The 485,871-nt window shown below is 41.8% G+C and overlaps 10 protein-coding genes, 1 long non-coding RNA gene and 7 pseudogenes across 18 annotated transcripts; 13 read left to right on the top strand and 5 right to left on the bottom strand.

Annotated features, from left to right (window-relative positions):
* Positions 1 to 41,686: 41,686 nt before the first annotated feature.
* On the top strand, positions 41,687 to 43,402 carry LOC101433798 (uncharacterized). Its single transcript, XM_058283725.2, has 2 exons — positions 41,687 to 42,858; positions 42,940 to 43,402. Exon 1 carries the CDS (start codon positions 41,914 to 41,916, stop codon positions 42,277 to 42,279), a length of 366 nt encoding a protein of 121 aa, XP_058139708.1. The 5' UTR covers positions 41,687 to 41,913; the 3' UTR covers positions 42,280 to 42,858; positions 42,940 to 43,402.
* Positions 43,403 to 51,353: 7,951 nt separating this feature from the next.
* Positions 51,354 to 54,016, bottom strand: MIS12 (MIS12 kinetochore complex component). 3 transcript variants are annotated; one of them, XM_012521611.4, is made up of 3 exons: positions 53,889 to 54,016; positions 53,536 to 53,635; positions 51,354 to 52,134 (listed from the first exon to the last, which is right to left on the bottom strand). In XM_012521611.4, the coding sequence occupies exon 3, from the start codon at positions 52,099 to 52,101 to the stop codon at positions 51,481 to 51,483; it is 621 nt and encodes a 206-aa protein (XP_012377065.1). In that variant the 5' UTR covers positions 52,102 to 52,134; positions 53,536 to 53,635; positions 53,889 to 54,016; the 3' UTR covers positions 51,354 to 51,480. The 3 variants fall into 3 exon arrangements, with proteins under 3 accessions (XP_012377065.1, XP_071066481.1, XP_004483569.1); XM_071210380.1 differs by having other exon boundaries at positions 53,562 to 53,635; XM_004483512.5 differs by lacking the exon at positions 53,889 to 54,016 and having other exon boundaries at positions 53,562 to 53,672.
* Positions 54,017 to 54,336: 320 nt separating this feature from the next.
* DERL2 (derlin 2) lies at positions 54,337 to 69,854 on the top strand. 2 transcript variants are annotated; one of them, XM_004483509.4, is made up of 7 exons: positions 54,337 to 54,502; positions 55,342 to 55,407; positions 57,277 to 57,350; positions 58,526 to 58,619; positions 59,219 to 59,414; positions 59,694 to 59,784; positions 66,530 to 69,854. In XM_004483509.4, the coding sequence occupies exons 1-7, from the start codon at positions 54,410 to 54,412 to the stop codon at positions 66,633 to 66,635; spliced, it is 720 nt and encodes a 239-aa protein (XP_004483566.1). In that variant the 5' UTR covers positions 54,337 to 54,409; the 3' UTR covers positions 66,636 to 69,854. The 2 variants fall into 2 exon arrangements, with proteins under 2 accessions (XP_004483566.1, XP_012377062.1); XM_012521608.4 differs by having other exon boundaries at positions 54,356 to 54,502; positions 55,345 to 55,407.
* Positions 69,855 to 71,972: 2,118 nt separating this feature from the next.
* DHX33 (DEAH-box helicase 33) lies at positions 71,973 to 98,551 on the top strand. Its single transcript, XM_004483514.4, has 12 exons — positions 71,973 to 72,448; positions 77,946 to 78,106; positions 78,799 to 79,026; positions 79,230 to 79,400; positions 83,354 to 83,539; positions 84,262 to 84,373; positions 85,827 to 85,986; positions 86,163 to 86,251; positions 86,670 to 86,797; positions 87,194 to 87,397; positions 91,330 to 91,416; positions 95,193 to 98,551. The coding sequence occupies exons 1-12, from the start codon at positions 72,169 to 72,171 to the stop codon at positions 95,499 to 95,501; spliced, it is 2,115 nt and encodes a 704-aa protein (XP_004483571.1). The 5' UTR covers positions 71,973 to 72,168; the 3' UTR covers positions 95,502 to 98,551.
* Positions 98,552 to 100,271: 1,720 nt separating this feature from the next.
* Positions 100,272 to 119,454, top strand: C1QBP (complement C1q binding protein). Its single transcript, XM_058283722.2, has 6 exons — positions 100,272 to 100,578; positions 101,157 to 101,297; positions 117,344 to 117,437; positions 118,600 to 118,695; positions 118,912 to 119,034; positions 119,173 to 119,454. Exons 1-6 carry the CDS (start codon positions 100,343 to 100,345, stop codon positions 119,320 to 119,322), a joined length of 840 nt encoding a protein of 279 aa, XP_058139705.1. The 5' UTR covers positions 100,272 to 100,342; the 3' UTR covers positions 119,323 to 119,454.
* Positions 119,455 to 119,624: 170 nt separating this feature from the next.
* RPAIN (RPA interacting protein) lies at positions 119,625 to 132,873 on the bottom strand. Its single transcript, XM_004483519.4, is given in 8 exon segments — positions 119,625 to 119,774; positions 124,170 to 124,310; positions 125,862 to 125,925; positions 126,085 to 126,170; positions 126,172 to 126,197; positions 128,431 to 128,491; positions 131,143 to 131,313; positions 132,734 to 132,873. Coding segments are annotated over 8 exon segments (660 nt in total). The 5' UTR covers positions 132,815 to 132,873; the 3' UTR covers positions 119,625 to 119,744.
* Positions 132,874 to 132,887: 14 nt separating this feature from the next.
* Positions 132,888 to 195,361, top strand: NUP88 (nucleoporin 88). 3 transcript variants are annotated; one of them, XM_004483516.5, is made up of 18 exons: positions 132,888 to 132,962; positions 133,263 to 133,673; positions 135,740 to 135,909; positions 136,641 to 136,766; positions 163,107 to 163,193; positions 166,493 to 166,669; positions 169,481 to 169,667; positions 170,370 to 170,517; positions 173,955 to 174,053; positions 178,922 to 179,012; positions 191,028 to 191,129; positions 192,839 to 192,997; positions 193,568 to 193,693; positions 193,786 to 193,851; positions 193,986 to 194,066; positions 194,344 to 194,470; positions 194,626 to 194,744; positions 195,188 to 195,361. In XM_004483516.5, exons 2-18 carry the CDS (start codon positions 133,383 to 133,385, stop codon positions 195,249 to 195,251), a joined length of 2,220 nt encoding a protein of 739 aa, XP_004483573.1. In that variant the 5' UTR covers positions 132,888 to 132,962; positions 133,263 to 133,382; the 3' UTR covers positions 195,252 to 195,361. The 3 variants fall into 3 exon arrangements, with proteins under 3 accessions (XP_004483573.1, XP_071066478.1, XP_004483574.1); XM_071210377.1 differs by having other exon boundaries at positions 132,888 to 133,673; XM_004483517.4 differs by lacking the exon at positions 166,493 to 166,669 and having other exon boundaries at positions 132,896 to 132,962.
* A 335-nt stretch (positions 195,362 to 195,696) lies between these two features.
* On the bottom strand, positions 195,697 to 330,682 carry RABEP1 (rabaptin, RAB GTPase binding effector protein 1). The gene is made up of 18 exons (XM_058283718.2): positions 330,421 to 330,682; positions 297,063 to 297,191; positions 266,371 to 266,574; positions 263,998 to 264,158; positions 252,128 to 252,247; positions 238,441 to 238,576; positions 234,843 to 235,021; positions 232,560 to 232,691; positions 227,181 to 227,648; positions 225,694 to 225,798; positions 219,961 to 220,077; positions 207,032 to 207,130; positions 205,285 to 205,425; positions 203,442 to 203,631; positions 202,852 to 202,907; positions 200,260 to 200,358; positions 199,207 to 199,323; positions 195,697 to 198,425 (listed from the first exon to the last, which is right to left on the bottom strand). Exons 1-18 carry the CDS (start codon positions 330,452 to 330,454, stop codon positions 198,324 to 198,326), a joined length of 2,589 nt encoding a protein of 862 aa, XP_058139701.1. The 5' UTR covers positions 330,455 to 330,682; the 3' UTR covers positions 195,697 to 198,323.
* LOC139437200 (large ribosomal subunit protein eL14-like) lies at positions 288,419 to 290,971 on the top strand (annotated as a pseudogene).
* LOC111761939 (U6 spliceosomal RNA) lies at positions 298,656 to 298,749 on the top strand (annotated as a pseudogene).
* A 2,936-nt stretch (positions 330,683 to 333,618) lies between the features above and the next one.
* LOC111761938 (uncharacterized) lies at positions 333,619 to 352,247 on the top strand. Its single transcript, XR_009182357.2, has 3 exons — positions 333,619 to 333,723; positions 347,791 to 347,881; positions 352,129 to 352,247. It is a non-coding gene; the product is annotated as an uncharacterized lncRNA (long non-coding RNA).
* A 38,576-nt stretch (positions 352,248 to 390,823) lies between these two features.
* On the top strand, positions 390,824 to 414,827 carry SCIMP (SLP adaptor and CSK interacting membrane protein). The gene is made up of 5 exons (XM_004483522.5): positions 390,824 to 390,927; positions 406,640 to 406,763; positions 408,231 to 408,294; positions 411,066 to 411,139; positions 413,039 to 414,827. Exons 2-5 carry the CDS (start codon positions 406,652 to 406,654, stop codon positions 413,245 to 413,247), a joined length of 459 nt encoding a protein of 152 aa, XP_004483579.2. The 5' UTR covers positions 390,824 to 390,927; positions 406,640 to 406,651; the 3' UTR covers positions 413,248 to 414,827.
* On the bottom strand, positions 394,916 to 395,013 carry LOC111761940 (U6 spliceosomal RNA; annotated as a pseudogene).
* On the top strand, positions 400,645 to 401,555 carry LOC139437257 (small ribosomal subunit protein eS8 pseudogene; annotated as a pseudogene).
* Positions 414,828 to 442,344: 27,517 nt separating the features above from the next.
* LOC101435939 (lysosomal dipeptide transporter MFSD1-like) lies at positions 442,345 to 444,029 on the bottom strand (annotated as a pseudogene).
* Positions 444,030 to 460,655: 16,626 nt separating this feature from the next.
* LOC101431744 (zinc finger protein 232) lies at positions 460,656 to 479,870 on the top strand. 3 transcript variants are annotated; one of them, XM_004483524.4, is made up of 4 exons: positions 460,656 to 460,967; positions 462,671 to 463,139; positions 463,413 to 463,566; positions 477,921 to 479,870. In XM_004483524.4, the coding sequence occupies exons 1-4, from the start codon at positions 460,948 to 460,950 to the stop codon at positions 478,919 to 478,921; spliced, it is 1,644 nt and encodes a 547-aa protein (XP_004483581.2). In that variant the 5' UTR covers positions 460,656 to 460,947; the 3' UTR covers positions 478,922 to 479,870. The 3 variants fall into 3 exon arrangements, with proteins under 3 accessions (XP_004483581.2, XP_071066476.1, XP_071066475.1); XM_071210375.1 differs by lacking the exon at positions 460,656 to 460,967 and adding an exon at positions 461,109 to 461,323; XM_071210374.1 differs by lacking the exon at positions 460,656 to 460,967 and adding an exon at positions 461,109 to 461,404.
* Positions 464,807 to 465,841, top strand: LOC139437199 (activity-dependent neuroprotector homeobox protein 2 pseudogene; annotated as a pseudogene).
* On the top strand, positions 465,749 to 467,786 carry LOC131274999 (activity-dependent neuroprotector homeobox protein 2-like; annotated as a pseudogene).
* Positions 479,871 to 485,871: the final 6,001 nt, after the last annotated feature.

Here is a 485,871-nt window from a genome sequence, read left to right as displayed (position 1 = left end):
CCCACAATTCTTCATTAACTTGGAAGGAGGCCAGCCTTCCCTAAGGCGGCAAGCGCCTCTCTCCCTTGGGCACTCCAGCGCCCCTGTCTCAGGTGTGTACTTTCTCTTGCTTTCACTTTACAATAAACTCTTTCCTTGCTTGCTTAAAATAAGGCACATCCTGAAATTCCTTTCTGCTCCATGGCCAAGAACCTGGAAACCCCATACCGGCAACTCCATTGACCACTATTACCTGGGTACAAGTGCCCGTCACAGCTTGACCCCGTCCAACCCTATTATTGGGGACAGTGGGCATTTGTATATCATGAAACTGCAGTCCTCAGATTGGGGGAGCACAGGGCAGAATGCTAGGGGCATGGGGACCTAAGACTGAGGAACGTGGGAGATATAGCACAGAAAAAAGCTCAACTGTTTGAAACTCACCACTTGGTACTCAACGCATTTAGATGTGAAAATTTTGTCCCAGTACTCGTCATTTGTTTAGAACTTGTCAGTGTCGGTTGCCTCAAGACTCACTACCCTTTCCAGCCAAAACAAAGAGCCACGCATTAGTCACATGGTAGCTCTTGCCCTATGCACATCCCATTGCGGTCTTACCTTAACTTCCATGGTCATTTTGTGCATTTTTGCATTTTTTTCCTCATCACAGGTCTTATGAAAATGAGCAGTGATAATGCTGAGCAGAAAAGAAAATTACTTCACACCACAACTGGGCAAAAAAAGAAATAATAGATAATAATGTGAGCGGTACTCACATTACCTATCTCACTAGGGAATATGGTATGCCTAGAACAACAGTCTCCACCAATCATTGAGGAAAAAGAAGTGATAAAAAAGACTGATGTTGCAACAGGACTTAAAGCAGTAACAAAGCAGCATTCCCAAACACTCAAGAAAGTTGAAAAGCTGTTATTAATTTGGGTAAACAAGAAGGGGATTTGAATCTCTGGACTGATAATATGACACCCAGGCCCAGAGCCTCAACAGACTTCAGCTCCTACACTTTGATTTATTGGACTTACCCCACTCAGCTAACATCGAGTTGAAGAAGGTCAACCACCACACCATGGAGCCTAGAGTGTCTACAACTGAAAGCAGGAGGATTGCATCCAGTATCCATGTGGAATCTAAGCCCCCACTTGACATAGATGTGCAATGGACACAACCTATCCAATGTCCACAGAGAAAATGTGGAATGGATGTGGGAAGGGTAGCCATGGTGGCTGCTGGGTTTGGGGAATGGGAGGAAGAGATGAGATGTGGAGGCGTTTTCGGGACGAGGAGATGTCCTGGGTGGCGCTTCATGGACAATTACGGGACATTGTAGATCTCCCCAGGGCCCACTGGATGGAACGTGGGAGAGTGTGGGCTATGATGTGGACCATTGACTAGGGGTGCAGTGATACTCAGAGATGTACTTACCAGGTGCAATGGATGTGTCACGATGATGGGAGAGAGTGTTGCTGTGGGGGGAGTGGGGGGTGGGGGCGGTGGGGTTGAATGGGACTTCATATTTTTTTAATGTAATTTTTAAAAATAAATAAATAATTAAAAAAAAAAAAAAAGAAGCAGTCAGTGGGCAACAGTGTATCAGAAGCCAGGATATGCGAAAAAGTGAAAGGGTTGCATTCCGATCTTTTGAAAAACAAACCAGAACCCAGTAATGAGAGTGCTGAGGTTTTTAAGGCCAGCCACGGCTGGTTTGATCATTTTAAAAAGAGAGCGGGCATCCCTAGTGTCCTGAGGCAGGGCCAGGCTGTGCGTGCTAATAGAAAGACTGCTGATGCATTCATCAGTGAATTTCAAGACTACACAGATAATGCAACATTTTGTGTGATCTATGTATCCTAAAAAAATAAATAAATATTAAAATACAAAGACTGCATAGAGGCTGAGGGTTTTATTCCACACCAAGTTTTTAATTGTAATGAGACCAGAGATTTTTGGGGGGAGAAATGCTGAGTAGAACCTTGTAGCAGTTTGATATGGTTATGAATTCCAAAAATAGATATTGGATTATGTTTGTAATCTGGTCTGTACCTGGAAATGATTAAGTTATGATTAGGGCTTTGATTGGGCCACGTCATTAGGGTGTCGAGTCCCCACCCCTTGGTGAGTAGGGACTCACAGATAAAAGGCATGGCAAAGGACAGAGTTGGGTTTTTGATATGGAGTTTGATGCTGAAACCTTAAGCTGGAGCCCTGGGAAGTAAGCTCACAGAGGAAAGAGAAGCAAGCCCCAGGAAGAGAGGAATGCAAGAAGCCTGAACCCTTGCAGACGTTGGCAGCCATCTTGCTCCAACACATGAAAATAGACTTTGGTGAGGGAAGTAACTTATGCTTTATGACCTGGTATCTGTAAACTCCTACCCCAGATAAATACCCTTTACGAAAACCAACCAACTTCTGGTATTTTGCATCAGCACCCCTTTGGCTGACTAATACAAACCTATATCACAAAAGAGGAGAAAGCCTTACCAGGCCAGAATTCCTGGCCAGGAACTGTGTCTTAGAGTGACTTAGAAGGGTTTGAGGCTGACCCCAAGCCTGCAGGCACAGAGGGTACAGTTGTGCAGGATATTTTATCTTTAGGCCAATCCATGGGTCTAGAGGTCAGTGCTGCCGATGTTGAGTTAGTGGAGGAACATCATGAAGAGCTCAGCACTGAGGAGCTGCAGGAACTACAGAAGAAGCAACAAGAGGTGGCTGAAGAGATTTCTTCAGGTGAGGAAGAGATAAGGGAGGATGTCCCCATCCCTTGATAAAAGAAATGTGTGCCAAATGGGCAGAAGTTCAAAACTTTGTGGAGAAGTGAAGCAGGCTAGTAAGATAGGGAATTAATAGATGGATCTGGAACCTGGTAGAGAGTCCACATGGACCTCAATAACCCCAAGATGGCTGCTGGAAGACCCTCCCCCAAGAGTCTGCCACTCAGAAGAAGACTTCCTCTAGAAGCCAGGAGAAGCCCGGATATTCCCTAAGAACTTTATCATTGGGCCCTCCTGGGAGATTGATGGGGGAAATAAGCAATCAAATGGTAAACAGCTGGAACTCCTCCCTGCTATTAGCAAAGGGGTGGGATAAACAACAGTTCAAAAATGCAGGCACAAGGCCTAAGCTCTCTCTGTCGTGTACTCTTTCGCCTGTAGACCCATGTTCCTGCCCTCTGCATACAACTCTTGCCATTTTTCCTCTGCCATGTGTCCACGCAAGTAAACCTGGAGATTTGTAATCTATAATGGGAAACTGTACTCTGTAAATCAGCCCACTTGACCACTTTTCAACCCCTTCCTTTCTACCTGGGCCCCCTGAACTGTTACATTCTCTCACCAGACGTGCCTAACTCACCAGACGTGCTCTTGAAATTCATTTCTGCAGCATAGTCAAGAACCTAGACAAAATCTAGTAACAGAAGTATCAACTGGACAAAGCTCTGACAAGTAGAAATGGAAATTTATTGAATGACCAAACAATTTCACTTCCAAGGAATTCTGAAAAGAAGACAGACGCAGTCCTCATTGCATTAGTTTTTAGTAAAGGTTGCAGTGTGTCAGAGCCTGTGGGGCAAGTGGAAAAAAGGCAGAAAAGAGAACACCTGAAGTGCAAGTACCCAATGTTCTACTGGAGGGGGACTCTCCTTCCATGCAACACTCCATGTCACCTCTCCTCCTCACCACTCTCCTCTCCACCATCCCTTTAGAACATGGACTCTTCTCAGTACAGGTCAAGTGAAGTTTTTATTTTATTTAATCTAAGTGTTTATTAATTTTTAGGTTTATTTCCCAGGTAAGTAACTCTTTTTACATACTGCCTTAAAAATGTGCTTTGTCTTTGGTCTGGGAACACATTAGATTTATTTACATTATTCCTTATGGGAAACCTGTCTGGGACTCGTCGTTTTTGGTACTCGTCACATCTCCCAGGTACCACTTATATATTGAATTGTGGGACATCAAATACCCAGGTACCACTTATATATTGAATTGTGGGACAGTACGAAGGGGACAGCACTGAGAACCTCTGAGTTCTACTGGGAAGACAAGGACAGACTATTGGGAAGGCAAGAAGAGAAAGTCTGCTGTTAGGAGAAAGCAGGGGAAGGGGGGACCAGGAACTGACACATCAACAAAAGGCACAGAAGGGCCAGTGGAAGGCTCTCCAGTCCAGCAGGGCCAGCACCTGCTAAGGACAGCCTGAATGTGAATGCCATCTCCTTGCACCTCTAGAACTCCCCCATGGCCTTTGCTTCCAGGGACACTCTGCCCCCTTCAGAACCAGCCAGCCCAGGCCCTCAGAAGGCAAAGCCCCAACCAGGGGCTCAAGGCTAAGGTCCTCAGTCCTCCCTAGCTGGGCAGCTTTAGCTCTTAGGACGGCAAAAAAGAGCTCAGGGCTGTAACCGAGGGTCAAGAATTAACAAAAAACTACGATTACTGAATCATTATAGAGATTCCTTTATATTATGAAATAGTGAACGGTTAATACCTGAAATTACTGAAGCTGCACCCCTGTTTATGGTTACTCTAGATTTACCCTCAACCTTCTGTAAACTCACCTTTGTGATGGTAATTCTAAATTGACCTTACCCTCTTTGTGGATTAGTCTCACCCATGTGTATGCTTGCTATTGGGATGGTAACCACTCCACCCTCCTCTAATATCCATATGGAAAACCTTGTGACTGGCCTCAGCTATCTACTCTGATCCCAGAACCTTGATCTCTGATAATGACTGTAACTTTGTGACTCCCCGTGGTTTGGGGTCCACCTTCATCTTCAGCCCCTTCATGACTATTGATGAAGGCTTCTTTTGCCAACTCCACCCCAATTATCCGTTAACACCCCGATATTAAAAAATATTAGAATTTCTGTAAATCAGGGAAGCGGTTTTTTGGCCACCTAAGGTGACTTACCTCCTTTGCTTTCACAACCAAATAAACTTTCTCTCTAAAACCCTGGAGTCTCAGAAATGGTGTGGGAGAAAATAACCCACTTTTGCTAGGTATGGGTCAAGGTGCAGAAAACAAAGCTTTATTGCTCTGCCCCACATAAGAAAATTTCCACACCATACAATCCCATTTGGATACCAACCCAAGCAACACCCACAGTCTCTAGCTTCAAACAAACAGCAACACACTAATGATTCCCCTAGCATGATCGGTTAATAAAATAACCAGCTAGTAATATCCCCACCCACCTGCCACAGGCAAAACCAATGGCAGCTTTCCCAAGACTTCCAATAGCAGACACCCCTGCACACATGAACTCTAGCACGCTCCGGGGCTACCGCGGCTCAGGCGCTGTAGTGGGGGGGCTCTCCAGTCCAGCAGGGCCGGCGCCTACTAAGCAGTGGGTGGATTCTCAAGTGAAGGTACTCTTTAAAAAGTTGCTTAAGTCTCTCCCAACCTCAATATTGCCACCCCATCCTGTTTTGACCTGTTGATGCAAGGTTGATTCCTTCTTTATTCCTCCTCCCTCCCCCCCCCAACAGAATTACCCCCCTTCCTCTGAACTGTTTTAACACTTCAAATCTCTTCCTCCTCCCTTCCTTAACACAGGATCTCTGGAGCGGTTGCTTTTTTGCCTTCCTGTTGGTTCATACCATGGACCACTCAGGTCACACCTGTCAGCTTTCAGGGACCGATGGGGAGGCCTTTCTGTTGGAAATTATCCAGGGCTTTTTTGAGCCTGGGAGTTTCAAGTGGGACCTTGTGACCAGGTTCTTGGCTGGCGCTCCAGCTGTAACAGGGCTTTGTTCACCGACAGGCTGCCTTCCCTCAGGGGATTCCAGGGGGCCCTGGTGGCCAAGTCTTGGCAGGGTCTCAGCTGTGATGGTTACAGCTTTGTTCTGACAGCGTTTCCCCACCTCAACAGGGGGGCAGCAGTCTGCTCCACCAAATGCCACTCAACGAGTCGCCCTCTCGCTGCGCCACTTGGGTCTACCTGCTCCAACGCTCTGGGTTGTGCCAGCGCCAGCTGCAGGGCAGAGCCCACTGTTACTAGATTTTGACTAGGTTCTTAATTATGCTGCAGAAATGAATTTCAAGAGCATGTCAGGTGAGTTAGGCCAGTAGTTTATTAAGATATGGAGGGATGAGAAATGGGAGAAAATAACAGACCATGGGTCCCAGGTAGAAAGGAAGGGGCTGGGATGTGATAAAGCAGACTGATTTACAGACTACAATTCCCCATTATAGATGATAAATTCCCAGGTCTTACTTGTGTGGCCACATGGCAGAGGAAAAATAGTGAAAACAGGGCATAGAGGGCAGGAACAGGCACACAGACTGCACTGGGACTGGCACCAGGACATGGAGAAGGCAAGAGCAGGGTCCAAAGGCGTGAGAGTGAGTTTAGGCCTAGCACCTGCTTTTTGAGCTATTAATTATTCCACCCCTTTGCTAATGGCAGGGGAGGAGTTCCAGCTGTTTGCTGTGGGTTTTTTGTTTTGTTTTGTTTTTTAAAGACTTATTTTCTATTTATTTCTCTCCCCGCCCCCCCATTGTCTGCTCTCTGTGTCCATTCACTGTGTGTTCTGTGTCCACTTGTATTCTTGTCAGTGGCACCGGGAATCTGTGTTTCTTTTTGTTGAGTCGTCTTGTTGTGTCAGCTCTCCGTGCGTGCGGCACCATTCCTGGGCAGGCTGGACTTTTTTCGCCCTGGGCAGCTCTCCTTACGGGGCATACTCCTTGTGCGTAGGGCTCCCCTACGCAGGGATACCCTGCGTGGCATGACACTCCTTGCACGCATCAGCACTGTGCATGGGCCAGCTCATCACATGGGTCAGGAGGCCCTGGGTTTGAACCTTGGACACCCCCTGTGGTAGGTGGGCGCCCTATCCACTGGGACAAATCCGTTTCCCTGTTTGCTGTTTTGATTGATTATACCACCCATCAATTCACCATGAGGGCCCCATGATACAGTCTTTGGGGAATATCCAGAGCTTCTCCTGCATCCAGAGAAAATCTTGTTCTGGATGGCAGAATCTTGGGGGGGGGGCATTTTCCAGCAGCCATCTTGGGGGTTATTAATGTCCACATGGACTCTCTGCCAGGTTTGAGATTCGTCTATTGATTCCCCATCTCACTAGCTGGCTTCATTTCCCCCCACCCTCCAGAAAGTTTACATCTTTATTCTTAAAGGGGTGCTGAAGGATGATAATCATTCTTCTGTAGCTAATTCCTGCTGGATAGCGGCAGTAGGCCCTACCCGACAAAGTATAAAACCTTCCTGCTATTCTATCTCAGTTGGAGAATAGAACTGGCATCCTGGGTAAAGCTGGATGAAGTCCCATATGGCTCACAAAATGGTGATTCTGGAAGAAATATACTTGATTAGAATTTTGGGAATATATGATCCCACTAAGAGGATACTGGACCACAGAAGTAGAAAATGCCAGGTGCCCACAAAGCCTGCATTTTCCCAAAGTTGATGGGAAGCAAAATTCTTCTTTGAGTTGAATGGGAAGAGGCATTGCCCTTTTTAGTTAAATTAAAGGAGATGAAAACAGACAAGGTTTCTTAAAGGGATGTCCAGTTTGCCCTCCCCCTAGCAATAGGCATTTGGGCTAGAGTTAGAAGGAACAGCTGACTTTGACATTACTTAGCTTTTTCTGTTGAAGAGGTAATTCAGGCAGTCCAATGACTGGCATTCGTACATCCCATCAGGTGCTACTGGTAAGCTGGCACTTTGTTGGGCAGCTGGAAATTCCTTTAACTTTAATAGCTGTGGGAGTGATTAAAACCACAGGTTAAGTTCCCTTCCTTTTCGGCTCTAATTGAGAGTGAGGCCTGTTTTCTTGCCAGGTTTTGATCAGAATCTTGTTTCCAGGTCCTGGATGAGGAAATGTTGCCCGTGGACCATCTCAAAGGGCCTAAGCTGAAATGGGTCTTTCCCTTCTGGTGTGAAAATGGTAGGATGGTATGTGGGTTTGCCAGTCCTCTCCAGGGTATGAGTGGGACAAGTTCTAGAGCAAGGGCTAGGAGGGAGACCTGGGCTAAGCATGTTCATTAACTACTTAGAAAATGAAGTTTACCAGGACTTTTAATATATTCAATATTTCTCTAGAAATATGGTCTAGAATAGAAAAAAATATCACCCATAATCATCAGGCATATATCTACACTATCTAGAATAGAATATACATAACAGTACTTAATACCACTTACTGTACTACCCAATGCATAAGTTTCTCTTTGAGCTGCAATTAATAGATTTAAACTCCAGGTTTGCAATACCTTACATGTTATCTCTCCGTGGGAGCAGGCCATAATGCCATTGTGTTTAAGTTCTACTCACAGTACTCTGGTCATCATTGCTCCACTTGGTATGTCCTTCACAAAGCCAGCAAGCTGCAGCATCACTGATCCTAGAGAGAAGCTAGGAAGGTAGTTTCTAGTATTCCTCCAGCCTGGTGCATAGCACCCTTTGGCACTATGAAACAGTGCCAGTCTAGAGGTGTAGTCCATTGTACATTTGACTATATCAAGCCACGCTGGCTGCTGCAGGAGTTTGAAATTGCAACATAGTCTCCATCGACTTCAGGAGCACAAACAGATGTAGTAGATACGCTTTATTGTTATAGGGGTCAGTGACCAACCTAGCCAATAACTCATATGGAGAGGCAACCTGCAGTGTTGTGAAGGCCCGATTTGAATGCACAAGAGAGTTTCACAATGCTGAAGTCTATCTCTTGATTTTTATACACTTTTTAAACACTTCCAATGAAACGTGTAACATATCAAATGAACTTTTTAGTACTTTGCTTCTTACTTTTATACTTTTACCATGAAGACATTAATTAGCAGGTATTTTACTTTAACAGTAGAGGAAAAACTACTTCTTCCATTTTTTAAAATGAAAACTGAAGATTCCCAATGGAATTAAGGTATCCTTCTGTGATGGTTAGGCTATTGTGTCAACTTGGCCAGGTAATTGTGCCCAGTTGTTTGGTCAAGCAAGCATTGGGCTAACTGTAATAAAGGGCACTTATGGACTTTAGTCACTATTGACTTTACTGCAGTGGTAAATCATAGATAGCTGGTTATAATTACATCAATCAGGGAGATTGCCATCAGCAATGAGTGATGCTTAACCCAATCAGTGGAATCCCTTAAAAGGGAAAGTAGTTCCAGTATTGAGAGATAATCTCCCAGCTTGTCTTTGGACAGCCAGCATCTCCCAGAACTTGTCAAGAATCTTTACTGGATTTTCATCGGAGCTCCTAGTTGCAACCTGCCTGCAGAACCTGGACTTGTGCATCCCCATGGCTGCATGAGAGACTCTGATAAATCTCTCACTATTGACAGATATTCTTGGTTGATTCTGTTTCCCTAGAGAACCCTGATTAATACGCTTCTCATTACCACCACTTGAATATGCAGATTGAGGTGGTTTGTAACAGGTTTCTTTGTTATGAAGTTACTTTTTGCCACTAATATCAATTTAGGTTACGGGTTAATAATGCCTTCTTAGAAGTATCCATTTTAATGCTTCAGTTTAGAAGATGCTTTTACAAACTCTTTATAATTGACCACAACCACATAGACTGGTTAATTTACTTTAGATTACAATTAGCAACCAATGGAATTTACTTTATGCATTTAAAAGAGGGCAGATCTACATTTCTTTAACTTGATTTCATTAGATATGAACTTAGAATTTTCATTTGTTAATTTTATATCATCCTGATGTATGAAGTTATATACTGAGCAAATAGGCAGATGCAAATAGAGTTTGACACAGAAACACGGGACTCACTGTTATAATTTTCATTCTCTTACAAAATAAGTTTAACTGTAAGACAACATTTAAAATATTCCTTGGAAGGCTCATTTTAATTAATCTAATTTGCACTGTGACCTTCCAGTTTTGTACAATAATTTCATTCCTTAATTATTGGCTTATAACCAAAATGTCCCCAATGCTTTAATACAATTATCCTTTGCTTCAGGACTTTCTCATTTTGACTTTAGCAGACCTTGGATGAGCAAGACTAATTCTATGTATATTCACTGAGTCTATCGAAGCCTCAGGGAAACTGGTTTTTCTCATGAATTGCCACTTCTAGGAACCCCAACAATCAAGGCAGGAGGCCCCCTTCACTTCCCAGTCCTTGGACAGGAATCTGGGGGCCACTGGACTGGAAGAGTGGACGTTCAACTCCAAGGGTCAGAAATTCTAGGCAGCAATTTAGTCTACTCTTGGAGCCAAGAGAGAAAGCAGGGTCATTAATACCAGGACAGGAGACAGGGGTGTCTCAAGTTTGCTTTCTCCTGAGCCATAGGGGCAGAAGCTGTTATGAAATAACCATAAGCAAAGGCAAGGGGTGCAACTAGGCTTGAAGTGACCATAAATTAAGGGTAAGGTCAGTTTTGAGGTTTATACCTACAACAGTAAGTTTAGGCTAAATCTACCCAATCACAATTCTAATTATTATCCTTCTGCCATTTTATAATATAAAGGCATCTATAAATGATCTTAACTCTTAGTTACAGTTTCTAGTAAGTTTTCACTTTAAGGTGAATTATGTACCTTTATTAACTAAGCTACAAGAATTTTATTAGTAACAATTTTGCAAAGTTTCTCTGTTTTCTAGCAATTGAATCAATTCCATTTGTGATTTATGCATTAAATCTACTCTTAAGGCAGTATTGACATTTAAAGACCTATTTTTAGGTTACCTTTCACCGTTACCCAATTTGTAACAGGTGAACCCCAAATCTGATTTCCTAGGCACAAGCAAACTGACAAAGTTAAACACAGATTACAAAATTAAGCACAGATTAAAACAGAAGAGAGAATTTTATACCTTTAGCATTTCTAGGAACTTTTTAATTTTAATTGGCAGCACATGAGATTTCTTATTTTCTAGGAGAGGTTTAGTAACCGGTCTGGACCTTGATTTCTGGTCACACCTTTTATAGGCACAAAGAGTTTAAACTGAGAAGGCTGTCTCTAAAAGGGAGTTACTCAAAGTTTGAGGTTTATTTCCTCATTTCTTTAAGGAGACATGACATGAGGTTTCTGGACCTCAGATCTACCTGTCCTCTTTTCTTACACTGGTTTAAGTGGAATTCAAGATTTCATGCAGAGGCTGCTTATGGCTGCACTGTGGCCATGTAGACCAGCAGTAGGCAGAGTTTCCTGATTCTTGCAAAGACACTCCTATGGGGAGTTTACTGGTGGGCTAGAGGCTGCACCCGTTATTCTACGAAGAATGGAGAAGCACTCTTAAGTCGACTGATCTGGTGACCCAGAGTCCTACTCTGACTAAAACATTCACCACTCTGCCACCACTCTCCGTCTCCGCCCTCTCTTCTAGGGGTGCATGGCAGTGGCAGAAAGCCCTGGGGGCTTACCCCTCCCGCGGGGTCCATGCCTTTGCAAGCAGCTTTCCTAACCACACCCAGCTATTTGGGTAGGAAGATGGCGGGCAGAGCCAAGATGGGTGCCGTGGGAGTTCCCTTCCCCAGGGGTGTCACAGGCCAGGACACCCTTGCATAGTTAGCCTTTACCCATGTTTTACCTTCCCTACTTTTTGCTACTGAATTTCTCTTTACATGTTTGTGTTAGGATGCTTTGGTCTGTTTTAAAAACTGTGAAATTGTAAAGTGCCTCTGCCTAGCAAGGAAGCTATTGCCTCAGGACCCCAAAGCCTATTAGCTAGAGCAATTGATCATGAATCATGTAATGGCCTTTTGATGGCTTATTTAACTGGGAAACTATCAGACAGTAAAGTCATAGAACTAAGACTGCATCTAAGACTTCTGAAAGGATAGGAGGAAGAAGCACTATTTGGCTTGGCACCTTCAGGTTGAAATCTATTCAGCCTGTCTCCCAAGTCCAGGTGGCCCTGGGAAAGCCCCAGCAGTAGGGGCTCTATCATTCCCTGGGGTGGCAGGACTCAGAGAGCAGCCCAACGTTTCCTGAGAGTTAACTCAGGAACTTCTGTTTGGGTCAGTCGGTCTCAGACGCTGGAATGTAGGGGTGCCAAGAACCAGAGCAAGAAACTGAATGGCCCCCATTCCTTGAGCCATCCATTCAGAGAGCAGCCAAATATCCCCTGGGACAGATGTCCCACGTGCTCTGATTTGGGACCACTGCTCAGGCTTCCCACCTATTTGGTTTGGGCCCATTTATCTAATATCCGGAATCAGATACCCCCAAGACCTACCCACAAGGATGCTTGTGGGCCAGAAAAGCTCTGAAAATTGAAATTCTCAGGGCATTGAGACAGGGTTTCAGCTCCAAATTATGGGGAGCAGTGAATGGTTTTAGTCTGACTAGGACTCTGGAATACCAGAACAGTCAACTAAAAGGTACTTCTTCATTCTTCCTAGAATAATGGGTGCATTCTCTAGGATATCAGCAACCTCCCCATTGGAGTCTCTTAGAAATCAGAAAATTCTGCCTACTGCTGGTCTACATGGCCACAGTATAGTTTAGAGCAGCCTCTGTATAGGATCCTGAATTCCAGTCAAACAAGTCTAAGGAAAGGGAATAGATAAATATGAGACCCAGAAACCTCATGTCGTGTCTCCTTAAAGAAATGAGGAAATAAACCTCAAACTTCTCAATTTAAACTCAGTAATGCCTATAAAAAGTGTGAATAGAGATCAAAATCCAGACCAGCTACTAAACCTCTCCCGAAAAATAAGAAACCTCGTGTGCCCTCAATAAAGATGAAAGAGTTCCTATAAATGTCATAGGTATAAAATTCTCTCTTCTATTTTACTCTGTGCTTAATTTTGTGTTCAACCTTGAAATCTATTCAACTTTGTCAGTTTGTTTGTGCCTAGGAAATCAGATTTTGGGTCCACTTGTTACAAATTGGATAAGAGTGAAAGGTAACCTAAACGTGAGTCTTTAAAGGTCAATACTGTCTTGCTAGTGGATTTAATGTATAAATCACAAGCGGAATTTATTTAATTGCTGGAAAAGCAGAGAAACTTTGCAAAGTTATTACTGATAAAATTCTTGTGTCTTAGTTAATAAAGGTACCCAATTCACCTTAAGGTAGAAACTTACTGGAAACTGTAACTCAGAGTTAAGATTATTTATAAATGCCTTTATATAATAAAACATCAGAAGGATAATAACTGAAATTATATTTGAGTAGATTTAGCCTAAACCTACCATTGTAAGCATAAATTCTAAACTAACCTTATCTTCATTTATGGCCACTTCAAACCTAACCTCACCCCTTGCCTTTGTTTATGGTTATTTCATAACAGCTTCTGCCCTTCTGGCTCAGGGGAAAGCAAACTTGAGACATCCCTATCTCCTGTCCTGGTATTAGTAGCCCTGCTTTCTCTCATTGTTCCAAGTCTGGACTAAATTGCTGCCTGGTGGAATTCTTGACCCTCAGGGTTGAATGTCCACTCTTCCAGTCCAGCAGCTGCTGGAGTCCTGTTATCTCTGAGGACTGGGAAGTGAAGGGGGCCTCCTGCCTTGACTGTCAGGGTCCCTAAAAGTGACAATTCTTGAGAGAGTCTTCAATAGCCTCAGTTAATATACATAGAATTAGTCTTGCTCATCCAAAGTCTGCTAAAGTCAAAATAAAATATGAAGTAGTAAAACAAAGGAAAAGAGTATTAAACCATTGGGGACATTTTGGTTTTAAGCCATTAATTAAGAAACAAAATTCTTGTGTAAAACTGCATGGTCTTGGTGCAAATTAGAGAAAAAAATCTTCAAGGAGATCTTGCAAATGTTGTTTTACAGTTAAACTTGTTTTGTAAAAAGAATGAAAGTTTTAAGTAATAAGTTGTGTTTCTGTGTCAAACTATTCATGCCTGCCTATTTGCTCAGTGTATATCTTCATACTTTGGGATGATATCATATTAACAAAGAATTCTTTTAAAAGCTCTATTCAAATTGTTAGAAATTAAATATGCAGTTATATATGTGATGAATATTCCTAGAGCCCAAATTAGGCTGAAACAGAAAAGTCATATGGAAATCTAAATACAGTAACTATTGAAAAGGGAAAAATATTTTCCTGAGCTCTTTAACCTACCCAGTGTCTTCACTTTGCAAGAGTTCTGAGGGAGGTGCTAGGTGTAACAGATTAAAACTCTTCTAAGCAGGAGGAATTAAGAATCAGTTGGTACTAAAAAGGGGTTAGCCCCCTGTAAAGAAATGAAAAAAACATTCTATAGCAGTTTCAATTTATTTAGCTTGGGTGTTATCTCTTTGGTTTATAAATTACCAAGTTAATAAAATAACATTGTATGTATTAAATCTTCAAAATGATGAAAATTCTAAATTCATATCTAATGAAATTAAGTTAAAGAAATGTAGATCTGCCCTCTCTTAAATGCATAAAGTAAATTCCATTGGTTGCTAATTGTATCTAAAGTAAATTAACCAATTTATGTGGTTGTGGTCAATTATAAAGAGTTTGTAAAAGCAACTTCTAACCTGAAGCATTTAAATGGCTAGTTCTAAGAAGTCATTATTAACTAATAACCTAAATTGATGTTAATGGAAAAAAGTAATTTCACAGCAATTAAACCTGTTGGGAAGTCACCTCAATGTGCATATTCAACTGGTGGTAATGAAAAGTTACACTTGATTGCATTGGGAATCTTCAGTTTTCATTTTAAAAATGGAAAAAGTATATTTTCCTCTACTGCTAAAGTAAAATACCTGCTAATTAATGTCTTCATGTTAAAAGTGTAAAAGTAAGAAGCAAAATACTAAAAAGTTAAGTTCATATTAAACCAACCTCTAAAACAATAAAGGGTATCTACTACATCTCTGGTTGTGCTCCTGAAGTTGATGGAAATTATGTTGCAGTTTCAAACTCCTGCAGCAGCCAATAATGGCTCAATATAGCCAAATGTACAATGGATATCGCCTCCAGACTGGCACTGTTTCATAGTGCCAAATAGAGCTATGCACCAGGCTTGTGGAATACCGGAAACTACTTTCCTAGCCTCTCTCTAGGGTCAACGATACTGTGGCTTACTCACTGTGTAAAGGACATACTAAGTGGAGCAATGATCACCAGAGTACTGCGAGAAGAACTTAAACACAATTGTCATTATGGCCTGCTCCCATGAAGAGATAACATGTAAGGTATTGCAAACCTGAAACTTAAATCTATTAATTACAGCTCAAAGAGAAACTTATGCATTGAGTAGTACATTAATTAGTATTAAGTACTGTACCTATATCCTATTCTAGATTTATGTCTGATGATTTATGGTGATATTTCTATTCAATCATTCTGCAAAAGGACATTGAACATGTTAAAAGTCCTGGTAAACTTCATTTTCTGAGTAGTTCATGAGCATGTCTATAAGATAAAGGAATGGCCACCTTGCCCGAGAGCAGTGGGGCCAACAGCCCTTTCAATTGAGAAAGCCACCAAACTAACTTGGGAGTATCCTCTCACAGTCTTCATCCCACACCAGGTGCAGGAAGTGCTTGAGGCCAGGGGCCACCAGCGGCTTACAGGGAGCCAGTTAATTAAATACCAGGCTCAATTCCCAGAAACCCCTGAAGTACAGAAAAGGGTGTGTCAGACTCTAAACCCTGCCACCCTACTACCGGTAGAGGGCCCAGAGTCAGATCCTGAGGGGCCCCTTCTCCACTCCTGCCTTGAGACTCTTAACCAAAACTACTCAAGCAGGCCAGATTTAAAGGGTGAGCCTCTTGTGAAGCCAACATTGAACAGTCCACAGGTAAAAGCAGTTTTATTAAGGAAGGAATTAAAAGGGCAGGCTATACAGTGGTTTCTCAATTTAAAACCATAGAGGCCAATGCTCTTCCCCCTAAACTTCAGTCCAGTAGGCAGAGCTGATTGCCCTTACCCAAAGTTTAAAGCTAGCAGCCAGGAAACGGGCTAACATTTACACAGACTCTAAGTATGCCTTCCTTGTCCTTCATGCTCACTCTGCTGTATAACAAAGAAACCTTGCTTACTAACAGTAGGTCATCTAGTAAGCACAGGCAAAAAATCCTAGACTTACTATAAGCCATACTATTACCTCAGGAAATAGCAGTTATGCATTGTCCAGGGCATCAGAAAACAAACACTGCTATAGCAAAGAAAAATGTTCAAGCTAACACAGCTTCTAAAGTGGCAGCACAAACCCAGGTTTCCTTCCTACGGCTTATTCCAGCACCTATACCAGTACTGGAAGTTCCACAGTATACAAAGGATAAACAAACCAAGGCAGCTCCCCTGGGTTCACCCTGGAGGCTGATGGGTGGCTTGTTAAGGATACTCAGATCTACCTGCCAGGAGTAGCGCAGTGGAAAGTCCTTCATAGACTTCACCAAGCCACTCTTCTGGGGAGGGATGCCCTAACCAGCTTAGCCAAATGGGTTTTTGAAAAACAAAGCCTGGTGAAGATAGTCAAAGAAATTACCAGGAGTTGCTCAATTAGAGCCAAAATGTGAGGAACTTCACTCTGTAGTTCTGATCACTCCCACAGCCATTAAAGTTAAAGGAATTTCCAACTTGGTGCACTAATCCTGAGTGAAGCCAACTGCCCAAGAAAGTGCCAGATCGCCAGGAGCACCTAATGGGATATATGAATGCTAGTCATTGGACGGCCTGAAATACCTCTTCAAGAGACAAAGCTAAGTAGTGTCTATGTCAAAATCAGTTATTCCCTCTAACTCTAGCCCAAACCCTATTGCTAGGGGGAGAGCAAACCAAACACTCCTTTAAGAAACCTTGTCTGTTTTCATCTCCTTTAGCTTAACTGAAAAGGAAAATGCTGCTTCTCATTCCTTTCCTCTACCATAGAAACTAGGATTAACAATTTATACCTAACCCCATTATCTATAGCAATTTCTCTCTAGAGTTAACCAACAGCATAAAGTAACTCAAGGAAAAATACTGTTTCTCACCAATTTGGGAAAATGCAGCCCTTGCAAGCACCTGGCCTTTTCTACTTCTGTGGTCCTGTGTCCTTTTAGTCAAACCATATATTCTCAGAATTATAATTAAATTTATTTCTTCCAGAATCAACATCTTGTTAACCATATGGGAACTTCAACCACCCTCGCCCACGATGCCAGATCCATCTTCCTCTGAGATAGATTAGCAAGAGTGTTTTGTACCTTGTTGGGTAGGGCCCACTGCACCTAACCAACAGGAAGTAGCTACAGAAGAATGACCATCTCCCTTCAGTACCCCTTTAAAATTAAAGGTGTAAACTCTCTGAGAAGGGGGAATGAAGCAAGCTAATAAGATAGGGAATCAATAGATGGATCTGGAACCTGGCAGAGAGTCCATGCGGACATCAGTAACCCCCAAGATGGCTGCTGGAAGACCCGCCCCAAGAGTCTGCCACTCAGAAGAAGACTTCCTCCAGAAGCCAGGAGAAGCCCGGATATTCCCTAAGAACTTTATCATTGGGCTTTCCTAGGAGACTGATGGGGGAAATAAGCAATCAAAGCGGTAAACAGCTGGAGCTCCTCCCCTGCCATTAGCAAGGAGGTGGAATAATTAGCAGTTTAAAAAGCAGTGCCACAAGCAATGAAAGATCTCAGAACATTTATCACCGACAAATTTGATGAAGTAATGAAAGAGGTTAACAGCGTGAAGACAACACTTGGAGGGGAAATTGCAGACATGCGCAAAAAAATAACAGATATGATGGAAATGAACACCACAATTCAAGAAATCAAAAATACACTTGCAGCAAATATCAGCAGACTAGAAGAGGCAGAGCAGAGAATTAGTGATGTGGAAGACAGTGCATTGGAAATCAAACAGATAGTAGAAGTGGTCAATAAAAAGGTAGAAAAAATCCAGATAGGACTTAGGGACCTGAATGATAACGCAAAATGCTCAAACATACGTATTATAGGCATTCCAGAAGGAGAAGAGAAGGGAAAGGGGTCAGAAGGAGTGTTGCAGGAAATAATGAATGAAAACTTCCCAAATCTACTGAAAGAGACAGATGTACATATCCAAGAAGCACAGCGCACTCCACTGGTCATAAACCCCAATAGGCCCACCCCAAGACATATACTTGTCAAATTATCCAATGCTCAAGACAAAGAAAAAATTCTAAAAGCAGCAAGAGAAAAGAAAACCATCACATACAAGGGAAACTCCATAAGATTAAGTGCTGATTTCTCATCTGAAACGATGGAGGCAAGAAGGCAGTGGTATGATATAGTCAAAGTACTAAAGGAAAAAAATCTCCAACCAAGAATACTCTATCCAGCTAAACTAGCATTCAAAAATGATGGAGAGTTCAAAATATTCACAGATAAACAGAAACTGAAAGAGTATATCAACAAGAAACCTCCCCTTCAAGAAATTCTTAAGGGAATTCTGCAGGAAGAAAGGAAAAAACAGGACAGTCAGAGATGGAGGAGAGTGTAAAAGCAACAAGAAAGACAAAAATAGAAGGGGAAAATAAAATAATACAAACAAAATATAACAAACACAAATCCAACCAAAATATGGCTACCATAAATAACTCTCTAAACGTAATAACACTGAATGTCAACGGATTAAACTCACCTATCAAAAGATTCAGACTGGGACACTGGATAAGGAAATACGACCCATCTATATGCTGCCTACAAGAGACACATCTTAGACCCAGAGACTCATGGAGGTTGAAAGTGAATGGCTGGAAAACAATCATACAAGCAAACAACAACCAAAAAAAGGCAGGAGTAGCTATATTAATATCAGACAAAATAGACTTTAAATGCGAAACAATTATGAGAGACAAAGAAGGATACTATATTTTAGTGAAAGGGACAATTTGTCAAGAAGATTGAACAATCATAAATATTTATGCTCCTAACAAGGGCGCCTCTAAATATGTGAGGCAAACGCTGGAAAAACTAAGTGAAAGAATAGATGCATCTACAATTATAGTGGGGGATTTTAATACACCACTATCAACTCTGGACAGAACATCTCAAAAGAGAATCACTAAAGAAACAAAACATTTGAACAGTATATTAGAAGAGCTGGATCTAATAGACATTTATAGATCATTACACCCAAACACAGCAGGATATACATTTTTCTCAAGCGCACATGGAACATTCTCCAAGATTGACCATACGCTAGGCCACAAAGAAAGGCTTAATGAATTCAGAAAAATCGAAATCATACAAAACAATATCTCTGACCACAGTGGAGTCAAGCTGGAAATTTGCAAGGGACAGAGACCCAGACTTCACATGACAATTTGGAAATTAAACAGCACACTCTTAGAAAAACAGTGGGTCAAAGAGGAAATCTCAAAAGAAATCAATGACTACCTTGAAACAAATGATAACGATAACACAACATACCAAAATTTATGGGATGCAGCAAAAGCGGTACTGAGAGGGAAATTTATAGCCATTAATTCATATATCAAAAAAGAAGAAAGAGCAGAAATTGAAGAATTAACTGCACATTTGAAGGAATTAGAAAAACAACAACAAAGTAACCCAACAGGAAGAAGAAGGAAGGAAATAACAAAGATAAGAGCAGAACTAAATGAAATAGAAAATAAGAAAGCACTTGAAAAAATAAACAAGACCAAGAGCTGGTTTTTTGAGAAGATCAACAAAATTGACAAACCTTTAGTGAGACTAACAAAGAAAAAAAGAGAAAAGATGCAAATACACAAAATAAGAAATGAGAAAGGTGATATCACCACTGACCCCACAGAAATAAAGACTATCATAAGAGGATACTTTGAAAAACTATATTCCAACAAAAATGACAATTTAGAGGAAATGGACAAATTCCTAGAAATACATAAGCAGCCCATACTGACGAAAGAAGAAATTGATGATCTTAACGAACCAATCACAAGCAAAGAGATAGAATCAGTCATTAAAAATCTCCCAACTAAGAAGAGCCCAGGGCCAGACGGCTTCACAGGTGAATTCTACAAAACATTCCGGAAAGAACTAACACCAGTCCTGTTGAAACTATTCCAAAAAATCGAAACAGAAGGAACACTGCCTAATTCCTTCTATGATGCCAACATTACCCTAGTACCAAAGCCAAACAAAGACACCACAAGAAAGGAAAATTACAGACCAATTTCTCTAATGAACCTAGACGCAAAAATACTTAACAAAATACTTGCTAATCGTATTCAACAACACATTAAACGAATTATACACCATGACCAAGTGGGATTTATCCCAGGTATGCAAGGATGGTTCAACATAAGAAAATCAATCAATGTAATACACCATATAAACAGATTGAGAGAAAAAAACCACATGATTATATCTATAGATGCAGAAAAGGCATTTGACAAAATACAGCACCCCTTCCTGATAAAAACACTCCAAAAGATCGGAATACAAGGAAACTTTTTGAACATGATAAAGAGTATATATGAAAAACCTAAAGCCAACATTGTTTACAATGGCGAAGTCCTGAAATCCTTCCCTCTAAAATCAGGAACAAGACAAGGATGCCCATTGTCTCCGCTCCTATTTAACATTGTCTTGGAAGTACTGGCTCGAGCACTGAGACAAGAACCAGATATAAAAGGCATTCAAATTGGAAGGGAAGAAGTCAAAATTTCATTATTTGCAGATGACATGATCCTATATATAGAAAACCCTGAGAGATCTTCAACAAAGCTCCTAGAACTCATAAATGAGTTTAGCAAAGTCGCAGGTTATAAGATCAATGCGCAAAAATCAGTAGCATTTCTGTACACCAATAATGAGCAAGATCAGGAGGAAATCAAGAAACAAATACCATTCACAATAGTAAATTAAAAAATCAAATACTTAGGAATAAATTTAACTAAAGAGGTAAAAAACTTATACATCGAGAACTATACAAGATTGTTCAAGGAAATCAAAGAAGACCTAAATAAATGGAAGAATATTCCCTGTTCATGGATAGGAAGACTGAATATTATTAAGATGTCTATCCTACCAAAACTGATCTACACATTCAATGCAATCCCAATAAAAATCAACACAGCCTTCTTTAAGGAACTAGAAAAACTAACTATGAAATTTATTTGGAATAAAAAGAGGCCCCGAATAGCCAAAGACATATTGAAAAAGAAAAACGAAATAGGAGGAATCACACTTCCTGACTTCAAAACATACTACAAAGCTACAGTAGTGAAAACAGCATGGTACTGGCATAAGGAGAGACACACAGACCAATGGAATCGAATTGAAAGTTCAGATATAGAACCTCATGTATATAGCCATATAATATTCGATAAAGCCACCAAACCCTCTCAACTGGGAGAGAATGGCCTATTCAACAAATGGTGCCTGGAGAACTGGATAGCCATATGTAGAAGAATGAAAGAGGATTACCATCTCACACCTTATACAAAGATCAACTCTAGATGGATCAAAGACCTAAATATAAGAGCCAAGACCATAAAGACCTTAGAAAGCAGTTTAGGGAAACATCTACAGGACCTTGTAATAGGAAATGGCTTCATGAATATCACACCAAAAGCACGAGCAGCAAAAGAACAAATAGATAAATGGGACTACCTCAAAATTAAAGCCTTCTGCACCTCAAAGGAGTTTGTCAAGAAAGTAAAAAGGGAACCCACACAATGGGAGAAAATATTTGGCAACCATATATCTGATAAGAGACTTATAACTTGCATATATAAAGAACTCATATATCTTGAAAACAAAAAGATAAACAACCCATTTAAAAAATGGGAAAAAGATTTAAACAGACACTTCTCCAAAGAAGAAATACAAATGGCTAAAAAGCACATGAAAAAATGCTCCAAATCCCTAGCTATCAGGGAAATGCAAATCAAAACTACAATGAGATACCATCTTACTCCCATAAGATTGGCAGCCATGAAAAAAACAGTAGAATACAAATGCTGGAGAGGATGTGAAGAAAGGGGAACACTCATCCATTGCTGGTGGGAATGCAGAAGGATCCAACCATTCTGGAGGACAGTTTGGCAGTTTCTCAAAAAATTATCCATAGATTTGCCATATGACCCAGCAATACCACTGCTGGGTATATACCCATCAGATCTGAAAACAAGGACACAAACCGATATATGTACACCAATGTTCATAGCAGCATTGTTCACCATCGCCAAAAGTTGGAATCAATCCAAAAGTCCATCAACAGATGAGTGGATCAATAAAATGTGGTATATACACACAATGGAATACTACTCAGCTGTAAGAACCAATACACTACAATCACACGTGATAACATGGATGAACCTTGAGAATCTTATGTTAAGTGAAGCAACCCAGGCATTGAAGGACAAATACTATATGACCTCAATGATATGAAATAAGTTAACTGCCTCAGAGAGCTAGAGTCTGGAAAAGTGGCTTACTGGAAATCAGGGGGTGGAGGAAGGATGTGAGTTAATGTCTGTAGGGGTGGAATCTGTGATGAGCTGGGGGTAAGTAGGAGCACAAAGAAGGGACAAAATGGGGGCAAGGGGTTACCTTCGGGTGGGGTTTTCTGGGTTTGAGGGGGGCTGGGGATGGGAAGAGGGGTAATATGGTCCAAGAAATAGGTGGGAGGGAGGGGCAACATACAAACATGGGAGAGTGCCAGAAGTTCGTTGAGAACTAAATGTTGAGTAAAACGTATCAAAGTATAAATAGGAGGGTCACCTGGTTAGGACGCTCAGGGGGTATGGTCTGATGCGGGACGGACTCCGGAGGGAATAGCTGAAGGCTCATTTTGCCAAGGTGGGTTCTACCATTGGGTGGGGTGGAGCCATATCCTGGGGAAGACTAATGCCGTCGAATAGAGAGAACTGTATCTCTCGTGAGAAAGGACGGCTCCCAGGGCATTAGATTGGCAGGCGTTGTGGGCCCTAAGGGGAGGGGAAAATGGATGTGGAGTGGATGGAACAAAGGTAAATAAGGGGGCAAGAGAGGAGTTATGTGAGAGTACACGAGGATGAATATAAAACAGTTAATATTACACCAAAAACATATAGGGGATGACAGACTAATAATGAAAACCATAAGACAAAACATAGGATAACTAAAAAATTTAGAAAACTGTACAACCTAAAGTATGGACCACATAGTAAGCACAGATGTCACCTTGTTTGAAAACTACAGTTTCGGAATCTGTACATCAGTTTCAGGAAATATGATATGAATAAGTTAAAAGATTATTGCTGTGGAAGGGAAAAGGTTTTATGGTGGATCTGGGGAAATACTGTATATTGTATATATGAATTTTGGTGATCTAAGACTCTTCTGAAGCTGACATTATGTTGGGATTCACTTTACGGGAAGTTTTGGATCACAGAGTGGTTCAACAATGGCAGCGGAGGAATACTGATATGGGATGTTATTGACAGGATATATATGGTTGACAGGGAGTTATACAGGGCATATGCCCAGGGTATATGGTAATGTCTATATATACTCATAGTGGAAACAATTAAAAACAACAGCTGGGGGGGTACTGGGCTCCTGGCCGGGGGGTCACTGCTGTGGGCCCTGGGAGAGCAGCGGCAATCCTCCAGGTGCAACGGCAAGAACCAGGAAGGAAGGAGGGCCCAACAGTGGGCTCTTGATACTAATGGCTACACTTTTGAGCCTATGCACCTGCAATAAGAACAAGGCCTAGAGTAGCATTGTGCCTGGGGGTTTCCTCCTGACAGCCTTCATGTTACTCAAATGTGGCCACTCTCACAGCCAAACTCAGCGTGTAGATGTGATGCATTCCCCCCAGCGTGGGACACGACACCCGGGGATGAGCCTCCCTGGCACCGAGGGATCACTACCACATACCAGCTGAAGAAGCAACTAGAAAATGACCTTGAATTAAAGATTCAATGCGGAACAGCAGAATATACCTGTCTACATATAATAACATGACTTCGGGAAGTGGTTTGACCTAATGTAAGGGGGAAATGGAAAGGAGAAATGAGATTATAAGGCTGTGAGTCTCTAAAAAAGAGTCTGGAGGTTGTCAGAAGGAATACCCCTATGTACAACTGAACAGAGTCTAAGAGACAGATAAGGTAGATACAACCCCAGGTATTGGTTCTTTTGAGGAATAAAGAGACCCACGGGTTCTATGGTCATGGCAGAAGGGGTTCACTGCCATGACAGATGGCCCTTCTTTGGAGCTGGTGTTTCTACGTGATGGAAATGGACTCAGAGGGGATCTCTTTTCACAAGACTTGCATGCTACTTTATTGGAATTGTAGTTGGTGCTGAGTTTAAGATATATGTAGGGGATTTGAATCTCTGGACTGATAATATGACACCCAGGCCCAGAGCCTCAACAGACTTCAGCTCCTACACTTTGACTTATTGGACTTACTCCACTCAGCTAACATGGAGTTGAAGAAGGTCAACCACCACAACATGGAGCCTAGAGTGTCTACAACTAGAAGCGGGAAGAGTGCATCCAGTACCCATGTGGAATCTAAGCCCTCACTTGACATAGGTGTGCAATGGACACAACCAATCCAATGTCCACAGAGGAAATGTGAAATGGGTGTGGGAACGGTAGCCATGGGGGCTGCTGCGTGTGGGGAACGGAAGGAAGAGATGAGATGTGGAGGCATTTTCGGGACGTGGAGTTGTCCTGGATAGTGCTTCACGGACAATTACGGGACACTGTAGATCCCCCCAGGGCCCACTGGATGGAACGTGAGAGAGTCTGGGCTATGATGTGGACCATTGACTATGGGGTGCAGTGATGCTCAGAGATGAACTTACCAGGTGCAATGGATGTATCACGATGATGGGAGAGAGTGTTGCTGTGGGGGGAGTGGGGGGCGGGGGCGGTGGGGTTGAATGGGACCTCATATATTTTTTTTTAATGTAATTAAAAAATAATAATAATAAATAAATATTTTTTTAAAAAAAAGCAGTGCCAGGCCTGAGTTTGCTCTCTCGTGCTCTCTTGCCTCTGGACCCAGGCTCCAGCTGCCTCTCCCCTGTTTGGGTCACCACGCAAGTAGAACCTGGGCATTTATAACCTATGATGGGGAATTGTAGCCTGTAGATCAGCCCTCTTTATCACTTCTCAGCCCCTTCCTCTCTACCGGGGACCCCTGCTCCGTTACTTTCTCTCATTCCTCTTCCCTCCTTACCTAAATAAATTACTATTTCTCCAGCATAGTCAAAAACCTAAATGAAATCCAGTGACAAAAGGAAGGCATTAAATAGGCTGTAGGCCATTGTTTAACTCACCACTAAGCTTCTGGCTGTGGCTCACCAAATATGTTACCAGATTTTGTCTAGGTTCTTGACTATGCTGCAGAAATGAATTTCAAGAGCACGTTGGGTGAGTTAGGCCAGTAGTTTATTAAGGTATGGAGGGACAAGAATGGGAGGAAAAAAACAGATCATCGGTCCCAGGTAGAGAGGAAGGGCTGAAAAGTGATAAAACGGGCTGATTTGCAGACTACAATGCCCCATTATAGATTATAAATGACCAGGTTTTACTTGCATGGCCACATGGCAGAGGAAAAACAGCAAGAACAGGGCACAGAGGGCAGGAGGGTTCAGGAGGGTTATTGATGCCCACATGGACTCTCTGCCAGGTTCCAGACCCATCTCCTGATTCCCTATCTTAGTAGCCGGCTCCACCACTTCCCCCAAGGGGGACGCACTATCACAGGATCCCCACTCAGCCAGCCCCGGCACCGACCCTCCCCACAGAGCTCTCTCCAGAAGACGCAGGCCTGGATCTGGTTCACCAAGGGGGACACCCTGAGCCCACCCATCCAACTCGCATATAGCACAAGAATGGAGAGGGGCACAGAAATTCCCACCACCAGTGGGGAGGGGCCAAGAAGGGGTCTTTGTCGCCCCCAGCCCATTACTCTACACCTACTCATCAGAGAGGCTATGGAGGATAAGTTTACCCCCAGGGTTGCCCCACCCTCAAACATACTATTCCACACAGACTAGCAAACAAACTAGATGATTCAGGGATGTCTCCCAAATCACAAAACATTTTGTGGGATAATAGTACTGCAGAACTGGTACAGTTATTCATCCACTGAGTACCCATCAAATAGTCAACAAATCCCTTCATTGTGCCTGAAACTGTCCTAGGTGCTAATACTAGTGATACAGAAGTGACACCATGTCCACCCTCAAGCAATTTATATTCTGGTGGCAAGGAGATTTGAAATATGTAAACAAAATATATAGGCGAGACCCTTTCAGGTACTGTTAAATGTGTTAGTACATCCCTCTTACAAGGTTTGCAATGATTAAGAGGTCATAAGACTGTGACTCCATTCCAATCAATTGAGCAAAGCTGCCTACATGCCAAGGATAAGCCATATCACAGTAGGAATGGAGCAGATAAGGACCCTCATCCCTTCCAGACCCCCGCATTCCAAAAATACCCTACCTCCTAGCCCAGTAACCCCAAGCCATGCACGAGAAGAATTCGCTTGTACAGCCCCTTATTAACCAGAGGCTATACCCAGAGTCCAACCCCCTCCCTTCAAACTAAAGCTTTCCCACCTATTGATGTACTGTATAAATTCACATCAACACCTTCCATGAGCCAGCTGAAGTCTAATCTTCAGACCCCCCTCCATTGGGAGAGCTTCCCAATAAACTGCCTGCCTGCAGTTCTCAGTCTCTGTGTCCCAGTGTGCATTGCTTTTTCTCTAACAAAGTACTTTAAAGAAAATAAAATTGTGGTATGTGATAGTTGATCCAAAGCACAACGTTGGTTAGGACACTGGGAAGAGCTTCTGGAGGTGACCTTTGAACCAGACATTTGCCCACAGACACCCTTGCATCTGTAGCACTGCTACAGGCCTGTGTCCTACAAACACTGAGACTCTGATACCAGCCTTGAAGTGACTCCCTCCAGACCTGCGTGCCTTCTCCTATAATCATGCCCAGGTACACACACACACTCACACAGGGTTTCTGACCTATGAAAATGGGATCAGTTAGATAAGATCTGCCCCTCCAGCCCCACCCTCCTCTCACGGCTCCTACAACTGGATGGCCTCCTTTTCAGATATACTTCCACCTTGGGTTTTTCTACTATTTTCTTTTCCTCCATATCCACATGGCTAACTCTCCCACTTCCTTCAAGACTTGACACAAATCAGGCCTAGTCTGACCACCCTATTTCATGTTGTAATACATCCCCATTCCCCGGTCCCAATCTCCTCCACTCTGCCATAATTTAAAACTTTTTTCTCTTTTTTTATGCATAAATCGCTAGTGCACCCCAAGTGCCTAGAAGAATACACATGGTAGGACTCAATAAATGGTTGAATGGATTAAGGTATATACATGATTCACACCACGGAACTCAGCAGCGACTTTCAATTTCAATCTAGAACTGAAATCCCTCTAAAACAACAGTCAAGGACTAGAAAAGTTACAGTCCCAGAGGACAACAAGAATCGGAAAAAATACAATAACAAATGAGAGATGTCAGCAAAAATTTGGAAGATGGAAAGCAGATGAATAAAGATCTGCTTTAGCACAGCAGGGGAAGAAACCCAAGCCTGCAGAGCTTCAGAAGAAGCCTGCCTGCCCTGGAGAACCCAGGTAGGGGCAGAGAAGGGAGGTGCTGAGTCTGTCTGAATTGGCCGTGGGAAGGCTGAAAGCGGCAGGACTTGTTGAAAGTCTCTGACAGGAGCAGTTAGACGCCTGGACACCTAGATCCCCACCCCCGCCAGCCCACAGAGCCTGGTCACTGCCACTCCCTCATCGCAGCAAAAGGCTGAATACTTAAGTTTCTGCAGAGGCTGGACCCAACAGATTACAGGTTCCAGACCATCAGCCACAACTGGGAGGCAGAGGGAGGTATTGTGTTGCAAAAGGTGAGGGGGCAAGCAGTCGAAGGGCCACATCCTTACCAGTGAGCCCCACACCTGGGACCCTTCCCCATCGGTCCCAGAGCCAGGATTATGCCACCAGCTATTCTCCTCCTAGCTGCTTACTCAAGAGGAATGGGAGCGCCTGTCCATGTGAAGCCTTGTACACACACGTTCATAGGAGCTTTACAAGCTTTTTTTCATAGAAGCTTTACAAGAAGGTTTCTTCATAGAAGCTTTACAAGAAGCTCACAACTGGGAACAACCCAAATGTCTATCAAAGGTAAACACAATGAACAGACACGGAGAGCAGACAGCGAGAGCAAACAACGAGGGGTGTGGGTGGGAGGAGAAATAAATAAAATAAATCTTAAAAAAAAAAGGGAAATAGATAAATTGTGGTATATCCACACATTGGAATATTAAGAATATTGTATAGCAATAAAAAGGAAGAAGTTACGAATACACACAACAATACAGATGAAACTCAAAATAATTATACTGAGAGAAACTAGGTCCAGAAAAGTACCCTCTGTATGCTTCCAGTTACATAAAATTCTAGGAAATGAAAACTAATCTATGTCATAGCAGATTAGTTGTTACCTGGGAATGGGGCAACGGAAGGGGGAACAGGGAGGGACAGCATAGAGGACCTACAAAGGGGCATGAAAAAATTTGGAAGGAGAAGCGGATTTGGCCCAATGGATAGAGATTCCGCCTACCACATGGGAGGTCCACGGTTCAAATCCCGGGCCTCCTGACCCGTGTGGAGCTGGCCCAAGTGCAGTGCTGATGCGCGCAAGGAGTGCCCTGCCATGCAGGGGTGTCCCCCACGTAGAGGAGCCCCAAGCACAAGGAGTGCGCCCCGTAAGGAGAGCCGCCCAGCGCAAAAGAAAGTGCAGCCTGCCCAAGAATGGCGCCACACACACGGAGAACTGACGCAGCAAGATGATGCACCAAAAGGAAACACAGATTCCTGGTGCCACTGATAAAAATAGAAGTGGTCACAGAAGAACACACAGCAAATGGGCACAGAGAGCAGACAACTGGGAGCGGGGGGAAGGGGAGAGAAATTAATTAATTAAAAAATAATAAAGAACACTGAAAAAAATAAAAATAAAATATCATCCCCAGTTTAAAAAAAAAAATTTGGAGGGATGATGGATGTGTTCATTACCTGATTGTGGCTTAAAACAATGACAACACTTATTTTGCTCAAGACACTGCTAATTGGGAGAGGCTTGTATTTGCTCCACTCAGCAGCATTTGGAGTGGCTCCAAAACTGGAGACTGGAATCATCTAAAGGCTTGCTTGCTCACATGTCTGCTGGTTGATGCTGGCTGTTGGCTGAGACCTTAGATGGAGCTGCTGGCTGAAGCACCTGCATGGGTTCCTCATATCATGGTGGCTGGGTCCCTAGGGTTAGTGTCCCAAGAGAGCAAGGGAATCCTGGAGAAGCTGGATCCTTTCATGACCTAGCCATGGAAGTCACATAGCATCACTTCCACTATACTTTATTGGTCACACCAATCACAAACTCTCACCCAGATTCAAGGGAAGAACTAGACCTCATCTCTCAGTAGTTGGCACGTCAGTCACATTGTAAGAAGAGCACATGGGATGGGAGATGATAGATAGATAGATAGATAGATAGATAGATAGATAGATAGATAGATAGACAGACAGATAGATGGATGAATCCATCTTTGAAAAATGCAATGTGCCTCATCCATCAAACATCCCACCCTTGCACATTAAATGCCCTTTACCTAGGAGTTCTTAGACTGACAATCAGGTTTACCATCCTCCCTCTGAGAAGACAGGGTTGCCCTTACCTAGTTCTTTCCCCTACTTCTTTGACTCTCAGGACTCTCAGAAGATGTGTATGATCCTTCAGAATCCCAGAACAAGGACATTATTGGAAACTTCTCTGATTCTTTTTGTTTATGGGTAGATCAGCAAAAGGTAATCTAGGCACCAGTGATGGAGCCAGAACCCATCCCAGGAAGACCTCTGTGGGCCAGGAGACCAACTCATGGCTGAGCAAGGACCCACTTACAGGCTCATCCTTATTCCCAGTTGAGAACCTATCTGGGGAGCTCTCTGGCTATGTTTCATGTTTGCCCTCAGCCCATCCTGGCTTGGCTTTTCTGCCCCTTAGCATCACCTTCTGAAGGGAGCAGTCACTGGGGATCATACAGTGAAATACCAGATAGAGGCAGAAGATGACTTTCTCAGGATGGAGGTGATGGTAGAGCAACATGGTGGAGGTGATTGGAATGAAGGACAGGGAAGTGTGGAGCACTCCCACTCCCATGGCAGAGAAGCTGGGGCTTTCCAGGATCATCATGTTCTGATGGATCCAACCTAGTTAGATTTTCCTTTCTCTTTAAAGTGGGCCACTTAGAATACGGAGATGTCCACATGAGGCCCTGTCAAAGAATGGATTCAAGGGTCATGAGTTTCATGTTTCCACTGTCGGGCAAACTCCTGTGGTGGTGGAAGGTCTAGATTGAAACCTGTGTTTTAAGAATCACTCCCTAGGGAGCAGGGTTTTCCAGGACCTATGGTCCTATAGAAGCTGCAAGCAATTTTTGTCTCAAGGGTGGGAGCACTAGAGACTTAAGCCTTAAGTCACCCACATGCTGTGATCCAGTCCCTAACCCTGGAGCAGGGGAAGGAACTGGGTCTTAGGAAGCCTGGTGGAGAGCAGAAGAGGAGAGGAAAGACTAGATGGGAGAAAGATGCTTGAGGGGAAGAGACTGGCATTAGCATGAATGCTGGGCTTTTAGAGTCCTGGCTCTGTCCTTGGTTCCCTAGCAACTGCTGTTGAGCAGGTGGTTGCTAGGCAATGTGGGGCCATCCAGGTAGCTGAGTAAAGTCCTCAGTCTGTGTGGGTGCTGATCAGGACATCAGAGGGTATTGTTAATCCTGAAAGTGGCCACAGGGCCCATTACTTCAATTTTTCATTTATGAATGGCTTTTATTGCACCAAAAAATAACCTAACAATGGTACATGAAGTCTGGAAAAATGAGAAAGAAATCAGCCCACGATTTCATCATCCAAACAGCACAAGAATTACCATCTTCCCCTTCCCTGTTCCAGTCTTTCTCTGTAACAACACATGCCCATCTTGTCGTCATTCTAGCTCAAGTCGTTCTAAATCTTGCTTTTTTTTTTTTTTTTAAAGATTTATTTATTTATTTAATTTCCCCCCCTCCCCTGGTTGTCTGTTCTTGGTGTCTATTTGTTGCGTCTTGTTTCTTTGTCTGCTTTTGTTTCTTTGTCCGCTTCTGTTGTCGTCAGCGGCACAGGAAGTGTGGGCGGCGCCATTCCTGGGCAGGCTGCTCTTTCTTTTCACGCTGGGCGGCTTTCCTCACGGGCACACTCCTTGCACGTGGGGGCTCCCCCACGCGGGGGACACCCTTGCATGGCACGGCACTCCTTGCGTGCATCAGCACTGCGCCTGGCCAGCTCCACACGGGTCGAGGAGGCCCGGGGTTTGAACCGCGGACCTCCCATATGGTAGACGGACGCCCTAACCACTGGGCCAAAGTCCGTTTCCCCTAAAACTTGCTTTTTCAACTTTGATGTGAATCGTCACAAGCATCTCTCAAGCTACTTAAGAGTCTTCAGAATAACTCTGTCTGATGACTGCATATGATTCCATGCAGGGCGTGCACCATAATCTAATTAACCATTCTCTTCTTATTCCGACATTCTGTTTGCTTCCAATTTTTTTGTCATGACAAACAGTACTGCAACACACCTCTTTCTGCAGAGTGCTTTCCTTTATCCTTTAGGTCATTGTCTTGAAATAAATACTAAGGAGTGGGATGATTGTATCAAAGGATGCGAATAGGGAAGTGGACTTGGCCCAGTGGTTAGGGCATCCGTCTACCACATGGGAGGTCCGCGGTTCAAACCCCAGGCCTCCTTGACCTGTGTGGAGCTGGCCCATGAGCAGTGCTGATGTGCGCAAGGAGTGCCGTGCCACGCAGGGGTGTCCCCATGTGGGGGAGCCCCACGTGCAAGGAGTGTGCCCCATAAGGAGAGCTGCCCAGCACGAAAGAAAGTGCAGCCTGCCCAGGAATGGTGCCGCCTACACGGAGAGCTGACACAACAAGATGACGCAACAAAAAAGAAATACAAATTCCCGTGCCGCTGACAACAACAGAAGAAGACAAAGAAAAACACGCAGCAAATAGACACAGAGAACAGACAACTGGGGAGGGGGAGGGGAGGGAAATAAATAAATAAATAAATCTTTTTTAAAAAGGATGCAAATGTCCTCTGACTTTCTATGGCTCCATAATCGCTTCTCAGCAATGTTGAATGTAGTCCTGGCATCTCACCTGCTGTAGTACTGTAATTCCTTCACTTGTCCAATGGGGAACTGAGACCCTAAAAAGAGAAAGGAGTAGCCCAAGGTCACACAACCAGAAACAGCCCTAGTTCTAGGTCCCTGACCTGACCCCAGACACTGAGTTTAACTGAATTCAGGAAGGTTCTGTGTATCTCCTATTCACCTACTAGCTCCTGTTGGCCAATCCATAGTCTATAGCATGATTCTTTTCTCTACTGAACATTTTTGAGAGTGTGTTTGTTTTGACAACCTACTATAGATTGGAAAGAATGAAAGGGACTTGGAAAGTGCTGGCCTGAAACAGAGGATCCTTGGGACCAGCTGCACAAATCATCATTGGCACAAAGCCCAGGCCCTTCCACTGGAACCTGCCTTTGGCTGGTCTCAGAAATAGTCAAAATAGCTCAGCGTACAGTGGAAGTGTTTCTGCAGCAGAGTTTGGGGCTGGGGCTCTATATTTCCTCATTAACTAAAGTTTATAAGGTGCTGTGATGAGGCCCTGTGGATGTAGGTGTGATCAAGGACAGCATGGTCCCTGGGGCCATGGAGCTCGTGGTCTAAGGGGAAAGATAAGCAATCAATGGAGCCGTGACACAGAGAAGACCAGGTCTCTGGCCGGGGACCCTATTGGCTCCATCCTCTCTTCCCAGGCCATGCTCCATGTTTTCCTCAGGTCACTCCTGCTGCCACTGCCCCAAAACCTGGGGGCACTCTTTTTCTTTCAGACCTCACCTCTCTGCCAGCTGGGTCATCTGCACATTACAGGCTCTGGTGAGCTGTGGAGAGAACAAGAAGAGGTACCAGCATGCACATGTTAACAAGAGTCTTTAAGGGCACACAACTGGATAGAGATACGAGACCCACTGAGGTTCAGCACGGGAGCAGAGCTTCTCCAGGCAGAGGCCCCTCTCCCATCTCTGAAAGGAGCATGTGTTCTGGGCAGATCCCAGAAGCAGGAGCTAAAGGCAGCCTTTGTCCATTCAGCGCCTTTAAGGTGGATTCTGGCTACAGGCCCTGGACTTATGAGGTTTTTCCTGGAATACTCTGGTACCAAGCAGGGAGTGAAATTGCAGCTATGGTACTGGAGGTCCTAGGACCCTCAGGTATCTGTCTTTTCAGGGCCAATGGGATTCCAAGGCCCCTGGCCTGGGGTAGATGGAGTTCTGTCATTTTGGGGCACAAGGAGTGCTTCTGCCAAGGGGAGCCTGCTGATACTGCCAAGCTCCCCAGTTCTTGACAGATAGACAGAATTCCTAACAGAGAAAGCCTCCAGCGACCCCCTGGTCCAGAGCCAAAGTTACTTTGCACTATATTCATTTCTGTCCAGATGGACCAGACGGAAAAGAATAAGGTGTCCTAGGGACACTGGGTCTTTGGTGTCTGAGCTTCGACTTCAACCTCACACCTTCTTAATATGCAGCAGAGGGACTCTGCAGTGGCTGAAACACATCTAAACCTACACCCCTCTCTCTCCCAACCCAACCCTTCCCAGTAAACTCTGCACGGCCCTGCTGGAAAGGCCGGGTACCCGGACTCCTCCCCACTCCCCAAGCCTGGGCAGGTGGGTGTGGCTTTCTCGATGCCCAGCCTCACACCCAGCTCTTCCATGTCACTCTACACATCCATGTTCTCATGTGCCTCTTCTGGACTGCAAAAATTCCTTAACCCTTGGTCTTAAGCCTGGGTAGAAAATCGGAGGCTCCTGATACTGACTGTTCTCTGACTCAGAAGTATTTTTCTGAAGAGCAAGGTCATGCCTAAATACAAAGAGACATAAATGTCCATCAATAGTAGAATAGATAAATTATGATATAGCAATGAGAATGAATATTTTGCAGCTACATGCAACTCGGGGGATAAAACTCATAGAAATAATGTTGAATTAAAGAATCCAGAAGCTAAAAATGTACTTATAATGCAATTCCACTTATACTATGTTCAAAAACAGGCAAAACTGGGAGGGAGATGTAGCATGCAGTTGAGATCCTGCTTCCTGTAGATGAGGTCCCAGGTTCCACCCCCAGTACCTCCTAAAAATAAACAACAAAACAAACGAAAAAAAAAACCAACTTGGGGGAGCTGATGTAGTTCAGTGTTTGAGTAGTGGTTTCCCACATTTGAGGTCCCAGGTTCAAGTCCCATCCCAGGTACCTGAAAAAAAAAAAAATCCATGGTTTTAGAAGTCAAGAAAGTGGTTCTCCTTTGTGGGGCTGCAGTGATTGAAAGGGGCATGAGGAGCCTCTTGGGGTGTTGATAATATAGTTTCTTTATCTAGGTGCAACGTTCTCAAACTGCACACTTATGTTTTATTTTGTTTTGTTTTTGCACTTTTCTGTTTATATGTAACATTTCCATAAAGAATTTTAAAAGTACAAAATGACAAAATGCCTCTTCTCTGGCCTTTTGGCCAAGGTTATTCAACAAATCATCAAGGGAAAGGTCCTAAAAGAATAGATGCTGATGGGGGAGAAAGACCTAGAAAATCAGAGCTGGAAGGAAGCAGTCCTGTGGTTCTAATCGCAGCCACCTGGTGGGCTAGAGCAAACTGTAGATTCCTCTGCTCACTCCTGCATAGTTTAATCAGTAGGCCTTTGGTGAGGCCCAGAAGTATATACTTCCAACAAGTTCCCTGGATGATTTTGATGTCAGGCAGGTTTGGGAACCACTGCTCTAATCTACTCCACAGACACAGTCCCACAGAACGTCAAGGTCATTGGCCCAAGGTCACAGCTAATTTGGTGATACCCTCAATACCCTCAATTCCTCTTAAGGACTGGATTTCCTCAAGCCCAAAGCAGGGGGTCACCCCCAAATCTCAATCCCCAGGCTCACCCCCATTTACAGATAGCTAAGGGACTTGCCAAGGTGGGGTCTGGGCCTTGGCACTTACCCTCTCTTCTGCCTGGAATTCTTCGCCCAAGCACCTGTGAGCACAACTCTCCTTCAGGTCTTGACTCAAATGTCACTTTCTCAGGGGGCCTTCCTTAGCTGCTCTCTCAAAAACTGCAACCCCATTACTATTCCAACTCCCTCCCCTCCCCTTCCCTGCCTTATTTCTAAGATAATATGCATTTTAATTCCTTTTCTTAATTTTCATTTGTCTTCCACACTAAAATGTAAGCTCCCTGAGAGCAAGAGTTTTTTTGTTTGTTTGTTTGTTTTTTGTCTGTTGCATTTCCTACTCTCTCTCTAGTGGTTAGAACAGCATCTGGCACTTAATAGATACAATAAATCTTTATTAATGAATATTAACTAACACTGATACCCTTCACCGCCTGCCAGACATATTTCTAAGTGCTTTACATTTATTAACTCACTTAATCCTCCCAGGGCTCTAGGAGGTGGATAATATTATGTTCCCCATTTCACAGACAGGGAAACTGAGTCAAGAAGGGCTGTTACTTTACCTGCCTACAATCATGCAGTTTGTACATGATAAAGGTGAATTTGTACCCAGTCCATTTGGCCACAGAGTCAATGCTTTCTACCACTTGGCCAAACTGCTTCTGCCACCAAGAACCTTGTGCTAACAGTTCCACGTTTCAATCCATTAGTTACCTGAGGACTCCAGACTCCGCTTGGGGGTGGGGGATATTTACAAATGATCTTTGCATAAGAAGCAGGTATGACTCTCAATCCACAAACTCAGAGGAGCAAGAATACAAGATTTTACATTGATTCTTCAACGAAATGTTAGTCAAGGCTCCATCCCTGTGTCATTGGTGGGAAACTTTTTTATCTGAGGTACAGTGACGGGGATTGAACCCGGGACCTCATATGTGGAAACCAGCACTCAAACGCTGAGCCACATCGGCTCCCTGGAAACTCTTAACTTTGGTGGTGGTGATTCTTTTAAATCGCCTCCCCTCTTCCACTGTTTTGGGCATCAGGAAACTGGTAAAGCATGTGGGAGAGGAGCCCTCGATCTTGGAGGCCACCGCGGCCAGCGAAGTTACCCTTCGGCCCTCGGCTTCCTGCCCCGTTGAGTGCTGAGGGGCTCGGTGGGGTCCCATCTGCTCAGACACCCCTTGCTGTCCTCTCCGGGGTCTTGCTGCCTCCCAGGTGGCCTGGCTGGGAAGCCCTCGCAGTAACTTCTCTCCATCTCTTCACTTCCCCATCCTAGAAAAATCTCTTTCATGCCCAGGGGAGGAAATCCTGGCTTTTGTACCTCCTTTTGGTGGAGGTAATTGTGTCCACGCGCCTCCCGAGGGCTTAGTCTTTGGAGCACACAGCCAGCTGGGTGCCCGGGCTGTGGCCCTTCCCCTCCTAGACTGTGACCACAGAACCACAGCCTGTCAGGGTGGGTGGCAGAGAGGCAGAAATAGGACCATCTCAGAAATACTACCCGGATACACCTTTCGTTTTTGTTTTTCAAGCTGCACCTTCTCCTACGGTTGTTTATCTACCTTCATCTTACTCTCCCTTCCCTCTCTCTCCCCTTGCTTCCTGTTGCCTCTCATTTCCAAGGAAAAGGACTCCTCCACGTCCGCAGCCTTCTCAGTTTAACCATTCAAATCAAAGCTCTAAAAACAAATTTGCAGTCGTTTTTGGGGGGAGCCCTAATACACGGGGGTAGCTTTAGAATTTCTAACAGCAGAGGGGCTTCAAAGTAGGAAAGCTGTTTGTAAGCAGGTAGGGGGACTTGAAACTGTGTTTGCAGTACATAACGCTCTGAATAAAACTGAGAAAGCATCCATTGTCCATGCCAAAGAATGGGGGAACTGGTGAAGATCATGGGGAAGTTAAACTCCCCCCTCCATTTCCCTTTGTACTGTTTGCAGGAACCAGAGAACATTTTTTAGTAATAATAGCTCATGTTTGTGAAAACTGTACAGTTTAGGAGCATTTTTACTCACATTGTCTCAGTGTTTCCTAAATTTCAGGTATTTCTAATCGGACTTGATAATTTTTTTTTGCATATGGGTGAGCCCATCTGAATAGTTAAATACTTAATTGTTTTTCTTTTTTTTTTTTTTAAAGATTTATTTATTTATTTAATTCCCCCCCTCCCCTGGTTGTCTGTTCTTGGTGTCTATTTGCTGCGACTTGTTTCTTTGTCCGCTTTTGTTGTCATCAGCGGCACGGGAAGTGTGGGCGGTGCCATTCCTGGGCAGGCTGCTTTTTCTTTTCACGCTGGGCGGCTTTCCTCACGGGCGCACTCCTTGCGCGTGGGGCTCCCCCACGCGGGGGACACCCCTGCGTGGCACGGCACTCCTTGCGCGCATCAGCACTGCGCATGGCCAGCTCCACACGGGTCAAGGAGGCCCGGGGTTTGAACCGCAGACCTCCCATATGGTAGACGGACACCGTAACCACTGGGCCAAAGTCCGTTTCCCTTAATTGTTTTTCTTTAAGTTAACTTTAAATCCCTTAAAACTTTTTAGACTTGCCCTAAATCATACTATCTGTGAAATCTTGAATTGGTGTGCTGGTTATATTTTTTTCTAAAACACAACAAAATCAATACAGAGCTCTTTTTTTTTTATGTTGCCACCTAAAATCATCTCATATACCCCTCAGGATAGGCAATAGCATTCGTTGGAACAAATACTGAATTATTTAATTTGATTGTTATTACGATCTAGTTAGCTGTAGATTCTTTTTTTTTATTTCTCTCCCCTTCCCTGTCCCCCTCCCTCGCCCCCAGTTGTCTGCTCTCTGTGTCCATTCACTGTATGTTCTTCTCTGTCCTCTTGCATTCTTGTCAGCAGCACCCGGAATCTGTGTTTCTTTTTGTTGCGCCACCTTGCTACGTTAGCTCTCCATGTGTGCAGCGCCATTCCTGGGCAGGGTGCACTTTTTTCACACGGGGCAGCTCTGCTTATGGGGCACACTCCCTGCGCATGGGGCCCCCTATGCAGGGGATACCCCTGCATGGCAGGGCACACCTTGCGCGTGGTAGCACTGCTCGTGGGCCAGCTCATCACATGGGTCAGGAGGCCCCAGGTTTGAATCTTGGACCTCCCATGTGGTAGGCAGATGCCCTATTCATTGGGCCAAATTCGCTTCCCTGGCTGTATATTCTTAAACCCATTTTATGGAGGAGAATACTAAAACCTATGAAGGTTGAATGATTTTCCAAATATCTTATGGATAGAAAGTATCAGAGCTAGGACTGGAGAGTATACTTTGTTTCCAGGTCCGCAACACATTCTTATTTCCTGAAAAAATATTCTATTTCATCACCTCCCACTCACATCTCAGCCTTCCAGGAACATCTCCCACCTCCACCACCACTCAAACTGCAAGGTCTAGCAAAGATCACTGACAGCCTGATTGCTAAACTAAAGATCTTAACTTTTCTGCTGAATTTGACCCTTCCCTGGAATTCTCTATCCCAAGGCTGAACTCTTCAATCTTCTCACCTGCCTCATTCTTTCTGCCCATCCCATAAAGACTGGTGACATTCAGGGTATTGTGCAAAGCCCTGGTCTCTTCCTACCCTCCTGGGCACTCTCACCTACCTGTGGCTGCAACCACACCCTCCATGCCAATAATTCCCAAATCTAGACTGCTACAGCTCCGACCTTGCACCTGAGGATACTGATGGCAAAGGTACATTTATCCCATATCGCAAAAGGATCTTGAAGGTCACAGGCCACAAAAGAACTAATCATCTTCCCCCCAAGCCTGCAGGGAAATCTTCAGTTACCCCCACTTTTTCCTTCTTCTTAATCCCACTCATCAGTGTTCAGCAGTCTTATCTGTTCATCTCCAAAATGTTCTTCGAGTCTGTGCTCTCCTCCTCATCCTCCTGCCCCTTCAATGCCTTTTCATTTCTAACTTATTCTAGGACAACGACATCCCAACTAGTCACTCTGTCACCAATCTCTCCCCTGCATTCTAGAGCCAGAGTGAACTTTCTAAAATGCCAGTTTACTTAAATTCCAATCTATCTCTAGTGCCTTTAGAAGGAAGTCTAATTTCCTTTCTGCCTGCCTATCCAACCCTTCTCCATCCTGCACACTACATTCGAACACCATTCAGTATATGGCATAGTTGTTAAAAGTGGGAGTGCCAGAATCCTGTGTGCCTTACTAGCCATAAAATGGTAGTGGGGTCGCTTAATCTTTTTCTCAACGGTAGATTGAGAGAAAAAAAAAAGGCCACTAATTCTTCCCATTACTTTGCAATGTGACTGCAGCAACTCCCACCCTTTGAATCTGGCTTGGCCATGTGGTTCACTGTAGCCAATGGAATGGTAGCCAATATTAATGCACTCAGAGATTTGAATAGTGCTTGTGCTTTGGGGCTTACTCTCTAGATGAGTTTGGAATCCTGAGACCTCTGTGTGAATAAGCCAGAGATAGCTTGGATGAGGGGAAGGGAGGTCATGTGGAGGAGAACACAGCACCGGGCCCGTGGCCTGCGCACCTCCAGCCATGTCAGTGAGGTCATCCTAGATCGTCCAGCCCACCTGCCAGACAAATGAGCGAGCCCAGGAGAGATTGGCCAATCCTGTTCAAACCAGGAGAACCTCCCAGGCAACCTCCAGAACTGTAGATAAAATCAAGTCATTTTTTGGTTTGCTTTGTTTTATTTTGCCTATCTGACACCTGAGAAATGACTCAGTGTAGTTTTTTTAAAATTGAAGTATATTTTATACACCATAAAATGCACCCATTTTAAGTATACAAGTCAGTGGATTTTAGAAAATTTACAGAGTTCTGCAACCATCACCACAATCCACTCTAAAAACTTCCCTTGAGCCTGTTTACAGTTAATCGCCTCTCCAAGGCCAGTCCCAGACAACCACCAATCTGCTTTCTGTCCTATAAATTTGTCTTTCCCAAACGTCTAATATAAACAGAATCACACAATTTGTGGTCTTTTGCATTCGACTTTTTTTTCTTAGCATAATTTTTTTTTGTACCCCCCACCCCTCGCGGCTTTTTGCTTGCTGTCTGCTTTCTGCGTCCATTCACCGCATGCTCTTCTGTGTTTTTGCTTTGTCTCCTTTTTGTTGTTGTTGTTGTTGTTGGGTCACCTTGCTAAGTCGGCTCTCCGTGGCGCTGGCGGGCGAGCCTGCCTTCACAAGGAGTCCCGGAACGCAAACCCAGGGCCTCCCACATGGTAGACAGGAGCCCAACTGATTGAGCCACAGCCGCTTCCCTGTTAGTATAATGCTTTGTTTATGAAGTTCATCCACTTTGTAGCATATATCAGTAGTTGACTACTTTTTATGGTTGAATAGTATTCCATTGTATGGATAAACCATATTTCATTCACCTACCAGTTGATGGGCATTCAGATTGTGTCCAATTTTGGGTATTACAAGTAACGCTCCTAGGAACTTTCATGTACTAGTCTCAATGTGGACATGTTTTCATTTCTGTTGAGTAGAAATCTAGGAGTGGAATTGCTGAGTTGTACGGTTAGTGTATGTTTAATGTTTTATGAAACTCATCAAAGTGTTTTCCAAAGCAGTTTTTACATTCTCAACAGCAACGTATGAGGGTTCCGTATTCTTAGCATCCTTGCTAAATATAGAAGCTTTCTTAGGTGGAGCTGCTAAGCTGTGAGAACAGGAGGCTGCTGATACCAGCACCCATTCATTTGCTGAATCATTCATTCAACAAATATTACCTGAGCACCTGTCCCTCCCTGGCAGGCGCCAGCCACTGTAAGATGGAGAAGAGCCCTGGAAACGTTGTTTCTGCGCCCTGGTCCTGGTTAACCCTGGGTTTTCATCGCAGGCGGCAGTGGACTCTCTGACGGCAGTTTGAACTGAGTCAGCTCCCACTGGCAGGGCCCACTGTGACCCTCTTTCCCACTGAGCCCCAAAGAAGTCCAGATGGCTCTTCTTCCCCCAGTTCAGGAGGGAACACCAACCAGCCTTGGAACCCCTGGTGCAAGAGAAGTGCCAGAAGACGGTGGTGCCCGTCTGACCTGGTACTAGTGGAAGCCAGAGAAGGGCCTGGCGGATGTGAAGAGGGGCCTGAGGAGACAGAAGGGAAGAAATGGGCTCAGGCCGGAAGGGTCTTTGACAGGACTTTTCCTACTCCTCTGTGAGATGCCCAAAAGACTGGGGTCCGGTGTCTGTGAGTGAGGGGCAAGAAGGGAAAGCCCAGGATGGAGATGGAGAGAGAGGAAGCGGAAGGGGGGAGAGAGGGATAAATGCACAAACATTAACCACGCAATCTCTAGGCTTTGCTGTGATGGGAGCCTTTGTTAGTATTTTTGCTTGTGCTCGTTTCTCATTTTAAATTTTGTACAAAGATCATGCACTAAATACTTTTCAATGCATTGAAATTTAAATTTAAAAAATTTAAAAGCAATACAATTTTCTTTTAAAGGGAGAAGGAAAGCCCTGGGCTTGCTCCGCGCTTGGCGGGAATCCTGGCCCGGGGCATTCCAGCTTCTGGCGGCTCCGCCTCCTGGCTCTCCGCGTCTGGCGCGCCGAGGCCCCTTTCCTGGCCCCTGCATTCCAGCCACCGCCTCGCGCCCCTCCCCTGCGCGCCCCCTGTCCGGCTGCCATGGAAACAGTCCTGGCTACGCAGGCACTTCCGAGCCCCGCGCTCCGGGGCTGGCACCCGGCGAGCCAACCCCTGCAACAGGCTGGGGCCGGGAGGAGGAGGCGGCGGGAGGAGGAGGCGGCGGCGGGGGGAAGCGGCGCCTGGGCGGAGAGGCCCCGCGGACCCTGCAGAGGCCCCCGGCCCCGCTGGCTCCGCCCCCCCCGTCGCCCACTCCGGGGCGGTAGAAATACAGCTGCAGCGGCAGCCGCCGCCCACTGCGCTTCCGACGCGACCACCGCCCAGACCCAGCAGGCCGGCCTTCCCGCGTGGCTCGCCAATGGCTGACAGACCCTTCCAGCGCAAGCCCTGGGGCCCCGAGCGGATTCGCCCGGACCCCGACTCTGACTCCGAAGGCCTGTTCGACAAGCCTCCCCCGCAAGAGCCCCCAGCAGCCCGCGGGCCCAGGTCCGCGGCGGCCGCGGGCAGGAGGGCGGGTCGGCGCCCCGGCTGGAAGGCGCAGGGGGCGCGCGCCGGGCAGGCCTTCAGGGCTGCCGCCCGCCCCCCGCCCAGGGAGCGGGCCCCTCCGCAGGACGAGGGCTGCTACCTCGACCACTTCCCGCACCTCTCCATCTTCATCTACGCGGCCATCGCCTTCTCCATCACCTCCTGCATCTTCACCTACATCCATTTACAGCTCGCCTGAGGGGCCCGGGCGGGACGGGGTGGGCGCGGGGCCGAGGGGGAGGGGGCGGAAAGGGCTCGGCGTTTTGCGTTTTGGGGACGCGCTGCACCCCTTCATCTAGCTTTCGATGCTTGTCTCTTTTCTTCTCTGTCGCGCTCTTTGTCTCATTGTCCATCAGTAGGAAGGCCCAAAGCAGCCATCGGCAATGGAATTTGCACCAGGAGATTTGGGGGGAGGGGCGCAGTCAGCCCCCAACGTTTAGAATTCCGGGGTGCAGTTGAACCCGTTTGTGATTAAGATAACGTCCCTGGACCCTATCTCTTTGTGAGGTAGGGACACGCGCAGGGAGCCCATCATTTTGTGTTTGGGGTGCGCCCAGCGAACCCAAACCCGTTCTTGAAGGGATGAGCCAGACCCGGGCCTGCGGCCTTCCGGAGAGGGCCCCGCGGGGAGGGTCGGCGCCCTGGCCCGGGCTGGGCCGGAGCCCTGCGATGCTGCAACGCCCTCGGGCGGAGCCGGCTCTGCCCTGGAGCTGGCGCGGGCGGAACTCGGGGAGCGGGAAGCCGGTGGAGCGAGCGCGCCGCGGGAGCGCTGGCCCCGGTGAGTGGCGTTCTCCTCCTCGTCCGCGCGCCGCGCCCCCGGGCTCCGGCTAACCGGGACTCTGCGTTGTTCATGCTTTAGGCTTTGCTGCCGCTGCCGAGTCGGACCAAGACCCGCAGCTGTGAGAACTGTCTGGCGAGGAGGCCGCGCTCCGGATGCGTCCTGGACTTGGAGGGACCCGCAGCTGCAGACCGCGCGGGACGCAGGCCCGGGAATGTGCGCTATGCGTGGAATGAGACTCTGGGGCCCTGGCTGGGGTTCTCGCGAGGACTGTCCCTTGGAATGCGGCGGTGGCTTCATGCTGACCCAGAGCCCCACCAAGACGAGGGGGGTGGGATTTGACATTGGAAAAGAGTTCATTCGTCCTGATACCCCATCCCGAGGAGGGGTTTGTGTCTCAGACCCAGAAGGCCCAATACCAGACCCCATCTTGGCAGGTTATTAAATGTCAAAACGCAGCCCTTAAATACTGCCTATATTTTACTTGGAAATGTCTGTAATTGTGGTACCTCTGATGGAATAAAATCTCTTCTTTTTCAGTTTCCTCTGTATTCAGCTTCCCATTAATTTCCATCCATGCATTGGGCCCTGCTAGACTTCCTAGGCTGCTCCAAGATTCAGCCCATTATCTTCATTACATTCCTACTCACCCTCCAAAGCAGACTTCACCCCGTTATCCAGCTTTCCAAGGAACATCACCTCTTGCCACTGAATAGCAATTCAGGGCACTCTGGCATCTTTCGCCCTATTGGGTCCCCTCAAGGTGCCAGTATCCAGCCCTACCATCCCCTAATATCAGGTCTGCCACTATCCCATCGGAGCATTACCCATCACACATCAGTATGTAGCCCCCCACTTGCCTCTATTATTAGGACTCTTCTGCCCCAGTACGGTCTCTCCACCAAGCTTTAGAATTCCCTCTCCCCCATTTACCCAGCGTGTGTCTTTAGATAAGAATCACTACTGTGCCTTCATCTCTTGCCCCTGAACACTTCATTTCAGTGCCTCCAGTTTGAAATCTGCTATTCCCCATGGTCAGCCCATGCTTTAAAGCCATATTTTAACCACAGTCATCCCCTCAATAATCAATGACACTTCCCCAAAATTAAGCCTCCAAAGTACAATAGGTATCCCTCACTGTTTTTCCAGGTTTCAATCATAAATACTGGATCTTCAGTATTCAATGAATAATATCATCCCTTAATATTGACAACCCACTGAGTCCCATTATGTGGTCTGGGCTCTCAAATATTGGTGCCAATGTTTTCAGTGCACACATCCCAAATCGACCCTTATTATACAGACCATCAGTGACTGCTTAGGATATGGTCCCCCAATATCCTTCCCTCAGCTAATCCCCTGATAGTAGACTCTGCCTCCTGTTCTCCAAAATAAACTTCCCTGTTCCTCAATATTTGATAGATATTTCCACAATATCATGACCCATTCTGTACCAAGAAATCTGGGCCTCCATTTACACCCCATATTCCAATATCTGGTTCCCGTGATTAATATTATTAGATCCCATTTCTACAATCCTAACATTGGCTCATTCCCCTAAATATCCATCCCTATTTAATTTCCTTATCTCAGGATTCATTACTTTGTTCCCCAATATTTGAATTCTTACTGGTTCCCCAATATTATGTTCCAGTCTTTCCTAACGTTCACACCATCACTGCCACCCTCAGTATTAGGCTTAATCCACACTCAAACTCCAGCCATTTACTTCCCATACTCCCATATTCTACTCTATCAGCCCATTCCTTTTCCCCACATTTGCCACCCACTTTCCTTGAAATTCCTGGTTTCATTGAGCATCAATATTTGGTTCCTATTTATCTAACCAAGATCAAATTTCCACTGCTTCAACATCATCCAAAGCTTTAGCATCCTCATGTGTCTGATCTGGCCAAGTTTCCTTTTATATAGCTTAAGCATTCCAGGATATTTGGACACCTTGCCCCCCACTGTCCACCTAATGTCAGGGTTACTGCTTCCTTGTACTGAACTCTAAATGTTCTCTAATTTCTGGGCTGCCAGTAAGAAGTCCCCTTGCCCTAAATATCAAGCCTTCCCTGTCCACTCAGTCCTAAGTACCCTTTTCAGGGTTTTACCATAAAAACAAAAGGGTCCTCACTTTTTGGTCCTTGTGCCATGTTGCTCAAAAATCACATTCTAGAGAGTCTTATAGGCCTGACTGGTAACCAGAAGGCAGAAGAGATACCTTAATAGGCAGTCTCATGAAAACATCATGGCATAGGAAGGAGTGTCCCAGAGGAACACTGAAGTGCTGTTATCCAGAGCATGGATGCCGGGCAGGCAAAAACAACGGACATTCACTAACCCGATGTTCAGCGGATCACAAATGATGTGGGGATAGCCAATTGTTTTGGGCAATTATCCTGTTATGTATTGGGTGTTGGGTAAATATATGAAGTCTGTGAGGTAGATAGTGATTTCTGAATAAATTAAGACAGCAGGAAGTTTAAGTTGGAGATGATGGTTGGAATTTAGCTATCTGGGGCAGCAGAACTTGAAATTGGGGGAATAATGGATAAAAAAACCCCACTTAATTCCTATTAGGTACAAAACACTGTGAATAGTGTTTAACAAAACAGGTAAGATCCTTGCCTTCCTGGAGCTCACTTTGTTGATAGAACTTACCATGTGGCAGGCTTAGTGGGTTTTTGTTTTTGTTTTTTTATAAATTTATTTATTTATTTATTTCTCTCCCCTTCCTCCCCCACCCTGGTTGTCTGTTCCCTGTGTCTATTTGCTGCATCTTCTTTATCTGCTTCTGTTGTTGTCAGCGGCATGGGAATCTGTGTTTCTTTTTGTTGCGTCATCTTGTTGTGCCAGTTCTCCGTGTGGAAGGCACCATTCCTGGGCAGGCTGCACTTTCTTTCGTGCTCCCCTTATGGGGCGCACTCCTTGTGCGTGGGGCTCCCCTATGCGGGAGACACCCCTGTGTGGCACGGCACTCCTTGCGCGCATCAGCACTGCGCATGGGCCAGCTCCACACGGGTCAAGAAGACCCGGGGTTTGAACCGCGGACCTCCCATGTGGTAGACAGATGCCCTAACCACTGGGCCAAGTCCGCCACTGGCTTAGGGTTTACATAGCATGAATTCATGAAATTCTCACAACCCTATGTGTTAGTTACTATTATTCTCCCAATTTTGAAGATGAGGAAATAGGCATAGGTAAAGTGATTTACCCAAAATCACAGCACTAGTGATGGAGCTAGATTTTGAACTCAGGCACTGTTTCTGAAGTGTGTATTCTTACCATTTCTTTTTTTTTTTTTTTAAGATTTTTAAAAAAGATTTCCCCCTCCTCCCACCCTGCTGTTTTTGCTGTCTGTGTTGTCTTCTCTTTTCATTTTCTCTCCTCTAGGATTCACCAGGATTTGATCCTGGAGACCTCTAATGTGGAGAGAGGTTCCCTGTCAATTGTGCCACCTCAGTTCCTGTTGTGCTTCACCTTGACTCTCTCCTTGTTTCTCTTTTGATACGTCATCATCTTGCTGTGTGACTCACTTGTGCAGGCACTGACTCACCACACGGGCACTTGGGCGGACACTGGCTCACTGCATGGGCATGCTTTCTCTTTTTCTTTTTCACCAGGAGTCCCCAGGAATTGAACCTGGGGATGGAACCCACATGGTAGGCGGAAGTTCTATTACTTGAGCCACATCCACTTCCCTATTCATACTATTTTAAGAACACCTTTATTGAGATAAAATTCACATACTATATAACTCACTCATTTAAAGTGTGTGATTCAGTGGCCTTTAGTATATTCACAGAGTTGTGAAATCATCACCACAAATAAATTTTAGAACATTTTCATTACCTGAAAGAGACCCTGCACCCCTTAGCTGTCACCCTCCAATCCACCCATCTCCCCCAACACTAGGCAACCACTAATCTACTTTCTGTCTCTATAGATTTGCCTATTGTGGGCATTTCATATAAATGAAACTATACACCCTTGTGACTGGCTTCTTTCACTTAGCATAATGTTTTCCAAGATGCATCCTTGCTGCATGTGTCAGTATTTCGTTCCTTTTTATGGCCAAATAATATTCCATTGTATGGATATACCATGGTTTGGGAGGCTAGAAGTCCAATATCAAGGCATGGACAAGGCCGTGGTTTGTCCTTGAAGTCTGTAGCATTTGGTGCTGGCTTGCTGCAATCCTAGGGGTTACTTGGCTTGCATCTCTGCCCCCTGCCACATGGTGATGTCCTTGGTCTCCTCCTTTGTCTTTCTCTGATTTCTGGTTTCTATGCCTTTTGGTTTCTCTCACTGTGTCAGAATTTCCTTTTTATAATGCCTCTGGTAATATTGATTTAGGCCCACCATGATTTAGTTTGGTCATACCTTAACTAATAATAACATCTTCAAAAGGTCCTATTTACAAACGGGTTCACACCCACAGGAACGTAGATTAAAATTAAGAATATGTTTTTTGTGTGGTACATGAGTCAATCCTCAACAGCTACTATGGATAATGCTGCTGTGAATATTTGTGTACAGGTTTTTGTGTGGACATGATTTCATGTCTCTTGGGTACATACTTAGAAGTGGAATTGCGAGGTCATAATGGTAACTCAATGTTTAACCATTTGAGAAACAGCCATGCTGTTTTGCAAAGCAAATGCTCACCAGCAGTGCATGAGAATTCCAGTTCCTTCACTTTCTTGCCATCTATATTTATATTATGTTATATTATAATCTATGTTTTTTATTATAGCTATCCTGGTGGTTGTTAAGTGGCATCTCATTGTGGGTTTGATTGATATTTCCCTGATGGCTAATGAGGTACCTATTGGCTACTTACGTATCTTCTTTGAAGAAACGTCTATTCAGACCTTTTGCCTGTTTTTAATTGGGATGTCTTTTTGAGTTGTAAGAGTTCTTTGTCTATTCTAGATACAAGTCTTTTGCCAAAGATAAGATTTGCAAAACTTTTCTCCTATTCTTTATCTTTTCACTTTCGCGATGGTGTCCTTTGAAGTACAAAAGTTTTTAATTTTGATTTCTATTTTTTTCTTTTGTTGCTTGTTCTTTTGGTCATATCTAAGAAACTATTACTTGATCCAAGGGCACAAAGCATTTTGTCAAATGATTTTCTTGCATCTATAGTTATATTGATGTGCCTTTCCCCCCTTTATTCTATTGATATAGTTTATTGCATTCATCGATTTTTAGATGTTAAACCAATCTTGCATTTCTAGTCATGCTATATAATCCTTTTCATGTATTGCTGGATGATTTGCTAGTATTTTGTTGAAGATTTTTTGCATCTAGATATATTGGTCTATAGTTTTCTTATGATGTCTTTGATTTTGGCAATAGGGCAATACTGGCTTCACCAAATGAGTTGGGAAGTGTTACCTCCTCTTTCATTTTTTGGAAGAGTTGTAAAGCATTGGTACTATTCTCTAAATGCTAGTTAAAATTCAACAGTGAAGCCACCAGGACCTGTGCTTTTCTCTGTGGGATTTTTTTCATTACTAATTCAATCTCTATACTTGATGTAGGTTATTGAGATTTTCTATTTTTTAGTTTGTTTCAGTAATTTGTATCTTTCTAGGAATTTGTCCATTTGACCTGTTATCTAATTTGTGGACATACAGTAATTCATGGTATCCCCTTATAATTTTCTACTTCTGGAAGGTCATTAGTAATGTTCTCTTTATTAATACCATGTCTATCCAGCTGCAGCAGTGACAGCCAGCCAGTTAGGGAGACAGTCTATTTTGGAGATATAGGCTATTAGGAAGAATATGGGGACATGAGCTAAAGGAGAGTAAATAGATACTGGGGCAGGTTTGGGATAGATCTCTAGGGACACTGAAGATTTGATATTTCAAAACAATAGGATTTAATGAAGAAAGGTAGTTAGGCATAAGAAATTGGGTGAGATTGTTACTGGATGGGAGAAAGGGCAATGAAGCAAAGAGAGTGGATAACCAGGTGTTTATGACCCTAATTTATTCTTGAATTTTTGAGGTGGGAATTTAATTATTAGAGGGCAAGGGAGTTAAGTAGATGAATTTGTTGCTGCAGAGACACCACCATGAAAGATTGTAACAATATTGTCCAACAGTTATTGAGCCCTTACTCAACATAGAAAGAACCCAAATTCTTTATTTTTTATTTTTTTAAGATTTATTTTATTCTCCACCTCCTCCCCTCCCCTACACAGGAGACACCCCGGCGTGGCACGGCACTCCTTGTGCACATCAGCACTGTGTGTGGGCCAGCTCACCACATGGGCCAGGAGGCCTGGGTTTGAACCTTGGACCTCTCATATGGTAGGCAGACACTCTATCAGTTGAACTACGTCTGCTTCCCAAGAGCCCAAATTCTAAACATTGTGGATGTCACCCTTTTATCCAGGGCATGTCCGTATTTTAAGTGTATTCTACAAATGGAATTACTTTTAAGTAATTCCTTCAAGCCTCAGTTCACTTCCTTAATCCTTATGAATTTTCTCATTTCAATAAGTGTATTAGTTTCCTGTGGCTGCCACAACAAATTACCTCAAACTTGGTGGCTTAAAACAACAGAAATGTATTCTTTCACAGTTCTGGAGGCCAGAACCCTGAAATCAAGGGGTCAGCAAGGCTGTCCGCCCCCTGGAGGCTCTAGGAGAACCCATTCTTAGCATATTCCAGCTTCTTATGGCTGCCGGCATCCCTTGGAGTGATGTGGCTCCATCACTCCATCTCTGCCTCTGTTCCCCCCTCCTGTGTCTCAAATCTCCCTCTTGTTCTTATTGAGACAATTGCTTTTGGGTTTAGGGCCCACCCAGATTATTCAGGATAATCTCCTTTTAACTTAATTACATCTACAAAGACACTTTTCGTAAATCAGGTAACATTTACAGGTTCCAGGAATTAGGATGGGGACATATCTTTGGGGGTGGGGGGTGGGGAAGGGGGCATCACCAATCAACTAACTACTGTGAGATTTTGAATAAGCTATGAATGTTTATATATATACATATTTTTTAAAGATTTATTCCCCCCCCCATTGTCTGTTCTCTGTGTCTATTTGCTGCATCTTCTTTGTCCGCTTCTGTTGCTGTCAGCAGCACAGGAATCTTTTTTTGTTGCATCATCTTGTTGTGTCAGTTCTCTGTGTGTGCAGCACCATTCCTGGGCAGGCTACATTTTCTTTGGCGCTGGGTTGCTCTCTTTACGGGGTGTACTCCTTGTGCGTGGGGCTCCCCTATGCGGGTGGACACCCCTGCGTGGCAGGGCACTCCTTGCGCGCATCAGCACTGTGCATGGGCCAGCTCCACACAGGTCAAGGAGGCCTGGGGTTTGAACGGCGAACCTCCCATGTGGTAAACGGACACCCTAACCACTGGGCCAAGTCTGCTGCCCAAGCTATGAATGTTAATACAAAATTTCCACTTGGGTAAAAAGCCATACTGAGGAAAGAAACATACCATGACATTATAGATAGAAAAAAAGGCAAAAATCAAAGCTTTTAAAGCATATATATTTAATGTACGGGATTTAGAAAAGGACTATTTGATAATACACATATTCCAGATAAAGACAGGCTTTCTAATCCTATGAGTATTTAATTGCAAATACCAACATCTTAAGTTAGCCCTTCTCTACGTGAAGGAGAAACTCCAAATTCTGTTCTTTAGGAAGACATGAGGGCAAGCAATACCTTAAGGACAAATATTTCTATTGTTCCCCATTCCCTGGGTGCTCTAACACTTTACATGGACTAATTACAAAAAGAAATATTAGGTTCCACTGAATTTAAGCATGAGACGCAGGTAAAATTTCCCACTGAGGGTACTAAATATTTGATGCTTAGTGTGTAAATAAATAAGTTAATTAAATATTAGCTACAGAGATTTCAAAACTAACTGAAGAATGAAAAATAAATTTGGGTTAGGACAACAGTCAGTTCATGTAAAATTTGCTATTGGGTATATTCCAAGCTTCTTATTTTCTATTTCAGTGGGATCTGCATCTTTATGATCCAATGTGTTTCTATTCCAGGGGTCCAAGACAGTAAATTTCTTAACATCACCAAAGGTCTTGGTCATGGAAATGATTTGTTTTGAAATTAAAAACTTTTCTTTTTTAAAATAAAAGATCAAGGTTTTCTTTTCTGCCATTTGCTTCTTTCAACCAGGAAACAACTTCCTTATGTAAGAAGAGTTACTGGGCAAGAACATGCATTCTATGTTGGCTGCCCCAGCGTAATGGCTAGCTAATAAAGGAGCCACCCATTTGACCTTTTACTTGTTGGGTCTCATCCAAAAAATAAGTAAAAGGACTCATAACCAAGGTATAACTTCACAAATATCTTTGGCCAGGAAATAACTTTTACTTCTTCAATCATGTCCCCAAATAAGCCATTATTGCATCAAGATCCTTCTCTACTAGTTAGAGGCCTCTAAGGAACAGATGCTTTAACTACATAAATCCTTTAGGATAGTAGACCAAAAAAGGGAGATGTGGAATATAAGAAAGAATGAACATAGAAAATACAATAAAATGTATGGTTCACAGAGTATTAACAAACACTGGCTTACTTCCCTTACCATTCTACTTTCTTTGTACTATTTAGAAATTACAATATTTTCAGTTTTTTGCCTTCCTTTTCTACATTGTCTCGAATGTTTTGTAGTTTCCTAGAGTTCTGGACCAGAGACACCAAACTCTCTCTAAAATCAGCAGTCCCATGATCTCTGCCAACATTTTCAAGCTCATCAAGCAAAGTCAATGTCTGTTTCAGTTTGTCCTCAACAATTTTTTGCTCTTCTAATTCTGCAAGAAGGGCCTGAGTAGTACACAATTCAATCTTATATTTTTCTTGTAATTGTTCAATTTCCTTTTGGAGACGCAGGAATTCTTCCTCACTACAAGGATGCATCTCCTGGGATTTATCTTCAGGAAGCAAGATATTTGGGGGAATACGCAAAATCAACTGCAAAAACAGCTGCTCCATTTTGCCAAAAAGGCTATCAAAACGTCCTTTCATGAAGCACAGAAACTTCTCAGTGCATTTACGAATCTGGACTGGGCTAACTTCACAGTCTGGGATGCCATCCAGTTTCTTCAAAATAACCTGTTCAACAGCCTGCATCACTTCAAATAGGTAGTCTTGAAATGCAATGTAGATTCTAAGCATGCAGGTCTGGGGTGTGAAGCCAAAGAACTGGGCCTCATAAGTCATTGGATCAACAGACATCTTGGCTTATTTCACTAAGAGATTGTGAGAAATCTACAAATGTGAAAAGAAGAAAAGTCATTTGGATAAAAAAACATCTGAGCAAGCTACATTACAGAAAGACAGAGAGAGAGAGAGAAATACACACACAACAAGCAAGCAAATAAACAAAAAATAGTTTGTGTTTCTTAACATGTGATACCACTTCCAGCCTTGTTGTTGCCTCACTGACACTTTCCAGCTGCCTACACCACCCATTTCCCACTCCTCATTGTTCATTTCCCTAACCTCTCATTTACTGAGGACTTTGGCACAAGGCTCAGTCTGAATTTGTTATCATCTCAGACAACTTTAGGTTATTAAAGCCTACACAGATAACCTCGCCAATGTCCCTAGCCATTCTCAGTTTGACTTTCAATGACCTACACCTCCAATCTTTTAACCACCTGGTTCTTGATATTTGTAATTTCTCTCCTCGACTGCTCCTACTTTTGACCACAATCTCCTATGCTATTCTTTCAGCTCTAATTCACATACTTACATTATACCTTTATCTTCAGGACATCTAGCCTCTGACCCTCTGCTTCCTTCTGTCTCTCCCACTTCACTTCCTTACCTATCGATTTTAGGTCCCAGAATATATCACTTCAACCACTCCTTGAACAGTGAATAGTCTTGAAATACCAGAGCAAACTCCAAAGATCTAATATAAATTGTCAAGAAATGTTTCTACAGTCAGAAACTTCCAGAGGAAAGGGTAATTCTAAGGCAAAATACTCAAAAGGCTAGTCTCAACAAACAGCCCTACAAGTAAAGAACAAGGTTTGTAATAATTATGAGTCTAACTGATGAATACAAGGACATTCATTTTCATGTTGGGACCCCCAATATACATGCTTCCCTATACAACCCACCTACACCCTCAAAAATAAGTACTCATAATGGTAAGGCACTTAACATTTTAAACTGTTTTAACACATTCTACTATTACACGTCATCTTAATAATCCTGTGTGATAAGCAGATCTTGTCTTTCTTCCCTTCCAGACACTGCCAGAACTGTGGAGGCAGTACTTTCCCTTATCATGGTAAGCAATAAACTCAGTTTTCCAACAGGTTATGAAGGTGACATTTGGGGGCCAAAGGCATTTCTCTGATTACCAGTAAAACTGAGCAATACTTAATACAAATTAGCTCTTCAGGTTTCTCCTTCTGGGAATTACCTATTCAGTTCTTTGGTAAATCATTCTCTCCAGCCTTTTACTTGGTTCCTTCCTTATATACTACCAGTCTGACGGTTATTCCCCTGTTCAAAAAACCCTTATTTAAAGCTTCCTAATAATCCACAATAATAATAATAATCCTAATAATACAACACCCTTAACTTCACCTTCCAACCAAGCAGCTATTTTTTTTTCCGGTGATGTCTTTCCCCACAAGGGCCAGTTACGCTTACCAGCAGGACCTCTTATGGACACTAACCGATCAACTTCTACTGTAGAATAATATTTTTCGCGGGCTTCTCTTATCTATGATCCCCGCTACGGTTGGAGTTCCTGAGGGCAGGAAGAATACAGTTTAATCAATATTTGCATCTCCGGTGGGCAGGCTCCAGAAACCATGGAGCAGGAACTGCTTCCGGCCTGCTGACAGGCTCCCGTCAAGCATTGCGACTCCTCTGCTTGCCGGGACCTCCAGGTCAAAGGCCCTGGACCAGACTAGCCAGGTTATTCCGCCCCGCGATAACGCAATCCAGTTCCACTCCTTCACCGCTCCTCCTCAGAGAAAATGCAGTCCCACGGCACTTACGAAGCCACCATGAGGATGATGAATTTGTCCACACATCGGCTTCCCGCCACCTTCTTTAAACCACCATCTGCTGCCTGAGGTAAGGGATGCCGCTGTCCCAAGAAAATTTCCACTGCTCCTTGTCTCAGCAAACGAAAGCAAAGGCGGGATGTTCTCGCGCTCCTGATTGGCTGGCTCTCCGGAAGAGGGCGGGGATAGACCGGTGACGAGACGGGGGCCGGGCGGGAAAGCCTGCTGTGGCCGGCGGGGATTGGCGGAAGGAACCAGTACTACTCTGTGCCCCAGAACATTGGTGGGTGGAGAGGCAAGGCGAAGGGGGGGGGCCCCCGCGGGGACGCAACTCATGATTGGTGGATGTGCTTTCCTCAGGTGTCTAGTGATTGGTGGTTGACTGATATCGCGGCGCCGATTGGGTAATATCGGATAGGCTAAACGAGGGAGACCTCCCCCCGCTTTGGTTCCGCCCCGCCGCTGGGCCGACTGGCGGAAGGGGAAGAGGGGGGCAGGTGGCGGTGGGGAAGATGGCGTACCAGAGCCTTAGGCTGGAGTACCTGCAGATCCCACCGGTCAGCCGCGCCTACACCACCGCCTGCGTCCTCACCACCGCCGCTGTGGTGAGCTCCTACAGCGCCAGCTTCCATTAGTCCGGGCTGGATGGGAAACTGGGGTTTGGGCCTCCGGGAGACTCAAGAGGGGCTGGTCCCAGCCTTGGGTGGAGGCATACAGGGTGGGGTTTGGGGTGTCCCTGAGAATGCTGATCCAGTGACTCGCAAGGGGAGGGCTACATGTCAGTTTCTGGGAGATAGATGAAGGCCGGATATTTAGCAGATAAGAGCTGCGGATGCCACTCGCCCAGGAAATGTGTTCGAGAGCTCTGGTGATGGCCAACCAGGTGTACCGTGTGTATGGTTTCCACTAGGATAAAGAAGGTCGGCTTGTGAAGAAACTTTAAAGTTTGAGGGTAGAAAGTTGGAAACTGTCGAGAGGAAAAGGTTTTCAAATAAAGAGAGTGCGGAAATAGGGGTTGACTGGAGGCACCGAGCTCTCACTGTAGCAAGGTCTTGAGTCGCAGTTCTTTAGTCATGTAAGAGTGAGTTATATTGTTTCACACAGTTGTATCAGGTGGGTCCATGTGATGTGCACTTTGGTGGCAGCTGCTCTTACTTGCCCTGTATCTAAACTATCACCACCTGCCTGCCACACCTTCATGTCAGCGGCAAGTATTGCACTGTAAAACAAACTTTTATTTTGTATTAAGTATTGGGGATGTGAAGAATTGTGCCAATTCTAGAGAATTCTTTACTAACGTCTTCCTCTAGCCCGAGAAGAAAGCCCTAAAGGAATAATTCAGTCGGAGTGACTGAGAGTTGGAAGTTGCTAGCCCTACTAATCCTTTCCTGTAACGATTTAATTTTATTTCTATTTGGTTTAAGAAACTCTTCTTCTATTTCAGCAGTTGGAATTGATCACACCTTTTCAGTTGTACTTCAATCCTGAATTAATCTTTAAACACTTTCAAGTAAGTGGTCTATCACAATCATGATTAATGTTTCAGCTTAACTTGTTTTTCTTACTTTTAATAGCAAATCCTGTCATATACATCTCACAAAAAATCCAGTGGGAGTCTTTGATGATAAGTTTTATTGTGGAAATGTAAGGCATTGGCTCTGCAGCCTGGTTGGGCTTCAGAATTACCTACGGAGCTTTTAAAGGATTTCCAAGCCCCTTATCATGTACCAAATCAGAGTCACCGAGGGTGGGCATTAAGAATCTGTATTTTATTTTTAAAGTACCCTGTATGGTTTTGATTGTCCAGTTCCTGTATTTGGAATTTACTGATTGGAGTTGTAATATGAGAGGAGACTTAACAGCTAGCCGCCCAGGAAAGGTCTCACAAGATAGCCTTGTTTTTCCTACCCACTACCTAGGCAACACTGTGGTCCAGTTCAGAAACTCAGGTCTTACCAGTACTTTTGAACTGATCTGCCTTCCAGGGATCTTATACTAACTCGAAATACTGACATCTGAAACAACATGCTAGTTTATTAGATTACAGTGGGAGATAGTCTTTCCCAGTGAATGTTCAAAGAAAGGTGTATTTTCCTGTTCCAGGATGATCATACAGGCTATAGTTGGGGGTGGGGAGAGACCCCCAAACCAGTAATTTGGTCTGTACCCATACATACTATACCATCTGTTAAAAATGTATTTCATTCATTTTATACCCATTAAACTCCAACTTGACATTCAAGACTCAACTTTTGTGTACTCTTCTCTGATTCATTCTCCTTTGTGTCTCTGAGGTATCTGAAAATAATCATTTAGAGCAGCTCTTGCTCTGTAGTTGAACTTACATGTCTCCTTACAAGGATGAGGACTCTAAAGTCCTGGATATAGGTAGTATGTACAACTGAATTATTTCAATTTTAATAGTTACCAATTTTCAAGAATTTCTTGATATCTAAAGCAGTCCTGTGGTCCCTTGTCACTGTCTTCTTTCCATATTCATGTGGCTTTTGCTGTGAGCTGGAGCTTTATCCAATCATTGCTTCCTGCTGGCTTGAGTCGGTTTGGGGTTAAACTCTTGACACCTTGAATCTGCATTTGGAATTAGGGGTTCTAGATTTGATTTCAGAGTCTGCCATCCACAAGCTTTGTGTTCCTGGACAAGCCATTTTGAGTCTTTTAGTTTCCAGTCACTTTAAAGTTTAAGTGCTCTACCATTGTGAGTAGTTACTGCTCAGGTGTGATGGGTTGCATAGGTAAATGTGTTCCAGAGGGTTCCAATGTAAAAGTGTCTTTCTGTCGGTTGGACTTTAATGATTAGTGTTAGTTCTTTACTTGTAGGGCAATTTGTTGACTAGCCCTTGAGTATTTTGCCTTTACCCTTTCCTGTGGAAATTTCTGACTAATATAAAAACATTTCTTGACAATTTATGTTAGATCTCTGGAGTTTGCTCTAGTATGTCAAGACTATTCACTAGATTTTGATACTACATATATATACATATATTCTATATATGTATATATATGAAAGCACTGTTTTCTATTCTGGAAATTAACCTGGTCGTTCCAGCCAAGTTTTACCAAAAGTTGGCTGACCGTATAGTATGGACTTTTTTTTTTTAAAGGCAGTCACAATTTCAAATTTTCTTTCCCATTATCTTTATAAATTTCAGCATCAGCTAAATCCTGTGCACAAAACCGTGCCACACAAAAATCCTGTGTCAGATTGTATGTCCAAGTTTATTCTGAACCTAGTATTACCATGTGTGTAGTCTTTCAACAATTGTCATAGTTAGTCTTTTCTGTCTTCTGTCTTAATATCAAAATGTTTCCTGGTGATATATTTTAAATAATAACATCTTTCGATTTTTTTTTAAAACAGATATGGAGGTTAATCACCAATTTCTTATTTTTTGGGCCAGTTGGATTCAATTTTTTATTTAATATGATTTTTCTGTATCCTTTATTAAGTGGGGTCAGTATCAGAACTTTAGGTTTACTTAGGAAATACAGTATTAAGTTGAAGCTCTTATTCCTGTTATTTATTTTTATTACCATCTTAGCTATAACTTCTGGGTAATGGCTCAGTAATACACAGAGGAGTTGGTCAGACAGTAGTAAGGTTTTCAGGGCATTTGTAGGCCATTGTTTGTTAAAAAAAATGGTAGGTCTTTAACCAAGAAAAAGATAACATTTCTGCCCGTAAATAGCTTACAAGTATGGTCAAGAGGTGGGGGGAAGTGATTTATTTGAAGTATACTTATAAAATAACATCAGCAGGTCCAGAGTGATAAAATACCACCTGAATACAGTGATAATTCAGCTACTAGAGTCCTGGCATGTGGTTGGGTGAGGGTTCCTGAGGGATGGGAACTTGGTATCTCCTTGAACCTCTGTTGCTGTTTGCTTATTTTTTGGCTGAAAAGACAGTGCCATAGTGTTTTTGGGGTTTGCTGTGTTCAGGTTTGTGAAACAGGGAGAGCTATGCTCTGGTCAAATGGTACTTAGGACCATTTAGGGCACTCCTCTTCCTCTACCACTCTCCATATTAAGAAGGCTGGGGAGTTAACAGCTCAGCTCGTCTGTGTGGGCAGAGCGCCTTGTAGGGGTGAAGGTATTCCTGCTCCGGGATAGATTCCCATGTCTCCTATATGGTATAGCATTCTGGTAAGTTCCTATTAATTAAGTTTTTATTATAATACATCTTTATTGACTGAGGTATAAAAATGCTTAACTTACCTGGCCTGGAAAAGTGCTTTATCATAGAAGGCTTCTTGATGGGGAGTTCTTCTAAGATAGTTTGTAAAAAAAACAAGGATAGTGAAGATTAGGGTGTGGCTGAGCATGGGAAAGACAATACACATTTGAAAAGTTTAAAGGTGACTGGAAGCATGTTTATATAGCCTTTGGATTAGTTCTCAACCAGGGACGGTTTTTGTAAAATAAGGTGTTGGTCTTGACCTTGCCTAAAATGGTACAAGAGAAAAGTGATCACAGTGCCATTTAAACATTCTTATAGAAATGAAGGCTTGACTTCTTCATGTTGAGTCCAAGTGTACTTAAGTTATACATTTAAATTTTTACTTTTCTCATATTTGTGCATGTAACATTTTCTTAACTTGGAACTCAAGATATCGTTACTGTCGAATGCTAGAAGAAGGCTCTTTCCGAGGCCGGACAGCAGACTTTGTATTTATGTTCCTTTTTGGTGGATTCTTAATGACCGTATCCTTCAACAAATAGAACAAAAACTGGAAAATGTTAAAAGAACACCTTCTCCTGTCTTCCCCCATTCACTAGGTATTGTTATTACACAGATAAAGGTAGACTTCCAAATTTTAGCTTCAGGGTACTGCCGTTTACTTTACAGCACACTTTATGTGACAACTTTTCAAGCCTAGAGGTGGGAAAGGATGCTTTTCTACTGTGAACAAGTCAAAGAAACCTTTAATCCAGGTGGGTTACTATTAAGCATTTTTGTTTTGTCATAGTTGGTAAAACTATTTAGTTTCATATTTAAGTAGGTAAGACATTTATTAGGTCACCATCAAAACTGATAGATCATTAAAGATTTTTGATCTGTATAACCAACTTAGATGTAGTCCCATCTCACAAGATGGTTTTGTTCCAACTGGCTTTATTTGCCGTGATTCGGCTGATTATGCTGGGAAATTATTTCAGGCTTTTATTCCTTTAATTCTAAAGATGTAGCTATTGTTCAACTTTTCCAATTTAAACTTTCCTGAGAATAAAATCCCTAGTGCTCTTGCCCAGTCTTGTACTAAACTTTTGATATTGATGTTTTCCTTAATGCCATCTGCTAGCTTTTTGGTTTGTTTGTGAGCTTAGTTTTCTTGGGTCAGGCCTTTACCATAATGCTTGTATATGTGTGGAGCCGAAGGAACCCATACGTCCGCATGAACTTCTTCGGCCTTCTCAACTTCCAGGCCCCCTTTCTGCCCTGGGTCCTCATGGGCTTTTCCTTGTTATTGGGGAACTCAATCATTGTGGACCTCTTGGGTAAGAATCTCATCACTACTTTTTCTGTTGTATTACTTTTATGTTTATTTTGTAACTATTTTTCATAATCTGTCTGACTTTCATGTATAGCTATTGTAGGATTTTTTTTTTATTGTAGAATTATTTGACAGTTATGTGCTGAAAGACTACAATATTACTTCTTTGATTTTTAAAATAATTATAGTGATATTCATCCAAAATATAACCAACTTAGATTGGTAGGCCCATCTGTAATCCAAATATTAATCTCCTTTGTCCTTCATTTCTGGTTGACTCTAGGCATTGCAGTTGGGCACATATATTTTTTCTTGGAAGATGTATTTCCCAATCAGCCTGGTGGAATAAGAATTCTGAAAACACCGTCTATTTTGTGAGTATTTAATACTGGGTTACATGTCCCTTGCAGATGTATTGGAACAGGATTCATGATGTGTGTTTTCTTGGGGCTACTGTAGCTCTTGGCATGTATAGTTTAGTTCAGTAAATATTTGCTGGTTGTGCAGACTGCCTGCAGTTGCGCACTTGGACCAGGCAGAAGCACACAGTGCTAAGGTTGTACCCAGAGTGAGGTTAACAGGCTCAGGTGTCAGGCGTGAGTTAGTAATTGTACCCTGATGACTACTAGACCCTTCTGTCCCAGGGAGGAGCCTGCTGTTTTCATGAAAGATGCTGTCCAAGTTTAGAGAGATGAGGTAGCAAAAATGGGCAAAATTGTGACCAGAGCAAAGTTTCTAAAAGTGGAATTTTTGACCTTCGAATCAGATAATAGAGAAAAGCAATGAAACAGAGTGGAAATAGCTTTGAACTGGAAACCAAGTATAGCTCTCCAGGGACCAGCCATATGATCTTAAGCAAGTCCCTTCTCCTTTTTACATGTTAGTTTCCTGAGGTAGGGTTTTGATTTATAACACCCCTTTCTACTCCAGAATGTTGTGTCCTTTGGGAAGAATACATTGAAAAGGGCTCACTTGAGGAATTAAAAAGTGAGTTTTTATTATAAAATGTTTGTGGTAGAATAGTTAAGCTAAAATAAGGAAGCAAATCACCTATACCTGCCCTTGCTTAATTACCATTAGTTCAGAAGTTACCATTGTTCTTTTTATTTTTTTAAAGATTTATTTATTTATCCCCCCCACCCCCACCCCAGTTGTCTGTTCTCTGTGTCTATTCGCTGCATCTTCTTTGTCCACTTCTGTTGTTGTCAGTGGCACAGGAATCTGTGTTTCTTTTTGTTGCGTCATCTTGTGTCAGCTCTCTCGGGCACCATTCCTGGGCAGGCTGCGCTTTCTTTCGTGCTGGGCGGCTCTCCTTACGGGGCGCGCTCCTTGCGCATGGGGCTCCCCTATGCGGGTACACCCTTGTGTGGCAGGGCACTCCTTGCGTGCATCAGTATTGTGTATGGGCCAGCTGCACACGGGTCAAGGAGGCCCAGGGTTTGAACCGTGGACCTCCCATGTGGTACTTGGACACCCTAACCACTGGGCCAAGTCCGCTGCCCTGTTAACTTCTTGATATGTATTCTTCAGTTTTATTCTTTTGATATGTATTCTTCAGTTTTATTCTTTGTGTGCTTTTCTTAAAATTTTGATACTTGGGTTGGGGATTGAACCCCGGGCCTTGTATGTGGGAATCTGGCACTCAACCACTGAGTCATATCAGCTCCTCTAAGTTAGTTTTTTTGTTTGTTTGCTTGTTTGTTTTTTTGTTTCTAGGAGGCACTGGGTGCTGAACCCAGGACCTCGCATATGGGAAGCAGGTGCTCAACAGCTTGAGCCACATCCCCTCCCTGTGTGCTTTCTTAAAATACCATTTCATAACCTTTTTTTTTTTTTTTGGCATTTTATTGTTTTTTATTTAAATTGTTTAAATTAGATAAAATTCACAAAACATAAAAGTTACCATTTTAACCATTTTAAAGTGTACAATTCAGTGGTTTCTAGTATATTCATGATGCTAAGCAACCATCTCCAAAACCAATATCTAATTCCAGAACATTTCCATCTTCCCCAAAAGAAACTCTCTCAATTTACCCCTTACCCCAGGTCCTGGCAACAATTGATCTTTTTCCTGTCTCTATGGATTTACCTACTTTTTTTTTTTTAGTGTTACATTAAAAAAATATGAGGTCCCCATATAGCCCCCCACCCCCCTCACCCCACTCCTCCCACATCAACAGCCTCTTTCATCATCATGGGACATTCATTGCATTTGGTGAATACATTTTGGAGCACTGCTGCACCACATGGATAGTGGTTTACATTGTAGTTTACACTCTCCCCCAGTCCACCCAGTGGGCCATGGTAGGACCTACAATGTCCAGCAACTGTTCCTGCAGTACCACCCAGGACAACTCCAAGTCCTAAAAATGCCCTTTCCCTACCCTCAGCAGCTACCATGACTACTTTCTCCACATTAATGCTACATTTCATAACCTTTTTGACTTTATATGTCATTTTTCCATCATGACAGTCCTGCAAAATTGTAGTGACTACATTACATTCCATGGTATGGAGACAGCATAATTTTACTAATACCTTATTGGTAGGTACTGACATTTGTTCTTGCTTTTCCCTCATATTGCTGGAATGGTGAACATTGTTGTAGCTAAATCTCTGCAAACATCTTTGATTATATTCAAAGGGTAAATTCCTAGAAGTGGAATTGCTATTTTGTTTATTACCAAATTGCCTTCCAGAATGGAAGTTTACATTTCTTCCAGGAGTGTATAAGTATCCATTACCACAGGTCCTCACCAAAGTTGGGGAGATATTTTATTTGACTTTTGCTAGTTTGATAGCTGTAGATGGTATCTCATTGTTTTTTATGTATTTTTTCTATTTTGAAACAATTTCAGATTTACAGAATATTGCAAATACAGTACAAAGAGCTTTTTTTACTGGTCTGTTTGAAAGTACATTGTCAATTTGTACCCAGTTGCCCCCTTTAATATGTATTTTTTATGAACAAGGATGATCTTCTACATGATCATAATCAAAATTAGGAAACAGTAATATTCAGACTCAATTCCAGTTGTGGTAGTTGGCCTAATAATCTTTATAACAAAAGAATCCAGTTCAGATTCAGGCAGTACATTAGCTGTAATGTCTCTTAGTCTCCTTCAGGTTGAGACATTACTTTAACTTTCATGACATTGATATTTTTGAAGATTATAGGTCCATTTTGTTGAATGTTCCTCGATGTAGGTTTGTCTTATATTTCCTCACAATTTGATTCAGGTTTTACACCTTTGGCAGGAATATCACAGAAGTGATAACTGTGTTCTTCTAATTGCAGCCTATTAGCACAAGATTTTGATTGGCTTGTCAAAGTGACTTGGTAATTACTTTGCTCACTTAATTAAGGTGTCTGTTGGGCTTCTCTACTGTAAAATTACTCTTTTTCTTTTTGTAATTAAGTCTTTTGTGGGAAGGTACTTTGAGACTATGTAAATATCCCTATTCTCATTGAATTTCAGTCAATTGGTTTTATCTGTATGGGTCCATGGTTTCATATTTTATTCATGGATTATTTTCCCTTGTTCTCAGTATTTTGATTCTCATTGTGCCAAATGTGGCCAATGGGATTCCCTTCAGAGTGTCTTCTGCATCTTTTGCATCATGTCTTCATCATTTTTTGAGCATTTCCTTACATTCTGGCACAAAAAGATGATCCAGCTTATCGTGTGCTTTCCTCAACCCAATCCTATAATGTCAGCCATTTCTCTAAGGATCCCTGGTTCCCTTTTAGTGGAACATGGTATTTAGAAGCAGGATCTGGGAGCTAGATGGGCTTATTGCTTTTGGAGTGTCACTGATCCCAGGTCCTTTCCAGGAACACAGCAAGAGAAGTATGTATGTATATGCACACATATACATCTCCATTTTTAGATTTATGTATTTTAAAAACATGTATACTGATAATCTACGATTTATTATAGTTTAACCCTACATGACTTGTTATAGTTTTTTTTCCTTTCTATATTTTTCCTCCAATATTTTCTAATAGGGGAGTGGATGTAGCTCAGTGCCTGCTTTGCTATATGAAGTCCCGGGTTCAATTGTTAGTACCTCCTGTAAAAAAAAAAAAAAAATTCTCCTGTGATCCCCATTATTTTCTTATGAAAAATGTCATACTTAGAGAAAAGTAGAAAAAATTGTATCATAAGCATCCTTTATCAACCATATAGGTTCTACAATTAATATTTTTTTATTCTTCCTTTTTTGCCATCTATCCATCTTCCACTTGAGGACACTTAAATACTTCAATATGTATATTATTAAAGTTCAATATTATGTACAACAAAATAAATCTTTAGTGTGCCATTTAACAAGTTTTCATAATTACATCTATATTAGCCCAAATTTATCAAGAGAAAGAAAATTACCGTGACTCCAGAAAGTTCCCTCATGTCCCTTCCCTATTAGTCCTTGCCCCACGCCTCCAAGATGCTATCACTATTCTGATTTTGTATAAGGCTTCTTTCACTCACCATGTTTTCAAAAGTCATTTACATTGTTGTATGTGTATCAGTAATTTGTTCCCTTTTATTACTGAGTAGTATTCCATTGTATGAATATACCATCCCTTTTTAAAAAAATTTTTTTTAAGAAGCTTTAGATTATATAAATGTTAAATAAAAAATATAGGGAATTCCCAGATGCCTCACCCCTTCCCCCTCCCACACTTTCCCACATTAATAACATCTTTCAGTAGTAGGTACATTTGTTAGAATTGATGAACACATTGAAGCATTGCTATTAACCATGGACTTTAGTTTACATTATAAGTTATACACTCTGCCCTGCACAATTTTATATGTTATGACAAAATGTATAATGGCCTGTATCTGTCAATGCAATGTCATGCAGGACAATTCCAGTGTCCCAAAAATGACCCCATGTTAGACCTATTCTTCCCTTTCCCTCCCCTCATAACTTGTGGTGGCCACTGCCTTTATATCGATGATAAAAGTTCTTCCATTGCTAGAATAGTAAGAAGTCTATAATAGAATAATAATAAGTCATCTACTTTAGTCCACTGTTCATTCCACAATCTTGAGAATTTTGTGATGGTGATGCCCACTCTATTTCTAATTGAGAGGGGGCTTAGATTCCATGGGGCACATGGATGGAACTATCTTGCTTACAGTTGCACTCACACTTTTCCTTGGGATAGGCATTGTCCATCATCATCTCCTTGTTAGTTATCCTGGGTGAGTCCAGTGAACTGGAGAGTATGTGTTTCAACTCTGAGATTCAGGGCTCAACCAGCACATGAAAGGACCAAAGATTTAAGTCTCTGGGACATATATTTAACAAGTATAATGCTAATCATAGGTTCAAATAAAAGGGGCAGAAGAGCCATGTGTAGGGAAACTATAAATGAGTCTAACTCTGTTACACTGGGGAGCATAAATTCCAAAGTAAGGCCCATTGACAGGGTGCCAAATTCTTGCTGCCCTGGAATTGTCTGCCCTGTTTATAGTAAGTGGATGTCTCTAGAGCCCTCAGGACATCCAGGTACGATTAATATATTTACTTATTTAATATCACTTACCCCCATATGTAACCAGTCTCCCATCATGCCACCCTATGTCCCATGTGAATGTCTTTCTGGGCCAGGCCACCTCCACCTGCAGATGCAGCAGTTGGGCTTTTATTCCCTATGTCAACCAGCTCTCCCCACCCGGTCCAGCATAGGCTCTGGCCTCCTGCTCTGGGCCATGATGGTGTCCCTCCCTTGAACAGATACCTGCCTTTTTCTGCCCCACTTTCCAACTTTAGGACTGAATTGTTTGGGAAGGGGATAGGATCTCTGTTTTTAATGTGCTTTCCTCTGATTATTGTGAGAGCAAAACTTTTCATGTTTATTGACCATTTCCCCATTATTCCATGGGTGTGTGTGTCTTTCATTGTTAATTTATAAGAATTAAAAGAACTCTCTTTGAAACAGAAACATTGTTTTCTTACTCTAATATGAAATAGAAGATTTCAGATACATTTTGAAATTTGTCAATTACGGGCAAGTACAGTTAGCAACATGAGTGCAAATAGAGGATGTTGCTATAATCGCTAATTCTTTAGTGAGGTTTTTAATTACTACTAAAATTACTATACCTTTCTATACTCTGTAATTTTTGTTGGGTTACCTTGTTAATTTTTTAAATTAAAAAAATTAAGGATAGGGGGTGGGGGTATACGGAAACCTTATTTTTTAATGTAACATTTTTTATGTGATGTATATATCTTTTAAAAAATACAATTTACAAAAATGAAAAAAAAAAAGTTAAGGAAGTGGATGTGGCTCAAGTGATAGAGCTTCTGCCTCCCATATGGGAGGACCCGGGTTCAATCCCTGGGGCCTCCTGGTGAAAAACAAGAGAAAGTGTGCTCACGCAGCAAGCTAGTGCCCACGCAAATGCCCACATGGTGAGCCCGTGCTCACACGAGTGCCCATGTGGTGAGCCAGTGCCCTATGCACACAGAGTCACGCAGCAAGATGATGACGCATCAAAAGAGAAACAAGGGGAGAGTCGAGGTGAAGCACAGCAGAGACCAGGAACTGAGGTCTCGCAGTTGACAGGGAACCTCTCCCCATCAGAGGTCTCCAGGATCAAATCCCAGTGAATCCTAGAGGAGAGAAAATGAGAAGCCAACACAGACAGTGAAAAAAACAAAAACAAAAAACAACAGCATGGCCGGAGGAGGGGAAGGGGGGAATATAAATCAATAAATGTTTTTTTTAAAGTTAATGACTATGAGAAGACAGTCATGATACGTTAAGTGAAAATCAGGTTACAAAACAGGAGTACATTAAGTTCTAGAAGAATAATGAAAACAACAGTTATCTCTAGGTATTTAAAATGTTTTGCTTATTCTGTATTTCCTATCTTCTCTACCAATAATGTATTGCTTTGGTAGTAAAAATGAGTAAAGGAGGTAAAAATTGATGGAAATGTTAAATCGTTATGGATCTTTCAAAATATGCTGTTTAACTGGCAAGCAGATGTAATGCTTCTCCATCAGTGGAAACCCTGTGGGATCTGAACTGACCTTGCAGTATTTAGGACCTCACTTGACTCTGGGACTAAATTCTATGTGTTGCCTGTCTTTTAGGAAGACTATTTTTGATACACCAGATGAGGATCCAAATTACAATCCACTACCTGAAGACCGACCAGGAGGCTTTGCCTGGGGTGAGGGCCAGCGCCTTGGAGGTTAAAGCAGCAGTGCCAATAATGAGACTGCGAAGGCTCAAGCAAAATACCCATTGGGATTCTTTTATCCTTTGTGTTGCAAAAGTGTGGATGCTTTTGACAGCTTTACAGATTTTAATTCCGGAAGCACTTTATGAAATGGTACACTGATTAATCCAGAAGACATTTCCACCAGTTTGCCAGTGGTTCCTCATTACACTGGTACTGAAAGTGTAATCCTTTGGAGCCAAAAAAAGTGGAGAAACAAATATCCTGCCATTTCTAACTTACAAGTACATGGATACTTGAGTTCCATGGTATAAGGCGGGGCTTTTTCTTCCTCCTCTTTGATAGGCAAGGCCACGGTGTAAATGGAAGTTTCAGAGAGGACAAAATAAAACTGAATTCCGTCTCTCTCTCACTATATTAAAGCTTTTGTGTGTGATCTTTTAAATTAAGATAATATATTCTAGCCTGCATCAGTCTGAGCTCAGAGCTGTTTACATGCCCACTCTTCCTGTGTCTTCAGTTTTCAACTGGATTTCATTTCAAGATTGGAAAATATGTGGCTTACTGCCTGTTCACAAATCAGGAATGTTATGCTATGGTTTGATACACATCTTACTAACTTAGAATGCTAGTCCCAGGAGAAAGATTATTTCTTTTGTCTAGATAGTTCTCAGTCTAGATTTTGCAAATCTTCAAGTTGTCAGACAATATGGGAAAAGGAGGGAAGGTGGTTTATGTAGCAACAGGAATTCAGCTGTAGGAACGTCGGCTAAAAGGGAACAGCTAATGTAGAGTGTTATTTATTCTACTTGGATTTCTCCATTAGGAAATATCTTGGGAGAAGGGGCTGTAAAGAAATACATAGGGATAAACTGATCATGGCTACAGTTTTTGGAAAATTACACAGAGATCTTCAGACCTGGAAAACAAGTTAGAATGTTGGCTTTGGCACCAGATGAATAGGAACCAGTTGGGCAGGGACTAGGTTCCCCTGGGTCGTTGGCTCGTTAACATTTGTCATTTGCTTCATTTTAGGCCAAGAAGCTTTTCAGAGCCAAGCACTTAATTTATTTTTTTAATCAGGTAGAAATTAGACAGGGTCCACAGAAGTAGGCAGTTAATGAGGTAGTTTGATAAATGCTTGTCTAAAATCCCTGAGTCTCTTCAGGATTATAGTCATACTCCTTAAGTAATTCAAAGAACCCAAAAGAATATAATTAACATTGCAGAAAAGAATTTCAAAATAGTTTTCATAACCATCCTTTAGGTACAGGATCATTTCCCAAAATTTGATTGTCAGAAGTATTTCCAGCTTGATTAAGTGGTAGCTTTCCATAGTGTGAGATTTTTCTCAGAAAGGTAGACATAAGGTTTAGATTAAATAAACACCCTCAATGGGAATTTTTAGGTTGTTTTTGAAGTGAAAAGTAATGTCTTTAAATAGAATATGCGTAAGTAATAGAATTTAAATATTTTAAATGTCACTAGGAAATAACTTTGAATATGATTGCAGTTTTGTGGAATTTGGGTGAATGGGACTGGTTTTTTTTCCTAAGTGGTTTAAAAAATCTTTTTAACAGTTTAAATGACAGTCTTAGAATGTATAATCCGTATGGGATTTTTTGGTCATATATTGTCTTTGAGAAAGCTTTAACAGTGACTTTCATTTGAGATTTTTTTTAAAAAGACGTTTGTTTTAGAGCTACAAATAGGTATCCTTAGTTTTATTTCCTTATTCCTCGTTCCCCCTGAGTTTTCGAGTTAGCCAATTTGTGAAATTTTTGTAGTAAAATTTTAACACTAAGTTCTATTCACAACTATTAAGAAAGGGACATTTATGTACATTAGTGACTGGATAAAGCAGGAAACAAATTCTGCATTTACAGCTGAAAGGCATTGAGATGTGGGATCTTGATTTTAATGGGATGAAAATTCCAAGTCGCAGGATGCTGTACTGTGCCACTACACTGTGTCCTGGGTAATGGTCATTTCAATCACTGACCTCTTACCCGCTTGGCCAGTCCCACTACCACCATCCCTAGCCCTCTGTTGCTTATAGGATACCTGTGTTTACCTGGACATAAGGAAAAGTCCTCACTTCTTCCCCAACTTACCTCTCAATCTTTATCCTTCCAGAATATACTTCCTTTTTGTAATGCAGGTAACCTGAAAAATGATGTTTGGTATATGGAATTTTATTTCATTACCAATTTATATGGCATACATACAATTTGAGAGATACTTGGATCTGCCAGTAATACTGAAAAGCACACCTGTCTAGGACATAGTTTCTTACTACAGAAAAACTGTATACGTTCATTAATGAAAAAAATGGACGTGCAAATTGCATCTCCCTAGGAGGTACATTTTATATACATTTGGTGTGTATTTACATGGAAGTTCTATTTGATTCTCTACTTGTTCTTTTTCTTGTCACTGTTGTGTATTCTAATATCTTTCATACCTCTTGTATAACCTCTCTAAGCAGAGAGCACCCAATTCCTGCATTTTGTTAATGAAACCCTCACTCTCTGTTTCTGGGCCCTCTGAAAGTTAGGAGATACTGGAGCTATTGCCATGTTGGGTAAAAAGCTTCCTAGAATTGTCATCTATCCTGCTAGCATTTTTTAATTTTTTATTTTTTTTCCTGCCAGGATTTTATGTTGTGATTGTTTTCCTTTGACAGGTGAGTGTCATCTCTGTTGTTAGTAATAATGCTGCCATTATTTTCAGTGCTTGGCAGGAGGTCCCCTACTCTCCTTCATATTTTATGAGTGCATTAAAGCTGTTGAACCTTGTCTGATCAAGCCATGACTGCTCAAAAATCCACAGTGACTTCTTAGTAAGCTCCATATAGTATGCATATATATATTTTTTATTTTCTGAACTTTACTCCCATTTTTACATAACTGAGGTCCCAATTTAAATTTCGTCAGTGCTTAAGGTCTGACCCAGTTTCTGCTCTTCAAAAAATATTGACTGAGGCCCATTTCATTGTCTCTCTCCTTTGAATCCCTTTAAAGCTTCAAGTCTGTATAACATCCTCTTACACCAAATTATATATTGTATTGTACTGTTCCTAGCTGGTACCTGTATATTAGTCTTGTCTCCCTCAAAAGATTGTAAGCTCCTTAAGGGCAGGGACCATGTCTTAAAATGTTTGTATCCACCACAGTGCCTAGCACAGTGCTTGGCACATGGGTGCTGAATAAATACTTTGTTTATTGATCAGTAAACTATTACTGGTATCTGGTATTTTTAATTATAGAGAGATTGCTTATGTGTGCAAACTTTTGCCTAGTTGCTGAGCCTTACGATTGTCTCTCTGGAAGCAAGGTGGAGCAAAACAACCTATTCAAGGGCAGTGTTTTGATGGTCAGATAAGCCAACAACAGTGGCCATCAGCTGGAATAGTTATGGTGAAACCAGATAGCTAAATGCACAGGCCATCTCAGAGAAGTTAAGAGTGAAATGTTTCTGACAATTTGACAATTCACCTTTTTGAGGAAAAGCTTGGATGTCTTTGAATAGCCTTTGATATCCATATTCTTTGAATAATCTTGCCAGTATTTGCATGATGCCACTTTCAAATCTGCATATGAAAGTCATTTTTTTTTTTGGAGGGACAACAGATTTCAGATGACATATGGGGGAAATGTGGGCAATGTTTCTTGATGCCTATATAACATTTTATTTTTCCACTCTGGCCACTTAGCTTTGAAGCTGCAGAATAGCTGGGTCATTAGGCTACAGATTACTGATGAGTAGCCTACAGATGTGCTTTATTTTGCCTTTTTACTCAAATTTTTGAGCCAACATTTAAGAATGGACAACTTACACATAAAAATCATGTTTGTCTTGAAAAAGTTTGAAGATCTGGCAATACCAGGACTGCAACCATGCATGGCAAACTACTGCCTATAGGTAATTAGTGGCTGCTTTTAGAGACAGGGCATAAGCTCTCAAGGGATGACCTCACCCATTTATATGACCTATGGCCTCTTGTAATCATTTGGAGTATTTGAATCCTGTATTATGCCACTCTGTAAAGCACACTGGGAAAAAGGACTGGGCTCTGTCAATGTTTTACTTAAGGTCTATAATTTGAGAGTTAATATTTATTTTCCCTTTTAGTTTTGGGTTGCGTTAGTAAATATTTAGGGATAGGGAATGAAATGTTAATTCTTTTTTTTTTTAACCAAACAAATAATGACTGTAGTACACCAAAAACGTAATACACAAAATTGAAAGAAAAATGGTAAATGAGGAAAACTTTACAACACAGGACAAGCAAAAGATCATTACCTTTAAAAATAAATGTATTACAAGTCTATAAGAAAATGATAGATACAATACTTCAAAAAGCACTGCAAATGACCAATATCAATTTATTCTTAAATGCCTGTCTGCTGTTAGTTCAACATGCACATTTTCAGTAACCCCATGGTCATGACGCTGCCAGCAAGATGAAAGTTATCTCTGACTTGGAGAAAAGGGGAAGAGGATTTTTAGCAGGTTCAAGTATGGGGCAAGTGCCATGGCAATGAGCTTCAGAAGAGGCCCAAAGCCCTTCAGTTGGTTGAAATTTATGGTGACTTCTCTGGAAATCATATTTTCTGTATACAGGGGGAAACTGCTTACCAGTCCTGTGGTAAATTAGCAAAGCACCTAGGAGTTCTGACTCTCAGATAGTTTGGAGGAGCTAGTTACATCCTATTCTTCCTGCTGGGGTCCTGAATCTTTTCTTTGATGGGTGTGTAAATGCTGGGCCTGAGGAGCCATGTTAAGAACGTGAGAGTTTGGAGGAAGTGGCTGAGGAAAAGGAAATGTAAAAGATAATTTAGTTCCATTCAACTCCTCTCCCCCCTTGGATTACCAGAGCAGACCACGTCCATTCATCTGAGGAGCATACATGATTGTCGTATAGTCACAGAATCCACTTTCCTCTTCTGTAACAAGATGATCACCAGTATCCTTTTCAACTTTACGATTTCGTGACATATAACTTAAGTTATCTCAGAAGCCTCAGTACTATTATCTCCAATTTCTTCATCTGTAAATTGGAGATAATAGTACCTACTTATAATTTATAAGTTGCTTAGAGAATTAAATGATACAATGTATGCCTCATTGAGTTTTAAAAAGTACTTTCCTTGATGTAGAGCAGAAAATGTCTACAGATAATGTCTGTATGATTGTAGACAGAAAAGGGAAAATGTGTTTACTGGAAAGAAAGCGTGAGAGCGCTATCCAAGAAGAAAAGTCCACAGAACCGTAGATCCTGTCCTTCCCTGTTGTCTCCCCGGGCCCTTTGTTCATTACACTGAAAAGCGCTCTCCCCGCCCACCGGAAATGAAAGCCTTCCTAAGTCCCCAATGCACGCTGGAAGTTGTAGTGCCCTTCCTAAAGGCTCCCGGCGGCCGCGAGGTCATAGGTCGTCGCCCGGATCAGCCGCACGTGGCGGGGACTGGGCGGCGCCCTCCAGAAATCAGCTGCGCGAGCGGCTGGAGCTGCGGCTTCTTGCGCCTCCCGCCGCGGCGTCCTCCCGACATGCCCGAGGAGGCGGGCTTCCCGCCGGCCAAGAGATTCCGGCCGGACTGTGGGCCTCGGAGTCGCGCGGGGTCCTGCCCTCCCGGGAGACGAGTGGTGATGCTGCTGACTGCGGGCGGCGGCGGCGGAGGAGGCCGGAGGCAGCAGCCGCCCCTGGCCCAGCCCTCGGTTAGTCCTTACCCCGAGGCCGTGGAGCTGCAGCGGCGGAGTCTGCCCATCTTCCAGGCGCGGGGGCAGCTGTTGGCCCAGCTCCGAAACCTGGACAGCGCCGTCCTCATCGGTGAGTGGCCGGGCGAGCCCTTTCTTGCTCCGCTCTCCTGGCTCAGCGAGGACAGTTTTACTTAGGTGTTTCTCGTCTTCTTTTACCCATTCGTTCCTACAACAAACTGAACGCCTTAACTGTGCCAGGACCCAGGAGGGGCCTCGGAGAAGAGTCGTACAGCCGCGTTCTCGAGGTATTCCCAGCCCAGTGGGAGTTACCGACGTGGGAGAGAGGGGGCGTACCGGGAGGTGGGGGGTTTAGCAGAGTGGATATGACCCAGTCTGCGAGGCGGCAGTGGGGGAGAGGGGACCCCGAGCTGGGTCTTACCCGGAAACAATGAATGAGCTAGGTGACAGGGAGAGCATTCCACCCAGAGGGGAGAGCCAGCGTGAGAGACGAGCTGGAGGGGAGTAACAGTTCGATTTAGCGGGGAATAGTAGTTTCTGGTGCGTGAATTAAAAGACGAAATTGTAGGGCCAGGTGTGATTGCAGGGAACCTTGATCACCACCGTTTAAGGATGGATAAAATAAGAGACCTGAAAGACGGAGAGGATGAGCCGCAGGCTGGGGAAGGAGACCGAGGAAAGCTGGTAGTCAAAGGAATCGAGTAAAAAGGAAGGAGAGAGCAGATGCAGCAGTGAGGATCCGTGAGATATGAACTAAAAAATGCCCACTGGATTTGGATGGGAGTTATCAATTGTGGACCCGCAGAGCTATTTCAGCAGAGCTGTGAGGGCACGAGCTGATTTGTCATTGGGCTGAGGAGGAGGTGAGGGAATGAAGGCAATGAGAGCTGGTTTCTGTTTTACTAAAAAAGGAGGGGGGCTGAGAGGAAATTGCAAGTAATCATAGCCTGAGAGGAAGAACTCAGTAGACAGAGAGGCTAAAGATGGAAAGAGTGCACTAATTGAGCAGAGATCCAGAAGGCATGGGGAGAGAGAGACTTGGTGACAAGGGCTAAATGCAGAGCTGGCCCGAAATAGGAGAAAAGATGTCTAAGAGGCAGTGTGACTGGAAAATAATTAATGTGACTCTAGAAAAGCTTGTTAATGGAAGTTGAGGGAGACACATTTGAAGACTTCAGTTTACCTTTGAAAGAGGCTTCAGGAGCTCTCCTGTAATTGGGGGACGCAGGCCCTTGGGGAGCAAAACAGAAAGAATTTGGTAGTGCTGCTCAGGAGCATTTTTTTTTTTTTTTTAAGATTTATTTATTTAAATTCCCCCCCTCCCCTGGTTGTCGGGCAGCACGGGAAGTGTGGGCGGCACCATTCCTGGGCAGGCTGCACTTTCTTTTAACGCTGGGCGGCTCTCCTTATGGGCGCACTCTTTGCGCGAGGGGCTCCCCTACGCGGGGGACACCCCTGCGTGGCACGGCACTCCTTGCACACATCAGCACTGCGCATGGGCCAGCTCCACACGGGTCTAGGAGGCCGGGGGTTTGAACCGGGACCTCCCATGTGGTAGACGGACGCCCTATCCACTGGGCCAAATCTGTTTCCCCCAGGAGCATTTTGACCTCACAACAAAATCAGGTCTAAGTCTGTACATGTGATTATTTTACTTAAGCAATGCTCAATTGCCCTGCTACAGGAGCAGAGAAGAGGAACAGAGAGACATTGATATAAGCTTGGGGTTTTGCCTGTTGGATTCATCAGGAGTGCAGAATAATCACATTCTTAGTCCATGATTCTTGGCTAGGTCAGGAAGAATGAGCAGTCAAAGGGGGCAGATGGGCTATGAGAAAATGCAAGGATAATGAGAGAGGTATAGTAGTAGCAAAGGAGGGGACTAACACTGGTTTGCTGCATTCTGTGTTTCTAATTAGGTACTTTTAAGGGACCCACAGAGGGTAGGAAGTAACATTTATTGGCTACTTAATGTTTGCAAGATGTCCAAAGTAGGGAAGCACATTTGGCTCAACTGATGGAGCGTCCGCCTATCATATGGGAGGTCCAGGGTTCAAATCCAGGCCCTCCTGACCGGTGTGGTGAGCTGGCCCATGTGCAGTGCTGATGTGCACAAGGAGTGCCGTGCCAGGCAGGGGTATCCCTCGTGTAGGAGTGCCCCACGCGCAAGGAGTACACCCTGTAAGGAGAGCCTCCCTGCTCAGAAAAATTGCAACCTGCCCAGGAGTGGCACCGCACACATGGAGAGCTGACACAGCAAGATGATGCAACAAAAAAGAGACACAGATTCCCAGTGCTGCTGACAGGAATGCAAGAGGACAAAGAAGAACACACAGCAAATGGACACAGAGAGCAGACAAGGAGGAGGCGGGGAGCGGAGAAAGTGGAAGTAAAGAGAAATAAAATAATTCTTTAAAAAAAAAAAAAAAAGATGTCCAAAGTACATGGAAGAGACAGATAGATCACCTCTGATCTCCAGGAGCTTCTGGTGTTGGAGGAGGAGAGAAGCATTTAAATACTTCAGGACAATGTAGGATGGTTAGTGCTAGAAGAGAGATGAATAAGGCACCTACGAGCACAGAGGAGGTGCATCAGGGCAACCACAGGGGAGAGAAGTTGAGGCTTAGCTCATTCTAGGGTTAGCCAGGCAGTCAAGGGTGAGGGCAGGCATTCTCTCAATTTCTCCATCTTTAAAATGGAAATGATAAGGGAAGCAGATGTGGCTCAACCGATAGAGCATCCGTCTACCATATGGTGGGTCCAGGGTTCGATCCCCAGGGCCTCCTGACCCGTGCTGGTAAGCTGGCCCATGCACAGTGCTGCCGTGTGCAAGGAGTGCCATGCCACTCAGGGGTGCCCTGTGTAGGGGCGCCCCATGCGCAATGTGTGTGCCCTGCAAGGAGACTGCCCCGTGTGTAAAATGGAAATGATAATAGATCCTATTAAATGAGGTAATCCATGTAGAATGCTTAGTTATGACAGTGCCTGGATAGTGTCAGCTCTCATTCCTTAAACATTCTTTAGAGGTTCCTCCTGCTACCCCTAGCCTTAAATGTTCCTTATTTAACTCTGCTACCCACTAAAGCCCACCTCTGTGCTTTGCATCAGTGGTATGAGTGATTGGCCCCCTTCCTCATATCTCCCACTTGGAGGCTGCAACTGTTTTCTTCTTGAGCCAAGCAGGACTTTGTCCTCTCTCTCTCTCTCTCTCAGCATTTTGTGACTTATTAATTAATAATCTCAAATGTGATTACTCATTTAACTCTACTCACTAATCTCGAATGTGACTAATTATTTAATTCACTCCTGTCACCTCAAGTACACATTCAACAGATGCCCAAAAGAATAAACCCTTTGGAATAGCGAAAGTATTTTTCTTTAATTCTTTTTGTTGTTTTCCATATTTATTTATTCAAGCCAAAGTATTTTAAAAGTGAGAAGTACTTCTCAGAGAAGTACCGGAAGCAGTTATTGCTATTTCAGACAATCAAAATACTTAGAGTAGTGATTTCATTAGAAAATAGAATCTATCCTTACTCCAAGTATTTTTGTAGGATAGACAATTTATAAGTGAAGCTCCTGTGTGGAAGGTAAGTGCATTTAAAATTTTCCTATGTGCGGCCACATAGCCCTTCAAAATAATTGCATAGTACCTGGAATGATGGAGAGGCTTCAAAAAATACTTGTGGAAAAGTTGCATGAAATAATTTTAATTAAAAAAATAACTTAATGAGGTAGTAGAGATGAGTAAAATGAAAATTAAAAATATACCATTGTCTGAGAATAAGTACCATTAATACCTTGTTGTGTATTTTCTTTTTAGACTATTTCTAAAATATATAAATTAAAGACAACATGGTTCATTGATTTGAGTCTGCTTTTTTTCATAAAACATACTGTGAACAGTATTACTGAATCACTAAATATTCATCTATACTACCTTTAAAAATACTATAAGAATAATACATGATTATGGTAATTTTTTTTTAAGGAGGTACCCAGAATTGAACCTGGGACCTCATACATGGGAAGCAGGCACTCAACCACTGAGCTATACCCGCTCACCTATTATGGTAAATTTTAATAGTATAGAAAAGTGGTAATAGTAGAAGAGAAATCATCCAACCTATTCCCACTCCTCTAGAGCTTCCTCTGCTAAGTCTCTCATATGTCTTTCTGGAAAAATACAAGCATGTTCTAGCTTACATGTGGGTATTTATTATGAATGAAAAAAGTAAGTTCCAGAACCATATATATTTTGTTTTTTTGTTTTTTTTTTTTTTAAAGATTTATTTATTTATTTAATTTCCCCCCCACCCCTGGTTGTCTCTTCTTGGTGTCTATTTGCTGCGTCTTGTTTCTTTGTCCGCTTCCGTTGTTGTCAGCGGCATGGGAAGTGTGGGCGGCGCCATTCCTGGGCAGGCTGCTCTTTCTTTTCACGCTGGGCGGCTTTCCTCACGGGCGCACTCCTTGCGCGTGGGGCTCCCCCACGCGGGGGACACCCTTGCATGGCACGGCACTCCTTGCGCACATCAGCACTGCGCATGGCCAGCTCCACACGGGTCAAGGAGGCCCGGGGTTTGAACCGCGGACCTCCCATATGGTAGACGGACGCCCTAACCACTGGGCCAAAGTCCGTTTCCCCCTAGAACCATATATATTTTGTATGTTTGTTTTGTTTATGTGTGCATGTGGGTTTCTTTCCACTTAAAAAGTGTCTTGGGCATCTCTTCACATCAGTACATATAAATCTTCCTTATTCTTTTGAAAAGTACTGCATCATTTTTATGGAACAGTTGTATTTCATTTTATGTTTTTACTATGCCAGTTATCTGTTTTTGAACATTTATTATTATTTCTAATTTTTTGCTATCATGGGCAAGGTTGAAAAAAACATTTTGAAGCTATATATATATATATTTTTTTTTAAATATTTATTATTCTATTTATTTCTCTCCTCACTCCCCCCCTACCCTGTTCCCCCATTGTCTGCTCTCTGTGCCCACTCGCTGTGTGTTTTTCTGTGTCTGCTTGTATTCTCATCAGGCGGTTCCGGGAACCGATCCTGGGATCTTCCAGAGTAGGAGAGATGCAATTACTCTATTGCACCACCTCAACTCCCTCCCTGTTCTGCTACGTCTTCTTATTTTCTCTCTTCTGTGTCTCTTGTTGTGTCATCTTGCTGCGCCAGCTTTCCGCTTCAACTAACACTTCTATGCAGGGCAGCCTTCCTGCATGGGGCAGCACTCTGTGTGGGCTGGCACTCCGTGTGGGCATTGAACCCTGGACCTCCTATATGGTAGACAGGAGCCCAGTTGGTTGAGCCACATCTGTTTCCCGAAGTCATATCTTTGTGTACATCTTTAAATTTTTCCTTAGAACAGATTCCTTCAAGTGGAATTGTGGATCAAAGAGTATAGACATTTTTAAGGTTTTTTATATAGTTTGGCTTCCCAGGAAACTGTATTAATAGTCTCTATATGTGTGCCCATTTTCCTGAGTTTTTACCAATTCAAGAGGTTTTATTTTTGCTTTTTCTTCTGGCTTTGATCCATTTGGTGAAATTTCTTTCACTCTGGCACTTAAAGTAGACTTTTTTCCTTTTCCAGGGGAAACTGGCTCAGGGAAGACGACGCAGCTCCCTCAGTACCTCTATGAAGGGGGGATTAGCCGCCAGGGCATCATTGCTGTCACCCAGCCTCGCCGAGTGGCTGCCATCTCTCTCGCCACTAGAGTCTCCGATGAGAAGAGCACCGAACTCGGGAAGCTGGTACTTAATTTCCTTCTTTACTGTCAGGAACAGACAGTTCTTCCTTTCCTTATCCCCCTTCACTGTTATTTTTCTGAACAAGACTTCTCTCTGTACATAGAAAACATTTTTCTCGCCACGTTTGTTTAGGCCTATCTCAGAATGTTTTACCAGTTCCGAAGAGGTCAGAGGGTCTGACAGGCTATTAGTCCTGCTTGCTGTGCTTTCAAAATTCCTTGGCCTGTTGGATAAATTAGTGTTTTTTTCCATAAGCATTTTTAGGGCTTCAGTAATGTTTGTTAGAAATCAGAAATCTCTTTCTAGAGAAATTGCAAGTATATTCTAATTATATCTGTAGGTATTGACAATGAAGGAAAAAAGCAAGTCCCGGAACTATAAGACAGATTTATTTGTATTTGTGTGTTTGTGCGGGGAGGGGTGGATGAGGTCACTTAAAACCCTCTTGGTCATCCCTTCATGTCTGTACATAGCTTCACATGAAGCTATTAGGCAGCTTGGGGTGTGTAGGTAAGTTGCATTTTAGTGTATAATCCACTGTCTTCTCCACCAGATCGCCTGTTCCCTGATGGAACAGGACAGGTCACGGTTGATTTTGTTCACTGTGGTAGTACTAGTGCTCACAGCACAATGCTAGATACACAGTAGCTGCTTAACAAATGTTTGGTGAATGAATGAATAATTTCTCCACGCAGGTTGGCTATACCGTGCGCTTTGATGACGTCACCTCAGAAAACACCAGAATCAAGTTCCTGACAGATGGCATGCTTCTTCGTGAAGCCATTTCAGACGCCCTGCTTCGGAAGTACAGCTGCATCATTTTGGATGAAGCACACGAACGGACTATCCACACAGATGTGCTCTTTGGGGTGGTGAAAGCTGCTCAGCGGCGGCGAAAGGAACTGGGGAAATTACCTCTCAAAGTATGTATAGTGCATTTAAGGAAATAGTCCTTTATTTTTTCCTCTGTGTGTTTTCCTTCACTGATCTGTTTCAGAGCCATGGAAGAAGTTCACCATGAGAGGTGTGGCACAGGCCTCCATCCTCTGCTTTTAGGGCTCAGGAGGGGCACAGAAAGGCTGTCCCAATCTTTGTTTGCCACCCTCCTCCTCATTCTTGCATGTAGGTGATTGTGATGTCAGCTACGATGGATGTGGACCTCTTCTCACAGTATTTCAACGGGGCCCCCGTCCTCTACCTGGAAGGTCGGCAGCATCCAATCCAGATTTTTTACACCAAACAGCCTCAGAGTGATTACCTGCACGCGGCACTGGTCTCAGTCTTCCAGATCCACCAGGTATAGAATGGGGCTCAAATTTCTGAAAACGTCAGTTTTACCTTGTAGTCAATAGTGAGAACATGCAGTCTTGGGGGAAAAAGCTACTGTCACTAAGATAAATAAGGAATTCATCCACCATTTCAGATTTTATCCTTTTTTAATGGTATCTCTTTTTTTCTCCAAAAAAGAAAAATAACTGAACTCTGTGTACAGAAACTGACCAGCATATTTCCTCAGCCAAACCAGAAAACTTTCATCTGTTAGAGCAGTGGCTTGCAAACTGTTTTTGATCATAACTGTATCACGTAAAAAAAGAAAAGGTTGCTATTGACCCCGTAATGGATCACAACTTAGTTTTTAAAAACTGAATATTAGAGAAACTTTTAAAAAATGTCTCTCATTTTATTAAACATTTACTTTAAAATTTGATTTAGAGCACCTCACTTTTGTTTCATTTGTATGTAATTGACCATGTTTACTTTCCTGTTAACATTCTGAGAAAATCTAGAGGCAAACATTTTAAAATTAATTTTTCTTTTAATGTAAATGATTTGCATGTGTAGTTTAAAGTTTGAAAAGTCTAGTGGTGGGGAGTGAATGTGGCTTAAGTGGTCAAGTGCCTGCCTCCCACATGGAAGGTCCCAGGTTCAGTTCCTGGTATCTCCTAAAAAAAACCCAAAAAAACAGAAAACAAGTAAACAAAAAAACCAACTCAGGGGAGCTGATATGGCTCAGTGGTTGAGCACCAGGGTCCCACACAGAAGGTTCTGGTATCTCAAACAAAAAAAAAAGGTCAAGCGGTTAATTCTAAAAGGCTCATAATAAAAAAGCAGTAGTCCCTGCTTTTGCTTCTCCCTCACAGATTCCTAGTTTTTACAGACAACCACTTCCAGCTCCTGATACGACCTGCTTATACTGTTCTTTCTTGATGTAACAATGTTAGCCTTTATATATTAATATACAATGGTAGATGAGGATTTAACAATACCTCTCTCCCACCCCCTGCCTCTCTCCTCCATCCTCTCAACACAGTTAATCATGCTTATTTGAAATCAATTATCAGCATTTACAAACCATGACCATACACTGCCAACAGTGCACCCTCCCCTTGCCTCCTTGTACAACACAGCTATACAGCTTTTCTATGAATCTGAGTAAATTTTGTTACATGTCCCAACATCTATCATATGCATATTATTATTAATGTTTTTATGTGTTCAAACACAGTCGTTTCTTCCTCGAGTCTTTTTGTGCTGTGGTTCTACTCAGAGCAGGTTGCTCCCGGGCTTCTGTCCTCCCTTCCCTCTGTGTCTGGTTGTTGCCCTGACTTCCCCTCATTCGTTCCTGTGTTGAATCCCCTTATCTGGTTGCCTTGTCTTCCCAGCCTCCTGGCTGCATGGGGTCAGGGAGGGAACCTGAGGGTTTAACCACCCTGTATACAGGTTTTGAGTCGGTTGCTGGGTTTTCCCACAATTCACTTCTGCCTTGCTCACCCAAGCCTCGAGTCTTTCTGGCTTCTCCAGGGAAATTCGCTCATCTCTCATTATTATTCCCTTATTCCTTAACTGGCACCAGCTTGTAGCTTCCTCTGCTCAGCCAAGTGAATCACCCACCCCCACCTTTCAAAACTGGATTGACACCCATTGTTTTTTCTTCTCCCGTTTTCTCTCTCTTCCTGGGAATATACCATTGCTGCCATTTTGCTAGAATTTAGGGAAGAAGAAAAGTCAAGCTGCTTTGTTGAATTGCTAAGAGCAAACTTTGACATGAGTTTTTCATGAATACTGGCTGCTGTGCGTTCAGGACACCTGGTGGCCCTGATGAATTTTCCCACTGTTAAAGTTTTGTCTGTTACAGATTTGGCCCTGTCCGTGTAGAACTCTGAACATTTGCTCTGTTACTATTGGGCTTACAATAGATATATGTATAATACATATTCATATATATATTATAAATATGGGTGTGTAATTATTACTATTAAGTGTATTTTCAATTATTTTGCCATCAAGTACTTTACAAATTAATTTATCTGTACAGACATTGATGCAAGATCAGGTAAATAGGTATGTCATTGACAATTAATGCTTCGATGGTTTCCCTTTGCAAGGTGAAGAACCTGGTTAGCCTCAGGAACTCAACCAGTTGTCTTCGTATTATAGGATATCTTTTGGGTGTATGAAAGTACCTCTTTTGGTGGTATCCTTTAATGCAGCAGTTTGCCAGGGCTGCTGTAACAAATAACACAGACTGGTTGGCTTACACAGTAGGAATTTATTTTCTCAGTTTTGGAGCTTAGAAGTCCAAAATTAAGATGTGTGTGCTCTCTAAAGTCCGTAGAGTTCTGGGGGTGGCTTGCTGGATGTCCGTAATGCAGATCTCTGCTGTCACATGGCAATTTCTTTCCTTTTGTCTGCTCTGTCCAGTTTTTCTCTTCTTCTAAGGACCCCAGTCACATTGGCTTAAGGCCCACCCTGATTAAAGTAATACCATCTTCAAAGGTCCAAATTGCAAACGAGTTCACATCCTCAGGCCAGGGGGTAGGACTTAAACATGTCTTTTGTGGGGGGGCATGATTCCACCCTGTGAGGTCTCCTTTTCTAGCCTGATTGTTTTCACTCATTTCCATAGATCAGGATTTCCCCATTTGTGTTCTGTTTTGTCAGCTTCATTTTCCAGTGATTCTGAAAGGAAGGAAGCTTTTATGAAAAATGTATTAACTTGTTTGTGCTTTACATGGTATTGTTCTTGTTGCAAAAACAATCTGGTAATTTTCCTTCAAAATTTCCTTAATTTTCTTTTTTTTTTTTTTAAGGATTTATTTTATTTATTTCTCTTCCCCTTCTCGCTGTTGTCTGCTCTTGTGTCCCTTCACTGTGTGTTCTGTGTCTGTTTGCATTCTCGGCAGCACCAGGAATCTGTGTTTCTTTTTTATTGCATCATCTTGCTGCCTCAGCTCTCCATGTGTGTGGCACCACTCCTAGGTGGGCTGTGCATTTCATGCCAGGCGGCTCTCCTTGTGGGGTGCACTCCTTGCACATGGGGCACCTCTACACAGGGGACATCTCTGCGTGGCATGGCACTCCTTGCACACGGCAGCACTGCATGTGGACCAGCTCACTACAGAGGCCAGGAGAACCTGAGATTGAACCCTGGACCTCCTATATGGTATGCTCTGTCAGTTGAGCCACGTCCGCTTCCCTTAATTCTTTAAAATACACTTTATATTTTGAGTGGTTTTTTTTTTTTTTTAAGATTTATTTATTTTATTTAATTTCCCCCCGCTCCCCCGGTTGTCTGTTCTCTGTGTCTGTTTCCTGCGTCTTGTTTCTTTGTCCGCTTCTGTTGTTGTCAGCGGCACGGGAAGTGTGGGTGGCGCCATTCCTGGGCAGGCTGCACTTCCTTTCGCGCTGGGCTACTCTCCTTACGGGGTGCACTCCTTGCGCGTGGGGCTCCCCTACTCGGGGGACACCCCTGCGTGGCAGGGCACTCCTTGCGCGCATCAGCACTGCGCATGGGCCAGCTCCACATGGGTCAAGGAGGCCCGGGGTTTGAACCGCGGACCTCCCATGTGGTAGACGGACACCCTAACCACTGGACCAAGTCCGTTTCCCCTAGAGTGGTTTTATGTTTATAAGAAAATACAGTTAATTCCCATATCACCCCCACCCCTCCTCCATTGCTCCTATTTCTAGCATCTCACATTACTGTGGTATATTTGTTACAATTGCTGAACCGCCTGAATTGGTGTTTAAATGTAGCTTTTGGCTAACTGGCCTATGTTACTGCACTATTGTGTTTTCTGCACTATGGGTAAAGATTTCCTTCCAGAGGAGACACCAACATTAAGGCTCATCTACGTCTCCACTAGTAAAAATAACTCTGGGAAACATCAATGACTGGTGTTTATTGCTGTGAGAGCTGAGCTGTCATCAGCTCTTAAGTAGTCTCACTCTTCCCCTTTTTTTTTCTAGGAAGCCCCTTCTTCTCAGGATATCCTGGTATTTCTCACTGGTCAGGAGGAGATAGAAGCAATGAGCAAGACCTGCCGAGACATTGCCAAGCACCTCCCAGACGGCTGTCCCGCAATGCTAGTCCTTCCTCTCTACGCCTCCCTGCCCTACGCACAGCAGCTCCGCGTCTTCCAGAGGGCCCCAAAGGTGAGGGCACCCCCTCCTGTCCAAACCCATCCCTGGGCGCCCAGATGGGTTCACTGGGCTCCACTAGGGTATATGAGCTGGGATGTCCCAGTACCAGATAAACTAGTTGAAAAGCCACCAGGAATATCATGCCTAGCTCCAGATACAGCCCCCCCGACGTAAGAACAGGGAGGCATTTGTCAGGGGGTAAGGGTCCTAGGCAGGCAAAAGCTGCAAGGAAATGGGTGGCTCTTCTCAGTCCAGTAGGAAACAGCTGTGTTTGTTCTCACCCCCTTTTATGGAGTGCCTGTGATGTGCCAAGCACTGTGCCAGCATTTCACATGCACTGTCTCATTCTCCCTAGAACCTATGAGGCAGGTTACCATTCTGTTTTGTTAATACTGAGGCTTGGGGATACCGAGGCCCCAAGAGGCAAAGTAACCATAGTTCAGGGGGGCACAGTAAGGGACTGGCAGGACCACGATTCCAGTCTACATCACCCGCTTCTGAATCTTGTGCTCCTTCCAGTGCATCTCATTGCCTCAAGATAAGCTTTTAGGGCTGACATCTCCCGACCCCTGCCCAGTTTAATGACCAGTCACTATAGCCTCTGCCATTAATAACAAAGTCATATTTTCTTGATCGTGAGTGGACTGTTGTGGAAATTAATGGTGAGGAATAGGTTTTAAAACCTCTGGCTCATACGTGTGTCATATGGCTTTTTGGTTTTCTTCCTCCTTTAGGGCTATCGCAAAGTGATCATTTCAACCAACATCGCTGAAACCTCCATAACCATTACAGGAATAAAATATGTAGTTGACACGGGCATGGTTAAAGCAAAGAAGTATAACCCTGGTGAGGATTTGTAGCTCGTGAATGTCTCTTCTGTGCACAGTGAGCAAACAAGTTTGCTGTAGGCCCACAGTTGCCTCCAAATAAGCATTTCCTGCTGGCGACCTGACTCAGCTTTGGGTGGCAGGCACCACATGCGAGACAATCCCGAAGTCGTGGCCAGGAAGGAGGCCTGAGGCAGGCATGCAAGACCGAGAGGCAAGGCGGGCAAGAAGAGCCTAGACTTAGCAAGCGAGGGAATGGGAACCTGGGCAGAGGGCTGGAGCCCAGGCAGAGGCCCTCTCCAGAACAATTTTGAGTGTGGTTCGTTTGAGCTCTCAGGTTTCTTGGGAAAGAAACATCCCTTAGGCTGGTGTGAGGGTTTGGGGGTGAGACACTAGCTGTCGCCTGAGAATGTGCAGTGGGAAGCTTGCTTGAAGTCATTTTTATTCGCATCTGTTTTGGACCTTGTCTTACGCTACTTAGGATTTGAGACAGCTGAAATTATTGTTCCCAAATATTTAATTGAAGGCCACAACCGAGCATTCAAAGATGCACACTTGTGTGTGTGTGTTTAGAGAGAATGTATGTGAAAGGGCTTGGTTCTTTGTGCCTGGCACAAAATACACCCTTATCAAGAAAATGTGCATCATTCACTCATAAAAAGCAAACAGCATGTTACCTCTGTTTTGTAGTAGACCTGGGCACACAAAGGACTTGAGACACTTAGTTTCTGAGTCCTGTCTGACTGATGGGGTACCAACTGCCTCACTTTGGTGAGAGCTGAAAGTCCTGTGTCCCAGGCAGCTGGGGTTAGTCGATCCCCTGGAATCTAACCTAAGCTCTCTGAAACCTACTCTTCTGTCCTTGCTGTGAGTGCTTTTTCTCAATTTTCAGTAAGAGATCTCATAGAGTGCCATCGCAAAGCCCCATTTTACTGTGGGGTCAAACTACTGCAAAGCAGCCTGGGTGCATGTTTTCCAATCTAGGCTTGAATTTTTCTGGATTCTGTTTACTGCAGAAAAGATAACTGGTGTTCTGAAGAATGCTTTTTTTTTTTTTGATGAGAGCTGTAGAAACAGCTCAGTGGTTAGGGCATCCATCTACCACATGGGAGGTCCGTGGTTCAAACCCCAGGCCTCCTTGACCCGTGTGGAGCTGGCCCATGCGCAGTGCCGATGCGTGCAAGGAGTGCCCTGTCACGCAGGGGTGTCCCCCGCATAGGGGAACCCCACGCGCAAGGAGTGCACCCCGTAAGGAGAGCTGCCCAGCGCGAAAGAAAATGCAGCCTGCCCGGGAATGGTGCCGCCCACACTTCCCGTGCCACTGACGACAACAGAAGCGGACAAAGAAACAAGAAGCAGCAAATAGACAACCGGGGGAGGGAGGGAGTTAAATAATTAAATCTTAAAAAAGCTGTAGAAACAGGTAGTTTAGGTGATGAGTGATACACCAGTGTGACCTGCTCTCCTTTCAGACAGTGGTCTTGAGGTGCTGGCTGTGCAGAGGGTGTCAAAGACCCAGGCCTGGCAGCGCACAGGAAGGGCTGGAAGAGAGGACAGTGGTGTCTGCTACCGGCTCTACACAGAGGAGGAGTTTGAGAAGTTTGATAAGATGACCGTGCCAGAGATCCAAAGGTAAGCTTGAGTTGCTCCCACACCCCTGCCATTTGTCCTCGCCCCTCTCTTTCCCGTTTTCAGCACGCTTTCACGACGCTGCACAGTTTTCACTAACACTCCTCAGTGAACAAGTCTGACTTGCTGACTGGAGTATCAGAGACATAGTAATGACTTGGGTCTCTCCCTTTTTGTAGGTGTAACCTTGCGAGCGTGATGCTACAGCTCCTGGCAATGAAAGTCCCGAATGTGCTCAATTTTGACTTCATGTCCAAGCCATCTCCAGGTAAGTGGAGCCCTCAGTGTTATGGAAGGGGTATGAGTAGATAAAGACAATGGACTTGGTTTAATTTGGTGAATAACAACAATAACTATCAGAAAATCATCTCAAAATCCTAATGTGAAAGATTCTGTGCCTTCATCGTCTGGGGGCTCACATCAGGTTCCTTGGCTACAGCAAACAAGGAAGATGGTTGGGGGAGGTCTGTGGGATATTGCAGAAACCTAATGGAAATTGTATATTTATCAAAAAAAAAAACACAGAAAAGATCAAGTTTCTTTGCTTTGGACTGGGATTTGATAATTTCCTGCTCTTTATGCATTGTGATCTTGGCTGTTATCAGAAGCTCCCCGAAGTGCTGAACTGGCTGCACCTTCTTCCATTTTTGACTTTGGGCTCCTTTTTTATATCTCTGTTTCTTTAGATCACATTCAGGCAGCCATTGCCCAGCTGGACCTGTTAGGTGCTCTTGAACACAAGGATGACCAGCTGACCCTGACTCCAATTGGAAGAAAGATGGCCGCATTTCCTTTAGAACCCAGATTTGCCAAAGTAAATGATATGCTCTCTGCCATCCCCTTTCTGTGCATTGCAGGTTAGCCATCCCAGAGGAGATTCCTGACCCCAGTGCGTCTAGATTAATCTTCACTTTTTCTCTTGAATAATTGTCAACTCCGACTCTGTGTATAGTACTGATTTACGTTCTGTGTGGGATTCAAAGCTATTAAGTCATGAGCCCTGCCCACAAGGAATTTGTAATCCTTCATGGAGGGCAGTTATCTGTTTCACAAAAGAGGAAAACAGCATTAACCTGTATATAGTCATGGTTTTAGAAAAACCTGCCCTTGAACTCCTTAGAAGGGAAGATGCAAAAGCAATATACGGAAATACTGTGCTCAGAAGCAAGGGGAAAACTGGATTTAAACAGTTGTTAATTTTGATTTGCAGACCATCCTCCTGTCCCCCAAATTCCACTGTACAGAGGAGGTCCTGACTATTGTTTCCCTGCTGTCTGTGGACAGTGTTCTGCACACGCCTCCTTCCCAGCGGGACGAAGTGCAGGGGGTCCGGAAGAAGTTCCTGTCCAGCGAGGGCGATCACATTACCCTGCTCAACATCTACCGAGCCTTCAAAAACATAGGCGGAAATAAGGTACACCTAGTCTTACTCCTTTTCTCCTACGGGAGTTCCTGTATTCAGGCACTTGTCTTAAGTACTTTTTGGCTAGTCATCTAAAGAGCCACAAAAAGAATACTTGACATGACTTCGGAAATGTCTCTGTAAGAGGGTGATTATGAGGGAAGAGATAGGATTCTGGCCTTTTCTCTGCTGGGATTTCACTTGGGCAAGGTAAGTTGTTTGTTGACTCAGTTTCTTAACTGAAACAACTTTTTCCAACTACTCCTAACTTTCTTTGCAGTATTTTTTTTTTTTAAGTTTTAAAAATTATTTCTCCACCCCTCCCCCCTCATTGTTTTGCACTTGCTGTCTGCTTTCTGTGACCATTTGCTGTGTCTTCTGTGTCTGCTTATCTTCTCTTTAGGCAGCACCAGGAACCAATCCTGGGACCTTCTGGAGTGGGAGAGAGGCACTCAGTCTCTTGCGCCACCTCAGCTCCCTGGTCTGCTGCATCTCTTAATGTCTCCCTTCTCTGTCTCTTTTTTGTTGAGTCATTTTGCTGCTTCAGCTATCCGCGCAGGTCAGCACTCCACATAGGCCAGCTATCGACTCAGGCCAGCTTCCACGTGAGTCAGTGCTCTTCGCGGGCCAGCTTGGCTTCACCAGGAGGCCCTGGGAATCAAACCCTGGATCTCCCATATGGTAGATGGGAGCCCGATCACTTGAGCCACATCTGCTTCCCTCTTCACAGTAGTTTTTGCCTGTAGAATATTTTTTTTTTTTTAAGATTTATTTATTTATTTATTTAATTCCTCCCCCCCCCCTCCCCCCCAACCGGTTGTCTGTTCTTGGTGTCTGTTTGCTGCGTCTTGTTTCTTTGTCCGCTTCTGTTGTCGTCAGCGGCACGGGAAGTGTGGGCAGTGTGGGCGGCGCCATTCCTGGGCAGGCTGCTCTTTCTTTTCACGCTGGGCGGCTTTCCTCACGGGCGCACTCCTTGCGCGTGGGGCTCCCCCACGCGGGGGACACCCTTGCGTGGCACGGCACTCCTTGCGCGCATCAGCGCTGCGCATGGCCAGCTCCACACGGGTCAGGGAGGCCCAGGGTTTGAACCGCGGACCTCCCATATGGTAGACGGACGCCCTAACCACTGGGCCAAAGTCCGTTTCCCTGCCTGTAGAATATTTTAGTTCCTTAAAACCAAGGTTGGAAAAATGACAGTATAGTCTTCGGCTTGTTAAGAAAATCACTATGGTACAGGCTTTTACTTTGCCTGCGTTTTAAAGCATCTAGTTCTTGGGGAAAAAACAACAAACAAAAAACCAGTGTTAGCAGTTGTCAACTTTCTGCTGTATTTGCCTCAGTTTATTTTTTAAGGAAACAATTTGAAATAAAGGCTATAGCTACAGTGAAAGCCCTGATCTCTTTCCTATTCCTTCCTTCTCCATGTAACTGCATTCCTGAAGTAGGTTTGTGTGCCCTGTGGGTGATAATATATTTCTACTTCATAACCATGAACAGTATATACTTTAAATATTTTCTTACAGCCCCTCCTTTCACAGCTTGTCTGCACTCGGGCTACTGCAGTGAACATCTTGTACTTGTCTCCTAGTGAACATGTGGGAGAATTTCTCCGAGGTCAGTACCTGGGAGTGGAACAGCTGGGTCTTGGGATAGCTGTATTTGAGCCATGTGGCTTGCCAGAATCGCTAACCCTTTTTTTACTTCCTATAGAAATGTGTCACAGTTTCTGTTTCCACCATCCTGTGATTCTTTGTTGAAAAGACTTTAATTTTTGTCAATTTGATGGATGTGAAATAGCATCTCAGTTATTTTAAAACTACCTTGCCATACCAGCATGAGACACAAATGCACATCTAGTAAGATGGCTACTATTTAAAAACTGGAAAAAAAAAAAGGATAGGTGAGGATGTAGAGAAATAGAAATGCTCATACATTGCTGGTGGGAGTATAAAATGGTACAGCCCCTGTGGAAAACAGTTTGGCGGCTCCTCAGAAAGTTAAATGTAGAATTACCATATGACCCAGCAATTCCACTCCTAGGTATGTACCCCAGAGAATTAAAAACGAACTCAAACAGATTATTTGTATGCCAATGTTTGTAGTGGCAATATTCACAATAGCCAAAAGATGGAAGCAACCCAGGTGTCCGTCAACAGGTGAATGGATGAACAAAATGTGGTATATCCATACAATGAAATATTCACCCATAAAAAGGAAAGAATTTCTGATGCCTGTGACAACATGGCTGACTTGAAGACAACGTGTTGAGTGAAATAAGCCAGGAAAAAAAGGACAAGTATTATATAAACTCACTTTCTGAAATACCTAGAATATTTTAAAAAGAAAGAAAAGCATTGTTACTGTAATTAATACCATCAAATTATACATACAATAGGGCTTAAAATGAGAAATTTTCTCTTGTAATATGTTACCACAAAAAAATTTAAAAACGAACAAAAAATGACATTGCTGTGATTCTTTAAGAGAGTGCAAATCCTTACCTTTTTTTTTTTTTGGCTATTTGTATTTCCTCTTCTATGAGTTTCCTGTTCATATCCTTTGTCCATTTTCCTTTTGGATTGTTGGTCCTTTTCATATTGATTTATAGGAGATTAAAAAATCTGCTTTGCTGGTACTAATCCTTTAATGACTGGTGCTGCAAATATTTTCTCAGTAAAAAAAAAAGTGTAGCTTTTTTCATGGTGACTTGACATACAGAAGTTTTTAGTTTTACTTTATTTTTATTAAAAAAATTTTTTTTTTCTTTTAAATTTAATTCTCCCCCCTCCCCCGGTTGTCTGTTCTCTGTGTCTATTTGCTGCGTCTTGTTTCTTTTGTCCGCTTCTGTTGTCGTCAGCGGTACGGGAAGTGTGGGCGGCGCCATTCCTGGGCAGGCTGCACTTTCTTTCGCGCTGGGCTGCTCTCCTTACGGGGTGCACTCCTTGAGCGTGGGGCTCCCCTACGCGGGGGACACCCCTGCGTGGCAGGGCACTCCTTGCGTGCATCAGCACTGCGCATGGGCCAGCTGCACATGGGTCAAGGAGGACCGGGGTTTGAACCGCGGACCTCCCATGTGGTAGACGGACGCCCTAACCACTGGGCCAAGTCCGTTTCCCATATTTTTTAAAATTTATTTCTCTCCCCTTCCCCCCTCCCTGTCCCAGATTCTGTTCTCTGTGTTCTTTTGCTGTGTATTCTTCTGTGTCCGCTTCTATTCTTGTCAGTGGCACAGGAAATCTGTGTCTCTTTTTGTTGTGTCATCTTGCTGTGTCAGCTCTCTGTGTGTGCAGTGCCACTCCTGGGCAGGCTGAACTTTCTTTCACACTGGGCGGCTCTCCTTATGGGGCGCACTCCTTATGCGTGGGGCTCCCCTACGTGAGGGACACCCCTGCGTGGCAGGGTACTCCTTGTGTGCATCAGCACTGTACATGGGCCAGCTCCACACGGGTCAAGGAGGCCCTGGGTTTGAACCGTGGACCTCCCATGTGGTAAGTGGATGCTCTATCTGTTGAGCCAATAAATAACAGGGAAGCTTCCTAATTTTACTTTATTTTATTTATTTATTTATTTAATTTATTTATTTATTTATTATTTATTTATTTCCCCTACCCTCCCTGCCCCCGTTGTCTGTTCTCTTTGTCTATTTACTGCATGTTCTTCTTTGTCATCTACTGTTGTTGTCAGTGGCATAGGAATCTGTTTCTTTTTGTTGAGTCATCTTGTTGTGTCAACTCTCCGTGTGCCTAGTTTTACTTTAGTTTAAGTTGCTGGTATTTTCCCATATTGTCCATGCTTTTTGATATAAAGATACCTTCCTATATTTATTTCTGATATCTGAAGTTTTCCCTGTCTACCATCTGAATTCAACTGGGTTCTAAAAATTTTCTTGTAATTTTTCTCTCTAGAAACGGGAGGATTGTAATATCTCTTTTTGTCCTATTCAGGATTGGTGCAAAGAGAATTTTGTCAACAGCAAGAATATGATACTAGTAGCTGAAGTCAGAGCACAGCTGAGGGATATCTGCTTAAAGGTACTATTTCTTCCTGGTGTTCCTTGGGGGCTAACCTCTCACTTTTTTCTGGGTAGGTTTTTTTTTCTAATTATGTCTTTTTAATGTTTATTAAAGTAATTCTCATTGTTAGAAAAAAGTTGAAAATAAGAATGAAAATTAAGATTCTCCATAATTCCATCTCTACCTAATGTGTTCTGTTTCCTGATAGCCCTGTGTTTGGTTTTTAACACATTTCTTAACATTGTTAGCCACATGGTATGTATAATTTATATCCTGCTGTTATAAACTTATATACGCATTTCCCAATGTTATAAAATGCTTCCTAAGAATTTTTTTTTTAATTGAGACTCTGTTTTTTCAGATTACAAAAGCAATGCATATTGTTAAATATTGGAACAATGCCAGAACATAATGATTGTATTAGTTCCTTAGCTAGTAAAACAAATGCCATACAATGGGTTGTTTCTAACAACAGGAATTTTTTGTTCACAGTCAGAAGCCGGGAGGCTTGCCTCCTTTCAGGGTTGGTATCTTCCGGCTGAGTGGCAATCTCGCCAGTTCCTTGGCTCTTTCATCACATGGCAGTGCATATGGCAATGTCTTCTTTCTTTTCCAGGTTCCTTTGACTTCCAGCTTCTGGCTGCCCTCGTGGCTTCTCATTGTCCAATTTCCTTTGCTCGTAAGGACTTCAGCCATGTTGCATTTTTTCTCACTTGAAATACTTCTTGAATATTTCAACGTCTGTATATGTCTACCTAATTTTTTAAAAAATTTATTATTTTTTTTAAAGATTTTTATTTATCCCCCTCCCCCCCGCCCCATTGTCTGCTCTCTCGTGTTCATTCACTGTGTGTTCTTCTGTGTGCACTTGCATTCTCAGTGCCACCGGGAATCTGTCTCTTTTTGTTGTGTCATCTTGCTGCATCAGCTCTCTGTGTGTGCAGCGCCACTCCTGGGCAGGCTGTGCTTTTTTTACACGGGGCAGCTCTGTGGGGCGCATTGCTTGCGTGTGGGGTTCCCCTACATGGAGGACACCCCTGTGTGGCATGGCACTCCTTGCGTGTGGTAGCGCTGCACATAGGCCAGCTTACCACAAGGGTCAGGAGGCCCTGGGTTCAAACCCTGGACCTCCCATATGGCAGGCAGATGCTCTATCAGTTGAGCCACATCTGCTTCCCTGTTTATTTATTTATCCCCCTCCCCTCGCCCAGTTGTTTTTGTGTTTGCTGTCTGCTCTCTGTGTCTATTTGCTGTGTGTTCTGTGTCTACTTGTCTTCTCTTTAGGCAGCACTGGAAACTGGTCCTCAGACCTTCCAGAGTAGGAGAGAGGTGCCCAATCTCTTGCGCCACCTCACTCCCTGGTCTGCTCTGTCTCTTATTGTCTCCTTTGTGTCTCTTTTTATTGTGTTACCTTGTTGTGCCGGCATTCTCTGCAGGCCAGCATGCCTGCGTGGGCCAACTCGCTGCACAGGCCAGCACTCCATGTAGGCCAGCTCTCTGCTTAGGCCAGCTTGCCTTCACCAGGAGGTCCCAGGAACTGAACCCTGGACCTCCCATGTGATAGATGGGAGCCCAATCGCTTAAGCTACACCCGCTTCCCTACCTTATTCTTTTTAGAGTTTTCATAGCGTTTCATTGTAATCAACATAATTCATTTAACCAAGCTCCTCAGGATGGTCATTTAAGTTATGTTACAGTGACCTGCTTCTTCCATCAATCTTTGTGCTCTGGTGCACATAGAGTGGTGGTGGGATTTAAATTTTGCTAGATATTGCCAAACTGAATACCACAAAGTTTCATATTAACTTCTGTTCCCTCCTAGAGTTGGTGATGTTTTAAAGTCTTGCCCATCAGGGTGGAGGGTTTATCTGTGTAAGTGTCCTTCTGTCACTGAGCACTTAGGTAGTGGCTGTCTTTTTGCTGTGTCGGCAACTCCATGGTGCTGCCTTGGCTCCGGGCCTCTCTGAGCTGGCATCCACTTGGACGGCACTCTCAGCGTACAGTCTGCGTGTTCCAAGGAGACAGTGTCAGCCTTTACCCAGGCCTGCGTCAGATGCCAGCGGCCTGTTGTCAGCACTAAAGCTTCTTCCTTCATAGTAGCTTGTTTATTTCACACGCTTTTGCCCCAGCTTGTCCCTGAACAGTTCTCCTGCCAGACCAGCCCTTGAATTTGAGTTTTCTCAGTTTATTATTGATGATAGGAAATGATGCTTCTCTAGTCTGAAATTATAAGCTTCAAAAGCAGAGGGAACCTCCTTTTGTATGTCACTGTTCAAGTCCTGGGGTTTTACCAACAAGCCAAAGACTCAGCATCTTGAGGAGTAATCTAAAGGGGAGGTTTGGCATGTACACACAGAGCTCATGCAAGGAGGCAGTAATAGTTATACTAATCAGTTGTTTACGAAGCCCTTACTAAGGCACTGTTCTAAATATTTTTCATGTCATTGCCTTGTTTAAAATCCTCATTTTATCTCTATAGTGATGATTCTTTTATTTGTCTAAGTTTACAAATGATGAATGTAGGACCATGGAGTAATTTGCCCCAAATCCCACAGCCAGTGAGGAGGGAGCTGATAGCCTGGAAGGGGAGACCGGGTGGCTTTAGGAATCTGGGCTTTGTGGAGGTGGTGACAACTGAGCTACATGTTAACAGATGGGGAGTCTGTTACAGTGTCTTCAGGCAAAGATGTGTTATTTGCAAAAATCGAAATCCCAAAAAATAAAATAAAAATCCTTTGAGGCATTTTCAAGGAAAAAAGGGAATTATGCAAAGGATTAAGAGGTATCTCTTGGCACCTATGGACAGGAAATAGAGTTGAGTCCACAAGGGGACTGTAGTAAGGAACTAGAGAAAGGCATCGGAACCAAGGCAGTGACTCTCTGCACCTGCTTGTCCACTTACTTTGGCCGCTCTCCGAGCACTTCCTTTACTCTTCTCCTACCCCACAGGGTATCATGTCAGCCCTAGTGCTGCGAGGCCTCTCCACGAGAGCGATTAGCTTCCTGTGATCAGACCTGAATTCCAGGGAAAGAAGCTGGTTGGCCCAGCTTGGGTCAAGCAGTGTCCACCACCAGTCTCTTTAGCTGTGGTCAGGGATGTGAGGGCAGTAGAGTCAGGAAATGGGCATTGCCCCCACAAAGCGGAGGGGCAGTGCTTCAACTTAGAATAACATCTGCAGAGGCAGAGAGATAGGAAATCGTGACGTTGGTCTAGGGCAGAGGAAGTAGTCCACGTCGATGGGCCCTGAGATGTCTGAAGAAGATATGCGAGGGAAAAGACTGGCAGGGTGGGCTCTTGGCGGCTCAGCCAGACTCAGCGTAGGAAGTTAGTTTGTGGTGTTTTGCTGTTGGCAGCAGAGAGCCACTGAAGGTTTTTGAGTGGATGAAGAATGATTTGAGTTGTGCTTTAGGGAGATTAATTTGGCAGCAGGGTGGGAGCTGAAGTGAGGAGATGACGACAGCATCAGAGTGAGAAGGAAAAACCTTTCCTTCTTGGGAAGTCCAGGTGGATATTTAGGTGAGGGGTGGGATGCCTGGTGATCCAATTGCCTGTGGTTTGGTAGCTTATACGAATATATCCTCCCAGTCCCTATTCTCCCAGGCTGTGGTTTCAGTCCTTCCCCTGTGCCCTCTTCCCACACCTGAGCTGATCCCCGAGGCACTGGACTCAAGAGCCATGTTGCTAGGCTTGCAGAATGGGCTGCATTTCAGTTGCAGTTGCTCTAGCACGTTATGTGGTTGTGAGCAGTATTTACATTGAGGTCTTTTCCATTTCTCGCTTTCTCCGCAAACAGATGTCCATGCCCATCGTGTCATCCCGAGGGGACATGGAGAACATCCGCCGCTGCCTGGCGCACAGCCTTTTCATGAACACTGCTGAGCTTCAGCCAGATGGGACCTATGCCACCACGGACACGCACCAGCCTGTGGCCATCCACCCCTCGTCTGTCCTCTTCCACTGCAAGCCAGCCTGTGTCGTCTACACTGAGCTGCTCTACACCAACAAGTGCTACATGCGAGACCTCTGTGTTGTGGACGCCGAGTGGCTGTATGAGGCCGCCCCCGCGTACTTCAGGAGGAAGCTGAGAACTGCCAGAAACTGAGCTGCCTGGATGCTGCCAGGCCTGCTGCTTACCTGGGAGCTTGCAACTCAGCCATCCTCAAAGAGACACCCAGGGGGCTCCTAGATGAGTGTTGAGTTTTAATCCAACTGGCTGTGCCCACTTCCCAGGAGGTTGGCAGCATCTTTCAAAGACAAAAACGTGTTAAAAGTGTACATGCAGCCGTGCCATGGAAACTTCACCAGTATGCTTCTGGTTCTTGTTGGGTAACTTTGGATGACTTAGTTAACTTCTGAGTCTCAGTTTCCTCATCTGTTGAATGAGGATAATAATAATTAATAATTAATCCTCATAGGGTTATAGGAGTTGTGAAGTTTAGAGAAAAAGAATGGAAAGTGCTCAGAACTGTGCCTGGAGCATGATAGACATACAGTACCTTTGAGCCATTGTGATCAATGTTAAGGCTTTTAACATGACGTCAATGGAGTGCAACAAAATCTCATGAGTTTTTGTGACTATGAGGTTGTTGTTTTTTTTTCTTGAAATAGGCCATAGGAGGCCACAGAGATTGGATCATGTCCTTGGATCTAGTTTAACTTCTGTCCATTTGAAGTTTTAAAATAGGAACATCAGAAATCAACTTTTGTAGACATTTTCAGAGGGAGGAATTCTTTTACCTCATGGGCCGGCTCCCCCCATCGAAGCCACCTTCTGTGGGCTGTGGGCCTCTCTGTTACTGTCTCCAGGCAGAGAACAATAAGGGAGAGCTCTGGGGGTCACTGGGCCGTACCTGCCCCCAGGAGTCTCTGCAGCCTGGGTGCCTCTGGTGCACACCCCCATCAGTACTTTCAGGAGACAGGTAGTGTCCTGGGCTAAGGTTGATTTGTATCTTCTACATTTTGTCCAGTGCAGGCATTGGAAACAGATCTCCTACCTTGATGGCCTCCAGCACACCTCATTGTCACTCTTCTCTCTAACTGGACAATTATACCCATGTGAGCATAATGAATGACTTCCTTGCTCCTTCCAGCCATTTTTCTTCTGGCATGGCCCTTGGTCAGAGCTGTGGGGGATGAGGAGACATGGTCAGTGAGAATCCAGAGAGAGAGACCCTGACTCATCTCATACCACATCTGATCTTTATATTCTTGTATCTCGTTTATTTTCTGTGATCTTTTTCCTGCTGCTTAGGGATTAGAGGATAACTTGCTTTGCTACTTTCCAGCTGTGGGTCAGTCACTCCTCTCCAGCCTCAGTTTCCACATCTTCAGTGGGAATTAAAGGATCTCCAGTCTCTTCCTATTTTCCTGTTTTGAGAAGGGAAGAGACATCAATCAGAGGTTGTTCTTAGCTGCTTAATTACCAAAAGCAAATGATTTTCCCCCAGAGGATGTGTTGCTCTGGGAGAAGCCAAGATTTAGCCGCCTCATTTTGTGTGCGTTTAATTGGGCTAAACACATCTGTGCAGTGTTTCTGATCATCGCTTACGAGTACCGGAAAGTGGCCATGCAGTTTGTAAGCATGAGGCCAACCTGGGCCTAGGATGCTCTTCAAAGAAGTGGACAGTCTCTCTTGCAAGACCACAGCCTTATGGAGCGCTTGGTGTCATAGGCCAACCTGTCCATAGTTGTGCTTGCCAAGTCTGGCTCAGTTTTTACAACACTAGCTTTGATCTTGCTTTTAGCCAATGTTCTGGGTATCTGGGAACTTGTGGTTTATTTCTGTTACAAATAGTTACATTTAGGCCGAATAGGATTTGACAGATCATGCATACCCCATGTTACTGAATTCTTAAATTCTTAGCTGACTTTTCCTCAGATCTACTTGCTCTTACTGTTGAATTTCTGAAAAGTTTTTTCTTTTTTTTTTTTTAAGTATATTTTTCTCATTTATTTGATACAGGGCTAGATTATTTAGCCTGACTGGTAAAAGAAAATATATTTTTCATAAAACCATTTTGGTAAGAAATTGGGATGGGCAATTATATTGCTCAGCAAATTATCTCTATCTAGAGGCATTCTGTGACTCAAGTCAAACTTAACTTGGAGTAGTATATGTACAGCTTAAGTACCTAAACGATTTCCAGAAATGTGTATTCTATTTTGAGTAGGAGTACGGGATAAAGGATGTATACAGCTTCTACATAGGTTTAATGTTTCTGCACAGAAATGTTTATAACATTCTGTTGGCGTTTTAATGCAGTATTTAGTTTTTTATTGGGCTTTTTAAAAAGTTAACTTTTAACATAGCTGCTCAGGATTAAATCAGATTGGAAAATCCATTCTGACTCTTCATATTACTACCAAAAAAATAAATAGTTATTTATATTGAGCTGCAGGGAATATAGTACACTTTGTTTAAGCTTTCTTGAAGCAAGTTGTAACACAGTGATGTTACAATGTAATCTTGAGCTACTCTTTTTCAATTGGTTAAGATCTCAGATGTTGTGACACCTCTTTTCCAACCTGTGAAATCCTTATCTAGTCATTTCTAGCAACTAATCAGTTGCTTGCTGGCTCCCATGAGCAGCTTCATGTAAATAGATGTACTCTAAGCAGATCGCATGCCTCACATGTTTTTCTTCTACTACCAAATCATTGTGACCTGTGAAACAGCCACAGTAACACAGATTTCATCATACACGGGGAAGGTCTACAAATACTGGGTCCTTGGTAAAAACAAAACAGAACCTTAATGTTGCATCTCTGCTAGTTTTCAAGAGGTACCAGAACAGAGACAGGCTTTTGCTCTGTGGGGTAAACCTGATTATGTACCATGATCCATATATCTGCTTAATCCAACTGCCAGGAGCTGCTTGGAAGTGTGGCCAGGCAGCCAAGATACCATTTCTTGAGCATATGAAGAAGGCTGCACCTGTGGGGAAACAAGAATTTCATTGTTTTTCTTTGATCACAATACCATAGCTTGCAAGAAAACTAGAGTGAGAAAAATAATCAAATTCGTTCAGGTTATTTTGTATTTTGAGAGTTTGGTCTTATTCAGACAGATACAGCTCTATAGAAACATTACCTCTTATATATAATGCTCATATTTGCACATGACTATCAAATCCATTAAAAATGACTCTTGTACATGATGTGTGTGGCTTCTTTCTTGGGTCTGCTTTCCCTTATTTTACAGAAAGCTATTTATATATTATTAGTTTTATCTTTACTACTAATTTAGGAAGACATTTTTTTAGTACTCTATATATTTGGTACATCTGGAAAGTCAGGAATGTAAGTTTTTTTTTTTTTTTAAATTTATTCCCCACCCCCACCCCCGGTTGTCTGCTCTCTCTGTCCATTTGCTGTGTGTTCTGTGTCCACCTGCATTCTTGTCAGTGGCACCAGGAATCTGTCTTTTTGTTGTTGTGTCATCTTGTGCATCAGCTCTCTCTAAGTGCGGTTGCCACTCCTGGGCAGGCTGCGCTTTTTTTTGTGTGGGGCAGCTTTCTTGCAGGGCACACTCCTTGCACGTGGGGCTCCCCTACGTGGGAGACACCCCTGCATGGCACAGCACTCCTTGCGCACCTCAGCACTGCTCATGGGCCAACTCACCACACGGGTCAGGAGGCCCTGGGTTCGAACGCTCGACCTCCCATATGGTAGGCAGGCGCTCTATCCATTGAGCCAAATCAGCTTCCCAACATTAGTTTTTAACTGCATCTGATGTTTGCTATGGTTCCTTTTCCCCAGAAAAATGAGAGCGTACTACAACTTGGTTTATTAGGCGGCCAAAGGGGTGCTCATGCAAAATACCAGAAATCTGTTGGCTTGTATAAAGGATGTTTATTTGGGTGTAGAAGCTTACGGTTACCAGGCCATAAAAGCATAAGTTATTTTTCTCACCAATGTCTACTGCTTTGGGTTGGAGCAAGATAGCTGCTGACATCTGCCAAGAGTTCAGGTTTCTTGGGTTCCTCTCTTCCTGGGACTCGTTTCTCTACCGGCTCAGCTGCTGTGCTCTCTCCACATGGCCAGCTGTAAACTGTCAGGGAAACACCACTGTCTCTCTCCTTGGGGCTTCTCTATTCCTTTGTGTTCTACTGTGTGTACACTTCGTGGGCTCTAGCTCAAAACTCCCACTAACTCCTCTGCTCCCTGCTCTGCAGTGTAGTTTTCTCTGTGGAGTCAACATCCTACTGATGTTGCCCAATCAAAGCCTTAAAAGTAAAAGCAAAACCTCTGAGTTCAATATAATCTAATATGGCCAAAGGGACAGACTAGTTCACAAACATAATCCAATATCTATTTTTGGAATTCATAAATAATATCAAACTGCTACACTTGGGTTCGAGACAGGAGAATGTGGGGGAAGGTGGTCACAGGAATTAATCAATCATGAATCTTGCCCTTCGGTAACTCATAGCTGAGGAAGGGGTGGTGGGGTGAGGAGAGGCTGCCAGTAAACCAGCAATGCCAGGAGGTTTCTGGTGAAAGAATAAAATAGGGGTTGTGGGCTGGTGACAGGAGGACATTCCACAAAGACCTCTTCAGGGAGGTGACCTTGAGTCAAATATTTGAGGGAGCTGTGAGAGTTGGTGGGTGGTTGTAACGGCGAGAGTGCACAGAAGTCAGAAAGCCTGGCGTGCTTTGAGAACAGTAAGTAGCCACGGGAGAGAAGTGATGCTGGCGAATAAACAGATAACCTCTGGCGCCAGGCTCAGGCTGTCAACCGCACAGGAGAGTTTAGGAGCCCAAGAAGCGGCAATGATTGGAGTTCACCACAAGATGGCGCGATTTTTCGCCGATGAGATTTTCCATTTTTTTAAAGCTGCTGCTCCGGAAGCACTTCTCCTGCGTAAACAGGACTTCCGGCAGGGGCCTTGGCCCCGGTTGTTCTTTCTCGTCGCACGTGTCGGACTCCGCTTCAGTCCCAAGATGCTACCTCTGCTGCGCAGCGTGCCCCGTGCCCTGAGCTCCGCCGTCGCCGGCCTCCGCGCCACCGCGCCCTTGCCGCCGCTCCGGCAGCTGCTGCAGCCGGTGCCCCGGTCGTGCACCCGGCCCTTCGGGCTGCTCAGCGTCCGTGCCGGATCCGTTCGGCGGCCCGGCCTCCTGCGGTCTCGCGAGCCCTGCTCTTGTGGTTGTGGCGCGCTGCACACCGAAGGTGAGTTTAGGGGCCTGGGGGCAGGATTTTAGGTTGGGTGGAGGGCCCGGGAGGGAGAGGAAAAGTTTAGGCCGGGAGTCGACTTACCAGAACCGCTCCCTACCCCGCGCTCCTACCCCGACACATTTTTAATGATTTGCGATCAGCGGGTTAAGCCTACTGGTGATTACTGGTGATTACGTTCGCCTTCCACCCCATCCACAAGTAGTTATCGGAAGAGGTAAAATCAAACCCTGGGGGTCGACTTTATATTTAGTCTCTAGAAAGCAGAGCATTAAGAAGGCCCAAGGTTGTGGTTGAAGCATGGCTACGTCTGTTAGCAGGTTGAAGAGGAGCATTCTTTTATTTTGCAGTGAAATGAAACAGTGGGTTCATTGTTGGAAATCACTGTTCCAGAATTGAGCTCAGCTTCCCACTGATCATATGCTATTTTTACAAATGAGGAAACTGAGCCCTAATGAAGTAAATTCGACCAAGTTCCCAGAGCAATCTTTAGTAGCAGAGATTAGAAACAGATCTCTGGCTGTGATAATCTGAGTTTTGTTTTATGTTTTAGACGGATTGCCTTTTCTTCTGTCATCTGGATTTTTTTGCGGAATTCCTGAATGATGAGATTAAGGAGGAGAAGAAGATCCAGAAGCATAAATCCCTCCCCAAGATGTCTGGAGGTTGGGAACTGGAAGTGAATGGGACTGAAGCTAAATTAGTACGGAAAGTTGGAGGGGAAAAGTAAGTACTGGGCTGGGGGCCTGGGGACTCCAGGGAACCAAGTCCATCACCCCGAAGGACTTGCCTTGTGTCATCCCTAGAACAACCTTGAGTTAAGTTGGGTACTTTGACACATGGATTTAAAGAAGGGATTCATATGGACAACATCATGAACTGTAGTTAGCTCATTCATTGAATACAAATTTGCCCTGGGTTGGTTATTATGGAGACAGTAAGGAAGTATCACAAAAGTATGTAGCTAGAAGTCCATTGGGCAGGTAGAGACAAGTATTCAGTAAACTTTTACTGCTGAAGACGCATGCCCTGCCTACATTTTCACATTAAAATTCAGAAATTCTGTTTGCCCTAATGGGACAAATAATCTGTTTACTGTCTGTATTACAGTACTGACTGATATGCTCCCAGGATTCCCTGGAAACAAGTAAAACAAGGCCCCTGCTCTAAATCTTTACAGGGGGTGAAAAAGCGAGATTTGTAGCTCAAATATAATAGCACTGGATTATAGCAAAATTGCTATCAGAGACGCAGGGATCTTTTGACCCAGTACAGCCCCTAACCTTCTCATTGTTAAACTCTTATTTTTATCTGCATTATACTCATCCATAATCCCATTTCACAGATAAGCATTTAGTATCTTTGAATTTTTTTTTGAGTGTGCATGCTTTTATAGTTGACATCATACTGTATATATAATTCTGTATTCGCTTTTTAAAAAAACTAATTTATTGAAGCGTATCACTCATACATAAACAATAAGTGTATAGTAATAGTTGTGAAGTTACAGAACAAACATATATAACATCATACAGGACTTTCATAACTCACCCTGCCACCAATACCTTGCATTTGTTATTAAACCTTTTTAACTAATGATTAGAGAGCATTGTCAAACTATTACTACTATCCAAAGTATTTTCCCCCTAACCGATCCTATTATTATTTTCTTTATATCATTTTTATGTGACCATACATAAGCAATTAAGTGTATAGTAAAAGTTGTGAACTTACAAAGCAAATATGGATAACATCATATAGGGGTCTCATACATCTACCCTCTACCAACACCTTGCATTGTAGTGAGATGTTTGTTGAAAATTATGAAAGAATATTGTCAAAATCTTAACACTAATTATAGTCCTTATCTTACATTTGGTGTGTTTTTCCCCCAACCCACCCTATTATTATTTTTTTAAATGTATTTTTAAGACAGAAGTTTAAACTTATAAAACAATCATGTACCTGTGCAGAACTCCCAAACAACACCCCTCCATCAACACACCACACTGTGATGGAACGTTTGTTACAGATAAGATAATATCATCTGATTGTTACCACGTCCATAGTGTACATTTGGCTCATATATTCCATATTGCCTCATTATCAACACAGTACATTTTTGGCATAGATGCAAGAATATTATATTATTACTGCTAACCACAGTCCATAGGTCACTCCAGTTATATTTTTCCCATGCTTCTCCATATTCCCAACTCTCTACAGTAGTGATATGTGTTTGCTCTAGCTCACAAAAGACAATCTTGAATCTGTACCATCAGCATTTCTCATCTACCTCTAGGTTTACTGTGATATTCAGTTCCTAGATTCTCTAGCATTCTGTCAGTTGGCATTTACATACCTAGACTACATTTTTGGTCACATCCCCATTTATAAACTAGCTGTTACTATTTGTTACCATCCACTCTATACATTTCCACACTTTTACAGTAAAACTTCGACATACATTAAACATCAGTAGTCCATTTCAGTCTTCCTCTTATCTCCTTTAAGAATCCAACACCTACCACCAGGTCTTGAAAGTATTTTCCTACAATTTCTTCTGGAAGTTTTATGGTTCTTTTATTTTTAGGTTTTGTTCCATTTTGAGTTAATTTTTGGATAAGGTGTGAGGTAGGTGTCCTCTTTCCTTCTTTCGGCTATGGATATCCAGTTTTTTCAGTACCATTTGTTGAATGGACTGTTCTGCCCTACTTGTATGGGTTTGACAGGTTAGTCAGAAATTACTTGACCATACATGTGAGGGTCTGTTTCTGAACCAAAAATTTGGATCTATTTGTCTTTGTGTCTGTCTTTATGCCAGTACCATGCTGTTTTTACCACTATAGCTAGGTAATATGATTTAAAGTCTGGAGATGAGGGTTTGCTTTTCCTTTTTATGATGTTTCTGGCTATTCAGGACCCCTTTCCCTTCCGAATAAATTTGATAATTGTGTTTTCAAATTTTTTTGTTGTTGTTGTTGCATCATCTTGCTGCGTCAGCTCTCCATGTGTGCGGCACCACTTCTAGGTGCGCTTGTTTTGCGCTGGGCAGCTCTCCTTGTGGGTGCACTTCTTGCGCAAGGGGCTCCCCATGCGGGGTCACCCCTGTGTGGCACAGCACTCCTTACGCACAGCAGCACTGCGCATCTGCCAGCTCACCATGTGGGCCCGGAAGCCCTGGGTATTGAACCCTGGACCTCCCATATGATAGGTGGACTCTCTTATCAGTTGAGCCACATCCACTTCCCCAATTTTTTTATTTTTATGCTGGTAGAATTTTTATCAGGATTGCATTGAATCTGTATATCAATTTGAATAGAATTGACGTCTTAATGATATTTAGTTTTCCCAATTCATGAGCATGGAACATTCCAGTTATTTAGGCCTTTTTTGCTGTCATTAACATTGAGTTGCAATTTTCAGAATACAAGTGCTTTACATTGTTGGTTAAGTTTATTCCTCACTGTTTGAGTTTTATCTGTCATATTTTATTTTTATCACTCTGTTGACACTTTGCTACTTTTATTGATATACTCATTTCTAGACTCTCTTCCAGGCCTCCCTCTCCTGTCGTTTCTTTCAGGTTTTAGCACAACCTTTAGTATTTCCTGAAAATCTGGTCTCTTGCTTAGAAATTCTCTCAATTTCTGTTTATCTGTGAATATTCTAATCTCGTCTTCATTTTTGAAAGAGTCTTGCTGGATATAAGATTCTCGGCTAGAAGTTTTTCTCTTGTAGTATCTTAAATATGTCAGACCACTGTCTTCCTGCCTCCATGGTTTCTGATGAGAAATCAGCATTTAATCTTATTGGGTTTCCTTTATATGTTATGCATTGCTTTTCTCTTGCTGTTCTCAGAATTCCCTCTTTGTGTTTGGCATTTGACGTTCTGATTAAAATGTGTTTCAGAGTTGGTCTGTTCACATTTTTTCAGATGGGAGTACATTGTGCTTCTTGGACGTGGTTATCTATGTCCTTCAATAGGGTTGGGAAATTTTTCTACCATTATTTCTTCAGATAGTCCTTCTGCCCCTTTCTACTTCTCTTCTCCTTCTGGAACACCCATGATACATGTTGCATGCCTTTTGCTGTCATTTAATTCCCTGAGACTTTGTCCAATTTTTTTTGTTCTTCATCTGTTCTTTCATATGTTCATTTTTAGAGGCCATTTCTTCAAGCTCACCAATCCTTTCTTCTCCCTCATCAAATCTGCTATTACATGATTCCAGTGTTTTTTAAATTTCATTTATTGCACTTTTCATTCCCATAAGATCTGCTATTTTTTTAAGTATGCTTTCAAATTCTTCTTTGTGCTCCCTCAGCGTCTTCTTAATATCCTTAATCTCTTTAGCCATCTCATTGAATTTATTAAGGATATTTGTTTGAAAATCTACGATTAGTTGTCTCAACTCCTTTATGTCATCTGGAGGCTTATCTTGTTCCTTTAACTGGGCCATATCTTCCTGTTTCTTGGTGTGGATTGTAATTTTTGGTTGGTGTCTTGACATCTCGCTTACTAGAGTATTTATTCTGGGTGCAGTTTTTCGCTTTAGTTTAGGGCTTTCTACCCTTTCTCCCTTGCTGGTTGTGCAGTAGGAGCCAAGGATGTAATTGACGCTTTAAGCTGTGGAGGCTTAAGCTGCCCTCAGTGTCCCAGGGACCGATGAAGCTTCTCCCAACTTTCTACTTTGCCAGGGGTAGTGACAGAGTCACAGCTGTGTGAATAATCCAAGTAATGCAGGCCTAGACTGTAGTTGCCCAGAGAGACTGATGAAGCTCACATCCTTTTTTCCCCTGCCTGGGGCAGGGATGGAGCTGCAGGTATGGGCAGCAATCTATGCTGTGCAGATCCAAGATGACTGCAGTTACCCCTGTAGACCTCCACTTGTTCAGTCTGTGCCAGCCAAAGTTATTTGCAGTTACCTGGATAGGCTGGTGCATAGCCTGCCAGCCTCCTCCCTGCCAGGGGTGGGGCTGAAGCCTAGGCTAGGGCTGCAGGCCGATCTGGGTGAAAGAAACTGGTTCCTACAGTCACTGTGATTTTCGGTCCTGGCTTCCCTTCAGGCTGGGTGCGCCTCTTTCCAACTTCGACAGATTCACACCCCAGCTATTTGTAGGGTTATACCTTAGCCAGCCAAGTCTACTAATCAGTAGCCAAAATCGTCAGCCAACTGTCTCCTCTTCCCCTGTTTTTGGGAAATGGAGCTTCCAACTCCAGCCACAGAACAGCTCCTGGGATGGCTTGCGCCGCCAGGGTAGGGTAATCACTGTCCTCCATGGCTTGGCTGGTAATTTCCTAGAGAGGCTGGCACAGGTCCCTTCAGCTTCCTCCCTGCTGGAGGTAGCACTGCGGCCTAGGCTAGAACTGCATTCTGACCTGAATGGAAAGAAGCCAGTTCCCACCAGCACTGAGATTTTCAGTCCGCCCCGCTTCCCCTCTTGGCCGGGTTGCGGAGTTAAGATGGTGGCTCCCAGCCTCTTTCTGGTTTGGATAGGCTCAAACTTTAGCTGTTCTCAGGATTATACTATAGCCCGCTGAATTTACTCATCAGTAGCTGAAGTTGGTGCCCAACCGTCTCTTCCTCTTCCGGTTTTGGAAAGTGGAGCTTCCAATTCCAGCTGCGGAACAGCTCCCAGGACAGCTTGTGCCTCCAGTGGAGGATGGGCACCGGCCTCCCTGACGTGGAGCGCTCTATTTACTAGTCTTCTCTGCAGATGGGCTGTCTCCTCCTTTTATTCCTTCAAGTATGTTGCAGGATGTTCTTCTGGCCTCCTGAAGCCCCCAAACAGGTGCTTCAGCTAGCTCCAGAGAGCTCTGGGTGTTTACTAACTGCCACGTAGCAGGAGCTGACTCAAGGAGCTCCTTACTCCACTGCCATCTTGCTGGTTCTGTATTCTGCTTTTTAAATAATATTGTTGAGATTTAATATATATATACCAAAAAATTAATTCTTCAAATTGTACAGTTGAGTGGTTTTTAGTATTCACAAAGATGTACTTCAATCACCACTAATTCCAGAATATTTTCATCACCCCCAAAAGAAACCCCTGTACCTATGATAGCCTACATTCCCTATTCCTCACCCACCTAGCCCCTGGCAACCACTTACCTCCTTTCTGTATCTATGGATTTGCCTGTTATCTATTTTTCTTTCATCACAAATGCTTTTTTTAAAAAGCAGATTTGAGATATATTCCCATACCATGCAATCCATCCAAAGTATAGAATCAATGGTTTTTAGTATATTCACAGTGTTGTGCATTCATTACCACAAAAAATTAGCAGCAATTTCATTACACCAAAAAGAAAAACTCCACACCCCTTAGCAGTCACCTCTCAATCCATCTGTCCTTCCCCAGCCCTTTATAACCACTAATATAATTTTTATAAATTGATATATATTTACATTTATATAAATGAAATTATACAATATGTAGTCTTTGTGTCTGGTTTCTTTCATTTAGCCTGATATTGACATACATTTGTTAAGTTTCAAAGAAAAACAGTCTTACATATGCAACATTACCCATATTCATATTTCACAAGGTTTCACTATGCTATACACACCCATGTTAAATTTTTTAGCTTTCCTTCAAGTAATATACACGACCTTAGACTTTCCTGTTCAACCATTGTCATACCCATGTAACAGCAGTGACAAACATTATGTTGTGCTTTCACCTTTTCAATTCATTTCCCAAGATTAACAACCTTTTTACCAACTCTGCGCACGCTAACCCCCAGCTTTCCATTCTCTCTCTTATTTTCTGGTGACCTATACTTAGTTCATAATAGCACGATCATGCAGTATTTGTCCTTTTGGATCTGACTTGCGTCAATTTCTTTTTGTAGTAGCATAATCATTCCATTGTGTGTATATACCACAGTTTCTTTTTCCATTTCTTGGTTGATAGATAAAGAACCATCAAAGATGGGTTGCTTCCATCTTTGGCTATCTGAATAATGCTGTTATGAACATCAGTGATATTATGAACATCTGCTAGTGATGTTGAAAATTTTTTCATGTTTTTTTTTTTTTGCCATTTGTATTTCTTCTTTGGACAAATGTCTATTCAAGACTTTTTGTGTTTTTGTTGAGTTGTAGCATCTCTTTATATATCATGAATATTAAATCCTTATTGGATATATGATTTCCAAAAATTTTCTCCCATTGAATTGGCTGCCTTTTCCCCCTTTTGACAGAGTATTTAATTGTGAGGAGGTCCCATTTACCTATTAATGTTTTTCTTTTTGTTGTGCATGCTTGGTGTAAGATCCAAGAAACCACCACCTACCACAAGGTCTTTGATGCATTTCCCTATATTTATTTGTACTAGTTTTAAGGTTCTGGTGTTTATTTTTAAGTCTTTGATCCATTTTGAGTTGATTCTTGTGTAGGAGATAAGGTCAGGCAGTGAAAATCCTCTCACATCACTCTTTTTTAGGATGCTTTGGGCTATTTGGGTGCACTTTCCCTTCCAAATAAATTTGGCAGTTGCCTTTTCTATTTCTGTAAAGTTGGCTGTAGGAATTTTGAATGGTATTGCATTGAATATATAAATCAGTTTGGGTAGGATTGACATTGTCATTATATTTAGTTTTTCAGTCCATGAACACAAAATGTCTTTCCATTTGTTTAGGTCTTTGCTTTCTTTTAGCATTGTTTTGTAATTTTCTGACTATAGGTCTTGTATTTCTTTGGTTAAATTGATTCCTAGGTATTCAAGTCTTTTTTTTTAATGTATTTATTTTTTTTTAAAAGATTTATTTATTTATTTAATCCCCCCCCCCCCCCCCCGAGTTGTCTGTTCTCTGTGTCTGTTTGCTGCATCTTGTTTCTTTGTCCGCTTCTGTTGTAGTCAGCGGCATGGGAAGTGTGGGCGGCGCCATTCCTGGGCAGGCTGCACTTTCTTTCGCGCTGGGCGGCTCTCCTTACGGGGCGCACTCCTTGCTCGTGGGGCTCCCCTAGGCGGGGGACACCCCTGCGTGGGGCCGCACTCCTTGTGCACATCAGCACTGCGCGTGGGCCAGCTCCACACAGGTCAAGGAGGCCCGAGGTTTGAACTGCGGACCTCCCATGTGGTAGATGGACGCCCTAACCACTGGGCCAAGTCCGTTTCCCTTAATGTATTTTTTATTGAAGTATAGCATTCATGTGTGAACATACATAAACAATAATAGTGAAAGTTGTGAACTTACAGAATAAATATCTATAATATCATACAGGGGTCCCTTATATCACCCCTCCACCAATACCTTGCATATTGTGATACATTTGCTACAAACTATGCAAGAGCATCATCAAAATGCTACTAAAATAATAAAATTTTAGAAAACAAAATATTACTACTAACTATAGTCCATATCTTATATTTGGTGTATTTTTCCCCCAACCCACTGTATTTTTTTTTAAACAAATCAATTTTATTGATTCATATTAAAGCATACAGTTTATCCAAAGTGTATAATCAGTGGTATTTGGAATAATCATAAGTTGTGTGTTCATCACTTCAATCATCATTAAAGCATTTTCATTACTTCAATAAAAAGAATAAAAACCAGACAAGGAAATTCCTCCTCTCTCAGTCTCTGTTTTCCCTGCTGTACATAGCTACTATTTCTGGTTATTCTTGCACATTTATTTGTTTATTAAGCAGTTATATCGAGATATAGTCAACACACCATATGGTCTATCCAAAGTGATAATCAATGGTGGACTTTTTGTTTTTTGTTTTAGCCCTTTTTTTTAAATGTTCTTTTTTCTTTTCTTTTTTAAAGATTTATTTATTTATTTCTGTCCCTTCCCCCTCACCCACCATGGTTGTCTGTTCTCTATGTCTATTTGCTGTGTCGTCTTTGTCCGCTTCTGTTGTTGTCAGCAGCACGGGAATCTGTGTTTCTTTTTGTTGCATCATCTTGCTGTGTCAGCTCTCCGTGTAGGTGGCGCCATTCTTAGGCAGGCTGCACTTTCTTTCGCGCTGGGCAGCTGTCCTTACGGGGCGCACTCCTTACGCGTGGGGCTCCCCTACGCGGGGGACACCCCTGCGTGGCAGGGCACTCCTTGCGCGCATCAGCACTGCGCATGGGCCAGCTGCACATGGGTCAAGGAGGCCTGGGGTTTGAACCGCAGACCTCCCATGTGGTAGACGGATGCCCTAACCACTGGGCCAAGTCCACTTCCCTGTTTTAGCTTTTAAAAAGACGTTTGTTTTAAAATAAAATAGAAAAATAGATTGAAGGAAGTTACAAATTTTAGAAGACAGTGTAAGGCCAGGTTAAATTTAATATAGTCAGTTATAAGACATAGATAATATACAACAAACATTTACAAACTAAATAATTCTAATATAATAGAATTATATATAACATAACTATAACATTCTAATTTTTATATTACAGTTCTAACTATTGGACATAATCTTTAAGAATAAAATAAATTATTGGTTTAGCTGTTTAATTTCCATTTAGGCCATAATTCTTTCTGGATAATCAAATTCCTATTTGGGAATTCTTCACAGCTTATTAGATTGAATTACAGCAGATAACAATATGCCAACTCATAATTTTTTGAGACAGAAAAACTCAAAATCTTTCTCAGTAGTAGTCATGCTAAATAATTACTGATCCAGATGGATTATTTTAATTAATGAGTATGTATAAGAAAGGGTTAAAAAAAAAAGAGGTATTCAAAAATAATCTCGTCTCCAATCCTTCTCAATTAAAAGCAAGTATTTATTTTGTATGAAGAAACTACAGAATACTGATCACAGGAACAATTTGCACTGAGTAATTATTGTTCGTATACTATAATATTGTTATTTTACATTTGCCTGATCTATTTCAGTTCTTTTCTGGTTACTATTTGCATGGAATACCATTTTCCAGTCTTTCACTTTTAAACTGGTTGTGTCCTTATGTCTGAGGTGGGTCTCTCGTAGACAGCATACAGACAGCTCATACTTTTTTATCCATTCTAACAGTCGTCTGTGTCCTTTATCATTGGAGAGTTCAGTCCATTAACATTTAGTGTTAGTATACTGTAAAGGCATTACTTACTTCATCCATTTTGTCCTTTGGCTCTCTGGTGTCATAACGTTCTGTTGTCTATCTTATCTTTTAGTTTACCCTTCCTAATAAGCTTCATTTCTAAACTCTCCTCCAAATTTCTCACCCTTGTTTTTTTCCTTTCAGGCTGCAGCACCCGCTTTAGTATCTTTGAAATCTGGCCTTTTAGTAACATATTCTGTCAGTTTTTGTTTGTCTATGAAGCCTTAGAACATACCCTCATTTTTGAAGGACAGCTTTGCCTGATACAGAATTCTGTTTTTTTGTTTTTTTTTTTTAATTTTTTTCCCTTTCTTATTCTCTCCCACCCTCTGTCTGCTCTCTGTGTCCATTTGCTGTGTGTTCTTCTGTGTCATTAGGCAGCTCCAGGAACCTATCCTGGGACCTTCTGGAGTGGAAGAGAGGCGACCATTCTTTTGATCCACCTCAGCTCCCTAGTACGCTGCATCTCATATTGTCTTTTCTCTCTGTCTCTCTTTCATCGCATCATCTTGCTATGTCAGCACTCCTGGGCAGTCTGCCCTCCTGCACAGGGCTGTACTTCTTGGACAGGGGTCATTCCTTTCATGGGGGGCACCCCTGTGTGGGGCGACACTCCTTGCATGCAGCAGCGCTCCACATGGGCCAGCTCACCACATAGGCCAGGAGGTCCTGGATATCAAATCCTGGATCTCCTATATGATAGGAGCCATATCCACTTCCATGATATAGAATTCTTTAATTCTTGTTATTTGTCATTCTGAATAGTGGTGTCTTGGGGTAGGTCTGTTAGGATTTATTCTGTTTGGGGGTGCATTGTTCTTCTTGAATATTGATATTTATGTCCTTCGTACATGTTGGGAAGTTTTAAATCATTATTTCCTCAAATATTCTTTGCCCTTTTTCCTTTCCTTCTCCTTCTGGGACACCAGTAATGTGAATGTTTGTGCATTTCATGTTTCATTCAATTCCTCAAGACTGTTCCATTTTTTCCATTCTCTTTCTGCTCTCCTGTCTTTCCCAGTTTAGATGTTCTGCCTTTGATGTCACTAATTCTATCTTCAAGCAATTCAAATCTGCTCCTATGTGCCTCAAATGTTTTTTTTTTAAAAGATTTATTATTTATTTATTTGTGTGTCATCCACCCCCCTGCCCCCCGTGGCTTGTTTGCTGTCTGCTCTTTGTGTCCATTTGCTGCGCGTTCTTCTGTGTCTGCTTGTCTCCCTTTGTTGTGTCATCTTGCTACATCAGCTCTGTGGGCACAGGCCATCAGCTCTCCGCGGGTGCAGGCCAGCTTGCCTTCACAAGGAGGCCCTGGGGTGTGAAGCCAATTGATTGAGCCACAGCCACTAACATGTTTTTAAATTATATATATTTTAAAGATAAATGTAGGGGATTCCCATATGCCTTGCTCCCTACATCTCCCTCATTTTCCCACATTAACAAAATCCTTCATTAGTGGGGTATGTTTGTTGTAATTGATGAAAACATTTAGAAGCATTGCCACTAAGCATGGATTATAGTTTACATTGTAGTTTACACTCTCTCCCGCACAATTTTGTAGGTTATGGCAAGATATGTAATGTCCTGTATCTGTAATTGTAATGTCATTCAGGACAATTCCCAAGTCCCTAAAATGCCCCCATGTTATACCTCTTTTCCCTCTCCCTGACCTCAGAATCTCCAGTGGCCACTTCCTCCACATTAATGATAGAATTTCTTCCATTGCTAGAATCACAATAAATCTATGTTAGAATACCAGTAAGTCTACTTTAGTCCATAGTTCATTCCCCAATCCTGAGGATTTTGGAATGATGATGTCCATTCCACCTCTAATTGAATGGGGTAGTCTAATGTATTTTTAATCTTGTCCATTATGTCTTTCATTTCCGTAAAGTCTTTTTTTTTTTCTTTGTAGGCTTTCAGATTGTTCTTTATGCTCTCCCAGTGTCTTCTTAATATCCTTTATTTCTTTAGTCATATTTTCTATAAATTCTTTGAAATGATTTGGAAGAGTTGTATGATTATTATATCCTGTATCTCTTCAGGATATTTGGTTTGTTCTTTTGGTTGAGCCATTGCTTTCTGTTTCCAGTATAGCTTGTAATTTTTTGCTGGTGTCTAGGCATCTGAATATGTTGGTGATTTTATTCTTAGTGGCCAATTTCTCTCTCTTGCCTACTTTTTTTTTTCACAGTTTTTCTTTGATATTTTTTCAGCTTACTCTCAGTCTTTAAAATTGCCCAGCTTAAATTTTCAAAATCGGGCCAGGTACTCACTAGTGGTGTGCAGATTTTCTCCCAGGGTTTGGATGCAGTGTGTGAACAGCCTTTGTCCTTGCAATTTCCAGAATGACCAGCAGATGGCGCTAGTTAGCACTGGGTGCAGAGAGTGTGAACAGCCTTTGTCCTTGCAATTTCCAGAATGACCAGCAGACGGCGCTAGTTAGCACATTGTTCCACTGCAGTGTTTGAGTCTCGGCTTTCCTGTGTTCCTGTGTTTAATCTCCAAAGCTGAGATTCAAAGCAGGCTCTGTTGGCCAAATTTACTGAAGAAAAGCACCCTGACCTCCTCTCCCTTTTCCCTTGAAACACTTGGGGGTGGGAGGAGGGAACCCTTCCCAGGTGCCTTGGGGGCTTGGTAACTCATGTTTTTTGTTTCAGCTTCTTCGTCTCTCTGTCCTTCACCTCCCTGAGAGTTATATAGCACTGTCCTGGTCTGCTGACCCCAGAGCAGGTCCCTCAGACAGCTTTTGGTTCTTTCTCCATTGTTTTTGTAAAAGCATTCACTTCTGCCTGTTAGTCTGTCACCATCTTCCCGCAATCCTTTGAGTCTTTGTTGCTATTGTAAATGGAATTTTCCCTGATTTCCTCCTCATGTTGTTCAATATTAGTATACAAAAACATTACTGATTTTTGCTTGTTGGTCTTATATCCTGCCACTTTGCTGAACTCATTTATTAGCTCATGTAGCTTTGTGGTAGATATTTCAGAATTTTCTAATTATAGGATCATGTCATCTATGAATAGTGAATGTTTTACTTCCCCCTTTCCTATTTGGATGCCTTTTATTTATTTTTTCTTGTCTAATTCCTTTAGTTAGAACTTGTAGCACAATGTTGATAACAGTGGTGACAGTGGGCATCCTTATCTTTTTCCTGGTCTTAGAGGGAAAGCTTTCAACCTTTCCCCATTGAGTATGATGTTGGCTGTGGGTTTTTCCTGTAAGACTTTATCATAGTGAGAAATTTTCTTTCCATTCCTATCTTAAGAAGTGTTTTTTACCAAGAAAGAGTGCCGAATTTTGTCCAATGCCTTTTCTGCCTTAATTGAGATGATCATGTGGAAGGAAATAATAAAGATTAGAGCAAACTAGACAACCTAGATGAAATGGACAAATTCCTAGAAATGCACAAACATCCTACATCTTCTGATGCTAAAAGAAATACAAGAACTTAACAAACTAATTACTTTTATAGAGACTCAATCAGTCATCAAAGGTCTCATCTAGGTTGCCCAGTTTATTGGCATGCAGTTTCTCACGATATCCTCTGATCCTTTTTATTTCCATGGGGTCACTTGTAACTTTCCCACTTTCATTTCTGATTGTAATTATTTGCATATTCTCTCCTTTTCATTGTTAGTCTAGCTAGGGTTTTGTCAATTTTATTGATCTTCTCAAAGAACCAGTTTTTGGTTTTGTTGGTTTTCTCTAAGGTGTTTTTTGTTCTCAATTTCATTTATTTCTGCTCTAATCTTTATTTTTTTCCCTCTGCTTGCTTGAAATAATTGGTTTGCTGTTCTCTTTCTAGTTTCTTCAGTTGTCCAGTTAGATATTTAATTTTAGCTTTTTTTTAAATATAGGTTTTAGGGTTATCAGTTTTCCCTCTCAAGCTGCCATTCACTGACGCCATAAGTTTTGATAAGTTTGTGTTCTCATTTTCATTCATCTCAATATATTTAACAATTTCACTTAACAGTTTTTTCTTTGATCCACTGATGTTTAGGAGTGTGTTGTTCAGTCTACATACATTTGCAAATTTTTCTCTTTCCTATTATTATTATTATTATTATTTTAAAGGTTTATTTCTCCCTCCACCCCCCTTGTTGTCTGCTCTCTGTCCATTCTCTGTGTGTTCTGTGTCTGCTTGTCTTCTCTTTAGGTGGCACCAGTAACTGATCCTGGGACCTTCTGGAGTGGAGAGAGGTGCTCAGTCTCTTGCACCACCTCATCTTCCTGAGAAACATCTGTTGCGTCTTATTGTCTCTCCTCTGTGTCTGTTTTTGTTCATCATATTACTGTGCCATCTTTCTGCTTGGCCCAGCTTGCCATGGATGCCAGCACTCCTGCGTGGGTTAGCAGTCCGCTTGAACCAGCTTGCCGTGTGGGCACTCCCACACAGTCCAGCTTGCCTTCACCAGGAGGCCCTGGGAATCAAACCCTGGACCTCTCATATGTTAGACAGAAGCCCAATCACTTGAGCCACATCCACTTCCCTATTATTTATTTATTTATTTATTTTTATTTCTTTCCCCCTTACTGCCGTTGTCTGCTCTCTTTGTGCATTTGCTGTGTATTCTTCTGCATCCACTTGCATTGTCAGGTGGCACTGGGAAACCGTCTCTTTATTGTTGCGTCATCTTGCTGCATTAGCGCTCTGTGTGTGTGACTACACTCCTGGGCGGGCTGCACTTTTTTCACGCAGGGCAGCTAAACTTGTGGGGTACACTCCTTGTGCATGGGGTTGCCCTATGCAGGGGCACCCCTGTGTGGCACAGCGCTCCTTGCGTGCGGCAGCACTGCACATGGGCCAGCCTACCACGTGGGTTAGGAGGCCCTGGGTATTGAACCTTGGACCCTCCATATGGTAGGCAGACGCTCTATCAGTTGAGCTGCATCCACTTCCTATTTATTTATTTACTTACTTACTTGTTTTCTTTTTAGGTACTGGGGTCAGGGATCGAACCCAGGACCTTGTAAATGGGAGCTGGCACTCAACCACTGAGCCACATTGGCTCCCCTGAGTTGGCTTTTTTGTTTGCTTGTTTTTAGGAGGCACTGTGAACCCAACCTGGTACTGTAGAGATGTCTCTTTCTCCCTTCAGTTTTGCCAGTTTGCTTCATGTATTTTGCCGCATCCTGGTTAGGTGCACAGATATTTATGAAGTCTGTTTTGTTTGATATTGGGATAGCTACCTTTGTTCTTTTTTGTTACTGTTTGAATGGAGTATCCTTTTGCAGCCTTTTACTTTCAGTCAGTCCGTATCCCTGGATCTAAGGTGGGTCTCTTGTAGGCAGCATATGGATGACTTGTGTTTTTTTATCCATTTTGTCAGCATCTGTCTTTTGATTGGGGAGTTTAATCCAATCACATTCAATGATATTACTGTAAATGCCTTATTTCCACCATTTTATTCTTTGGCTTACTTTCATATGTCATATGTTATTTTCGTCTGTCTTTTTACTCTTTTGGTTAACCTTCTAGTCTTGCCTTCTACACTCCCTCTCTTATCTTTTCTTTTGGGCTCTGAAGTTCCCATTAATTCTTCCTGCAAAGGCAGGTTATTTTTTACAAACTTTCTTAGTTTCTGTTTGTGAATATTTTAAACTCACCTTCATATTTGAAGGACAGTTTTGCCAGATAAAGTTCTCAGTTGGCAATTTTTCTCTTTCATTATCCTAATTATATCATAGCACTGTCTTCTTGCTGCCATGGTTTCTGGTGAGAAATCTGCACTAAGTCTTACTGGACATCCCTTGTATGTGATAGTTTGCTTCACCCTGCTGCTCTCAGAATTTTCTCTTTATCTTTGACTTTTGACATTCTGAGTAATATGTGATTTGGAGTAGGTGTATTCAGATTTATTCTGATTTGGGGTACACTGTTTCTTGGACATGTAAATTCACTTCTTTCATGAGGGTTGGAAAGTATCATTTCTAGTCTCTGTTGTATGCCTCTACTATGTTTATGTCACCTATTATGTCTTTCATTCCCGTAATTTCTTTTATTTTTCTATTCAGGTTTTGGAGATGTGCATGAATCTTGATAAGTTGTCTCAAAACCTGTGCCTCGTGTCGGGCCTTGATGTATTCCTTTGGGCCATTTCTTCCATTTTCTTTGTATGGCTTATAATTTTTGGCTAATGTGTAGGCATCTGATTATGATGGGGAGTTTACTCTGATACTCAATTTCTTTCTCTTTCGAAGGGATTTATTGGAGGATTGCTGTTTGTTACTGCCATTCTTTGATTCTTGATTCGACCTGTTCTAGCTCTTTGGGATTATCTGTTTCGTTGCACAAATCCAGGCTATGGACCCAGTAATGATTATAGACCTCCTTCCAAGGGCCTTGGGGAGGCTGTAAAGGCCATAAAAAGCCTTCATTTCCTCACATACGTTCCAAGGTACACCAGAAGACCATGAGATAAGTGGTGGACAAATGGGGGCAGTGCTCTGGGATGCTGACCTGTTGTAAGTAGCCCATCCTGACCTAGGGCCTATTAGTCTCAGTTCCAGCAGTTGACAGATAGTAGGCACTCTTCATACCTACTGCATCTCAGGTTGGATGTGGGCACCCCTTTCTACAGACAATTCAGATGAACAGCCAGCTAGGACAGAGACATTGTTTCAAGCTTTTCTGACTGTTGCAGGCCTCGGTACTTTTCTGTTAAACTATTCAGTTAAGATTACACTATGTCTATTTTGTTTTCTTTTGCCCTTCCAGGGTCACTGTCACTTTCAACATTAATAATAGCATCCCACCACCATTCGATGGTGAGGAGGAGCCCTCACAAGGGCAGAAGGCTGAAGAGCAGGAGGTAAGCTTGTACCACTCTAATCAGACTTTCCTCAGAGTTCGGGCAGTCCAGAGGAGGGACTTTATAGGATGAGCATTTCCTTTTTATTATTCCTTTAAAGCTATAGGAGAAAAGAAAGCAGAGGAAAACCATCCTTGGAACTGATAGAGTAGCATCAGCAGTTTCTGGTCAGCCTTAGCACTGGGGCTGTGTGGCACCTTTTCCTTCCCAGGGACTGAATCAGTTACCATCTACAGGCCTGGGCTTTTATAGTTTGGCCTGCGTTTATTCTCTTAGTAGAAAACAATTGAAATTGTCTAACCCTTCCCATCATAGGGAGACATTTAACATGGGGGACTATAGATTGGAGTGTTTCCAGGTGAGGTATTGTCAACAGGTGACAGGCTAGTAATAAATGCCCCGCCACTTCAGCCAAGGTAACAAAGCCAGATGCATCAGAGATGATAACACCTGGTGTTCCTCTTGGTTGGACCTGGGTGGTGTGCCCCGTCGTTTCATACATTTTAGGAGCAGTTTGTCATGGCCTTCATTTTGGCTTGTTTCTGGGCTAAAGTTCCCCAGGCTCTCCAACTAAGCAGACATCAGTACTGCCTTATGACCTAGTGTGCTTTTGTCCCAGCCACCCTGACGGGCATCTGACAATGCACTCCTCCCAGGGCTCAGCATCAGGGGCCAGTTAGCCAGATGTACCAGCCTGTGATCTTAGGCCCTAATAAAGGAAGTCTTCTCAGTCAAGGCCAACTTTAGAATGTACAGATGGAAAAAAGAACCAGGGAAATTAAGGATTTATCTAGATACCAGTTGATGCATAGCTGGAGCTGGGATCCAGATTTCTTAATTCTAAACCTAGTTCTTTAAACAAGTAGGGTGCAAACAGAAATTTAAAACAATGTACTAAATATTTTATATTCTGCCCTCCAAAAGGTAGTCTAGAGCTCTAGAAAGGATCATCTGGAAGAGCTGATATGTGTGAGCTGATTATTAGTACTCCGTTAAAGATTTTAGGGTCCTTATTTGGGGACACTGTTGCATAAGGCTATAAATATGGTTAAAGAATATTCTGAATGTTGTTGGCTTTCAAACTCTTTCAACTATCATTTTGTTCAGGCAACCAGCCCCTGCAAATAATGGTATGTGCTGACTGCTTGTTCTTGTTTCCCAGCCTGAATTGATGTCGACTCCTAATTTTGTGGTTGAAGTTATAAAGAATGATGGCAAGAAAGCCCTTGTGCTGGACTGTCACTACCCAGAGGATGAGGTAATGTAGGATATTGGAGTGCCAGTCTCTGGGGGCTCTTGGGGACAAGGAGTGCCCTGGCACCTTCCTGGTCCTTCTTTCTAGCTTAGAACAGCAAAGTAGGGGAAGAGAGAGAGAGGGGAAGCATGGTGAGTTTCAAACAGTAGATAGTCCCTTTTCCTTGCATGAGTTTGGCTTGCCCTAGAGAGCTTTTTGCCCAATACTGTTTCTTCTCAGGTTGGAAAAGAAGATGAGGATGAGAGTGACATTTTCTCCATCAGGGAAGTGAGCTTTCAGTCCACTGGCGAGCCTGACTGGAAAGACACTAACTATACACTCAACACAGATTCTCTGGACTGGGTGAGTGCTTGATGGGATGGGGGGAGGTGACAGGGTGTGCTCTTGGGCCTTACAGGGGAGGGTCCTAGGATGAGGGAAAGAGAGCATTTACAGGTGGTGTTTTGTTTGTTTAAATGGTATTGCTGTTCCTCCTTGTAGGCCTTGTATGACCACCTAATGGATTTCTTAGCAGACCGAGGGGTGGACAACACTTTCGCAGATGAGCTGGTGGAGCTCAGCACAGCCCTGGAGCACCAGGAATACATTACCTTTCTAGAAGACCTCAAAAGTTTTGTTAAGAGCCAGTAGAGTAAAGGTGTAGGAAACTTTATTTTAGGGCAGGCTTTGGCCAGTGGAAGAAACCTATTCTGAAGGCCAGACATTATATGTGCTTTGAAATGGTTATCATCCTAATATCATGGAAAAACTTTCTAATTTAAATTAGTTTTATTGCACTTTTGTTTACTATTCATTTGCTCCTTCTATAAAACTTATTTCTGGGTTTTTGTATAACATAATGATGGAAAATAAAATTGGTTTCTCTCCTCCAAGGTAGTTTCTTTTTTCTATTTCTATTCCTTCCCCTTCAACCTGCATGAAAAACACTCAGAGACATTTGAAAAGTTTTAATACACAATAAGTTATAAATAAAAGGTTTTTATATACAAGGCTCCTTTCTAAGATGGAATTAGTTGTTTCCAACCCAGGAACGGTGAGAGTTAAGGCTGGCTTTACAGGATGATAGCCCAAGTATCACAAGCCTGAGTTTAAATAGAAAAAAAAAAGTTAGTTTAAATTGTATTTCAGTCATGAAAGCCATCTCACTCAATATATGGTAAAAAATTACACTCAATCATGATATTATGCTACAATTAGAATTCTAACATGAGATGATACAGAGTTCAGTTATGATTATGAAATGAGTTCAGTGGTGTAGTTTGTCAGAGACCACTGATGTGCCCCACCCTTGGTCTCTGCTGGACCTCTGTCCTGCAGCCTTATCACAACTGGCTTTAAAACCATCAGCAGCCATGTAGTCCTCAAGTGCAGATCAAATCCTGGAGATTGAACTGATAAATATTCTTATCCTCAGGAAATCAGTGGTCAGAAAAATTAATCAAACTTGACAGCTTGGAGTCTTTATAATTCAACATGAAATGAGATTCTTTCAACTTAACCAAGATTGAAACAGGTATGTATCATACTGAGGTACAAACCACACAAGCTCCCAACAGGCAGAAAGAGAACTCAGGCCCATTAACGTCTTCTCTTGATCTAAAACTGGCTCTGATTTCTTCAGTGGCTCAGCTTCACCACTATGCTAAGGAATCCTGTCCTTTTAACTTTGACCATGGACGTCTGCTTCCATAGTTAATATATTTGGCTTTCTCTGGAAGAAATTACCTTCCAATCCTGGCTAACAGGTGGTCCATCCCCTTGACCAACCTCTGACCACTGGTCCCTCTCATGTTTCAAATATTCCATGTTCTTATACATACACCATCTTCTGTAGCTGCCAAACCCCTCTTCCTCTACCTTATCTTTGGAAGCTATGCTGACTCACCCCTATAGCCTGATTTCTTTGGATCTTGAATCAATGTTCTTCATTCCACCTTGATTTCCTTTATCTAACAATCACTGAATCCTCAGTTAACATTTTTCTTAACTATTGCCCAACTTCTTGGAAAAACTATTCTACAGTTACTGTTTCTACTTTCTGGCTCCCTACTCACTTTTTTCTGCAGGTTACCCCTTTGGCATTGTCAGTGCATTCATTACCCTTTGTGATTATATGGAAGTAGCTATCCCTCATTCTCTGCTCCATCCCAACAATGCTCACTGCCACCAAAACCTGGATGTTCCACAGAAATCTAACATGTCCACAGTTCCCAAATTTTCCATACAAACCCTGTCTTCTACGCATGGCCCCACCATTGGCCAGTTATGCAGCCTTGAAACCTGGCATGTTCTTTGACTCTTCACCCTGATAACAGTTGGAGAATTTCAGTTCACTTTCAAAGTCTCTCATATCCATGCCATTCCCTCCATCCCCACTGTTAGACTGCCAGAGGTTACCCCTCCTCATCTCTCCCACAGAGGGATAGCCTTTAAATGCTGTTTGTGGCTCAAGAACATCTTAAACTGGCAGCTGTCATACCAACTTCCATATTGGATCACAGCTTTCTTGTGCTGTGAACCTCATGCTCCAGCTAAGCAGAATGACTTGAAGTTCTTACACTGCTCTACTTGTTCTGTCAAAAGGTCTTCCACTTAAGCTCTACCACAATAATTCACCTTAACTATATGCTGATCCTATTGCATATACTTCAAGCCAAGGTTAAGTTTTTGTTGTTGTTTTTATTTTTTTATTCAAGTGATATACATACAACCTAATATTTCCCCTTTTAACCACATTCACATATCTTAATTCAGTGCTGTTAATTTTTTTTTTTTTCATGTGTCTTTTGTGCTGGGCGGCTCTCCTTACAGGCGCACTCCTCACGCGCGGGACACCCGTGTGGCAGGGCACTCCTTGTGCACATCAGCACTGTGCATGGGCCAGCTGCACACGGGTCAAGGAGGCCCGGGGTTTGAACCGCGGACCTCCCATGTAGACGGATGCCCTAACCACTGGGACAAGTCCGCTGCCAAGCCAAGGTTAAGTTTAAGCCTCCTCTAGGAAGCCTTTATCCATAAATGAGACTGGTCTCTCTGAACTCTCCCATAAGCCCCCCCTCAATAGCTCTCCAGGGGGTACTTACTCCACTTATTTGGGTTTTTTTAAGATTTACTTTTTAAAATTTCTCTCCACTTCCCCCTCACTGTCTGCTGTGTCCATTTACCGTGTGTTTTTTTTTGTCCACTTGCATTCTTGCCAGCAGCACCAGGAATCTGTGTCTCTTTGTTGCATCATCTTGCTGCATCAGCTGTCCGTGTGTGCAGCACCATTCTTGGGCAGACTGCACTTTTTATTTTTTATTTTTTGCACACAGGGCGGCTCTCCTTACAGGGTGCACTCCTTGCACATGGGGCTCCCCTATGTGGGGGACACCCCTGCGTGGCACGGCACTCCTTGTGCGCATCAGCACTGCGTGTGGGCCAGCTCACACAGGTCAGGAGGCCCTGGGTTTGAACCCTGGACCTCCCATGTGGTAGGTGGACACTATCAGTTGAGCCTAATCTGCTTTCCCACCTATTTTTTTGTACGTTCTCTTTACATCTCTCTTAGACTTGAGCTCTAGGAGAGAGAAGTATTTTTAAATTTAAAGGAGTCCTTAGTACATTTTTCTGAATGAGTAAATAGAAATGAATACTTTATTGAAGAAACTTGATAAAGGTGAAATGATAGCTGTGTTATCAGGCAATGCCATTTATAATACGAACAATCTCTGACAGGTAGACTGCACCTGGAATGGGAAGGCCCTGAGTGAACTATAAATACCCAGGAGAAAGCCCTATCTTTGGGCTTCCAAAGGGCAGGATGCTCATAACCCCAAAGTTCCCTTGTTTAGGACCTAGAAACTATGTCCCAAAATTATTTTAAGAGATACTCGTTCTAAAGCAAGCTTAAGGTTTTTAAGCCAGGGTGGCTTTCATACCCACCCTCACATTTGAGCTGTCACCTAGGAGGCTAGTGACTGGCCCCTGGACTGCTGTGAGAACTCCTGCTGCAGAAGCAAGCCTGATGCTGCTGCCCTGCTGTGCTTATTATCCTGTATCCTGCAAACTGGTGCCAGGAGGGCCTATTTGGGTCTTAAGAATATGAAACATCAGCTGAATCCTAAACCACTCCTGCCAATCAGATGGTTAGAAACCACATATTCAATAAAGGTTTATTATCTAGAAGATGTAAAGCAATACTACAACTTAAAAAAAGAAAATGGGCAAAGGACTTAATAGACATCTCTCCAAAGAAGATACACAAATGGCTAGAAAGCACATGAAAAGATGCTCAACATCATTAGCCATCATGGAAATGCAAACCAAAACCACAATGAAATACCATTTTATTCCATCAGAATGGTTACTGTTAAAAAATGGAAAATAAGTATTGAAGTGGATGCAGAGAAATAGGAACACTCCTTTATTGCTAGGCACAATGTAAGATGGTGCAGCTGCTGTGGAAGACGGGCAGTTCCTCAGAAAGCTAAGTACAGAAGTACAGTATGACCTGGCAATCCCACTATTAGGTATATACCCAAAAGATCTGAAAGCAGGGACTTGAACAGATATTTACACACTGAGGTTCATAAGCAGCATTATTCCCAATTGCCAAAAGATGGAAGCAACCCAAGTGTCCCTCAACCAATAAATGGATAAATAAAATGTGGAATAATATACAGCCATAAAAAGGAATGAAGTCCTGATACTTCAACAACATGGTTGAACCTTGAATACATGTTGTGTGAAATAAGCCAGATACAAAAGGACAAATATGGTATGATCTCATTGATTTGAAGTCATTAGAATAAGCAAACTCATAGAGTCAGAATCTAGAATATAGGATACCAGGGGATGAGGCAGGGATAGGGAATGGGAAGTTAAGGCTTAAAATGTATAGGATCCTATTTGGAATGGTGGAAATGTTTTGTGATGGTGGTGATGGAAACACAATGTGAACACAATAACACTGAAATATACATCTGAATGATTTAAAGGGAAATGTTAGATTGTATATATGGTAACAAAAATTAAAAATCCATGGAACTACAAGACATCATGAAGCCTAAGTTAAACCATGGACTACAGTTTATAGTATGATTATAAAAATGTGCTATCATTAATTGTGACAAGTGTTCCCCACCAAGGTATTAATAATAGGTGGCATAAGGGAATCCAGTATTTTAAGCACAATTATTCTGTAAACATACAACTTCTCTAATAAAGAAGAAAAAATAGAGTAGGTGGTGCAGCTAAGCTTCCTAATTCCTGGCCCAAAGTTCCTTCCACTATTCTATGCTGCCTCTGTCACTTCCTCTTTCAGGGAATGGTTGGCCTTCTAGTTGAAGTCACTTGCTACTTCCACTTTTCTATCCGTATAAATTCATCGGAGAGTAAACTATTTTAAAACACTTCCCTGTTTCTAAGCTATAGTTTCTACCAAGGTGGGAATAAAATCAACTACTGACTTGCTCTCTTACCACTAGAAGGCTTACCAGACAGCTCATGAGAAGATTGTTCTTTTCTTCTGCACCTTCAGTGACTGAAAACTCAGGTGTATGGGAACAGTGTGTGCTGTGCTCATTTATACTATCTTCTAAAAAGGCACGGAACTTCTGCTCTGTCAACTCTGGAGACTAAAAATTTAAAAGTTCAAAAAAAGTTAAATTACAATTCTAAAGTAATCTTAGTCACTTTATAGTCAACAGGTTGAAAATCTTGATTCCTCATACTACCCAATATAATTCTGGCTCTTTTTTTTTTTTTAAAGATTTTATTTCTCTCCCCTTCTCCCTACCCCCCCCCCCCCCCCCCCCCCCCCCGCTGTCTGCTCTCTGTGTCCACTTGCATTCTTTTCAGGTGGTACCAGGAATCTGTGTCTCTTTGTTGCATCATCTTGCTGCACCAGCTCTCCGTGTGTGTGGTGCCACTCCTGGGCGGGCTGCGCTTTTTTTGCACAGGATGACTCTCCTTGTGGGGCGCAGCCCTTGCGCATGGGGCATCCTTACGTGGGGGTAACCCCTGCATGGCATGGCATTCCTTGCGCGCGGCAGCACTGCACGTGGGCCAGCTTACCACATGGGTCAGGAGGCCTTAGGTTTGAACCCTGGACCTCCCATATGGTAGGCAGATGCTCTATCAGTTGAGCCACAACCACTTCCCAATTCTGGCCCATTTTAATGGCTTGATACCTTAGGCCTTTTAAAAAATGTTCTTCAGGGTCATGACTGTGCTAAGAAGCTCTCTTAATTGATTTCCATTGAACTGCCTTTCCAGATTAACCCATATTCTCTATTCCTGCTAGAAAACATACTGATTACCACTCATAACATGAGGAATCAGAGGTTGTAAGCTGCTTTCTAGTCTCCCTCACACTTCTACCAGCTGAGTGGAAGGTTACCAAAGCCAGCTATGTTTAGTCCCAGATCTGTCTGTGCTAATTGTACTTGCTCCTGTTATTAAATAATTTAACTACAAATTATGCAAACCAATGAAATATGAGACTGAAAAGAAAGTTTTTGTTTTAATGATAAAGTGAAATGTTCAGGAAACACTTTAAAAGATGAGCTGCTTAAAAAAAGTTGTTGAATTAGATAAATAATGGGGAGGAAAAGTCCTAAAGCCATGTACTTAAGCTTCTTGATTCACTTTATAGAAAGAAAATTGGAAATTCTAGACTACGTAATACAGGAGTATTTTAATGTAAGAGAAGACAAGTCAGATCTCTAGTCACTAAAGCTTCACTCAAAGACTGGCAAGTAAATTCAGAAATTTTAAACTTACTATAAAATTCTTCATTTTTATAATTAGCTACTTTAACTGGCAAACTTTCAGTCCCTAACATGTCAGATGAGAGATTCCAACTGTAATATAAGATCATTGAAGCTTAAATGGTGCACTAATCTGTGTTAAACAAAGAGCTATGGAGAGGAGGGGCACAGATTTGTAGTGTTTGCCAATTTTCATGCTGTAAATATTCTTACCATGGCTGATTTCGAGGTGTTAATGTGATGTCACTGAACAGAATTGGGAAGAGATGTGCACAATCAGCTCTAGCACACTACTGAGAGTTCTTTAAGAAAGTGGGTATATACTACTGCAATAATTAAATATCATACTTCAGCATTTTTTAAGAAGTAGGTATATGTGGGAAGACATGGCACAAAATTCATGTGTGAAATACTTACAGGAGATGGGATGTTCAGGCCACACTGACATACAACCACACAGCTTGTTATTCTGAGGTTATACCTAGACAGGGAAATGGGATCCCAGAGAATCAAGGTCTGCATGGGTACCAGACCTGAATTCCCAAACCTTTCCAGGCAAGAAACTTGGGGGTAAATCCCACTCACCATGGGGGCAAGGATGGAGAAACAATAATGCTGAAAAGGTTTTGGAAACTCTTACTTTGTACACACAGGACAGATGAGGGAGTTTGCTTCCCACTCAGCCAGCATGATGCTGAGACACTTTTCATCAAACTGCAAGCTCTTTCTCATACTCACTGATGATGGACTGTTCTGCAAGGTAAAGGCAGTTATAGTGCTTCACCCAGGTTTCCATCTTGCACACTAAGCTTCACCTTCAAGGCTCCCTCCACACAAGGGAAAGATTCATGCTATCAATCACTAGATATTTACTGCTCACTGAGGCTAGCATCACCTTGTTGGATCCCTCCCCCTCCTGTGTGTCCCCTCCTTGCAGCACAAGGGGTGAAGATGAGACCAAGTGTCAAGGAGATGACTTTCATGCACATCTCTGGAGGTCACAGGAGCAGAGATGTGAAATGTCAAGATCCCAGGGTCAGCTAGATAAAGCTAATATGACAGGGCATTGTATTGTTCTCTGTGAGGTATGTTTTCATTCCCTTCAGCAAAACATGCAACAATAGCTTCATGTGTACCCCTGGGGTATAACAATGAAGACTGGTCCTGCTTTGAGGAGTTTACAATCTAGACTTTAGAGGAGTCAGCAAACTAAACTACAGCCCACAGGCCAAATTCAGTCCACTGCTTGTTTTTGTAAATGCAGTTGTATTGGAACACAGGCACACTCATTTGTTTATGTACTGTCTATAAGAACTTTTGTACTACAACAGCAGAGGTGAGTAGTTGCAACAGAGATCAGGTGGCCTGCAAAACCTAAAATATTTACTATCTGGCCCTTCACAGAAAAAGTTTGCCGACCTCTGCTCTGAGTGTTCCTTATGACTGAGTACAGCAGAGCATAGTAAATCCTTATCATTGTTAAATATACTCTAAAGGAAACATTTAGTGAGTCCTATATTTCATCACATAGATTTAGTAGTTGGGGGAAAACGTTGAATCAATAACAAAAGGTGACCAAAAAAACTCAAGGACAGGAAGCGGATTTGGCCTGATGGATTAGGGCGTTTGCCTACCAATGGAGGTCCGCGGTTCAAAACCCCGGGCCTCCTTGACCCATGTGGAGCTGGCCATGCGCAGTGCTGATGCGCACAAGGAGTGCCCCTGCCAAGCAGGGGTGTTCCCCCATGTAGGGGGAGCCCCCACGCGCAAGGAGTACGCCCCATAAGGAGAGCCACCCAGCTCAAAAGAAAGTTCAGCCTGCCCAGGAATGGCACCACACACACACAGAGCTAACACAAAAAGATGACGCAACAAAAAGAAACACAGATTCTCAGTGCCACTGATAAGGACACAAGAAAGGAAGGTCACAGAAGGAACACACAGCGAATGGACACAGAGAGCAGACAACTGGGTGGGGGGGGGAGGCAGGGGAGAGATAATAAAAAAATAAATCTTTAATTATGAAAGTAAGTAATACTTACATAGCACTTAATATGTGTCAAATACTTTTTTTTAATGCTCTTTTAATCCCTTTCTCTTTGTTAACTTCTTTTGTTGTTGATAACTTCTTTTTTATTGTCCTTATTTTAAAGATGAAGAAACCAGGGCATAGGGAGATTAAGTTTAGTCTTGCCCAGTGTCATACAAGTTAAAATGGTAAGCTGTGGAGTGAATCTTAGCAGTTAGGCTGAAGACTCAATAGTCTTGCATCCCCACAATAATAATTATCACTTACTGAAAGCTTTCTCTATATCAGGCACTGATCTAAGTCTACTCCACACATTTTATTTGACTGTTGCAATTAACTTATAGGGTGGGTCTATTATCTCTGTTTTACAGATGAGAAAAGCTAAGGCTAGTCGAGATAAAGTTATATGACTTAATATAAGGTGCTAAACTATTCACTCCATACAATTCTATGGACAAACCCAAAAGTGGACACGCACAAGACCCTGGGGAGTCAGTAAAGATGGATGGAAGAGACAGCATGTAAATTGAGGACAGCAAATATACCATACACTGTATCCTGTAAAGTGACAGGATTAAAACTAACCTATTAATAGAGAGGTACTATAGAATAGCAAAATAAACGTGGGTACCAGAGTCACACAAGTGCTTTTGCTTCCCAATTCCATCTCTTACTGTGATCTGTGTAAGACTCTACTTGCTCTTCTAACACTGTCTTGAAGGGTAGCCATAAAGAGAAAACAATATCATGGAATGGGAAGTTTTTAGCATGAGGCCAATATACTAGAGATCCTTATAACTGGGAAGACAGACAACTGAAACTTCAAAGTAAAAATCTTCTGGAAACATGACTGAAGACAGAGATAGAGGAAGGGGAATTAAGAACTAATCCTATAAGAGGGAAGATCAGCATTAAGGTAGCCAAATATATGTAGGAAGGACTACTTCCAGGGATCACCTTGGTCAATCAGCTCCTGTTGGATTTCCTCTAGTGCAGCCAGGTCCATCAGTTCTTCCACCTGCACGAGAAAGCAGAGTTCACCAGAGGTCTGAAGTTTTAACCAATTACCAAGTCATACAGTGATTCTCATACTTGGAACCTGGTTTGAAGAACCCAGTATCCATCAGGAAATCAGTCCTGTACAATACGCTGACAATGACAAAATGTGGGCATGCTAAGAAATCATTAACCAATGATCAAACTACACTGTAACAGAATAACAGCATGAAATTTTGGGAAGATGGTGTATAGCAGTAGTTAACATGGTTCAGCCAAGGTTCTCTGATCACAGGGAAGTTCCTAACTTCTGTGAACCTCAGTTTTAGGCTTGGTAAAGTGGGAATAAAACCTACATGAGGGGGAAACGGACTTGGGCCCAGGGGTTAGGGCGTCCGTCTACCACATGGGAGGTCCAGGGTTCAAGCCCCGGGCCTCCTTGACCCTTGTGGAGCTGGCCCGTGCGCAGTGCTGATGCGCGCAAGGAATGCCGTGCTACACAGGGGTGTCCCCCGCGTAGGGGGGCCCCACGTGCAAGGAGTGCACCCATAGGGAGAGCCGCCCAGCGCGAAGGAGGGAGCAGCCTGCCGAGGAATGGCGCCGCCCACACTTCCCGTGCCGCTGACGACAACAGAAGCGGACAAAGAAACAAGACGCAGCAAAAAGACACAGAAAACAGACAACTGGGGGAGGGGAGGGGAATTAAATAAATAAAAATAAATCTTAAAAAAAAAAAAAAAAACCTACATGAGGGAAGCAGATGTGGTTCAACTGATAGAGCATCCGCCTACCATATGGGAGGGTCCAGGGTTCAATACCCAGGGCCTCCTGACCTGTGTGGTGAGCTGGCCCACGCACAGAGCTGCCGCGCATTCAAGGAGTACTGTGCAATGCAGGGGCGCCCTCATGTGGGAGTGCCCCATGCACAAGGAGTGTGCCCCATGCACAAGGAGTGGGCCCTGCAAGGAGAGCCACCCCACATGAAAAAAGTGCAGCCCACCCAGATGTGGTGCCACACACACGGAGAGCTGATGCAGCAAGATGATGCAACAAAAGAGATGCAGTTTCCCAGTGCCACAGAGGGTGCAAGCAGACATAGAACACACAGTGAATGGACACAGAGAGGAGACCACGGGGGTGGGGGAGGGAATAAACAAAATAAATCTTTAAAAAAAACACAAAAACCTACGTGAGGGTTATTGTGAGCACTAACTGTGATACTGTAAGGCAAACATTTAGCATCTGTAGGACACATAAAAGGCACCCAATAATGCATCATTAATACATAGTGACTTGATGTTTGTAAAGCAGTTTTTTTTTTTTTTTTAGATTTATTTTATTTATTTCTCTCCCCTTCCCTCCACCCTTGTCTGCTCTCATGTCCATCACTGTGTGTTCTTCTGTGTCTGCTTGCATTCTCGGCGGCACCAGGAATCTGTGTCTCTTTTTGTGTCAGCTCTCCGTGTGCGCAGCACCACTCCATTTCGGGCTGTGCTTTTTTCACGCAGGGTGGCTCTCCTTGCAGGGCGCACTCCTTTCATGTGGGGCTCCCCTACGACGTACGGAGCACCCCTGCGTGGCATAGCACTCCTTGCACACGGCAACACTGTGGTGGGCCAGCCTACACACAGGCCAGAAGGCCCTGTATTTGAACCCTGGACCTCCTATACGGAAGGCAGATGCTCTATCAGATGAGCCACATCCGCTTCCCTGTAAAGCAGTTTCTGACATGTTATCTCATAGAATCTGTCTCATATAGACAACACAGACAGTATCGTCTTCATTTTATAATTGTGAAAACTAAAACTCAAAGAGGCAGAGTCAAGTGAGCAGTCAATTAATAGCAAAACCAGGATTACATTTCCAGAACTTCTGACTTCCAATCAAGTGCTCTTCCTGATTACACTGTAAATGGTTTCCTATCCACACCCAACTCCCAAACCTGGCTGAGATTAGAATTAGAAAACTCCTGGAGACCGTCTTAAAAAGAAAGATTCTTTGCCCACGCCTACTGAATAAAAATTTCCAGGGTTGGAGCCATGTAATGAATACATTTATGAATATATAGTTTTTATGTTTCATAAGTGATTATGATGCAATGATGCAGCAAATCTATAGTCTGGTAGGGAAACGGACTTTGGCCCAGTGGTTAGGGCGTCCGTCTACCACATGGGAGGTCCGTGGTTCAAGCCCCGGGCCTCCTTGACCCGTGTGGAGCTGGCCCATGCGCAGTCCTGATGCGCGCAAGGAGTGCCGTGCTACACAGGGCTGTCCCCCGCGTAGGGGAGCCCCACGCGCAAGGAGTGCACCCATAAGGAGAGCCGCCCAGCGCGAAGGAGGGAGCAGCCTGCCGAGGAATGGCGCCGCCCACACTTCCCGTGCCGCTGACGACAACAGAAGCGGACAAAGAAACAAGACGCAGCAAAAAGACACAGAAAACAGACAACCGGGGGAGGGGAGGGGAATTAAAAAAAAAAAAAATCTATAGTCTGGTATTTGGAAGCATTGGTTGTCTAACATTAAAGGTAGAAGATTTTGGGTTAATAGCAGTTAAAATCCTGATTGGGGGCTAAAGGTGGGTGGGAATAGAGGACTTGGGAAATAGGAACAGAAAGGACACTGAGGTCTTGGTGCAGTAGTCCCCTCCCTGCATTATACACATCCCAACCTGACCTGAGCCAAGGCCTCTGGACATCCATCCACTGACTGCAAAGCATTCCATTCCTCTTCCATCACCTCTTGCACTAGAAGGGTACTCTGTGCTCCCCCTGGCATATTGCCTCCAGCCTGGCGGTACTTGTTCAGGAGTCTGTCCCGGCTGTTTCTCATTCTTTGTAGGCATCCCTTGGAAGCAGCAGCAAGATGGGGACAAAAAAAAAAAAAAAAAGAATTCCATTAAAAACGTCAGCAACAAAAACATGTTAGTTGTTAAAACATTAAGGGAAATTTATAGAATACATAAAATTTCAACTATAATCCTAACTTTTTAATTCTGCACATTGCCCTCCAGTCCTTGTCTACCTTTAGATAGGTAAAATTTCAAGGCTTTGTTCATTTATTACCAGACCTCCATATGTTACATTCTATTTTTAGTGCATAATTAATGGTTGGATGCATAATATTTCAGTATCTCCTGTCATATTACAAGATATTTAGGTTGCTAACAAATTCTTGCTACTCTTGATATGGCTGTGGTGACTGCTTTCCTATACAACAGTATTTCCCAACTTGGGAAGAATACTGTTCCCCAGTGAACAAGTAGCAATGTCTAGAGACATTTTTGGTTGTCAAAACTAGAAAGCTACTGGACATCTACTGGGTAGAGGATAGGGATGCTGCTAAACAATTCTACCATACATAGAACAGCTGGATTTATTCCCCTCAAGACGTCAACTGTGCCGAGGTTCAGAAACACTGCTCTACAGTCACTTACAAGTGTCAGATTACTTTCCTGGTATAAATCCACTATTTCAGGTTTTCCTGGAGAGACAGTAAATATTACTTACAGGAAACCACGCTGAGTTCAGAATAAGTGAAAACTGGAGTGGGATACAACTCTGCTACTTAGTAAATGAAGCTTTTCTGAGCCTCAATTTATGCTCTAGAACAGAAACACGAAGTACATATATAAAATGCCCGCGCACAGCAGCACAGCATGTGTTCAGATATGTTTTTGTTATTGTTGTTGTTGTTGTTTTTATTCCCCCTGCCCTTGTGGCTTTTTGCCTGCTGTCCGGTCTGTGTCCATTCGCTGTGGTTCTTCTGTGTCTGTATTTATTTTTATTTATGCCCCCCCCCCCCCCCCCCCCCCGCCCCTGGCGGCTTGCTTGCTGTCTGCTCTCTATGTCCATTTGCTGTGTGCTCTTTTGTGTTTTTTGCTTGTTTCCCTTTTTGTTGCCTCACCTTGCTGGGTCGGGTCTCCGAGGTGCTAGCGGGCAGGCGGCACTTAAATATGCTTTTATTACTAACAAGAGTGCAGGGAGTGCGGCCATGACCACACGTCAAATTTAAAACAAACCCAAATCCAAATCTTGAGGGTGGGGGTCTCGGGCCAATCCCACACCCACGGAGGCAGAAACTCCGGGCAGGCAGCTGGGCAGTGACCAAGGAGGGCCTTGGTTCGAGATCCACCTCTACCGGCCAAGCGTTCCGGGCACCAGCCTCGCAGAGGAGAGATGAGGCTAAGGCATGGAGGAGAGCGGACCCGGGACGGATCAGAGGTATGACTCCTGCTCAGCCAGGGTTTCCCAAACCCCACACTCACCTGCCTGAATGCCTCCTTCCAAGGCGGCGAGCCCATCAGTTTATACAGCGAGCGGCGCCGAGACGCAGGCGGCTCAGCCATCTCTTTTTCCCGGGAGTCGCGGCCGAAAGGCCCCGCCCCGCGATGGAGCGCAGGACGCTGGGAGTTGTAGTCTGTGGAGCAGGGGATTCTGGGAAGCTTAAGTCTTGCCGACGGACGCCACACGGCGATAGACTTGGGCAACCCAAAGGTGGGTGATCGTTTAGGAACATTTGTGAGATAAACCCAACCTTAGATTCAGCGGCAGGGAGGTAAGTCTTGTGGGAAGGATTTTGGAGGTCTGGATTTACGCTAGCGGAGGTGTCCAAGAGTTCATTAGATACACAGGTCTCGGGCTTTTTCCCGGCTAGAAGACCTGAAGCGGAAACAACGCTTTCTCTTAAGCCGGCTCCGGCCTGTCGGCCTCCTCGTCCCACCCCCTCTCGTGATTGGTCTTCCTCTGGCAATGCCCCTTCCTGATGGGTTGGCCTGGCCTTTGTTCCGCCCCCAGCTTCAGCCTCGAGCTTCCGGGCCATCCGCCCGAGGGTTTGTCGGAGCCGTGCGCGGCCGGCCGCGGATTGGCTGCGCTCGGCGGCGGGCTGAGCGACCGCGGTGAGGAGACTGGGCGAAGATGGCGGCTGCCGAGGAGCCCGTGGGCGACAGTGAGCTGTGGCAGACCTGGCTTCCGAATCACGTCGTGTTTCTGCGGCTCCGGGAAGGACTGAAAAACGAGAACTCAACCGAAGCTGAGAAGCCGGCTTCTTTATCTTTGTCTTCGCCGCCGCCGTTGTTAACGAGAAACCTACTCTTCGGCCTCGGCGGAGAGCTCTTCCTGTGGCACCGGGAAGGCAGCTCCTTCTTAGTCATTCGCCTTCGGGGCCTCAGTGGCGGCAGTGAGGAACCCTCACTCTCCCAGTATCAGGTGAGGCTGACTGAGACTGGGAATGATCCTTAGCCGCGGTCTAGACTTGTTTTTTGTTGGTGGTGGTGTTCCCATCTGATTAGCTTTGGTCTTCTGGTGGTGTGCCTGGTTCTAGTGTAAGCAGGTGCCTTTTCGGGGACCTCCCACTTCGAGTGGGACGGTCCCTAGAGACCCCCTTATTATTTCCATTCCAGCAGGCCACATAACCGTCTGAAGATTGTTTCCTTATTTTATTTTTTCCGCAAAGGTTTGACCCTGACACTGTGAAAGACACTATTATAGAAACGAAACAGAAAGCAAGTTCAAGTTCTTGCTTTCATTGTACTTAAGTTCTGTGAGTCTGGAAGGAAGGGAAAGACCGTGGAATAATTAACAATATATCAGAGATGGTCAGATGCTCTGAAGAAAAACAAAGCAGGGTAAAGGGATAAAGAGTGTGCTATTTTTCGGTAGGTTAGTCAAAAGAAACCTATTTCATGAGGTGACATTCATACAGTAGGGATAATCAAAGCTTTCGCTTGGGGTTGTTGTGAGCATCGAATTAAGTAATGAATTTGAAAGCACCACTCTTCATGCCTTACATAGAGGAGAAATCCTCTGATTATTCTTTCTGTCCGCATTTAGAAAATAGGCTATCCTCAAAGTTCCACTTTGCCATATCATTCTTTCTCCTCTACCCATCCATCATCTAAATATTTGAACATAGGTTGTATACATCATGTTCCTTGAACACTTAGTACTTCATGTGCATTTCTGAAGAACAAGGCTATTCCACTTATATAACCACTAAAACATAAGAAAAAATAGCTCCTGAGTTTTCTTAGAACCAGCATAAAAGTTAAATTCCCTAAACTAGCTTAGAATTAGTTCAGCCTCTTCTGAAAGTCCCTACTACGACATTTTACCTTAAAAAGCCAGTTAAGCCCCTACTTAAGCACACTCAGCCCAATTAAAAGTAGAACTGTGCTTACACTTAACCAACACTTATAAGACTAACTGGGCCCGGCTCCAGTCATCAAAACCTAGCCAACTAACTTCTTTCTGTTTAGAAAACTGCCCACAAATTCTCCAGCCTTGTAGCTGCTTTCACTTTGCAGGCAAAAGGTTTCTTTGCTGCTGGAGCAGTCTTGGTGTCCTAAATAAATTGCTGTAAGCTGCAACTCAACTCTGATTTGTCTTTTGACATCCCCTTAAGCACGGGGATCAAGTTCATGAAATTTAACATTAATATAAAGCCCATGGTTTAAATTCTAATTTTTCCATATGTCCCAATAATTGTCCTTTTGGGCATTTTCTCCGTTTATTAGATTCTTTCCAGGATTGTCATTTAATTGTCGTTGTCTGTCTTTATCTTTAACCCCTCCCCTTGTTGTTTGCGCTTGCTGTCTGCTCTCTGTGTCATTTGCTGTGTTTTCTTCCGTGTCGGCTTGTCTTTTCTTCTCATCTTTCTTTTTAGAAGGCACCGGAAACCAATCCTGGAACCTCAGGTGTGGAAGAGAGGCACTCAGTTGCTTGAGCCATCTCATCTCCCTGGTCTCTGCTGTGTTTCTCGCTGTCTCTCCTCTACAACTCACTGCATTGTGTCATCTTGTTTGACAGCTCTCCATAGCATGGGCCAGCTTGTCTTCATCGGGAGGCCCTGGGGATTGAACCTAGGGCCTCCCATATGGTAGACAGGAGCCCAGTTGCTTGAGCCACATCCACTTCCTTCATTGTCTTATAAAATTGTGGAAATACACACAACATAAACTTTCTATCTTCAACCACTCCCAAGAACACAGTTATGGGATTACTTATATTCAGAAATGTACTACCCTGATTCTAAAGAGGAAAGTTATATCTAGTATTCTCTTTATCAAGATAGTGAAATCTAATGTACTTTATGTAACATTCCAATCTAAATACTTAGTACTATTTCGTCAGTTAGTGGGCCAAGTGTTAGTACTTATCGATAATACTTCATTATTCTCCAGTTATAGTAAATTAAAGCATTAATATGCTTTTAAGTAACCACCACATATTTACATTAAAACTATCTGTTTTGACCAGTTTGCTTTGATTTTCAGAGACTGCTTTGCATAAATCCACCCCTGTTTGAAATCTATCAAGTCTTGTTAAGTCCAACACAACATCATGTAGCACTTATAGGAATAAAAGGACTTATGGTATTAGAATTACCTAAAAGATGGGGGAAGAATTCTGAATTTGAAGGAGGAAAATCAACAGTGAATTGTAGGTAAGTTATATTTCCATTGAGTGTTTATCTGTGTAACTTATAACACATGCAGAAAATTGCTCTTAAGGTATATTTAGTATGCTGTTATTAAAACATTACATTAGAATATTCTGATTGTCTGCAGACTGGCTTCTTGTGATATTAATGTTTACAATATGTGTGATTATACTTTTATTTTGCATGAATTAGCACACTGATGTCTCATTGGAAATCAAGCCATTATTTTAATTAGGTAGAAATAAGAATTTTTAAAAAGCAATTAATACTTTGTTTGCCAAAGAGTTTGCTCATAAGTGTTTCTAGCTTTTATTTTTATATTATTGTTTCAACAAACCCAGAAAGGTGAAAGCCTGAAAGCTCTACTGAGAGGAATATAAGTTAGAAAACCAACTTGGAGTTTAGCTCCATATCTTAGGGTTGGTGCCCCTTAAACTGTTTCTTTTCTAAATCTCAGTTTCCTCTTGTCCAAAATAGGAATGATAAATATTTGTCCCCATACTTTCCACACAGGGTTATTGAAAGGATCAAATAAGATACTGTGTCTATATTATACAATTTAGAAAACATTGTAAATTTGGTTCTGTGATAATTAACATGTGCTTTAAGTGCTATCTCAGTCAGAGTTAAGAGAAATTAAAGGAAAGACGAGCAAAGTATTAAACTAGATTTTTCCTTAGATAGTTTTTCATCTAAGTTCTACAAAATGTTTTGGAAAATTGTCTTTATTTTAGTACCACTCCAGTTGCTGAGAGATTTTTTACCAGTTCTACCTCTCTGACTCTAAAGCATGCTGCCTGGTATCCAAGTGAAATGCTGGATCCCCACATAGTGCTGTTAACGTCAGACAATATAATAAGGTAAAGTTTATTTTTATTTCTCTTCCAACTTTGTGAGCAGGAGGGCTTTATTCCTGATTGCCAGTTAACACCTTAAGATGGCTGTTATAGCTCATTCTCATCATATGAGAATTTCCTAACTACTCTAATTTACATGCCTTATTTATTGCTAGTCTTCCTGAACGTATACTCTACCTGCCTTCTGTCTCTCCTTTCCTAGGCAGACCTGTGGTTAATCATTTTAGCCATTTTCAATTTGAGATGATAAATTCATTCACAGTGTTGTGCAACTATCACCACCATTCATTACCAAAACTTTTTTATCTTCCCACATAGAAACTTTGTACCAGTTGAACATTAACTCCCCCTTCGCCATTCCCATTCCTGCCCCTGGTAACCAGTATTCTCATTTCTGACTCTGAATTTGCATATACTGATTCTTTCATATATGTGAGATCATACAATATTTGTCCTTTTTGTCTTATTTCACTCATCATAATGTCTGCAGGTATCATCTATGTTGTAGCATGCACCAGTAACTCATTCCTTTTTACAGCTAAGTAATATTCCATTGCAGGTACATGCCACATTTTGTTTATCCATTCATCTGTTGAAGGACATTTGTGTGACTGCCACCTTTTGGAACTTGTGAATAATTCCACTTATGAACATCAGTGTGCAAATATCTGATCAAGTCACTGTTTTCAATTCTTGTGGGTTATACCTAGAAGTGGGATCACCAGGTCAGATGATCATTCCATACTTAACTTTTTAAGGAATCGCCAAACTGTTTTCCACACTGGCTGTACCATATGCATTCCCACCAACAATAACAGTGTATAAGGGTTATAAGGGTTCATATTTCTCACTTATAAATATGTTTTTTTTAATAGTAGCCATTTTGGTGGGTTTGAGATTGTATCTCATTTCTCTGATGACTAATGATGTTGAGCATCTTTTCATATGCCTTTTTTTTTTTCCAAAGATTTCTTATTTATTTCTCTCCCCTGTCCCCCCGCCCATTGTCTGCTCTTTGTGTCCATTCACTGTGTGTTCTTCTCTGTCTGCTTACATTCGTTGTCAGTGGCACCTGGAATCTGTGTCTCTTTTTGTTGCATCATCTTGCTGTGTCAGCTCTCTGTATGTGCAGTGCCACTCCTGGGCAGGCTGCGCTTTTTTCACATGGGGTAGCCCTCTTTGCGGGGCATACTCCTTGCGCGTGGGGCTCCCCTGTGTGGGGGACACCCTTGGCATGGCACGGCACTCCTTGCTCGCATAAGCACTGAGCGTGGGCCAGTTCACCACACAGGTCAGGATGCCCTAGGTTTGAACCCTGGACCTCCCATATGGTAGGCAGACACTGTTAGTTGAGCCAAATCTGCTTCCCTCTTATGTTTATCGATCATTTGTATATCTTCTTTGGAGAAATGTCTATTCAAGTCCAAGGGCCATATTTTAATTGGGTTTTTGTTCCTTTGTGGCTGAGTTGTACCAGTTTTCATGTATTTTGGATATTTAACCCTAATCAGATAGATAGTTTTCAAATATTTACTCCCATTTTGATAATGTCCTTTGATGCATAAAAGTTTTAAATTTTCATGAAGTGCCATTCATCTGGTTTTTTTTTTTTTGTTTCTTTTGCTTTTGGTGTAAAGTCTAAGAAACCATTGCTAAACACAAGGTCCTAAAGATGTTTCCCTATGTTTTCTTCCAGGGGTTGTATAGTTTTAGTTCCTATATTAAGTCTTTGATCCATTTTGTGGTCATTTTTTTATATAGTATTAAGAGAGAGGTCTACTTTCATTCTTTTGCATGTGGACATCCAATTTTCCAGCACCATTTGTTGAAGAGACTATTTTTTCCCATTGAATGGACTTGGCACTCTTTTAAAAAATCAGTTAACCATAGGTGTAAGATTTTCTTTCTGAACTCTCAAGACTATTCCATTAGTCTATATGTCTGTCCTTAATGCCAGTAACACACTGAAGCTTTGTAGTAAGTTTTAAAATTGGGAAGTTTGAGTCCTCCACTTTATTTTTCTTTTCAAAATGATTTTGACTAGTTAGGGCCCCTTACTTTTCCATATGAATTTGATGGTTGGTTTTTCCATTTCTACAAAGAAGGCTGTTGGAATTTTGATTGTGATTGCATTATGACTTGAAATCCCTTTTGGTAGAATTGAAATATTAACAATATTTAGTCTTCCAATCTGTGAACATGGAATGCCCTTCCATTTATTTAGGTCTTCTTTAATGTCTTTCAGCAGTGTTTTGTAGTTTTCTGTGTACAAGTCCTTTACGTCTCTCTTTAAATTTATTCCTAGATACTTGATTCTTTTATTTTGCTATTGTAATATTTTTCTTCATTTCCTCTTCATAGTGTTTATAACTACTGTATAAAAACACTACTCATTTTTCCATGTTGATCCTGTACCCCTCTACTTCACTGAATTTATTAGCTCTAGTGGCTTTCTTGAGGCTTTTTTAGGATTTTCTATATGTAGGATCATGTATCTGCAAATTGGAAGTTTTACTTCTTCCTTCACAATTTGGAAGCCTTTTATTTCTTTCCTTGCCTAATTGCTCTGACTAGAATTTGCAAAACAGTATTGAACAGCAGTGGTGACAGTGGGCATCCTTGTCTTGTTCCTGATCTTAGGGTGAAAGCCTTAAGTCTTTCACCATTGAATATGATGTTAGCTGTGGGTTTTTCATGTATGCCTTTTATCACATTGAGGAAATTTCCATCTATTCCTAGTTTTCTGAGTGTTTTTATCAAGAAGGGGTACTGAATTTTGTTCAGTGCATTTTCTGCCTCAATTAAAATGACCATGTGAGTCTTTCCTCTTCATTTTGTTGATACTCTAATCAATTTGCATTCCTTGGATAAATCCCACTTGATCATGGTGTACAAATCTTTTAATATGTTTTTGTAATTGGTTAGCTAATGTTTTGTTGAGTATTTTTGCATCGATATTCATGAGGGATATTGGTCTATAATTTTCTTGTTATATCTTTATGGGGATTTGGTATTAGGGTGAGGCTGGCCTCATAGAATAAGTTAGGAAGTATTCCCTCTTCAGATTTTTGGAAGACTTTGAGCAGGATTGGTGTTAGTTCTTCTTGGGATGTTTTATAAAATTCACCAAGTGATGCCATCTTGTCCTGGCCTTTTCTTTGTTCAATCGGGTTTTTCATTACTGATTCAGTCTCTTTCCTTGTTATTGGTCTGTTGAGATCTTCTTTTTCTTTTTTAATTTTGTATGGGTTTGTTTTTTTTTTTTTAGAGCTTCCCTCTTCCCGCTCAATGGCTTCCTCATCTATCCACTTGTGCCCAGTCATTGTGTCTGTTCATTTTCTTTAGAAGGCACCAAGAGCTGAACCCAAGACCTCCCATGTGGGAGGCAGGTGCCTAGCTGCTTGATCCACATTCTCTCCCTACTTGTTGCGTCAACCTTTTGTGCCTGCTTGTTTTCTTGAGGAGGCACTGGGAGCTGAATCCGGGACCTCTGATATGGGAGGGAGGTGCCTAACCACTTGAGCCACCTCTGCTTCCTGCTTTGTTGTGTCTCTTATTATGTTTTTTCTTCTTATGTCGCTTGTTGTGTCAACTTGCCATGCCTGCCCATCACACCAACTCACTGTTGTCTTTAGGAGGCCCCAGAATCCAAACCAGCAACCTCCCATGTGGTATGCAGGAGCCCAGTCACCTGAGCCACATCCACTACCCCATAATATGTTTGTTTTTTTTTTGTTTTTGTTTTTTAAATAAATCTGTTCATTTCCCTTTCCATTTACTTCTTTTTATTTTATTTATTTTTTAACATTTTTTTCTTCCCCTCCCCCTCCCCCACCCTGTTGTTTTTACTGTCTCTGCCCATTCACTGGTGTCATCTTCTGTATCTATGTCTCTTTTTGTCTTCTCTTCTCATCTTTCTCCTCTAGGATTCACCAGGATTTGATCTTGGGGACCTCTGATGTGGTTCCCTGTCAATTGTGCCACCTCAGTTCCTGATCTCTGCTGCCCTTCACTTTGACTTTCCCCTTCGTCTCTCTTGTTGCGTCATCATCTTGCTGCAGTGACTAACTTATGTGGGCACTCAGCTTGCCATGCAGGCACACTTTTCTTCTTTTTCACCAGGAGGCCCGAGGGATCAAACCTGGGTTCTCCCATATGGTAGGTGGAGGCCTTATCACTTGAGCCACATCTGCTTCCCCATACATCTTCTTATGATCCTTTTTATTTTTGTGAGGTTGTTAGTAAGCGCCACCTTTTCATTTCTGAATTTTTTTTTGAATTGTATGTTTACTGTTGATTTTTTAAAATTTCATTGAAGTGTATCATAAAAGGAACATACGTAAAGAATAATGTATGCTAAAAGTTGTGAACATACAAAACAAATATGCATATATCATCATAGATAGCTCCCATACATCACCCTACCACCAACACCTTGCATTGTTGTGAAATATTTGTTACAGATCATGAAAGATCACCATTAAAGTGTTAACTACTAACTATAGCCAATATCTAACATTTGGTGTATTTTAGCCCCAACCCACCTAATTATTAACATCTTGTATTAATATTATGTATTTGTTATAGTTTATGAGAGAATGTTCACATATTTGTTCTGTTAACCACAGTTCATCTGCCACCACAGGATTCACGGTTATATAGACCCATGTTTTATACAATCCATTTAAGCATACTCAGTGACTCTCATTTTTATCACAGTTGCACTGTCACCACCTCAGTCAATTTTAGAAAGTTTTTATTACTCCAAAAGGAAAGATCCCATATTCTCTTATAACCACTGTTATAGTTTCGTAGAATTAATAAACTATCTTCTATACCATTGCTGTAAAAATATTCAGTTAACTGTTGTCCATAAGTTACATTAGTTGTCATTTTCCTGTGTATCACCATATTCTTAACACTTTGTAAAAGAACATTCTTGTATTTATCCTATTAACCACAATCTTCATCTACCACCCAAATCACTATTATACAGTCCCTAGATTATTCTGTAGCTTCCTTTGAGTTGACATTTACGTCCTCAGACTGCTCCTTTTAGCCACAATCAAGTGTGATTTAAAATTCAGCAGTGTTCAAACACCGCTGAATTTTAAATCACACTTTTCAGGGAGGGGGAAGCAAATAATTTTTAATGCTTTTTTACACAAGTATACTGGAGAATCATGCAGTGCTACTAGTATTGGATGCAATCCTGGGCCACAAGTCTGTACTCTCCTTTGCAATTGGTCCTGTGATAGCTGAACCTTTCATCTCTTTTATTGTTTATTGTGACCCCTACATTATCTTCAAAATAAAGGAATACACCATCTTTTCTGTGGTATGAATTTAGTTGTCAAAGGACCACTGCTGTTTTCCTGAGTTCTGGTTTGCCTTTCTTGGCTGTGGCTATCACCACGACACCCACACCAACAGCAGGAAGTCTATTTAGCTGTCCCTTGATCCCCTTGCCAGATATACAGATTTTTGGTGCCTGTGCTGACCACAATTCCTACTGGAAAACCCAGGGAAATCCAGAATTTTGCACTGGAGGACCTGGCATGTTGTTGCTTTGACATTTTTCTGCCTTGAGGGGGCTTCCTCATCTGTTAGCTCATTGTGTGTGCTTGTTGCTTGCTCATTGTTTTTTGCTCGTTGTCTACTTTTTTTTTCCTTTAGGAGGCACTGGGAACAAAACCTGGGACCTCCCATGTGGGAGGTGGGCACTCAACTGCTTGAACTACATCCATACCCCCACTTCAACAACTTTTTTTTTTTTTTAAGATTTATTTTCATTTATTTCTCTCCCCTTCCCCCCCCCCCCACCCCGAGTTGTCTGTTTTCTTTGTCCATTTGCTGCGTGTTCTTGTTGTCTGCTTCTGTTGTTGTCAGCGGCACGGGAATCTGTGTCTCTTTTTGTTACGTCATCTTGCGTCGTCACACTGGGCAACTCTCCTTACAGGGCATGCTCCTTGTGCGTGGGGCTCCCCTACATGGGGAACACCCCTGCGTGGCAGGGCACTCCTTGCGCACATCAGCACTGCGCATGGGCCAGCTCCACACGGGTCAAGGAGGCCCAGGGTTTGAACCGCGGACCTCCCATGTGGTAGACGGATGCCCTAACCACTGGGCCAAGTCAGTTTCCCCATATTTTCTTTCAACTCCTTGAATTAATTTAGGAGATTTGTGTGATTATCACTGATTAGTTGTCTTAAATCCTGTGTCCTGTCAAAATTTTTCATTTGTTCCTTTGGCTGAGCCATCTCTTCCAGTTCTTTAGTATGGCTTGTAATTTTTTTGCTAGTGTTAAGGCCTTTGAATATGTTGGTGAATTTGTCTCTCTTGCCTAGTGGTTTTGTTTCATGACTCTTCTTTGATTTTGGGTTCAACTTATTCTAAATATTTAAGATTGCCCAGCTCAAGTTATCAAAATAGGGCCAGGAATCCACTAATGGTGTGCCTACGAGATCAAGGGGGCCTGTGATGCGGGAGACTCCAAAAAATGTTTGTACTTCTTGCAGTTTCCCGGCCTGCCAGCAAATGGCACTATTTGGCAAACCTTTCCATGGAGGTGTCTCTTTCAACATCCACTTTCCCGTGATTCTGCTCTGCCCAGAACCAAGATTCAAAGAGGACTCCACTGACCAAATTCACTGAAGAAAAAACCACTCTCTGCCCTCCTTCCCAGGGAGCAAAACATCTGATCCCCTCTCAGTCACCTGCAGTGAGCCACGGGTTTTACAGGCTGTTTTCCTTGAGTGTTGGGAGTGGTGCCCTTCCTGACCACAGGGGCTAGGAATCCCAGTATTCGTTTTGGGTTTTTCTTCTTTCTGTCCCTGGTCCTGGAGGATGCCCAGCCCCCTCCTAGTCAGAAGATCCCCAAAACAGCTCCCTCGGACTGCCTTTTGCCATTCCTCAGTTGTTGTGAAAGTTGAGTCTTGCCTACTTACTTCAGTGCCATCTTCCCTGAAATCTCTCTTCATTTCTGTTTTTATTTATTTGCATCCTCTCTTTTCTTTTTCTTTTTTTGTCAGTCTAGCTAAAAGGTTTGTCAATTTCATTGCTCTTTTCAAAGGAAACAACTTTTGCTTTCTTTGATCCTCTCTATTGGATTTTTATTTTGTGTTTTATTTCTTTTTTCTCTAATCTTTGTTATTTCCTTCCTTCTGCTTGCTTAGCGTTTAGTTTGCTCTTTTTTTAATAGATCCTCAGGTGTGAGGTTAGGCCTCTGATATGAGAGCTTTCCTTTTTTTGTGTGTGAGGTTCAGGGGCTGGTGATTTATACTGGGACCTGGTATGTGGGAAGCAGGAGCTCAACCACTTTTCACATCTGCTCTTCTTTTTAATTTTAATTTTTAAAATATTTGTTTCATTTATTTCTCCCTGCTTCCCTTTGTTTGCACTGACTGTCTGTTCTCTGTGTCTCTTCTTTGTGTGCTCTCTGTGACTGCTTGCCTTCTTTTTTAGGAAGCACCAAGAACTGAACCTGGGACTTTCCATGTGGGAGGGAGGTGCCCAAATGCTTGACCCACCTCCACTCCCTGCTTGTTGTGTCTCTCATTGTATTTCCTTGTTGTGTCTCCTCGTTGCATCATCTTGTTTTGTTAGCTTGCCATGCCAGCCCATCATGTCAGCTCGATGTCTTGCTCATCTTCCTTAGGAGGCACTGGAAACCAAACCCGGAACCTCCCATCTGATAGGCGGGTGCCCAGCTACTTGAGTCACATCCATGTCCCCTCCTCTTTTTCACTATAAGTGTTTACAGCTATAAATTTCACACTAATCACTACCTTTGCTGCATCCCGTATGTGTTTTAAAATTTTTTTTTTTTTTTAAGGTACTGGGAATTGAACCAGGACCTCGTACATGCTAAGCAGGTGCTCAACCTCTGAGCTACACCTGCTTCCCCATGGTTTTTTTTTGTTGAGGAGGTACTGGGGATTGAACCCATACCTTGTGCATGGGAAACAGGCAGTCAACCACTGAGCTACATCCACTCTCCATTGAGAGTTGGGCTTTTCATTTTTTTGTTTTTGTTTTTAGGATTGAACCTGGAACCTTCTACATGGGAAGCAGGCACTCAACCACTTGAGTTCCCCCCATATGTATATTTTTTAATAAATTTTTTATTGAAGTATATCATTCATACATGAACATGATAAACAATAGGTGTATAGTAAAGATTATGAATTTACAAAATAAACATGCATAACATCATATAGGGGTTTCATACATCATCCCTCCACCAACATTTTGCGTTGTTGTGAAACATTTGTTACAACTATGCAAGAGTATCATCAAAATACTATTACTAACTATTGTCCCTATCTTATATTTGGTGTATTTTTCCCCCAAACCACACTGTTTTTTTTTAAATGTATTTTTATTACAGAGGTTGTGAACTTACAAAACAATCCTGCACATGTATGGAATTCCCATAGAATACCCCTTCACCAGCACACCACACCATAGTGGAACATTTGTTATAGATAATGAGGTAATATCATCAGACAGTTACTACCAACCATGGTCCATAGTGTACATTTGGCCGCTTTTTCCATACACCTCCATTATCAACACAGTATATCTTTGGTATTGATGCAAGGATATTATAGTATGGCTTTTATTTATTTATTTTTTATTTATTTATCTCCCCTCCCCCCACCCCCAGTTTTCTGCTTTCTGTGTCCATTCATTGTGTGTTCTTCTGTGACCGCTTCTATCCTTATCAGTGGCACCAGGAATCTGTGTTTCTTTTTGTTGCGTCATCTTGTTGTGTCAGCTCTGTGTGTGTGGCGCCATTCCTGGGCAGACTGCACTTTCTCACTGGGGCGGCTCTTCTTACAGGGCACACTCCTTGTGCGTGGGGCTTCCTTACGCAGGGGACACCTCTGCATGGCAGGGTGCTCTTTGCGCGCATCAGCACTGCGCCTGGGCCAGCTCCACATGGGTCAAGGAGGCCCGGGGTTTAAACCACGGACCTCCCATGTGGTAGGCGGACGCCCTATCCATTGGGCCAAGTCAGCTTCCCTAGTATTGCTTTTAACCATAGTCTATAGGTCACATTAATTGTAGTTTTCCCATGCTTCTCCACATTCCCATCACCCTGCAATAGTGATGTACATCACCTCTAGCTCACATAAGGACACTCTTCGATTTGTACCCTCAACCAAAATTCTCATCCACCTCTGGGTCCACTGTGTTATTCAGTCCCTAGATGATTTTTTTTTTTTTTAATTTGGTTGCATCATTGTCTTTTTTGGTGGGTTGCTTCACCATGTGAGAACCTGCACCTCTCCTCACCACACAGGCCTGGGACACCTTTTTCCCTTTGTAACCAGGGGGTCCTGGAGATTGAACCCGGGTCCTCCATATGGTAAATAGGAGCTCAGTTGCTTGAGCCACAGCTGCTTTCCCCTAGATTATTCTTTTTTTTTTTTTTAAGATTTCTTTATTTATTTCTCTCCCCCACCCCCTGGTTGTCTGCTCTCTGTGTCTGTTTGCTGCGTCGTCTTTGTCCGCTTCTGTTGTCAGTTACATGGGAAGCTGTGTTTCTTTTTGTTGCATCATCTTGCTGTGTCAGCTCTCCATGTGTGTGGCACCATTCCTGGGCAGGCTGCACTTTCTTTCACGCTGGGCGGCTTTCCTTACGGGGCGCACTCCTTGCGCGTGGGGCTCCCCTATGCAGGGGACACCCCGGCGTGGCAGGGCACTCCTTGCGTGCATCAGCACTGCACATGGGCCAGCTCCACACGGGTCAAGGAGGCCCAGAGTTTGAACCACAGGTAGACGTGTGGTTCATGTGGTAGATGGACACCCTAACCACTGGGCCAAGTCCGCCGCCTAGATTATTCTTTTTTTTTTTTTAAAGATTTATTTATTTATTTAATTCCCCCCTTCCCCCGGTTGTCTGTTCTCTGTGTCTATTTGCTGCGTCTTGTTTCTTTGTCCGCTTCTGTTGTCGTCAGCGGCACGGGAAGTGTGGGCGGCACCATTACTGGGCAGGCTGCACTTTCTTTCGCGCTGGGCGGCTCTCCTTACGGGTCGCACTCCTTGCGCGTGGGGCTCCTCTACTCGGGGGACCCCCCTGCGTGGCACGGCATTCCTTGCGCGCATCAGCACTGCGCATGGGCCAGCTCCACACTGGTCAGGGAGGCCCGGGGTTTGAACCGCGGACCTCCCAAGTGGTAGACGGATGCCCTAATCACTGGGCCAAGTCCGTTTCCCTAGATTATTCTTTAGCTTTCTTTCAGTTGACATTTACTTTCCCAGATTACCCTTTTCAGCCACAATCCCATTTATAAACCAGCTGCTACTCACTGTAATATGTTACCATCAACTCTATCCATTTCTACATTTTTACAGTCAAGTTAATTAAAACTTCTACATACATTAAGCATCAGTAGTTCTTCTCAACCCTCCTTTTACCTCCTGATAGCTATACTCTAGGTTTTAACTCTGTGTGTTTATTCTTCGTATTTAGTTCATAGTAATGAGACCATGCAGTATTTGTCCTTTCATGTCTGGCTTACTTCACTTAGTATAATGTGTTCAAGATTCATCCATGTTATCATGTGTCCCAATTTCATTTCTTCTTATTGCAGCCTAGTATTCCATCATATATATATACCATATTCCATTTATCCATTCATTGGTTTATGGACGTTTGGGTTGTTTCCATACTTTGGCAATTGTGAATAATGCTGTTATGAACATGAATGGTTTATGGACGTTTGGGTTGTTTCCATATTTTGGCAATTGTGAATAATGCTGTTATGAACATCAGTGTGTAGATGTCTGTTCATGTCATAATTTTTAGTTCTTCTGGATATATTCCTGGTAGAGGAATTGCTGGATCATAAGGCAGTTCTATATTTAGCTTCCTGAGGAACCGCCTTTCACAGAGGCTGCATCATTCTATAATCCCACCAACAATGAAGGAGTATTCCTATTTCTCTACCTCCTCTCCAGCACTTATTATTGTCTGGTTTTAAAATAATGGCCAATCTTTGTGGTGTTAGATGATCTCTCGTTTTTTTGATTTGCATTTCCCTAACAGCTGGTGATACGGAACATTTTTTCATGTGCTTTTTGACCATTTCTATTTCTTCTTTGGAGAAATGTCTATTTAAATCTTTTGCTTATTTTTTTAATTGGATTGCTTACTCTTTTATTTTTGAGTTGTATAAACTCTTTATATAGAATAGAAATCAAAGCCTTATCAGATATGTGGTTTCCAAATATTTACTCCTATTGAGTGGGCTACCTTTTCACCTTCTTGATGAAGTCCTTTGAATCACGGAAGTGTTTAAGTTTGAGGAAGTCCCATTTGTCCATTTTTCTTTCGTTGCTCATGCTTTTGGTGTAGGATTTAAGAATCTGCCACCTACCACCAATTCTTAAAGATGTTTCTCTACATTTTCTTCTAGGAGCTTTATGGTACTTGCTTTTATATTTAGGTCTTTGACCCATTTTCGGTTAATTTTTGTATAAGGTGTGAGAGAGGAGTCTTCTTTCTTTCTTTTGGCTGTGGATATCCAGTTCTCCCACCACCAGTTGTTGAATAGACTGTTCTGTCCCAGCTGGATGGGTTTGACAGGGTTGTCAAAAAATCACTTGGCCATCGATGTGAGGGTCTGTTTCCGAACCATCAGTTCAGTTCCATTGGTCTATGTGTCTGTCTTTATGCCAATACCATGCTGTTATTACCACTGTACATAGGTAATAGGATTTCAAGTCTGAAAGTGAGAGACCTCCAACTTTACATTTCCTTTTCAAGATGTTTCTGGCTATATGGGACCTTTTACCCTTCCAGATAAATATGATAATTGTGTTTCCATTTGTTTACAAAATGCTGGTGGAATTTTTTTATTGGGGTTGCCTTGCCTCTCTGTATCCCTTTGGGTAGAATTGACATCTTAATGATATTTAGTCTTCCAATCCATGAGCATGTAATGTTCTTCCGATTATTTAGGTCTTTCAGTTATTTAGGTCTTTTTTCATTTCTTTTAGTCTTGCATTTTAGTCTTCTGAATATAAATGCTTTACATCCTTGGTTAAGTTTATATTTGATTCTTTTAGCTGCTGTTGTAAATGGAATTTTTTCCTGACTCAGATTGCTCGTTACAATTGTATAGAAACACCACTGAATTTTGTGTATTGATCTTGTATCCTGACATTCTACTGAACTAGGTTATTATCTCTAGCAGCTTTTTTGTAGATTTTTTGGGACTTTCTAGATGTACAATCATATCATCTGTGAGTAGTGAAAGTTATACTTCTTCCTTTCTGATTTGGATGCCTTTTATTTCTTTTTCTTGCCTGGTTGAACCTCTAGCACTATATTGAACAGCAGTGGTGACAGTGGGCATCCTTGCCTTGTCCCTGATCTCAACAGGAAAGCTTTTCAGACTTTTACTTTTAAGAACAAGGTAGCTGTGGGTTTTTCATATATGGCCTTTATCATGTTGAGAAAGTTTCCTTCAATTTGTATCTTTTGTAGTATTTTTATCAAGAAAGGATGCTGTGTCAATTGATAAGATCATGTAATTTTTCTTCTTTGGTTTTTTAATGTGTGAAATATTATTCTGTTTGATTTTCTTAGGTTGAACCAGGCTTGCATGCCTGGTATAAAACCCATTTGATCATGGATAATAATTCTTTTAATATGTTGTTGGATTTGATTAGCAAGTCTTTTATTGAGGGTTTTTGCATCTGTATTCATTAGAGAAATGGGTCTGTAATTTTCCTTTTTTTTTTTTTTTAAAGATTTATTTATTTTGTTTAATTCCCCCCCTCCCCCAGTTGTCTGTTCTCTGTGTCTATTTGCTGCGTCTTGTTTCTTTGTCCGCTTCTGTTGTTGTCAGCGGCACGGGAAGTGTGGGCGGCGCCATTCCTGGGCAGGCTGCACTTTCTTTCATGCTGGGCAGCTCTCCTTACGGGCGCACTCCTTGCGCGTGGGGCTCCCCTACGCAGGGGACACCCGTATGGCACAGCACTCCTTGCGCTCATCAGCACTGCACATGGGCCAGCTCCACATGGTTCACGGAGGCCCGGGGTTTGGACCGCAGACCTCCCATGTGGTAGACGGACGCCCTAACCACTGGGCCAAGTCCGTTTCCCTGTAATTTTCCTTTTTTGTAATATCTTTATCTGGCTTTGCTATTAGGGTGATATTGGCTTCATAGAATGAGTTTGGTAGTGTTCCTTCTTGTTCAGTTTTTTGGAAGAGCTTGAGTAAGATTGGTATTAAATCTTTTTTGACTCCTTGGTAGAACTCACTGTGAAATCATCTGGTACTGGGATTTTCATTTTGGGGAGCTGTTTGGTAACTGTTTTAATCTCTTTACTTGTAATTGGTTTGTTGAGGTGTTCTATTTCTTCTCAGGTCAGTGTAGGTTATTTGTACATTTTTGGGAATTTTTCCTTTTTGTCTACGTTGTCTAGTTTTTTGGCATAAAATTGTTCATAGTTTCCTTTTATGATCTTTCATTTCTGTGGGTTCAGTAGTAATGTTCCTAATTACATTTCTTTTTTTTTTTTAAGATATATTTATTTCTCTCCCCTTCCCCCCCACCCCGGTTGTCTGTTCTCTTGTGTCTATTTGCTGCGTTGTCTTTGTCCGCGTCTGTTATTGTCAGCAGCACGGGAATCTGTGTTTTCTTTTTGCTGCGCCATCTTGTTATGTCATTTCTCCGTGTGTGCGGTGCCGTTCTTAGGCAGGCTGCACTTTCTTTCGCGCTGGGTGGCTCTCCTTACGGGGTGCTCTCCTTGCGCGTGGGGCTCCCCTACGCGGGGACACCCCTGTGTGGCATGGCACTCCTTGCGTGCGTCAGCACTGTGCATTGGCCAGCTCCACACACGGGTCAAGGAGGCCCGGGGTTTGAACTGTGGACCTCCCATGTGGTAGACTGACTCCCTAACCACTGGGCCAAGTCCGCCGCCCCCAATTTCATTTTTATTTCATTTATTTGCATCTTCTCTCTCATTTTCTTAGTCAGTCTAGCTAAGGGTTTGTCGATTTTGTTAATCTTCTCAAAGAACCACCTTTTGATTTTGTTAATTCTCTCTCTTGTTTTTTCTTCTCAATTTCATTTATTTTTGCTCAGATCTTTGTTATTTCATTCCTTCTACTTGTTATGGGATTAGTTTGCTGTTCTTTTTCTAGTTCCTCCAGCTGTGTAGCTAAGTCATTGATTTTAGCTTGCTCTTCTTTTTTATTTTTCTATTTTTTAAAGATATATATTTTTAAATTTATTTCTCTCCCCTTCCCCTGACCCCAGTTGTCTGCGCTCTGTGTGCATTCACTGTGTCTGTGTGTTCTTCTGTGACCGCTTCCATCCTTATCAGCGGCACCAGGAATCTATGTTTCTTTTTGTTGCATCATCTTGTTGTGTCAGCTCTCCGTGTGTGCGGCGCCATTCTTGGGCAGGCTGCACTTTTCTTTTGTGCTGGGCAACTCTCCTTACAGGGGGCACTCCTTGTGCATGGGACTCTCCTACGCGGGGGATACCCCTGCGTGGCAGGGCACTCCTTGTGCTCACCAGCAGTGCTCATTGGCCAGCTCCACACGGGTCAAGGAGGCCTGGGTTTGAACCGAGGACCTCCCATGTGGTAGGTGGACACCCTATCCATTGGGCCAAGTCTGCTTCCCTCTTTTTTAATGTAACAATTGAGGGCTATACATTTTCCTCTCAACACTGCTTTTGCTGCATCCCATAGGTTCTGATATGTTGTATTCTCATTGTCATTGTCTCAAGATATTTATGGATTTCTCTTGAAATTTCTTTGACCCACTGATTATTTAAGAATGTATTGCTTAATCTCCATGTATATGTGAATTTTCCCTTTTTCTGCTGCTTGTTGATTTCCACCTTGATTCCTTTATGATCAGAGAAAGTGCTTCATATAATCTCAGTTTTGTTGAATTTATTGAGATCTGCTTTGTGACCCAACATATGGTCTATAGTGAAGAAAGATGAGCACTTCAAAACAATGTATACCCCACTGTTTTGGGATACAATGTTCTGTATATGTCTTATTAAGTTTAGTCCATTTATCATATTATTCAAGCTCTCTGTTTCCTTATTGATCCTCTGCCCAGATGTTCTATCCAGTGCTGAGAGTGGTGTATTGAAGTCTCCAACTATTAATTTAGAGATATCTATTTCTCCCTTCAGTTTTGCCAGTGTTTGCTTCATATAACTTGGGGCATCCTGGTTAGGTGCATTTACATTTGTGATTGTTATTTCTTTCTGATGAATTATCCCTTTTACTAATATGTAATGTCCTTCCTTGTCTATAATAACATTTTGCTTTTAATGTCTTTATCATCTAAGTGTAGCTACTTCAGCTTTTTTTGGTTACTGCATGCGTGGAATATCTTTTTCCAACCTTTCACTTTAAATCTATTGGTCTCCTTCGTCTAAGGTTAGTCTCTTGCAGATAGCATATAGACAGCTCATATTTTCTTATCCATTCTGCCAGGTTGTATCTTTTGATTGAGGAGTTTAATCCATTAACATTCAATGAAATGTTATTATTGTAAAGGCACTTCTTATTTCATCCATTTTGATCTTTGGGTTTTATCTGTCAATTGATTTTCTCCACTCTTTTTACATTTTTCGTTACTGTTTCTGATCATTTCTAGACTCTCTTCCAAGCCTCTCTCTCCTGTCTTTCCTTTTCAGGCTTTAACCCTCCCTGTAGTCATTTCTGAAAAGCTGGTCTTTTTGTTATAAACTCTTTAAGTTTATGCTTAACTGTGAATATTCTAATCTTGCCCTCATTTTTGAAACAGTCTTGCCAGATATAAAATTCTTGACTGGCAGTTTTTCTCTTGCTGTGTCTTAGATATATCATACCACTGCCTTCTTGCCTCCATGGTTTCTGATGAGAAATCAGCACTTAATCTTACTGGGTATCCCTTATATGTTATGCATTGCTTTTCTCTTGCTGTTCTCAGAATTCTCTCTTTGTCTTTGGCATTTGGCATTTTGATTAGTATGTGTCTCAGAGTTGGTCTATTTGGATTTATTCAGATGGGAGTACATTGTGCTTTTTGGATGTGGATATCTAAGTCCTTCAGTAGGGTTGGGAAGTTTTATACTATTATTTTTTCAAATATTCCTTCTGCCCCCCTTCCCTTCTCTTCTCCTTCTGGAATACCCATGACATGTATGTTTGAGTGTCTCTTGCTGTCATTTAGTTCCCAAAGAGCCTGTTCAATTTTTTCCATTTTTTTCTTCATCCGTTCTTTTGTATGTTCACTTTTGGAAGCCATGTCTTCAAGCTCACCAATCCTTTCTTCTTCCTCAAATCTTCTGTTATATGCCTCCAGTGTATTTTGTGTATTTCATTTTTGTTTTTCTCCATTGTATTCTTAATTTCATTTATTGCATCTTTCATTCCTATAAGGTCTGCTATTTTTCTAGGTATGTTTTCAAATTTTTCTTTGTGCTCCCCCAGTGTCTTCTTAATATCCTTATTCTCTTTAACTAGCTCATTGAATTTAGTAAGGAGATTTGTTTGAGCATCTATGATTAGTTGTCTTAACTCCTTTATGTGATTTGCAGTCTTATCTTTTTCCTTTAACTGGGCCATATATTCCTCTTTCTTTGTATGGATTTTAGTTTTTTGTTTGTGTTGTCACATCTGGTTTGCTAGATGTATTTATTCTGGGTGCACTTTTTCGCTTTAGGGCTTTCTTGCGTTAGGAAAAAACCTTTCTCGTTGTATAGTAGGAATCAAGGATGTTGGTGTTGTAAGCAATGGAGGCTGAAACTGCCCCCGTTGCCCCAGGAATTGATGAAGTTTTTCCCATCTTTCTCCTCTGTAAGGAGGACAGAACTGGAGCTATATATAGTAGTTCAAGTTGGACAGGACAAGACTGTCTTATTTTCCCAGAGAGACTGAGGAGGCTTCACATTGCTACCGTGGGTGGGGATGGAGCTTTAGTTGTGGGTAGTAATCTATGCCATGTGGGTCCAAAATGACCACAGTTGCCTAGGTAAACTGACATAACACCAGACCCCCTCCCTACCAGGGGTGGGAATGAACCCTCTTGAGTGCCCAACAATCTAATCCGTGTGGGCCGAACACGCCTACAGTTGCCCTGAGAGGCTGAGGGAGTACTGTCCCTTCTGCCCTTTAGGAGATTGGAAAGGAACCACCAATGCCCAACAGTCCCAGTAGGCCAAATGTACCTGCCGTTGCCTGGAGAGGCTGAGGAAACACTGGCCCCCTCCTATCCTATTGGGGGTGGAGGTGGTTCTGTGGGCACACAACAGTTCTGTCCCTTTAGGCCAGGAATACCTACCATTGCCCAGAGAGGCTGAGGAGACACCAGACCCCACCTGTCCTACTGGGGATGGGGGTGGATCCATAGGTATCCAGCAGTCCAGACCATGCAGGCCAAAAGTGTCTGCCATTGCCTGGAAAGGCAATGGAAATACCAGCCCCCTCCTTTCCTACTGGGGGGTGAAAGTGGTTCCACACATAATCACCAGTCCAGGCTGTGTGGGCCAAAAGCACCTGCAGTTACCCAGAGAAGCTGGGCAAGCACAGTCCATCTCTTGTCCTGTTGGGAATGGGGGTGGAGCCACAGGTGCCCAAAGGTTGGGTTTGTGCAGGCCAAAGTGCTTGCAGTTGCCCTGAGAGGCTGAGGGAACACCAGCCCCCTCCTATCCTATGGGGGGCCATAGGCGGAAATGGATTCAAAGGCACTCAGGAAACCACTTTGTTTGGCCTGAAAATGCCTGCCATTGCGCAGAGAGGCTGAGGATACCTAGCTCCTCTTCTATCCTATTGGGGTGTGAGGATGCAGCCCTAGGTGTCTGACTATTCAGTCTGTACCAGCGTAGAGCACCTGCAGTTGCTCCAGACCCTCTCCCTTCCAGCTGCCGGTCCTGCTAACTTCAGTTCAATTTTTATTTTTTTTTTTTTTCAGATTTATTTTAATTTATTTCTCCCCCCACCACCCCGTTGTCTGCTCTCTGTGTCCATTCGCTGTGTGTTCTTCTATGTCTGCTTATATTCTCATCAGGTAGCATTGGGGATCTATGTCTTTTTGTTGTATCATCTTGCTGCGTCGGCCCTCCGCGTGTGTGGTACCACTCCTGGGTGGGCTGTGGTTTCGCAAGGGTGGCTCTCCTTGCGCAGAGGCCTTTCCTTGTGCAGGGGGCACTCTCATGCAAGGGTATCCCTGTGTAGGCCAGCACTCCTTGCATGCCGCAGCACTGCACATGGGCCAGCTCACCACACGAGCCAGGAGACCCTGGGTATCGAACCCTTGGGCCTACTATATGGTAGGTGGGCACTCTATCTGTTGAGCCATATCTGCTTCCCTGCAGTTTGATCTTGGTGGAAAGAAGCCAGTCCCTAACTTCACTGGATTTTCGGTCAGCCAGGCTTCCCCTCATGCTGGGGCTGGAATCCGAATGGTGGCTACCGGCCTCCTCCTAACTTGTATCCCATAAGTTTTGACAAGTTGTATTCTCCTTTTCATATGTCTCATTATATATTTACTGATTTTACTTGCAATTTCTTCTTTGACCCACTAATTATTTAGGGGTGTGTTGGTCAGCCTTGCCACATGCGAATTTAGCCTTTCTTGTCTATTATTGGTTTCCAGTTTAATTCCATTATGATCTCATAAGGTGCTTTCTATAATTTCAGTCTTTTTATATCTATTGATAGTCTAACATGTGGTCTATCCTGGAGAAGGATCCACGGGCACTTGAGAAGAATGTATAACCCACTGAGTTTAGGTGCAGTATTCTGTATATGTCTCTTAGATCTAACTCCTGTATCACATTGTTTGAATTCTGTTTTCTTGTTGATCTTCTGTCTATTTGTTCTATCTAACTATGTGAGTATTGTGTTGAAGTCTCCAGTGACTATTGTAGAGACGTCTGTTTCTCTTCCTTTTTGCCAGATTTTGCCTCACATATTTTGGTGCATCCTAATTAGGTGTATAGATATTTATGACTGTTATATCTTCCCTGGTGGATTGTCTCTTTTTTTTAATATATAATGGCCTTCTGTATTTCTTATAACTTTTTAAAAGTCTATTTTGTCTGACACCAGTATAGCTGCCCCTGCTCTTTTTGGTTGCTATTTGCGTGGAGTATCTTTTTCCAGCCTTTTGCTTTCAGCTGGTTTGTATCCCTGGGTCTAAGATAAATCTCTTTTAAGCAGCATAATGTAGTGCTCTTTTTTTTTTTTTTTAATCCATTCTGTCAACCTGAATCTTTTGATTGGGGAGTTTAATCCATTCACATTCAATGATATGACTAAATCAGAGGTTCTTAACCTTTTTTGTTTCACAGACCTCTTTGCCAGTCAGGTGAAAACCATGGACCCCTTCTCAGAATGTAGCGACAGATAGTTTTATAACACTCAACTTACGTCGGGTCTAACAACTACTGTAATTTTGAAGTATGGATGAGTGTAAGAGATTTTTAAAGATATACAACTGTATTGTGATAAATTAATCCTATTGTAATTTATTGCATAGATTGATAAGTGAAGGAAATGCTAGATTTCAGTTTGAGGTCAGAGAAAATAAAGATAATTTGATTTTTTTCAATTCAAGCTCACAGACCCCTTGGGGTTGTGTGGACCTTTAGTTAAGAACCCCTGCTGTAAATGCATTATTTAACTCCACCATTTTATTCTTTGGTTTTCATGTCATATCTTATTTTTGTGTTTTTACTTTCTGTTTGCTTATACTTTTGGCTAAACTTTGTTATTCTTTCTTCTATACTCTCCTCCAAGCAAGGCTTCCTTTAAAATTTCTTGTAAATGTGGATTCTTTTTTATGAAGTCTCGTAGTTTCTGTTTGTTTGTGAATATTTTATACTCACCTTCATATTTGAAGGACAGTTTGTTGGATACAGAATTCTCGGCTGGCAGTTTTTCTCTTTCAGTATCCTAATTGTATCATACCACTGTCTTCTCACCTCCATGGTTTCTGCTGAGAAATCCGTGCTAAGTCTTACTGGGTGTAGCATTTTTATATGGTTATGAATTCCAAAAATAGATATTGGATTATGTTTATAATCTGATCTGTACCTGGGCATGATTAAGTTATGATTAGGGCTTTGACTGGGCCACGTCATTAGGGCATTGAGTCCCCACCCCTTGGTGGGTGAGAACTCACAGATAAAAGGCATGGCAAAGGACAGAGTTGAGGGCTTTTAATGTTAGAGTTTTGATATTGGCGTTTGATGCTGAAGTCTTAAGCTGGAGCCCCAGGAAGAGAGACAGAGCTATTCACCTGATAGTCTACATCTGGCCTTGTGGAGCAAGGCAAAGCCTAGAGAGCCTCAGTCTATAGCTGACCTTGTGGAGAAAAAAGAGGAGCTGAGCCCAGAGGAACCCAGGAAGCCTAGACTCTCCCAGATGTCAGCAGCCATCTTGCTCCAACACGTGAAAATCGACTTTGGTGAGGGAAGTAACTTATGCTTTATAGCCTGGTATCTGTGAGCTCCTATCCCAAATAAATACCCTTTATGAAAACCAACCAATTTCTGGTATTTTGCATCAGCACCCCCTTTGACTAATACACTGGGCATCCCTTGTATGTGATGATTTGCTTATCCCTTGCTGCTCTCAGAATTTTATCTTTATGTTTGGCTTTCTGAGTAGTATGTGTCTTGGAATAGATCTATTTGGGTTTATTCTGATTGGGGTACACTTTGCTTCTTGGACATGTAAGTTCATTTCTTTTGTGAGAGTTGGGAAATATTCAGTCCTTATTTCCTCACATATTCTTTCTGCCCCTTTTCCCTTCTCTTCTTCTGGAACTCCCATGACACATAAGTTGTTGTGTTTTGTGTTGTCATTCAGCTCTCTGATCCTCTGCTTAACTTTTTCAATTGTTTTCTCTCTTCAGTTTCAGCTGCTCTGTCTTTTTTTTTTTTTTTTTTTTTAAAGATTTATTTATTTATTTAATCCGGCCCCCCCCCCCCCCCCCCCCCCCGGTTGTCTGTTCTCTGTGTCTGTTTGCTGTGTCTTGTTTCTTTGTCCACTTCTCTTGTCGTCAGCGGCCCGGGAAGTGTGGGCAGCACCATTCCTGGGCAGGCTGCACCCTCCCCCGTGCTGGGCGGCCCTCCCTACGGGTACACTCCTTGCGCGTGGGGCTCCCCCATGCGGGGGACACCCCTGCGTGGGGCGGCACTCCCTGCGCGCATCAGCACTGCGCATGGGCCAGCTCCACACGGGTCAAGGAGGCCCGGGGCTTGAACCGTGGACCTCCCATGTGGTAGACGGACACCCTAACCACTGAGCCAAGTCCGTTTCCCCAGCTGTTCTGTCTTTGGTATCATTTATTCTTTTGTCATTTCGAGTCTGCTTTGTATGCCTCTAATGTGTTTTATTTTGTTTTTTAAATACTTTTTAAAAATTTTTATTCCCCACCCCCCAAGGTGGTTCCCTCATCTCTTTGTATGTTTTTGCTCGTGTTTTTTTTTTTTAAGGAGGTGCTGGGAGCTGAACCCTTGACCTCCCATGTGGGAGGCAGGTGCTCAACTACTTGTCACATCCTCTCCCTCTAATTTTTTTTTTTTAAGAATCTAAGGAGTATGGGTTTTTTGGGGGTTTTTTAAAAGATTTATTTTATTTCTCTCCCCCACCCCACCCCCGCCGCCCCAGTTGTCTGTTCTCTGTGTCCATTTGCTGCATGTTCTTTTTGTCCGCTTCTGTTGTTGTCAGTGGCATGGGACTCTGTGTTTCTTTTTCTTTTTTTTTTTTTTTTTTAAAGATTTATTTATTTATTTATTTAATTCCCCTCCCCTCCCCCGGTTGTCTGTCTTCTGTGTCTTTTTGCTGTGTCTTGTTTCTTTGTCCGCTTCTGTTGTCGTCAGCGGCACGGGATGTGTGGGCGCCACCATTCCTCAGCAGGCTGCTCCCTCCTTCACGCTGGGCGGCTCTCCTTATGGGTGCACTCCTTGCGCGTGGGGCTCCCCTACGCGGGGGACACCCCTGTGTAGCACGGCACTCCTTGCGCGCATCAGCACTGCGCATGGGCCAGCTCCACACGGGTCAAGGAGGCCCGGGGCTTGAACCGCAGACCTCCCATGTGGTAGACGGACGCCCTAACCACTGGGCCAAAGTCCGTTTCCCTGTGTTTCTTTTTCTTGTGTCATCTTGCTCTGTCAGGTCTTTGTGTGTGCGGTGCCATTCCTGGGCAGGCAGCACTTTCGCGCTGGGCAGCTCTCCTTACGGGGCGCACTCCTTGCACATGGGGCTTCTCTATGAGGGGGGCACCCCTGCGTGGCACGGCACTCCTTGCGTGCATCAGCACTGTGTGTGGGCCAGCTCCACATGGGTCAAGGAGGCCCAGGGTTTGAACCGCAGACCTCCCATGCGGTAGACAGATGCCCTATCCACTGGGCCAAGTTCACTTCTCCTAATGTGTTTTTTATCTCACCTGTCATTTCTTTCATTTCCATGAGCTCTGTTACTTTTCTATTCAGGTTTTCAAATTCTTCTCTGTGCTCGTTCAAAGTCTTCTTGATGTTGTTTACCTTTTTAGACATATTGTCTTTAATCTTGTTAATTTGATATTGGAAATTTGTGTGCATTTTGTTGCTTAGTTGTCTCAAATCCTGTGTCTCTTCTGGGGCTTTAATATATTCCTTTACTTGGGTCATGGCTTCCATTTTCTTAGTACAGCCCTTAATTTTTTGCTCCTGTCTACGCATCTGATTAGAGTGGTGACTTTACTCAGATGTTCACTTTCTCTTTTATAGGGATTTAGTGGTGGGAGGCTGTGTGTTACTGCTGTTCTTTGATTCTTGTTTCATCCTGGGTCTTGAGGATTGTTCTTGTTAGTTGCTCAAAACTGGGCTCTGGATCCAGCAATGGGTTGCAGACTCCCTTCCTAGGGCCTTGGGGAGGGAGCCTCTAAAGGCCAGAAAAAGCCTCTCTTATTTACATTTAATTTCCTCACATGTACTTCCTTTGTCTGCTAGCAAATGGCATGCTTTGGCAGCCCTCTCAGTTCAATGCCTGGTCAGAATGTGTTTGCTGTAACAGGGACTGGAATCAGTGTGATAGAGGTTCCTGCCTAGAGGCTAAGACTCTGGTAATTCAAACATTTTCAGGACAGTTCTCCAACCTTCACTGGTAGCTGTCCTCGTTTTTCTTGATTGGAAGTAATTCCACTCCCCTCTGTGTCGTTAACCATCCTGGTTAGTAGAGAGGGAGATTAAGAGGGCTGGCTCTCTTTAGTCCCTTGCCAGCTCCCAAGGCAAACAATGGTATGCCCATACCCAACCTGGAAGGGCTTGTGGAACACAGCAGACCAAATTTGTGGGTCGAATACTGAGTCAGCCTTAGGCTGTGTCCCTCTCTCTTCCCTTTCTGGGGAGGTGGATCCTTTGTCTGTAGCCACCTGCACAGAAGACTGAGTGAGTATTCAGAAATGTCTTTAGTGTGGGGGAGCATGTCGGCATTAGCAGCCATGGCTTTTAACTCAAAGTTTTGCCATCGCAATTCTTTTCATCTCTCTCTCTTCTGGGTGGTGTCCAGCCTTCCTGTGATATCCCAGAAGATTTTTTCCAGGTTGTTTCTGCCTGTCCTCTAGCATTTTTCCTGGGAGAGAAGAGAGTCCCATGTCTTTCTAGTCTGCCATCTTCCCAGAAGCCCTCTCATTGTGGTTTCAATTTCCTGTTGACTAAAGACATTGAGTATTTTTTTTGTGTTTATTGCTTTTCCTGCATGTTTTTTTCCCTGCCATTTTTAAGTTCTGTTTTCTCATTCAGTCATTCTCCCAGTTTTACAGTCTTCTGTTTTCTGAAACTCTGAAGAATGTGGCTCTGGCAGTTTTTGCTAGTTGTTCCAAGATTCTGTAGGGGAATGGAACCCTGGAGTGTCTCGTTGCACCATCGTGGTTGACCAGAAATGCCTATCTCGAGCCCTTTTTCAGAAGACCCTCAGTTTCCCATCTGCAAAATAAGTAGTATTAATGCAATATTTCTAAAACCCCTTCTAGACTTAGCACTATGTGATTAAATGCCTTATTATACAGGGATTTCTGTTATTTTATCAGCTCATTTTTTGCATCTGCTTTCTGTAAAAAGCTTATTGGCAGACTCAACTCAATGGAGGTACAAATATTTCCAGTTGTATTTTTCCTAATCATTGCTCTACCAATATTCCTTCTCTGCTGAATGGTTGATACCTTAACAATTATTTTTAACATATCAATTTTATTATCATACTAATAAAGCATACAATTCATCCGAAGTGTACAGTCAGTGGTATTTGGTATAATCACATAGTTGTGAAGTCATCACTTCAGTCATTATTAGAACTTTTTCATTATTTCAATAATAATAAATAAGGAAACAAGAAAATTCTTCACCTCTCTTTCCTATGTTAACAGCATCTTGAACACACCCCAAAGCTTTCTATTTACTTTTAGTTGTTAAAAGTTCATCTGGTCCAGTTTAAAACTCTGATATGAAACCTACTTCAAAACTATATCGTGGCCCATCACAGGTCAGAACTCTACTCTGTCTTGAATGAGCTGACATGAGTGGAAAGGGTATGGTCTGCTCTTTTACTACTTCTGTCCCAGCACCTTGAATTGCGGAGGGGTCTGTTTCCTCCTTTTGCTGGGTCTAACTTCTTCAGTGTGGGAGTGGAGAGGGTAGGATAGGTAAGTCAGAGAAATTACCTAGCTGGTTGTCAGTGATGCAGAGGTATCCCTGATTTTGGTTTAATCTAGGTCCATGTGTTGTGCTTAATTTCTGTTGATATGGGCATCTCTTCATAAAATGGTGTATGTATTTTGGGGAGGTAGTGTTTAATCTTCAGATCCCTCCATCACTGAGAATCCATGTCTCCCATTGTCTCCTGTTGGCAATCTGTGCCCTGAGCCCTAAGGTGGAGTATCCCATAACTTGATAGCTCCTTCTTTCTCATCTGTCCTTTGTGGTCTTTCATATGAACAATGTAGCTGCCGAGGTCCTCTTCTGTGCCTCTTTTGGGGCCCTTGAAGGGCCACAAAGAACTGGGCATACTATACAGTAGTCCTTTCTTGTGCTGCTTCAGCAAGCCTGCCTACTTCAGAAGTAGATACCATGTAGTATTTATATACCTCCGAACCTAGAATGTGACATGGTATGCTTACCCACTGTATTAGGCAAAGGGGTGCTGATGTAAAGAACCAGAAATATGTTGGCTTTTATAAAGGGTATTTATTTGCAGTAGAAGCTTACAGTTACAAGGTCCTAAAGAGTCCAGCTCAAAGAACCATGAGAGACACTCTCATCAAATATGGTTGCTGATATTTGTGACGATTCAGCCTTCCTTCTTCCTCTTAAGGCTCCATGGTCCCAGCTTCTTCCTATTTCAGCTGTAGGCTGACATAGGGCTCATTCCTTTTTGGGCGGAGCTGCTCAGTTCTCTCCACAAGATCAGCTGTAAACTATCACACGAATGGCTCATCTCTCTCTGGGGCTTCAGAATCAAAACTGGCAAAGTTCTCTCTCAGGTACCTGTGGAGCTCTTGTGTCTTCTCCTGTGTATCTTCTGTGTCTTCATGAGTGAGGCCCATTAATATCAGCCCAAGGGGGCGGGGACTCAACCCTGAACCATGCCCTACTAACTTGGCCGAATCAAAGGCCCTAAATTGATTTAATTAAGGAAACTTAAATCCTTTGAATTTAATACCATCAAAGGGTTTCACACCCAGAGGAATAGATCAGTTTACAAACGTAATATCTTTTTTTGGAATTCATAAGTAATATCAAGCCGCTATACCCAAGAATTCATACTGGGAAGCAGGAACTCAACCACTTGAGCTATATCCACTCCTTTGGCAATTTGTTATTATTATATAATAAAAATATATATGGACTACAGGCTACATGTCACACTGCCAACCAGTTGGTGGATACTTCTCTGATGGGATTTGGTTACTTCTCTGATAGGATTTGGTGTCTTGTAGGCAGAGACAGATAGGTATTATATAATTGAAGGGAGGCTGGACAGCTTAGGGGTACTAGTAAGATGACTAGATAAGATGAATTTGGCCTTGAATATGCTAAGAGTTAGAATGGGAGAGGTGGAATGCGATGATATGGATCAGACTGATAATGGATTTTGGTAATGATGGAGAATATTTCTTCAGGTTCCAAGAAAGCCTTCCTTTTATGTTGTTAAAGAACAAATGAAATAGTGCCTTTTGTCAGTGACAGTAAGATCTTTGACAATGAAACAATTGTGATAATTGATAGGAAATGTCTCCAGTAGGAACTGACTAGATAGAGAAAAGGGGATTTGGGGGAAATAAAAGAGAATTTAATGCTGGTTTTCTTCTCTCTTGATTGCTAGAATTTACTCTCTTCGTGAGCCTCAGACTCCCACTAAGGTGATTGTACTTTCAGAAACAGAAGAGGAAAGCATAATACTCAATAAAGGGTAAGTTTTTTAAAAAACTAATGTATTGGGATTATAAATGCTATTTTATCAGAGATTGCAAGGTTTTCCAGAGATGACTTTTGCATGCTTTTGATAATGTGAGAAGTAAACCAAAATATGCAATGTAACAAGAGTAACAAGAAGTTAAACATCTGAATGTCACTATAACTACTAGCTTGATCTCTTTTCAAGAAAGTTCTAAAATATGAGTAGCTGAACCTGATTCTCTGTTGTGATTTGGATAAGAGAATAAATTATAAAATAGCAAATTTCCAAAAAAAGTAAAAAGGTGAGAGTATTAGCCTGGAGTCTGCCAGCTACTCACTCAGTGTGGCTAAGGAATTCCTGAACTCCCAGACCAGTATCTAGTATCCCCAAACCTGGAGTGGAATATAGCCCTTCTGATCCTTCTGTGACCTTGGCTTCTTTTATATTCTCTTACCCACTACAGAGACAAGTTCCTGGCTGCTTTGACTACTAACAGAACCACCCTTTGAACTTACAAACCTCATTCCTCTGGCCTCCTGATCAGTCTTTCTGGTGATTACCTCACATGATCACCCTCAGTGTATGCATGTAGATTGAAGATTTTAGTGGCAGTATTTCTACAAGTTCCATTTAGTTCTTTTCATGTCTTCATGGTGGTCATATCTAAGAGTCTTGTTTATTTTTGTTATTCTAACCTTTAGTCTTTTGAATATTTGGTATGTAACTAGTCTGTATTTGACTGTTTCAATGTATGAAGTCCTTGGTGGCATCTAAATCTGTATTTGTTATTTGTCTTGACTCTGAATCATGGTGGCTTGCTTCCTCCTGTGATTGACGATCTCTAATTGTGAACCTAAATTTATTTAATCTTAGTGTTTGGGTATATTGAGAGCCTGCCGAGAGGATTTGTATTTGCTTCTGCTGGGAGTCAGGGGTCGCTATTGACATGGGATCACTTGAATTCTCTTTGACAGTCTCAGAACTGAAAGTTCCAGTCAAATGATTTGAATATCTTAGAGCATCAGCCTCTTAAATGCTAATGTATCCCTCACCACAGTGGAGAAATAGCTCCCTCTGGGAGTTGCCAAGTCCTGTTCTTGAGTCCCGACTTTTTCTTCCCTGCAGAGTGTTTCCATAGCAGACCAACCTCCTTTTTTTTTTTTTTAAAGATTTATTTTATTTTTTTATTTATCCCCCCCCCCCCCACTGTCTGCTCTTTGTGTCCATTCTCTGTATGTTCTTCTGCGTCCACTTGCATTATCTGGTGGCACTGGGAATCTGTCTCTTTTTTTGTTGCATCATCTTGCTGCGTCAGCTCTCTGTGTGCGGTGCCACCCCTGTGTGGGTTGCACTTTTCACGAGGGGGGCTCTCCTTGTGGGGTGTTCCTTGCACATGGGGCACCCCTATGCAATGGCACCCCTACACAGGGGCACCCCTGTGTGGCATAGCACTCCTTGCACACGGCAGCACTGCACGTGGGCCAGCTTACCATAGGGGTCAGGAGGCCCTGCGGATCGAACCTTGGACCCTCCATATGGTAGGCGGACGCTCTATCAGTTGAGCCATGTCCGCTTTCCCCCAAACTCCTTTTGACAGGCATTGTCTGGATGAGAGACAGGAGAACAAATGCAGTTATAAAAGCTTTGGCTCGGGGACACTCAGTGGTTGAGTGTCTGCTTCCCATGTACAAGGTGTTGGGTTTCATTCCCCAGTACCTACAAAAAAAACTTAAAAAAGCTTCAGCTCTGGTGTCAGCACACTTACTACCTGGAAAGTTATTCAATTGCACTAAGCTTCATTTCCATGACTATAAAATGGGGGTAGTAATAGTGCTTATTTCTTAGGATTATTTTGCAGAATAAATTAGGTAATGAATATAAAGGGTTTATCATAGGGCTTGGAACAAAACAAGTAATTGTTATTTACTATCTAGTACCAGTTTTAGGTACTTTACTGTATTTATTAAGTTCCAATAAGGTTTTGATGGCTTGGGAGCCATTTAATTCTCTTTAAATTAGCTTTGATGTCTTTTTGTTTACATTCATTGTCTTGATTTTTAGTTTATCTAAGGCTGTTCTTTTATCCTTGTAATTGGTAGTCCTCATTTATTGCCAATATACCTTTCGATGTGATAAACTAAGGTAATATATTACCTATGATACCTTAGAATGATCTTGACTCTTGTCGCTACATGAAATTAAGGTAATGGTTTAGAAACTTTTTACCTTAGTCATACTCATTAACCTTGTATTGAACTGGAATCTTTTTGGATAACAAATTTACTAAATTTTAAAATAAAAAACAGCATGAAAAAAGAAAAGAAAAAAACAGTATGGTTTGCCTTTCCTGATTATAAAGGTAATATATATTTATTGTAGAAAATTGAGACAAATATAGAAAACTATTAAGCAAATGAACATCTTTTAAAATATCCTGCAGTGTATCCTCACTACAGTAGCCAGAATGATTGAAAAAAAAAAGTTAAAAATATTTTTAAAAAGTAGAAATCAGACCATTCCACTTTTCTGCTCTCTTCACCCCATTAATTTTCCAGGGTTTTTACTGTGGCCTGCAAGGGCCTAAAGATCTGGCACTTCCAACTTCATTCCTCCCCATTCCCTGGCTCTCTGAGTTTCAGCCACAATAGCCTCCTCTATTCCTCAGATACATGAAGCACCTTCCCACCTTAGAGCCTTTGCATTTGTTCCTCCCTCTGCTTCAACTGCTCCTTCTTGAGATAAACCACAAGACTTACTCCTTTATTTCCTTCTGATCTCTATACCAGTAATACATAATCAGAATCAGTCCTTGACTACCCAGTCTAAATTAGCAGTCTAATTAGCCTACCTTATTTTTCTTTGTAACACCATTTTCCGGCATTATATTATGTATTTATTTCTTTTTTGTTTATCATCCCTCTCACTAGAGGGCAGGGCCTTTGTTTAATTCATTGATGTATTCCCAGCACCTAGAATAATGTCTGGCACAGAGAAGGTGATTAGTAAATATTTATGGAATGAATGCATCCCACTGCTGCTCAGAAATATTGATGTGTTTTTGTCCAGTTTATTTTTTGTGTTTGTGCATATGAATATCAGTATGTATTTGCTATTCGTGTATCTGTATCTTTAAATTATTAAAAATCGAAGTAGCACTGTATAATTTTATCGCCTTTTTCCACAAAATTAACATTCTTCATAATCATAATTTTTTTATCCTTTCACTCCATTGAATACAAATTTCATACCCACTGTTTGTTATTGGACATTTCTTTTTTTTCCAACAAGTTGGTTTTTAATTCTCTTTCCAGAAGGGCATATACCGCATCTCTAGGAGAGACAGCAGTTGCATTTGACTTTGGGCCATTGGCAGCAGTTCCGAAGAATATATTTGGACAAAAAGGCAAAGATGAAGTGGTGGCATACCCACTGTACATCTTATATGAGAATGGGGAGACTTTCCTTACTTATGTTAGTCTATTACACAGGTAAGAGGAGGTGGTAAGCCACCTGAAATGAAAACCCAGCTAGTGTTCCAGTATATGTTATCATGGTTTCACTTGGGATCCATATTTTTGCATTTGTGGAGGTGTTAACAGCCTTTTGATGCTTGGTTTGCTTATTTTGGAAACAGTACAGCTCATTTGACCTTTCATTTATCTTGGGGTAAATTCTGTAGAATTCTTGGATAATCACTTAAGTTAGAACTGGATTTGTGTCCAAAAAGTGAATTCAACCAAAAAAGTATATAGTGCGTATCTTCTATGTAAAAGGCACCATGGGGATGATTGAACATGGTAATCTGTATCTTATGTCCCAGTTGTAGGGAAAAGACGTACATGTATATGAAAAGATAATTAACCATACCTGTTAGTGGTACAGAGACAGAACTCAGAGGAAAAAATAATTTTTAATGAAGAAGTTAAGGAAATCTGCCTTTCACACATCATCTCTTTCTCGAGGCTTTTGTGGTAATATTATACCCTTCATGACCCTTTCTGCCCCTGTCATCTGGCATTCACTTGTCCACAGCATAATCTAGCCCAAAACATCAAAAGTCACTACTGGTTATCTCTCCTTTGTTCTCTCACATCCAGTCAGTTTTAAATTTCTGTTAATTTTACATCAAAATTTATTGAAGGTATATATCTATTTGCCCATTCCCTTGTCCCTACTTCAGACCCTCATCATGATCTGCTTAGATCATTCTTAAAATCTTTTAGTTTCCCTGAATCCACTTTGTTCCTCTCCATGTCATCTTTGCTACTGCAGATTGAGCTATCACTCCTGATTTGAAACCTGTAGAGGGAAGTGGTGTTAGCTCAACTGATGGAGCATCTGCCTACCCTATGGGAGGTCCACAGTTCAAACCCAAGGCCTCCTGACCCCTGTGGTGAGCTGGCCCATGCTTAGTGCTGATGTGCACAAGGAGTACCATACCACGCAGGGCTACCCCCTGTGTAGGGGAACCCCACACACAACGAGTGTGCCCTGCAAGGAGAGCCGCCCTGCATGAGAAAAGCGCAGCCTATCCAGGAGTGGCACTGCACACATGGAGAGCTGACACAGCAAGATAACGCAACAAAAAGAGACACAGAAGAATACACAGGGAAGCGGATATAGCCCAGTGGTTAGGGCGTCTGTCTACCACATGGGAGGTCCGCGGTTCAAACCCCAGACCCCCTTGACTCGTGTGGAGCTGGCCCATGCACAGTGCTGATGTGTGCAAGGAGTGCCGTGCCACGCCACACAGGAGTGTCCCCTGTGTAGGGGAGCCCCACGCACAAGGAGTGCACCCCGTAAGGAGAGCTGCCCAGCGCAAAAGAAAGTGCAGCCTGCCTAAGAATGGCGTCACCCACACAGAGAGTTCACCCAACAAGATGATGCAACGAAAAGAAATGCAGATTCCCATGCCGCTGACAATAGAAGCAGACAAAGAAGAAGATGCAGCAAATAGACACAGAACAGACAACCCGGGTGGCGGGGGCAGGGGGGGAGAGAAATAAGTAAATCTTTAAAAAAAAAACAGCGAATGACAGAGCAGATAATGGGGGAGGGGAGAAATAAAAATAAATCTTTAACCAAAAAAGTAAATAAACCTCTAGAGATTCACAGTCACTCTACAGATAGAGGTTCAACATCTTGGCATACAAGACTATCTGCTTCATATGCTAGTCCTTGTGTACCTGTCTAGCTACTTTTCTGTTGCCTTACACCTTGTACTTAGCTTCCATCATACTAAACAAAGTTTCCTTCTTACTAGTTTCTTGTCTTTCATGCCCCTAGGACTTTGCATATGCTGATTTTCAGCATGGAATGTTCACCACCCTTTCCTAGAATTCATTGTTTTCCCATTTAACTTATTTATTTTTGAATCTTTTCCTACCCAGTTCACCTTCTTTTCCATGTTCCTTTGTACTCCGTAAATACTTCTATTACACTTACCACATAGTGTAGTAATTCTGGTTAAACTGTCAATTCCTTAAGAGTGTCATCTAGAACTCAATTAATGTATGTTTAATCAAATCAAATATGCAGGTCTGAAGCCCTAGAGAGAAGCTACAATTCTGAAGAAAAGATTTGGATAATTAGAATATAGGTGGTGATTAAAAGGAGGCGTGATTTAATATGCTTTCATATAATTTTGTATACTGAATAGAGAAGAAGGCTTATAACAGAACCCTGGAGAACACCAGTATTTCAGGGACAGAAATTAGAAATGTGTGTTCGGAGAGGAAGGAAGGAAGAACTAGGAGAATTGTTACAGGTGTTAAGGGCATCAAGATGCAATAATTAACCAGTGACACATGCAGCCAAAGGTCATGTGGCCTTTTGTATTTAGCAACTAGAATTTCATTGGTGACCTTTGCCAGGGTAGCTTGAGTAGAGTGGTGGAGGCATAAACCATAGTAAGTTCTAGGCAGGTTTTCTTAGTCTGAGCGGTGTTGATATTGTGGGCTGAATAATTTTTTGTTGCGGGAGCTGTCCTGTGAGGGGATGTTTAGCAGCATCCCTGCCTTCTGCCTCCCATATGCCGGTCAGTGACCTCGCCCCCCTTCAGTTGTGGTAGCCAAAATTGTATTCAGTCATTGCCATTTGTCCCTTGGGGAGCAAAATCATCCTGACAGAAAACCACTGGAATATAATTAGGAAAATGAAAAAGAGGAGATAGGATATATTACATTTTTAACAAGGGGATGATAACTGGAAAAAAGACAAAGTCAAAGAATGTTTTTTAAGTGATATGCATGGTTGTGATCTGTCAATATTTCCCAAATATGTTTTCACTTTTTCTTTAGCCCTGGAAATATTGGAAGGCTGTTAGGTCCATTACCCATGCATCCTGCAGCTGAGGATAACTATGGTTATGATGCTTGTAATATACTCTGCTTACCATGTATCCCCAACATCTTAGTGATTGCTACTGAATCAGGAATGCTGTATCACTGTGTTGTGCTAGAAGGGGAAGAAGAAGATGACCAAACAGTAAGTTCAGGCTAGCATGGGTATATTTCATTTCTTTTAACAGCTGGTATATTAATAGTTTCTGGGCCAGTATGGATGCTTAATACATAAGGAATTCTGCTTGTATCTGGCATGTTAGATATTTTGGAAATTAAACATAATTGAATTAAAAATAATTGAAGGGGAGTGGATATAGATAGTGCAAGTGGTTGAGTGCCTGCTTCCCTTCTATGAGGTTCCAAGTTCAATCCCCAGTACCTCCTACAAACAAACAAAAAAACCAACTCTCATTGGGGAGTGGATGTAGCTCAGTGGTTGAACTCCTGCTTCCCATATATGAGGTTCTGGGTTCAACCCCAATACCTCCTAAAAAAAAAAAATTTGAAGCCCCCATAAAAATCCAAATGGAAAGAAGCTAGAAGGTTTCCCAGCTTCTTGGTCTAGGAGCCTACTTCTTTCTGAACTCTGTACTATATACAGTCTTTGGTGACAGATACAAAGAACCTTTCAATCATTGAATTGATTTTTCTCTAAACTTGTTTGTTTGGAAGTTCTAAAAGAAGAGAGAACTTTTCCTTTTAAAAGCAACAAAGCACTGATAAAATAGGGGGTGGAATTAAGAAGAATTTGAAAACATTATTTGACCCATCTTTTTGCTTTAGTTTTTAATTGTGTACATTTTCAAATGAACCTGAATGACCAAGAGTCAATGTGTTTTTTTAGTCAGAAAAGTCCTGGGATTCCAGGACTGACCTCATTCCTTCTCTGTATGTGTTTGAATGCGTTGAGTTGGAGCTTGCTCTGAAACTGGCATCTGGAGAGGATGATCCCTTTGGTTCTGACTTTTCTTGTCCAATCAAACTCCACAGAGGTAAGATATTCAGTAAATTAAGTTCTTTTATCCCGTTATATATATGCTAAGACAAGCACAAGACTGTTCACATATATTTTAATTTGTTTTGTGGTTCCAACCTTGAAAAAGTTGTTTGGGTTCTTTTGCCCTCTTAGTTGCTACATTACTCTTTAGGTCCAAGACAGTATGAGCAAATTTCCTGAGTTGTGTCCTTCAGCCTGAATACACTCAGATTTATAATAGTGGATTTTTCTTGATTCTATCAAAAGTAGACTTCATGATTCAAATATCTACTTAAATATATGCAAGTTTTAAATAAATTTTTAAAATAAAATTGCAACATACTGATCTTAAGATACCTTTTTTCTCCTAAGTCACTCCTTCCTTCCCTTCCTTCCCTTCCTTTTCTCTCCCTCCCTCCCTCTTCCTCCTCTTTTTCTTTCTTTTAGGTTTACAGGAAAAGCCCACAGAAAATACAGAGTTCCCATATATCCCTACATACCTACACAGTTTCCCCTTTTAGTAACACTTTGTTTTAGTGTGATGCCTTGTTACAGTTGATGAAACAATATTATAATTATACTATAATTGTAGTCCCTGATTTATATTAGAGTTCACTGTGTTATATAGTTCTAAAAACTTTTAGTAACATAAATGCAATGTAAAATTTCCCTTTTAACCACATTCAAATATATAATTCATTGGTGTTAATTAACTTCATGTTGTTCTGCTACCATCAGCCCCTTCCATTATTACCAAAACTTTTCCAATACTCAGAACAGAAACTTTGTACCAATTAAGCATTAACTCCTCATTTCTTATACCCTCCTTGGTAACATGTATTCTAGTTTCTGACTCTAAATTTGCTTTATTATCTGTAAGATTATGCAATATTTGTCCTTTTGCCTTTGCCTCATTTCATTCAACATGATGTTTTCAAGGTTCATCTATGTTATCACATGTACCAGAACCTCATTCTTTTATGGCTGAATAATATTCCATTGTATAGACCATTTTTTATATCCACTCATCTATTGATGGACACTTGGGTGTCTTCCATCTTTGGCTATTGTGAATAATGCTGCTTATTAACATCAGTGTGAAAACATCTGTTTGAGGCCCTGCTTTTAATTCTTTGGGGTATATACCTAGGAGTGGAATTGCTAGGCCATATGGTAGTTCTGTACTTAACTTTCTGAGGAACTACCAAACTGTTTCCTGCAGTGGCTACACCATTTTACATTTCCACCAACAATTATTGAGTGTTCCTATTTCTCCACACCTTCTCTAAATGTTGTTTTCTGTTTTTTTTAAGTAGCAGCCATTCCAATGTGTGTGAAATGGTATCTCATTATGGGTTTTTTTTTGTTTTTGTTTTTTTTATTTAATTTCTCATTGTTTTATTTAGATGTCTGACACGAACTACTAAAGTTTACGAATTTCTTATTTCAGTTTTCAATTAGCAATATCATTTTAAGTACTTACTTTGAAGTAAAAGTTTGCATGTTTATGACATTTATAAATAAACGTATTTGGCTGGCTGTTTTTTATTTTATTGTATTGTATTCTAGTAACACATATGCAACGTGAAATTTCCCCAGTTAGCCACATTGAAATATACAGCAGTGCAATTAATTACATTCCCAATGTTGTGCTACCATCACCACCATCCATTACCAAAATTTTTCCATTACCCCAAATAAAAACTTTGTGCAATTTAAGTATTAACTTCCCCCTTCTTAACCCCTATCCTAGCCCCTGTCAATCTGTATTCTAGTTTCTGCCTCTGAGTATTTAATTATTGCTTTTTCTAATATCAAAGGATATTGGTCCTTTTGTGCCTTTTGTGCCTGGCTGATTTCACTTAACATGATATCTTTCAGGTTTTACCCATATTACTGCATGTATCAAAACTTCATTTCTTTTTACAGCTGAATAATAGTTTATCAGTTGATGATTGACATTTGGGTTGCTTCCATCTTTTGGCAACTGTAAATAATGGTGCTATGAATGTAGGTATGCAAATATCTCTTCGAGTCCCTGCTTTCAGTTATTTTGGGTATATACCTTGTAGTGGGATTGTAACATCATATGATAATTCTATACGCAACTTTCTTGAAGAACTGCCAAATTGTCTTCCACAACAGCTTCACAATTTTATGTTGCCTCCAGCAGTGAATGAATGTTCCTACTTCTCTTCATCTTCTCCACCATTTGTACTTTTCCATTTTTTTTAATAGCATACATTCTAATATGTGTGAAATGATATCTCATTGTAGTTTTGATTTGCATTTCCCTGGTGGCTAATGAGTTTGAGTTTTCTGGCCATTTGTATATTTTCTTTGGAGAGATGTATATTCAAGGGTTTTGCCAATTTTTAAAATTGGATTGTCTTTTTTGTTAAGTTGAAGGATTTCTTTATATATTCTGGCTATTAAACCTTTATCAGATATGTGGTTTCTAAAAATTTTCTCCTGTTGTTTTACTTTCACAATGAAGTCCTTTGAGACACAAAATTTTTTTAGTTTTGATGAGGTCCCACTTATCTGTTTTTCTTTTATTGCTTGTGCTTTGGGTGATGCTTCACTGTTTTCTTCTAGAAGTTTGATAGTTCTAGCTCTTACACTTAGGTCTTTGATCCATTTGAACTGATTTTTATAAAAGGGATCCTTTTTTTTTACAAATGGAGATCAGTTTTCCCTGCATGATTTGTTGAAGAGACTGTTCTTTCCCAATTGAGTGGTCTTTGTCACTGTCAAAAATCTCTTGGCCGTAAATGTGAGGGTTGATTTCTGAGCTCTCAATTCAATAACATTGGTCTATGATTTATTTAGTTGGCTTAAACAATGGGAATTTATTCATTTACAATTTGAGGCTGAGGAAATGTCCAAATCAAATATTACCAAGGCAATGCGCTCTTCCCAAAGACTGGCTGCTAGTGGTCCTTGTTTCTCTGTAACATGTCAGGGCACATGGCAGCATCTGAAGAACTTGTTTTCCTGGGATATATTACAGCTTCAAACAAGCACAAATTACCTGAGCAATTGAGTTGAAGTCTTGCCTGGCTTTTAATTAGTACCAATGGTATAGGTATGCATTTGTAATAATTTCATGTATTTAGATGTGTGCAAGCATAGGTTTGCTACAGGGCTACAACCTTTCTTGGTCAGTATTTTGTTTTTAAGAACTTAAATAAATGGGCAGAGATGTATAGAAAGGCAGCAGGTATTTATGTTTTATGAACTCCATTGTGTTAATATTTAGAAAGTAACATATTTGGATTGAGTTTATTATAGTTTTTCAAATATTTAAAATATATTCAAAATTGAATTCAAGTTCAAAAATTTCAGATCCCCTGAAGCAGTGCCCCATAGTGTGAAGTATTCAATTTATTAGTGTTTTTTTTTTTCATTTTTCTAATGGCTACATTTATATAATTTATGATTTTATTTTAGATCCCAAGTGTCCCTCAAGATATCACTGTACTCATGAAGCTGGTGTACATAGTGTTGGATTAACTTGGATTCATAAACTCCACAAATTTCTTGGGTCAGGTGAGTTTACTGATATTCTGTATTTTTCATTGGGTTTCATAGGTTCTTTCAAAAAGTAGTTTAGGAAAGAAAAGTAATAGAGAAATCAATGAAACAAGAAGTTGGTTCTTTGAAAAAGTAAACAAAATTGACAAACCTTTAACTAGAATGGCCACCAAAAAAGAGGAAAGCCTCAAAACTACTGCAATCAGTAATGAAAGAAGGGTTTAACTATCAACCTTATAAAAATTTTTTAGAAGATTGACTTAGTAATTAAAAATACATGAAAAGAAAAGCCAAAGACCATATGGCTTAGTAATTCTTCAAAACCTATTCTAAAAAACAGAAGAGGCAGGAACACTTCTCAACTCAATTTTATGAGGTTAGTATTATCCTGATAGCAAAAGCAGATAAAGACATCTAGAAACAGAAAACTAAAGATGAATATAGATGTAAATATTCTCAACAAAATACTAGTAAACCAAATCCAGCAATATAAACAAAGGATTGTACACAGTGATCAAATGGGATTTATTCTAAGAATAGAAGATTGGTCTAACATCCAAAAAGCCATTAATGTATTTATCATATGATAAACCATATACATATACACGCATATACATATATGCATATGTACATAAACATCGTATGTTATGTCATAGGATTACATTGTATTACACCATAGAATGAAGGGTAAAAGCCACATGTTTATCTCAGTAGACACAGAAAAAGCATTTGACAAAATCTAGCAGCCTTTCATGTTAAAAACACTTAATAAGCTAGAAATAGAACCTTCCCACCAGATAAAGGGCATCTATCCAAAACCCACAACTAACATCATATTTAATGGTAGAAGTCTGAAAGCATTTGTATTAGTTTTCTATTTCTGCTGTAATAAATGACCACAAATGTGGCTTAAAAGAACACAAATTCATTATCTTACGGTTCTGTACGTTGGAAGTCCTACATGTCTCACTGAGCTAAAATAAACTTTCTGGAGCTCCTGTGGCCTCCTCTCTCTCTCTTCAAAGTCAGCAACAGCAGAACAAGTCACCTCCTCATCTTGTATTGTTCTGATCATCTCTTCTGCTTCCCTCTTTCATTTTTAAGCAACCTTGTGATTATACTGCACCCACCTCGATATTCCAAGATATTCTCCTTATCTGGAGGTCCCTTGATTAGCAACGTTAATTCCTTTTGCAACCTTAATTCCCCTTTGCCGTGTCACCCAGCATATTTGTAGATTTCAATGATTAGGATAAAGATATTGTGGTTTGGTGCTTTACGTACCCCAGAACAACATGTTCTTAATTTTAATATATTCTTGTGGGTTTGAACCCATTGTAAGTAGGACCTTTTGATGAAGTTACTTTTGTTAAGGTGTGCCCCAACCCAGACAGGATGGGTCTTAATCCTATTATGGAGTCCTTTGTAAGTGGAATGAAATTCAGACAGAGGGAAAAAAAGCCACTGAAAGCAAGAAGCTGGAATTCAGGGGAACCTGCAAGAGAACCAAGAGTCCAGGAGAGGCTGCCATGTGCATTGCCATGTGACAGAAGCCAGGGAACGAGGATTGCTGGCAGCCAGTCAGGAAGAAAGCTTTGCCTTGATGATGTCTTGATTTGTTGATTTGGATTTTCTCTTTAAGTCCTATTGTTTAAGCTGACCCATTGCATGGTATTTGCTTGAGCAGCCAAGGAAAATAATCTTGATCTTTCTGAGGAGCTCCCTCAGGCTTTTCTCTAGAACATGCTTTTCTGGCAATGAGTCTCTCAGTTTTAGCATCTTTTGCCATTTGATAGAGATTTTCCCAAATCATGAAGTCTTTATTCCATTTTATTTAATAGTTCTTCCCCCAGTTTATCTCTCTCTACTCTCATTTTACGAAAACAACAAGAAGAATCCAGACCACATCTTCAGTATTTTGCTTGAAAATCTCCTCAGCTAAATGTCCAATTTTATCTTTTACAAGTTCTGCTTTCCAAACTTTGCACCTAACATCAGGGACAAGGATGTCTGCTCTTGCATCTTCTATTCAACATTGTCCTGGAGGTTCTAGCCAGGAGAACTGATATAAAAGGCACCTAGGAAAACTATTTCTTTTTGCAGATGACATGATCTTGTATATAGAAAACCCTAAGGAATCCACTAAAATACTATGTGAACTAATAAGTTCAACAAGGTTGCAGAATACAAGATCAGTATATAAAAATCATTTGTATCTTTATGTGCTCAGAATGAACAATACAAAGAGGAAGAAAAAATTACATTTACCATAGCATCAAAAAGAATAAAATACTTAGGAATAAATTTAATAAAAGAAGTACAAAACATTGTTGAAATAAATAAAGAAGACTTAAATAAAAAACATCCCATGTTCATCGATTGAAAAACTATTAAGACGGTAGTGCTCCTCAAATTGATCTACAGATTCAATGCAATTCCTGTCAAAATCTCAGCTGGCGTTTTTGCGAAAATTGACAAGCTGATTCTAAAATTCATATGAAAAGTCCAAGAGACAGAATAGCCAAAACAATCTTGGCAAAGAAGAAAAAAGTCAGAGGACTCACACTTGCCAGTTTCAAAATGTACTGCAAAGCTACAGTATTAAGACAGTGTGGTACTAGCATAAGAATAGACATATATATCAGTGGAATAGAATTGAATATCCAGAAATCGTTAAATTTATAGTCAGTTGATTTTGACAAGGGTGTCAAGACAATTCTTTGGGGAGAAAGAACTGTCTTTCTAACAAATGTTGATGGAACAACTGGATATCCACATGAAAAAGAATGAAATTGGGAAGTGGACTTGGCCCAGCAGTTAGGGCGTCTATCTACCACATGGGAGGTCCACGGTTCAAACCCCGGGCCTCCTTGGCCCATGTGGAGCTGGCCCATGTGCAGTGCTGATGCGTGCAAGGAGTGCCCTGCCATGCAGGGGTGTCCCCTGCATAGGGGAGCCCCACGCGCAAGGAGTGCACCATGTAAGGAGAGCTGCCCAGCGCGAAAGAAAGTACAGCCTGCCCAAGAATGGCACCACACACACGGAGAGCTGACACAACAAGATAATGCAACAAAAAGAAACACAGATTCCTGTGCCGCTGACAACAACAGAAGTGGACAAAGAAGAAGACACAGCAAATAAACACAGAGAACAGACAACCGGGGCAGGGGGGTGGGGGGGGAAGGGGAGGGAAATAAATAAATCTTTTTTTTTTAAATTAAAAAAGAATGAAATTGGACACCTACCTTATGGCATATACAAAAATTAATTCAAAATGGACCAAAGAGCTAAATGTAAGAACTGAAACTATAAAATTTTTAGAAGAAAACATAGGTATAAGTCTTCAGAAATTTGAATTAGGCAATGGTGTCTTAGCATAAGCAACCAAAGAAAAATGAGATAAATTGGACTTCATCAAAATTGCTTTTCAGAGGACACCATTAATAAAATGAAAAGATTACCATAGAATGGGAGAAAAATTTTCAAATCATGTATATGATAAAGCCTTGTATCTTGAATGTTTAAAGGAATCGTAGAACTCAGTAATTAAAAGGTAAATAGCCCAGTTAAAAATGGGCAAAGTATTTGAGTAGAGATTTCTCTAAAAATTCACAAATGGCCAATAAGTACATGAAAACATGTTCAGCATCATTGGTGATCAGGTAAATAAATGCACATCAGTACCACAATGAGATAAAACTTCACACCCACTGTGCTGTCAAATACCCCCTAGAATGACTATTTTTTTCTAAAAAAATCAAGTGTTGGCAAGGATGCTAAGAAATAGGAGCTCTCGTACATTGTTGTTGGTGGGAATGTAAAATGGTGTATCCACTGTGGAAAACAGTTTGGCATTTCCTTGGGAAATTAAACATAGAGTTACCATTTGACCCAGCAGTTTTACTCCAGTTATATACTGAAGAGAAGTGAAAATGTGTGTTCTCACACAGTTATATCTCGCTGTTCATAGTAGCATTACTCGTAATAGCCAGATAGGCAAATGTCCATCACCTGATGAATGGATAAAATGTGGTATATTCATACAATAGAATATTATTTAACAATAAAAAGAACATACTGATACATACTATGACATAGATGAACCTTGAAGACAATACACTAAGTGAAAGAAGTCAGACACAAAAGCCCATATACTGTATGATTCCATTTATATGAAATGTCTAGAACAGATAAATTCACAGGGAAAGAAAGGATTAGTGGTTGCCTGGTGTGGGGAGGTTGACAGGAACTGGGGGAGTGACTACTAAAGTGTTTCATTTTGGGTAAGTGAAAGTATTATAAACTGCGATGTGGATTGTACAATTGTTTTAATATACTAAAAACCATTGATTTTGTATGCCTTAAGTGGGTGACTTGTATGGTATGTGAATTATATCTCAATAAAGCTGTTATATAAAATAAAATTAGGGGGAGCAGATATAGCTCAGATAGTTGAGTGCCCACCTCCCACATGGGAGGTCCTGGGTGTGGTTACCCATGCCTCCTAAAGAAAAAAACAGACAACGAGGGCAGACAACAAGCAGAGATGATGAGGGTACCATCTGGGGGTGGGGATAAAATAAAATATAAAATAAAATTAGGGTGGGGAGGAAGAGCCCATGAAGGGATTGATATCTGAAATTGAACTCCTCAGTGAGCCATTTATATGGTTAGAAACCTGAGCAAGGAAAATTCACTTTCTTGGGGTAGAAGTAGGAGGTTTGGCCTCTGGGGAAGAGGTTTCTGTAGCAGAAAAACATAGTCTTTGAGAAGCAAAATGGTCTGAGATTTTTAAAAAATTTAATTTCAGTAACTAATATTGTCAGCTTGTTAAGTTGGAGACTTCATCTTAGCATCAAATTATAGAATGTGTTCCTTTGTAGATGAAGAAGATAAGGACAGTTTACAGGAACTTGCTACAGAACAGAAATGCTTTGTAGAACATATCCTTTGTACAAAGCCATTGCCATGCAGGTAAGGACCTTTTCTTCTTTGTATACCCAGATAACCGTTCTTTCCTGAAATTCAGATACGTGTATACAACATTATACTCACAATCTACTTATATTGCCGAATTATTCAAAAGTAAGTTGCAGACATGATACTTCACCCCTAAGAGTTCATCAAAAGTTCTCTCTTCAGAGCCATTCTACATGTTTCCTCTATGTGGAAGGTATTCCCCCTTCACTTGGCGAACTTGTATTATTCTTTCAGATCTGAATGTAATGTCACTTCTTCAGAGAGGCTCCCTTGACCCCCAGTCTAATCTAAGTTTCTCCTATTTGCTTTTTCTTTGCAGCATATATTGCAGTTTATGTTTTTATTTGTTTATCAGTGTCTGTCACTGCTATTAGATTGTATGTTTCATGAAGGTGACCATTGCTTCATACTTTTTACTGTTTGCCTCATGTTTGTATGCTCAGGGTGCTACAGGGTACCTAGTAGTCTATAAATATTTGATGAATAGAATACAAGGCAGTGTCTAGAAGGACTCCCTGGTTTCAACCTGAGATAACTGAGTTGATATGGTACCCTTCAAAGAAATGGGGGCATGAGGATAGGAGTGGAGTTAGGAGGAAATTGTGGGCACCTGGAGTTTTATGTTCCTATAAGCCATTCAAGTGGAGGATCCCAGTAGGCTGGTAGTTATTTAAGTCTGGAACTTCGAGTGGTCTGGGTTAGGACTTATATGGAATTGTCAGCTTTGGAGCCATGATTCTTTTGAAAGAATCGTGGAAAGGGCCTAGAATCAGTACAGGAGACCTAAGAGGTTTCAAGAGTAACACTTACCTATAAGCAATGGGGGGAGGATGAAGAGCTGAAGGAAACTTAAGAAAGGGCTACCAGAGGGACTGGAGGAGAACCCAGAGGGAATTGTGTCAAGCATGCCAAGGAAGAGAGTGTTTCAAAGAGGAGGCAGTGGGCAGCAGCATCAGGTAAGCACAAAAATTCAGTGAAGAGCAGTAAACAGTCTAGACTTGGCAGTACAGAGAGTTCATAGGGAAAACATTTTGGGAGCAGAGTTGAATAACAGATTGTAACAGGTTGAAAAGTAGGGTGAAATATGTAATAAATCCCATTTATATAAATTTCAAAAACAGGTAAAATTAAATGTTGCTTAGGATTGAATACATTGGGAAACTACAAAGCAAGGAAATGAATATCATGAAGTCAGAATAGTGATTACTTCTGTGGTCATTTGAGAGGTTGTGATCAGGGTGGGTCCCTTGGGAGGTCTTTGCTGCTTCAGTGTAGTAATTACTGATATGGACAGTAATCACATAGTGTGCTTATACGCTCTTCTAGATATAGATGGCACACTAAAAAGAAATGAAAAATTTTAAATTTCCCAGACTCCTTCCCAACCCTGCCCCCACCAATGTGAATGGAAGATAAGGAAGGAGAAATAGTATTATAGACTAATTTTTAAAGACTGTTCTAAAGGAAAGTAGTGAAAGGAGAATAGATTAAGGGGAGCTTAAAATTCTAATAGAGAATATTTCAAATGGAAGCATCTTGAACTTGGCTTATAAGCTGAGGGAAACTAGACAACTGGCAGATTTTGAAGCTACGGAGTTGATAGAGCAATCCTCAGAAAGGTGAAAGGAAATGACATCTAAAGTCCAGGGGTAGAAGTGAGCATGATGGTGATGAGGTGAGCATGGTTGCAAGTAGAGAATAGCCTTTTCACAGGGAAGAGAGTTCCCATCTGAGATCCTCAGCTTTCAGTTTCTTCAGTAAAATAGGAAGAAAAATTGAGAGGGAGATGTGTGCTTTGTACACCAAAAGTTCTGTGACATAGATATTGATCTTCAATTAATTTTTTAAAAGAAATTTTTATTAGAGAAGTTGTGAGTTTTACGGAACAATAATGCATAAACGATAGGATTCCCATACAGCAACCTACCAACAACATCTTGCATTGGTGTGGAACATTTGTTAAAATTTATGGTAGCACTTTTTTATAATTGTACTTTTTTTTTAATAACAGTACTTACCTATGTTACAATTGATGAAGGATTATTAAAAAGTACTATTAGCTATTGTTATCGTTTGCATTAGGTGTATATTTTTCCCAAAAACCACATTATTATCATTATTATTATTATTATTATTTTTAGGAGGTACCAGAAATTGAACCCAGGACCTCATGTGCAAAGCAGGCTCTCAGCCACTGAGCTACACCCACTCTACATACCACCCTATTAACACCTTGCATTAATGTGGTACTTTGTTAAAATTCATGAAAGAACATTCTTATACTTGTACTATGAACTATAGTCCATCGGTCAAAATAGGGTTCACCTGTGTTATATATAGTCCTGTGTTTTACCTTTTAATTTTTATTCTATTAACATGGTATAAAGTTTCCCCCTTCATTCACTTTAACCTATATAATTCAGTGCTGTTATTTATACTCACAGTAGTGTACTACCATTACCACCACCCATTTACAAATCTTCATAATCAAATTCAATAGAAGTTCTGTATAAATTAATCTGTCAGCTCCCCATTCTCTAACCCTATTCTGTATCCTCTGGTAACCTATATTCTAGATTCTAACCCTATGAGTTTTCTTGTTATAATTAGTTCATATGGTAAGACCATATGATATTTGTCCTTTTGTATCTGACTTATTTCAATTGGCATAATGCCCTCAAAGTTCATCCATGTTGCATGCATCAGAATTTCATTCCCTTTTTACAGCTAAATATTATATTATTGTATGTATATACCACATTTTGTTTATCCCTTCATCAGTTGGTAGACACTTAGTTTGCTTCCACCTTTTGGCAACTGTAAATAATGCTACAGTGAACACTGGTGTGAAAATATCTGTTTGAGGGAAACGGACTTGGCCCATTGGTTAGGGCATCCGTCTACCACATGGGAGGTCCGCGGTTCAAACCCCGGGCCTCCTTGACCCGTGTGGAGCTGGCCCATGCGCAGTGCTGATGCACGCAAGGAGTGCCCTGCCACGCAGGGGTGTCCCCCGCGTAGGGGAGCCCCATGCGCAAGGAGTGCGCCCCGTAAGGAGAGCCGCCCAGGGCGAAAGAAAGTGCAGCCTGCACAGGAATGGCGCCGCCCACACTTTCCGTGCCGCTGACGACAACAGAAGCGGACAAAGAAACAAGACGCAGCAAACAGACACAGAGAACAGACAACCGGGGGAGGGGGAGGAATTAAATAAAAATAAATAAATCTTTAAATAAATAAATAAATAAATATCTGTTTGAGTCCCTGCTTTCAGTTCTTCTGAGTATACATGTTGTAGCAGGATTGCCAGGTCATATAGTTATTCTGTACTTAGCTTCCTGAGGAACTGCCAAACTGTCTTCCATAGCAGCTTACAATACATGTAGCTTTCTGGGTTTTTTTTTAATAGTAACCATTTTAGTGGGTGTGAAATGATATCTCATTGTGGTTTTGATTAGCATTTCCATAATAGCTAGTGATGTTGAGCATCTTTTCATGTACTTTTTAGCTGTTCATTTACCTTCTTTGGAGAAAGGCCTATTCAAGTCTTTTGCCCATTTTTAAATTGGGTTGTTTATCTTTTTGTTGCTGAGTTGTAGGTTTTATTTATTTTGGATATTAAAACCCTTATCAGGGAAACGGACTTTGGCCCAGTGGTTAGGGCGTCCGTCTACCATATGGGAGGTCCGCGGTTCAAGCCCCGGGCCTCCTTGACCCGTGTGGAGCTGGCCCAAGCGCAGTGCTGATGCGCGCAAGGAGTGCTGTGCTACACAGGGGTGTCCCCCGCGTAGGGGAGCCCCACGTTCAAGGAGTGCACCCATAAGGAGAGCCGCCCAGCGGGAAGGAGGGAGCAGCCTGCCGAGGAATGGCGCCACTCACACTTCCCGTGCCGCTGACGACAACAGAAGGGGACAAAGAAACAAGACGCCGCAAAAAGACACAGAGAACAGACAACCGGGGGAGGGGAGGGGAATTAAATAAATAAAAAATAAATTTAAAAAAAAACAAAATACAAAAAAACCCTTATCAGATATGTGCTTTCACATATTTTCTCCCATTGAATATTTTGTCTTTTCACTTTCATGACAAAGTTCGTTGATGTACACAGTTTTTCCTTTTGAGGAGATACCATTTGTCTAGTTTTTACTTCATTGCTTGTTCTTTGGGTGTAAAGTCTAAGAAACCATTGCCTAAGATTTTGAATATGCTTCCCCACATTTTCTTTTAGGAGTTTTATAGTCCTACTTCTTATATTTAGGTCTGTGATCCATTTTGAGTTAATTTTTGTATATGGTTTGAGATTGGGGTCCTTTTTCATTCTTTTGCATGTGGATATCCAGCTTTCCCTGCACCATTTGTTGAAGAGTCTATTCTTTCCAATTGAGTGGACTTAGCAACTTGGTAAAAAATCAGTTGGCCATAGGGGAACAGATATGGCTCGAGTGGCTGAGCACCTGCCTCCCACACGGGAGGTCCCAGGTTTGGTTTTGGTGCCTCCTGAAAAAAAAAACCCAACAAGCAAAACAAATTAATAAAACCAACTGAGGGAAGCCTATGTGACTCAGTGGTTGAGTGCCAGCTTCCACATATGAAGTCCTGGGTTCAATCCCTGGCCCAGTAATTTAAAAAAAAATCAATTGGCCATAGATGTGAGGGTCTATTTCTCAACTCTCGATTTGATTCCATTGGTCAGTGTACCTATCCTTGTGTCAGTACCATGCTGATTTGACAGCTGTAGCTTTGTAATGTACTTTAAAGTTAGGAAGTGTGAGTCCTCCAACTTTATTCTTTTTCAAGATGTTTTTTGGGGGAAACGGACTTGGACCAGTGGTTAGGGCGTCCGTCTACCACATGGGAGGTCCGCGGTTCAAACCCCGGGCCTCCTTGACTGGTGTGGAGCTGGCTCACGCGCAGTCCTGATGCGTGCAAGGTGTGCCCTGCCACGCAGGGGTGTCCCCGCGTAGGGGAGCCCCACGTGCAAGGAGTGCGCCCCGTAAGGAGAGCCACCCAGTGCTAGAGAAAGTGCAGCCTGCCCAGGAATGGTGCCGCACACCCTTCCCACGCTGCTGATGACAACAGAAGCGGACAAAGAAACGGACAAAGAAACAAGACGCAGCAAATAGGCACAGAGAACAGACAACCGGGGAAGGGGGGGAAATTATATATATAAATAAATCTTTAAAAAAAAAAAAAAAAAGATGTTTTTTGGCTATTTGGAACTCCTTAGTCTTTCAAATAAATTCAATAATTGACTTTTCCATATCTGCAAGGGGGTAGGATACGGGATTTTAATTTGGATTGTTTTGAGTCTGACATCTTAATGCTATTTAATCTTCCAATCCATGAATACAAAATGTCCTTCCATTTATTGAGATCTTTGATTTCTTTTAGCAGTGTTTTGTAGTTTTCTATATACAAGTATTTATATCTTGGTTAACATTATTCCTAGATCTTTGATTCTTTTAATTACTATTGTAAATAGAGTTTTTTTTTCTTGATTTCTTCCTCAGTTAGCTCATTACTAGTCTGTAGAAACACTACTGATTTTGGGGTGTTGATCTTGTACCCTACTACTTTACTGAATTCATTTATTAGCTCTGTTAGCTTTGTTGTAGATTTTTCGGGATTTTCTATGTATAGGATCATGCCATCTGCAAATAGGGAAAGTTTTACTTCTTCCTTTCCAATTGGATGCCTTTTATTTATTTTTATTGCCTAGCTGCTCTGACTAGAATTTCCAGTTACACTGTTGAATAACAGTGGTGGCAGTGGGCATCCTTGTCTTGTTCCAGATCTTAGAGGAAAAACATACAGTCTTTCACCAACTATGATATTAGCTGTGGGTTTTTCATATATGCCTTTTACATGTTTTGGTTTTTTTTTTTGTATTTATTTTTTTTATTTTTATTTTTTTTAAATTTTTTTTTATTGACTTTGTAATAATATTACATTAAAAATATATATATATGAGGTCCCATTCAACCCCACCACCTCTCCCCCCCCCCCCCCCCCCCCCCAGCAACACTCCTTCCCATCATCATGGCACATCCATTGCATTTGGCAAGTACATCTTTGGGCACCTCTGCACCTCATGGTCAATGGTCCACATCATGGCCCATACTCTCCCCCATTCCATCCAGTGGGCCCGGTGAGGATTTACAATGTCCGGTGATTGCCCCTGAAGCACCATCCAGGGCAGCTCCATGTCCCAAAGACGCCTCCACCTCTCATCTCTTCCTGCCTTTCCCCATACCCGTCAGCCATCATGTCCACTTTACTCAATCCAGTGCCACCTTTTCTATGTGGACATTGGATTGGTTGTGTCCATTGCACCTCTATGTCAAGAGGAGGCTCAGATTCCACATGGATGCTGGATGCAATCCTCCCACTTTCAGTTGTAGTCACTCTAGGCTCCATGGTGTCGTGGTTGTCCTTCTTCAACTCCATGTTAGCTGAGTGTGGTGAGCCCAGTAAGTCAGATTGTAGGTGCTGGAGTCTGTTGAGGCTCAGGACCTGGCTATCACATTGTCAGTCCAGAGATTCAAATCCCCTAAATATATCTTAAACCCCGACACTAACTGCACCTCCAGCACATTAGCATGAAAGTCTTATGTAGAGAGATCCCATCTGAGTCCAGATTCATCACACATAAACACCAGTTCCAAAGAGGGGCTATCTGACCTGGTAGTTAACCCCATCGGCCATCACCATAACTCCCATGGGTCTCTTTAGCCCTCGAAGGAACCGATATCTGGGGGTTGTATCTGCTTTATCTGTCAGACTCTGCTCAGTTGTGCGTAAGGGCAATCCTTCTGACAGCCTCCCGACTCTTTTTTAGAGACTTGTAGCCATATAAACTCATTTCTCCTTTCCATTTCCCCCTTACATTAGGTCAAACAGCATTTTAAAGTCATGTTATGTTATGTAGACAGGGATATTCCGCTAATCCGCATTGAACTTTCCATATAAGGTCATTTTCCAGTTGCATCATCAGTTGGTAGTTGATAGTGGTCCCTCGGTGCCAGGGAGGCTCATCCCCGGGTGTCATGTCCCACGCTGGGGGGAAGGCATTGCATTTACATGCTGAGTTTGGCTTCGAGACTGGCCACATTTGAGTAACATGAAGGCTGACAGGAGGAAATTCCCAGGCACAGTGCTGCTCTAGGCCTTGTTCTTATTTTAGGCTTATCAGCTCACAAGCATAGTCATTAGCGTCAGGGGCTCACTGTTGAACCCTCACTCCCTCCCGGTCCCCGCCGCTGCACCTGGGAGACTGTCGCTGCTCCCCTAGGGACCACGACAGAGCACCACTGGCCAGGAACCCAGTACCTCCCCTGCTGTGGTTTTTTTTTTTTTTTTTTTAAAGATTTATTTATTTATTTAATTCCCCCCCCCTCCCCTGGTTGTCTGTTCTTGGTGTCTATTTGCTGCGTCTTGTTTCTTTGTCCGCTTCTGTTGTCGTCAGCGGCTCGGGAAGTGTGGGCGGCGCCATTCCTGGGCAGGCTGCTCTTTCTTTTCACGCTGGGCGGCTTTCCTCCTCACGGGCGCACTCCTTGCGCGTGGGGCTCCCCCACGCGGGGGACACCCTTGCGTGGCACGGCACTCCTTGCGCGCATCAGCACTGCACGTGGGCCAGCTCCACACGGGTCAAGGAGGCCCGGGGTTTGAACCGCGGACCTCCCATATGGTAGACGGACGCCCTAACCACTGGGCCAAAGTCCGTTTCCCCCTGCTGTGGTTTTTAATTGTTGCCACTATGAGTATATCCAAACATTGCCATGCACCCTGGACATATGTTCTGTACAGCTCCCTGTCAGCCATATATCCCCTGTCAATGGTATCCCATACCAGTATTCCTCCATTGCCTTTGTTGAACCACTCTGTGATCCAGAACTCCCTTTCCACCCAATCGATGTCCAGGCACTTCTGCCCTGCAAAAATCCCGAAAAAGCCCGGCCTTGGAGAGCCTGTAGCCGCGCCCAACCGTCTCTTCCCGGGACCGACCGCAAAGGCAAGTTCACTCAGCGACCATCTTGCCTTCTCCCCCCGCCTTTTACATGTTGAGGAAGTTTTCTTCTCTTCCTTTTCTAAGTGTTTTTATCAAGAAAGGATGCTGGATTTTTGTCACATGCCTTTTCTGCATCAGTTGAGATAATCATGTGCTTTTTCCCTTTGCTTTGTTAATGTGGTTTATTCTTTTAATTGATTTTCTTAATGCTGAACCACCCCTTCATACCTGGGATAAACCCCACTTGATCATAGCATATACTTTTTTTTTTTTAAACCCATTTTATTAGTAGTAAAGCATACAATTCATCCGAAGTATACAATCAGTGGTATTTGGCATAGTCACATAATTGTATATTCATCACCTCAATCATTATTAGAGCATTTTCATTATTTTAATAATAATAAAAAACAGGCAAGCCAAAAATTCATCATCCTTCAGTCTCTCTATGCTTTCCCTGATGTACATAGCTGCTATTTCTGGATATTCTTTCATATTTATGTATTTATTTATAATTCTTTCAATATGCTGTTGGATTTGATTTGTAAGTAGTTTGCTAAGCATATTTGCATCTATATTTGTAAGAGAAATTGGTCTGATTTTCTTTTCTTGTAATATCTTATCTGGCTTTGATGTTAGGATAGCGATGGTCTCATAGAATGAGTTAGGGAGTGTTCCCTCCTCTTCAAGTTTTTGGAAGAGTTTAAGCAGGATTGGTATTAATTCTTCTCAGAATGATTGGTAAGGTCTTAGAAGAACAAAGTTGGGAACTCTCACTTCCTGACTTTAAAGCATATTACTTAGCTGCAGTGGTCAAAACAGCATGGTATTGGCATAAAGATAGACATTTTGACCAATGAAGACAAATGAGGAATTGAAAAATAGACTCTCACATACACAGTCAAGTGATTTAAACCCACCCAGCTGGGTCAGAATAGTTTATTTAACAAATGGTGCTGGGAAAACTGGATAGCCATAGCCAAAAGAAAGAGGATCCCTATCTCATACCTTATACAAAAATTAACTCAAATGGATCAAAGACTTAAATGTAAATATAAAAGCTAGAGCCATAAAACTCCTTGAAGAAAATGTAGGGAATATCTTGAGATCTAGTGATAGGTGGTGGTTTCTTAAATCTCACACCCAAAGCACAAGCAACAAAAGAAAAGAACAGATAAATGAATCTCCTCTAAATTGAACACTTTTGTGCTTCAAGTGACTGTCAAGAAGGTGAAAAGGCAGCCTACTCAATGGTAGAAAATATTTGGAAACCATATACATATCCAATACAGGTTTTGTTATATATAAAGAGATCATACAACTCTAGTGTATTTTTTTTTTTAAGATTTATTATTATTTTTTATTTATTTCTCTCCCCTTCTGTGCCCTACCTGCCTGCCCCAGTTGTCTGTTCTCTGTGTCCACCCCCATTCCCGTCAGTGGCACCCGGAATCCGCGTCTCTCCTTGTTGCATCATCTTGCTGCATCAGCTCTCCGTGTGCACAGCGCCACTCCTGGGCAGGCTGAACCTTCTTTTGCGCTGGGCAGCTCTCCCCACAGGGCACACCCCCCTCACATGGGGCTCCCCTATGCGGGGGATACCCCTGCGTGTCACGGCAGTCCCCACGCATATCAGCACTGTGTGTGGGCCAGCTCCGCATGGGTCAAGGAGATCCTGGGCCTGAACCGTGGACCTCCCATGTGGTAGGCAGATGCCCTAACCGTTGAGCCAAGTCCACTTCCCTCTAGTGTATTTTTAATCTCTACTATTTTACCTTTCATCCCCATAATTTCTTTTTATACTTTCAAAATCTTTTTCTTTTTTTTAAGATTTTTTATTTCTCTTCTCTTCCCTCCCCCCCGCCCCCATCTGCTCTCTGTGTCCATTCGCTGTGTGTTCTTCTGTGTCCGCTCGCATTCTTGTCAGTGGCATCGGGAATCTGTGTCTCTTTTTGTTGTGTCATCTTGCTGCGTCAGCTCTCTGTATGCAGCACCACTCCTGGACAGGCTGTGCTTTTTTCACGTGGGGTGGCTCTCCTTGAGGGGCGCACTTCTTGCACGTGGGGCTCCCCTACGCGGGGGGACACTCCTGCATAGCATGGCACTCCTTGCATGCATCAGCACTGCATGTTGGCCAGTTCACCACACACAGGTCAGGAGGCCCTGGGTTTGAACCCTGGACCTCCCATATGTTAGGCAGATGCTCTGTCAGTTGTGCCAAATCCCCTTCCCTCAAATTCTTCTTTATGTTCACACATATTGTCTTAATCTCCTTTATCTCATTATCCATATTTTCTTTCATCTCCTTGAATATATATATAGGAGATTGTTTGAACCTCTTTGATTAGTTCTAAATTCTGTGGCTCCTCTGAAGTTTTAATTTGTTCCCTTGACTGAGCTATATCTTCCTGTTTCTTATTATGGTTTGTAATGTTTGCCGATGTCTGGGCATATAATTTCTTGATGAGTTATCTCTGAAGATCTGTTTCTCCCTTTTATCCTAAGTTTTATTGTTTATTGGCTTTGTATTAAGGTTTTTCTTTGACACTTGGTTTAATTTGTCCTAGATCTTAAGAATAGCTGTATTTGAATGTAGAATGGTACACATCTGGTGTGGAAGACTGGCAGTTCCTAAGAAGTTAAATATAGATTACCATTGTGATAATGATCTGGCAGTCCCACTACTAGGTATACACCCAGAAGAACCAAGAGCAGGGACATGAACAGATATTTGCACAGTGATGTTCATAGACACATTATTCACATTTGCCAAAAGAGGGAAATAACCCCGCTGTGCATCAAACAATGAATGGATTTTAAAAGTATGGTAAAGATATGCAATGGAATATTATTCATCTGTAAGAAGAAATGAAGTCATGAGGCATATGACAACTTGGGTGAACCTTGAGGACACTATGTTGAATGAAGCAAGCCAGATACAAAAGGATAAATACTGCATAATTTCACTAATATGAACTAAATATAATGAGCAGACACATGGAGTTACTAACTAGAATATACGTCACCAGAATGTAGAATGAGGATGGAGAATGGAAAACTGAGGTCTAACTTGTGCAGAATTGGTATAAAAATTATAAATGCTTTGAAAAGTAATGAAATGAAGAAAGCACATTCTAGTGTTTGTAATTAGCAACATTAATATTTGGGTATGAAATGTTTGAAAGAGAAAGTTTATGGTCATGTATATCACTGGAAGGCAAGTTTAAAAATGAAAAATGGAACTTTATAGCATAGCAAACTTTTTTGGACAATGAGGTTAATAGTGTATAAGAATGTTTTTCTTTGAAACAACAAATGTACATTATGTTCTAAGATGTTGGGGCAAAAGTATAACCAAAGCCAACTCTGGACTGTTGGAAATAGTAGTAAGTTAATCATCTTTTTTTTTTTTTAAAAGGGAAGTATTCTAACTGAAAGAAACCAGGCACAAATGCTACTGTATTAATTGCATATATACAAAATGTAAATACAAATAAATTTATATAGATGGAAAGAGTTTGGCAGTTTTGTATGGCTGAGGAAAGATAGAGGGATTGAGAGGTGACTACTAGGGTTTTTTCTATTTTAGAGTAATGAAAATGCTCTAATAATGTAGTGATGGGTGCACAACTTTGTGATTATACCAACAGTCATTGATTGTACACTGTAGATGGGTTGTATGGTTTATGATTACTCTTCAATAAAATTTATTTTTTAAAAAGAATAGCTTATGTGTTTAACTGGTCAGATTTTCTCAGCCCTTCCTTCTTCATCTTAGATGAGTGACTTAGAAGTCTAGACTCTAGACTGTGAAGTGACAACTTGGTTCCAGCTGATCAGAGCTGTTAGGTATTCCAGGCTTCCACGTTATCACCCTTGAGGTTACTGCACAAACAGGCAAATGTTAGCCCAGTTCCAAGGCCACAAGCATCAGCCATATCTTTGCTCTTGGCTCCATCACATTTGCTGCTTTGTAATAGAACTGGGACTTTGTGTTTTTGCAGGCAGCCAGCTCCCATTCAAGGATTCTGGATCGTCCCTGACATTCTGGGCCCCACGATGATCTGCATCACCAGTACCTATGAATGCCTCATAAGGCCCTTATTGTACGTACCATTTTGTCTTCCCCACATAGCTCTTATTAATTCTGCAAAACATAAGCTGGGAAAACGCCCTTAGTTATTGGCTTAAAGCTTTATATGTGTTTTATGCTTTGTCTTCTGACTTGAGGTTTGGAAGGGTGGATATTTCTGTTGTTCCTGCCACATCTGGAAGGTTTTATTTTAGGCATGATTTTTGGCATCTCCTTCAGCTAGCTGAGAGTTCAGAGTTTTTATTTAAAGTGTGGAAAGGAATACTAAAAAGAAATAAATAATTCCACTATTAATATGAATTAGATTTAATGAGCAGGCTCCTACTATCTGCCAGGCTCAGAACAAAGCCACTTATTTCTACTGCCTCCTGTAATCATCAGAGTAACCCTTATGTAAGGAAGATATTGTTAAAATTCCGTTTATAGAATTGGAAATGGGCTTAAAGAGGTTTAGTAAATGCCCAAAGTCACAGGTAACAAATAATGGAGCTAGGACTCAAGTTCAAGTCTTTCTGACTCCAGAGCCCATACCTGTACTCTTAATTTCTCCAATCCTTATCAGCCTCAGAGGGACATCATATAGTATGTAAACCTTTTGGAAGAAAGGTGGTTTATATCAACTCTGAACTCACATTCCTTGTTTCCCTTAAGGAACTCAAATATTAAGCAACAATACCCATTTTTGTTTTCCAACAGCTCTGGAAGGTTATTCTAAGTTTTATAAATACAGGCGTACCAAAAACAAGACACTAGAGTGCTGAACACTCGACACCTTCCTCCCCATCCCTGCAGTGTTGGTGTCAGTTCAAAGCACTGCTTCTAAACACTGACAGAAGTTTAAAATAATTGTCCTCACTTAACTGTCCATAGAGGTCTTCCATGTTCTTTAACAAGTTAAACTGTTTATACTAAAAGAGACTTAATTCTAGCAAGACTAAACGAAAGTAATAAATCCCTGAAAACCTTTTTGCCTGTTGCTTCAGCATATTTTAAAATCAATACTGCCTTTAGGAAAATAAGACCTAGTCATACTGGGTGACTTCAGAATAATCCCTATTCTGAATTCCTAAGGGGAAAAAACATTGTAACTATCTAGATACTTTCAAATCATGTTTCTCCTAATTCCGTGAAATACAAATTTTCTATAAAATAATGTTAATAATGTTCTTTAACAAATGCTTCCAAGCCTGAAATTTTGCCTTTAAATTAAGTCACTGACTATGCTGTAAATTTGAAATAGTTTTCATATACTTTCTGAAATTGCCTTGTGATTTTATTAGATACACTTGAATACAAATATGTAGAACCAAATATGGTCTGTATAGTGGTTATCTGCCTGAATATTGGTTTTCATCAAATCCAAACTATACCTAAGAATTGAGTGATTTTATTTGTTATTTGTGGCTCTGGCTTATAACTGTTTCTCTTCTCAAGTTCTTTGCACAAGCAGTCCATGATGAGTTTATATTTTTGTGCTCCCTTGATCTTTTCAAAAAGTTTCGAGTGACAGTATTGCTTCTGGCAAAAGGCAGCATTGGTATTATAAGGGTATGTTTCTGAAAGTTACCACTTCAAGGTAGATAACCTTTTTCCTTTGTTCTTTTACCTTATTGTTTCCTATGTTGTGAGAATTCTAGATTAATTGGCATGGTTTATTATGCCTTCTTCTATTATATTTTAAATAACCCCATGGTAGACTTTATTCTTCTATTTATTTTCCAGAAGCACAGTTCATCCAGCATCTCCTCCTCTACTTTGTACCCGAGAAGATGTTGAATTGGCAGAGTCTCCACTCCGTATTCTGGCTGAAACCCCAGATTCATTTGAAAAGCATATTAGAAGCATTTTGCAACGTAGTGTTGCCAATCCAGCATTTTTAAAGTATGGGTTCTTAGGCATCTTAAGTTTTAAGGACTGATTCTCTGTGTTTTCATAATTACTATTCATCCTCTCTGGCCTTAAGCTGTTTGATTTCATGTACTTGTTATTGTGTTGGGGGAAACATAGGAAATAATAAAGGGGCTAATGAAAAGTGTCACCTGAGAATGATGAACAGGAAGTGTTAAAAAGAAGACCGACCTGTCCTGTGTCCCTTTCCATCTGAAGGAACCATTCCTTCTTACAATCTGGTGTCAGTTGTAAATCATTGCTGCTGTCAACATAACACCATACTTAGCTTCCTGAGGTTACATTACATCACACTGTCTCCACAGTGTTGGCAGCCTGTGCTATTTTACAGTCCCACCGGTAGAAATCTGAGTGCTTCCATGTCTATCACCAGATCCTCTCCGAAATTTGATTTTCTCTTAATTAAAAAATTGGGGGCTGTTATTGACAAGGTACATTTAAAAAATATACACAGATAAGAAAAAAGGGCAGCCATGACTTGAATCTATTTGCAGTTGCTTTATTGGGCTAAGGAAAGTCATACTAAAAACTTTCTTTTAAAAGATCTTCTGAAAAGGATACAGCCCCTCCTCCCGAAGAATGTCTTCAGCTCATCAGCAGAGCCACACAGGTCTTCAGAGAACAGTACATTCTTAAACAGGACCTGGCAAAGGAGGAGATTCAACGAAGGTATAATGTCCTTGAGAAAGGATTGGCCTTTTTTCCACATATATTAGTCCCTGGCTTTTGATTAAACTTTTTTGTTGTTGTTGTTCTTCAAGGGTCAAATTATTGTGTGACCAAAAAAAGAAGCAACTAGAAGATCTCAATTACTGTCGGGAGGAAAGGTGAGTGTTAAAATGAGGAAGAAAATAATAGTTAAGTAAAACTGTAACTCTCTCTCAATCTAAGATGCTGAGCCAAATTGGTTGGTTTCAGTATCAAGGTGGACCCCAAGAGTCTCCTTTTCTTATGTCATTAGGAAGAGTCTTCGGGAAATGGCTGAGCGCTTAGCTGACAAATACGAGGAAGCCAAGGAGAAGCAAGAAGATATCATGAACAGGTCAGTGGAATGTAGAACATCTGGTTCCATACTCAGGTTAAGGTCTCAGGTACTGTTATTAAGGAAAGCAGGCCTATGGCAGGTGCCTACAGAACGAAACTGATTCCTCTACCACTCCTCAGAGGTGTATGTTTGGGAAGACAGCTTCCCTGCAACCCATCCTGCTGGGCCTCTTTCACAGACATTAGATCCATGAAGTATAGGAGCTTTAGTTGTGATTGTTTCTCCTCTTTGGCAGAGATCTTATGCTGAGATGTTTGCTTACCTTTTTCTAAAGGATGAAAAAAGTACTTCACAGTTTTCACTCTCAGCTCCCAGTTCTTTCTGATAGTGAGAGAGACATGAAGAAAGAATTGCAGCTAATACCTGATCAACTTCGACATTTGGGCAATGCCATCAAACAGGTAGGAATGGGTGGTAGGTGGCTAAAGTGAGTGCTTTCTTAAAAAGAGCTCATTCTACAGAAAGGACATTTTTTAAGTTAAAAAAAAGAAGAAGAAGACATGAACATTTGGGGCAAAGCATAGCCAAGATGTCTGTGTTCTGTTTGATACTTAAGGTTACTATGAAAAAAGACTACCAACAGCAGAAGATGAATAAAGTACTAAGTCCTCAAAAACCCACCATTACTCTCAGTGCCTACCAGCGAAAGTGCATTCAGTCCATCCTGAAGGAGGAGTAAGTAAATACTTCCCAACAGCTAGAATCATGAGATAGCTTTTCTTTTGCTCTGTAACCAAAATCACTCCGCCCAGATAGGTATTTGCATGCCAAGTAGTTGCTGGAATGGGCGCCACATGACAGATTTAAAAATGAGTATGGAGGAAGGATTCAAAATGATGACTTAACTAAGAAGATTTTGGTGTGTGGTCTAAACATGTCCCCCAGTGATTTATGTTCAAAACTATTTCCAGCAGTTGTACCACTTTTGCACCACTAGTCTTTATTTAGCCTGTGTCAATAGTGAACAACCATCACTATCCATCTGAAAACATAGCTGTTAATTTTAACAAAGCACATCTAAGATATTTCAAATTACTACTTTAAATTCTTAAGAATCCTTACCAATGACTTACTCATTTGTTGTAGTCCCCAAAGTAAATGCCATTATGATTTTACAGGGGCGAACACATAAGAGAAATGGTGAAGCAAATCAATGATATCCGAAATCATGTAAACTTCTAAAACCACCAGAAACAGATTCCCAACTGGAATTAATAAAACCGAAGGCTTCAAACCATGTTGTAAGACAAACAGGTAGCATTATCTAATTTATAAAGAGCATTTTGAATGAATTTGGTGTGGTTAGTCATTTTTTTATACTTTGTTTTAGAAACAATTACTGATAAATGCTTTTATGTAAAAACTGGAATGTATGTTATAGCTCAAAACTGGAATGTATTTTATAGCTCAAGTTTATGATTATAATTGGCAAAAGTCTTGGATTATTTTTAAAAAGAAAGGAAAAGCCTTAGGCATGGCGTTTCAGCTGCACCTGCCGAATCTCCATGAACCCTACTGACTTTTCTTCAGATTTAAGCAAGAACCAAGTGGTAGGTAAGAACTATATTTTAGAGTAGCAGCACCAGAAATAAAACCCTGTTTTCAAAGGAAAAGGCCACACAGTATGTACTAGGCAGCAGCTTTTTTAATTTGAACACAATTCTTCTTAAGGACATACCTTCAGTACATTTAAGAGATGGTGACACCTGAAATCTGCACAGAGCAGAGCACAAGATCCACTGTTGTAAGGTCACTGCTGGCCCACTTCGTCAGCAGGCAGTATCACCTTTCTGAGCTGAACGTGGCTGTGATCTGTATCCCAGTACTTGTTACTGAGTGGGTACGAGGTACACGGTTAGGACCTCCTCAAAGGGAGAAAGAAATATAAACAGCTCGGTATGCAGAATGTGGTTTTGTCCTCCACTAGCTTTTAGGTAATCCTATTAATCCAGCCAATATGAGTTCTGAAAGGTAATACCATATCTGCCTAGAAATGGCTGAGTGACTGCCAATTAAAAGCCACATGGTAAGGTAGGTTACAGGTTAAGAGGTAAATTGGGTTAGGCATGCGTGAGAACGTGTGTACAGACTGGATACTACACAGGAACACTCATGAAACCCAACGGATCTTTTCCTTTGTCTAGCAGAACCAAATCCTACCTTCTAAACCAGATTCCTACTTATACAGAAAGCCCAGATTAAAGAATTGTTTCCTACCAGGATAGAGTCATAATAGTTTGTTTCATGCCAGAAATAGATGTTAAACCTAGAGTCTCAGTTTAGGTTTTTCTTAAATTTAAAAAAAAAAAAAAAAAAAAAAAAAAGGTTCTAATAGTTTGCATGCACCCCAGTGGAAACCACTGAAATCATCACAATCATGGTGGTTTTATTGCTTTGCCCCCAGTACCATCTTCTGGAGAAAAACACCTACAAGGTGCCTGTTCTCGGCAGATTAGTTCACTGGGAATATGTAGATCAGTTGGTTCAGAATGATTATGAATTACCCATTCTGACTTACGGTGCTAATTTTAATCATCTGAAATAAACTAGCTTGGGGTCTATCAAAAGGACTAGTTTAAACTTATATATTAATAATTTAAATGGATTACAGTTTGGGATTAATAAAATTCCCTGGAACTCAATGAGGATAAATGTTCCTATACCTAAAACCAAGTCACACTTTATACACAGGGACTTTAAACCAATTGAAATAATGTTCCATCCCTAGCAAGTATTTATAGTCACGACTACAGGACTGCAAACAGTAACCCAGTGGATGAGGTATGTAGTCTTCTTTATCACTTGTCCTATGGAAGACAGAAGTAAAGATCTTTAGGGCAAGTCCTTAATGACTTCATTTGTAATAAAGACAACAATTTAGTTTAAGCTTTGATGATGGCTTTAAGTAAACCAATCTACTTAGTCCACTGAATGCCCATAAGGTTCTTTTGAACCTTAAGTACCCTGCTGTTATGTAACACCACTCATTAAGAAAATCTTTGAAAACAACCATTTTACTTTGGACCATCTCTATGATGAGTTATATGCCCTGCCAGTGGCTCTTCCTGGGGACGATACTGCGGCACACAAATAGTAAACATGAATCCATTCTTTACACTTCCTGCAACCCCTCCTGAAGCTATGGCAAAGAACCTGATTTATTGGGGCTTTCTTCATAAGGAAAGGAATCTGACCTCTTGTAGAAATGACAAAACAACATAGTAACCTGGATTTTTCCAACCTCACCAAAAGCATTAGCATTTGTACTCCAAGTTATAAAAGAAAAATACAAATATCCGTCAAATCTAGTTATCACCATTTTTGATTTGACAATTTTGAAACAAAATGTACTCAAGCTCACTAATCCAAGTTGAAAATAAGCAGATTTATAAATTTTTATACTAGATGTCAGGCATAGCTTGTTTTATTATTTTTTCCACTGATCCAGTAACTAAACTAAAACAGCTTTCAAACAGAGTAGAAGGTGCCAGTTCAGCTTTACCCTGGTACCTGAGGGCCCACAAAGATCATCCAGAAATGCAGAAAAAGTGCTTCTAAACAGTTTCTTGTGCTTTTCTTTTAACCTCAACTTCCAATACATATAGCAAGGGCCAAGTTTTCAAATTCTCATAATTCAGTTCTTGGTTTTGTTTGCCACAGTCTTACGGTTCTCAGGTAAGCTTCAGTAGCATTTAAAGTCCTCCAATGTAAGAGAAAATTGTTTTTAAAAATGCACTGAGCTAGGAGATAGTCACTAGCCAATGGCCTGTTCTCAAACTTCACATTTTAATATAAAATATTCATATAGATACTACACCTCTGTCTGCTAGCTGAATATTGTTACTGATGAGCTCTAGACAATAAATTCTCTCTTCCAATATCTATGAACAGAAAATGTAATTCCAAACACTATTGGCATGTTATTTTAGGGCTGGGAAATGTATTCCAATAATCTATGTTGGATAGAGCAGGCAAGGAAACAGCACTTTTTCCATCACCAAATTGGATCCCACACCTGCTGGAGTCCAGTCTGGAATCTCCTTAGTGTTCCCTTTTGAAAGGTCTTTTCACCACACATCTCCCTGGCTCTTTGCTGTTCTGTGCTGCACAGTCTTCTCCCGCTAGAAATAAGCACATCTCGACTTCCTTTTGTTGTGACTTCTGCTTCTTCAGTTAAGAGTTAAATAATAATTAATGTTGCTCTAAAGATGAGTTAAAAACCCAGAGTGCAGGCTAGAGTCCTGCTATCAGGTGTCATGTCTCAGGGAGCTGGTTAATGTCTGTCAGTTTGGTGTCATTCAGAATTGCCCGGATTCTCTCCAAGGAGTCTGCTTGCCGGATCCGTTCTAACTGCACCTGTAGAAACAGAAATAGAGTGAGGTAAGTAGAGATGGCTCCTGCCTAGAGTTTTTGAACATAACTTTGTTCAAAGAAGGGAAGGCAGCAAGAACAATTCATACAGCAATTCCTGAGCAATGCTGTGTAATAGACCCAATATAAGATGCAGGGATTGTGGCGATAAATGAGATTGGATACCTGACCTCTGAGTACCCACAGTTCAGCTGAGAAAAACAGGCTTATACTTTTGACACATATGCTAAATATCACTATAGGCATTCACAGTGCCAAGGGAGCATGGCACGGGAAGGAAGGGCACTTTAGCCCAGTTTGGGGACTTAGAGAGGGTTCCATGCAGAGGATAAACCTATGCTGAGCCTTAGAAGAAAGCAATAAGGAGGTGAAGAGACAGAGATGCTTACCAGAGGCAGTATCAAGTAGTGAGAAAACAGTATAACAAAATATAAGGCAGAAAGACAAAAAATGTAAGGCTAATAAGGCTAGCTGGGAAAGGTCTTATATGCCATGCTAAAGAGTTTGTACCTTACCCTTCAGGAGGCAATACTGGCAAAGAACAGAGTAAAAGGAAAAAGGGGATGAGTCTGAAGTACAAACCAGGTTTCTGGCTTGAATGATAGGCAAATATTTGGAGTGGGGGTAGGGGCAGCCACAGTCCAAATCTCTAGTCACAATCTCTCTACTGACAGTGGTGGAGTCACTGATTGGCAAGCTTCCACTGGGTACTAAGGTCCCCCAAAGGACTTCAGTGTTGTGGGTAGTGGTTTCCCAGATGGCTCACCTGAAGGGTCTGAGAAAGTTTTACAAAATCTCTCTGGACTTGCTCACTGACATCTAATTCTGTCTGCAATCTCTGAGCTTTGTTCTTCTCCTCAAACATCAGTTGTTCAACGGTAATCTAAAAGATAAAAGTTTTGAATGAAGATTAATAAATAAAGCCAAAGAAATAAATCAGAATTAACGTACTACTACAGAGGAAGGAGGTGAGTATCCATCATATGCCTGTTTTAATTAGTCTCCGTTTATCTCTGTGGTAAGGATGCAGGTTGGCTCAGTTCTTGCTCTAGGACCTAAAATGAGTTGATGTGAAAGCCAGAGTAAGAAATTGAATTAAAGTGCTGCATCCACCCCCTGGGCCCCCGAGGCCTGGTGACATGATTAATCATCAAAAAGCAGCTACCAAAATCAGTGGCTGCCACAGCAGCAAGGATAAAATTCAGGAATTTCCTCTGATGATCACAATAGTTAAATATCTGCCACAAAAATTCCCAATATGTACCAGGCAGCCCCAACTATCTCTGACCTTCCTTAAAGAGCAACACCTCAGCAAGACTGCTCAGGAGCCTTTCTAAAGCCAACCAGTTGCTCAACAACGCCAGCACAGTTTTGCTGCACTTAACGGTCTGACACCACACAACTTACTAAGGCTGTTTCTAGGAAGCATCCCCCACAACTAGCTACCTGCACTTTTATTCTATCTGGACTAATCAAAACTTAGGCAGCAAATTTGGTTCAATACAATCTAGCTTATGCTTTGATAAATCAGTTAAATTGAGTGGCATTTTCAAAGCAGTGCTTCTAGCTATGGGCTAGAAGTGCTCAAGATGAGTTCAGTGGCCTTTTAAGCCCATCACTTACGGTCATAAGGCCTTGACACACTCCTCCAGAGATGGCAGGGTATAGATCTGACCCAACTCCAACAACATAAATTCATTTAGTATTCTTTCTGCGACTTTCAAAAAGTAGTAGTACTATTCAAATAAGCAGCAAAGTTGGGTTTTTTGTTTTAATAGGCAATATGTGGTCAATATTAAATGATCAACAAAATTATCACCTTAGCAGCAGTCTCTTTCTTTAACTGTTCTTCTAAAGTGATTTTCATTTCCTGAAGACTCTCAAGCTGTTGAGACTTCTCTCTTAAGGCAGATTCCAACTGTTAAATTAAGAAGGAAAAAGCTGAAAACTCAAACTCCCTATGGGCCACAACATGCTGCCTAGAAAAGCCTGGACAAGCACACTTAAACTCATGAGGTCATCCTGGGCTTTGGTCCTTTATGATGCTTGAAATTCTCTCTTTACCCTTGATCTCTGTGGATCCCCTATGCATGCTTCAAGACCTATCCTTTCATAAAACATTAAGAACCTACTATGTTTCAAAGCCTGGGAATGGAAAAATCAGAGAAGGACAAGGCATTATGAAAATGGAAGAAACAGCATTTAATTCTGCCTGAAAAGTTAGGAAAGTCTTCCTGGAAATATGTTAATTTTCATCTTTTAAAAGTTTTACAGGGAAAGAAAAAGGGGGAGAAGTTGGGGAGAGACTCCAAAAAGAGGCAAAGGATGACATACAATAAAAAGGCATTCAGAACAGTAGAGAGTTCTGCTTCTCTGTAATGCGCTGTGGGGATTATGGGGACTGAAACCGGAGAGAAAGGTGAGGCAGGAGAAGTGCAAATATGGACATTTTCCTGTTTATCTACAGGAACCACTGAAGGTTTCCAGACTGCGACACAGTCAAGTTTGTTATTTTTAAAGATTTCCTAGGTTTCAGTGGAAACCAATTGAGAGGTGAATTTTTTGTCGGGTTTTTGTTTATTATTATTATGGAAATAATGAAAATGCTGTAATAATGACTGGAATGATGAATGCACAACTATGTGATTATACCAAATACCACTGATTGTATAATTTGGATGAACTGTATGCTTATTAATATGTACCAATAAAATTGGTTAAAAAACAAAACAAAACCGCAAGGCAATAAATAAGCCAGGTAAGAGTTGAAATCTGAACCCAAACGGGCAGTGCGAGCAGAAAGGAGGAGACATGTTCAGACCACTACCTTCCACCAATGCAAACTCGGCAGTATACAGCAGAGGCAGAAGCCAGACTGCAGGGGGTTGAGGAGTGACTCAAGAACCTTGGCATCACTTGCAGGGGTGTCTCCTGCATAGGGGAGGCCCACGTGCAAGGAGTGCACCCTGCAAGGACAGCTGCCCCACGTGAAAAAAGCACAGCCCACCCAGGAGTGGCACCACACACACACACACAGATGATGCAACAAAAAAGAGAGATTCCTGGTGCTGCTGAGAATGCAAGCAGACACAGAAGAACACAGTGAATGGACACAAGAGAGCAGACAATGGAGGGGGGATGGAGGGGAAGGGGAGAGAAATAAACCTTTTTTTTTTTTTTAAAAAAAAGGACCCTAGCTTCATATAAAGGGAAAAAGAAAGCTGAGTAGCTTGAGAGAAAAGTGCAATCCAAATAAAAATCTTTTTTCCTCTTAATGAGAGACACCTGAGCATGTTTATGCTTAATAATTAAAGACCAATGCTCAAGGTCCAGAGCTGAAAGGGAGGGGATGACTGAGAGGATGCTGGGAAGGATGGGAAGAGCTTCAGTCAAAGTACAAGAGCTGTGTTATCCTTTGGTCAGAAGCAACTCGTTTTCTCTGAAAAAACGAGAGAAGGCTGAGAAGTAGGTGAACCTGTAAATCTCAAGCCAGGAAGCTATAGATGGTCCTGTCTGATGGCTTCTATGTTCTCTTTGAGGAAGTCATCTGCTGGAGGGGCAGGGAGGGGTGTTGAGGTGAGTATGACTGTCTGAAATAGCCACTGTGTGAAATGAAGAGAGCCGACCCAGGACAGATGAAAAGCTGCCAGAGTAGCACTTGAGGTCCAACTGACAGCATGCGCTTGCAGTGTTACCAATTCCAGTGGCAACAGCAGCTTGGGGCCGGGAGAGAGAAGGTAGACACCAGGACTGATAAGAGGGTTGGTCAAGTAAGGGCAGCAGCAGGACAATGAGTGAGGGGACTTGAGATCGTTGGTGGGAGACTAGCTAAAGGGGCAAGCCACATAAGATGCAGATTGGAAGGAAAGCAGGCAAAGCCAAGACGAAGCTGCTGACACCAAATGCCAGGTCAGGGCAATGTATGGCCAAGAGTGTGGGAAGGGCAGAGTGGAGGTGAGGGTCACTGTCAAGGAATAGTGAGCCAAGCAGTTGAATGAGGTCGTCCACCAAAGGTGGTGATGTTGTCAAAGAGAAGAGGTTTCTAAGCCAGCTGGAAAACAATATCTGTAAAGACTATCTGTAAATATTTCTACTATAGCTTTAAGCAGATCGTGTTGTGATCATGCCTTGCCTGTCTTCCCACTACACTGTAAATGCACAGCTGCAGCCACATCTTACTTTTCCTGTACCTCCTCCAGATAACGCACAGCCTGATACAGAGCAGACTCTCAATAAATAATCTCTATCATCATGTATTCACTCCACCATATTTTACTGTGCACTTTATAAACTACCAGACAGGAGTTCCCTAAAGGTAGGGACCATGTCTAAACTGTCTTGTACACCTTGGATCTAGTGTTGCATGATTCATTAACAACTGGTTGCAGATAGAATTAATTTTGAAACTCACCTGTCCTTTTTCTACTTTCATTCTTTCTAATTCAGCTTTTAGGCTTGAAATAGAAGCTAGAAGAGGAGAAGAGGGGGAAGTATTAGTATTCATTTATTATTTGGGATTAAAATTTTTTTCTTAACACATGCCTTTCTCAAAATAGTCCCAACCAATCAACATCACCATCAAGCTCAGGTAAAGGCAGAGTTCACACAAAAACTATGTCATAAACTATCTATAGGTCAAGTATCTACCTCCTGACTCTGTCATGGTGGAAAGATATTCCCAGCAGGAGTCTGTTGACACATCAAAGTTCTGCAAGGAAATGATACCATCTAATCATGTTCCTTAATGGTCTGAGTTCAAGTACTGAGTTCCCATTTTAGTAATTGCCAAAGAGAGGCTGTCAGAGCTTCTAAAAACAGTGAATGTTTTTTTTTTTTTTTACTCCCAATTACTGGATATATCAGAGTATCTGGAAAAATAAACCAAGTCCTTAATTCTTTTGTATACTTTTCTGTTTTCTACCTTCTGTGATCAGTATTACTTTTTATAATCAGAAAAACATTAGTGCCTCCTGTTCTAAACTATATCACTTTTATCTTCACCTATTTCTTCTTTGCAGTTTTCTATTTCTAGCTGCAGAGTTTCTTCAAGGTTTTCTTTTAAACACTGCTCTGCTTGAATCTGCTCTTTTAGGAAAAGTATTTCAGCCTTTAGCTTTTCTTCCACGTGGTCTGCTGCTGTCCGCACATTAATGATGTTCTCACGGTATTTTAATACCAATTCCCGGAGTTCCTAGATTCAAGAAACAGAAGCTTATTTGGTTTGTAAGCATGAAAGGAAATTTTAAAAAGCTAAAGATTTTCTGCAACCAGAATTTCAGATATTGTTTCAAATGGTTTGAAAATTAAAACTTTGAACTCTAACCCACCTAGTGCTTCAAGTGATAATCAGTATCTTAAGTGTATTGTGAATTACCTATTCCCCCCCCCCCAAAAAAAACTGTCTCATAAGCAGAGGTGACTTAAAATGTGGGGTTCACTATGATTGGCTTAGGAGCATGTACTACGAGCCACCTAAATTTAGGGGTAGTTAGGTAATGAAAACCAGAAAGACTAATTCAGAAGCAAGAGGATAAAATTTATTTAGTTATTCATCTAGTGATTCATTCAAACAGTTATTGAACATTTACAACAAGCAAAGTACTATGTTAGGCCAGATATAACTAATGGCAAAGGATGGCTTTATAAGGTGATGACTGAGCTGTTTTTTCCATAATACATTTAGTTTAAATCTTACTCTATTTTTCCCTAAATTTTAGTTCTATCTTCTTTTTAAAATTCTTCCAAATGAATCTTAAAGCAACTTAAAGGGGGGGGGGGACTTTTAAAGAACTACTAAAAATATATATGTAAGTTAAAGAAAAGCAGAAAAAAGTAAAGATAATGTAAGAGAAATTTCATATGATTTGTTACTGAAGCAGGTCTAAGAAGCAAGATTTACAGGCTAGACTTGTTACATCCTTGAAGGATTCTTAGAATTTTTTGAAATCTAGGAATAAAATGTTTTCTAGAGAACATGGAAGGAATCTTTCCTGTCAAAAATAGGTGGAGGGTGGAAGTACAGTGAATTTAAGCTGACAGTAAAAGTAGGTGGATCCCCAATAACCTTCTGTTTGATGAGCTCAACCAACAGTTCAGAAAGGGGAAAGAGTTCTCCCACTGGAGTACCAGTTACCTGGACTGAGACCGCAAGTTGGGGGAGGGTGGAAGAAAGAGCAAAGAGCTAATGGTGCGTTAGGCAACCAAGCCTTTGCAAATGCATAAAAATTAAAAGTAACATTAATATCTTTATATATAGAAAAAGTAAAAAAAGAAAGGTTCAAATTGTAGAGGTTGAATCTGCAGGATAGGATTAAGGGAAACTTTACTTACAAACTTAAAATTTCTGTAATGTTTAATCTTTATCGTTTTTAACAATTACAATTTCTATTAAAGAAACAAAAGGAACTTAATCCTTTATATATTTTTTTCATTGCTCTAAGAAATCTGATCTTTGCCTTTATTGTTTACAATAAAGCCTAAGAAATTTTTTAATAAGAAAGGGTTTAGAAATAGATGAGTATATAAGGTATATAAAGGTTGTATAAACTTTAGTTATGAATGTCTCAAGGAAACTTGGTTTTGCAGCCCAGATTCACCCAATCACAGAAGAACGGAAATGACCAAAAGTATCATCAAAGTTATTATAGGAGAGAAGAGGGTAGGTATGGTATAGCCTTTAAAGTATTAGAGACCAAAAACAAACTTCACAAGCAACCAGGTTAGCGATCCTTTCAAACATTACATTTAATTTCTGGTGCATTCTCAGTTGGGACCCACAAGAATAACTTAGTCATTTCAGAAAACGTACTTGCTTACATTTTTTATCACACAGAAGGTAAGTTACCTCTATAGTATCTGGGAGGATGAAGTCTTCTGCTTGCTGTAAAGACACATGCAAACTATGCTTTCCCTGGAGACTGTCATTATCTTTCTGTAACCTTGTCAGCTCTTCTGAAACCTGTTCCCGTGACTGCATCAGCACTGCCTAAAATAGAAACAGATACTAATCACAGCTGGTAAGGTAAATCATGTCTACTGATAGCTGCCCCAGAGAAAAAGTTAATGTCATAAAAGCCCCTTCCCATCCCACCCCCCAAAGAAAAACCCACCAAAAAAAAAAAAAAACAGGAACTTCTGGTTAAATTTTAAGGATGTAATAAATTATATTAATGGTTATGTAGAAGAACATCTTTGTTTTTTGGAGTAGAAATGTTCAGGAATGTCATGTCTACAACTTAATTTCATATGGTTCAGGAAACAAAACAAATACATATAAAAGAGACAGAGAGCAAGTACAAACATGCACAAATGTGGCAAGATAATAACTTCTGAGTCCTGAAAATTTTATGGGTGTTCATTTCATTAGATTTTAAACCTCTCTGTAAGTTTGAAATTTTGCAAAATAAAGTTAGGGGGGATATTAAGATTCCAACCACTACCATAACCACTCTTTATAACTTCATGAGAAACTGAGTCATTACCAGCTTAAGAATCCTCAGTGTACGTTGGAGAAAACGGTAAAGCACTAGAGTTCACAGGATCTAAATTTTAATTTCAGGAATTTGTCACTGTCACCTGCAGCGCATTCATTTTAAGCAGAATCAACTTTAAAAATGTTTGAAAAGACAATTAAGTTTTGAAAGATAAGGGAAAAGGTGAGTGTAAGGAAGCTAAACACTATTCAACTTTGTCAGCATTTAACAGTGATTTTTAGACCAATGATGATTATTAAGCATGTCTCTTGTATTTTCTAATTAGAGAAAGTTTATGAAACGTTGGTCAATGATTAGGACGAGAAGCTTTCCAACAGACCAGCGCTAGTATTTAGGGATCAACTCAGACCCCACTTAGAATCTCACCTAATGCAATCAAAAAGAAACACTACCATACTACCAGGTTGTTTTACTGTTATCCCTAAAAGAGCTGGACAAGAGGCAGCTCTGTAGGCTCACTCCAGTAGGACCAACTCTGCTATAACTTACACTGGGACATCAGATGCAGGATGCTTTCAACTTTGAGAGAAAGAAAGAGCAAGACAGATGGACCCACACTGGTGAGAAGAAAGGCCCCAATCTGGGGAGATATTTTGGAGATTCCAACCAGCCCTTCCTTATGAAGCTCTCTGCCTCCAAACTCTCAAAATTGATGGCCTTCTGGAAGTTCTGCAGCACCACAGCAGTTACGGTACATAGGTTTTCATAAACTCTGTGAAATTAATGAGGTTATCCTAAGGAAATGAGCTGCCCAGGAAAGGCATATTGACTACTCAAAAGCTGTACCAGCCAGAGCTTTCAGATTTCCATTTTTAGCTTTTATTAGGAACTGGAAATGAAATGCTGGTTTATAGTTTATTCTGTTTAAGTTTCCCAGATTAAAAAAAAAATAACTAAATTTGAGACTATTATTATTATTTTGGCAGGAGGTAGGTTTAAGAAAACATAATATCTTTGTAAATATTTTGCCCATTGCCATAAATACTGGTGAGCATAACATTAACAACATTTTCCAGGAAGAAAAAGTCATATCAAAGATAATTTTGAGATAGAACAAAAGGAACATATGTTATACATTTATTCAAAATTTTAACTTACCATCTGTTCCTGAACATCCCTCTTTGCCTGGGAAAATGCCTGTTGTAATTCTTCAAGTAAGATCTCAGATGCTTGGGATCTTAGAACAAGTGCAGAGATCTTCAAAAAAAAAAAGTGTATATATAATATAATATATAAGGTTTGGAAACTGGTTATACTAAAACTAACCCTTCTATCTCATGCATATTTAGTGCCCAGACTTGATAATATTTTATTAATTTATCCTTTACCCATTTCATCACTCGTGCAACAGATATGTGCACATCTACAGCATACAAGGCCTCCATCAGATAAGTCCCCTGAGTCGCATGCCACCATTTTACATGAACAAATGGCATAGCTATTAATCTACATAACCTAGTTATAAATAATATTTCGAAAGGCTAAAAAAAAATTATTTGAAATCCTGTTCTCACACACACACACAAGAGCATACAATTTAAAGAATTAACTTCATTAAAGGATAGGTTTTTTATGAACTAGCCACAATCTTCTACGATGGATTACTTAAGGGCAACAAACACATAAATAACCTCATTAACTAAGTTCCCTTGAATTAATTTTAATATTCCTGAGGGGGGAGGTACTTGAAAGTTAATGACTCATACACAAGAATTACAAGATAACTTGAAGTAATTTAGTTTAGACATTTTAAAAATATACTATTCTCAGAATTCTGCTTCTAATAGTGATGGACTAGGTAATGTTAACTAACCTTCCCATTCGACAGAAAAGCTAGATAAAATATAAAATATATCTACATGAAGGTATCAGAGAGCTAACAAAGCAAAAAAAGAATCACAGATCTAAGGACCAGGATGAGCAATTGGCAAGGTGAGTGCAGCATCTAGGACAGCTTTTCTCTAGGAGTACGTGCCAGTTCCAGAGATCCAGGTGTGACATTGAGAGGTTGTGCAGAACATTTGAGAGCCTCAGGAAAGGAGAACAATGAAGAGAGTCCAGGAGCCAACAAGCAAAGGGACCCCTGCTAAATAAACACCCTGTACTTTGGGTTAAGTCCCCAAAGGGATGTACCCTACACTGAAGGGAGAATTTAAAGCAATACGCAGAACTTAGGGGATGATGGCATTGGAAGAGGATAGCAGGGCTCAACTCTCTCACAAAAACAGTGAAGGGCAAAAATCTGTCTAAGGGAGCTACTGTGGAGGCCTGCAGGCCAGAAGAGAGCTGCGCACAGTCCAGGAGAGGACAAAAACCAAGAGGCCTAAGTAAAAACCATGAGTTACTAGCCCCCATGGTCAGGAGGGGCACCCATCACCATCCTCAGGGCCAACAGCCTGGGTAAAACCCATGGCTCACTGCGGCCAACTGACAGGGAAACCATCGTCTTCCTCTCTGGGAGGAGGAAAGGTGTGGTGGAGGGGGAGCATGGTTTCTCTTTGCTGAGTTTGTCCAGCAGAGCCCATTTTGAATCTCAGCTCTAGCCAGAATCACCAGTGAGTGAAGGTTGAAAGAGACACCTCTACTTGGCCCAGTGGTTAGGGCGTCCGTCTACCACATGGGAGGTCCACGGTTCAAACCCCGGGCCTCCTTGACCCGTGTGGAGCTGGCCCATGCGCAGTGCTGATGCGCGCAAGGAGTGCCCTGCCACACAGGGGTGTCCTCCGTGTAGGGGAGCCCCACGCGCAAGGAGTGCGCCCCCTAAGGAGAGCCGCCCAGCGCGAAAGAAAGAGCAGTCTGCCCAGGAATGGTGCCGCCCACACTTCCCATGCCGCTGACGACAACAGAAGTGGACAAAGAAACAAGATGCAGCAAATAGACACAGAGAACAGACAAGGGGGGGGGGAATTAAATAAATAAATAAATCTTTTAAAAAAAGAAAGAGAAACCTCTGTGGAAAGGTTCACCAAACAGTGCCATTTGCTGGCAGGCCAGCAAACTGCAACCAGTAAGAACACTTTGGAGTCTCCCATGTCCCAAGCCCCCTTGATCTCGTAGGCACACCATTAGTGGATCCCTGGCCCTGTTCTGATAACTTGAGCTGGGCAATCTTGAATATTTAGAATAAGTTGAGCCAAAAATCAAAGAAGAGCTGTGAAATAAAACCACTATGCAAGACAGAAAAATTCACCAACATATTCAGATGCCTAAACAAAGCAAAAAATTACAAGCCATACTAAGAAACTGGAAGGGACGGCCTAGGCAAAGGAACAAACCAAAAATCCTGACAGACAGCATTTAAGACAACTAATCAATGATAATCACACAAATCTCCTAAATTAATTCAAGGAGTTGAAGGAAAATATGACAAGAAATGAAGAATATTAAGATTTTACTGGGTGAGCATAAAGAACAATTTTTTGAAAGACTGCAAAGAAAAGTAACAGAGCTTATGGGAATGAAAGTCAATGAATGAGATTAAAAATACATTAGAGGCACATAACAGCAAATTTGAACTGACGGATGATAGAATTAGTGACTTGGAGGACCAAGCATCTGAACTTGAAAAGATAGGAAATAACAGGAGAAAAGAGTGGAAAAACTGGAACAGGGTCTCAGGGAATTGAATGAAAATGTGAGATGCATAAACATACACATTATTGCTGTTAGAAGAAGAGGAGAACAGGAAACCATCAGAAAGAATATTTGATGAATAATAACCAAAAACTTCCCCACCCTTATGAAATACATAAATACCTATATTCACAAATATAGGGAGATTAAAAAACACTCAAATAATCAGTGGGTCAAAGAAGAAACTGCTAGATAAATCAGTAAATATCTCAAGATGAATGAAAAAGAGGAACACAACATATCAAAACATATGGGAGGGAGACGCAGAGGTGGCTCAAGCAACTGAGCTCCTGCCTACCACATGGGAGATCCCAGGTTCAGTTCCCAGTGCCTCCTGAAGAAGACAAGCAAGAGAGCAAGCAGGCGAGACAGCCTGGTACAGCAAGATGACACAACAAAGATGATTCAAAGAGGAAAGACAAAGAGAGACACAAAAAAGCAGGGAGCTGAGGTGGCTCAAGCAACTAAGCACCTGTCCTCCACAAGGGAGGTCCCAGGTTCGGTTCACGGTACCTCCTAAAGAGAAGACAAGCAGAGCCAGAGAGCACACAGAGAATGGACACAGCAGACAGTGAGCCCAGAACAATGAGGGTGTGTGTGAATGAATAAATCTTTAAAAAAAGGGGGGGGGAGGGAGCGGATGAGGCTCAAGCAATTGAGTGTCTGCTTCCCACATGGGAGGTCCTGGGTTCGGTTTGTGGTGCCTCCTTTAAAAAAATAAAAACATAAAAAAAACAACCTATGGGGGGAGTGGATCTACAGCCACTCAGTGATTGGGCTCTTGTTTCCCATGTGTGAGGTTCTAGGTTCAGTCGCCAGTACCTCCTAGAAACAAACAGACAAAAAATAAAACCTATGGGATACAGTGAACACAGTGCTGAGATGGAAACTTATAGCCCTCAATGCGCATGTTAAAAAAGAACAAAGAGCTAAAGCTGACCTAAACCGCACACCTGGAGGAACTAGAAAAAGGACAGCATACTAATTCCAAACCAAGGTAAGAAATAATAAAGACTAGAACAGAAATAAATGAAATTGAGAAAAAGAGAATCCACAAAATCAAATGTTGATTCTTCTAGATCAACAAAACTGACAAACCCTTAGCTGACAAAGAAAAAGAGAAAGATGATGAAAATAAATAAAATCAGAAATAAGAGGGGGGACATTACCATTGAACCCACAGAAAAAAGAGAGATAAGAGGATACAATGAACAACTGCACACCAACAAACTACATAACATAGACAATGTGGACAAATTCCTGGAAATACACGAATAACTAAGAAAGAGAAGGGCTCAACAAACCAATCATGAGTGAAGAGATTGAAACAGTCATTAAAAACCTCCCAGAAATGAAAAGCCCAGGAGCATGACTTCACAGGTGGATTCTACCCATCGTTCAAAGATGATTAATACCAATCTTGCTCAAGTTCGTCCAAAAAAACGGAATAGGAAGGAACACTATCAAACCCATTCTATGAAGCCTATATCACCCTAATACCAAAGCCAAAGATACATAAAAAAAGAACTAATGACTATAGATGCAAACATTCTCAGCAAAATACTTGCTAACCAAGTCCAAAAGCACACTAAAAGAACTATATGGGAAGCGGATTTGGTTCAACTGATAGAACTTCTGCCTACCATATGGGAGGACCTGGGTTCGATCCCTGGGACCTCCTGGAGAAAAAGAAGAGAAGGCCTGCCCGCATGGCAAGCCAGTGCTCATGTGAATGCCTGCGTGGTAAGCCAGTGCCTGCATGAGTGTCCACATGAATCCCACATGGTAAGCCAGTGCCACGTGCAAGTGAGTCATGCAGCAAGATGATGACACGTCAAAAGAGAGACAAAGGGAAAGCCAGGGTGAAGCACCACAGAAACCAGGAACTGAGGTGACACAATTGACAGGGAACCTCTCTCCCAATCAGAGGTCTCCAGGATCGAATCCCAGTGAATCCTAGAGGAGAGAAAATGAGAAGAGAAGACAACACAGACAGCAAAAACAGCAGGATGGGAGGAGGGGAAGGGGGAAAATAAATAAATCTTTAAAAAAAAGACTATACACCACCATCAAGTGGGTTCTATCCAGGTATACAAGGGTGGTCCAACACAAAGAGAATCAATTCGTGTAATAAACCATACTGATAAACTGAAGAAGAAAAATCATATGATCCTCCTGATTGATGCAAAAAAGGCATTTGACAAAATTCAGCACCCTTTCTTGATAAAAACTCCAAAAGATAAGAAGGAAGTTTTCCTAACAGAGTAAAGTGCATATATGAAAAAACCACAGCTAACATTGTGCTCAATGGTGAAAGACTGAAAGCTGTCCCGCTGATATCCGGAACAAGACAAGGATACCCACTGTCATCACTATTATTCAATATTTGGTGCTAGAAGTTCTAGCTAGACCAATGAAGCAGGAAACAGAAATAAAAGGCACCCACACAGGAAAGGAAGAAGTAAAATTTTCTCTCTTTGCTGATGATACAATCCTATATATAGAAATTCCTGAAAAACCCACCAGCAATCTACCAGGATAGATGAGTTCAGCAAAGTGGCAGGTACAAGATTAACACAAAAATTAGTAGCATTTCTCTACATTACTGATAAGCAATGAGGAAGTCAGAAAAAAATTCTACTTATAATAGTGACTAAAAGAATTAAATATTTAGGAATAAACTTAACCAAGGCCATAAAGGTTCTGTATTCAGAAAACTACAAACCATTGCTAAAAGAAATGAAAAAAGGCCTAAATAAATGGAAGGACATTCGTGTTCATGGATTGGAAGAGGAAATATTAAAATATTAATTCTACCCAATAGCCCCAAATAGGAAAAATGTCTTTACAAAGAAGAAAGAAGCTGGAGGACTTTCACCTCCTGACTGTAAAGCATATTATTTAGCTACAGTGACAAAAACAGCATGGGACTGGCATAAAGATAGACATACTGACTAATGGAACTGAATCGAGAACTCAGAAACAGACCCACACATCTACTTCAGGTGATTTTTGACACGGCTATCAAACCCAACCAGCTAGGTCAGAACATTATATTCAATAAATTTGTTGGGAGAACTGGATATCCACATCTAAAAGAAACAAAGAAGACCTCTATCACACACCTCATACAAAAAGTAACTCAAAATGGATCAAAGACCTAAATATGAGCTAGAACCACAAAATTTCTAGAAGAAAATGTAAGGAAACATCTTAAGATCTTATGGTAGGTGGAGGTTTCTTAAACCTTACTCCCAAAGCACAAGCAATAAAGAAAAAATAGATAAATGGGACCTGCTCAAAATTAAAACACTTTTGTGTTTCAAATGACTTTGTCAAGAAGGTGAAAAGACAGCCTACTCATTAGGAGAAAATTTTTGGAAACCACATATCCACTAAGGGTCTGATCTCCATATTATATAAAGAAGTCATGTAACAAAGATGAAAAGACAATCCAATTTTAAAAATGGGCAAAAAGGGAAGCGGACTTGGCCGAGTGGTTAGGGCGTCCGTCTACTGCATGGGAGGTCCACGGTTCAAACCCTGGGCCTCCTTGACCCGTGTGGAGCTGGCCCATGCGCAGTGCTGATGCGCGCAAGGAGTGCCCTGCCACGCAGGGGTGTCCCCACATAGGGGAGCCAGCCCCATGCACAAGGGGTGTGCCCCGTAAGGAGAGCCGCCCAGTGCAAAACAAAGTGCAGTCTACGCAGGAATGGCGCTGCACACACGCAGAGCTGACACAACAAGATGACGCAACAAAAGGAAACACAGATTCCCGTGCCGCTGACAACAACAAAAATGGGCAAAAACTTGAAATTTTTCCAAAGAAGAAATACAAATGGCCCAAAAGCACTTGAAAAAGTGTTCAACATCACTAGCTATTAAAGGCAGATCAAAACAGAAATCATTTCATGCCTTACAGAATGTACATTATTTTTAAAAAAACAAAAAAAAAAAAAGACAAGTATTGGAGAAGATGCAGGGAAACAGGAACACTCCTTTACTGTTGGTGAAATGTAAAATGGTACAGTCTCTCTGGAAACTGTTTGGTGGTTCTTCAGGAAGCTAAATATAGAACTACCAGATGATCTGGCAATCCCACTACTAGGAATATATTCAGAAGAACTGAAAGCAAGGATAGAAACAGACATTTGCACAACGATGTTCATAGCAGCATTATGTACAATTTGCTAAAAGATGGAAACAACCCAAGGGTCCATCAGCCCACTGAATGGATAAAACAAATGTGGTATATTCATACAATGATAAACTATTCAGCTGTAGGAAGAAATGAACTTGGGATGCACATGACAACATGGCCGAACCTTGAGGACATTAGGTTGACTGAAATAAACCAGACACAAAAGGCTAATTATTATATTGTCTCACTAACATGAACTAAATACAATGAAAGATAGTGTATAGGTTACTAGGAGATAGAATGTAGGTTGAGAAGGGGGTGCTGATGCTTAACATATGTAGAATGCTTAGTAAGGGGGATTGTGAATGTGGGGAAATGGTAACACATTATAATGAGTATAATCAACACTGCTGATTATAAATGTAATTGTGCCTAAAAGGGGTAGTATGGGGAGGTTAATGTCAATTGAAAGAAAGCTAGAGGATAATCTAGAACTGTGTAACAGTGATTTCAGTGGTAGATGATTTCTGTTTAACAATACAAATAAAAGAATATTTCTCTATTACAAGGTGTTAAGAATATGGAGTTACATGGGAAAAATACAACTAATGTTACATATAGACTATAGCTAAGAGTAATAGTGTGGGAGGAGATGTAGCTCAGGTGATTGAGCATCTGCTTCCCTTATACCAGGTCCCAGAACCTCCTTTAAAAAAAAAAAAAAAAAGACTAATATTGTAATATTTTTACAGCAGTTGCAAAGAATGTTCTGTATCAATGCTAAGGGTCAATAACGGGGGTGTATAAGGGGGTATGGAATCTTTCCTTCTGGAAACGTTCTGAAATGGACAGAGCTGATGACAGCACATCTCTGCCATGACACTTAGAGACACTGAGTGTATATTTTGGGTGGACTGAACTAGGCAGGGGACCATATAATACAGTGAACCCTGAGGTGAATGATGGACAGTGGTTAACAATACAAATATGAGAAAGTTCTTTCATGAACTATAACAAATATACAATACTATATAAGAGGATGGTTTGTGGGAAGCGGACTTGGCCCGGTGGTTAGCACATCCGCCTAACACATGGGAGGTCCGCGGTTCAAACCCCGGGCCTCCTTGACCCGTGTGGAGCTGGCCCATGCGCAGTGCTGATGCGCGCAAGGAGTGTCGTGCCACGCAGGGGTGTCCCCCGGGTAGGGGGGCCTGACGCGCAAGGAGTGCGCCCCATAAGGAGAGCCGCCCAGTGCGAAAGAAAGCGCAGCCTGCCCAGGAATGGCGCCGCCCACACGGAGAGCTAACGCAACAAGATGATGCAACAAAAAGAAATACAGATTCCTGTGCCGCTGACAACAAAAAAGTGGACAAAGAACATGCAGTAAAATAGACACAGAGAACAGACAACTGGGGTGGGGGGGAAAGGGAGAGAAATAAATAAATATAATAAATAAATCTTATAAAAAAAGAAAAGAGGATGGTTTGTGGGGAAAACACACCAAATATAAACTATATGCTATAGACAGCAGCAATATTATGACAATGTTCTTTCAACATTTGTAACAAATGTGTCGCAACAAAGTAAGGTAGTGGTGGTGGTAGGGTGATGTATAGCAATTATGTATGGTATGTATGACTCATTAACTTACAACTCTTCAAAAAATTAAAACGAAACAAAACAATAACAACAAAAAAATCTGACCCCTAAAACTTCATACAATCTGAAATCCTGAAACTACATTAAGGTCATCCTAAATTGTTGGTACCTCTAGTTGCCTACCTCTCATAAGGAAGATAGCATCATCCTATACTTAATATTATTTCAAAAAATATCACATACAATGTCCAGTACACAATTAAAAATATACAAGGAATAATGAAAGAAAGCAGCCAAGAGAAACAGATTCAGAAGGAATTCAGATAAGGGAGTTATCAGAAACATACTTTTTATTTTGGTCAAAGGTATGAAAGACAAAATTTAAAATTGGCAGAGAGAACTGGAAACCTTGAAGAATAGCCAAATGGATATGATAAACTAAAAAAATCAATTATCTATTTTAAAAATTCAATGGATGGGGGAAGTGGCTGTGGCTCAATCGATTGGGCTCCCATCTATCATATGGCAGGCCCTGGGTTCACGTCCCAGGGCCTCCTTGTGAAGGCAAGCTGGCCTGAGCCTGCAGAGAGCTGACTGCCCGGCCCCTGGAGAGCTGGCGCAGCAAGATGACACAACAAAGGGAGACAAGCAGACACAGAACAACGCACAGTGAATGGACACAGAGCAAGCAGCAAGCAAGCTGCAAGTGGGGGCAGTAAATAAATAAAAAATACATCTTAAAAAAAAAATTCAATGAATGGGTTGAACAAATATACCCATTTGATGGGAAAATGAACAGAGACAAAAAGATGAAAAACACAGAAGTTAGGCGCATGAGATCTAATGTGCATAAATATTTGAAGAAATAATAGCTGATGGAAATATCTCACAGCGCTAAAAACAGGCCAATGCAAATGCCCCCATAATTTCACTCCTAGGAATAGACTTAGAAATGAGTACAGATGTTCACCAAAAGACATGTACAAAAATGTTCACAGAAGCCTTATTCACAATAGCCAAAACCTGGAAAAAACTTAAATGTCCTTCAGCTGTTGAAATGGACAAATTATGGAATATCCACGTAAGAGAATATTCACAGCATTAGGGAGCAGACATGGCTCAAGCAGCTGAGTGCCTGCTTCCCACATGGGAGGTCCTAGGTTTGGTTCCTGGTGCCTCCTAAAAAAAACAAAAATAAACAACAAGCAAACAAATGAAAAAAGCAACTCAGGGGAGCCAGTGTGGCTCAGTGGTTGAGCACTGGCCTCCCACACACAAGATCCCAGGTTCAATCCCTGGCCCGTAGTACCTCAAAACAACAACAACAAACACAATTGTAACAGAAAACAATCCTGATGAATCTCAGAGACATGAGGATGATAGAGCCAGACATAAAAGGATAGAAACGTATACCACATTAGTCTATTTACAATGAAGCTCAAGATCTGGCAACAACGAAAACATGTTGTTAAAAGTCACAATAGTGGCTACTTCTGTGTATAAGCAGGTAAGGTATTTACTGACCTGGAAAAAGCATGAGTATGTTAGAAATGTAACTTTACCTGGGGCTAGTGATGACCCTGGTAAAATTTTTCAAGTTAATATTCATCAAATTGTACACCTAAGATTTGTGCACTTTATGTATAGCTCAATAAAAACAAGTTGTTTTTTTTTAAACAGAGATAGTGGCTATAAATTTTTCAGGTAAGATGAAAGACATCAATTCTGCAATCCAAGAAATCCTGTGAGCCCCAAACAGGATAAATATGAAGAAAAATGCACCTAGGCATAACAGAGTAAAACCGCTAAGGGCAAAAGACAAAAGGAACATCTTTAAAACAGCCAAGGTAAAAAGAACATTTTACCTTTAAAGAAGCAACAATAAGACTGATAGGTGACTTCTCATCAGAAACATGGAAACCAGAAGCAATGGAATAAGACCTTCAAAGTGCTGAAAGAAAATAACATGAGTGCTGAGAATTCTATACCTGGCTTTGCTTTTCTTGAATGAAGGTGGCAAGAAAAAGACATTCTGACAAACAACAATATGAGAGAACTGCAACTTCTGGTGCTGTCAAAGATAACTAAGCCCACTATAGCTTCTCTCCTCCACTGATCATGACTAAAAACTCTTTGACAAAATACAAAAAGCAAGTACCTGAAGACTGAAAAGTAAGCAAAAGCAGGAAGATTGGGGAGGGAAATCAAACCCCAGAAAATGTAACTCATATAGGAATTTCCTATTTGTTTTATTTTCTTTCCTGGCACTAACCTGAGGGCAGTCCTAGTTTAAGCTGCAGTAGCACAAAAGGTAAAACTGTCTTTCTGACTAAAGAACCAGAAGCAGGGGCATCTGACAGAAGAGATCTAGAAAAAGGGTCCCCTAATTCTCTGTGTGCACCAGCCCAAATCTCATGCTCACACCTGAGTGCACAAGCACAGACGACTCAAAGGAACACGGCAAAGGCTACTGGACCTGAACTGATATTACAAGCACCACCCACAGAAGACAACACAAAACTTGTGAACTGAACCCAATCAAGCTGATTGCCTGCTAAAATAAATTAACATTCTCCAGAGGATTTTAACAGAACCCAAAGTCTCACAATAAAATATTCAAAATTTCCAGGATGCAACCTAAAAGTACTTGTCATAGGAAGAACCATGAAAATGTGACCAATTCTCAAGAAAAAGAATATTAAGAGATGCCAACCCCATGATCAAGTCTTTAAAAATTCCTGAATCTTGGAATTATCAGACTTGAAAGTAGAAATTATAATTATGCTCCATGAGTAAACACTTTTGAAATGAATGAAAAGATTGTTCTCAGTGAAGAAATAAAAACTAGAATAGAGTCCAGTGAAAATGGTCTTATAAATTACAGTGTGGAACTGGTGCAAAGATAAACAAACAGAACAGGTTCTTGAAACTGACCTACACATAAATACTCACTCGAGAGAGAACAGAGGTGAACTTGCAGAGCAGTGGGAAAAAGATGATCTTTTCATTAAATAGTATAGGAAAAATTAGGGCTCCATATAGGAAGGGAGGGAATGGGGAGGACTTTACCATATCTTACACCCTATATATAAAAATAAAATCAGTTCTAAATGGATTTTGGATCTAAATGTGAAAGATAATAAAGAATGAAGCTTCCTAAGCAAGAATCTCATATAAACACAAAAAGAGATAGACCAAGGAGGAGTATTTATCTGTAAAATAAAATGAAATTTTTAAACAAAGAGCAATATCTCAATGGCCAATAAACAGAAAATGCTAATTAACATCAACAGTAATCAGAGAAATGCAAACTACATCACAATGAAATACCACTACAAACCCACTAAAATGGATATAATTAAAATAACTGACAAAGCAAAGTCTGGCAAGATGGTTGGACCCACAGAAATTTTTCTCATACATTGCTGGTGAGAATGTAAGTTGGTACAACCACTTTGGAAAGCTGTTTGGCATTATCATCTACTAAAGTTGAACAGACACATTCCCTTTTGAGACTCGGGCATTTGACTCTTACGTATATACCCAGCAGAAACATGTGCACCAAGTCCTTTACAGAAATGTTCAAAGCAGCATAATTCATAATAGTCCAGAACTAGAAACAACCCAAATGTCAATCAACATTAAGATGGATAAATTGTGGTATATCCATATAATGGTACAATTATACAGCAATGAAAATAAACTGCTACAAGCATCATGAATAAATCTCACAGTTTGAAGGAAGACAGATATAAGAATACATATGACTATATTTACTAAAATTTAAAAACATACAAGGTGAATATAATGGTGTTAGAAGTTAGGACAGATATTATCTCTGGGGAGAAGATAATATTTGGAAGATGCATGTGAGGGCTTCTGGAATACTGGCTAATGTTTTATTACTTGATGACAATGGTGGTGGCACAGGTGTTAGTGCATGTTTGAGTGAGTTTTTTCTATGTATACTATACCTTTAAAAAAAAGTAAAAAAAAAATAGTATCTTTACTGTCAAAAAACATAATTAATAAAAATAAAAGGAAGAGGAGAATCATAGCCTCTTGACATTCACCAACCAGCCATTTCAAAAGCAAAATCTGTAAAACAGGCATCAGAGAAAAAGCAGTAGGAGATCTATTTATCTCAGGTAAAATAGAACTGTCAAGGGATGCAGATGTGGCCCAGCCATTCGGCACCCGCCTAACACATAGGAGGTCCCAGGTTCAGGTCCTAGTGCCTCCTAAGAAGACAAGTAGATGCCTGCACCCACCACAACAAGAGCTAGATGCTGCACCCAGCTGCAGTGAGAGCTAGGTGCCCGCACCTAGCAGCAACAAGCAGATCCTTAAACCAGCAGGTGTCACAAGCCAGTAGACACTGCCGCGCACCGGGAGTGGATGTGGCTCAGGCCACTGGGCACTCCCCTATGTGGGAGGTCCCAGGTTTGGTTCCTGGTGCCTCCTGAAGAAGACAAGCAAACAATGAGCAGACAGACAAGAGAACCATCTGGGAAGGGATAAATGAGAAATAAATAAATAATGTAAAAAGAATTGTCAAATCTTCAGGGCAATAGAGAAAATCACTATGTTTTCGGAATTCCTTTAAACAACCCAGTCACTCTCCACGGTTCACATTCTAAAAGTTATCATTTACCTGATGACTTGAATCTTCAGAGCTCTGCTTTATGAACTCTTCAAGCTCCTGTTTATCTTTCATTGTCTTCTCTAACTGGTCATTAGCTTGTCTTAGCATCACCTGCAGTTTTTTCACCTACATAATTTTAAGAGGTAATTATGGGGAAAAAAAGAGGCAATTAGAAGGAAGAATCAGAATTCTTTTAAAACCGTAAATCTATAACTCCAGAATTTTTTTTACCTTATCTTTTTTTTCTCTGAAAAATGTCACAGATTTGATAATTCAGGAAGAAAAGAAGATGAATGACCTCAAGTAACAATTATACTGTGGTTTACAGTTAACAAATCATTTTCACATATATTATCTCATTTTAAAATACCTACTTCCCTTCCTGGGTTCTCTGGGCTAGGGCACTGGCCTCTGTGACTCTGGTCTATCCGTTGCTTTTAATCTACAATCCACACTAACTCTATTTTTCCTAACACAAATAATTCCTTTACCTAAAATCTCTAAATGCCTCTCAAGTTTCCAGGGTAAAATTTAAACCTCTTTGATCTTCACTCCTCCCTCAATGATCTCACCATGCCCTTCCTTTGTAGCTTCCTCTCCCATTATGTGATCTTTCTCTCATATACACGCACAACAACATACAGCCACGTGAACTATCACAGTTCCCAAAACACATCATTTTCTTTCATAACTCTGTTCTTTTGTACATTATTCCTCTTCCATGAACACCCTTTCTCCACATCTTTTCCTAATTACTTCTTAACCCAGTTTTGAATTAATTTGTTTCAGATCCTAGTTTCAGGGAAGTGTCATCATCTGTGACGACACAGTTGACTGCTCCTCTCAGTGTTCCTCTAGTTCTATGTGCACATCTATAGTAACAAACTGTATTGAACTGATGGCTTAGTTGTCAACACTGAAAGCTCCTTATGGACAGTAAATGTCTTACCTCCATCTGAACCTGACAAATAGCCAAGCACAGATGAAGCATCTGTAAATGTCTACAGAATTGGCTCTGGAATCCAAGATATCCTATCACCACAACACCCTATCAGAGGCCAAAGATATTACTTTTGCAGATACACTTTTAAACCACCATGAAAGAAGCATATGTGAAGGAAATCACTGCCTCTGCCACTCAAAAATACTAAACCATTGGGCAACGGACTTGGCCCAGTGGTTAGGAAGTCCGTCTAGCACATGGGAGGTCCTTGGTTCAAACCTCGGGCCTCCTTAACCCGTGTGGAACTGGCCCATGCGCAGTGCTGATGTGCGCAAGGAGTGCCCTGCCATGCAAGGGTGTCCCCTGCATAGGGGAGCCCCATGAGCAAGGAGTGCGCCTCATAAGGAGAGCCACCCAGTGTGAAAGAAAGTGCAGCCTGCCTAAGAATGGCGCCGCCCACACGGAGAGCTGACACATGATGATGCAACTAAGAGAAACACAGATTCCCGTGCCACTGACAACAAGCCGCTGACAACAACAGAAGCTGACAAAGAAGATGCAGCAAATTGACACAGAGAACAGACAACTGGGGTGGGGGGAGAAGGGAGAGAAATAAATCTTTTTTTAAAAATTAAAAAAAAATATATTAAACCATCATTCTAATCTGCTGTAAATTCTTTTGAAGATTAAGTGAACAATTATTATCAAACAAATAACAATTTGGAAAAATAAGAAAAAAATTATTTTCCTCATATATACTTTCACAAGCCTATTTTCATGAAATTCCACATTATTTTCTAAATGTTACCAAGGAATTCATTATTACACACTGATTTGGGAAAGATACTTAAGACTTGTAATCTCAACATATCAAAATCTTCCAAAGCTTTATTTCTTTTTTTTTCTTTAAGATTTTTTGTTTATTTCTCTCCCCTTCCCACTCCCCGCCCCAGTTGTCTGCTCTCTGTGTCCATTCACTGTGTATTCTTCTGTGACCACTTCTATCCTTATCAGTGGCACCGGGGATCTGTGTTTCTTTTGTTGCATCATCTTGTGTCATCTCTCCGTGTGTGGCGCCATTCTTGGGCAGGCTGCACTTTCTTTCACTCTGGCCAGCTCTCCTTGTGGGGTGCACTCCTTGCACGTGGGGCTCCCCTACACGGGGGACACCCCTGTGTGGCAGGGCATTCCTTGAACACATCAGCACTGCACATGGGCCGGTTCCACACGAGTCATAGAGGCCCAGGGTTTGAACCGGGAACCTCCCACGTGGTAGGCGGACGACCTATCCATTGGGCCAAGTCCGCTTCCCAAAGCTTAATTTCTAAAACCTATAAATTTTTTAAAAGATTTTATTTTTATTTCTCTCCCCTTTCCTCCCACCCCACCATTGTTTGCTCTGTTGTATCCATTCGCTGTTGTGTTCTTTTGTGTCCGCTTGCATTCTCAGTGGCACCAGGAACCTGTGTCTCTCTTTTGGTTGCATCATCTTGCTCCATCAGCTCTCCATATGTGTGGTGCCACTCCTGGGCAGGCTGCACTTTTTTTATGCGAGGTGCACTCCTTGCACATGGGATACCCCTACGTGGGGGGCACTGCTGTGTGGCATGGCACCCCTTGCACGTGACAGCACTGCGCATGGGCCAGCTCACCACATGCGCCAGGAGGCCCTTGGTTTGAACCCTGGACCTCCTATATGGTAAGTGGACGCTCTATCAGTTCAGCCACATCTGCTTCCTAATTAATCTTAATTCAATAAATTTATTACAAGTAGGCAATTAAAAAGCACATGTAAAAATGTTCAACATCACTAGTTATTAGGGGAATGAAGCTCAAAACTACAATGGGGTAGCAATTCACACCTTATAGAATGGTCATTATTTAAAAAACAGAAAACTACTGGAGAGGATGTGGAGAAATGTGGAGGATGTCCTTCACTGCTGGTGGGAATGTAGAATGGTGTAGCCTCTGTGGAAGACAGTTTTGCAGTACCTCAAGAAACAATATACAACTGACATATGACCCAGTAATCCCGTTATTAGGAATATATTCAGAAGAAAGGAAATCAAGGATGTGAACAGACATTTATACTCTAAAGTTCAGAGCAGCATTATTCACAATTGCTAAAATATCAAACCCGCCCAAGTGTCCATCAACTGCAGAGTAGATAAACAAAATATGCTATATATACAAAGGAATACTATTCAGCTGTAAGAAGAAAGGAACCTGGGATGCATATGACAGCGTGGATGAACCCTGAGGACATTCTGTTGAGTGAAATAAGTCAGATACAAAAGGACAAATATTGTATGGTCTTAACTAATATGAACTAAATAGGAGGAGTAAACTCAGAGGTAAACTTCAGAGTATAGGTTACTAGGAGATAAAATGTGGGTTAAGAATGGGAGCTTGGGAAACGGACTTTGGCCTAGTGGTTAGGGCGTCCGTCTACCATATGGGAGGTCCGCAGTTCAAACCCCGGGCCTCCTTGACCCGTGTGGAGCTGGCCATGCACAGTGCTGATGCGCGCAAGGAGTGCCGTGCCATGCAAGGGTGTCCCCCGCGTGGGGGAGCCCCACGCGCAAGAAGTGCGCCTGTGAGGAAAGCCGCCCAGCATGAAAAGAAAGTGCAGCCTGCCCAGGAATGGCGCCGCCCACACTTCCCGTGCCGCTGACGACAACAGAAGCGGACAAAGAAACAAGACGCAGCAAATAGACACCAAGAACAGACAACCAGGGGAGGGGGGGAATTAAATAAATAAATAAATCTTTAAAAAAAAAAAAAAAAAAAGAATGGGAGCTTATGCTTAATGTATATAGAATTTTTAATAACATTACTGTAAAAGTGTGGACATGAATAGAGCTGATGATAACACATAATAGTATAACTATCATTAGTGACTTAAAAATGTGATTGTGACTGAAAGGGGTTGCCTGTGTACATAAATGTCAGTTGAAGGTAGAGAATAATCTAGGGACTGTATAACAGTGATTTTACTGGTGGATGAAGTGGTTAATAGTATAAATATAAGTATGTTCTTCTTTTACAAAGTGTTAAGAATATAGTGATACATGGGAAAATTACATCTACTCTAACTTATGGACGATAGTTTAACAGTACTATTGTAATAATTCTGCAGCATTGGCAAAGAAGATGTATCAATTCTAAGGATCAATAATGGGGGAGTATAAAACAGTATGGGACTTTTCCTTTTGGAGTAATGAAAACTTTCTAAAATTGTCTGAGGTGATGACAGCACAACTCTGATGAAAATGAGAGCCACTGAGTTTACGCGTTCAATAGACTGTACAAAGCATGGGACTGTATAACACAGAGAATCCAATGGTGTAAGAACGACCGTCGTTGGGAAGCAGATTTGGCTCAACAGATAGAGCATCCGCTTACCACATGGGAGGTCCAGGGTTCAAACCCAGGGCCTCCTGACCTGTGTGATTAGCTGGTCCATGCATAGCGCTGATGCACACAAGGAGTGCCGTGCCATGCAGGGGTGTCCCCCGCGTAGGGGAGCCCCACGCACAACAAGCGCAGAAGGAGAGCCACCCAGCGTGAAAAAAGTGCAGCCTGCCTAGGAGTGGCACAGCATACACAGAGAGCTGATGCAGCAAGATGATGCAACAAAAAGAGACACAGATTCCTGGTGCCACTGACAAGAATGCAAGCAGACACAGAAGAACACACAGTGAATGGACACAGAGAGCAGACAACTGGTGGGGGGCAGTGTGGGCAGGGAAGGGGAGAGAAATAAAAAATAAATCTTTAAAAAGAAAAAAAACGACTGTGGTTAACAGAATAGGAGAATATTGTCATGAACTATAACAAATATATAGTACTAATATAGGTGTTAATAATCTAGTGGTTTGGGGAAAAATACACCAAATGTAAGATATGGGCTATAGTTAGTAATATTTCGATGATGATCTATCATAGTTGGTAACCAATGTTCCACAATAATGCAAGGTGTTGGGAAACGGACTTTGGCCCAGTGGTTAGGGCGTCCGTCTACCATATGGGAGGTCCGCGGTTCAAACCCCGGGCCTCCTTGACCCGTGTGGAGCTGGCCATGAGCAGTGCTGATGCGCGCAAGGAGTGCCGTGCCACGCAAGGGTGTCCCCCGCGTGGGGGAGGCCCACGCGCAAGGAGTGCGCCCGTGAGGAAAGCCGCCCAGCGTGAAAAGAAAGTGCAGCCTGCCCAGGAATGGCGCCGCCCACACTTCCTGTGCCGCTGACGACAACAGAAGCGGACAAAGAAACAGGATGCAGCAAATAGACACCAAGAACAGACAACCAGGGGAGGTGGGGGAAATTAAATAAATAAATAAATCTTTAAAAAAAAAAAAAAAAAAAGCAAGGTGTTGGTGGCAGGGCGAGGTATAAGAGCACTGTATGATGATATTCATGTGTTTTGTAAGCTCACACCTTTTTCTATACACTTATTGTTTATGTACATTCATGTATGAATGTATACTTTAATAAAAAAGTTTTAACAACAAAAAAGTAGGCAATTAAGCAATGAAGATTTCAAATACTGATTTCACTGACAGTGCTTTTGTAAAAATTGAACTGACCTGTGATGTTGTTGGGCAAACTAATGAGGAAGAGATACACAAAAGCAGTGGTTCTAGTGAGCTCCCACTGGAAATATAACTGACACTGGATGTACCAGATTATTTTATAACAGGACGGGTATGTTTCATAAAGCAAGTGCCCAAAAAAAAAATGTACATCTCCAATGAAAACCACAACAGCTCACCAATTTGTCATATCCAAAAGAAAACTCACCTGGTCTCTTGTTTCAGCCTCCTGAATCTGAATTCCTTGTAACTGTTTCTCATAATTGGAACACATATCACAACGTCTACCAAGTTTGTTTCCTGCGTTATGTACCTGAAGGGCATCAAAATTACCTCTTATCAGGCAAAGCAATGTAATTCCACATCACATACTTGAGAAGTACATGCATAGTCTTAACTAAGCTACGCAAACTAGTACGCTAGTAAATTTCTTCAGGGACTTTTACAATAAGTTACAAAATAGGACCAGATCCTAAGAAGTCATAATGTTCAGTATGACTATGATAGGAAAACAAAGATATTAGAGGCTAAGGCTACTAAACATATTACATTTGAGAAAAACAAAAAGCAAGCAAAAGATATTACACCATGGTACTCACAATTTAAATCAGTAACACCCACCAAGAAGAAGAAAAAAGTGCCATTTCATCATTTCACCAGCTCCAGTTACAAAATATGTAAGAAACTATTAAGTAGCACCTTCTCACATGTTTTGCATGAGACCAAGGAAAAGAGATTCTTTCATGCTTAATAAGCCGTCCCAACTATTGATCAACAGCTTCTTTAAAGAAAAGTAGTAGCTCAGTAAAGGAAAGGACTGGAAGTCAGAAAACCTGTATTTTAACCTAAGTTAAGGGGAAACTTGAGTGACTCACTTGACCTTTCTGAGCCCATTTCCTCTCTTGTAAAGTAGGGACAACCATGCCCTGATTACCTCATTGTTATCAGGAACCTTGAGATGAGGTATGTGAAAGGGTTTTGTAATCTGTGAAGCACTATGCAAATATATACTTAAATTTTTAAGAAAATAAAAATAAACAATTTATATTTTCTAATCTTACTCCTGAGTTTATGAATACTATTAGCAGGGAAATTATGCTCATTTAAAGGCTGCATTCAGGGGAGCAGATGTAGCTCCAGTGGTTGAGCACCTGATTCCCAAGTACTAGGTCCTGGGTTCAATCCCCAGGACCTAAAAAAAAAAAAATATATATATATATATATATATATATATTATATATATATATGGTTGCATTCTTTTCTCTCCCATATTTCCACCCTCTCCTTAAATCTACTCTTAGCATCAAGTGCTGACAAGAATTTGAAATTTAAATCTAGAGGAAAGAAGAAACTGTGAGTCTTGAAATACATAGAGATCACAGAAAACTGCAAAACAAAATTCAAGCTACTCTAACTTAAAATTAGCAATGCTATTCAATTAGTTTTGCTCCAATTTCAGAGGTGTGACTACAAGTAGAGAAGTTCAAACTCAATGTAATTTACTTGTTCCCTTCTCTATCCCAAGCAGCCAAAGCAGAATATGACAAGGGTAAGATGATATGGGTTAACATCCAATTTCCTGGCAACTCTGCCTGCATTGGCTCTAGGAGTGTCTACCCAAGGAACAATAAATCCCATAGCTACTCAGTTCCCCTTGGAGTGAGCAACAGGAAAAAAGTCAGAAAGATAACTGACCTCTTTCTGCAGGAGATTCCATTCCGTCTCACTGACTAAGCGGTAACCACTGGGGGACACATACGCACTTTCTACACCCTGGGTGACACTGGAGAGGAGGGAAGCCGTCTCTTCTTGTTCTGGTGTCATCGCCTTAATTGCTCTTTCCTGATCTTTGGTTAACATAAACCCACTTGGCATTTGCAGTGACCCAAGGGAGGCAGTATCAAAGTTCTCAGATGCAGAATCTGCTCCAACCAATGGTCCAAAATCCGATTCATCCAAGTTTCCGGCAGACTTTGCTTTGCAGTTATAGCCTAAAGCTTTGGATTGCAATGAGCCCGAGGTTCCCAAGCTATCTGTAGACTGTGCTCTCCTCAGTCCATCCTTAAACATGTCACTGTCTGATTTAGTGAATGGATCTCCAGATGGCAACAGTAAGTCTGCATCTAAGGAATGGACTGAACCACGAGTGCTATCTAAATGTTCCTGAAATATGAAAATATATATTACTGAGTTAGACAATTCTCTGTATTTCCAAACAGAAAAATTAGTATATATTAAATGTACTTTACCACACATTAGACATGAAAATCATTAATGTGCTACCTTTACATATTCACTGAACAAATATTTATTGAGTGTCTTCCATATGCTGGGGCAGTAAACCAGGAACCAAGGATGCAACAGTGAACAACATACAATCCCTGACATCAAGATGTTTAGTTTTAGGGAAGCGAACTTGGCCAAATGGATAGGGCATCTGTCTACCACATGGGAGATCTGCGATTCAAACCCCGGGCCTCCTTGACCCATGTGGAGCTGGCCCATGTGCAGTGCTGATGCGCACAAGGAGTGCCGTGCCACGTAGGGGTGTCCTCGTGTAGGAGAGCTCCACAGGCAAGGAGTGCACCCCGTAAGGAGAGCCACCTAGCACGAGAGAAAGTGCAGCCTGCCCAAGAATGGCACCGCACACACGGAGAGCTAACACAACAAGATGACGCAACAAAAAGAGACACAGATTCCCATGCCACTGACAACAACAGAAGCAGACAAAGAACACGCAGCAAACAGACACAGAGAACAGACAACTGGGGCGGGGTGGGGGGAAAGGAAGAAATAAATAAATCTTTAAAAAAAAAAAGATGTTTAGTTTCATGAAAAGAATAAAAAAGTAATAAGGCTATGATAATATAATATTTGATAAAATGATGGGCTTTAGCTTTGTTATAGAATGCTCAAGGAAAGGAATTTAGCCCAGGCTTGAGGATTTAGGGAAGGTCTCCTGAAATTCAGCGTTGAGTATGTTGGAGTATGAGGTGCTTGTTGTATATCCAAGTAGAGATGTTCACCAGATAGAGGAAATATAAATCTTTAGAGTCTCTGTAACCATCATATAATGGTATTACAAGTCAGAAGACAGCCAAGGGCAGGCTTGGAAGAACACCAACATTTTGCCAAGGGACAGCAGAAGGAGTAGATCAAAAGGAAATGAGGAGAATGAGGTATCCTGGAAACCAACTTCCAAGCGAGGTATAATCAATATACTAAATGTGGTGCACTAAGTGAAAGAAGCCAGGCACAAAAGGGCACATATTGTATGATTCCATCTTTCTGAAATAGCCACAATAGATAAATCTATAGAGACAGATGTCAGATTAGTGATTGCCAGGAGCGGAGGGAAGGGTGAAATGAGGATTGTAACTCTATGATACAGTTGCACAGTTAAGGCAAAAATGAATAAAACTAGGACAATGTAGCAAATTTTTCTTGGAACTAAAAAAAAGATAATTTAATGAGTTATCTTTTAAGATTATATCCTTTCTACTTTTTATTGTTGAATGCATTTTCTGTTATGAACTGGATATGACTAAAGAACAGAGCTTTTAGTGTTTTAAAAATATTCTTAGCATAATAAAAAGCTGATAAATTTGATGTTAATTTCTCTATCAATTTTTAACTCGTTTGTGAAATTCCAAATGATAAGGAAAACAAATCTAGTACATATTAAGGTAGCTATGGCAAAGCCCCAATACTAAAGAAATGAGACTACACTCAAGTAAGTATCCTAATAAAAACTGGAATAACAACCCATTTTATTAACTTACAAAGGAGACTAAAACCTACTGCTATCACAAAAAATGCTGCTGTGACATGTAAGAGGGAAGGGAACAAGGGCAGAAAAGTCAAGAGAACCATTTTAAAAACACCAAACTACCATACTGGTAAAAGTATAAGGAACATATCCTTCTGGGGAAAATGTAAACTGTTATATGTCCGGAGGATAATTAAGCAGTATGTTCTAAGATTGCCTTAAGTATGTTTATGCCCATGAACTCTGCAGTTCTTTTCCCAAGAACTTATACTAAGGAAATAATCAGATATGTCCATAATGATTTTTGTATAAGGAAGAATTATATATCATATATTATGTCATTATTTTTAATAGTGAAAACTTTATAGCAGTAAAAAATGAAACCAACTTGACTACCTATTAATAGTGAAGTGGCCAACTAAATTAAAGAAGGTTTACATTCTGAAATACTATCAGCCATTAAATATCACTTTGGGGGAAAACATTTAATGGTGTACCAAAATCTTAAAGATAGGTTTAAGTGGAAAAAAGATACAAAACATTAAATACAATTATAATCTGGATTATACATAAGAAGTACAAAGAGAAACACATACATGTTATCATAAGAAAGAAGGGAGGAAAGGAGGAAGGGAGGGAGAGAGGGAAAAGAGAGTTCATACATACCAAAATGTTAACAGTGGTTATCTCTGGGTAGGTAAAATTACCTACCAGTTATTTTTATTTTGTATGGCCTTTTCTGTACTTTCCATATTTTCCACAATGAAAAATATTACTTTTGTAATGAGAAAAACATATTCTAAGCATCAGGTTAAGGAAGATATGAGGTCCTAGTCTTCAGCTATAAATCTAAGTCTCTAAAGCTTCCATATTAACTTGAAGGCAAGAGGCTAAAGCAAACTGTCATGATTATCAAACACAAAGCAATTATACAAATTGTAAAATATCAGATCTGAAAGTGTAAAAGATACATCAAATGTCAGGAAATAATGTTAGGTACAATATCATATAGATCTTTTAAGACAGAATCAAAAAATAAGACAAATACTTCATAGCAAATGACAATAAAAAATCCTTCTGTCCTGTTTTCATGCTTAAATATTACTTTTCAAACATTCCTGGATATATAATGTAAAAACCACATAATATCTGACTGCATCCCCAACCTGAGACACTCTCCTGGAGTCTATCACTCTAAGTGGTCCTCGGTATACATTCCAAAACAAAGAATGTAGAAAAACAACTACGTCATACTTTGCAATGTCTACTAGGATTTTTAGAAAAGTATTTTTTAACATCAACAATCCATAAACATGGAAATAAAAGCCACCAGGAAGTAGATTATACATGGCTTAGAGTAAATCTGCAAACTAAACAGAAACATGATATCTCTGAGCATGAATAAGAGATCTTTATTCAATTTGACTGATATTAGTTCACCAAGCCTGGAAAGAAGATGAGGTTGGGGGCAGTGAGTAGGCAATTCTAAACATCAAGCACTGTATAAACAAGGCACAAAAGCATGGGGTGTAGGTGAAGTGAGGTCCAGTAGGTAAGGCTGGAAGGGCCATCCAACTGTGAAGACCCTTACATATGACAAGTTAAGGACCTTAAATTTTATCCTAAAGGCAGCAAGAGAAGCATTTCCTTCACTGAATAAGAGATACCAGCATGAGTCTTGAAGGCTAAATAGAAAAATTCCAATACTCAGAAAGGCAGAGGAAGGTAAGCATTCCAAATGAAGGAACGAGAATGTGAGATGGAGAGCATAGCACAATAAGACAACCAACTTAGTGAAAACAGAGTTCATATTATGAAGGGCTTTGGTTGTCTGAATTATGTAGGCAATGGAAGTCAGTGGTGGGTTCTGATTAAAGGAGTGGCCTGACTACAGCTGCACTTAAGAAAAAGGTCAGTAATGCTGAAGCACACAGAAGTGAACCAGGCTGAGACAGAAACTTGGCCAGGAGCTGTTACCACACTGTGGATGAGAGGTGACAAGGCCATGGGAACACCACCTTACACTTCCCAATACCTGAAATGTTCTACTCTATCCCGTTCACAAACCGGCAAACCTTATCCAGTATTCTGAGGGCTTAAGACTGAATACTATGTTAATACTCACATATACGCTACAGAGAGTTTTGTTTTAACATTTTAGATAATGTCTTTTAAACAAAAAGCTCAAAGTTAAGTAGTAGCAACATTTACTCTTCACATCAAATAAAGATTTTGCATATATTATTAAAGATTCTTTCTCATGTTTTATTTTGGAACCACTGGAAAAAAGGACATCAAGTTATTTCACAGGGAAGCGGACTTGGCCCAGCGGTTAGGGCGTCCGTCTACCACATGGGAGGGCCGAGGTTCAAACCCCGGGCCTCCTTGCCCCGTGTGGAGCTGGCCCATGCGCAGTGCTGAGGCACGCAAGGAGTGCCGAGCCACACAGCGGTGTCCCCGCGTAGGGGAGCCCCACGTGCAAGGAGTGCGCCCTGTAAGGAGAGCCGCCCAGCGTGAAGGAAAGTGCAGCCTGCCCAGGAATGGCGCCGCACACACGGAGAGCTGACACAACAAGAAACACAGATTCCGGTGCTGCTGACAACAACAGAAGCTGACAAAGAAGAACACACGGCAAACAGACACAGAGAACAGATAACTGGGGAGGGGTGGGGGAAAGGGGAGAGAAATAAAAAATATATAAATAAATAAATACCAATTCTTAAAAAAAATAAAAAATAAAAAAAAACTTTAAAAAAAATTATTTCACAGACATACTTCAAATAGTTCTTCCTATACTATCTTAAAAACAAGAATTGGGGAAATGGATGTGGCTCAAGCGACTGGGCTTCTGCCAACCATATGGGAGATCCTGGGTTCATTTCCCAGGGCATCCTGGTGAAGGTGAGCTGGTGCAACAAAAGAGACAAAGAGAGACAATGAGAGACAACAAACCAGGGAGCTGAGGTGCCTTGAGCGATTGAGCACTTCTCTCCCACATCAGAGGTCCCAGGATTGGTTCCCTCCTTAAAGAGAAGGTGAGAAGAGAAAATAAGCAGACACAGAGAGCACACAGCAAATGGACACAGAAAGCAGACAGCAAGCGTAAAACAACAAGGGGGGGAGGGGGGAATAAATAAAATAAATCTTAAAAAAAAACAGGGACTGAAAATAAGTGCTTTCATTTTATTTACTTTTCAACTAGTAGCTCTGTACTTCCTATATGAAAACTATAATTTATTAATGTATGAGACAGATAAAAATGAGACATTTTCTATACACTGATTTTAATGATAGAATCACTATACCTCTTCATTTGATAACTGGGCTGAAGATTCTTCATGAGTTAAAGCACATACTACTGGTATTTTTGCTTCTTCCTCAACATCTGTTTTTTTGTGATCCTTTGTCTTAGTAAGTCTTTGTTGCTCATCTTCTTCCTAAAGGTTAGGAAGAAAAACATACAGATTACCCAGGTAATATGTACTGAATAAGTCATATAGTTCTTTAACAACTCAAAACAGCGGCACTTCATGATAAGAGAAGACTGGAGACTTAAGTTTGTTTTGTAATCACACCTAGGGGTCTTTGGTCATGATAAAATGTTTTAAGAATATAGGCCCAAAGTATGACCACTAGTATAAAGAAGAAATCAAGAAGCAGCTAACAAAAGAAAGCAAAAATATGCCTCTTCAAATGACCCAAGAAAGGAAAATTCACAGAGCATTCCTTCTGATTACTGTAGAAAAGAAAAAGGAAAACACTGTATTACATATCCATTAGAAACACACACTGATGGCAAATTTACACGAAATACAAAAGGAATGATTGGAATTGATGTACTAATTTACTCAACAAAAACAAATTAAGGTACCTTCAATGCCCTTTCTAAAAAAGCCTAGGGGGCCGGGACAAACACAGACACAATTACATTACTATACAAGTATACACAACATTTTAGAACAGGAGAAATAACAATGATTAATTTCATTTGAGGGAGCTAGGAAAGGGGGTTCACAGGAATTAACTCTTCAAATGGCCCTTGAAAAATCAGAAAGATGAGTTTGCCAGTTGTGTGAGAGGAGACAGGCAGGGGTTCCAAGGAGAAAGGCAGCAAGTACAAAGTTACAGGGGCCAAAAAGAGAAGGGGAAGGCATGTGGGAAAAAAATAACCAGATGTGATCTGAAATAGAGCAAGCACACAAAAATAGATGAGGCAAATGGGAGAAGGGGTAGTGATTAAGTGCTCAGACTCTAGAATCAGAGAAAGATTGGCTCAAACCATTACCTCTCTCAGTCTGTTTCTTCATCCATAAAATATGGATAATATCGTAGTCCCTACCTACTACGGAGAGTTTTGTTTTATCTCTTGAGAATTGCTTGAAATAAAGCTTTGTATATATTAAGCCTTAGCACAATGTTGGCACTTAATAAGACCTCAACAAATGTTAATAAAGGCCTTAAAAATAACCATCTCCAGAGTTCAGACTGTTTTAATGGGTAAAAGGAGAGGCATGATTAGATTCTGTGCTTTAGAATCTAAACCCTTTTCTCATGGGTTGTGTCTACAAACAAGATGAAGTCAGAATTAAGAGAAAGAAAAGAAATTTTTTTAAAAAGAAGCTTCTGAAACACAAAATCTAACCTAAGTCACGTAGGACAATTTAAAACAGTCCTTACAATACCTAGGGAAGCAGTGAACACTTCTAGGCAGATTATCCTAGGGAATTAAATGACATAGTATGAATATATTAGGATATTAGCTGCAACACTGAAATGACAAAAAAAAAAAAAAAATTGGAAACCATCTAGAGTCCCACTACCAGGAGAAAGAAGATACCAATTACAGTACCAGTTAACAAGAATGAGATAGTTCACTAATATGAAAAGATATCAAAGACAAAGCTTAGATGAAAAATAAGTTATAGGATACTTATTCTATGATACCATGCGTATGAAGAAAAAAAAAAACAGCAACAACAAAAAAACACAAATGCCGAATATACCCTCATAAACATACAGAAATAGCCTAGAAGACTAACTACCAAACTGATAGAAAGTGGGAAGGGGAGGTATAGGACTTGCCAAGGGAAATTTTCACTTTCTGTGTATTTAATTCATGTTAAAAAATAATTTTAACATGGAGATGAATTTGTATATTATTCATGTAATTAAAAAAGATAAAGTGGCTGTACAGCACTTTGGACACCTGCTTTTTCATATTACTCAGCCTCTCCATCCCCACAATGTCACCTTCTGATGAAGCTTTTAGAGCAACATCACAAAAGACCTGGCCTGGATTTACACAATTCAGGAGCCCTAGAACAAATGGACAGCACTGTAGAGAAAGATTTTCTCATAAATAGGCACTGTTGCATTCTACAGTCTTGGAAAAGGATCATTTCTAAATCAGTTTTTCCCCCAGACAAGGCCATTTCTAATGTTGAAAAGTAAAATCATTCAAATGCAGCTTTTAAAATGGCATAAATCACCTTGTTGCAGTTTGTCAATCTCTAATATATATAAAGTAATACAATCTTGAGGGGGTGCATTATAAACAAAGCAAGCAAGTCCTAAAAACTGCTATTCACCTGATCTTTCTTCTTCAGTTCTTCAACTTGTCGGAGCTGTTCTGAGGTTAGCACAATCTCCATTCGCTGCATATCTCTCATTAGCAAACGCTGAGATTCCAGAAACTGGTCATTGGCCTTCTGCCATGTGTGTTTTAACTGGTTGTGTTGTTGTCGCTCTTGCTCCAAGAGATGGCAAACTGTTTAGGAACCACCCCCCCCAATCAAAAACACTGAATTTTAATGGTAGGCAATTTCTTTAACAAAGGGCTACTAGACCATATCTGGCCAATGGTCTATTCTGGCTAGGATTCTGCCTCTGACTGGCACCAAGGGGCAACTTATGGGTGGACATGGCTGCTGTCCCCACACCATCCCTCTAAAGCAGGGTCTTTCAAAGTGTCCTCCTAGGAAGAACATGTGAAAGAAGATTTCTGTTCTCAGTTTTAGAAACCCTGGGTTAAATTAATTTTTTAAGATTTTTTACTGCAGGACTTTAACTCAAAGTCTTAATTATGCCTGTGTTTTCTTAGGGGTAGGGGTAGGATATATAATACAACATTTCCCAAATTTATTTGACCAAAAATACCTTTATTCATAGTGCAAATCACATGACAAGTATTCAAAGGAATACACTTTGGGGAACATTGCTATAAAGGCCAAAGACATAGTAACCACTCCTGTCTTTAATACATTCTGATAAATCTGACACCTAGGAATATGGGAGTCTATTTCATTTTTTGTTGTATTTTTTTTGGAAGTACCAGGGATTTAACCCAGGACTTCATACATGGAAAGCAGGCGCTCAACCACTGAGCTACATCCACTCCCCAATGGGAGTTGGGTTTTGTTTTCATTTGTTTGTTTTTAGGAGGTACCGAAGATCAAACCTGGGACTTCATACGTGGGAAGCAGGCACGCAACCACTTGAGCTACACTCACTCCCCCTATTTAGTTTTGACCACTCAGGATAATAAAGGAATCACTGCAAAATGTTCTTAATTTTTTCTGTTTTCTTTAAATTCATCTTTTTTTTTCTTATTTTTTGCAAAATGTTTATATTGCTGATACTTAACAGTTCAACCATTTTCTATTTTTTAAAACAGTAATGTCTATCCAGCCCATCTACCCAGGCACCCAAGCTAGAAACCTTAGAGAAAACTCAGACTTGTGACGTTTCCTCAACCCAACACATTCAGCTGTGACAGAGACCTACTCATTCTACTTCCTTTGCAGGACAGCACAACCATCTCCTGGCTTCTGCCTTAAATCAGCCCTAATGACTTAAACAACTACAACAGCAGTCCCTTTCTTGTTCTTCTGGCCCTCTCTATTCTGTCCTCCACACTATTATCAAACTGAACTTTCTAAAATGCGAAACTGATTTTATCACTCCCCAGCTTAAAACCCTTCAAAGAAACCAGACACAAAAGACTACATATTATATGATCCCATGTATATGAAACATTCAGAATAGGCAAACCCTATTCTGCCTGTACTCAGAAAATAAATGAGTCCTTGTCAGGGAAGAGAAGAAACAGGAAGTGACTACTAATGGATACAGGGTTTCTTTCTTGGATAATGAAAATGTTCTGAAATTTTAAATAGTGGTGATGGTGCACAACTTTGTGAATGTACTAAAAAACACTAAACTGTATATTTTAAAAGGGTGATCTTTATTGCCTATCAATTATAATAACTCAAAAAAGTTGTTATTAAAAAAAAAAAACAACACACAAATCTTCAGAGACTCCCTACTGCCCACTTGATAATATCCAAAATCCTAAGCATAAGGCCTCCATACCTGGCCTATGCCTCTCCTATCTCATACTTTGCTCCACTGTCTCTTGCATCCCAGTTGTGCTGAATTACTTTCTTAACTTCCTTACATTGTTACTATGCAAACTGTCTTGAATGCCATGCTCATTTTTTATTATATGGCAAATACCTACCCATCTTTCTAAACTTCACTTAAGAACAAATACTTTAAAGAAGGCGTATCCATTCCTAACACAAAAAGAACTGACCACTCTTCATTTGTGGGACCGCTGCATCCTAACATACTTCTAAGCATATCATCTATAAAATGCAATTACACTAATGTGGTTGCATATCCAAATCCCCAAATTAGACTATAAGTTACACTGCTGCTCAATTTTTATCTATTCATTTAAAGACTCAATTTCTTTTTTTGGTGTGAGTGTTTCAGTATAGAAACTACTCCATTCTCTTCCTCATTTTAATTATCTTTCTCAGATACTTTTCCAAGTATACTATGAAGGTTTGGTAGCCTCGATAACAAACTATTCCTGGAAGGGGTTGAGGCACACAGTTTAAACAGCAATTCCTCACTCTTCTGGACATCCTTCAGATATGGATGTCTTTATGACTGCAACAGTACATGTGAAAACTTAACTGAAAGCCAAAGACGTACTCAACGTTTGGGTTATTTTCATGATATTTTATGATGCTTTCTGTAAGCTTATGTCATTTCATCTTTCCATTATTTGGAAAAACCTAACTCATAAGCAAACCTCAATTATTTATATAATAGCTATATTTTCCACAGCATTTGATATACTTCATTCATTGTAGGATTCTATCACCACAATCCTAATCCTGCATATTAAAATATGTTACTAGTGTAACCGGCAACAAGTGTAAGATTTTGAGGGGTTCATGCATTTGGATAAGGATTAAAAATTGACATCCTTATTTTCACTAGCCTCTAACTAAAATTTAGCATTTCCTTCAATTACAAAATGTAGACAACAAATCACAATAGTATAATGATACCTATCACTTGGTCACCAATAGAAATCCCACATGTTTTCATATGTTATTACAGTTGTAACAGGTATCTTAATATATCACTTATGCTTTTCACTACTTTAAAAGTAGAGTAGCTATTAGACCTGCTGCTAGACCTTTTTATTTAATGCATTAATACAAAAATACATTTGTTACTGTATCATAAGTATTTTTTTATATTTTGATAACTGTTTCATATATTATAATTGGCTTCTTTTGTAACTTTGTATATTTTATGTATTAAAAACATCATTCTGAGAAAGCTTCACAAAAAAGTTAAGAACCCTAACTATATAGGAATCACTAGAAGAACTGAAGACAGAAGTGTATTTTTATTTTAATGAGAAAAGGATGAGCCTTCTTCCCGGTCCCTGGAAAACAGTCAATTTCTGCATGATTCTGCTACCAGGCAAATTAAATCAAAATTGCCTCCTAAAAACAATTCTCTGTCACACTGGACACATTGCTACATCCATCAAAATGGGTGTGGGGGCAACAACAGTTTAAGTAGAAATTCTCAGAGCCATTATCTTTCTGCCCAGAGATCATGCCTTGTGAAGTTATCGCTGGGGTCCTGGAGGAAAGAGAAGCTATTAACCATCCAGCTTTCTTTAGAAATTCCCACAACTTCAACTTTTCATGAGAACATTCAAACCAATTCCAAATTTTAAGTTGAATCACTAGCATATTGGGTTGGTATTTTAGGATCTGTTATTATCAATCAATATCAAATTAATTTACATCTCTTAGAACAATGTAAATTAGACAAAGATTAGAGAAATCAGAAATATACAGAATATATATTTACCTTCATGCAATTCTTTCCGCAGTTTCTCAGCATCTTCCTGTAGAACAGATTTCTGAGTGTTCAATACAGCTACATACATCTCTAAATCAGTCCTACATGATTTCTCAGCTTCCAGATAATGATTCAATTCCTTAACCTGAAATAAGATGCAATTCTAAATTAAATAAAAAATTTTAATAGTTTCTATCTTATGTATAATGGTAAGATCTGGCTATGTCTTCAAAAGATTTACATTTATATTTATATTTACATAAGTTCATATTCACAAAATTTATTATTTATAGTTTTAAATTATTAAACAAAAACAAACTTACCATAGAAACCTGGGAAAATAATATAATTAAAAGTATACATTACCCATAATCATATCTCCCAGAGTTAGTACACAATTTTGTACCTTGCTTCCCAAAAAGGTAGTTTCAAATTGCATTCCCAAACCAATACATGTGTACCCATTCTATCTTACATTCAGGTTTTTTTAAACAGTAGTCAATCTCTAAGGATAAAAATGATACCATACTCTTGTTGAGTTTGCTTTTCTTTGATTTTGGGGGAAGTAATTCCAAATGGCTTAAAATTTATAAAAGGGAGACAACTTCACAGCTACATATATTAATGGAAGGCATAAGAGTCATGATGGACAAAATAAATGGTGTCACATTATAGCGAACATAAACTTGAAGGCAAGGGCAGAATACTTTTAAAAATCCTATCTTTACAAAATGCTAAATTTCTACTGGATTAATTATAATTCTTAGAATATTAACAATATAGTCCAATATTTAAAATAGTTATATTCAAAACAAAATATAATCCTGTTCCAGAAAATCCAGGACTATATAATCCTGTCTTAAGAACTGCCCATCTAAAATTCTGGCCATTTAATTAACTTTTAGTCTTTCAAATGGTTAAGTCTAATTTCACATTCAAGGTCATTTTCATGTTTTTATCTTCCCAATTTCTTTAAACTTGAAATAGACGCTGCCTGTTCTGTATTATCTTTACTCTAAGACCATTAATATAACACATTAGTTAGTACTGGTCTGGTACTAAAATGATTATTTAAGCTGCCATTTGACTCTTCACTGGAGATTGTCAGTCAACCAAAAAAATGCTAAGCAAGCATGAAAAAGTGCTGACCATTGTGAGGTACTTTCCCTAACACCTATAGAGAGTGATAATTCAGTTGACGATAACAGAGTCAATAAGGGAGACATAAAATAGTGGTATATAACCACTAATCCTATCAGTTACAACTTCTTAGAATAATTTTTCGGTTCAATTAATACGTAATAAATTTCTAACATTCAAAAGCTATTAAGGAAAATTCTGGGAAGATGGTGGCAATATGGAATGGTGCTTGAATTGCCTTGAATTCCACTCCACACCCCAATAACAGAGTTACTAGCATGAAAAAAAACAAAACAATGGCCATCTACAACAAAACCAGAAAAGAAAGTATCCTCACATGAGAGCGGATGGGGACAAACCACTGAGTTATATATCTAGAGAAACAGCTATATGGTATCAACAACAATGTAGGAAAAAGTAGAGGGAAGCAACAAGGGTCCCCCCAAAAAAACTCCAAAAGAATCAATTTGACAACAGCAGCTGATACCAGGAGGAGTTCTGCATACTCCATTACTAGTTGAATGCAACAAATTTTTACTCTAAGACTTACAACCTGGTTAGAGTAAATGATATCCCATTTTCATTTTCATTTCCCTGGTTTCCAGTGAGGTTGAGTATCTTTTCACACTCTTTAACCATTCTGGTTTCCTCTTATATGAAATGCTCGTCCATATCCTTTACACCATTTTTTTTAAACAGGGCCATTTATAACAATGGACTTGTCAATTTTTATTAATTTTGGATACTGATTTTTTGTCAAATATATGAGACACAGCTATCCTCTCAAAGACTGACTTCTCTTTTCAACTTCCTGTGATGTCTTTTGATAAGAAAAGTTTTATATTCTAATGTAACCAAGTTTGTCAATCTTTTTATCTTATTTGAGAAATCTTTTTATACACCCAAGATAAAGCTTATTTTTTTCATCTTAGAGTTTTAAAGATTTACTTTCACTCTCAGATTTTTAATTAACCTGAACTAATTTTTGTAAGGTGTGAGGTAGAAAGTTAATTTTACTTTATTCCATATTTATATCTGAAAAACATATTTTAACAGTCCGGTATTTTCCAAGCAATCTGTAATGCCACCTATCCTATATCACATTTCCATATGTATATAGTTGTATTTCTGGTCTTTCATTCTGTTTCATTGGCCTATCTGTTTAAACCTAAGCCAATACAAACTCTTTCAATTACCAAAGCTTTATAGTAAGTCTTAATATTTGATAGGTCAACTTTCCCCACCTTTTGTTATTTGAAATTATGCTGGGTATATTTCTGATCCTCTGCTTGTCCGTGTGAATTCTAGAGTCTACTTATCAAGTTTCATATGAAAACCTGTTAGGTTTTGAGTGCAATTTTTAATTTATAGATTAATTTGGCACTATACTGCTTTATTATACTGTCTTTTCACTCAGAAACACTAATGTATCCTGGTCTTGGTTTATACTGCATTCCATAAAAATCTTTCCCATCTTGTTTTAGGTTTATTCTTAAGTAACATAGTTTTTTTCTGCTATTGTGAATTGGGATCTTTGACCCTATTGCCGTTTTGCTTTTTTTTTTTTTTTTTTTAAGGTATTATGGCAGAGAATTGAACCCTGGACACTATATGGGGGATGCCGGCGCTCAACCACTAAGCCATATGTCTCCTCTGAGTTGTTTGCTTGTGATCTATTTCTGTCTTTCAGAGACACTGGAGACCAAACCTGGAACTGCCATATAGGAAGTCGGAAATCAACCGTTTGAACCACACCCAACTCCCTTATTACATTCTTTAACTGGATATTACTGGGTTATAAAAAACACCATTAACATTACATTCATATTTTGATCTTGTTGGAACAAGTTTCCCTAATTCTTAAGTCTAATAATCTGTTTGTACATTCTCTTGCTTTTCTATACAATTTTATCAGTTTCATCACTTCCTTTCCAGTTCTTATACCTTTTTCTTGTCTTATCATCTAGGAAGATTACAAAACCTGAACAAAGTCATTGAGCACAAGCCTCCTCATAATGTTCTATCATTAATGGTAAAACTTCTAAACATTCATCATTAATGATGATGTTTGCTGTAGGTTTAATAACCCTTTATTAAGTTACTAAATGTTTAAATTTATCAAATGCTATCCTGAATTCAAGATGACTATATTGCTCTTCTCCTAAAATCTTTTTATATGGTACCTTACAGATTTCCCATCCTTAAATTTCTAGACATAAACCCTAATTAGTAACAATATTTCTTTCCTTTATTATTTTTTCATTCAACTACACCATTTATTTTTTTTATATTATTTAAGCTGTTTTTTTTTTTAAGATTTATTTATTTATTTCTCTCCCCTTTCCCCCTGCCCCAGTTGTCTGTTCTCTGTGTCTATTTGCTGCGTCTTCTTTGTCTGCTTCTGTTGTTGTCAGCGGCACAGGAATCTGTGTTTCTTTTTGTTGCGTCATTTTGTTGTGTCAGCTCTCCATGTGTGCGGCACCATTCCTGGGAAGGCTGCACTTTCTTTTGCGCTGGGCGGCTCTCCTTACGGGGCACGCTCCTTGTATATGGGGCTCCCCTACGCGGGGGACACCCCTGCGTGGCACAGCACTCCTTGCCCGCCATCAGCACTGCACAAGGGCCAGTTCCACATGGGTCAAGGAGGCCTGGGGTTTGAACTGCAGACCTCCCATGTGGTAGACAGACGCCCTAACCACTGGGCCAAGTCCGCTTCCCTACACCATTTAATATATTTATTTTATGTATTTTTGCCTCCCTCCCTCATTGTTCGCACTCTCTGTCTGCTCTCTGTGTATGTTCATCATGTGCTTATCTTCTTTTCAGGAGGCACTGGGAATGGAACCCAGGACCTCCCATGAGGAAGGGAGGTACTCAATCACTTGAGCCACATCTGCTTCCTGTTTATTGTGTCTTTCATTGTGCTTCCTCATGTGTCTTTTCATTGCATAATCTTGTTGCATCAGCTTGCTGTCTTGCTCATCTTCTTCAGGAGGCACCAGGAACCAAACCTGGGACCTCCCATGTGGTAAACAGGTACCCAACCACTTGAGCCACATCCATTTCCCACCAATGAGTATTTCTGCTTCCATATTCCTAAATTAGATAGATCTATAATTTTCTTTTCCTATTTCATGTGAAGACAATTTTTGCTACATTTTTACAAAATTTTTCATTTCATCTCCCCTTTCAAATTTATTGGTATGACATTGTTCATAGTATTTATTATTGTAAAATCTCTACTCATTTAAAATTATGTTTCATTTCATTTCTTAGAGTTTCTCTTTTATTTCCTTCATTTTTCCTGTTTAGTATCTTATACCTTTGGCTATTTTATTAGTTTTTTCCATTTTTTCATTATGATGATTCTCACTTGTTCTTTTGCTTTTCTATATCACTAATTTCTGCTCTGATCTGAATTATTTCCTTCCATTTATTTCAATCTGTATTATTGTTCTAAGATTCTTGTGCTAAATATTCAAATAATCCTAAATATTTTTTTATTCCCCTTTCCATAAGTTAATTCATTCTTTAATTACTAGGCATTTTATTTTAACAATACTTTCATTGTTAAAATTGCATTACCCAGGGAAGCGGCTATGGCTCAATCAGTTGGGCTCCTGTCTACCATATGGGAGGTCCTGGGTTGGCATCCCGGGACCTTCTTGTGAAGGTAGGCTTGCCTGCACACTGCGGAGAGCCGCTAGCCCACGCACCATAGTGTGCCACCAGCCCACAAGCACCACAGAGAGCCGCCAGCCCAGGTGCCACAGAGAGCCAACTCAGCAAGGTGATGCAACAAAAGGGGAGACAAGCAAAAAACACAGAAGAGCACACAACGAATGGACACAGAGAGCAGACAAGTAAGCTGAGTGAGGGGGGGGATAAATAAAAATAAATACAGACACAAAAGAACACACAGCAAATGGACAGAGAGCAGACCTCAAGCAAAAAAAAAAAACACATGAGGAGGGGATTTTTTTTTAAATTGCATTACCCAGGGAAGTGGATGCAGCTCAAGTGATTGAGCTCCTGTCTACCACACAGGAGGCCCTGGGTTTGGTTCCTGGTGCCTCTTAGAGAAGACAAGCAAGACAACAAGCTGGCATGAAAGGCTGGCAAGCTGGCATGACAAGATGACACAAGAAGATGATACAACAAGAAACACAAGGAGGAAAGACAATGAGAGACACAACAAAGCAGGGAGCTGAGGTGGTTCAAGCAACTGAGCACCATTCTCCCACAAGGGAAGTCCCAGGTTCATTTCCCAGTGCCTCCTAAAGAGAAGACGAACAGACACAGGGAACACACAGCAAATGGGCAGAGAGAGCAGACAGCAAGAACAAAACGACGAAGGGGGAATAAATAAATAAAATAAATCTTTAAAAAAAAAATTGTATTACCCAGCCTCAGGAGCTATTCTGTGGCTGAAGTTGGAAGCTCCATTTCCTAAACACAGGGGAGGAAAAGAGAGTTGGCCACCAACTTTAGCTACTGATAGGTAAATTCAGCTGGCTAAACTATAACCCTAAGAAAAGATAAAGTTTGAACCTGTCCCAGTTGGAAAGAGGCCAGTAGCAGCCATCTTGACTCTGCTCTCAACATGAGGGGAAGCAGGGCCAAATGAAAATCATAGTGACAACAGGGACAAGCCTCTTTACACCCGGATCAGAATGAAGTCCTAGCCTAGGCTTCAGCCCCACCTCTGGCAGGGAGGAAGGTGGCTGCCTCTCCAGGTAACTGCAGGTACCTTCAGCTGGAACGGACTGAAGAGTCAGAAATCTACCAGGGCAACTGCAGTCATTTTGGACCCACAGAACACAGACAGCTGCCGACACCTTCAGCTCGATCCCTGCCCCACGCAGGGGAGGAAGAGACATGATGCTTTATCAGTCTCTCTGGGCAATTACAGTCTAGGCCTGCACAACTTGGATTATTACACACAGCTGCACCTTGGTCCCTGCCCCTGGCAAAGAAGAAAGGTAGAAGAAGCTTCATCGGTCTCTGGGGCAAAGCGGGCAGCTTTAGCCTCCAGAAATTACAGCACCAACTACATCCTTGGCTCCTACTATACAACCAGAAAGGGAGAAAGGGCAAGAAAGGCCTAAATTAATGAGAGAAACTGCACCCAGAATAAATACATCTAGTAAGCCAGATGTCAAGACACCAACAAAAAAATTACAATCCATATCAAGAAACAGGAATATATGGACCAGTTAAAGGAACAAAATAAGCCTTCAGATGACACAAAGGAGTTGAGACAACTAAACACAGATGTTCAAACAAATGTCCTTAATAAAGTCAATGAGGCAGCGGACTTGGCCCAGTGGTTAGGGCGTCCATCTACCACATGGGAGGTCCACAGTTCAAACCCCGGGCCTCCTTGACCCGTGTGCAGCTGGCCCATGCGCAGTGCTGATGCGCACAAGGAGTGCCGTGCCACGCAAGGGTGTCCCCTGCATAGGGGAGCCCCATGCGCAAGGAGTGCGCCCCATAAGGAGAGCCGCCCAGCATGAAAGAAAGTGCAGCCTGCCTAGGAATGGCGCCGCACACACAGAGAGCTGACACAACAAGATGACGCAACAAAAAGAAACACAGATTCCTGTGCCGCTGACAACAACAGAAGCAGACAAAGAAGATGCAGCAAACAGACAAAGAGAACAGACAACCGGGGTGGGGGGGAGGGGAGAGAAATAAATAAATATTTTTTAAAAATAAAGTCAATGAGATAGCAAAATAGATAAGAATGTTCAATGACATTGGGAGAATCAGATGTGACTCAAGTGACTGGGCTCCTGTCTACCATATGGGAGGTCCAGGGTTTGATTCCTGGGACTTCCTGGTGAAGGCAATTTGGCCCACGTGGCATGCTGGCCGTGCAGAGTGCTGGACCACATGGAGAGCTGGCCTGCACAGACAGCTGGCACAGCAAGATGAGGCAACAAAAAGAGAGACAGACAAGAGATAATGAAAGACACAGCAGACCAGGGAGCTGAGGTGGTATAAGAGATTGAGCACCTCTCTTCCACTCCAGAAGGTCCCAGAATCGGATACCAGTGCCACCTAGAAAGAAAATAAGCAAACACAGAAGAACACACAGCAAATGGTCAGAAAGCAGATAGTGAAAGCAAAAACAATGAGGGGAGGAGAAAAAAAAGAAAAAAAATACAAAATAAAGACATTGGATGGGCACAAAGAAGAATTTGAAAGCATCAAAGAAAAATAGCAGATCTTATGGGAACGAAAGGCACAATAAATGAAATTAAAAATACACTGGAGGGAGAAGCGGCTGTGGCTCAATCAGTTGGGTTCCCATCTACCATATGGGAGGCCCTGGGCTCGCATCCCGGGGCCTCCTTGTGAAGGCAGGCTCACCTGCATGCTGCAGAGAGCTGCCGGCCCGGGTGCCACGGAGAGCCACTGCCCCACACGAGCCGCAGAAAGCTGACTCAGCAAGGTGACACAACAACAACAAAAAATAGGAGACAAGCAAAAAAAAAAAAAAATGCAGAAGAGCACAAGCAAATGAACACCAAGAGCAGAGAGCAAGCAAGCCACAAGGGGGAGGGGGCAATAAATGAAAAACTAAAATACAGACACAGAAGAACGCAAAGTAAATGGACACAGAGAACAAACAGCAAGCAAAAAGTCACAAGGAGGGGGTAGACAAAAAAAAAAAACACTGGAGAAAAGCAGGTGTGGCTGAAGCAGTTGGCCACCTGCCTACCACATGGTGGGGGGGGGGTCCCACGTTCATTTCCTAGTGCCTCCTAAAAAAATAAATAAGACAAGCAGACACAGAGAGCACAAAATGAACAGACACAGAGAGAAGACAGTGAGCATGAACAATGGGGAGAAGGAATATATATATTAAATAAATCTTTTTAAAAAATATACTGGAATCATATAACAACAGACTAGAGGAAGCAGAAGAAAGGATTGGTGAACCTGACAACATGACCTCTGAAAGTGAACGTATAAAAGAACAGATGAGGAATGGAAAAAATTGAACAGTGTCTCAGGGAACTAAACAGCAGCAAGAGATGTACAAATAAACATGTCATGGGTGTCCCAGGAGGAGAAGAGAAGGGAAAAGGGAGAGAAGGAATATTTGAAGAAACAATGGTAGAAATTTCCGAACCCTATTGAAAGACATAGATATCTACATCCACAAAGCACAATGGACTTCCATCTGAGTAAATCCAAATAGACCAACTGTGAGACACATACTAATTAGAACATCAAATTCCAAAGACAAAGAATCCAGAAAGAAGCAAGAAAAAAGCAATGCATAACATATAAGGGATACCCAATAAGATTAAGTGCCAATTTCTCATCAGAAACCATGAAAGCAGTATGATATAATTTAAGATACAAGAGAAAAACTTCCAGCCAAGAATCTTATATCCCGCAACAGTGTCTTTCAAAAATAAGGGTGAGTTTAGGATATTCACAGATAACAGAAACTGAGAGTTTAAAACAAAGAGACGGGTCTTAGAGGAAATACTAAAGGGTGTACTATAGTCTGAACAGAAAAGACAGGAGAGAGAGGCTTGGAAGAGAATCTAAAAACAAAGATTATGATTATCAGTAAAAGTAACTAAAAGTCTCAAAAGTGATGAAAATAAAATGACAGATAAAGTCCAAAGGTCAAAATGGGTGAAGTAAGAACTGCCTTTACAGTAATAACATCAAATGTAAATGGATTAAACTCTCCAATCAAAAGACACAGACTGGCAGAATAGGTAAGAAATTATAAGCCATCTATCTGCTTTCTGCTAGAGATTCACCTTAGACCCAAGGATACCAAGTGACTGAAAGTGAAAGGCTGGAAAGAGATATTCCACACATGCAGTAACAAAAAATAAATAAATAAGTGAGAATAGCTATACTTATCAGACAAAACAGACTTACAAAGACACTAGTAATAAGCAATCTGAGGAGGAAGTCAGGAAAAATATTCCATTTATAAGAGCAACTAAAAGAATCAAATATTTAAGAATAAACTTAACCAAGGATGTGAGGCACTGGTATTTAGAAAACTACAATGCATTGTTAAAAGAAATTTTAAAAGACCTAAATAATTAGAAGAACATTCCATTCTCATGGATTGGAAGAGTAAATATCATTAAGATGCTAATTCTACCCAAATTGATTTACAGATTCAATGCAATCCCAATAAAAATTCCACAAGTATTTTTAAAATAAATGGAAAACACAATTATCAAATTTATTTGGAAGAGTAAGGGGTTCTGAATAGTCAGAAACATCTTAAAAAGGAAAAGCAAAGTTGGATGACTCTCACTTCCAGACTTTAAATCATATTACCTAGCTACAGTGGTAAAAACAGCATGGTACTGACATAAAGACAGACACATAGACCAATGGAACCAAACTGATGGTTCAGAAACAGACCCTCACATCCATGGTCAAGTCATTTTTGACAACACCCAGCTCAGGCAGAATAGTCACTCAAAAAATGATGCTGGGAGAATTGGATATCCATAGCCAAAAGAAAGAAACAGGACCTGTATCTCACATCTTATACAAAAATTAACTCAAAATGGAACAAAAAACCTAAATATAAAAAGCAAGAACCATAAAGCTTCTCGAAGAAAATGTAGGAAAACAGCTTTTTTAAAAATATATTTATTTATTCTTAAAAGATACATAGATCACACAAAAGGAAAACATATTCAACACCTGGTATTAGGTGGTGGATTCTTAAAGGAGATAAGAGGATGACTGAGGTGGACCACTGATGCTTAATGAATGCAGAAGTTTAAATTAACTTTACTGTAAAAGTGTGGAAATGCAGAGTTGATGGTTACATATTATAATAAGTAACAGCTGGTTTATAAATGGGAATGTGGCTGGAAAGTGTAGTCTATAGAGATGTAAGTATCAAATGAAAGAAATCTAGAGAATAATCCAGGGAATGAATGACACGGTAAATCCAGAGGTGGACGAGAACTGTGGTTGATGGCACAGATCCAAGAGTGTCCTTTTTGAGCTAGAGCAGATGTACGTCACTATTGCAGGTTGGTGGGAATGTGGAAAAGAATGGGAAAGATACAACTGGAATGACCTATGGACTGTGATTAACAGTAATACTGTAATATCCATGCATCTATGCCAAAGAGGCACTGTGCTGATAATGGGGGCATATGGAAAAAGTGTGCCAAATGTACATTATGGTCCATGGTTAGTGGTAATATTCTGATTTTATCTCATAATCTGTAATAAATGTTCCCCCAGGGTGTGATATATTGATAGAGGGTTGTTGTATGGGAATTCTGCACATGTGCATGATTGTTTTGTTTAGTTCACAACTTCTATAATAAAAACTGTATTTAAAAAAAAAATAGGGTCGGATGGAGGAAAAATACACCAAATGTAAGCTAGGGACTATAGTTAATAGTAAGATTTTTATAATATTCTTTCATAATTTGTAACAAATGTCTCACAACAATGCAAGCTGTTGGTGGTGGGTTGATGAAAGGGACCTCTGTATGATGTTATGCATGTTTGCTTTGTACATTCACAACTTTTACTACACAGTATAGTTTATGTATGATCATGTATAAATGATATAAAAATATTAATAACAGGGTGGGTTGAGGGAAAAATACACCAAACGAAAGATACTTTGGTTATTAGTAGTATTTTCAGGATGCTCTTTTATCATTAGTTAAAAATGTTTCACAATAATGCAAGGTATTGGTGATAGGGTGAGGTATGAGAGCCCTGCATGATGTTATATATGTTTGTTTTTTAAGTTCACAACTGTTATTATACACTTATCATTCATGTATGTGTATGTAGCGGTTTGATATGGGTCATGAATTCCAAAAAGAGATAACAGATTATGTTTGTAAATTGGTTTGAACCTGGGTTTAATTAAATTATGATTAGGATTTTGATTGGGCCATGTCAGTAGGGTGTTGAGACCGCACTCCTTAGTGGGTGGGGACTCACAGATAAAAGACATGGCAAAGAACAGAGTTGGAGTTTTGAAATTGGGAGTTTTGATGCTGGAGTTTTGAGCTGGAGCCCAAGAAGTGAACACACAGGAGAAGAAGACAGAGAAATAAAGACGGCTCCTTAGGCACAACAGAAGCCCTGGAGAGAGAAAGGCGGTCACCTGATAGTCTACAGCTGGCCATGTGGTGAAAGGCAAAGCCTGAGGAGCCTCATAGTCTGTAGCTGACCTTGTGGAGAAAACAGAGGAGATGATCCTGGAGAGAAATGAACACTGGAAAGAGAGGAAACCAAGAAGCCTGAACCCTGGCAATGTCAGCAGCCATCTTGCTCTGACACATGACAAAAGACTTTGGTGAAGGAAGTAACTTATGCTTTATGGTCTGGTATCTGTAAGCTTCTACACCAAATAAATATCCTTTACAAAAACTAACCGATCTGGTATTTTCCATCAGCACCCCTTTGGCTGACTAATACAATGTATGAGTGATATACTTCAATAAATTATTTTAAAAATGAAAATAAATTATATTACCCTGGATCAAATATCTGTTCTGTACTATAACATCAATTTTTAGAAATTTGTTGACACTTCCTTTGTGACTTTACTGCAAAAAGTATAATGTATCTAAAAATAATAAAAGGGAAGCAGACTTGGCCCAATGGATAGGGCATCTACCTACCACATGGGAGGTCCGCGGTTCAAGCCTCGGGCCTCCTTGACCCATATGGAGCTGACCCATGTGCAGTGCTGATGCACACAAGGAGTGCCCTGCCACGCAGGGGTGTCCCTGCATAGGGGAGCCCCAAGCGCAAGGAGTGCACCCCATAAGGAGAGCCAGCCAGTGTGAAAGTGCAGCCTTCCCAAGAAAGGCGCCGCACACACGGGGAGCTGACACAACAAGGTGATGCAACAAAAAGAAACACAGATTCCCGGTGCCGCTGATAATAACAGAAGCGTTCACAGAAGAACACACAGCAAATGGATACAGAGCAGACAACTGGGGCGGGGGCCAGGGGGGAAGGAGAGAGAAATAAATAAAAAATAAATCTTAAAAAAAAAAAATTTTTTTTTAAATAATAAAAATTTGTCCCAGGCATTAACTTAAGTTCTTTACATGTATTAGCTTGTATAATTCTTAAAATAACCTTATGAGGTAGACAGTATTATTATCCCCATTTTACATTTGAAAAAACCAAAATGTGAGATTAAATAAGGGGAAGAAGATTTGGCTCAACTGACAGAGTGCCCATCTACCACAACAGAGATACAGGGTTCAAACCCAGGGCCTCCCGACCCGTGTGGTGAGCTGGCCCACGCGCAATGCTGATGTGCACAAGGAGTACCATGCCATGCAGGGGTGACCCCGCGTAGGGGAGCCCCACACGCAAGGAGTGTGCCCCATAAGGAGAGCCACCCTGCGCGAAAAAAGTGCAGCCTGCCCAGGAGTGGCACCATGCATATGGAGAATTGATGCAGCAAGATGACACAACAAAGAGACACAGATTCCTGGTGCCGCTGATAAGAATACAAGCAGACACAGAAGCACACACAGCGAATGGACAGAGGGAGAAAACAACTGGGGGTGGGGAGGGAAGAGAAATAAACAAACAAATAAATTATGATTAAAAAATTTCCTCAAGGGCACCCAGTTAATAAATGCTGAGCTCTTAACTACTAAGCTCAACTACTGTATATTTTGTCAGTACATGGTTCTGTGTGTCCATTATATTTAAATTATTAATCTCACTGGTCAAAACTTCTATATCCCTACTTATATTCTATCTGCATGCACTAGCTGCTAAAGGTCTGTTTAAATCTCCAGATGTGAATGTCAATTTCTCTTTGTAATTGTCATTTTTTAGTTTTTTGTTCTATCTTTTTGATGGGGTCCCTTTTTAATTCTTTTTCCCCTTAAATCCTATGTCTGATATTGCAATTGCTAAAGCAGCTTTCTTTTGGTTAATATTTATATACTATGAATTTATTCCTTTATTTTCAATTTTATTCTGTGCTTTTATTTTGGTATATCTCTTGTAAGCAATATAATGTTGGATTTTTAAAATCCAATCTGATAAACTCTTTTTAGCAGGGGATAGGATTACTGACCCTTTCCCATTTATGCTTTTATGTCCTATTTTGTTTTGTTTTGTTTTGTTTTCTTCTTTTCCTACCTTCTTTTAATTATTAACATTTTTCTCTTCCCTTTGTATTTCCTCAACTGTGTCTTTATGGCCAAGAAATCCAGCCACAGTGAAAGATCAATTCTGGGGCTGGCTTCAGAACACAAAATCAACTTTGAAAAGCTTACTTTCCTTGATAGGCAAACGACTGAGCTAGGGTCTCATTTTGTTAAGAAAATAAACACTTATTTTGTGACAAAGCAGAACAAGAATCACTATTATTATTTAAAATATACATAAGGGCAAAATCATCTCAAAGTTTTTTCATTTTAAAGACAGCAAGATACTGAAGATATACATTATAGTTTTCCCCCTTAGTGATTATAATTTTGCTCATGACAATAAGACAGAATATTGAGGTTCAAGCAAATGAGTTAAGATGTTTCACAACCTTTGAGGCCTCCAGCTCTTTAATCTTGTCTTCTGCCTCTGTCAGTTTATCTTTCAAAGCTGCAATTTCCTTCTCCATGGGCATCACAACAGATCGAAGTTTTTCAGCATCCTCTTGGGCCTATAGTCAAAAAGAATTAAATGCTAACAACTTAACTGATTGTTTTTCTAAGAAACTATGACTCACCCACTTGCTAAAAATTACTATGACAATAACTCTACCAGGCATTGTATTAGCATTCACAAAATTTTATCAAGTCTTTTCAACTCTAGCATTACTGTGAATGTCAAATCATAATCAATTTTACCCAAATATTCCATTTAGAATTTGGGAATAAGGAGAAAAATGGATTCCTTATGACAAATTTGAGTCTTTAATTAACTGAGTTATAAAGTATCACAAATAAAAAAGGTAACATATACTGTAATAAATACTTTAACCTAATTTACAAAATTCTTGACAACTTAGTTGATGACACATAATTTCTTAAGCACAGTAAAAAGAAAACTGATTCCTTTTTAAATGTAAAAAATAGAATATATTTTCTAAAATGTCAGAAAATTTTCTTGGTATAAAAAAGGTAGATGCAAAAAATTGGCTTTTTTCCTTCTAGTGAAAATAAATATTAACCTTATTATTTAAGGTAAATAAGCTGAAATATAAAGGGGTTAAGAATTAAATAATTATGATTACTAAATCATTGTATAGACGCCTTTATATTACAAAATAGCAAAATGTTAATTCCTGAACTACTGCCGCTGGCTACAGTGGTCTCACCCCTTTTATGGTTATACTAGACTTAACCTCATGCTTGTGTAGGCTTACTATTGGGGTGGTGACCACTCCACCCACCTATGCGTAATATCCAAATGAAAAGACCTTATAACTGCCCTTTGTTCTATATACCCCTATCCCAAATCCTAGTGACCCTGGTTTGCTACCCCACCCCAGTCCATCCTGTTTAGCCACTTAATGTTTATTAATGAAGGAACCTGTGTCTGCCCCAATTATTCATAGGTAACCTGATTTTATAAAATACTAGAGTTTCTGCATATCAGGGGGGCAGTTTGGGCCATGAGGCCACTGTGCTCCAATAAAACTTTCTTCTCTCTCTCTTTGAAACCCAGATGTCTCAGGAACTGGCTTTAAAGATGTATTAGGAGAAAGGAACCTGCTTTTGCTCGACAGCACAAATTTATCCTAAATAGTTGTTCAAGATAAAGTATTATACATGTTCAAATATAAGTGAGGATTTTCCCAAGAAATATTACCCTCAGAAAAGCGGGATTCACTTTGTTTTTCAGTCCTTACAAGTCATTTCATCGGCTTTATTCTGAACTTTGGAAAAAATACATTAGTTTAAAATATCTTCAGTCAAGGCTAGTTTAGGGTGTTTATATAGAGGTCATGTGATTTTTATCAGGAAAAACAAAAGGAAGGAGGAGACAAAGAAAAGAGGCAGGCTAGTAAATTAGGAAATCAAGAGACAGACCTAGAACCTGGCAAAGAATCCACACGGCCACAGATACCCCACAAGATGGCTGCAGAAGACCCCTGTGAAAAACCGCCTTCAGATGAGATTTCCTTTAGAATAGAGAAGCCCTGGATATTCTCCAGGGGCCTTATCATTAGGCCCTCCCAAGGTATTAAGGGGTGGGATCATCAAACAAAACAACAAAGACTTGGATTCTTTTCCCTACATTAGAAAAGGGGCAGAATAATTAAAAAAGCAAGTGGAAGAGCCAAACCCCCTCCATTCTCGCCTTCATGCCGGCTGCCTGGATCAGCACACCAGTAAACCTGGGAATTCTGTAATCTGCAATGGGGAACTGATGTCTGTAAACCAGTCCTCTTTATTCCTTTTCAGCCCCTTTCTTTTCTACCTGGGACCTGTAATCTGTTATTTTCTCTCATTTCTCTTCCCTCCTTTCCTTAATGAATTACCAGCCTAGCTAAACTGGCTTACATTTAAAATTCATTTTTTGAAGCTTAGCCAAGAACCTAGAAAAGTCTGGCAACTTATTTGGCAAGCCAGCCAGGGGAAGAGGTACTGGTGAGTCAAACTACACTACGAAATACAGCCCGTTTAATGCCCTCTTTTGGTTATTCATTTTAAACAGGCTCCCCTATGGGGCCCCACATAATCCCAAGAGGGAGGGGGCCGGGGTGCGGGACATCTCTGTATCCATGCCACGCAGGTAGACCTGACCTGAGGCAGGAGGCCAAAGCACAGAGCAGAGGCTAAAAGCAGGGCCCTGCCAAGACAGGGGTTCCTGGGCCGAGCTCCAGGTACAGCAAAGTCGCTCTTTCAAGTTTTTTTAGCACTCGCTGGCTTTGCCCTCGGGCCTGGCTGCCAGTCCCTTCTCGTGCCCTCTCCCCTTGGCAGCAGCAGCAATGGTGGAGAGCCAGGGCTTGTGTCTTCCAGAGGGTCCCCGCCTTTGCAGGCTTACCTTCCTATTGACCACACCCAGCTTCCCCTTTTGGGACAGGGTGGGGAAGGCGGCAGCAGGCAGGGCCGAGATAAATGCCATGGGGTGGCCCAAGTTCCCTTTCCCAGGAAGGTCATGGGCCAGGGTTCCCTTCATAATTAATCTTTTTTTTTTTTTTTTTTTTAAAGATTTATTTATTTATTTAATTTCCCCCTCCCCTGGTTGTCTGTTCTTGGTGTCTATTTGCTGCTTCTTGTTTCTTTGTCCGCTTCTGTTGTCGTCAGCGGCATGGGAAGTGTGGGCGGCACCATTCCTGGGCAGGCTGCACTTTCTTTTCACGCTGGGCAGTTTTCCTCAAGGGCGCACTCCTTGTGCGTGGGGCTCCCCCACGCGGGGGACACCCTTGCGTGGCACGGCACTCCTTGCGCGCATCAGCACTGCGCATGGCCAGCTCCACACGGGTCAAGGAGGCCCAGGGTTTGAACCGCGGACCTCCCATATGGTAGACGGACGCCCTAACCGCTGGGCCAAAGTCCGTTTCCCTCATAATTAATCTTGACTCCACATTTCATCTTCCCACTTCCTACTACTAAATTTCTCACTATGAGTTTGTAAAATGCTTTGGAATGTCTCAGAAACTATCAAACTGAAAATGCATATGCTGGAAGCCGACTTGGTCCAATGGATAGGGAGTCCGTCTACCACATGGGAGGTCCGCGGTTCAAACCCCAGGCCTCCTTGACCGTGTGGAGCTGGCCCATGCGCAGCGCTGATACGCACAAGGAATGCCCTGCCACGCAGGGGTATCCCCCGCGTAGAGGAGCCCCACGTGCAAGAGTGCGCCCCATAAGGAGAGCTGCCCAGTGCAAAAGAAAGTGCAGCCTGCCCAAGAATGGTGCCGCCCACACAGAGAGCTGACACAAGATGATACAACAAAAAAAGAAACACAGATTCCTCGTGCTGCTGATAAGGATAGAAGGGGTCACAGAAGAACACACAGCAAATGGACAGAGAGAGCAGACAACTGGGGGGCGGGGGAAAGGGAGAGAAATAAATAAAAATAAATAAATCTTAAAAAAGAAAAGAAAATGCATTTGCTAGTGAGTTTTAGCCCTACCCATGGCGGGAAGAAGTTATTGCCTCAGGACCCCAAGGCCTATTAGGTGGAACAACAGACCTCTCCTCTCTTAATGGCCTTTTGATGGCTGGTCTAACTGGGAAACTCCCAGATAGTAGAGTCATAAAGCTAGGACTGCTTTTTACAACCTCTGTAAGAATAGATGGAAGAAGTTTTGTGCCCCTTTTCCAAGGAGAAATATTCAGCTTGGCAGCTTCTGTCCATATATACTCTGGGCATCTCCCAAGTTCAGAGCAGCCCCGGAGATGCCCAGGGCAAAGGCTCTGTGATTCCCAAGGTGATGGTAACCAGGGAAGTAACTCTGAACGTTCCCCAAGATGTGCCTTGGGCGCTTCGGTTCAGAGACCAGAGCAGTAACTCTGAACACTCCCCAAGACATTCCTTGGGTGCTTCGGTTCAGAAGGCAGCCAAATATCCTCTTAGCTCAGGTGCTTTGGTTTGGGCAACTGCTTCCAACGTCCCCCACCAATTCAGCTTGGTAGCTTTGGTGAACAGCTAGGGTTTTCAGGCATCTCCCAAGACCTATGTTGGCAGTGGGGACACCCATTGACAGGGTTCCGAATTAAATTCTCAGGACGCTGAGAACACAGCATGAGCTCCAAATTATGTGGAGTGGTAAACATTTAGTCAGACTTGGACTCTGGGACACCAGAGTCAACTATAAAGCAGTTCCTCATTCTTTCTAGAATAATAGGCATGGTCTCTAGCCTACCAGCAAACTCCCCATAAGAGTGTCTTCTCAGAGATCAGGAAAATCTGTCTACTGTTGGTCTACATGACACAGTAGCTATAAGCAGCCTCTGAATGGAACCCTAAATTCCAGTTAAACCACCCTAAGAGAGGAGAACAGATAGATCTGAGGGCCAGAAAGCTCACGTCATGTCTCCTTAAAAGAAATGAGGAAATATACCTCAAACTTCCATTAATTCCCTTTTAGAGATAGCCTTCTCAATTTTAAACTCAGTTGTGCCTATTAAGGGGTGTGGATAGGAATCAAGATCCAGACTGGTTACTAAACCTCTCCTGGAAAGTAAGAAACCTCAGGTGCCTTCAATTGAGATCAAAAAGTTCCTAGAAATGCTTAGTATATAAAATTCTCTCTTCTGTTTTAATCCGTGCTTAACTTTGTGTTCAACTTTGAAATCTCCTTAATTTTGTCAGTTTGCTTGTATCTAGGAAATCAGATTTGGGGTTTACCAGTTACAAATTGGGTAACAGTAAAACGTAACTTAAAATGAGTCTTTAAATATCAATACTGTCTCGCAATTGGATTTAATGTATAAATCACAAATGGAATTGGTTCACCTGCTAGAAAACGAGAAAACATAGCAAGGTTGTTACTAATAAAATTCTTGTGGCTTAGTTAAAAAAAGGTACCCAATTTGGTTTAAAGTAAAAACTTATTAGAAACTGTAACTAAGAGTTAAGATCACTTATAGATGCCTTTATATTATAAAACACCAGAAGGATAATAACTGAAATTATAACTGGGTAGATTTAGCCTAAACCTACTATTGTAATCTTAAACTGAACTTACCTTTGTTTATGGTTACTTTAGGCCTAGCCTCACCCTTGCCTTTGCTTATGGTTATTTCGAGACAGTTTCTGCCTCCTATGGCTCGGGGTAAAGCAAATTTAAGACATCCCTGTCTTCTGTCTCCTGTCCTTCTACTGGTATTAGTGGCCCTGCTTTCTCTCGTGGCTCCAAATGTGGACTAAATTGCTTCCTGGTGGAATTCTCGATGCCTGGGGTTGAAGGACCACTCTTCCAGTTCAGCAGCCGCCAGAGTCCTATTATCTCCGAGGACTGGGAAGTGAAGGAGACCTCCTGCCTTGACTGTCGGGGGTTCCTAAAAGTGGTAATTCATGAGAGAAACCAGGCTCCCTGAGGCTTCAATAGCCTCAGTGAGTATACACAGAATTAGTCTTGCTTATCTAAGGTCTGCTAAACGCAAAGTGGGAAATAAGCAAAGTTCTGAAGCAAAGGAAAATTGTATTAAAGCACTAGTGACATTTTGGTTATAAGCCAATAATTAAGGAATGAAATTCTTGTGCAAAACTGCATGGTCACAGTGCAAATTCAAGTAATTAAAAAGAGCTTTGAAAAAAATCTTTTAAATATTATCTTACAATTAAACTTATTTTGATGAAAATTATAACAGTGAAATGAATGAAAATTATAACAGTGAGTTCTGTGTTTCTTCATCAAACTCTATTTGTGTCTGCCTATTTGCTCAATCTATCTTCATACATTGGGATGACAATATCAAATTAACAAATGAAAATTTTTAGATGAGGTCTAATTCAAACTAAAAAATCTAATATGTGGTTAAACATGTGAATAAGTATTCTTGGAGCCCAAATTAGGCTGAGCAGCAGGATGGAAAGGTAATATAGAAATCTGGATATAAAAACTATAGGGAAAGGAAAAATTTTTTCCTAAGTTCTTTAACCTGCCTTACCCCTCAAGGCCTTCTCTTTGCAAGAGCTGTGGGGGAAGGCAGAGGTGTGAAAGATTGAAAATCTATCTTCTAAGCTGGGGAATTAAAAATCATAGTTTATCCTCTAATTCCTCAATTTAAATCTTTTAACAGCCTTAAAATAAGGGTGGCTAATAATCCTATTACCAGATTTCAATAAATAAAGTCCTTGAAAGCTACGGAAAGATCTTTTAAAATAAACAGTTTTCCAGAACCTAGCAGTCAGTATACTTTTAAGATACACAGTTTTAGAATTTTATTAAAGAAGAGGTTTTAGCCTCCTGTAAAGGAAGGAAAAAGAATATTTTTTGCATAAACTATAACAGTTTCAATTTTATTTAGCTTGGGTGTTATCTCCTTAGGTTTATAAAATACCAAGTATATAAATTAACATTACATATATTAAATCTTTAAGGTGATGAAAGTTAAGTTCATACCTAATGAAATTAAGTTAGATAAAAGTAGATCTGCCCTCTTTTAAATGTATAAGGTAAATTCCATTGAAGCATTTAAATGGCTAATTCCAGGAAACCATTACTAACTAAAAACCTAAACTGATATTAATGGCAAAAAGTAACTTCATAGCAAGGACACCTGTAGGAAGCCATCTCAATCGGCATACTCAAGTGGTGGTAAGGAAAGATAACCTTGATTCCATTAGGAATCTTCAGTTTTCTTAAAATAATGGAAAAAGTAGTTACCTGTTAAAATCTTCATGGTAAAAGCATAAAAGTAAAAAAGCACAGTACTAAAAAGTTAACTTCATCTGATATGTACACTGCATTGGAAGTATTTAGAAAGTATGTAAAAATTAAAGACTTCAGCATTGTCAAACACTTGTGCATTTAAACCAGGCCTTCAATACACTGCAGGTTGCCTCTCCATTTGAGTTATTGGCTAGGCTGATACCCCTAAAACAATGAAGGTATCTATTACATCTCTGTTGTCTTCTGATTGTGCTCCTGAAGTTGATAGAGACTAAGTTGCAGTTTCAGACTCCTGCAGCAGCCAATGATTACTCAATATAGTGGCTGCTTACTCAATATAGACAAATGTACCATGGATATCATCTCCAGACTGGCATTGTTTCATAGTGCCAAAGGGCGCTATGCAGCAGGCCAGTGGACGACTGGAGCCTACCTTTCCAGCTTCTCTGTAGGGTCAATGGGGCTGCAGCATGCTCGCTGTGTGAAAGACATACCAAGTAGAGTAATAATTACCAGAATGATGTAAGTAGAACTTAAACACAATTGGCATTATGGCCTACTCTGTGGAGACATAACATGTAAGGTGTTGCAAACCTGGATCTTAAAACTATTAATTGAATCTCAAAGAAAAACTTATGCATTGGGTAGTGCATTAATTAGTATTAAGTACTGTACCTGTATGTCTTCTATTCTAGATATATGCCTGATGATAATGGTAGCATCTTTTCTATCCTAGACCATATGCCAAGGGATAATGAACATGTTAAAAGTCCTGGTAAACTTCATTTTCTAAGTTGTCAATGAACGTACCTATAAGATTTTTTAAAATGGCCACCTTGCCTGCGAGCAGTGGAGGCAACAGCCCTTTTCATTTAAAAAGCCACCAAATTAACTTGGGGATGACCTCTCAGTCTTCACCCCATACCAGGTGATAGACATGCTTAACTCAGGTCTCCCTCCTAGCCCTTATTCCAGAATCTGTCCCACTCATATCCTGGGGAAGACTGGCAAACCCACATGCCATCCTGCCAGGGCTGAGCATTTCCCACCAGAAAAGAAACAGCAAACGAGATGGCTACAACCCACTTTGACTTAGCCCCTTTAAGATGGTCCATGGACAACCTTTCCTCACATAGGACCTGGAAACCAGGTTCTGATAAAAATTTGGCAAGAAAACAACCCTCACTCTCAATTAGAGCCAAAATGGAAGGAATCTTGCTCTGTAGGACTGATCACTCCCTCAGCTGTTAAAGGAATTCCCAGCTTGGTGCACTTATCCCCAGTGAAGCCAACTGCCCAAGGAAGTGCCAGCTCACCAGAAGCATCTGATGGGACATATGAGTGCCAGTCATTGGACAGCCTGAAATACCCTTCAAGAAACAAAGCAACAGCGGCGGACTTGGCCCAGTGGTTAGGGCGTCCGTCTACCACATGGGAGGTCCACAGTTCAAACCCCGGGCCTCCTTGACCAGTGTGGAGCTAGCCCATGCGCAGTGCTGATGCGCGCAAGGAGTGCCCTGCTACGCAGGGGTGTCCCCCACGTAGGGGAGCCCCATGCACAAGGAGTGTGCCCCATAAGGAGAGCCGCCCAGTGCGAAATGAAGTGCAGCCTGCCCAGGAATGGTGCTGCACACACAGAGAACTGACACAACAAGATGACGCAACAAAAAGAAACACAGATTCCCGTGCCGCTGACATGAACAGAAGTGGACAAAGAAGACACAGCAAACAGACACAGAGAACAGACAACCGGGGTGGGGAGGGGAAGGAGAGAGAAATAAATAAATAAATCTAAAAAGAAAAAAAAGAAAAAAGAAACAAAGCTAGGGGAAGCGGACTTGCCTCAACAGACAGAGCATCTGCCTACCACATGGGCAGTCCACGGTTCAAACCTAGGACCTCCTTGACCCACATGCAGTGCTGATGTGCGCAAGGAGTGCCATGTCAGGCAGAGGTATCCCCCGTGTAGGGGAGCTCCACACGCAAGGAGTGTGCTCTGTAAGGAGAGCTGTCCAGAGCAAAAGGAAGCCCAGTCTGCCCAGGAGTGGCGCTATACACATGGAGCGCTGATGCAGCAAGATGATGGAACAACAACAACAAAAAAGAGACACAGATTTCCAGTTTTACTGACAAGAATACAAGCAGACACAGATGAACACAAAGCAAATGGACACAGAGAACAGACGACTGGGGTGGGGGAGAGAAATAAATTAAAAATCTTAAAAAAAAAAAAAAAGAAAGTAAGTTAAGCCGTGGCTGTGTCAAAGCCAGCTGTTCCCTTTGACTCTAGCCCAAAAACCTATTGCTAGGGGGAGAGCAAGTCAGAAATGCTTTAAGAGATTTTGTCTGTTCTCCCTATGCATAACTAAATGGACAATGCCTCTTCTCATTCCTGTCCCCTACCATCGGATTTGAGATTGGCAATTTATACCAAGCCCCACTGTCTATTACAATCGCTCCCTAAAGTGAAACAGCATAAAATAACAAGGAAAAATGCCATTTTCCATCAACTTTGGAAAGATACAGTCTTTGGAGGTATCTGACCTTTCCTATTCTTTCTTATAGTCCAATATCCTTTTAGAAGGACACTATATCCTTAAAATTCTAATTAAGTTTTTTCTTCCAGAATTAACATCTTGTTAGCCATATGAGGATTTCATCCAGCTTCACCCATGATGCCAGCTTCACTTTCTTCCATAGAATAACAAGAGGGGTTTACACCTTGTTAAGTAGGGCCTACTACCTCTAACCAGCAGGAAGTAATTACAGAAGAATGACCATTGGGCGTCAGCATCCCTATAAGAATAAAGGTGTAAATTCTCTGAGGGGGAAATTGAGGCAGGCTATTAAATTAGGAAATCAAGAGATGGATCTGGAACCTGGCAAGAAACCTATATGGCCACACACACCCCGCAAATTGGCTGCTGGAAGACCCCTGTGAGAACCCCCATTAGATGAGATTTCTTCCAGATTAAGAAGAAGCCCCGAATATTCTCCAGGGGCCTTATCACTGGGCCCTCCTGGGGGATTGAAGGGTGGACTAAATAATCAAAACAGCAAGCAACTGAGATTCTTCCCTTAGCAAAGGGGCAGAATAATTAATGGTTTCAAAAGCAAGTAGAAAAGCCAAATCCTCCATTCTTTCCTTCATCCCTCCTGCCTGCATCAGCACACAAACAAACCTGGGAATTTTATAATATACCTGGAGTCTGTAAACCAGCCCTCTTTATCCCTTTTCAGCCCCTTTCCTCTCTACCTGGGACCCATAATCTGTTATTTTCTCACTTCTCTTCCCTCCCTTCCTTAATAAATTACCAGCCTAACTAAACTGGCTTGCACTTAAAATTCATTTTTTGTAGCTCAGCCAAAAACCTAGAAAAATCCAGCAACAGAAATTTATCACAGTTTATTTATTAATACAAATATGACCTCACAATGCCAAGGGTTGGGAGTCACATGGAAATAACTTTTAAAGATCACTTTTTAAAAAATGACAGAAAGGTCATTAAAAAACAAGGAAAATCTGTGAAACAGTCACTACCAAGAGAAGTGCAAGGAGACATAACAATTAAATGAAATGTAACCTGGATGGGGTCCTGGGACAGAAAACAGGACATTAGGCAAAAACTAAGGAAACAATATTGGTCTATTAATTGTGACAAACATAGGAGAAACTGGGTATGGAATATATAGGAATGCTGTACTATTTTGAATTTTTCTATAAATAAACTTTATTTTAAAAAAATAAAAATTTAAAAAGTGGCAATAAGTGATAGACTGTGGAAATCATGAGTATGAATATATATTCAAAAAATGGAAAAAGAGAAAACTACCCTCATGTAAATAAGTACTTGAGATTTGTGATAAAATTTCCAGTGATAGTATCAAATATGAATTTATCTCAAATGACTTAGAGTAAAGTGAAGACTGTGTATTTTGGATAACTATGTTAGATGACTGACTTGGGTGTTGATGAAGACACTGTCAAATAAATGCTCATGAAGGGTCTCAGTTACCATCTTTACCTAAAATGAAAGAATGAAGAAAACTATTTCCTAAGGTTCAAGCTTTTGTTTTGGGTGCTGGGAATCTCAAATGATTTTTAAATTATTAAAAATACAAATTAAATAACCTTCTAAATATATAAAAATGGTCCATAACATGTGTCAAGGACCAGGCACCAAAGATTATGACTAAATCAACTGAACATATAAAGCATACAATTTCTAATTATTATTTTATGTAATATGCTATTTTAAATATATATATTTATAAATGAACACAGTAAAAGTTTATATACTCAAAGAGGCCAAAAGACCTTTAAAATCTCAATGGGAAAATGACTCATTTTAAATTTAGTTGCCTTATGCTCAAGCATAATACGGTACTGTCTTCAGGCAAAATATGTGGTACATTCTTCATACAAGAACTTATATTTTTAAGGAAGTACTAGGGATTGAACCCAGGGCGTCATGAATATGAAGTAGGTACTCAACCACTAAGCCATACTGGCTCCCCACAAGGTTTATTTAGAAAAAAGGAAAATAACATCTGTTCTGAATCTTTTGATTAAACACAATCCCCAAGCAACACTCATTCAACAAATATTTATTGAGCACCTATATGCCAGATATTATCCTAAGCATTTAGGATACACAAGTAAATAAGACTCTTGCCTTCACAGGGCTTACATTCTAGAAATGAAAGAAAGGCAGCAAATAATAAATGCAGTAAGAGCTCTATGTATATTAGAAGGAAATATATACTATAGAAGAAAAATTGGAGCAAACTAAGGGAGATCAGAAGAGTAGCAATAAGTGAGAAAGAGAGGAAGGCAGGTTACAGTGCTTAAATAGGATGGTCACAATAGGCCTCATGATGTGGTAACATCTGATCAAAGATCTGAAAAAGGTGAAGGAGTTAGCCACAGACATATCTGCAGTAAGAGCATCAAATTATCCAGAACTCTATTTAGGTTAATGTCCAAATAATTCCTGAACAGAAAACATTCACGTACAATTTCCAATAACCACAAATAATATTAGTTAAAACAACTTCTATTTAGATTCAAATATTTCTACAAAGAATATTAGAATATTTTTACTTTCCTTCATACCTTTTTCATTTCATTTTCTAAATTTTCTTCCTCTTGACCTTCAGACAGCCTTCTCCTTAATTCAGCTATTTCCCTTTCTGTGGTTTCTCGATACTGTGCCCACTGTGTTCGCTCCTGCTCCAGCCTGAGGTGGAACTGGTGTTCATAGTCACGAACTGTTTCTACAAAATATCACCAAATACTTCATGTCTAAGCATTATGAAAAAAAATGTTCTGGTACACTAGAATTTTAAAAATATATAAAGAACTAATACCTAATATCTGGAATTTTTCTTTAAATTCACTAAAATATAAACCCTAAACTAGTTCTGATTAAATGTAGAAATTATATTCAGTGCTTAATCATCATCTATGATCTTCACAATAAACCTGTTCATAAATTATTTTACAGATGAGGAAAGCTTAGAAAAGATTAAAATATTTTGCTAATGTTTCATATAAACAGAGACAGAACTCAATCAAACCTAAGGCCCACTCCAAAATCAATGTTCTTTTTTTTTTTTTTAAATATATATATATACTTTTTAAAAATTTATTTCTCTCCCCATCCCATTCCCCCCCCACCAGTTGTCTGCTCTCTGTGCCCATTTGCTGTGTGTTCTTCTGTGTCCGCTTGTATTCTTGTCAGCAACACCCAGAATCTGTCTCTTTTTGTTGCATCATCTTGTTGCGTCAGCTCTCCGTGTGCGCAACGCCATTCCTGGGCAGACTGCACTTTTTTCGCGCTGGGCAACTCTCCTTATGGGGCGCACTCCTCGCGCATGGGGCTCCCCTATGTAGGGGACATCCCTGCGTGGCACGGCACTCCTTGTGCACATCAGCACTGCACGTGGGCCAGCTCACCACACGGGTCATGGGGCCCTGGGTTTCAATCCTGGACCTCCCATGTGGTAGGTGGATGCTGTTATCAGTTGAGCCAAATCCTCTTCCTGTAATCTACTTTAATAACCCCAAAGTTCATGCATCTCTGGCAGTGAACACTTTCACTGTTACAGGCCATGCTGAGACTAAGCAGCTGAATGCAATGCTACCCAGCATCTTAAACCAGCTTGGCACAGACAGTCTGACCAGTTTAAGGAGACTGACTAAAGCTCTGCCCAAACAATCTGTAGAGAGAAAATCACTACTTGCTACTGGAGAGGAGGAGGAGGAAATTCCAGATCTTATATAAAGAATTTTGATGAATTTTCCAAGAAAGTTTGTGACTGCCACTGATTACTTTAGGCTTTATATAACAAACCTAATTGTAGTAGCCAAATAGGAATTTTTATTTTTTTCATAGAACAGGATGCCCAGAAAGAGGTAATCCTCAGTTGGTATAATGATTTCATGTTGTCACCAGTGTCCCAGGCACCTTCAGTCCTTATGTTCCTTCACCTTCGGCATGTGATTTTCAACTCTGTCCTTGCTTCATGGCTGTAAGATGACTGCTCCTCCTCCAGTCAGCATCAGAAAAGCAAAAGTTTCCTAGAAATCGCCAGCATATAGTTCTCTTACACTTTACTGACCAGAAGTGAGAGCTTACCCATAACACAAGGGAAACTGGAAAATGTAGTTTTTAAACTGTGCACATTGACTTCCTAAAGCAAAACTGGGATTTTGTTTGTAAGGAAGAAGGAATGGATATTAATGGGCAACCAGATATGGTGCTCTGTCACATAATGCTTTTAAGATTATATTAAGATGAAGGTATTTTATAAAGACTTTTTAGAATTTGTGTCATTTTAGAATCCTGGGTTAGAGTAAAATATCTATAGAGTAGAACAGATATAGATTCCTTTTCTCGCACCATCAGATAATCAGATGGATTAGGGGGCATGTTATATTTGTCTTAGGAACCATAATGTAATGTTTAAAAACATTGATTTTTAAATATATCTTTAAAAAAAAAAGATTACTGTTCTTTGGTTTGTAAACATGTTAACATCTTCAATACCAGAGATTGTTTACCCTAATTTCTTTAAGGAGAACTGAAGTAATTTTACCATCTGCTGTAGCTATTCAATAAATCACCTTCTTTCTGCAAGCAGTTCCTTTCCTACCAATGCACACTTGTGCTCACAGTTTGGCAAGTTTCTCCTGGTTCACGATAGTTTGTCATCTTCTCAGAGTAGGAATAGGGCTAAGCAGGGGACATTAAGTGTTGGTGCTCAGGGGGTCTCAGGTAAACCAGCTGAGACCAGGTGTACACACATGGGGCTGCAAGATGGCAGGTAGCGTGAGGCTTGAAGTGATGAACGTCACTTCCCCCCAAAATCAGGAAAGGATATATTTTAATACCCTATGAAAATGTTATCAATAATCAGACTCAATTATCTTAGAAAAGATAAAACGGATCTATAAAATTTAATAGGGATCTAAATTTGCCTTTACCTTTCATAACAGCCTGAAGTGAAGCAACTTCCTCTCTCCACTGTCTTTTGACTTCATCTATAGCTTCTTGCTTGGTATTCTCAGAGACTGTGGCAATGGCCTTGATATTCTCCATCTCTGCTTGGGCTTCCCACAGCTGTGTCCGAAGGTGTCCCAAATCATCTTGTGCAGCTTGTAAGACAGCATTTTGCCTCTTCAGGTCCTCTGGGAAAAAAATAAAAACTTCCCATTAATGAAGAGTTTACTTTTATCATGATGACATTCTATTGGAGAAATTAAGCTTTACATTTAAAAATGTTAACTTAGAAAATGATAGCACTTTAATAGTTAATACTTAAGGTATGCTGGGTAATACAATCAATAAATTAACCCTTTACCTAATAATATCCTGGTTAAGTATAGTTTTATTTTTATTTATTTATTTCCCCCCACCACCTGCACTTTGCTTGCTGTCTGCTCTGTGTCCATTCTCGGTGCATTCTTCTGCGTTTTTGCTTATCTCCCTTTTTTGTTGCATCGCCTTGCTGAATCAGCGCTTGCTGCGGTGCTTGCCGGCCGGGTGGCACTCCACAGCGCTTGCGGGCGAGCCTGCCTTCACAAGGAGGCCCTGGGACGTGAACCCAGAGCCTCCCATATGATAGACAGGAGTCCAACTGATCGATCCACAGTCACTTCCCAGGGCCACCGTTTTAGAGCAAAATTTAGGCTCTTCTACCCACTGGCTAAGTAACGTTGGCCAAATTATTTAGCCTTTCTGGACTCAGTTACCACATCTGGAATAAGGGGTAATACCCACCTCACAAGGATGTTTAAATGATAAAATAATTTATTGAAAATAATCAGTACAGTACTTGACAAAGTAAATATTTAAGAAATGGTAAAAAAAAGAAAAAAGAAAAGAAAGAAAACCACACCACATGGTGATTACGAGATGCAGTAACTTTTTAAAGTTAGGACTAATTTCTCAGCTCGCACTTAAACAATCTCTTAGAAAAATTAAGTTGATTAAGAAGTAGGAGGAAAATGAAGGGGGTGGGGAATGAACTAAGTTGACCTGGTGTACCTACTATATGATTTAAACCTAGGTAGGACAAATGTTAGGCCAAACTGCCTTCCAGGGGTAGCGGAAATGGTTCAAGCAATTAAGCGCCTGTTTCCCACATGGGAGGTCCTAGTGTCTCCTAAAAACAAAAGCAAAACAACAAGCAAACAAATGAAAAAACCAACTCAAGGGAGCCAGTGTGGCTCAGTGGTTGAGTGCCAACTTCCCAAATACAAGGTCCTGAATTCAATCCCAGGCCCAGCTACCTCAGAAAAAAAAAAAATATTGCCTTCTAAAAAAGATGAACCTACCATATATAGGGCTGTGCCTATTTTCTCACACCCTAACAATAGTGGCTATTATCCATCTTCTTAAAATTCTTCCCCAAAAACATCAGGGGTAGAAAATAGTCATCATTTTAATCTACATTTCCCTGGTTAGTATGATGTTGAATCTCTTTTTTTTCCCCACATTTATTTGTTATCTTTATTTCCTGTTTTATGATATTCCTTTGCCCAAGTTTCTAGTGAATTACGTTATCCTTCTGATTCGAAAAAGCATTTTATATATTCTGGATACTAATCCTGTCTCCTCACAAAACTTCACAATTTGCTGCTATTTGTCTTTTCATGTCTTCCTATGTATATATATATTTTACCACAAAGAAAGTATGCAAAAGATGTGATTTACACAGAAAAGCTATTCATCTTTATAAAATCATCTATTTCCTTTAGCAAGCACAATAACTAAACCAAATAGGTAAGCCACCAAAAATTTAGATTTAACTTTTAGCTCTAGTACTAAACAGCTATATAAATTTAGGGGAATCAATCACAATACCCTGGGAAGTAGATGTGGCTCAAGCAACTGAGCTCTCACCTACCACACAGGAGGTCCCTGGTTCAGTTCCCAGTGCCTCCTAGAGAAGACAGTGAGTTGGCACAATGGGCATGCGCAGCAAGCTGACACTACAAGAGACACAAAAATAGACACAAGAAGAAAAATATAATGCAAGAAACAACAAAACAGGGAGCAGAGGTTCCCAATGCCTCCTGAAGAAGACAGTGAGCTGACAAGATGGCAGGTACAGTGAGCTGATGCAAAAAGATGATGCAAATGAGACACGGGGAGGGAAAGCATAATGAGAGACAAAACAAAGCAGGGAGTGGAAGTGGCTTAAGCAATTAGGCACCTCCCTCCACACTGGAGGTCCCAGTTTGAGTTCCCGGTACTTCCTAAAGAAACAAGGAAGATGAGCAGATACCCCAAGTGCAAAATATCAAGGGGGTGGGGAGAAAAAAAAAAATCACAATATTCTGAAGCTTCAGTTACCTCACCAGGTAAGTAGCAATGTCTCTGCATAAATTTATAAGTAATTGTAAAAATCAAATAGGTGATATTACAACTAAAGAATTTTTAAAAAGGTGTGAAGAAAATTACTATTATCAATCTCAGGAATCAACAAGTTGGTTGTCTAAGTCACAGGGGAAAATTCTAGTCATGGTAATTTTAAGTAAAGTCAATTAAGAAATCTTTACTGTCTCAAAATCAACTTCACATTATTTCTTCATCACTATTAAAATATTTTGAAACTCTAGCCAGAGCACGTCTTAAGAACTTTTTAAAGGGAAACGGACTTTGGCCCAGTGGTTAGGGCGTCCGTCTACCATATGGGAGGTCCGCGGTTCAAACCCTGGCCTCCTTGACCCGTGTGGAGCTGGCCATGCGCAGTGCTGATGCGCGCAAGGAGTGCCATGCCACGCAAGGGTGTCCCCCACGTGGGGGAGCCCCACGCGCAAGGAGTGCGCCCGTGAGGAAAAGCCGCCCAGCATGAAAAGAAAGTGCAGCCTGCCCAGGAATGGCGCCGCCCACACTTCCCGTGCCGCTGACGACAACAGAAGTGGACAAAGAAACAAGACGCAGCAAATAGACACCAAGAACAGGCAACCGGGGGAGGGGGGGAAATTAAATAAATAAATAAATCTTTTTTTTTTAAAAAAAGAACTTTTTAAAAATTATTTTTTTTTATTTTTAAAGAAGATTTAGATTACATAAACATTACATCAAAAATATAGGGGATTCCTATATACCTCAAGCCCCTCCTTTCCCCCATTAACAACATCTTTCATTAGTGTGGTACATGTTACAACTGATGAACACGTATTGGAGCACTGCTACTAACCAGGCTCTATAGTTCATATTATAGTTTATACTTTGCACCACACAATTTTATAGGTTTTGACAAAATTTATAATGGCCTGTCTCCATTATTGCAATGTCATGCGAGACAATTCCAATGTCCCCAAACTTCCCCATGTTATACCTATTCTTGCCTCACCCTCCCCTCAGAACCTCTGGTGACCACTGCCTTTATATTAATGCTAAAAGTTCTTCCATTACTACAATAACAAGCCTATTCTAGTCCATAGTTGCATTGCCCTCTTCATTCCTCAATCTTGAGGATTTGGGGATGGTGATGCCCACTCTGTTTCTGATTGAGAGGGGACTTAAATCCCATGGGGCAGATGGATACAATTGTCTTGCTTGCTGTTGCGGATACTTTTGGATATGGGAACAGTCCATCATCAGCCTTTTGTTACGGCTATACAACTATGTCCTAGGTGAGTTCAATGAACTGGAGGGTAGGTGTTGGAACTCTGCTGAGATTTGGAGCTCAAATGACATATGAACAGATTGAAGATTTAACTCTATGGGACATATATTTAAACAGACATAGTGCTGATTATAGGTTCAAATAAAAGGGGCAGAAGAGCCATGTGTAGGCCAATTATAAATGAATCTAACTCTGTTACATTAGAGAGTACAAATTTCAAAGTGAGGCCCACCGACAGGGTTCCGAATTCCCGAATTTGTCTGCCCTGCATATAGTTTCCAGATGTCTTTAGAGCCCTCAGGAGCCCCACTGCTTGAGGCACTGTTTACTGTGGCAGTCAATGACATCCTTTTGAGATGTGCATAAATGTAACCTCTGGAACAACATTCCAACTCACTCTGAAATCTCTTAGCCATAAAAAATCACTTGTATTTAATATTTCCCCTTTTTGGTCAAGGTCTTTTTCCAAATGCATCATTAGTCAATGCTTGCTAATAATCCCTCAGTACCAGGAAAGTTTATCCCTGGGAGTCATGTCCCACACCAGGGGAAGAGTTACACTGAGTTTGGCTTAGAGAGAAGACCGCATTTGTCTAAAACATCTTAAAAGAAAGACAGATACCTAAGAAATTCTGGTAGGCATGTAGACTGATCCAGAAACTGAGAAAAGACAATGCACGTAAGACCATAAAAGAAAACTGCATATGAGGATATGTATGGGTGTGTGTGTGTGTGCATGTGCATCAAGTGTGAGTATTACATAGTTTGTAAAATGTGAGAAAAAAATAGCTTTATTTCTCAGAAAATTTATTCATTTCTGGGAACAACAATTTCATCAAGGCTCAAATTTTTATACTCAATATCTCCACAAGAGAGTTCTCTCTGATACAGCTATTTATTATAAATTATCTAGAACTATTCACTACCATGTTGTCACTATGAACAACAAAAAAGCAAACACCAAACCTAAAAATTAACCTTTGGCATGTTCCCACGCAGAGTTAAAAGTAGCATTGAGACTCTGGAAGAAGACCGGATCAAATTTTATTCCTGACTTACCTTTACATATACTTAAGTATGCTCATTTTATTTTTAAACCAATGACAAACAGAAGTTTAAAGTGAAGTTAGAAAAATGTAAATCTTTATTGCAAAGCATTTGAACCATTGTTTGCCAATGGTGGAAGTTACCATTAAAGAATATTTGTCATTTTATGTTTCTATATATGTAATTATGAAGATTTTCAAACATTAAAAAGTTGAGTGTATAGTACAAAAATCTTTCATATACTAATAGTCAAGATTCACCAATTATTAAAATTTTGCGACACTTGTTTCAACTATCCTTTTATTTCTTTGCTGAGGTATTTTAAAGTAAACCCTAGGAATAACATATTACATCATTTAACAATTCATATGCATCTCTAAAAATATGGGTAATTTCTTACACAAGCATAGTGCCATTACGATACTTAAAAAAATTTACAACTGTTTGGAATAATCTAATACCCAATCTGTAATCAAATTTCTTCAACTGACACAATGTCTTTCTGAAGATGATTTGTTTGAATTAGGATCTAAACATAATTCAGACACTTCATTTAGTTATAATAATGCTTTATAAAATATTTCAAACATACAAGAATTTTATAATGGACACCAATATCTTATCACTCAGCTTCATCAACTTTTAATATTTTGCCATATCTGTTTCTAATTTCTTTTTAACTCAGACATTACAAATATATTAATACTACCTTCCTCAAAATAACTATTGACTTTGAGTTATCATTATCATGCCTATTTTGCACCTTTACTCTATTTGGCAGAATTTTAAACCTTTCTAAATGCTTTCATAATTAGTATTCTTCTGCAATTATGTCTTTTCCCTCAATATTGTTTATGAGAATGCTGATATATATAACAAGTTCATTTACTGTAACTGGAATACCACAGTACCAACATATCACTACTCATCTATTCTCTTGAAGGACATACAAATGTGAGAAAAAGTAGGAATTGAATTTTTCTATATAGATTGTACAATTTTTCTACACCCACTGTTCCAATCTATTCCCATTTTTATAATGCCATCTTTGTAATACATCAAATTTCCACATTTGTGAGGGTTTTTCTAGAACTTCTTAGCATGTTTGTTTATTCTCATGTCACTACTCACTGTCTAGGGAAGCGGATTTGGCTCAAGTGATAAAGCATCCACCTACCACATGGGAGATCCAGGGTTCAAACCCAGGGTCCCATGACCCGTGTGGTGAGCTGGCCCACATGCAGTGCTGATGTGCACAAAGAGTGCCGTGCCACACAGGGGTGTCCCCTTCATCGGGGAGCCCCGCACACAAGGAGTGCGCCCTGTAAGGAGAGCCGCCCAGCGCGGAAAAAGTGGAGCCTGCCCAGGAGTAACACCGCACACACAAAGAGCTGACGCAGCAAGATGACGCAACAAAAAAAGAGACACAGATTCCTGGTGCTGCTGAGAAGAATACAAGCAGACACAGGGAGCAGACAACTGGGGGCGGAGGGGTAGAAGGGGAAGGCAAGGGAAATTTTTTTTAAAAATTAAAAAAATAATGTCATGGAATATTGGGAATGGAATATAAATATATATGAATATAAAAAAATACTACACTGTCTAAATTGACAATAGCTTTCTAATAACTTGATATGTGGTAGACAAAGTATCCCCCTTTCTTCAAAATTATCATGGCCATCTACTTTTAAATTAAACTTATTATTGAAAGAAACCACATACATTTTACCTATTATTCCCTAGTCTCTGCTCCCCCATCCAAGAGCTTTAGACAACCACTAATCTATCTATTTAAATTTGCCTATTGTGGACATTTTATATAAATGGAATCACACAGTATGTGGTCTTTTGTGGCTGGCTTTGTTTACTTAGCATAACGTCTTCAAGGTTCATTCATGTTGTAGCATGTATCATTACTTCATTCCACCTTATGGGTGAACAATATTCCATTTAATGAATATGCCACAAATTTTGTTTTTCTACCAGCTGATGGACATTTGTTTTGTTTCCACTTTTGGCCATTATGAATCTGCCTCTATGGAAATTCATGTAGAAGTTTTTATATGAGCACATTTTCATTTCTCTTGGTTATATCCCTAGGTGTAGAAATGTTGGGTCTATGTGTTTAGTTCTTTGAGGAACTGCCAGACTGTTTTCCAAAGTGGCTTAACTATTTTATATTCCCTCCAGCAGTATATGAGTATTCCTATTTCTCCACTTCTCACTCTAGTTGTTGTCAATCTTTTTTATTTTAGCTATCCTAGTGCGTATGAAGTAGTATCTCTTATAATTTTTATTTGAATTTTCCTGATGGCTAATTATGTTGAGGTTCTTCATGTGCTCTTTGGTCATTTGTATAACTTCTTTCAAGAAACATCTATCTATTCTAATCACTGTATTTTTAATTAAGTTGACGTATTCTTATGTTCTAAGAGTTCTTTACATATTCTAGATAAAAGTCTCTATCAGAACATGTGCAAATTTTGCTTTCTCACTAGTGTCCTTTGAAGCACAAAAGTTTTTAATTTTGATGAAGACCAGTTTTTCTTTAGTTGCTAGTGCTCTTGGTATCATATCTAAGAAACCTTCCCTAATCCAAAGTCATGAAGCCTTGTTCTGTTCTAAGAGCTTTATAGTTTTAGCTCTTACCAACATTTAGGTCTTTGATACATTTTGAGTTAATCTTTGTAGATAGTAGGGGTTCATTCGAATTCATGTGGATATCCAGTTGTCTCAGCACCATTTGTTGAAAAGAGTATTCTTTTCCCCAAAACTGTTTTGGAACCTTGTCAGTACACGGAAGGATTCATTTCTAGATTATCAATTCTACTCTACTGATGTATATATCTTTCCTTATGTCAGTATTACAATGTCTTGATTAATGTAGCTTTGTTGTTAAGTTCTAAAACTGAAAAATATGAGTCCCAAAGTTTGGTCTTTCTTTTTCAAGACTTGTCAATTCTGGGTCCCTACAATTTCCATATAAATTTTAGGATCAGCTTATTCATTTCTACAAAGGAAGCCAACTGGAATTCGAAAGAGATTATAATGAATCTGTACATTAGCTTGGGGAGTATTTTACCATAACAATATTAAGCTTTTTAATCCATAAACACTGGGTGTCTATTTATTTAGGTCTTTAATTTTTTCAACAATGTTTTGTAGTTTTTAAGAGTATAAATTTTTCACTTTTGCTCAATTTGTTTGTATTCTTTTTGATGATTAACTACAATTGTATAGAAACACAATTGATTTCTGTATATTTATCATGTATCCTACAACACTGCTGCAATAACTTATTAGTTCACATAGTTTGGTGGATTCCTTAAGACTTCCTACATACAAGACCCTATCATTTGAGAATAGAGATAATTTTACTTCTTCCTTTTCAGCCAGGATGGCTTTTTAGCCAGGATGGCTTTTATTTCGTTTTCCAGCCTACTGGCCCAGACAATAACCTCCAGTCTAATACTGAACAGAAGTGATGAGAATGGACATTGTCCTACTTCTGACCTTGGGAGAAAATCATTGTCTTTTTTTTTTTTTTTAATTAATTTATTTATTTAATTCCCCCCCTCCCCTGGTTGTCTGTTCTCTGTGTTTCTTTGTCCGCTTCTGTTGTCGTCAGCAGCACGGGAAGTGTGGGCGGTGCCATTCCTGGGCAGGCTGCACTTTCTTTCGCGCTGGGCGGCTCTCCTTATGGGGTGCACTCCTTGCGCGTGGGGGTCCCTTACGCGGGGGACACCCCTGCGTGGCGAGGCACTCCTTGCGCGCATTAGCACTGCGCATGGGTCAGCTCCACACGGGTCAAGGAGGCTCGGGGTTTGAAACGTGGACCTCCCATGCGGTAGACGGACGCCCTAACCACTGGGCCAAGTCCGTTTCCCATCATTCAGTCTTTAATCATTAAGGATATTAGCTGTGGGTTTTTTTGTAGATGCCCTTTATCAGGCTGATGAAAGTTCCTTCTATTCCTGGTTTGCTGAGTCTTTCTAACACAAAAGGGTGTTGGATTTGTGTCACATAGTTTTTCAATATTTATTGAGACAATCATGTTTTGTTTCACTTTTTAATTGTATTAATTTGGTGTGCTGCAATGATTGATTTTCAGATGTTGAAACAATCTTGCCTTCCAGGGATAAATCCCACTTGGTCATGGTATATAGTTCTTATTTGTTGCTTAATTCAGTTTGCTAATATTTCAAGGGGTGTGAATCTATAATTTTCTTTAAGGTATCTTGCTGATTTTGGTCCATGGTAGTAACAGTCTCAAGAATGAGTTGAGGGAATAGGATGTGGCTCAAATGATTGAGCTCCCACCTACCACACATGAGGTCCTGGGTTCAGTTCCTGATGCCTCCTGGAGAAGGCAAACTGGCACAGCAGGCAGGCGCGGCAAGTTGACACAACAAGATGACCCAACAAGAGAGACACAAAGAGGAAAGACAATGAGACACAACAAACCAGGGAGCTGCGATGGCTCGGGTGATTGAGTGTCTCTCTTCCACATGGGAGGTCACCGGTTTAGTTCCTGGTGCCTCCTAAAAAGAAGAAGAGCAGGCACAGAGAGCACACAGCAAATGGACAGAGAGAATAGTGACCACAAACGACGAGGATGGGAGGGATAAATAAATAAAAATAAATATTAAAAAAAAAATGCACTGAGAAGTATCCCCTTCTGTCTATTTGAAAAATTATGTGATAGACTGGTGTTAACCCTTCTTTAAACATTCATAGAATTCACCAGTGAAGCCATCTGGACCTGGCTCTTCTTTATGGGGAGTTTCTTCCCCTTCCCCCCCCACCATTACTAATTCGATCTCATTTGTTATAGGTTTAACTGAATTCTCAATTTCTTGTGTCAGCTTTAATAGTTTGCATCTTTCTAAATCTGTCCGTTTCATCTAAGATAACCTAAATTATCTAATTGATTGGCCTACAAACGTTCATTGTGTCCCTCATAAACCTTTTTATTTCTGTTAGGTTAGGAGTAACATATCCACTTTCATATCTTAGTCAACCTAGCTAAAAGTTTGTCAGTTTTGGTGATCATCACAAAGGATGCAATGATTTTTGTTGTATTTTCCATTTCATTAATTTCTGTTCTAATCTTCATTATTTCCTTCTTCCTTCTACTACTTTCTTTTGGTTTCATTTGTTCTTCTTTTTCCAGTGTCTTAAGATAGAAGACTAAGATATTGATTTGAGATGTTTATTTCCAATATAGATGTTTATAGCTATAAACCTCCCACTAAGCACAGTTTTTATGGCATTCCATGTTTGTTGTCTCTTCCATTTCATTCATCTCAACATATTTTCTAATTTCGCTTATGACTTCTTCTAGTACTCCTTTCAGTTCTCTCAGTTTTTGCTTCATATATTTCAGGGCTCTCGTATTAGATACATATGTTTATAACTGTTCTACCTGCCTCATGGATTGTCCCTTTTAAAATTATATATGTCTGTTATTATTGCTGGTAATGTTTTATATTTAAAGTCTATTTGCTTGATATTGGTATAGTTGCTTTCTTATGGCTATCAGTTCCAAGATAAATTTTTTTCAACCTTTTTACTTTCAGTCTATTTGTATCTTTAATCAGAAGTATGTCTTCTGTAGACAAAATATAGTTCAACCTTGTTTTTTTATCCAATCTGAAACTCTTGCCTTTTCATTGGACTGTTTAAAACACATACAGTTAATATTTTTTTAAACATTTTATTCCCTGTCCCCCTCTCCCCCGTTGGTTTTGCGCTTGTTGTCTGCTCTCTATGTACATTCACTGTGGGTTCTTCCATGTTTGTTGGTCTTTTTCTTCACATCTTTCTCTTTAGGAGGCACTGGGAACCTACACTGGAGGAACCAGGATCAGTTACACCACTTCATCTCCCTGGTCTGCTGCGTCTCTCACTGTCCAGTTTCTTCTCTGTGTCTCCCCTTTTTTTTTTTTTTTTTTTTTTAAGATTTATTTATTTATTTAATTCCCCCCCTCTCCTGGTTGTCTGTTCTTGGTGTCTATTTGCTGCGTCTTGTTTCTTTGTCCGCTTCTGTTGTCGTCAGCGGCACGGGAAGTGTGGGTGGCGCCATTCCTGGGCAGGCTGCTCTTTCTTTTCACGCTGGGCGGCTTTCCTCACGGGCGCACTCCTTGCGCGTGGGGACGCTGCGCATGGCCAGCTCCACACGGGTCAAGGAGGCCCGGGGTTTGAACCGCGGACCTCCCATATGGTAGACGGACGCCCTAACCGCTGGGCCAAAGTCCGTTTCCCTGTGTCTCCCTTTGTTACATCATCTTGCTGTGCCAGTTTTTCACGGTGCAGGCCATCAACTCTGCATGGCTGAGCCAGCTTGCCTTCACCAGGAGGCCCTGGGAATCGAAGCCAGGGCCTCCCATATGGTAGACAGGACTCCAATAATTTGAGCCACACCTGATTCTCAATTACATCATGTTTTGTTCCTCTATTGCCCCTTCACTGCTTTCTTTTGCATTAAGTGACTATTTTCTAATGTAAAATACCACTTCCTTTACTGACTGTTTTACTCTCTTCAATGTTATTTCCTTAGTGGTTGGTCTAGGGCTTGCAATATACATCTTAACTAATTAGGATCTCCTTCAAATTTGTACTGATTCCGATGAGATATAGAAACACTGCCCCTATACAGTTCTATCATCTTTTCCCCATGTTTATACTATTGTTATACACTTTGCATCTGTGTATGTTATATAGCCAATGATGCAGTTATAATTCTTTTCATAATTTTATGTCTTTTAAAAAGGCTAAGGTGACTGGATGTAGCTCAAGTGGTTGAGCACCTGCTTCCCATGTACCAGATCCTGGGTTTGATCCCTGTACCTCCCAAAAACAAATAAATGAAAAAACCAACTCTCACTGGGGAGCAGATTTAGCTTAGTTTCCCATATACGAAGTCCTGGATTCAATCTCTGGTACCTCCTTTAAAAAAAAGGTTGAGAAGGAGAACAAATATCTATTTATGGCATGTTATATTAACCTTCATATTTACAATTTCTGGTTCTCATTTGTTCCTTTGAAGTTACCAACCAGTGCCAATCCCTTAGTCCAAACTAGCTTTTGTCCTATCTACCTTGACTATTATTGGCAACTATATTACATTTCCACATTAAAGGCCGAATAATGTTAATTATGCACATTGATTTACACACTTGTTCTTTGAATCAGTTAAGAGAAGAAATATGTATTTATACTGTCTGTTTTAACTATGGAATTGCTTTTTGTTTTTTTATTTGAATTCAAATTATAGTTTAGGGTCACATGCTTCATACTGTAAAACTATCTTTAGTACTTCTTCTAAGGCAAGTCTGTTAGCAAAGAAATCTCATGGTTCTGGTTTATCTGAGAATGTCTTTATTTTATGTAAGTATAGATTAGTGCTATTGCAAGTTTTCCGTCACTGTTAGTGCTACTGGAAGGTTTTGTCACTGTTTTCCATCATTATTTATTTTTTTCAAGATTTATTTTTTATTTATTCCTCCCACCTTCCTCCCACCCCCACTGTCTGCTCTGTGTCCACTTAATGTGTGTTCTTCTGTGTCTACTAGTACCCTTGGCGGCACCAGGAAACTGTGTCTCTTTTTTGTTGTGTCATCTTGCTGCGTCAGCTCTCCATGTGTGCAGCACACCACTCCTGGGCAGGCTGCGCTTCTTTCATTTGGGGCGGCTCTCCCTGCAGGGCATATTCCTTGCATGTAGGACAGCACTCCTTGTGCACAGCATCTCTGTCGGTGGGCCAGCTCACCACACCCATCAGGAGGCCCTGGGTATTGAACCCTGGGCCCTCCCATATGGTAGGTAGACACTGTATCAGTTGAGCCATTTTTTTTTCTGCCTCTCTCTCTTCTCCTTCTGGCATTCCCAACGCATGATATTAGTAGACTTAACAGTTTCCCACATTTCTCTTATGATCTGTTCATTTTCCTTCATTCTGTTATCTCAATTCTTCAGTTCATAATCCCTACTGATTTATCTTCATGTTCGCTATTTCTTTCTTCTGCCAGTTCAAACCTACCATTTAGCCGCTCTATTCGATTTTTCATTTTAGTTGGTGTACTGCTCAGCTCCAGAATTTCCATTTGGTTCTTTTTATAATTTCTACCTCTTCACTGATATTCTCTATTTGATGTGACATTATCATATACTCCTTTATTTCCTTAAGCATAAGTTTATTTAGTTCTTTGAACATATCTGTAATGACTACTCTGAAGTTTTTGTTAAATCCAACATCTTGTCACTCTCACAGGCAGTTTCTGCTGCATGCTTTATTTTTTAAATATGTTGAGATTTCCTCTGAGGTGTACAAAGATAATTTTTAAAAGGAATGCATATTTTCTGCTTCTTGAGAAAAGAATTTCTAGGAGATAAATTGCCCACAGTTATTATACCTTTACACCTAGAGATCTAAAGCTCAATAGATTAAACCGTTCTTGTGCGTGCATCTGTCAGTCTCTCCCTGTATTGTTTTATATGATGTGTCAAAGCTATTTTTAGGTACATACAAGTTCAAGATTACTGTATTTTCTTGGTAGATTATTTCTTTTATTATGATATCATTTATTCCTTCAATGCTTTTTCCCTTATACCCCAACTGTATTATTGCCTAATTGCCTTTTTTTTTTTTTTCTTTTAAAGTAAAATGAACTGGGAAGGTTTTTTATTTCACATTTTATAGTCAGATTTATCAGTATCTGTGCTTGGTACTGTTCCCCACATCCTACACATACCCATAAGTAATAAATATTCGTAACTTTTATTTACCTAAAATGTCTATTATGCTCTTTTTGTGTTTTTTGTTTGTTTGTTTGTTTTTTGGGCTGTTTGTTTTTCAGGTGTCAAGGCCAAGGATTAAACCCGGGACCTCATATGTGGGAGACCAGAGGTCAACCACTGAGTCAAAATGGCTCCCCTGAGTTGGTTTATTCATTTGTTTGCTTATTGTTTTTGTTTTTTTTTAGGAGGCACCGAGGACCAAACCTGGGACCTCCCAGGTGGGAAGCAGGAACTCAACCACTTGAGCCACATCTATTCCCTGCCCTCTACCTTGAAAGATAATTTAGCTGTGTATCAAATTTTAGGTTGACAACTTTTTTCCACACGATGCATCTATTGTGCTTATTTGATATCCTGCCAATTTAATGATCACCTCTTGTATTAAGCAGCCAAAGGGATGCTGATGCAAACTACTAGAAATTTGTTGGCTTTTATAAAAGGTATTTATTTGGGGTAGAAGCTTACAGTCACAAGGTCCTAAAGAGTCCAACTCAAGGTACCATAAGAGGTACTTTCTCACCCAAAGTCTGTGGCCACATTTTGATGCAAGATGGCAGATGACATCCAAGAGGATTCAGTCTTCCTTTTCCCTCTTAAGGCTCCGTGGTCCCAGCTTGTTCTAATCTCAACTGTAGGCTTGCATTAAGTCTTGTCTCTCCCTGGGGCTCATTTTCTCCCAGACTCAGCTGCTCTGGTCTCTTCACAAGGTCAGCTGTAGACTATCAGGCTCATCTCTCTACCCAGGCCCTCTGCCAGGTCTAAGGAGCTGTCTCTATTCTTCTGCGTGTCTATTTCTGTGTGATAGTCTGTTTTATCAGCCCACCAAGGGGGCTGGAACTCAATGTTGAGTCTGATGATATGGGTGACTCAAAGCCCTAATCTCAACATAATTCAATCAGACATCTCAGCTGAAGCTAATACAATCAAAGGGTTATCATGCCTAGAGGAACAGACCAGTTTACAAACATAGTCTCTCTTTTCGGAATTCATAAATAATATCAAACTGCCACACATTCTTTGGTAGCTTTCAACATTTTCTTTTTATTCTTGATATTCTATAGTTTAAGATGTCTCAAGATACGGATTCAGGGAAGCGGATTTGGCTCTATGGATAGGGCATCCACCTACCACATGTGAGGTCCGCAGTTTAAACCCCAGGCCTCCTTGACTGGTGTGGAGCTGGTCCACGTGCAGTGCTGATGCACACAAGGAGTGCTGTGCCATGCAGGGGTATCCCCAAAGTAGGGGAGTCCCATGCACAAGGAGTGCGCCCCACAAGGACAGCTGCCCTGTGTGAAAAAAGCTCAGCCTGCCCAGTTGTGGTGCCGCACACACCGACATAGCAAGATGATACAAGAAAAAGAGACAAGGATTTCCGGTGCTGCTGACAAGAATCCAAGCAGACACAGAAGAACACACAGCAAAATGGGCACAGAGAGCAGACAACTGGGAGGGAGGTCAGGGAAGGGGAGAGAAATAAATAAAAAATAAATCTTAAAAAAAAAAAAAAAGATACGGATTCACTATTATTTACCCTGTTTGATATTCAGTATTTATGCTGAGGACTCACACTGTTTTCTTCAATGCTTGAAAAATCTCAATTATTACCTCTTCAAATATTCTCTACTCTTACCTCCATTCTCTTCTCCTGGAACTCTTTTTAGATTTGTGCTGGAGACTCTCAATCCATCCTTTTTTGTCAACTGCTCTCTGATATTTCCCTCTCTTTTTCTCACTGGGGAAAGAATTCCTCAACACCATTTTCTAATTTACTAAATTCTCTGTCCTATATCTACAGTTTGAACCATTATTAAGCTTATTTCAATTTCTGTATTTTTTATTATTTCTAATTTTTTTTAAGATTTATTTTTTATTTATTTCTCTCCCCCCCTCCCCCCAACAGTTGTCTGCTTTCTCTGTCCATTTGCTGCGTGTTCTTCTGTGTCTGCCTGTATTCTTGTCAACAGCACCCGGAATCTGTGTCTCTTTTTGTTGCGTCATCTTGCTGCGTCAGCTGTCTGTGTGTGCAGTGCCATTCCTAGGCAGGCTGCGCTTTTTTCACACAGGGCAGCTCTCCTTACGGGGCACACTCCTTGCACATGGGGCTCTCCTACTTGGGAGACACCCCTGCGTGGCACAGCACTCCTTGCGTGCATCAGCACTGTGCATGGGCCAGCTCATCACACAGGTCAGGAGGCCCTGTGTTTGAACCTTGGACCTTCCATGTAGTAGGTGGACACCCTATTCATTGGGCCAAATCCACTTCCCTATTTCTAATTATTTTTAATTGCTTCTTAATTGTTTCTTGTATTTTTATATATATTGATACACTTGTTTCATTTCCATGTCTAAGTACAAACTTATGGCATCTGAACCACAGGTTTCTTCCTAAACCTAGCTATTCACTACTGAAATTCCGGTTGGCTAGCATCAGGCTTTACATACATTATGACCACATACAAAGTCCTTTTGAACATTACTATCAAGTTTCACTTTCTTCCTAGTAATTAACATGAGTTCTATTTTGACTAGTTTTTCTTCAAAAGAGAACTCTATGGCTATTTGTTTGCTACCTCATATAATGGGCTCTCAATCATTGCCCAAGACACCAAGGATTTCCCAAACACAAACACTGCTGCTCTAACAAGCTTCACACTCGAGCTGGGTAAAAGAGAAAAAGTTAAATCAGAAAGTACTTTTTCCAAGTTTAAAAGAAAAACAAAAAACTTTTAGAAATATTGTAACATTCCCACTTCGAGTCACTTGGGAAAAGAATGGGTACTAAAGCAAGGACAGGCAGTAAGAACACTCAAAAGATAGTAATATTTTATATTACTAGAGTGGACTGAATTGTGTACCCCAGTTTGAACATGTTCTTGGTCTTGGTCCACATTCTAGTGGGTAAAAACCATTGTAAGTAAGATCTCTTTAAGTTGTTAACTTCAGTTAAGATGTAGCACAACTGAATCAAGCTGGGCTTTAATCCAGATTTCTGGAGTTCTTTATAAAGAGAGCGAAAATCAGAGAAGCCATGCAGTACAGGGAGAATCTGGCAGTCAGTGGAACCCAAAGCAAAGGGGAAGATGCCACCATGTGCACTGCCATGTGACAGAAAAGTCAAGGACCAAGGATTGCCGGCAGCTAGCCCCAGAATTTCATAGTCTTCCAGGAGAAAGGAGAGGCTTTGCTAATATCTCAGCTGTGGACTCCTCCTAGCCGCAAATTTGTGAGCCAATAAATTCTCCTTGTTTAAGCCAACCCACTGCATGGTTATTTCCTTTAGCAGCTAGGAAACTAAAACAATTTGCAATACTTATTAATGTTTGCTCTTGTATTTCATCTGTTCTCCAAATAAATTCAAGCACAACTATTTTAACACCAAGGCAAAGCTGTTCCTATTGAGAAAAATACCAATGTTTGGACTTCCAGCATTACCTTGACCTGGTTTGCTAAAAAATAAAACAGAAAGACCTCTGAGTATCTCAAAACCATGCTTACACTGTTATCACCTGTGACAATCAAAAAAGACTAGGTTATATACTTCATGGTAGACACAGTAATATAAGTTGCAGATTTAGAGATTTGATTTTTAGTATGATATAGGCAAACAGCCAACAAAGAATTAAATGAACATTAACCTTTTACATACCATGCATTTTTTAGAAAAATCACCAGAAACTCTCAAAAAGGATCAAAGTATTGTTTTGAAATTTTGTAAAAAGTAACCTTAACTGTTCCCTATGGCCGCCTTAAGTTTATTGAGAACTTTAGATAGTAAAGATGCAATAGCACAGATGCAGATTACTTTCTGGGTCTAGACATATTCAAAGCAATTTTAACACACTAAGTATGCTTTCTGAACTAACCCACATTATAAGCTGTTCGACTCATAGATACAAAACTACAAATTGATAGTGTATTTCAGAAGTTAGAGGTTCTTGGTCATTTTCATTTCTTCAAAATTTAAAGAAAAGTCAATTTTACAGTTTTAAAGAAGAAAATAAAACAAAGAAAACTCTAACAGCATTATTTGGGGACAAAGGAAAACAGAAAGTAAAATGAACAGGTTTTAGAAAAGATTAAAATGAATTTATTGAATAAGACTAAAAGAAAAAGCTGTGAGAGGTAAAGGAAAAAAGATCCCATAAGCTCTATCATATGACCTTTACATATATATTAAATGTATTACAGGTCATCCTGACAAGAACATACCATTGTACAAAATTTAAAGTGGTGCTTTAAGTCATTTCAAAGTTAAAAAAATTTAAGGGAGAGAAAGTTAAACTCACAGGTACACCTTGAAGAACTGGACAGACCTTACTTCTCATGTCACTTAACATTTATTAAAACAATGATGATACTGTGCAAAATGTATTATCTACCCCATACACTATACTTTCTTGAAGACAGAAACTCTATTTCATTCATCCCAACCTCCAAAATGTCTTGCAGAATGCTACCATGTCTACACAGGAACACCAGCTTTTCCATATCCTTGTCAACCTATGAAGGAACAAAATTAAATAGGAGGTGTGGAATTGTGAGAAGAGGACAAAGTAGGAAGCTCTAGGCATCAATCCTTCCACCAGGACTATTAAACACATAAGAACTGTCTGAATCAACTATTCTGAACATCGCAGAACGCTGTACAGCATCTAGGGAACTCGAGTAGGAGAAGAGGCTGGTAAATTACTGTCAATACCAGTAAACTGCTCTCTCCACACAGTGGTTACCATCACCTAGTCCCCATTCTCGTGGCAGGCAGCAGTGGGGTTCGTCCCCTGGTGTAGCTTGCTGGTGCCAGAAAGCGTTACAAAAACACACTCTCCCAAGATCCAAGGTGTGGGAACAGGGAATGAACATGGGCCAATCGCAGACCACTGCTTTTGATTAGCTACTTCAGATCACTGGAGGCCCAGCTCTGAGAGCAGCCTCTGTTCCAGCCTGCCCCAGACAAAGGTGGCAGAGGAGACTTAAAAATGGTATACTCCCTCACAGTTGCAGTGGACAGCTGAAGGGCTGCACTTTGGAGAGCCAGGTAGAAGCCATGGTAGAAGCTCCTGGCCTCTCTCTCATCCTCTCGCCAGGGCAGTTTAAAGCCAGCTGGTACTCTATTTGTGAGTCCCTGGTATTTACCAGGTAGGAAAGCCTGACTTCGGAAACTCCTCTCCAGAATGCCCCCCACCCACCCATAATGTGGTTAAAAGGGTAAATTTTAAGTTGTTCACTAGAATAAACACTTACTAGTTTACTAGTTTACTAGAATAAACATTTTTTGAAAATTGCAGGGTGTGGCCAGCCAAGGGAAGAAAAAGGCCTTTGAGAAAGTTTGTTGGTAAGGCTTGGCCAGCCCTGAGGACATTGCTTCTGTACCACCCACCTGCTTGAGGAGTTATTCTGAAAGCATTCCCCCCTAGCACTTGGGGTCGGAGCTGAGAGGTCTGCCAAAGACCGCCATCTACTGGCCACAATGGAAAAGTGCATGAAAGAGAAAAATAATAAATAAATGAGGCAAGCATTGATCTCCTCTCCAAGGCCCCTGGAAACTGGTCTGTAACTCATTACTGGGTCCTGAACCCTTCTTTGAGCAATAGAACAGTAGCAATATTAATAATTTATAACAAGTTGAACCAAAAGTCAAAGAATAGTGGTAGCACACAGCTACTTAACAGTAAATCCCTGGGCAAGAGAGAAACTGAATATCAGAGTAAACTCAGCATCAGAATCAGATGTTTAAATATCAGCAAAGAATTAAAAGCCATACAAAGAAAAAGGATGATATGACTCAGGCAAAGGAACAAATCAAAGCTCTAGACAAGACACAGGACTTGAAAGAGCTAATCAATGAGGTTAATACAAATCTCCTAAATCAAATCATGGAGTTGAAGGACAACATGGCTATATTAGTCAGCCAAAGGGGTGTTAATGCAAAATACCAGAAATCTGCTGACTTTTATAAAATATATTTATTTAGGGTACAAGCTTATAGATACCAGGCCATAAAGCATAAGTTACTTCCCTCACCAAAGTCTATTGCCACATGATGGAGCAAGATGTATGCTGACATCTGCCGGGGTTCAGGGTTCCTGGTTTCCTCTCTTCCCAGGTCTTGCTTCTTTCCGAGCTCAGGGTTCCTCTCTTCCTGGGGCTTGCATCTCCTTCCTCTGTGGGCTTACTTCCCAGGGCTCCAGCTTAAGACTTAAGCATCAAACTCCAACATTAAAAAAGTTCCAACTCTGTCCTTTGCCATGCCTTTTATCGTTGAGTCCCCACCCACCAAGGGGCAGGACTCAATGCCCTACTGACATGGCCAAATCAAAGCCCTAATCATAACTTAATTACGCCCAGGCACAGAGCAGTCTACAAACATAATCCAATATCTATTTTTGGAATTCATAACTATATCAAATTGCTACAATGGCTAAAAAAATAAAAGACATAAAGAAGACACTAAGTGGACGTGGATGACTCAAGTGACTGAGCTCCTGTTTCCCAGGTGGAGGATCCAGGTTCGGTTCCCAGAACCTCCTAAAAACAAAGACAAACAACAAACAAAAAATGAAAAAACCAACTCATGGGAGTTGGTGTGGCTCAGTGGTTGAGCACCAGGTTCCCATATACAAGGTCCCAGGTTCAATCCCCAGCCCAGTACCTCAAAAAAGAAAAAACAAAAAGCAAAAAACAAAACAAAAAAAAAAACAGGCACGAAGTGAGCACAAAAAGAAAAATGTGAAATCTTGGATAGAAAAATAACAGAGGCAAGCAGACTTGGCCCAGTGGATAGGGCGTCTGTCTACCACATGGGAGGTCCGCGGTTCAAACCCCAGGCCTCCTTGACCCATGTGGAGGTGGCCCACAGGCAGTGCTGATGCGAACAAGGAGAGCCCTGCCATGCAGGGGTGTCCCCACGTAGGGGAGCCCCACATGCAAGGAGTGTATCCTGTAAGGAGAGCCACCCAGTGCGAAAGTACAGCCTACCCAGGAATGATGCTGCACACACAGAGAGCTGACACAACAAGATGATGCAACAAAAAGAGACACAGATTCCTGTGCCGCTGACAACAGAAGCGGACAAAGAAACAAGACGCAGCAAAAAGACACAGAGAACAGACAACCGGGGTGAGGGGGGTAGGGGAGATAAATAAATAAATAAAAAATCTTTAAAAAAAAAAAAAGAAAAAAGAAAAATAACAGAGATTAAAGGGATGAAAGACACAATAAGTGAGATTAAAAATATAATAGAGGCACACTAAAGCAGATATGAAATCATGGAAGAATCAGTAACAAAGAGGAAAGAATAACTGAAACTAAAGAAAGAGAACAGATTAAGAAAAGAATGGAAAAAATTGAGCAGGGGCTCAAGGAGTTGAATGAGAACGTAAAGTGCACCAATATACAAGGGAGTTCCAGAAGGAGACGAGAAGGGAAAAGCAGCAGAAAGAGTATGTGAGGAAATAATAGCCTAAAATTTCCCAACTCTCTTGAAAAACACTGTAGCAGTTTAATATTATTGATGAATTCCAAAAAGAAATCTTGGATTATGTTTGTAAACTGGTCTTTTCCTCTGGGCATATTACATTATATTGGATTATAAGGTTTACTTAATCAAGTAAATCTCTTGTGCCAGTAGGGTACTGAGTCCTGCTCCTTGGTAGGTGAGGACTCAGATAAAAGGCATGGCAAAGGACAGGGTTGGAGGGTTTCTAATGTTGGAGTTTTGATGTTGAAGTTTGATGATGAAGTCTTAAGCTGGAGCCCTGGGAAGTAAGAACACAGAGGAAAGAGAAGCAAGCCCCAGAAAGAAAGGGACCCTAAGCCAGGAAAGAAACAAGCCCTGGGAAGAGAGGTACCCTGAGCCCAGAAAGAAGCAAGACCTGGGAAGAGAGGAAACCAGGAAGCCTGAACCCTGGCAGACGTCAGCAGCCATCTTGCTCCAATATGTGGAAATAGACTTTGGTACAGGAGGTAACTTATGCTTTTTGGCCTGGTATCTGTAAGCAACTACCCAAATAAATACACTTTATAAAAACCAACCGATTTCTGGTATTTTGCATCAGCACCTTTTTGGCTAACTAATACAGACATGAATATATACGTCCAAGAAGCACAGCGTACTCCAATTAGAATAAAGACCTATCCCAAGACACATAATATGTAGAATGTCAAATGCCAAAGATAAAGAGAAAACTCTGGGACAAGTGGATGTGGTTCAAGCAGTTGGGCGCCTACCTCCCACAAGAGAGGTTCTTGGTGCCTCCTAAAGACAACAAGCAGATGCAATGAGTAGATGCCATGAGCAGGGAGAATATGTGGCTAAGTGGTTGGGCACTCACCTCCTACATGGGAGGTCCCAGGTTTGGTTCCTGGTGCCTCCTAAAGAAAACAAGCACACAATGAGCAGGCACAACGAGCAGACACAGAGAGCACACAAGGGAGCCATCTCAGGGATAGGGAGGGGAGAAAATTCTGAGAGTAGTAAGGGAAGAGTGAAACATCACATACAAGGGACATCCAATAAGACTTAGTGCAGATTTCTCTTCAAAACCATGGAGGCAAGAAGGCAGTGGAATGATATAATCAAGGTACTAAAAGAAAAAAACTGACAGCCAAGAACTTTTTTATCCAGCAAAACTGGCCTTCAAATATGGCAGTGAGTTTAATATATTCACAGATAAACAGAAACTAAGAATTCATAAACAAGAATCCAGCTCTGCAAGGAACAGCAAAGGGAGTTTTACAGCCAAAAAGGAAAAGAAAGGAGAGAGAAGCTTGGAGGAGAGTGCCAAAGTGAAGACTATCAGAAACGGTAACCAAAAGGGTAAAAAGATGGACAAAAATAAGAGATGACATATGAAAGCCAAAGGATAAAATGGCTGTGAAGTAATGCCTCTATAGAAATAACACTGAACATTAATGAATTCGACTCCCAGTCAAAAGACACAGACTGATAAAACGGATAAGAAAACATGAGCCATTCATATGCTACCTGCTCAGACTCACTTTAGGTCCAAGGATGCAAACAGACTGAAAAAAGAAAGATTGAGAAAAAACATTTCACAAGAATAGTAACCAAAAGAAAGCAGGGGTAGCTATACTGGTATGAGACAAAACAGACTTTAAATGCAGAAAAGTTGTAAGAGACACAGATGGCCATTATATATTAATAAAAAGAATAATCCATCAGGAAGGAGTAACAGTCATAAATACCTATGCATGTTACCAGGGTGTCCCAAAATACATGAGGCAAACTCAGGCAAAACTGAAAGGAGAAATAGTCGTCTCCACAACAACAGTTGGAGACTTCAACACGCCACTCACATCAATAAGACAGAACAACTAAACAGAAGATCAACAAGTAATAGAGAACATGAACAATATGATAAACAAGCTGGACCTGACGGACACATACAGAACACTGTACCCCAAATCACCAGGTTATACCTTCTTCTCAAGTGCCCATGGATCTTTCTCCAGGACAGACCACAAGTTGAGCCACAACAGAGCTCTCAATAAATTTAAGAAGACTGAAATTATACAAATCACTTTCTCTGATTATAATGGAATGAAGCTAGAAATCAATAATTGGTGGGAAAGCAGAAATTCTACAAATATACAGAGGCTAAACAACACACTCCTAAATAATCTGTGGGTCAAAGAAGAAACTGACAGAGAGATCAGCAGATATACTGAAATGAATGAAAACAAGAATACAATTTATCAAAATTTATGGAATACAGGGAAACGGGTGTGGCTCAACCAACTGGGCTCCCGTCTACCATATAGGAGGTCCAGGGTTCGATGCCCAGGGTCTCCTGGTGAGGGCAAGCTGGCCTACACAGAGACCTGGCTCACATGGAGTGCTGGTTCATGCAGGAATGCCACCCCATGCAGGATTACCGCCCTGCATAGGAATGCCATCCAGAGTAGGAAAGCCGCCCCGCACAGGAGTGCCAGCCGACACGGAGAGCTGGTGCACCAAGATGACACAAAAGGAGACACACAGGAAAGAAAATAAGAAGACACAGCAGAACAAGGAGCTGAGGTGGTGTAAGAGAGTAATCACCCCTTTCCTACTCCGGAAGGTCCCAGGATCGGTTCCTGGAGTTGCCTGACAAGAATACAAGCAGACACAGAAGAGCACACAGCAAATGGTCAGAGAGAGCAGACAACAGGGGGAGGCAGGAAAGGGGGAGCAGAAATAAATAAAATAAATCTTAAAAAAAAAAAATTAAGGGAATACAATGAAGGCAGTGCTGAGAGGGAAATTTATAGCCCTAAATGCCTATATTAAAAAAGAGAGGCTTGAGGCTGCTGGGAGCAGGGCTTTCCCTGCTGCCACCACCAGTTCCATTTGTCCCTCCGGGTCCACGCGTGGGTGTTCCGTCACATTCTTTTTCGCTGGTCAGCCACCCTGGGTTTAGCCAGGGAACATTTGGAAACAAGTTTCCCTGTTTCTCCCCATTTTAGGTGTTCAGGCGCTTCGTGGAGGTTGGCCAGGTGACCTACGTCTCCCTTAGGCCTCAAGCCGGGAAGCTGGTCGCAATTGTAGATGTAATTGATCAGAGCAGGGCTCTGGTTGATGGACCCTGTGCTCAAGTAAGGAGATAGGCCATGCCTTTCAAATGCATGCAGCTCACCAACTTCATCCTCAAGTTCCCACACAGTGCACATCAGAAGTATGTCCCACAAGCCTGGGAGAAGGCAGATATCAATATAAAATGGGTAGCCACAAGATGGGCTTGTGGAAAATTGAGGCCAGAGAAAGGAAAGGAAAGATGACAGATTTTAATCATTTTAAAGTCATGAAGGCAAAGAAAATGAGGAACAGAATAAATTAAGCATGAAGTTAAGAAGCTTCAAAAGGCAGCTCTCCTGAAAGCTTTTCCTAAAAAACCAGCTGCTGCTAAGGTTCCAGCAAAAAAAAAAAGGACCACTGTGGCCAAAAAGGCGTCAGCCCAGAAAGCCACAGGCCAGAAGGCAGGGGCTCCAAAAGCTCAGAAGAGTCAGAAAGCTCCAGCTCAGAAAGCTCCTGCTCCAAAGACATCTGGCAAGAAAGCATAAGAGGCTGTTATAAAAGTAATAAAGGTTCTTTTTGACAACAACAACCAAAAAAAAAAAAGCGGAAAGCAGATGTAGCTGAAGTGGTTGAGTGCCTGTTTCCCATGTACAAGGTATAGGGTTCAAGCCCCAGTACCTCCTAAAAAAGCAAACAAACAAATGAAGAAACCAACTGTCATTGGGGAATGGATGTAGCTCAGTGGCTGAGCTCTTGCTTCCCATGTACGAGGTACTGGGTTCAATACCCAGTACCTCCTAAAAAAAAAAAAAAAGAAAAAAGAGGAAAGCACTATAATTAATCAAAGATCTAACTGAACAACTGGAGAAATTAGAAAAAGAACCACAAACCAATCCCAAAGCAAGCAAAAAGAACTAACCAAGATTAAAGCAGAAATAAATGAAATTGAAAGCAAAAAAAACAGAGAAAATAAAACCAAAAGCTGGTCAAGAAAGTTTAAAAAAAAAAAGCTTCATGGAACTGTACAACACAGTGAACCCTAAGTTAAACCATGGACTATAGTTAATATTTCAACTATAAATATATGCTTTCATCAATTATGACAAATGTGCAACACCAATGCAAGATGTTAATAATAGAGTGGTATATGGAAACCCTGTATTTTATGCATACTTCTGTAAACCCACAACTTCTCAGATAAATTAATTTGATTAAATAGGAAACAACCCTTCTGCAAGCCCTGAGAAGAGTCTTCATCCTATACCAGTCAGTCACCCTTTCCAAGCTAGAGCTGAATTCAGTAAGACTTAAGGACCTTCCATTCTAGATAACAATGGCATTCAAAATCTTTGACTACAAATTCACAGCAAGAATTAACTTGATAATTGCCGAACATTGTATGTCCTCCCATGGCCCACTGGATGGAACGTGGGAGAGTGTGGGCTATGGTATGGACCACAGGCCATGGGGTACAGCGATGCCCAGAGATATACTCACCAGATGCAATGGATGTGTCATGATGATGGGGGAGAGTGTTACTGTGGGGGGAATGGTGGGGTGGGGGCAGTGGGGGTGAATGGGTACTCATATTTTTTGAATGTAATATTTTTTTTTAAATGAATAAATTGAGTAGAATTTGAAAAAATTTTTAAAAATTAAAATAAAAAAAAAGAAATTAACTTGACATCACAGGCCTATTGATACATATATACATGTAACTGAAACAAAAAATTTCCCACAATTTTATTTAATCTGATGTGCTTTTTTATTTTCTATTTTTGATCTTTTGCTAAATTTGCTGATCACAAATGGGTAAATTTTGTTACCACTGCTGGGTTACTACCTAGAGTCTAAATAACACTACTCTGAGAAAATGGTTTTCGGTCTAGAGTACATGTACCCCCAGGGAAATACAAAGATTTTTTAAAGGATTCATAAGCAAATATGGTTTTCAAGTAATCAATTTCTAGATTCTCAACTCTCATAAATATTCTTTCCTAAAACAAAAGGTTGTTTAAGTGCAGATTCTTCTTCCCATTTCCCCTTTCATAATCACCCTTCTCCTACTTAACAAAAGAAAGGCTTTTCAACCATCCCAAATTGTATTAAAGTTCACTACCTTGTTGTGTAAAAACTCATCTGTGGAATGAAACCAAAGGGGAAATTCAAAATATCCCTGTCAATAATTAAAAAGTGAATGAATAATAACCAGGTAACAAATCTTTTGGCATATCAGATGATAGCAAATTCTTTGCTTTCTTTTTTTTTTTTTTCTTTTTCTTTTTTCTTATACACTTTATTTCGGTTTCAAAAAATAAAATAACAAATGTAAGGCAGCATAACAAACCATGGAAACACTACCTTAAAAAATCCTATCCAGGCACTTTATCCTATCCAATCTCCAAAACAATTATTTCTCCAGTGCTCTGAAAGATGAACAAATAAGGAAAGATTGGTCCCGTGACATGACCAAGGCCTTTGCTTTCAACAAAACTGAAGGAAGACCTAATTGAGTTGTCAGCCAATAGAATAAAAATACTTTTGAAGATAGAGCATTATATAATTTAATATGTAATTCAGAAAGAGTTATGAAAACTGAGTAACTGCTACTATAGTAAAACTTCTTCCATTTCTATCTTCTTATTTATCAGACAAAGGGTTTTCAGAACTTGTGTCTTCTTGAAAAAAAAGACTGAAATGGAAATCATGCTGAACCCTATCTTATTCTAATAGTTAATAATATTCCTAATTTAATAGGGACATCCAATACACATCTCAGAAGAACTGTATTTCCATTAAGTTTTACATTTTAATAATTATTTTTTAAATGTATAAAATATTTATGGCATGATCAATTGTGTACTTTCAATAATCGTAATAAACACAATTTATGTGCATATTTTTAATGCAGAAATAAATGATAAAAAATTTTTTAAGGCTTTCAAGCAAAAAAATATTACTTTAGGGGAATGGTTCTCAAAGTATGGTCCCTGAACCAATAGCATCAGCATCACCAGTAATTTGGTAGAAATGAAAATTCTTGGACCCCACCACAGACCTAGTGAATCAGAATCTGGGATCCAGCAATCTTTAACAAAGCCTCCAGGTAATTCTGATATACACTCAAGTTTGAAAACCACTGTTTTAGAAAAAAATTGTAAGGGAGACAGGAAAAAGACAACCCAATTCAAGGAGGAAAAAATGTTAAAATTTCTGCTCAAGAGCTTGTTCATGTATTTTTTTTTTTTGCTAAATAGATGGTGGTAAATATTAAATCACTATGATATTTTAGTACTACGGGATATGTGTAAAAGTATGAAGTTTTAATTTAAAATGTCACTATTGGCAATATGATACCATTTTATCCTTCACATACTTTCAGGAAAAAAAAATTTTAATGTCAACTTTAAAAATGTGTGAGGAAGGTATATATGTAAATAGTTCAGGGATACATAAATTAAAAAGTTGAATGATCACTGAAAAGAAGTTCCCAAATTGTGGTCATTGCACTAGCAATATTGGAATAATCTATGCGTTTATTAGATATGTAAATTCTCAGGTCCCATTCCAACATACTAAATCAGGACTCCAAGGATGGAACACAACATTCTGTGATTTAGCAAGTCCTCAGATGATTTTTATCCACTAAAATTTGAGACCCACTGGCCTAGACTAAAAGAGTGGTTCTCAAAACTTAAGTATGGGGAAACAGATGTGGCTCAAGCAACTGGGCTCCTGTCTACCATATAGGAGTTCTAGGGTTCAATGTCCAGGGCCTCCTGGTGAAGGTGAGCTGGCCCACATGAACTGAGTACTACCCCACGCAGGAGTGCTGCCCCACACAGGAGTGCTGGCCCACACAGACAGCAGGCCCACGCAGAGGGCTGGCACAGTAAGATGATGCAACAAAGAGAGACACAGAGGAGAGATAATAAGAGACACAGTGGATCAGGGAGCTGAGGTGGCGCAAGAGAATGATTGCCTCTCTCCCACTCCAGAAGGTCCCAGGATCAGTTCCCAGAGCCGCCTAATGAGAATACAAGCAGACACAGAAGAACATACAGTGAATGGACAGAGAGAACAGACAACAGGGGGAGGTGGGGAATAAATAAATAAATCTTTTTAAAAAAAATTAAGTATGGAGAAGTATAAGTGGGTCAAGCAGTTAGGCGCCCGCCTACCACATGGAGGTTCCGGATTTGGTTCCTGGTGCCTCCTAAAGAAGATAGCAAGACAACGAGCTGATGCAATAGGCTGGTGCAGCAAGTTGATGCAACAAAGGGACACAACAAGGGATACAACAAGCAGGTAACAGATGTGGCTCAAGCGATTAGACACCTCCCTCCTACATCGGAGGTCCTGCGTTCAGTTCCTAGTGTCCTAAAAAAGACGAGCACACAGAGAAGGCACACAAAAAACAGACACAGAGAATAGACAGTGAGCGCAAACAACAAGGGGAGGTGAATAAATAAAATAAATCTTAAAAAAGAAAAACACTTTAAGTATGCACCTTAATCACCTGGAGGGCTTGCTTGTTAAAGCAGACTGCTGGCCCCATCCTCAGAGTCTGATTCAGTTTTTGGGGGGATGGGAGCTGGGGAATTTGAATTTTTAACAGATGCTGATGTTGATATTGCCGTTCCATGATCACACTTTGAGAACCACTGGTCTAGAGGACCGTGGAAACCTTATCCATATTTTCCTAGATAATACCCAAAATGTAAACCTCTTCCCTGACTGATCCTTAGGATTAAGTGCCCCCTGCTATGCTTTCAAGTATTTGCCTCACTAAAGTTCAAGTTTAGAGATCATGTGGCGTTCTTTCACTCACCACTGCTAGTTGGAGTTTAGGTTTTTCTGACTCTTTCTGGGCTATAGTTTCTGTCCAGACTGCCTTGCAGCAATTTGAGAGCCTTGAGCATCAACTTCCCAATTCGACCCAAGATCCAGAAGAACTTTAGAGATATGACTAGACCTTCATGGACCCAACACAGAAGCTTAACCTAACCTTGACCCAGATGTCTTCCCAGATGTCTACAGAAGAAAATTCCCAGAAAGACTCCACTGGCCTCTCATCCTTTCTCCTCAGAAATTTTAATAAAGAACCTGAGCAACTTGACTCTCAACCCTGGTACCCAAATCCTTTCCTCTCTATCAAAAGATCTACTCTAACAGCAAGAGAGGGAAAGAATATAAGGGAAAAGAGAAATAACTTTCCCTACTGGAAGAGTGGAATAAGGACATTGTTATCTCAGTGGAAAGAAATGTTTGAGAGGATGGTAAAACTGATATATCTCTACCTCAACCAATCTTATCCAATTGAAAGAGAGCTAGGAAGCAATCAACATGAGAGAGTTCAGAATGGATCAAGAAATGAAACATTCAGATGTGGCTGTATAATTTTGCCTGTATTATAGTTGGAATTCTCTTGAGAATGCTAGAATGGAGAATAATTATGACATGGAGTCAAGTTAGCCATAAAAATCATTCTAGCACTCTTCTTTCTTGCTAGTAATTTAGGATCACTATGCAGCAGGCTGCGAAAACTACTGTATGCCAGGGCAGACTAGGTTTTGATGACCCACAAGTTCTATGATATAATTTTTTTCCTTCTTGGATCTTTCCTTCCTACAATGATAGCAGTAGTTATCTGTATAGTTTGAATGCTTTGCTGACTTCAATTTACTTTAGTTCTACTTTATGTGTATGGAAGAACTAATTAAAATTGAGGTGCATTTGAGGAAAATAAAAAAAATTTTGGGAAACGGACTTTGGCCCAGTGGTTAGGGCGTCCGTCTACCATATGGGAGGTCCGCGGTTCAAACCCCGGGCCTCCTTGACCCGTGTGGAGCTGGCCATGCGCAGTGCTGATGCGCGCAAGGAGTGCCGTGCCACGCAAGGGTGTCCCCCACGTGGGGGAGCCCCACGCGCAAGGAGTGCGCCCGTGAGGAAAGCCGCCCAGCGTGAAAAGAAAGAGCAGCCTGCCCAGGAATGGCACCACCCACACTTCCCGTGCCGCTGCGACAACAGAAGCGGACAAAGAAACAAGACGCAGCAAATAGACACCAAGAACAGACAACCAGGGGAGGGGGGGAAATTAAATAAATAAATCTTTAAAAAAAAAAAAATTTTAAGATGGTGACTTGCTCCACATTTCCAGCACCTAAATATAATGTCTGCCTCATAGTAGGTATTAAACAAATATCTGATAAATAAATGAACATTTGTTGAATTAATTCCATGAAATATCAGTTTTAATATGACATGACTAAAGCTATTATTGGAGTAACCAAGCATCCTGGTTTGCCCAGGACTGTCTCTAAGAGTGCTGATAGTTCCGTGTCCCAGGACTACGTGGCCTACTACATTAAAAATCAACATTAAAGTCAAAAGACAAGGAAAAATCTGAATAAAATATTTTTCAACTTGATTTTCAATTCCTTTTTTTTTTTAGGAGGTACTGGGGATTGAACCCAGAACTTCGTACGTGCAAATCAATTCCACTCTTATACCTAGCCTCTAACAAGTGTTCTTTTATTATATAATTTAAGTACAAACAAAATCAAGGTTTATCTAGTGATAAAATTAACACTGGACTACCAAGAAATCTGACATTTTAAGACAGTTTTAGTATGTGTGTGTGGGAGGGGAGGAGGGGATACTTATGAACTTACCCTCTTTAGCCAAATATAACTCCTTAAATTTTGCTCTCTTTTGATTAAATTCTTGCTCAAGCTGCTGCTGTGCACGTAAAAATTCTGCATTAATTTTTTCCAATTCTGCTACCCGTTGCTGAAGAGAAGCTGGAAAAGTAAAATACTAGTTAACTTATTTTGTAAATTAAGTTACAGTAATAAATTATTATTTAATTGCACATATTTCTATTTATGAAACAAGTAGTCAAACTTCCTGCAAAAATCAAATATATTCTAGGAAATTCTGATTGAAAAAAAAAGTAAGCTACTGCTACTAGACTTAATATACAAACCGTGAATGAGTCATGTAAAGTGAAACAGCATATGTAATAAGAATCACATAAGGCAATTTCCCAAAAGAGAGCTTCTAGAATTTCTTTGTATAACTGACAGAATGTCAGTCTACTTCTGGACTTGTTAAATATTGGATTATTTGAGCTCTTTATTTGTAAATATAGCTATTTACAATTGAACCACTGCCAATGGTTCTAGCTTCTGTTTCTAATGTTAAGATTAAAATCTAGGGGAGCGGATGTGGCTCAAGCAGTTAAGTGCCTGCTTCCCACATGGAAGGTCCCAGGTTTGATTCCTGGTACCTTCTAAAAACAAACAACAAGCAAACAAACAAAAGAACCAATTCAGGGGAGCCAATGTGGCTCAGTGGTTGAGGGCCGGCTTCTCACATACAACGTCCAGGGTCTAATCCCTGGTTCTGGTACCTCACACACACACACATACACACACACACACACACACACAAAATCTAATGGGTTCCCTGATTAGAGCAGCCATACCAGCCTAACCTAACAGTCCAATTTCAAAATGATCCATTACCATTTGCTAAAATCATGATCAAAAACCCATTCATATAAAAAGGACATAGAATTGTATTCTGTATGAATTCTCAATAACTGAGCAATTATCTGGTTTTCAGCATAGTTTCCTACTACAAACTACCCCGGGTAATGATTTGCCTACACCTTTAACCTGATCTGAGATTACCTCTGAAGGCCTTTGGCCCTCCCCTGTCCAACCCATTACTCAATTTAACTGAGATTTTATAATGCATAGGAGAAAAACAGGGGCTGAGAGGGGGCAGGGATTACACCAATGATTTATCTATGGATAACAGAATTATGGATGATTTATTTCTTCCATATGGTTTTCAAAGTTCTCTAAAATGAGAACTTTGAAATAATCCTCTGACATAAAATAATGCACTACAACCAGTATTTCTTCATTCCCATGACATTCCCAGACTAGCCTCTGTTAAATCCCCAGATTTAACAATATCAAGGCAATCCATGGTAGAAAGTGGAAATGGCTGCTGCTCAGAGTTCCATGTTATTAAGAACATGCATCTTCTGGAATTTTTTTCTTAATTACCAACTTGAATCTACCTGAAATTTATATATATTTGAGGTTGGAACCATTTTGCGTAGAGCATTCTCTGCTGTCCTACTACCAAGTGGTGAATAGCCAATCAATTTTCCACTGATTCAAAGAGTCATATTAACCATATTTAAATTCTCATACATAATACATGCAAGTCTTTTTTAAAAATTACACAATGTGCTTGCTTCAGCACATTGGAACAATACAGAGAAGAATAGCATGGCCCCTGCACAAGGATGACACACAAATTTGTGAAACATTCCATATTTTTGTGTGAAACATTAAAAAAAAAAAGACTATGCAGGCATTTTAAGGAGCAAATATCTACAGTCTTCACATCAAAGCAAAGATTGATATGTGACCATGTGAACGTGTGATAACCTTTGAAGAAAAAGGGATGGAGGAATCCACTGGAGCGGGGAAATGCGCATTCATCTCATTTATCGTTTGAAATCTTCAAGGATAATTATGAGGTAAAAAAAACCAAAAACACTATCACCATAGATAAAACAACTTGCTCTTCGTGCTATTTATTTTTGCTGGTATTTTTATTGTGCAAATCCAATTTGTTAAAAAAAATTTAAACAACTTTTCCACTTAACACCTTAACATTACTGGTCGCTATTGATCACCACAAAAGGTAAGGAAGGGCCTGAGGGAATCATGAAGGAGAAAAAGGAAGATCTCTCTCTTCTTCACTTTCCCTAACAATTACCTCCTCACCTCACTCTGACCTTCCACCAACACACACACAAACACAAACACACACAGCCCCTGCTGTTCAGCATTATATTTAGGAACTGAGGTTAATGAATCAATAAAAATTGAAATGCAGTCTTGAAAACTGCAGCCAAGATGAAGTGTTTGTGCACTACTCCTCAGCCCTATCTTGGCTTGGACCCACAGCTCAGACTCAGTCCACACCCAGAGGCCGGCTGGCTCTCTCCAGGCTTCAGGACAATTTTTAATTCCAAGAATTGTGATCCCTTTGAGATTTCCTAACTCCCTTATTTTCACATTGTTTTGTTTTGAATAAAAATTAAAAATCCACCTCAAGTACTGCTAATGTATTGCAATTCTACCTTTATTGCTATATCTAGAAAAATCAATATACCCTGTTAAGAGAGGAAAGTTTACAAAGAGATACATCCTAATGTGTTAACAACCAGCCACAAATCAAACTGAAAATAGCTCTCACACACAAAATGCTATATTATTTTTCAACACAATAACTACCAGTTCACAATAATTAGCTAATCGTTCCTGTAAAAAAGTACTTAGCCTGGCATATAGAAAAAAAATTGATGTTAGGTGTTATTATTAAAATAGTGACATTTACTTAATAAATAAAGAAAAAAGGCAAATTATCAAGTGACTTTGTATATGGCCAGAAAAAAACAGAAGGCACTTCAAACCTCATGATTCTGACTCAATTCCATGCTTAGAATTCCAGCTCATACCCTTTCCTATTACCATGTTATCTTCACAGCATCATGGAATTAATTACCATTAATGCCAGCCTTCAACAATATTAGGCCTTCCGTAATTTATCAGCCAAGATCTCTTACAATATACCAGCCTTCATTAACCATTACACACATTCCATATAACAGTACCTTCATTTGAGTAACAGGAAAAAGGGGGACACTATCTTATGCAATGGCTAATTTTAATGCTTGACATCCAATGGGAAAAATTACTATCATATCACTTACTCAAAATGTCTGAATTAAGCAACAGCAGTACAGAAAGAAGGAAAAAAGAATATGGCAAATAAATGAAGGAAAGACCAAATAATTCTGAGATATATTTCCTCCCATGATTTTGAATGAATCGAGGAATGTGTAATATCATTTTTGTGTCCTTCTAACAAAAAAACAATTTTTTACGAAATTTGATGATGGGAAGCAGATTTGGCTCAACTGATAGAGCATCCACCTACCACGTGGGAGGTCCAAGTTTCAAACCCAGGGTCGCCTCTTGATCCATGTGATGAGCTTGCCCACACACAGTGCTGCCACGCGCACAAGGAGTGCTGTGCCATGCAGGCATGTCCTCCGCATAGGGCAGCCCCACGAGCAAGGAGTGCACCCCACAAGGAGAGCCACCCCACACGAAGAAAGAACAGCCTGCCCAGGAGGGGCGCCGCACACATGGAGAGCAGACGCAGCGAGATGATGCAACAGAAAGAGACATAGATCCCTGGTTCCACTGACAAGAATGCAAGCAGACACAGAAGAACACAGAGAGAGCAGACAACGGTGAGGGGGAAAGGGAGAGAAACAAAAAATAAATCTTTAAATAAAAAAAAATGTGATGACACATAAGCAATGGGGAAGGGAAAAAATGTCAAATTTCACTACAACCAGAATATTTTTGTTCAAAGTGTTTGAGGTCAAAGAAAATGTATATTTCAAGCAATACACAACATTACATAATCCCAGTAGAACAAAAGAATCTGAGCACGTCCTGAAACTCAAGGCCTTAAACTTGTGTATCACTGGATTTTAAATTGAACTATGACTATTAGATACAACCATTCAATGGAATAATATCAAGCCAGATAAATTATGTTAAAAGAAAATACAAAATTATACATAGCACAAAATGAGCTATAGAGTTCCTATTTGGAAAAATGGAAATGTTTTGGTAGTGGATGGTAGTGATGATAGTGAGGGTAGCCTAACACTGTGAACATAATTAACAGCACTGATACATATATCTGAATGTGGTTAAAAGGGGAAATATTAGGTTGTATATATGGTAATAGAATAAAAAACTTTTTTTTTTTAAATCCACTGAACTGCACTATACAGTGAATCCTAAGTTAAACCATGGACTACAGTTAATAGTAAAACAATAAAAATGAGCTTTCAGCAATTATAACAAATGTACCACACCAATGCAAGGTGTTTATATATGGGAATCCTGTATTTTATGCATGATTGTTTTGTAAACGCATAACTTTTCTAATAAAAAATAAAACTGGTTTTAGCAAAAAAAAAAAAGAATATGCCAAATTATATTCAGAGTGATTGCCTCTCTGAATCAAAAGGTAATTAGAGGATAAATTATGTTAATTGGATTTAAATTGAAAGGTAATGAGGTGGGGTTTTTTTTTGCTTTAATGGTCATAATCTTGTTTTATTGACTCATTTTGCTCATAAAAAGTACCCATAATTTATTCAATGATCTTAAACTATTTTAACAGACAAAAATTATCATTTTTTAAACACACTTGGGGAACAGATGTGGCTCAAGCAATTAAGCTCCTGCCTACCACATGGGAGGTCCCTGATTCAATTCCCGTGCTTCCTAAAGAAGATAGTGAGCTGGCGCAATGGGCAGATATGGCAAGTTGACACAACAAGAGACACAAGAAGAAAAAACGTAATGAGAGACATAACAAAGCAGGGAACAGAGGTTGCTCAAGGGATTTGGTGCTTCCCTCCCACACCAGAGGTCCCAGGTTCAGTTCCTGGTGCCTCCTAAAGAAACAAGGAAGATGAACAGACACAGTAAATACAAACAACAAGGGGCTGGGGAGAAATTAATTAATTAATTAAACACATTAGATTTTCCCAGGACTAACAATTTGCTAAAATGGATAAATTTCCTAAAACATATAACCTCTTCTGTTTCAGAAGTGTCCTTTTACTTAGCAAGCCTCCTTCAATCTGTGCTCTAAATCTCATCACCTCCAGCCTCTTAATTATTAAAAAGATTATAGTAAATCTACCCACCAAATTATGCTTTGTTTAGACTACTTAAATAAGTCTATAAACTTGGCATGTATCAATGGAAGGGATGTTAAAGGAGAGAGTAAGAGTGAGTGGAGCTGGCAGTGATTACTAATCTAGAGAACACTCATCACAGACAAATATCAGTCCACATACAGGTAACTGGGTTAACATTTCCAATCACATTACAATAATAGATCAAATAAATATGGCACTTGGGAATTTCCGTTATCCCAGTTGCTCTCCCCTTTGTAATACAGTTGGTCAAAATTCTACATCAGACACGATACTCTGATCCTGAGAATGTTAGCACAGGGTCTAGTGGAAAGAGTATCTCCTTTCTTCTGGGGACTACACTCTTAATAATGTAGTGTAAATACACAATAGCCTTTTTTGGTTCCCAACCCACATTATTACTGATAGCCTATAAGATTAATGTAATTTAACACTGTCCTTAAAGGCTTCTCACAGTAAGTCAAGCCTCCCTCCAGTCTATACTTGGTTCAGTTTTAGACAAGGTGCTGAATTTTTACAAAGTGAGAAGTAAGGACTAAAGAGGGAAGCCTTCGGGCACTTAACCTAAAATCTCAGTACAGGCTGATAGTAATAGATTAGAAAGAATGTTTAATTCACTACAAACTCATTCCAACCATCCTCAGTATCAAATCACATTTCTTCATCTTATTTATGATTTCATCAACATTGTAGTCAAACGTCTCACTAAAATTCAAATATAAAGCAAACTACAATTTTGGAATAGGGGAAACTTGTGTTCCAACTCAAGCTTCAATTATATAAATACAATTGTAGGGCAAATAGTTTGACCTATGCCCAGGATCACCACTGTTATTCAACATTGTACTGGACGTTCCAATGATAGCAATTAGGCAAGAAAAGCAAATAGAAGGCATCCAAATTAGAAAGGAAGAAGTAAATCTTTCGAGAGTAGTTCCAGCAAAGATGGCGGAATAGGGAGCTAGAGGACGCAGTCCTCCCATCCAAACAACTATGAAACAGGCAAGAACTATCTGAAACAACTATTTTGAAACTCCAGGAGCCAGAAGAACACTGAACAGCATCCAGAAAAGAGCTGAAGAAAGAGGCTGATAACAGTAAAAACTAACAAACAAACAAAGAAAACAAACAGTAAATTGCTCTCTCCATACAGTGGCTACAAGAGCCCATCTCCCACTCTTGCAGCAGGCCACCTTGGGGTCCAGTCATTGACTAGCTAACTGGTGACAGAAAGGGACATAAAAACCCTCTTCCCCAAGAACAGGGGCAGCAGCTGATCACTGAACATGGCTTTTGATTACTGAATTCAGTTTGCTTGAGGCCCAACTCTAAGGGCAGCTATTGTTTCAACCAGCCCCAGACAATGTCAGCAGCAGCAACTGTTTCATTATTCTCAGAAAGGAGCAGAGGCGATGGAGATTTAAATAACAGCACTTCCTCAGGGCTGCCAGGGACAGTTAGCTGAAGGACTACATTTGCTGGGCAGGTCAGGAAACCTCAGCTTTGAGGAGCTGTTGAGAAGTTTTTGGTACCCTTCCTGATCCACTCCTTCTGGAGCCGGTCTGCTGTTCCCTCTTCACGGGTCCCTGGCATTGTTTTGGCTGGGAAAGCCTGACTTGGTAAAGTCTTCTCCAGGGTGACCTTCCTCCAAGAATCTGCCTTCTAGGCAAAAGAAGCTAGAGACAACTAAGAAGTATAAAAAACTATAGAGGTGGACAGTCTGAGACAAAGGCCTGCTGACTTCAAACACCCAGGAGGGGGAGATATGTCTCCTTGGAAACAGAGAGGGACAAATTCCTGTAAACAGGGGAAATCCAAAACAAAACACAAGCAAAAGCAAGAACAAGACAGACCCAGAAAAAGAGGGAAAACTCTACATTTGCCTTGGGCAGAACTTCCTGATAGGAGGACTGAAGCTCAAGAAAATCTCTGTCTTATCACCAGCTAGTTACAATGCCAAGAAACAGACATCCCAGGGAATAAATCCCAGAGTTAAATTTTTTAAATATTAAAATATACAGTGTACAAAAAAGAGTAAAAGAAAAATAAAGAAACAGTAAATGATGGCACATCCAAAGGAGAAGGATAAAAATATAGCAAACACCAATGAAGAAGAAGAGAATGCAGACATACTGAACAACATCTTTTGAAAAATGATCTTAAAAATGCACAAGAAAATGAAGGAAAGTACAGAGAAAGAACTAAAAGATGTCAGAATAAGCAGTGAATGGGCAATATGAAAGTCTAAGAAAGAGAAATCTTTAAAAGGAACCAAACAGAACTACTGGAGTTAACCACACTAACTGAAATGAAAAATGCCCAGGAGAGTTTTCAAGAGCAGATTGGAGCTGGGAGAACAAAGATTCAGCGATCTTGAAGACAAGACACCTGAAATGAGTTACACGGAAAGGCAGAAAGAAAAAATGCACATTAAAAGCAAAAATAGGGAATTGGATGTGGCTCAAGTGATAAGGTCTCCGCCTAGCATATGAGAGAACCCAGGTTTGATCCCTGGAGCCTCCTGGTAAAAAAGAAGAGAAAGTGTGCCTGTGTGGCAATCCAGTGCCTGCATGGCGAGCCGAGCACCCACACAGTGAGCCAAGTGCCCACATGAATGCCCGCGCAGCACACCGAGTGCCTGTGCGGTAATCCAGTGCCCACACAAGTGAGTCACTGCACCAAAATGATGACACAACAAAAGGGAGACGAGGGGGAGAGTGGAGATGAAGCGCAACAGAGACCAGGAACTGAGGTGGTGCAATTGACAGGGAACTTCTTTCCACATCATAGGACCCCAGGATCGAATCCCAGATTCGACTCCTAGAGAAGAGAAGACAAAAGAGAGAGAAATAGATACAGAAGATCATACAGTGAATGGACACAGACAGCAAAAACAGCAGGGTGGAGGCGAGGGCAGGGGAAGGGGAAAAAAAGCAAAAATAGCCTAAGAAAGCTATGGGAGGGAAGCGGACGTGGCCCAATGGATAGGGCGTCCACCTACCACATGGGAGATCCATGGTTCAAACCCCAGACCTCCTTGACCCGTGTGGAGCTGGCCTATGCGCAGTGCTGATGCGCGCAAGGAGTACCGTGCCACGCAGGGGTGTCCCCTGTGTAGGGGAGCCCCACGCGCAAGCAGTGCGTCCCATAAGGAGAGCCACCAAGCACAAAAGACAGTGCAGCCTGCCCAGGAATGGCGCCGCACACACGGAGAGCTGACACAACAAGATGATGCAACAAAAAGAAACACAGATTCCCGGTGCCGCTGATAAGGATAGAAGTGGTCACAGAAGAACACAAAACGAATGGACACAGAGAGCAGACAACTGGGGGTGGGGCGGGAAGGGGAGAGAAATAAATAAAAAATAAATACATACATACATACATAAAAATAAAAATAAAAGTTGTTACCATTTAAAAAAAAAAAAAAAGAAAGCTATGGGACAATATTAAGTATACCAATATATGCATTATGGGAGTCCCAGAAGAAAGAAAGGGGCAGAAGGAATAGGCAAAAAAAATGAGAGAGCACTTCCCAAACTTTGCAAAAGACATGAATATGCACATTCAAGAAGCTTAGGTAACACTAAACAGGATAAACATGAAGAAATACACACCTCATCATACATATATATTTTTAGAAATTAATTTCTTTTTTTTTAATGAGGGAGTCCAAATTAGACTGAATGTGGATTTCTCATCAGAAATGATAGAGGCAAGAAGGCAGGGGGGTTGAAATGAGTGATAAAAGAAAACAAATGCCAGCTAAGAGTTTTATATCCTGCAAGATTCTCTTTCAAAAATGAGGGAGATGGCCCCAGTAACTCAAAAAAAAAAATTTTTTTTTGATTACCTACTTAACTAAAGTTACAATAAAAAATGAAGGGAGATTAAAACATTCTCAGATAAACAAAAGCTAAGGGAACTCATCACCACTAGACCTGCCCTATAAGCAATGCTAAAAAGAGTTCTTCAAACTGAAAGGGAAGGACACTAGGCAATGATTCAAAGTTGCGTAAAGAAGCAAAGACCCACAGTAAATTTGGGTACTTTGCATAATTATAAATGCCAGCATTATTGTACGGTGTTATTTGGTAGGTATCTCCACTTCTTACTTCCTACAGGTGCTAAAATGCAAATGTATAGAAAATAATAATAAATCTATGATTTTGGACCTACAATGTACTAAGATATGAGTGGTAACAAGTACAAAAACATGATGGGAGAACAAAGGGGAATAGGAAAAGCATATGTACATGCTATTGAAGTAAAGCTGGTGTACTAGTCAGCCAAAGGGATGCTATTGCAAACTACCAGAAACTGGTTGGTTTTCATAAAGGGTATTTATTTGGGGTAGGAGCTTACAGATACCAAGCCATAAAGCATAAATTACTTCCCTCAACAAAGTCTATTTGGAGCAAGATGGCTGCCAACATCTGCAAGGGTTCAGGCTTCCTGGGTTCCTATGTTCCTGGGGCTTGCTTTACTCTGGCTTCAAGGTTCCTTCCTTCCTAGGGCTGGCTTCTCTTTCCTCTGCATGCTGACTTCCCAGGGCTCCAGTTTAAGTCTTCAGCATCAAATTCCAAAATTAAAACTCCAACATTTAAAGGCCCTCAACTCTCTTCTTTGCCATGCCTTTTATCTTCACCACCTCTTAGTGGGTGGGGACTCAATGCCCTAATCATAACTCAATCATGCCCAGGTACAGATCAGATTACAAGCATAATCCAGTATTTTTTTTTGGAATTCATCAATTATATCAAACTGCTACAACATGCAAGTAGTAACCAAAGGAGAGCTGGGGCAGGAATACTAATATGGGACAAAATAGACTTTAAATCAAAAAGTTACAAAGGACAAAGATGGTCATTATACACTGAAAAGGGGACAATTCAACAGGAAGATTTAACAGTTATAATTAAATATGCACCTAACAGCAGACTCCGAAAATATATGAAGAAAATACTAACAGATTTGAAGGTGGAAACAGTTCGACATTAATAGTAGGGAATTTTAACACACCACTCAGTAATGGACAGAACATCTAGCCAGAGTATCAATAAGAAAGTATAGGATTTGAATGATATCTTAAACCAACTAGATATAAAAGACATATACAGAATACTGCACCCAAAAAATAAAAAAACAGAACATACTTTCTTTTCAAGTGCACATGGATGATCCTCCAGGACAGAACACATGTTGGGTCACAAAACAAATCTCAGTAAATTAAGTTAAGGAATGCAGCAAAGGCAGTGCCAAAAAGGAAATTTATAGCTCTAAATGCTCACATTAAAAAAGTTTTCAAATCAGGGACCTAATCTCCAAATTGGAAGAACTAGAAAAAAATGAGCAAATTAAACTCAAAGCAAGCAGAAGGAAGGAAATAACAAAGATTAGAATGGAAGTAAATGAAACAGAAGAAACAATAGAATCAACAAAACCAAAAGCTGGTTCTTTGGGGAGCAGGTGTGGCTCGGTGGTTGAGCACCTTCTTCACAGGGGTTCAATCCCCGGTACTCCTAAAAAAAACGGAAGAACAAAAGTTGATTCTTTGAAAAGATCAATACAGTTGACGCACCTTTAGCTAGACTGGTAAAGAAAAAAAGAGGATATAAATAATAACAAAAATCAGAAATGAACAGGTGAACATTACTACCAACCCCACTGAAATAAAAATGATTTTAAGAGAATACTATGAACAAATGTTTGCCAATAAATTAGAATACCATAGATGAAATGGACAAATTCTTAGAAACACACAAATTACCTACACTGACTCAAGAAGAAACAGATTGGAGCAGGTGCAACTCAGTGTTGAGTGCCTGCCTCGCATGTACAAGGTACCAGGTTCCATCCCCAATATCTCCTAAAAACAAAACAAGAACAACTAATTTTAGAAATCTTGGAAATGAAAAAACACTGAATTTTAAAAAAAAAAAAAGAAGAAGAAATAGAAAATCTCAAACCAATTACTAGTAAAGAGGTAATCTAAAACCCTCCTACCTAACAAAGAAAAGCCTAGGACCAGAAGGCTTCATAGGGGAATTCTACCAAACATTCCAAGAAGTCTTAACTCCAATTCTGCTCAAACTCTTCCAAAGAAACTGAAGAGGAGGGAACATACCCTGACTCATTCTATGAGGCCAACATCAGCCTCGTACTAAAACCAGATCAAGATTTAACGAGAAAAGAAAACTACAGACCAATATATCTTATGAACATAGATGCAAAAATCCTCAATAAAATATTAGCAAACTGGGAAGCAGATGTGACTCAAAGGACTGGCTCCCACCTACCACATAGGAGGTCACTGGTTCAGATCCTGCTGCCTCCTAAAGAAGACAGCAGGCTAGAGCAACAGGCAAGCACAGCAAGCCAACACAAGATACAAGAAGAGCGAACAAAATGAGAGACACAACAAAGTGGGAAGCAGAGGTTCCCGGTGCCTCCTAAATAAGACAGTGAACTGGGGCAACAAGGCAGGCACAGCCAGCTGACACGACAAGATGACGCAACAAGAGATGCAGAGAGGAACAACGAGACACAACAAAGCAGGGAGCAGAGGTGGATCAAGCCATCAGGCACCTCCCTCCCACATCGGAGGTCCTGTGTTTGGGTTCGGCTCCTGGCGCCTCCTACAAAGAAACAAGGAAGACAACACACAGCAAATGCAAAAACAAAGGGGGTGGGGAATTCAATATTCCTTTGGTTATTGTGTGGGTCTCCAGCCACCAAAACAACACCCCATGACCAAATGGACACATTCATATTCCTTAGAGGCATGCCTCAGGCAGCATCCTTTCTTGATAAAAACATTAAGAACGCTAGGAATAGAAGGAAACTTTCTCAAAATGTAAAGGACGTATATGAAAGGCCCTAAGCTAACATCCTACTTAATGGTGAAAGATTGAAAGCTTTCCCTCTAAGATCAGGAACAAGACAAGGATGCACTCTGTCACCACTATTATTCGACACTGTACTAGACATTCTGCCAGAACAATTAAACAAGAAAAAGAAATAAAAGGGACCCAAATTGGAAAGGAAGAAGTAAAACATTCCCTATTTGCAGATGCTATGACCCTATATACAGAAATTCCTGAAAAATCCATAACAAAGTTGCTAGAGCTAAATAAATGAATTCAGCAAAGTGGTGGGATACAAAATCAACACCCCGAAACTGGCAGTGTTTCTATATACAAGCAATGAACAACTGGAAGAAGAAATCAAGAAAAAAATTCCCTTCCCAACAGTACCTAAGAGAATCAAATATCTAGGAACAAATATAACCGAAGATGTAAAGGAATTCTACACAGAAAACTGCAAAACATTGCTATAAGAAAATATAGGGAAGCATCCTCCAAACCCTGTTAGGCTATCATTTCTTGGACTACCCAAAGCACAAGCAACAAAAGAAAAAAATAAATGGGTCCTCAACAAAATTAAAAACTTTTGTGCCTCAAAGGACTTTATCATGAAACTACAAAGACAACCTAAACAATGGGAGAAAATATTTGGAACCACATATCTGATTGTTTAATATCCAGAATATGTAAAGATATCCTTCTACTTAAAACATTTTAAAAACAAGGCAATTTTTTTTAATTGGCAAAAGACTTGAATAGACATCTCTCTAAAGAAAATATACAATGGTTTGCACTAGGACGCAAAAGAGAAAATTCCCTGTACTTTCTTTGTGGCGGCCCAGATTGAAGAAGGAAATACATATGAAACCTAGAAAATGTTGAGTATTTGTATATTGGGAAAAAAAGTTTGAGTCTTCCTTGTTTTTATAGTAACAAACTTGGCAATTACTTTGGACCTATCGCCTGTCATCAGAACTGGTTGCTACTTTCATCCACACCATACCAGGACTTACATGGACTGATGCCATTTTGAACTCATCAGCTACTCTGATATTCATTTATTTGGAGTGGAGGCATTGTTTTAAAGAAAAACATGTAGGTTGTCTGAAAATTAAAATGCATTTAGAGATAGTGACTAGACAGACAAACAACTCTCTTCTCTGCCAGAAAAATAGCTAGAGGACAGGCTGAAATGGCTTGGAAAAAGATCTTCTAGGGTTTTGGACACCAGGTGAAGGTTGGATAACACCCAGAAGAGAGAGGGACAAAGGAGGGGAATCGCAACAATGGCAAAACTGTGAGTTGAAACCAGCAGCTGCTACTGCAGGTACCCTCCCCCTCACTAAAGACACTTGAGAATTCTCAAGCCTCTGAGTTGGCTACAGACCAAGGGGGGGATCCATGGATCCCCATGGATCCCCTCTTTCCCCAAGAAAAAGGAAGAGAGAGGGACACAGCCTAAGGCTGACTCAGCTTCTGATCAATGAATCTGATCTGCTGTGTCCAGGGGCCCTTCCAGATCAGTGGGGCCATGCCACTGTTTGCCCTGGAAGCCTGCGAAGGTTAAAGAGGTACAACCCTCCCAACCTTCTCTACTAACCAGGACTGATCTTTAAGGATGCAGAGGGGAGTGGAATATTTCCTTCCCAGGAAAAGGAAAGGGGCTGCCAGAGAAGGCTAGAGAACTGTCTATAAGAAAGGTTGAATGCAAGGCTCTCAGCTCCAGGCAGGAACCTCCAGCACACTGATCCAGTCTCCATTGCATAACGCACTCTGACCAGGCATTCAATTGAGAGGGCTGCCAAAAAGTGACATCTGCCGGCAGACTAAGGAAGTGCACATGAGAAAATTAAAAATAAATGAGACTTTCTGGCCTTTATAGCCTCCCTCCCCAAGGACCTAGGAAGCAGGTCTACAACCCATTACTGGGTCCAGAGCCCAGTTTTGAGAAACTAACAGGGACAATCCTAACAATTCAGGTCAAACCAAGAATCAAAAGAGCAGAAGTAACACACAGCCTCTCGCAACTAAATCCCTAAGAAAGAGAAAGAAATTGAGCATCTGAGTAAACTACCATCCCAACCAGATACCTAGACATCAGCAAAAAATTACAAGCCATACTAAGAAAATGGAAAACATGGCCCAAGAAAATGAATACATCAAAGCCCCAGAAGAGATGCATGATTTGAGCCAACTAATTAATGAGATGCACACAAATTTCCAAAGTGAACCTAATGAGCTGAAAGACAATATAGTTAAAGAGATAAGTGACATCAAGATGACACTGAGCGAGCACAAAGAAGAATTTGAAACCCTAAATAGAAAAGTAAGAGCTCATGGGAATGAAAGATACAATACATGACATGAAAAACACACTAGAGGCATACAACAGTGGACTTGAAATGATAGAAGAAAGAATAAGTGATACCGAAGGCAGAACAGCTAAAATTGAAGAGAGAAGCCGCCCAGTGCAAAAAAAGTGCAGCCTGCCCAGGGTGGCACCACATACATAGAGAGCTGATGCAGCAAGATGACACAACAAAAACAGACACATATTCCTGGTGCCACTGACAAGAATACAAGCGGACACAAAATAACACACAGTGAATGGACACAGAAAACAGACAACTGGGGGGGGGAGGAGAGAGAAATAAATAAAAATAAAATAAAACGAAAAAAATAAATTAAATTAAATTAAAGAGAGAAAAAAGAACAGAAAAAAATTGAGCAGGGGCCCAGGGAGTTGAATAACAACCAAAACTCAACAACATATATGTCATGGGAGTTCTAGAACAAGAAGAGAAAATAATAGCTGAAAATTTCCCAACACTCACCAAAGAAATGAACTTACATGTTCAAGAAACACAGCATACTCCAATCAGAATAAATCTGAATAGACCTATTCCAAGATACATTACTACTCAGAATGTCAAATGTCAAAGATAAAGAGCAAATTCTGAGAGCAGCAAGGGAGAAGCAAACCATTACATATAAGGGACACCAGTAAGACTTAGCACGGATTCTCATCAGAAACCATGGAGGTAAGAAGACAGAGGTATAATACAATTAGGACACTGAAAGAGAAAAACTGACAGCCAAGAATTCTTTATCCAGCAAAACTGTCCTTCAAATATAAAGGTAAGTATAAAATATTGACAAAGAGAAATTAAGAGAGTTCATAAAAAAGAATCCACCTTTACAGGAAATATTAAAGGAAGACTTAGAGCCTGAAAGAAAAAGACAGGAGAGAGAGGCTTGGAGGAGAGTATAGAAGAATAGCAGAAAGGATAACCAAAAGAGTAAAAAGACAGATGAAAATGTGATATGACATATGACAACCAAAGAATTAAATGGTGAAAGTAAATAATACATTTTCAGTAGTATCATTGAATGTCAATTGATTAAATTCCCCAATCAAAATATATAGGCTGACAGAATGGATTAAAAAACATGAGCCATCCATATGGCACTTACAGAAGACTCTCCTTAGATCCAGTGATACAAACCAGCTGAAAGTAAAAGGTTAGAAAAAGATACTCCATGCAAAAAAAAACAAAAAAGAGCAGGGGTAGCTATACCATATATTGGACAAAAAAGACTTTAAATGCAAAAAAGTTATGAGATACAGAAATCCATTATATATTAATAAAAAGAACAATCCACAAGGAAGATTAACAGTCATAAATATCTATGCACCTAACCAGGGTGCCCCAAAATACATGAAACAAACTTTGGCAAAACTGAAGGGAGAAATAAACATGTCTACAAAAATAGTTGGAGGCGGCGGACTTGGCCCAGTGATTAGGGCGTCCATCTACCACATGGGAGGTCCGCGGTTCAAACCCCTGAACTCCTTGACCCGTGTGGAGCTGGCCCATGCACAGTGCTGATGCGTGCAAGGAGTGCTGTGCCACGCAGGGCTGTCCCCCACGTAGGGGAACCCCAGACGCAAGGAGTGCGCCCCGTAAGGAGAGCCACCCAGCACGAAAGAAAGTGCAGCCTGCCCAGGAATGGTGCCGCACACACGGAGAGCTGACGCAGCAAGATGACGCAACAAAAAGAAACACAGATTTCTCGTGCCGCTGACAATAACAGAAGCGGACAAAGAAGACGCAGCAAATAGACACAGAGAATAGACAACCGGGGTGGGGGGGGAGAGAAATAAATAAATAAATCTAAAAAAAAAATAGTTGGAGACTTCAACACACCATTCACATCATTAGAAAGAACTAGACAGAAGATCGACAAGGAAACAGAGAACTTGAACAATACAATGAACAAGTTAGATCTAACAGACATATACAGAATGTTGCACCCAAACTCAGTGGGTTATACATTCTTCTCAAGTGCCCATGGATCTTTCCATGTTAGGGCACAATGCCGCTCCCAATAAATATAAAAAGACTACAATTATACAAAGCAACTTTTCAGATCATAATGGAGTAACACTGGAAATCAATAATAGACTTGCAAGAGATTAATTCAGAAAGGTGTGGAGGTTAAACAACACACTCCTAAATAATCAGTGGGTCAAAGAGGAAATTGCGAGTGAAATCAGTAAATACATTGAGACAAATGAAAACAAAACACAACTTACCAAACTTACGGGATACAGTGAAGGCAGTCTTGAAAGGGAAATTTATAGCCCTCAACACCCATATTAAAAAAGAAGAGCTTAACTCAAAGATTTAACTGAACGACTAGAGAAACTAGAAAAAGAACTGCAAACCAATCCCAAAGCAACGAGAAGGAAAGAAATAATAAAGATTAGAACAGAAATAAATGAAATTGAGAACAAAAAACAAGAGAAAATCAACAAGACCAAGAGCTGGTTCTTTGAGAAGATCAGTAAAATTGACAAACCCACAGCTGGACTAACAAAGAAAAAAAAGAGAGAAGATGCAAAAAAATACAATCAGAAATGGGTGGGGGGGGGAGTTAAAAAGAATCATAAGATATTATGAGAAACTATATGCCAACAAACTAAACAACCACGATGAAATGCACAAATTCCTAGAAATGCACAACCTACACTGATGCTACAAGAAATACAAGAACTTAACAAACCAATCACATTTAAAGAGATTGAATCCATCATCGAAAATCTCCCAACAAAGAAAATTCCAGAACCAGATGGCTTCACAAGTGAATTCTACCAAGCATTTTGAAAAAAATTACACCAATCCTGTTTAAACTCTTCCAAAAAATTGAAGGAAAAATTACCCAACACATTTTATGAAGCCAACATCACCCTAACACCAAAGCCAGATACAGACACTACAAGAAAAGAAAATTACAGGCCAATCTCTCTATTGAACACTGATGCAAAAATTCTCAACAAAACACTTGCAAATTAATATAACAGCATATCAAAAGACTTATATATACAGCCATGTGGGATTTATTCCTGGTATGCAAGGCTGGTTCAACATAAGAAAATCAATCAACATAATACACCACATTAACAAACTGAAGGAAAAAAACCACATGATCTTTTCAATCAACAGAGAAAAGACATTCAACAAAATCCAGCATCCTTTCTGGATAAAAACTCTTCGAAAGATAGGAATAGAAGGAAAATTCCTCAATCTGATAAAGGGCATATAACAAAAACCCACAGCCAACACTGTACTCCATGGTGAAAGATTGAAAGCTTTCCCTCTAAGATCAGGAACCAGAAAAGGATGCCCAATGTCACCATTGTTATTCAACATTGTACAAGAAGTTCTAGCTAAAGCAATTAGACAAGATAAAAAAATTAAGGCATCCAAATAGGAAGAAGAAGTAAAACTCTCACTATTTGCAGATGACATGATCCTTTATTTTAAAAATTCTGAAATGTCTACAACAAAGGTACTTGAACTAATAAAAGAGTTCAGCAAAGTGGAAGGATACAAGGCCAACATGCAAAAATCAGTAATGTTCTCGTACACTAGTATTAAACAATCTGAGGATGAAGGCAAGAAAAAATTCCATTTATAATAGCAACAAAAAGATGCAAATACCTAGGAATCAATTCAATCAAAGAAGTACAAGGAACTATTTGCAGAAAACTACAAAACAATGCTAAAAGAAATCAATGAATGGGAAGCAAATGTGGCTCAACTGATAGAGCATTCACCTACCATACAGGAAGTCCAGGGTTCAAACCCAGGGCCTCCTGGCCTGTGTGGTGAGCTGGCCCACATGCAGTGCTGCCATGTACAGGGAATGCCATGCCACAGAGGGGCGCCTCCCACATGGTGGAGCCCCCTATGCAAGGAGTGCACCCTGCAAGGAGAGCCACCCCGTGCAAAAAATGCACAGCCCACCTAGGGGTGGCACTGCACACACAGAGAGGTGATGCAGCAAGATGACGCAACAAAAAGAGACACAGATTCCCGGTGCCACTGAGAATGGAAGTGGATACACACAGCAAATGAACAGGAGAGCAGACAATGGGAAGGAGGGGAGAAGGGGAGAAAAATAAATAAAAATAAATCTTTAAAAAAAAAAAAATCAATGAAGGGAGCAAATGTGGCTCAAGCAATTGGGTGCCCACCTCCCACACGGAGGGGGCTCCTGGGTTCAGTGCCCAGTGCCTCCTAAAGAAGACAAGCAGACAACGAGTGGACACAGTGAGGGAACACAGTGAGCAGACAGCAAGCAGACAGCCAAGGAGCCATCTCAGGGGCAGGAGAAAAAAAAAAAGAAATCAATGAAGACATACACAAATGGAAAGACATTCCATGTTCATGGATTGGAAGACTAAATATCGTGAAGACATCAATCCTACACAAACTGATTTATAGATTTAATGTAGTATCAATCAAAATTCCAACAGTCTACCTTACAGAAATAGAAAAGACAACTACTAAATTTATTTGGAAAGGAAAGTGCACCTGAATAGCCCAAAACATTCTAAGAAAAAGGAGTGACATGGGAGGAATTTCACTGCCTGACCTTGAAACATATTAAAAAGCTACAGCATGGTATTGGCATAATGACAGATGCATCCACCAGTGGAATACAACTGAGAATCCAGAAATAAACCCTCACCTCTACAGCCAACTGGTTTCTGACAAACCTACCAAAGCCATGTTAATGGGACAAAACAGTCTCTTCAATAAATCATGCTGGGAGAACTGGATGTCTATAACAAAAAGAATTAAAAAGGACCCCTATCTCACTATACAAAAAGCAACTAAATTTATTGTGTAATCCCATGGAGTTAATTACTAGAACATGGGTCACTAGAAAATAGAATGAGATTAGAGAATGGAAAGCTGAGGGTTAACTTGTGCAGAATTGGTAAAAGGGATGTATGTTAATCTTTGGAAATGAATTAAAAAGGTGAAAGCCCAACATAATATCTGTAACTAGTAGTATTATGTGGATATGAAAGGGGTTTAAAAAGAAAGTCTAAGGTCATGTATATTACTAAAAGGAAAGATAAAAGATGTAACATGGAACTGTACAGCATACTAAAACCACATGTGAAATATGAATATGGATAAAATTGTATATATAAAATTGTGTTTTTTTGAAATTGAACAAATATATGTTAACACTACAAGATGTTAATACCAGACCTAAAAAATCACATTATGGGTAGCGGATGTTGCTCAAGCAGCTGGGTGTACACCCACCACATGGAGGTCCCAGGTTCGATTCCCAGTGCCTCCTAAAGAGGACGAGCGAGACAGAGAACTGAGGCAATGGACTGGCACAATGAGCTGATGCAACAAGATGATGCAAGATAATGCAATGAGGAAACACAATGAGAGACACAACAAGCAGGGTGACTCAAGCAATTAGGTGCCTCCCTCCCACATGGGAAGTCCTGGGTTTGGTTCCTGGAGCCTCCTAAAAAGAAGAGGAGTAGACAAAAAGAGCACACGACAAATAGAAACAGATAGCAGGTAGCAAGTGCAAACAATGGGAAGGGTAGAAATAAATTAATAAATCTTAAAAAAATAAAAAACCAAACCATATTATACTAAGTGAAATAAGCCAGACACAAAGTACTACATATTGGAGGATTCCATTTATATAAAATGTAAATATATCAATTTTTAAAGATGTAGTTCGGAAGCAGATGTGGCTCAAGCAACTAGGCTCCTGTCTATCATATAGGACATCCAGGGCTTGATACCCAGGGCCTACTGGCAAAGGCAAGCTGGCCCATGCAGCAAGCTGGCCCAAGCAGAAAACTGGCCCAGGTAGACTGCTGGTCCATGTGGACAGATGGCACAGCAAGATGATGCAACAAAGAGAAACAATAAGAGATGCAGCAGACCAGGGAGCTGAGGTAGCACAAGAGAATGAGTACTTCTCTCCCACTCCAGAATCGGTTCCCGGAGCCGCCTAATGAAAATACAAGCAGACACAGAAGAACACACAGTGAATGGACACAGAGAGCAGACAACTGGGGCGGGGGGGACAGGCAGGATAAATAAATATGAAGTTAGATTACTGGTCACTGGGCATGTAGGGCTGGGGAAGGACTGCTAAAAGGTGTGGAGTTTTTCTTTTTGGAGTAACAAAATTGTTCTAAATTTTTTGTGGTGATGAATGCACAACATTGTGATTATAATAAACCATTGTTTACATACTTTGGATTGATCATATGGTTTACAAATATATCTCAAGAAAAATGCTTAATAAATAATTGTGCAAGAATAGTCAGAAATTGCAACTATGTACAGCAGGGGAAGAATAGAGGGATCAAGGGGTGAAGAATTTTCTTGTTAGTTCACGCCTTTATTATTACTGAAATAATGAAAATGCTCTAATGATGACTGAGGTGATGAATGCATTACTATGTGATTATACCAAATACCACTGACTGTACACTTTGGATGAACTGTACGCTTTATTTATATGTATTGATAAAATTAATTTGTTAATAATTTTTTAAAAGGAAATTTGAACTGAAACTGCAAAAAGGAAAAAAAAAAAAAAAACAAAGTTGTGGGCGAACAGGCCCAACAGAGCAGGAAAGTAGAAAATAGGAGGAACCTAGTTCTTTGATATCCTTGAACACTAGCCCAGGACTCTTTTACTTCTGAACTTGATACACAAGAAAAATGAACCCTTTACTTGTTTAAATCACTAGCAGTTGGATTTCCAATTGCTCTCAAAGGTATTCTAATTGATACAAACAATACCTCAAAATTTAAACGTACATATCCTTTAAAACAACCATAAGGATTTATTCTGGGAAAGGAACTGAATAAATACTTAGAGACATACATATCAGGAGGTTTACTACAATATTAGATTTCTGATAAGGAAAAATTAAGAACTTGAGTATATGCCCCTAGGATTAATTAAAAAATTATGGTATAACCATACAATGGAATACTATGGACTCATTAAAAACAGAATTTATTTTTTAATAACTTCATGGACATCTCTTCCTTTAAGTGAAAAAAGCATGTTATAAAAGTATAGTAATTTTTTATTGATTTTAAGAGGTACATATATTATGTAGATTATGAAACTCTGGAAAGACAAAACACCAAAAATGGTATTGGAAATTATCTTTGGGTGATCACCATTTTCTTTTTTACGCTTTTCTGCACTTTCTGAATTGTTCACAATATGCATTTAGTATAAATTTTTTCTCAAATTATAAAATAATTGTTCACAGAAAAAAGATAATGACATAACAATAAGATGCTAAAGATAAACAGCTCAATAGAAATAACTTAAAAATTCAGATTCTATTGATAAAACTGACCAACTGTTTTTTTTAAAAATTAAACACAGAACAAAGAAAGTGTGAGTGAATATCTAACTGATTTTGAGATAAGATCTTTGAAAGTTCAAAATGATTAAAAAGTTTGCCCAGGGAAGCGGACTTGGCCGTGGTTAGGGCGTCCGTCTACCACATGGGAGGTCCGCAGTTCAAACCCCGGGCCTCCTTGACCCGTGGGGAGCTGGTCCATGCGCAGTGCTGATGCGTGCAAGGAGTGCTGTGCCACGCAGGGGTGCCCCCCACATAGGGAAGCCCCACGCGCAAGGAGTGCACCCCGTAAGGAGAGCCGCCCAGCGCGAAAGAAAGTGCAGCCTGCCCAGGAATGGCGCCACACACACGGAGAGCTGACACAAGAAGATGATGCAACAAAAAGAAACAGATTCCCATGCCGCTGACAACAACAGAAGCGGACAAAAGAACACGCAGCAAATAGACACAGAGAACAGACAACTGGGATGAGGCGGGGGGAGGGGAGAGAAATAAATAAATCTTTAAAAAAAAAAAAAGTTTGCCCAAATGAAAACTTAGATTTTTCTATATTAAAATTACTGTAAAGCCAAAATAAGACAAAGGACAAACTTGGAAAATATTTATTACATATAAAAGACAAAGGTGAGTATCTATGAAATAAAGAAATTTATAAATTAATAAGAAAATGGAAAAATTCATGAACAGGCAATGAGCAAAAGAAGAAAACAAATGGTCAATGCATTTTTTAAAGGTCCATCACACTAAAAATGCCACTCAAAACAGAAATAAGATTTTGTCTTTCCTATTAGCAAGAAAGTTTTTTCTCTACTTAATGTTGACAAGGATGAGGAGAGACTAACAGATATCAGCACTAATGCTAGGAAAGTAAACCAGAATTAGGAAAGCAATTTGGCAATATTTATCAAAACCTCATACTTTTTGATCCAGAACTCTTTTTCTAGGAAATAATCAAAGATGAGGTCATAGAATAACGTCCAAAGATGTTCCCTATAGAATTATTTATTAATTTTTTATTAATTATTTATTAATATAGGGAATTATTATAATTCCCTATAGAATTATTTATTAGTAGCAAGAATTTGTAAGTAATAAAAATAGGCAATAGGAAATTGATTACATCAACACATTTGTAAAGTATCAACACAGATACTTTACCAATGTTTTTTGAAAAATAATTTCCTGTACAGAGGAATGTTCACATAATTAAAACTAGCAAAACACAAAACCACATGTTTTTTGTTCATAGGTATAAAAAAATGATTAGAAACACACTAAAATGACAAATTACTCTGAAGCAAAGAACCATGGCTAAGTCAAGTTTTGTTTATACTTCTTTGTACCTCACAATTAAAAAAGAAACTTAGGGGTTTGTTTAATTTTGCCTTTTTACTTAACTAAAACTGACCTGAGAGATAGCGGATGAAATGAAAATAGTAATGGGGACATGGATCCTAGGCAAGTTATTAAACCAAACCTCTCAGAGCTTTTATTTATTCAATTATAAAAAATTAGAATAAAATAATACAAATAATGCATTTAAAGTATCTCTGGCATAAAGATGTTTGTTAAAAATATATTCTCCTTAGTTGATAAATTCAGTAAGATTTTTTTAAAGACCTTTTTTCTTTTTTTTGGCATGAGAGAACATAGCAAGCAGCCTTAATGTGTTCATTCTAAATTTTATCTGAATGAATAAATACACAAGAATAGTCAAAGAAAAGCCCAGAAAACGAATAAGAAAGGTGCCTGGCTCTACAAAGTATTAAAACATTAGAAAGTAGAAAGAAACAGTAACTTAAACTACATGGCACCAACACCAAAACAGATAAATCAACTGAATAAACAATAGTCCAGAAATGGACTCGAGTATTTTTAGAAACTTAGTATATGATAAAAGATGGCAGAAATGAAAAAGGAAAAGAAAAAAAAAGAAAGATGGCACTTTAAAACCAAAGCAGAAAAAAAGGCTTAATCACTACATGACGCAAAAACATTTGTCTAGTCATTTGAAAATAATAAAAGCTGGTTTACAACCTCATTCTTTACATCAAAGTAAATTCTAGGGTGATCAAATATTTCAAAGTAAATACTAGAAGATAACATAAACAGAAGCAGAAAGTACACTAAAATGCCATAAGGAAAAAATTTGATAAATCACATAAAAATTAAAATCCATATGCCAAAACATTATGAAGGGGGTTGCTATACTTACAACACACATGACAAAGATAAAATTCCTTATTGACAAAGAATTTAATTTGTTAAATTAAGGGAATATAAAATTTTACTCTCTAAATTGTCAAGCCTTTTTGAAAATGAAAGAGAATTTGGCACTTGCAATTAAATTTTTAAATATGTTGGGAAGTGGATGTGGCTTAAGCAATTGGGTTCCTGTCTACCATATAGGATGTCCAGAGTTTGATGCCCAAGGCCTCCTGGTGAAGGCGAGCTGGTCTGTGTGGTGAGCTGGCCCACACGGAGAACTGGTACAGCAAGATGATGCAACAAAAAGACAAAGAGAGACAATAAGAAATGCAGCAGATCAGGGAGCTGAGGTGGCGCAAGAGAATGATCGCCTCTCTCCCACTCCAGGAGGTCCCAGGATCAGTTCCTGGAGCTGCCTAATGAGAATACAAGCAGACAAAGAACACACCGAGAATGGACAGAGAGAGCAACGGCAGGGGGATTAAAAATATTTTTAAATATGTGCATTCTTTGACTCAATAATCCCAGTTCAAGGAATTTTTTAAAGATTTATTTTATTTATTTCTCCCATTCCCCCCATTGATATTACAATATCAAAACACACAGGCTTTGGGGGATCGGGTTTAGCTCAGTGGTTGAGTGCCTGTTTCCCATGTATGAGGTTCTGGGTTCAATCCCCAGTATCTCCTAAAAAAAAACCTTAAAAAAATAAAAGTCTCTTGTAGTCAACAATAACAACAAAAACAACAACAAAACACATAGCCACATCACCTAGAAAAATTCCAATCTCTTAGCTGGCAGCACAACTTTCCACCATTCTGGCTCAACCTCCTTTTTCACACCTCTCTAGGAAGGATCCATGGTCCCATGACACCAGATTATTCACCCACCTGACCTCACACGGCATATGTTCTATCCCTACCCTGCAAAGATTTTCCCTCTCCTCTAATATCTTTCTCCAAGGCATAATTTCTACCTGCCCAAAATTCTACACAACTCTCAAGGCTGTATTCGAAAGTTACTTTCTCCAAGTTGACTTGGCAGTGGGAATGAGGTGGAGGATACTATGTTAACTATACTCCCTAAAGATATAAGATGTCCCTGCTAAGTGCTCTCAAAATGTTGTGAATGGGAAGACTTACCACATCATTGTAACTGCATACTGTCATTTGACTTTCTTTCAACAAATACTGCTCACATTTATTCTATGACAACCATTGTGCTGAAGATAAAATCATCAACCAGACAAAATGCCCTTTCCTCGAGGAGTTTTTATTCACCACTAGATGTTAAGTTCCATAACGAAAGGAGCATTTCTATTTTGCTGTAATATCCCCAACACGATGCCCACTAGCCAATAAACATAAAAAATATTTTGAAGAATAAAACTATTTTTAAAACAGAAATGACTACCAAGAAAGCTCTGTGCGTTCTGATTTACTATAATCAAGTTATACCAATTCTATGATTCTAAGGCTCATCCTACCTATTCAGAAACAGTAACAAGAAGAGAGGTGAAAGCTCCACTCTACTCCTGAATTCTAGTATTAGCTCTGCTAAAATGCAGTAAGTCATTTCAACCTCTCTAGTCCCTGAACTATAAAATGAGAGAAGACAGCTAGTCTTTAGGAGTCCTTTCCGTTACATGACTCTCCATCTACTATTGAATAAGTACATCTAGAGAACATCACGAACCCTGCTAAAAGTCATTAATACCTGAAATCTATCTCCAGTATCAAAAGAGAATATTTAGGAAGGACAGAAACATTATCTTTAAATTTCTTCAGGACTAATATGTAGAAGAATGTTTGGAATTTGCTCTGTTCGGCCCTAGAGAAGAGAATAAAACTAGTAGCAGAAGTTATGGTGAGACAGGTTTTAGCTTAATTAAAGGAAAAACGAAACAGAATTAGTCAAAACTAGGAGGTAGTAAGTTCCTCCTCTCCAGAGGCATTCAAACAGATATCAGACTACCACTTGGAAGGGATTCAGGTATCTCAAGAGAAAACTGAACAAAGGTACTTTCACCCTGACATGCTTTGAGTCTATGATTCCTTCAAAGTTCTTCCTGTTCTTTCACTTGGAGTAACAGCTTCCTCTGTGATCCAACAGCACTGACTCTTATCTACTATAGACACCATCTCAGGACACACTGGTGTGCCAAAGGCTCACTCCTCCACCAGATCACAAAATTCTTATTCATTCCTATAACCCCCCACATTACCAGGAACAACTGTTCTACACAAAAATAAACAAAATAAATGTTTAGTAAGCATTCCTATGAAGACTAAATTTCATGATTACATAAGAAGAGTGCATCAAATTCACTGGATTAAAAAAAGCTAGGGGAAATGGACTTGGCCCAGTGGGTAGGGTGTCCGTCTACCACATGGGAGGTCCGCAGTTCAAACCCCGGGCCTCCTTGACTCGTGTGGAGCTGGCCCATGCACAGTGCTGATGCGCGCAAGGAGTGTCGCGCCACGCAGGGGTGTCCCCCACGTAGGGGAGCCCCACGCTCAAGGAGTGCACCCCATAAGGAGAGCCGCCCAGCGCAAAAGAAAGTGCAGTCTGCCCAGGAATGGCGCCGCCCACACTTCCGGTGCAGCTGACAACAACAAGACACAGCAAATAGACACAGAGAACAGACAACTGGGGGAGGGGGGGGGGAACCAAATAAATAAATAAATCTTTAAAAAAAAAAAAAAAAAGCTAGTGTACATGTAGTTGAGATATATTAGAAATTAGAGCTCTTAATAATCAAAGGCAGTTTCATTCAAGAGCAGCCAGGAAAGAAATAAGAATCAAAGGATATTATTAATACGTAATTCCCAGCTACTGCATATTGGGACATCAGAGTGATAAGAATGGGGTAGGGTAAACACAGGGCTTCTGTGTTTTGAGTCAAATATCTCTCCAAGTTTATGGCTGGGAGATTTACCAACTTATAATCAAACCAAATACATGAATTATTGAATAAAGGGTGTTAAGACAACGGACTATCTATTTGAGGAAAAAAAGTCACATCGAAAGTAAATTTCAGGGAAGTGGCTTGGCCCAGTGGTTAGGGATTATGTCTGCCACATGGGAGGTCCGCGGTTCAAACCCAGGGCCTCCTTGACCCGTGTGGAGCTGGCCCATGCGCAGCGCTGATACGCGCAAGGAGTGCCCTGCCACGCAGGGGTGTCCCCTGCGTAGGGGAGCCTCACACGCAAGGAGTGCGCCCGTAAGGAGAGGCGCCCAGTGCGAAAGAAAGTACAGCCTGCCCAGGAATGGTGCCGCCCACACAGAGAGCTGACGCAGCAAGATGATGCAACAAAAAGAAACACAGATTCCTAACGGCTGACAACAACAGAAGCGGACAATGAGAACACGCAGCAAATAGACACAGAAAACAAACAACTGGGGTGGGGGGGGAAGGGAGAGAAATAAATAAAATAAATTTTAAAAATAAATAAATAAGTTGAGTACTGATTAGTTGGCACGTGTTTGTAAAAAAAAAAAAAGTAAATTTCATACTCTGGTTTCTCTTCAGATCAAATAAATCTTTTGGCTTTTACTAAAAAAAAAAAAAAAAAAAGTAAATTTCAGAGCTTGTAGCTCCAGCAGTTGAACACCTTCTTCCCACATAGAAAGTCCAGGTTCAGACCCCAGTGCCTCCTAAAAACAAAAACAAAACAACAAGCAAACAAATGAAAAAACCAGCTCAAGAGTGCTCATGTGGCTCAGTGGTTGAGTGCTGGCTTTCCACATAAGGGGTCCCAGGTTCAAGAAAAAAAAAGAAAAAAAAGTAAATTTCAGATGTGCAAGTTTCCCCTGCAAACCAGAAAGCAACTTCCCAGCAAGTTCTGCTGATGTGGACACTCCATGAAATTCTCTGCTATTCAGAGGGCCATAGCTCTACCTTCTCCAACAAGGTCTGGATCTCAATTCTGAAAGTAACCTCTTTCAGATCTATTCCTTCCTTCCATGTTCTGCCTCAACCCTAAAGGTACTGGCTGCTCCTTGTATTTGTTATTCTTGTATCCCTTAGAGTTTTTTTTGTTGTTGTTAGTAATCTATCAGAGTTAATAACTCATATTAAACTTACCCTGTTTAAATTAAAAAATAAATTCCAGATGTATTAAGTACTAAACATAAAAGGCCAAACCATAAAAGCATTGGAAAATTAGAATTTTTTTAAATATACATGAGTGCTGGGGAAGTCTTTCTATGCAAGAAAAGAAATCCAAAAGCCAGAAATGGGGGGAAAAAAATTAAAGATTTTTGCAGAGCAAAGATAAAAAGATAAATGATAAAGGAGACAAAACCATGCAATACATACCAAAGAGCTATTATCTATTATTTACAAAGAGCTCCTACAAATTTAATGAGAAAATAATAATACAATAGACATAAAAGTACAATATATATAAATATCCAATTCACAAGAGAAATAAAGGTGGCTATTAAACAAAAAGATGCTTGGTCTTACTAATGATCAGGGAAGTCCAAATTTAAAAGCTATCATGTCCCCTACCTGCTTAAAACCCTTTAATGGCTTTCCTATAGTTCTAAGAATAAAGAGCATTAAGGCCAGCCCATGACCACTTTGCACATTCTCATTCTACCTACTCCAGGCACAATGATCTTTTTCTTCAGTTTTCTTACTTATCCTGCCTCTTCCAAAAAAGGAACTCTTGCCCATCCATCAGATCTCAGCTCCAGGACCACTTCCTCAAAAGCCTTTACCGATCTCCCTAAATGGGTCGACTCCCTCAATTTTAGGCATTCATAGCATTTGTACCACTCAAAGATCATCAGGCCAAAAACCTCTGAGTCATCCTTGATTCCTCTTTCTCTCACATACTATCCAATCTATTAGCAAATCCTGTTAACCGTACCTTCAAAATATAACATCCATTGCTACACCCTGATGCAAGCCCCATCATCTTTTTCCTGGATAAATGCTACAGTTAACTGAACGGTCTCCTTTCCTCCCTTTACTGCCAATTCAGTAGCCAGAGAGACTCTTAAAAACATGAGTCAGATCATATCACTCCTCTGCTCAAAACCTTTTCAGTGGTTCCCATGGTAAAAGATAATCCTGACAATCCTTCTAGGGCCCTACAAGATCTGCCCCAACCTCAATTTCTCTGACCTCATATCCTTCTTACTCTCCACCTAGATATCTTCATTTCAGCCAAACTGACCTCTATTCCATTCTCAAACATGCAGCATGCACTCTCCTTAAGGCATTTACTCAAATGTCATCTTCTCAATTTAGGCTACCCTGATCTCCCTACTTAAAACCAACCTCCCCTTATCCTCCTCTACTTTTTCTTTTTTTTTCCACAGCAATTACCGCATTTGCTTACGTTTGTTGTTTAGTATCTGTTTCTCCCATACTAGGGCAGGGTTATTTATTATCTGTGTTGTACACTGATATATCCCAAATATCTAAAACCATGCCTGGCAAGCATGTGTTGAATAATTTTTAAAAAAATTTATAAAGCCTGATAGGTGTCTGTGGAATTAACTAATTAACGGCTATCTGATTCACTACCTGGGAACATGGTCTGTGTGTGGTTTTGTTCATCAATCTATTTCCGAGAGCCTAGCATAAGGTCTTGCACAGAATAGGCACTCAAATATCTGTTAAATGGAAGAACACCACTTTTTTATCTATCAGAAGATACAAATTTTAAATGAGTGACATCATCCAGGGCTTGTAAAACTGTAGGGGAAATCCAAACTCTCATACACTGTTGGCAAGTATGTAAACTGATAGCTTTTTTTTGAGAACTAGCAATAGCTATTAAAATTTAAACCACTCAGAACTCATGCCCTTTGACTCAAGAGATTTTAAAGAAGCAAACACAAGAATACCTGAAAAAAATATACGTAAAAGGACATTCATTACAGCACTGCTTATAAGATAATAATTGGAAGCAATCTACTTGTCCATTATAGGAAACACGGGTGAACAAGTCATACATGATGCATGCATGTGATAGAATACTCTTTTAACAAGAATGAGTTAGCTAACACTGACCTAGAAAGAGGTCCATGATCAGATAAATAGGCCAGAGGGCCCTGCTATCAGATGGTCTAGATGTGAATTCTGGCTCCCCCAATTACTAGCTGTATAACTCTATAGACACAGTTCTTTAATGTCTCCATGCTTCAATTTCCTCATCCATAAAAGTGAAACAGTAATAGCATTATAATAATATTCACCTCACAGCTATGAAGATTTCCTGAGATAATGTATGCAGTGCTCATAACACATTACATGGCCATACAAGCGTTGCTAAATACATAATTGTAACTTATATTAAGTAAAACAGACAAGTTGCAAATAAATCTGTAAAGCACAGTCCATTTCAGAAGTAAAAGGTAGCATGTCTGTGTAACTAAAGAAAAAAGTCACAAAGGATAAAAACTGTTAATAGGGGTTACCCCTAGGAAATGTGGGAAGAAGTAATCTACTTCTTAATATACATACTTTTTTTTCTACGGAGGTACCAGGGACTGAACCCAGAACCTCATACATGGGAAAGAAGAACTCAACCACTGAGCTACATCCACTACCCTACATACTTTTTTAATGGAGGCATTATAAAAGACATTTTAGAATTTTTAAATAAAAAAGTAAAATCAGAGCAAATGTTTCTAAGTTATTTAATTAGATTAAAATAAACACTAAGATTTGAAAAAGTTTACACTCAAATGACTGCTTAGTTTTGATTTAATCAGTTTAACCCAGAAGAATTCTGCTATATATGTATTTTTTTAAAGATTTATTTATTCCCCCCCCCCCTGCTGTTTTTGTTGTCTGTGTCCATTCACTGTGTGATCTTCTGTATCTACTTCTTTTTGTCTTCTCTTTTTCAATTTTTCTTCTCTAGGATTCACTGGAATTTGATCCTGGGGACCTCTGACGTGGAAAGAAGTTCCCTGTCAGCTGCACCACCGCAGTTCCTGGTTTCTACTGCACTTCACCTTGACTATCCCCTTCTTCTTTCTTCTGTTGCATCATCATCTTGCTGTGTAACTCACTTGTGCAGGCACTGGCTCACCAGGCAGGCATGCTTTCTCTTCTTTTTCACCTGGAGGCCCCAGAGATCGAGCCCAGGTCCTCCCATATGGTGGGCAGAAGCCTTATCACTTGAGCCACATCCACTTCCCGATATATATTTTTTAAATCAGCAGGGCTAGGAAATTCAAGTGTGCTTAAAACTAAAATATAAGAAGTAATCTATATGAGGTCAGCTAAAGAGAAAAATTAAACTTCTAAGATGTTGACATGAGGCACTCACACCAAATTTTCTCTTTTTGTAAACGGTAGCTGTGGCTGTCCATTTACCACACTAACTGAAAATAAATATTGCAAACAACCTCAACCAAGAGCAGGGGTTGAATTGAAATTCAATGTGAGCTTGAATTGAAATTCAAAAAACATTACTTTTGTGGGGACGTGTTGGTGCGGGTGTGATATAATTATTAAATAATACCCAGTATAGTGTGGACTTAGTAAGAGGTTCATGGTTTTCACCTGACTGGCAAAGAAGTCCCTGTAACAAGAGAGGTTAGGAACCTAACCTAACCTAACCTAACCTAACCTAGAGTCACAGGATTTGAAAAATAAGGAACAAACCTGTATTAAGAATAACCACACACACACACAAAAAAAAAGACAAAAAGACAACAACAAAAAAGGAACAACAAAAAATGCAAGACTTCCCAAAATTAATTTTTCAAACTGTCAAGTGCTTAGTCACTTCATCCAGTTTACAAGGAAAACCATTTCACATCCTCACAGAGGCAGGGAATTTTGATTCCAGACTGTCATGCCACCTGAGCTGCCTAGACATTTGTTTCCACACAACTCAAGAGAAGGCAGTAGCCATCTCAGCATAGCTACCATTCCAGATAGTTTGAAGCCACTAAGCTCTCTGGGTATTCTGCCTCTGACTGCAGTAACAAAGAGGGGTTTGTTCTTTCCTGACCACAAAGGCAAAAGGTGAGAATAAAACATGGCCTCACAACATCCCAGTTACCTCTCTCTGACAGCCCACCAGAAATGCTTCCCCTCTCTTCCACTGGAACAAAAACAGCAAGCAGATTCTTACACAAATCCAGGTGCCAGTATTGGACATACCCCCTCAGGCAACAAACAAAGTCCAAAATAGAGGCTTTGGAGTACATTTCCCAGAAAGCAGACACTCGAAATCTGGTAACACTGTGTCAAGTTCCCCAAAGGAAAAAAAACAAAATATAAGATTTTGGCGAAGGTTATTTTAAGAGATAATCCCAGGCAAATGCAACAGTTTTTAAGTACCTACTATGTGCCAAGCACTGCATTCCAACAGATCAGAACACACACTGTTTAAAGAAATACACCTGCAAGAATTTTCTCAAGTAGATACAGTAGAACCTTGCCAAAAACCAAGCACATTCTTTCCCAACTCCAGATAGTAAAACCTGGAATGATGTAACCAATCTCTGAAGCAGAAGCAGACCTTAGTTCAGGTCCCAGGACCTGAAGCGGTTCTGACAACCAACCAGGGTTATTTAGGATGGCACTCTTTTCCTTTCAACAGTATAAATTATACGAAAGACACATTTCCTCGACTTCAGCATTCTCAGACACCACTCTCATTATTCCCAATACTGGCTATCACTTCACATACATACATGTTACCATGATCAGACACACTATAAAGGGATGAATTAACTTCTTTTCATTGGGTTAGAATGCTGATGTTCAAAGAGGCTAAGAAACTCGGCCCAGAAATTCCTAGTGAAAGAATGCAGGGCTTTTGTCTTTTAGACTCAGGGGCCCCAGCACTTACCATTAGGCCACACAGCCTCTCAAGCAACGTTACTAAATCCAGTTACTGATCCCAACTACTTTTGTCACCAAATGGTGTGCAACACGCTCCGTAGCATGGATGAGGGAGGGCGCATATGACCACCACCTAAGCAAAGTTCTTTTTTTTTTCCCCTGAACGAATTCAGCACATGTTCCTGATTTCCATTCTCCCCATGGGCAGAACCCACGTGCCGGTCCCACCGCTACCCAGCGCGGCTGCCTCTTCAGGCTCCCCCAAGCTCCCCGGCTTCTGCCAGGTCTCCCGCAGCCACCCCGCGCCCTCCCTCCGTCCTCCCGCGAGCGCCGCCCGCGGCGCGGCCCGCCCCCTCCCCAGCGCCCGCCGCCCAGGCCCCCGCGCCGCCCTCGCCGGGCGGCCAGCCCCGGGGCGCGCGCGCTCGCTCCTCCGCCCCGCGGGGTCACCCCGGGGCCTGCGCGTGCCCTTCCCGCCGCCTGCCCGCGGCGAGATCCCGGCGCGACGCCCGCGCGGGGCAGGCCGCGCCCGCCGCGCCTGCCATGGTGGGCGCCTCACCCTCAGGCTGAGGAGCCGGGCCCGGCTGCGCCATGGCCCGGCGGCCGGCCTCGGGGAGCGGGGATGGGCGGAGGAGCGGCGTCCGGGGCTCCCGCGGGCTCAGCTGGCGGAAGAGGCGTCAACCGAGCCGCCGCCGCCGCCGCCCAGGGAAGAACCGCTAAGGCTGGAGCCGCCGGCGCCGCCAGAGCCACGGGCAGAGACGGACCCGAGCGCCGACCTCCGCCTCCTCATCCTGACAGCGGGAAATAAGCAGTGCGCAGGCGCCGGGGGATGGGACACGTGACGTTGCCCTGAGGGGAGGGGAGGGGCTTCGCGGGGAGGGGAGGCTGGGGAGGGGAGGCTGGAGGGCAGGGGAGCTGGATGCTGTAGATCCGCCGGGATGAGGAACAGGGCCGGACATTTAGAGTCAGAGGGAAAGGAGGAGGGGCGGCGGCGGGAAAGGTCCGTCCTCCCTGGGGGGGGGACCCTCCCTGTCCCCAGCCCCTCCGCAGAGACGAAAAAAGAAAAAAAGGGAGAAGGACGAAAGCCGCTACTTCCAGCTGTGTGATCTTGGGCAAATCACCCAACGCCCTGAACCTCAGGGTCTTCCTCTGTATAATGGCTACGAAACGTTTAAATGAGATAAATTGTGAGGAACTGTTTCCGGCAGAACTGGGACTGGAACTCAGGTCTTCTGATGCATAGGCCACTGCACTTTTCCATTAAACAAACTTGTATGTGCCAGGCACTGTGCAAGGTGCTAGCGATATAGCTTTATGCAAGACAGACACAGTCCCTGCACCCTTCAGGGCAGAAGAGAGAGAATATGCAGACAGTACTGCCCTTATTCCTGGACAGGAGAAGCCCCTGCTCTAGGCCCCGTCTTTAGAGGGGCCCCTCAAACCCAATCTGGCCATACTCTTCCCCAGAGAGTGAGGAGCCCACAGAGTTCAGGGGACATGCCCAACTGGCACCTGTGCCCTGCCAGGGTCAAGTTCTGGGTATTTGTGACCCCATAATTCGCTCCCTAAGTGGCTGGAGGATGGGACTTCTTCCCCAGGTCCCTCCTCTTCAGGGCAGGGTCTGGGCATCCCTAAAGGGAGCTAGGGGCAACTGTGTTTTGGGGAAGCAGCACAGCAGTTGGACATTCAAGCTGGAGTGCCCACAGATTCCTAGTGGTGCGGGACAAAGGTTGGAAGACAAGGCAGGTGGGCCATGCACCAAGGCCGGCCAAGACCTCCGTGAATCTCACCATCTCATTCAAGTGCAGAAATGTGAGGACTCCAGGAAACTAGATTTGAAGCTGGTCTTCCAGGTCATTATGAAAATATATTTGTCAAGGTAGAAGAATTACGTTAAGGACAGCAGTTAGTTGGTGTGATTTATAGTTTTAAATAATTCAGATAGATGATACCTGGCCTCTGTACTTTTGCCACAGGTCCTGCTAACATTGGGGAAGGGCTACATATAGACTTGATTTTTTTTAGCAGTTAATATCTGCTGTTTGTTTTTGTTTTTTTTTAAAGAGAGCTGTGCCTCAGAGAGCAAACAGGGTTTCCCTTCCTAATACATGTCTATCACGGCTGGGCAGCCCTGTGCTTACCGGTGACCTTTAGCCAGGCTAGAGCAGCCCAGTTCATACTCTGTTTTGTTGTGACAACTAACCCTAGGCAGGAGCCATAAAAATAGCACATGCTGATGCCCTCTGCAGTAGGGGCTCCTTCCAGTGTGTGAAAGGCATGTTTATCACCACTGACAATCTGGGGCTCAAAGGCACGCCCTCAAAATCAAATTCACTCAGAAGGGGTCTGGCATCTGGTTTAGACACCTACAGGCAAAGAACTGGTTAAAAAAAAGCAATTCTGAAATCAGATAGGCACATGCAGGAGTAAATGTCCATTTTCATAATATTATGTGAACCCTAACACCAAGCAATTCCATCTTTACGTGTATATTTAAGAGAAAACTCATGTGTGTTCACAGCCTTTATTATAAAAAAGACATGATTCTTGTGTTCTGAAGGAAATTGGGAGGTAAGATTCAAACACACCAAACAATCACTTATCAAATTACATTGCACATGTGCCCCAGGAGGCACACATAAGAGTGTTCTGTGTGGCATAGTTCATAATACAGTACCTAAATAGATTACCCAAATGTTCATCAACAGTAGGGTTGATAAATAATTTGTAAAATATTCATACAATGCAATATTCTACAGCAATGAAAATGAGCAAACTACAGCTATATATTCAATTTTTTTTCTCTTCCCTTCCCCGCCCCCCTCCCCCCAAGTTGTCTGCTCTTTGTGTCCATTCGCTGTGTGTTCTTCTGTGTCCACTTTTATTCCTGTCAGCAGGACCCGGAATCTGTGTCTCATTTTTTGTTGTTGTTGCATCATCTTGCTGCATCAGTTCTCCGTGTGTGCAGCGCCATTCTTGGATAGGCTGCACTTTCTTTTACGTCGGGCAGCTCTCCTTAAGGGGCGCACTCCTTGCGCATGGGGGTCCCCTACGTGGGGGACATCCCTGCGTGGCACGGCACTCCTTGCACACATCAGCACTGCACATGGGCCAACTCATCACACGGGTCGGGAGGCCCGGGGTTTGAACCTTGGACCTCCCATGTGGTAGGCAGACGCCCTATCCGTTGGGTCAAATCCACTTCCCCATATTCAATTTAGATGAGTCCCACAAACCTGATTTTGAAAGAAAGAATCAAATTATAAAAATAACATACAGAAGAGCTGATGTGGCTCAAGTGGTTAAGCTCCTGGGTTTGGTTCTCAGTGCCTCCTGAAAAAAACAAAAATGACCAACGAGCAAAACAAATGAAAAAACCAGCTCAGAGAAAGAACTGTGGCTCAAGATGTGGCTCAATGGTTGAGTGCTGGCTTCCCGCATATAAGGTCCTGGGTTCAATCCCTGGTAACTAAAAATAATCATACATACATACATACATACAGCATGATTCCATTTATATAAATTCCAAAACAGGCAAAACTAAATATTATGGATACATAGTTGGTAAACGGTAAAGAAAGGAAAAGAAACAGTACTACAGAAGTTATGAGTGTTCCTGGTCTGGGGAGGAAGGGGAATGTGATCAAGGAGAGCACATAAAAGCCTGTCTTCTAAAGTGCTAGCAATAAGATATTTCTTTTTTTTTTTTTTGAAGGTGCCGAGGATTGAATCTGGGCTCTCATATATGAGAGGCTGATGCTCAACCACTAAGCTACACCAGCTCCCAATGTGATATTTCTTATTCTGGGTCCATTTGAACTAATCTGTAAATCTGGAAAGGACAGACTTTGATGTGATTCAGGTGAGAAAGATTACAAGCTTAATATAAACAAACAGAATGCAAATATTGGGAAACCACTCCAGTTTGGGGCTTCGTTAATGAGTCACAGAGTGTAGGTTATAGGGAGGGATGTCTCTCCTGCACTTTGCCCTAATCAACTCATATAAACAATGTTAGTTGTGTTTGCTCTGGACACCATTATTTTTAAGGGGACACTGACCAGCTGGAGTGAATGGAGTCCTAGGGAATGCAGAATCTGAAAATTATTCCGTACAAAGTACATGAAGATATCAGAGAAAGTTATACTGGGATTTGGGACAAAATAAAATTACTTGGGCCATGAGGATTGCTCTCTAATCTCTGGAGGATGGTGGGTATAGATGTGCTCTATGCCCAGAATTTACAGCAGGACAGTTCAACACAACCTAACAAAGAACCTCCTTTCAGTCAGAGCTGAGTGAGAGAGTGAATTCCCTGTCCTGCAAGTATGCAAGGGGAGATGGTTGGCAATTTGTCAGAGGTGCTGTAGAAGGCATTCCAGCTATGGCTGGAGATTAGGCTGGACCATCTTTATAGTCCTGTCCAGCCCTGAGATCCTGTAATAATAACGACAATAATAAGTTTGCTGCATTTTAGTGCTTACTAAGTGCTTTTCCATAGATATTATTTCATTTTACTCCTCACAACCAACAGCTGTGGACAATAAGTGGACAATAGGCAGAATATATAAACCAAATATTCCTGGGTAAATTTCATTTTAAAAATTCTATCCTGTGGCTTCTGTAAATACTGACATGGCTATCAAACTGGGCATGCCAACCATAGTGTTGCAGTTCCTCTCCCTCTGGGGCCCAGATTCTCAAGGGCAAGATGGAACCAGGGAGTAGGACCATGGCACCATTCTTCCCTAACCAGGGAAGGACTAGAATCAGGGGATTCCTCCCACCCCACCAGGGATTCCCCACCTCCACCCCGGGACCATTCAGGCATGAAGAGACTCTTCCTAAGGCATTACTGGAGATTGAAGAACCTCATTTATTCAAAGCAGATGCTCAAACCACGGAGCTACACCCACTCCACCAGAGACTCTTTGGAAAGCCCCAACCTGGGTGCTGGCTTTCTCCCTAATGGTTCCCAGGAAGAGCCCACCACATAGAGGCACCATGATGGCCTTAGCCAAGGTGAAGTCCCTCTGAGTTCCCCAGCCTGGTGCCTCTCCAGTTATCTCCCGGGCCATGTGGGACCTGAAGTGGGAAGATGGTGATCGTGTTTCCAGTCCCTTCTTGCCTCATCCCTCTCCCGAGCAAGGAGTATGTGGGAGAGTGCCTCAAACAGAAGGCTGATATGCTGTATACTCCTAAAATGTTGGTCGATGTCCAGGGAAGAGCTCTAGACTTAGAGTCAGAGTCTGGAGATTCTGGCACTGATTAGCCGTTGACCCAGAATACATTATTAAATCTCTCCCAGTCCCTATTTAATTATCTCTAAAATGGGAATACATAAAATGAACCAGCCTAATGGAGCTTCAGGGCTAAAGAGATAAGTGCCTAACCCCTAACACATGGCAGTTGCTCCATAAATATTGGCTTCCTCTCCTCCTTCTTACCTTCTTTCCTTCCTTTCTTTCTAGATCAGTAGTTCCCAACCGAGGGAAGAGGGATTCTTGGACTCCAGCAGTTTGTGAAGATATTCCTAGAGATCCAGGGCAGAAATTCCCAGTATTTCCAAAAGCATAATGGAACTGTCCCATTTACACTAGATAAGATCCCAAAGCTAAAATGTCAAGTATCTTTGCTTTGGATGGAAATTATATCGCATTGCTTATCTCATGCCGGTTAGAAGTTCTTATTCCAGTTCTATACTAGCTGTTGATCAATAATACAAAAAGGAAAAAAAGATCCATTAGTACTGCTTACAAGTGGTTTTCTAGATAGAGAAATATCTTTAGATCTGGCACATGCTCTCTTCACTGGAATTTTCCTTTTATTACTTCAACCACACAGTGGCATAATTGCTCAAAGTAAAAATGGCTGACATTTATCCAATGCTTACCATGTGCCGGGTACCGGGCTAAGCGCTTTTACTCTTGTATTGACCCATTTAATTTTTTTATTTTTATTTATTTATTTATTTTTTTGCTGGGGGTGGTAGGGAGATTGCTGAAACCCGGGAAAGAACCGTCATTTAATCTTAAGGTTTTTTTTTTAATTTATTTCTCTCCTCTTCCCGCCCCCCCCCCCCCCCCCCGCCACAGTTGTCTGCTCTCTGTGTCCATTCACTGTGTGTTCTTCTGTGTTCATTTGTATTCTTGTCAGTGGCACCCGGAATCCGTGTCTCTTTTTGTTGCATTATCTTGCTGCATCAGCTCTCCATGTGTGGTGCCATTCCTGGGCAGGATGCACTCTCTTTGAGCATCCTGGGTGGCTTTCCTTACCGGGCACACTCCTTGCACATGGGGCTCCATGCGGTGGACACCCCTGCATGGCATCAGCACTGCACATGGGCTAGCTCATCACACAGGTCAGGAGGCCCTGGGTTTGAATCTTGGACCTCCCATGTGGTAGGCGGATGCCCTATCCGTTGGGTCAAATCCGCTTCTCATTTAATCTTAAGAACTCTGTAATGGGGGTGGGATTCTGTGCCAACTTCATTTTATATATGATGCGACTAAAAAAGTAAAGTAACTCATCTGAGGTCATAGAGCTAGTAAGTGATAGAGCAGGGAAGCAAGTCTGAGCCCCATGCCAACAAGTGTAACCCCCATGCTTCATTACCAACTAACTCTGTATCTCTTTCCACTGGGGAGAAGTGTCAACTCCCAGAAAATAAGGACAGTGTCATTTATATCTAATATTTTATGCCCAGTGCCTCACTATAAGAAATACTCAACAAATGCTTTTGAATGAATGAATAGCTACTAGGAATATATGGAGCAAATAATAAGGGAATCTTTGGTGAGAAGGTCCTCAGTCTGCAGATCAAATGTGTGAGATTCAGTATTACTTGGTCACCATTCATCTGCTTCTCACTTCTCATTGGCTTACAGACCATAACTTTAATCATTACTAATAACACCTGCCATTTATTGAGCACCTGGAGATTTTGCTGGTATTATATATTGGTTTTCATAATTACCCTTTAAAGTAGGTACTACTTTTATCCCAGAGCTCAAACTAGTTTATAAGAAGGGGATTTTTGTAAACTTTTTATTTTTAAATAATTTCAAACTTACAGGACAATTGCAAAAATAATACAAAACCCGTACAAAAAACTCCAGCACACACTCACCAAGACACTCAGATCCGCTAGCTTTTTACCACATTTTACCACATTTGCTGTATCATTCTAACTATCCATCTTTCTATCTATCTATCCATCCATCATTTTCTAAATATTGAAGAGTAGGTTGTATATATTATACTCCATCATTTAATACTTCCATGGAAATTTCTTAAGAACAAGGATATTCACTTATGTAACCATTTACTTACAAAGTTCAAGAAATTAGGAAGGGGAATGTGTTTGCTCATATAATCAGGATATCCAGAGCAGCAACTGGTTTGGGGGGAAACTATGAGTAAAATTAATGAGGACAATTAAGGCTGGAGGGCAGGGGGCTACTTTATGCTGAGACCAGATAGGAAGAAGAGCCAGACAAGGGAAGAGGTGGAGGTGAAGAACACTCATGCAAAAAGAGGAGCCACTTGTAAAAGCCCTGAGAATGTAGCCTGTTCAAGAGACAAAAGAAACCTCTGGTGGCTGGATCAGGGCTAATGAGAGCCAGTGGTGGGAAAAGACTGGAGAGGTAGGCAAGGGCCACAATAAGAAGTTGAATTGTATTCTATTTGATTCCATCTGCTGTGGGAAGCCCTTGGAAAGTTTTAAGCAGAAGAGCTATAAGATTTATTTACAGTTTTAAAGAGGTCACTCTGGTCACTATTTGGAAAATGGAGTATGGTGAAGGAGAGAGGTAGGGTGGAAGTAGGGCTGCTGGTTAGGAGGTGCTATGTATGCTACCAGAGTGAGAGAGATAAATATTGGTGGCTTCGACTGGGATTGTACCAGAGGAAATACACAGAAATGATGAGGTTTTCAGATATTTATTGAGATGAAGATTTGCTGAGGGCAAAAAAATAAATCTAAATTTGCCATGGTAGATGTGAAATACCTATTTAGTATCTAAGAGGAAATGTCAAGTAGGTAGTAGGGTATACAAATCTAGAACTCATGTATGGAAATATGGATTTGGGAGTCTTCAATGTTCAGATGGTATTAAAGTCAGTGATCTAGTATATATAAAGAGCTCTGTAAAAATCTATAAACAAGCCAAAAAACCTAATAGAAAAATTGACAAAGAACATGGTAGTTCATATAAAAAGGCATCAAAATTTTCTTACCCTACTGAAAGGTGCTCAACTCACTCATAATAAGAGAATTCAAATAAAAACTACCCTGAACCACTGTTTCTCACCCACCAAATGATGAAAATTCAAAAGTTCACAACCTACTCTATTAGTGAAGCTGTGAGAAAACAGGCACTCTCTCACATTGCTGGTAGGAATGCAAAATGGAAACAATGTATGAAGGGAAAACTGACCAATATTTAACAAAATTATGTATTCATATGCCTTTACTCCTTGACCCAGTAATCTTTATAGGCAATTAACCTGAGGATACATCTGCAAAAAATGAAACAAGTATATAAATCTTTTTAATACCAAAACATTAGAAACAATTGAATTGCCACATACACAGGAAACGTGTTGAATTAAAAATGACACAGCCATACAATTGAATACTATGTGGTCATAAAAGAGAATGAAGGGAAATTCTATGTACTAAATAAAATGATTGCCAAGATACATTGTTAAGGGAAAACAGCAAGGTTTAAAAGTTTTAAATGTGCATATAGTATGCTACATTTGGGTAAGGAAAAATGGGAAATGAAACTATTATGTATTTCCCAATGTTTACAGTAGCTTTATTGAGATACAATTCACATAATATGAAATTCACCCTTTTAAAGTATATTCACAAAGATAGGCAACCATCACCACAATCAATTTTAGAACATTTTCATCACTACGGAAAGAAACCTCATCTCATGGTTGTGAACTGAATTTTCCTGGCACCTAGTTATGCTGAACATCTTTCCATGTGCTTATTGGCCATATGCATATCTTCTTAGGAGAAATGTCTATTCACATCCTTTGCCAATTTTTAAAAATTGTGTTATTTTTCTTTTTATTTTTGAGTTGTGAGAGTTCCTTATATATTCTGGACACAAGTTCCTAATCAGATATATGATTTTCAGATATGTAAAAGTAGTCTTTGGGTTAGCTTTTACTGTCTCGATGTCCTTTGAAGCACAAAAGTGTCTAATTTTAATGAAGTCCAATTTATTTTTCTTTTATCATGTACTTGTAACATCATATCTAAGAAATAATTGCCTAATTCAAGGTCACACCTATGTTTTCTTCTAAGAGTAATAGTTTTAACTCATACATTAAGGTACTGGATCCATTTTGAGTTAATTTGTGCATATGGTGTGAGGTAGGAGTCCAGTTTTACTCCTTTGCATGTGGGTATCCATTTATTTCAGCATCATTTGTTGAAAAGCCGGTTCTTTCCCTCATTGAATTGTCTTAATATGCTTGTTGAATTAAATGCAAATGTAAAGGTTTATTTCTGGATTCTCATTTCTATTCCATTTATCTATAAGTCTATCCTTATTCCAGTGCCATACTGTCTTGATTATTATAACTTCATAGACAATTTTAAAATCAAGAACTGTGAGTCCTTTAATTTCATTCTTTATTATCAAGACTGTTTTGGCTATTCTGGGTCCCTTAGATTCTTATCAGTATTAGGGTGAGCTTCTCAATTTCTTTTAAAAAAGGAGCCAGGATATGAAAGGAATTACATTGACTCTGTAGACAAATTTGAGGAATAATACCATCTTAACAATATTAAGTCTTCTAATCCGTGACTATGAAATATCTTTCCATTTACTGAGGTCTTCTTTAATTTCTTTCAACATTGTTTTATAGTTTTCAAAGTATGGGTTTTGCCCTTCTTTTGTTAAATTTATCCCTAAGTACTTAATAGTTTTTGATGCTGTTGTAAATGGAATTTATTTCTTAATTTATTTTTCAGATTGCTCATTGCTAGTATATAGAAATGATTTATTTTTGTACATTGATCTCAATCCTGCAAACTTGCTGAGCTTGTTTATTAGTTCGTATAGTTTTTAGTGGATTTCTTAGGGTTTTCTTTATGCAAGAGCATGTTATCTGAGAATAGAAATAGTTATACTTCATCCTGTCCAATACAAATGCTTTTTATTTAGTTTTCTTGCCTAATTTCCTGGCAAGAACATTCAGTATCATGTTGAATAGAAGTGGTTAGAGTGAAGATCTTTGCATTGTTCCTGCTCTTCCAGGGATAGCATTCATTCTTTTATATAATAGCACACACACCATGCATCACTAAACACAGGGTTTTATACATATATCATTAAAAACAGGTTTTCACATATGTCCTTTATCAGGCTGAAGAAGTTTCTATCTATTCCTACATTACTAAATGTTCTTATCATGAAAATGTGTTGGGTTTTCTTAAATGCTTTTTCTGTATTTATTGAGATAATCATGTAGTTTTATACTTTGTACTATTAATATGGTATATTACATTGATTGATTTTCAGATATTGAAACAACCTTGCATTCCTGGGATAAATACTACTTGGTCATGCTGTATAATTCTTTTTATGTGTTGCTTAATTCAGTTTTCTAACATCTTTTTGAGGATTCCTACATCTATATTCATAAAGGATTTTTGGCTGTAGTTTTTTGTCTTGTGATGTCTTTGTTGATGTGTATCAGGATAATACCAGCCCATAGAATGAGTTGGGAAGTGCCCCTTCCTATCTACTTTTGGCAAGAACATATGAAGGATTGGTGTTAATTCTTTAAAAATTGTTAGAAGTTACCAGTGAAACCAACTAGTCCTGTGCTTTTCTTTGTGGGTAGCTTTTTTTTATTACTAATTCAATCTCTTTATCTGTTTGTTTATTTTTGTTTTTCAAAGAGGTACCAGGGATTGAACCCAGGATCTCATATATGGGAAGCAGGCACTCAGCCACTGAGCTACAGCTCTTCCCCTCTTTATTTGTTATTGACCTCATCAGAGTTTCAGTTTCATCTTGAATTAGTTTCAGTAATTTTTATCTTTCTAGGAATTTGCCCATTTCATCTAGCTTATCTAATTTGTTGGCATACAATTGTTCATAGTATTCTTTCATGTTACTTTTTGTTTCTGTAATTCAGTAATAATGTCCCCGCTTACATTTATGTTTTAGTAATTGAGTCGTCTCTCTTTTTCCTTAGTCTAAAGCTAAAGGTTTGTCCATTTTGTCGATGTTTTCAAAGGACCAACTTTTGGGTTCATTGATTATTTCTATTGTTTTTCTATTTCCTATTTCATTTATTTCCACTCTAATCCTTGTCACTTCCTTCCTTCAGTTTGCTTTGGGGTTTGTTCTCTCGTCTTTTTCTAGTTTCTTAAGGTGGAAGTTTAAGTTCTGATTTGAGATCTTTTTTTTTTTTTAAGGCATTTTACAGCTATAAATTTCTCTCTAAGCTGCAGGTTCTTAACAAGGGATCTGTGAGCTTGAATTGAAATTCAATAAGGGAAGCGGGCTTGGCCCAGTGGTTAGGGCGTCTGTCTACCACATGGGGGGTCCGCGGTTCAAAACCGGGGCCTCCTTGACCCGTGTGGAGCTGGCCCACGCGCAGTGCTGATGCGCGCAAGGAGTGCCCTGCCATACAAGGGGTGTCCCCTGCGTAGGGGAGCCCCACGCGCGCCTGGTAAGGAGAGCCGCCCAGCGCGAAGGAAAGTGCAGCCTTCCCAGGAATGGCGCCGCACACACAGAGAGCTGACATGACAATGTGACACAACAAAAAGAAGCACAGATTCCCGGTGCCACTGATAAGGATAGAAGCGGTCACAGAAGAACACACAGCGAATGGACACAGAGAGCAGACAACTGGGGAGGGGGAGGGGAGAGAAATAAATAAAATAAATCTTTAAAAAATAAAAGAATGACATTTTTAAAAAAACATTATTCTTGTGGGAACATGTTGGTGAGGGTGTGATATATTTATTAAATAATAATACTTAGTGGGAAGCGGACTTGGCCCCGTGGTTAGGGCATCCGTCTACCATATTGGAGGTCCGTGGTTCAAACCCCGGGTCTCCTTGACCTGTGTGGAGCTGGCCCATGTGCAGTGCTGATGCGCGCAAGGAGTGCCCTGCCACACAGGAGTGTCCTTGCGTAGGAGAGTCCCACGGGCAAGGAGTGCGCCCCGTAAGGAGAGCCGCCCAGCACAAAAGAAAGTGCAGCCTGCCCAGGAATGGTGCTGCACACACAGAGAGCTAACACGACAAGATGACGCAACAAAAAGAAGCACAGATTCCTGTACCACTGACAACAACAGAAGCGGACAAAGAAGAACACGCAGGAATAGACACAGAGAACAGACAACTGGGGTGGGGGGGAAGGGGAGAGAAAATAAATAAAATAAATATTTAGAAAAAAATAATACTTAGTAAAGGGTCCATGATATTCATCTGACTGGCAAAGGGATCTGTGGAACAAAAAAGGTTAAGAACCCCTGCTCTAAGCACGATTAGTTGCATTCCATAAGTTTTGATATGTTGTTTTTGTTTTCATTCTTTTTATTTTCCTTTGGAAGGTACCAGGGATTGAACCCAAGACCTCATACATGGAAAGCAAGTGCTCAGCCACTGAGCTACCTAATGAGAGTTGTTTTTTCATTTTTTTTAATAGTGTTTTAGGAGGTCCTGGGTTCAATCTCTGGGACCTCATACTTGGGAAGCAGGCACTCAACCATTTGAGATATATCTGCTCTCCTTGTTTTCATTCATTTCCTTTGTGATTTCTTCTTTGACCAATTGGTTGTTTAGAAGTGTGTTGCTTAATTTCCAAATATTTGTGAATTTACTAAATATCCTTCTGTCATTGATTTCTAATTTCATTCCATTATGGTTGGAGAACATATATTGTATTATTTTAGCCCTTTTAAATTTATCACAGATTATTTTATGGCCTAATATATGATCTATTATGGAAATTATTCCATTTGCCTAGAGACAAATGTACATTCTGCTTTTGTCTGGTGTAGTGTTCCATAGACGTCTATTAGATCTAGTTGGTTTAGAGGGTTGTGTGTTGTTCAAGTCTTCTATTTCCTTGTGGACCTTCTGGCTATTCATTCTATCCATTTTTTTTTTTTAAGATTTATTTTATTTCTCTCCCTTTCCCCCGCACCCCTTGTCTGCTCTCTGTTTCAACTCACTGTGTGTTTTTCTGTGCCCACTTGCTCCTTCGGTGGCACTGGGAAACTGTGTCTCTTTTTTGTTACGTCATCTTTCTGCATCAGCTCTCGTGTGCGGCGCCACTCCTGGGCGGGCTGTGCTTTTTTCATGTGGGGTAGCTCTCCTTGCAGGACGCACTCCTTGCACGTGGGGCACCCCCACGTGGAGGCGCCCCTGCGAGGCTCGGCACTCCTTGCATGTGGCAGCTCTGCACATGAGCCAGCTCACTATGTGGATCAGGAGGGTCTGGGGATCAAACCCTGGACCCTCCCATATGGTAGGCGGATGCTCTATCAGCTGAGATATGTCTGCTTCCCCATTCTACCCATTATTGAAAGTAGGTGTATTGATGTCTCCAACTATTATTGTTGAATTTTCCATTCCTCCTTTCTTTTCTCCCAGTTTTTGCTTTATTTTTGAGGTACTTTTGTCAGGTGCATATATGTTTATAATTGCTATGTTTCCTGATGGATTGACACTTGATCATTATAAAGTACTCTTTGTCTCTAGTAACAATTTTTGTCTTAAAATATATTTGTCTGGTATAAATATAGTCATTCCATCTCTCTTTTGAATACTGTTTGCATGATATATCTTTTTCTACCTTTTAGTGTCTTTGAATCTAAAGTGTTTCTCCTGAAGACAGCATATTGTTGATTCATGTTTTTATCCATTCTGCCAATCTTTGCCATTTGATTGGTGTTAAGTCATTTATGTTTAATGTAATTACTGACAAAGTATAATATACATCTGCCATTTTGCTATTTCTTTTATTTCATTTCTTTTTTTGTTCCTCTGTTCCTCCATTACTGTCTTCTTTTATGTTAAAAAGATATTTTCTAGTATACCAATTCAATTCCTTCTTTATTTTGTTATATACTTTCTTCAAGTTATTTTATTTAGTGGTTGCCCTAAGGATTAAAATTATTTTAAAACAATCTACTTTGGATTGATTCCCACTTGATTTCAATAGTGTACAAATATTTTATTCCAATATAACTGCATTTCTCCCCTCCCCCCATTTTCCCTTTATTATTATACAAATTACACCTTTATACAGTATAAACCTGTTGTGATAGGCTGAATAGTGACTCCTCAAAGATTTTGCACCCTAGGAATATGTTACCTTACATGGTAAAAGCATTTCTCAAGTTAAGGATCTTCAGATGGGGAAATAATCCTGGAATGTCTAGGTAGTATTCATTTAATCACAAGGATTCTTATAATAAAAGAGAAGCAGGAGTATCAGTCAGTAGTAGGAAATGTGATGAAGGAGGCAAGAGATTGTAGTGATATAAAAAAGGGGCCATGAGCCAAGGAATGCAGGCAGCTTTTAGAAGCTGAAAAAGCTAACAAAATGGATTCTCCCCTTGGAACCACCAGAAGGAACTAGCCCTGCAAACACCTTGACTTTAGCAGTGAGAATGATTTTGGATTTCAGACCTCCAGAACTATAAAATAATACATTTGTGTTGGGTTAGTCACTAAGTTTGCAGTAATTTATTACAGCAGCAATAAGAAACCAATATACCCATAAACACAGCTTCATAATTATTCCTTTATGCAGCTGTTTTTTTTAAATGAGATAAGGGAACAAAAATACATTTTTACTGTCTTTTTATTTACTTATTTACCTTTATCAGTGCTCTTTAAATCTTTGCGTGAATTCAAAATCACACAAAATTCAAAATGTCTAGTGTCCTTTCATCTCAGCCTGAAGGACTCCTTTAGTAGTCTTTGTAGGGCAGATCTGCCAGCAATAAATTTTCTTGGTTTTTGTTTGCCTGAGAATGTCTTAAATTCTTTTTCATTTTTGAAGGATAGTTATGCCAGATATAAAATTCTTGGTTGACAATCTTTTTCTTTCTTTCAGCATTTTGAGTATGTCGTTCTACTACCTTCTGTCCTCCATGGTTTCCAATGAAAAGTCGGCCATTAATTTTATTAAGGGTCTCTTGTATGTAAATTTCTATTGACTGCTTGTTTTTCCTGTTTATGGGCCATACTTTCTTATTTCTTTGAGTGTCTTGCAATTTTTTTGTTGAAACTGGATATTTAAAACACTATAATGTAGAAATTCTGAAAATCAGATTCCCTTCTCTGCAGGATTTGTTGTTATTGCTGTTTGTTTTTGCTGTTGTTGCTACTGCTGCCATTTGTTTGTTTAGTGGCTTTCCTAGACTCATCTGTAAAGTCTGTAATTCTTGTCATGTGTAGCCACTGAAGTCACTACTTGGTTGGCTTAGTGGTCAGCGAATAATTGGGCAGAGATTTATTTTAATGCTTTGAACCAATAAATCTCTCAGCCTTTGCCAAAAGGTGTGTGTGTGTGTGTGTGTGTCTTCACATGCTTATCTTCAATGTTGCAACAGGCAGATTGCAACTCTACTTTAGCCTTCACTTTCTGTTTGTGCAGAGCCTCAAGGTCAGCCAGAGGTGAGAGATTGGGGCCTTCTTAGGTCTTTCTTGGGAATGTGCAGAGCCTTGCAAATGCATGTGTCCTTCTAGATTTCCAAAAATATATCAGAGTTTTCAAAAGCTCTCTATGGACATCTCACTCCCTATTTTTTTCCTTTTAAGTTCTTTCGTCAGCTTCTTATTAGCCCCAACTGGTATTAGTACCACAGGGAGCTGATAATTTAAACAGTTGTAGTTTTTTTTTTTAGGAGGCACCAGGACCTCATCATGAGAGATAGGTACTCGACCACTGAGCAACACCCACTCCCCAATGAAAGCTGGTTTCTCTCATTTGTTTGCTTGTTCGTTTGTTTGCTTGTTTTTCAGAGGTACCAGGGGTCAAACCCAGGACCTCATACATAGGAAGCAGGTGCTCAACCACTTGAGCTACATCTGCTCCCCAGCTGCATGTTGTTTTTATTTTCCAACGAATTTATTGAGGATAGAACTGTTTGCACAAGTCAGGTCAAATAAAGATAAACCCTGAAAGCGGAGGTTTTCAGGGAGATGCCATATAGGCCAAATAGTATCAATTCTCTGAGGTGGGAGTTTTAGGGGAGCACCAAACCTATTCTGTCCTCTTTAATGGCTGCTAGATTGGTTTTCAAAGCTACTGTAGTTTTAAGGTTACTGCAAACCTGAGGAGAGAGGGTTAAGAATAGGGCAAATTAAAATATTACAAAGCTTGCTGCTTTGACTTAGATTGAGCTGTTTTTCTTTCTCTTTTCTTTTTTTACAGGGTAAAAGTAAGATTTTTTTTATTAGGAAGTTGGAGGTTTACAGAAAGGTCATGCAGAAAATACAGAGTTCCCATATACCCACCCCCATTTTTAACATTTTACATTATTATGGTACCTTTGTTACAATGGATGAAAGAATATTATTTTAATTATACTATTAACTATGGTCTATAATTTACATTAGGTTTCACTGTTTATGTTGTACAGTCCTATGGTTTTTTTTTATTTGTTGTTGTTGTTTTATTTAGCAAATTTTTTTTTTAAGATACATAGATCACACAAAAATATAAGAGGTTCCCATATACCCTACTCCCCACCCCTTTACTCCTTACAACCTAAAATTTCCCCTTTTAACCACATTTCCCCTTTTAACCACATTCAGAAATGTAATGTATGTTAATTACATTCATAATGTTGTTACCATCACGACAATATATTACCAAAACTTTTCCACCTAAATTAATTAATTAAAAAAAGGTAAAAAAAAACAAAAACTTTTCCACCAACCGAATATAATAATATGCTCCTGCATTGTTGTAAGCCTTTGGTTAATTTCCAGAATTCTGGGGAAAAAAAAGATTTTGTCAGGTTTTACTAGCATTCATGTGGTTTTGATAGAAGAATGAATTTTTGGATATTTTTATTATGTAGTGCTTCTATCTGTATTGTTTTATTTGAAAAAAAAAAAAAAAAAAAGAAAGAAAAGAAAAAGGAAAAGGAAAAGAAAAAAGAAACACAGAATAAGCCAGAGACTAATAAAAGTCATTACCCACAGGGAGTAATTCTCAAATTGTTTTGTGTATATTATAGAACTTAACAAATAAGCAACTATATTAATTTTGTTAAGAACCAGGAATCTCATGGGACAAGGAAGGTACAAATATAGATGAATGAAGATGAGGTGGTATTTTTGGATTTGAATTAATGGTATCAGTATTCATGATTTTTAAAACTGTATGGAGGGAAATAGATGTGACTCAATCAGTTGGGCACCCACCCTACTACATGGTAGGTCCCAAGTTCGGGTCCTGGTGCCTCCTAAAGAAGATGAGCAGATGTCCACACCCCGCAATCAATGAACAGACAGAAGAGAGAATCATCTGGGGGGAGGGGAGGTTAAATTTTTTAAAATTAAGTAAATATAAGTAAATAAATAAATCTTTAAAAAACTGGATGTATAATCACAAATTCATGACTTTAGTTCATCCTTTGAAAATGCCTAGAGAAACCTAGCACACAGTTTTTGTTTTCTAAACAAGGGATATTTTATAAAACGGTATATTAATAAATCATAAAACGATTGACTTCGCTTATACATTAAGTGAACAAGTTCAATTTCCTATATCAAGGATATTTTATGGCCTAACTGACCAAATACAATTTGTCACAACAAATGTACTTTATTAGCTTTATGGTTATACAAAGTCATGTGGTGAAAGGTTACATTCCTCTAAGATTAAACAAAAACAAAAAACCTCTTGTACTTTAACAGATAAATATCTTGTGGAATCTCTTTAGTTCCTTCTCCTTGAATACCACTAAACACATTAAGAAGAAATGTCATCATGATGACAAGAAAGACAGTAAGTATAATCATAAATTAGATCTTTGGTGACATCTGGCTATTTTCCAACAGTGCTAACATTTACTTCCTTCTCTTGCTAAGACAGTAATAACCAGCACAACTCTTTTTTTTTTTAAAGCAATATTATGGAGATATATTCGCCTACCACGCAATCCATCTAAAGTGCACATTCAATGGTTTTTGGTAAAACCACAAGTTGGGCATTCATCACCACTTAGAACAACTCGTGAATTCTCAAAACAATTTTGTCAAAACGTATTTTCTCTCCAAGCTTCTCTTCAAATGCTGTTATGACCAATAGTTTCTTTTAATTTGAGCCAAGGCTGAATTAAAGTTTTGAGTCTTATAATTTTGAGTCTATATTTCCAGCAGTTATACCTCATTTCTTTTTCTTATCTCATTGGTTGTTTAGGACCTTCAGATGATTATTAAATAGTTATCCTTTCACTCATGCAACTGGGCCAATCCTTCGGCCAACAGTGTAAATCACTTATTCAGTGTATCTCTAACTCCGGATTTGGGAGAGGGAAAACTGGGTGGAATCTGGTGTGTATCCATTAGTCGAAACGCTTATCTTCATATCTTGGCTCATTTTCCTTTCCCCTGCCCTCAATAATCCCACCTTTGCCTCTCATACCTCTTACATTAGTTTTTTTTAAATTCCCATTTTGTAAATGAGGAATGTGAAGTTCCAAGAGTTTAGGCTGAAGTCACACAACTAATTAGTGACTGCCAAGTCTATATTCAGATTCTGAGGCAGTGAGTCCAGACTCTTTTCAGGATATTCCATGGCTGTTGAGTTTTGATTTTTTGCTTTTTTAAAAGATTTTATTTATTTATTTATTCCGTCCCTCCCCCGTTGTCTGCTCTGTGTCCATTCACTGTGTGTTCTTCTGTATCTGTTTTTCTTCTCTTTAGGTAGCACTGGGAACCAATCCTGGAACCTTCCGGAGTGGGAGAGAGGTTGCGCCACCTCAGCTCCCTGGTCTGCTGCGTCTCTTATTGTCTGTCTTCTGTGTCTCTTTTTTTATAGTGTCACCTCGCTGCACCAGTTCCCCGTGCTGGCCAGCACCCTGCTCGGCCACCTCACCACTCCAGCTTGCCTTCACCAGGAGGCCCCGGGAATTGAACCTCCCATATGGTAGACAGGAGCCCAATCGCTTGAGCCACATCCACTTCCCTGGTTTTTGTTTTCACTTTTTTTTTGTCTTAAGGAAGTATCAGGGATTGAACCCAGGACCTTGTACATGGGAAGCAGATGCTCAAACCACTGAGCTACACCTGCTACCCTGTTTTTTGTTTTAATGCAAGTTCCTAGAAAGCAGTAATAACATTTTTCTATGTTTATATAATATAAATAACTTAATCCAATGAAGACAGACCTTAAATTAAATTCAATAGTGAAATAAATGAAAAAAAGGTTATCAATGAGTTAAAAAAAACACTGAAGCTCTTTTTAAATAACTTTTTCTTTTATACAAAATTTTTAATTACTGTAAAAGATTCAAACATCATAGAAATGAATGGCTAAGTCAGAAAGTTCCAAAATCATATCTTCCAGAGAAATTAGAATATGCTTTATACACTGTACAGCAAATTGCTTTCAATTTAACATATATCATGGGCATTTTTCATTTTAGTTAGTATAACTAAAGTTAGTACTTACAGGTCTAACTCATTTTTGTACATTTTATAGCATTTTAGTATACAAATATGTCATGTTCTTTTATTATCCATTACCTTACTGATGAATATTTGGCTTGTTTCGAATGTAAACTAATTCTTCAGTAATGAACAGTAGCTTTACAAATAGACGTTTGGCCAAAGAATTTCAGTAAAATAGATCCTATGAAAGAGGTGCATTTAAAAAGGGGTGAGGTGCATTTAAAAAATATTTTTGGTACAAATTGCCATTTTTTTCCCTCCAGAAAGATTTTGCCAAATTGTATTCCCCTCAATAGTGAATGAAATTTTCCATTTCTCCATGCCTTCATCAACAAAGTATCTTATCAGTCTTTTCAATTTTTGGTAATATGATAGGTGAAAAATGGTATGAAGTTTTATTTTGCATATTTCTGATCACTAATTTATTCATAAAATAATTGTTCATTTTTATTTCCACTCTTTTGAAATGCCTGTTCATATATTTTGCCTGTTTTCTTTTCAATGTGTTAGTGTTTACTGTCTTTTATCTGAAAATATATCTCTAAAATATATAATATTTTGGGTAATTTTAATAGACTATTTTTTGAGAATAGTTTGAGATTTACAGAAAAACTGTGAAGAGGGTTCCTATACATCCATACTCAGTTTCCCTATTATTAACATCTTATGTTAGTGTAATATATTTGTTAAAATTAATGAACCAATATTGATACATAGTTTCATATTTTATTCACATTTCTTTAGTTTTTACTTAATTTTCCTTTTTCTGTCCCACAATCCTATCCAAGACCACACATTACATTTGGTCATTATGTCTTCTTAGGCTCCTCTTAGGAATAGCAGTGTCTCAGACTCTCCTTGTTTTTGATGAGCTTAAGGAGTACTGTCCAAGTATTTTGTAGCATGCCTCACTACTGGAATTTTGTCTTAAGTTTTTCTCATAAGACTGGAAATATGGGTTATTGGGTGGTTGACCACAGAGGTAAAGTGACAGTCCCATCACATCATATCATGTCTGGGTATATGCTATCAATGTAACCTACCATTGTTGATGTTGACCTTGATCACCCAGCTGAGATAGTGTTTGTCAGGTTGCTCCACTGTAAAGTTACTCTTTCTTTCCCCCTTTCCACTGCATATTCTTTGGAAGGAAGTCACTATGCACAGCCTATACTTAAAGAGTGAGGATTAATGCTCCCTCTCCTTGAGGGTAGAGTATACATATAAATTATTTGGAATTCTTCTGCAAGGGAAATTATCTCTTCTTCCCTATTTATTAAGTAATTTTCTTTAAGTAATTTATGATATGAAATCATGGATATTTATTTTATATGCTGGGTTATAATCCAATATTGATTAATTTTGTTGCACAAATTGTTCCAGCTGTGGCTTTTGGGAGCTCTTTCAATTGGCTCTGGTGCTCCCTTGACAAACCTCCAACAACATGGGTTTTTTTTTGTTGTTTGTTTGTTTGCTTGTTTGTTTTGAGCACTTCCTGACAGTTCAAGATGCTCCTGTCTCATCTTGTACATTTCCTGCCACTGTCCTAAAATTGGCCATTTTGCCAAAGAGCCCTGGTTCTTTTTATTTATTTATTTTTATTATTATTATTTTTAAAGATTTATTTATTTATTTAATTTCCCCCCCTCCCCTGGTTGTCTGTTCTTGGTGTCTATTTGCTGCGTCTTGTTTCTTTGTCCGCTTCTGTTGTCGTCAGCGGCACGGGAAGTGTGGGCGGCGCCATTCCTGGGCAGGCTGCTCTTTCTTTTCACGCTGGGCGGCTTTTCCTCACGGGCGCACTCCTTGCGCGTGGGGCTCCCCCACGCAGGGGACACCCTTGCGTGGCACGGCACTCCTTGCGCGCATCAGCACTGCGCATGGCCAGCTCCACACGGGTCAAGGAGGCCCGGGGTTTGAACCGCGGACCTCCCATATGGTAGACGGACGCCCTAACCACTGGGCCAAAGTCCGTTTCCCTGGTTCTTTTTATTGAAGAAAGGTATTAGAAACGAAGATCTCAGCACTAGTTGTGTTCACTGTTACTGGGGTGTCATTTCTTTTAGGCTCTCTCTAATAACAGAGTGAAGAAATACAGATATGTATATGCAATATGTATATGTAGCCATTTATATCTATATTAAGCTAGGCATGAGTTCGTATTGATACCACCAACTCTACTTCATTGCCACATGGATCATTCTAGCCTCTTTCCTTGTTACTCTGTAAATTTCCCATTCCAACAATAAGAAATTTGTCTCCAACCATCCGCCATCCATTTGCTTAATTATTCAATTCCAACATATATGCATAGCAGTACCAGAAATTTTAGCCCATATCCTCCTTGGAAACAACTTTATCTACTAGAATTCAGTTTTTATGTGCAATTACTTTTGCCTTTAGTCTTATACAGACTCCACTCAAGTCCAAAGTTACTTAGGTTAACACTTTTATTTCTCACCCTCTTCATTGAGGTTATTTCACACATTTGTAATATAGTCAGATTCTCTTGTCACAGTCTACATTCCTTCCTGGGATCCCCTGACCTCCTAAATGATTTTTTTTTGTTTACATTAATTTTAGGTTCGATCCCTGGGGCCTCCTGGTGAAAACGAAGAAGAGACAGCATGCCTGCGTGGTGGGGGAGGAAGGGGGAGAAAAAAATAGTATGTACTCTTTTCAGAATGGCTTCTTTGGCTTAGCAGTATGATTTAAGTTTCCCCCATGTCTTTTCATTCCTTGGTAGCACTTTTCTTTTTATCACTGAATAATATTTCATTATATGGATGTGCCTCCATTTGTTTATCCATTCTATCCAGTTTTCTTCTAATTGGCTTGTCTTTGTACTTATTTGTAGGAGCCCTTTATATATTATAGACAGTAATCCTTTGTCTGTTATATATGTTACACATATTTTCTCCCAGTCTGTTGCTTATCTTTTAATTTTATAACGTGTATTGCTGAAGGGACGTTTTTGTTTTTAAATATATATAAAGTCAAATTTGTAAATATTTTCCCAATGACTTCGTTTTTGTAAATTTATGTTGTATGCAGTCATTTAACTAAACTGAGCTAAGTCTTAAAAGATGAGTGGAAGTTAGCCAAATGAAGGCCAGGAAGAACATTCCACATGGAGAAACCAGAGAGGCAAAACCACAGAAGTGAGTGGATGTAGGGACTTTTCTCTAGGCTGGCTTATTTCCCAACAGTTTCATTTCCACCCAGGAGCCAAGTGACCACATGCTCACAGGTCAGTATGACTGTCCTTCCTGGGTTCCAAAGGCAGAGTAACCAAAGGAGACTGAACAGGGTGAGCACTCCCTAGGTGGGTTACCTTGGCCAAGCCACTTAGTGCCAAGAAGGTTTTTATTTCATGTAGTCATTCATTCATTCAACATTTTAAAATTTAATTAGTTAAATTTATTTTTTGAGGTACCAGGGCCAGGGATTGAAACTGGGACCTCGTTTGAGGGAAACCAGCACTCAACCACTGACCAACATTGGTTCCCCTATTCATTCAACATTTAAAGAGTGATCACTATTACCAGTTACTGTTTTAGGTGCTGGGGATACTGTGAAGACAGAGACAATGCTCCTGCTTTCATGGAGCTTACTATCTAGTGGGAAGGAATAATATATAAGCAAATAAATAAATGAAATGGCAATTTCTCACAGTGATAAGGGCTATTAGAAAAATAATGGACAGAATGTGAATGTGCGGATTTCTGAGAGGTAATGGACAGAATGTGAATGTGCGGATTTCTGAGAGCACAGAGCACATCCTCAGATAGGATGGTTGAGGACAATCCATCTTAGGACAGGACATATGAAACTATGAAGGTAATAATGAAAAGGAGACACCCATGTGAAAGTTGGGGAACAGTGTTCCAGCCAGAGGGGACAGAAGTTATAAAGACCCTGAAAAGGGAAGGAAAAGAAAGAAGACCAGTGTGGCTGGAGCTTTGGGAAGGGGTGGGGAAGCAGTGGGACATTAGTCTCACTTGGAGTCTTGCTCTAGGGTGGCCTTTCATCCCAGTTTGCCTGGGACGGTCCAGTTTATGTCTACTCTCTGGCTTCTGCCTGGTTGAAAACTTGTCCTGCACCTTGCCCTTTCAAAAGTGTTCGGTTTTGGACAAGAAATCACACAGTTATCCTACCTGAGGGCCAGCCACAGTAAAGGATTTGGATGTTTTCCTCAATGCAGAGGAGTGAAGAATCTGAGTCTTACAGGATCCTACCCTGGATGCTTCCAGTAGGCTAGAGCTTTCTCCACTTCTGAAACAAGAAAGCAGCTGTCGTGCACTTGGGAGAAGATCTCCTGAGTTCTGTTTCCAGCATTTGCAAGATGATCTGCGGGGGTATGACTTTGCACTAAACCTAAAAAAGGTTGAAAGGCATCAAACGTGGCTAATGGAGACTATGCAGAATGACACTGGCCTTCTGGCATGCAGATCAGATCCCTGCAGGTGGGAAGGGTACACAAGGTATCCAGATAGCAGAATGGGAGGCCCATGGTGGGGTGGGGGTGGGCAGGCATTGACAACTGCCATCTCTGCTTCACCATAGTACGATGTAGTACAGCTTAAACAGGCCCAGTTAAAGACTTTCTGATTATCCAGTTTTCGCTAAACTAACCCTCAAAAACTGGACATGTGGCTTGTAAAGATAGGCAGATTGCAGATAAACTAATAAAGCCAGCACAAGCCCAAAAGAAGGAAATGATAGACATGATACTTCCCCTATTCCTGGTAGTAGTCCTTTGTGGCCACACTCACATGGTGAGACAAAAATAAGGATGAGCTAATCAGATCTGAGAAAAATCTGGCAAATTAGAGTGAGCAAGAAAGAGGGGTAAATTATCAAGATACATATTCACATCCACTATCACTAACAATGAGCCTCATCCTGAGTGTACAGCCTGCTTTGAAAAAATAATAGTAGTATGAGTAATTATAAACAAATAATTGGATTGATAGGACATGCTCAAAACTGTTCCTTTATTATTGGTATAACCACTTAAGCCTGGAAATCATTTTGGTGACTACAGATTTCTTAATGAATCCAGGACTCTTTTCTTTTTTTTAAAGCTAGGCCAGTAAAAATAATTTATTGGGAAATGGGGGAAAAGAACAGAACTCGCTGAGAAATGGGAGAGAAAGACAGAAATGCCCACCAAGATTTGGTTCAGGTTCCCCTAGGCAGAGAGACCGCACTCTGCCTTGTGTGGTTACCTTTTAAATTATTAATTGATCCTTCCCCTTGCTAATGCTCAGGTGAGGGGCCCCAGCTGTTGTTGGCTACCCCACCAATAGTAGGGGCAGTGATGAGGACTGTCTGGAATATCCAGGGCCAAGGGGAGGCCCGAGAAAGAGAAACTGACCTCAACGTTAAATTCAGGGTCTCAGTGGGCTCGTGCAGCCATTTTGTCTGTCGGCCATGTTGTGGCTCATCTTCTTCTTGTTTCTTTTGCTAACCTGTCTCAACGCCCCCATTAGAGAGTTCACACTCTTACTCTTAAGGGGGTGCTGAGGGGCAATGGTCATTCTTCTGTAGTTACTTCCTGCTGGTTAAGGCAGTGGGCCCTGTCTGACAGGACATAAATCTCTCTGGCTATTCTATTGAGGTCAAGGAAAGACAGGTCCAACACTGTGGTTGGAACTGGCTGAAATCCCCACATGACTAATATTTTGTGCTGGAAGGCATTGATTTTGGAAGAAATAAACTTAATTAGAATTTTGAGGATACATGGTCCCACTAAAAGGATAAAGAGTATGGTGGCAAGCAGGCCCAAAAAGGGGCCAGCTGTGACATACTGGATGATTATATGGAGGTAAAACAGAAACAGTCTGGAGGCAATGTCCTCGTATATCTGACCATATCGAGCCATCGCTGGCTACTGCAGGAGTCCGAAACTGCAGTACGCTCTTCATCCACTTCAGGAGCATAACCAGAGACGTAGTGGGTACTTTTTTTTAGGGGTCAGTGACCAACCTAGCCAATAACTCAGATGGAGAGGCAAAATGCTATGAAGGTCTGGTTTGAATGTACAGGAGAATTTGACAACACTGAAGTCTATCTCTTTTAAGTTTACATACTTTCTAAACCCTTCCAATGTAGTGTAGCGTATAACATATCAAATGACTTAACTATTTTAGTACTTTGCTTTTTATTTTTATACCTTTACCATGGTTACATTAACTAACAGGTATTTTACTTTAGCAGTGCAGGAAAAACTACTTTCTCAATCATTTTATGAAAACTGAAGATTCCCAATAGAATCAAGATAATCTTTCCTTACTATTACCTTTTTTTCCCTTAAGATTTATTTATTTTCCCCCTTTCCCCTTCTCCTGCCCTGCTGTTTTTGCTGTCTGTGTTGTCTTCTCTTCTCATTTTCTCTCCTCTAGGATTCACTGGGATTCGATCCTGGGGACCTCTGATGTGGAGAGAGGTTCCCTGTCAATTGTGCCACCGGTTTCTGGTTTCTGCTGTGCTTTACCTTGACTTTCCCCTTGTCTCTCTTTTGATGCGTCATCATCTTGCTGCATGACCAACCACACAGGCACTGGCTCACCATGCGGGCTCACTTCGCTTTCTCTTCTTTTTCACCAGGAGGCCCCAGGGATCAAACCCAGGTACTCCCATATGGTAGGTAGAAGCTCTATCACTTAAGCCACATCTGCTTCCAGAAGATAGAGTCTTAATCTGCCACACCTAGCCTGTACCTAGAGCTCTTGCAAAGAGAAAGCCCTGGGGACTGGGTAGGTTAAAGAGCTCAGGGAAAAAAATTTTCCCCTTTCCCAATAATTCCTATATTCAGATTTCCATATGACCTTTTCATCCTACATAACCTAATTTGGGCTCCAGGAATATTCATGTACATATATAACCATATATGTAATTTTAACAGTTTGAATAGAGCTCTTCTAAGAATTTTCATTTGTTAGTTTGATATTACCATCCCAATGTATGAAGATATACACTGAGCAAATAGTCAGACATAGAGATTTAGACACAAACATACAACTCACTGACGTTACTTATAATTTGAATTTATTTACAAAATAAGTTTAACTGTAAAATAACATTTAAAGGATTTCTTTGAAGGCTATTTCTAATTACTCTAATTTGTATCATGACAATGAAGCTTTACACAAGAATTTCCTTCCTTTTAATTATTGGCTTATAACCAATAAGCATTGTCCCCCCCATGCTTTAAAATATAATATTCCTTTGCTTCAGGACTCTGCTTATTTCCTGTTTTCACTTTGGCAGACCTTGGATGAGCAAGACTAATTCCAGTATACGCTCACTGAGGCCACTGAAGCCTCAGGGAAACTGGTTTCTCTCATGAACTGCTGCTTTTAGGAACATCAACACTCAAGGTGGGGTGATTCCACCTGAAGTCATGTGAAAAAGCAGGGCCACTAATACCAGTGGAAGTGTTCCCGGATTTTATTTAGGTTCTTGACTATGCTGCAGAAATGAATTTCAAGAGCCTGTTGGGTGAGTGAGGCCAGACATTTATTCAAGTAGGGAGGGAAGAGAAATGGGAGCAAATAACAGACCATGGGTCCCAGGTGAAGAGGAAGGGGTTGAAAAGTGATAATGGGGGCTGATTTACAGACTACAGTTCCCCTTTATAGGTTATAAATGCCCAAGTTTTACTTGTGTGGCCATGTGGCAAAGGAAAAATGGAGAGAGAGGTGCGCAGAGGGCAGGACGGGTCTGCAGGCAAGAGAGCTCACGAGAGTTCAGGCCGTGTCTGCCTCTTTGAACTGTTGATTATCCCACCCCTTTGCTAAGGGCAGGGGAGGAGTTCCAGTTGTTTATTGTTTTGATTGCTTATTTACCCCATCAATCTCCCAGGATGGCTCAATGATAAAGTACTTGCAGGATGTCTGGGGCTTCTCCTGGCTTCCAGAGGAATTCTTCTGAGTGGCAGAATCTTGGGGAGGGTCTTCTAGCAGCCATCTTGGGGTTATTGAGGTCCACGTGGACTTCTTGCCAGGTTTCAGATCCATCTATTGATTGTCCCTGTCTTACCAGCCTGATTCAAAAGGACAGAAGACAGGGATGTCTCAAGTTCGCTTTCCCCTGAGCCATAGAGGGTGGAGGTTGTTATGAAATAACCATAAGCAAAGGCAAGGGGTTAGGCTAGACCTGAACTAACTGTAAACAAAGGCAAAAACAGTTTATAATTACCATCACAATAGCTGAAGTCTAAGGAGGAGGTGAAGCTAGTTACAAAATAACAACAAGCAAAGGTAAGTTTGGCTACATCTACCCAGTTATAATAATTTCAGTCATTATCCATTTGCTGTTTTATAATACAAAGGCATATATATAATGATCTTAACTCTTAGCTTCTAGTAGGTTTCTACTTAAAAACAAGTTGAGGGAAGTGGACATGGCTCAACTGATAGAGCATCTGCCTACCATATGGAGGGTCCAGGGTTCAAACCCAGGGCCTCCTGACCCACATGATAAACTGGCCCACACGCAGTGCTGCGGCGCAAGGAGTGCCGTGCTACACAGGGGCGCCCAAGCGTAAGGGTGCCCCACGCGCGAGGAGTGAGCCCCGCAGTGAGAGCCGCCCTGCATGAAAAAAAGCACAACCTGCCCAGGAGTGGCGACGCACACACAGAGAGCAGATGCAGCAAGATGACACAACAAAAAAGAGATGCAATTTCTGGGTGCCACCTGATAATGCAAGCAGATCAGAAGAACACACAGCGAATGGACACAGAGAGCAGACAACTGGGGGGAAGGGGAGAGAAATAAATAAAATAAATCTTAAAACAAAACAAGTTGAGCACTCCTGTGCATTAACCAAGCAACTACAACTATTTTATTAGTAACAAGTTTGCTAAGTTTTTCTGCTTTCCCGCAGTTGAACTAATTCCACTTGTGAATTATACATCAAATTGAATGGCAAAATAGTATTGACATTTAAATACTCATTCTTTTTTTTTGTTATCTTTCACTGTTATCCAATTTGTAACAGGTGAACCCCAAATCTGATTTAGGAGTTCCTAGGCACCAGCAGACTAAGAAAATTAAGGCAAGCACAGATTAGAACAGAAGAGAGAATTTTATACACTTAGCTTAGCTTAGGGAAAGACATGACTTTATAATCACTTGGATGCAAAGCTCCCAGGGTCTGTCCATGACAAACTTTGTGCAGGACCCTCCAGCTTAGTTCCTTCAGGAAAAGCCCTGAGCAGCTGCTAAGTACAGAGCTTAGGGGTTCAGAGAAGTCCTGCCCCTGAAGAGACACTCTTGGCCATACTGTGGCCACGTGGTATGGGAGGAAAATATTAGACTAGGCAGGTTGCCCAATTTAAGAGCCGTCCCTTATCCTAGGGGAGGATAAAACATGATTGTCAGTCTGGGGGCGTCCCACCACTAGATCCAACTGAATGGACCGCTCAACAAGCCAGCTTCCTGGAAACTGGGGAGGCCTGTTCACTGTCCCACGTTCCAGGGATCAGGAGCTTTGTCTCTGGGTATCCCCAGAGCCTTAGGTCTTGGGGGCATTAGGGTCTGGTTCCCAGACCAAACACCCAAGCTGGGCTGACCTTTGGAAAGGGGCACGCTGGGGACCTTTCTTTTGCCTACTTTGCAGTGGTCTTAGGAGCTGGCTAGGAGTGAGCTCACCTCATAGTCGCTTCCGGGCGGAGTCCCTCAGTTAAACCCAACATTTAAAGCCCATAAAAAACTAGAGACTAGTTGTCCTGTGACTTGCTGGCAAAGGGCCTCAGGGACCACCCAAGACATTCTCAGGGCCTCCCCAGGGTGGAGGAGTGCCTCAAGGCACTGCTAAGGGTGGGGCTCATGCCTCCCTAACAAATGCATTTTCAGTTTCTAAGGCATTCCTTAAAAAAAAAAAAAAAAAAAAGACTTATTTTTTAAAATTTATTTCTCTCCTTCTCTCCCCGCCTCTCCCCCCACCCCCCATTGTCTGCTCTGTGTCCGTTTGCTGTGTTCTTCTCTGTCCACTTGCATTCCTGTCCGCAGCACTGGGAATCTGTGTCTCTTTTTTTTTTTTTTTAAAAGATTTATTTATTTATTTAATTTCCCCCCCTCCCCTGGTTGTCTGTTCTTGGTGTCTATTTGCTGCGTCTTGTTTCTTTGTCCGCTTCTGTTGTCGTCAGCGGCACGGGAAGTGTGGGCGGCGCCATTCCTGGGCAGGCTGCTCTTTCTTTTCACGCTGGGCGGCTCTCCTCACGGGCGCACTCCTTGCGCGTGGGGCTCCCCCACGCGGGGGACACCCCTGTGTAGCAGGGCACTCCTTGCGCGCATCAGCACTGCGCATGGCCAGCTCCACACGGGTCAAGGAGGCCCGGGGTTTGAACCGCGGACCTCCCATATGGTAGACGGACGCCCTAACCACTGGGCCAAAGTCCGTTTCCCTGTGTCTCTTTTTATTGCATCATCTTGCTGTGTCAGTTCTGTGTGTGCAGCGCCATTCCTGAGCAGGCTGTGCTATCTTCACACAGGGCACCTCTCCTTGCAGGGTGCACTCCTTGTGTGTGGGGCTCCCCTATGCAGGGGACACTCCTGTGTGGCAAGGCACCCCTTGCATGCATCAGCACTGCACGTGGGTCAGCTCACCATGAGTCAGGAGGCCCTGGGTTTGAACCCTGGGCCCCCATGTGGTAGGCGGACGCTCTATCAATTGAGCCAAATCCGCTCCCCTCTAAGGCATTCTAAAGCATCTCACAGACCCAAAATGTGGACAGCAGTAGTGGGAAGATCAAAGGCACATTTTTTAAAAAGATTTATTTCTCCCCCTCCCTCCATTGTCTGCTCTCTGTATCCATTCACTGTGTGTTCTTCTGTGTCTGCTTGTATTCTCATTAGGCAGCTCCGGAAAATGATCCTGGGACCTTCCGGAGTGGAAGAGAGGTGATCATTCTCTTGCGCCACCTCAGCTCCCTGATTTGTTACCTCTCTTATTATGTCCTGTGTCTCTTTTTGTTGTGTCATCTTGCTATGCCAGCTTTCCGCATGGGCCAGCCCTACTGCACAGGGCAGCACTCCTTGCCTGGGGCAGCTCACCACACAGGCCAACTTGCTTTCAACAGGAGGCCCTGGGTATTGAACCCTGGACCTCCTAAATGGTAGATGGGAGCCCAATTGCTTGAGCCACATCCATTTCCCCAAAGTCACTTTTAATCAAAAGGAGTTAACTATCAGTTTAAGGAAAGGGTGACGGCCATTCTGAACTCAGAGGGGGCCTGGTAAACTCCCGGTGGACTCCTGCTTGACTTAGGCCTCATGCCCAGCCAGATCTCAAGCAGTTTCACCTGCCACCCAGAACTTCCTTGGATCTACATGGCATGGGGGTATGCCCCTACAACCCCTGGAGAGGGCACCGGAAGTCTGGGCAGACAGAGCTTATGTCCTACAAGAGCTTAAAGGAACCGCCTTTGAAATGGCAGAACCAAGAGAGGGCATAGACAGGCCTTAATTAAAACTCACCAGTCTCTGGTAGGGGTCGGGAAGCACCGCTTACTTATCTGCCTCCTGGTAATGGCTCGCCAAATGAAGCCGGGGACGTGTTGGATTCCTCTAGGTTCTTGGCTATGTTGCATAAATGAATTTAAGAACATGCCAGTTTAGTTAGGCCAGTAAAAAGAATTTATTGGGAAATGGGGGAAAAGAACAGAATTTGCTGAGAAATGGGAAAGAAGGACAGAAACACACACCAAGATTCTAACAAGCCTACAATTTCAGTAGCTCCCCACCACTGGCTTGACACAGCCCACATTTCTTAGCCTTCATGATGAGAAACTTGCCAGCCTGCCCAGCCTCCTCTCAACTCGTCCCACCTCTACCCCCATTTTATCCCAAATGCCCAATATCCAAACTACTTATAGTTCCTTGAAGGTATCTCCAACCTGTCTGCCCCCACCTTCCCACACTTTTCTCAGTTTATTCCTAGTAAGCCTCTGGGACTTGAGTCCAAATGGGGTATCCTCCAGCACACCTTTCCTGACACATCCCCTCCCAGATCTGGACTGAGGACCCCGTGGAGCCCTTATCACAGTGTTTGTAATATATATATTTTTAATTGTCTCCACTATACTGAGAATTCCTTGAGGGCAAAAAGTAGGTCTTTTTCTCTCCCCCAGTGCCTGCAACCAAGTAGACCTTCAGTGAATATTTGTTGCCTGCCTGCCTGTCTGAATGAATGAAAAACTTGGCAAGGGCAGAATATTTAGGCACCAATTGGTTACTATGATGTCAATCAAAGACTCCCTTTGCAGGTTCGCCATTGAACAGGACAGCCTTACAGGGATGAGTAGCTCTGCTTGGCTCATCACTTTGACCTTGGATTTGGCCCCACCTTTCTCTGGAAGGTGCTGTTTCCTTTCATGCCCTCTTCCTCTCTCTCTCTCACTCCTTCTATTATCAAGTTGCACATTTGTACTCCGAAGGCTGCCCCAGACAGCAAGACAGTTCTGGATCTGCCCGCTTGGTGAAGGCTCAAGGCCTGTTCTTTCTCTCTGACACCCACAGGAAGTTAGCCAGGCAGGCAGCAGCAGTTATATTTAGACTTATGTCACCTGATGGGATCATCCATTAATCCGCCACAGTGGCAGCTGCGGCAGTTGTGGAATAAACAGAGGTGGAGACGGGGCAGAAAGGAAGTGGGCAGGCCGGCCAGGTGTGCAGTCGGGGCTCATTTAAGCCGTGCACAGGGCAGAGAGGAAAACGAGCCGCCTGCACTAGACCTGGAGAGACGGACAGAAGGAGGGATTTTGACTTTATAGAAAAATAATTTGCTGGCTTGGGCAGGGTAAAGGCCGTACCACGGGAGATCAGCCGGAAGAGACCACCGGCCCCTTCCGGTGTGAGGCCTGACGCAGGGGCGGGATTTCCGCCCCGGGCTGGGGGCGCCTGCGGGGCGAGGGGCGAGGGACGGGCTGTAATCCCGGCTGCGCTCAGCACAAAGCTCTGGGGACACGGGGGCCCACTCCCTGGGGAGAAACCAGGAAGTTCTACGACACGGCAGGATATTTTTTTTCTTTTTCTTTTTTTTCCCCCAAGCCGCAAAGGCCTTCCTTGCCCCGGATTTGATTTACAACATGACTGCCCTGAGTTATCACCGATCCAGCCGCTTGTCCTTCCTTATATATCTGGAATCCAGCCCCACCCCTCTGGGGGGACCACTGCAAGGGTCTCCTGACAAAAAGTCCTTGCTTTGGCGCCCGCCGAGCTACTCTAGACCGTGCTGACAGGGTTAGTTGCCCACAGTGAAATCCTGTGGCGGCTCAGTGCTCTCCCTTCAGCATCGTCCCCACTTGTCAGCCTGTCACAGGCCCCCGTGTTCTGACACTGAGCCTTCCCCAACAAACTCACCCCCCTCTTTTAAAAACGGTTTTATTGAGGTAGAATCAACATAAAATAAACTGCATATAATTTAAAGCGTTCAATTTGCCAACATTTTGAAATATATATACATCCCAGAAACCATCACCATACTTGTTACCGGATTTTGTCCAGGTTCTTGACTTCGCTGCAGAAATGAATTTCAAAAGCACGCTGGCTGAGTTAGGCCAGTCATTTATTCAGGCAGGTAGGGAAGAGAAATGGAGAAAACAACAGAAAATAACAGAGCAGGGGGCCCAGGTAGTGATAAAGAGGAAGAGAAGGGATGAAGAGGGCTGATTTACAAGCTGCATTTCTCCATTATAGATTATAAGTCCCCAGGGTTATTTGCGTGGCCACATGGTAGTGGAAAAATGGCGACAGGGCTGCACAGAGGGAAGGACAGATGCGCAAGCAAGATTTAAATTGCTCATTCTGCCTCTTCACTAATGGAAGGGGAGGGGCCCCAGCTGTTTGCTGTTTGGATTGATTACCCCACCCGTCAATTCCTTACTGAGGACCCAATGATAAAGTTTCTGGAGAACATCCGGGCTTTCCCTTGTTCCCAGGAAGAAGTCTTTGTTCTGGGTGGCAGAATCCTGGAGGTGGGGTTCCTCCAGCAGCCATCTTGGGGGTTCCAGATGTCCACGTAGACTCCTTGCCAGGTTCCAGATCCATCTATTAATTCCCTATCTTGGGAAGCGGGCTTGGCCCAGTGGTTAGGGCGTCCGTCTACCACATGGGAGGTCTGCGGTTCAAACCTCGGGCCTCCTTGACCCATGTGCAGCTGGCCTATGTGCAGTGCTGATGCGCACAAGGAGTACCCTGCCATGCAGGGGTGTCCTCGCGTAGGGGAGTCCCATAAGGAGAGCCACCCAGCGCAAAAGAAAGTGCAGCCTGCCCAGGAATGATGCCGCACACACGGAGAGCTGACGCAGCAAGATCTCTCTCCCCTCCCCCACCCCGCCCCAGTTGTCTGTTTTCTATGTCTATTTGCTGCGTGTTCTTTTTTGTCTGCTTCTGTTGTTGTCAGCGGCTCAGGAATCTGTGTTTCTTTTTGTTGCGTCATTTTGTTCTGTCAGCTCTCCGTGTGTGACACGGAGCGCACTCCTTGCATGTGGGGCTCCCCTACGCGGCACGGCACTCCTTGCGTGCGTCAGCATTGCACATGGGCCAGCTCCACACGGGTCAAGGAGGCCCAGGATTTGAACCGCGGACCTCCCATGTGGTAGACGGATGCCCTAACCACTGGGCCAAGTCCGCCGCCCGCTATCTGTTCTCTGTGTCTGTTCATTGTGTGCTTGTCTTCTTTTTAGGAGGCACCTAACCCAGGACCATCCCATGTGGAGGGAGCCAGCTAATTGCTTGAGCCACCTCTGCTCCCTGCTTGTTGTGTCTCTCACTGTGTTTCTTCCTTGTGTCTCTTCATTGCATCATCTCATTGCTTCAGCTTGCCTTGCCAGCCTGTTGCATCAGCTCACTGTCTTGCGTGCCTTACTTAGGAGGCACTGGGAACTGAAACCAGGACTTCCTATGTGGTAGGTGGATGCCTAACTGCTTGAGGCACATCCGCTTCCCAAAAGATGACATTTTAAACACTTTCAAGTGTACAATTTGGTGGCATTAATGACATTCACAATGTTATGCTACCATAACCACAATCTGTTACCAAAACTTACTTATCACTCTGAACAGAAACTCTACCCATTAAGTAATAACTTCCTATCCCTCCCCAATTCCCCATCCCTAGTAACCACTGATCTACTTTCTGTTTCATGAATTTAGCAATTCTAGATATTTCATATAAATAGAATCATACAATATTTGTCATTTTGTGTCTGGTTTTCTTACACTTCCCATGTTTTCAAGGTTCATCATGTTGTAACATATAAAAACTTCAGGGAGCAGATGTGGCTCAAGAAGTTGGGTGCCTTCAGTTCCTGGTGCCTCCTAAAGAAGACATATTGATGAAATGAGCAGAAACAATGAACAGACACAATGAACAGAGAGTGGATGTGGCTCAAGAGGTTGAGCACCCACTTCCCACATGGGAGGTCCCAGGTTTGGTTCCTGGTGCCTCCTAAAAGAAGATGAGCAGACAAGGAATGGACATAACAAGCAGACAAGTGGACACAACAAGCAGAGACAATGAGCAGATATAGTGAACAGACAACGAGCAGACAGACGAGGGAGCCATCTTGGGGAGTAGAAATAAATAAGTAAATAAAATTTTTAATAAATGAAAAAAATATAGGATTACAAGGAAACACTTGTAAAAAAACAAAAACAAAAACACCAATTCTTTTCTATGGCTGAATAATATTCCATTCCCATATACCACATTTTGTTTATCCATTCACCTGTTGATGAACTCTTGGGTTGTTTTCACCTTTTGGCAATTGTGAATAATGCTGCTATGAACATTGGCATACAAGAATATGATATCTCTTTTCAATTATTCGGATATATACGTAGGAGTAGAATTGCTGGGTCATATGACAATTCTGTACTTAACTATTTGAGAAGCTGCCAAACTATTTTCTAGAGCTGCTGCATTGTTTTTCATTCCTATGAGCAATGCACAAGGGTTCCAATATCTCCACATCCTCGTCCAAACATTTTCCATTTTTTTCAGTATTAGTCTTCCTGATGGATGTGATGTGGTTTTAACTTGCATTTCTCTAATGAAAAATGACAGTGACAATCTTTTCATGTGCTTATTGGTCCTCTGTATATCTTCTTTGGAGAAATGTCTATTCAATTACTTTGCCCATTTTTCAGTTGCGTTGTTTCTTTTTGTTGTTGAATTGTAGGATTTCTTTTTGTTTGTTTCTTTTGGAAGGATTTCTTTATATAGTCAGGATATTAAACCCTTATCAGGGAAGCAGATGTGGCTCAGGAGACTGAGTTCCCACCTACCACATGGAGGTCAGTGGTTCAGTTCCTGGTGCCTCCCAAAGAAGACAGCGAGCTGGTGTGATGGGCAGGCGCAGCAAGCTGACACAGCAAGATGATGCAACAAGAGACACAAGAAGAAAAACATAATAAGAGTCACAATAAAGAAGGGAACAGAGGTGGCTCAAGCAATTAGGCACCTCCCCCCTAGGTCAGAGGTTCCATGCCTCTTTTTTTTTTTTTTAAAGATTTATTTTTTATTTATTTAATTTCCCTCCCCTCCCCCGGTTGTCTGTTTTCTGTGTCTTTTTGCTGCGTCTTGTTTCTTTGTCTGCTTCTGTTGTCGTCAGCGGCACGTCAGCGGCACGGGAAGTGTGGGCGGCGCCATTCCTCGGCAGGCTGCTCCCTCCTTCGCGCTGGGCGGCTCTCCTTATGGGTGCACTCCTTGCGCGTGGGGCTCCCCTATGCGTGGGGCTCCCCTACGCGGGGGACACCCCTGTGTGGCACGGCACTCCCTGCGCGCATCAGCACTGCGCATGGGCCAGCTCCACGCGGGCCAAGGAGGCCCGGGGCTTGAACCGCGGGCCTCCCCTGTGGTAGACGGACGCCCTAACCACTGGGCCAAAGTCCATTTCCTCCATGCCTCTTAAAGACACAGCACACAGCAAGTGCAAACAACGAGCGTGAGGAGAGAAATAAATAAATAAATCTTTAAAAACAAAAAACCCTTATCAGATATTGATTTCCAACCATTTTCTCCCATTTTGTGGGCTGCCTTTTTACTCTCCTGATCATGTCCTTTGAGGCACAGAACTTTTAAGTTTTGATGAAGTCCAATTTATTGATTTCTTTTTAATGGATTATACTTTTGGTGCAGTATCTAAGAAATCTTTACTAAACTCGAAGTTACAAAGCTTATCTCCTGTGTTTTCCCTAGGAATCTTTTTTTTTTTAGGGAGAAGAGTAATTAATTTATTTGTTCTTTACGTGAAAACAAATTTAGGAGAGGGAGGGAGAACAAGAAGGGAACTAACCATCCAGCTATTTAGATTTTTCTGAAGGCAGAATGAAGGCAGCTGGCTTCAAGAAATGAATCTTGGTCCCCACAGCAATATGGCAATTGTGATGGGACTGGAAGCGTTTTATCTTAACATTTTACTTTTAGTTCTTCAATCCACTTAGAGTGAATTTTGGTACATGGTGCAAGGTACAAATTAAAGTTCTTTTTTGGTTCTTTTTTATTGTTGCAGTTGTTGTTTTGTATATGGCTGTCTCATAATTTCCGTACCACTTATTGAAAAGACTTCTTTCTTTCTCCACTGAATTGCCTGTATACCTTTGTTGAAAATCAACTGACCGTATAGGTAAGTCTATTTCTGGATTCTCTATTCTGTTTCATTGACCTCAAGAACTGAAAAAACTATCCTTTTTCCATTGAATTACCTTTGCACCTTTGTTGAAAATCAGTTGACCGTGTATGTGTAGGTCTGTTTCTTGACTCTCTATTCTATTGCATTGATCTGCTGTTTTGATTACTGTCGCTTTAAAATAACTCTTGAATCAGGTAGCTTTAAGTCCTCCAACTTTGTTCTACTTCATTGTTCTTTGGGCCATTCTAAGTCTTTTTCATTTTCATGTAAGTTTTAGAATAGTCTTGTCAAATTCTAAAAAAAAGTTGGCTGGGAAATTTATTGGAACTGTATGGAATCTATAGATCAATTTGGGGTAGAAAAGACATTTTACAAATATTGAATCTTCTGACCCATGAACATAGGATAGCTTCCCATTCATTTAGATTTTGTTTAATTTTTCTGAGCAATGTTTTATAGTTTTCAATGTAAAGATCTTGCACATCTTTTGTCATATTTCTCCCTAAGTATTTAATATTTGCGATGGTACTATAGATGGTGTATTTAAAAGTTTCAACTTCCAGTTGATCATTGCCAGTACATGGAAATGCAATTAAGTATTTTTATATTAATATTTTACCTTGCAACATTGCTAAAGTCACTTTAATTCTAGGATATTTTCTGTACATTCTGTAGAATAGTTGATATGACATAGTTGGTCATATCTTCTGTAAATAAAGGTAGTTTTACTTTTCCCTTTCCACTCTGGATTTCTTTCACTTACAGCTCTTGCTTTATTTTACTGACTAGAAATTCCAGGACTTAACAGTAATTTTGAAAACAAGTGGAGAAAGCAGGCACCTTTGCCTTTATCCTAAATATAGGGCTAATGAATTCAGTATTTCAGCATTAAGTATGATGTTAGCTATAGTTTGTTTGCTTTTTAGCTATAGGTTTTTCATAGATGCCTTTTATGAGACTGAGAAAGAAATTTTAATTTTAAAAACCCTCATATTTATTGCATATTTACCACTTCCAGCCTCTTCATTCCTTTGAACAGATCCAGATTTCATCTGGGGTATCATTTTTCTGCTGATTGAAAGACTTCCTTTAACATTTCTTGAAGTTAAGATCAGCTAATCATGTGTTCTTTCAGCTTCCCCCTCCCCTCCATATACCACCCTATTATTAACACCCTGCATGGGTGTGAAACATTTGTTACAATTGATGAAAGCACATTTTTATACTTGAACCGTGGTTTAACTTAGGGTTCACTGTTTGTGTTTGGAAGCTCCATGATTTTAAAAAAATTTTTATTCTGGTACTACATATACAACCTAACATGTCCCCTTTTAACCGCATTCACATATATTTATTTCAGATAGATATGTTCTTTCAACTTTTGTCTGACTGAAAATGTCTTAACAATAAATCTGCCCTGCAAGTTAACACCCCATTGCAATGGTTGCTTTAAGGTGTTTGGTAGTTTTGTACATAGTATGGTTAATCATTAGCTACTGCTTCCCACTTGATGCAAGCGATGGGAAGCAGCACACTGTGGCCTACCAGCATCTGCAGTGTGTGCTCCAACTCTGTGTGTGCAGCAGCTTTGTGGATGTGAGAATGCATGAAGGGAAAAAAGGCTGCTACTCTTAATAGGCCAAATGCTCAGGTTAAACAACTGACACGTGTTACTGTAGGTTGTTTTTTTCTCCTATCAAATTGCTATTTCTATTGTGAAAGACAAAAGCATTTCCATTTCAACAATCTGCCAGCTTCATTAATGTTGGGCAAAATTGATACATTATGAAAATGAAACAGATCTATAGTTTTGGGGCAAAATTATAAAATTAAACATGTAGGTAACCTATTTATATACTGCTATAAAGGATTTTTTGACAAGAGATATGCAAAGAAGCTATGACCTACATGAAATGTATATTTAAAGATTTTTTTTTCTGTCCTAGGTACCCGGAATATAGAAAAGAGCAGATATATTTAACCATACCATACCGTGATTCATCAAACAGCACAAACTTTGATTTCATGGAGTGTATCTATTGACTTTGATTTAAACTATCACTTATTTTATCATGTGGGAACATAAGTTAGATGGTAAAAAGTGTAAGGATTTTGAACTATTGTTAATTCAAGTTGTATTGTATTATTATATTGTCTTTTCAAAGTGCTGCAGCTGAAAAGGGAAGCATGTTTATAAATCTGTTTTTAAATGTTTGCCAAATTTTTGGAAATTTTTTTTTTTAGGGGCCAGGGATTGAACCTGGGGCCTCATATGTGGGAAACCAGCACTAAACCACTGAGCCACATTGATTCCCCTGAGTTATTTTTTTCATTTGTTTTTCTTGTTTGTTTTTTGTTTGCTTGTTTTAAGAGACACTGGGTATCAAACCCAAGACCTCCCTTGTGGGAAGCAGGTGCTCAACTTCTTGAGCCACATCCCCTCCTATGGTAGTATCTTTAATAAAGACATTGTCTCCAGCATCCAAAAAATAATTAATTAAAAAAAGAAAAGAAAATGTCTTAGTTTTCCTTTGATCTTGCAAGATATTTTCCCTGGGTATCAAATTCTATATTGATAGATTTTCCTTTGCTCTACTGTCTTCTACATTGCATTGATTTTGACAAGAAGATTGCTGTCTTCTTATATTTATTTCTTTTCATGTCTTTTTTTCCTCTGGCTGTGTTTAGATTTTTCCTTTATTTTTGGTTTTAAGTAATTTGATTATAAGGTAACTTGCCGTAAATTCTTTTTCATGTTTCTTGTGCTTGGGGTTTACTGGGGCTTCTTGGATCAATGTATTTATAGTGTTCATCAAATTTGGAGATATTTGACCATGATTTCTTTGAATAGTTTTTCTTCCTTTGGAAATTCCAATTACATATATATTAGGTTTCTTCAAGCTATCCTACAATTCACTGACATCTGTTCATTTATTTTCAGCCTTTTTTTTCCCCTTCATATTTTCTTTTGGATAGTTTCCATTATCGTGTCAAGTTCACTAATTTTGTCTTCTGCAGTGTCTCACCTCCTATAAATTCAATTCAGTGTATTTTTCATCTTCAGAAGTTTAATTTGGGTCTTTAATATATATTTCTTCTATGTCTCTACTTAACATGTTTTTTTTTTAAAGATTTATTTTTTATTTATTTCTCTCCCTTTTCCTGCCCCTTCCCCAGCTGTCTGCTTTCTGTGTCCATTCACTGTATGTTCTGTGTCCACTTGTATTCTTGTCAGCGGCACCCGGAATCTGTGTCTCGTTTTGTTGCGTCATCTTGCTGCATCAGCTCTCCGTGTGTGGGGCCCCACTCCTGGGCAGGCTGCACTTTTTTTTTGCGCTGGACGGCTCTCCTTATGGGGCACACTCCTTGCACGTGGGGCTCCCCTACACAGGGGACACCCCTGTGTGGCAGGGCACTCCTTGTGCACATCAGCACTGCGCATGGGCCAGCTCATCACACGGGTCAGGAGACTCTGGGTTTGAACCTTGGAACCTCCCATGTGGTAGGCGGACACCCTATCCTTGGGCCAAGTCCGCTTCCCATCATGTTTCTTGTTTACTAACTCAACTATCTCATTAGTCATTTCTGACTAATGAAATCATTTCTGGGTCTGTTTTGATTGATTTTTTTCTATTCACTATGCATTGTACTTTCCTGGTTCTTTGAATGCTTTAGTCAATTTGTCATTAAAGATGTTATTTTGGTAAAAATCAAGGTTCTCTGAGGAGGTGACATTAGATTGGAGGCTGAGTATTGAGAAATAGCCAGCAGTCTTTTAAATCTTGACCAACATTGATAAGAAGAAAATGATTGGTCATTTAATTTGCATTTCCCTGTTTACCAGTCAGAGTTAGTATCTTTCCATACTTACTGATCATTTGAATTTCAAAAAGAATAAAATTCTTATGTCCTTTGCCAACTTTTTTTTTCTATTGGTTTGTGCATCTTTTACATATAGATTTATAATAGCATTTTATATATTAAGGAAAATAACTTTTCCTGTCACATACTGCAGATATTTTTCACAGTTTGTCATTTTCCTTCAATTTGTACTTGCTGCTCCCTAAGCCTGGAATGAAGCTCATTTATACTGTTTGGGCCTACAGTCCCCCTATTCTGCTGCATTTTTTTCTCCAAAACCCTTATTACCACTTGACACATTATATATCTATTTGTGTTTTTCCCTTTTGTAGTAGTCTTCTAACTAGAAAATAACCTGTACAGAGGAACAGAGATTTGTCTGTTTCATTTACTGCTGTGTGCCCCAAGTATCAAGAACAGAGCACATAAAAGTGCTCATTAAATATATTTTGGGCTTTCTTGTTCCTTAGCCATCTTGGCTGGGGCCATCCTGCACCTAAGGCAGGAAGATGATAGCTGCAAAGAATATGAAAAAGTCTCTGGAGTCGATCAACTCTAGGCTCCAACTTGTTATGAGAAGCGGAAAGTATGTGCTGGGATACAAGCAGACTCTGAAGATGATCAGGCAAGGCAAAGTGAAACTAGTGATCCTTGCCCAGCTTTGAGGAAATCTGAAATAGAGTATAGAGCACTATTCATGTTGGCCAAAACCGGTATTCATCACTACAGTGGCAATAAATTGGGCACAGCATGCGGAAAATACTACAGAGTATGTCCACTGGCTATCATTGATCCAGGTGATTCTGATATCATCAGAAGCATGCCAGAATAGACTGGTGAATCTTGTAAAATTTTTCTTTAATAAAACTGTTCAGAGCTTGTTTTAAAAGAAAAAAAAATGTGTGTGTGTGTGTTTTTGGTGGAAACTGAATGAATCTTGCTTCAGTGATTCTTGTTTTCTCTAAAATTGATCAAATCCTCAATTATGGTTTCTGACTCTAAGGCATATTTAGAAAGTCCTTCAACCACTTCTAGAAGATTTTCAGATTTAATTTTTTACATTTAAACTTCAACTAAAATCTGTTTGGAACTGATATCGATGTGTGAAGCAGGATTCTGATTTATCAGTGGTTTTTTTTTCTCTCCCCTTCCGCCCCCCTCCCCCAGTTGTCTGTTCTCTGTGTCCATTTTGCTGCACGTTCTTCTTTGTCTGCCTCTGTTGTTGTCAGTGGCACTGGAATCTGTGTTTCTTTTTGTTGCATCATCTTGTTGTGTCAGCTCTCCATGTGTGCAGCACCATTCCTGGGCAGACTGCACTTTCTTTTGCGCTGGGCTGCTCTCCTTACAGGGTGCACTCCTTGCGTGTGGGGCTCCCCTACGTGGGGCGCACCCCTGCATGGCACGGCACTCCTTGCACGCATCAGCACTGCGCATGGGCCAGCTCCACACAGGTCAAGGAGGCCTGGGGTTTGAACCGCGGACCTCCCATGTGGAAGACGGACGCCCTAACCATTGGACCAAGTCTGCTTCCCTGTTGTTGTTTTTAATGATTGAAATTTCAAATCCTTGTACAAAGTGAAGTGAAATAAATAAAGTAACGGCAGTGAGTGGTAAGGAGAGTTGGAGGAAAAGATTTCTGGTCAGAATCTCCTCCCCCTCTCTGGGCTCTCAGCTCCCCAGGCAGTGTCGGCTTTCCTCTGCTTCTGCCCTCAACCCAGAAAGCAGAAGCTCCCACGGTTTCCTCATCTCCTGGGGGAGCAGAGTGGCTTGGGTTCTGCTGGGCCTCTTGGTTTGCAGGGCTAAGAACGTCTTGTTGGGTTTAACAGTTGCGGGGATTGCTGCCATCTGGTGGTAAAGTGAGAATTTCTCAAAGATTCGGCCGTTTACAATTTCCATTGAAAACTCCAGGAAGAAGCTGGATGGAGGCAGAGGCAGAGGTAACCTGTAGCAGGTACTGAAATGCTTTCCTCCCCTCACTCATTTTAGGAGTTGCAGGGCCAGGACTCCAGGATGCCCCCAACCCAGCGGGAATTTCCTTCCCAGGTCCCCACAATCAAGGGCAGCAGCAGGTCTAAATGGCCCAGCCTGGGCCTCTGCTGCCCTCGTGGGCCCTGACGGGCCCCAGTGCTTCTCCCCTGAGCCTTTCCCTTGGTCTCAGAGGCTTGTGGGCCGCCTGCCTATTGAAGCTCTGGGGTCCAATCTTGCTCTCCAGCTTCCTTTTCCTGGCTGTCGCTGAAGCGAACGCTCAGGTCTTTGACATCAAAGTGCTTCCCTGCTATATTCAGCAGGGACCCAGGTAAGGGGGAGCAGGGTAAACAATCCAAGTTCTCTCATCTCCCAGAAATATGAGGCCCCTTGTTCTTGGTCTACAAACTGCTCCCGACTTTCTCTTCTGAGAAAGCTCCATTGCCCGCTGACCTGCTCTGCTTTCTAATTCCTTAGTCTCAGTCTTCCCATTTCTTTCTTTTTTTTTTTAAGATTTATTTTTTATTTATTTCTCTCCCCTTCCCCCCCAGTTGTCTGCTCTCTGTGTCCATTTGTTGTGTGTTCTTCTGTGACCGCTTCTATCGTTATCAGCGGCACCAGGAATCTATTTCTTTTTTGTTGCACCATCTTGTTGTGTCAGCTCTTTCTTTTTGTTGCATCGTGTGCAGTGCCATTTTTGGGCAGGCTGCACTTTCTTTCGCACTGGGCAGCTCTCTTTGCACATGGGGCTCCCCTACGTGGGGGGACACCCCTGTGTGGCATGGCACTCCATGCATGCATCAGCACTGCACGTGGGCCAGCTCCACAGGGGTCAAGGAGGCCCGGGATTTGAACCGCGGACCTCCCATGTGGTAGGCGGACACCCTATCCATTGGACCAAGTCCGCTTCCCCCTCTCATTTCTAATGGGAAAAAAATGTGCCTCGGAGGAAAACGATTGCATTGTATAAACTCTAGAGGACATCCCTCTGGGTTATCTGATTTTAAATTATCTGTAGATTGTAGATAACTGATAGCAGCACAAAATAATTCTTTTCTATGGTCATGGAAATTCTGTCCTGTTCAGTAAAGACTGAATTGACTTTTCTCCCCACCACCTCTTGTAGAAAAAAAGTGTTGGCAGTGTCCTGAACACAGTCCCAATCAAGATGGCAGAGGGAGATGCTTCAGAGCTCTGTCCCCCCATAGAAGTTTTGAACAACCAGCAAGAACAGGCAGAAACAGCTTTCTCAAAGCTCCGGAAAACAGTTGAAAGACTGCAGTAACAGGGTGAGTGTCACAAAAAGACAAATATTGTATGATATCCCCGATAAGAAATAATAAGAATAAGCAAACTCATAGAGATAGAATCTAGAATACATTTATAAGGGGCTAGGGTGTGGGTTGGGAACTGGGAGTTAATGCTTAATTTGTTAAGAATTTCTATTTAGGTTGATTGTAAAGTTTGGGAAATGGACGGTGGTCATGGCAGCACAATATTGTGAGTGTAATGAACAGCACTGAACTATATAGGTGACTGTGGTTACAGGGGGAAATTTTAGGTAAAATATATGTCACTAGAATACAAATTAAAAGATAAAGCATAGCGAGGCAGGTTAGTATAGGGAGCGAGGGAAGACGAGTCGCAGCTGGGACCGGTCAGAGACCAGGGCCATGAGACCCTGCCCGGAAGCCCCCGAGGCAGGGGTTCTTGACCTGTTTTGTTCCATGGACCCCTTTGCTGGTATTCATTAATACTACTGTATTAGAGGTCAGAGAACATAAAGATAATAAGTTAATTTTTTTCAATTCAAGCTCACGGACCCCTTGAAATCTTTCCACGGACCGGGGTCCATGGACCCCCGTTTAAAAACCCCTGCCCTGAGGGAAAGCCGCTACTAAGAACAAAGCCAGAAAGACCCCGCCGAGACCCTGGCCACAATACCCCATTTGGAACTCCTCGGGGTCAGGAGGAAGCCCTGGATAACTCCAGGCAGACCTCCTCCTTGGCCCCGGGTAACTCCAAACAGAAGGCCTCAGGACTGGCCCCCTAAGCGGTGGGTGGGGATGGAAAAGCAACCCCTCAGAACAGCAGACAGCGGCCCCTCCCCGGCGTCAGGAAAGTGGGGGAGGGAAGAAGGGCCTTAAGGAAGCCGCCCCAGCCCCAGCCCCAGGTGCTCCTCTTTGCCTGGAGGTAGCCGCCTGCGTGGCTTGCGTGGCTTGCGTGTGTAATTTTCTCTTTTCTCTTGTTTTTTAATAAACTCTTTTTACTGCCCTAACCAATCTGCCATGTTCTTAAATTCTTTTATGCAACACAGCCAAGAACCTAGGGGAATCCGGCATCTTCTGAGTACAATAGGACGGTGCAACACAGTGAACCTTATTGTAAAATGATGGGCTAGAGTTAATAGTGCAATTGTAAAATGTCCTTTCATGAATTATAAGAAATGTACCACACTATGGCAAGTTGTTAATGATCGGGTGGTATATGGGGAAAAGCACACCTAACACAAGCTATGGACTAGAGATAATAGAACAATTTTAATATTCTTTCGTCTGTTGTAATAAAAGTACCAAACTAATGCAAAGTGTTAACAATGGAGGGGTATAAGGGAACACTATTTTTTACATGATTTTTCTGTAAACCTACAACTTCTCTAATTTAAAAAATTTGAAAAAAGGAAAGTGTTAGAGGTTCGCAATAATTAACAAGCTGCACCTCACTTTCCCCTGATATGCATTGGGAAAAAGGTAAACCCCCTCCCACGTGTCTGAGGTCACTTTCACACAGGATAAACAAAGGAACCCGGTAGAGACCAGAGTAAAGGGAGATAGAGATCTTCACCATCTGCATATGAGAAGGAGATGGAGATCTTTACTAACTCTACCTGCATATCAGAGGGAGATATCCGAGGAAATAAAGAAACCCTTTAAAACCCTACAGATCAAAAGAAACATTTGCTCCTGCAGCATTCCAAGAAATCACAAACTCCCTCAACCCTCTCCCACTACCCCACTCGGACCCTCAACCCCCCTCCCGCTAACTATCATTTCCCCGCCTAGGACAGTTCTGTATAAATTCAAGTCCCCCCCCTTCCAAGAGCTGGCTGAAGTCTCTCTTCAGACCCCCACCATGCTGGTGGGGGGACTGAAGTCTGTTCTTCAGAACCCCTCCATTGGGAGAGCTTCTCAATGAATAAATTCTTTGCTTATGGTCAATCAATCTCCATGTCCCAGTAAGAGCCGTATTTTCTCCAACAAAAAGATAAAGAAAAGGCTACCTAAAAGCATTAGGGGGAGTGAATGTGGCTCAAGCAGCTGGGTGCTCACCTCTCTCATGGGAGGACCTGGGTTCGATTCCTGGTGCCTCCTAAAGAAGACAAGCAGACGAGTGGACACAATGAGCAGACAATGAGCAGAGACAATGAGAAGACACAATGAGCAGAGACAATGAGCAGACACAGCAAGCTGACAATGAGCACAAACAACCATCAGAAACAATGAACAGACAGACGATGTCGCCATCCTGGAGGGGTGTGGGGGCAGGAAGCAGTAGCTCTCCTGGCACCCTGGCTGGCCTCTCTTTTCACCACTCACTGGCTCAATGCAGAGTCCAGCACATCAAGTGAAGATCCCTGGTCCCAGTACCAGCTGGTGAAGAATAACACTTGTGCATATACTGGGAGCTTATATATCTGGCCCCGTCTGTCTGGTGGTGGCCTGAAGGACTCACCGTCCCAGAACTTGCCCAGCATGTAGAAGGCAGCTCACAGAGCTCTCCTACAGAATCTGTGGGCAAGCGGTCACGTCATGCTGCCTGGGACAAGGGATTGCTGGCTATAGGATGTACAATGCAGGGTCCAGGACCATGAGGAAACTGTTTCCTAGGGAAGAGGGGACATTTGGAGCTATATAAACAGGGAATTCCTAGGGCCACATGTACGTGGACACATTAAGATGCATGCACAGAAGGGTGGCCAGGACCCTCTGCTTTGCCCTGGGGCTGTTCTCTAAACTCACGGTATGGATAAGCCCTGAAGAAGAGCACTTGCCCAGGGCAATCTGAAAAGACTGAAAAGCTGTTTTCTTTTTTCCTTCCTTTTTTCCCTTTAACCTCATGGGATTCAAGGAAAGCTCTGACATAACACAAGCTTAAGGAACAGAAGCCTCTGAATCTAAATTCCATTGATAACACATTAAAATAACAAAATGTCCAGGTTTCAACAAAACTTACAAATAAACAGGAAGTGCTGGCCCAGGCAAAGGAGAAGATCAAGGCATTCAAAACCATCAGTGAGGGAAGCGGACTTGGACCAATGGATAGGGCATCTGTCTACCACATGGGAGGTCCGCGGTTCAAACCCCAGACCTCCTGGACCTGTGTGCAGCTGGCCCATGTGTAGCGCTAATACGCGTAAGGAGTGCCCTGCCCCACAAGGAGTGCCCTGCCACACAGGGGTGTCCCTGCGTAGGGGAGCCCCACGTGCAAGGAGTGCACCCTGTAAGGAGAGTGGCCCAGCACGAAAGAAAGTGCAGCCTGCCCAGGAATGGTGCTGCACACACGGAGAGTTGACTCAGCAAGATGACGCAACAAAAAGAAACACAGATTCCTGTGCCACTGACAACAACAGAAGTGGACAAAAACAAGAACACGCAGCAACTGGACACAAAGAACAGACAACTGGGGGGGAGGGGAGAGAAATAAATAAAATAAATCTTTTAAAAAAATATTTTTAAAAAACCCAAAACATCAATGAGAAGGACCAGACCTAAGACATTCCAGGCTCTTAAAAAATAGTCCAAAATATGCTCAAAGAGTTAAAGGAAAATATGGACAAATAACTAAAAGAAATCCAGAAAATGATAGATGAACGCAAAGAAAATATCAGTGGAGAGGGTGGAAATTATGAAAAGCAAACAGAGCTGCAGACCACAGTAACAGAAATTTAAATTTTCCAAGAAGTGTTTAACAGTAGATTGGAACTGACAGAAGAAAGAATAAGTGAATCTGAAGAAAAGACAATTGAAATCATACGATCTGAGGAGCTGAAGGTATGAAGAATGAAGAAAAGTGAAGAGAGCCTGAGGAATCTATGGGACATCATCAGGCAAACCAATATACACACAGTGGGATCCCAGAAGAAGAAAGAGAGAATGAGGTGGAGCTAATATTCATAAAAATAATGGCTGAAAACTTCCCAAGTTTAACAAAAGACATAAATATACACATCCAAGATGTTCAACTAACTCCAAACAGGAAACCCAAGTAGACTCATGCCAGGGCATGTTATAATCAAACTGTCAAATGCCAAAGATAAAGAGAATTCTGAAAACTGCATGAGAGAAGCAACATGTCATGTACAAGGGACCTTCAATAAGATTAAATGCCAATTTCTCATTGGAAATCATAGAGGCAAGAAGGCAGTGGGATGACATATTTAAAGTGCTGAAAGAAAAAAAGCCAACCAGCTACTCTATATTTGGCAAAACTATCTTTCAAAAATGAGGGAGAGATTAAGACATTTCCAGATAAACAATGGCTGAAGGATTTTGTCACCATTAGACCAGTCTTATATGAGATGCTGAAGAGAAGTCTGGAGATTAGAAGGAAAGGACAGTGTACAATGGACTGAAGCTACATGAAGAAATAAAACTCTCTGGTGATGGTAATGACATGGATAAACATAAATGCCAGTACTATTGTATTTTTGGTTTGTAACTCCACTTTTTGCCATCTTACATGCACATGGAGTTATTTGTAAAGAGTGTGGTTTATTAACCACTGCCAATAAATATATTAAACATGTAGACATGGTCCTACAGCTGCTCAATGCACTTTTACAACCAAAAGAGTTAGCTGTCACCCATTGTAAAGGACATCAGTCCACTAGTAGTAAAGAAGCCAAAGGGAACAAGCTAGCAGATAAGGCAGCAAAAAGAAGCAACCAAAAGAAAATCCCCTTCTACAACTCTTGCCACCGTCTATTCAAAACACCCACTGTTACGTCACAGTGAATGGGGACCTGAGCTCAAGAGGTTTGGAGAACCTCAATATTCAGAAAAAGACTTGGCAAGGGCAAAAGAACGGGGATTTATAAATCTAACAGAACAAGGATGGTTAAGAAGTGGACATGAAATGACGATATGCATAAAGTTTGTCCCAGAGGGACTCCTTAAACCCACTCTAACAGACTTTCATCAAATAAATTACTCATTATGGTCGTGAAACTCTATACAAATGGATTAGTCAGTTCCTGGTGGGGCCCAATCTATGCTGAAGAATTCAAAATGTAACTGGTCAATGTGTAACATGCGCTCAGGTTAATCCTCAACCCCACCCAAATGTTCTCCATTAAAAGAGGGAGTACAATACAGAGGTTTGGGCAGAGAAGAAAATTGGCAAGTTGATTTCACCTTGCCACCAAAATGCCCTGGAAATTTAAAAGTATCTGTTAGTGTTGGTTGACACTTTTACTGGATGGGTAGAAGCCTTCCCTTGTCAGACTGAAAAAGCCCATGAGGTTGTTAAATGCCTACTAAAAGAAATTATCCCTAGGTTTGGACTCCCACTCTCCATTCAAAGTGTCCAAGGCACTGCTTTCATCTCTAAAGTAGTTAAAGGTGTTTCTGGGTTGCCAGGTATTGATTGGCAACTATACTGTTTGTGTAGACCTCGATCCACGGGAATAACAGAACCGAACGTTAAAGAAACATCTTAGCAAAAATCTGCCTAGCAACACAGCTAAAATGGGATAAAACCCTTCCATAAGACTAGTAGCCCAAAGTGGTCTAGGTTTAAGTCCTCATGAAATGACATATAGAAGGCCATTTCTAAAGGTTGAATACACTAGCAATATAAATCCTAGCTCTGAATTGGCTGCCATACAATATGTAAAATCCCAGGAGCTACCCGATTGAGATAAGTAATCATGTTTCTATCTTTAATTTCTCACAGATACTTCTTTACACAATTATCAACCTGGAAACTGGGTGTGACTGTGAAGACCAATATCCCCAGGCACAACTGAACTCAAAGTGGGTTGGACCATATCTAGTATTACTTGTTACTCACTCTTAAGTTGCAGAGCATCAAACCTTGGATACATCATATGAATCAAGCTGCAAACATTCCTGCACAGTGATACCCCACTAACCAGCATAAATAAGCTTAATATTACTTTTCAATAAAGATTTATTTATTTACCCCCCCCCTTGTTGTTTGCGCTCACTATCTGCTCATCTTCTCTTTAGGAGGCACTGGGAACTGAACCTGGGACCTCCCATATGGGAGAGAGGTGCTCAGTTGCTTGAGCCACTTCTGCTCCCTGCTTTATTGTGTCTCTCATTGTGTTTCTTCTTTGTGTGTCCTTTGTTGTGTCATCTTATTGCATCAGCTTGCCGCACCAGCCCATTGTACCAGCTCACTGTCTTGTTTGTCTTCTCCAGGAGGCACCAGGAACTGAACCCAGGACCCCCCATGTACTAGGCAGGAGCTCAATTGCTTGAGCCACATCCACTTTCCTAATATTTTTTTTAATGTTCTTGTTTAAAGTTAGTATGACTCATGTTCTCATGTTTAATTTCTATCTCCCAAATCCTGTCTATAAAAACACAAGACAATAATCTATTCCTTCAATGGCATACTCTTATGTCACCTACATGAATCAATCTAACTGTTGGATTTGTGGACAATTACCTATCTCTGGCATATCCGGCCTGCCTTGGTGGATATCTCCGCTAAAAAGAATAGACTGGAAAGCCTTGAAATCATTAATAAAAGAAATGCAAACTGAACAAGGGACACTAAATGCTATTAGCATAACTCGGGCCAATCCATATCTATGGCCTGTAAGTTTACCCCAACCAGGACATTGCCTCATATTTCCCGATATGTTTACTACTAAAACTGCCTTACAATATTCTTACCAGTTAGATGATAAAATCGATGAGCTAACTAAAAGAGGGGGGAAAAAGGCCATTTCCCACTTTGGGATGGAACGGACTGGCTCACACCAGGATATGGCAAGCTAAGGCATGTAGCACCTCTTTGCTGGAAACAAAGAAATACTCTCAACAGCATAACCCGCCTCTAACCGGAAGGCTAGGACACTTACCACCTGAGAACTGTAAGTGCACCATCACTTTATTCGCTAGCAAGTGGTTTGAAACGGATTGAACACATAGACCTGAAATATACTGGTGGTCCCCAAGGGGGCCCAGTGGATTTGTGGAACGAACTTGCTCGCTCTAGGTTGGATGGGTGGATGTACTTTGGGATTGCCTTGGGCACAATAACAATATATAGCTCCCTGCCATCCACAGGAGCAAATCTATCACTCTTACAAGCTAGTTGACCTCATTCTGTTTTTCACTGGTATGATCATCTAGCAGCAATCTTTGACTCTTCCATCAGAGATGAGGATGTAACCATCCGGATAAAAGCCTTAAACACCTTTATTACTCAGGCACTAAATGACAGCTACCATAGCATAGCCCTAATAGACACAGAAATGACTTCAATGCGTGAGGCTGTTCTCCATAGCCGAATGCCCTAGATAGCCTAACTGCCTTTCAAGGAGGAAACTTTGCTATAGTTAAAACAGAATACTGTACCTGTATCCTGATGGATCAAGAAATTTCTCCTCTCTTTTAGCTCATATAAATAATCAGATTCAAGCCTTATCTGCTCCCACCACTAGTTTTAGTTTCTGTGACTTGTTTAGTTGGTTACCTGGCAGGAATTGGTTCCTGGTTAAGAACCTTCCTCCAAATGGGCTGGCAGTTTTTCTAATCATCATTCTAAACTTTGTGCTTCTTTTTTTTTTTTAAGATTTATTTATTTAATTCCCCCCTCCCCCAGTTGTCTGTTCTCTGTGTCTATTTGCTTTGTCTTGTTTCTTTGTCTGCTTCTGTTGTTGTCAGCAGCACGGGAAGTGTGGGCGGCACCGTTCCTGGGCAGGCTGCACTTTCTTCCGCGCTGGGCGGCTCTCCTTACGGGTGCACTCCTTGCGCGTGGGGCTCCCCTATGCGGGGGACACCCCTACGTGCATCAGCACTGCGTGTGGGCCAGCTCCACACGGGTCAAGGAGGCCTGGAGTTTGAACCGCGGACCTCCCATGTGGTAGACAGACGCCCTAACCACTGGGCCAAGTCCGTTTCCCACTTTGTGCTTCTTAAATGCATCATCCTCTTGTGCTATTGAATATTCACACAAATAATTGCCAAAGCTTCCTCCTTACTCAGAACACCTTCCTCCCTGAAGCCAGTCTCCATCTCTCCGAATCGAATCAGCATTATCTACGCGTCATGACTCAACTACTCCTTACCTACTACGCCCCATCGCAGCAGGAAGTAGCCAGATCTAATGACACCCAAATTCCCAAGATTGGAAAAGTATATTTAATCAGGGGGAATGAGTAGTACTAGAAAAAAACAGTATAGCTTAAATATTAACACATCGTACCGTACATTGTGATGTTAGAAAAATTCAGTGCAACTCTTTTTCTTTTTTAGGAGGTACCTGGGAATGAACCCGGGACCTTGTACAGGGGAAGCAGGCACCCCACCGCTGAGCTGTAGCCACTCCCCTCAATGTAACTCTTGTGCACACGTCAGGAGGCCCACAGAGCTATGGATTTCACATTAACTAGAACAGCCACTCCACCAAAGAATGTTAGCTCTGCACTTGCTATCTATATCCTCACATCTGTCATAATCTTTATTTTCACACCCGTGCTTATCTGTATCCTCACAACCAAACCAACCTCCTGTCCTTATCACCCGGCTGCCTGGCACCAGGTGCCAAGCTTTTAAAGTTAACTGATGAAGGGAAGCAGATACTGCTCAAGCGTTGAGAGCCTGCTTCCCACATGGGAGGTGCGGGTTCCACCCTGGTACCTCAAAAAAAAAAATTAACTGAGGAAGCAAACACTAGTTTTCCAGACCCTTCTTAGAAATGTCTCCCTGATGATTAACTTTGTCTCAAACCTGCATAAAACCCATAAGAAAAACCTTTACCAGGGAGACTGATGTGAGATTGTACATCTCTGGCCTGCTGCCAGCGAGTGAAGCCACTTTTCCTTCCGGCCTAGTTCCGTGTGTCCGTCCGTTCTGCGACAGCCGAGCGAATGAGCTCAGCCGAGGACCTCCCGGGTCCCCTTCAAAAGCAAACGAAATTGCTCGATGTTAAACTTCAGCCTCATGGTAACCACAAAGAAAATATGAGGGAAAATGTGAGCCCCTGGAGACCGAAGTTAGAATACAGGTTGCCAGGGACAAGGTTGGGAGAATTAATGCATAACGGGTGCAGGGTTTCTGTTTGGAGAGAGGAGTTTTAATAATGGAAGGCGTGAAGGTGTTGCAGTATTGAAAATGCGTATAAGCCTAATGAAAGGTATGCTTGTGGAGTGGTTGAGATGGCAAAGTTTTTGTTGTATATATATTCCCACAATTAAAAAAAAAAGAAAGAAAGAAAGGGCAACTAAAGAGACCATGACAATTAAATGTAATACATGATCCTGGATAGGATCTGAAGAGGGAAGAGAGAAAACTCAAAGGGACGTGACTGGTGAATATGAAAAATTGAAATACAGATTGTAATCTTTGTATGAATGTTAAATTTCTTGAACTTAATAGCTGTACTTAAGGTGGTTACCTTGTTCCTAGGAAATGTACAGGACGGTAATGTGTCCAAGGAGCATGACGGATACGACCCACATGAGTGTCCAGAAAATGGATTCATGAAGACGTAGGTGATAGAAAGAGATAGATACAGCAAAGGTGGCAAAATGCTAAAATTGCTGGTTCTGGGTATCTGGGAGGGTAGGGGTATGATGGGAGTCCCTGTACGGGATTTGTATTATTTTTATAACTGTACTCTAAGTTTGAAAGCATTTAAAAAGAAAAAAAAAGTTTTGCTTATATTTGCACATTCATTTCAATATTCCTAATATATATAAATGTGCCTGTTCTTTGAATTTTTTAAGTTTATCTATTTTTTAATTAGAGAAGTTTATCTTCTAAGCTGACCACTAAAACTTTTTCCATATCAACAATAAGGCTGTTTCGTTTTCTCATCATTTGTATGTTCCGGTTCCACCTGAGTACTCTGGCTTCACGTACTCCTCCCAGGGCTCTCTTTAAAGATTACTTCTTGTTTTTGTGATTTTAAAACATACACAAATAGCCTCAAACAATAAAAATAAGAAAATTTGCATCTCTAAAACTCCCATCAACCCAGAGGTAACCACTATTAACATTTTGATGTACAACTTTCTTGACACAGGCTTAAGTATACACGTTTGCATAACCGTTACACATGCTGTATCAGAATCTGCTTTGTTCACTCCATAATATGCTGTGATCACTTTTCTACAGCAGTAAATACAGAATTACCCCTCCATTTTTATTGGTTTCATATATTCCATAGAATAACATGTTTAACCAGTACACTACTGGCAATTAGGTTGCTTCTAATTTTTCATTACTATAGACAACACTGCCCTGAACTCTTTGTCCTGTTCAGGTATCTCCTTAAGGTAAAATTCTAAATCTAGAGTCTCTGAGTTAAAGGTATGCTCATTTTACATTTGGATACATATTGCCAAACTGCCCTCCAGAAAGACTGTCTCAGTTTATGTTTTTGCTATAATGAGTTGTTTTTATGTACACTTCTTTTATTATTGGTGAGGTGTAATAACTTCCCATATTTTTGCCAACCATTTGTATTCCTTCCATGAATTGCCTGTTTATGTCTTTTGCCCATTTTTCTATCAGTATGTTCATTTTTATTCCTTATTGACTTCTAAAAGATGTTTTTAAATTAGGAATATTAACCCTTCATCATTTATGTGCCAAATGTTTTTTTCTCATTTAGTCATCTACCTTTCAACATGTATCTGGTTTCTCTTGCCCTTCTGAAACTTGAAAAAAAAAAGATCAAACTTATCAATGCTCTCTTTCATGGTTCTTGGTTTTGTTGCAAACTTAGAAAGTCCTTGCCCACCCTCGATTATGAATGAAAGAAAATGACCACAGTTTCTTCTGATACTCTTATAATTTCATGTTTTAAAATTAAATCTTTGATATATTTGGAATGTATTTTCCTGTGAGAAGTAAAATTGAACTCTAGCTATGCAATTTTTCAAAGTGTCCAGATGATACCATCAAATGAATAATCCACTTATTTTCTGTGCTGATTTGAAATGGTGCCTTTATCATATCCTAAATTCCCAATCTATTTCTGGAACCACTATTATGATCACTGTAGCAATTTAACTTTGCTGCAATAATCTACTTACTAATCTACTTTTGCCCCACTAGACTGTGAGTCATTTGAAGACAGAGACTGGGTCTTGTTCATCATTGTACTACTAGTGACTGGTCCAGAGGAGACACAATTAATATTTGACCAAATAAATGAGGACTAAAAGTGCCATGAGGCACAGTTGCTGATTTTTCCTGGGGATGTCCTACCCTCTAGGTGGGTGTGACCACGTTCATCTCCCATGAAGGATGTGCACCCAAAGGGACAACTTCAAAAGTGGTTTGAATATGTTAGAGAGGCCCTTGTCCAATGGCCAACTATTGCTTGCATTTCAGGCTGAGTGAACGCTCAAGAAATCTACCTGAGTGGCAGATTGCATGGAACAAAGCCCTAGGCCGATTATTCAATCATTTCATGGGATGGACAATGATTGTAAGTGTCCATGGGAAAACATCAGAATCTAGCCCCATATAGGGACTGTTTTGGGTTTTTGTTTTGTTTTAACGTAGTTTGATACTTTGAACCATTGAGTGATGAAGTTGTTGTCTGGAAGGGACAACTGAGGGCATGAAATGGGGGTTAAAACCACTTTTTCCATCCCCACTGCCACCCTCTGTTTCTAGGACATCAGCAACCTGGTCCAGTGGAAAGAGCCACTCAGTTTATAGTCAGGAGGACCTCACAAATCCGACTGTCAAATTGAGTACACTTTCCACTCTACCAGGCCACCGGTGTCCTACGGTTTAAGGTTCCAAACTACGTTAAATTAAGCTGACAGGTCTCTGTCCCAAGGGGCCAGGTGCCTTCCATGGTGGAGATGCATCCAGCAGTTCTGGACGCTCTACAGTCAAGCAGAACCTTCTTCCCTATGTCAGTAGTTTTGAGATCATAAATCATAAATCATGACTCCTAGAATTATTATTTCTGCCCCTACAGCCCCACTTATTCAATTGTTTCTCATGATAGGGGTGAATTGACACTTGTGAACTGGCACACGTAGTAAATCCCTGGGTTTTAGAGATGACACCGAGACCTTAGCGAGATGAAACAATACACAAGAAGCTGGCTGGCTGTCACCTGGTGGGATGTTAACAAGGTCATTGAGTCATAGTGTAAGGGGTGGGTTAGACGACCTTCTGGATTTCCTCTAGTCTCATGATTTCATATTCTGTGGCTCTAAGAGGTGAAAGTCCTGAGTGTCCAACCTTTCCCTTAGAGAAGTCAGGGCTGGACCACAGTCCTGAAGGGAAGGGGAAAGTGCCACAGATGACCACCAGAGGGCGTGCTCTGCTCTCCTTGATCCGCCCACCACTCAACTGCTAGGCTGGAGCCCCTCGGATTCCTTTTGCCACCCAGACCTGCAAGTGGCATTTCAGGCATACCTAAAGAAGACCAAACACAACCACCCTAACTTCCTGCCCTCCTCTTGCCGTCAAAATACAATGATGGAGTCAGGGGAAGAGTGGACGGCAAGAGAGTGGGCAGATCCAGATGCCCTAACATGGGGACAAGGACTTTCACAGCTGCCCCTAAACTTTGCTCTCAGGTCTCCCTCTGCTGACACAGTCTCTCCTGGTCAGCCACAAACCATCTGCTACCCTCCAAACACTCTGGCTTGGTCTACTGGCAAGCTCTCCATTTGGTGAGCTCCTACACATCCTTCAAAGTCCAATTCAAATGCCATCACTTGTACCCTCTCCATCCTCCCACTTCTGTGCTCCCACGGCACCAGCACTCAGTGCTTTGGATAATAATTACTTATGCACCCTTCTTTCCTGGAGAACATGGGCTCCAACAGGGACCAGGCCTCGCTCAGTTCTGAGTCTCAACTTGTGAGCACAGGATTGAAGGGCAGTAAATGCGAAATGTATGGGTGCTAATTGCTGAAAATGGTAGTTGTATCCTAAATCTCAGATCACCAACTCCAGCTCAGACCCCGCTTCTGAGTGCTGAGTATCTGGATGTTTGCTGGATGCCTTCACTCAGATGTCCCTCAGGTTCCTCAAAGCAACATGCCCCAAGATGAACTCTACTCCCTGACTTGACCCCCAAATCTTCTCCTGTTTCCCTTTTACTTTTAAAGGGATTCTTTGCTCCCAGGCAACTGTGTTACCAACCTCAAACCCACACTGGATCAGCACAAAGTTCTACTGTTTCCCCTTCTTTGAATCTCTTGCATATGACCCCTTCCCTCCATTCCCACTGCCACTCCCTGAGCTCTGGTCCTGATGCACTCTCAAGAGACCAACATAGAGCCTTTTCTCTGTTCTCTTTTGCCTTCAGGCTCCCTCCACCCATTTCCTCCTCCACTTTGTTACTGGATGAATCTTCTTGAAACACAGCTCTAGCCGGCACATCCCATCACTCTAGAACTTTCAATGATTCTCCTGTTGCCCTCCAATTAAGCTCAAACTAAGTCTGGCTCAGACGGTCACTGACACTGCATGGCCATCTCTTCCCTTTCCCTTACCTTATACCTCACACCCTCTAGCCAAAGCAATTGTCTTGCTGCTTTCAAATATATCTTTCTTTCCTGCCTTGGTGCCTCAGCCTGGGACACCCATTATAGATGACATCTGTCCCCTCCCTTTGGGAAAACCCCTTTCCCACTCTCATTTCTTGTAGTTCACATGGAGCTGACCCCAACCCCACGTCCAGGGAAGGCATGTGACCCAGGCCCGGCCAATCAAAGTATTGCACCTCCCTGACACAGGGACTGGCCCAGGGTTGGATGAGCCAATGAGCACCAGTCATGGGACTGTTGCTGGAATTCTTAAGAAAGAAGTCATCCCTTTTTTTTTTTTAAGATTATTTATTTATTTCTCTCCCCTCACCCCCAGTTGTCTGTTCTCTGTGTCCACTCGCTGTGTGTTCTTCTGTGACCGCTTCTATCCTTATCAGTGGCACTGGGAATCTGTGTTTCTTTTTTTTTGCGTCATCTTGCTGTGTCAGCTCTCAGTGTGTGCAGTGCCATTCCTAGGCAGGCTGTGCTTTCTTTCGCGCTGGGCAGCTCTCCTTATGGGGCGCACTCCTTGCGTGTGGGGCTCCCCTACATGGGGGACACCCCTGCGTGGCATGGCACTCCTTGCGCACATCAGCACTGCACATGGGCCAGCTCCACACGCGTCAAGGAGGCCCAGGGTTAGAACCGTGGACCTCCCATGTGGTAGGCAGACGCCCTATCCACCGGACCAAGTCTGCTTCCCAGAAGTCATCTCTTTTAACTCAAGTCACTGAGCTGGTAGGATGGGACTCTGGAGCTGCTGTGGCCATATTGGCCCCAGTTGGAGAAAGCCTATTGGAGAATAAAGTGAACACAAAGGGAAGGAGAGATGACAAAAGGGGGAGATTTTTCTTTAAAAAATATTTGATACCCTTGCCCAGCCATTCCTGAAATTAGAGCTTCCCTGGATTTTTCAATTATATGATCCAATGTACTACCTTTTTTGCTTAGGCTAATTTAAATTATGTTTCTGACATATGTAGAGAACCCTGACTAAATACTCTTCTTTTCTGCTCCCATGACTCTGTCTACAGCCCTCCCATCCTTCAACACCCATCCCAAATGCCTTTTTTCCAAGGGTCTGACATCTCTCCCTCCTTTCACCTGTAGGCCATATAATTAGGACTTCCCTCCCGCAGGGCACTGAACCTTCCCTGCAGCATCATTATATCAGTCTTTACCTTCCTTTCGCATCTCGAGGGGCTTCTTTGAGGGCAGGCACTGGGTCTGACTTCTCTCTGGCCCCTGCACGTCCCGGCACAGGGCCTAGAAAAGCAGGCCTTCAAGTTTGGAAGAATGAGGTTACCTCCTCTGGTGTATGTAACTTGCTTCTTTTCTCTGTGGATACTGAGCTTCTCTTTCCTATTAGGCATTTTCTTTCTCTCTCCCCATTTTTTTATTTTGTTTTGTTTTTAACCCAGGACCATGTTGGGTATCATTGTTGGGGAGGATATTTGAATTTTGAGAAGGCAACCTGCCCTCCAAGAGTTTGCTAGCTGGGGAGAGTAGAAAATACCAAAGGAGAGATTTGATAGCTTCCATAGCAAAATCCCTGGAGCGCCTTAATGTTTCTCAGTCCAACTCTTTCATTTTACAGAGGAAGAAACTGAGGCTTAAAGAAGGGAAAGATTCATCAGCGAGGAAGTTGGCAAAACTGGGCCTGGAATTCTGTTCTCCTGACACCCCTGATTTGGGTTTTCTGTGCAAAATGCAGTGTGGGAAACAATAGGACTGCAGTATTTGCTATATTAGAGCTGATCAGGGCCACCCCAAGCAGTGAGAAAATTATCTATTAAGTGCATGAATGGAATACAAACCAAGGAGTCACACCTTTGTTAGCAGAGAATGAGGACTACCCACAGAAGCATTTATTCACTTCTCAAAAGATATTTTTACGTTTGCTTTTAGGAAGTCTTTTGAGCAGCTAAAATTTGGATCGCCTCTAGAAAGAAAGAGCACAGGCTTTGCAAATGTGCAGACCCAAGTTCAAAGCCCTCTCCCTGACTCTGCAGACATGCTTCAGTGATACATAACCTCTCTGAGCTTTGGTGTTCTCACCTAAAAAGTGGAGAAGATAATGACTATCTTGCAGGTAAGTGAAGATGAAGTGCTCAACAAATAGGAGTTACCAATTCAGTAAGCCGATGGCCCATACCTCTACCTAACTCCAAGGTCAGTGACATGAGGTCCATAGCGTGAAATCAGCCATGCGAGAGTATTTACATTGTGGAGATTAGCAAATACTACAAATCGGGGATCTTTTCTTCCCTTAGAGCCAATTGTTCAACATTAACCAGATATCACTGGTTATCTCCTGACTAAGAGCAATAATAATTTGTTCACTCTGACAGACACAGTGCATACCAGTTTGGCTATTTTTACTGACGTGGCTGCTCATTTCATCAGAACCAGCCAGTCGGACAAAATGGTTGATTGGTTTCCCCACCCTAACTGCCGCTTTCAGATTCTCTGAGCCCTTGCTGGGAATTCCGTCTCATAATGTTGAAGGGAAGGACCCAACTCCGTCAGAATGGTCAAACTGGACCCATTTCTTGATTCGGCCTGTCATACACCCTTTGAAACAGGAAGCCTCTCCTTGCCTCCTTCGTGCAGAAGCTGCACAGCAGTCCCAGAGTTCCCAGGAGTTTGCTAGAGCTACTCTCATCGTGGATGGTGTCTTTGTCAGACCTAAGCTGATTTCTTGTCTGGGCTGTCTCTGGGTGGGAGTCAAGGTCCTCCCACTCTTCTCAAGCTCCAGGCTGCCCCATCCAGGAATGCTCAGGGCAGACTCATCTGTGGGTACACCTCACCCACCCACACTGCCCCAGAGCCCGGCCCCTTCCAGGGCTACCTCCCACACTGTAGGAGCAGCAAGGGGCAGCAAGAGGATGCTGGCTCCAGGAGTTGGCTTCCCTGGAAAAGGGAATGGTTGTCTGATGACCGAGTGTGGGTCTCTCCCCCACAGGCTGACCAGAAAGGGGAAGTATGGTCAGGCTGGTGCTCAGAGTGTGTGCTCACTGTCTCTAAGGGGAGGTGGAAGGGCCTGTGGGCAAGGAACGCCTCTCACCAGCTGTGCCTGAGCCGTGGCAGTCAGAGCACTGCTCTCTCCTCAGCCGTTCACATCTGGACACTCCCGTATTTCCGGTAGGTGTCTTGGCTTCCCCAGAGATAATCTCCTGCTTTCACCATCACAGGCATTTGTTGGTCTTAGCATCAGAGCATATGTCAGTGGGAGGGACCACATGGGCATTGGGCAGGGGGATTGTGGCCTGGGGCCTTGGCAAGACCGCTGGGTGGGGTGGAAGGAACACCCCGTCTTGAGGAATTTGCTCTGCCAGTCACTGGCCGGGTGGCCTCAGGCAAGTCAGTCCTCTGAGCCTTTGTTTCCTCACCTGTAAATTGGAAGGTGATATAGAAGCCTACTTCTCAGGTTGAAATGAGAAATGGCTGGGAGTGAGATTTGTAAACTCAATATCTAGAGATATTGATGGTGGCCTGGCCATTGATATGTGAGAAGACCCTTACTCTACTGTGCTGGAAGTTGGGGTGCATGGCGGAGTTGAGGCATTGGCTTTGTAAATCTTGGGTTACATCTTGGAGTCTTGGAAGAAAGCCCTGGAACACCATCAGCCTTGGTGTGTCTGTGCTTCCCTGGCATTCAGGGATTTAGCAGGCATCTTGCCTGCTGGAGGGCTCGGGATCAAGGTGGTTGGGCTGTGGTGAGGTCTTGATTGAACCATCTGCTCTTGCCCTCTGGAAAACGATTGCAGGAGGGGACCTAGACTTGGCATTGATGTTTCCATTTTCACCTCCTTTTCCATTCACTTGTCCTTAAAGCCACCCTCTTTCCTGGCTCCCTGTACAAATGTTCCTCTGAAGAAGCATCAAGAGTAGGGATTGCTGAACCTGGAGCAGACAAGGTTTGGGAGCTTCTTTTTGTTTGTATTATTTTTTTAACTCAGAAAATTTGAAAACTGCAGATAAACAGGGAAAATAATGACCTCTGATTCCACCACCTCACAACTACTATAAAGAGTTTTGCATATTGTCTTCTAGTCCTTTTTTCTCTCTAGCTATAGATGTTTATGCATTTATGTATTGTTTGGATGTTAATACATTCAACAAATGGAAATATAACCTATAATGCAGAAACCATGGTACAGATAGATACCCATCTCATCCCCAACTTAACATGATACTACTTTATTGCTGAGAGCCATTTAATGACAAGATTTAAGTTTTCCTCCACATTTTTAGAACCAAGACAGCAAGAAAAAGTAAGCAACAAGAGGGAATTTGGTTGAACCCAAGGACAGATTTCTGGGTTGTAGAAATTCTGGGATAAACTTTCTAGGAAGTTTGAATAAGCCCTAACTCTGGAATTTTCTGCTAAGGGAGAACGTACCTCACAGAGCAGTTCAGAAACATTAGGAAATTGTCTTATTTGGGAGCAGGGACAAGAAATTCTTCAAGAGTTGATACTGAGCTTTTTGTATTTTTAAAAAATGTGTGTTTATTTTGTACTTACAGCAAGTCTGGGTGATAAATAAAGAAGGAAGGATGGGTTTCACCACAACTTTTCCAGACTCTTGAGATTTAAGTAATAGCTCAAACCTTCCTTCCATGCCCTTTCAAAGTCCGAAGTCCTCCCCCAAGACTTCTGTGGATTCCCAAAGAGGCCACCTTTGGGAATCCACAGGGCACTGGCTCTGAACCTTAGCATGAGCCTCTTTCTGTATTGCATTTGATCCACTGTTCTGATTTCTATCTCCACAGAGTAGTTTAGCTTGTTCTTGAGCCTCATATAAATAGACTCAAGCAGGTTGTACTCTTGCATCTGACTTCTTTCACTTAATGTCATGTTTTTAAGATTCATCTGTTGTGTGGATCAGGAATTTATTATTTATTGTACTGCTCGGTAACCTTTCATCGTCTGAATATACCACCGTTTGTTTATCCATTCTTCTGTTGCATTCCATTCTATTTTTACATGGTTTTACTTATTTTGAGCTGACGTCAGCCTCTTTGTAAATATAATATGCCCAGACAGTTGATCCTAAGAATGTTGAGTATGAGCAGGACAGAGCTTTACCAGTAGGGGGAAAAAAAAAAGAAGAAAGAAAAGGAGAGAAAAAGGTAAAAGGAAATTTTAATAATAATACATTTGTTACACAATATATCCCAAAAATATTGTCATTATCACATGTAATCAGTATTAAAAAATTACTGAAGAGATCTTTTGCATTCTTCTTTCCATACCAAATCTTTAAAGTCCAGTGTGTCTCTTTCATGTACAGCCCATCTCAGTTCCAACTAGCCATACAGCAAGTGCTCAATAGCACTTGTACAGCAAGTGCTCAATAGAGACAGTGTGGGTCTCTGATAAAGGGATTTGTGCCCAAGGCCATGCAGGATTCAAATACAGATCTCCCCACCATCCTGCCTAGCCGTTTACAAGTCTGTCTCTTTCCAGAGAGACTTTTTTCAGGTCCCTTCCAACCTCATCTTTCTGAAATTCTAATTTCCCTCCACATTCTACCCATAACTTTTGGGACACTTGGTTATTTCAGATCATTTATTTTCATGAAAAAAAAATTATGTTTTTCAAAAGATAAGACATGACCCTTAGTGGGCTATGAAATAAACTTAAGGGACTCATAGCCAGCTTTTTTTTTTTTCCTTTCATGAAATAGAATGGAACAGTCTAGAATAAGTTAGTAAATATGGGAGCACATCATGTTGAGTAAAGGGAATTCGTTTCATTCATATGAATGTGCATGTACTTGTCACACGATAGTCATATTACATTATAAACCATATTTCTCATTGAGGATCTTAGTGGGGGAAAAATACAAGTTTGACAAATGTTAAATAAACCCGAAAGTATTGGGAATTCCCAGTGATGGAGAATATGATTTCTGTCACCAACTCTCCAGAAATGCCTTTTGGAGAAGTGAGAGTTGGGGCTGGGATGGTGATTTGTTTTTAGCTGCTTTCCCACTCATCCCCCTTCCCTCAGTAGGTCTTGCTCAATCCCTTCCCCGGACACCACTCAGCAATGCAACAGTCTCGCTGACATTCACTTGAGAATGTCTTCGATTACTGGGGGAACGGGGAGACGCGAGGCGGGGTGCACCCCTGCCCTGGCCAACACCTGCATGTCCTCTGCTTCTCGGCCAGTGCCTGAGGCCGGCAGCTGAGCGCGGAGCCGGAGAGGCCTTTGTTCAGGCAGGCTGGGCTGGGAATTGGAAGTTAAAGCACCTGCATTTTGGACCGCGGCTCCCTGCACCAGCAGAGGGGAAGTCAGCTTACAGTAGGGGAAAGAGCAGGTGGCATTCATTCATTTATTCACAGATTCGTCTGGAGTGGAAATAGAGTGGTAAAGAGAGAGGCAAGGCCCCTGCTCTCATGGAGCATATGCGCCAGTGCGGGAGAAAAATAGGGAAAACGAACAAATACACGAAGAGTCCTCACCGTAATAGTACGTGAGCTCAGCTGTAGGAAAAACGTACTTCTCACATTAATTGTAACACATTGCGGGTTTGGTGGTGTCCCTTCGAGTGGCCGAGGAGCTCACCTCCAGACACAGATTACTGCAGATGGAGGGCGCCACAGCGAGTGCGCATGTGCAGAGGACCTGGGCTGGAGACAGAAAAGGAGCTCGTCCCCCCTGCGGGGCCCCTCTCCGCAGCCCGCCGCCTCCAGCCCGCCCACTTCAGCACGACGGCTCTCAACTTCCTGCCGCCACACCCCAGCCTTGTCTTCGGTTTCACTCAGCATCATACCCCTCTCTCACCCTCAGAACGTTTCCTTCTTCCCTTTTAAAAGCTCATTCTTCCGTCTGGGCCTGTGAAGGCATCTCCTTCTCTCTCTTCTATCCCTATATTTCACTCTTGCCCTCTTTCTCGGCACCATCGCAGTTTATAGATACACTGGTCTCCCGTATTTTGCACAAACCAACAAAACTGCTGCTCTACCTCAATTCCTCCCCCCACCCCCACCTTCTTGACACTGAGGCATCTTTTGCCTTCTGGGACCCCTCTCTCTTCTGTTCTTGACCCACTTCCTGGCTGCTCCTTCACAACCTCCTTTGCAAATTCTTCTTCCACTTTCCTCCTTTTTTTTTTTTTTTTTTAATATGGAACGCTTCACAAATTTGTCTATCATCCTTGTCCAGGGGCGATGCTAATCTTCTCTGTGTTGTTCCAATTTTAGTATAGGTACTGCCACTCTTTCCTTCCATTTTTTTTTTTTTTTTAAGATTTATTTATTTCTCCCCATCCCCTTGTTTGCACTTGCTGTGTTTGTTCATCTTTCTTGTTTCTTTAGAAGGCTATGGGAGCTGAACCTTGGACCTCTGACATGGGAGGGAGGTGCCTGATCACTTTCACCGCCTCTGCTCCCCTCCTTCCATTTTGATCTATGGAATCCCCATGTTCCACCTGTCCCTCAGTCATGCCGTGAGCCATCTCTCCCAGTCTCTTGATTCCAGTCACTACCTATCCACAGATACCTCCCATCTGTATCCCACCCACACCTCCCACCTGGCCCTGGCCTTGTCCAACTGCCCACCAGGGTATCACAGAAGGAACTCAAACCCAGCATATCTCAAACCAAACACATCATCTTTCCCTTCCCAGTGTCTACCTCGGACTCCTCCAGCAGCACCACCAGCCAGGCACTGAGTCTTTCCCCGCTTTTCTTCATCTCTTACCTCACCCCCAAACAAGTAGCCCCTGGTTCCTCTTCAACATAGCTCCTGCAATTGCCCCATTATTACTTTCCATTATCGTTGCCACTGCCTTGGTTTGTGCTTCATCTTCTCTTACCTGGTCCTTGCTAACTTGTTTCATGGGCTCTTATCTCCTCTTCTCCAGGACACTGTCCCCATCAGCTGCTGGGATAGCCTTTCTAAAAAAGGCTAATCTAATTAAGTCTCTTCCAGCCTAAGCTTCTTCACCTGTGGGACTGATTTTCCCATACAAGGTGCTCCTTGACTTGGGTCCACCTACTTGGCCTATTAGCAGGCGCGTGCCCGCGCACGTGCACACACACATACTCCCTAAACACCAGCCACTAATTATGCACTAAATATTGTATGTCTGGAACAAGTCCCTCACCCTCCTCCCTCTGAAGTTCTCTGGAATGAACGTTCCTCCTCCCCTGTGTGCCTGGTGGATACCCTTTAAAAGGGGTCAAGTTTTTAAAATTTATTTATTTATTTATTTATTTATTTCTCTCCCCTTCCCCGCCCCCCCAAATGGTCTGCTCTCTGTGTCCATTCACTGTGTGTTCTTCTGTGTCTGCTTGTCTTGTCAGCGGCACCCGGAATCTGTGTCTCTTCTTGTTGCATCATCTTGCTGCATCAGCTCTCCATGTGTGCGGCACCATTCCTAGGAAGGCTGCACATTTTTCGTGCTGCGCGGCTATCCTTACGGGGTACACTCCCTGCATGTGGGGCTCCCCTATGCAGGGGACACCCCTGCGTGGCACAGCACTCCTTGCGCACATCGGCACTGCGTGTGGGCCAGCTCATCACACGGGTCAGGAGGCCCTGGGTTTGAACCCTGGACCTCCCGTGTGGTAGGCAGGTGCCCTATCCGTTGGGCCAAATCCGCTTCTCTCAAGTTTTTGAGTGACTCCTCTGAAGAGGTCCTCTTTGGGCTCCCCAGCGAATCCTGCACAGACCCCTGTGAAGCCCTATGGCTCTGCTATGCACCCCACCCCACTCTGACTTTCCCAATGGTTGAGCTCTCCTCCTGGGAAGGGACAATGGATGCTCTTCTCAGGGGTCCCTGCCCCCAGCCGCAGAGAGGCAGTACATCAGCACGGCTAAGAAAGCACACTCAGGGCACATAGCACCTAAATAGGGGTCCAGGCAGAAAACAGGGGCACACCCTAACTAGGGGGTTTGCAGAGAGTTTAAGAGAGGGACTATTTGCAAGGGCGAGGCTGGGTTTAAGGAAACCAACGACTTCGTGCAGAACGCATGCCATCTCCAGGCTGGACTGGATGAGGGGAAGGGGCAGCAGCAGCACCTGAGAGGTCTGGGGAGGGGGCCACCTGACAGACTGCAGTCTTTGGTGGGAGGACGCAGCTGACACATTGCCACTCGGTGGGGAGAGAATCTGGGTAAGAGACACCTGCCTCATTCTTCTATTTTCTCTTCCCCTAATGGTGCCTTCCTTGGTGGAATTCAACTGCAAACCAGAGGGGAAGGGAGCCCCAAGTCTCCTCCCACCTGCCTCTCCTCTGTGCCAGTAGAGGTCTGTGGATAGAAGGAAGATAGGAAGGTAGGCAGGAAAGGACAGGGTTGGGGACAGGGAGAAGTTTACATCAAGGCCTAACGATGGGAAAGGTCCTGCTGCGTCCAGGGATTCTGTGCAAAGGAACCGTGAGGGACTGTGGGAAGGCCAGGTCACGTGCAGCCTGGAAGGCCAGATGCAGTGTGTGGACTTGTTGCTGAGCCAATGGGGAGCATTGCTGGCCTCGAGGCAGGAGCATGGCAAAGGCGGATTCGGCTTGAGAAAGAACCAGCGACAGCAGTGCAGACCTACATAGGATTTGCTGGAGGCGGGGAGGCCAGGAGGCTGCTGCAGTGATTCCTGGGGGAGACGCTGAGCCCCGGCCCGGTGCAGTGATGCTCACAGGGAGGCCTGCGAACCACTTGGAGTGCTCGTTAAAAACACTGATTCCCAAGTCCCACCTCAGACCCACCCAGCAGCACTGGCAGTGGGTGGAGAAGTCGGACCCCTGGTCCCTGCATTTTCATATGTTTTCCAGGTGACTCAAATATAACAGTTAAAAAGCCCTGGTTTGGTGACCGCAAGTTAGTACCCTAAAGTCAGAAAGACCTACATTTGGGTTCTGGTTTTCCCACTTACTAGCTGTGCTGCTTTTGAGCAAGCTGTTGAGCTCTTCGAAGCCTCTGTTTTTATTACCATAAGGACAACTATTTCAATAGACAGGCCCGCCCAATCTCACGCTAGATAGGACAAACATGTTTTTGTTTTTGTTTTTTCGAGTGCACAAGCAAGGAACTGGGGAAATCTTCCCCAAACCAGTTCAAAGTGAAAATGGAGGGAAGCAGACTTGGCTCAACGGATAGAGTGATAGAGCATCCGCCTACCACATGGGAGAAACCCCAGGCCTCCTGACCCGTGTGGAGCTGGCCCATGCGCAGTGCTGATGCGTGCAAGGAGTGCCCTGCCACACAGGGGTGTCCCCGCGTAGGGGAGCCCCACGCGCAAGGAGTGCGCCCCGTAAGGAGAGCCGCCCAGCGCGAAAGAAAGTGCAGCCTGCCCAGGAATGGTGCCGCACACACAGAGAGCTGACACAAGATGACGCGACAACAACAAAAAGAGACATAGATTTCCGGTGCCACTGACAAGAATGCAAGCGGACACAGAAGAACACACAGCAAATGGATGCAGAGAGCAGACAACTGGCAGGGGGAAGTGAGGGAAGAGGAAAGAAATAAATAAAAACAAATCTTAAAAAAAAAAGTAGAAATGGAAGCTAGGGTTTTTATGGGGGAAAAAAGGAAAGGGGTAGTTGAGAAGAAAAACAAGTAAAAGAAGCAAGTAATGTGTGAGGAGGGTATGTGCAATTTCTCAGTCCTGTGTTGGCTCAAGTGCATCCACCTTGTCTTTGATTTCAGTGACCAATAAAACACAGTTTAGATGTCGTTGTGCAGGTGCAAGGCCTTCATGGCTCCTTTCTCAGCCAGCCACTCAAGGATATCAAACATTTTGTCTCTGGGAAAAGTTACCAATTTATACCATTCTGTCTGGTTTTGTTTTGAGACATATCTTATTCCTGTACGCAAAACAGAGGAAGTCTGGTTACTATACTTCAGGGAACTAAGGGCAAAAAGTAAACTTTTAAAATCAGATTAATAGAAAACCAGTTCAATTAGTTTTAGAATTTTCAAAGCTGCTTACATGAAGAAATTTCACTGAGCACATTTTCCAGCTACCATTTTCTCTTCTGTAAAATAGGATCATAACAATTATTACCCAATTTACAGAGCTGTCATAAGAATTACATGAGACGGGGCACCCAGGCATGCTAGTTTTCTAAAGTGCATTTTCATATTGAGGTTCTCATTATGTGGAACAGGTCAGAGGTAAGGGCTGAGATCTTGCCAATATTGGAAGTTCTCAAACCAGGCTTCTGCTTTCACTTCTGTTATGAAGCCTTGGGTCAGCCTGGCAGAGCACGAAAGTTGGCATCAGACTGGATTGGGTAGGAATCTCAGGTCAGCCAACGATAAGCTGTATAGATATTAGCAAATCTCTTAACCACTCTGGGTCCTATTTCCTCATCTTGGAAATGGGGGTAAATAATATCCCTCCCTTAGAAGGTTTTTTGTATTCTGTTTTGTTTTTGTGTGTGTTTTTTTGGTACTAGGGCCAGGAATTGAACCTGGGAGCTTGTATGTGGGAAGCTGGCACTCAACCACATGGCTCTCCTGAGTTGGTTTTTTTGTTTTGTTTTGCTTATTGTCTGTCTGTTTGTTTGTTTGTTTGTAGGAGGCACTGGGAATCGAACCCAAAACCTCCCGGGTGGAAGCAGGTGCTCAACTTCTTGAGCCATATCTGCTGCCCCCTCCACTGGAAGGTTTTAATGAGGATTAATTGATATCGTGTGTGTCAAAAGTTCTCAACCTTGGCAGCATATTAGAAGCACTTGGAGAACTTTATAAAAACAAACAAGCAAAAGCCCTGTGGCCAGGCCCCACCCCAGATCAATTAAATTTGAATCTCTAGAGGGATAGCGCAGGCATCGGCAGTTTTGAAAGCTGCCCAGGTGATTCCAGTGTGCAGCCAGGGAACTTCTGATATTGGTCCTGGTCTTGGCTCAGGGGCTGGCACCCTCAGGGTACATAATAACTAAAGGGTGCTTCCACAGTTCCTACTGCTCTTCCTTCTTCCATTCAGAGTGTCCACCAAATGCTCCCCAAACTTCCAGGCCCCTGATCTCCTGGCAATCGGGACCCCTCAACCCGGATCTGTGGACTCAGCCCTTGCCCATGTCCTGGGACCAGTACTGACCTGCGGTTCAGGGACTGGACCAGCTCTGGTCCCATAGGAAGTCCTACTCTGCTTTGGTCTAGTTCCGACTGTGGGCCCGGTTAAGCCCAGAGCTTCCACCCTACCTCCCCTCTCCACCCCCCTCCCTCCCTTTTCCTGCAGCTGAACATTCCTATGATAGAAAACCAGAGCCCCCACCTCCACTCCCTCCCTGAGCACCCCTGTCCATATGAAAGTAGCAGCCCATGTCAGGGGGACGATAAGACCTGGGATGCAAATGGCACTACAAAGCTGATGGGAGTTAGCACATCCTGACCCTGAAACTACAAAGCTAGCATAAATCCTCACAACCCAGCCCTTTGTAGTCTAGCCCCAGAATGAGTTACAAAAATCCCCTTCTCGACTTCCCTCGGGGCTGCAGTCTGTCCAGACCCAGCCCACCTGCTAGGTTCACTCTCATGAAAGACTTTGCTTGGACTGTCTCGCTTCCTGGTCTGACTTCTGAGATGCTACCCTTCCCCGGCTTCCCCTTGACCTAGCAGGCCCGCCTCTGTTTCCCAGGGCCCTGCTTTATTCCTGGTGTGTGACCTGCCTTGCGAACTTCCGAACTTCCGCATCTCCTCAGCCTCTTGAGAACAATGACTTTTCCTCCCCTGTGACCCATTGTCTGCCCCCAACCCCAGCCTTGTGGCAGGTCCCCAGTGCTTCCTGGGGGATCAGCAAGGTCAGGGACTAAGTGGCAAACTGCTGGTCAAAGATGGCAGAACCATCACTCCCTATCTTTTTCCTATCCTTATTGAGGCATCGCTAAAATGGCCAAAAAAAAAAAAAGGAAAAAAAATGGAGACACGCAGCTCAAGTGAGAGGAGGCAACAGGCAGCACTGCGCCCTGCAGCTGGACGTGGGGAATGTCTCCTGGGGTTCTGAGCGCTGTACTCGCCCATCGGGGGTCATCCGTGTTGTCTCAGAGCATCCAATAACGAGCCGGTCCACGCCAAGACCCTGGCGAAGAGCCGTACTGTGCTCATCCACAGCTCACCCTCCGGGGTACGCCTGGCCCCTGGGCTGCAAGGGGGCCAAGCTGACTCCCGAGGGGGAAGAGATCAAAGAAAAATGATGGAAAATAAAAACAATCAAAGAAAATCCAGAAGATACACAATGAAAGGAAAAAGAAGGCCAAGCTCAGCAGGCTTCTGGAGAGGCAGTTCCAGCAGGGCCAGCTTCTTGCACAAATTGCTTCGAGGCCAGGCCAGTGTGGCCGAGCAGATGACTGTGTGCTAGAGAGCTAGGAGCTGGCGTTCTAGCTGAGGCAAATCAAGGCCCGGAAAGGCAAATAATTCCTCCCTCCCATCCTTGCTCATGTAATAAAGGTGTTTATTGTTCTTTAAAAAAAAATGGTTTGGCAGAATAACGCCCCCTCTCCCAAGATGTTGGTAACCTAATACCCAGGAGCTGTGAACATGTGAGTTACGTGGCTGTAAGAAACGAAGATTAGTTTAGTTTTCACATAAAGGAAGAAAAGAATGATCAATGTAACCTGGCAGCGTACTGCTTCAGTCTCCCACTCCCGGGTAAAGCAGAAACAAAGGAAACCAGCTTAAGCCAGTCCTATAGGCAGTAAAAAAGATGCCCAAGAAAGAGCTAAGTCAACACCAATTCAGCACTAAATCCTATTCCTTACTTGGCAAAGGGGAGCAGGTAAAAGCTAAAATGTTAGAATGTGATGGGGGAAGCGGTTACTCACAAACTTTTGCGCAAGAAAGTTAGATCTTCTCGGATAGGCTGTAATTTCTGAAGTATCCAATCTATGGAGAAGCAGAGGCAGGGCTTGCGTGCTAGGCTTAGGGGTATAAATTGTGTCATTTTTCTTTGTTCGGCGCGCCAGCCATATTTTCTGGTTGTGCGCCCCTTCTTGAAGACTGAGAATAAATTCTTTTCTTCTCCACAATCGGGTGAGCCTTATTTTCTTCCAGAAGAAGACTTCTTTCTAACAGTGGCAGAGGGAGTTTAAGGATGCAAGTGGAATTAAGGTTGTTAAGAGGCAATCTTGAGATAGGGAGATAATCCTGAGTTATTCAGATGGGCCAATATAATCATAAACGTCCTTCCACGTGGGAGAGGGAGGCAGAAGGGGGCGTCGGAAGGAGATGTGACTGTGGAGGAATGGTCAGACAGATGCAATGTTGCTGGCTTTGAAGATGGAGGAAGGGGCCAAGAGCCAAGGAATGTGGGCAGCCTCTAGAAGCTGAAAAGGGCAAGGAAACAGATTCCCCCAGAGCCTACAGAAGCGAATGCAGTCCTACCTACACCTTGATGTTGGCCCTGTGAGGTGCTTGTCTGACTTCTAACCTCTTGAACGGTAAGAGGGTAAATTTGTGTCGTGTTAAACCATAACTTTTGTGGTCATTTGGTTCAGTGGCGAGAGGAAATCAATACAGCCCGTTTAACAGCTTCTGCCTGAGCCCCCTTCTATTCCACTGGGGAGTGGCCTCCCCTCAGTGATACTTGGGTCTAATTTCAAACTTCTAGGTAATTTCTGATTATTAAGCAGACTCACTTCAGTTTTTCAAATTTAGTCACACTCATTTTAAAACTTCAGTCTTGTATTTGACTCAACACTCTTTCCTTCACCCCAGCCAAAGGAGTAAGAGGAGGGGAGGAGGCCAGTCAGGTCTCTAAACATCCCATTACCTGCACTTACTTCTCTTATGTTGGGATGAGGAGGAAAGAGAGGGACAAACAACTTTCCATGGGCAATCTCCCATCAGTGGGCCGATGTTGCCGATCTAGGTTGTGGGGATAGGGTGGGTTCTGCAACTGGCCTACTGAAGAGGGGCTCAATCCCTGGGCACTGGTGGGCCCTCTGAGACTTGGCTGCATCTTTGGGTTTACTCCCAGCATCCTCCTTTGCAGGCACTTCTTTGCCCCATGCTGCAGTAAATCCCAGCAGCCTGTGCCTTCCAATCTTCTCTACCCTCAGTGGCCCTAGCTCCAGGCTTGCCGGCGTGGGTAGGATCCGGCTTCTGTAACTTGCCCAGGCCTGAGCAGGCAGCCACTGAGTGCTCCCCACTGGCCGTATTCCTGCCATCTCTGCCCAGAGCTCCCTTCCCCTCTCTGCCAGCACTCTGGCCTTTAAACTAGCCTGGTAGGGATGGGTGTGGTTCTCTAGGAGCCCCTCTCTCAGCTGCACTCTCCCCAGAAGACAAGCTCTTTCTAGGTTCTGTTGAAAGGCCATCTCTCAGCAGTCTGTGGGGAAGGGGTGACCCACAGTGGTGCTGTTTGGTCCTAGTATGTGTGTGGGAAAATTAGAACTTTCATTCTCAGCTGCAGGTCCTGATCATTCATTCTGGGAGAATCCCTCTTGGTTTCTCACACCAACATATCACTGCCACAACAATGCTCCGTCTAAATCAAGATCTCCTGAGCCCAGCTGGCTTTTCCTTGACGATTCAGGGGTATCATTACAAACATCACCAAAGGAAGGCTAAATCAGTCAGGGTTCTACCATAAAAACAGAACGAGCAGGAGATTCTATAATTCATCAATCGATCAATCAATCTATCTATCTATCTATCTATCTATCTATCTATCTATCTATCTATCTATCTATTAATCTATCTAATCGTCTGTCATCTGTCTAACTATAGAAGGAGAGAGAGAGATTTAGCTTAAGGAATTGGCTTATGTGATTGTGGGGCCTGAAATCCAAAATCTATAGAAACTCTCCGGGAGGAGCTGATGGTGCAGCCCAGAGGGAGAATTTCTTCTTCCTCAGGGAAGTGACAGTTTTGCTCTTAAAGTCTTTCAACTGATTGCATGAGGCTCACCCGGATTATTGGGGATAATCTCCTTTACTTAAAGGTAACTGATTGTAGATGTTACATCAACAATTACCTTCATGCAACACCTAGATTAGTGTCTGATTAGTAGGTACTATAGCCTAGCCAAATTGACACATAAAACTCACTATTACAGAGGCCCTGCAACAGAGAGGGAAAGCATCCTGGCCCTTCTTCCTAGCTGGGTGACATTGGGCAGGCCATTTCACTTCGGTCATGTTTCCCCATCTGTGAAACAGAGGGTGGTGAAGAGGAAATGAGATGAGAGGTGGGAGAGCACTTGACAAAGTTCTTGGTGCACTGAAGACATTCAAAATATTTGATGACAAATCAAATTTGTTTGATTTTGTAAGAGCACAACTGCAAAAAAGTATCACTCTGAGTAGTTCTGAAAAGTAACCCATTGTTTCACTTTCTGACAACATTCTGCTTCCTCTTTCTTTCCTGCAGACCTGATGAGATTGAAATTTCTTTGAACCTGGAGCCTGAGTAATGGCTTTTCATGGAGGCTATCCTCTATGGTTGATGGAGCTTTTTTCAATTTTTCAAAGTAAATGCAAATAGTTCAGGAATCAAGTAATTTAGAGGGTTTTAAATGAAAAGCCCCAGCTGCCTGTCTTCCCGCTCCCGTTCCTCCACCTAGCCATGCCCTTCGGAGGGAGCAACCTTGGTCTCTTGTACCCTGGTACTTCCTTCTGTCCTCTAAGGAATGTGCGTATGTTGCTGTGGTAGTTTGGAGCTACGTACCTCAGGAAAACATGTACTTAAACTTCATCTACTCCTGTGGGTATGTCCTCTAGTAGATACTTGAGGTTACTTCAGATAAGGGGTGCCCCACCTGAATCAGGGTGTGCCTTCATCTTATTACTGAAGGCCTTAAAAGAAAGCCAAAGGGAGCAGCAAAGCTGAAAGTCAATGAAGCCTGGGAGAAAGCAGGAGAAGCCAGAAGAGGCCACCATGTGTGCTGCCATGTGACAGAAAAGCCAGGGACCAAGGATCGCTGGCAGCCAGCCTCTGAACACCACAGTCTTCTGAGGGGAAGCATCGTCTTGCTGGCTTGATTTTGGACTTTTTTTCTTTTTATTTATTTATTTATTATTATTATTTTTTTAAAGATTTATTTTTTATTTATTTAATTCCCCTCCCCTCCCCCGGTTGTCTGTTTTCTGTGTCTTTTTGCTGCGTCTTGTTTCTTTGTCCGCTTCTGTTGTCGTCAGCGGCATGGGAAGTGTGGGCGGCACCATTCCTCGGCAGGCTGCTCCCTCCTTCGCACTGGGCGGCTCTCCTTATGGGTGCACTCCTTGCGCGTGGGGCTCCCCTACGCGGGGGACACCCCTGTGTGGCAGGGCACTCCTTGCGCGCATCAGCACTGCGCATGGGCCAGCTCCACACGGGTCAAGGAGGCCCGGGGTTTGAACCGCGGACCTCCCATGTGGTAGACGGACGCCCTAACCACTGGGCCAAAGTCCGTTTCCCCTTTTTTTCTTTTTAATTTACTCCCCTCCCCCCCGCCGCAGTTGTCTGCTCTCTGTGTCCATTTGCTGTGTGTTCTACTGTGACCGCTTCTATCCGTCAGCGGCACCGGGAATCTGTTGTGTCATGTTGTTGCGTCAGCTCTCCGTGTGTGCAGCACCATTCTTGGGCAGGCTGCACTTTCTTTCGTGCTGGGCGGCTCTCCTTATGGGGCGCACTCCTTGCGCATGGGGCTCCCTTACGTGGGGGACACCCCTGAGTGGCAGGGCACTCCTTGTGCGCATCAGCGCTGCGCATGGGCCAGCTGCACACGGGTCAAGGAGGCCTGGGGTTTGAACTGTGGACCTCCCATGTGGTAGGCAGATGCCCTATCCATTGGGCCAAGTCTGCTTCCCAATTTTGGACTTTAAGACTGTGAACATGAGAAGCAGACGTGGCTTAAGTGATTGAACTCCTGCCTACCACACGGAAAGTCCTAGGTTCAGTTCCCAGTGCCTCCTAAAGAAGACAAGCAAGATAGCAAGCTGACGAGAATGGCTGGTACAGCAAGCTGACACAACAAGATGACTCAAGAAGAGACACAAGGAGGAAAACATAATGAGAGACACAGCAAAGCAGGGAGGGGAGGTAGCTCAAGCAATTAGTCACCTCCCTCTCACATAGGAGGCCCCAGGTTTGTTTCCCGGTGCCTCCTAAAAGGTAGACAAGCAAACAGTGTGTGCAAAATAAATCTTAAAAAAAAAACTGTGATCCAATAAATTCCCATTGTTTAAGCCAACCCATTGCATGCTATTTGCTTTGGCAGCCAGGAAACTAAAACAGTTGCTTTTTGGAGAAATTCTTCAAGAGTGAAACAAAAAGTCAGAGATAGAAAATATAAGAGGAAAGACAGACAAAGAACCAGGAATCAAACATCTGAATAAGAGGGAAAAGAATTGAGAAAATGGAGAGAAGAAAATTCTGTCATATCTATCTATCTGTCTGTCTGTCTGTCTATCTATCTATCTCTAAAGAAGAAACAGACAACAAGCAATGAGCAAACAGACGAGGGAACCATGTCAGGGAGAGGGGAAGCCCTCAACATTCTATCATCCCTGTTCAGAATGAAGTCTCTATTGTCCCTATTATATAAAAACAGCTGGGGTCAAGTATTGGTTTTAAATGGCACTTTCCACCTCCTGCTGCATGTTCGGTCATATAAGAGGAAGAATGTCTATGTCTTACATTTCTAGAGTGTCTACCATGTACATATCTCAAATCTTCACATAGTCACTGTGATACAGTAGATGGCATCACTCCCATAAGACCGATGAGAACACAGAGGCTCAGAGGTTGACTTGTTTGAGGCCTCCCAGCTAGTGCTCGGTAGAGTTCGAATGTGAGCTAGCGCCTGTCTGATTTCTAAGCAGGTGCCGCTATCGCTACACGACAGGGAAGATAACCTTCCCCCCGCCACCACTACAGGATGCCTTTCACTCGCACCTCATTTTCTATCTTCATTCTTCTCAGGATTCCACTGCGATGAATTGGTGGAGGGATAATTTCTGGATCATCCTAGCTGTGGCCATCATCATTGTCTCTGTGGCCTTGGGCCTCATCCTGTACTGTGTCTGCAGGTGGCAGCTTAGACAAGGTAACGTCATCTCACCTGGGCAGGTGGAGGGAGGAAGGTGGTTTTCAGTGCCCGAGGGCCTCTTTAGGGCAGGAAGAGGGGTTCCGAGCCTGTGTCGGCTGAACCTTGGATTAAGCATCATGCATGCTGGGTTTGAGTTCCTAGCCCTGCCAGTAACTTGTGTCCCTGGGCCTCAGTTTCCCATCTGCATAGTGAAGACAGGGGAGTTAACTAATCTCCAAGAATGCTTCAGTCCTAAGGGGTGGAATGGAAACAGAATCTACTTCAAGGCACACTACGCTCAAATGTTTTCTCGCTCCAGTGTGGCTGCTGATCACAGCATCTTACCTTTGGGACTTGAGAGAATAAGTTTGTGGAAAGTCAAAAAACTACCTTGAGGAATGAAATATGGACTCAATATCACCTGATTACTTTCTCTAAGTTCATGCCCTGAATTTTGTTATATTACCTCTACCTTAATCAGAGGTAACTGGCATCCTCAGACATATCTATGAGGCTATCTGGAGGTGTGCATTAATTTTGGGTTATCTAAAGTGGGTTTTCCACTTTGCTGCTCTCCTCCAGGATCTCAGAACCCTTGATTTAGTGATGTGCTTGCAGTGGAACCTATCTCTTTAAATACTGACCTAGCCCAGAGTATATTTGGGGATGGTATATACAGTGAGGGGCACCCATGGAGGCCTCCCTCGATGGATAAGGCACTGTCCTCCCACTATATCTGGACACAGGCTCAGAATCCTGCTCAACCTAGACCTGAAAGGTCAGGGCTGCACAAGACGTGAAACCTTTTGTCATTCTTCTCAAGTTTTTTTTATAGATAAGAAAATTAAGGTTCAGAGGGGATGGAGCTTTGGTTGAGCTCCATAATGGTTGGCAGCAGAGCTGGGACCAGAACTCAGAGCTGTCAGGCTCTCAGTTTGTGCTTTTCCCCTCTTCATTGCTTGATGGTAACCAATTTTTCTTTTTAACACAAAAGTGTCTTGTGGGCCCCTCTAGTCCACTACCCATTTACCTTCTTAAAGCTTCTCATTCTCAGATATGGACAAAAGCCTAACTCTGAAGAAAAAACATTACCTACTCTCTTTTATCTTGAACTACCCCTGTTAACAACCCGGTTATTAGTTGTAATAACTTATATGTCCAGCACGTCACAGACTACAAACTGCTTTTCACACTCTCTTTCTCATTCCTCCCATTATTCTCTTGAACTGTGCCAACTAAGGGCGAGGCATAGCACTAGGCAGTGCGGAAATAAACAGGGCCCCCGTGGTCGCTGCCCAAACGGGGTCAGCGCCAGGCTCTGTGGTCAGGGGGCCTGGGTCCACGTCCCAGCTCTCCCACACGCCAGCTCTGTTTCCTCTCGGTGGTTCTTCTTCTTCCAAAGGTCCTGGACCCTCCTGGCCTTTGAGGACTTCCAACTTTAAAATAGCAACCTGTCCTAAAATAATACACTTTTCCTCTCCTCAGGCAAGAAATGGGAGATTGCCAAGCCCTCGCAACAAAACCGAAGAGATGAAGAAAAGATGTATGAGTAAGTGGGTGGAAATCCTTCTGCTTTTCCATCTCGAGGCTTGCCTGTCACTTCCACTATTCCAGGCACGACTTCACTGGGGTTACTGAAAGGTCCACTTTCCCAGTGGAGTCGGCAAAATGTCAGGTCTGCCGACTCTCCCCACTTATTTCGGGGGAGAAGTCCCTGGGCTTTGGGGGTGCAGAGCACCGTCTGGCTCTCTCTGCCCTCCGAGTTCTTCCTTGCCTCGTCTGTTCTGATGGAGGCCGCAGGTCGGGCTGCGTGTCGGGGGCCCACCGCCCGGGGTTAGACCTATACAGCTTTCCTTGAGAAGGAGTTCAAGTATAGCCCTCTGAGCGTTACCACGCTGAACAAGAACACGCTGTTTGCTTTACTTCTGCAGTTTATGACATATTGGGGGCTTTTATGATCCCTGTTGGTGTCTGGGCCCCAAGATCTGATGATTTTCTAGAAGGACTCACAGGACCCAGAAAAGCTGCTACAGTCATGGATACAGTTTTTTAAAGTGAAACTCTGTAGATTAAAATCAGCAAAAGAAAAAGATACATAGGGCAGAATCCAGGAGAAACTGGACACAAGCTTCCAGTTATCCTTTCCCAGGGGCGTCCCATGGGCGGGGCTTACTTCTCCTAAAGACAGTGCGTGACAACACGTGCAAAGTGTTGCCAACCTGGGAAGCTCACCAAACCTTGGTGTCCAGGGCTTTTACTGGGGGTCAGTCACTCAGTGCCCATGTCACCTCAGCTACTATCTGGCAGGGTCTGAGGCCCCAGGTATACAAAAACACTCTCTTCGGGCAGGATACTTCAAGGCTCAGCAGTTCCTTCCCAGGAGCCAGTCCGTGCTTTGTAATGTGTATACTATCTAAAACAGAGTCTGTGCTTTTCTAAAATGACTTTATGAGGGGGCTGGGGAGACATACGGGGACCTCATAGATTTTTAATGTAGCATTAAAAATAAAAAAATAAAAAAAGAAGAAAAAATAAATAAATAAAATGACTTTAGTTGGCAAATAATCACTCCCTTCTCCACCATTTCTGATCCCCTAGAGGAGTATGGCAAATGTGCAAGGCAGTTAGGTGACCAAAATATCACCTTGATTAAGAATAGAACTGGCATTACAGAACGTGACTCTGCTCTGTGGCAAGTGAACTTTCTAATTCTGAGCTGGGCAAGCTTTCCTGCATAGTCAACAGGCAGCCCTGGAAAACCTGGGGTCTCCCCACAGGACATACCCCTTTCTCTGAATGGCAAACACCTGAGCAGGAGCCTACCCTCAGGCTGGCTCTGGAGGGGAAAGCGGGAGGAGCTGAATTTCCCCAAATTTCCCAAATTTATCATCCTCCTTCCTGGGAAGAACCATGGAGGAGCGGAGGGAGCCCACTCTTGCCATGTGATCCTTTGTCCACTTACCCAATAACCAAAAGATGCTTATGCAGGGTTAGTACACGGGCCTTAACCACGTAGAGAAGCCCGACACTGGGCTCAGAAGAATCTAGCACCAGTTTGGAAAACAGAGTACATAGAGGGGCTGGGGTCTAGGGAGGGAGGATTTCTTGCAGCCTTTTTTTTTTTTAACGTCCTACTGAAGTATATGCAGACAGAGAAGTGCACATAGTGAGTGTACAGGTCAGTGAATTTCCACAACTGAACCCAGGTAGCCGGCACCCAGAGCAGGAAACAATATTACCAGCCCTTCAGATGCTCACCTTACGTTGCCTTTCAGTCATTACACCCAAAGGGTAACTACTATCTGACCTCTAACAGTATACGTTAGTTTTCTCTCGTTCTTATGCTTTCTATAGTGGAATCATACAGTATGTGTTATTTGGTGTTTGGCTTCTTTTGCTCACTGTTATTTTTGTGAGATTCTGGATGTAGAGCTGGAGAGTGTTCATTCTTATTGCTCTAGAGTACACCGCAGTTACCTTATCACCTTCTACTGCTAATAGGCATTTGGGTGGTGACCAAGGAGTAGCGCTGTTATGAACATTCTAGTACCAGTCTTTTGGTGACCATAGGCATGCATTTCTGTAGAGTATTTTTCCAGTAATGGGATTGCTGTCATGGGGTGTGCTTACATTTAGCTTTGAGAGTACATCTGTTTTGCAAATCGAAATACACCTGTTGTGCCCATCAACTGATTAATGGAGAAACAATCTGTGGTATATTCGCGCTATGGAATATTTTGCAGCTGTAAGAAGAAATGAAGTTGTAAAGCATATGACAACGTGGATGAACCTGAAGCACGCCAGACACAAAAGGACAAATACTGTATGATTGCGTTACTATGAACCAAATAAATTGCGTAACAATATGTTTTTTGAATCATACAATATAATTCAAAAAAATTTTATATGTATCTAGTACCTTTAATTGGGAAGTGTATGTTTTTATTCAACTGTGTTTTCTTTTTAGTTTTTAATTGTTTATATTTTCAATTATTAAATGTATAAAATAAAGTTAAAAAAAGGAAATACACCTGTTGCTTATCTCCTGCTCCTAATCTAGCTCAGGTGATCCCAGGAAGGTGCGCTCCTCCCTCAAACTTGCAGCACTTCAACTCCCTTCCCTCAATTTCATCCATTCCTTGCGATAGAGGAGCTGGTTTCGTTAGAGAACCAGTTACAAATGGGATGTGGGGCATAGAAAGGGAAGGAAATATTTTCAATATGTGGTAACCAAGAGTTCGTTCCTTGACATTCTCCTTTAAATCCGCTGATAGCAGACATGTTCAGAACCACTAACTCCCTCTCTTTCTCTCTGTCCAGGAATGTTCTGAATCAATCACCACTTCAGTCACCCCCTCTGCCACCCAGGAGCTGGGTTTCTCCAGAAGACACCTGTAAGTGGATATTGCTGATAATGGTTTCATTCAGGTTAGGATAACAAATTTATCTAGGATTTGCAGGTGGCGGCATCATGTATAAAAGAGACAAAGACGTTTAAAAGAGGCAGAATAAGTAACAAGACTTGTGCTATGCAATGTGTAAATTCATGTTCAAATCCCAGGCTGGAATATGAGTAAAAAGGAAGTCGGGGCTCACTGGGCCTCTCACACTTCCTATCAGAAGCCCTCTGGGGAAGCAGATGTGGCTCAACGGAGAGAACTTCCACCTACCACAGAGGAGGTGCAGAGTTTGAAACCCAGGGCCTCCTGGCCCATGTGGTGAGCTGGCCCACGTGAAGTGCCGCTGCTCGCAAGGAGTGTCGCCCCGCACAGGGGTGCCCCCTGCACGAGGAGTGGCCCCCCCCCCAAGGAGTGCAGGCCCCGCACAGGAGAGCAGCCTGCCCAGGAGTGGTGCTGCCCACACGGAGAGCTGACACAGCAAGATGACACAACAAAAAAGTGACACAGAGAAAGACAATATGAGATGCAGCAAACTAGGGAGCTGAGGAGGAGCAAGAGAACGATCACCTCTCTCCCACACCAGAAGGTCCCAGGATGGGAATACAACAGACACAGAGGAACACACAGCGAATGGACACAGAGAGCAGACAACGGCAGTGGGGGGATGGGTAGATAAGGAAAAAAATGATTAAAAAAATAAAAGTACTCTGCCTGGTCTCCCTTGCCTGGGATGTTCTTCCTGAAACTCTGCATACCTGGCTTTGCCTTGTCCTTCAGGTGTCAGCTCAAATGTCACCACCTCAAAGAGGCCATCCCTGGTGACCCTATCTATAATAAAATAGCCTTGCTAATTTCCTTTATGAAACTTATGGCAATCATCTGAAATTGTCTTATTCAGTTACTGCTCATTTGTTTATTATCTACTCCACTAAAATATAAACTTGTCCTATTCACCACTGTTTATCCCCCACCGAGAACAGTGCCTAGATTTTAGTAGGTACTTAATAAAAATGTTTGATTGGATTAAAAAAGCAGTAGTAGCTACTGTTAACTGAGCACACACTATGATCCAGGCCCCGAACTAGGCATCTTATGGGCATTATCTCACTAAATACCCAGAACTCCATAAGTTGGGTAGGTTATTATTCCCCTATTGGTAAAGGATGCCAAGGCACAGAAAAGTTAGGTGACTTGTCCACGGTCACACAGCTAGTGAGTGCTGGAGCCTGACCATGAACTCAAGTCTAACTGCAGAGCTCTGCAGGAAATGAAATGGGTGGTTTTTCAGGCTCCCTTGGGAAAAGATAAGCCTGCAGTAGAGGCAGTTCCAATTTCCATCAAAGGCGGAGCTGAGTTATGTCATCATCTTTGTCCCAGCCACTTCGGTCCTTTCGTGCTATGTACCCATTCGCCATTAATTCTACCTTTTAGAAACACCACTATTGCCTTCCTCTCTTAGAAAAGAGATTTATACATGGGCAATTACAGACAGTTTTGGAAAAATGTAAGTCATTGCACGGGATTTGCCAAAACGGAAAGAGGGTTTGTATCACTTCCTTCTGAGAATTAGGATCTACAGACACAACTGTACTCATTTGCCTACCGGCTCTGCTCAGTTTGTTTTCTAAGGGCTCCGAGTCAGGCCTTTGTCTCGGGCTTTACACGGCAGTGCAGTCTTGGGCAGAGAGATGCAGGAACCAAGGTGTCTGACCTATGCCTGCCATCTGCTCGCCTGGGTGGGCCTGAGACTGGGCCATGTGGGTGCCGACCTCTCCTCTGTGAAATGGGTACCCATTCCACCAAGAGGTGGGAAGATCACTGAACCCCATGAAAATCATGCCGAGCCATTTGATCAATAGCTTTGCAGCTAAAGCCCTTTTTGTTGTATTCTAGCCCTACAGGAGACCCCAAATCAACTGCCAGCTGCATATTCATCAGTAAATAAAGTCAGAAATAAGAAGACAGTTTCCATTCCGAGCTATATTGAGCCTGAAGCGGACTATGACGATGTTGAAATACCTACAAATACTAGAAATCATCATACTGAAACAACTATTTCTTCTTTCTGGCAAGCTGAAAAGGGCTCACACAGTTTATTTTAGAGAATCAAGAATGGTTGCCCTTCAGTCGGTCTCCTGAGCGCCAGTGGTGATCTAATGAAGCTGTGTAAGAGAAGCACTTCCTCAGCCTTAGGGGAAGAAGCCTCAGCGATCCATCCGCCCCGAAGCCAGCGGAAAGAAGACACCGGGGCTCAGCCCTGAAGCCTGAGAGGGGCCAGGCTTTGTGCTTCTGTCGAGGAAGTTTCCACGGGGGAGGGCCAAAAGATTCCTGTTTCCATAGCAGCCCCCACCTGTGAGGAACCACTCTTTTTTTTTTTTCCTCCATGTTTTCCCCTTTTGTTCTTGCTGTGTATGGGTCTAAGTGATTGAAATCTCTGTGTTTTGATTGGGCAGGGTCCCCAGAACCCCATCCTCAGCAAAGCCCTCACCACGCACACTGGAATGTCCCCTCCCACCCCACCCACTTCATGCCTCAAGGAGCCATGGGTAGTGGCTTCAGCTGAGTGCTTTGTGGGCAAGTCACCACCTCAAGCCTTGAGAGTTCCGCAAGGGCCGGGAGTGCTTTTTGTTCTTGTGAATCCTCCCACCCCCACCCCACCCAGTCCTTTATATGATGTTGGCCAAACTGACCAAAGAGATTCACACAAGCTCACCTAGATTCCATTCTGTGCTGTGCCCTGCAGGTTGCACTGCAACAGTCAACACAGGACGGAAGTTACATCCTGATTTATACAGAGCAGGGTCAAATTTACATATTTGTGTGTGTTGAGGTGCTACAGGAAAAGTAGGTTTCCCCAGGAAAAATGATGGAGAACAGGAAAGAAAGAGGGCCTTTGAACAACAGTAGATTCAAGATGGAAGTTCAGGGCACATGACACTCCCCTCACCCAGGATTTTTTTAGTGATTTCTCCCTTATAGAAAGTACTATGTCAGTGGCTTCAAGCCCTTTCCTTCCACATCACAAGGAACCATAGAAAGGCTTGGGGCTGCCCTTGGACTGAGCCCCTCCCCAAGGGATGGGGAAGCGTGTTTTTGCCATGTACAAGCTTTCTCCCTCAACTAATGTTGGACCAGTGGGACATGCCATTGTTTCCCAATTCTCTCTTTCTAGACTCCATGAAGACTTCCAGCTTCCTGTTAATACCGCCTTATTTTAGACCAGTGTTCTATTGTTTTCTCTATGCCTAGCACAGAACTCAATAAATATCTTGAATGAATAGATGATCAAATGAATGAATGAATGAATGAATGAACTCTGGGCTCTCACAGCTGCTTGTCATTGGCTCTTTGGAAACACTTCTCCTTTGCATTGTAGTTGCCTAGTTACTTTTCTGGCCTCCTTCCTAGTCTAGGGGATCCTTTGAGGCTCATTGCTATATTCCAAGTCTCTAGCACAAAGCCAGGCAAATAGCAGGCTCAATAAATATTACTGAATGTTGAACATTAGTGGCACAGCTACCACTCAGTCTGACCAAAACAAACAAACAAAAACAAAACAAAACAACAAAACCAGTTTGCTAGCTTGTTTTTTTCTGGGAGTGTGTAATAATTTGCTTGAGATGTTATATTGGCCAATAAATGTATTAATAATATAATAAAGCTATGTTTTTTGCCAAAGAAAGTATTACCAGTTTGGAGGATGGCATTAAATGCATCCAGATTACACAGGACTTCCACTTCCCAAGGTTCTGCTACCTTAATAGTTTTGATAACTGATGATTTACTCATGCCACAAATCAGTAAATTACAGTTATTTTTACAGTCTGATCTTCTTCAAGATACAAACAAGATTGTTTTTAGGAAATAATCTGGTATTACCACCAAGAAATTTTACAAATCATGTATGTCAGGCTGCTTTAGGCTGCAAGAAGCAGACTATCCAACTAAAGGTAAGTTAAACAATGAGAAATTACAACTTGCAAAACAAAAAGTCTAAAGGTAAGCATTGCAGAATCAGCAGCTCCATAACTTAGGAGTATGGGCTGAATTTTCTTTGATTCTCTTGGCTTTATCCACCTGGTGGCAAGGTAGCTGTCACAGTTGCAAGCATAACATCCTCACACAAAAACATTCAAAGTCAGGAGGGAAAGGGGGCATTTCTGTCCATGTACCTCTTTTTATTAGGGAGGAAAGCCTTTCCCAGAAGCCTCTGGCAACTTTCCCTAAAGTCTCAATAGCCTGGATTTGTTCACATGCCAAGCAATAGCAGATGCTGGGGAGGGAGAATTTGGCATATTCAGCTTTTCTGGCTGGAGGTGAGCTTTGCCCTCAAGGAACAATGAAGGATAGCTAATGGGTAGGCCATCTGTTATCTTCCTGCGTGGGTTTACTTCCACAGGTAATGCCGTTCATTCTTTGTTCTTTTTTCACTTGCACTATCAAAAGTGTTAGGACGTTTAGGTTAGGTGTGGTGTCCAAATTCTCTCATTCACCCTTCTTCTCTTACAGGGTTCTGATCAGCAAAAATAGACAACCGTCTCTCTTGCTATCCCCGTCCCCCCCCCCCCCCCCCCCACCGCCTCTGTCTTCTCTGCCCTGGGAGCAGCTCTCCTGCTGCAGCCCCTCATCTTCTGGGCCAAGTCTGCCTCCACCCCTCCCTGGTCAGGAGCACTTCTCAGCCGCTGAGCCAACCACTGGCTGTCGTGGTGGTGAAACGACCCCAGACACTGGTGAATGAGAGCCTCAGCAGCCTGCAGCCCCACGACCCCTGAACTCCCTCCAGGCACAGTTTCCAAACCAGCACCATCTCAAAGGACATCGACACAGCAGCCAAGTTCCCTGGGGCTGAGGCCACCACAGTGGGGGTGGCTGGCTCTGGGGCTGGGGTTGGCACTGGGTTCGGGAGCCTCATCACTGGTTACCCCAGGAACCCTTCTCTCTGAAGCAACAGCTCTTCTCCCACGCCATTCTGGCTTTGCCCTCTTGGAAGCCACAGGGCTTTTTGCTTGCTGGTGGCCTTTCTCGTCCTCTTCCCATGTGAAGGAGCCGTGTCCACCACCTGCCATATTTCTTCTTTCTCCCTTGCCTTGTCTGTCCTGTGTGTTCCTTTTCCTATACCTCCCGCCCCCCCCCCCCACCGACAGCCTGGGGAAAGTGGTTGACTCAGAGTTTGACAGAGGGAAGAGATATAAATACTGTATTAATAAGGAAAAAAAAATAGACAAAGGGTCACTGGCCAGATGAGGGTAACAGCCATAATAGCAACAGCAGTACCGTGGCCAACACTGACTGAGCATGTCCTCTGTGTCAGGCGGTGTTCCAAGGCTTTACTCTGCAAGGTAACCATGACATTGAATGAGCAGGCCGGGTGGGATGTAATCGGAGAAGAGCTTTGCTCTCTCCACCCCACCCCGACAGTCCCTGGAAGTCCACTCTGATGGGCTAGTTCTTTCCTGCCCTCTTGGGTAAAATCTCAGGTAGGTATCATCAGCTTTTTTGGTTGTTCTTTGGTAATAGAAAGTCATCCAGGTATGAGTTACAGATATGCACATTTTCAAAATTGAGTGAATATACGCTTAAGATTTACACATTTCAGTCTATTTATATTTGATCCAAAAAGAAAGAAAAACAAATATTGACCTCTGGTTAATGATATGCACCATGAAGAATTTAGAGGGGAGTATACTGATACCTGCAAGTTGCCTTAAAATGCATCCAAAAATAAGATAGGATGATGGATGGAGGAATGGACAGTTACGTGATACGTGATAAAGCAAGTGTAGTAAAATGGTAATGGTAGACTCTATGTTCTCTGTAATATTCTTGCAACTGTGTTTGTATGAATGAAAATTTTCATAATAAAATGCCATAAAAAGTCCTCTGATCACCTCTAGACACTCAGGCACTCTCTCCCCACCTACCCCCACCACCAGGAATCTTATGTCACTGAAACAGCAAGGCAAGAACTTAAAACTTCATTTCAAGTTAAAGCTGCTCCACTCCGTCCCCAAGCTCTGGCCAACTTCAAGAGAAATGGAGGAAGATTTGGATTCTTCTTTAGTTTCCCACGTCTGCCTTGCATTCCTCCTCCCTGACTCACCAGTGGAGGGAGAGGGGGCAGGGGCGGGGATATGAGGGAGGGACAGGGAAGGGGCAGAAAAATTCTACCTCGACTAATCCTGCCATGAGTTGGCATCAGCACTTCCTGGGCATGGTGGGTGTCTAATGATGAGTCTTTCCTAGTGGGTGCCTTTGTGGGTTCCTAAGAATCTCCTTATGCCTGGGGTTCTCTCACTTTTAGTCCTTTTACCACGAGGAAAATACATCTGTCTTCTTCCTCTGCCCCTGAATTCTGGTGGTCCACCCCCCTACTTTCTCCATTCTTAGGGCTTAGCTCTCTCTCATGGACCTACATCTGTCCACAGAAACACACCTTTGCTCCAACCACCTTCGGACACGCAGGCTGTTCCCAAGCAGCCACTTCTCATTGTTCCAGGACCACCCAGACTCTCTTGCCCTTTAGATTTCTCAGCTGTAAGTCAGATACCAAGCTAATGAGTCCCCAAGCTGCAGGGGGGACACATCGAGCAATCCAAGTGGTCTCCTTGAAGGGTCTTTCCTAACCTTGAGAGAAAAGTGCACAGTGCGGCTCTTTCCAGGGAAATCCTCTTTCCAGTTTGCTAATTCCTTCTCATCCTCTCCAATATCATTTGTAACTGGAGAAGGGTGGTCAGTTAAAGAGTTGACACATTGATTCCTGACCAACTTCTTTGCAAATCTGCTTCAGTGGACCCCATCCCCACTGTGAGCCCATGAGGAGACTTCATGCAAGTTAGTAAAGCAACTTCCTTATTTTGCTTTACTGCCAACTACCAGGTTATAGAGTTATAATAACCACAAAAACCACCGTGGCTGAAAATGAATGAGGCCCTCTGGGTTTGCACAAGCACAACGGGCCCATCTGTAAGTGGAGGTGCTTGAGGTCTCACAACTTATTTTGGAATGTGAAAGTAGATGGCAGCTATCTTGGGGGAGATCTCAGAACTAGTCCTATTTAACATCCTGTTTCACAAGTATTTTCTCATTTAATCCTCATACTTATAAGATAGGTGCAACTGCTCTTCCCAGTTTTTTTAGATGGAGAACTGAGTCACAGAAAACTCAAATAACTTGTCCAAGGGTCATATTGAGTAAGTGGAAGGGTCAGAATTCAGACTCATGCAGTCTTGCTTCATAGACTCCACTCTCAGGCCTTAGATAAAAACGGAGCCCCCTTCTTACCACCCTGAATGCTGGCAGATCTGCGGCTACAGGGACAACTCAACCATAGAGGTGCCGCCCTGCCTTCTTCATGTGGGTCAGAGAGACAGGGTATAGCCTCTTCCCCCTTTTGAAGCAAAATAATTCCACCCATAGTGCCAGCAAATGTCTTAGACTCAACTCCATCAAGGTAGTCATGGGGAGAGACAGGGACTCTCTTCATCTATGGAAATCAAGGGAAAGAGGATAAGGGTTCTCCTGACAAAGGGATGAACGTCTCCTGACCTTGTTCTTGTGCATCTCTTCAGAGATGCCAAGGAGCAGGGGTTAGAGCAGTGTCCAGCTCTGCCCCCATGGTGGATGCTCGTCTTCATCTCCCAGTCTATACTTCACTTCTTCCACCAAAAGCCACAGATTTTCCTATCGAATCCACTTCTTTCTCTATTCTCAGTTCATGCAATTTGGTGCAGCTTCACCCCCAATTTAAGAATAGAGCATGTGACCCAGATAGGCCACTCAGAGGTTCTCATTTCTTTTTCCACAGTGATTGGATGATGTTTTGGGTACAAGGGAAGGTGGTCTTTCCTGCTGAATTTGTAGCTGAGGGGAAATAAGTTTTCAGACTGGAACCTGTGACAGAGCAGATATAGGAAGAGAGTAGGGAAGCAGATGTGACTCAAGCAATTGGATTCTTGTCTACCATATAGGAGCCCCAGGGTTCGATACCCAGGGCCTCCTGGTGAAGGCCAGCTGGCCCATGTGGCGAGTTGGCCCACACAGACTGCTGGGCCACATGGAGTGCTATCCCGTGGAGAAGTGTTGTCCCATGCAGGAGTGCTGGCCCACACAGAGAGCTGACGCAATAAGATGACGCAACACAGGGAGACACAGAGGAGAGGTAATAAGAGACGCAGCAGACCAAGGAAACTGAGGTGGTGCAAGAGAATGATCGCCTCTCTCCCACTTAGGAAGGTCCCAGGATTGGTTCCTGGAGCCTCCTAAAGAGAATATAAGCAGACACAGAAGAACACACAGCGAATGGACACAGAGAGCAGACAATGGAGGGAGGGGGAGAAATAAATAAATCTTTAAAAAAACAAACAAACAAACAGGAGAGTAAATCCAGATCTTAATGGCTTTGTTGGGCTCCTGTATCCAGCCATGCCTAATGTAGGTACAACTTGTGGGCAATTTAGTTACCTGAGACAATAGTGCCTTTAACTTAAGCCAGCCTGAGTAACGTGTTCTGAGTTTTTTTAAACTGATACAGCACCTAACTTGCCATAAAAATTTGGGCAAGTCATCTGTCATCTCCTTCCAAGCCTGTAACCCCTGCCTCAATGACAGCACCACCAATCACCCAAGTTATCCTCATCCAGCACCATGTCTTATTGATTCACCCACCTAAAATCCTTGCAATTCTCCTCTTAGGTCCCACTCCAGGCCCACTGCCTAACTGGTCTTGTCATCTCTCAACTGGATTAATGCAGAAGGCTCTTTAGGGGAGCAGATGTAGCTCAAGTGGGTGAGTGTCTGCCCGTGTATAGTCCTGGGTTCAATCCCCAGTACCTCCTTAAAAAAAAGAAGAAAACAAGCCTCTTTACTGTTCTCCCCTCCAGTCCATCTCCCACTCGCTGTCAGAGTGAACATTCTAAAACACAAATCCAATTAGGCTACGGCTCTGCTTAAAATCCTGCAGTGGCTCCCAAACTATCACATACAAGGCCCTGATAATCTGGTGTCCTCTTCCCTCATAGCACCCACTTTCCTTCTACCGTACATCTGGCTGTGGGAAACTACTTGCAGCTCCCCCGAAGCATCAAAATGGTTGTGCCACGAAGGCTTTGTACAGTCTCCTCCTTCTGCTAGGTACGCCCTTCCCCTACTTCTCCACCTCATAAACTGCTCCTTACCCTCTGACAACCTAGCTAAAGTATCATTTCCTCTGAGGTCTCTCCTGGCTAGGTTAGGTGCATCCTGGCTCTGAATTTCTCTTGCCCTTGCACTTATCACAATGCGTAATTATCATCATCTTATGTTTACTCATCTCTTTCCCAGTTAGCTTTGGGCTCCTTCAGGCTTAGGGTTATGTCTTAGTCATAGACTGACAATGCATTCAGGTTTGCTCGGGACATTCTCATTTCCTTGTGACTGTTCTGGCTTTTGCTTGTTGTCTCTGTATAATTATTAATAGCATCCCTTTTCACTCTCAGAAGTATCCAGGTTTGGATGACAAATTATATGTTCAGCCTACTTATTCATGTTTAGGTCAGTTTCTGCATTTGCAGTGGGTGTTTTAAAAACAAGTCAAATCAATCATGAATGAATGAGTGATCCTCCCTAGGACTCATTTTCTTCTCTCAAATAAATAGTCAAACTAGATGATTTCTAAGTTCTTTACTGCTTAAACATTCTGCAATTCACATAAGATAATGTCCTGTATTATATCTCAATGGTAGGCTAGTGTATACATACTAATACTTACTGTGCATAATTTACAATAAGGTGTGATTCTCAAAATTAAGTGGGTAATCTAAAAAGCTAAAACCAGCAGTTTTGATTTCCTTCCCCTGGAAAGGATCCTCCAAATACTAACAGAATTCCTCATTCAAACTTATTCACACCTAGAATCCATTGCCTGGTCTGTGTCTGACTAGTAAGACAAATGAATAGAGCAGATCATTTCCTTTGCTGGGGACACCGTTCCTTCATTTAGCCCCACCGATGGCTAGATAACGTCCTAACAACAAATTTAAAAAAAATATATATTTTCCATTTATTTTTGTCATGCATTTTTCAGTCATTTTGGTTTTTTGTTTGTTTGTTTGTTTTGTTTTGTTTGAGATACTGGGGCTGGAGATTGAACCTAGGACCTTGTATGTGGTGCTAAACCACTGAGCTACGCTGACCCCCCGAGTTGTTTTTTTTATTTTATTGTTTGCTTTTGTTTTTCAGGAGGTACCAGGGATAGAATCCAGGACCTCATACGTGGGAAGCAGGCACTCAACCACTTGAGAAGCAGGAACTCAACCACTTGAACTACATCTGCTCCCCCATCAAAACTATTATTGCTGCAGACATACCTTCTGAATTGTGGTGTGTTTTGGTTTACAGCATATCCCGTCTGCCTTCCCTCAATGCACATGGGCAAGTTCTGTCCTGGCCATGTAGCAGAATGAAATCTTACTTATGTTAACACACGGTTGTCAAAAGCTCTCTACCGTAAATGGACAGGTACCTGCTGAACGTGGTCGGTTTATTTTCCTAGGGCAGAGTGTGCACATCAGTATGAGCAAACACCATTTCAAGAAACAGCCCCCTCTTTTTTTTTTTAAGATTTATTTCTCTTCCCTCCCCCCCCCACCTGGTTGTCTGTTCTCTGTGTCTATTTTGCTGTGTCTTCTTTGTCCGCTTCTGTTGTTGTCAGCGGCACGGGAATCTGTGTTTCTTTTTGTTGTGTCATCTTGTTGTGTCAGCTCTCCGTGTGTGCGGCACCATTCCTGGGCAGGCTGCACTTTCTTTTGCGCTGGGCGGCTCTCCTTATGGGGCGCACTCCTTGCGTGTGGGGCTCCCCTATGCAGGGGACACCCCTGTGTGGCAGGGCACTCCTTGCGCGCATCAGCACTGCACGTGGGCCATCTCCACACGAGTCAAGGAGGCCCGGGGTTTGAACTGCGGACCTCCCATGTGGTAGACAGATGCCCTAACCACTGGGCCAAGTCCACTGCCAAGGAACAGCCCTTTAATACCACTGCATCTTGGTCCTTTAACTCCTCAAAAACTCAAGCTTTCATATTTATCCACATATCTCACCGTTAAATTAAACACAGTTAAAAGTTTTAGATCAGCTACACTGGAACAATTTTTTCAAACAATAAAAAGTTGGGAAACGGATGTGGCTCAAGCAACTGGGCTCCCGTCTACCATATGGAGGGTCCAGGGTTCGATGCCCAGGGCCTCCTGGTAAAAGGCAGGCTGGACACACACAGCGAGCTGGCCCACGCAGAGTGCCCGCACATGTGGAGTGCTGGCTAACCCAGAGAGCTAGCGCAGCAAGATGACGCAACAAGAGACGGAGGAGAGACAATGAGGAGACAGAGCAGAATAGGGAGCTGAGATGGCGCAAGAGAAAAAGCGCCTCACTTCCGCTCTGGAATGTTCCAGGATCAGTTCCTGAAGCCAACTAGTGAGAATACAAGCAGACACAGAAAGAACGCAAGGCAAATGGACACAGAGAGCAGACAATGGGTGGGGGGGGATAAATAACATAAGTTATAAGTCAAAAAACTATCCTAACATGCTTAAAATCAACACTCACTTATAAAGTCAGCTATAAACTATCAGCTTTTGAATTCTTTTTTAACATTAGATGTCTCAGCATTTTTACAAATCAGATTTTAGTGGAGCATGGCTTAGGTTTTAACAAAAATTGCAGGAGATAATTTTTTTTTTAAAGATTTATTTTTTATTTACTTCTCTTCCCTTCTCCCCCCCTCCCCCCCAGTTGTCTGTTCTCTGTGTCCATTCACAGTGTGCTCTTCTGTAACTGATTCTATCCTTATCAGCAGGACTGGGAATCTGTGTTGAGATAATATATATATATTTTTAAAGATTTATTTATTTATGTTGTTTCTCTCCCCTCCCCCCCCCCCACCCCAGTTGTCTGTTCTCTGTGTCTATTTGCTGCGTGTTCTTCTTTGTCTGCTTCTGTTGTCAGCGGCACGGGAATCTTTGTTTTTTCTTGTTGCGTCATCTTGTTGTGTCAGCTCTCTGTGTGTGCGGCACCATTCCTGGGCAGGCTGCACTTTCTTTCACCCTGGGTGACTCTCCTTACGGGGTGCACTCCTTGCACGTGGGGCTCCCCTACGCAGGGGACACCCCTGCGCGGCAGGGCACTCCTTGCGCATATCAGCACTGTGCATGGGCCAGCTCCACATGGGTCAAGGAGGCCCGGGGTTTGAAACGCAGACCTTCCATGTGGTAGATGGACGCCCTAAACACTGGGCCAAGTCTGCTTCCCGGGATAATATTTAAAAACAATGAAATTACCCGATATAAAATGGGCTGGGCGTGGATGTGGCTCAAGCAGTTGATTGCCTACCTCCCACAAGGGAAGTCCCAGGTTTCTGTTCCCAGTACCTCCTAAAGAAAATAAACAAACAAGGAGCAGACATAGAGCAAAAACAATGAGCAGAGAAAGAGTGCAAACAACGTGCAAACAGACAAGGGAGCCAACTGGAGGGGGGGTGGATAAAAGAATTTTTTTTTAAAGGGCTTATTTGCATAACTGGTGCACAGCTACCTCCCATGAGACACCAAACAAAAATAAATGTTTCGACAAGTCTAATGTGGCACTCTACAGTTATTCCCAGTGACCAAGAAAAAATTCCTCTGGGTACGTAAAAATAAACATTACCCCACATTTAGTACTATTATTTAGAAAAGATAGATATTCAATCACTGTTTCATAGATCAAATCACTTTTGTATCACTGGCCTAGTATAGTAATAATTCCCTATTCTTAACAATTTGAGATTTGGGAAAAAAAATACAACTATTTACAGGTTTTTTAAAAAGGTCAGCGTCAGCCACATAGGAGAACAATTTGATAATATCTAATAAAACTGAAAATGACCCAGCAACTCCACTTTTGGAAATATATCCTAGAATAGTGGTTCTCAAACTTTCTGGTACCAGGTTTCCATTACACTCTTAAAAATTATTGAGGACACTGAAGAGATTTTTGTTTATGCAGAAGGTATCTATTGACCTTATTAGAAAGTAAAACTGAGAAAATTTTAAATTACATATTAATTTATTTAAAATAATAATAAATCCATAATGTGTTAATGTAAATAACATATTTTTATTAAAATAACATTTTCCCAAACAAAAAAAGTAGTGAAAAGAGTGGCATTGTGCACCACTTTTGTGAATCTCTTTAATGTATGGCTTAATAGAACACATTCTGGATTCTCACATCTGAAGTCAATCCATTGCAATATCACATGTCACGTGACCTCTGGAAAACTCCTTGTACCGTGATGAGAGGGAGCAAGATGTCTTGATCTTTAGCTACATGATCTTCAAACCACTGCCACCTAGTGGTGCTTATTAAGATGCCTGTCCATTATGGGCAAAATGGCCTTTGCCGTTAAGAAAAAAAATTAATAAAATAAAATAACCAAATAGTTTGCCCATATTTTGAGAGTATTTTGTAATTCAGCAGGAAATTTGAACCATTTACTTAAGGGCTTTCTATTAATTTGTTAACCAATGCTGATCTTTTTGCCACCCCTGTAGTGTACAAGAGTACACTGGGTGATTTTTTCCTAAGATAATTTGATAAATTTGTCAACATTTCTCAGACCAATCAGCAAAACATACTGATTAATTGTTAAAACAAATTAATACATTATTTTCTTCATTTAAGGATCTTTTCCTTTTTTTTCTCTTTTCTTGATTTTTCTTGGGCTCTGATTTACATGTTGATTTTTTAAAACTGCATGTAGAAAAAAAGTGGTGCACAGTAACTGGTAAATAAATGTTTGCTGCTGATGATGAAAAAACATACATTCACGGCCTTTAAAAATCTTAATACCTGTGTTTGCTCGCTTTTGTATCCTCACTGTCTAGTATGTAATGGGAGCCCAATATATATTGTAAAAAGAGGGAGAGGAGGGAGGGAGAAAAGGTGAATGGGAGGAAGAGCAGCTGATTATGTTCAAAAGACATAGAAGGCTATGCTTTTCAGAGTGCCTTCCATCTCTATGATTCTAAAACATTTATAACTATGACAAAGAAACAATGGTAAATGGAGACTATTTCAAGCAAAGGCAACTTAAAATCATTGCACTGACAACGAGGGAATTCAAGTCTCCTTATCTAAACACTGGGTTTATAGGAGCGGTTAGGAGACATCAATTCTCCTCTTGACATCAATTCTCCTCTTACAGCCACTGCTGTATCAACCAGCGATGGGGACTCTGGAGGTCAGCCCTGCCCTAAGGATGATTACTAGGGTCCTCAATTTTCAAATATTCATTATCTATGTCTCCACATTTATGAGTCTGGGAAATAAAATTCATCAAAATACAACAATACCCATCAATTTCCACTTACAAAATTAGTCTCCTTGCAAACATCTCCACCCCCCACCCCCCTGCTCCCTTAATATTCCTGATTATCCCCACCTATCTAGAGAAGATCTTTGTCCCTTGGATGATGTAAATAGTAAAATACAAATACTCTACAATGAAAAATTTATCACAAAGTAAAATTAACGATTTTCCAACAAAAGAAGGATTTCATACAGGACGTAAAAGTGATGGGGGAGGGAAAACGGACTTTGGCCCAGTGGTTAGGGCGTCTGTCTACCATATGGGAGGTCCGCGGTTCAAACCCCGGGCCTCCTTGACCCGTGTGGAGCTGGCCATGTGCAGCGCTGATGTGTGCAAGGAGTGCCCTGCCACACAGGGGTGTCCCCCGCGTGGGGGAGCCCCACCACGCGCAAGGAGTGCGCCCGTGAGGAGAGCAGCCCAGGAATGGCGCCGCCCACACTTCCTGTGCCGCTGACTACAACAGAAGCGGACAAAGAAATAAGACGCAGCAAATAGACACCAAGAACAGACAACCAGGGAAGGGGGGGGGAAATTAAATAAATAAATAAATCTTAAAAAAAAAAAAAGTGATGGGGGAAATTGCTTGAATCACAAGCAAAGTCACTCACAAGTGAGAATATGGCAGAGCCAAACTAGTCGCCAACTGCAGAGAATATTGATGCAAGGATGATTACAGGATAGATGCTTTGTGCTCTGGCTGTCTATCGTTGCATAACAAATCACCCCAAAACTTACTAGCATAAAGCAACACCATTTCATTCTCTCTCGCAGTGTCTGTGGTCAGGAATTGGCAAGGGTGAGTTCTGCGGGGGGTTTCTCAAGCAGCTGCAGTCAGATGGTAGCTCCCCCTCCCCACACTCACATCTCCTGCCCCAGGTCACCCTTAGGAAGAAGCCAGAAGGCCACTTTCCAGAATACTCTATGGTGTGGCCCCATTTTTCCAAGTTCCTCTCATGCTACTTTGCCCTTTCTCTTGCAGTCCATCCACACTGGCCTTCAGATTCTCAGACATTGCCAGCTGACACAGGGCCTTGCACACTTTCTACCACCTGTAATGCTCTCTCCCTACCACCTCCCATAGTAGACACCTGCTACTTTGCCTGTCCAAAGATCTTCCCCATTCTCCCATTCTTCAGCTTGAAACAAAAACAAACAAAACCCCTTTTCTTTCTGGGCACTGCCTCTCTCTTACCTGTTGGGTCTTCTAATAACATGACATGTAATTCAAGCTGGCCAAAGTACCTCATCCGCTGGATACAGTGATAGGTCCAGGAATAGACATGTGATCCAAGCAGAACCAGAAATCTTTTTCTGTAACTGAGATAGATGCTACCCTTCTGTTACTATGGGAACTGAAGCTATCATGGGCCATGTTTGGCATCCCATGGAAAGATTTATGAAGTCAAGATTTGCAGAACTGAGAGATGAAGAGAGAGAAAAGAGCCCTGATGACAGTGTTGGAGCTAGTCTTTTCTGAAGCCAGTGTACCCACTGGGCGTTCCTGTCACATGAGCCAAGTTATGCTTAAGTTAGAGTTGGGTTTCTATTACTTTATTGTCCACCTAACTCCTCAGCAAAAGCCTGATTAGAGAAAGACTTCACTGAGTTTCCTGTGTAACCAAATCTTCCTTTATATGCTCTCAGGGCACCATGTTCTCTCCTCCATAGCTCTCATCACGGAAGTTTTATATTTCCTTGTAGAACTCTGTAAATGTCTCCTCCACATGACTTTAAGTTCCATAAGGGCATCTCTGGTTTTCTTTGCCATTCATCTTATCACCAGTGCCTGGCAGAGAGCAGGTAGTTCATAAATATTTTCAGAATGAATGAATTACATAATTAATCCATGTAACATGGCTGAATAGCAAAAACATATTAAGCATAAAAAGCCAGTCACAAGAGTTCATACTGTATAATTCCATTTACGTGCAGTCCAAGAATAGCGAAATCTAGACACATAGAATTGGTAGTAAGAAAATTTTAAAACGTTAATTGTTTAAAAAATAATTTTAAAAAACATCACTTATAAGTAGACATTTGATTTTCCAGCACTATACTCTGCTTCCTAGAGATACCATCGTCTCCCTTTTAAAGATCCCCCATATGTGAGCTCTTCCTAGCAGTTAAGAGAAAGCAGAAGAACCAGATTCTCCCCCCCAAGCCTGCACAACCAGGGGCAGGCACTCCACTTAAGCCTGCCAAATGAAGCCCTCTTTCCCCCAGGATTTTGAATTGGGGAGGCAAGACCTTCTCATTTTGAAACACAGCTCTTGGCTTGGCCCTGGGTCCTAAAGTAGCCTAACCCCCTAGCTAAGGGACACCAGGGTACCATGCAACCTGAGCTGCCCATCATGGATTCAGTGTTTTCCGACATAGCCAAAAATGAAATATACTCCATCATCAAGTGGAACTGTATAAATGGGAGCAGGTACCACATTTTGGTATGCCTATTTCTGTTGCCCTCAATATGCACCTACAGCACAGCCTCACAGGAAGTTCTCTGTGACTTATCATTTGAGGAGAAAAAAATATTCGAACCTAGTTTATAGGTAGCTCTTCATAATACGCTGACGCCAAGCAGAAGACACCGGGAGCACCACAGCCCCACTAAAGGGTGGCCCCGAGTGACAGAGGAAAAGAGAAAGCTCCTCCATCGGCAGGACTTTGATAGTTCGTCTCTTCGGTCACTCTGCCAAGGAGACATGGCTTGAGGTGAGAGCCAGATGGTCAGGGTCTTAGCTCTGCTGATAGCTGCTTGACGTCATTCTTCAGACAGACCCTCTCCACAGGGTGGGCACATTGTCCATGGACAGCCCTGGATTAATATCCTTCCAGTTTAGCAACCATAGCAAAGACAGATTATCTTCCCCATTGGCTCTAGCCTAGTCTTGAGGACAATCTGATTGGCCCAGTTTGGGTCATGTGCCCATCTCTGAACCAACTGCTGTGGCAAAGAACACTGAGTTCTAGGCCAAGTACCCTACTCCTGTGGCAGGACAAGATGAAGTACTATGAACGTCAGTCTACCAGGACTCATGAAGGGAGGTGGCTAGACCCTTTTGTGACGTAACATTTATAAAATCACATTACCAGAAAGGACAGGGCAATTATAATGGGTAGAGGAAAACTATACCAACCACAGTCCATCGTGATGGAGATATCAATATTGAACATCTTTTCATGTGTTTCTTTTTTTTTTTTTTTTAGAAAGATTGTTCTTTTTTTTAAAGATTTATTTATTTATTTAATTTCCCCCCCTCCCCTGGTTGTCTGTTCTTGGTGTCTATTTGCTGCGTCTTGTTTCTCTGTCCGCTTCTGTTGTCGTCAGCGGCACGGGAAGTGTGGGTGGCGCCATTCCTGGGCAGGCTGCTCTTTCTTTTCACGCTGGGCGGCTTTCCTCACGGGCGCACTCCTTGCGCGTGGGCCCCACGCGGGGGACACCATTGCGTGGCACGGCACTCCTTGCGGGCATCAGCGCTGCACATGGCCAGCTCCACACGGGTCAAGGAGGCCCGGGGTTTGAACCGCAGACCTCCCATGTGGTAGACGGATGCCCTAACCACTGGGCCAAGTCCGTTTCCCTTCATGTGTTTCTTGACCATTTGTATTTCCTATTTTGTATATTATTTTTGTCTATCCTTTGCCCATTTTCCTACTGGTTTCCTTGCCTTTCTCTTATTGCTTTCTAGAGTTATTTATATTATGGATATTAGCCAGTTTCCTGTCACAAATTTTAGAAATATTTCCTAAGTTTTTCCCTTTAAAAATTTTCATGCTCTGTACAGTTTTTAAAAACACATTTTTCAGTTCAAAAAAATAACCTCTATTTAGTGAACTCTTCCTAAGAACAGAAGAGTGTTGAGGATTGAATTGTGTTCCCCACAAAATGGCATGTTTAGGTCCCACCCCTGGTACTATGGGTGTGAGCCCTTTTGTAAATAGGGCCTTTGAAGATGTTGTTAGTTAAGGTGAGCCCAAACTGAATGAGGGTGGGCCTTCATCCAACACGGCTGAGGCCCTTAGAAACAAAGGAAATGGGAAGCAGAGGGAGAAGCCAAAGGACCAGGCAGAAGCTGGAAGTCAAAGGAACCCAGAAGGGAAAGAAGATGCCACGTCCGTTGCCATGTGGTGGAAAAATCAAAGAACCCTAAAGATTGCCAGCCAGCCAAAAGATACCGATCCTGGGAGGAAGCATGGCAAGCCTTCTAGCATCTGAAAATGTGAGTGAGCCAATAAATCCCTGTTGTTATGCCAATCCATTGTATGGTATTTATCTTAGCAGCTGGGAAACTAACACAAAAGAGTGATTATGAAGGTTAAGTATATTTGAATTTCATTAAAACATGATTATTTCATTTAAAATTGAACATGGGTTATCTCAAATGTAATTGTGTGAAATAAAGATCAAATATACAGTTGATAGTAGACACATTTACAAATTCAAAAGCAAACAGTGCATAATCTGTGCAATGTCCCTGGAACAGAGGGACAAAGAAGAAGCCAAAGTGATTATTCCGCTGACATTTGTGTGGGGGAAAGGTTTGGGGAAAAGATGGGAGGGATTGGGCACCTTACATCTTTACATGAGTTCTCATACGTTTCCCTCACAACAATCCTATGAGACATGAACTATCATCATCTCCACAGTAACAACTAGCATCTATCTAGCCAGATACATCCAGATTTTACATCCCTCACGTCACTGGAGTAGGTAATATTATCAACCTCATTTTACAGATGAAAGAAACTGAGGTACAGAGAAGTTAAGTAACTTGCCTAAAGTCACACAGCCCATTAGTGGCAGGGCAGAGATTCTTTCTGAGTGACTTTCTCACTTCAGAAACTTGCACTTTTAAACAGCATGCTATCCTTATTTATTTCTCTATCGCCATCCTTTGCCAGGACATTGCAATTGGAAGACATCCATGAATGAAATCACAAAAACAGGCAGGAAAAAGAAAAAAAGATTACAAAGGAAGAACAAAACAGTAAAAGGATTGGACGGTCTCCCATCCAGCACCAACAGGGACCCTACAGGGCTGAAGCCCGGCCCTGTTCAGGCTAGGACCCCGGGAGGACTGCGTCTCGGTGGTAGCGTCCCTTGCGTAGCCCTGGCACGAAGAGGCGCCGGTACGTGCGCGGCCCCGACGCCCTCGGAGTCGGACTCTAGAGTCCCCTGGTCCACGGGCTGCGCGGGCCCGCGCGCCGGAGCGAGCCTGCGCAGAGGCGGCCCCTGGGCGGCGGCCGGGGCGTGCGCCGAGGGGCGGGCGGCGGCGGGGGGCAGCCGGGGCCTGCTGGGTCGGGAGCACGCCGGCAGCGGCGGCGCGGGCTGCCCAGTGGCCGATATGGGAGGGGTGCAAGCAGAGCGGGAGGCTGGGGGTGGCCTGGAGGTGTACCCCGCTGCGTTCGCAGAGCTGGGAGCCCCGCAGCTGGGTCTCTCCTGGAAGCGGGGTGGGGAGCAGATCCCCGGAGGCGCCGGGCTCTGGTTTTTCCTAGGGCCGGCGCGGGCGCGCGGAGCTGCTGGGCCCGGCGCACTTGTCAGTGGCGCCCTCCTGCTTCCCCCGACCCCCGTCGGTACCCAGCCCTTGTGGGTACTGCAGATGGCATCTCCCCCAGCGCCAGAAGCCGCTCTCGGGTATAAATTGACCCTGGTACTTGCCCAGCGCTGTGCCAGGCCCTTTCATTTGTAGGCTCAATTTAAGTACTAGTCGTCGTTTCTGTTTTTTTTTTCCGGAAATAACCGAGAACTCCGTTGTGCGACAAGAATGAACTACAGAATGAGCTGTATGGTTCAGACATGTTCTACAACTTGATCTAAAATATTTATGCTATTGGAGTTCATAGGAGGGAGGAATCTGGTAGACTGGTCTCTATATCCTGTTAGGGACAACATAGAAAGTCTTTCCTTGGGGAAACCTAGGATTGCCACCACTCCCCACCTCCACCCCCATATATTAAGCTTTTCTTTTATGCTTATTTAGTATCTAAGACATAAGCACTTATTACACCGTTTTGTGTGTGTAGGGGTCCTTTACCCATACTCCCTGCTTCTCCCCCTTTAGGCAATCAGGTGTTCTATTTTGCTTAGCATCACCTAATGACTGCAGGATTGAAATGTTCAGAAGGTACTGAGGTGGGCCTGAAACAGTGGAAAGTATTTGTGTAAATCAAGAGTTTGAAAAATGATGGCCCCTGGGCCAGATGTGACTGCAGACACATTTTCTTGGCTCCTGCTGTTTTGTTTCAGCTGAGAAAAGCATTATCGGTTACACTTGGTTCACGCCTTGTTAGAGGGCTGCAAGGTGGTCGGTTAAAAAGATGCCTTCTGGCTCTAGACTCTGGAGACTCCTAGTTGGTTTGAGGGTGGGCCTTCAAAGAGATTCTCACCCAGCCGGGCCTGTAGGCCTGTGGTCACTTACCTTTTATATAAAGAGTTTCAGCTCCTTGTCTAGGAAATCTCTCTCCAGAAGTCACAGAGATGGAAATCTGTGTTGGCAGGATCCAAAAGGGCCTGATTCAGGTTCTTCCCCAGGGTCACGGTGGCTTCATTGTGTCCAGGGTTTTCCCCCGCCCATCTTGGGATGGATTCTGCATGTCATGGAAGAGTGGGCAGCGGCTGTGTTGGTTTTGCATCTATAAGATATGCTCAGCTCCCTCACACGTTCCTTCACCAACTTGCAGAAGTAGTCTACACGCTCCAGGGCCACATTGTCAAGGTCAAGATAGAATCCCAGAGACAGGTAGGTGTAGGAGGCTCACAAATGCAGGTTGACCAGGCAGGTGATAGATACCTCCACTTCAGCAAAATAATTCTGACAGATCTTGGAGCCCATGGATGGTTGACAGTGAGGAACTAACCACAAAAAATGGTGTTACTGGTCGTGGAAGCATGGCTTGGTGGAGAAGATAGTCCCGGAGGTTGCAACTGGAGAGGAAGTTGAGGGTGGTCAAGGCTGAAAAAGGGAAGATAGTCCCCTGGTCTGCTCCATCCATACACTGTTAAAGCAAGAGACTGATCGATGGGGCCACTGATCATGCTGTCTTTTTTTTTTTTTTTTTTTGTGGCAAATGTTTTAAAATCAGGAAATTTCTCTCACATACAAAATCTAGACTTCCAACTTCTCTTGAAAAATCAGGTCTGGCCAGAAAGGCCCACATACCTGCATGGCACAATTAGCCAGAATTGGGTAGTAGCTCCCTCCCTTTTAGACACAGCATAAATGTTCCAGGTCCCCAATCCCCACTAATCTCTTGTCTCCCTGATACTGAAGCTAAATATCAGTTGTTATGTATCATCTAGTTTGTTTCATTCATTCTGGTTACCTTCCTGGTCTCTTGTAGCCATTTGAGTTAGCTCTTGATCCTACATATAAGTGAAGGAGAGTAGGAAGGAAGTCACAAGTAGCTAAATCATGAACAAAGGGAAAGAATAGGAAGAAACATAGTATATGGGAAGGTTAGGGAGGATACTGTAGCATAGGTTTGCTCTTAGGTGATTACTACATAGAGTAGGGCCAGGTAAAAAAAAAATTTTAAGGCTATTATTTCCTTTAGTAGATAATAGGAAAGTTCATTGTAGGCTTTTGATCTCTGGTGTGAATGAAAGCAGCACTTTAGGAAATTATTTCATCTGGCAGTGGCACACAGCATATATTAGAGCCAGAAAACATGTTTAGAGCTTTTACAATAATCCAAGCATGAAGTGAAAAGGTTCTGGATTAGGATGAGGTTTTGGAGAGAGCCAAAGAAGCAGTTTTCACAGAGTTAGGTAGTAAATTCAGATACGGGGATAGAGAAGGAACAATTAAAGATAACTAGAGCGGTGCTTCTCAAATTCTAGCATGCATCAGAATCACTGGAGAGCTTGCTAAACATTAGGATTACTGAGCCTAACCCCCAGAGACACTGACTCAGTAGGTCCAGGATGGCGCTTGAGAATTTGCATTTCTTACAAGCTCTTGGCTGACACTGAAGTTGCTGGTGTGGAGGCCACATTTTGGGTAGCACTAAACTACTGGTTTGTGGCTTAGAAATATCTAGAATACAGGCTCCATGATAGGCTGGGACTTGTTTTATTCCTCAGTGTATCCTAGAGCCAAGAACAGTGCCTGGACATTGTAGGCCCACAATAAATATTTGTTAAGTGAAAATGGTCATTTGGGCAGAAATAGAGCATTAAAAAAGTTAATAAGCTTAGAAGCAAAAATGATGAGGTTATTTTTTATCCATTTGACTCATAATGACTCTCAGTAAGATATTGGGCTAGAGATACATTATGATTGGAGTACTAAAATATGGGTAAGGAATAGGAGTTTAGATTTGGGTTCCATTCTAAAGCAGAGGTGATTGGTCATTGAGATACTGAATGAATAGAGAGAGCACCAAGCCACGTGTGTAATAGAAGGAGAAAGCCAAAAGGGCCCAGATGATAAAGAAGCAGCAGAGTAGTTGGAATATTATGTATTGAAGAGGCCAAGGGGAAGAGGAATTTCAGGAATTATTTAGTCAAGGGAAAGAGGGAAGAGCATTAACCTACTATTCATTTTTTTTTTTCATTTTTATTTTTTTTTTTATTTTTTATTTTTTATTGACTTTGTAATAATATTACATTAAAAATATATATGTGAGGTCCCATTCAACCCCACCCCCCCACCCCCCCTCTCCCCCCCCCCAACAACACTCGTTCCCATCATCATGACACATCCATTGGATTTGGTAAGTACATCTTTGGGCACCTCTGCACCTCATAGACAATGGTTCACATCATGGCCCATACTCTCCTCCATTCCATCCAGTGGGCCCTGTGATAACCTACTATTCATTTATTCAACAAATATTTATTGAGCACCTACTGTGTTCCAGGTACCATTCCAACACTGAATAAAACAGACAAGGCTCTCCCTACCATCACAGAGCTTACATTCTTGAGGGAGGGGCGTATACTGTAGCAGTGTGGGACTTTACATATATTGTCTTATTTAATCTGGACAGTAACATTTTGAATAACTGGTGTTATTTCTATTTTACAGTTGAGGAAATGATAGTTGAGGCAGATTAAGCCAGTATTCTAACTTGGCTCTGTTTGCTTGCAAGGCATATGTTACAGCCTCGCAGCTGTAATCACCAGTGTTACTTTCTTGCTTCAGCCAATTCCTCTATACTGATGATTCCGAAATCTGTGTCCCCATTATAGATCTTTCTCCTGGGCTTTCTCCTCGGCTTCCTGGGCATTTCCTGCTGAACACCCCACAGGTAACTCACACATAACATGTCCACAATAGACTTCGTCACCCTCTCACTGCACTGACCCTCCTGTTATGCTCCAACTTCTCAACCTACTTACCTTGGGGAGTTCAAGTTAGAAACTTGGATGTCATCCTTAATGCCAATTCTTTGCCCTTACCCCCTTTATCTGGGATAGCACCAATTCTGCTTAGTTTTGCTTCTTTAATGCCTCTTGACTCAATCCCTTTCTCATTATCTCCACTGCCAGTAGCTCATTTAAGCCCTCACTGTCTCCATCATGGCTTACTGCTGAAATTTCCTGATATTCCAGCTTCCAGCCTTGTACACTCTCCAGTCCCTTCTCCCTAGAGCAGTCAGAATAGTCTTTTAAAAAGATAAATTAAATCTGGTTATGTCATTCTCCTGCTTTAACTTCTTCAGTGGCTCCCCACTGTCTTGAGGAGAAAGTCCAAACTCCTTAGCCTGGCATGCACAGCCCTCTGGGATTTAACCATTACTGTACTAACTTCATCTTTTACGACTTTGTTCTCTGGGCTTCACTTAGCAGTGTTACCTCCTGGCCTTTGTTTATGCTATAGCCCCAACCTTTCCTTTTTCTTTTAGTCTTGTTATTCGTTACCTCAAATTGCTTTTCAGGCCTCAGCTTTGAAACTACCTCCTTCAGGAAGTTTCCTCACTCATCCTATCACCTCAAGATTGTGCCTTCCTGTGGTTCCCATAGCACTGCATACTTATCCTTACTGAACACTTAACCCATTTTGTTGGCATTGTCTGTACAGCTACCAGGCCACCAGTTCAAGGACAAGGACTGTACCATCCTCATTACTATATTAGAAATTACCTAGCATAGTGCCTTACCTAGTAAGGGCTCAATTAAAGAACACGTAAGTATTAGAGAATGGAAGAGAAGAAATAGAGCAAAGAAGTAGTGTCATTGAAAAGATAATGTAAGGTGAATTTTACACATAGTTTTAAAATTTTTTAAAGCAAGAGGCAAGATTATCTGCTAAGACCAAGGTAATATGGGAAGCAGTAAAAAAATTTTTAAAAAGAAGGTATGGAGGGAAGCAGATGTGGCTCAAGCAGTTGGGCACCTGCCTATCACATGGGAGGTTCCAATTTCTTTTCCTGGTGCCTCCTAAAGAAGATGAGCAAGAGAGTGAGCTGATGTGACCAGCTGACACAACAAGATGACACAATGAGGAAACACAAGGGATACAACAAGCAGGAAGCAAATGTGGCTCAAGTGATCAGGCACCTCCTTCCCACAATAGGAGATCCCAGGTTCAGTTCCCAATGCCTACTAAAAAGAAGATGAGCAGACACAGCACAAACAACAAGGGTATGTGTGAAATAAATAAAAAATCTTGGAGAAGGTATGGAGCATCTAGTATTGAGTGAGTAGTTACTGAGTGGGATCTTCTAATTCTGGAGTTCGAGATGCTGCAGGATATGATTATGAATGAATCACAAAAGGATGCCGGGCACCAGGCCTGGAGTCAGTGGAATCTCTATAAGGGCAAGATGCTAGAGAAGGAGGCAGGTCTGGACTTACTGGGTGAGGGCTCCATCTTCTAACTTAGAATCTGTACACTGAGTTTTCATTTTAAAAACAAAAAATGAGGGAAGTTTTTAAAGTACTCAGTTGAATTAGAGGATTAAGGATTCCCAGTAGCTTGGACTCTTGGAGACAGGGTGCTTCTGCTCTTTGTTGAAGGATATCTGGCCTGATCTGTGGAGTTAGAAATTGACAGCTCCTTGACGTTCCCTGAACTTACATTATCTCCATCTTTAGTCCTGTTAGAAACAAATAGATGACCAAAACTAAATCCATCTTTAAATCTTCAAACCTATTCTGCCTTCTCTGACCACTGTCTTTATTAGCATTGCCAATATCCCACCCATTGCCGAAGTCAGAAAACTGAGAGTCATTCTTAGCTCCTCTCCTTCCCCCACATGCAGTTATATGTTGTGTTGATTCCACGTTCTCCCTAGTAGACAGTGCCTACCTCATTCTTGGCACTAGTCACACTATTTTGTTCTTATCCACTTACATAAACTGTAAGTTCTTTGAGAATTGGGACAGTATCTTATCTTTGTATTCCCAATATCTAGTACAACGACTGGAACATAGTAGTATAGTAGTTCCTTGGTAAATGTTTCTTAGATGAATAAATCAATTAATGACAGGAAACACTGATGCCATTTTCCCATGTTTTATGAATTCCTTAGTGTTTATTTTAATTCATTCCTTTTGCTGCACTAAGTCAACAATCAGTTGCCTTGAAGGGAAGGCGATGCAGGATTTTACAAAATAAAGGACAAAGAGAGAGACACAAGAGTAGATAAAGGTGAGACCAGGGGACTCACATGTTCTGGAACTGAGAGCTTCAACCCTAGTTTCCACATCATATTTATTTAGAAACTAACAGTCAGCTGTTTGCTATTAGAACTGCAACATCATCTACAATAACAGGAAGCAACTGCAACATCTACAAAAAGGCAACATCTACAATAACAGGAAGCAACAGATAGGGAACAGGTAATCTAGTTTCCCCCAACATATCCCCCTTTTTGTTTTTGTAGCATGAGTTTAAGGGTTTGATGTGCTCGCTGGAAGTCCTGTAGTGTGTGAAATATTCCAAGCATCTAGAAACCTTGTAAGGGAGACACTGGTATAACCAGGAGCATTGTCTGTTTTTAGACCCTGGAAGCAAGATAACAGGTTCAGCCTTAGGGATATTTATAGCTGTGCTTCCTGTTGTGGAGGGGAATAAATCCAGGACACTGCGGAGTGTTGGGGAGTGCTGGGGTTGCTCTACTGAACTGGGAAACCCCCTTTTGGAGCGGGGCTGGGAGCAGGCCCCGTTGGAAGTTTACCAGCTAGGGAGTGTCATTCTTATGGTATTCAGACCAACATAGGTTAGACCAATGACATCCTTTACCACAGCGGGGACACAGCTCAGGTCGTTTCTAAGCTGAAATATTCTCTTAATGGCATTTTTCCCTCAGACCTTTTCCAACAATCTTCTTTCATATGACCAGTTTTTCCACAATTGAAGCAATTTCCAGAAAACCTCCTATTGATTTTCTTCCCTGCCATAGCCTGAGCCATCATTGTAGCACGTTGCCCCTCCATCCCTCCATCCTGGCATAATTTAATATGTCCAGTCAAATCCACTTTCACCTTTATACACCCTATAGCTTTCTGACAATCCTGATTAGCATTTTCATAAGCCATTAGCTGCAAAATAGTATCCGCAGCTTCTAAGTTATTGGCCTGTCTTTTGATAGCCTCTTGTAACCAAGCAATAAAGTCAGGGTAGAGTTCTTTACGTCCCTGTAATATTTTTTGGAATGACCCCGGAGGCTGGCCTTTAGCCTCAATCTTTTCCCAGGCTCTTAGGCAACAGCATCGAACCTGTGCAATGGCATGATCATTCATCACTAATTGCTGATCTACTCCCACCCAGTTCCCCACCCCACTAACTGATCCAAGGAAATGGGGATATTATGAGCTCTATTGTGAGCAGCCTGAGTCTCTGAAGGATCGGTCCACCAGGTTTTGAATTTTTTAAAGATTTATTTTTTATTTATTTCTCTCCCCTTACCCCCCCCTTACCCTCCCCCAGTTGTCTGCTCTCTGTGTCCATTCGCTGTGTGTTCTTCTGTGACTGCTTCTATCCTTATCAGCGGCACCGGGAATCTTTGTCTCTTTTTGTTGCATCATCTTGTTGTGTCAGCTCTCCGTGTGTGTGGCGCTATTCTTGGGGAGGCTGCACTCTCTTTCGCGCTGGGCGGCTTTCCTTACGGGGTGCACTCCTTGAGCGTGGGGCTCCCCTACACCGGGGCACCCCTGCATGGCAGGACATTCCTTGCGCACATCGGCACTGCTCATGGGCCACACAGGTCAAGGAGGCCTGGGGTTTGAACTGTGGACCTTCCCTGTGGTAGGCAGACGCCCTATCCATTGGGCCAAGTCCGCTTCCCGCACTGCTGCTTTTAACTCGTAATATTTTAAATGGGAAAGGTTCATGGGTAAACTCATAAACTCCATTTAGGTTTTGAAGATCTACTCTGGGAGCTATTCTTTCTTGTATGTTTACTAGAAAGGCCATTTGAAATTCCTCCAAATCACCCTCCCTTCTAGCCTGTAAGATGCCCTTTTGTAAAGTAGACAACTTTGGCTGAATTTCTCCAGATATGGGAGAGGGAGAGGGAGACAGTGGAGGGGAAACTGACTTTCTAAAGTCAGTTAATGAAGGGGCTGAAAGCAAGACAATGGGAAGAATTTCCTCACATTCTCTATCTTCATCCTCTTCTGTTTGCAAGGGTTCTAAAACATTTAATTGTAATCAAAGTGGGCCAAATAGTAATAGGGAGCAGAACACCTCGTACAAGTAATTTTCCTCTTTTCCCGCTTTTTCCCAGTCTCCTAATTCTAAACTTCCTATTGCTAGGAACCACAAGCAGTATTGTTCTATAACCTGTAAGACTTCCAAAATACAAGGCCTAGTGACCTTAGATCCTTTTGCTTTGAGAAGTTGTCTCAAGGGACATACATATGGGTAATATTTTGTTGAACTGTCTCTGTTTCCCGTCATAACCCTGCAAAAACACCCGAGTGTCCTGACTTACTGAGGACTTGGAAGGTTTTCTGTACCACTCGAGGCTTTACGCCATTACACCGCCTTTTCATTTTGCTCCAAGCAAGACCTCTTCCCTTTAGGTCCCTGTTCTGGCTCCAGTTGCTGCACTAAGTCAGAAGTCAGTTGCCTCAAAGGGAAGGCGATGCAGAACCTTATGAAATAAAGGACAGAGAGAGAGACACGAGAGGAGATAAAGATGGGACCAGGGGACTACCGGCTTCTGGAACTGAGAGCCTCAACCCTATTTCCACATCGTATTTATTTAGAAACTAACAATCAGCTGTTTGCTATTAGAACTGCAACATCATCTACAATAACAGGAAGCAACTGCAACATCTACAATAAGGCAATACCCACAATAACAGGAAGCAACAAATAGGGTACAGGTAAACCAGTTTCCCACAACATCCTTTGTTGGCTGTATTCTCATTGTACATGGTTCTTTTCAAAAAGGGTTCATGGGTGTCATATTCCAAGTTTTTACACACTTGAGAATATCTGCCAATTGCTTTTTTTTCCCTGTTGCAGTATTTTAATTTATCCATATGGATACGCAATTCTCATCATTATTTGAAGGACACTTTTTAGTTATTAGATTATAAGAAAGTTTGTATATATTATATCCCTAAGTAATTAGGGTCCTCAGTAAGAGAGAAGAAGCTCCAAAGGGCCACTGTTCAGCAACCTCTCATAACTCAAGAGAGCAGAATACAATCTGCTTTTTGTGACTATAAAGAACTCCCTTATAAAAATAGTTTTCACATATTCCTTATTATTATTCCCTTTTTTATTTTATTATTTATTATTATTTTATTCCCTTTTACAAAAAGGAATAATAAATCTCAATGCCATAGTTTATTCTGTATAAAATAACCCATCTGTAATCAGATTTTGTCTAGGTTCTTGACTATGCTGCAGAAATGAATTTCAAGAGCACATCGGACCCAGGGCCTCCTGACTCATGTGATGAGCTGGCCCACGCTCAGTGCTGATGCGCGCAAGGAGTGCCCTGCCATGCAGGGGTGTCCCCCGCGTAGGGGAGCCCCATGCACAATGAGTGCGCCCTGTAAGAGTCACCCAGCGCGAAAGAAAATGCAGCCTGCCCAGGCATGGTGCTGCACACACGGAGAGCTGACACAAGATGACGCAACAAAAAGAAACACAGATTCTCATGCCGCTGACAACAACAGACATGGACAAAGAAGAAGATTCAGCAAATAGACACAGAGAGCAGACAACTGGAGGGGGGGAGGGGGGCAGAAAGAGAGAAAGAGAGAGATCTTTAAAAAAAAAAAAAACTACTACATCACAGTGCATATTCCCATTTTGTTAATTGTTCCAATAACATCCTTTATAGCTATTCTTCCCAGTCCAGGATCCAACCCAGGACCATAGCTCTCCAGTTTCTTTCATTTCCTTAACGTGCCTTTATTTTTCATGACTTTGGGATTTTTTAAAAACTGCAAACCATTATTGTTTATAATGCCCTTCAATTTACATTTGTCTGAGGGAAGTGGACTTGGCCAAATGGATAGGGCATCTGCCTACCACATAGAAGGTCCAGGGTTCAAACCCAGGACCTCCTTGACCTGTGTAGAGCCAGCTCAATCGCAGTGCTGATGCGCGCAAGGAGTGCCGTGCCATGCAGGGGTGTCCCCCGCGTAGGGGAGCCCCACGCACAAGGAGTGCACCCGTGAGGAGAGCTGCCCAGCGTGAATAAAGTGTAGCCCTCCCAGGGTGACGCCACACACACAGAGAGCTGATGCAGCAAGATGACGCAACAAAAAGAGACATAGACTGCCAGTGCAGCTGACAAGAATACAAGCAGACAAAGAAGAATACACAGTGAATGGACAAAGAGAGCAGACAACTGGGGGGGGGGGGCGCAGAAGGGGAGAGAAATATAAATAAGAAATTTAAAAAAAAAAAAAAAAAAAAGAGCACATTGGGTGAGTTAGGCCAGTAATTCGTTCAGGTAGGGAAGGAAGAAAAAGGAGATAAAATAACAGATCATGGGTCCCTGATAGAGAGGAAGGGGCTGAAAAGTGATAAAGAGGGCTGATTTACAGACTACAATTTCCCATTATAGATTATAAATCCCCAGGTTTTACTTGCGTGGCCATCATGGCAGAGGAAGAACAGCGAGAGCAGGGAGCAGAGGGCAGGGACAGGCAACAAGACACGGCAAAGACAAGAGAGGGGGTCCAAAGGCAAGGGAGCGAGTTCAGGCCTTGTGCCTGCCTTTTGAACCATCAATCCCCTTTGCTAAAGGCAGGGGGGAGTTCCAGCTGTTTGCTGTTTTGACTGACTACCCCGCCCATCCATCCCCCATAAGGGCCCAATGACAAAGTCCTTGGGGAATATCCAGGGCTTCTCCTGACTTCCTGAGGAAGTCTTATTCTGGATGGTGGAATCTTGGGGAGGGTCTCCCAGCAGCCTTCTTGGGGGTATTGACCTCTCCATGGACTTCTTGCCAGGTTCCAGATCTGTCTATTGATTCCCTCTCTTACTCGCCTGCTTCACATCTACACCGACAAAAGCCATTTTTTGTTTGTTTTTTGCTTAAAGATAAAGGCCATATCCCTAACATACACTTAGTGAAAATGATCTCAGAACAAGGTGCAGTATTTTCCATTATTTACTGTCCTTATTCAAATCTACCTGGATATTCTAAAGCAATTTTCTAGATTTTTCAGTTGATTAGTATATTCTAAAATAGAATTCTTCAGCAACTCTCAATACAAAGGACACAGGCTAAAATAGTCCTCACAAATATGCTTTGAAAAAAGGTATATTCAAAATATAAATACAGTAACATTTCAGTCCATTATTTTCCCTCACTAAACTCTAAATTTTCAAAAATGGAGGTTTTTAAATAATGGTGTGGGAAGTCACCTTCTTGTGACACAGTCTTTTAAACTTCTCATTCAGTATGAAAAAGTTTTATTTCTTTCCCTTGCCTTGCAGAATAATTGATGTTACCACCTTGGGCACAATTTGCCAAATAGAGCAAGACCACAGATAAAAGTGACAAAGAAACACAGGCAATGAAAAAAAACTTCTAAAAATAAATACCCCAAAGTATCCAACAGTATGCCAGCAATTATGTAAATAATCACCAACCCAGGATTCTGAATGGACTGTATGAAGCCATACTTGGTTCCCAGCTGATGTTCGGGAATTACAAAGGCCACTGTTGGCCACAGTTTATGGGCAAGCAATGAACAGGAGAGTCCCAGGAGGCACACATAGCAATCCAAGGGTTCCACGGCAAAAAGGTCAACATCACATGAGAAGCCAGAGTGTTCGCCACTGCACACAGAACCCAGATGATGTTTTTTCCTGTTTTATCCACCAGGATTCCAAATATTGGGGGCATGGGAGACATATACAATATTGTTAATATGACATATACAACAATGTTAATATGACATGACATATACACCACCAGTTTTTGGGGTTTATTTAAGATTTTATTTTTTTTTATTTCTCTCCTCCCCCCCCAGTTGTCTGTTCTCTGTGTCCATTTGCTGCGTGTTCTTCTTTGTCTGCTTCTGTTGTTGTCAGCGGCACGGGAATCTGTGTTGTGTTTTTTTTTGTTGTGTCATCTTGCTGCACCAGCTCTCTCAGCCCATGGTGCCACTCCTGGGCAGGCTGCACCCTCCTTCGCGCTGGGTGGCTCTCCTTACAGGGCGCACTCTGCACCCCAGCATGGCAGGGCACTCCTTGCGTGCATCAGCACCGCGTGTGGGCCAGCTCCACACGGGTCAAGGAGGCCTGGGGTTTGAACCGCGGACCTCCCATGTGGTAGACGGATGCCCTAACCACTGGGCCAAGTCCGCTTCCCTACACCACTGTTAATCACTCTCACTGCCTGGGAGGAAAATCTGAATTACTCTGTAAAGAAAAATTTTTCCAGCCCAATAAAAGGGAAGACTACCACATGATAGCAGACACAGATGATAAGTATGAGCCACAGGGGTAAGGAGAAGTCCTTCACATCAGTCAGCTTAATAACTTCACCTGTTTTTCCCTGTTCTTTATGAAGAATTCTTTCTGCTCTCTGATTCATGTAGGCAAGGGCCAGACAGAGATTAGTGAAAGAATATACATTATATCCCCGGTCATAATTGTGACACCAAGGGTTGTCTGACCTGCAGAACCCAATGAAGCTTCAATCTTAAAATACAGCCATCCCATAAGGTTCATGTTTACTGTACTTCCGATTCTAGCCATGCTAAGTTGGAGTCCAACCACCAGGTTTAATTCTTTGCCTTTGAATCAACTCACAGCACATGTATTCTGGGCAACTGCTAAGGACTCCCACCAATCCCAATAACAGACCTTCCAAATTCCATCAGCCAAAAAGCATTAAATATTGCACCCAGAGCAAAACAACCTGCCCAGTACAAACAAACCAGCTAAAAATAATGGTGCCCCGTTGTATTCCAAATACTCGATCTATCAAAAAGCCACCAAAGAAACACAAAACTACACTGGGCCAAGAATACCAGAAACACAGCAGCATGAATTTCGCGGTATTCACCTGCATGTCCCATTTAACCTGAGTCTGAAGGGCAGCCGGATTATCATAACAAAAATAGCTACCGAAGCCAAGGAGGCACCTCAGCAGCACCGAGAGTCGGTGTGTCTGGAGACTGGGGTCACACAGGGCTGGCAACGCTTCACAACACCAGCGCTTCCTCTTCCTCCTCTTCCTCCTCTTCCTCCTCTTCCTCCTCTTCCTCCTCTTCCTCCTCTTCCTCCTTTTCCATTAGGCACGTGGTAATGAAATCCTGCCAATTGCTTTTACATATGAAGGAACATTCAGATGGGTATATAATTATTGGATCACACTTTGTTTCTCCTCAGAACTTTATAAACGTTATTTTGGCATACTGTGTGTAAATGTGGAGAAGTGTGAAATCAACCTAAATTTTTCTATCTTGCACATTTTTTGCTTTTCTGTCTAGATGCCCATTCATTTATTTGTAACTGAAATTTAGTTACTTTACCAGGATATGTCTTGGTATTAACTGTTCTATATAAACTTTTTATGGACTACAGTCTGGCCTTCCATTAGATTAAAATGTTTTTTAGCAACACTTTCTTATATAATCAATATTTCTTATATACTTCAATTTTTCTCTTTGCTCTTTACTTTTCTGCGGGAACACAACAGTTTTGTTAATGGCTCATGGCTTTCAGTTTAGGAAAATTCCAGATCCAGGCAATGGTTTCTCCTGAAGACAGTGGCATTTTGGTGTTGGATGCTGTCAATTCTTGTCCTGGGCTCCTCTGTCACGTGGCAATGCATATGACAGCCTCTCCTGACCGCTCCCTTCTCTTCCAGATTCCCGTGATGTTCAGCTTCTGGCTGCTCCCTCTGTGGTACTCTATCTCTGTATTTCATTCTGCTTATAAAGGACTCCATTAACAGGATTAAGACCTATCCTGATTGAGTCGGGCCACCCCTTAACTGAAGTAACAGCATCAAAAAATCCTTTTTACACTGGGTTCACATCCACAGGAATGGGCCCACCCACAGGAATGGATTAAGTATAAAAACATATTTTTCTGGGGTACATACAACTCCAAACCACCAGAGTTCCTAATCTGTCTTTTACTCATTTCCTTTCTTTTCTTTAAAAAAAAAATTTTTTTAAGCATAGGTTCTACAAAATTACCTTACTGATTGTTGTTACTTAGCAACAAATGAAGCAGGCTATCTATTCCATTAAAGAATACTATGGGAGGGAAGGGAACTTGGTCCAATGGATAGGGCGTCCGCCTACCACATGGGAGGTCCGCGGGCCTCCTTGACCCGTGTGGAGCTGGCCCATGCACCGCGCTGATGCGCACAAGAAGTGCCCTGCCATGCAGGGGTTTCTCCTGCGTAGGGGAGCCCCAAGTGCAAAGGAGTGTGCCCCATAAGGAGAGCCACCCAGCACGAAAGAAAGTACAGCCTGCCCAGGAATGGCGCCGCACATACGGAGAGCTGACACAACAAGATGATGCAACAAAAAAAACACACAGATTCCCAGTGCCTGAGGATAGAAGCGGTCACGGAAGAACACACAGCAAATAGACACAGAGAGCAGACAACTGGGGGGCAGGGGAAGGGGAGAGAAATAAATAAAAAATAAATTTAAAAAAAAGAATACTATGGGAAGAGGCAGAGGGAATTGAGCTAGGGCACGTCAAAGCTCTCATGGACATTTGGTGCCACAAATCCTCTCTCACCAAATCTAGAGGTTTATCGCCTGTTCTAGTTTGGTAGGCAGCCAGAATGCAGACACCATGAAATGCATCGGCTTTAACAATGGGAATTTATTAATATACAAGCTTACATTTTTGAGGCTGAGAAAAATGTCCAAAAAAAATCACCATCAACCAATTTTTTTCTTCCTGAAGACTGGCTATTAATGATCCTGGACTCTTCTGTCATATGGCAAGGCACATGGCGGTGTCTGCTGGTCTCTCCCTTCTCTTCCAGGTTTCATTGCTTTCATTTTCTTGCTTCTGTGGCTTTCTCTCTTTATCTGAATTTCATTCTCTTATAAGGGACTCTGGTAAGAGGATTCAGACCCCCCTGAATGAGGTGGATCACTAAAATTTTAAGATCCTATTCATCAAAAGATCCTACTTATAATAGGTCTACACCCACAGGAATAGATTAATTTTTTTTCCATTTTTAAAAAAATTATTATTTTTTAAGCCATAACTTGGATTGAACCCAGGACCTTGTATGCAAGGCAAGTGCTCACCACTGAGTTACACTAGCTGTGCTGAATTAACTTTATTTTTTTATTTTTTAAATATTTATTTTTATTTATTTCTCTCCTCACCCCCCTCCCTGCCCCAGTTGTCTATTCTCTGTGTCCATTTGCTGCGTGTTCTTCTTTTGTCCGCTTCTGTTGTTGTCAGCAGCACGGGAATCTGTGTTTCTTTTTATTGTGTCATCTTGCTGCATCAGCTCTCCATGTGTGCGGAGCCACTACTGGGCAGGCTGCATTTTCTTTCGCTCTGGGCAGCTCTCCTTATGGGGCACACTCCTTGCGCGTGGGGCTCTCCTACATGGGGGACACCCCTGTGTAGCACGGCACTCCTTGCGTGCATCAGCACTGCGCATGGGCCAGCTCCACACGGGTCAAGGAGGCCTGGGGTTTGAACTGCGGACCTCCCATGTGTGGTAGACGGACGCCCTAACCACTGGGCCAACTCCGCTTCCCTGGATTAACTTTAAGAATATACTTTTCTGGGACACATACAGCTTCATATCATCACATCCCCCTTCAGTTTTTTATTTTCAAGGAATAATGTAACACAATAAGAAACCTTTTTGATCACAGGCTTTTATTTATTTTTTAATTGTTTGGGTTTTTTTTTTTCTTTAGGCTTTTTATAAAATACATTTTTAAAATATTTATTTCTCCCCACCCCCTCATTGTTTGTACTTGCTGTGTCTGTTTATCTTCCTTGTTTCTTCGGGAGGCACTGGGAACTGAGCCCAGGACCTCTGATGTGGAAGGGAGGCACCTAACCCCTTGAGCCACCTCTGCTCCCTGCTTCATTGGGGTCTCATTATGTTTTTCCTTCTTGTGTCTCTTGTTGTACCATCTTGTTGCATCAGCTCACTGTGCCTGCCCATCACTTTAGCTTACGTTTTGTTTGTTTTTTAAGATTTATTTATTTATTTATTTCTCTCCCCTTCTCCCCCACCCTGGTTGTCTGTTCTCTGTGTCTATTTCCTGCGTCTTCTTTTGTCCGCTTCTGTTGTTGTCAGCGGCATGGGAATCTGCGTTTGTTTTTGTTGTGTCACCTTGTTGTGTCATCTCTCCGTGTGTGCGGCACCATTCCTGGGCAGCCTGCACTTTCTTTCGCGCTGGGTGACTCTCCTTACGGGGCGCACTCCTTGCGCATGGGGCTCCCCTACACGGGGGACACCCCTGCGTGGCAGGGCACTCCTTGCCCGCATCAGCACTGCGAATGGGCCAGCTCCACACGGGTCAAGGAGGCCCGGGGTTTGAACTGCAGACCTCCCATGTGGTAGACTGACACCCTAACCACTGGGCCAAGTCCACCACCACTGTTTTCTTCAGGAGGCACTGGAAACCAAACCAGGGAACTACCCCCCCCCGCCAATGTGGTAGGTGGGAGCTCAATTGCTTGAGCTGCATCTGCTTCCCTGTAATACCTGTTGACAGTCACTCTATCCACTCCCCTCTTCACCTTGTTGCAACCTCTCGCAGTATTTTGGTTTTTAAAATTTTTAATTTTTTTATTTTTAAAAAGTATTTAGATTACATAAATGTTACATAAAATGTTTAGGGGATTCCCATATGCCCCACTTGCAGTGTGCTTCTTAGCTAAGAGCTAGGTGAAAGATAATAGTAGACATGGGCTGCCAACATGATTTCTCCTTTCAACGCCTCTCCCCTGCCACTCTGGTACATTAAACTAGTTCTTTATAGGAATAGTCCTGCTTCCTTTGTGAAAACCCCCTCGCCCCACGCCCCTAGATCTCTTCATTCTAATCAAAAGATCATTGAGGGAAGCAGATGTGGCTCAACTGATAGAGTGTCCACCTACCATATGGAGGGTCCAGGGTTTGATACCCAGGGCCTCCCGACCTGTGTGGTGAGCTGGCTGATGTGCACAAGGAGTGCCATGCCACACAGGGGTGCCCCCTCATGGGGCTGCCCCACGCGCAAGGAGAGTGCCCCACAAGGAGAGCCGCCCTGAGTGAAAAAAAGCACAGCCTGCCCAGGAGTGGCACCACGCACACAGAGAGCTGATGCAGCAAGATGACGCAACAAAAAGAGACACAAATTCCCAGTGCTGCCTGACAATGCAAGCAGATGCAGAAGAACACACAGCAAATGGACTCAGAGCAGACAACAGGGAGGAAGGGGAGATAAACAAATAAAAATAAATCTTTAAAAGAAAAAAGATCATTGAACATGCCTTTCAGGAGTATGATGCTCTGAGATGCTCTGAAAGATATCTGTACAAGATGGCATTCCCCCCATTGGTCATTCTTTTCATTGTTTTCCGTGGGTTTTGAGAAATGCCTTTAATCTATGTTAAGTACTCTATTTCTGAATTTTGAGCAATATATCAAACAAACAAAAGAAATACAGGGGGAAATAATGCCACAGCCAATTCTTTCCTCTAGTTGATTTAAAATGAATGTTATTTAAATGAAATCCAGCCTGGATATGGAGGTTTGTGCTACGGGAATATTACTTAATAATAGTTCTTGGGCACAAAGAGGAAAGATTAATCCTTATAATAATTCTAAGAGGTAAGTACTATTATTACCGCCATCTTTTAGATGAGGAATCTGAGGCACAGAGAGTTCCAGTGACTTGCCAAGAACACATAGTAAGTGATGGAGCCAGGATTCAAACCCAGGAAGTGTGCTCTATTTATGGTCATTCTCTTATTCACTGTGCTGTGCTGCCTCTCATTCACTGCAAGAAAATTAATAACGAAGAGCTCAAAGCAGCAGGGCCAAAGTGAAATGGCTATCTCAAGGAGCTAAAAAAAATGTTTCGTTACTTGGCAAGGTCAGAGATTTTTATGATATGGACACCCAAATTCAATAAGCTCATCCTTCTTCCAATTACAAGAGAGTATAAAATTGCCTTATATATAGAAGCTATTTTATCAAAACACCAGAAAGAAAAATACCAGTCTAAGAAAGGGAGAATTGATTCCTATTGAAATGACACCAAACATTTTTATTCCAAGAAAGTAATTTCAGATTTGATTAACTGTGAAGGTTATGATTATGAAGGTCCATTTAAAGCTCTTATAGGTAGCAGAAATGAATATGGCACTGTACAATTTGTAAACCTGAATTCCACGGAATAAGATCTAACTATTAGGGAGACACAACATTAGAACTCACGGTGCAGGAAATCAGGCAGGCACTTGGCTCGCCACGCAGGCACTGGCACGCTTTTTACCAGGAGGCCCCAGGGATCAAATCCGGGTCCTCCCATATGGTAGGCGGAAGCCCAATCACTTGAGCCACATCCACTTCCCTCCACTGACTCTTACGGTAATCTGATGAAATCCAGAAACTCACAGGATCAGGGTCAATGGGAAATGAGAAGAAGGGAAACGCTGACATTTTTTTCTGAAAAATTAATTGGACTTCAGAGAAGGGTGATGATGCCAGAAAAACATAAGTTTAGAAGGCTCAGGGCAGGACATTGTCAGAGAAAAAAATATTAGAAAACCATGTCAATTTCAGAATTATTAATTTAGAAATAATCTGGTTTCCAAAAGGAAATACTCACAATTTCACTTAATGATGAGATGTAGAGTTTGTCCAGGAAGGCCAGCTGGCTCTTCAACTGGGCCTTATAACTCTGACTGCCAGGTTTCAGGGTCTGGTTCTCTACTTTCCAAGCCCAGAAATTTGATTTTGTCAGTGTATCTTTCGAGAATTGTCTAGGTCCAGGAAAATAGACTTGATGCTATTGAAATCACAAGAGAATTATGTAAATAGCAGGGTAAAATACAGCTGCAAAATGAAGCAGAAATTGAAAGAGTTGGTCAACACATCCTCTGTAGGAAGCTAAATTCTCATCCGAAGGTTGCTTGATGGGCGTGCAAGCAAAGCAGAGTAGTTACTGAGTGATAATGCAAGTGTCACTCAGCTCTGATCACTTGGTTGCTCCCCCTGTCCTTGGAAAAGATGGTGTGGGATTATCTGTCAAGAGAATAGAATACTCCCATAAGCTGGGGTGAGCACTTTCCTCCAGCACTGATTTCTCCTGAATCAGTGCTAGAGACAACAGAAACATTCTTTGACTCATCTTTTCTAGACTATGACCTAGTCTTTCTTCAGATGGAGTTAGTAAAATTGATTGAGTTCCCTTTTCTTGGTTATAATCATACTTCAGTCATGCCCCTCTGAAGTCAGGTCTTGTTAACCTTTATTTATTTATTTTTTTAAAGATTTATTTATTTATTCCCCTTCCCTCTCCCACCCCGGTTGTCTGTTCTCTGTGTCTGTTTGCTGCCTCTTCTTTGTTCGCTTCTGTTGTTGTCAGCGGCTCGGGAATCTGTGTTTCTTTTTGTTGCGTCATCTTGTGTGTCAGCTCTCTGTGTGTGCGGCACCATTCTTGGGCAGGCTGCACTTTCTTTCGCGCTGGGCGGCTCTCCTTGCAGGGTGCACTCCTGGCGCATGGGGCTCCCCTACGCGGGGGACACCCCTGCGGGGCAGGGCACTCCTTGCATGCATCAGCGCTGCACATGGGCCAGTTCCACACGGGTCAAGGAGGCCCTGGGTTTGAACCGCGGACCTTCAATGTGATAGACGGACGCCATAACCACTGGGCCAAGTCTGCCGCCTTGTTAACCTTTATTAAATTTAGATGTTTCAGGATCTCCTTATCTCTTGGAGTTACTTCCACACGTGGATAATTACAGCTCTAATGTATTTATATGTACTAACTTATTATTAAAGGGTATTGTATTTTCCAAGTTCTATTGGCATCTTTATTTTGCTACTATGGAGGGATAGCAATTACATAGGAAGCCTGTGCCATTCCTCCTTTACCTCCACTACCTACTATACTCTACCATATACCCATAGCAGTCCATCCCTTGTCAACTCAGCAACCATACACATTACCTTAAACAATACTTAGTCTCTGAGTAAAAATAATAACAGACATGCATATATATATATATATTTCCACCTAACAATGTTCAACTCTCCTGCGTACAACCAGAATTGCATTAATTCTCTACAGAACTTAGGTAATATTCAGTCTTAAACTTGGCATCCTTAAATATTGTGACATGAAACTAATACAACTTGTCATATGCTAAGGTGTTGTAGATGAACCTGTATGAACACGGAGGTGAAAAGAAAGGCACAATAGGCAGCGGACTTAGCCCAGTGGTTAGGGCGTCCGTCTACCACATGGGAGGTCCGCGGTTCAAACCCCAAGCCAACTTGACCCGTGTGGAGCTGGCCCATGTGCAGTGTTGATGCACGCAAGGAGTGCCCTGCCACGCAGGGGAGTACCCCGCATAGGGGAGCCCCGCGCAAGGAGTGCCCCCCATAAGGAGAGCCGTCCAGTGCGAAAGAAAGTGCAGCCTGCCCAGGAATGGCGCCGCACACACGGAGAGCTGACACAACAAGATGATGCAACAAAAAGAAACACAGATTCCCGTGCTGCTGACAACAACAGAAGTGGACAAAGAAAACGCAGCAAAATAGACGCAGAGAACAGACAACCTGGGTGGGGGGAGAAGGGGAGAGAAATAAATAAAATAAAAATCTTAAAAAAAAGGCTGTGAGCTTTATGAAAAAAAAAAAGGCACAATACAACGGAGTTCAGGGGGCCATCATCTCTAAAGAAATGAGGCAATTTTTCTTTATTAAACTGCCCTTTTATATCTCTTGCTGACCTACTTAATAAATTCTCCTTATCCAGCTCTGTCAATGATTGTTTCTCCTGCCTCCTTTCCCTCCTGCTCCTAGACACAGAACAGAAGAAGAATGCTGGGTGCCTTTTTAATCCCAAGCACACCCGCTTTTATTCTCTGTTATCATCACTCTTTGTGTCCTTTTCCCAGATAAAGACTGCCCCTTAACCAAGGCCACAGCATCTCACATTAAGGGAAAAGGTAGGGGAAGAAAACAAATTCATTTTACATACATATATTATTATACCCATAATGAAACAAGGAAGAAAGATTCATAATGATTATAGTTCTCGTTTCTGTAACTGGTCACATGGTCAAATTTCATATTGAACACTAACTTCTTCCACTACCCATTCCATGTTCCCATTACCCTCAGCAAACATTTCAGCTGGCAATAGTTCTTAGCCTGATGGGGTGAAGAGTAGCAGTTTGATATTATTGATGAATTCCAAAAAGAAATACCAATTATGTTTGTAAACTGGTCTGTTCTTCGGGGCATATTATATTATACTGGATTCAGAGGTTTTGCTTTTACTTGATTAAATAACTATTAAGGCTTTCATTGGGCCACATCAGTAAGTCTCTGCCCCCTTGGTGGGCCGGAACTCATAGAAAAATCGCACTGCAGAGGAGGGAGGTTGGAGTTTTGATCCTGGAGCCCAGAAAGTAAACGCACAGAGAAGCAGATATGTGAGGAAAGAGAGATGGTTCCAATAGACATGGTAGAGGCCCCGGGAAGAGCTGTTCGCCTTAGAGTTTACAGCTGACCTTCGGGAGAGTGGAGAGCAACTGAGCCTGGAGAGGAATAAGCCCCAGTAGAGAGATGAAAACTTATCCCAGCCTACAGCTGATATTGGAAGAAGCTGGGACCATAGAGCCTTGAGAGGAAAGACGAAGCCTGAACCCTTGCAGACATCAGTAGCCATCTTGCTCCGACACGTGCCAATAGACGTGTTGGGAAATAATTTATGTTTATGGCCTTTGTGATAGTAAGCTTCTACCCCAAATAAATACCATTTATAAATGCCAACAGATTTCTGGTATTTTGCATCAGCACTCCTTTGGCTGACTAATACACTATCCATTTCCTTTTCCTAATTAGATTAGCCCTTCTTAACCTAGTTTTGCTAGGAGTGGAAGAACCAGGTCATACTCCTCAATCTATATATTGTCATTAATTCTAATGAGAAAAACCTCAGATCCATTTCCAGACATTTGGACTAGACTTTATCCCAGGAACTACCATCCATTAGAGTTCAGCATATTGCTCTATTCACCTGGCACGGTTCATATCATGGATGAAAGACAGGGAGAAATTATTAGGGTCCTGATACTGCTGGATAGGACATGCAATAACATGTGTCACACTGTTGCTACCTAATTCCTACCATTTTGTAGTGATGTAGGTGCTTATCTGTCAGTTCTTCCATTTACAAGATTACCCTCTGGTGTGGAATCTCTGATGATAAAGTAAGGGTTGAAATGTAATTAAGTGCTAGGAAGTAGTTATGATGCATAGGGGTGGGTATCCCAATATTATAAATACAAACCGGTAGATTTATCACACTGTATTCAGAGAGTTAGGCTTCGTTGTGGTTTCTCTGATGCTAAGTAAGATCTGAATTCTAACTGAAAGTTTTTCCACACTAATTACATTCATAAACTTTCTCTTCAATATGAATGTTCTGATGCTTGACAAGATCAATACTTCATCTGCAGAAACTTTCCACTTTCATTACAGTCATAGAGCTTTTCTCCACTATGAATTCTATGATGTCGAATAAGGCTTGAGCTCTGATTGAAGGTCTTTGAACATTCATTGCATTCATAGGGTTTCTTTCCCTTATGAATTCTTTGAGAATGAATAAGCTCCCCCTAAAGGCTTTCCCACTGTCAATACATTCTTAAAGCATTTCACCAGTGAGGATTCTCTGATGTTCTATGTAAGGATTGAGTTCTGAATGAAGACCTTTTCACATTGGTAAGGTTTTCTCCAGTGTGAATTATTTGATGTCTAATAAGATCTGAGCTGATTTGGAAGGTTTTTCCACAGTTATTACATTCATAAAGCTTCCTTATGAATTTTTTGCTGTACATTAATTTCTAATCTGAACTAAAGGCTTCCTTATATTCTAGTTTCTCTTCAGTAGGAAATCTTGGGTATTTAAGAAAAGCCATGTGCCCACTGAAGGCTTTTACACACTGAGTGCATTCATTGAGTTTTTCTGCAGTGTGGATTCTCTGGTCCTGAATAAGAAGGGAATCTGTCTGAAGGTCTTCCACAATCCCTGCATTCATAGAGTTTCTCCCCAGTACGAATTTTCTGGTGAGTAACAAGGTGCGAGCTCTGACTGACTGCTTTCTCCCAGTCATTGCATTCTTAATGTTTCTCTCCAGTGTGAATTCTGTGATGTATAATAAGATCTGAGCTTTGATTGAAGGCCTTTCCTGATTCAATACATACATATGGCTTCCCTCCATTGTGAATTCTCTGGTAAAGGATAAGGTTTGAGCCTCCCCTGAGAGCTTTTCCACATTGATTACATTCAAAGAGATTTTCCCCACTATGAATCCACTAGTGTCAAGTGAGATTGGAGCGCTGATTGAAGTCTTTATCACAGTTACTACAACATAAGGTTTCTTTGCTGTGTGAATTCGTTGATATATAACCAGGTTTGAGCTTCTGCTGAAAGGCTTTCCACAGTCATTACACTTATATGTTCTATTTATTGTATGGCTCTTCTGATGTGGAGTAAGTCCTGACTTCTGTTTGAAGCTCTGGCCATAAGCCTTGCACCTATAGGTTCTTTTTTTTTTTTTTTAAGATTTACTTTGTATTTTATTCTCTCCCCTTTCCCCCCCACCCCCCATTGTCTGCTGTGTCCATTCACTGTGTGTTCTCTGTGTCCACTTGCATTCTTGCGGCACCAGGAATCTGTGTCTCTTTTTGTTGCATCATCTTGCTGCATCAGTTATTTGTGTGTTTGGCACCACTCCTGGCAGTTGCGCTTTTTTTGCATGGGGCGGTTCTCCTTGCAGGGTGCATTCCTTGTGCATGGGGCTCCCCTACACGGGGGCACCCCTGTGTGGCACGGCACTCCACATGGGTCAGGAGGCCTTGGATTTGAACCCTGGACCTCCATATGGTAGGCGGACGCTCTATCAGTTGAGCCAAATCCACTTCCGCACCTTTTTTTTTTTCTCTCCCTTTCCCTCCCCTCCCCCCAGTTAACTGTTGTCTGTGTCTATTTTTGCTGTGTATTCTTCTTTGTCTGCTTCTGTTGTCAGCAGTATGGGAATCTGTGTTTCTTTTTGTTGCATCATCTTGTTGTGTCAGCTCTCCATGTGTGCGGCGCCATTCCTGGGCAGGCTGAACTTAATTTCATGCTGGGTGGCTGTCCTAACAGGGCGCACTCCTTGTGCATGGGGCTCCCCTACATAGGGACACCCCTGCATGGCAGGGCACTCCTTGCACGGATCAGCACTGCGTGTGGGCCAGCTCCACATGGGTCAAGGAGGCCCGGGGTTTGAACCGTGGACCTCCCATGTGGTAGATGGATGCCCTAACCACTGGGCCAAGTCCTTTTCTCCCTTTAGGTTCTTTACTCTGCAGAACCTCTCTGGTGACAAGTGGGCTCAGATCACAAATTCTCACTTTCTTATTAAGTTTGCATTTTCCCGCCTTCCATAAGGTTTTGTTTTGTTTTTGTATAATGCTCACTTGGCACCTGATCCTCAAAAGAGGATTGTTGCCATCCAGCCCCTGATGAGTTTTCTTTTGCTTCTCCAAGCTGCTCTCATATTCACTGACTCCTAAGAATTTAGATCCCTGGGCTATTTGTTTTGGCTGTCCTGATTCTATTTCTTTAGAAATTTTCTTCTTTAGCTTCCATTCTTTCGTCTCAGTTTTCTTTTCTTTATCTGAAACAAACTAAAAGTATAAATGTTTACTTCCTCATGCTGGGAGAAAAACAATTCTTGGGAAGGCAGATGTTCAACGTAAAAATTTCTATATTTGGGTTGATCTTCTAAATTCTCAAAAATAATCTTATAATTTAGGAAAGAGAAATGCTTCTATACCAAACTTTGGTCTCTGTATCAGTTAGCCAAAGGCACCAGGAACTGAATCTGGGACCTCTGATGTTGGAGGGAGTCACCTAATCATGTGAACCATCTCCTCTCCTTGCTTTTTTGTGTCTCTTGTTATGTTTCACTTGAGTCTCTTATTGCATCACCCTGTTGTGTCAGCTCACCAAACCTTCCCATTGAGTAAGCTCATCCTCTTACTCAACTTCTTTAGGAGGCACTGGGAACCAAACCTGTGACCACCCATGTAGTAGGTGGGAGCTCAACCGTGTGATCCACATCCACTTCCCATAATTCAGTTTTATAGTATTATAGTAACAATTCTCAAATTAACCACTAAATTTCACTCAGTTGATACTGTGTTTGGGAGTAGATGTGGCTCAAGCAGTTGGGCTCCCACCTCACACATGCTAGGTCCCAGGTGCCTCCTAAAGAAAGACGAATAGACAAAATGAGCAGACAGTGAGCACAAACAGCAAGTAGAAACAATGAGCAGACAAATGAGGGCACCATGGGGGCAGGGGAAAATATCATCCTTGGCAGTTACTATAAAATCTCCCACAATGCTTGCTTTTTACCAACCCCCTTCTAACTTCAAGCATCAGGAAATGCGGAGTATCCTGTTATTCTTAAAGAAGTCTTTGGGAGTGGGGTGGGGTATGTTGTCACCTTTCCTTCAAAGTGCTGTCTTCGATAATTACATCCCATATGAGTCACAGATAAAAACATCTATAATTTGTTGAGGGTCTACTCGATGCCTAGAACTTTTCTGTGTGCTTAACAAAATTGTCTCATTTAATCTTCACAATAACACTACATGAAAAATATCTATCTTGTTTTATAGATGAGAAAATCCAGGTTCAGAAAAATTAAAATTTAAATTAAAAAAACTTAAAACTACAGATTAAAAATGATAGAAAATTTTAAAATGATACAGCCTGTATTTCAATGTCTTACTCATATTTGACACATAAATGTCTTACTCCAAAGTCTGTTTTTCTTCATTTGCCAAGCTCCCTTGAAATGCTACAGAAAAAAGTTAGTGACAGTTTCCACCCTTACATGATAGAAGATAACAGGTCAAATTGCTATCTGTAGAAGTTTGATATTGTTTATGAATTCCAAAAATAGTTATTGAATTATGTTTGTGAATTAGTCTGTTCCTCTGGGCATATTATATTGTATTGGATTCAGAGGTTTCACTTTTACTAGATTAAATTATGATTAAGGCTTTGATTGGGCCACATCAGTAGGACATGGGAGCAGGGACTCGCAAAGAAAACGACATGGCAGAGGAGACAGTTGGAGTTTTTTGGGGTTTTTTTAAATTTATTTTTTATTGATTTTGTAAAAATATTACATTAAAAAAAATATATGAGGTCCCATTCAACCCCACCACCCCCACCCCACCACTCCCCCCCCCCAGCAACATTCACTCCCATCATCATGACACATCCATTGCATTTGGTAAGTACATCTCTGGGAATCTCTGCACCTCATGGTCAATGGTCCACATCATGGCCCATACTCTCCCCCATTCCATCCAGTGGGCCCTGGGTGGATTTACAATGTCTGGTGATTGCCCCTGAAGCACCGTCCAGGGCAACTCCAAATCCCAAAGGCACCTCCACATCTCATCTCTTCCTGCCATTCCCCATACCCATCAGCCACCATGTCTACTTTTCCCACTCCAATGCCACCTTTTCTCTGTGGACCTTGGATTGGTTGTGTCCGTTGCACCTCTATGTCAAGAGGAGGCTCAGATTCCACATGGATACTGGATGCAATCCTCCTGCTTTCAGTTGTAGGCTCTCTAGGCTCCATGGTGTGGTGGTTGTCCTTCTTCAGCTCCATCTTAGCTGAGTGAGGTGAGTCCAATAAATCCAATTGTAGGAGCTGGAGTCTGTTGAGGCTCAGGGCCTGGCTATCATATTGTCAGTCCAGAGATTCAAATCCCCTAATTATATCTTAAACCCCAACACCAACTACTATTCCAGTAAAGTAGCATGAAAGTCTTATGAAAAGAGATCCCATCTGAGTCCAGTTTCATCACGCAGAAACACCAACTCCAAAGAAGGGCCATCTGACATGGCAGTGAACCCCTTCTGCCATGACCATAGAACCCGTGGGTCTCTTTAGCCCTCCAAGGAACCAATACCTGGGGATTGTATCTACTTTATCTGTCTCTTAGACTCTGCTCAGTTGTGCATAAGGGCAATCCTTCTGACAGCCTTCCCCCCCCAGGAAGTAAATACACAGAGAAGCAGATACCTGAGGAAGAAGAAAAGGCTCCATTAGATCGAGCAGAGGCCCTGAGAAGAAAGACAAGCCATTTGCCTGAGAATTTATAGCGGGCCTTGTGGAGAGAGCAGAGCAGAGAGAGGTGCCTCCTAAAAGAAGACCAGCACACAACAAACAGACACAGCAAATGAAAACAATGAAGGGGTGGGGAGAAATAAATAAATAATCTTTAAAAATTACCAACTCAATTATATATATATATTTTTTAAAGATTTATTTTATTTATTTATTTCCCCTCCTGCCCCCCCCCCCAGTTGTCTGCTCTCTGTGTCCACTCGCTGTGTATTCTTCTGTGTCTGCTTGCACCCTGGGTGGCACTGGGAAACTGTGTCTCTTTTTTGTTGCATCATCTTGCTGTGTCAGCTCTCTGCATGTGTGGCACCACTTCGGGGTGGGCTGCACTTTTTTCACGTGAGTCAGCTCTCCTTGCGAGGCGCTCTCCTTGTGCGTGAGCGCCCCTGCATGGCACGGCACTTCTTGTACACAGCAGCTCTGTGTGTAGGCCAGCTCACCACACGGATCAGGAGGCCCTGGGGATCAAATCCTGGACCCTCCATATGGTAGACGGATGCTCTATCAGTTGAGCCACATCTGCATCCCTCGATTATGTTTTAGAAGTATTGAGAGATTGAAACAGTAATTTTTCTGCATATTTGTTAGAGATAATATTAATTGCTGTAGGAGGCTTAACTGTTTTCTTCTTTTATTTGGTTTGGGTTTTTTGTTTTGTTTTGTTTTGTTTTGTTTTGTTTTTTGCTCAGGCACACAGTTCTTTAAATGGAAATGACTTCACAATTTTTTTTTTCATTACATTGATCACTGTAAGAAAATCCAAATATTGAAACATGACTTGTTGGATGGAAAAAGCCAAAGTCCTTTGTTTCCCAAATCCTACAGTTTAAGGAAAGCAGTATTATATTTTAAATCTTTATGAATGTTTTCTTGATTTCATCATACTGCCAACTACCTCAACTTTCAGCTTCTTAAAATCAGGGGAACAATGATTTTCTATCTCCTCATCCCCAACTCAGACTCAGAATTTTATGTATACATACATATATACATATTTTTTTAAGCTTAATTTTTCCCCACCCCCTCATTGTTTGCATTCACTGCATTTGTTGTGTGCTGGTATTCTCTTTTTAGGAGGCACTGGGGACAGAACTCACGACCTCCCACCCTGGAGGGAAGCAACTAATGGCCTGAGCCACATCTGCTCCCTGCTCTGTTACGTCTCTCATTGTGTTTCCTTACTATCTCTCTTTGTTGTGTCATCTCACTGCATCATCTTGTTGGGCCAACCTGTTGCCTCTACTCATGTCTTGGTCATCTTCCTAGGAGGCACCAGAAATGGAACCTGGACCTCCCATGTGGTAGGTGGGAGCTCAGGTGCCTGAGCCACATCCTCTTCCCTCTGGTATATTTTTTCCTCAATTTATGTTTGAATCAATGTCCTAGTTTATAATTCTTTTTTTAATGAAAACCATATTCATTCAAGGGGATGGTATATGTCATTGTTTCTTGCTTTTCTTACCTCTCCAGACATAAACATACGTAAATGATAAACATACATACATAACATAAACATACAAAAGCTTACATATACATATATAAACTATACATTGCAAAAAAGAACTCAGGTTAAAATATATATCTTGTTTGAGAAAAGTATTCACTATTTAAAATTAAACTTAGGGGAAGTGAACTTGGCCCAATGGATAGGGACCCCATCTACCACATGGGAGGTCCAAGGTTCAAACCCCGGGCCTTCTTGACCCGTGTGGAGCTGGCCCATGCTCAGTGCTGATGCGCACAAGGAGTGCCCTGCCACGCAGGGGTGTCCCCCGCGTAGGGGCGCGCCACGCACAAAGAGTGCACCCCGTAAGGAGAGCTGCCCAGCGTGAAAAGAAAGTGCAGCCTGCCCAAGAGTGGCGCTGCTCACATGGAGAGCTGACACAACAAGATGACGCAACAAAAAAAAGAAACAGATTCCGGGTGCCGCTGATAAGGATAGAAGCAGTCACAGAAGAACACACAGCAAATGGACACAGAAAACAAACAGTTGGGGGGGCTGGGGGGCGGAAGGGGAGAGAAATAAATTTAAAAAAATAAAATTAAACTTTGTCGCTAGTTTCTGATTGAATGAGATCTTATACTTCTTTCTTCTTCCCTCTCCCTGTTCCCCATGAGACCTCTGGAATTGTTATTTTCAATGGACAAGGGTAGGCGGTGGTTGGGGAATACATTCTCCTTTACCCTTCCTGAGTCTCATTTCCTCGGCTGTGACCTGCAGATCACATCTGAGAAGAGGGAACTCGAAAGGAGCATACAGGAGGAAGTGTGGCAACAGACTATGTCACAATGCTAAAATTCCCCATTGGTTTCCGGTCAGCCCGGCGACGCCTTAAAGTCAGATTCAATGGAGAAGCAAAGCCGTGACAAACGTTGGTCAAATAACGTGGTCGAATCGGTCCCGCCTCCAGCAGCCCAGGAACTGCAATTCCCAGAGGCGTCCAGGAACCTTGGCAGCCTGAAGTCACTGGGCCGAAGCATAGCATTCGCGGTCTTACTTCATATGTCATTGTGAAACGTCGGGCTCGCGCCCCTCATCTTCCAAGCACCGAGGACCCGACGGGGCAGAAGTTGTGGAATTTATGCATAACGGCCTGGCAGTTTCTAAAAAATGAAGACCGCGGCTGTGAGGTGCGCAGGCGCAAATGGCCGAGACACCCCCCCACACACCCCCCCCCCCCCCCCCGCCCCCGGGGCCGGAGTCTGGGAGCTGAAAACTAACGACCCTGGAGGCTTCTGGGAGATGAAAGCCGAGGCCGCGGGGTGCGCAGGCGTAGACCTACGTGTGGGGGCGGGGACTGGAAGTGTACGCGGTTCCCGGAAGGGCCCAGATGAAGCCTCCAGTTCCTGTGGGGTTGGTGTTAGCAGTGACTTCCAGGGCGTCCAGCTCCCCGGCCCTCCTTGCTTTTGCCAGTCACGGAAGGCAGCGACGGTTTCTGCAGTAACCAGACGCCTCAGGAGCGCTGTGAGATCCCGAGACCAGAGGGGTTTGTGTGGAGAGGGGTTTGGGTCCCCTCTGTACCGCGCTCCTGGGGTGCGTGTGTTTCGTCAGGTGTTGTGAAGGGCTGGTGAGTCCAATGACCTTTGTCTCACTTCTCTCGAGAGCACTGAGAAAAAAGTGAAGGGTGGGGTAAGGGGTTGCGAGTGGCCTGAACAACTGCCCTTTCCCAGGACTCACCAGTGGGCACCTGCCTGTGCGTAGTTCATCCGGGAACCGGCTGTCCTGGGCAGTATTGTGAAAGACACGGGTCCTGGGTTTGTCCCCGGTGCCTCCTTTTCCTCGGCCAAATAAAGCTGTTTGTTTTCTCCTTCGTTGGCCCCTGGATGCATCCGGCTCTCTTCCCTGTTAGCTTTTGCTGACGGGCTGGATGATACCTTCCTCCTAACAGCCTTGTAACAGAGCCCTGGTACAAATCCTGGACGCTTGATGAGATCTAACCCCTTTGAGGGTATTTACATTTCTCTTGTCCTGTAGCCATTACTTCAGAAATTTGTTGGGAGCCCTCGGGAGGAGGCTGCATCTCCATCATCCATGAGAAACTTGATTGAAGCCAGTCAGGACACTTGTACTGAAAGCCACTTGCCTCCAGGATACAAATCTGGAAACGTGGCTTTTGCTTGAGGCTTGTTTCTTATCAATAGTCATGTCTTCCCCTGGGCATCCAGAACACTCCCTGCTGCTGGTGTTGTTTTGGTTTTTTTCCCCTACTATAGAATTTATCTAGTTATACTATAGGAAAGCACTATACATATGTGTCACCACCAGACTGTAAGTTTCTCAAAGGTAGTGTCTCTTAGTAGAAGAGGATTCTTGGGTGAGGAAGAAAAAGAATAAGGAGTGTAAAGGGCTTAGTAAAGGGAAGGGAATGTGGCTCAACCAGTTGGGCGCCCTCCTAACACATGGGAGGACCCAGTTTCCATTTCCAGTGCCTCCTAAAGAAGAGAAGATAGGGAGCTGACACTCTCAGGCAAGAGACAGAGCTGATGCAACAAGATGACACAAGGAGATGATGCAACGAAAAAACACAAGGAGGAAACCCAATGAGAGATGCAACAAACAAGGAATGGAGGTGGCTCAAGCAATTGGGTGCCTCTCTCCCACATGGGAGGTCCTGGGTCCAGTTCCTGGTGCCTAACAAAAAGAAGACAAGCACACAACGAACAGACAGAGTAGACAGCAAATGCAAACAACAACAGGGGGGAAGGGTAGGGGGCCATAAATAAAAATTTTTTAAAAAGGGGGGGGTGACTTAATATAGGGTCTGCCTCTGTGTAGGTGGTGAATATGATGTTTAATGAATAGGGAAAAAAATAATTTTCTTTTTATGTTACAGCGTGCCACTGAAAGACTCCAGTGGGTGTGGGCCTTCTACAGAGCTAGTCCCATCAAGGATGGCTGTATCACTAATAGTAACTAAAACTCTGGCACTTCAGGAACAAAAGAAGATTATGATGATGGAGCCAAAGAAAGAGGAACAGATGTGGGAGCAGGAGACCAGACTACAGGGGAACCATTCTCCCAGTCAAGATATCTTCCGGCAGCGCTTCAGGCAGCTCTGCTATCAGGAGACTCCTGGTCCCCGGGAGGCCCTTAGCCGACTCCGAGTGCTCTGCCGTGAGTGGCTGAGGCCAGAGAGGCACACGAAGGAGCAGATTTTGGAATTGCTGGTGCTGGAACAATTCCTGACTATCCTGCCTGAGAAGTTCCAGTCCTGGGTGCGGAGACATCACCCTAAGAGTGGAGAGGAGGCCGTGACTGTGCTGGAGAATTTAGAGAAAGGATTTGATGAACCAGGACTGCAGGTGGGAAGGGGAACATGTGATCTGTTGTGGGAGCCAGAGCAGTGACCTTCAGGCTGGACAGAGGGGAAGCAATAGGGGGAGATGCCAGATTCAAACCTTTCTCAGTCCAGGTAGAGCAGTTAGTGTGTGTGTTTCTGTCTCTTGTCTGCTCTGCCCTCAGGGCCTCAGTGAAACTAGCTCCTCTTTCCCCTGTGCTTACTCTGAGGAGGCTTCCTGAAGTCTCCTTGGAAGTTTTGGTCCTACACAAAATGAGTGGTGCCTGATCACCTCCAGGTGCCAGGCCCTGCGTGTGGATCTACACAGGAAGAGCCGTGGGAAGACAAGACACCTCCCGGAGCAGCTCAGGAAGCAGCGAGCATCTGGTTCCAGCCGAAGGAGATGCAGCTCAAATGTGAATCTGAGGAGACCCAGCCTCTCCCAGAGAGTGGTGAGCAGGAATGTGCTGGGAGGGAGAGGAGGTAGAAGGGATATAAAGGCCATGAAACCTGGCGTGTAGTAAGTGTTGAAATGTTTGCCATCATCAACGTGGCTTTACTATTTAGGTAACAGATTTAGCCTGTTTCATCACATGTAAAATTAGGAACAGTAACAATTTACTTATGAGGTAGTCCTGAGGTTAAATTAGATTTATATCATATCTGAGCGTAAAACCTGGCCGGCATCTTCTACCTTTAGATAGCCCTAAAACAGGACCAGAAAATACTTCATTTTCTACTTGACTCATCCTCTCCACTGCTCTTCACTCCCTCTCATCCATATTATCTCTTTCCTCAGCTGCAGAGGCCAGTCTTGAGAGCCTTTCCCTTTTAACTTGCCATTCTAAAACCACACTATGTAAGTCATAATATTAGCTGTCCTGTATACAACACTGCTAGTCACCACCTTTATCACCTATCCCACATCTAAACAACCCTATTTGCAACTCTCGTGTATGTACTTCTGCCGCTCAGATTTACTGCAAAAGCTTACTTCCTGCTGCATACATCTTGGGAACATGCAGTCTATCCTAGTGCAAACACTAAACTTAAAAGACAATAGACTTAGAGCCTCAGGACCATGATGTTCTTGGTGAACTCTATAACATTGTGAGACATACTTATTAAGTTGCTAATGAAGATTCTCTTTGATAGTTGCTTTTAAACCCCACCACACAAAAGCATTTGGAAAATATAAAAATAGAACAAAAGGGAAAAATTGGAAATGGAGATTAATCTTGGAATCTGTTCTAAAAGTATGTTTTTACCTCTTATGTCTCCTTTCTTGTTCTTCCCTTTCTGCACTCTTTCTGGCTGTGCAGGGAGAACAGTTCAGTGCCTCAGGGATGAGCTCAGGCTGAGGCAGGGGCCCTGTGTGAGGGCTGGGCCAGGGGGCAGGGCATGCATTGAGAAGCAGCAGCAGCTCCTCCGGTGCCTAGTGGTGGGTACATGGCCTCTGGGCACGTGGCCATGGAATGTTTGTGGCAGGTGCCGCCCTTGCCTTCCATTCCCCGACTTGCTCCGTGGAGGTGGGAATCCTGGGGACGGTCTCTGGTCACGGTTCGCAGGCTCAGCCTTTGCACCCGCACTGCATCAGGTCAGAGCAGTGCCCTGGTTTCTGCAGGGAGCATTTGGGTGCTCCGCAGCAGAGTCCTGCCAGGGAGCCAGAGCTACCTGTCATCCTTACCCAGAATGAAAGTTGTGAAGCATGCCCGATGGCACACTCCTAGCTCTGCCCCTTTGAGGAGATTTGTCTGGATGCTGTTAAATCTCATTGGCATTGAAGAGAATGGGTAGCCACAGACACTTTAGACCTTGAAGAATTGGCAGACTGCAGAAGGAGGGGGGAAGAAGCTAACTGGACAGGAGAAAAGATACAATGCACACTGTTAGAATTGGTACTTTATTCTGAAGACAGCATCGAGCAGTGGTCTTTAAGCATGGAGGTGACAACTGCATTTAGAAAGGTAACTAGTGCTCCTCTGGAGGATGGACAGGAGGGGGAAGGAGACAAGAGAAGGTTGTTGCAGTTGTCTAGTTGAGAGCTGGATAATTTCAAAAATGTTTCAAACTCCTGTGGAACTACAGGAAGGTGTGAAAAAAGGTGAAAGGCATTCTTGTGGATATTGGCTCAACAGCTGTTAAGGAGTTACTGAAGGGCCTTAAAGGCTTTGATTTAGGAGAAGAATGCCTTTTTTAACATATTGTGGGAAGGTGTTTCTTTCTGGGAACCTTCTGGAAACAAAGCCATACTGTTGTAACTTCTGTAAATACTCGACAATATTTACAGGTGCTTACTTCATTTAGAACTCATTTCTATGGCTACCACTATAATGAAATCTACCAAGAACTGGTGGCAAACTGTGTGTTTGCATCTCAATGGAAAGTTGTGGGAAAGCACTGCAGAATGTTTCATGCGCCTGTTCGGAAAGTCCAGAACTACACAGTGAATATTTTATTGATAGTTCAAACTAAATCATCCAGAAATGATGTTCTAAGTTTTGTAGGTTTAAAATGTAACTTCTCAAATACTTTGTCCTACCGCATGAAGAAACATGAGCTGGTAGCCCATTTTCACTACTTAATGAACTCCTACTTTGGCCTGCAGAATGAGGAAATGAATGAACAAACAAAAACTTTATTTACTTTATTTCTGCTGAGAAGATCCCACCATTGGACAAGTAGTATTATAAAAAGTACTATGCCAGTGAGAGCAGCCAGGATGCTTTAATGTACCATATTTTGTTTTTGTTTTTTTTTAAAGATTTATTTTTATTTTATTTAATTCCCCTCCCCCGGTTGTCTGTCTTCTGTGTCTTTTTGCTGCGTCTTGTTTCTTTGTCCGCTTCTGTTGTCGTCAGCGGCACGGGAAGTGTGGGCGGCGCCATTCCTCGGCAGGCTGCTCCCTCCTTCGCGCTGGGCGGCTCTCCTTATGGGTGCACTCCTTGCGCGTGGGGTTCCCCTACGCGGGGGACACCCCTGTGTGGCAGGGCACTCCTTGCGCGCATCAGCACTGCGCATGGGCCAGCTCCACACGGGTCAGGGAGGCCCGGGGCTTGAACCGCGGACCTCCCATGTGGTAGACGGACGCCCTAACCACCGGGCCAAAGTCCGTTTCCCAATGTACCATATTTTGACATCCGATGTATACAGGGATTTGGAGAATAAGTTTAGATCTATGATTTCAGAACATATTAAGAAAACTGGACGTTTGAAGCAAAGGTGTTTTGCTCTAAAACCATCTGTAAGTGTGACCATACCACCCAGCAACAGTGCTCCAGGTATTTCAGCTGCATCTTCTTGCTTTCATCTTGTCTTGCCACAGAGTAATCAAAACCAAGCCACCATGTAACCTATTCAGAGCACAGTACAGCCAGTGACTGTGGCCTTGGCCCTTCTGGGAGCCTCACCCACTCTCCCCCTACCGTGGCCCAGTCCCACATCACTCTCATCCCTGGTACTCTGCCAGTGGGGTCAGAACAACATCGCTCTGCAGCCATCCACTCCTCAGCCTGTCTGTTTCTCATGGCATTCCACTTAATCAGTGAGCAAACTCTACTGTTTTTCCCTTGAGTCAACATGTTGGACCTATAAATAAGTCTTTTGGAACTGGTGTGCTCTCTATCAGTCAGACCCTCCATCCAGGGATTTTATCCCTTCATCCACCTATTGGGCCTAGAGTTCTTTCCATCAGCAGGTCCATGGGGTCTGGCATCCCTCCTGTGAATCCCTTTGATGCCCCTGAGGTCCTCCAGGCAGTCTCACCGTGGGTGATTTCTGCAAGTCAAACAGGGTTGGCAGGTGTATCTCCTGCAGGCCAGTGACTCCTGCTGGAGTTTTCCCTTCTGGACAGACAGCTTCTGGGATTCTCCCTGCTGGACAGCTGGTCAGTCGGATGCTCTCCATTGCCCAGACAGCCCCATCAGGCATTCTCCCCACTGGACTCAGTGCCATCAAGGGCACTCCCTTCTGGCCAGACAGTGCCATTGAGGGTCCTCCCTGCAGGTCAGAAGGCGGCCACCTCAGGGGTTCCCCTAACAGACAAGATGGTCCCATTAGGGCTTCTTGCTCCAAACCAGACAGTCTTGAGAGGGGGTTCTACCTGTGAACCAGAATGTTAGCCCTGGTGTTCTTCAGCTCAGTCAGCTGTAATGTCAGGAGTTCTTCTGATGGGCCAGTCTGTAAGGCCTGGGGTCCTACAGCTTGATTAGTCTATTAATACCAACCTTCTGCCAGTGAGTCAGCCAGTTAGAGCCACTGCTTCACAGAATACCACCTTCCTAACCTTTAGCTCTATTTTCAGACAGCTCATACCAACAGGCAGTCAGGTCAATGGGATCCCTGTGTACACACTTGCACCAGTATCTATTACTTTGCCAATTCCACCTGGACATGGTGCCGGTGTCACCCCTCCCTCACACACACAGGTGCCCATTCAGCTCTTGCAGCCAGGGGCACCTGCACAGGTAGTTCCATGGTAGGGCCCTGTCCCCAAAAGTGGTAAATGTGACTCAGAATATATTTGTTCAGTCGTCTTCATCTGTGCCAGAGGCAAATCAAGCTCTCAGACAGACTAAGCAATAGAAAACCTGTCTGGTTTACAACAGGTTCTTTCCTTCCCATGTTTTTGAGTTCCATATGTAAGTGGCTCATAAAGACAGTGAGTCCAAATCTGGGGAAAGAGTAGAACCTGAGAAACTTGCAGCTTGTGCACCGTTTCTGAAGTGGATGAAAGAAAAGACAGTTCGGTGTCTGTCATGTAAATGCCTGGTTTCAGAGAAAGAGTTTATCTGTACTCGCTAATGCACAGCCTGGAGTGCTTGTTCTGCCCATACATTTTCCATGACATCAGAGGTCTTCTGGAACGTAGCCGGACCAGGCACCTAGGCAAGAAGAAGTTGCCTATGGATTACAGTAACAAAGGCTTTCAATCAGACATTGATGCTAATGGGAACCTGCTGTTTCCCCATATTATTTCATTACCATATTGCCAGAGGAAGAACTTTGAGAGAGGGAAGTCTATTTGGCAATATATGCTGACATACACTCCAAGTCACTTATTATTGTGTACATTAAAGTGAGGCGTCAGGTCACAAGTGTACCCAGCAGCCCTAGCACTCAGACACTGACCTGTCCCTTTTGCTTTGGTACCTTTGTAACCATAGAGGTGTATGAGATCCACTTGAAGGAGAGCATCACATCATGCCAATAGTACATACAATTTTGAAGTCTCCTGGTTTCAATGCATCCACTGCCATGGGATTTACACAGGAAACATGACACGGCCACAATCGCTGTATACTTGGTGCATTGCAGAAGCGTGCTTAAAGATAGCAGCTCCCACCTTCACATCCAGCCTGGTTTCACTGAAAACAGTGAACTACTATTTTTTTTTTTTGATTTATTTATTTATTTATTTCCCCTTCCCTGCCACACCCCCACACCCCCCTCCCCCCCGTTGTCTGCTGTCTGTGTCCATTTGCTGTGCATTCTTCTGTGTACACTTGTATTCTTGTCAGCGTCACTGGGAACCTGTGTCTCTTTTTTTGTTGCATCATCTTGCTGCATCAGCTCTCCATGTGTGCAGTGCCACCCGTGAGCTGCACTTTTTCCGCGCTGGGTGGGTCTCTTTACGGGACATAGTCCTTGCACGTGGGGCTCCCCTACGTGGGGGACACCCCTGCGTGGCAGGTACTCCTTGTGCACATCAGCACTGCATGTGGGCCAGCGCACCACAAGGGCCAGGAGACCCTGGATTTGAACCCTGGACCTCTCATGTAGTAGGCAGACACTCTATCCATTGAGCCAAATCCGCTTCCCTTAGTGAACTACTTTTAATCAGTGGTGAAGTGATCCATGACTCTACCTTGTCTGTGAAGAGAAACCTGACTGATAGCCCTTCTGGGGCAGAAGACCACAGAGAAGGCAGGGAGACAAAATAGTGATTGCTGTGTCTTTTAAGAGGCACAAGAACAATAGCAGGACAGAGGGCGTGCTGATTAATGGCGATGGCTCTTCAGATTTTAGCATTAAACCCTAAAAAATATGAAGACTGTTCTTATGAAGGAAAAAAGCAGTTCCATAGAGATTATTTACACAAGAGACCACATCCTAGTATAAAGGAAATAGAACTGTTATCCTCACCCTTGTGGAAATGGAAAATTGATATGCCCTGGTTTTTTGGAAAAAGAAGATATAGAGAAGTAGATGTCCGCCTACCATATGGAGGTCCAGGGTTTGAACCCAGGGCCTCCTGGCCCATGTGGTGAGCTGGCCCACATGCAGTGCTGCCGTGCACGAGGAGTGCCATGCCACGCAGGGGTGTCCTCTGCATAGGGGAGCCCATGCGCAAGGAGTGAGCCTGCAAGGAGAGCCACCCCATGCTAAAAAAGCGCAGCCTGCCCAGGAGTGGCGCCGCTCACACGGAGAGCTGATGCAGCAAGATGATGCAACAAAAAGAGACACAGATTCTCGGTGCCGCTGACAAGAATGCAAGCAGACACAGAAGAACACACAGTGAATGAACACAGAGAGCAAACACCAGGGGCAGGGGGGAAGGGGAGAGAAATAAATAAAATCTTAAAAAAAAGAATATATATATTGTCTGAAAGCAATAAAAATCACAAGCCTTCTGTGCTTTAACATGTTTCAACTTAAAAATGTTTTTTAATAACATTTCTCAAATGTACTGTATACATATAAATTTTTAAAAATCATACGGTTTGTTACACAATATATTTGGCTCATATTAATACAGTTATACAGTATTTGTCCTTTTGTGTCTGGCTTGCTTAACTCAACATAACGTCCTCCAGGTTTATCCTTGTTGTCATATGCTTTACTACTTCACTTCTTAGAGCTGCATAATACTCCACCATGTGAATACACCACAGTTTGTTTATCCATTCATCAGTTGAGGGACACGTGGGTTGTTTCCAAATTTTGGCAATCGTGAATAATGCCACTATGAACAATGGCGTTCTTCTCACCTGTCTCAGTTACTTGGGATATATACCCAGTAGTGGTATTTCAGGGTCACATGGCAAGACTATTTTAAGCTTCTTATAGGAACTGCCAGTCAGTCCTCCACAGTGGCTGTACCCTTCTGCATTTCCATCAACAGTGAATAAGTGTTCCTATCTCTCCGCATCCTCCCAAGCACTTATAATTCTCAGTCTTTCATTTGTTTTTCTCTTTTTTTTTCTGTCTTTTTAAAAGTGGCCATTCTGTTAGGTGTGAAATGATATCTCATTGTAGTTTTGATTTGCATTTTCCTAATGATTAGTGATGTTGAGCATTTTTTCCTTTCTTTTTTGCCATTTGTAGTTCTTCTTTGGACAAATGTCTATTCAGGTCTTTTTTTTTTTTAATATTTATTTTTTATTTATTTCCCCCTCCCCCTCCAGTTGTCAGCAGCATCGGGAATCTGTGTCTTTTTGTTGCATCATCTTGCTGCATCAGCTCTGCATGCGTGCTGCGCCATTCCTGGGCAAGCTGGACTTATTTAGGGCTGGGTGGCTCTCCTTGAGGGGCGCACTCCTTGCTTGTGGGGCTCCCCTACACAGGGGACACCCCTGCATTGCATGGCACTCCTTGCATTCATCAGTACTGCATGTGGCCAGCTCATCACACGGATCAGGAGACCCTGGGTTTGAACCCTGGACCTCTCATGTGGTAAGCAGATGCTCTATCCATTAAGCCAAATCTGCTTCCCTATTCAGGTCTTTTCCCATTTTTTGACTGGTTCATTTGTCTTTTTATTGTTGAGTTGTAACATCTCTTTATATATCCTGGATATTACACTGTTATCTGATACGTGATTTCCAAATATTTTCTCCCATTTAGTCGGCTGCCTTCTCACCCTTTTGGCAAAGTTCTGGGAGATGAAATGTTTTGAAGAGACTGTTTTGTCCTGTTAATATGGACTTGGTAGGTTGGTCAAAAACCAATTGACCATATAAGTGAGGGTTTATTTCTGGATTCTCAGTTTTATTCCACTGATCAATTTGTCTATCTTTATACCAGTAGCATGCTGTTTTGACCACTATTGCTTTGTAGTGTTTCAAAGTCAGGCAGTAAAATTCCTCCACATTGCTCTTCTTGAATGCTTTTGGCTATTCAGGTGTACTTTCTCTTCCAAATTAATTTGGTAATTACCTTTTCTAATTCTGTAAAGTGGACTGTTGGAATTTTGATTGGTATTGCATTGCATCTGTAAATCAGTTGGGTAAGATTGACATCTTCATGATATTTATTCTTCCAGTTCATGAACACAGAATGTCTTGCCATTTAGGTCTTTCTAAATGTCTTTTAGCATTGTTTTATAGTTGTCTGCATATAGGTCTTATACTTCCTTGATTAGACTCCTCAGTATTTGAGTCTTTTTTATGCTATTATAAATGGAATTTTCCCCTTATGCCCTCCCCAGATTGTTCAGTACTAGTGTATAAAACATTACTAATTTTTGCCTGTTGATCTTGTATCCTGCCACTTTGCCGAACTCTTATTAGCTCAAGTAGCTTTGTCATCAGTACTTCAGAACTTTCTAAATACAGGATCATGTCATCCGCAAACAGTGAGAGTTTTACTTCCTCTTTTCCTTTTTGGATGCCTTTAATTTTATTTTCTTCTCTAATTGCCCTAGCTAGAACTTCTAGTACAATATTGACAGTGGTGACAGTGGGCATCCTTGTATTGTTCCCGATTTTAGAGGCAAAGCTTTCGACCTTTCCTCATTGAGTACATTGTTGGCTGTGGGTTTTCCATATGTGCCTTTTATCATCAGATTGTGAAATTTTCCTTCCATTCCTATCTTTTGAAGTGTTTTTATCAAGAAAGGATCTGGATTTTGTCGAATTCCTTTTCTGTGTATAATTGAGATGATCATGTGGTTTTTTCCCCTTCAATTTGTTAATGTGATGTTAATATATTGATTGATTTTCTAATGTTGAACTAGCCTTGCATACCAGGAATAAATCCCACTTGGCTATATGTATAAGTCTTTTGATATGCTCTTGGATTTGATTTGCAAGTATTTTGTTGAGAATTTTTACATCTATGTCCATTAGAGAGATTGGTCTGTAATTTTCTTGTAGTATCTTTATCTGGCTTTGGTATTATGGTGATGTTGGCTTCATAAAATGTGTTGGATAATTTCCCTCCTCTTCAAGTTTTTGAAAGAGTTTAAACAGGATTTGTATTAATTCTTCTTGAAAGACTTGGTAAAATTCACCTGTGAAGCCTTCTGGTCCTGGACTTTTCTTTGCTGGGAGACTTTTGATGACAGATTCAGTCTCTTTAAATGTGATTGGTTTGCTAAATTCTTATATTTCTTGTAACAGTATAGGTTCAGTATAGGTTGATTGTGCATTTCTAGGAATTTGTCCATTTCATCTAGGTTGTCTAGTTTGTTGGCATACAGTTTCTCATAATAACCTCTTATGACCTTTTTTGTTTCTGCAGGGTCAGTTGTAACTTACTCCCTTTCATTTCTGATTGTATTTATTTGCATGTTTTCTCTTTTTTCTTTGTTAGCTTAGCTATGGGTTTGTCAGTTTTATTGATCTTCTTGAAGAACCAGCTGTTGGTTTTGCCAATTTTCTCATTTTTTTTGGTTCTCAATTTATTTCTGCTGAAATCATTATTATTTCTTTCCTTCTGCTTGCTTTGGGATTGGTTCGCTGTTCTTTTTCTAATTTCTTTAGTTGTTCACTTAAATCTTTGAGTTTAGCTCTCCTTTTTTAATATGGGTGTTCAGAGCTAAAAATTTCCTCGCAAGACTGCCTTTGCTGTATCTCATAAGTTTTCATAAGTTGTGTTCTCATTTTCATTTGTCTCAATATATTTACTGATTTCATTTGCAATTTCTTCTTTGACCCACTGATTATTTAGGAGTATATTGTTCAGCCCCCACATATTTGCCAATTTACCTTTTTCCTGTCTGTTATTGTTTCCAGTTTCATTCCATTATGATCTGGGAAGGTACCTTGTATGGTTTCAGTCTTTTTATATTTATTGAGAGCTGCATTGTGCCCTAACATGTGGTCTATTCTGGAGAAAAATCCATGGGCACTTAACAAGAATGTATAACCTGCTGAGTTTGGATGAAATGTTCTCTATGTGTCTATTAGGTCTAACTCATTTATCATTCTTGTTCTGTTTCTTGTTGATCTGTCTGTTGTTATATTTAATGGTGTTAGTGGGGTGTTGAAGTCTCCAATGGTTATCATAGAGATGTCTGTTTTTCCCTTCAGTTTTGCCAGAGTTTATCTCATGTATTTTGGGGCACCGTGGTTAGGTGCATAGGTATTTACAGCTGTTATACTTTCCTGGTAGAATGCTCCTTTTATTAATATATAATGTCCTTCTATATCTCTTAAAAGTTTTTTACATTTAATGTCTGTTTTATCTGATATTAATAAAGCTACCTCTGCTCTTTTTTGGTTACAATTTGCACGGGGTATCTTTTTCCAAACTTTCACTTTCAGCCAGTTTTTATCTCTGGGTCTAAGATGAGTTTCTTGTAAGCAGCATATGGTTGCCTCATATTTTTTTTTATTCTTCTGTCAGGTTATTTCTTTTCATTGGGGAGTTTAATCCATTCACATTCAATGATATTACTGTAAATGCCTCATTTACTTCCACCATTTTATTCTTTGGTTTTCGTGTGTCATATCATATTTTTGTCTGTCATTTTACTCTTTTGGTTATCCTTTCTCTATTCTTTCTTCTATACTTTCTTCTAGACATCTCTCTCCTGTCTTTTTATTTCAGGTTCTAAGGCTTTCTTTAATATTTTCTGCAAAAGTGGATTCATTTTTGCAAACTCTCTTAGTTTCTGTTTGTTTGTGAATATTTTATATCCACCTTCATATTTGAAGGGCACTTTTGCTGGATAAAGAATTCTTAGCTGGCAGTTTTTTCTCATTCAGTGTCCTAATTGTATCATACAACTGTCTTCTTGCCTTCTTAGTTTCTGATGAGAAATCTGTGCTAAGTCTTACTGGATGTCTCTTGTACGTGATGGTTTGGTTTTCCCTTGTAGCTCTGAGAAATTTCTCTTTATCTTTGACGTTTGACATTCTGAGGAGTATGTGTCTTGGAGTAGGTCTATTTGGATTTATTCTGATTGGGATATGGTACACTTCTTGGACATGTAAGTAAGTTCATTTCTTTCATGAGAGATGGAAAATTTTCAGCTATTAATTTCTCAAATACTACTTTCTGCCCCTTTTTCCTTCTCTTTCCCTCCTGGAACTCCCACAACATGTATGTTGTTGTATTTCATGTTATCATTCAACTCGCTGAGCCCCTGCTCCATTTTTCCCATTCTTTTTTCTCTTCAATTTTAGCTGTTTTGTCTTCAATGTCACTTATTATTTGATCTATCATTTCCAGTCTGTTGTATGCCTGTAATGTGTTTTTTATCTCACCTATTGTGTCTTTCATTTCCATAAGCTGTTACTTTTCAGGATTTCAAATTCTTCTTTATGCTCACTCAGTGTCTTTTTTTTTTTTAAGATTTATTTATGTATTTCTCTACCCTTCCCTGCCCACCCACCCCCCCATCTGCTCTCTGTGTCTGTTTGCTGTGTGTTCTTCTCTGTCTGCTTGTATTCTTGTCAGCAGCACCGGGAATCTGTGTCTCTTTTTATTGCGTCATTTTGCTGCGTCAGCTCTGTGTGTGTGTGGCACCACTCCTGGGCAGGCTGCACTTTTTCGCACTGGGCGGCTCTCTTTACGGGGTGCACTCCTTGCATGTGGGGCTCCCCTATGTGGGGGACATACCTGCATGGCACAGCACTCCTTGTGCACATCAGCACTGCACATGGGCCAGCTAATCACACAGGTCAAGAGGCCCTGCATTTGAACCCTGGACCTCCCATGTGGTAAGCAGACACTCTATCCGTTGAGCCAAATCTGTTTCCCATTCAAGTGTCCTCGTCTTTTCTTTTTTTTGTCTTTATTTATTTTTTTACAGTTACATTCAAAAAATATGAGGTCCCCATATACTCCCCACCCCCTTCACCCCACTCCTCCCCCCATAACAACCTCCTCCATCATCATGAGACATTCATTGCACTTGGTGAATACATCTGTGAGCACCGTTGCACCTCATGGTCAATGGTCTACATCATAGCACACATTCTCCCACAGTCCACCCAGTGGGCCATGGGAGGACATAGAATGTCCAGTAACTGTCCCTGCAGCACCACCCAGGACAACTCCAAGTCCCGAAAACGCCCCCACATCACATCTCTTCCTCCCACTCCCTACCCCCAGCAGCCACCATGGCCACTTTCTCTACACCAATGCCACATTTTCTTCAATTACTAATCACAATAGTTCATGAATAGAATATCAGTAAATCCACTCTAATCCATACTCTGTTCCTCCATCCTTTGGACCCTGGAATGGTTGTGTCCACATCTTTATCAAGAGGGGGCTTAGATTCCACATGGATGCTGGATGCAATTCTCCTGCTTTCAGTTATAGGCACTCTTGGCTCTCTGGTGTGGTGGTTGACCTTCTTGACCTCCATGTTAGCAGGGTCAAGTGTCTTCTTGATGTCATATATCTTTTTAGTCATATTGTGTTTCAACTCATTAATTTGTTTTTGGAAATTTGGGCTTATCTCTAATTAGTTCTCTGAAATCTTGTGTCTCTTCTGGGGCTTTGATAAATTCCGTTTATTGGGCCATGTCTTCCATTTTCTTAATGTGGCTCGTAACTTTCTGCTGATGTCTAGGCATCTGATTAGGAAGTAGTTTATTCAGATGCTCAGTTTCCTTCTCTTGTAGAGATTTAGTGGCAGGAGGCTGTGTGTTACCACTGCTTTTTCATTCTTTGCTCAGCCTGGATTGTTAGGATTGTCCCTGCTAGTTGCTTAAAACAGGGCTTTGTACCAAGTAATTGGTTGCAGACTGGCTTCCTAGGGCTTTGGGGAGGGAAGCCATAACAGCTGGAAAAAGCCTCTATTTTTAATCTGCTCATGTGTGCTTTCTTGGTCTGCCAGCAGATGGCATTGTTTGGCAGCTCTTTGTTCAGTGTCTGATCAGAGTGTATTAGTTGCAGCACAGACCTGATTAATGTGACAGAGCTACCTGCCTGGAGACTCAAGAGCCTTGTAATTCAAACTTTCTCATTGACATGACCTTAAAAATGTTAAACGCAAACTGAATTTGAGTATGAACCACTAAACTTATTTTATTTTTAATTAATTTTTTTAAGATTTTGTTTTTTTATTTATTTCTCTCCCTCCCTCCCCCCCCGCAGTTGTCTGCTCTCTGTGTCCATTTGCTGTGTATTCTTTTGTGACCCCTTCTATCCTTATCAGTGGCACCGGGAATCTGTGTTTCTTTTTGTTGTATCATCATGTTGTGTCAGCTCTCCGTTTGTGCGGCGCCATTCTTGGACACGCTGCACTTTCTTTCACACTGGGCGGCTCTCCTTATGGGGCACACTCCTTGCGTGTGGTGTTCCCTTATGCAGGGCACACCCCTGCGCGGCACAGCACTCCTTGTGCACATCAGCACTGCGCATGGGCCAGCTCCACACAGGGTAAGGGGGCCAGGGTTTGAACTGTGGACCTCCCATGTTGTAGGCAGATGCCCTATCCATTGGGCCAAATCTGCTTCCCTCTCATAGCTTTCTTAGGCTATTTTTGCTTCTTTTTTCCCTCCCCCTGCCCTCGCCCCCACCCTGCCTACATACATCCCTGCTAATATTCTGTCTCTCCTAGTGCCAAACACTAAACTTAAAAACAATAGATTTAAAGCCTCAGACTATGAACTGTTCTTGCGCTCCGTAACATTGTGAAGCATACTTATATTACTATGTTCCTAAGGAAGTAGATTCTCTTTGGTACTTCCACAACAAACAAAAGCATTTGAAAAATAGAATTCTTATAATCAACAAAACGGGAAAAATTAGAAATGGAGATTAATCTTTTCCTGGGACTCCTTTCTTATTGTTCCTTTTCCTCACAAAATTGGTTGACCATTTGCCAAGTCCTTGAAAACATATCATTTTCCTTATTTTTTAAAAGCAAATCCTAGAAAAAAATATCCTACTTTGACACTTATTTTTTTTTAAGACTTATTTATTTATTTATTTCTCTCCCCTGCCCCCCCACCCCAGTTGTCTGTTCTCTGTGTCTATTTGCTTCATCTTCTTTGTCCGCTTCTGTTGTTGTCAGTGGCATGGAATCTGTGTTTTCTTTTTGTTGCGTCATCTTGTTGTGTCAGCTCTCCGTGTGTGCGGCGCCATTCCTGGACAGGCCGCACTTTTTTTCGCGCTGGGCGGCTCTCCTTATGGGGCACACTCCTTGCGTGTGGGGCTCCCCTACGCGGGGACGCCCCATCGTGGTCCGGCACTCCTTGCGTGCATCAGCACTGAGCATGGGCCAGCTCCACACAGGTCAAAGAGGCCCGGGGTTTGAACCGTGGACCTCCCATGTGGTAGACGGATGCCCTAACCGCTGGACCAAGTCCGCTGCCTGAAACTTATTTTATTTTTCAAATAACTTTTGCAGTGTTCCAACTGGGAAAATAGGAAAAAACAGAAATAAGCAGAGGAAAAAGGAGGAAAAAAAAGGAAGAAGAGAGAACACTTTCTCGCCTGCACAGTCATTCACTGAGATATAACCATTGTTAATATCTGAGTAAATACCCTAGAAGACTTTGTCATGTGTTTATTTGATATGTTTAAAGCTTTTATTTTAATGCCAGAAATATATCTTAATCCAAGTGTCATTTCTTCATACATGCAGAACAGGTGTATTTACATTTCCCGTCAATTGTTGCAGGTGATGACCCAGAGCCCAAGGACAAAAGATCATTGCCAGAACCATCCCTTGCTAAAGTGGAATCACTGGTGTTGTCAGAAAAACATGCTTCTACCACCTCTACATTTGAAGCTGCCTCTGAAGTTGAGGGCACCTTTGAGCAGCAGGAGGGATATTCCAAAGAGAGACTGTGGAGATCCCCTGACCAGGAGGAAAGTTTCAGTCAGATGGTTGTCACTCATAAGAAAACTCCCATAGGAAAGAAAGACCATGAATGTAGCGAATGTGGGAAAGTCTTTCGTTATAACTTCCGCCTTAAAATACACCAGAGAATTCATTCTGGAGAAAAACCCTATAAATGTAGTATCTGTGGAAAAGCTTTCCATGCCAAGTCAAACCTTATTCCTCATCTGAAGGTTCATACTGATGAGAGACCCTTCAAGTGTAATGAATGTGGAAAAACCTTCAGACAGCGTTCATGCCTTATAGAACACCAGAGACTCCATACCGGAGAGAAACCCTATGAATGTTATCTGTGTGGGAAATCCTTCAACTGGCGGTCAGCTTTTTATAAACATCAGAGTTTACATAGTAGAGAGAAACAGGAATGTGAAAAAGCCTACACTACTGACTTGGACTTTACTGAGCAACGAAGAATTCATAGGGAAGAAAAACCTTATGAATATAAAGAATGTGGAAAAACTTTCCCGGATACTACACATCTAATTCAACATTGGATAATTCACACTGGAAGGAAAACCTATGAATGTAGTGAATGTGGGAAAGCCTTTAGCCAGAGATCACACCTTGTTACACATCAAACAATTCATACTGGAGAGAAACCCTATCAGTGCAATGAATGTGGGAAAGCCTTCCGGCAGCATACACTTCTTACACAGCATATGAGAATCCATAGTGGAGAGAAACCCTATGAATGTAAGGAATGTGGAAAAACTTTCACTTGGCGTACAGCTTTTAATAGGCATCAGAAACGGGGAAACAGATGTGGCTTAAGCACTTGACTCCCACCTCCCACATGGGAGGCCCTTGGTTCAGTTCCTGGTGCCTCCTAAAGAAGACAAGCAGTCACAGCGAGCATACTGTTAGTAGACACACAGAGCAGACAGCGAGCTGAAACAAGGAGCACTCAGACAAGGAAGCCAACTAGAGTGTGGGGAAGTAAATAAATCTTTAAAAAAAATAGAAACGGGATGCTGGAGAGAAATTTGAAGAAAATGGGGAAAACTTGAGCAAGAATGAGGAGTTCAGGGAAGAATAGAAAATTCACAAGAGGAAGCTTATAGTATAATCAGTATGGCAGAACTTTCGAAGACAGCTCACACTTCACCAGGCATCAGGTAACTTATACAGTTGAGCAACCATATGAATGTAAACTTTGAATCAGAACTCTGACTTTATGAGCCATCAATGAATTCACATTGGAGAAAAACTTTATGTATGCAACAAATGTGGGAAATCCTTTAAGGTAGCTCAGATCTTATTATACACTATTGTGTTCATACTAGGGAGAAACCCTCTGAATGTGGGAAGGCCTTCAGTCAGAATGCCTAATTAGTCATCAGAGAATTCACCCTGGAGAGAAACCCTTTGAAAGTAGCAACTGTGGGAACACCTTCAGTGGGCACACAGCTTTTCTTAAACATCAAAAACATCATATTGAAAAGGAATTTGGGGAATGTGAGAATCTTCAAACAGGACTTCCTCTTATAGATAACAAAACCTAATGCAGTAAAAAAAGGAAAAGGCAGATGGAATCCACACCTTATTGTATTATAACATATTATAGTTTTGAAAAACCAGTTGAATGTAACATTAGAGAGGTTTTACTGAATGGAAATCATGAGTGTAATACTGAATGTATCACACTTTGGAAGCAGGGAAAACATGGAATTCTTATTGTTTCGAAATGTTTCAACCATGAATGTTGAAATAAAAGTAACTCAACAAAAACTTATTGAGTGTCTAATATGTGCCAGGGACCACAATTAAATGGTGCTAGAGAGAGTATTTGTTCTTTGAGGAGCTTACTGTCCAGTGGGGACTGAGGGAAAATAAAAGCATTAATCTTTAATTGAGCACGTAATTCATGAAATGAGGTCCATTCAAAGCTCTTAATATGTAGCAAAAGTGAATATGGCAGTGTACAATTTTGTAAGCCTGAATTCCACAGAGAAAGATCTACTTGTTAGGGAGAGGCCTACATTGGAACTTTTGAAAAAAGAGCCTAAAGGATAAAAGTTTGCCTTCATGAAACCTTAAACAGCCAAAGAAATAAACTCCAGGAGGACTAAAGCTAAGATCAAATCAGAACCTGATAATCTCTTTGAGGAACAGAGGTGACTGGAATGTGGGTTAGCAGAAGTTTCTCCCTATATATATTCCATAATAGACAAGATTATTCCTACAACCTTGGCAGAGAGATTTTTATATAGCAGTTGAGGAATGGAATATCACCGCTAATATACTAATTTAGTCCACTTTCTTGAGTTTTGATTCCCTTACTTAGAGTGAGGCCACCACCATCATTTCATGCTCATGTTGTTACCATAGCCTCCTAACCCACCTCCCTGCTTCCAACCTTTTCACTACTCTGCAGCCTGAATTCTCTCTTTAGAACAAATCTGATAGTGCCACCCCCTCTCTAACTTTCTGTAATGACTTCCCACTAACCTCGGCATGAAGTCTAACGTTCTTAATGTGACGTTAAGTCTGGTCAGACCCCATTTATCCATTCTTCAGTAAATATTTTTTTGAGATGTGTAAGGCACTGGAGCAACCAAGCGGGATGAACAAAAAATGGTCAAAACTCTCTGTTAGAATAGTAGAGGAGAGATTAATCAGATTAATCAGGTCTAGGAAGTAAAAATAATTTGCCCATGGGCTCACACCTAATAAGCCGGAATTCAAATCCTGGTCTGCCTAACTCCCAAAGTCCATTTTCTTAATTACAGCATGTCATTTCCCAGTTCCTTCACATTCAGGCATCAATCACTTGGGGGCATCTCCCCCTAACACAATTAAATGCTTTCTCCGTGCTCCCACAGGCCACAGCCATCAAAGCACTGTCATAATTTATTTCTCCCATACCCCCCACTGAACTATGAACTCTACCGTGAACAGGGACTGGGGTTTTCTTTTTCAATCTTTATAGGGCCAGAATTACCAATAGAAGAAGCCCATCTCTCCCAGAATAGATGCCAGTTCACCTGGACAGAAGTGTGGCCTCTTCTCCAGGCTTGTCTAGGAAAAGGGGAGGATTCAACTCCGCAAACCCTGTTTAGCATAGGAATTCCCCGGGGTTGCCTGGCGATTGGTAGCTGCGGGCTGAGAGCGCTGGGGCGGGAAGCCATCCCAGTGCGCCTTCCAGGGGTTAGCTGGGGCTGGGCGGTATGGCCGCGGAGGCTACGCTCAGTGAGGGGCAGACTGAGGGTGGCCGGAAATGAGATCCCGCAGTGGCGGTGCATGCAGAGCTGGGCGCCCAGGTGCCTGTTTTCCACTTCTACCCATCTGGCCAAACCCCAAGAATCCCTCTTCAGGACTGGCCCCTACCAATGGGTTCCCATTTGCACTCTCATCACCTTGGCCCTGCAGTGTAGGGACCCTTACCATACACTAACCCACCCCTGGCTATGGGCACCACCCCAACTTGCACCACAGGCCCCTAGCCTGGGACCAGCAGGATGGCTCTTTCTACCCCGGCACCTCAAGAACTGTTATTTCAGTGTCCAAAGATGCCATTGTTGCTGTCCCCAGGAGGCTGGGCAACCAGTCCACACACAAGGTGACCCCTTAAGGACAGAGGGCATGAAAGTGGATACCAGGTCTTGCTAGGTAAGGAGTGTCTTCAGTGACTCGAAAGGTATTCATGGGAACCTTTTAACCATCACAAAAGGAAATTCTTCACAGTTGGATGGTATGTTTGCCTGGCAGGGATCACAGACTTCTGAATACTGGATTTAGATTGACATATCTCAGTGAATTAGAGGCTTCCTAGCCAAATTCCCATTCACAAACACATACAGGCCTCTTGCAAATAAGATGAGACATCCTAATGCCTTGCTAGCTTTTCCCAGAACTTCTACCTTTTATCTATTACCTAAAGATAATCCCACCAATCTTCCCCTGCTGCTGCATGTGGGACTGAGCTATCTGAAATCAGGCTTGGTTCATACAGTATGCCTCAGGTGGAATCTGAGTTCTCCAGGCCTGGTGCACTTGGGTTTAGCAGTGGTGGATAAGAGTTAAGGGCTGACAATTAGCTGTAGCAAGAACCTAGATCTAGTTAACTTTATGAGTCAATCCTCTAGGACCACTTCTGTTCTCTTCTTTTACTTCTGCCTTTTCTTTTTCATGCTTTGCAATTTACATCTTCCCCTTTTCTCTTCTACCCACTTTGATCAGAAGTCCTACAGTCAACATGGATATATGCCTACACTTAACTAATATGGTGCTGACTCTAGTACAAATCTAAAATCTGCTGTGTGATAAACTATAGTTGGTGGCCTAGATCAGACTACTCCCAAATCCAGAATATTTTCACTTTAAATCAGAAACTGACACAATATGTGTTATTTTAGAAAAAGTATTTTCATGGTAGTGAGACAGGTGAATAGAGGAAGACAGGAAACAGACCACTTTTGAGACTTAAAATAGTCCAAAGAGAGGAGGACACAATCATGATTTATAATGGGGGAGCTGAACAAAATAGATAAAAGATTTTAAAGAATGAATGATTGAAAAGAAAGAAAGAGTCAAATGATTTTGAGCTTGGGAAAACCAAGACAGTGCATAACTTGTGTTTCCCCTAACACTTAGCACTTACACTGTGACTGGCACCATTCTAAGTGCATTATATAGTATTAATTCATTTAATCATTACCAACTCTAGTGGAAACCCTACAAAGTAGCAGAAACCCTATGAAGTATGTGAAGTCCAGAGAAGGTAATAAACCTGTCCAGGATCTCACCATTAGAAATTGACAGAGCCAGAATTTGAACCAACATAGTTTTGGTTCCTGAGTATGCTCTTAACCATCTCACTTCTCAGAAAGACCTTCCTAAGTAGGTGGACCATGAATTGGACTGGAAGGCAGAGTTGGACTGGCTAGGAAGAAGAACAGGGTAATGTAGAGGAGCAGTTTTGCATTGGTCTGTAGTTGTCCATTCACTAAGTAATTACTGAGTGAATACAATATGCCAAATACTGTTCTAGACACTGGGATACAACTATAATTGAAAACACTGGCACCCCAGCCCTTTTGCAGTAAAGGAAAATGTGGTTAAATGATTAGGTTAAATCCAGAGTATGGAAAGTTTTCAGAGTCAAAGGAAGAGATTTTATACAGTAACAAATAAGGAGAATTAAAATTTCAAACAGGGTTAACATGATGAAAAGGATATATAATTAAAAGAATTGTCCCTTTTGAATTGGAGCAGGAAAAACTTGGTTTCATGATTACTGACCGGGAAGTGGACTTGGCCCAGTGGATAGGGCATCCACCTACCACGTGGGAGGTCTGTGGTTCAAACCCCAGGCCAGGCCCATGTGGAACTGGCCCATGTGCAGTGCTGATGCGCGCAGGTGTCGCCTGCGTAGGGGAGCTCCACGTGCAAGGAGTGCTCCCCGTAAGGAGAGCCGCCCAGCACGAAAGAAAGTGCAGCCTGCCCAAGAATGGCACTGCACACACGGAGACCTGACACAACAAGATGACGCAATAAAAAGAAACACAGATTCCCAGTGCTGCTGATAAGGGTAGAAGCGGTCACAGAAGAACACACAGTGAATGGACACAGAGAGCAGACAACTGGGGGAGGGGAGGGGAGAGAAATTTTTTTTTAAAAGTCTATTAAATTTATTTTTTAAAAAAAAGATTACTGACCAAGAAACAATATTTAAAATAGTCATCATTTATTGGTGCTCTGTGCCAGATGTTATGCTAAGCACTTTACATGTATTAAATTATATAATCCTTACAATCTTTTATTTTACTTTATTAATTTATCCCCCTCTCCCTGCCCCAGTGGTTCTGTTTGTCTGTCTGCTTATTGTTTGCTCCCCTTCTCCAGGAGGTACCAGGAACCAAACCTGGGATCTCCCAAATGGGAGGTGTCTCGTATGCCTTGAGAACTGAACCACACACACTACCATGGGCTGTGCTTCTGCTGGCCTGTAGTACCTGCTGTGTTAGGCATATGCTCCTTGTGGAGGGGTGCCACATCTAGTTCTTGCTGCATCAGGTGCGGTCATCTACCTCTCATTGCAACGCATTGAGGGTCCTGCTATTGTTGAGCGGGTTGGGGCATATAGCTCTCGTTGCAGTGGGTGTGGGCATCTGCTTGTCTTCTTTAGGAGGCACCAGGACAGAACCCAGGATCTCCCATGTTTTAGGCCCAACTGACTGAGCCACATCTGGTTCCTACAATATCTTCTTTTTTTAAGTTCTAAGCAATATTTTAACCACAGATTTTAAAAAATTTCTCCACACCCGCTTGTTGTTTGCACTTTCTGTGTCTGTTCCTCTTCTCTGTTTCTTTGGGAGGCACCAGGAACCAAACCTGGAACCTCTGATATGGGAGGAAAGCACCTAATCACTTAAGCCACTACTGCTCCCTGCTTGTTGTGTCATTCTGTTTTTCTTCATGTGTCTCTTGTGTCACCTTGTGTCAGCTTGCTGCACCTGCCCATCATACCAGCCCACTGTCATCTTTAGGAGAGGCTGTGAACTGTACCAGGGAGCTCCCATGTGGTAGACAGGAGCTCAGTTGCTACACCCACATCCACTTCCTACATCTCTCTTAATTAAATACTATTACTGTCCACATTTCACAGACAAGGAAACTGAAGCATTGAAGGGTAAAGTAACTTGTCCAAGGTCACACAGCAAGTAAATGGCAGAGGCAGATCCAGGTAGTGTCTGTATCCATATTCTTAACCACTCCACTCTGCTGACTCTTATGATAATCTGGTGAAATCCAGAAAGCCACAGAATAGGGTCAGTGGGAAATGCGAAAAAGGGAAAGGCTGACTTTTTCTTCTGAAAAATTAATTGGACTTCAGAGGAGAGTAATGATGCAAGAATAACATAAGATTAGAAGATTGGGGGCAGGGCATTGTGAGAGAAAAAATGTTGGAAAACCATGCCAGTTTCAGAATTATTAATTTAGAAATAATTTCTAAAAGGAAATATAATTTCACTTAATAATGAGATGTAGAGTTTGTCCAGAGAGGCCAGATGGGTTCTTCAGCTGGGCCTTAACTGTGATTGCCAAGTTTCAGGGTCTGGTTCCCCACTTTCCAGGCCCAGTGTGCCCCGTAAGGAGAGCCACCCAGTGTGAAAGAAAGTTCAGCCTGCCCAGGAGTGGCACTGCACACATGGAGAGCTGACGCAGCAAGATAACACAGTAAAAAGAGACACAGATTGCCAGTGCCACTGACAACAGTAGAAGCGAACACAGAAGAACACACGGCAAATGGACACAGAGAACAGACAACTGGGGCAGTGGGAGAAGGGGAGAGAAATAAATTAAAAAGTCTTTAAAAAAAATGTGTTCAGCCAAGTGAGCATTACAAAAAAAAAAAACCTTATAGGAGAGGGAAAACACAAATGTAATAAGAAAGTAAGAATTTATGATCTGAGCCTACTTGTCACCAGAGAAGTTCTGCAGAGTAAAGAACTTTTAGGTGCAAGGCTTATGGCCAGGGCTTCAAACAGAAGTCAGGACTTAACTCCACATTGGAAGAGCCATATCATAAATAGAACCTGTAAGAGTAATGACTGTGACAAGATTTTCAGTAGAAGTTCAAACCTGGTTATATATATATATCAACAAATTCACACAGGAAAGACCTTATGTAGTAACTGTGATAAAGACTTCAATCAGAGCTCCAACCTCACTTGACATTAGTGGATTCATTGTGGGGAAAATCCCTTTGAATGTAATCAATGTGGAA

The sequence above is a fragment of the Dasypus novemcinctus genome, chromosome 21, assembly GCF_030445035.2.
Source record: "Dasypus novemcinctus isolate mDasNov1 chromosome 21, mDasNov1.1.hap2, whole genome shotgun sequence".
NCBI classification, from domain to species: Eukaryota; Metazoa; Chordata; class Mammalia; order Cingulata; family Dasypodidae; genus Dasypus; species Dasypus novemcinctus.
The sequence above is the reverse complement of the archived record's forward strand: the minus strand, read 5'-3'. Positions and strand labels throughout refer to the sequence as shown.

Bases quoted from the DNA above. Each gene is read 5' to 3' on its own strand.
- DERL2 (XM_004483509.4), top strand. From the start codon at position 54,410: ATGGCGTACCAGAGCCTTAGGCTGGAGTACCTGCAGATCCCACCGGTC. The intron at 54,503-55,341 runs GTGAGCTCCTAC...CTTCTATTTCAG, and splicing joins TCCTCACCACCGCCGCTGTG to CAGTTGGAATTGATCACACC. The intron at 58,620-59,218 runs GTATCCTTCAAC...GCCATCTGCTAG, and splicing joins TTGGTGGATTCTTAATGACC to CTTTTTGGTTTGTTTGTGAG.
- NUP88 (XM_004483516.5), top strand. From the start codon at position 133,383: ATGGCGGCTGCCGAGGAGCCCGTGGGCGACAGTGAGCTGTGGCAGACC. The intron at 193,694-193,785 runs GTATAATGTCCT...TTGTTCTTCAAG, and splicing joins AAGGAGGAGATTCAACGAAG to GGTCAAATTATTGTGTGACC. The intron at 194,745-195,187 runs GTAAGTAAATAC...ATGATTTTACAG, and splicing joins CAGTCCATCCTGAAGGAGGA to GGGCGAACACATAAGAGAAA.
- MIS12 (XM_012521611.4), bottom strand. From the start codon at position 52,101: ATGTCTGTTGATCCAATGACTTATGAGGCCCAGTTCTTTGGCTTCACA.
- DHX33 (XM_004483514.4), top strand. From the start codon at position 72,169: ATGCCCGAGGAGGCGGGCTTCCCGCCGGCCAAGAGATTCCGGCCGGAC. The intron at 79,027-79,229 runs GTATGTATAGTG...TCTTGCATGTAG, and splicing joins TGGGGAAATTACCTCTCAAA to GTGATTGTGATGTCAGCTAC. The intron at 83,540-84,261 runs GTGAGGGCACCC...TTCCTCCTTTAG, and splicing joins TCTTCCAGAGGGCCCCAAAG to GGCTATCGCAAAGTGATCAT.
- LOC101433798 (XM_058283725.2), top strand. From the start codon at position 41,914: ATGGCTGACAGACCCTTCCAGCGCAAGCCCTGGGGCCCCGAGCGGATT.
- LOC101431744 (XM_004483524.4), top strand. From the start codon at position 460,948: ATGAAGACCGCGGCTGTGAG. The intron at 460,968-462,670 runs GTGCGCAGGCGC...TTTATGTTACAG, and splicing joins ATGAAGACCGCGGCTGTGAG to CGTGCCACTGAAAGACTCCA. The intron at 463,567-477,920 runs GTGAGCAGGAAT...CAATTGTTGCAG, and splicing joins CCAGCCTCTCCCAGAGAGTG to GTGATGACCCAGAGCCCAAG.
- C1QBP (XM_058283722.2), top strand. From the start codon at position 100,343: ATGCTACCTCTGCTGCGCAGCGTGCCCCGTGCCCTGAGCTCCGCCGTC. The intron at 100,579-101,156 runs GGGCCTGGGGGC...TCATCTGGATTT, and splicing joins CACACCGAAGGTGAGTTTAG to TTTTGCGGAATTCCTGAATG. The intron at 119,035-119,172 runs GTGAGTGCTTGA...TCCTCCTTGTAG, and splicing joins ACACAGATTCTCTGGACTGG to GCCTTGTATGACCACCTAAT.
- RABEP1 (XM_058283718.2), bottom strand. From the start codon at position 330,454: ATGGCGCAGCCGGGCCCGGCTCCTCAGCCTGAGG. The intron at 264,159-266,370 runs GTAAAGGCAAAT...GATATTTTGTAG, and splicing joins ACTTCAGGCTGTTATGAAAG to AAACAGTTCGTGACTATGAA. The intron at 238,577-252,127 runs GTTGTGAAACAT...ATCTTATTTCAG, and splicing joins AAGAGCTGGAGGCCTCAAAG to GTTAAGGAATTGAATCATTA.
- SCIMP (XM_004483522.5), top strand. From the start codon at position 406,652: ATGAATTGGTGGAGGGATAATTTCTGGATCATCCTAGCTGTGGCCATC. The intron at 406,764-408,230 runs GTAACGTCATCT...TCCTCTCCTCAG, and splicing joins CAGGTGGCAGCTTAGACAAG to GCAAGAAATGGGAGATTGCC. The intron at 411,140-413,038 runs GTAAGTGGATAT...GTTGTATTCTAG, and splicing joins GGTTTCTCCAGAAGACACCT to CCCTACAGGAGACCCCAAAT.